Genomic DNA, 535,404 nt, shown 5'->3' on the forward strand with positions numbered 1-535,404 from the left:
GTTAAACTCTAGATGTAACGGACTTATTACCCTGGAACAGGAGCTTCTTAGATGCCCTATCTGCGCCTACAGGGCTACGCCCTTATCCCACTCCGAACCTGCCTGCCTGGAGATGGCCCTGCTGAATTGCAGGTCACTCCCTAAACACCACATTGAAATTAACCTACTATTAACAGAGTCAAACTTGGACGCTCTGTTTTTAACAGAAACTTGGCTGTCCGAGAGCTCCGACCCGGACATCATCCAAGCACTACCTCCTGGGTACCTCATTAAAACCCTCAATAGACCGACGGGAACGGGAGGGGGCATCGCGATTATCTATCGTGACAACCTCGCATGTCAATTCAAAGACAGCCCCATTCTCGACAGTGAAAATGTCCTCTTTTCTTTACACCTGCCACCTTCTACTACACTAACTGGGGTGTTAATCTACCGTCCGCCAGGACAGGTAGGGAGTTTCATAAACTCACTCATTGATGCCATCTCCTCCCTGGCGTGCGGGACGCCAAACTTTACAATCCTCGGGGACTTAAATCTCCACTTCGATGATCAAGGCAATAAACTTGCCACAGACTTAAAAACTGATCTAAATTCCCTGAATCTACAACTACTCAGTAATGATCCCACCCACATGAAAGGACACCTATTGGATCCCATCTTCTCTAACCTCTCCAAACTCTCTGTTCAAACTCCTCTCCCTCTCCCCTGGTCTGACCACTTCTTGGTTCCTCTCAAATTCCAACTTCCAGGGAAGATCTCGGATACTCCTCGCCCCCGGGCCCCGTCACGCCCATGGAAAAAACTTGACACTAGCCTATGGGAACGCTCTCTGTCCTCCACTCTACCCACAATCGACCCCGACCCCTCCAAAGCCGAAATTCAATTACATAATTGGATTAGCGACTCTATCAATACAGTCCTGCCACTCAAAGCCCTCCCTCCCAACAGGAAATCCTCCAAACTACCGTGGTTCACTGAGGAACTACGTGAATTAAGACGGAAAGGCAAAAGGCTTGAACGCCAATGGAGAAAGCACTGGAACACAGAAGACAGAAGTGGATACAAAGCCCACATTAGGCTCTACAAAAATGCATTAAAAGCGGCACAGGCCGCCTACTTTGAGGATCAAATAGCAGCCGCGACCAACTCCGCAAAAGAGACCTATCGGATAGTCAAACTCCTCTCCAAAATACAGGAAGCCCCTCCACCGCCAGACCTGGATGGCACAAAATGCAACCAGATGGCCGAATTCTTTTCGAAAAAAATCGAAAAAATCCTCAACTCCCTCCCGGCGGCGCCAACTGCACTAAGAGGCCCTTACCACCCGGCCTCCCAAGACACCCCAAGGTTGCTCTCCTTTCCCCAAATCACCACCGAAACGTTTCTCAACGTCCTGCACAAAGTCAAAAGCGGCGCCCCGTCAGATCCAGCTCCGATCAGTAAATTGAAGCAAGTTGCTTCCACTATAGCCCCTCCTCTCACCAACCTGATCAACGCCTCTTTCGAACATGGCGCAGTCCCAGCAAACTGAAAAAAAGCCACTGTGAAGGCTCTCATAAAAAAACCGCATCTTGACCCCACAGACCCATCAAACTTTAGACCGATCTCACTGCTACCGGCGATGAGCAAAATCGCCGAGAGAGTAGCGAATCAACACCTTTCTGAGTTCCTAGAGACCAACCATCTCCTCCGCCAAACCCAGACAGGTTTCAGACCAGGACAAGGGACGGATACCGCATTGTTAGCCGTGGTCGAAGAAGCTAGGGGCATACTAGACATAGGAGGATCAGTGGCAGTGATCCTCCTCGACCTGAGTGCCGCCTTCGACACGGTGGACCACGCAACCCTTGTTCACCGTCTTGAACTGATAGGAGTGGCGGATTCCGCTTTAGCCTGGATCTCATCCTTACTTGAAGACAGGTCTTTTCAAGTGACAGATGGGCACTCCATCTCCAAGGCTCAGGCACTCAAGTGTGGGGTGCCCCAGGGGTCCTCCCTGAGCCCCACACTTTTTAACGTGTACATGGCTCCCCTCGAGGATGTTGTCAAACCTTTTGGGATTAAATCAATAATGTACGCCGATGACACTCAGCTCGTCGTTTCCCTCAACCAATCAGACAACGCCCTCACCAATTTATTTAGCTGTCTGGAAAAAGTGCACCAATGGATGTGCGAGTCCCGGTTGAAACTGAACGGGGAAAAATCAGAAATACTCCTCCTAGGAAACCCAAATAAAATCCCCACACCTCTTCCTTGGCCACCATGCATGGGATCTCCACCATCCCCAAAATCCGAAGTAAAAAGCCTAGGGATATGGCTGGACCAGGATCTCAGTTTTAAAACACAAGCGAGGAAAACGGCGGGAACGTGCTTCGGCCTTATGAAGATGGCACGAAAGATCCTCCATCTACTCCCCCCTCAATCCAGGAAGCTCTTGATGCAGGGGCTGGTGAACTCCAGATTGGACTATGGGAATGTCCTATATCTGGGGGCCCCAGTCTCTGTAGCTCACAGACTTCAATGCGCACAAAATGCGGCGGCAAGAATACTCACAGGAACCGCAGCAAGGAACTCGGCCAAGCCAGCCCTCAGAAGTCTGCACTGGCTGCCAGTCAAGGAACGGGTCAACTTCAAGACCCTGTGCATTACCCATAGAATACTGCACAATGAAGGCCCTCCCATCCTCAGGCCTCTTGTGTCCCATCAACAATCAAGCAGACAACTTAGATCCAACTCCCTCTCCCTGGCAAAAGTCCCCAGAATTAGGAAGGCCAGAACAGGTGGTCGCCTGTTTTCGTACAATGCCCCCAGACTATGGAATGCCCTCCCACTCTCCCTGAGGCAGGAACAAAACCACCTCAGATTTAGGAAAAGACTGAAGACCCTACTCTTCCCCTGAGCACTCCCCCACATGACTTCCCACCCTACAGGACTGTGTTCACTAGCGCCGGGATGCCTAAGGGTAGCTGTGCGCTCTACAAAACCCAAAATCAAATCAAATCAAATCAAATCATACCTGCAGCCCCACTCAGGGTAGAGGCGGGTGGCCTGAGGGCCCACGAGACTAAAGGACCGAAAGGACTGGGAATGGACGCCCCTGATATGTCAGCCTCTATGATTATGGCGTTAACGCCTGTGCCTGCGTTACTGTTTACAAATGCCAATAAAAAGAATGTTTTAAAAAAAGACTGTCTTCTGCCCAGCGTCAAACTCAATCATGGGACAAGCTATTGGGGGCCTTATTATATTTTTGGATCTAGAATTATGCAAAGATTGAAAGATTTTAAAGTGGGATTCTCAGGTATTCCAGGGTATGGAATTGCATATGGGGAGAGCACTTTCACTTGTCATAATCAATTTTTATAATACCAAATCTTCCAATCTCAACGCCTTAAATCGTGCCCTAGACTCCATAAAGGAGGAGGGTTGTGGGCACATGAATCTTATTTTAGTGGCTGATTTCAATTGTCATTTTTGCCCATCCTTTGTGAAGAATCAGTCGACTGTTCAGCCTTGCCCGTTGTTAGACAACCTCCACATGGAACACACCAAGGAAGGGAAGGTGTTTCAAATAACCTTTTACTTACCCATATCCTGGTATACACCCTAGACCACTGGTACCCGGGGCCTACTTCTCAATTGTACCCTCCCTTTAAATAGGTCAATCAGACCGCGTGCCACCACATCATGCCAGATTAGTGGGTGTCTCATTACGAAAAAGTTTATAACATAGGTTGCCAGGGCGAGCAATGCATAGACATACCTCCCTGTCTGGCAGTTTCCCCTATTAGTTTTTCTCTGGAGGATGTATCCCCTTTATGGACTTTGGCTTCTTAGAGTCTCCAAAGATAAGCTGGATGCCCAATATGTGCAGGAGTTTCCACCTCACCTTTCCTGACACCATGTGCATACGCCTCCTCAATAGGTGAAGGGAGTTGGTATTGTGTGACACATGGCGGCACCGTATGGATTAGCAGCTTTGGAAAACTTAGAGTGGCACTCATATACTGGTCAGGTGGCACGCCGTGGAAAGCACTCGATTTTAGTTGACATGTATTAATGCATGCCCTTAATTACATGGGCCACGCCTTTTGGAAAGGATTCCTCGTTGCGCTTCTGTGGCAACGCACCTTTTAAAGACCCCAACACCCTTTCCATCCCACTTAAAACACTGTTGCACCTCAGTGCTCCATATCTCTTCAGAATATCAGAGGAGCCAATCATCTTAAGGAGACCACATGCCACAGTATTCGACGGTGGCACTGGAGGGTGGAACGTGGTGTGTCCTGGCGAAGCCCCGACAGGCATGAGCCCTGATGAACCCCTGATGGTCACAACATTCCCTCTAAGGTGTGGGCACAGGTCTACGGTTAGAGCCAAAATGGATCCTGTTGGTGACCTCAGGAGGAGAGGACTGGCCAAAACATGTAAGGCGTGGCTGGCATTAGCAGCCGTGGTTGCAAAACGGAATATTGCAAAGAAATGGGGGGCGACTGCCATCCCAACGGTATAAGAATGTAAACACGTTTTGGATTGGTGCTGGCAGAACACACAGTGTACCAGAGTAGAGGGTGCCCGAGGAAATGGGAGAAGATCTAGGGGGCATGGCAGACATACAGAGGGTTATAGGGAGCTTACTGAATGGTCATAATGGCCCGTCATCGTTGTAGTAAATAACAGTGTATAGATGATTCCTTGCAAGTGTATAACAAGAAAAATTGGCAACACAATATGATTGTTCCTCAGATGTACTGTTCATTGTTTATGTTCCAGTAAAAAGTTTTTAAAAAAATGGGCAGGATGTGAGGAAAGATTACTACTGAGTGAGGCCCGACGTGCATTGGCAAATTAGAGACAGCCTGGTCCGGGAAGCGTTGGTGGACGGTTTTGTTGCCCCGGAATCCGACACCCCCCATGGCATCACCTGAAAGATCGCAACAACTAGAAAGTGACAGGATGCATTAGGACCTCACTGGAGGTTTGGCGAGTCCCCTACTATTTCTGCACCCTGCCCAACATGCCATGAATACTTGCCCATCAAAGTCATCTCTAGAGTGCACAGATATTTTACCCATACCACCAGTTTCTGAATGCTGTGCTGATTCTTCATTTCCTGATGTGTCAACAGCTGTATACTTTTAAAATATGTTATTAAAGCCAAGTCTGGCAGTTGTGTTTATTACAGCTCAGGTTTGTGTATACTATCACAATTGTCACTTGTACTATACGCTGCAAGGAGCGCGCAGTTTGACAACAGATAGACGCGCAGTAAGCAGCAGCGCGTAGCAGCAGAAGCGCCAGAATTGAATCTGCCATTGTTTTTTAAACTCTATGCTTTTTAAACTTTAAAAACTCTATTAGATTGTTTTGGTACCTTGTCTCTGCACCTTTGCACTTACACACGCCGGTCCCCCGCAGCTCACAGCTGATTGTCGCGGAGGGACGTGGCTCCTCCCCCTAGCTCCCTCACTTCTGGGGGCAGAATGCCAGACTGGACCCCCCAAAAGGCACGTCAAAGGCAAGCCAGTCTGCGCCCGTACGCATCTGGTCGGGGCCAAGGGCCACAACCCCTGCTTCTCATATTTCACCACGGGTGCACTATGAGGCAGAGGAGCTGCTAAGTCTAACGGACCCCATAATGAGCAACTGCAAGCATTCCATCCTTCCAGATACTTACTCGACAGAATGTGCCCACTGTGGCTTTAAACTCTCAACAGCCCTACACACCAATAACGCCACACCCAAAAATTATAAAATGCTCCTGCTAAACTGCAGGTCGCTGCCCAAGCATGCGGCAGAAAATTCAATCCTCTTGGAAGAAGAAGGGCCAGAGGTTCTGTTTCTTACAGAAACCTGGCTTAACGCCAGTTCCGACCTGACCTTGTCCAGGCGCTTCCTCCTGGCTATTCTGTCCAGAGGCTCGATCGGCACATAGGTAAAGGGGGCGGGATTGTGATCATCTATAAAAACTATTTAACCTGTCGTTTGTCAGGGAGCTCTTTACCAGACAGTGAGAACGCTGCCTTCTCCATAGGATTCTCACCAGTGGTCACCTTCTCAGGTATTTTAATCTACCGGCCCCCTGGTCCATCAGCTCAATTTTGCAATTCCCTGCCTGACCTGGCAGCCAATCTTGCCAGGACCTCGGCCAATTTCACTGTATTGGGAGATTTTAATCTCCACTTTGATGATCCTCTGCAGATGGCTGCAACTGAGATCGCAAAGGACCTGGCTGCTTATCAGTTCCAACAAAAAGTCACCAATCCCACCCATATCAAAGGGCACCTATTAGACCCCATTCTCTCAAACTTGGAGGAGTTAGTGGGAGGGAAAGCCACCCCTGTACCGTGGTCTGACCACTTTCTTATTCCATTTTATTGGTCCCCGTCACCCATAGTTTCTCACTCGAAACCAACCCGTACTAGCTCACTTCCCTGGTCCAAGTTATCAATAGAACAATGGACCATAGAGCTAGAGAAAACTAGGCCAGTGCCAACCACTAACGTTGTTACTGCCAATGAAAACTTTAATAAATGGACTTCAAGATTCCCTAGACCTATTTCTTCCCGAAAAATTGATTCATACTAAAACAGGAAGGAACAGAATGGGATGGTTCTCTTCAAAACTGCGGGACTTAAAACAGATTTGTAAGAAGCTTGCGAGATCTTGGAGGAAAGAATTCTCGAGCGACAAGAAGTTGAAATACAGAGAAGCAATCAAACTATACAAAGCTGAAATTAAATTAGCCCAGGCAGCTTACTACGAAGACAAAATCCTAACAGCGGCTAATTCCGCCCGTGAGATTTTATGTACTGCCAAAACTCTTCTTAGAGTTCCCCCTCCCCCAGTAACCCCCGATACCTCAGGTTCCCGCTGTAACGATTTAGCTGAGTTCTTCCTCAACAAAATTAAAACCATCTTCACTTCCTTTCCCTCGACCCAGGGCTGCACACTGAACTTAAATACTCACAGCAACCTACTTCTCCTGGAAACGATTCCCTTGATGGATAGGCCAGTACTAGATAGCATCCTGTCTCAGGTAAAAAGTGGTACGCCCAAAGACCCAGCACCTCTAAAAACACTGAGACAGGTGGTTGAAATTGTTTCCCCCGTCATTTTAGAGTTGATTAACACCTCATTTTCCTCGGGAGTGGTCCCTCCTCCATGGAAGGAAGCAATGGTGAAGACACTTCTGAAAAAAAACCAGCCTTGATCCATCTGTCCTGGGAAATTACCGTCCCATATCGCTTCTCCCCGGGATTAGCAAAATTGCCGAAAAGCACATCAACTCAGTGTTGTCTACTTTCTAAGAGACACACAATCTCCTCCACCCATCTCAGATGGGTTTTCGACCTCGCCAGGGAACTGAAACGGCCCTGCTATCAGTCGTGGAAGAGTAAAAGAAATTGTGGACTCCGGAGGCACCGCTGTGGTCATTCTTTTGGACCTCAGTGCAGCATTCGACACGGTTAACCATCATATCCTGGTTCATAGACTTAAAAAACTGGGAGTAACCGGAGTCGCTCTGTCATGGCTACAGTCTTTTCTGAGTAATAGATCCTTTCCGGTCTTTGACGATGAGGGGACCTCAATACAGAAGCCCTATGCTGCGGAGTTCCTCAGGGGTCATCCCTGAGCCCCACCTTGTTTAACGCTTCCATGAGCTCGTTATCGTAGTCAGTATTATCTTTTGGTGTACACATAGTGACCTATGCAGATGACAAGCAACTTGTGGTGGGACTTAATCAAGCTGACAATTCCCCTCCTAATCTTCGCCCTTGCCTGGAGGAAATTGCCAATTGGATAAATGACTCCTTCCTGAATAATGGTCCTGGGAAATCGGTCCCCCCCTTGACCTAAATACAATATGGCCTTCTTCTTTGGGCCCTGTCCCTACCCCTAAGACTTAGTTTGGAGGATTTGTATATTCACCAACCTCCCTGAAGCATCAGCGGTGAAAGCAGAGTAAGTACCTATCCTTAACATCAATTTAAAGATAATGACATCCACTATTCGAACTAGATAAACAATCCAATCCAATGAAAAAGGGAAAACCATCACTACCAACTATTGCACGAGGATATTCAGCTCTGTCTGAAAGTAATGTAGAGAACCATGAGTTATTGAATATACACATTAAGGGGAACATCATTTTAACAGGCTCTCCAAAGGAAAGACCAAGTCAATAGACATATTTTCCCGAAGGTTAGAGACTAACGCAGGAAAAGCAGTTTGACAAGTTCTTGGATGAAGAAGTGGTCTGGCTGGGGACCATGAAGGACTGTCTTACCGGTCATCTGTCAGTCCATTTGGCACTATTCATGGCCGATAGTGGACAGACTTCGAACTCATCCAAGAATTTAAAACAAACCAGCATTGGAGCCTGCTGGTGGGTTTTGTTACACATGAAAGGAAACTACATCACTGAATTATGTGGGTCTTTTCAGTACCAGGATAAAACATGAGGCAAAGACAGTTACTGTTTCCATGTGTGTTTCTATTTATTGGTATATTTAGCCCTACGCACAGCTATGCTTTACGAAACAAAAAGAAGTACATAGGAACATGTGCAGCTGAGCATGTCCTAGCAGGGCAACATGGGGGCAAACTTAGCCAAGGGCCTCTGAGCAACTGTGGACAATCCTACATAATCCTGTGGCACAAACATGTGGGACACTTTGAAAGAAGAAGCTCACCCTTGAAACACACTAAGCGACAGTACCCATGGCAATGGTGGACTTCAAATGCTGCAAGCAAGTCGAAGGGCGGCAGAGCCCATGGCCCTGCGTGGACCTGCAGCTTGATCAGTGACATTGCACACCTGACCTAGCTGTAGTTGAAGCGGTAGCAGCAGGGGATTGAACTGACCTGGAGAGCGGGACTGGGGACTTTGGCCAAGGTTCATGCTAGTGACTGACGAGCCAGAGCTGGGCTTAGGCTAGCAGTCAGGTCACAGAAATGTAGAGGCAACATGAAGGAGGTGACAGCGCAAGCCCACAAGTGTGTGAATGGCTGGTGGAGGATCAGATGAGGAGACACGCCCAGCCTGGGGGACACCTGCTTTGCAGATCAGCGACAAATTCAGGAGATCTGCTCAGAGGAATGAGCTACACTTATTGGGAAGAAGCTGGGAACCCTCTGGAGCCCTGGGGCTGAGCAAAACCACTGCATTACCAAATGCTACACACGAGACCAGAGTGGAACGCCCCATTAAGAAATTGAGGGAAAGAAGCCTGTGACAATAAGATTGCGAGTTGAAGAGAAGCCTCAGACCTTGAGAGTGTACAAACCAGGACACAGGTGATTGCCAATGGATGGGCCGAAGGTAAATGCTGTCTGCTCCTGATTAACACCGGAAAGGTCAGTTTACTCAGAGCAGACCTAGGGAAGGTTAATGAAGAGTCCTAGAAATCAGAAGAAACAGTGGAACTACTACAAAAATAAATAATACAACTGAAATTGACAATGCTCAAAAAGGGGAAGGGGAATGCTCAGGATTTACACAATAGAGTTGAAGACTCGGAGGAGAGGGCCAGGTGAAATAACCTCCGATTTTGGGTTTTCCAGAGTAGGCAGAATGCCAGGCAGCAGTGGGAGTGACCAGCAATGACCATCTCCAGGGAGCACAGAGAAACTGCTCAGTGCAGGGCAAAGGGATGTGTTTGAAATGGCAGTACCAAAAATCATTAAGACAAGCATAAGAAGGGAGCAGAAAACACAACAAATTCCAGGAAATAATAGTCAAAGGATGAACACTCACTAAAGGCGAAGTTGCAGAATCAATAGATTTATTCATCCAGGACCATGATGCGTTTCAGCTGGCAAGCGACCATTTTCTCATGATATCATTAAAGAGATGTTATTTTATGGTAGGATATTTTAATAACATTTTGTAATTTAAAAGCAAGAATGCATTAAATACATTTTTGTTTACATTGGGGTTATGTTTATTTATTTAGATAGAATGCTCGTGGGCAGCATCATTCGCCAGTGCACCTGGGGACTGCACTCACGGAAGTATAGTGACTAGTGTCTTTAGCTGGAGGGCGCACCCAGTGAGCACGGCATGCTTTTATCATAAATCTCTTTTCATCATGAATCATCCACTCATTTCATGGTGGAGGTGTATTTATGTTCTCAATTAGCTCGTATCCTTATTGTATTGCTGTCCTGCGTGATGTGTGGAAGCCTTCACATCCCAACCCCCCCACCCGTAGACAGCATTGACTGTATAACGATGACCGACAAACACCCACACCAATTCACCTTGTGGAACACATTCCCAGAGAAAGAAACGGCGTCCATCATAAGATCCACCCACTCTGGAGCCCCAGCAGACCCCTGCCCACACCATACATTCAACTTCGGCAATCAACCCATCAGCAAAGAACTCACCAAGGTCCTTAACTTCTATCACCATGCCCACCTCCCGCAGAAATGGAAACATGCCGATGTGAAGCCGCCGCTGCAGAAGCTATCCGCGGACCCAGGAGAACCTAAGAACTACCGACCCATCTCCCTGCTCCTTTTCCTAGCCAAGTCCATTGAGAAAGCCATCAACATCCAGCTCACTAGACATCTGGAGAACAACAACCTTCTGGACCCCTCCCAATCCGGCTTCAGAGCAAACCACAGGCCGAGACAGCCCTAGTCGCAACCACAGACTACATCAGAATGTTGCTAGACCACAGAGAAACAGCAGCCATCATCCTCCTCGACCTCTCAGCAGCTTTTGATAACTTATCCCACCACACACTGATCAACGAGACTCCACCAGATCGTTATCCAAAGAGCAGCCCTCAAGTGGATCGCATCCACCCTCCCTACTCCTCGCTCTCTAAGAAAATCAGCTGCGGTGTACCGAAAGGCTCCAAAGATGCATGAAAGCTGCGGCCACCTGGATGAATTATCTTCGGGAAAGACTAGGATACCCTCTGGAACAACGAATGGTGGCCACCTGAGCTGAGCTCAACTCCCCAAACCCACCGAACATGCCTGCAAACTCAGCATTATCCTCGCCAGCCAGCTATCCATGTAGAAGCAGGTCAGTGCGGTCTCCTGCGCTTGCTTCCGCACCCTCTGAATGCTCAGGAAGGTCGTCAGATGGCTCCCACCTAGGGCCCGACTGGGAACCAAAATCGGCCCTGGCAAACTGCTCAGCTGGCCCACCTGGGGGTAAGGGGTGTGGCCAAGCTGTCTGCTAGGGCCGTTTTTGGCCAATTTTGTTACAGGCGACCGATATTGCCAAACCCTGGTAACAAAAACGGCCCGCCAGGGGCCCAAAACCAGCCTCCACCCTGGCGGCCCACCGAGGAAACGCCTGGTGCCCGGTACGGCCAGTCCGGCCCTGCTCCCACCCAACACTAGGCGAACTGTCATGCAAGCTCTTATCACCAGCAAACTAGACTACGGCAGCACCCTCAACATAGGAATCACTTTCAAACTCATGACAAAACTTCAGACTATCAAAAACACAGCAGCCAGACCCATCCTTGACCTCCTCCAGACAGACGCACATCACCCCTCACCTCAGGAGACTTCACTGGCTACCAGTCACAAAGAAATGCCAGTTTTAGATGCTCATCCATGCTTACAAGGCACTACACAATGAAGGACTGGCATACCTAAACAACTGAATGAATTTCCGTCAACCTACCAGGAATCTACGTTCCGAATCCCTCTCCCAAGCAGCCACCTGACGCATCTGTCAGATGAACTGCAGAGGCCACTCCTTCTCCCACCTGGCGGCTAAGGCTTGGAACAATCTAACCCTGCACCTCGGAGCTTCACCATCGCTCCAGCAGGACCTCAAGACCTGGATTTTCAACCAATAGAACAGGGAGCATGATCTCCCAGCGCCTCGAGATCTTCCCAGGTGATGCAGCTGCGCTCTACAAATCCTGATTGATTGATGTCTTCCAGTACCACGTCCATGGCGCTAAAGGAATAAATGTTCTCCTGTGGCTTGGGTGGCTGCCATTGCCTGTATGCTAACACCTTGGAATAGCCCATACATTTGAGCAACTGAGGTAGAAATTATTCTGCAGGCATCAATAGTCCTAAGATACATACCTTGGAATGACTGTCTTTGAAACTTTTCAGCACAGAGTCCCTCTTCTCTCCACAAAGTCTGGGCCATCAAAGGGCATGTTCATCAGCAGATCCTGTACATCATCAGGAAATCTGGTCAACCTCATCCAGGCATGACTATAAAGCTTGACAGTGGGGCAAGCTGCTCTGATAATGCAGTCTGTGGTGTACAGACTTGCACGGACAGCATTCTTAGCAGAATCCTGGCCATCATGAATTGCCTGAGCCAGGGAAGGTCTTCCAGGACAGCCGGAAAGATCTTGCTGGCCATCTCTCCTCTGTCATGTGGGTAGGGGCCCAACAGACAGGCTGCATTTATGGCCTGTAAGACCATGCTGGCAGAAAAATACATTTTCTTGCCAATGACATCAAGCCATTTGGATTCTCTATCCAGGGGATTGATTGGATGTGACTTATTAACCATACTGGGCGAAACCTTTGGAATGAAGCTTTCTGGGTTAGTGTGCTAGGTGAAAAAATCTGGGTCACAGGAGCAGGCCTTTGTTGCTTGGCTACTTACTGACGAAAGAGCAGACAGGAACATGGTTTCAACTACGTAGAAACCAAGGAATCCATAAGTGCATCATTTAATGGGAACAAAGGCTCCAATATTGGTGGACCAAGTTGTGGAATCTGTTATAATATCTGTCTTAGTCGCATAGCTGGGCAGCTTCAATTCTAGCACCTCAGCTGCCCTCCAAACCACCACTGCAAATGAGGCACTTTACTCCATTGCTAGTCCATTTGGCACGTCAAGCTCTGTTTCAAGGTGGTGTCGAGCCCACTGGCATTGTATAAATAAAGGTCAGGGCATCATCAGTATAGTGAGGGGGAAACAAGCTATCCCCTCTCAATCATCCTCACCAGTATCCTGGGGTGCTCCCTGTTCTGGTTCAGGGTCAGACCCAAAAAGAGAGATTGCAGTTTCTACTGATAGATGCATCGCGGGAGCGGCGCTGGGTGAGAATTAGATAGTATGCCAACTGATTGCACTTTAGTTCTTTTGCTGCGCAACATCAGACAAGCCCGGGTAGGTGTCAGGTCAGGCTTCAACATGGGTGTTGGTACCAGTTCATTGATCAAAGCTGATGGCGCCGGCAAGGGCAGTGGTGCAGCAGATACTGAAGTAGGCCAGGGAGGCACTGTGAAAGTCTGTACCGCCATTCATACTAGCCCAGTAATGGGTCCCAACCGGGCAGACGGCATCAGGGGACGTCACACTGGAGGTAACCAGACTGGAGGGTCCTGTGGCCACGTTGGGCCTGAAAGTATACCAGACAAGTCAAAAACGTACTTAAGATTTGCAGCATGGCATCCTTGAACACCTCAATTTGCTGCAAAGTCGACAACAGCCTGGGGAACTCTGGTGTGTTGGGACCAGCTGAGGTATTGGTTCCTTGACGATGATGGAGTGCAGCTCAAATATCCAAAATTAGCTCTTAAACTTCCCAAGAAAAATGTACAAAGCCAGGAAAGGATTGCATTTTCAGTAAAGTGAAAGGGCCAAGTCCTTCCATTATCACAGAGCCTTTTATGGAGCTCTACAAAGGTCTTCAACTCACAGTACATAATCCAGATATTCAATTCTTTCCTTTTCAGAAACACATTTTTTAGGTTTATAAGAAAATGTTTGGCCTAAATTTATCCAGTACATTTGTAAAATAGCACCCATGTTGGCCAGAGTAGAGGAATATATTATGGGATTATTCTTGTACATGTCCTATAACTAATGGGACATTACAATATCTGGAGTGCAAAAACCTGTATTCAAAACCCATAAAATCGGGTTGATGAAGCAGTCTGCATTTCTTTCTTTCATAATATGCACCGAATAATAAGCACTCCTTAAATCTTACTACCTTTCCCTCTTGCAAGGATTTGAGTACAAGTCCTATTAAGGACTAAGGCTATCTGTGACAGCTGTGATCAGTCCATGGTGGTGTACAGCAAGCAGGAGATCCGGTGCATCTTTCTTTGAGGCCAATGATAAGGATCCCCAATCAGAACTTGACATAGCTGGTCAGAGTGATCTGGCCAATTTCTCTTGTTTTGTTGGCCAAGGTAGAAGAGCGTGACAAGGGTTTTTTCAGGCGAGCCATTTTCAATGGCTAGCCTGAAAGGCCCTGGGTCAGATTCAGGATAGTTATGAAAAAAGCGAGTGACATTAGTCAACATATCCAAGAACCCTTGACAGAAAGTCAATAGTAATCTTTGTATATCTGACCTGCCTTATTAAACATGGCCATGTAGAGCATCGTCAATCAGAGAACTGCAGCAGTTAAAACAAGTGTTGCGTAGGCTAGACTTCTTATGGAAAGGCCATCTATATCAAACCGACTTCTGAATCCGAAACAAGGAAAACGTGTTTCTGCCCCATGATGCAAAAAATGTCTTCCACTCTTAAGGTCTTCTCCTCCAAAGACTCAGCCAGAGCGATCTCTCTGCTGGCATCATTACCTCCCTGGAATACCACAAGACTGCCTTTGCCCTAGTTCACTTCCTTGCCCTGCTTAATTTAAAACAAAGCAAAGCCAGCCTTACTTCACGGATCCCTGTTGCAAGAAAAGACGTTTGCATTGCGTAATCTACATGGTATCTCTCCTCATATCATGAATGAGATCTGATTAAAAGCTGTAACACGACAGTATTCATAATCCATTCCCACCACTAAACCAATAGTTGCTACAAAAGGGAAATGGCACCTCCACTAACCCTGCCAGGACATTATTTCTATATGTCGTTTCCATCAGCACTCCTCCCCCCTCGATTTCAACACATTCCTCTGCCTCCAAATGTAATGAGCGCCATTACCACGTGATGGATAAAATCAACTCCATGAGGCACAAAATTTAGCACACTGCAAAGCCAGAAAGCCCCAAATGCAACTACAACAACCTTTTTCAGTATCAGTAAAGACGAACTTGACAAAATACCCTAAACCTGGCTAGCTACTACCTGGACTTCCACCCTGCTAATACCAGAAAGAACAATTCCTATCTCATCAATCGCACCTGGTGCTCCTTAATCAAAGCCTCCCTCTCCCAAGGAGTCCACCCTGATTTGCTCAGAACTGACCAAACAACCCCTGTGAGAAACTGGATTATTATATGGGGTGGGCAACTGCCCACTTCAAGGAATAATCACAACTCTTGTCTTACCAGAGCTCAGTCCCCTTGTAGCTATGGCAGAGAGCACACAGGCTTAAATTACGGCAATCTATAAAGTTTATATGCAGTACCAAAACAGAAATAGAGTCAAAATGCAAAACAATAAAAATCCCAAAAATACAATAAACAAAATTACGAAAATACAACAAAGAGAACTTCCAAAGAAAGGAATTTTTAAGGTTTTGAATAGAAATGGCACCAAGAAGCACAAAGCGCCAATAATAGTCAATGGTCACGGTAGACAGGAGCACAGAAGCAATTGGAGGCTGACCGAAATGGACCATGGGTCGGATACACCACCCAGGTTCATCCTGCTTAAAGATTTTACCTTCTGACTTAGGGGCCGATTATGAGTTTGGCGGTCCTACAGCGGACGGTGCTCCGTGATGTGGGGTGTTAGTTGTATAGGAAGTGGTGGCGCCTGCCTACTTCTGCGTGTAATATGTTGGTTTGATAGGTTGAGTGGTGCAAGAGGTAGGTGAAAACACCCCGCAACCCCTAAATTGGGAAGGATCAAACAATCCTACACGTTACTGTAAACAAAGATCCTATGCACACGGTGTAAGTATTCTGTGACAGATCATCATGTAATTGGAGCACAGATGTTGGTAAAGTCTGATAAAGTCTTTTATTCAAACAAAACAAAACGTCAAGCCAACACATGTTTCATCGCTTGGAGACTACCCCCCCTCCTCGACTTCTTCATGGCTGGAAATTATACACTAGGTCTCGTATAAAACAATAATACAAAAATATGGGAAACAGTATGGTGAGCAATATCACCTTATTGTTGAAAAGGTGAGCACAAATCACATGAAAAACGTGGAAACCCTACATATATCTAAAGTCCAAACAAAGTGACTATGGAATCCTAAATTTCGTGGAATAAACATATGAGCAAAATTAAAATGAGTTAGGCACAAGTGATGTGTGAGGTGTATCGTGTATTCTTAATGTGTACCGTACAACCCACATGAAAAAACTCCAATATAGATCGAGGTAAGGTAGTGAGTGAAATATACCAAAACACCTATAGAAAATGGTGAACATAATAATAGTCTGTGGTGCCTATGTTAAAGGAGGTTCTACCTGTTTAGGTCCTCGTATTTATGTCGAGTGATCTAAAATCAAAAATAGATATGGGCAATGAAGTCCATGCCCAGGTCAAAAATAATACCTATGAACAAGGAGGACCAGAGGTCTCAAGAACTGTATAAAGTTGAGATTTCCCTCACCACTCCGCCGGTTGTAATTCCGACCCGGCTGGTCATATGTTTAGGAATCTTCGATATTCCATTCAAAAATACTCCAACGGTCGTGAATTAAACCTGAAGGAGTGATATCATTATAATTTGCAGTCACCATATGCCCCACAAAGCTTTAACAAAACTCTCCATGATTATAGCAAGTGCCTCTTAACCCTTACCTAAGTATTAGATGATCGGTGGTTACTCCGTGCCGATATGCGGATAGGACGTGTGAATTCGGTAAAATATTGCGCAATCTGTTAATGCAGATAGAATTCCCATTAGACTAGAAATAACCTATATTAGACTTCCGATAAACAAAAGTACAAAACTGTTGTACGAGATTCTCCTTACCAGAAGCGAGTACGCTAGGATACAATATCGGCGCCGGGTGTGCGTTCTGTGCTGGATACGGAAAGTAGCGCCACCCGGAAGTGAATATAGAATGCAGGATCTAAAAGACTACAGCGTGTATCTCCAACACTCTGTATTCAAACCGTCAGTGCTTTATTGGCAAGCGTCTATCATGGTAAAATAGATGGACAGAGACCCATTTTAACGCATACCACTTGATTTGATCAATACCCCTATTTAAGAGGACGAATATCGCTCCTCCAATGTAAAATATAACCGTCACGATCTAAAGGTGTACTCGTCTATGTGGTATGTTTAATTGAATAACGATCCACGCAAAAACCAGTCGTGTTGTGTTGCTAACACAGTGTAGTGTAAAAACATCAGTATTCACCCTATTTATGAAGGTCAAAGCATTCAGAGAGAAACCGTGTCTGCACTGTCCGTAGTCGTAAAAAAGAAAAGAGCGACATATGTGGGGAAGCGTGTAACCGCATGCAAACGTTCATTGTGAAATATATTAGTTCAACATAGAGTATAAATCCTGGTGTCAGAACACTATTGGTTAGGACAATTATGGTCATATTCATGTACATACAGTCATTGTTATTACATTGGTGTATTCAATAAGATTGAAACCATGCGTATCGAAACCGAATCATAATGAAATACCTATAATTTGAACGTATAAACCACAATTCATTTTATGTATCCGATAATAGGACATATACTGCTTTACACTCCTTTAGAGATATATGTATCTAATGCCATCTCGTATTAGCAAGATATATAAACAACATACAACACCATAGTATGTGTGCACAATCAATTCAGGATTACTTGTTTAACCGATTATATCATTGTAGATTGTTGATGAGCTCGTCAGTACATGAAAAAAGAGACAAATTGCAAATATAATGACAAACGCGTTACCATAATCATAGGCCCAGTCTTCTCAATCTTAATCTCCCAAGAAATATTGCATCTCATGGTCACTGTTTAGGCCCAGTTCTACCGTTCTGAGATGCATGATCCACGTCGCCTCGGTGCGTCTGAGTCTCAGTTCTCTATTACCACCTCTGAAATTCGGTTCAACAACGTCGATACCATAAAACGTGAAGCACTTGTGTGGTCCCTGAGAAAGACAAACTACGGCGTGTAGCGCCATAGGTTATCTTGCGTACTGTTGTTGTAGAGCCCTAGCATGTTCCCCAATCCTTTCTCTGAGGAGTCTGATAGTACTACCCGCGTATTGTCATTTGCACTCGCATTCGATGATATACACAACGTATCTAGTGTTGCAGTTGGTGTTAAACTTGGTTGTATATTTGTCATTATGCCCTGTGATTCCTTAGTATTGTGTTTGGCCCATCTACAAATCCCGCAGGGGCCACATTTGTAAAAACCTATTTTCCGGTGGGTAAGCCATGTGGAGTCTCCCTGAGCCCGTGGAACTGTGGGGCTAAGTCTCGTCCTAGGGCTCCTACCCCTTCTGTACGTGATCTGTGGTCTTGAGGCGATATGATCATCAAGAGGCCTATCTGATTTTAGGATCCCCCAATGTTTGGTAATGCTTCTCATTAAGACGTTGCTCAAATCATTAAAATCATTTACAAGTCTCACAGGTTGGTTCTGTTGTTGTGTCCATGCTTTGTCTCTCACTGTTTCTTCCCTTTGTATTCTCTTAATCCTACTCTCTGCTCTCCCAATTGTATGTGGTGTATAACCTCTTGTCATAAATCTGGACTTAATTTCTGATAGACACGTTTTAAACTCTCCCTCTTTGCTGGAGTTTCTCCTGGCCCTCATGAATTTCCATAAGGGATGGCCTGTATCTGATGTGAGGGATGTGCACTGTCCGCGTGTAGGATCGAGTTGCATGCAGTCTCTTTGCAGAATAAACAACTGTGTAGCTTGTTCTCTTTAATGTATAACTCCATGTCTAGAAATATGATGCTGACCTTGCTGTATTCTTTTGTGAACCTGATCTCAAAGGTGTTAGTGTTAAGATAGACACAAAACATAAAACTGCTCAAGTTTGTCTTCAGTGTCTGACCAGAATAAGAGGCAGTCATCGATGTAGCGACCCCAAAAAATAATGGAATCATTCCACGGTGCCCCATAATGGCCCCAAATCCATTCTTCCTCTAGGCTGCCCATGAATAGCAAAAGAGGGTGAAATCTTTGAGCACATTCTACACCCCGTTTTTGTTTGTAACATTGTTTTTCAAATATGAAAACATTGTTCTGTAAAATCAAATCCATCATGGTTATAAGCATGTTGGTATGTTGCCACTGTGTAGCTGGTCTATTATGTAAATGACGTTGTACTGCCCGTAATCCCAAATCTGGCTTAATACTTGTGTACAGGGACACTACACCCAAAGTGGCTAAGATCATATCCTGTTGCCACTGAAGGTCCGTCAAAACGCTAAGAATGGGCTTGGTGTCTCGGCGAGATTCTGGACAAGGGGTCCGAGAAACAGAACCACATATTCCGCGAGTCTCTCAGTGGGGCCCCCTATGCCCGAGACTATCGGTCTACCTGGGGGAAAAGGAAGGTGTTTGTGAACTTTAGGTAGAGTGTACAAACACGGAAATGTCGGTCTGTAAACTTTTATATACATGTGCTCGTCATTATCAATTAGACCCAATGTGTGCCATTCCTCAAGATGGTTATTGATCTTAATCGTCAAAGGTCCTATCGGGTTAGATGTGAGTCTTTATAGCATGCTTCTTCACTCAACTGTGTCAGGAACTCTAGATTATAGTCATCCTTGTTCATAATCACGACATTACCTCCTTTGTCTGCCTCTCTAATCAGAATGTCCCCTTCTGCAGTTAATGTTTTGAGTGCCAGGCGTTCCCCTCTAATCAGGTTGTCTCGGTGTCTATGTTTCTTGCCCTCTCTCTTCTGATCATATTTATCAATGTCCTCAAGCACCATTTTGTGGAAAGTATCAATGGAGTCACCGCCTGGGAGAATGGGCGTCCACTTAGATTTATGTTTCAGACCACTTGCTACGATGTAATCTGCGTCCACATTAAGTTAATCTAAGAGACTCTCCATGTTCTGTGGTGATTGTTCCAGGTCTGTTAATGACAAGAGTAGTTGCGTATCATATACATCTTGTATGCTTAATACATCAGATAATTTGCCAGTCGGAATGTTTTAATGCCTTTATTTAAAAGTAGGGTTACAGCTAAAATGTTTTTTTTAACTTCAGGCCCCTCACAAACTTGAATAAGTCAATTTGAAGTCTGCATGTGTCTCCTTGTTCCTTAGGATTAAAGCTTAACCCCTTTCTAAGCAAGGAAAGCATGTCATCAGTGAGTGTTCTTGAGTAGAGATTACTGAGCTCCACCTCCCCTCCTGTACATCCTACTTGTTCTTCCCGTCTCCTGATCTCAGTTTCATCTTGTAATCTTCTTTGTCCTGACCTTTTGCCTCTACAGGTCTTATATCTTGATCCACCCGTTTGGGTTGCGTTCTGTTGCCTTTCCGAATTCCCTGTACCTCCCTTAAAAAAGAAGAGTTAGCCTGTCTAGCACTGCCCAATGTGCCTGTGTTAATATCTGCCTCACTATCGCTAGTCTGGGGGGCACTGACCGAAGTCGAACTAGAGGAGATTGAGATGGTTTCAAGTCTCTTTGGTTTGTCCCTGTCCGGACCTGTCTGTATGAGTTGATCGTATTTCTTAGCGAATGTGAAGATTCTGCCCTCGTTGTAATCTATCTCGTCTCAACTTTCATGTTTTTCTTTCTTTAATGTCATCTTGGTGTTTCTGTAAAATGTTGTTCAAAATGACATAATTTTTCTGAGTGTCTTCCTTGATATCCAACTCCCTGATTTCGCTTTCTAAGGTTGCGATCTCCATCTGGAGTTTTGAAACTTTACGATCCGCATTCTCAATAAGAATTCCCAACAGTGTGTTTGAATTGGGCATCAAAGCATCTTCCCATTGTTTCAACAAATCCTCATCAAGATCATCATAAGTTGGGAAGATCTGTGACCTGAGACCTCTTGGAACCCTGTTAAGTCTCAAGTATTGTTTTAAAGTGGCCCCATCCTACCACTTCAAACTTTCATTTTTCTTGAGTCTCTCAAGTCTCAAGAATATTTCTCTAAGTCCCTCTCTACGCTGTGGGTTTCCACTCTTTGAGGCAGAGATAGTTGTATTACCCTTGGCTACGTTTTCAAAAATGCTCTTCAACTACCTTGTCTCTATCCATTGAGAATTGTAGAAAGTGAATAAACATAATTTGACAATATCTCACGCTGTGGCTGCCCTTCCTGAAACATTAGGTGCTCCGTGATTTGGGGTGTTAGTTGTATAGGAAGTGGTGGCGCCTGACTACTTCTGCGAGTAATATGTTGGTTTGATAGGTTGTGTGGTGCAGGAGGTAGGGGAAAATACCCTGCAACCCCTAAATTGTGAAGGATCAAACAATCCTACACGTTACTGTTAACAAAGATCCTATTCACACGCTGTAAGTATTCTGTGACAGTTCCTCATGTCATTGGAGCACAGATGTTGGTAAAGTCCGATAAAGTCTTTTCTTTAAAAAAAAAACATACAGCGGACAGTGTAACGCACAGTCAGCTGTAGGAACGCCAAACCCGTGATGCGACTGCCTACCAAATTAGGAATTCAATCCTGCTCTGGCGGGCAGTCTTGCTGCAGTCTGACTGTGGCGGTCTGCTAGGCTCATAGAAGAGCCTATCATGCAGACCGCTGCAGTCATATGGCCGACTGCGCCATCCTGCATGGTGTGGCACATAAGCCACTCTGTGCAGGAAGGGGTGGTGCAAATACATGGTCATGCTGCATGTGCCCCCCCCATCCCGAAAGCATCCTCAGGACCAAAACCAGCAGGTGTCCCTGGAAGGCTCCTTTTGTTGCCATTCTGCAACCCTTTTCATGGCAGGTTCAATGCTGTCAAAAGGGTGGTAAGATGCCAGGATATTCCATGCCAGCGAAAGACCGCCGGTCCAGTGGGATCCTTGATCCCGGCGGTCCGACTGTCGCATTCGCAATACTGTGGGCGGTCCCGCATTGCGGCGGTGGTCAGACTTCCACCATGGGTTCAGCGGGTCAGGACTGGTAAATAGGCCCTTAGTCTTTTACGTCCCAACCAACCGCAGGAGTCCACTTCCAAGACCCCTAGGACTTAAGGGGGGACTAAGGGCAGACACTGAGAGACTAACAGGGTGTCAGGCATAGGCCAACAGCAGAGTCCACCTAGGAAAAGGCCTCTTGCAGCTTGTTATGGCCCCGTAGCTTGCACACGAGGTCAGCCAACTGGCCCTGGAATCCACACAGATTACCAGGAGGTGGGGGTGGCCTAAAGATTTCCTTTTGGATGAATGTCGGCTCACTGATGGAGACAAGGAGAATAAAATACTTAGTTAAAATCATATGAGCACCAAAAAGTTTACTGTTACACTTATAAAAATACTTCTCAGCACGATTAATTGTAAGTTCTTTAACATGTTCAAAGGGGTATTGGTTTCATGTTCAATATTAAGGCACATTCAGGTTTTATTTAGAAGTCTAATTAATTCAATAGCTACTCAACTAGCCAACCCATTTGGTCTCATACCCATTTTTCACAGAACCCAATATTTGCTCACTGTTATTACTGATAAGGTTGAAGATTACGGACTATGTAGACCAATATCAGTGGCACAAAATGATATTACCAAGCAACACTGATGGACCTTGACGTCCTGCAGGGTCTCTGAGCCGCAAAGGCATCAGAGAAGGTCTTTTTTGCTAATGTAGTCAGATGATTGCAATTGCAAAGAATGTATTCCTAGACTCGGCCCACAGTATTTCATTTGCTTATATCATGGGAGCAATACAAGGTATACGAAGAAGTAAAGTAACAAAACAAGCTGATAGGTTCACATTACTAATGGCATGGCCCTCAGCTTTGTATTCACATGCATCAACAAATGGACATTTATCTACACAGTACTTTTTCGAGACAGTTAAATGTACCTATCAAAAAAGAATACTATATGGAAAGTAATTTCATGACCACCGCAAAGTACTTTAAAATATGGTGTAGTTAAAGGCCTGAGCTGTGTTGTGCATGGTTATAAACAAAAACTATTTTGAAAAAAAAAGGAATATGCAGAGTGAAATGTGTCCATCAAAAAAAAGACAATACGTGACAACATATAACTTTCGTGACTTCTGCAGCTCAATTCGCAGGCCTCCTCAAGTTTGAACTGCGTCCTCAAATGCTGTTTTGAGCAGTGTCCATAGCAAAATCTTTTCTCACATTTAGAGCATTATGATTTTTCTACTGTATGTATAAAAGATATGCCTTTTGAGAGCATCTTTTCTGACGCACACAACACTGAAACAGCTCCTTTCCCAAGTGTGCAGTTTGATGACTTAGAAGCAATAACTGTGTACATAAAATTTCATTAATTTGGCACACTGATATGGCCTTGCTTTTAATATTCAAAGCATGTGTGCTTTCTGGTGTTTATTTAAAGCTTCCCTTCGGCTGAAGCTCTGCTTGCATTGATTACACATGTAAGGTGTCTCTTTTGTGTGTGTTCTCTCGTGCTTGTTAAGGGTGTCTTTTCGACTAAAACGTTTAGCACATTCAGTACAGCAATACGGCCTTTCGCCTGTATGTGTTCTCTGATGAACAAGGAGATATCTTGAGGTCCTAAAAGCTTTTCCACACTCAGTACACTGATATGGTTTGTCTCCTGTGTGTTCTCTTTGGTGTTCCAATAATGTAGACTTGCGGCTGAAGCTTTTCGCACACCCAAAACATTTGAAAGGTTTTACTAAAGTATGTGTTCTCTGGTGTAGAACAAGTCCAAAATGGTCAATGAAGCTACACTCACATTCACTGCACGGATACGGTTTCCTCAACATATGAGTTCTTAGGTGCCTGCTATAAAGTCTTTTTTCCTTGAAGCTCTTATTGCACCTGGTGCATGAATATGATCTGCAGTTTTTCAGGGACAGCAATTCATCCTCCGGAGTTGATTTATGTTCATATTTGTCATGCGTTTTTAGTCCGGGCATCAACTTTTGTGATCTGGTAAGTGCTGAATTACTGACATCATCTCCTAAATGACCGGTCTTCTCTATGTTCTTTCGCTGATAACGAGTCCTTAAATTACTACCCTTATTGCTTTGCAGGACATCCAGTGGTGAGTGTTTGCCTGGGGTCTCTTTGTTAGTATTTATTATAGCATTTGAACATTTTCTTTTTCTGTTCTTGCTCTCACTACCTGTTGGAGTAAACAACATTGTTTTAAAAATTAGCTTTCTGCGAATCAGTAAACAACATTAAAAAAGAAAAAGAAAATGACAACACATAAATAAGCCTTGGCGGTTAACTATGATAGTGTCAAATCTGGAAACTCATGCACAGAGGATGGTCAGGTACCACTTGTCAAATAATGAAAGGAGTTAACACGTAGTTACTTAAGATCAACTACACATTGGGAACATATACCATCCATTGCAGGTAAGTTTGTTTACAGTGCGTACTTGCTGTCGAAAGGAGCAACAAAAGGATTTTCTTTTTTATTACTACACTTACAGTTGGTATCTGTGGCATTGCAGGTCATTTCTGTTGTCTATCAATGTCAACACTTTTTGGTGTGTCTTGCAATAGTATATGGAGCTCTATACAGACGCCTCATACAGAAAAAGCAAGATGGCATTCAAACCTGTAAGGATGGTGGGTATGGCAAAGTTTGTGCTTCTAAAGGAACCCAAAAAAACCCAGAAATATGCAGGACTGCCATGTGGGGAACTTAAAGAGGACGTTTTGAATATTACAACATAACATTAGTAAAACATAGATCTTTTAAGGCCATACGGCCATCTCCTGGCATGATGCAATGGAACTGAACATCTAGTGCCCAAGGACCATCTTAAGGTTTCCGCCCCATAAAAATTCACAATAAAAAAACAGACGGCCAGATTTAGAGTTTGGCGGACAGAATAATCCAGTACAAATGCGACTAACGAGCCCCCATTGAGGCCAACTGCGAAAGGACATTTCACCACTGCCCCATTTGAGGCAGGTGATCAAAGTCCGAGTGACAAAATGGAGAATGATGGTGTATTAAGGTTGATAAATTGCATACACTGACAGGCCAATGGAAAAGGCATGTTGGCTCTAGCCTGGCCTGGCGGAACTCCAAGCCATCATCACTTGTCTCAAGGATTCATGAGGATGACATTTTAGTGAAAAGGTAGGGGGCGGAATCACCAACTTGCTGAACGGTGAAGGGTCGTTTGGTAAATATTCTATTTGAAACCGGATAAGTTTCTGTGGGGTTCCATTATTTCCCATACTGAAAACATTGCTTAATTCTGACCAGCTATGGTGAGGGGAACCATATCCAGGCAGAATTAGAGTGTGGAAGTAAAGTGTCTTTACTTGGGCTCCAAAGGACATTCTTTACAAAAGGCTCCACCTCTGAAGTTTCCAGCCGGACTCAGAAAATAGCAGAGCCAGAGTCGAGACAGATACATATTTAGGCATGATTATTTATAGTAAGGAGTCGTGGACTATGACCTTTGCCATTAAAATATATCTGCTGGCCAAGACCATATCAGTTCTTTTTAATTTTGCCATAAGACTGGGGAACAAGCCTATTAAAGAACTTATTCAGATCTATCAAGAAAAATGCATCTAAGCTGTCAGCTAGGGTAGTAACACTTGGGGATCTAGGCACCCGTCAGACTTACAAGTTGTAGAGAACATGCATTTGAGACCACTGTTAACCCTGCTCAATCTACTTAGACCTTAGATGAAGAGTTACATTTTACAAGGGTACATTTCAGAGCTGCCAGTGCTACGCTCCCTAGTGAGATAGATTTTGGTTGGGCTAAATAGAGAGACAGGACTTAACCGGCCATTGTGAGGTATGGTAAGAATTTGGAGGTGGGTGTCGGAATCCCTTGGTTAAGATATATTAAATATGTATTTACTGAATTGACCGTACAGAAGTATATGACTTCCCTAGAACTTATTGTTAGATCGGATAGGAGTTAGACGAAAGGGCAAATCATGTCCTATATACAGGCGAAGAGAGAGCTAAGGGAATAGTGCACACCGCTCTTGCCAATCAATATTGGTGTTTGTGGAATTGTGGAAAAGGCATATGCTAACTTTCTTCACCGGTCCATTGATACGATATTCCACTGGTAAACGTGGGGTGGTAACTTACATGCAAAGTTTTGACTTTTTGTATTTGCATGTGTTACAGACAAGTCAATTTGTGGTGTGCATCACTCTTGGAATACTTCTGGAACCATTTATTTGTTGAGCTCCCAATCCTGCAAAGTGTCTATGGGTCTACCTCGCTTGTCTGCTTCCACGTTTTATATGGCCATTGGGTTTACGCTTCTTTGTATTGCCAATATATTTGTTTTGACCACTGGTTCTGTAGTCATTCCTGGATTTGTCTCATAAGGAGTCTGGCAAAAGGGATTAGTAGTACACACAAGGCTGACACTGCCTATGAATTTTATTAATATTTCGCTGTCTAAGACTGTCTCTTCTGGAAGAGGTGAGTATACTATGTCAATGCCTAACTTCTCCTTTATATAGGGAATACTTTGGCACTCACCAAGTTTAGTATTGCTCCCAAGAATACAGTCTCTCTCACTGAAAAGGAGGATGATTTATTTACAGTAAGAGAGAACCCCTAGTTTGTGTAGCACTGTACCACTGCTTGTATGTTTATTTGCCACTGTGTCAGCTAATCTGCCTTTACCAGCTAATCATCCAGGTCGGGTACACAATTATCCCTTGCGTTCTTAAGTGCGCTGCCACCTTTACAAGATATTTTGTCAATACTCACTGTGTTAATTTTATCTCAAATGGGAACACTTCAAATTGGCAATACAAAATGGTATCACAAACCCGAGGTACTTCTTGTTTCTGAAGTTAAACAGGATGTGGGCTTTGGTGTCCTTTAGGCCTATGGTCACAATGCAGCTGCCTTTCTTGACCGGGATCACTTCTCATGCTGCGATCTTCTTGCATTTGTGTTTTGATGAAATTGTGCAAGAACCCGAGATCGAAGATGGTCTCAGTGTCAAATCCTGTTTAGGGATTAGGAAGTATACAGCGTATAGCCACGGCTTGTGTTCCTTCCTAGAGGCCTCCTTAAATCACTGCCTTTGGTAGGTCTTATCTTTTGCAATAAAAGTTTATTGTTTGAGAGTTTTTTCATTGGTTTGATGTTTGTGGTTTGTACTGTAGCGCTACACATATCCATATTTGAAGATAATGAGGGGTCATTACCTGGAGGTAACCACTTTTTCTGTCCCTACAGGTGTTAAAAGTCAGGAAGCCTTAATTTAAAAGTCCGTTGGAGACACACTCCAACCCTTTTGGGCCTTTTCCCATGGTCCTGCCCTAAAATGATTCACTCGCTGTTGTGGGGTATTGTTCCTGCGTGTTTGTGCAGTGGCTTGTGGTGTAAATATGGTCTATTGGATTGAACCCAAGCCCTCCCCACTAATCGTTTTCTTTATAGGTTTTGCTCCTATTTTATGTTTAAATGTTTTTATTAGCATTTTCAAAAACAGAAAGTATTCCATCAACATTGGCAGTGATCTGCAGGAGAATGAGTCATACATACATTTATGCAATGTAAAAAAAGGCATATTGCTCGCAGATAAGATTGTACATTCGTGTCACTGTCAAGGCAAGGAGGACATTGCATTGTGAAAGATACCACCTTTTATGTGAAACAAAAAACTGAAACATCCCCCACTCCCCCCCGCCACGTCCAATATCCCCTGGCCCCTGACTGACCAAATCTTGTCTCGCCACAGAAACAGTTTCCTTCATACAGTTAAAGCAGGTTACCGCTCTGTCCCCCGGTCGGAGAGTCGCAACACCCTCAGGTATTTGGGCTATGTGATTTCATTGAATTCTGCTAGGAGCAATTTTGAAAATGGACTCTATATTTTCTGAAATGAGGCAGCCGAGCCACTCAGTGTTACAAAAGGGGGTGTGGCAGAAATGCGTTCCATCCCAATGATGTGCCCTATGCGGTGAAGCCACCCCACGTATGTAGGAGGAGTATTCGTCCCCCGATGCATCAAGATATTCTGTAAAGCTGCACCCAGTGCTAACCCCATCTGTCGCCCTTTCCTGCTCTTCAGTGGAAATGTAATGGGGTTGGGGAGGCCCAGGACCACATACACCAGGAGTCACGGGATTTCAGTATCATATAGTTCATCTATCTTGCCTAGGATTTTGGACCAATAGGTAGACAGCATTGGGCATTCCCACAGTATATGAAGCAGAGTGCCCTCTTTGTCACAGCCTCGCCAGCAGATGGGACTCCTTTGTGGATTGCCCCTGTGGAGACGCGCGGGTGTTAGATACCAATATGTCGCTATTTTCATAGCAGTTTCAATACTCGCTATATTTCGGGCAGTGTGCTTTGCTCTGTAATAAATGCCCTCTCAGTCCTTCCCAGAGAGGTCACCTCCCAGTTCTATCCCCCATCGCCTCTGACTCTGGGTTGCTTGTGGTCGTCGGCCATCTCGTAGCATGTCGTACATTTCAGATATTATCCCTTTGTCGGTGAGCTTGGTGATTAGCCATTTTTCATATTTGGTCAGATTGCGACCCCCGTTCCCTCATACCGTGCTGGAGGACCCAATGTCGTATCCGCAAATACCTTAATCTCTCGGACTCAGGGATCCCATTTTCTAACTTCAACTGGGGAAACCAGACTACCCCCTAAAGATCAAACCGGTGACCCACCGAACAGCACGAGGTGTCACGCCACTCCTCAAATGATTTGTTAGACATGCCAGGGGTGAATTCACTATTGCCAAACAGGGGGGTCAGCGGAGAGGGAAAGGTCATGAGTTTCTTGGTTGTCACCCCCCCGCCCCAGACCACCATTACTGACTTGGTGACCGGAGAGCCCATCAGGCAGTCTTGCTGCAGTCTGACTGTGGCGGTCTGCTAGGCTCATAGAAGAGCCTTTCATGCAGACCGCTGCAGTCAGTTGGCCGACTGCGCCATCCTGCACAGCGTGGCACATAAGCTACTCTGTGCAGGAAGGGACGGTGCAAATTCAGGGGCACACTATATGTGCCCCACCCCCCCCATCCCGCAAGCACCCCCAGGACCAAAACCAGCAAGGGTCCCTGGAAGGCTCCTTTTGTTGCCATTCTGCAACCCTTTTCATGGCAGGTTCAACGCTGTGAAAAGGGTGGTAAGAGGCCAGCATATTCCATGCCAGTGAAAGACCGCCGGATCAGTGGGATCCTTGATCCCGGCGGTCCAACTGTCACAATCGCAATACTGTGGGCGGTCCCGCAGTGCGGCGGAGGTCAGACTGCCACCATGGGTGCAGCGGGTGAGGACAAGTAAATAGGTCCTTAGTCTTTTACGTCTCAACCAACCGCAGGGGTCCACTTCCAAGACCCCCAGGACCTAAGGGCAGGCCCTGAGAGACTAACAGGGTGTCAGGCACAAGCCAACAGCAGAGTCCACCTAGGAAAAGGCCTCTTGCAGCTTGTTAGGGCCCCGTAGCTTGCACACAAGGTCAGCCAACTGGCCCTGGAGTCCACACAGATTACCAGGAGGTGGGGTGGCCTAAAGATGTCCTTTTGGATGAATGTCGGCTCACTGATGGAGACAAGGAGAATAAAATACTTAGTTAAAATCATATGAGCACCAAAAAGGTTACTGCTACACTAATAAAAATACTTCTAAGCACGATTAATTGTAAGTTCTTTAACATGTTCAAAAGGGTATTGGTTTCATGTTCAATATTAAGGCACATTCAGGTTTTATTTAGAAGTCTAATGAATTCAATAGCTACTCAACTAGCCAACCCATTTGGTCTCATACCCATTTTTCACAGAACCCAATATTTGTTCACTGTTATAACTGATAAGGTTGAAGATTACGGACTATGTAGACCAATATCAGTAGACCAATATCAGTGGCACAAAATGATATTGCTAAGCAACACTGATGGACCTTGACGTCCTGCGGTGTCTCTGAGCCGCAAAGGCATCAGAGAAGGTCTTTTTTGCTACTGTGTCAGATGATTGCAATTGCAAAGAATGTATTCCTAGACTCGGCCCACAGTATTTCATTTGCTTATATCATTGGAGCAATACAAGGTATACGAAGAAGTAAAGTAACAAAACAAGCTGATAGGTTCACATTACTAATGGCATGGCCCTCGGCTTTGCATTCACATGCATCAACAAATGGACATTTATTGTACACAGTACTTTTTCGAGACAGTTAAATGTACCTATCAAAAAAGAATACTATATGGAAAGTAATTTCATGACCAACGCAAAGTACTTTAAAATATGGTGTAGTTAAAGGTCTGAGCTGTGTTGTGCATGGTTATAAACAAAAAATATTTGGCAAAAAAAAGGAATATGCAGAGTGAAATGTGTCCATCACAAAAAAAGACAATACGTGACAACAAATAACTTTTGTGACTTCCGCAGCTCAATTCACAGGCCTCCCCAAGTTTGAAGTGCGTCCTCAAATGCTGTTTTGAGCAGTGTCCATAGCAAAATCTTTTCTCACATTTAGAGCATTATGATTTTTCTACTGTATGTATAAAAGATATGCCTTTTGAGAGCATCTTTTCTGACGCACACAACGCTGAAACAGCTCCTTTCCCAAGTGTGCAGTTTGATGACTTAGAGGCAATAACTGTGTACATAAAATTTCATTAATTCGGCACACTGATATGGCCTTGCTTTTAATATTCAAAGCACGTGTGCTTTCTGGTGTTTATTTAAAGCTTCCCTTCGGCTGAAGCTCTGCTTGCATTGATTACACTGGTAAGGCGTCTCTTTTGTGTGTGTTTTCTCGTGCTTGTGAAGGGTGTCTTTTCGACTGAAACTTTTAGCACATTCAGTACAGCCATACGGCCTTTCACCTGTATGTGTTCTCTGATGAACAAGGAGATCTCTTTTGGTCCTAAAAGCTTTTCCACACTCAGTACACTGATATGGTTTGTCTCCTGTGTGTGTTCTTTGGTGTTCCAATAATGTAGACTTGCGGCTGAAGCTTTTCGCACACCCAAAACATTTGAAAGGTTTTACTAAAGTATGTGTTCTCTGGTGTAGAACAAGTCCAAAATTGTCAATGAAGCTACACTCACATTCACTGCACGGATACGGTTTCCTCAACATATGAGTTCTTAGGTGCCTCCTAAAAAGTCTTTTTTCCTTGAAGCTCTTATTGCACCTGGTGCATGAATATGATCTGCAGTTTTTCAGGGAAAGTAATTCATCCTCCAGAGTTGATTTATGTTCATATTTGTCATGCGTTTTTAGTCCGGGCATCAACTTTTGTGAACTGGTAAGTGCTGAATTACTGACATCATCTCCTAAATGACCGCTCTTCTCTATCTTCTTTCGCTGATAACGAGTCCTTAAATTACTACCCTTATTGCTTTGCTCGGCATCCAGTGGCGAGTGTTTGCCTAGGGTCTCTCTGTTAGTATATATTATAGTATTTGAACATTTCCTTTCTCTATTCTTGCTCTCGCTACCTGTTGGAGTAAACAATATTTTAAAAAAATTAGCTTTCTGCGAATCAGTAAACAACTTTACAAAAAAAGAAAAGAAAAATAAGCCCTGGCGGTTAACTATGGTAGTGTCAAATCTGGAAACTCATGCACAGAGGATGGTCAGGTACCACTTGTCAAATAATCAAAGGAGTTAACATGTAGTTACTGAAGATCAACTACACATTGGGAACATATACCATCCATTGCAGGTAGTTGGTTTACAGTGCGTACTTGCTGTGGAAAGGAGCAACAAAAGGAATTTCTTTTTTTATTACACTTGTTATCTGTGGCATTGCAGGTCATTTTTGTTGTCTATCAATGCCAACACTTTTTGGTGTGTCTTGCAATAGTATATGGAGCTCTATACAGACATGTCTTTTGTTTTTTTTTAAACTTGTTTTTATTGGCATTTGTTAGTACTTTCGTTACATCTCAGCGTTGGATGGCAATATCGTTAAGTACATGTTTCCAATCAGGTGAAATCAATCGTAACATTTATAATAACCTTCACTGCAGTTATGTGCAATGTAATAGGTGTTTGCCATACTATAAAAAACAAACCAGGGAGGGGGGGGGAGGAAACTAGGGGCAGTCATGGACTATCAGAGAAGGGTCAGCCAGACTACATCACATGTGGTCCATAAGGTAACTGGTGAAGCAGCGCATTGGGAACCCCTGGCCAGGGTACGACTATGCAGGTGGACATACGGCATAGGTGCAGGCCCCAGAGCAGCGGGGATAGGAATCTAGTCACTCCAGGGTGAGTGTGAAGTATTAGAGGGGAGCGTCATCCGGGTGGGTTTGTGTCGCGCGTGGCTGCGTGGCAGTAGGGGTGGTCACGGTCGTGTCCTGATCAGCTAGGGGCTGGGATTGTTTAAACTGATGCATCAACAGCGCCCACTCCAGGGAGATCGGGGTTTTGCGTATGCCCTTCGCTTCCTCCTCTCGCAGGGTGTCCTCCTCAGCCGCGGACCACTTGAGCACCGCCCTCCTCCATGCCGCCAACGGGGGGCCCGTAGGGGAACGCCAATTCATAGCTATGTATCGCTTAGCCAGGAGGTGTGCTAATGAGACAAATCGTATAGGCACTTTGTGCCGCTTCTTCCGGCCCATTATTCCCAGTGCGCAGTACTCCCAGGTATCTAGATGGGGCAACCCCGTGAGATCTCGGAGGGTCTCGTGGATAGTCGACCAGTAGGCTTGGATCCCCGGGCACGACCAAAACATATGGAGGAAATCTGCGTCTTGCGCCTGACAGCGGGGACAGAGGAAAATTGCATCGGGATAAAAACGCTGGAGGCACGCTGGGGTCAGGTAGGCCCTGTGAAGAATGTAATATTGTATGTTTTTGAAACAGGCGTTCCGAGACACTTTTTTGGGGAATTCGAGTGCCCTGTCCCACTCATTGTCATGAAACGCCCGTCCCACCTCCTCTTCCCAAAGGGTCCGCAGGGGCGCCAATGATGGGGGCGTCAACTCCCGGATGGACTTGTACAGCCAGGTGGTGAGGTGATGACCCCGTCCCATTCGCAGTATCATGTGAAGGACTGGATGCGTGGGGGGCTCTCCTAGTGTGAGATCATAGTGCAGTTGAAAATGGCTGAGGAGCTGGCGGTGCCGCAAGAATTGTCCCGGGGGGGGGAGATCGTATTCATCAATGAGTTGCTGGAATGGCCGGAGGTGTCCCTCCGCGAATAGTATTTCTGCCTCGGTGACCTCCCTAGATGTCCACTCCCGAAGCATGGCGGGGGTGAAGAACTGGGTGTTTTTGGGCCAGCCCACCAGCGGGAGCAACGGTGAATACGAGGGCCTGTCTGCTGCGAGTCGGTGTATGCGCCGGATGCACCCCCGGGCCACCTCCACCTGGAGGGGGTAAGTCCCCGCCGGGCAGGATCCCGGCACAAGCAAACGGCATAATTCCGGTGTCGTTATCCGACCCGCGGCCGTGTATGTTTCGGACGTGTGCATGCCGGCTGTCCAATAGGAGAGCCATTGGAGCTGCGCCGCTAGGAAATAGGCTTCAAACGAGGGGGCTCCAAGACCTCCTTGTGTCGTGGGTAATTTCAGTTTTGCCAGTGCGATTCTATGTCGCCCCTTGCCCCATATTAGGGATCCAAGGAGGGTGTCCAAATCTTTGAAGAAAGAGCGAGGCGGTATCACTGGGAGATTAGTAAAGTAATAGAGTAGACGCGGGACCAGAACCATTTTCGCTAGGGCCACGCGGCCAATCCGGGCTAGTGGGAGCTGCCGCCAAAACCCGATGGTGGAACGTATAGAGGCGAGTGCCCTGCGATGGTTACCCTCGAAGACGTCAGTAGGTGAGTGATATAGGCGAACCCCTAGATAGCGAGGGGCCTCCGCCGTCCAGTTTAGTCTCTGATCACCAATCCACACTTTCCGAGGGGCAGAGTCGGGGTGGAGGGGATACACCACAGATTTCTCCCAGTTCACCTTCAAGCCTGAAGCTTCTGCGAACTCGGTCAAGATGAGCCCGAGTGAGGTTAGATCCGCGGTGATGTCCCGTATATACAGGAGGAGATCGTCGGCATACAGTGAGACACAGTGCGTGGCGTCCGCGAGTGGTATGCCCCAGTCCTGCCCCTCCCTTCGGAGACGGATAGCCAAGGGCTCCACAGCCAACGCAAATAACAGGGGCGAGAGGGGGCAGCCCAGTCTGGTGCCCCTGTGTATTGTGAATGCCGAAGAAATACGACGCCCAATGCGGATTCGGGAAGTGAGCTTAGTGTATAGAAGGCGGGTGTAGGCTACAAGCTTGGGGCCAAGGCCAGCACGCTGGAGAACCGAGACCAGGTACCGCCACATCAGGGTGTCGAAGGCCTTCTCGAGGTCCAAGATTAGGCACGCCGCTTTGGGGAAGCGGTCACCAATCTGGTCCTGGATATGGAACAGACGTCGTATGTTCTGAGAGGTATTCCTGCCCGGTACGAATCCGCATTGGTCAGCATGTACTAGTGGACACACCACCCAGGAGTATCTTTCTGCCAATATTTTCCCTAAAATTTTACAGTCGGCTGTAAGGAGCGTTATGGGTCGATAAGATGCTAACAGCTGTGGGTCGCGGTTGGGCTTCGGGAAAGTAACAATTACCGATTCTCTCATGGAGCTGGGTAATTCGCCCGCGTGTAGTGCTGTGTCCAGTACAGTCGATAGACGGGGGGCCAGCAAGGAAGTGAAGGTGACGTAGTATTCTAGCGGGAACCCGTCCAAGCCCGGGGCTTTGTTTCGGGCCAATGTACGTATGGCATGTGTGATCTCCGAGGTATGTATTGTCGTGTCCAGGTCAGTTTTCTCTGCAGCAGAGATCTGAGGGAGAGGCAGAGGGTCAAGGAAGCGATCGATCGTCCCCTGACTCCATGCTCGGGGGCTATCATAGACCTCCGAGTAATATTGACGGAATTCTTGAAGTATCTCGTCCTGGGAGTGTACCAAGACGCCGTGTTGCGTATGTATGGACGTGATGGGTCATATCTCAGTGTCTTGTTTAGCTAGCCACGCCAGCAGCGAACCCGTCTTGTCGCGGTCTTTGTGCATTCGAGTCGCATATGTCCAAAAGTTGTATCGCCGCAGATCCGCGCACGCTTCCTGATATTCCGATTTGGCATGGGCGAGCTGCGTTGCCACTGCCACCGATTGGTCGGTGAGTTTTGTGGCGTTGGCAAGCCATTTCTCGGCTTTATCAAGGGCCTGTTCCAGGGTGCGTTTCACCCCGACGCGCTGTTGAATGCAGTTTCCCCTGGCCACCACCTTGAAGCTGTCCCATTCGATCAGGGTGGAGGACGCCGACCCCGCATTTCGGGCAAAGTATTCTCGGATACTACACTCTTGTTCGTGGGTGAAGACCGGATCCGCCAGACAATCGCGTGGGAGGCGCCATGTGGGGACGGGGGGGGGTGTGGGGGTCTCCATTGAAGGCTTAGTACATGTGCATCATGGTCGAATATGACTCTACCCAGGTAATCCGTGTGACGGACCTGAGGGAGCACCGCTGCCGTGCATAAGAATCGATCCAGCCTGACTCGGAGATTGTGAGGAGCAGAGTAGAAGGAGTACATGCGTGTATGAGGGTAATGCAATCGCCACGCATCTGTGAGTGACCAGTGTGCTACCCATGTCTTAAATCTATCGATTTGTCTGTAAGTAGGGGAACGTGGCAGTGGGGGGCATGAACGGTCTAAGTCGGGATCCAGGATGCAACTGTAGTCTCCCCCGAGTATCCAAGGCACATGTGTGAATTGGGCTAGGATTTTCGTAAGTCTGTCCCAAAACTTATCCTGATCAACACTCTATACAGACATGTCTTATATGGAAAAAGCAAGATGGCATTCAAACCTGTAAGGATGGTGGGTATGGCAAAGTTTGTGCTTCTAATGGAACCCAAAAAAAAATATGCAGGACTGCCATGTGGGGAACTTAAAGCGGACGTTTTGAATATTACAATATAACATTTGGAAAATACAGATCTTTTAATGCCATATGGCCATCTTCTGGCATGATGCAATGGAACTGAACATCTAGTGCCCAAGGACCATCTTAAGGTTTCCGCCCCATAAAAATTCACAATAAAAAACAGACGGCCAGATTTAGAGTTTGGCGGACAGAATAATCCAGTACAAATGCGACTAAGGAGCCCCCATTGGGGCCAACTGCGAAAGGACATTACACCACTGCACCATTTGAGGCAGGTGATCAAAGTCCGAGTGACAAAATGGAGAATGATGGTGTTTTAAGGTTGATAAATTGCATACACTGAGAGGCCAATGGAAAAGGCATGTTGGCTCTAGCCTGGCCTGGCGGAACTCCAAGCCATCATCACTTGTCTCAAGGATTCATGAGGATGACATTTTAGTGAAAAGGTAGGGGGCGGAATCACCAACTTGCTGAACGGTGAAGGATCCTTTGGTAACTATTCTATTTGAAACCGGATAAGTTTCTGTGGGGTTCCATTATTTCCCATACTGAAAACATTGCTTAATTGTAACCAGCTATGGTGAGGGGAACCATATCCAGGCAGAATTAGAGTGTGGAAGTAAAGTGTCTTTACTTGGGCTCCAAAGGACATTCTTTACAAAAGGCTCCACCTCTGAAGTTTCCAGCCAGGACTCAGAAAATAGCAGAGTCGAGGCAGATACGTATTTAGGCATGATTGTTTATTATAAGGAGTCGTGGACTATGCCCTTTGCCATTAAAATATATCTGCTGAGATTTCACTGCGGGTGCCTGACCGTCATGGACGCCTTTCCGTGAGGCTCCCGACGCCGGTCCCCGCAAATCCTTCTGATTCCCCCCTGGACTGCCCTGGCCGGCCCGCTCTGGGCGCTGGGGTGTGTGAAGCTGCCTTGCTGCCCCACGCCTGCTCCTGGGGCGCTGTGATCATCGGGGGCCTGCCTAGACGACGCGAAGCCCAGCCGGCGGCGGACGGTGGCGGCTGCGGAGCCGCGGCCCGGGCAGGCAGCAAATTTAGCCCGCGGCGCCCACGAGGGGCGCAGGCCTGACCCGGCCGGAGACGAGGACGCGGCGGCCGCGAGGCTGCCACGGGTGCTGTAGGTACCGGCTGGGTGCTGTCCTGCTTTGCTGATGCAGTCCGGAGCCCCTGGAGTGCTGTGACGGACCCCCCCGTGCGGAACCTGGTGGCAGATTAGGCGGTGAGTGCGGCGGCGTGGGACCGTTTCACCGGGGCGGCTGCGGGGGTCGGGTGCGGAGGGGAGACCCCCCCATCGGGCCGTGCGTCGGCGGCCGGGGGACCCGGACCCCCGCCCCCCCCCCTTCTCTCTCCCTTCTCCTCCTGGCTGCGGCGCGGACCCGGCCCCATCGTTCCGAGGCTGGCTGTGGATTCCGGGTGTGGGGGGGGGGGCCCTCCTTGACTCGGGCCGCACATCGGCGGTCGGGGGGTGTCGGTGCTATTCCCCCCCCCCTCCCCCCCTCATCGTTCGGGGCCTCAGCCGAAGATATCCGACAGGCGGCACCGTGCCCCCCCCTGGGGGTGGCGGGGAGACCGCACTGGCGAGGCGTCCCCTTGGAGAGGTGGGCTGTGCACAGGAGTGGTGGCCTTGGCGACTACCGGCTGCGGTGCTCGAGGGACGATCCGCTGGCCTGGGACTGTGAGCTGCGTTGCTGGACCTCGCTTTGCTGGGGGAGGCCTACGGACGCGACTGAGGAGCTCATCAGGGATTGACCGCTGGGGCTGGTGGTGCCAGGCCCTTTCCGACCGCGGGTTCCCCCCGCCGTACCCCCTGCTGGTCCCACGTCAGCCCGAGCACCCGCTGACATCCTGCTGGTGTATCTCCAGTCCGCTGCCCCGCTTCGCTGACGGCCGCCCCAGAAATGGGTAAGGACAAAGCCAATAAGCCGGCGTCCGGGGCCACCCAAACCAGGATGGACAAATTCACGACCTCCGACAAGGGGTCCGGCTCCACGGCCGAGCTTGCCCCGGCCCCCGCTACAGACCTTGCTGCCATCCTGCAAGCCATCAACTCATCCCGCGCCTCCCTCGAGGGCATGGTGGGAGAGGTCAAGGTGGACGTTGCTCTTCTCCGGCAGGATCTGCGGAATGCCACCGCCCGCATTTCAGAAGCCGAGTCCCGGATATCCACCGCCGAAGATGACATCCGCCACCTACAAGACCAGGTTCGGGAGCTGACCGCCCACTCTAAGGAACTACACCGCCGGGTCGAGGATGCAGAAAACAGTGCTCGGCGCAGCAACCTGCGCTTAGTGGGATTTCCGGAGGGAGTCGAGTCGGGCCGGGCGGATGATTTCATGGAGCGCTGGTTCCGGTCCTGGATGCCGGCGGATAGCCTATCTACTTCGTTCGTGGTGGAGAGAGCCCATCGTTCCCTGGCCCCCAGGTGCGCCCCCCCGGCCGTTCATCCTCAAGCTCTTGAACTTCCGCGACCGGGACGCCATTCTCCGCGAGGCCCGCTGCAAGGATACCCTCCACTACCAGAACCACAAAATCATGATATTCCCGGACTACACCCGCGAAGTCCAAGAGCTGCGCCGCTCCTACACGGAAGTGAAACAAAAGCTGCGCATACCAGCTCCAGTTCCCGGCCCGCCTCCGGGTCGTCTTCCAGCATAAGACACTGTTCTTCGATACCCCGCGGGCGGCCTGGACCTGGTTGACAGAGGAGCACCCCCTGCAGCGCTCTGGGCGCGGATTGCCTACGGGTGTGCGGGGGGGACGGGGGAGGCCCCGGACATCGAAGACCCGTCGGCGGCACCGCACATTACCCCGGGAGCGCACAGCGGGGGAGGCGATCACCACGCGCTCTGGGGGACGGCCACGCCGGGGATCGAGAACCTCCTCTGCCTCCTCGGCCGCACACGCCAGTCCCGTGGCAGATGGGCGGCGGGCCGTGTCACCCCGGCTCACGGGCCCTGCAACCCAACCGGCCGAGTTGGTGGACACTTCGGACCTCTCTCGCAGCCCTAACATTTGACTTTCTTTGCTTCTTTTGGGGGAGGGGGGGGTGGGGGGTGCCTGGGCGGGGGGTGGAATGCTCCGCTGTCAGTGTTGCTCTTGGCCAGGGCAGGTAAATCAGGCTTGACTTTAGTTGTATCAGGGGTCCACTAGCGCTCAAGCCCAAGCGTTTTAGCTTGGTGGTTCTTCCATTTGGTTCGGGCGACAGATGCTTCTGTTTTCGAAGTATAGGGTGGGGGTGGGGGGTTGGGGTTGGTTTGGGGTTGTTTCTTCCTCGTTGGGGAGATTTTGTTGGTGGGGGATGACTCCCTCTTTTCTGTTGTGCTAAGGTATCATGTACTATTTGACCTGCTCTCTCGCCCGATGTCCCGCTGTCCTTCCTCTCTAGGGGCCTGCTCAGACGCGCCTCCACTGGCCCCCTCTTCTGTCCTAGACTATGGCTGACCCACCTGTCCCTAGGGCACCATGCGCATACTATCCTGGAACGTCAATGGCCTTCTGGACCGTTTTGAACGCATGGCGGTCCTCAAATATGCGCAACGTGCAGAGATTGATGTGCTCCTCCTCCAGGAGACTCACCTGTTGGGTAACAACTGCCCCTTCCTTGGCCGTTACGGTTATGATAGGGTATGGCATTCAGGTTTTGCACGGGGATCCCGAGGGGTGGCCATTTTGCTTCGCAAGTCCTTCCCCTTTGTCCTGACCCGGGTGCATTTGGACCCCCAGGGTATGGTAGTGGTGGTATGTGGCACTCTGGAGGGGCGACCCCTCACCCTGATGTCCCTCTACGCGGCGCCATCCCTCCTGCCGTCGGCCTTCTCCCACGCAGCGGGTCTCCTCCCGACACTCCCGGCGGGTTCCCTCATTCTCGGCGGGGACTTCAACGCTGTCTACTCGCCCCACCTGGACTCGACGGGTCCGTTCTCCCTGACCCGCGTAGCCCGTGCAAAACAGCTCTCGTCCTGGGCTGAATCACAGGGCCTCTGCGATGTCTGGAGGATCTGGCACCCGCAGGCGCGCCAATACACCCACACGTCGGCGGCCCATCACTCCCATGCCCGGATCGACCTCATCTTCGTACCATCCACCGATTGCGCGGGGGTGCGGGATGTACGCATTCTCCCGAGGGGCCTTTCGGACCACTCGCCAGTGCTCCTCGCTCTCGGCCCCCCCCCCCCTCTCTGCCCGTCCGATGTGGCGTTTGAACGCCTGGTTCCTCCACGACAAGGCTTTTCGGAAGGCGGTCGGGGGCGAGATAGCCGATTATTACTCTCACAATGAGGGCTCGGTCCCCTCCCCTGCCGTCCTGTGGGAGGCCGGCAAGGCGACTGTTCGGGGCGCCGCTAAGGGGCATCTGCAACGCCAACGGCGGGCTCAATCCCAGAGGCTCGCGGACTGCGAGGCTCAAGCCTTGGAACTGGAGCGCAGTCTGGGGGACTTGGATGATGCCGCACGGTCTCGTCGCTTGGCCTTCCTGCGGGAAGAGATTCGCCTACACTCCCTGGAGGCGGCGAAGATTCTATGGCGCTCCTCGGTGGCCCGGGTGTACGGCTGGGGAGACAAAAACGGCACTCTTCTCCACCGACTGGCGACTTATCCCCGGGCGGGCAGGATCATTCCAGCCATCGCGGACCCTGCGGGTGGCATCCACACAGCCTCGGTGGCGATAGCCCAGGCGTTCGCTGACTATTATTCCCAGCTGTACCGTCTCCGGCCGTCCACGCTCTCCCTAGAGGAGTTGCTGGGGACGAACGGGGCGACGCTTGCGCGGCTGCAGCCTGAGGTTTCTGAGACCCTTGAGTCGCCGATCGAGCTGCAGGAGATTGAAGAGGCGATCGGCCGCCTGGCGCCTGGGAAGACCCCGGGACCCGACGGGTTCCCCCAGGAGTACTACGCTCACTATCGTGAGACTCTGGCCCCGAGGCTTCGGGACCTCTTTGCGGCCGTGGTGGAGACGGGCTTGTTCCGACCCGAAACGGACACAGCAACCATAGTTGCCCTCCCCAAGACACAGCCTCCCTCGCGGTCCTGCTCCGACTACCGGCCGATATCCCTTATCAACACCAAACTCAAAATCTATGCTACGGTCCTGGCGCAGCAGTTGCGCCCGTCGCTTGCCTCCCTGGTCCACCCGGATCAATGTGGCTTTATGCCGGATCGGGGGACCAGACACTGCCTGCGGCGCCTGCACCTCGCGATGGCGCACCGAGGCCGCCTTTCCCTCCATTCTGGCACTCCTCTTGGTCGACTTTGAAAAGGCCTTCGACTCCATGGGCTGGGCGTACTTAGGTGACGTCCTGGAGCGTATGGGCTTCGGTCTCCGGTTCCGTGCCATGGTAGCGGTCCTGTATGCGCACCCGCGGGCCCGTGTGTTGGCCAATGGGGCTCTATCTTGCCCGTTTCCCATAGGTCGGGGGACGCGCCAGGGATGTCCGCTCTCGCCCCTCCTTTTCGCTCTGGCCATGGAACCCCTGGCGGAGCCGATTCGTGCGGATCCCGTTCTTCGCGGATGGGATTGGCCAGATGTGGCCCCCGATAAGATTGCCCTCTACGCGGATGATGTCCTCCTCTATCTTTCTGATCCAGCGACCTCGGGCCCCAGGTCCGCCGGATCCTCCATCGGTTTGGCCAAGCGTCGGGTCTTCATCTGAACCCCAAAAAATCCGTTCTAGTCCCGCTACACCCGTCGCGGGAATGTTTCGACTGGCAATCGGATATTCCCCTCTGGAGACTCTCCTTTAAGTACCTGGGGATCTGGGTCACCCTCCTTCCGGAACTCTGCTGGGCACTCAATGTGGCTCCAGTAGTCAACAAGACCAGATCAGATATGCTCGGGTGGCAGTCCCTCCCATTGAATCCGCTAGGGAGAGTCGCCTTATATAAGATGATGATCCTCCCCAAGTTTCTTTACATGCTACAAAACACTCCATGCCCCTTTCCGCGCCCGTGGTTTCGGGACCTGGATAAGATGGTGACCAAATTCCTCTGGGGCGGCGGTAGGCCTCGGCTGGCCTTGGACCGCTGCAGGGTCCCCTCCTATGACGGCGGCCTGAGCATGACTAACCTATACCTTTATTATCTGGCCACCCAGCTACTGGTGATCCATGACTGGTTCTCGGGTGGTTGGGGCGACCCGGCTTATCGACTCGAGGTGCAATGCCTCGGGTTCTCCTCCATCCAAAACATGCTCTATGGCACAACGATCCCCCTGTCACTCCCCGACGTCGTGCGGGCTCCCTTTCTCGCGTGGCCCTGCGGCACACCAGATGGTCGGGGACGTCCACGCAACTCACTCCGCTTTGGCACGGGACATGGCTGCGGGAGGTGGTGGGACTAGCGGGCTTTCGGCAGTGGGATCTTCTTGGTATCTCCTGTCTGGGCGATATATGGCGTGGGAGCCACATGTGTTCCTTCCAGGAGCTTCAGGCCCGCTTCTCGCTGCAGCCTTCTCAATTCTACCGCTACCTTCAATTGCGCCACGCAGTCCGGGCTCACGTCCCTCTAGACTCCAGACTGCCTTCCCATAGCCCACCTGAGGCTCAGGTGATGTTGGGGTATCTGGGGAAGGGGGGTATATCCCGCATTTATAAATCCCTGATTAACAATACCCCGGTGGACTGGAGCGGGCTAAAACAGCGATGGGAGGCCTGGGTGGGACCCCTGGATGAGGCGGACTGGGGGGACGCTCTTATGGGCCCTCGGTCGCTTACCACCTCCGCTAGGCTGCGGCTCATCCAACTCTATTACCTCCACACTGCTTATCTGACTCCGGACCGCCTGTATCGTGCGGGCCTCCGCGTAGACGCCTCCTGCACTCGCTGTGGGATAGCTCCGGTGGACTTTTTCCATATGGTGTGGTCTTGTTCCCGTCTGGAGGACTAGTGGGCAGCGATCGAAGCCGAGCTAGCGGAGGTCCTGGGATGGGAGGTTCCCCACGAGCCTAGAATGGCCCTCCTGGGCATCATGGACGGGATGGGCGGGTCCCGTAACGAGAAGTACTTCCTCGCCACTGCCCTTATGGTGGCTAAGAGAGATATAGCGGCAGCGTGGTCACAGCCAGACCCACCCAGAATGGCTACCTGGAGTAGAGGGGTGGATTGGTGTGCGGCCCAGGAGCGGTCGTTATACGCTGCACGGGGCTGCCCCAAAAAATTCCGCAAGATATGGGGGAAATGGCTGGGGGGCCTGTTTTGAAGGGTGGGGGCGCAGAGGGTGGGGACGGAGGATGGGGGAGGAAGGGAGGGTCTTTGCAATTGTTTGTTGATGCTTCCCTGATTGCAGTTACTGATGCCTTGTTCAATGCACTGATGTATATCATTCTTGATATTGTCCTTTATGCCGCAAAACACAATAAACATTTGTTTATCAAAAAAATATATATCTGCTGGCCAAGACCATATCAGTTCTTTTTAATTTTGCCATAAGACTGGGGAACAAGCCTATTAAAAAACTTATTCAGATCTATCAAGAGAAATGCATCTAAGCTGTCAGCTAGGGTAGTGACATTTGGGGATCAAGGCACCCGTCAGACTTACAAGTTGTAGAGAACATGCGTTTAAGACAACTGTTAACCCTAGCTCAATCTACGACCTCTTATACCTTACATGAAGAGATACATTTTACAAGGGTACATTTCAGAGCTGCCAGCGCTACGCTCTCTAGTGAGACAGATTTTGGTTGGGCTAAATAGAGAGACAGGACTTAACCAGGCGATTGTGAGGTATGGTAAGAATTTGGAGGTGGGTATTGGAATCCCTTGGTTAAGATATATTAAATATGGTACTGAATTGACCGTACAGAACTATATGATTTCCCTAAAACTTATTGTTAAATCGGATACGAGTTGGACGAAAGGGCAAATCATGTCCTATATACAGGCGAAGAGAGAGCTAAGAGAATAGAGTACACCACTCTTGCCAATCAATATTGGGGTTTGTGGAATTGTGGAAAAAGCATATGCTAACTTTCCTCACCGGTCCATACGGGAAGTGCGTAGGTTCTCACAGTACCAGGTCATATGCATGAAGTCTGCAACCTCTTGATTGCATCTCTCCCATTTCCCCCGCAGCGTCTGTAGCGGCTCATGGAAGCCCCAAGGAACAATGCGTAAAACCATTTAACTTGGTGCCCAGCTGTCCCCAAGGTGATCAGCGAGTGCAACACTGCATGCGTTTCTGGTTCTTCTCTACCCAGGCCCCACAACTGCCCAAACGCCAGCACCAATATCTCATACGTAAGAAACTGACCCAGTGGTAGACCATACCTGTCTACAAATTCCACAAAGGGGAGTAGAGTTTTCTCCTGGTAGCAGTCCCCTACTGTCTCGATTCCTGTCCAAGGTATCATTTGTTCAGCTGTAATAATCGATTGCGGCCCTCCGTGTTGGAGCCCCACCAGGGGTAGTACTGGTGAATACTTTGGGGTATCTGGCAATTTTCCAGGACTGTTCTCTGCAGCGTCGACTCATAAGGAACTCGGGTTGTACGGTCTAAGAGCTTTGCCAACAAGAATCGGGGACATTGATTGGGTTCCACCAAAAAGGTCCCCTCTGTATTTACTCCCTCCAGCCATTGTAGTTAGGCAGCCAGTTGGTAGAGCTCAAAGTCCAGTACCCCTAACCCTCCCACTGAGAAGGGGAGTCGAAGAGTTTTTAAGCAATACTATTCGTCTCCCATCGCCCCAGATTAGGTCTCACACTAAAGAGAGTCTAAATGTGGAAACCAACTCGCAGGCATTAATGCTGGTAGATTGGCAAAATAGTACAAAAGACAGGGCAGCATGGCCATTTTAGCTAGGAAAACCCTAGCAATTATGGGGAGCATCATGTTGGACCAGTTCGATCTTAGTGCTTTTATGTAGGTCACCCTCCCTCAAGTCATCTAACAAATGGAAAACCTGGATACCCAGGTAGTTAAACGTGTCAGATGCCCAGTTGAGATCCGCAGGCAGGTCTGGTGGTCTGGGCAGGGGTCCGACCACAGGGAACAGGTACGTTTTATGCTTATTGACCCGCAGACCCCACAGCATCCCTCTTTCGGTGTCGCACAAGTAAACCAATAGATCATCCGCATAAAGAGAGATATTGTGTGTTCCTTCCCCTATCGTCAGCCCCATACCCTCCCCTAAACTACACAGATTATATGAGGTGTTGCGGGAAGGGATAAACGCATTTTGGTCTGCATGGACTAAACTCTTCATGTGTGGGAGTAGTCGCCAGTGTTTTGCGGAGTATGTTAAAGTCAGTGTTGAGCACGGAAAGGGGTCTGTGGTCCTTCACCCCGACGTCTGGATCTGTCGTCTTGGGAGTGGTATAACTAATGCATCTTGTGTGGTTTCCGAAAAGTGGGCTAGTTGTAAAGACTCTGCGTACATAATCACCAATCGCGAGGCTAATTCGGACACATATTTCAAGTAAAACTCCGCTGGGAGTCTGTCCGTGCCAGAGGATTTCCCATTGGCCATAGAAGTAATGGGCCCTCTGACTTCCTGTAGGGTCACAGGCCCGCCCAATTCCTCCCTAGCTTGGTCATCCAAAGTGCAGAGTCCAAACGGGGCTAGAAAGGCATTAAGTTCTGCATGGGAGGCCCCTGCATATAGTGTCTCATAATAACTCTGGAAAACACCATTGATTTCTCCTGGGTCATGTATAGTTAAGCCTGTTGCAGTCCATATGTGTATAATTGGGGACCCAGGGCCTAATTAACCATGCCAACATGCCAACAGCTTTTCCCTCCTCTCCCTACACCTTGTCCATGTATGCTTTGTAGTCGTAGGATCTGAACCTCTCTAAGGCTTCAATGTATTGTGTATGCATATCTTGGAGGCTTGTGCACGCCTGTGTACCGGCTCCTTGTATGTTACCCAACACTCGCAACTCCCCCTCTATAGCAAACAAGTCACAGTGCAGTTCCCTCCATGCGTCTATGGTTTGTCCCAGGCAGTGACCCAGCACCACCACCTTAAACGCCTCCCATTCAATCATGTCCTCTAGGGACAGGGGACTGAGTCTCCACATTGGAATTGGGGTTCTGTCGCTGTGGGGTCAATATGACATCAGTAGCGGTCTGTGGTTAGACAAGGTTCGCCCTAGGTATTCCATATGGTTTATGGAGCCGCTAAGGTTAGGTGAGCACAAGAAAGCATCTAGTCAGTGTGAAGCTGATGCATTGGGAAGTAAAAGGAGTACTCTCGATCTCCCATATGTTGGACCCTCCAGATATCTTTCAGTCCCCAGTGAGTCATCCATTCCCTTAGTCCAGCAGCTATACGGTGAGCCTGGGCCCCTGGTAGGAGAGGGTGAGAGCGGTCTAATGTCACATCTGCCACACAATTAAAATCTCCACCCAATATCACCTGTCCCACCATCATATCCGCCTTGCGTGCGGAAAGATTGGACATAAAGGCCATTTGATCTTGGTTGGGCGCATATATGCAACCCAGTGTGATGTCCTGCCCCAGTAGTCTCCCCATAACACATACATACCTGCCCTCCTTATCTATTACAGTCCGTATTAATTCGAAGGGTTTTGGACTTGGCCCTTCTGGCAGGTTCACTCCTAAAACTTTTTGCAATTATCCTAGCCTTTTTCCCTATTTAGCATAGTGGTTTTAGACCCCTAGGCACTTTAGCACTGTGACCCAGTGTAAAGTGCGTGCGCTCTGTGTTATATTTAGTGAGACTGGCCTGCCCTCTCATAGGAATGCATGGGGGATATGTGTGTCCATGGTAGTTCCTGCTGTAAGATGAGTGCAGGGTCAAGTTTAGTATGTGCGAACTCGTAAGAATAAATGCTGCGCAATGATGTGCGCAGATTTATTATAACTATAGGAGAAGCGCCACTTCTAGAAGCTGGCATGTCTGTGTAATAAATGTGAAGTGACTGTCTGGCTTGTGATTGACTGGTGTGCCTGGCTCCAGGAGTCAGGATGGGTCTGCCCCAGTGGTGAATAGGGAGATTTATATCCAGATGGGTGGGAGGAGTGCACCTGGGACCTGAATAGGGCTGGGCCTTCCCTACACAATGCTGGCTCCGCCCCCTGTGGTGCGACTGATGTCCCTGGCCTGTCCTGTGAATAGGGAGGGGCTGAGAAAAACAAAGTGCTCAGGAACCAGTTGCATCTGGTTCGCCCCTTCCCTGCACCTTTGGAGACAAAGGATTTTGTGTATAAAAAGGGGCTGTGACCCCATATAAAATGTTCTCTCTCTGTGTTCCTAACTTAAGAGGGGCCTGCTGCTGCTGCTGGGCGCCAGGAGGAACCGCCCCTAGGGACTGCCTCCCTGCTGGAGGACCCTGTGAGCTGGCCTGCCTGGGCCCAGCCTTTGCCCCCCTTCATTCCAAAAGACTTTCCCTGGACCTGGGGGCTGCAACACCTGTGAGCGCTTTATTTTTTTATTCTGAAGAAGCGCTGGATCTTCCTTTCCTGAGGAGCGCTTTATTGGGGTGCCTTTCTTTAGCGGAGCAGCGCTTCTATTGGTTGACTGCAGCACAAAGCTGTAATCATCCTTGTAAGGGAATCCCCAGCGTGGAGATTCCCCCACAATCCGACTTATTTTCGGCCGGGAGCCCACCCCGTATCTCTGCCGTTTTCCAGACCCCTAGCGGGTGCCCGTCACGCCAGGGACTTTGTGCCATTTTCATACCCCTAGCGGGTGCCCACCCCGCCAGGGACTTTGTGCCATTTTCATACCCCTAGCGGGTGCCCACCCCGCCAGGGACTTTGTGCTCAATAACGGGAGCCCACCCCGTACTGAAATCACCGCCGCAGCCCGGGCCAACCAGGAAGCCAGGCAACCCACGCCGAGACGTGGGCGGGGCCTGGCCCGGAGAGGAGGAAGTTCCGGCCAGCGAGCCGGGAAACGGAAGAAGCCTGTGGAAGCCGTCTTGTCCTCGAGGGCTCGCTGTCCCAGTCCCTGGAAGAAGGACCGGGCAAAGGGAGACAGGCAGCACGGAGCGGGAAGCTAAGCGGGGCTCCCAGGTGGTGAGGAGAGCCCCGCGTACCGCCTACAGCCGACAGAGAGCCCCGGTGAAGAGGGCTCCAACCAGCAGTGCACGCACTAGGAGCAGCGCCGGGGGGTGGGGAGGGGTCCCCGCTTCAGTCCGGTGAGTGGGGGCTGCCTCTGGAGGCGAGGCACATTGTCGGTGCCTGTGGGTGTGGCCAGAGGAGTCCGAGGCTGCATTTTGTGCACGAAGTCCCTGTGTGGCTTGGGGCATTTTTGGGAGCCCTCAGTCTGTTAGTGCCAGTGAAGTCACAGTGCTTGAGCGGCCCCGCCTGCCAGAGGGCCGCTCCAACGTTGGGGGCATTTGTTTCTAGGAGTCCCCCGAGTGGGGCTCCCCCGCGCGGTTTTCTTTTGGGGGCATTTTCAGTTGGAGCCCCAGAGCGGGGCCCAGAGGCACTGTAGTGCCAGGGCTTGTTCGCTGGCCATCTTCCCTAGCTGCCCTGCGAGAACGCAGGCAGCTGCAACATTTGGGGGCACAGTTATTTTGTTAGAGTCCCCGTGGGTGACAGAGAATGCCGTGCCCATCTTGTGATTCCCCAGCTATTAGTGGGCAGCTGCCACGTTTAGGTGGTGCAATTGCGCACCTTGGCTTTACTGCTTTTTGTGGCCCTAGGGTTAATTGAGTAGCCCTACCTACGCCCTTCCATTCTGGACATTGGGAGCCCCTGTGAAAGGTCAGTTGGCCTGGGGTCCATTTTAGTGCGTGTGCCCCCCGATGGGGTACACTGTGTTTATGCCTAATGTGATTATCATTGCATAGTGTGTTCCTAACTTTTACCAGTAGTTACTGGTTGTGCTCTACATTTATAATTTGTGCTACATTTGCAATTGGCGATTTGTGATTGTCCTGACAGTGGCCCAATTGGCCCCGTCAGGTGTATATAATCCCCTGTAGATACTGCCCGGTGCCAGTTGGCACAGTGTACATTGTGTGATTATTATCTTATGTGCTTATTACAATACAAAGGCTATTTTTATATACAATCTTGTGTGGAGTTTCCTTTGTGGTGGGCCTAGGGTGTTGTTGCTGTGTGCGCGCGCAAACGCTTTACACATTGCCTCCGGGATAAGCCTGAGTGCTCGTGCCAAGCTACCAAGGGGGTGAGCAGGGGTTATCTTTGGCGTGTAACTTCCTTGCCCTGACTAGAGTGGTGGTTTCTGCCTGGCTTTGGCGCAAGCCCTAGCCAACCAGAAATCCCATTTCTAACATTGGTGATCAGTGGTGGGATTAGAACTTGCGTTTGCGCAGTACCGCAGCGACAACTGGCTGCACTACAAAACTCTGCATTTTAGATAATCACGTGTTTGGGGATTATTGTTCTGAGTTTTATTTTAATTCTTCTCCTAAAAAGTGTCATTTGAAAATTGTGTACTCTTGCTTCAGCTCAGACGCATAGGTCTCTTGTGTTGCACCTGTGTTTTAAAACAAAACAAAAAAAAAACCTTGCCAGAATGGAACCTACCTTTAGTGCATATAATCTGTTGGAATACAGTATGTTTGAGTTAAGGGGGTTCTGTGATGAGAGAAGCTTAGCAGTGGGTGAGGAAGACACTCGGCTATCCCTTAGGACAGCCCTGCTACACTGGCAACAGGATAGATGGAGACAGATAGGCAGGGACCAGGCCGCACTCCAAGAGGGTGGTGGGTCTGAGGGTGACCCTGAGGAGTCTGAAGAGGAGGAAGATAATGACAGGACAGGGACGCCAGTAGATAGTGAGGACCCCATAGGTAGGGAGTCCCTTGCTGGGTCCAGTGTCAGGGGCAGAGCCCCACCTCTTTCCCTATCCCCAGAGGAGTGGGTAGTTAGGAGGGAAGAAAGGGAGCATCAGCTGGCTTTGGAGAAGCTCAGGTTAGAGCATGCCAAGGAGGTAGCGCAGCTGAATGTGGAGGAGAAAAAGTTTGAGAGGGTCTTAGCGCAGGAGAGGATGGCGGAGGCTGAGAGGGCCTTCGCCAGGGAGCCCCGCGTACCGCCGACAGAGAGCCCCGGTGAAGAGGACTCCAACGAGCAGTGCACGCACTAGGAGCAGCGCCGGGGGTGGGGGGGAGGGGGGGTGGGGAGTCCCGCTTCAGTCCAGTGAGTGGGAGCTGCCTCTGGAGGCGAGGCACATTGTCGGTGCCTGTGGGTGTGGCCAGAGGAGTCCGAGGCTGCATTTTGTGCACGAAGTCCCCGTGTGGCTTGGGGCATTTTTGGGCGCCCTCAGTCTGTTAGTGCCAGTGAAGGCACAGTGCTTGAGCGGCCCCGGCTGCCAGAGGGCCGCTCCAACGTTGGGGGCATTTGTTTCTAGGAGTCCCCCGAGTGGGGCTCCCCCGCGCTGATTTCTTTTGGGGGCATTTTCAGTTGGAGCCCCAGAGCGGGGCCCAGAGGCACTGTAGTGCCAGAGCTTGTTCGCTGGCCATCTTCCCCAGCTGCCCTGCGAGAACGCAGGCAGCTGCAACATTTGGGGGCACAGTTATTTTGTTAGAGTCCCCGTGGGGGACAGAGAATGCTGTGCCTATCTTGTGATTCCCCAGATACTGCCCAGTGCCAGTTGGCACAGTGTACATTGTGTGATTATTATCTAATGTGCTTATTATAATACAAAGGCTATTTTTATATAAAACCTTGTGTGGAGATTCCTTTGTGGTGGGCCTAGGGTGTTGTTGCTGTGTGCGCGCGCAAACGCTTTACACATTGCCTCCGGGATAAGCCTGACTGCTCGTGCCAAACTACCAAGGGGGTGAGCAGGGGTTATCTTTGGCGTGTAACTTCCTTGCCCTGACTAGAGTGGTGGTTTCTGCCTGGCTTTGGCGCAAGCCTTAGCCAACCAGGAATCCCATTTCTAACAAAGGGCAAGCCTGATCTGATCCAAATCAACGCCCCTCTGGCATATGCCGAGAAGGAAGTAGCAAAGGTCTGCCCTCTCCAGTGCCTACATAGATTCTCCACCTCCCCTTGGAGCAAATGTTTCTCTTGTAAAAGAGCAATTTGTACTCTCCGTCTCTTCAGATAGTTATGTATATTATGGCGCTTAGACATGGACCCCATCCCTTTAATGTTCCATGTGAGGAACTTCAGTGTCTGGCAGTGCATCGGCATCCTAAGTTAATCCATCCATCAATCAATCAATCAATCAATCAATCAGTACATTTGTAAATCGCACTACTCACTTGTGAGGGTCTCAAGGTGCTGGGAGGGGGAGGTGTGCTGCTACTGTTCAAATAGCCAGGTCTTGAGAAGCCTCCTGAATGTTAGTAGGTCCTGGGTCTGCCGTAGGGGGGTGGGGAGGGTGTTCCAGGTCTTGGCGGCGGGGTGGGAGAACGATCTGCCGATGGTGGTTGCTCTTCGGATGCGGGGGACGGTGGCGAGGGCGAGGTCGGTGGAGCGGAGCTGTCAGTTCGGGGTGTAAAAGGTGAGTTGTCTGTTGAGGTATGCCGGTCCGGTGTTGTGGAGCGCCTTGTGTGCGTGGGTGAGGAGCTTGAAGGTGATCCTCTTGTTAACGGGGAGCCAGTGCAGGTCTCTCAGGTGTGGTGTGATGTGGCTGTGGTGCGGGATGTCGAGGATCAGGCGTGCAGAGGCGTTCTGTATGCATTGTAGTCATTTCAGGAGTTTGGCCAAGGCTCCTGCATAGAGGGCATTTCCATAGTCCAGCCTGCTGCTGACGAGGGCCTGGGTGACCGTTCTTCTTGTTTCGGTGGGGATCCATCTGTAGATCTTGCGGAGCATGTGGAGTGTGTTGAAGCAGGAGGACAAGATGGCGTTGACTTGCTTGTTCATGGAGAGTGTTGAGTCGAGGATAAACCCCAGCTTGCGTGCGTGGTCTGTGGGTGTTGGAGCTGTTCCCAGTGCGGGCGGCCACAGGGACTCGTCCTAGGCTGAGGGGGTGGTGCAGACGATGAGGACCTCTGTCTTGTCCGAGTTCAGCTTCAGACAGCTGTTCTTCATCCACTCGGCGACTGCTTTCATTCCTTCGTGGAGATTGGTTTTGGCGGTGAGGGGATCCTTGGTGAGGGGGGAGGATCACCTGGGTGTCGTCGGCGTAGGAGATTATGTTGAGGTCGTGTAGTCGGGCGACGTTGACGAGCGGTGTCATGTAGACGTTGAACAATGTCGGGCTGAGGGATGATCCTTGGGGTATGCCACAGGTGATCTCGGAGGCTTCGGAACAGAAAGGGGGGAGGCAGACGCTCTGGGTTCTGCTGGAGAGGAAGGAGGTGGTCCATTCCAGAGCCTTGTCTCAGATCCCTGCGTTGTGGAGGCGTGTGCGTAGGGTGCGGTGGCAGACAGTGTCGTAGGTGGCTGATAGGTCCAGGAGGACGAGGGCCGTGGTTTCGCCTTTGTCAGGCAGGGCCCTGATGTCATCAGTGGCGACGATGAGGGCAGTCTCGGTGCTGTGGTTGCTGCGGAACCTGGACTGGGACGGGTCCAGGATGTTGTTCTCTTCGAAGTAGATGGTCAGCTATCTGTTGACGGCCTTCTCGATGACCTTCGCCAGGAACGGGAGCAGGGAGATGGGCCGGAAGTTCTTGAGGTCCTTCAGATCCGCCTTGGGTTTCTTCAGTAAAGCGGTCCAGCTCTCCGGGAAGGTTGCGGTCTCGAAGGAGATGTTGATGGCTTTGCGGAGATGGGGTGCGATGGTGGCGCTTGCTTTGTTGAAGATGTGGTGTGGGCATGGGTTTGATGGAGAACCGGAGTGGATGGTGTTCATGATTTTGATGGGTGTCGTTGTTGTTAATGTTGGTCCAGGTCAGCAGGGGATTGATGTGGGTGGCGGCCGCGGAGTCTGAGATGTTGGTGGTTGTCGGGGCGGTCAGATTATTGAAGCTGTCGTGGAGGTCTGCGATCTTGCGATGGAAGAAGGTAGCAAGGGAGTCGCACAGGTCTTGCAATGGTGGGATGTCCTTGGTGTTGGAGCTGGGGTTGGAGAGTTCCTTCACGATGTTGAAGAGCTCTTTGCTGTTGTGTGCGTTGCTGTCAAGTCGGTCCTTGAAGGAGACCCTTTTGGCGGATCTGATGAAGTGATGGTGTCTGCGGGTGGCGTTCTTGTGGGCTGTGTAGCTGTTTGGTGTCCGTTCGCGGAGCCATTTCTTCTCTAGTGTACAGCAGGTTAGCTTGGAGGTCTGCGGTGAACCAGCTGGCTTTCTTGTTAGTGTGTCTGTTGGAGGGTTTCTTGATCAGGCGAGAGTGTTGGCGCAGTTGTCGATCCAATGTCTGGGGTTGCGGGCAGCAGTGTCGGCGTCGGTGGGTGGACTTCAGGCAAGGGTGGTGTTTAGCTGGTCGTCAGTGATTTTGCTCCAGCTGCGGCGGGGGATCTGTTGAGTGCGGTGGTGCGTGGTGGGTCTCCGGAAGGTGATGTGGATCCAGCAATGGTCGGTCCAGTGGAGTTCGGTGGTGTGGCTGAAGGTGACGTGGGGGCTCGCGGAGAAGATGGGATCAAGCGTGTGGCCTGCGGAGTGGGTGGGCGTTGTGACGAGCTGTCTGAGTCTGAGGTTGGCGAGGTTGTCAATTAGAGTGATGGAGTTGGTGTCCTTGTTGTTCTCCAGGTGGAAGTTCAGGTCTCCGAGGAGGATGTAGTCTGTGGAGGCAAGAGCGTGCGTGCTGACAAAGTCGGCGTTGGAGTCGCTGAACTGAGGCCTGGGTCCAGGGGGTCTGTAGACGAGAGTTCCTCAGAGGGTGGTGTTGGGATCGGTGTGGATCTGGAAGTGCAGGTGTTCGGCGGTACGGAGGGTGTCGTCGGTGCTGGTCGATACCCTGTGGGTGTTCTTATGGATGATGGCGATTCTCCCTCCTACTCAGTTGGTGTGGTCCCTGCGGGTGATCTTGTAGCCGTCCAGGATGGCTATGGCGATGTAGAGTGCCGAGGAGGCGTTCATCCAGGTCTCTGTCAGGAAGGCGATGTACGAGGAGGATGTGTTGAGCAGGTCCCAGAGTTCGACGGTGTGTTTGCGTGCGGATCGGGTGTTCAGTAGCATGCTGGTACCCCCTCCCCTCCTGTCCCCCCTCCCACCGCAGTCTCTGTATGAAGGAAAGAACATTCCCCATCCTGCATTGTGAACAAGCCAAACTGTACACAAGAAAAGAGGAAAAAAACTAAACTGAAAAAGATCCCAACATGGACCAACTCCTCAATCCCAGAGCAGTATGGCAACAACCGCCTGCCCAAACCCTTCATACATCTTCAAGGACTTTTCAAGGCCCAAACCAGCTACGGTGAGGTCCTACAGGGGGATGTGACCTCGCTTACTAAACACACAAGTATGCATGGGGTGCAAGACAGCATACTATGCACCGGCCTTAATATTAACCAAACTGATAAGTTTACGCATTAAGTCAGTGCAGTGTTGCCATCCCCAGATGGGGTCAAGACTTGGGGCCAAGTCTATTCTGTGCCGTAGTCATGACTATATTATCTCATCTGCAGTCTTCGGGGTTATCTGCAGCATGTTGAGGCTATCTCCTCTGGAAGAATCTGAACCTTCTGTAGCCCTCACAGAGCAAGATCCTGCCTCTGATGGAGATCCTCCCTCGTGTACTATCTCAGCCACCGCCTGGAACGCTGTCGCTCTCTCTCGTTCCATTTGGGAAGGACTTGGTTTCTTCGATGAGCTACGCATCGGTCGCCTTTTAGGCCGTTTCCTGGATCGTCGGCCCTGTAGGGCCTGTCTCTGTGCTGCCTGGGGGGCTCTCAGCCCTGTATGCCTCCAGCCATTCCCATGCCGCTGGAGGGTCCTCACAGAATTAGTCTTGCCGTTCAGTACTATACGGAGCCGGGCAGGAGAAATTTGTGAGTATCGGAGGACTACTTCCCTCAGAGCTTTCTTAACCTCCAGGAATAAGGTGCGCTTCTACTGGACATCGATGGTGTAGTCAGGGAATATGGAAACCTTGCCACTGTTCACCTCAAACAGACCATCTGACCAAGCATTGTTTAACAGAATGTCCCTGTCCCTGTAATGCAGGAGCCTGGCCACCACAGGTCTCGGAGGTCAGCCCGGGGCCGGCGGGCGCACCGGAACCCAGTATGCTATTTCAAGGGTGTAGGCAGGCCGGCACAACAACACTGCGGAGCCACGGCTACAGGTAAGCAACCATGTCTCCATTTTCTACCCCCTCCAGCAGTCCAAGAATTCATATATTATTTCTGCGACTGTGTCCTTCTCCATCTTCTGCCCTGTGTTCTGGCGTCTGGACCCCGTCTGTGAGTTCTGCCACCTGCCTGGCCAATACCTTCTGTGCTGGAGACAGGTCCTCAAGGCCTGACTCCACTACTTTCACCCTTTCATTGAGCTTCTGGTGTTCTACTCGCAAATATCCCAGCCCCACCGATACCGTGCTTATATCTTGGTGCAATGTCGCTTTGGTGTATGAGATTGCATCAAGGATCTTAGAGAATTGTTGTTGTATGGGGTCATCCAATTGTTGCATCCTCAGATTCCCTTGGGCATGCTCTCACAATTCCTCTTCTGGTTCTGGGGCAGCCCCTGCTTGCTTCATTCTGGTCTTGCCCATCTTTGCGACTCAAATGTAGCACAGGCGTATAATGCGATTAGAGCTGTGATCCTTGCACGCCGTAGGGCTCTTTACTTCCTGTAGCCATCCACACTCAGGTGGGACCCAACAGGGATCTAGACATGTATGTTGTTCTAAGGTTTGATAGAGTGGCAGGTTTGACTCTGTTGGAGGAAGGGGCCAGTCATTAACAGTTGGTTTGTTTGTCTTCCCCCAGCTTTAACTCGCAAAGGGCACTCCTATTATGGTGGAGTAGGATCAGTTCGGTACCCTCCGGGGTCCCGAAGGTCAGACGTTTCCCAGATCACAGCCAAATACACTCCGCTGCCTGGGCAGCCCCACAGCTACTAGCAAAGTCGCCCCACGGGGCCCGGACTCCGCATCAAACTTGTGCTTCACAGTAAGACCAGCGGGTACTCCTCAAGAGCACCACCTTCTCCTAGCCCAGACTCAGGCCCAGGCCATCCACTTACCATACTCACCAATTCTCCACGGCACTGGGCCACTCCGCTGCAAGCCCAGCAGCGTACCTGGTCATACCCAGGCTACACGAGGTCAACAAGCACCTTTCCAGCAATGCAGCCGCACGAGGCTTCCAGCCACGACAGCCGCTGCTCCGGTGTCCGGTCTCATATCCCAGGTCTCCACTACGCAGCAGGATCAGGAGAGTCTGGGGGGGCCCACTCTGCTACACTGAGGGCCACACTACCCCCACTCCAGGAGGCCCAATCAGGACCAACAAGGTCTTCCGGGTACAAGGCCCGATCGCCGCACTGCTCCCTTAAGCCGCCTAAGCACGCTGTAGGGACCGCAGTGCCGCCGGTCCCATCCAGGTCACACAACACGGCCTCACTTCACTGTGCTCATCAGACGTCGCAGGCCCGCGTCAGGTACGGCCAGCTCTCGCCAGGGGCAGTTCTCCAAAATGCTTTGTCGCAGCTCAAGGCACCACACTTCTCCGACAGGAACGGTCACAGGCGTGGACTAGGCAGGATGGCCCTCCGCCCCGACCCCAGCAACACATGCCCCATTCGGTTTACGGAGGCTCAGGTGCAATTTAGCCTCCTGTCTACATCGGGCCCCCGCAGCCGCCCTCTGGGAGCAAAACAAACCACTCCAGTGTGTCGAGCTTGAGTGTATGTCGGGGATAGCCAGACAAATGTCGAGCCAGTGCGGAAGCTCCAGCTCACACGTCCGGCATCGTTGACTGTCAAGCCACGCCCTGCTATTGTTCCCAATGGTTTTTCATCTTTTTTGGACTCGATGCTCACCTGTGTCATTCCAGTTCCTAGTGATCTGCAACCTGGAGCTGAAGATGGGGAGAATGCACTAGAGAATTTGGAGTATATATCGGACGGCATAAGTAATATAGCTATACCCACCTACTGGTTGATGCTCAAAATACAAAAAAAGAAAAAATAGGGACAGTTCCAGACCCCACCAAGAGGGCCACTGGAATTATGCAATTGTGAAGCTGTGGCGATTTTCGCATAGTTGTAGATTTTCCACATTATTCATCATCTGCAACAATAGCGGCAGATTTTAATAAACAAAAATGTGTTTCTGGCTCAAACAATTTAAAAGTTAGTAAAACGTAGGGACACATGTTGCAGCGCAATGGAAGGCCCTTTGAAAAGGTTGGCTGGTCACTTTTCTGTAGCTTATTGCTATATTTGGGTGTTAAACTGGTACTAATGAGGTACAACTAATGCCCTAACAAGCTTAAACATGGCAAAATAATAAAGTAATACTATCATGAAATGTGCCACATAATGCTGCAGAATTTGCCTTTTTTTGAAGCATAATTTACTCACCACTACCTCATAATTTGACCCTCCGTTGCCACATAATTTCAGTGGCCATGCCCACCAACCACTGGATGGCAGAATAATGCACTGCAGAGCAATCAAGAAAATATTCATGCTGCAAAACTACTTTGGCTCCTTGACTACAATGTGCCTTCTTCAAATCTGGTTAGTTCTTCACCAGGCACTCAGTAATGCTGAGCTGAGCTACCTTAGGCTAACGTTTTTTCACTACTGTCCTTTGTTGACTCTTCTCAGCCAATCAAGTTATGCTACCGTGCATCAAGCCTATCCGCACCTCTTGCTGCTTTTTCTATCTGCCATGCATGGGAATTCTTACCCTCTCTCTATTCAGAACATTTCCAATTTTCCTCTTTTCCAAAAAAAGGTAAAAAGCTCAGAGTTTCAAATCAAGCTGGAGGTGTGTTTTTTCTTCCCGTCATCAACCCATGGATTAAAGTCTGCTATAAATAAGGGTCTGGGTGGAGCTACCAGACAACCAAACTGAAGAATTTCTCTTGAACATTGATGACTCTTGCTCCTCTGCATCCTATTCCATCTTTACTTTTCTCCAAAACAGATCTGATACACAGACAACAAAGCTTCTCTAACATCATAGGTATTGTCTAAAAGCCACGTGCATGTGACGGCCAGAGGTGAAACTGGTGTTCTTCAGTACGCCTATTCAATTCATGGTAATAAATGTTTATTTCGGAAAATGTAATTCCTTAAAACATACACAACATAACACATCTTCAATAACTTGCTACAAGGGGATATTAAAAACAGTTTTTAAAAAAGAATGATCATAAAAACTACAATTTCAGTGGAAGGCAGATTACATTGCCTATTGTAAACAGTTTCTAAGTAATACTGTAGCAGCCTGGAAGTCAGTAGTGTACAGATAAAAATATCAGTGCAGTCAATATTATTCAATAAATACAATACAACTTTTAAAATACTTAAAGTTAAAACACTAAAAGCCTTAAAAGAGGTCAAAAATAATGAAAATAGCTGCCTGTGCAAGAACAGAAAAACCCTCAAGAGAGGGTTACCCTCCTGGTGTTTACTTAAATAATTACTCACAATAGACAAGCAGTGGAGACTCATTCGGCTTTAAAACTGGACATCCTTTTGTTTCTTCTATAGCCCTACAGCAAGGAGATCTTTACTCAAGGTAGACACAGTAGAAATGGATGCATCTCCCGGTAATGCCTTAAGTGCTTTGTGATGTCGCCTGAAGCCTAACCAGTTACACAATAGACAAATCCATTTACTTCTTGGTTTTGAGTAGGCAGACCAGAAAAACAAAACATGGGAGATATTTTGTTTTAGTGGGAGAGTGGCACATGGGGCAAGTGTCAGTGGTGTTGATAGGCCTGCCCAAGTTCCACAGGGACATAAAAGACCCTATTTTGAAAGTACCATATTGAAACTTTACGTACAGTCACTTGGCCAATTGAGGCTGGGGGATATCAAGGAAGGGTTCATAGTTACGGCTGTCCTTGAAATTCAAGAACTGAGATGACAATCTCCCCAAAGTAGGATTTTGGTGGAGAGTTGTTATCGTACAGCCGCAAAACAGAGATTTCAGTTGCTTTTTCGACAAAGAATTTAAAGATTTTGGATCAGACTAAAAACTTCCAAGACCCAACCTTAGCAGGAAAGATTGGATGAGCCTAAACCACGGAAAAGTAATATTCTTATCTAGGAACAACAGTTCATCCACTGCTTTTCTGTGTCGCACAAGCTCCTCTACAGTCCAAATCCTTACACAATATTAAAGAGGTCTTAACGTGTTGTGTACACTCTTTTGAGTGCTACGTCTAGGGGAACAAAGGAACAAGGGGGTACTTTTGGGAAAGTGGAGGAGTGAGCGAACTAACTTATTCTCGCTCAGAATAAAGACATTGGTATTGGCATGGCCCAGATTTCAGTCCCGTATAGAGCTGCAGACTGAGGCTTTTATAAATCCATAGCAGGGAGTAAGGCTCTTGATGTTGCTTGGGGTTTTTAAAACATAGCCGAGGCTTGGTGCTGGAGCACTACCTTGCCCTTTTGACTGTGTGGGGTTCATGATGCCCTACTATCCAGCATGATACCCAAGTACTCAAATCTAAAAACATGCTCCATTTCCCCTGTTCCAAGGTTATAGCTCTGCTAAAAGACTTATGGGACCGGATTACTATAAACTTGGTCTTGAAAGAATTTATATCCAGACCCTTGGTTTTGCAGAAATTGTAACATTCACTAGTTGCTGCAGGCCTGTAGGAGTCTTTGAAATTAAAAGACAGTCATCTGGGAATAGGAGTGCAGAGACACAAGCCCCATCTAACTCGGGAGCATCAATGTTGCCTTTGAGTACGGCCTCTATGACATCAATTACATAGAGGGAAAAGAGTGTATGGGGGAGCACACACCTCTTCTCACCCCTCTACATGTAAGAATACATTCAGCCAAATGCCCCAATGGACCACATCAGACCTGGGCATAATTATTCTGATGCCGTCTAATTCATTGTGTTAGTAAGCCCCATAGTCTTAAGTGATACCCCCAGCAACCCCCTAGGGACTAGATCGAACGCGGCCCGTAGATCTACAAAGGCTATATACAAATGGCGTCTCTCAGCTTGGTATATATATTTCCAGACAATAAGAATGAGCCTCAGGTCTTGGTCTGTGGTGCTTAGTTTGGCTCTAAATCTAGCCTGATAAGGGGTCAGGATCCTTGTATCGTTAATCCAACCATTACGTTTATTGAACACCTGTCTCGCATAAACCTTCTGTAGGGTGTCCAGAAGACTTATTGTTCAATAATTGCCTGGGTGCAAACTGTCCCCTTTTCTGTTGATGGGAATTATCTCTGCACCGTTCCAGGTGTCGGGGATCAGACCACTCAGGCTATGGCATTACACAGTTGGTTAACTTAAGGAACCCAAACTGTCCTTAAGTTAACCAACTGTGTAATGCCATAGCCTGAGTGGTCTGAGCCTTGACACCTGGAACGGTGCAGAGATAATTCCCATGGGACAATAACATTCTGGGGAGTTTGTCCGGCCCGCTACTATAACTGCCCATGTCTCCAGGGTAAAATGTTAATCCGATAAAATAGAATCTAACAGTGAGTTGAGGGGGACATAATGATCATGGAGTGTATTTCCATATAGTTTAGTAAAATGGTTCGCACAGGTTGCGGTGGCTCGCCCAGGTTGCGGTGGCCAAGCGAGATGTTGCGGCGGCCTGGTCTCAGGCCAAACCTCCTACTATACGGAGATGGTGGAAGAGGGTGGACTGGTGGGCGACCCAGGAGCCCCTCTTTGAGGCCCGGGAATGCCCTGAAATGTTTGGAAAGATCTGGGGTAAATGGCTCAACCTGTTGTGTTAATCATTGTGTATACTTTTGTTTATTTTGTCATACTCATGATGTGGCCTACTTTGAGGCCCGATGTTTCAGTTCCAGTCACCACCAGTAATATTAATGGTCTCAGATGTGCTCTGTATTTTGTTGCTGTCACTGTAAATTTTCGCTCTCCTTTAAATATCAATAAATTTGATTATCAAAAAAAAAAATGGTTCACACACCTGGGTTCAGGTAGCAATCGACCAGCGATTCACCATGGATGCTCTAGTATGCTATAATTTTCCAAAATATCCTATTATCGCCAGACCTTGCTGCCACCACTAAGTCTCTGCAGTAAGTGTCATTCCTAATACGCTGGGCTAGCGTTAGAGCTTTCTTTTACTGGACTCCAGCTGTGGCCCTCAGCTGGGGCTTTGGCTGGCAAAAAAGACACTCAAACGATCACAGTAACTAGAAGGAAGAACTGTTGTTCCTATCCCAGAGAGCAGAAAAAAAGGAAGCATGCATGGTGAGCAGCAGCTGGCCTCTGCGCCTTTTTTGTTTTTGCGGATACTGGGATATTCACTGGTTATTTTTAGAAATGCAACACTTTGCAACTTGCTAAACTAAGATGGCTTGTGACAGCTGGTCCAAGAAGAGTCTGAATTGAAAAGCAGGCCAACTTGTCTGGCGCTTAAATGGGCATTCAATGTTCAATTGCAGCAAATTTAAACCAAAGAGTTAGTTTTCACATACCTGAACAGAGAACAACGTTGATTTCTTTCCCTTCGCAGCTCATGTCTGGCTTTTTGTGTATTCAAAACAACATCTAAATTGAGAAGTAAAAATCCAGCGGGACCCAATGAAAACTGTAATGTGTAAAATACAGAGACATTGTTAGTTCTCACAATTGTGTAGCGGTGTGCCAGTATAGGACAATGCAGTTTCCAGACACCCCTATTTTTAATTACTAATGCTTAATATCAGGCCTCGAAAAATCTGAAAAATGTTACAAGACCTGCAAGGGCTAGTGACTTAAATAATCTACTCAACCTAACTATAATATTCTTGACCATAAACTGGTTTCAAATGATGTGACCAGGGGTAAATATTTTAATTCACTGAGCCACCAATTTCTTCATTATCACTTATGAGAACTCCATCATGCATGTCTGCTGTACAAAAAAACTCTTGTTTGTTTTAATAGACTAATCTTTTGCTCCATATATAATACAAAATGGTCACATATAGGTGACACATGACCCCTAACTTGCCTCTTAGTTCATTAGCAGCATCGTCATCAGGGCGGGTGCAGAAATGTTTCTCAATTCAAGTTTAAAAACTATCACTTTTAACAAATACATAACTAAAGCATGAAGTGGTAGCACACTTATTTACAATTAGCAGATTTTACATTGAAATGGCCACAAAAGTTCCCACTGACGTGGTTTTACTGATACAACTATATAGTGTACAATGTCTGAAAATTGAGTTGCTGCAAATGTGTGTCATTTGCGCATCACCAAGTAAAGGATGTAGCCTTACGGCTAGAGTTGTCGACCTCAAAGCTGAGGAACCAGATTTGAGTCTTAGCAGCGACGCTCAACATCCTGTGATTCTGCGCAAATCACTTAATCTCCCCGTGCCAAAAAGAAATGAATGTGTCCATCTGTAATGAAACAGGTGCTCATGTAAAGCGGTCTAATACCTTCGGGTCTAGTTTGCGCTATATAAAACTTTAAAACTTTAAAAAAAAAATAAACAAATAAAGTGTTCTGATTTGTTTTGCTACTGTTTGCATCACACGTCTTAATTACAAAAAAAAATTGCTCTTCTTCCTCCAGGTGGTGATGGCTTTCATTCGTTCTTGGAAGTTGCGCCTGGTGATGTTGGGTTCCTTGGTGAGGGAGAGGATGAGCTGGGTGTTGGCGTAGGAGACGATGGTGAGTCCCTGGTATCTGACAATGGTTGAGAGGGAGCCATGTAGATGTTAAAGAGGGTGGGGATGAAGGAGGATCCCTAGGGTACTCCACATCTGGTGTCTGTTGATTCCGAGAGGTAAGGTGGGAGTCTGACTCGCTGAGTTCTGCCTGTGAGAAATGAGCGTATCCATTCGAGGGCCTTTTCGCGGATGCCAGCGTCGTGGAGTCTGGTGGCTAGTGTGCAGTGGGAGACGGTGTCAAAGGCAGCTGAGAGGTCCAGGAGGATGTGGGCTGATATTTGGCTCTGGTCGAGGAGAGAGCGGTTGTTGTCGGTGGCAGCGAGTACGGCGGTCTCGGTGCTGTGGTTACTGTGGAATCTGGATTGGGAGATGTCCAGGACATCGTTGGTTTGTTAGCTGGGTGTTGATGGCCTTTTCGATGACTTTGCCTGCGAATGGAAGCAGGGAAATGGGCCTGAATTTCTTGAGGTTTGTCAGGTCTGTGGAGGGTTTCTTCAGGAGGGGTCTGACTCCGGCATGTTTCCAGTTGTCGGAAAAATGGCGGTCTCGAGGGAGCAATTGATCATCTGGTGTAGTTCAGGTGCGATGGCTGTGGCGGCGCTGTGGAATATGTGGAGAGGACAGGGCCTGAGGGTGCTCCAGAGTAGATGCTCTTTATGGTCTTTAAGATGTCTTCTGTCGTGAACGGGGTCCAAGTGAGCAGGTTCTGCTGGGTGGCTTTGCTGGGGTAGGGACTGCAGCAATGCAGAGGTCTTGGTCGTCGAAGTTGTTGTAGAGCGTCTTAATCTTGAGGTAAAAAAGGTGCAGAGTCTGTTGCAGGGGTCTTGGGAGGGTGGGACATCTTGTTTCGCTGCCGGGTTTGGCAAATTCCTGGATGATGGAAAAGAGTTTTTTGGAGTTGTGGGCGTTCGTGAGAATTCTGCCTTGGAGGAAGTTCTTCTTTGTGGATTTGATTAGTTGGTGGTGTGCTGTGGTGGCTGTTCTGTAGGTGGTGTGTGTTTCTGGGGTTATGCTTTTCCTCCATGTCTTTTTGAGCCGTCAGCAGAAGCACTAGATTTCTTGAAGTGCAGGGGTGAACCAGCTTGCTTTCTTGCTGTGTTGTCCTGTAGCTTTCTTGAGGGTGGGTGGGGGGGATGGGGTGTCGGTGCAATTTGTGATCCAGCGGTGGAGGTTGCATGCCGCCGTGTTAGTGTCCGGCATCGTTGGAGGTGGAGTGTTGGTGAGATCGGAGGTGAGCTGTTCGTCTGTGACTTTGTTCCAGCTTCTGCGGGGAGGCGGTGCGGGTGCTTGTGTACGATGAGTTTTCTGAAGGAGAAGTGGATGCAGTGGTGGTCAGTCCAAAGAAGTTCCGTGGTGCGTCTATAGGAAACGCTGTTTACTTCTGTGAAGACTGGGTCGAATGTGTGCCCCGCTGTGTGCGTGGGGGCGGTGACAAGTAGCTTCAGTCCTATGTTGGCGAGGTTTTCTAGGAGGACGGTAGTGTTGGAATCGGCATGGTTGTCTAGGTGGAGATTTAGGTCTCCGAGTAGGATGTAGTCTGTGGAGGCAAGGGCGTGGGGTGCGATGAGCTCGGCTATGGAGTCGGTAAAAGGAGCTCAGGGGCCTGGCAGCCTGTAGATGAGGGTTCCGTGGAGAGTCGTTTTTGGGTTGGTCTGCATGTGGAGATGCTCCATGAGGGTCATGGTGTTGTCAGGGCCGGAGGTTGTCATGCGGATGGAGCTTTTGTGGACGATGGCGATGCCTCCTCCTGGGCGGTCTTTGCAGGATCGTGTATCCATCGGGAATGGAGGTGGCGATGTCAGGTGCTGAGTTGGTGTTGGTCCAGGTTTCTGTGAGGAAGGCGACGTCGGGCGGGTGGGTGTTGAGGAGGTCCCATATTTCTACGGTGGGCTTGTGTATGGAACGCACGTAGAGGAGGGTGCGGTTGAGTGGCTTCTGGGCGGTAATGTCTGGTAGGCTGGGGGCTGCTGCTGGGGTCCAGCTGTGGGTGAAGGTGCAGCCGCAGGGTCGACAGGAGATCGGCCTTGGGTGTTGCTCGGCGTCAAAAGCTGGCAGTTGTTGCTGCATCCAGTGTTGAGACTGTGGAGGGTGCTGGAGTCGTAGTGGAGGTGGGTCAGAGGACAAGGGCCCTGGTCACGGATGGATGTGCCTTTGGCACACCTTTGGCACAGTTGCTGCGCGCGGCCGCACAGCAGCCGCCATTAAGTAGGGGTCTGGGAGAGTGGTCAGCTGGGAGGAGGGAAGGACACGCTGGATGGGCCACGGGGGCAGCAGCGGCGGGAGCGCGAAAGTAGACAAAGAGCAAAAGAAAAGAGGGAACAGAGAGCGGAGAGAGAAAAGAGAGCAGAGAGAGAGAAAACGGAGCAGAGAGAGCAAAAGAGAGAAAAGAGGACAGTTAAAAAAGCCACGAGAGACGGAACAGTAGAAGAGCAGAGTGTTCTCCCACTGGACCACCAGGGATGAGGCGCAGGTAGGAGCCTATGGGTGTAGGAGGGTCTCGAACCGTCAGCAAAACGGAGAGCTCAGGGCTCACAGGGCAGCACTTATTGGTGGAGCTGCACGGGGGGAGAGCAGGCTCAATGACCAGATCAGTGGTCCAGTAAAGCGTTAATAGTTTTGAAAACAAAAAGACAAAAATAAAATGCACAATACACTGCTTATACATAGTAAAGCAATCTTATACATTTATAAAAAAAACAATGTGGTTCATTAACAGAAATTATGTTTCTATTCATATGTACAATATAACTAGATGTGCAGTGTATAGTATGTTTTTAGGTCTCACAGACCTAGCGCTGGAGCGCGCATGCGCTCCTCGCTCTGCAAGACATATTGTGGTAGAGTGGATTTTAGAAAGAGATCCGAAGCCCCGCCTATGTTTTTTATTGGGTAGCGTCATCATTTATGTTAAACGATGGTTTCTAATTGAGACTCAGGCTTTTTTGTTACAGCCCTGTCTCCTTTTAGCTCCGCCCATCTGGATTGGATTGTTTACTCACGGAAATTACACGGTGCCTTTATGTTGTGGCTCAGCACTATTTTCTTTCACTCGTGTTTCACAATGACAGCCGCGTGTTCATTTTTGCCTCGCGCTTTCAGTTAAAGAGCTTGTTTCATTAAAGTGAAAGTGCGATGGCTCAATGGCGATAGCTTGTCTTTAGTATTGATCACAAATCATGACCACGAAAAAGGCATCTAAGCGGCGGTGGCTCAAGAGGCTATGGTAACCACGGTGTGCTCAGTTTGGTTGTAAGCATGCGGATGGCACAGTGCCCTGTGCGGCACGTCTCTTAGCACGAGGGGAGTTTGTCAGGACTTTGAGTTCGGATTGGCTGGAGGGGGGGGGTGAGGGGGCTAGGGTGTGTGTAAGAGCAGCAGTCTCCCGTGGCACATTTCCCTTCGTTTTCAGGGGTGTTTACGCCTCTCCATCAAGGTTTAAAGTGGGCCGGGTTGGGTGGCTGTATGTAACTTGTTCCTGAAAACGTGCTTTTATGCAATATGTTGACATTGCTGGCCAGCGTCACGATTCAGCAACATGCGAGTTTATTTCTGCCAAAACAAGGTTTTTGGGATATTCTGTTCCGCGGAAGACTCGTAACAAAGAAAATTCAATAGGACAAAAATTGCTACCCTGTCACAGACCTCCAGATACGGTAGCTCACTGGGGTAAAGCGCACTTCACATGCACGCAACCCCCCCCCCCTATCCCGGGGTGCTGGTATGCGACCTTTACACTTGGGAGATTTTGTTAATAGCCACATACCGTGGCATTAACATAGCAACAGGCGTTTGGCCACAGCCCCACCACCAAACCTCTTCCTGTTCCTGTTCCTCCAGGGCTTGGAGGGCGAACCCATACTTTTGGTGGTGGGCGGTGCGGGGGCCTATGCGCAAGCTGCGTATGGCGGAGTGTGTCTGGGAGGGTGGGAGTGGGCGGGGGCACATCCATCAGCCCTTCCGATCTGCTGCTCCGTAAATGAGGAAACCACATAGCACAGGGCCAGTTTCACGGCCGCCATGCTTCCACTTTCATAAAGCTCAGCAGGCGCCATGCTGATAAAAGAAGGCTCAGACTCTTTTATTAAGCACCGGGCACAAGGGGTGGGCAATAAATAAAGCAACCCACCATCAATAAAATGCTGAAATTGGCTCAGCCAGCCAGGAGGCATTAGCTACACCCTCAGGCTGTGAAGAAAGAGGGGGTGCTAGCGGGGGCGAGTGGAGTTCACGTAAGGCCCTGTCCACTCCATTATTGGTCTCTCTACTGGTATTACAGCCCAGAGCTCTGCTTACCTAGGATAATTCAGTAGGCTACCTCGGAGGGTCAAGCGCCTGCTGCGGAGTTAGCCTGTCACCCATCACAGAATAATTAAAGGAACACAGCGCGCGCATTAAAAGACAATTCTGCTTTGGTGGTGAGCAGTGTGGTCTCTTGTGCAGTTGTGACCACCGCCTTTCTTATTATTTACAAGGGGCACTTCTATGGGTACGCGGCCACACACCTTTTATTAACTGCTGCAGTTTCACAGCCGCCACGCTTCCAGTTTCATAAAGCTCAGCAGGCGCCATGCTGAGGAAAGAAGGCTCAGACTCTTATTAAGTACCGGGCACCAGGGGCGGACTATAAATGAAGCAACTCCGGCTCTAAGCCGCTTCAAAAACTTGCGGGTTAGCAAGCACATTTATCAGCCCCACACAGAACTCGGGGGGGGGGGGGGGGTATGTGTGTGTGTATATATATATATATATATATATATATATACACACACATATATTTAGCAGCAACAGCAGAAACGCTGTTTTTCAATTGCACCATGGATGACAGCTTATAAACTCAGCTCATAAGATGTGTTTAGCAAGTTGAGACTAGTACACTATGGTCTGAATCGGGAGCCAACAGGAGGGCTTACATCTCACCTACTTTCAAGTGGCCTCTCTGGCTTTCAGTGAATGAGTGCATTAAATTCAAAGTGCATTGTGCGGTCCATAAATGCCTCACGGAGAGAATCAAGTTTTCTGGTCTCAAAAATTACCATAACCTAAAGCTCCTGACACATGAACTATACAAATGAATACTAGACACATGTTTTCAATGTTAGCATGCTTTTATCGGTTTGGCCAGTACATAATCAATGCTCTTTTGCAAGCATATAAAGGCATGGTTCTTTCACGGCCGAGTCTCTTACATCTGCAGTTCCTATAATACTCATGCTTGGAGGTCTTAGGAGCCATGTTTAAAAACGTGTCAGCTCCCTAAACTCATACCAGAGAATATTTATAAAAAATAACTTTGAAATAGTCCCTGCTCCCGTAGGTTTTCTATTCAATACGTAACAGCTGTGTCTGCCATCGAAGGAAAACATCTGTGACCTGCAGTTTCAACAGATCCTGCAGCAGGAACCTAATCTGCTGGGTGTTTTGATGCATAATGTCCATTTCTTACTGATGGGAAACCGCTTCGAAGAGATTCCGATAACAATGCCAGAGAAACCGTGAGGCACTTTAACGGGAAAATATGATCATTATTTACATCTGCTTTTTGCCTAAGTTGCCTCATTTGAAAGTAAAGTGCCCTTCCTTTGTCACATAATTCTGACCTCCTTTGCCGCATTAACCCAATGTAGTTCAGATAATAGAGCCATGAGATGTGCAGGGTGAAGATAAGCAAGCAGCAGCGACATCTACCGAGAGATATAAACAGAGAGTCTGAAAGGTCAGCCTGTGCTTCTGCGGTAGAGCCGAGACTGCAGCCGTAGACGGCTGCCCGGGCAGCGCTCACCTCACCCGGCTCCTCTGAGGCACGGCCCGCCTCTTCTCCCACACCTGGCACCGGGGCTGCGCCCGTCCGGCGGAACCCACAAGCCCCGGGGACAAAAATAAACAGGAGCGGCCCTGATCGTGCTTATTTACGGTGCGCTTCCGGGGTCCTGCCAAACTGACGGCGCATGCGCACAGAGGAAGCTTGGCTACTGACACAGGAGAACGCATGCGCACAAGAGAAACACGACTTACATTCAGGGAGAAGAACATGCGCACAGAGGAAGCTCGGTCCGTGGCACAGGAGGACAACGCATGCGCACACAGGAATCTCGGCCCGACAGAGGGCAAGCATGCCACAGAGGAATCAAAAATGAAAATTTTCCTAGTTTACGAGAAGGAAAGTTTCAATTCTATTAAGGACTAGGAGGCAAGGATTATGCATATCTTCCTCCACTTTATTATGCACAGCAGGTTTAAATAAACATTAAAATAAACACAATAAACATCAAAGACTACATATGCCATGAACCAGAGGGGTAGTCTCTATGGTAACAACAGTCCACTTCATGACAGTCCACCACATATATTGCCATGACGTCCCTTCCGCTTCCTCTTCTTCACTGGAGGATGTTAAGCTGGAATCACCACTTCATTCGAATTTTTGATCATTCCCTGAAACAAAGAAATAATCCTGTTAACCGGTTCCGGAAAAGGGGTACGATCGTCACAGTTTCAAAAGAAGTAAAGTCAAACAGAGAACAGCATAGAGAATGCAATGCACTCAAAGACATAAGTCCAAACCAACAACAATACGTGCCAATTCCTGATCAATAATAACCAAGAAATAACTTACTTACTACCAACGAAAACCTCCAGGGTGGGGAGATAATGAAATAATCTCAGGGAGGGATAATCCTCGCCTCCTAGTCCTTAATAGAATTGAAACTTTCCTTCTCGTAAGCTAGGAAATTTTTCATTCTATGGCAGGACGGAGGCGAGGATTATGCAAGTTCAAAGCTTACTTACAACCAGGGACGCCGCCTCCGAGATAGATTTAAAGTAGAACCTCTTAAAGGTAGACTCAGACGACCAAGCGGCCGCATTCATAATATCTTCCAATCTACCACCTACCTGAATGGCCTTCGACGCCATGGCCCCCCTTGTGAAGTGTGCGCCAAACCTACTCACATTCACTCCTGCCTCAGACATAATCCAGCGTACCCACCTGGCTATGGAGGGAGAAGAAACCGCCTTGAAAGGTTTCTGCAAAGCAATAAGCAACTGCCGCTCACCAGGGGGCCTAAGCTGCGAGGTCACTTCCTCATATGCCTTAATGCATCTCACCACACACAACTTAGGAGGATCTGGAAAGGAAGGATAAGATACTGACCTGGTATTGGTTTTCGTTCTCCGAGAAATGGTAAAGGTAACTCCATCCGGAGTAAAAACCCTAGCAGAGATGTCTAGAGCCCTGACGTCTGACACCCTTTTACATGAGACGAGGCATAGGAGAATAGCTAACTTAACAGACAGTTCTTTGCGGGACAAGAATTGATTATCCTGCCAACCGAACAGGAGATTCAGAACCTGGTTGACATCCCAAAGGCCTGAATATCTAGGCTCCGGTGGATTAGCCAACCGGATGCCCCGCATCAGTCTACAAACCCAAGGGTGTTCCCCCACCGGTCTGCCCTCGATCTCGCGGTGTCCAGCGGAAATGGCTGAACGAAAGGAGTTAGCCGTCCTGTATGCCAAGCCGCTTCGAGACAACTCTGCCAAAATATTCAAGATATGAGTAACTGATGCCCCCACGGAATCCAAGTGTCTCTCCAGACACCAACCGTGCCATCGTCGCCAAGCCGAGTGATAACGCTTGATCGTGCTTGATGCCCAGGCTTGCTGGATGAGGTGCGCAGCGTCCGAAGAAAGTTGGTCGTCTTTCCAATGTCCCCTGAAATCTTCCACGCCATGAGAGGTAAATGGCCCTGAAGCACCAGAGGATGAAGGTTCCCCTGGGGATCCTGGAGGATGGAAGGGAATGAGGGCAGATGAATCGGACAGTCCCACGACAATTCCATTAGCGTCGGAAACCAGGCCTGCGCTCTCCAAACCGGTGTAATCAGTACCATGGACGCTACGTGACGACAAACCTGGGCTGCCACACTGAGTATCATCATGAAAGGGGGAAAAGCGTAAGGGAACTCCCTCGACCAGTCCTGCAGAAAAGCATCCACCGCTGTGGCTTCCGGATCCGGTCTCCAGCTGTAGAAGCGCGGAAGCTGGTGATTCAGTATAGAGGCAAAAAGATCTAGGGTACATGGACCCCATCTGGCCATCAAAGACAGGAAGACTGCCCGATCGAGCTGCCAGTCGCTGGAATCCAAGAAATTCCTGGAATGCCAATCCGCCTCCGAGTTCTGCAAACCGGGAAGGTACTCCACCGTCACTGAAAACTGCTCCTGAAGGCAATAGTGCCAGAAGTCCCTAGCCAGGTTGGACAAGGCCCGAGAACGAGGCCCGCCCAGGCGATTGATGTACTGCACCACTGAGATGTTGTCCATCCTCAGAAGGATGCAACAAAAGATCCTGTCCTTGGTCATGGACTTCACTGCAAAGGATCCCGCCAGCAGTTCCAGACAATTGATGTGTAACCGGAGTTCCTCCTCTGACCATCTGCCCCCCATCGATATGTTGCCACAGCGGGCTCCCCAGCCTAGTCGGCTGGCATCCGATTCGATCACCAAGTCCGGGGCCGACCCGAAGATCGCCCGACCATTCCAGGCCGACATGTGGCCTACCCACCACAGAAGTTCGGTCCGAGCTTCCTCCGGTAGTGAAATTAGCTCCGAGTAGGTCAAACCTCGCCGTAGATGCTGAGCCTTCAACCTCTGAAGAGCCCTGTAATGCAACGGGCCCGGAAATATGGCCTGAATCGAAGAGGAAAGCAGACCCATGATCCTGGCCAGCTTGCGCAGCGAAATCCGGTCCCTCCGTAGAACCTGAGACAGTTCCTTCCGTATCTTGTTTACCTTGGATTCTGGGAGGATCAAGGGAGCCGAGACAGAGTCTATGAGGAACTCCAAGAAGACCATCTGCTGTGCTGGCCGCAGTTCCGATTTCTGAGCGTTGATGACAAAGCCGAGATCTTGCAGTAAAGCAATAGTCATGGTCATGTTCTGGGAGAGGTGTTCCAGAGACTGATCCAAAATCAGGATGTCGTCCAGGTAGATAATCATTTGTACCCCTCTTCGGCGGAGAGTCTCCACCATGGGGCGCAACAGCTTCGTGAAGCAGCACGGAGCGGGAGAAAGACCGAAGGGCAACGCTCGAAACTCAAAGACCTGACCGTTCCAGGCAAACTGGAGAAAACGCCTGTGAGGGAGAAAAATGGGAACCATCCGATACGCATCCTTCAAGTCGATGCGGACCATCCAATCGCCCTGTAGGAGGAGATCCCGAAGAAGATGTATCCCCTCCATCTTGAAGTGGCGATAAACCAGCCACTCGTTGAACTCCCTTAAATTGATAACCGGTCTGAACCCCTTGTCCTTTTTCTCTACCAGGAAAAGGTTGCTGAGAAAACCGTTCGGATGAAGTACCGACCTGCAAACAGCCCCTTTCTTTAAAAGTTCTGAAATCTCGGTCTCTATCAAATCCGCCTCCTCTGCCGAGAAATGTAAGGGTCTGGCGCGTACCGTCTGAACCGGGGAGCCGTAAAACTCTATATGATAACCCCTTACCGTCTGCAAAACCCACGGGTCTGATGTGATCTTCCCCCAATTGTGAGCGAAGAGAAGGAGCCTCCCCCCCAGATCTTGAGGGGAAGAAGGGGTAATCCTTACCAGAGCGGCCTCCGGGGGCGTTTGCACCACCCCTGTTGCAGGAGCGGCCCTGATCGTGCTTATTTACGGTGCGCTTTCGGGATCCTGCCAAACTGACGGCGCATGCGCACAGAGGAAGCTTGGCTACTGACACAGGAGAACGCATGCGCACAAGAGAAACACGACTTTCATTCAGGGAGAAGAACATGCGCACAGAGGAAGCTCGGTCCGTGGCACAGGAGGACAACGCATGCGCACACAGGAATCTCGGCCCGACAGAGGGCAAGCATGCCACAGAGGAATCAAAAATGAAAATTTTCCTAGTTTACGAGAAGGAAAGTTTCAATTCTATTAAGGACTAGGAGGCAAGGATTATGCATATCTTCCTCCACTTTATTATGCACAGCAGGTTTAAATAAACATTAAAATAAACACAATAAACATCAAAGACTACATATGCCATGAACCAGAGGGGTAGTCTCTATGGTAACAACAGTCCACTTCATGACAGTCCACCACATATATTGCCATGACGTCCCTTCCGCTTCCTCTTCTTCACTGGAGGATGTTAAGCTGGAATCACCACTTCATTCGAATTTTTGATCATTCCCTGAAACAAAGAAATAATCCTGTTAACCGGTTCCGGAAAAGGGGTACGATCGTCACAGTTTCAAAAGAAGTAAAGTCAAACAGAGAACAGCATAGAGAATGCAATGCACTCAAAGACATAAGTCCAAACCAACAACAATACGTGCCAATTCCTGATCAATAATGACCAAGAAATAACTTACTTACTACCAACGAAAACCTCCAGGGTGGGGAGATAATGAAATAATCTCAGGGAGGGATAATCCTCGCCTCCTAGTCCTTAATAGAATTGAAACTTTCCTTCTCGTAAGCTAGGAAATTTTTCATTCTATGGCAGGACGGAGGCGAGGATTATGCAAGTTCAAAGCTTACTTACAACCAGCGACGCCGCCTCCGAGATAGGTTTAAAGTAGAACCTCTTAAAGGTAGACTCAGACGACCAAGCGGCCGCATTCATAATATCTTCCAATCTACCACCTACCTGAATGGCCTTCGACGCCATGGCCCCCCTTGTGAAGTGTGCGCCAAACCTACTCACATTCACTCCTGCCTCAGACATAATCCAGCGTACCCACCTGGCTATGGAGGGAGAAGAAACCGCCTTGAAAGGTTTCTGCAAAGCAATAAGCAACTGCCGCTCACCAGGGGGCCTAAGCTTCGAGGTCACTTCCTCATATGCCTTAATGCATCTCACCACACACAACTTAGGAGGATCTGGAAAGGAAGGATAAGATACTGACCTGGTATTGGTTTTCGTTCTCCGAGAAATGGTAAAGGTAACTCCATCCGGAGTAAAAACCCTAGCAGAGATGTCTAGAGCCCTGACGTCTGACACCCTTTTACATGAGACGAGGCATAGGAGAATAGCTAACTTAACAGACAGTTCTTTGCGGGACAAGAATTGATTATCCTGCCAACCGAACAGGAGATTCAGAACCTGGTTGACATCCCAAAGGCCTGAATATCTAGGCTCCGGTGGATTAGCCAACCGGATGCCCCGCATCAGTCTACAAACCCAAGGGTGTTCCCCCACCGGTCTGCCCTCGATCTCGCGGTGTCCAGCGGAAATGGCTGAACGAAAGGAGTTAGCCGTCCTGTATGCCAAGCCGCTTCGAGACAACTCTGCCAAAATATTCAAGATATGAGTAACTGATGCCCCCACGGAATCCAAGTGTCTCTCCAGACACCAACCGTGCCATCGTCGCCAAGCCGAGTGATAACGCTTGATCGTGCTTGATGCCCAGGCTTGCTGGATGAGGTGCGCAGCGTCCGAAGAAAGTTGGTCGTCTTTCCAATGTCCCCTGAAATCTTCCACGCCATGAGAGGTAAATGGCCCTGAAGCACCAGAGGATGAAGGTTCCCCTGGGGATCCTGGAGGATGGAAGGGAATGAGGGCAGATGAATCGGACAGTCCCACGACAATTCCATTAGCGTCGGAAACCAGGCCTGCGCTCTCCAAACCGGTGTAATCAGTACCATGGACGCTACGTGACGACAAACCTGGGCTGCCACACTGAGTATCATCATGAAAGGGGGAAAAGCGTAAGGGAACTCCCTCGACCAGTCCTGCAGAAAAGCATCCACCGCTGTGGCTTCCGGATCCGGTCTCCAGCTGTAGAAGCGCGGAAGCTGGTGATTCAGTATAGAGGCAAAAAGATCTAGGGTACATGGACCCCATCTGGCCATCAAAGACAGGAAGACTGCCCGATCGAGCTGCCAGTCGCTGGAATCCAAGAAATTTCTGGAATGCCAATCCGCCTCCGAGTTCTGCAAACCGGGAAGGTACTCCACCGTCACTGAAAACTGCTCCTGAAGGCAATAGTGCCAGAAGTCCCTAGCCAGGTTGGACAAGGCCCGAGAACGAGGCCCGCCCAGGCGATTGATGTACTGCACCACTGAGATGTTGTCCATCCTCAGAAGGATGCAACAAAAGATCCTGTCCTTGGTCATGGACTTCACTGCAAAGGATCCCGCCAGCAGTTCCAGACAATTGATGTGTAACCGGAGTTCCTCCTCTGACCATCTGCCCCCCATCGATATGTTGCCACAGCGGGCTCCCCAGCCTAGTCGGCTGGCATCCGATTCGATCACCAAGTCCGGGGCCGACCCGAAGATCGCCCGACCATTCCAGGCCGACATGTGGCCTACCCACCACAGAAGTTCGGTCCGAGCTTCCTCCGGTAGTGAAATTAGCTCCGAGTAGGTCAAACCTCGCCGTAGATGCTGAGCCTTCAACCTCTGAAGAGCCCTGTAATGCAACGGGCCCGGAAATATGGCCTGAATCGAAGAGGAAAGCAGACCCATGATCCTGGCCAGCTTGCGCAGCGAAATCCGGTCCCTCCGTAGAACCTGAGACAGTTCCTTCCGTATCTTGTTTACCTTGGATTCTGGGAGGATCAAGGGAGCCGAGACAGAGTCTATGAGGAACTCCAAGAAGACCATCTGCTGTGCTGGCCGCAGTTCCGATTTCTGAGCGTTGATGACAAAGCCGAGATCTTGCAGTAAAGCAATAGTCATGGTCATGTTCTGGGAGAGGTGTTCCAGAGACTGATCCAAAATCAGGATGTCGTCCAGGTAGATAATCATTTGTACCCCTCTTCGGCGGAGAGTCTCCACCATGGGGCGCAACAGCTTCGTGAAGCAGCACGGAGCGGGAGAAAGACCGAAGGGCAACGCTCGAAACTCAAAGACCTGACCGTTCCAGGCAAACTGGAGAAAACGCCTGTGAGGGAGAAAAATGGGAACCATCCGATACGCATCCTTCAAGTCGATGCGGACCATCCAATCGCCCTGTAGGAGGAGATCCCGAAGAAGATGTATCCCCTCCATCTTGAAGTGGCGATAAACCAGCCACTCGTTGAACTCCCTTAAATTGATAACCGGTCTGAACCCCTTGTCCTTTTTCTCTACCAGGAAAAGGTTGCTGAGAAAACCGTTCGGATGAAGTACCGACCTGCAAACAGCCCCTTTCTTTAAAAGTTCTGAAATCTCGGTCTCTATCAAATCCGCCTCCTCTGCCGAGAAATGTAAGGGTCTGGCGCGTACCGTCTGAACCGGGGAGCCGTAAAACTCTATATGATAACCCCTTACCGTCTGCAAAACCCACGGGTCTGATGTGATCTTCCCCCAATTGTGAGCGAAGAGAAGGAGCCTCCCCCCCAGATCTTGAGGGGAAGAAGGGGTAATCCTTACCAGAGCGGCCTCCGGGGGCGTTTGCACCACCCCTGTTGTTCCGACCTTTCCCTCTTCCGGAACCTCTACTGGGATAGAAGGTTCCCTGGCGACCGTCAGTCCAGCCGTTGTTCCGCCGCTGCTGGCCTCAACCAGAGGGTCCTTGCTGCTGGGAACGGCCGGAGGAGCGACCCCTGCCTCGTCCGGCCCCGGCAAAAACGCGCCCCGGAAAGATCTTTATAGAGGCCTGAGCCTTGTCCAGGGCCGAAAAGGTGGTGACAAACTTGTTCAGCTCCGTAACAAACGGGTCCCCAAACAGCTTTCCCTGAGCCACGGGGCCCGCCTCAGAGGTCGCCAAGTCACCTAGCTTTGGGTCCACCTCTATCAGGAGTGATCTTCTCCTCTCCGCTGCCAGGGCACAGTTCGCATTGCCTGGAAGGCAAATCGCCCGCTGCGCCCAACCCGCGACTATGTCAGTCGGCAAAGGGTCCCCAGAGTCCTTCGATTGTTCTGCCAATTGGATAATCTGGGTTATGGGGCCTACCACGTCAAGGAGTTTATCCTGACAATTTCTCCAGGACCTATCTATACCCTTCTTGGGGTCACGCATATACTTGGAAAAAATGGTAACCAGCTTATCATCAATCTCCGGAGTAAGCGCTACCTTTCCTTTAAGCGAAGGCCGGGGACATTCGCCCCTCATACGTGTACGAACCTCCCTCTCCAGAGGCTGGTGAATCTTAGCCGCCACGTAGTCCGCCACCTTGGCGTCAGGGAAACATTCGGACGACCTGGGATGGTTAATGTGCAAGGGCTCAAACATGTCTGAATGCCCCCCGTCCCCGTCTTGGGACTCAGAGGAACGGGAACCCGGGCGCCATGGATGACCCGAATCCTTATCCTCGTCGGAGGAGACATCCCCGTCCGACACACCCTCCCCTTCAAGGGAAAGACCGCCATCGGGGTCCAACTTTGGGGCGACAAAGTCGCAATTTTCTCTGGGTTCCTCTTCCTCCCGGCAGGGTGCTTGTTTAAGCGTTCGCGCACTTTTAAGGAAGGTGTCCCTCACCCTGTCAAACCCTTCCAAGTGCTACGCGTGACGCTTAATGGCCTTCCTCCCCTCCCCTGGTGCACTACTGGGACCTGCGCCCGTCGAACTAGGGCCCCCAAACATCCCTGGGATATTTCTAGCCAACTGATCTACTCTATTCTGCAGGGGGGGCCAGCGCCCTCGAGATGGCGTGTGAGAGGGCATGGTCCACCGCAGGAGGGAGGCATTGAGGATGCCATTCCTCTTCAGCCTCCTGAATGGAGGAATAGAAATGATCTTCAGAAGAAGACATAATTATGAGGGTGTGAGCACAAAAAACGCCTGAAAGATAAAGCAGGCAGCCCCCTCTCCAGTGCTCAAGGCAGCGAGGAACGAGTCCCAGCTGGCAGTGTCTCTCAGAACGAGAGAAAAAAAATGACCAGCACGTGGCGCTGCAAGCACGTTATGGGGAAAGCAACCTCAAGCGGTGTCTGTGGAGAGAATTGGACGGGTAACGGGCCGGCCACAGGCTCAGCACCCACGCACCCGATCGCGCCTCACCGCCGGTAAAGCACTCGTCAGAGCTGCCCCCACCAGCAATGATGCGCCACGGAAACCCCGCAGCGCGCGAAGCGCTCCCGCGAAGAACTGCGTCTATGGGGAAAACAAAGCGCTCGGGCAGGAGCCTGCTGCGCTACTGCACCAATCAGTACACCAGTGAAACCAATAAAGAACACAATCCCCGCTATGCACAATAAGCAAAACCACGTCAGATAAGCGTAGGAATGAAAAAGTGGCCACTTAACTGACGAGCAGTGAAGAAAGAGGAAGCGGAAGGGACGTCATGGCAATATATGTGGTGGACTGTCATGAAGTGGACTGTTGTTACCATAGAGACTACCCCTCTGGTTCATGGGATATGTAGGCTTTGATGTTTATTGTGTTTATTTTAATGTTTCTTTAAACCTGCTGTGCATAATAAAGTGGAGAAAGATATGCATAATCCTCGCCTCCGTCCTGCCATAGAATTAGCTAGCAGTCGTGCCAATTTTCAGTTCTATTAAGGACACGGAGGCGAAGATTATGCTCTCTCTCTCTTTACTGCAAAATTAACAGCATAAGAACATTCATAACATAGTGAAAGTAAAACATTCCCAGAATGCTTAGCGTCACATTGTAAACACCATAGAGACTAGCCCTATAAGTAACTGTCCACACCGGAACACCTCCTCTTTCTTTGCCCAACGAGCAGAGTCCAACTTGAACAAAATTATAGTCCCAAACAGCAAACATATCTTGATCACAAAAGGACCGGAGATCCAACAGGAACTGTAGAACGTGCACGTGAAGGTCGAAGACCCTTCCATTCCAACAGAGCACCAGGATATTTTAATTGCCTTTCTAGTCATTGCGTGAAAAGAAAAAGGTATACTCGTAACAACCGTTTTAATTTGCATCTCAGGGAGGGTAATATGATAGTTATGCATCATAATCAGTACCCTGGGCGGGATAATCTTCGCCTTCGTGTCCTTAATAGAATTGAAAATTCTTGGCGCGAATGCTAGCAAATCTTTTATTCTATTACAGGACCGGAGGCTTCAAATTATGCTAGTTTAACGCTTATCCAAAACAACAGAAGCAACATCACCCACAGGTTTGTAATAAAACTGTTTGAAGGTGGAACTAGAAGACCAATCAGCTGCTTTCATGATATCTTGTACATTAGTACCCAACATAAATGATTTCGAGGCCATAGCACCTCTGACTGAATGCGCTCCAAATAAATTAGTGTCAACACCGGCCTCTGACATTACATATCTAAGCCACCTGGCAATCTTAGCAGAGGTAACCGGTTTGAAATGTTTTTGCAAAGCGATTAGCAACCTTGAACAACCATCTGGTCTGAGTGACCGCGTAGACTCTTCATATACTTTAAAGCATCTGACATCACAGAGTTTTTCATTTAATGGAAAAGCATTGTAATCAATAGATTTTGAAAACGTTTTTGTGCGTGCAGTTATCACAAAAGATACACCTTCAGGAGAAAATATTCTACCCTCCAAGTCTAGCACTTTAATATCAGAAACCCTGCGACATGCAGACTAACATAACAGCATGACCAACTTAGCTGACAATTGTTTTCTTGACAGTAATTCATTACTAGGCCATTGTTCAAATAACTTCAATACCTTAGATACATCCCATAAAGAGGTATACTTAGCCTTAGGAGGGTTTGCTAAACGTATCCCTTTGAGGAGTTTACACACTATCGGATGCATACCGATAGGTCTGCCTTCTAGATGCGCATGACCCGCGGAAATAGCTGACCGGAAATTGTTCACCGATCTATAGGATAAACCATCCGCGGCTTTTTGTGATAAAAAATTTAAGATGTGAGAGATATCTGCATCCACGGTATCCAGGTGCCTCTCCAAGCACCAACCCAACCAAGCCTTCCATGCGGAACTGTATCTCTTCCTGGTAGATGGGGCCCAGGCTTGTTGGATAAAACTGGAAGCCTGCTCCGAAATTTCTGGCAACGACCACTGTTGCCGGAAAGCTTCCAGGCCATCAGGGACAGCTGTTCCGCGAGGACTAACGGGTGAAGCTCCCCCTGAGGGCCCTGGAGTATCCTCGGGAAGCACGGGAGCTAAACTGGAGAGTCGCACGCCATCTCCAACAGGACAGGGAACCATGGCTGTGACTTCCAAATCGGAGTGACCAGCACAATCTCCGCTTCTTCTCGAACCACTTGACTCTCAACCCTGGGTATTAGGATGAACGGGGGAAATGCATACTGGGTGTTCTGAGACCAGTCCTGAGTGAAGGCATCGGTCGCTCTCACTAGAGAATCTGGCCTCCAACTGAAGAAGAACTCTAGTTGGTGATTCAGCCGAGAAGCAAAGAGATCTATTTGGAACGGACCCCACAGCGACTGGAGTTGGCGAAACAGGGACAGATGAAGTTTCCAGTCGCTGTAATCTTTCAGATGACGGGATGGCCAGTCCGCTATTGCATTGTCTCGACCCGGAAGGTACTCCGCAATCATTGTGATCTGATGTGCTAGGCAATAGTGCCAGAAGTCCTTGGCGATCTCCACCAGCATCGGGGACCTGGTACCCCCCAGTTTGTTTATATACCTCACTGCAGAGATATTGTCCATTCGTAACAGAATACAACACGATACCTTCCTGGGTGAGAGAGTGCGAATCGCAAATGAACCCGCCAGGAGCTCAAGGCAATTGATATGCAACTCCAACTCCTGGAGAGACCATCTGCCCCCCGTGGTCACTTCCTCGCAGCGGGCTTCCCAACTCGTCCTGCTGGCATCGGACTCTATGATCACTTCCGGGAGAGATCCGAAGATCGCCCGACCATTCCATGCATCGACGTGCGCCAACCACAATTGAATCTCCGCTCGGGCATCGTCTGACAGCGGGACTCGATCCGAGTAAGACAGGCCCTTTTGTAGGTGCCTGATCTTGAGACGTTGAAGGTAATGTAAAGGTCCTGGGAAAATCGCCTGTATGGATGATGCCAGTAGGCCCACCAATCGAGCGATCGCCCGTAAGGACATCATTTGTGTGTCTAGAGTTTTCCTCAATTCTTTCTTCAGGTCCCTCAGCTTCTGCTTGGGCAACTGAAGCTGGGCCGACTGAGAGATGATCACAAATCCCAAAAACTCCAAGCACTGTGTCGGAACCAGAACTGACTTCGACCTGTTTATGACAAATCCCAGACCCTCTAACAATGTAATTGTTATCTGCAGGTGAAGGGTCGCAAGGGAAGCCGAGGATGCCATGATCAGGATGTCGTCGAGGTAAACTATTAAGCGTATTCCTTGCTCCCGGAGATGTGCAATCACCGGTTTCAGTAACTTGGTGAAGAACCACGGAGCCAAGGAGAGACCGAAATGCAGGACCAAATATTCCAGGCGACTGCCGCACCATTGAAACTGCGATGAGGCGGGAAGATGGGAACTGTCAGGTACGCGTCTTTGAGATCGAGACGCACCAACCAATCTGCTTGTCTGAGTATGTCCGCTAGGAGATGGATCCCCTCCATCTTGAAGTGACGGTAAAGCACAAAGGAATTGAAGTCTTTCAGGTTTAACACCAACCTGTAACCGCCGCCCCTCTTCTGCACCAGAAAGACGTTGCTGCAGAAGCCAGCAGGCCCCCTTTCGCAGTAGGCGACTGCATGCTTCTCCAGCAAGTCTCCTATCTCACGATCTATAAAAAGTTCGTCTTGTTGGGAAAAACACAGAGGGGGTGGGAGATACTCCTGCAATGGGGTTTGAAAGAAATCTATCTGAAACCCCTGCACTTTCTGGAGAACCCAGGCGTCCTGAGTAATGGCGCGCCAATTGTGCAGAAAGTGGCAAATCCGACCCCCCAAAGGATAGAGGGGCAGAGACAGAGGGCTTACCTGTTGTAATTTGAGGCTGGAAATTTCCCCTCTGGCCTCCTCGCTGGAAACGGCGCCGATGGAAACGCCTTGTTGGATAAAATGTGCCTCCTCTGGTGGGATCCTGGTAGTCGCCGCGACCGCAGCCGTAACACCCCCTGGGGGGACCTTGCTGGTATTGACGGCCTGGCGAGCGGCCCCTGCCTCTCCCGGCCCTTCCAAAAAGGCCTGTGTGAAACACCCTTCTGATATTTGTCTGGGCCTTGTCCAATGATGTAAAAGTCCCTACATATTTGGAGACATCTTTTACGAAACGCTCCCCGAACAAGAGGCCGTCCGCTAAGGGACCTGGTTCAGCAGATGCTAACTCGGTTAAGTTGGTATCCATGCACATCAGAAGAGACTTCCTGCGCTCTGCTGATATGGCGCAATTCGCGTTGCCCAAAAAACAGATGGCACGCTGCGTCCAACCAGCGAGGATATCCGGGTCAATAGGATCGCCGGACTCCTTGGCTAACAGGGCTAACTCAAGGATCTTGGACAGGGGACCGATGGTATCCAACAACTTATCCTGGCATCCCCGCCAGGCCAGATCGATGCCTTTCTTAGGATCTTTCTGGAATTTCTTAAGGAAAGCCAGCATATTTGGGTCAATATCGGGAGTTTCTGCGAGTTTGTCAAGTACATCCGGGCGCAGACATTCCGACCGAAGTCGGTTCCTGACTTCTCTGTCGAAGGAGCGCCTCAAATTCTGGTGTATGTAATCCGCGACCTCCGGGGGAGGTGCCCAATCAGATGACCTCGGATGTATGATCTCTTGTGGGTTGAAATCAAAGGGAGTGGAGGGCTGATAGACTGGGGGGCATTGGGGGCGGATAGAAGACCTCTTGGCCTTCTTCTTCTTGGGAGAAGCTGTATGACCAGTCGAGTCAGTGTCCGTACCAGTATCAGTATCAGTAAATACCTTAGACGATGAAGGTAACGGGTTGGAGGGTCCAGCATAAGGATGATCACATGTAGAAGGTGGAGGAAGCTTGGACAAAGCCTGTGCATGCAGCCAACTGGACGACTTGGTATACGCGGCGCTACCTCCTTGGGAGGACATCGAGGAACTCCCAGCATCCTGCTGGAGAATGCCATGTCGTTTGGCAAAATTCTCCAATTGTGCCGTAATCGGCTTCAAAGCTGCCGCAAGCGCCTTGTTAACCGTCTTAGGGACCGCTACTTCCACCGCCTTACTGACAGAGTCTTGAACAGAAGCATCAAGGGCATTCACAAGGTTGTCCTCGAGGAGGGGTCCATGCTCCTCCTCATAGTACCCATATTCATCCTCCTCGAAATAGGCCCAGTCTTCCATTGAGATCCTTAAGGCGAGAGACTGTATATAAAATCAGCAAGATCCCAAAGGAATCAGTCAAGGGGGAGCAGCCCTGGTGCAATAATACATTTAGCAGTTTAAATTGCTCCTCAGCAAAGCTGTAGTCAGGGAAACCCCAAAGGGCAGAAAGAGCCAAAATTCAATATGAAAGCCTGCCCACAGCTAAGGCCTGCCTTATTCTCCAGCCCAGGGTAAGCGTCAGTCAGGGTAGCAGAAGGACAAGCTTGAGCTCCGGACCGCGTTTGAACCCAGCCCAATTGGGCTACGCGACGCGAGGCTCTCCAACAATGCGGGCCCGATGAGGGAAGGCTCCGCGCACCGCCAGGAAGACACGCGGTGAATTTTGACGAAGGGTAAAGGCAATCAGAGGGTGAGAGCGTGTCTAGAAACTAACCGCCACCCTCCGAGAGCCCGGTTCAAGCGCTAGCGCGATACTGTAAGCCACCGTCTTTTAGGAAATTCGAGCGCAATAACTACACAACGCATTCATTTAAATTCAGAATACAATATACAAATACAGTATAGAATAACCAATATTATTGAGGCAATTACAGCAATGCATATCAATTGAACAATCACGAGTTATGGCAAGAATGTTATCGAGCACTTAACTCTGGGAGGAGCAGCAAAGAAAGAGGAGGTGTTCCGGTGTGGACAGTTACTTATAGGGCTAGGCTCTATGGTGTTTACAATGTGACGCTAAGCATTCTGGGAATGTTTTACTTTCACTATGTTATGAATGTTCTTATTGGCTGCTGTTAATTTTGCAGTAAAGAGAGAGAGAGCATAATCTGAAGCCTCCGGTCCTGTAATAGAATTTTCAATTCTATTACAGGACCGGAGGCTTAAGATTATGCTTTCTCTTTCATTTACTGCAAACATACAGCAGTCAATAAGATCATTTATAACATTTATAAACACAACGTTCCCAGAATGCTTAGTGTGGAAGAACAATAACCATAGAGACTAGCCCTATATAACAGTCCTTAAACCGGAACACTTCCTCTTTCTTTGCTGCTCCTCACAGAGATAAGTGCTCGACTTTGTATCTTGCCTTGTCTCTTGTTTATTCCTTATTCGTAGTGTCTTAACTTAATTTTATTGCAGCCTCTACTGTATGATAATTGCCTTTGTCAATGTTATTTGGCCCGGCGCGCTCGAGTATTAACATTTGCAGCGCGCTACGCTGCCGCGCACCTATGCGGCCGATCGAAAGGTGGCGGTTCGGCACTTAAAGCGCTCCTCACCTTCCGATTGCCGTCTCTCCTCTCCCCGGTCATTTTCGCCGCATTGCTGGCGGCTGGCGATGCCTTCTCTGGTACGGGCCCGCAAACTCTGAAGCCTCGCATGGCATAGCCCAATTGGGCTCCTTTTGGGCTACGCGACGCCCAATTAGTTTCCTCCTCGCTCCACGCGCTCATTCCAAACGCGCGTAGGAGCTACAGGTTGCCTTACTCAGTACCCTTAAGCAGACGCCTTTACCAGGCTGGAGAAAGTGGCAGGCCCCCAGCTGTGTGCAAGCGGATATACTTTATTGAGGCTCTTGACGCCCTAGGGCTTCTTGGACTACAGCTTTGCTAAGGAGCACATTTTTTTTCTCCTATTTTCAAGTAAATTTGCACCAGGGTTGCTCCCTCTTGACTAATCCCCTTGGGATTCTTACCTTTTTGGTCTTGAATTGTCACCTTCCCCTCGGTGGACATGGAAGACTGGGCCTATTTTGAGGAGGACGAATATGGGTACTATTAGGAGGAGCATGCCCCCCTCCTCGAAGACAACCTTGTGAATGCCTTGGATGCATCGGTCCAGGGTTCCGTTACTAAGGCGGTGGAGGTGGTGGTCCCTAAGATCGTTAATAAAGCCTTGGCAGCGGCATTGAAGCCTATTACGGTGCAGCTGGAAATTTTTGCGAAGCGCCATGGCTTATTACATCAGGATAACGGGCACGCTTCTATGTCCTCTGGGGGTAAATCTACGTCTTCCAAAGCATCTAGTTGGCCGCATGCACAAGCCATCACCAAATTACCTCCCCCGTCGGCCAGAGACCACCCATATTTGGGGTCTCCCAACCCTCTGCCCGCTGCGCCCAAGGTGGATACAGAGACCGGCACGGACACTGACTCCACCAGTCACACTATGTTCCCCAAAAAGGAAAAAGCCAAACAGTCGGTTGTACGCCCTCAATCTCCCCCAGTTTATCAGCCTTCCAATCCCTTTGACTTCAATCCCCAAGATATAGTACATCCCAGGTCCTCTGATTGGGCCCCTCCTCTAGAGGTGGCGGACTACATCCATCAAAACTTGCGTCGCAGTTTCGACAGAGATGTTAGAAACCACCTAAAATCTGAATGCCCCAGTCCCGATGTCCCTGACAAGGTCACGTAAACTCCAGATATTGACCCTAATATGTTGGGCTTCTTGAAAAAGTTCCCGATGGATCCTTAAAAAGGCATCGATCGGGCTTGGCGCGGGTGCCAAGATAAGTTGCTAGATACCATCGGCCCCTTGTCTAAGATCTTGGAGATGGCTCTGGTGGCCAAAGAGACTGGTGCTTTGATTGATCCAGACATTCTAGCAGGTTGGACCCAACGCGCTATTTGCTTTTTAGGCAATGCAAACTGCGCCATCTCAGCCGAGCGCAGGAAGTCTCTCCTAATGCGCATGGACACTAACTTGACGGAGTTGGCTGCGGCTGAGCTGGGTCCCTTGGTGGGCGGCTTGCTGTTCAGGGACCGTTTTGTGAAAGATGTCTCCAAATATGTAGGGACTTTCACTAGTTTAGACAAAGCCCAATCGAATATCAAAAGAGTGTGCAATGCTGGCCTTTTTGGAAGGGCCGGGCGAGGCAGGGGCTGCTCGCCAGGCCGCCAGTACCACCAGGGTCCTGCGAGAGGTGGTTACGGCCGAGGCCGCGGAGACTTTCAAGACCCCACCAGAGGCGGGACCTTCTACCCAACCAGACGCTCCAACCGTCGTGGTTTCCACTGTGGTGGCCAGAGAGGAAACTCCCGTCCCCAGATTACATCAGGTAAGCCCAATGTCTTTGTCTGTTTACCCTCTGGGGGGTCGGATTCGCCATTTCCTTCACAATTAGCAGGCCATTACTCAGGACGCTTGGGTTCTTCAAACAGTGCAGGGCTTCCACATAGACTTTTATCAAACTCCCTTTCAAGGGTCCCCTCCTCCCCCTCTATATTTTTCCCAACAAGATGAGCGTTTTATAGATCAAGAATTAGATGAGTTGCTGCAGAAGCACGCGGTTGCCTATTGCGAGGACGGCGGACCGGCGGGCCTCTGCAGCACCGTCTTCCTGGTGCAAAAGAGGGGTGGAGGTTTTCTGCTGGTTCTCAACCTGAAGGAGTTCAATTGCTTTGTTCTTTACCGTTATTTCAAGATGGAGGGTATCCATCTTATGGCGGATCTTTTGAAGCAGGCGGACTGGCTAGTCCGCCTCGACCTCAAGGACGCAAACCTTGCAGTGGCCATTTTTCCGCCCCATCGCAGATTTCTACAATTTCTGTGGCGCGGCAAACGCCTGGAATACTTGGTCCTACCTTTTGGTCTTTTCTCGGCTTCGTGGTGCTTCACCAAACTCCTGAAGCCGGTGGTAGCGCATCTCCGGGAGCAGGGTATACGTCTCATAATCTATCTCGACGATATCCTGATTATGGCTTCCTCGGCGCATCTAGCATCCCTTCATCTTCAGATAACGATGTCCCTCCTGGAGAATCTAGGCTTTGTAGTGAACAAGTAGAAATCGGTACTCACTCCGACGCAATCCCTGGAGTTCTTGGGGTTTGTGATCAATACGCAGTCAGCACAGTTACTCCTGGCCAAGCAGAAACTCAGGGACCTGAAGAAGGAACTGAGAAAGACTCTGGACACGCAAGTGATGTCACTGAGGGCGATCGCGTGTTTGGTGGGCCTACTGGCCTCGTCCATACAAGCGATATTCCCGGGTCCTTTACACTATCGAGCCCTACAGCGTCTAAAAATCAGACACCTCCAGAAAGGCCTCTCTTATTCAGACCTAGTTCCACTCACAGAGGAAGCCCGAGTGGAAATTCAATGGTGGTTGACCCACGTGGATGCATGGAACGGTCGGGAGATCTTCGGTTCTCTCCCCGAGTTGATCATAGAGTCGGATGCCAGCAGGTTGGGCTGGGGAGCCCGCTGTGGAGAGGTGATTATGGGGGGCAGGTGGTCTCTCCAGGAGTTGGAACTTCATATCAATTGTCTCGAGCACCTGGAGGCTCATTTGCGATTCGCACTCTTTCCCCAGGAAGGTTTCATGTTGTATTCTGTTACGAATGGACAACATATCAGCTGTACGCTATATCAACAAACTGGGGTGTACCAGATCCCCGATGTTGGCGGAGATCGCCCAAGACTTTTGGCATTATTGCCTAGCGCATCAGATATCGGTGATTGCTGAATACCTTCCGGGGCGAGACAATGCTGTAGCAGATTGGCACTCACGCCATTTGAAGGATTACAGCGATTGGAAGCTTCACCCACCCCTGTTTCACCAGATCCAATCTCTGTGGGGACCGTTCAACACAGACCTTTTTGCCTCCAGACTGAACTTTCAGTTGGAGGCGTTCTTCAGCTGGAGGTCGGACCCCTTAGCGAAGGCAACGGATGCATTCCCTCAGGATTGGTCCCGGAGTCTTCATTACGCATTTCCCCCATTTGTCCTGATACCCAGAGTGGCGAATCCGGTTTCATGGCAAGAAGCGGAGATTGTGCTGATTACTCCGATTTGGAAATCGCAGCCCTGGTTCCCAGTTCTCCTGGAGATGGCATGCGATTGCCAGCTTCGCCTCCCGTGCTTCCCACTGATGCTCCAGGGCCCTCAGGGAGAGCTCCACCCGTTAGTCCTGGCGGGGCAGCTATCCCTGATGGACTAGAGGCTTTCCGGCAGCAGTCGTCATTGCCAGGAATTTGGAGCAAGCTTCCAGTTTTATACAACAAGCCTGGGCTCCTTCAACTAGAAAGCGATACGGGTCTGCCTGGAAGGCTTGGTTGGGTTGGTGCTTGGTGAAACACCTGGATCCCGTGGAAGCAGATCTCTCTCACGTATTGAATTTTCTCTCTCAGAAGGCCGCTGAGGGTTTTATCATATAGATCAGTGAATAACTTTTGTTCAGCCATTTCAGCAGGTCATTCTCAACTGGATGGCAAGCCTGTGGGCATGCATCCAGTGGTGTGCAAGCTTTTAAAAGGAATTTGTGTAGCCAATCCACCTAAGGGCGAAGTATCCTTCCTTGTGGGATGTTTCAAAAGTTTTGAATCTGTTTGATGCATGGCCTAATAATGAATTACTGTCTCGTAAGCAATTGTCAGCTAAGCTAGCCATGTTATTATGTTTATCCTCCTGCCGCAGGGTGTCGGATGTTAAAGTGCTTGATCTAGAGGGTAAGATTTTTTCACCTGAAGGAGTGTCCTTTGTTATCACTGCTCGTACCAAAACCTTTTCCAGATCTATTGATTATAATGCGTTTCCTTTGAATGATAAACTTTGTGTGGTCAGATGTCTCAAAGTATATGAAGATTGTACACGATCACTCCGCCCTGCTGGTTGTTCCAGGTTACTTATTGCCTTACAGAAACCGTTTAAACCTGTTGCTTCCGCTACTATTGCCAGATGGCTCAGATTTGTTATGCCTGAAGCAGGTATTGATGTTAATTTGTTTGGTGCACATTCTGTTAGAGGTGCTATGGCCTCCAAATCATTCATGCTTGGTACCAGTATACAGGATATTATGAAAGCGGCCGACTGGTTGTCCAGTTCTACTTTCAAACAATTTTATTACAAACCTGTGGGCGATGTAGCTTCTGTTGTGTTGGATAAGTGTTAAACTAGCATAATCTGAAGCCTCCGGTCCTGTAATAGAATACAAAATGAGCTAGCATTCGCGCCAAGAATTTTCAATTCTATTAAGGACACGGAGGCGAAGACTATCCCGCCCAGTTAAAAACAAAACTACTGTTATGTATCATAATGTCTTGTTTACCCACCCTGCTTTACCAGTTGATGACAATTATTACGGGTATGTCATTTTTGTTTCAGGCGCTGACCAGAAAGGGGAATAGTCCATGGTCCTAAGAGATGTTGGTTCTGCGATCCTCAGTTTCAAGTTCTACAGTTCCTGTTGGTTCAGCATTCTACGTGGTGATGGATGCATTTTTTCTTGGACTGTTAATTATAGACTTGGACTCTGCTCGTTGGGCAAAGAAAGAGGAGGTGTTCCGGTTTAAGGACTGTTATATAGGGCTAGTCTCTATGGTTATTGTTCTTCCACACTAAGCATTCTGGGAATGTTGTGTTTATAAATGTTATAAATGATCTTATTGGCTGCTGTTTGTTTGCAGTAAATGAAAGAGAAAACATAATCTTCGCCTTCGTGTCCTTAATAGAATTGAAAATTCTTGGCGCGAATGCTAGCTAATTTTTTATTCTATTAAGGACACGAAGGCGAGGATTATGCTATCTCTTACTTTACTGTAAAACACAGCAGCCATTTAAAACATTCAATTAGTTATTTCAAAACTACATTTTCCATGATGCTTTGCATCAGTCACGCCTCCTTAGGCCTCCATAAGAGCCCTGAGCACAGTCCCATCTTCCTCTTTCTTTCCTCGAACTTCAAAAGTCCACTAAATCTACAAATAACGCCATAACGTCCTCCAACATGGAAGTTAACACGGAACCAAGATCCATCGAGAAACTTCAACCTGAATAAACTTCTTATTCAGACTTCTTCTCTGCTCCTAGGAAAAAAATATGAACAACCCCTAATTTCTGCGTATCGTGAAGCTATCAACATTCCATTATCAACGGGTGGGTAGCATGAACAATGACATTGTAACATAGCCGGGTGGGATAATCCTCGCCTCCGTGTCCTTAATAGAATTGAAAATTCTTGGCGCGAATGCTAGCAAATTTTTGATTCTATTACAGGACCGTAGGCTTCGGACTATGCTAGTTCAACTCTTTATTAAAGACAACAGATGTTATATCTCCCGCCGGCTTATAATCAAATTGTTTGAAAGTTGATTCAGATGACCAATCAGCACAATGCATAATATCCTGAATGTTAGAATCTAACATATAAGATTTTGATGCCATGGCACCACGTACTGAATGTGCACCGAACATTTGAATGTCAATACCGGCTTCTTTCATAACATAACGGAGCCATCTGGTAATAGTCGCAGCCGACACCGGCTTAAAAAGGTTTTTGCACCGCAATTAGCAGTTGATTAGAACCCTCTGGTCTTAGCAAACGAGTACATTCCTCATATGTTTTTAAACACTGTACAACACATAACTTGTCATTGCTAGGAAAAGCATTATATTCAATATGTCTAAATAGAGTCTTTGTACGACCTGTGATAGTAAAAGAAACTCCTTCCGGGGTAAATACTCTACCTGTAATGTCCAAGGCCCGCACGTCCGATGAACGCCTGCATGCCGACAGACATAAAAGCATTGCCAATTTGGCAAACAACTGTTTCCTAGATAGAAGATTATTCGCTGGCCAGCTGTTAAAGAGAGAAATGACCAAGGAGACATCCCATAGGCCTGAATATTTAGGTTTAGGAGGGTTTGCCACCCTTATGCCCTTTAGAAGTTTACATATCAGAGGGTGCATACCAAAAGGTTTCCCGTCTACATGACTATGGCCCGCCGAGATGGCTGATCTAAAGTTTTTCACTGACCGATAGGCCAAACCCCCAGCTGCCTTGTCCAAAAGGAAATTTACAATATGGGGTAGGTCTGCCCCCACGGGATCCAAGTGCCGTTCCAGGCACCAACCCATCCAGCCCTTCCAGGCTGAAGAGTATTGTTTCCTAGTTGACGGAGCCCAAGCTTGCTTGATGAAGGCTGAAGCTGTCTCCGAAAATCCCGGCATTTCCCACTGTTGCCGGAAAGCCGCCATGCCATCAGCGACAGCCTCCCCGATAGGATTAATGGATGCTGTTCCCCGTGAGGTCCCAGGAGTAGGGACTCCGACCACGGAAGCATCCTAGGGAGATTGCAGCTCATCTCCTGTAACACCGGGTACCAGGGCTGCGATCTCCACAGGGGCGTCACCAGGATCACCTCTGCTTGTTGTTTGAAAATGTGTGACGTCACCCTAGGAATTAGAAGAAACGGTGGGAACGCATTGTTCAATGCCCCCGACCAGTCCTGAAGGAATGCATCAGTCGCCTTCGCTGCTGGATCCGGCCTCCACCTGAAAAAGTTGGGAAGTTGCCGGTTCAGTCTGGAAGCAAACAAGTCTGTCTGACATTGACCCCAAAGGTCCTGCAACCATTGGAAAACACTCGGAATCATCTGCCAATAGCTGTAATCCTGGAGGTGTCATGAATTCCAGTCCGCTATCAGATTGAAATGGCCCGGGATGTATTCTGCTATCACCGTGATCTGACGATTCAGGCAATAGTGCCAAAAATCCTTGGCAATCTCTACTAGTAGAGACGATCTCGTTCCTCCCAACTTGTTTATGTATCTCACCGCTGAGATTTTGTCCATCCGTAGAAGGATACAACATGAGGTCTGTCTGGGATATAGAGTCCGAATTGCAAACAAACCCGCTAGGAGTTCCAGACAATTTATGTGTAATGATAGTTCTTGGGGTGACCACCTTCCGCCTGTGGAGATATCTCCGCAACGCGCTTCCCATCCCCAACGGCTGGCGTCTGATTCGATGATAACCTCGGGTTGTGAGCCGAAAATCGCTCTGCCGTTCCATGCTTCCACGTGGCCCAGCCACCACTGCATTTCCTCTCTCACTTCTTGGGACAACGGAACCAGGTCCGTATAAGATAGACCCTTCTGTAAATGTTGGATCTTTAACCTCTGCAGTGCTCTGTAATGCAGTGGTCCTGGAAAAATCGCCTGAATGGATGACGCTAATAAGCTCACTATTCTGGCAATGACTCTGAGAGACACCATTTGCTTGTTGAGAATTGCCGTAATCTCTTTCTTGAGATCCTTCAACTTCGGTTTGGGAAGATTCAATTGGGCCGTCTGGGAATCTATCACAAAACCCAGAAACTCTGTTGTCTGTTCCGGAACTAGTGCAGATTTGGCGTGGTTGATCACAAACCCCAGACTCTGCAATAAAGACATCGTCATTTGGAGATGGTGAGACACCAACTCCGGGCTCTGCGCCATGATTAAAATGTGGTCCAGATAAATAATCATGCGCACCCCTTGCTCCCGAAGGTGAGCTACCACCGGTTTCATCACTTTGGTGAAACATCAAGGAGCTGAGGAAAGCTGAAAGGAAGGGCCGAATACTTGAACCACCGACCTTTCAATTGAAATTGAAGGAAACGGCGGTGTGGAGGAAAAAGGGAATGGACAGGTGTGCATCTTTGAGATCCAATCTGACCATCCAATCTCCCTGCTTCAGCAGATCCGTCAAAAAATGGATCCCTTCCATCTTGAAATGTTTGTAGATGAGGTACTGATTAAACTCCCTCAAATTTAAGACCAGTCTGTGGCCACCACCCTTCCTCTGGACTAAAAAGATATTGCTGCAAAAGCCGTGAGGCTTTCTGTTGCATGGTGTTATTGCGTGCTTTGCAGCAATTCGGCTATTTTGTTGTCTATAAAAATGCATTCTTGGGGGCGTGGCCAAGCACGGACTGAAGATGGCCGTGTTGTGAGGGGGCTCCGCCGTCCTACCTAGCCCACGTCCATCCTGGACACAGATCCGTCGTACCCCTGAACGATTTATGCGATCGGAACCTTAGCGGAGCCCATCCCGCTGCTGGTTCCGTGGATCGTGGCGAGCCTGAAGGCAGAGATATCGGCCCAGGAGTTATCGGCCTGCGGAAGGGCCGAAAGCCGGGACCCCCAGTGCCGCTCCTAGCCGGCGGGGAGAATCCGGCCGCCCCTCGGCAGCCCGGTGGTGGCGCGGCGTTGCGGGGAGCTACGGCGGAGGCTCTGCAGCGGAGGCCGCCTACCAGAGACCCCTCTATCAGCGGCAGCTGCAGGGACGGCTGTGGACCCGAGCCAGAACCGGTGAATTGAAGTGAGGAGGGAGGCGCCGGCCGCGAGGTGGAAGATGGCGTCCGGGCGCTCCCTGTCCTGAGTGCTCTTTGCTGTGCACGACTTGACCAGCCTCCGGGGGAGCGGCGGCCTGCATCTGGGGAGGGGTGTATGCCCTTTGGTGGGCGCCTCCCCGGGAGGCCCTGGAACAGACTCTCCCCCCTGCGGCGGCACCGCAAGGGCCCAGCGCACTGCCTTTGTGATACCATACTAGACGGAAGGCGACTAGGCGGGGGCCGCGGTGCCGCAGGCGATAAACCGTGCAAGTGGAAGCCCCCCCATGCGGGGTGGAGGCAGGTGTGCTGTGTGGGGCGTGAATTGCGGCCACCCCACCCTCCTCTTGAAGGCATAGGAGTAAACCCAAGCCCGCGGGGGGCCATCGAAGCCTGGATCTGTCTTGCCTTGCTAACGGCGGCTCCTGTATCTGACGAAGTGACTGCGGTGTGCTCTTGTGGCCCCCGGTGCAGGGGGGGCTGGGGAGACGTTACCCGAGAAGCCTGGGGGATCTCGGGGGCCGGAGGCTGTGACTGGAGCTGAGCCACGGAGTTGAGGATTAGGTGGGCGCACCGGCTGTAGGGTGATCGTGAATGGCGGCGAGTCCCCAGCCGTGGTGCTGACCCTCTGTCTTTTGTGTCTCCTGGCTGTGTTCGCCTGCTTTGGGAGCGGCTGCGGCGGATCGGGTGGCGCCTGGCCATCTCTTGGACGCTACTGGCAGGGGCGGACTGGTGTGGATCATGATGGAGCGCGGCAGGACGGGGGGGCCCCGTGGATCTAAAAATACGAAGTCCAACAAACTGGACCGCTACACCATCCCTAAGGAGGCGCAGCAGGCCCGGGCGTCCGGGGACTCCGGACTTGGTGGACAGGACGTAGAGGAGCAAGAAATTTTGCTTAAGGACGTGATGGCCACCATCACTGGAGTCAAGACTTCCCTGGACACAGTGGCTATAGACGTTAACCTCATCAGGGCAGATATGGGCAAACTAAACGAAAAGGTCAAACAGGAGGAACTCACAACAGCCATCCTTGTGGACGACGTCTCACTCCTTCAGGAGGCGGTCAAGGAACTCCAGGACTTCCGTACCTCTGCGGACCTTAAGCTGGATGATTACGAAGGCCGCCTGCGTAGCAACAATTTACGCATTCTTGGGGTCCCGGAGAAATCGGAGGGGCAGACGCCGGACCTCTTCGTCGAGGAACTTATCCTCAAACATTTGCAGCCCAAAGGCCTCAGTAAGTTCTTTGTCGTCGAACGTGCCCACAGGATCCCATGTTGGCACGGGTCCTGAACTTCCGCGACAGGGATGTAATTCTCCAGAACTCCAGGGCCGGGGCCCCCCTGCGATATGAGAACTCCGATATATCCTTCTTCCCGGACTTTACCCGACGGGTGCAGCAACAAAGACAATCGTTCATGTCAATCAAACGTGTCCTTCGAGGGCTGGGTATGAAGTACTCCATGCTTTTCCCTGCCCGTCTCAGGATTGAGGCGGAGGGGCGAGTGTGGTTTTTCGACCGACCCGAGGCGGCTGCGGACTGGATTGAGGGCAGGAATGATGGAGGTCCGGCCAGCCGCGGTGGGGGCGATGCGGACACCAACCAACCGACCTGAGAGGTTGCCCGTCCGGTGATTGGACTAGTACTTTTGTCAAAGTGTAGCAGGTGAAGGGGGGGTGGGGGGCTCATATCGTAGTTATTATTTGATACAGGGACTCACATGGCCGTGAGTGGCTTGAGTGTGAAGGGTACATTGTAGGTATGTAGGGCTGGGAAGGGGCGGAATCTGGTTTTCCCCCCTGGTCCTCCCCCTTTCTTTCTCTCTTTCTCTTTTGAGCACTTTCTAGGGCGACAGGCACTCTTCGATTTTTCATGGGCAGTTTTAAGCCCAGAGGGCAGGGCAGCGGGGTGGGGGGTAGTTGGGGGGTGTGTTTAGTTTTCAGGTTGAAGTTTTAAATGCATCAGCGACTGCTATTGATACAAAGAATGGGGGTATGGCATTACACGTAGCGATTACCAATGTACTAGAATATGGCAGCGGTGGGAGAAAGTTGGGTTAAATTGTTGAGTTGGAATGTCAATGGGCTGGGGGACAAAATTAAACGTGGTGTTGTTCATCAGTGTATTAAGCGTTATGCCCCTGACATCGTTCTACTACAAGAAACCCACCTAGTCGGAAACACCTGTAGAGCACTGCACAGAGGGGGTTACACTCTATTGGCCCATGCAGGTTTCACCTCGGGTTCCCGTGGGATCGGAATACTGATGAAAAAATCCTTTCCCCTTGTAGTGCAGGATACCTGGTCGGACGCTGGTGAGAGGTACGTTGGAGTTTCGGGCACGTGGGAGGGACACCCGGTTACCTTCCTCTCGATATATGTACCCCCGGGGCTTCAGGCAACTACGTTCCGGGATTTAGGTGTGCTGTTACTGAAGATCCCGGAGGGCCTCTTGGTGCTAGGAGGGGACTTCAATTCGGTGGCCTCTGGGGACCTGGACCGCCATCCTCCTCGTGTTCCCCCTCGCTCGCACAGTTGGCTTCCGGATTTCTTGGACTCCCTGGGGCTGGTGGATGGATGGAGGGTCTTTCACCCTGGCGCTTCCCAGTATACCTTCCACTCTGGGGCACACGGTAGCCTGTCCAGAATCGATTATTTTCTGGTGCCTGCGTCCCAAATTGCGCATGTCCGGGAGATAAAACATCTTGCTAGGGGCATTTCTGATCACTCACCATTGTGGCTCCAGGTGACGCTAGGCTACCAACAAGTGGTACCTTCGCGACCCTCATATCCGCTGGGAACTCCTTAAGGTCATTAATAGTTACTTCAGTGAGAATGAAGGCTCAGTGGATTCCCCACAGGTACTTTGGGAGGCGTTTAAAACAGTGCTGCGGGGTCAGGCCCTCTCTCTAATTTCTGGGAAAAAGAAGGAACAGCGTAAAGAATTGGTAGCGCTGGAGGCAGAGGTGGGGAGATTGGAAGCAGACCTAGAGGTAGACATCACACCGACAAGCTCCACCTTCTCCAGCTGAAGCAGCGGGACTATAGGGTGCTAGCGACGGGCCAGGCGAGGGCCATTGGGAGAGCGGTTCAGGGACGAGTGTATGAGGTGGGTGACAAGGCTGGGAAACTCCTGGCCTGGCTAGATAAGAAGGAATGGGCAAGCAGATAAGTACCTGAACTTATGGGACGGGAGGGGAACTTCCTGTCTGACCCACAAGCTATTGCGGACGGCTTTGCGGCCCACTTCAATATATATATATATATATTCACTCACTACCACCCTTCAACAGTGCCCCTCAAGTCTTTATAACTACTCTCTCACAGATGCATTAAATTAGTTTTATAACACCACTGATACCAGTTTAGGGTGTCAGAGCCTTTTACATCACACATATTACACAGAGACAATCAATCCAGGGGTGTGGCTAGCCCTTTGGCTGCTCGTGGCGGTCACTGGGGTTGCCCCCCATGTCGGTCAATTGAAGAGTGGGGGGGATTGCTGCCCCGAGACGGCAGGTAAGAGTGGGGGAGGCTGCCTCTGCTAAAAGTCGTGCCACTGCGGACCGCCCCCCCCTTTACCACCTACTATGACACTGAATCAAGTAAACATGTGTAAATCAGTGTATGGAAAACGTCACATAAGACAGAGGACTACAAAAGGAGTCATGTCATCCATACTTGTAGGCAGTATAGTTTAAGAGTGCTTGGTCTGGAGAAGCACAAACTTAGAATATAAAACTTAACACAGTGGTTGGGGGTTCTCTTTAATAATAAGAATTGATTTCTGCCGAAATTAACACATTTTGCAACATTGGGATAATGAAAGACTGGGGAGAAAATCATAATGCTCTAACCTATACCATGCAGCTCTTTGATGACAGGTAATTGCTCTCTGTTCTACATTAGTATTTTAACCTATAAACTGCAAGTAACAATAGAATCTCTCTAATAAAAGCAGTAACCTACGGACATATTTACATGATATGCTCTTTGCGATGTGCATGGTACACGTTCTTTGCAGCAGGCATATAAACCCTCTGTGCTACCTTAGGATGAATCAAAACTTCCACTAGACAAAACTCCAGTCTCTCTCCTGAAAGAACATTAATCACCGGAGTGATCGTGACTGAAAATTGCTGGAGGCAAAAACTGCAGCAGCGGGTGCTTTTGAAACCATAATACATGTTGCACCGCCACAGAGCCAGCCCTGCCTACAACTTCCTTTGTTTCAATTCACAAACCGAAAGTGAATTGCACAACATTGAGCTGGCACAGAATATCTCTAGTAATCAATGCAATAAGTAGCCATACTGATGGTGCGAGTAGAAAGCAGAGCTCGGCTCTATGTGGCTAGATGAATTAAATGAAACACCCGAACATACACGCGAAACCTTTTATTTTATTTTCTGGCCCAACAGCAAAGCAAATATTTACTGCAGCGCATGGGTGGGCATAAAAGCGTGCCTCCTGGTCTGTTTAACACTGTTATCTCTCTTATATTTCTACGAAGATTAACATCGTGGAAAGAAAGAGGGACAACAGTGTTCAACAGTGCAGGCTTTTGGGCAGTGCGACTGGCGCCGATTTCAGAGCACAAATGGCGCCCCCCTGACCTTGGCACCCGGTGCCGTGGCACCGCTCGCACCGCCCAAAAGCCGGCACTGTATATATAAAATGTCCAATCTGTATAATCAATAAAGGAGGAGTAAGGGGGGGGGGGCAGTCCACGGTGCACACTCTATAAAGATTGTTTGTACCAGGCCTCCTCAGCAAAGCTGTACTCAGTTGTTATTACAGCCCCAAACAGGCGTAGGAGCCAATTTAATATATACTGGAGCGTGTGCTCACTCCTTCAAGGCAAATCTTGTTGCAGCCGATCAGGCGTCATCTCCAACCAACTGTAATGCCGAAAACGCGGTGAAAATACTTCACCCAGGACGAGCACGGTGTGTGCAGCCCAACGCGAGCCCAAACGGAGCCCAATAGGCTCGCTTGTGCCGCGCACGCCGGCCGTGAACCACACGGCTCCAGCATAGTGAACGGGCGACGAGGGAAGCCTAGGACACACTAGCGCTTAATGCGCGGCCGGTAACAGGCCAAACAACCATTAAAAACGGTCCGGTACACTCGCGCTCCAACGCGCTCTGCCCACCAAAGAAATTGCAATCATACAGCAACGCTGGCACTTGGGACAAAGTCCGGTCTTTGCGCACGACGCGTGTGATACCTATGCAAGTATGCAACAACTAAGCATGAAATAGAGTACAACTAACATTAAGTTGAAAGATAACACTATTCAAGTAATTCAAGCCAAGCAATGTATAGCGTCATCAAACGTAACTGTCTGTCAAACAGAGTAATCACAATCCTGTCAAAAGCAATAGATGGGGTACATATCTCTTGCTGTGAGCAGCAAAGAAAGAGAATGATGGGCATGTGCTCAGGGCTCTTATGGAGGGCTAAGGAGGCGTGAATGATGCAAAGCATCATGGACAATGTAGTTTTGAACTAACTAATTGAATGTTTTAATTGGCTGCTGTGTTTTACAGTAAAGAAAGAGATAGCATAATCCGAAGCCTGCGGTCCTGTAATAGAATCTCGGCCCGTGGCACAGGAGGATACAAGCATGCGCACACAGGAAGCTCGGCCCGTGGCACAAGAGGATACAATCATGCGCACACAGGAATCTCGGCCCGTGGCACAGTAGGATACAAGCATGCGCACACAGGAAGCTCGGCCCGACAGAGGACAAGCATGTGCACAGAGGAAGCTTGGCCCGTGGCACAAGAGGATACAATCATGTGCACACAGGAATCTCGGCCCGTGGCACAGTAGGATACAAGCATGCGCACACAGGAAGCTCGGCCCGACAGAGGACAAGCATGTGCACAGAGGAAGCTCGGCCCGTGGCACAAGAGGATACAATCATGCGCACACAGGAATCTCGGCCCGTGGCACAGTAGGATACAAGCATGCGCACACAGGAAGCTCGGCCCGACAGAGGACAAGCATGTGCACAGAGGAAGCTTGGCCCGTGGCACAAGAGGATACAATCATGCGCACACAGGAATCTCGGCCCGTGGCACAGGAGGATACAAGCATGCGCACACAGGAAGCTCGGCCCGTGGCACAAGAGGATACAATCATGCGCAGACAGGAATCTCGGCCCGTGGCACAGTAGGATACAAGCATGCGCACACAGGAAGCTCGGCCCGACAGAGGACAAGCATTCGCACACGGGAAGCTCGGCCCGTGGCACAAGAGGATACAATCATGCGCACACAGGAATCTCGGCCCGTGGCACAGTAGGATACAAGCATGCGCACACAGGAAGCTCGGCCCGACAGAGGACAAGCATGTGCACAGAGGAAGCTTGGCCCGTGGCACAGGAGGATACAAGCATGCGCACACAGGAAGCTCGGCCTGACAGAGGACAAGCATGCGCACAGAGGAAGCTCGGCCCGTGGCACAAGAGGATACAAGCATGCGCACACAGGAATCTCGGCCCGTGGCACAGTAGGATACAAGCATGCGCACACAGGAAGCTCGGCCCGACAGAGGACAAGCATGTGCACAGAGGAAGCTTGGCCCGTGGCACAGGAGGATACAAGCATGCGCACACAGGAAGCTCGGCCTGACAGAGGACAAGCATGCGCACAGAGGAAGCTCGGCCCGTGGCACAAGAGGATACAAGCATGCGCACACAGGAAGCTTGGCCTGTGGCGCAAGAGGATACAAGCATGCACACACAGGAAGCTCGGCCCGTGGCACAGGAGGATACAAGCATGCGCACAGAGGAAGCTCGGCCCGTGGCACAAGAGGATACAAGCATGCACACACAGGAAGCTCGGTCCGTGGCACAGGAGGATACAAGCATGTACACACAGGAAGCTCGGCCCGTGGCACAGGAGGATACAAGCGTGCGCACAGAGGAAACTCGGCTCGACAGAGGGCAAGCATGTGCACACAGGACGCTCGGCCCGTGGCACAAGAGGATACAAGCATGCGCACACAGGAAGGGCACAAGCATGCGCACACAGGAAGCTCGGCCCGTGGCACAGGAGGATACAAGCATGCACACACAGGAAGCTCGGCCCGTGGCACAGGAGGATACAAGCATGCGCACACAGGAAGCTCGGCTCGACAGAGGACAAGCATGCGCACACAGGAAGCTCGGCCCGTGGCACAAGAGGATACAAGCATGCGCACACAGGAATCTTGGCCCATGGCACAGTAGGATACAAGCATGCACACAGAGGAATCTCAGCCCGACAGAGGACAAGCATGTGCACAGAGGAAGCTCGGCCCGTGGCACAGGAGGATACAAGCATGCACACAGAGGAATCTCAGCCCGACAGAAGACAAGCATGCGCACAGAGGAATGTCGGCCCGTGGCACAAGAGGATACAAGCATGCGCATACAGGAAGCTTGGCCCCCAGCACAGGAGGATACAAGCATGTGCACACAGGAAGCTCGGCCCGTGGCACAGGAGGATACAAGCATGCTGTAATAAGTGAATAGAACAGTGACCAGTTGGATTTCCATGTAGGTTTATTGTAGACATTGTAGATCAGGAATCACAATATGGAGTAGTACAGAATTAGATGTAGAGTAGGTCTTCTCTACAGTGCCCCACCAGGAGCAGCCTCCTTGCTGCTCAGCCCATACTCCCAACTGACACTCTCCACTCACAGGCATTCCAGCATTCCGTTACCTCACCACACATCCAACATTCCACAGGACATCCACACTGGCTCAGCAGCAAAGCAGAGAGGAATGAAAGGTGTATTGTATTAAAGATCAGTATACTACACATGCGCACACAGGAAGCTCAGCCCGACAGAGGCCAAGCATGCACACAGAGGAAGCTCGGCCCGTGGCACAAGAGGATACAAGCATGCGCACACAGGAAGCTCGGCCCGTGGCACAGGAGGATACAAGCATGCGCACACAGGAAGCTCGGCCCGTGGCACAGGAGGATACAAGCATGCGCACACAGGAATCTCGGCCCGACAGAGGACAAGCATGCGCACAGAGGACGCGCGGCCCGTGGCACAGGAGGACACAAGCATGCGCACACAGGAAGCTCGGCCTGTGGCACAGGAGGATACAGGCATGCGCACAGAGGAAGCTCGGCCCGAGGCACAGGAGGATACAAGCATGCGCACACAAGAATCTCGGCCCGTGGCACAGTAGGATACAAGCATGCGCACAGAGGAATCTCGGCCCGACAGAGGACAAGCATGTGCACAGAGGACGCGCGGCCCGTGGCACAGGAGGACACAAGCATGCGCACACAGGAAGCTCGCCCCGTGGCACAAGAGGATGGAAGCATGCGCACACAGGAAGCTCGCCCCGTGGCACAAGAGGATACAAGCATGCGCACACAGGAAGCTCGGCCCGTGGCACAGGAGGATACAAGCATGCGCAGACGGGAAGCTCGTCCTGTGGCACAGGAAGACAAAATGATGCGCACACAAGAAGCTCGGCCCGTGGCACAGGAGGATACAAGCATGCGAACAGAGGAAGCTCGGCCCGACAGAGGACAAGCATGCGCACTGAGGAAGCTCGGCCCGTGGCACAGGAGGATACAAACATGCGCACACAGGAAGCTCAGCCCGTGGCACAGGAGGATAACGCATGCGTACATGAAAAGCACAGCTTCCAGCTAAGGAGGAACCACGCATGCACACACGAGGACAGGTTCCAGCACAGGTGTACAAAATTTTCCAGCATTCGCGACAATAATTTTAGATTTCATTAAGGACACGGAGGCGAGGATTATGCTTCTCAATTTCTTTACTAGTTGAATAGCAGCCAATGAAAAAACAGTAAACATGTAACGCACTACATATCCCATGAGGCTTTGAACCACGCCTCTATCAATAACCAATGAAACATGTCCTTAGTATACAAAATAGCGAGGCACCAGCTTGACTGCCTCTTTCTTTGCAACAAGCAGTCTTAAGTGTCCAGTAAACAAATAAGCAACAGTTCTGGCTCTCAACGGAGAGCAACTCCAAAACAGGTCCCAGACGAGACAACTATCCACCAAGAGGGAAGGCTTCCTTGTCACAAGGAATTGCAGATTCAGCTCTGTTTGGAATCCGTTCCTGAAAGCAGAAACAAGTTTGAAACACGCAACCACAAGTTTGGTACATCAGGGTGGGGAAAAACATACGTCTTATGCATCATAAGACAACATGACAGTTGTAAATCTTACCTATCCCAACGGGTGGGATAATCCTCGCCTCCATGTCCTTAATAGAATCTAAAAATTTTGTTGCGCATGCTGAAACATTTCGTATTCTATGGCAGGACCGGAGGCTCAGATTATGCTGGATCAAAGCTGACCAACAACAGAAGAAACGTGCAACGGGTTTATAATAAAATGTTTTAAACAGTGAATCAGATGATCAATCTGCAGCCTTCAAAATGTCTCCTAAATAGGAACCCATAATAAAGGCTTTAGACGCCATAGCGCCTCTTGCTGAATGCGCCCCATACACAGAAATATCTATACCAGCTTCAGCCATCACCCACCTAACCCAACGCGCCAGTGACAGCTGAGACTAGACGAAAAGGTTTCTGGGTTGCCAAGAGTAATTGAACTAGAGGGTCAGACCTGTGAGTTAAAGTATGTTCTTCATACACTTTTAAGCATTTCAAAACACATAATTTATCATTATGAGGAAAGGCAGGATACTCATCCGAACGAGACATCGTTTTAGTTCTGCTAGAGATGATAAAAGAAACACATTGGGGAGGAAAAACCCTTCCTGCCAAATCTAAAGCATGAACATCAGACACTCTACGACAGGACATAAGACATAACAACATAGTGAGTTTTGCTGATAAATCTTTATTGTCCGACCACGATTCTAACAATGAAAGAACATTAGATACATCCCTCAATGTAGTATATCTGGGTGGTGGAGGACGAGCGACTCTGTTACCTTTCAATAGGTTACATACCAAAGGGTGCATTCCCAATGGTTTTCCCTCAATGTGATTATGTCCGGCTGATAAGGCCGACCTGAAATTATTCACTGATCTATAAGACAGGCCTGATTCAGCACATTTAGACAAAAAGTTCAGTATCTCCTTCAAATCAGATCTCATGGGATCCACCTGTCGTTGAAGGCACCAACCAGCCATCGCTTCGAGGAGGCAGAATATCTCTTGCGGGTGATGGATCCCAAACCTGCTGTATCGGCAGCCACCAATGAAAGGCCCTCAATTCGTTCATGTCTCCTGAGAGCGTCCAAACCATGAGTGTTAACAGATTCTGAAGGACCAGAGGATGAGGAGAGCCCACTGGGTCCTGGAGCAGTATCGGGAAAACGGGCAGTTGGAATGACAGGTTGATTGACAACTCCAATAGAGTCTGAAAACACGATTGTGTCTTCCATAATGGTGTGACTAATACTAATGAGGTCGCCTGCCGCCTGACCTGAGCCGCTACTCTCGGAATTAATGCGAAGGGGGAAAGCCATAATTCCTCTGAGAACCCCAGTGATGAAGAAACGTGTCTGTTCCCTGCGCCATCGAGTCTGGTCTCCAGCTGTAGAAGCGGGGAAGTTGAGTATTGAGGCATGAGGCCAAGAGATCTATCACACAAGGGCCTCGAATACTCATGATCTCTAGAAACCCAGAAGGATGGAGTCTCCAGTCGCTGAGATCCCTCAGAAACCTGGAGTTCCAATCCGCTACCTGATTGCTCTTTCCAGGGAGGTATTCAGCCACTATCCTGATCTTCTGCACCAGGCAGAAGTACCAAAACTCTATTGCAATATTGGACAATAGTCGAGATTTAGTTCCTCCTAGACAATTTATGTATCGTACCGCTGACACATTGTCCATCCTGAGGAGGATGCAACACTTGCTCTTCAGTGGGGAGATCGATCTCATGGCTAATGATCCGGCTAACAACTCTAGAGAGTTGATGTGTAACTTTAACTCTTCTGCTGACCACCGGCCGCCTGTGGCAAAGTCTCCGCATCTTGCTCTCCAGCCCCATTGACTGGCGTCTGACTCGATAACTACATCGGAAGAGGCTCCGAAAATGGCCTTGCCATTCCAGGCCTCCATGTGAGCTAGCCACCAATGCAGTTCCTCTTGAGCGTCTAGAGACAGAGCAATCAGATGATCGTACGAGAACCTCTTCTGTAGAGAATGGATTTTGAGATGCTGTAACGCCCTGTAATTGCGAGGTCCTGGGAAAATAGCTTGAATCAAGGAAGCTAGAAGACTCACAATTCTCGCCAGGGACCTCAAAAAGACCAGCTGTTTCGACAGAGTTGTTCGTATATCCCTTTTTATGGACTTTATCCTGGGCGCCGAGAGGAGCAACTGGGCATTCACTGAGTCGATTTTTAAACCTAGGAAGTCCACCTGTTGATACGGAATAGTCATTTAGTTTTTTAGATTGATCACAAATCACAACTCCTGCAATAAAGAGGTCGTCCATTGTAAGTGAGTGCACAACAGTTTTCAATCTTGAGCAAGAAGAAGCATGTCGTCGATGTAAACGATCATGCAGACTCCCATTTCTCGAAGACGAGTGACCACTGGCTTCAGCAGTTTGGTAAAAACTCACGGGGCTGAGGAAAGGCTGATGGGGAGAGACAGGTATCGGAACCATTGCCCTTTCCACTGAAATTGGAGGTATTTCTGATGGGAGGGGCAAATAGGGACTGTCAGGTAAGCGTCTTTTAGGTCCAAGCGAACCATCCAATCCTTTTCTAGTAATAGATCTCTTAAAAGATGGATTCCTTCCCTCTTGAAGTGCCTGTAGACAACGAAAGGATTCAACTTCCTGAGATTTAACACTAATCTCTGTCCTCCTCCTTTCTTTTGCACTAAGAAGACGTTGCTGCAAGAACCGTCGGGAATAAAGGGTCCCACAGCAATAGCCTGCTTTGTCAAAAGCTCTTGAAGATCTGAGTCTATAAAAGATTGTTCTTGTAGGGAAAAATGGAGAGGAATAGGGGGGATTGCTTGAAAGGGAATATACACTAACTCTATTTGGTAACCTTGAAGAGTGTGCATGATCCATGCATCTGAGGTGATCTTTGTCCAATTGTACAGAAAATGCATCAGTCTGCCCCCCAGAGGAATCATAGGAAGAAACGGTGGTATTACCCGAGGACTGGGCATCGTTGTTGCGGAAACCTCTGTTGATGCCTCTGTTATACCGGCCACGGAAACCCTGGGATCTGGTGGGGTAAAATCCGGCCTGGTCCGGTTCCTGGGTGTATCCCCTACGTCTAGGTGCGAAGCCACGCTGAGGACTTTGGTGACTGAATCATCCGGTCGAGTGTCGTCTGCCACGACCGGCCCTGCCAGAGAGGGGATGGAATACCCTCTTGGGAGAGGACTGTGACTTGTCAAGAGACATGAACTTGTTAACAAATTTCGCAATGTCTTTAACAAAACGTTCTCCAAAAAGTTACTCTCAGCCAGACGACCTGGTTCAGCAGAGGCTAGTTCCAAGAGCTGCGAAGAAAGGGCACAGTTTGCATTTCCGAGGAGACAGATCGCCATCTGGGTCCAGCCTGCAAAGACCTCCGGCTTGAAGTGCTAGCTCCAAAATCTTAGCCGAAGGCCCAGAGACATCCAAAAGTTTATCCTGACAAGCCCTAAGAGCCTGATCTATGCCTTTTTTAGGATCCTTTTTATATTTCTTTAAGGAGGTTTGCATGGACATATCTATCTCAGTGGTCAAGGCAGTTTTATTCTCAAGGTCAGGTCAAGAGCATTTAGATCTCAAACGGGCTCGGACTTCCTTGCCGAAGCTCTTGCGCAGATTAGTCTGCATGTACTCTGCCACTACCGGGGCGGGAGCACAATCAGAAGAACGGTGATGGACGATACTAGAGCGATCAAAGTTGAAAGGGGAAGGTTGGACGGGAGAAAGGGAGTGTTTGCGCTTCTTGGGGCGTTGCGTGGGCGCGATTCATGTGAGGAATCAGAATCGGTATCAGTGTCAGTCTGAGGGGTAGGGCCGGAGGGGATCGGAACAGGGGAGGGGATCAAGGGATTCACATCATAATCGTGGTCTTTGGCTTTCTGTAGTTTGGAGTAGATCTGAACATAGGGCCACGGAGGACCAGGGGACTCGGGGGAGGGGGGGGAACCGGGGAGGGATTAGGAGTCCCAGCCGGAGGAGTAGTAGTTGCACCTACTAATTGGGCCAGGCAGAGATATATAGGCAACAAGGCGGAGGAGAGAGCCTTATCTATCTTCTTATCTAAAGTGTTATCGATGAGGGATTCCATGTTTTCATCGTAATAGTAATCTTCTTCCTCTGCACGACCATATGCAGCAAGTTCCCCCTCATAGACCTCACTGTCTGACATCTTGAAGAATGATATATATATATATATATATATTCACAGAAAAAAACCATAGGTTTCAGGCACGTTATAGTTAGGAATTAGCATTTAAAAAACCTCAGAAATTCACTGAAAAAACCATAGGTTTCAGGGGTGTTATAGTTAGCTGGACTTTTCACTTGTACAAAACCATTGAAATTCCCCCGTTATAGTTAGTTCAGCTAACTATAACTCGCGCGCCCGCAATACACTGCTGATGACATCACATATTACATCACTCATGACATGGTCAGTGACATCACTCATGACATCACTGATGACATCTCAAATGACATCATTGATGACATCATCCAGTGAATGTGTGTTTTTCTGAAAATTAAATATGTTTTATATATGTATATCTCAAGGTCGATGGAAGAATAAATGGGTATATAAGTGTCTAAATGGATGATTTGTTTTTGAAAAATTGATTGTGTAACTGACTGATTAAGTGTATCATAGTGAATACATGGCTTAGTGAGTAATGTTTAAATATGTAAATATCTGTATCAGTCTCTCACTTTGTGTATAAGTGGCTGCATGGGTTGGTGAGTAGCTACATGGGTGTCTATATAGGTTATTAGTTGGTTTTTTGAGTATCAGTCTGAGTGTCTGCATGGTTCGGTGGGGGGTATTACGTAGTGCATAGTTGCATGAATGAGTGACTCACTGTTTGTATGTGTTGAAGACAGCATGTGTGCAGGACTGTATGGGTGGATGAGTGTGTGTATGGGTGTGTTAGTGAGTGAATGACTGTCTCAATAGTGTCTTTATGAGTAACTACATATGTTTTAAACTAGTATATGTGACTATTGGTGTATATAAGTGAGTATATGTGAGAGTGAGAGATTGAAAGAGTTCCTGTATGAATAAGTATGTGTTTCTAGAAGTGATTGTTTAAAAGACTAAGTATGTGTAAGTTTCCGTAGAAGTAAGTGTGGTGGTGTGTATATAACTGTATATGCAAGTAAATGTATGTTTGATTCTTTATTAGCACGAGTGACTATGTGTGTGAGTAACTCTATGGATGAGTGGCATTGTGTAACAGGATGTATAGGTGTATGAGTACATATGATGAGTGAGTACATGTATGAGTGACTGTATAGGACTGTTGGTGAATGAGTGGATGTGTATGTGGATCTTAGAATTACTGAAGAGGTTGTTGTAACTGGTATTGGTATGTCCATTGTTTTGAAAATTGTAGTCTCTATTTTTGAATGTGTGTATCAAAGGTTATATTAGGGTGAGAGGAGGTCTGCCACTCTATCACAAGGATGATGTCATCAGTGATGTCATCAGTGATGTCATTTGAGATGTCATCAGTGATGTCATGAGTGATGTCACTGACCATGTCATGAGTGATGTAATATGTGACGTCATCAGCAGTGCATTGCGGGCTCGCGAGTTATAGTTAGCTGAACTAACTATAACGGGGGAATTTCAATGGTTTTGTACAAGTGAAAAGTCCAGCTAACTATAACACCCCTGAAACCTATGGTTTTTTCAGTGAATTTCTGAGGTTTTTTAAATGCTAATTCCTAACTATAACGTGCCTGAAACCTATGGTTTTTTCTGTGAATTTCAAAGGTTTTTTAAATGCTAATTTCTAACTATGCCTACAGAGATAGGACATGTGAAGAAAGAAGAAAAAATGCACAGAAAGATAAAAAAAGAAGTGCAGAAAGAAGCAACAGAAGTCCTCAAAGACGAAGAAAAGTGCAGGAAGAAGGATAACGTGCAGAAAGAACAAAAAGAAGAGCAGAAAGAAGCCTTGTTGCAAAATCATCCTGTACCCTCAACTTTTTCAGACGGATACTGGTGGTAACTGAGTCTGACTAACCAGTCCTAGAGCAAGACACTTAGAATACAGTGAAAACACCTACATACACTAGGGAACATTATGCGTTGGGGTCCCCCTGTGATTAGCATGACCTCCTCTGTAAGCCCCTAGTATATAATAGGGCAGGGGGATTACAACTACCTCTTAAAACAGGCCACAGGGCGTTTTTGCACACGTTAACTCAGGCCCCGTCCCCTCCCTTCACCACTGTGTAAACACGCCCTGTGTCCGTTTTTAGTTGGGAGATTAAGTTCATTTGAATCCTGAGGGTCCCTAGGGTCCAACTAGCCCACTAGGTACCTCCAGTAAGTGCCACAGAGCTGCGTTGCAGAGAGGTGTAAAAAGTGGCACGGCCTGGACCACCTCTCTGCAATGCAGCTCAGTGGCGCTTACTGGAAGCACTTGGTGGGCTAGTTAGCCCCCAGGGGCCCTCAGTATTGAAGGGAAATTATATCCCCAATATAAAACGTGCCATAGTGCATGTTTGCACACGTCACCTCAGGCCCCGTCCCCTCCCTTCACCACTGTGTAAACGCGCCCTGTGGCTGTTCTAAGTTGAGAGATTAAGTCCCCTTGAATCCTAAGGGTCCCTAGGGTCAAACTAGACCACTAGGTACCTCCAGTAAGCGCCACAGAGCTGCGTTGCAGAGAGGTGTAAAAAGGGGCTTGGCCTCAGAACACCTGTCTGCAGCGCAGCTCCCTGGCGCATACTGGAGATGCCTGTTGGGCTAGTTGGCCCTCAGGTACCCTCAGTATTGAAGAGGAATTAATTCCCCAACTTACAACTCGCCAGGGGGCGCGTTTGCAGAGTGCTGCAAGGAGGGGGCGTCGCCTCCGGCACAATGCCAGTCTTTTATTTATTTTAATTTTTTTAAGAAGGGGGGCTGTGTGGTTCCCCTTCTTATTCTAATTTATTGGCCCTGATGACCCCATCCCCCAGGGCCTGTCTCCTAATTATATTTTTTTGACCCCAATCCCCAGGGCCGGCCACTGTTTTTTATTATTTTTAAAAAATATATATTTATAGACACACCTAGGACATGCTGGACAAACCGTACGTACCTATCACCATGACGATTTGCGTGATAGTCATTAAAAGGCGACTATGCATACAATGAATCCACGTGGAATGTATTTACACCACTAGTGAAGCTCTGACATGTCTGATGCCCTACCGTGCCTAATCCCGGTAGACACCCTTGTCGTTTATTTATACAAACATGGGTAGCTATTGACGGGCACATTTAATACACATGCACACCAAGCCATTCAAAGGGGATTCGACAAAAATTCGACAAAAACTATGCAAGAAACCCCCCTCACGATTAATAAAACACACATCCACTGCCGGATGTGTAATACTTTTTATTTTACTCTCTGGAAAGGGGACGAACATCACTTGAGAGTCACAGCGCGCTCCTGGCAGAGCCCAATGCTGTGTTACACCCACCATTGCCTGCTGAGTGCCACACACCTCTGTGTTGTATTCCACTAGCTAGTGCAAATGCTATGACACTCTCTAGCCCATGTGCACTGTAACACCACCCCGTGAATATGTCATGCCACACTTGTCTTCGCACGGGTTATATTGCCCCATCTAACGTGCCTTCCTCGATGCCTATGTTATAACGCACAGTGCTATGCCATACATATTACAATCTGGGATCCATATCTTTGTCACAGTGCATATGCAACGTTACACTCCCCAGCACATATTTTATATTACAACTTTAGAGACTAGTTAGGTTACACAACACTGCCCTGTGCATATTACACTCCAAGGCGCATATCGCATAGCACGCGCTAGTGCCTGTGCTATCTCGCGCTCTCCAATGAATCTGTCATTGTGCACAATGTATTGCATATTATATTTCACGCCCGGTTCATCTTATATCACACTTTTTGGTGCATAGTTTATACCATACACTATATCTAGTTTTCATTTTCAATCGTGCTCTCAGGACTATGTTCTATATAACACTGTGTTCACCTACCCTTTTCACGGGCATTACATTTTGCGATAGGGGGTGGAGGGTCAGGGGGTGTTTCTGCCAAGTGAGCCCGGAGTCACAGTCACAAACGTCCTCTTCTTCCTGAATAAAAGTGAGATTATGCTGCATACTTGTTCATATTTTAAGTAGTTCGCACAGACACACGTTTTAAAAACAATAAAGTTCCTAATACCCGCCTTCTCTGAACAGTTAGCTTGCTGCCCCATCCCCCTCCTCCCTATCCTCTGTTGTATGAATCCATGGACTAGCCTCCTCCCTCCTGCCATGCATGGTCTGATGTGCTGCCACTGCCCTCAATTTAGTATGATGTACCAGTCCACTCCTCCTGCCCTCCATTGCCCAATTCTATGTCCCATCATTGACCTCCTGCTTAAACTCTGTGCTTAGCTTGCTGCCCCTATTCTCCTTCCCCCTGCCCTCCGATGTCTTTGTGCATGCCCCTGCTCCATCCTTTTTGCCCACCATGTTCCATGGACCTGCCACTCCTATCTACTCTGAGTGTTCTGTTGAGCTGCCACTCCCCTCCCACCTGCCTAGCATTGTCAGATGACTGTAACCTGTCCCTGCCACCTCCACCCTGCCTGTCCACATGCCATGCCCCTATCCTCTTCCTCCTGTCCACATGGTCCATTGTACTGCCACACCCTTCTGCCCTCCCTGGTCTGTTGTGCTGCAACTGCTCCTCCTGCCTGCCCCCGTGCGGTCTGTTGTGAGGCCCCTTCCCCTGAACTTTCTTGTCTGTGCACAGGTCCTGACCCTCCCTTCTATCCTCCATCGTCCTTTGTGCATGCCCCTGCACCCTCCTTCTTGCCCATCATAGCCAGTGTACTACCACTAACCCTCCCACTTGCCATGCATGGTCTTCTGTGCTGCCATGGCCCCTCCCACCTTCCCTGTGTGGTCAGTTAGCTGCCCCTGACCCCCTCCCACCTTCCCTCCATGGTCTGTGTGTATGCCATCACAGTCTCACTGTTGCTCTTCATGGTGTGTCTTGCTTCTAGTGCCCATCCTGCCTGACCTCCATGGCTATCTTGCTGCTCCTGCCCTGCCCCCTTGCCCCCAGCCCTCTGTTTACATGTGCAGACCCCTACTCCCTCCCTCCTGGCTTGTCTGTTCCATTGTAATGCCCCTGATCCATCCCTCCTGCCCTTTATGGTCTGTTATGCTGCAGCTTTCTCTCCTGTCTGTCCATTATGGTCCTGCCTCTTGCCCCTCTGTTCTCTGTTGTCCATGTGCATGGTCCTGTCCCCTCCCTCTTGCTTTCTATGGATTGTTGTGCTGCACTCCCGTCCCGCATGCCCTGTGTGGTGTATTGTGCTGCTGCAAACCCTGATGCCTGCCCTGCAGGGTCAGTTTGGTGCACCTCTCCATGTCCCTCCTGTCCTCTGTTATCCAAGTCCATGTCCCTACCCCATTTCCTTCCATAATCCAATGTACCATACTTGCGAACATTTTGAACTTGGTAAGAGGGAGATTTTGAAAAAAAACTGGGGTATTGATTTTCCCCTTTGAGTTATATTGAAGAAGAGGAGATTGTAGACAGGAGACAGATCAAATAAAGCCCATTTGAGCTTAAAAACATTGGACGTTTCCTGGCTGAATCGGGTCTGTTGGCATGTATGGTTGTACTACCATTGCCTCTTCCTTCTGCCCACAATGGTCTATTACATTGCCACAGCCTCTCTTGCAAGTCCTGTATTGTTGGTTTGTTGCCCCTGCCCCCCTTTCCACTGCCCTCCATAGTCTGTTGTGCTGCCACGGCCCTTCCTGCCTGCTCAGTGTGGTTAAATTCTTGCCTTTGCACCCTCCTACCTGCCTTCAAGTTTCAGAGTCCGTGCCCCTGGCCTCTGCCTCTCAACATTATCCTAATGAACAACTAGATTGCTAACATTCTATATTTATTACAAAAGTGTGGAACGCCTGACGTCATCTTGATGTAATCAAAACTGTAATACCTAGAGCATTTCCTTTAGAAATTACATATATGAGAGGGTCTTATTGGCATCAAAATTATGGTTAGTGCTCTAAAAGACTAAAATAAGGACATATTTTCTGAGTTTTCAAATAGCGACAAAGAACTTTTAAATTATTTGTTACCTTTATGTTTTTTTATCCAGTTGACCACTTGATTAAATGTTGCACTTAGGGGAGAGGATGTGGTGTTACTTCCAGAACTGCAGACTTTTCAACTGGGGACCAGGTTGTAGTTTCTGCTTCAGCTCGACATCCTGTGATTCTGGTCAAATCACTTAGTCTCCCCATGTCTACAACCAAAATGAATTTGTTCTTGTGTGATGTAACCAATGCTCATGTAAAGCACTCCAATACCTGACAAGTCTGCACTATATAACACTGCAAAAACACAAAATAATAAGTGTTTTGCACACTTCTGTCATTGGGCTATATTTGGGCTACATCTGGGTGTTTTGGGCTACATTTGGGCTCTTTTGTCTCCGGTGGCCATTTTGGGAGATTTATTTGTTATGAAGTTTCCTAATTTCCTCATGTACTGCAGTCTCCTCAGTAGGAAATGCTTTCAGTTTTTTACTTTGATTCCATCATGAAGGTATTCAGATATGTCACACATTTGCCATAAATTCTGAATGTTAGCACTCTAGTTGCTCATTAGATCACTGTAGTAAAACTACTGTTCACCATGGAAGTCTGCTCCTGGTATTAAAAGTGCATGTTTCAGTCTGCATATCAGATTTTTTTAATGAAATAGAAGAGGATTTGAGAAGTCACTCAAAATGTGCCCTCATTTTCTTTCTTCAGCATTAATCATAATTTCTATGGCAAAATGAACCCCCTCATTGTGTTCCTTTTTAAATTAAATGTTTTAAGTGTTACCAGTTTATTCCAATCAAGATGGCTTCAGGTGTGCCATACTTTTGTCATAATGAAGACAGTAAGCGCTCTAGTTGTTTTTAAGAACACTCTGGGACATTCTGTCATTGGGCTATACTTGGGCTACATCTGGGTGATATTTGGGCTACATTTGGGCTCTTTTGTCTCTGGTGGCCATCTTGGGAGACTTATTTGTTATGAAGTTTCCTAATTTCCTCATTTACTGCAGTCTCCTCAGTAGGAAATACTTTCAGTTTTTTACTTTGATTCCATCAAGAAGGCATTCAGATGTGTCACACATTTGCCATAAATTCAGAATGTTAGCACTCTTTTTGCTCATTAGATCACTGTAGTAAAGCTACTGCTCACCAGGGAAAACTGCTGCTGGTATTGAAAGTGCATGTTTCAGTCTGCATGTCAGAATTGTTTAATGAAATAGAAGAGGATTTGAGAAGTCACTCAAAATGTGCCCTAATTTTTCTTTCTGCAGCACTAATCATACTTTTTATGGAAAAATGAACCCCCTTATTTTGTTCCTTTTTAAATTAAATGTTTTAAGAGTTACCACTTTAATCCAAGCAAGATGGCTTCAGGTGTGCCATACATTTATCATAAGTAGGACTGTTAGCGCTCTAGTTGTTCTTTGGAACACTCTGGGAAGCTGCAGTAGAACACAAAGGAATCAACTGACAGTCTCTGCTCTTGTTGGATGTAAATGGTTTACTGAGAATGTCAGACTTCATTCTCACATGACTGAGAAAGATAATGTGAATTTACAGAAAATATGCTCTCAGTTTAACTTATAGGTCACCTTCCAAACCTCTGTGGGAAAAGCATGAGAAAATATTTTTCTCTCAATCATGATATCCCAGCAGAAGGCTTTTTCATATGGTGAAATCACCTTAGAACATACCACAATTCCTAAAATGAATATGGTACCATCAACAAATGATTTATAATGTAACTAAAGTCTTAAAACCTTCTATTAACTGCAATGCTTTTTAATGAGGTGCTATCATGTATATTGGTCCCAAGATGGCTGCCAACACTTCTTGGATGAAGTGCTGACAGCCAATCAGATCTCAGGATGAGATGTGTGGTTAGGCTCCGCCCACATATATATATGATTTTACTTTTGATTTTCTCAGGAACTACTGAACAGATTGACACCAGAACTGCAAAAGGCACTTCCCTGACCTGAGGACTACCTCTCTGCCAAATTTCAAGTAATTCTGTTCAGCCGTTCGGGCTGTACCTTGGACTAAAGGTCCCTATGGAAAAATGCATGGGGAAAACATGTTTTGGGACCCCCCTTTTTCTCGGCTCCCGCTTGACGAATCACCCCGAGACTTTCAGGGTAGGAGCGGAGCGGAGCGCCCCACCTATTTTGAAAATGTTGCGAGGATTCGTCAACCGGCACCAAAGTTATTCCAAATAGAATGTTGCGGATTTCCTATGGAAACACGGTCCTAACTATAACTATCTACTGGCGACCGCCAGAAGATAATATATATATTCAGCTCAGAGTCCCCAGGGGAAGCCAAATTTTACAACCCTGACTCTCTGGTGAGAAAGGGCATCGAAAGGTAGCAAAAGCTGGAGCAGTGAGGCCACAGAAGGTACCACAAATCCCCTGTAAAATAGGACTAATGGAGGGTAATTAGCCCTGCCTGCCTATTTTAATTTAGGGGTTTCAAAAATTATCTTCTCTATTGCAGAGTTAATGAAGGGTTAAACTGATCCCAAACGCTAGAAAGCAGAAAGAAAAAGTCTTAGCTGAGGCCCGGCACCAGCACAAACACTGGTTGCTGCAGCCCACAGTTCTGCTAGTCCGGGGAGAGGCGTCGTTCAGCGTGATGAAGGGGGACTGCCTACGCGTGCACAGACGTGTGCAGGCTCCCGAGATGCACGCAAGCAGCCCGGTCGGGCTCCCAGTGTCAACCTCACTCCCAGGAGGGGGGCAGACCCTGCCCGGAGCGCGAGACGCGCGAACGCACGGGCAATCGACTCGCAACTGCGAGGGGGCATAAGAAACAAACAAACAAACAAGCAAAAACAATTGAAAACAGGCATGAAATTAACAGCGCACCACGCAGGGGAAAACTACGCTGATTAAATCACGCATCTACCGCAGCGACAGCGCTAACCAAATCACCAGGCAAATAACGTGGAAGCATTATAAGCATGACTAAACAAATGCCAACAGACATTAAGCATTATGAGCATGAATGCTATCAGATATATGCAAATAATGAGCAAAATAATGAGGCACTTATCTTGACTGCGGAGCAGCAAAGTAAGAGGCAGTCAAGATGGTGCCTCGCTATTTTGTATACTGAGGACATGTTTGATTGGTTATTGATGAAGGTGTGGTTCAAAGCCTCATGGGATATGTAGTGTATTAAATGTTTACTGTTATTTCATTGGCTGCTATTTGAGTAGTAAAGAAATTGAGAAGCATAATCTTAGCCTCCGGTCCTGCCATAGAATCAAAGGACTACACATGTGCACACAGGAATGCCTTTGCTGCGGCACAGAAGGACAGCTTCCAGCAGAAGTAACAAAGCCTCACGCAAGCGCACACGGGAAGCCCCCCATCGCCCCTCCCGTGGTACAGCAGGACCACGCAAGCGCACACGAGAAGCACAGCTCGTTGCACAGGTAGCAAGCTACTACACGTTCAAAATCATCCTTGTATTTTAGGTGGCTAATACCTCAAATTATAAGGATCAAATATATCAAATTCTGTGTCAGGAAACGGAGGCGAGGATTATGCTTCTCTTTACTTTACTGACATTTACAGCAGCCAATAAAAACTTTGAACTACAAAACCCATCAGGCATAGCATGCCATGTCTCCACCAATCATCACGCCCTTTGAGGCATTTAACACAGTTCTCATAGCGATCGTCCTCTTTTTTTGCTGCTGCAGCAGCGAGATTTGTACAGTTTTGTTTTTCTTCTTGATTTCTCCATGATTGATTTTATGCTTGGTATTCTATTCTATGGTAACTCTGCGCGTACAAGAGTGAGGTAGACACTCGCTGGTCAGCGGATAAGGCATTCCTTCAGTTTTGGAAACTGGAGCGGGAGCGGATGCGTGATCGGCGCTGTACGAGGAGGCAGTCCTGTTTCAATTTCACTTCGGTGCGCGAGCAGCCGATAGGAGTTCATTATTCTCCGATCGGCTCTTCACGCCCTTAACACTACGTGCCATGCCATCCTCAGTCCCTGAACATCCAACGGGGTGCAATAGCATGGTAGGGCTCTGCCCGAGGAGAGAATATGAAAGGGGTGGCTCCCTCCACACTATAAACTTAAATAGGGAGGAAGGTGCTTGATCAGTTTGGGCGGCTTGCTGCCTGGAGGCATTGGGTCTGAGATAGTCAAGCTGTGATATTTGAAGTACTTACCCCCTGGGCTCCTCTCCCCCGGAAACTCCTCCACACCTCCTTTAGTCAACGATTTATGTTTATATTTGAATGTGTTGGTTCACGGCTCGATCACAATATTCTATTCTAGAATCAGGATCAGGAAAAGGTGTATCTGGTGGTGCTTCCATCATCCCCGTTGTTGCCCATTGTTGCCCCCGTTGTTGCCCACTGACTGGTTGAGGTCTGTAGGCTCCCATATGTTCAACAGGCAGCACTTTGGAGCGAGCGCAACCATGCTCCCACTAACTTCTGTGATGGTGTCCATTACTGCTTTCCAATACGATTTGATCCCCAGACATTCCCAAAAAGTGTGATAGAATGTGCCCACTTCTTCACAGTTGCGCAAGCAATACTGGTCCGGGGCTCTGCCGATCTTATGCAGAGCCACTCTTGTATAGTAGGTCCTATGTAGGATTTTTAGTTGTATGAGGCGCAGATTGGAGGAGATCGCTACCTCCCGTGGTGATGCAATGGCGTCCTGCCAGTCTGAGTCGTCTATGTCCCCAACCTCCACCTGCCAATTCACTCGTAGTCTCGTCAGGGGGTCTGTCTGGTTATTAATGATTTTCCGGTACATGAGGGAGATTGCTTTTTTGTGCAAAAAATCAGTCAGTAGTTGGTCTTCTAAGGGGGACGATTCAGGAAGTATGTCTGTCGCTGGTAGTGTTTTTTCTAGTGCGTGTTTCACCTGCAAGTATCGAAACCGCTCCCCAGGGGCCAACTCATAGTGTTCCTGCAGGTAAGTAAAGGTGACCACCTTGCCCTCCTTCCACAGGTCCCCTATCCTGGAGATTCCTATCAAGTCCCATTTCTGAAACCCTTTACTGTTTCCCAGGGTACCCAATCTGCCAGTGTCCCACAGTGGGGTGTACTGCGTAAGCTAATCGGCCCACCCGAGGTGTTGTGTCGCTGCATGCCAGACATGAAGTGTATGTGCAGTTGGTTCAGGGAGCCCCCTCGTTTTCCCCTTATTGTATAGCATCCTATTCATTCCCCCAGTTCCCAGGGCCACCTTATCTAAGCGAAACGCTGGGTCTGTATCAGGCACATGGAGCCACTGATTGACTGTTGTCAGTTGTGAGGCCCAATAGTATGCAAGGATATCGGGCAGAGCAATGCTGCTGTTGTACCAGCTCCTAACGAGTTTACACATGGCTATCCTCGCAGGTTTATTGTCCCAGAGGAGATTAGTGACTTCGGAGTTTATTGCCTTAAAATAGGAGTTGGGCACACAATATGGCGTGTTGTGAAGGGCATATAAGAATCGAGGCAAAGCCATCATTTTGAAAAGAGCTGCCTTACCCAGCAGGGTGAGTGGCAGCGTCTTCCAGTGCCGAATATCACGCCGCAGCCTTTGCAGCGGTGGTTGAAGATTGAGCGCCCGGAACTCGTCTGGGTCCGACGTAACATGTATCCCAAGGTACTTAAAGCTATCCATTACCATCTTGACCATACAGCCCGAGGTAATTTAGAAGGTGGGCCATACAGAATATTGAGAACCGATTTTTCCCAGTTAATCGTGTATCCCGACACCGATGCGAACGCCCAGCAGATATCAAGTAGTACGTTGAGAGACCACGCAGGGGAGGCTATATATATCAGAATATCCTCTGCGTAGAGGGAGATCCGGTCCTCCCACCCCTCCCTCCATCTTAAGCCGCGAATAGCTGGGTCTCTTCAAATTCATGCAGCCAGGGGCTCCAGTACCAGCGCAAATAGGAGGGGCGATAGTTGGCAGCCCTGTCTCGTCCCTCGCCCCAGCGTAAATTCCGTTGATATGTGTCTGTTGGCTAACACATGCGCGATAGGGTTTGTGTATAGGAGACGTACCCAGGAGCAGAATCTAGGCCCAAACCCCAAGTGTTGTAGCACTGCGAACAGGAATGCCCATTCCACAAAGTCAAACGCCATTTTCGCGTCAAGAGATAGGATTGCTGCATCCTCCAGGATTGTATGCTTCCGGCCCAGAACACAGTGGAGGCGGCAGAGGTTCAAAGCGGTATTCCTGCCCGGCGTAAATCCTGATTGGTCCGGGTGGATCAATTTAGTGAGATATGGGGCTAGTCTAAGTGCCAGCGCCTTGGCCAAAATCTTGGCCTCCGCGTTGATCAACGATATCGGGCGATACGATGCACACTCCTCCGTGGGTTTCCCGGGCTTATGGATTGCCACAATGGTGGCTATACGTTGGTCCCTGTGTAGCTCACCCACAGTTAGGCTCTCTCATACATTCGCAAGAGGTAGGGGGCAATCCTATCAGCCATATGTTTGTAGAGTTCGACAGGGATACCGTTGGGGCCGCAGGCCTTGCCTGATTGTAGTTTGTAAATGCCTCCCTTTAGTTCTTTTTTTGTGAAGTCGGACTCCAGATCTTTAGTTTCATCTGGAGTGAGCCCTGGCATGTGAATGTCCCTGAGGAAGTCTAGTGCTTCCTGCACTGTGGTCGTGTTGGTGGAGGTGTAGACCTGCTCGAAGTGCCCAGCCAGTGCAGTCACAATGTTCCGCGATTTTCTGAGCTTATCTCCATTCTGCGACTTGAGTCCTGCCACCCACCTGTTCGCACGTTCCCTTTTGTCCAACCACGCAAGGAGTTTACCGGCCTTATCCCCAGCCTCGTATACCCTGTGCCGAACCGCTGTCAAGCGGGTCTTAGCATCAGTCCAGAGGTGCTCCTTATATTCCTGTTGTTTGGCTCGCAGTCTATGTGCATTGTCGTCCATGGGATCGGCTGCATGTTGGGATTGTAGCTTGTGCACCTCCCGTTCCAACTCCTCCACCTCTTTTTTCTGGTCTTTCCTATGTCCCTCAATTAGTAAGATGTACAAAAGGGAGTGGTGATGGACGGAGCATCAGAACCAATCAAACACTCACACCCAGTCAACAGATCTGGGTTTGATCCATCACCGTTCTTTAGCCCACTCTGCCACCCCAGTTCAGACATGGCCATATGCAAATCAGTCTGACCCTGTGCCTCATGGGAACAGTCCAGCCCGAACTGCCAAGCCGGGAAAGGGAAATTTACAGAAGACAATAAGGATGATTTGAGATGTTATAGGTGTGAAACCAAGTCACATTTAGCTAACAGCAAACAGTGCCCAGCTATTAAGCAGAAATGTGCTAATATGTGGCATTACAGGACATTTCGCAAAAGTTTGTAAGAAAAATAAAAACAATAGGGTGAAATGTATAGATGATAGCGACGGAAGTGATAACGAATTGTCTAGTACTGAGAATAAAGAAAATAGCTCTTTTGTACTTAATATAAAATATACTAGCCCTACTATTCTTAAAATTGATAATACTGTGATAAGAAAAAACCTGTTTGCAACATGGTCCTTGGCGGGGTGGAGATTCAGATGTATGCTGACTCGGGATCACCTTATTCTATTGTTAATGAGTCTGTATGGAAATCTCAATTTGTTGAAAGGTTGGGAAGTAATTTAGAAGTATCAGACAATAATCCAGAAGATTATTCCAGTGAAAGGATATAAACTATTGGTTTCAGATCCTTAATTTTCAGATTTAAAGATCGTCAATGCACAGCCAAATTATATGTTTCTAAAAAGGGTCCGTCTGTTCTGAGTTGGTTTGGGCAAGGGAAACTGGACATCATTCTCAACCCTAACAGTCCTGAACCTGTTTTGGTCATCGGTGATCGGGATGGTATTGGGGACTTAATGTTAAAAAAATTCCCTAGTGTTTTCAGAAGCAAAATTGCTGAATTTCAAGCATGAGCTACGTTTAAAAGAGAATGCTTCTCCTAAGGTTCACAAAGCACACAAGATCCCTATAGTAGTGCGTGATGAAGTTAAAAAAAAGCTTGATATTTTAGTTAGTGAAGACATTATCGAAAAAATTGAATCTTCTGAATGTGTTTCACCCATTGTAGTTGCTAGATGTTCAAATGGCAAGATCAGACTTTGCACTGACTTGCGCCATTTAAACAACAACATCTTGGTTGACCAGTTCCCATTACCACGTATCACAGAGATGTTAGCCACAGTTGGTGGAGTGAAATGTTTTTAAACGATTGATCTTTCGGCGGCTTACCACCAAATTGAATTACATGAAGGGTGTAAGAATTTCTCAGCCTTAATCACGCCATTTGGTTGTTTCAGATACAACAGGATGCCATTTAGATTAGCGTCCGCTGCTGCCATTTTTCAGTGCATTATGCACGATTTGTTTGCTAATTCTGAAAATGCAGTGTCTTTCCAAGACAATATCTTGGTTTTGGGAGCAGCAAGCAGGAGCATGATAAAGCGTTAGAAAATATCCTTAAAGTACTAAGTGACAATGGGTTAACTGTTAAACATTCGAAGTACAGATTTGTAGTGAAATCTGTCACTTATTTAGGACATGAGCTGTGTGAGGAAGGCATAAAACCTAAAACTGACTTAGTGGAGGCAATATGGTCCGCTCCACACCCCAAATCTAAAGATGACGTAAGATCCTTTCGAAGTGAATTTTATTCTAAGTATGTTCAAAATTGTTCTTGTAGAACATATAACTTCAGGCAGTTAGTTAAGAATAAGTTCGCATAGAGTGATGAGTGCGAGAAAAAATCTCAAGATGTAAAGAAAGCTGTTTGCGAAGCTACTGCATTGTGTGGGTTTGATTCATCACTCACTTGCATCATCACCACGGATGCTAGCTCAAAAGATCTCGGTGCTGTGTTGGCACAAAAGTCTGAATCTTGGAAGGAATTCATTATAGCACATGCATCCAGGGCACTTACATCTGCAGAGGAGAAATATTCTACCATTGAAAGAGAGACCCTGGCATGTGTCTGGGCGCTGGAACATTTCTGAGTTTTCATTTGGGGCAAGGAATGTTTATTAAGGAGGGATCACAAACCTTTAGTACGTTTGTTAACTACGGACGGTATGCTCAAAGCATCTGCGTGCATAGCTCGGATGTCCATGAGGCTCCAGGACTTTGTCTACAACATTGTGTATGTTCCTGGAAAGGACAATATTACGGCTGATTTTTTTATCCAGGATGCCGTTACCTTTCAAAGAAGACATTCGGAATGAATGGGATGAGTTTCAAATAGCTTTGGTGCATGATTAGGGCACTTTGCCTATTGATAACATTGTGTGGTGTGAGGAATTTGCAAAGGATGAAGTTATGAAAAAGGTGGAAAAATACATTGTGGGTGGATGGCCCCAAAAAAATATTATTGAACCCGATCTCAGGTGATTTTTGGGAGGTTTGTGATGAGTTGTCTTGTAATGAGGGCGTGATCAGAAGGGGTGACCGGGCAATACCTCCCAGTGGTTTGAGACGTAGTAAAGTGCTTTAATGGGGATGATGGTCACAGCGGTATTGTTAGAACTAAACAGACTGTCGAAAGAGGATTTTGGTGGCCAGGCGTAGATATTTTTGTTGACCGTTTAGTCAAAAACTGTATCACCTGTACCAATTCAGACAAGTCTCTTAAAACTCTTATGTTTTCCAGAGAATCGATGGGACACCATTGCAATGGGCATCATGGGTCCAATTGGCCCAAGTTCTAAATGTAGTCTTGCTGCTATTGATATTTTTTCAAGGTGGCCAGCGATCAAAGCTGTGGAGAAAGTAGACACTGATGCGGTGTTAATGTTTTTGTATGACATTTTCACTGAAGAATGCTTACCCGTGCACCTTATTACTGATGATGGGGGTACCATTTTTATCTGGAAAAGCGAAAAATTATTTCAAGAGAGTTGATGTCACTCACTGTACTAAGTCTTTGTACAATCCCAGTGGCAATGGGGTTATTGAGAGATTAATAGGGTGCTTAAAAGTGCTATACAAATCGCAGGTGTGGACAGCGAGAAGTGGGAAATTCAGGTTTTAAAGACAGTTTGGATGTACAGAACAACAACGAATGACATGACTGGTTGTTCTCCTTTTGAAGTAATGAGAGGTAGACTACCTAGGACTAAGTGCAATCCCTTTTGGTTAGTTCAATCTCCTGCTTCTAACATAGATGTGGGTGCAGTTAAAGATAGGATTGCTAGCACACATGCTATTAACAAAGAGAACTTTGATAGGAAAAGAGGGTCGAAATGTGATCCCAAGGTTGATGTGGGGATGTTGTTGAAAGTAAAAAAAAACATGGAGAGTGAGGAAAGGAGAAAGTCAATACAGGGGTCCTTTTGAAGTCAGGTAAGTGTTAAAGAACTCTGTTAGACTAACAGATGGCAGAGTGTGGAATATGAGCAGAATAGCTGTTCTTACAGGTGATAAAAATATTTATGAGGTCGAATGTCATAGCAGGTCCAAAGAGAGCGAGTATGAAACTGATGATGCAAAAAATATAGGCTCTCAGGAAACTCTAAGGGAGGATGAGATAGAGAAAAATCTTGTTCCCGAGGTTGGCAGGGAAACCATTGAGAACAAGTGGAATGAGCCAACAGGTAAACGTCTTCGGAGGAAATCAGGATGGTTGTCAGATTTTGTTGCTCGAATCAAAAACAATTTTGCAAAATGAAATGGTTTTTGTCTACTTAGTTTCATCCATTTTGTTTTGTTCTTGAAGGGGGAAGATGTGTTGTATGTTTATGTTATGTTTATATTTGAATGTGTAGGTTCACGGCTCGATCACGATGTTCTATTCTGGAACATCTGGTCGATGCCTTGAGTCAAGACAGACAGTTGTTCAGTGCCGGTCGGAGCAGGAAGACGTGTATCCGGTGGTGCTTCTTTCTCAATGAATAAACTACCAATTGTTCACTTAGTTTCGTGTCCTGCTATACTCAACAAAGGTGCTTGATCAGTTTGCGCTTGCTGACTGGAGGCATTAGGCCTGAGATAGTCAAGCTGTGATATTTGAAGGACTCACCCCCTGTGTTACTCTCCCCCAGAAACTCCTCCACACCACCTTAGTCAACGATTGCATACTACGCCGAGGAAGTGGATGAATGTGTGGATTACACAGAATGCTAAATGTGAAGAGGTGCCCTATGAGCACCAGATGGAGGAGTAGCTTGTAGAGGCCTTGGATTCACACGTGCAAAATTCAGTCAACAGGGCGTTTACAACCTTTCACTAATCCATTAAAAAACTATGGTAAAAGAGCATTGAGTGGCCCCTTGGAAGAATCATCCACAAAGTCCTCATTCAATGCCTCGGCGGAGGTGTTATCTCAAGTAGCATCAGCGGTCCTTAAAGACCATGGCTAAAGAGGTTCTACTCCCGCAGGTTCCCTGGGCAGTTCCTCTTTTTCTACCCTGGGGAGGCGGAGGAGTCATATCCTTCTGTGCATGATACTTCTGAGTCAGGCAGGGAAGCTGAGAGCTCGTGTAAGGTGGCAAAGTGCAAGCGCAAATCAAACTATGTAGATGTAGAAGTGGCGATTAAGAACCTATTATTTGACCCCAGAAACATAATTCACCCGCGGTCCATGGAATGGGTGTCCTGTGCAGCGGTGGCACACTATGTACAAGAGAACTTGAGGCAGGGGTTTGAGCGTGAGGTGCGCAATACTTTAAAGTCTGAGTGTCCAAGACCTTCCTTACTGGGAAAAGTGACGGACCCCCTGGAGCTAGATGCCAACATGGCGACCTTCCTCAAAAGATTTGTAAAGGATCCAAAGAAATAATTACACAGGGCATGGAAGGAATGGCAAGATAAGTTATTAGACGTATCGGGGGCCCCTCACCAACATTCTGGACTTAGCGGTCAGGGCTAAGGATTCAAACTCAACCCTTGATCCCACAGAGATTTTGTAGTGGGCTCAGAGAGCGTTGTGTTTTCTAGTGAACACCAATTGTGCGTTATACACCGAGCGCAGGAAATCTTTCCTGATGAGACTAGACCCCCAATTGGTGCATATGGCCAACAAGGAAGCAGGCAAGATGGATAATGGCCTCCTGTTTGGCGATTAAGGAAGTACGTGGCCACTTTTCTACCCCACCCGCAACAGGGGTGGGAGAGGCAGACAGGATCGTGGCAGTAACAGGTGGAAAGAACGGCAATGCCGGTGACACCTCTTATACAGGTAAGCCTGGTTCAGGCCGGGGAGGTATCGGTGGGAGGAAAAATTGCATTGTTCCTTCAAAATTGGGATGCTAACACAAGACCCTTGGGTACTCCAGACAGTATAGGGTTTTCATTTGGAGTTCTATTCCTTCCCAGAGCAACTGCAGATGCCTCAACCTCTTCATTTTTCCCTGACAGAAGGTTCTTTCATAGACGAAGAGATAGTATCCCTATTAAAAAAAAAAGAGAAAATCATAGAGTTGGCCCCTCACCCTCATGGTTTCGTCAGCACAAATTTTCTAGTGCCAAAGAAGGATCAGGGATTCCGCCTAGTGTAAAATCTCAAGGAATTCAATTCCTCCATGGTGTATCACCATTTCAAAATGGAGGGCATACACCTATTGAGGGACTTGTTATTAGAAAGAGACTGGATGTTGTGTCTCAATCTGAAAGACACGTATTTGGCGGTCCCAATCTTCCCTCCTCATCGGAGGTTTCTCCAGTTTCAATGGCGTCACCTATGGTTCGAATTTGTAACCATGCCCTTTGGCCTTTCTTCCGCCCCTTGGTGTTTCACCAAGCTGCTCAAACCGGTAGTACAGTACCTGCGAGAGAGACGAGTGAGGTTGATTATTTATCTGGATGACGACTTGATCATGGCACAGACCAGGGAAGAAGTCCTACTCCATTTATCCTGGACGATTCAACTCCAGCAGGACTTGGGCTTTATCATCAACTTGGACAAGTCGATTCTCATTCCTTCCCAGTCGATGGAGTTCCTGGACTTCCAGGTGGACTCAGTGCTGACACAGGTCATACTACCTCTGAAAAAGAGAATTTTGATCAAGAAGGAATTGAGGAGGGCCGTTGCCTCTGAGACTATATCCTTGAGGATACTAACTTGCCTAGTAGATTTCGAGAAACCTATAGCCTGCAGGCCTCCTAGGAAAACAGTGGCGGAGCCTCCCGTATTTTGAAGAGGCACCATCACGGCAAAGTCCTTCCTTCCAAATATAAAGCAGTCGGCCGGCCTCCTGTTCCATATAAATCCAGATGCAGATGCTACGAGAGGAAGCCCACCCAAATGGGCCGGGGCTTGTAGGCGACATCACCGCCATAACATAGCACAAAACATTCATGCAATATCCACAGTGCGAAAACAAGCCCTCCAGACAGATGTCAGGTAAGTGCCACTGTTTTTCTAGGAGGCCTATGGGCTGGAGATTTCTCGATATCTGCAAGGCAGCCAGGGTTTGCGGGAGTTGCTGTACTCTTGCACAGTCGGACGTAGTTAAATAATTCACAGGCAGCTACATTGAAAATCTGAACAATGAGCACACGAGGGGAAGGGCCTTGCAGGTAAAATGAAATTGATTGCCACTTAGCACGACATGGAACTGTTCCTTTTGAGGCTAGCATGTGGCATTTTGTTTTCATTGAGGCTTATCAAGGCATATGATTCTAAGGTTTTAAAGATCAAGGACACTACGAGGCTTTGAAAGACATTTGCAATGTATGATGGTCATGGTAGTCCGTTGAATGACAGGACTCCGAACCAGGACTTGCAAACTCGAACATTATTCAATAGTGGGCATTAGCCATATAATTGAAAGAGTACTAAATAAGTAAATATGTTGCCTGGACCCTGATATTTGAAAAATACCATTCTTAAGTGAAAATGATGTGTTGTGCACTTGCAGTCTTTCTTCACTGTTGAAGACCTAAGTGAATTTAAATCCTGATGCAACTGACCCTCGCATTAGCACATGATTAAGACCCATCTGGAGGTCGAAACGCGTAATGCTTTGCCTGTTGAAGATTAAATTCACTTACCTGACGTCTGTTTGGAGGGCTTCTGTTCACGCTGTGGATGTTGCATGAATGTTTTGGGCTATATATGTGTATATATAGATATATATATATAGTGTGTTACACCACGTCATATGATGCTAATCTCATTCAATAAATGGTCGGTTAAATATCACGTATCTCACCTGTATCGTATGCCATCAGTTTGAGTTTTGTCGCTCCTGATATCGGGTCAATTGCCTCTCCAAGACGATTGCTTGAGTCGTTTGCACCCTGTAATTAGGACCTCCCGTTATTAAACCCCTCAGAAAAAATTCTCAGTCATTTCTAACCACTCTCCATTTTCAACAACAATAATAATAATACCCTACCTGACGGCGAGTAGACTTCAGACATGCATCCGGCAATGTCCGTGCCGTCTGTATTCACTGAATTCAATATTGGTCGTGCTATATTAATAAGTGAACCTGATGTCCATATCGTTAGTGTTAAGATGTTCACAAAATTGATCCAGTTTCTCCATTGGCCCAGACCAGATCATCATACAGTCATCTATGAAATGACCCCAGTATGTGATTGTGTCGGACCACTCCATCCCCCTTGGTCCCCAGATCCACTCATCCTCCAGCCACCACATGAAGAGGTTGGCGTAGGATGACGAAAATCTGGAGCCAATAACCACTCCCTGGAATTATCTGTTCCTGTTGTTGTTAAACATGAAAACGTTATTGTTCCAAATCAAGTCTGTCATTGTGGCTAGCATTTCTGTATGTACCCATTGTGTGGCCGGCCTGGTGTTCAAATAACACTGGATTGCTTGTATTCCCAGGTCTGAAATGATGCTAGTGTATAAAGATGTCATATATAATGTGGCCAAAATAATTCCCTGTTCCCAAACCACGTCCGCTAAAAGGCTGAGGGTGTGTCTTGTGTCTTTGAGAACAACGGGAGATTGCAAACCAATGGCTGGAGAAAATCCACATATTGGGATAGTCTCTCCGTGGGACCCCCAATGCTGGACACAGTCGGTCTTCCTGGTGGGAAGAGCAAGTGGTTTTGTATCTTGAAAAGAGTGTAGAAGCAAGGAAATCTTGGTCGGACAACTTTCAAGTACATGTATTCATCTTGGTCAATTAAACATCTGTCATGCCACGCTTTAAGATGCCCATTGATTTTGTCAGTGAGCTGCCCTGTGGGATTACTCTTCAATTTCTCATAGTAGGTTGGGTTATTAGATTGTGTCATGATTTCGTATTCATAGTCAGTTTTGTTCAGGATTACGATACCCCTTTATCTGCTTCTCTGATCAGGACATCCTTATCCTCTTTCAACTGACCCAGTGCTAAACTTCCTCCTTTAGTCAGGTTATCCTTAAATCTGAATTTATATAGGGATTGTTTGTGACTATGTTTTTCCAAGTCCCCAACCACTAGTTTATAGAACATATTAATTGTATTGCCATCTGGATTTCATTTTCAAACCACTGGAAATGGTTAAATCTGTCTCGATATTTAAGTCCTCCAATAATCGTACCATATTAGTAGGATATCCTTGTATATCCGTAAGGATAGTAACAATTCTGTATCACATACATCCTGTATAGTCAGTACACTAGACACCAAATCTGACTGCATAATCACCTGTGTTTTATTCAATTGGGGGTTCAGTTAAAAAAATGTCTTAATCTTCAACCCTCTAACAAACTTGTACAAATCAATTTTAAGATTACATATATCACCGTCCTCACTGGGACCCAAACTTCTTCTTCTATAATCTTTATTTCGACTACAATGAGTCATAAAAGATAACACAAAATAACATTCTATAACAATGTCACCATGTCAGTGGCAAGAACCTTGTTTGAAAGATTTATCAACACCACTCCCTTCTCTTGTGTATCTCTCAATTCCTCTTGTCCCATGATCTGAGTTTCTCCTCTCTCCCTTCTTCTTCCACTACCTCCTCTCTTACCCCTCGGTTTGTTTTTGTATTGTCTGCCCTTCTTGGTTGTTTCCTGTTGCCTCTCTTGCTGTAAAACTCTGTCCTGATGCAGCCGAACCTGTGTCAACTTCAGTCTCTAGTAAGAGGGGCATTTAAAGTTGTGGAGCTAGAGCTGATCGAAATAATTCCACATGCATCAATTCTTTTCTCTCTTGTGTCTAAAACAATCATATGATTATATTTCTTAGAAAATGTCAAGATCCTCCCATTGTTATAGTCTGTCTCATCTCTTTTTAATTTACAGGCTTTTCTTTGTGTAATCTCTTCTTGTTGTTTCTGGATTATTTCATTTAAAATAACATACTTTTTTTCTGTTGCTTCTTTTAAATTGAGATCTCTGATCTCTGATTCTAGAATAGTAATCTCAGTTTGTAAACTAGTCACTTTTCTTTCCGCATTTTCAATAAGAATCCCCATACGCTTCATTGAGTTTGAAGTCAACTCTTTCCCCCACATCACCAAAAGAACTTCGTCTAGATCATCATATGTGGGTTTGATTTGTGATCTTAGCCCTCTGGGAATTCTGTTGAGTCTCATATATTGTTTTAAAATAGCCCCATCCCACCATTTAGAGTTCTCATTTTTCTTTAGTCTTTCCAACCTGATGAATTTCTCCCTCAATCCTTGCTTACGTTGTGGGTTTCCACGGTTAATCGAAGTGCCCACTGTGTTCCCTCTTGCTAAATTGCTAAATAGTTCTTCCGACATTCTGTCTCTATCCATTGTGTACCTTCAGATCGATGGGTATATGCATATGAGCTGCCTCACCCAAATAAAACAGTAGCGAATCCAATGGGGTGAATATCAATAGGGTGAACTCTGGCGCTCACAGTTGGTGTGTTATTCGGAGAAACCTTATTAAATCCTGCGGTGCTTCAAAGGAAGGAGGAATCACCCTGCCCCAGAGGATCACCATAACATTATATACATATTCCCTGAGCACCCGCTGGATGAAAATACATATTATGCGCACAATACAAGCAAAATAATTCTCTTTTGCCCAGCCAACACGTGTTTTTTCGTATAGGGATCTCCCCACGACTTATTCAGGGCTTAAAGATATAGATAACATCTCCAAAATGGTTGCAGTGTGCACATCGCACCCGTGTCATGGTGTTACATAGTTATCAATTCGACCACGGTGGGTATATCTAATGTGGAAACCCAAGCTCAAAAGTTACACATTACTTAAAATCTTGTTATGTATATCAACACAATTCATCTTGTGAATATGTGATCTTTTTGATCATTATACTTGCAATCTTAACTAGTGCGACATGGTGCGATTCTGCACGATCGAAGTGCGCCCTCTCTGGCGGAAGTAGCCATCCGTCAGCATAACTGACCATTTATTGGATTGAATGAGATTAGCTTCATGTGACATGTGGTGTAACAGATACAGGACACCGGGATCACGTAATTTTGACTCCCAGGACGGAAGTAGAACCAGTGGTGAGGTAGGAGGGCAGTTTGAGATGTTCTCATTGTCCTGCCATTTGTAGATATATTACATAAAATGAAATATCTTGTGTATATAATCTGAATCACAGGATTGACTTGGTAAACGAAAAGAAGACAGGTATGTGCTGTAATAAACAGATTTGGGCGATACTTGTGGCATGTAGCACTTAATCACACAATTATGCTGACGGATGGCTACTTCCGCCAGAGAGGGCGCACTTCGATCGTGCAGAATCGCACCACGTCGCACAATAACGTAGATCATACAAAATTAGTCACCATAACTGCAGATGAAACAGGTAAACCCAGCGAACAGTATGCAAATATTAGGGTGGGATAATCCTTGCCTCTGTGTCCTTAATAGAAATGAAAATTCTCAACACAATAGCTAGAAATGTATTTATTCTATGGCAAGAATGGAGGCTTCGGATTATGCTGGTTTAAAGTTGGGCTACCACATTCACTCCAAAAAGGTTTGATGATGAGGTAAGGCACGATGACTAATACACCTTGAAACAGTTTTAGTACGTATAGAAATAGACAACGACACCCCTGGGGGAGTAAATACTCTACCAGCTCCCTCCAAGGCTCTGACGTCTGAGATCCATCTACAGCAAATGAGATATAGAAGGATTGTAAGTTTTGCCGAGAAATGTTTGTAAGAAAGTCTCTCATTAGCCGGCCAAGCTCTGAGGAGACGCAAAACCAGTAGTTATTGAGGTCCGTGAGATCTGCTGAGGGCTTCTTGAGCAGCGGTCTGACTTCTGTGCATTTCCAGTCGTCGGGAAAGATGCCGGTCTTGAAGGTGGTGTTAATGGTGCGTCATAGTTCTGGAGCGATGGCGGCTCAGTGGAAAGATGTGCGGCGGGCAGAGGTCCGTGGGGGCTCCTGAGTGGAAGCCTTTCATAGTTGCAGTGGTGTCTTCGGTGGTGACTAGGGTCCAGGAGGAGATGTTGGGCTGGCTGGCGTTGCTGGTGAGGAAGTGGTTTCGGAGTCAGGTGTTTGGTCGTTGAAGTGGTCGTAAAGGCCCTTGATTTTCAGATGGAAGTAGGATCCAAGCTTGTTGCAGAGGTCCTGGGAGGGGGGTGATGTCCGTGGTTTCGCTGGGTGGGGCTTGGTGAATTCCTGGATGACATTGAAGAGTTCCTTGCAGTTGTTGGAGTTGGCGAGGATCTTATTTTGGACGAAGGTTCTTTTGGTTGATCTGATGCGTTTTGGTATTCCGTCATGGTGTTCTTGTAGGTGGTGAGATCTTCTGACGTTTTGCTGTTTCTCCAGTTCTTCTTGAGACGTCTGCAGATGAAGACTCTCAGGGGCATATTTTCAAGATAATGAAGCAGAGCGGTGCTGCAAGCCATCTTCCTGTGCTGAGCTGCGTCATTAGGAAAGTGCAAGGATGCGTCGTATTTACAACAATACAAAGCATCCCTGGGCTTTCCTCTGTGCTGGTGCTCAAGAGGCTGGCTAGCGCTAATGCAGGCACCCTTGCACCATGGAGCAAGGGGCCTGCATGCAGGGATGATTGTTTTTGTGCAGGAAGGGCACCTTCCTGCACACAAACAATCATTGATGGCGTTTTCTCCTTCTAATGTTGCTGTAGAATGCAGTACACATACAAAGAGGAAAAAACGAGAAGAAATAAAGGTATTTCTCCTCATTGCTCCACTTTTACGCCTTCCCTGGTGAGGTAGTAAAATCTGACGCATTCCCAGGTTTATGAAACCGTGTAAATCTTGGAATGCATCAGAATCCGTGGGTATTGCGTGGGAACACCCATGGAATGCCCCATTCACCAGAGTAATGCGTGTAAGAGGGCCATATTTACAAGGCCATGAAAAGCCATGCAGGGTGGTTTTGTGTGGCCTTGTAAATATGCGCCAGTACACTGCGCCGCCGGAGCATCAAAAAAGTGATGCTCCGGTGGCGCAAAAGGCTTGTAAATATGCCCCTCAGTCTACAAAAGGTACTCCTGGCTGTGAGAGCTGAGGAACTTGCAGATCGACGGCTACTGATATGGAAGCTGGAACAGCCCAGAATAAGTCAGCGTTAATAATGAAAAGTATGCAGAAACTCAAAGTGGACAGCCATAAGACGATGTCTCAAAAAAAAAAAAAACAGGTGGATTCTCATTTTCACATGAAGGTAAATGTCCCGTCATTGGACAGATATGCAAAGGTTGTGGGAATGAAAACCAGTTAATTATGTTCTGCAAAGCAAACGAGAACCTAAATGCGTCCCGATGAGAAGAGAAAATGGATGCCAGAAAGTTCCAGAAGCATCCAGCCACGCCCACAAGGCCAAACGGCAACATCAATTGAGGCATGTAGAGACTGAAGGAGGTCTATCGCCATCAAATTCATCTTCCAAAGGCTCTTTAACGTCACTATCGAGTAACAATGAAGAAGATGGATGTGTAATGGGGATGTCGACCACAGAACGAAGTTCAAATATTAGGATTGACTGCTTGCATAGAAAAACACAAATCAAAGCGAGAGTGCCACTAGAAGTGACCAAACTTATTTGAACGTTGCCTCAAGATCACATTGATGGTGAATGGCTGCCCTACCACTTTTATTATAGACAGTGGTGCATCAATCAATATCACGCCAGCAGAAAAACACAACGATATTACATCTAACTCTATCAAAAACAAGGTGTACACATAGACTGCTTCTACACCATTACAAAGTCAAGGGTAATTTGTTGCAACCATGAGGCATAAAAAACCAACAGTACAAGCACCAATTCATGTCCTCCAAGGTACTTCGTTGGGTGGACGCCTACTCAGTTTCAGCACTGCTTCTGACATGGGACTGATAGCCATCAATTACAACCTCAATGCACATTCTGAAATAGTAAGTCAATTCCAGAGGTTGGAAACTCAAGACAATGAAGGTGAAATATCACATTAATGAGGACAATCCCATCGGATTGCTTTTCATTTACAGGAGGCTTTTAATAATGAACTAGAAACATTATTAAAGCATGACATCATTGAGCGCTCTACTGGTCTGATGCATGGGTTTCCCTCATAGTGTTAGTGCCAAAAAAAGGACAGTAGAGGTGCAGTGTGCATTTGTGTTGATATGCGCCAGGCAAACAATGCAATCGGGAGAGAAAGACATCCAGGTCCACATATAGCTGACATAATTACACAGCTGAATGGCATCAAATTCTTCTCCCATCTTGATTTGAGCAAAATATTCTGTCAACTTGAGCTGGAAGAAAACTGTAGGTACATTACTACTCTTTCAACTCATGTTGGTTTGTTCAGAAACAAAAGACTCTGCTTTGATGTGTAGTCGGCTGCAGAAATCTTTCAGGATGTCATTCGCCAAGTACTTCAGCCAGTCACACATGCTTTTGCATACAGTGATGATATGTTAGTGTTTGGGGCCACATGAAAGGAGCATGACAAAGCTCTTACACAAGTATACCATCTGCTCCCTGATGTAGGTCTTACTTTAAATGCAGAAAAGTGTGTTTCCCAAAACCAAACTCAAATTCTTTGGGCATAGTTTCTCTGAAGGGGGAATGACTCCTGACCCTGAAAAAGTACTAGCGTTTTCATTCACATGCCCTGAGCGAGATGGAACCATGCTGCGATCCTTCTCAGGCATGGCAATCTATTGCTCAAGATAGATTTGTGACTTTGCCACGGTGAGTGCCCCATTAAGAGATTTGACAAAAAAAAATATTCCCTTACAGTGGTCCTCTGAATGTGACACAACGTTCAAGAAAATCCAAAATGCAATTGAAAATGCAACCAAAATGGCTTATGTTGATCCTAAGTTACACACTGAGATCATAGTAGACGCAAATCCGGGGGGTTGTGGGCGATCCTTGCTCAACATAATGGACATCCAAAGGCTCAGTATTGCATTGTGGCCTATGCTAACAGACGTCTATCTCACACTGAACGTCCCTATTCTTAGTCAGAAAAAGAGAGCCTGGCTGTAGTGTGGGCTTGTGAATATTTTCATGTGTTTCTGTACGAAAAGTATTTCACCTTTGTCACTGGCCATCAGACATTGCTCACCATTTTTGGATATGCGAAAGCCAAGTTGCCCCCTCGCATCAAGAGGAGGGCGTTGCGATTTCAAAAGTATGATTACACTACTGTGCATAAACCGAGGAAGGATCAAAACCCAGCAGATTACTTTTCACGAGTGTCGCTACAATGACACAGTGCAACATTTAAAGCGGCTGAAGAGTATAATAATGTCATAGTAAAGTTCAGCTCCCCTGCAGCTCTCTCCATGCAGCAGATCATAGCTGCTGCCAACACCGGCAGAGGCATGCTAACACTCAAGGATATCATTGCAACGCAATCATGGAGAGAACATACACAACCTCTCACAGATTACGTTGAATATCAAAAATGTGTAGGAAAATCTTTCCGTCACCCAAGAAGGTATTGTAATAAGAGGTTCAAGAATTGTGAGTCCTGAGATCGTGAGGCAACAAGTCATTGAAATGGCCCACGAAGTACGTCAGGCATTGTAGCCACCAAATGAGCCCTCGGAGACTGAGTGTGGTTTCCTCGCTTTGATGAAGTTGAGAAGGAACTGAGAGCACGTGCAACTGATTATCTCCCAAGACAACACAGCATCCACTAAATATGTCTGACCTTCCGAAGCAAGCGTGGGAGAAACATTGCAGGTGATTTCTTTGGGCCCCTAAACAATGGACATCATTTCATGGCAGTCATTGATGAGTACTCACTGTGAGACTGTTCCTTGAGGCACCGGGTCAAGACTGATTTGCATATAGCTGGGTCTGAACTGAGGTGGCGAAGTGAGCTAAAGAATGATGATGGATTCAACCCAGATCTGTGACTGGGGGTGAGTGTCTGAAAAGTTTCAGGGCTCCGTCCATCATCTCCTTGTGTTTGAATTACTCACTTTGAGAAACCAGGGCTTTTTGCAGTGTGTCCCTACTTTTTGCCCCCCTTTTGACTACTAGATGCTGGTTTTCTGACTCTGATTGCACCCTGGGCTCTGCTAACCAGACATAGGGCCCGTGTTTTGAATAAATGTACATGGTAATAAGGTGTAATTACAACTGGTACTGACAACCTACCTGTAAGCCCCTAAAATATGGTAGGACATGGACATTTAGATGCCCAGTAGAGCTAATGCACTTAAGTGTGCACTGCTGTGTTGCCTGCTGTCATTTTAAAAGTCAGCCCTGCTTTTCAGGTTGCTTTTCAATTGAAATGATATGCAACTTGGTCTTCGGAATTAAAGGTGCTGCAAAAGTCTTAAACTACCTTATTATTACATATGTCACCCCTAAGGTCTCCCCTAGGTGCCCTTGGGGTAGGGTGACTTGTAAAAATAAGCAGGAGCATTTCAAAAGATGTTTTATATTCCTTGGTGAGCAAGAAACTGCCAATTCTGGTTTTCCCCATCGTAATCCATTGGCTCCATAGGCTAAAATGGGAATGCTTTAATAAAGTATAACTATTGAAAGGAGGCAACTAAAATAGTATTTCAAAGATTTAAAAGAATAGTTATGATAAATCCTACAACTTGCCAAGGTTAGATTTATTATCATTTCAACTACCGAAAAGAAACAAGAAGAAGATGAAGGACTGCCCTACAGAACCCCTGGTTTGCACCACAGAGGACTGCACTCATAAGGACTGCCCCTGCTGCACACTCTGGGTTTCACAAAAGAGGACTTTGCCTTGCTTTAAAGTTTAGAAAGTGGACTTCCTGAAAGCAACAGGTACAAAGGAGCTTCAAGAAGTCACTTGCATCAACTCCACCAAAAGAGCCCAGCTGAACAACGTCCTGTGAACTTTTAAAGGATTTGACCAGGTGCATTGTGGATATTGTAGTCCCAAACTTTGAAGGAGCAAATCAGAGCTCTGGAACCTTGGCTTGTGTTGTGGATCCTTTTCTGCATCAAGAAACACTTCTGAAAGTAAGTGTAAAAGTATTATCTCCTATGCAGCCTGAACTTGTGACTGTGTCCCGGTCCAGCGCAACCTTTTTTAACATTTGAGCGCTATTTGCTTCTAAGTGCTAATTTTACTTTTAATCTTTAAACATTCAGATCTCTGGTTCCCAACATTTTTGTCGTTTTGGTGTACTTTTTTTTATTTTTTTTATTATTATTTATTAAATGATAACTCACAGTGATGTACATTGCTTCGCGCCTACAACCCAGAGGCCAGCTGACAAAACTTCATGAGATATATTGTAGCGCCACTCATCCCACCTCCCTGCAGTCCTGATAGCACAGTTATCAAATATGCAATGTGTCATGAGCGTCCGATAGTTCAACACAGTACATCATTTCCGTAGTAGTGTTCTCTACCGGAGATCACAGTTTTCTCAGTTAACATAACCATACAAAACACCCAACTCCCTCCCCTCCCTCACCCGAGCCTGTAGTATCATCCAGTCCGCAACCCACCTGTGACGCCCACTCCCATACACCATCCAGAGTTGTGGCCCCCTACATAAAGCCGCCTCCCCGCTGCAGAACACCTTACCCTCAGCAGTATGTCAAGAATGACCGTAGTGGAATCCCAAGTCTTTACGCCCCCTCTGCGCTTATGGTACATCCGCTCCCCTACACCAGTGCCACCCCCTATTTATGACATTTATCGCAAAAGCTAGCTAGACAGCAGCTCCCCCAGCATCCACCTCGCTTTCCGCCCCCGGCTCAGTGTCCGCTGCCGCACGGTCCCTCCCAAGGTACTCCGCGTATAGGCCCCAGAAATGTTTTGGCCTACTTCGCGGTGAGAGTAGTTCGCTAAAAGTATCTGATTGCGTGCAGCAGTAAAGCACATCTCGCTCCCACTGCGCCACTGTTGGGAGGGGTCCCCGCATCCAACACATCGCAACCCTGCGCTTTGCCACTAGTAGTCCCATATCTACAAGCCTCCGCGCCGCCTTAGGGAGTCCCCTAGAGTAGCCCAAAAGTGCAACATCAGGGTCAAGGGTGAGCTCCAGCATAGCTATTCTACCTATCTCCTGAAAAATAGCTTCCCAGAATTTGTAGATGCCCGGGCAATCCCATGCTAAGTGATAGAAATCTGCTACTGAATGGCCACATCTGTCGCATGATGCCTCCTCTCTCAGGCCATACCGATGTAGCCTCTCCGGCGTGTAATATGTTCTATTTATGTATTTGAAGTGTATCAATCTATGCTTGCCGTGAAGCGAGATCCTACGAGTGCCGACGCAGCAGTACGACCACATGGCGTCATCTATGACAGTATCTAAGTCCCTTTGCCACTCCAATCTAGCCTTGGTGTACTGCCGGGATTTCTGTGACATCGCAATGTTGTATAGGTGAGATATCAACCCGCGAGGGCTTTTGTGCTTAATTAGGTAAGTTAGTTCCGGGACCTCAGGGGGCTCAGCCATGTCCTCTCCCAATTGCTGTCTCAATGCCCCCCTTACTCTATGGAACTGGAAGTGTTGCAGTTGAGTAGGGGCTTCCGCCATCACCTCCACCTCATCCCAAGTCTTAGCCGTGCCGCCTACAAACAGCTCCCCCACCTTATGGACTCCAAGCTCACGAAGGGCTCGTGTCACTCCCGTTTCCCTGCAAGGAGAAAGCCACATCGCCCATTCCAGGGACATCAATGGTGAATATAATAATGCCCCAGCCGTTTGCTGTAATATACAATGCCAAGCATGTCTAGTGGAGTTGAGCGAGTCCAGGAAACCCACCCTGCGGTCCAACGGCTCGCATATTATCGCCGGGAGGGGTAGCAGGTCAGCGAACAATCTCTCCAACTTTAGATATGAGACCGACTCATTCCCCGTGTATCCAGCTGTGCGCCTGCGCACCCTGCGCCACTCTGCAGTACAGCTCCAGGTCCGGCGCTCCCAGACCGCCCATACAATAAGGCAATGTCAGCACGCGCCAACTAACGCGCCTGCCTGCCCGCTCAAGCTAATCGCAGCAAGGATTTATTAAGCCTAGCGAAGAAGGAGTGTGGCAGCACAATAGGAATATTAGCAAACAAAAATAGGAATCGGGGCAATATCACCATCTTCATGATTGATATTCTACCTACCAACGACAAAGGCAGCCCGATCCAATTCTCCACATCGTCTTCCAGCTGATCAATTGCCCTACCATAATTTTCCCGTAGTACTATTTCAGAGTCTACATGCAACTGTATACCCAGGTACCTGACTGGGTCGTCAGACCACTGGAGCGGATAATCCATTTCAAAGATTGTGGTAGACGGAGTCAATGGGAAAGCTATGGACTTGGACCAATTAACACGCAAGCCAGACAGCGCTCCATAGTGCACCATCTCGCGCAGCACTGATGACAGATTATTCTCCGGATCTCGGACATACAGCAGTGTATCATCTGCGTACGTCGAGACCACAATCTTGTAGGTAGGGAAACTCACTCCCCTCAGGGAGTGGTACTCACGTAATTCGCACGCCAAAAGTTCCGCAACTATAGCACATAAGATGGGCGACAATGGACACCCCTGTCGTGTCCCTCTAGTAATCGGAATCGTATCAGAGACCCTGTCGCCGAGCCGTATTCTTGCAGTAGGGCTCCTATAGAGCGCCCCAATCATCTGTAAAAAGACCGGCCCCAGCCCCATTCTGGTCAAGACCTGGCTCATGAAGGCCCACTCAACAGAATCGAACGCCTTCTCCATGTCAAGGAAGACCGCGAGCGCCTTAGAATCCGGCCGAACATGTTGAATAGTGCCAAACACTGTGCGCAGATTATAAGTAAGATTCCTGCCCGGTACAAACCCCGCCTGCTCCGGAGTCCCCAGCTCCAGAGTGAGCAGTGCAAGACGTGTGGCAAATACCTTTGCAAACAGCTTGGCATCTACATTAAGCAGGGAGAGCGGCCGATATGAGCTGCACTCCTCTAGAGGCTTCCCCGGTTTGGGGATAGCCACAAGGATAGCCTCGCACATAGAGCGCGGCATCTGGCCCTTGACACAGATATCATCGAACAGAGTCGAAATATGCGGTAGCAGCAAGTCTATAAAGGTTTTGTAGAACGTGACCGTGAGGCCATCCGCTCCCGGCGCGCTGTTCGCCTTCAAGCCTGCTAGAGCTTCTGATATTTCATCCTTCTCTATGGGGAGGGCCAGGAATTCCCTCTGCGAGTTGGTCTGGAAGGGCAGTTTTATATGATCTAGGTAGTCTCGTATATTATCGTACATGTCAGTCTGCCTCGAGGCATAAAGTGTAGCGTAGTACGACTTGAAGCGCTCAACTATATCCATTTCATCAGTTAGCAATTCCCCTCCGTCCGATCTGATCTTAGTGATGTTGGCCTTACTTCTACGAACCTTCAACATGTTAGCAAGAATAGAACTGGGTCTCTCTCCCTCTCCATACACCCTGGCAGAAGCATACTTCCCCAAATGCTTCACCTCCGCATCTGCCACCTCATGATAATCTGCCAGCACTTTCTTCAACTCCTCTGCAATGTCACCCCCTGCCTCTCTTTGCTGCCAAACCTCCAGTTCCCCCAGTCTACCCTCTAGGGCCGTCAACCGTCGCCGGATATCACGAAGCACCCCAGAGTGCTTCGCCATGGCTACCCCTCTGATGCAAACCTTAAAGGCTTCCCAGACCGTTTGGAAACTATCCACTGTGCCAGCGTTGATGTCGAAATACTCTGTTATCGCTTCCGCTATTTCCTCCCTAAAGAGGGGGTCAAGCAGCGAATACGGGGGGAACCGCCACGTAAAGGGCGGAATAGTCTTCTTCGGTATTGAGATGGTCAGCAGTATAGGGGAGTGGTCGGACAGAGTACGCGGCAGAACCTGGCAGGCATGTACCTGCGGCAGAAGAGACACTGACACCAGCCAGTAGTCAATCCGCGTGTGTAGGTCATGATATGCTGAATAGTGCGTATAGCCCCCCCTCCGTCGGGTTAAGCTTTCTCCAGATATCAGCCATTGCCAAACTCATCAGAGCTCTATCAACTACCTTGACTGCAGCGGCCGGGCCCCTGCTCCGACCCCCCGATCTATCTAGACCCGGATGTCGGACCTTGTTAAAGTCTCCGTCCCACTGAATATGAGGTACTCCACAGCCCCTTATGACGTTGACTAGGGATTCATAAAATTCCGGGCAGTCATAGTTTGGTCCATAGACATTGACTAAGTTTTGGTGTACTTTTAATCATAAAAATATTTCCTATTTTTATAAATTGGTTTTGGATTTTTTTTGTGTGTTGTGTCTTACTGAATGTATTGGTGTTTTTTAAAAAATGCTTTACTCACCTATCGCTTAAGTTAAGCTTGTTTGCTCGCAGCAGCTACCAAGGGTTGAGCAATGGAACAATTTATTGAGACCTTAACTGGACCTTATATTGTGATTTTAGCCTTATTACTAGTGGTAGGTACCTTCTTACCCCACTAATAAACCACATTCCAACATTTGGTGGCAGTGGTGGGATAGTACTTGTGTTTAAATCACACCATACAGCACTTAAGTGAAGAGCTTTAAAAATCGCTAAATTAACCTAGAGCAAAACAGATTTTAGATTTTGTTTTTAATTTTGATACATTTTTTAATGACGTAAATTTGTGATTCTGTGAATTGTTCATGTGCTCAATTGGTGGTAAAGTTTTTTTGTGATCCACAACTATGGATACCATGGAGCTTGATCTGGGTAACCTGACTAACCTCACACTAGTTAAGCTTAGGAAACAGTGTAGGGCCGGGGGGGGGCAGCTACTAAGAGAAGTGGAAAAACAGAGCTGGTTCCGTCCTTGTGGCCTGGGCAGAGATAGCTCCAGGGACTGATGGCCCCTCCAACAACCTTCATATGGAGGAGGACAACATGTCCCTTGCTTCTAGTACTAGGTCCAGACACTCAACTAATGGTGAGGCGGGAGGCTCCCCCAGAGAGGACCATCAGTAAGCAAGAGCTTAAGGCTCAGCTGGTATACTTAGCTGTTAAGAAAGAAAAGCCGGACCTAGCTAAGAAGTAGGCAAGGGAGGAAGGGAGAAGAAATGATGGCAACAAAACAGGGAAAGATGTTGAGATGTCCAGGGATGGGGGTTTGACCCCAAGCTACCTAAGGGGGTGGTCCCTAAGTACCAGTACAGTGATGACATAGCAACATGGCTGTCAGCATTTGAGAGGGCTTTAAGATGAGAAGGGTCCGCTCCAAATACTGGGATTCACTCCTGTGGGAGTTGATCCCAGTAGCTGGGAGGGATAGGCTCCTGACCCTAGAGAGGGGGAGGCAGCAGAATCCTCTACCCACATGAAGAAATGTCTGATCAGAAAATTTGGTCTCGCCCCAGAGCAGAACAGGTAGATGTTCGGGGACACCCGGAAAGGCAACATCCAAAGCTGGGTTGACTTTGTGGATATCTCACTAAAGACACTAGAGTGCTGGATTGAGGGTAACCTATGAAGGGGGCTCTACAATTTGTTCATGAAGGAGCACATATTGGCTAGTTGCCCCTCTGAGATTTACCCTAGCATCTAGTGGATTCAAAGCTTTCTAACCCCAGAGAGCTGGCTCCGAAAGCTAATGAATTGGTGCAAACCCAAGTAACCAAGCAGTCCCAGGGGGGAAACTCCAAGGGGAGGTTAGGCCCACATAAGCCAAAGGAGGGAGGTGGTAAGCCCACCAGAGACTCCCTCAGTACCCCAGAACTCTAAAAAGGAGAAGAGTAGATCCCACCCACACTCTGATAAGTAGAGGCAGGGGGACTCAGGGCTAAAAAGATATTTGGATAACGTGGTGTGTTTTGACTGTCAGCAGTCAGGTCACTTCAGGGGTGACCCCACCTGTTCCGAGAATGTGGTTAGCACTGGGCTATCCAGTATAGCCATGGTCGAGGACACCTCAGATGAGGAGGCCCTCATAGCATTGTGCTGGGAAACAGGTTCAGATGGTAAGCCGGTGATCTCAGAGGGTGAGAGTAGGCACTTCCTCTCCATTCAATTGAAAGGGATCACTGGCATTGGCCTGAGAGACAAATGGTGCAAGAGTGCCTGCATTGGCGATAGGCTACCAAAAAGGCTCCAGCGCAGGGGAAAAGGACCGGAATGCACGGTATTGAATAAATACGGTGCAGTAACAGAAAACAAGATCTACCAACATGAAAAACAATTCCACTGGGTGGGTACTTAGAGAGAGTGCAGCTTCATGCAGAGAACTCCCTGTAAGGCACTTTTGCCCCTTCAACCCATCAACCTCCCCTGCTCTCGTCTCAAAAACGTGCTGAGGCTGCCACCGATGTCCTGAAGGGACTTTGCCCCCTTTATGGACGTTGGGTTCTAGATGTCCTGAGGTGACTTTGCCCCCTTTGTGGACATGGCTTCTTAGAGTCTCCAAAGATAAGCTGGACGCCCAATATGTGCAGGAGTTTCCACCTCACCTTTCCTGCCACCATGTGCATACGCCTCCGCAAAAGGTGAAGGGAGTTCCGATCGTGTGACACATGGCGGCACCGTATGGATTGGCAGCTTTGGAAAACTTAGAGGGACACTCATATACTGCTGAACCCCTGATGGTCACAACATTCCCCATAAGTAAGGAAAGCCCAGACTCAAGACTCAAGGATGGAGGTACAAAGACATAAAAGTTTCAAAGAGTGAATCAGTGAGTGTGCGCAGGACTAATGGTAGTGTTTACTGTCAATGTACAGAAGGCTACTTTCTTATTAAAGATTCTTAGGCCCTTTCCTCGTGATTTAAATAGGATCTTTGCAGCAGCTGCTGCCTGGCCTTGGACGGAGCTGGAAGTGTTCAGGTCTGCTACATGTTAACACATGAGGAGTGGACGGCATCACTACACTTGGTTTATTAAGTCGTTTGTTGTTCCTTCAAGTATGCTCAAACATCCTCCTAGAACTCTTTTAGGTCAGCCAGGCGAGTAAGTGAAAGCTCTGGTAAGTGGGACAGACCATGCCAGACAGCAAGAGAAAGGTCTCGTAAGTGGGACTGTCCATGCTGAGCAGCAAAAAGAAGCCCTGGTTAGTAGGACAGACCATGAAAGGGAGTTAGGGGAAGCTCTGGTTAACGGGACAGACCATGAAATGGAGTTAGGGGAAGCTCTGGTTAACGGGACAGACCATGAAAGGGAGTTAGGGGAAGTTCTGGTTAATAGGACAGACCATGGAAGGTAGCTAGGGGAAGCTCTGGTTAACGGGACAGACCATGAAAGGTAGTTCTGGTTAGTGGGAAAGACCATGCTGAGCAGAGAAAGGAATCTCTTGTAATTGAGAAAGACCATGCCGGACAGCTAGATGAAGCTGTGGTAAGTGAAGAGGTCCATTCTGGACAGTGAGACAAAGCTCTGGTAACTGGGACAGTGCATGTCGGGCAGTAACAGAAAAATCTGGTACGTGGGGCAGACCAAGCAAGACAGCGAGAAGAAGCTCTGGTAAGTCTGTCAGTCTATGCTGGGTCAACAACAGGAAAATCTGGTAAGTGAGACAGTCCATGGTGGGCAGCGAGAAGAAGTTCTGGAACAGTCCATGCCAGGCAGTGAGAAAAAGCTCCAGAGAGACAGTCCATCCAAGGCAGCAAGAGGAAACTGGTAAATGAGACAGACTATACCAGGCTGCAGGAGGAAGCCCTGATGAGGCAGTCCATGCTGGACTGCTGAGAGGAAGCTCTGGTGAGACAGTCCATGCTAGACTGCCAAGAGGAAGCTCTGGTGAGACAGTCCATGCTGGACTGCTGAGAGGAAGCTCTGGTGAGACAGTCCATACCGGCAAGCAACAGAAGCTCTGGTAAGTGAGACAGTCCATGCCAGGCAGTGAGAGGAAACTTTAGTAAGTGAAGACAGTCTATACCGGGCCGCAGGAGGAAGCTCTGATGAGACAGTCCATGCTGGACTGCCGAGAGGAAGCTCCGGAGAGACCTTCTATGCTGGACCGCCGAGAGCAAGCAACAGAAGCTCTGGTAAGTAAGACAGTCCGTGGTGGGCAGTGACAAGAAGCTCTGGTAAGAGAGATCGTCCATAGCAGGCAGTGAGAGGAAGATCTGGAGAGACAGTCCATCCCAGACAGCAAGAGGAAACTTTGATAAGTGAAACAGTCCATGCCGGGGCAGCAGGAGGGAGCTCTGGTAAGTATGACATTCATGCCTATGTTTCTCTTCCTTGGTGACCTCAGTGGCCGTCTTGGCTCCTTACTTGTGAGCCTGATGTGGTGATGTGACCTCTCTGCAGGGGGAGAGAGGGGAATCATCCACAATCCGATTTCACAGCCGCCGCCGCCTCTGCAGGTTGCTAGCTACTGCCATCACTGAACCCACCTCCAGCCTCATACGGCTAACCTTGCTCGGGTCACCAGGATGGACGAGCAGCCATTTTACAAGGAGTTTTAAAGAGTCCAGATACTTCCGCACACTAAGAATGGATGAGGTAGCAAGTTATGAAAGTAAATAATTCTCGAAATTCAAGAGGTTTCTGTCCCGTCATTATTATCTTTAGTATGAAATAGAGTTTAGCCCGTAAAAATGCTGAAATAAAAAAAAACGTTACTCATGACTATGTGCAAGGTCTTCCCTAAACACACTCCCTTCATTAGATCTCCCTCAATAGAATATCTCCCTCTGTCACTTATTGTTTTATACCCAGGTTTGATTGCTTTTATTGAAAAAAAGCTTGATTTCTGCAGCTTAACCAAAACCCTCTGGCAGGCTGAGAGTGGATTCACGGGCGGAGAGCACAGTGCAGGCAAAATAATTTAAAGGATTCTTTAAAATACTGTTGTGGCTCCATCTGTTGTTAAATAAAAATGAAAATAATAACCTCAGTAGTGGCCTACTTTAGGTATTCCACACTACGGCTTCACAAGTTAAATGTAACTTGTGTGTTCCTTCAGTAGCCACCGTGCTCCAGAACCCTTCTAACCCCATCAAAAATTAACCTCAAACTTCGATTGATGACACTACTTCTGAGAATACTATCATATTGCAATGAAGCACTTGAATCTACCACTTTATGCTTAGTAACAACTTCAGTTTTTTATTTTACACGACATAAAACTACAGATAAAGCAAAATGAGAATTTAGTTATATGCAAGAAATATCAGCACCATGGAAAGATTTATCTTGAAGGAAGTGGAAATATTTTAGATCCCTGAGAAATAAATCAAGCCAGGCGTGGTGATAAACTGCGAGCGAAGAAAATCCCCAACTGAGGAACTACTTTCTCCAATCCCACCCTTTTCATTTGTAAAAGGTGGTACCCACAAAACACACTGATCAGAAACTACAATGAATATGAGTAATTGAGACGGAAGACATCCTAAATGTACACCAATCATAACCTGAAGACCCAATACGAGTACTGAAGCAGGAAATTCATTATTAACGCAGCAGGCCTTCACCATCTTTGTAATGTTATGTTGATTTGTATAGCTTACTAATCACCTGCTTGGGCAGGTGTGTAGGTGTGTGGTCCCCAAGATATTTATAGGAACAGCCAAGTCTTTAGCTTCTTGCGGAACTCAAGAAATGTGGAGGAGGCTCTGATGTTCAGAGGGAGGTTTGTTGGTCCATGTCCTGGGTGCGATGTAGGAGAATGAGGGACCTCCAGTTTTACTTTTGCATATGCAGGGCGTGTGTGCAAGTGCGAGTGAGGCAGAGCGTAGGTGTCTGGTGGGTTGTGAAAGTGTGTGCAACTGTTCAAGTATTCTGGTCCTGTGTTGTGTACAGCGGCAGCTCCTCCGTTAAGGCGGAGGTGCGTTGCCCCTCTGCTCAGAAGGAAAAATCAAATGATAATATTGTAACGTTATTATAATTTTTTTTATTGCAGTCAGTGGCAGGGATGGGCTGCCCAGAGCAGGGGGGAGGAGTGGTAGGCACTTCCAAAGTGCGCATGCCATTTTGGCCGACCCGGGGAGGAGTGGTAGGCACTTCCAAAGTGCGCATGCCATTTTGGCCGGCCCTTTTGGGTCGGCCAAACAGTCATGCTCACTTTGCATTTTCCCCACCAGGATGCATTTCACATCCTGGAGAGGGACATGTACAAGCTCCCTGTCCCCGTCTGAGCACCGAACCACGGCATTCAGAGCAATCACAATGCTGCAGCTGCATTGCAGCATTGTGATTGGCTCTGGGGAGCCTGTGTGCCCGGGTGCTTCCTGCAGCCAGCTGGGACTGAAGACAGGGAGAAGGAAGATGAAGAGGTCAAGGACGGAGTAAAGGCGACGGCTGGCCGTTCCAGGTAAGTCTTTTTTTTCCTCACCATTATCTCCTCCCTGCCGGCACCACCAACCCCGGATGGTAGCAGCCGCTACTTTTTGTGGATGGCTTTGCATGTGAGAAGTTTCGAATGGCTGTGCTTGTGAATGGGGAGCCAGTGAAGCTTCAAGAGGTGCGGTGTGGGAGGTGGAGTATGAATCTTGCTGGTTGTGTTCTGGATGATCTGGAGTCTGTAGGAGTGGTTTGTAGATCCTGGCATAGAGAGTGATGCCGTATTTCAGCCTGCTGGTGATGAGTGCTTGTTTGACGGTCTGTCTGGTGCTCTGAAGTAACCATTCGAAAATCTTTCGCAGCATGCATAGGATGTGGAAGTAGGAGGTTCACACTGTGTTGACTTGAGCCGTCATTTTGAGCTTGTTGTCTAGGATGATCCCCAGATTTCTTGCGTGGTCTGCGAGTGCACACATTAATTAATTGTTTGGGTGCATCTTTGCACTTAGGATCAGGAGCAACATTCTTGTATCCATCAGGACTGCCCCAAAGCACCTTGGGAGGGAGTTGAGCACACGCCCCTACAAAGAACACTACATCACAATGCGTTAACAGTCCACAAACCAGCTACTTCTCCGATCATTCATTTACTGCTGTATCCTTGGTCTTTGACCAACCATAGCGCTTGAAAGTCTTCTGCTCAGTTCCCACTATACAGATTCCACATACATTTATATGAGTGCAAATCGGGTAAAAACGTATGCATGCTCTACACATGAGTATAATTTCAGTTCATGGTATGTGAGTAATGACATTAAGATGCTATCCCAGAGCAAACATTTCCATTGCACAGAATGTGAAGTTCTGTCAAAAGACCATCTGACTGAATGCAGCTGAAGCAGCCTTACTCAGAAAATACATCTGACTCAAGACTGGAGATCGAGCAACTTCCAAAAGTCGCCAGTTATGAACAATCCAACTGCCAAGCAAGGCAACATCATGGCGGCACAATGTCGAGCATAATACGACAAAACCAAGTCTGTCCCAAGGGTTAGTGTCTAATATTTGCAATATAAAACCAATCACCTCCCTCCAGTGGTGTGAGTCCAGTGTAATTGTTGATAAGAGATAAATCCAAAAGAAGCGCAGGGCTGGAAAGTGTGCATCGGACAAGGAGGTTAAAAGAAACTGAAAATCAGATTGTTTTGTTAATTTTATTATCCTTACGTGTCCTAACTATTGAATGTGGTTGATTTCTGTCATTGTATCTTAAAAGTTTTCCTTGCTTGTAAATACTAACCTCTGAGGGAAAAACATACCACTGCTTTACAAAACTTCTAAATGAATGTGAAAAACATTCAGTCACAATCAGTTTAAACCTACAAGAAAGAACCTACATGGTTATAACTATGAGATATTAACCCTATGAGAGATGGTAACATGGGACCAACAGAATCTGTTCCGCAAATATTTACAGGACAAAGTGGATAGCCTGCCCATGGAGGACAGAAGCGGGCATCGGTTTTTCAGTGGATTACATCAACATATTTGAGACAATAATGTTCATTATTACTTAAACTGGTGCCGATTCTTGAATGAAGATCTGTTATGCGATGGCATGAGTAAAACAGAAAAAAAAACATAATAGTGATCATGAAAATAGGTTTGATTATACAACCCATCTTAAGACATGTAACTGAACCCATGGAAAACAAACATTGTCACTGCGCTCAGCGTCAGAAAAGCTTCAAGTGTAAAATCAGTTTAGCGTTGCATGAAAGAAGGCACAGGGGAGAAAAACTGTATCAGTGTTCCGAATATCGGAAAAGCTTTAGTCAAAAACAATATTCTACCAATCATGGCAGAACTCACATAAGAGAAACACATTTCCAGTGCTCCTAATGTAAGAAAAAGTTCACTCTGGAACATCATCTACTTTCTTATGGGAGAACTCACATGGGTTAAAAAAAATGCTCCGAGGCCAGAAAATCTTTTGGTCAGAAGCAAAATCTTACACAACATTTGAGAATTTGCACAGGAGAAAAACTTTATACGTTTTTTGAAAGTAAAAACAGCTTTAGTCAAAAAACACTTTTATTTTTTTAAAGCATATTTTATTGGATTTGATGTTGAGATGTGCAACATGGCCCGACGAGCCCAAATGTAAAATTGAATTTCAACAGTAAAGCAAATACAAAACCAAATACTTGTGCACCTTACCCATCCCACCCTCCACCCACAGACCAGCATAGAAACATAAAACAAAATCAATTAGTAAATTGTTCGTCCCACACCCTCCCGATCCACCTCTATCCCTTAAATGACTGGAGTTCATCATAAATCAGGAGATGTTGAGGGCGGACCGGTTCCAACACTAAGCCCCGATAATCTGCCCAAGTCTGCTAAATCTAGGGGTGTTTCTAGAGTCAGCCCCTCACTTTGTAAACTGCTACCTCCATGCCCATACAGTGGTTCATCCCTCTTTTCCACACACCAGAAGAAGAGAGAGCCACAGCCTTCCACTCTTGTGCTATATCCCGTTTAGCTAGTATAAGGCTTAATTTATATCTATCGCCACCCAGATCGTCGGTGATTTGTAGGAGGAGGAGGATGAGTTTCGGGTTCATCGGGATCTGCCATGACAAAACTCTACTTACAAGGGCACCACCCAGCATCGGCTCAGTTCAGGGCAGCTCCACAACATGTGGCTAACCGTGCCATCTCCTGTACCACGTCTAAGACAGGACGGAGAAGAAACCACTGCCATCCACTATAGGTCGAAAACAATCTTACTCAGCATAGGAGAACCCGCTATATGTGAGAAACGCTTCAGTCACAAAATGCTATACGTTAGAAATGCTTCAGTCACTCAACATGAGAGAACCCACACAGAAGAAAAATATTATCAGAGATCTGAATGTCAGAAACACTTCAGTAATAAAAACAGTCTTACTCTACATGACAGAACTCACATAGGAGAAAAATCTTATCAGTGCTCTGAATGTCAGAAAATCTTCAGTAAGGAACAAACTGGTACTCAAAATAGGAGAACCCACAAAGGAGGAAAACCCCCTATCTTTGCTCTGTATGTTAGTAATGCTTTCCTGGCAAAAGAGATCTCGGTTGATATGCAAGAATTCCCACAGCAGAAAATCCTTATCAGAGCTCTGAATGTCAAAAATGCTTTGTTAACAAGCAGCAACTTACTCAGCATGCAAGAATCCACACAGGAGAAGAACATCTCCAATGATCTGAATGTTATAAAAGCTTCAGTCAGAAGCAACAACTTACTCAGCATGAGAGAAATCACACAAGAGGAAGCCTCCTCATTTCTTTGAAACCTTCTTACTACTTGAACACCATATCATGGCTTTGTAAATCTCCAGTTAAAAAATCAATGTGATGTAGCACCAGAGAACTCACAGGGGAGAAACACCTTATGAAGGCTTGAATGAAAGATAATATTGTGTCAGATACATTTTATTCAACATAAGATAATTTCCCACTGGAATGGATATAATTATTGTAGCCTTGCAGCACCAGGCAGGACTGTGACTCAGTCAGAAATACAGATAACAAAATGTTACATCAACTTGGGATATACGGCCATTATGTTGAAGTCTGACACTCCTGAGAAAGCAGGATGCCGAGCTCAGGTACGCAGTGGAGGACAAGAGCTGAACTAGGGAGAGCATCAGATAATAGCTTGTACTAATCATTCAACTGTTGTGGCGCAACGTATAGTCTCTGCGAGATGTCATAAAAATGCACATAAACCCCATCGAAGACCCATAGTTGTGCTGTAGGACTAGCTGTGCTTTTCGAACCTTTATCTACATATATTGATCATTTCCTACTATCTTTATTTCAAAGAAGTATGTCATGACTGAATGTATTGCTAAAAGGCAACGTTTACCTTCGATGCCGACCAGAGCAAAACACTGATGACGCTGGACGTACACACAGTGAGCGCAGACAAATAGAAACTGTGTCTCAAGTGAACGTAAACAGCCCTCCGCTTTGAATCGCTCAGGTAAACATGATGGCGCAATTGCTCCAAAAATGATCATTTTCGAAATGCAGAAATTTTGTAAGTGAGGTTATTGGAGAGAGGCTACCCAATAAATTGGTCAAGGCAGCTTTAAAACGAGCTTAGTTCACCCCAAGGGAGGAGCTACTGATCTCTAAACTCAAACCTGAGACTAACCCATTGATATATGTGTTGATTTACAGCTCGAAGGCTAACATAATCAAGAAAACAATCCTGAGAAATTGGAGGCTAGTAACACATTTAGGGATCCCGAGGCCGCTATTTGCCTTTAAGAAAAAAAAAAACATACAAGATCTAGTTAAAGCAGCACGACCTACATCCTCCAGTAAAGAGCTTAGAGGGATGTTGTGCACCAGGACGAAGGATTCAGGATTTGTTATGTTAAATAACCAAAAACATGTGCAGTTTGACTTTTCTAACTGCAATACCAAAAATGTTGTTGACTGTGTGACATGCCCCTGTGGGAAGACATATATAGGCCAAATGACGCAACGAGTTAAAATGCGCATTTTACAACATAAATCTAGGGTGAAATGCAAGACCCAGGGCTCGCCTTCGGTTGAACATTACCAGGCATGTAACCATGATGAGAAAGATATTTTTTGGTCAGTCTTACTGGTAGCGAAGCCAAGCAATCGGTCAGGCTTACAAATTCAGCTTAACAGAAAAGAGGCTAGGTTGATTGAAAAGTATAAGACAGCAGTTCACGGTCTGAATGACCGAGATGACATCTGGGCATTGATTTGATCCTGTAACATTGGGGAATGGAGTAAATAGGGATCCAGCTACTGTATGCATATTCGTCCTCCCATGCATGATGAAGTACATCTGTAGAAAATCACTTGACTGAGTGGGGAATAATGTACATCATGTCATGAACAATACCGATTGGAGAATGTACTATTAATGTACACCGATATAGTACAAATGTCCTGTGATAAATTCACTATGTAGAAGTATTGTGTTTTAGTAGACAAAAGGTTGTGATTATAAATTGTCCTTATTTTAATGTCACTCATAAGTACCTATTGTGGACCATGGTTGTACCCTCTTCCTTACTGCCGCTCACGAGGCGAAGTACAGAGCTTGCTGGTTTATGGGATTGAGGTGTTTTTAAAAATCTCTCCAATCTTTTAAATTTTTTCATTGCTTCACAATTTCTATATATTTTTTTTCCGATGTATAATTTTTCGAGAATTCACTGGTGGACGCACGGTCACCTATGTTTTTCTTCCTTAGCAGTAATCAAAAATCACTATAGGGAGCTGTCTAGGTTGAACGGATGTAACTCTTCCAGTTCTACCTGTCTCACACCCACATGTCTGACCCGGATATGAACCGTCTACTCGTAGTGGGAATTCAGACGCCGATGGAGTCTCTGAATCTTACTTTGTTTGAGATATGAAGGAATTGGTATGCATACATGTGGTGTCTTGTTTTTGCTTTCTGGGTTTGATGCCTTTCAGATTTATTTCTTGTCACCAGACTCACTTGTGTTCTTTAAGCGCATGTGGAGGTCTTTTCAGCATAGCTTTGCCCCTCATCTGTAGGTATTTCGAAATATAGTAATTTGATTTATATATATATATTGTAAAATTGCATTTTAGGGTGTTCCTTGTACCTCAGTCCTGATGAGGCCCAAGTATCAGGACTGAAACGCGTCAACTACTGGTGAAGGAGGAATCCATAGAATATTGAATAAAACGGAATAATGGACTGGCACACAAAAAACGTTTGTCTGAGGTGGATAGGGTACCTCTAATGTGCAAAGGATTACCTCACAGTGGACCGCACTTTTTGGGGGGGGGTTTAGGAAACAACTATTTTTGTTTTGTGTAATTTTGTATGTTCAATGTTGATGTATAAAATGATTATTGGTCCTAACCATATATGAAAGTAAAATAAATAAATTGTGGTTAGGACCTGGAATGAGCAATGGATGTGACTTTATTGAAATAGATGTGAATTTGATGGGATATTGAACCAGTGTATACGAGTAATTAATTGTACCCCTATTACGAATCTTTAGGATATTTGTTCCTCCACATCACTTTTGTTAAACACACAGGTAAACATGATGTGCATTTACATAATTTCCAGGTTGACTTCAAATATATACCCAATGATTCACCTTTATGACACCCATATTCATTTTACACTGCTGAAAAATATTTTTCAAAATGTTAAACAAGGGAGGGATGAACTTTAATGTTACAAAATTTGGATTTAAATTGCAAGTACGAGGAACAAATTATTACTTGCATGAAGACTCAATCTATTTACTTCTTTCTTACTTTACTTGGTGTTGTGCTCAATTACAGCTATTTACACTTCCTAAGCATATTGTACAGAGAAATATATAAGAAAGCGATGGGTTCAATACTTTGAACAGTTATGTAACCCTTTTAAAGGATGTTTTGGAAAATGTACTGTTTTGCAATTATTAAATGTTGTATTTTTGCTACTGCTATTCACACATAGAAGTTGATCTGAAGCCTAATTATAGAGTTTGTAGCGCAGAAGGACCTCTGGACAATGGCAGTCCACACTCTCTCTCACACTTGCACCCACCATTCTATATTTAGAGTCATGGAACTCTGTGTTTACTCCTGCAGAGTCTCTGCTATCTCCACTATTCGTAGCCTTTGACCTGGCAGCCTGTCTACCTAAGGACTTCCAGGTCACGGTGATGTTTACTCCCGTAATGGCATCCCACCAAAAGTAACCATGTATAGGTCTTCTGGATCTTACTCCCTGAAATTGAAGTGTGGCAAGCCATACAAGTGATCAGGGTGACTCTTATAGGCCTCCATCCTTACTGGCAAGATAATTGCCTATGATGTCATATGTCGTCTGATACAGATTGCAATAGGTCTGATTTGCCAATGTGCTACTGAAAAAAAATAATGTTCATTAACAGTATGTTTTTCAATCTAACCTTCCACACAGACACACACGGACATAACTCCCTAAATGCTATTTGTACGTGAAATGCAATTTTTATAATTATATATACATATTATAATCAATCTGATTGATATAGAATTCTTCTGTGAACTTCACAAAGAAGTCAAAGTTGAAAAAGAATGCAAACTCCTTGGCCAAACAAGTCTAACTTCAGAAACAGTTACGTTTGTTTCCCACTAGACTTTTTTTCCAGAATACATCTCTGAACCCAGAATGCCTTTTAACAAACTCCCCATGAAGAAAGTTGTTCCTTAAACACTAATCTGCAACGCAAGGTTCGAGCAATCAAAGAGGGATACCAACATCTCCAACTCTTGTGAGAGTATGGGCCTGTGGGAAACATAGTTCATTGTCTTCTGGCCATGCGTACTGCTATCTCCATGAACATCAAAACTTAAGTCAGGTAGTGCAGACACTTGATGCATACTGTCAACCTCTCCACTTATGGAATTAACTCAGCGAGAGCATGTTTTAGAGCAGTGTGCCAACTGCTAGCCCGGCCTCCAGACAATAATGTACATAAAAACCAATTAATGTGATAAAAAGACAAACACTCTCTGATTGATCTCCTTGCTTTTCAAAATATTCAAATTTCCAAAGAAATATAATTTTCCATTGATCTTTTAAGTGCATATCTAAAATGCAGGCATAATCTGACAAACAGTAATATTTATCTTGAAGGGTTATCTACTTCGTCATCTTAAAACTTGTACAAATGCACAAGTTACTTACTTTCGGTAACAATAGGTCTGTAAGAAACATTAGTTAGTTATAGATTCCTTACCTTAGACTTACCCCCAGGCGTCAGACTGGATCCGGAAAGTTTTTTCGTCAGTAGTACCTCTGCGCGTCAGAAGGTGGGGTCAGTCGGCTCCGCGTTCGTCGTCGGCGTCGTGGTCGCCGGGATGACGTCGCGGCAGCTACTTAGACGCCGCCCTTGTGCGCTGACGTCAGTTCTGTACACAACTTTCCACGCCAGAAACGCAGAGCCATGCAAGATACTGACCATTGGTGCACAAAACCAGGGCCCTGAAAGAATGTCCTTAACCCTAAAAATCAGTTCACAGAACGGGGAGGATGGGTGGGGCGGTAAGAAATCAATAACTAACTAATGTTTCTTACACATATATCGTTACCAAAGGTAACTAACTTGTGCATCTGAAAGAAACACGTTAGTTATAGATTGCTTACCTTAGAATAGATACCCCAGCAGTACCAACCCCAGTGGTGGGTCTGCGAACCAAGAACACACCAGAAAGCCGTCTCTCCGGACTTGGCTGTCCAGGCAGTAGTGTTTGGTGAACGTGTGCAGCGATGCCCACGTGGCCGCCTAACAGATGTCATTCGGAGGCACTCCTCTTCCCAAGGCATTAGTGGCTGCCGTAGCCCTGGTGGAGTGAGCGCATACCTCGACTGGAGGCTCCTTTTTAGCCAGAGAGTAACATGCCTTAATAGTGATGGCTACCAGGAAAGCAGTCTTAAGAGTTAAGAGATGTAAAGGACTGCTATGAAGCGGCTCAAAGGGAGCGCACAGTAAGTCAGCACAAGATTCAAGTCCCACTGAGGCATAACAAAAGGAATTGGTGGAAAGAGATGCTTTAAGCCTTTCAAGAAACGGTTAACTACCGGGGACTTGAAAAGAGAAGGCTGATCTGGCAGCCGAAGGAAAGCAGAGATGGCTGAAAGGTAGCCCTGATAGAGCCCAGAGCAGAGCCCTGCTGGGCTAAAGAGAGAAGGAACAAGAGTACTTGAGAGAGAAGGGCAAAAAGGGGATCCACAGCCTTTGCTGTGCACCATACCACAAATTTGGTCCACCTGCAGGTGTATACCGTCTTTGTGGAGGGACGCCTGGCTGCCAAGATTACTTCACATTACTTCACAGGCTTCGAGAGGCAGGTCGAAACTGCCGCTGCTCAATCGCCACGCAAGGAGGTGGAGACTGGACAGGTTCGGGTGGAGGACCGTTCCCTGCTGCTGCGACAGAAGATCGTCCTGAAGAGGCAGTCTGATCGTAGGATCGATGGCCAAGTTGAGCAGCCTCGGGATACCAGACTCTTCGTGCCCAATCCGGAGCCACAAGAAGGACTTGGGCCCGGTCGTGCCTGATATTCTTCAGCACTCTGGGCAGAAGTAGTATAGGCGGAAAGGCGTACAACAGACCGCAACTCCACTCGCGACGAAAAGCGTCGCCGAGCGAGTGCCGGCTTGGAAATTCCAACGTGCAGAATTGCTGACATTGCGCGTTCTCTTCGGTGGCGAATAGATCTAACCAAGGCTCTACCCACTGTTGAAAGAGACCTTGCACCACCTCCAAGTGAAGACGCCATTCGTGATCCATCATGCACCGGCAGCTGAGTTTGTACGCCCTGGCGTTCAGAGAACCTGCCAGGTATTGAACCACCAAGGAAATGCCCCGATGTTCCAGCCATGTCCAGAGGTGCAGGGCCTCCTGACATAGGGTCCACGACCCCACCCTACCCTGTTAGTTGCAATACCTCATGGTGGTGGTGTTGTCCGTGAACACCTGCACTACTCTTCCCCAGACAGAGGGAAGGAATGCCTTCAGTGCAAGATGAATCGCCCGGAGCTCCAGAAGATTGATGTGAATCCTGGAATCCGCCGGAGACCAAAGGCCTCTGATCTCTGCCTCTCCCATGTGGCCGCCCTATCCCAGAAGGGAGGCATCCGTCACCACAGTGTGGTCGGGTTGGGGAAGGGAGAGGGACCTGCCACTGACCCAATCCTGGTTCGTGAGTCACCACTGCAGTTGTTGAGCAGTGCCCTCTGAGATCTGAACGTAGTCGGACAGACTTCCCCGATGCTGCGCCCGCTGGAACTTCAGGTCCCACTGCAGAGCCCGCATATGCCACCTGGCATGACTGGTCAGAAGGATGCAGAAGGCCATGAGGCCCAGCAGCCTCAGGGTCATTCTGACCGAAACCCGGGACAAGGGCTGAAAGATCAGAATCATAGCCCGAATGCCCAGGACTCGCTGTTCGGGAGGATAGACCCTTGGTTGTGTCCAGAACCGCTCTGATGAAGAGTAGCTTCTGAGAGGAAATCAGGTGCGACTTGGGCACATTGATGGAGAATCCCAGTTGATGCAGGAGTTCTGCCGTAGTCTGGAGGTGGGAGCCGACTGCCTGGGGCGAGCCCGCCTTCAACGGCCAGTCGTCGAGATAGGGGAAGACTGCAACCCCTGATCTGCGCAGATGAGCTGCGACCACCGCCATCATTTTCTTGAACACCAGAGGGGCGCTGGTAAGGCCAAAGGGGGAGCACGGTAAATTAAAAGTGCTCGTGGCCTACCGTGAACCGCAGGTAACGCTGGTGGGCTGGCAGGACGGGGATGTGAAAATAAGCATCCTGCAAGTCCAACACTACCATCTAGTCCTGCGGGTGGAGGGCAGACAAGACCTGAGCAAGCGTCAACATTTTGAACTTCTGCTTCCGGTGGACGTCTTGAGATCCAAGATAGGACGCAGGCCCTTGTCCTTCTTGGGAAACAGAAAGAAGTGGGAGTAGCAACCATGACCTACTTCTGGGACAGGAACGCGCTCAATGGCTCCCTTGGCCAAGAAAGCCGTGACTTACTGCTGGAGAAGTGCCAGATGATCCTCCGACATGTGGTGGTAACGAGGTAGCATGGATGAAGGGTTAATCTCGAAGAGGAGTGAGTAGCCCCTTCGGACTATCTGCAAAACCCACCTGTCCGATTGATGGTGCGCCAGTGGGGGAGGGGATGGCGAATCCCGCCTCCCACTGGCGTTTGATGGGCCTGAAAGGTTGGACTAGGAGGGTTTGAAGGTTGCTGCAGAGGGGGGGGGGGGGGGGGAGGGGTTGGTGGACTGGTCCGTCCGCTGGCCCCCTGAACCACAACGCTGGTTCCCATGCCCCCGACCGCCCGAAGGTTGGGTAACTTGCTGCAGCCTGTGGCCCTGGGTGGGACATAGCGGGGCACCCCTTACGTAACCGCGAAAAGCAGACTGCATCGGACGGGAGGAGAGGCCCAAGGACTTGGCCGTAGCCCGTGGGCCCTTGAAGCGCTCTAGGGCGTTGTCTGCTTTGACGTCAAAAAGGCGACGGCCATCAAAGGGCATTTCCATCAAGGTGTTCTGGACATCCCCTGAAAAGCCAGTGGACCTCATCCAGGCATAGCGACGAAGCGCTACCGACGTTGAAATAGTCCTGCCCAGAGAGTCGGTGGTGTCCAGCCCACAATGGATCGTAAACTTAGCTGCATCTCTCCCGGCAGCAACAGCCTGGGAGAGCACTGCCCGGGCCTCTTCCAGACACTGAGGCAGCACTTGTGCCACCGCATCCCACACTGAGTGCGAATAATGGCCCTAGAGACATGCGGTGTTTACGGACCACAGTCCTATGCTGGCAGAAGAGAACATTTTCTTCCCAAGATGGTCCAGCTTATTGAATTCTTTTTCCGGTGGAGCAGTAGGGAAGGTGCTTTTGGAGGTGGAGGCTTGGACCACCAAGCTCTCAGGGGTGGGGTGTTGGGAGAGGAAAGTGGGGTTGCCCGGACCCGGGCGGTGGCGTCGGGTGATCATCCTGTCCACGGGACGCCCCGTGTTGGGCCTGGACCACGTGCCCAAAAGGACGTCGGTGAGGGCCTCATTAAACGGCAGCAGGGGCTCCGAAGAGCTCGCTTCCGGTTGAAGCACCTCAGTCAGAAGGTTAGTCCTAAGCGCCACCGTAGGAAACTCGAGGATGAGAGCCTCTGCCGCCTTACGCAACACTACAGCGTTTGGCGCTCCCTCCTCCGGAGCCACGGTAGGAGGAGACAACATGCCAAGGTCGGGTGAAGTGTCTAGACCACTGGCATCCCCCCATTCCTCTCTCCAGTCCTGTTTAGACCCTAGCTGGTCAGTTAAAGGGTCACCTGATCCCTCCCAGTCCTCCTCACTGTCCTCGGGGTACCACTGTTGGTGTAAAGGGACCCCAGGATTAAACAGGGGCATGAAAACCCCACCCGGAGGCGGATCTGGCGTCGGACTACGCCGGTCCGGCTCTGTGTCCACATCGGGAAGGAGGCCAGGGTCGTCGCCAGCGGGGGAGCTGACCGGCATCGAGCGCGGTAGTGGTGCCGTAGGAAGTGGCGCCAGTGGAGGCGTAACGAGGTCAACCGGCGACGATCTGGATACAGGCCTGGATCCAAGGGGGGCCTGCGGTGCCGCCGGCATCAAAGACCTAGGCCCCCCAAACGATTCCACGGGGTCGGCCCACCTAAAGATGGCGTGCATCGCTTCCTAGAACGTACAAAGCTGGCTGGGGGTCGCTCTGGGTCCCGGAAAGGAAGGGAAGCTTTGACCTTTTGGCTCTACGCGCAGAGCTGCGGGAGTGGCACCACCCACGCGCCTAGTGACGATGCTTCTTCGACTTCTTCTTATGCTTCGACTTACCCGACCCCGAGAGCAAAGACTTCGAGCCGCAATGGTGATGACTCCGTGACCGGTCCCTTGACCTCCCTCTCGACCGGGACCTCGAACGGCGCAGAGCCGGCTGCCAGTGTTCAAGCAGCTTTCGGGTCCGCTCCCACAAAGCCTTCGGTGCCATCGACCGGCAGTCGGATCACGTCTTGGGGTCTTTGTCGCGCTCCAGGCAGAAAAGACACACGTGCGGATCCATCACTGACATCATGCGATGACAAGATCTGCAGGGCTTGAAACCAGGCATCCCTCGTACACCTTTTCGAAGTCGAAGACTCCAGAAAAGAAGTCAAGAAAAAGTTGGTCACAAAATGACTGAGGTACCGCTAGTACCCGGATCTGCACTGGCTGGCGCGGAAAAATAAAGAACTGACGTCAGTGCGCGAGGGCGTCATCTAAGTAGTTGCTGCAACGTCATTCCGGCGACCACGACACCGACGCGGAGTCGACCGACGCCACCTTCCGACGCGCACAGGTAATGCTGACGAAAAACTAACATGTTTCTTTCAGATTAAAATAATAAAACTGTCTAAAAAATAAACTGTGTGCATTTGAAAGGTAGGTATTGTTTATTATTTAAATCCATGTGGGCTGTCCGAGTCCATTGGGGCACGGAGGCCCAGTCTTTACTCACCCCTATTTAGGGTGGGTGGAGGCTGGGTTGTTCATTTGCTCCAGCAGATACACCAGGAGCACTTTTGTCAGAAATGATTGCAGGGAGACCACCATGCTATAGGGACCCACTTGGCACTCTATTTAATTTTTCGAAAAGAAATCTCCAAAGCAGGTGTTTGTTTCCTAAAAAACTGAAAATATCCTACACATACGAGGAGTTTTCTTCCTCCACTTGGGGGTAGGTGGGGTGCAGCTTTTTCTGCATGGGTCCACCAGTCGTCACATGTTGAACCCAGGCAGGGAAAATGTGCATTCTGAAGACCACTCTAAATAGGGAAGTCTTCTTGGGGAGTAAATGGAGCATCCAGTTAGGAGACTGCTGGCTGACAATTATTGTGCACCATGGAAATATCCGTCATATCCCATCCAGAGGTTCCCCACCTCTGAAAGAAGGGAGAGACCACAGTGAGGTTCTCACACGGCCAAATCCTAAACAACTCAGCTACACTCTTGTTGTAGGATTAGATAATCTCCAAAAGTAGACATGACCCACGTTTTTACAGAAGCTATGGATAACAAACATGACAATAAAGTCTTATTACAAATCGTAAATTGGAAGGGGCGTGAAAGGAGTGTCCCTTTCCTATTTGAGATTTGCAATAGAAGCACTGTTGCAGCAATTGCTTTTGCAGAACAACTGACAAAATGCCAACACCTCAAAGGCCTAGTAAGAGCAAGTTATCCCCTTTTGCAGTCTGTTAATGGTTTAATGTATATGTTGAAAATAGGAGTTAGTAATGGGGAGCTCTGTGGAAATCCACATCTCACCTTGGAAGCAGGGGCGATGAGGTAGACTAGGATTACACTTTAAGACTGTTGTGATCAATCTACAGTTAGCAGAAGTAGCAACTCTCACTGTTCCCTCTAATATTTTTTCATTTGTTTTCTATAGGTGCATACCCTGTTAAAACACAGCTGCAAAATGTTCCAATCCTCTCTGCTACGCCAAGATATCATAAGCTATAAAATATAGAGAAATAATCAATGGGGCTGCACTCGGCGACTGAGACATTAAGAGTTCATTAATATTCTCTGGCGTCAGATAACAAAGAGGTCCTCTGCTTTAGCATATCTCAAAAGCACTTTTAATTCAACTGAATTACGAGTCCCAATGATTTTCTGTAACCCATCCGGTATGATGTTTAAAATCTACAATGAATCCACACCAGCAGTTTTAGTAAATAAATTCAAGAAATATTTATGCACCAGAAACTTAAGATCAAGCATGATGATACATTTCATAGTGTTCTCTATTGAATACAGCAAACGGTGTGGTGGCAGTGCATAGAGGGCCCAGGGAACTGCACTCTGGAACAATATCCCCAAGACATAAGTTTAATAAAGATGCAAAACTCCGCTTAAGAATTGAGTAGGTTCTTTATTAGAGAGCATCCGGTATCATCCAGGTCCAGCTGCAAATGAACTCATAGAATCACCCAATCTGTCATCACCCAGCCGAAATGCTCTAACATTCTACATTCCTACATTTGTACGATACCATTATTAGATACCAAACCCTCCCTACTTTACAAACAACAAAACAAGAGAAGAACAGAAAAGTTAAACCCTAGAAATCAAAATTGAAACTAAAACTTATGTAAACTGAATGAGACACCAAAGAAATACAACAATCACGGCGACTGCAACATTTCCAGGCAATTGTTCATGGAGGGTAGCCCTTTAGTCTAGATAATTTCCTTTGTATGCCATCACTCTGTTAAGGTTCTAGATCCTGCTGCCATCTTCCACCTTTAACGGCGTTGAAGAAACGTTTGAAAATGCACTGATGGACCCATGAATTTGAAACTACCCCCACTTTTGACAACATTGTTTCTTCACCATTCCCAGATCACCAACAGTAACATCCGTCTTCTTCACAGCCTTCCGGATATAATTCATCTTTCGGATTTTCACACACCTCACTTCTTTCTCACTACCACCATTTATTGATTACCGTGACACACTTTAACCTTTTCCCCAAAATACCCAGCCAGGGAAAATTCATTCCTCTAAACACTTCAAAAGGGACCTCACCCGTGGTTGTGTGTAGAGACCCTTCCAGCTCCTTCCTGCACTCACTGCCGACTGAATACATTCCTTTATAGCTCTATTGAACTTCTCACCAGTAGCATTGCCTTCGGGATGATATCATGAACACCTTTGGTACTTGAAAACTTTCATATGCAAAAATTCATCCTTTTCAGCTGACACAAATTGAAGACAATTGTCAGTCAAGATAGCATTGGGCAAACATTCACGGTTAAAAATATAACTTAAAAAATCTATGATCGTCTTGGTTTTAATACCATTGACTACCCCAATCTCTGTCTAAAAAGAGAACTGATCAACCAGCACAAGTAAACAGTTAGACGTTCCCTTGGAATGCAAAGGCCCTATATTATCCACAGATCCTACATCCCATGGTTTGGACGGAAGATCTCAACACTTAATGGGAGAATTTGTAACCTTACACAGTTTGTCACTTTGCGTACAATCTGGACATTCTCTGACTAATCGCCATCATTAAGTATATTCCAGGCCACCAGTAATTAAGAAGCACTCTCACCATGGTTTTGCTCATTCCTTGATGCCCCTCATGTCCCAGACTCATAATTTCTTCTCTCATTATGGTGGCCACCACAAGCCTCAATTCTCGTAAGATAACACCATCCTCTGAGGATAACTCATCCTTCACTTCCAAGCATTGCACATGCCATCTAAAACTTGCTGCAGGATAGAATCACCAGCAACAGTACTGACCCACTCCTCTTGAGATAAACTTCCCTCTGTGACACTGTACACGCTTGCCTGCTCGTCCTCATCCTGATCTCCCTCTTCAACTATGGAGGTTAGTCTCGATAGACGATCTGCAACTTTTTTCCACGGTCCAGGAACATAAAACACTTCACAACAGAACTCATGTAGACCCACAATCCTTTTGCAAATGCGCAAGACCCTTCACAGTGAAAATGTTCAACAGCGGTTTGTGTTCCATAAAAATGGTGACCTGCTTTTCCTACAAGTTAGTATTTCCTACAAGTGGAGTATTTCACTTCTGCTCCAGGTAAAGATTTGGAAATGAACGCAATGGGTTTCAGATCACCTCCACTGGACTCATTCTACATCAGAACGGCACCAAGACCCTAAGTACTAGCATCCGTCATAATAAAACATTCTTTGGAAGGATTAAAACTCAGAATATCTACACCTCCTAGCTTCCACTTAATATTTACAAACTCTTTTTCACGTTCTCCATTCCAAACAAATTTGTCCCCCACTTAAGCAGCTTTCTCATATTCAGCATTTTGAAAGCCAAATTTGGTAAAAACTTTGCATAAAACTCTATCATGCCTAAAAACGAGAGCAGCTCATCCTTTTTCTTATAAATGTGCAGACTCACTATAGTTGTGATGAGGTCCTTCTTTGGGTAAACCCCCTCAGCATTAACTCCATGACTCAAATACTCAATTAGTGTCCTCTCAAAAGCACACTTACTCAGTTTGAGTGTTAACCATTTATCCTTAGTATACGCAACACTTTCCTTACTCTCTCATCGTGCACCTGCTTGGAATGACCATAAATTAGGATAACGTCCTGGAAACATTTGACACCCAACACTCTCCCAAACAAGCGATACATCACACGCTGAAAAACGGCAGCAGTGGATACTAATTCAAAAGGCATGAGCACAAAGCGGTTGGTTCTGTAAGGGGTTATAAAGGTAGTGAAGTCCTTGGAGTGTCGATGCAGCCTTGTCTGGTGGTACACCGCAGTTAAATCTAAGGTGCTGAAGTACTTTGCACCATGTAATAAAGAGACCCTCTCTATGAATTTGGGTAGAGGAAAATGCTCACTTATGACACAGCCGTTACGAGCTCTCGGGTCCACACACAGCCTGTCACCTGAATGTTTGCGGGCTACCACAATGCATGCAACCCATTCAGAGTTCTGAGCAGGCTCAATTATGCCTTCTTCACACAACTTCTTGTTCTCACTTTCAACCAATTCCATCATAGAGATGGGAAATGGGACGCACTCTTGCCACCACCGGAGTTACTCCTTGCTTTGGCTTTATTTGGTGCACATACCCCTTCAGGCAACCCATGTTGTCACTGAAAATGTCAGGCAACTCATCACAAAACCTATCCACATCTTCACGCCACTGAACCTCGAGTTCCTGCATCGCACACAATTGCAACTCCTTCATGTAATCTTCTTTAATCATAACAGGGTTTGAAGAGTTGGGATCCAGTATGACGCCTAGATCTCCGAGATACAGCCAACTCAACACAACATCCCCCTTCACTGGGACATCCACCTTCCTGTGGGTCGTGTTGATCTTGAACATGATATCAGATTCTAAATATCCTCTTAGATCCTCTTAGTCTGTCCTCCATAAGCTCCAGGAACTACATCTGGATCCTTCAGTTCGATCCTATAACTTAGGGGCTGATTGCAACTTTAGGCAGTGTGGAAGCAGACTGCCACACCAGCACCCACACCGCCAAAGTCCACTGCCCGCTGCCTGCTAGATTAGGAATTTCGCCATAGACTGGCGGGCGGTTCTTGGGCGGTTCTTAGGCGTTCCAAAAGCAGTGTTTTGAAAAAGGTACTGCAATGGGAAAGACAAAGCAAGTTCCTGCATGACATGGACTGGTAAAGCCATGCCTTGAAGGAACTGGGTCTGCATGTACACACAGGGGCACACCATGGGCGTCTCTGCTTACATCGTCAATCAATTTCACTGGTTCTTGAGTACTGTTTTTGGATGAACGACCCACTGTGTTTACGACCCTTCTTAATATAGGTATTACATAAGGCATTACATGGAAGACATTTTTAGAATGAGGCAAAATGCCCTGGATTGCCGCCACACCGATAACACATACCCTTGAATTTGGATTGCTGGGACTGTATGGTCTTGTTCTTACTTTCTGCCTTGCTCTTACTTTCGTCCTCCTTCACATCCACCCTGCTCACAGCAACCTTCTTGCCTTTATCCAACTCTTCCACACAAAATAGAGTATGTTCAATAAGTTTTGCAATGCAGAGAACTGCATGCAATCCCGAATCATCTTTCACCCGTAAATCTCATCTGATCTTGTCACTACGGGACTTCAGCATAAATTGATCTCTGGTGCGTCGTTCTGATGCAGCCCTAAACTTGCAGGCAGAAGTTAACTTTCTTAAACATGCCACATACTCTTGCACACTCTCATTAGACTTCTGTTCCCTCATCCCAAACTGGTGCCTTTCGAGATTGGTGCTAACTCTCGGCTAGTAGCGTAGATCTAATTTCTTTTAACACACGTATCAAACTCATTTACTTCATCACCTTCACCTCCCAAATCTGAAAGGTTTTCAAATACCTCTGTCCCCTCAAATCCCCAAACACTGTTAGAACAGGGAGGTTGCCTCTCATTGGTGAGATTTGAACCACACACTCTGGCATAGTGCAGAAATGTTCTCTTCCACTTGGACCACAGAATAAGTGGTTTACCAGGCGCAGAAAGAAAGAATGGTGAAGGAACAACACTGCATGATATCAATGTACAAACCACTCAATTGATTGCAAAAGGAATAAAAGAACAGAACAAAGAAAATTAGAAGCTGTTTGCATGATAAAAACATAGTTACAATAAAGGCACACTATTGCTCCAGTGCAAACACTAGCTCCCTCATTTGCTAGTGTGTGCAGAAAGATGGCTGAGGTTCCTTGCAAGTAAGCACCTTTCCTTGCAGACAAATACCACCAAGAGTGCCTGACGCCATCAAGTGCAAGGCGTGCCAATCGCTTTTGAGGTGTGCAAGCACAAAGAAATGACAGGTACTGAGTGGCGTGCCTATCACCGTCGACATATGCAGGCACAAAGTAGGCAGACAAATGACAGCCACTGTGAGGTGTACCTTTCACTGTCAGATCCTCCTTCCTTATAGAAGCGTGCATGTCATTCTAGAGAAAGAACACCTCCTCTGGGCATGCCTATCGCCACCGAGAAGCACAGGCACGAGTCGTCGCTAGCAGCAATCGAAGAAGTGTAAGTGGGTACGCAGCGCAATGAAGAGATCCAAATCCAAGATGGCCACCAAGACGTAGTTTGCGTAGTTACAACAGGAAATAGGTCTTATTTTTACAAAACCAACGTAGGGCGGAGAGCGTCAGTTTCTAGGGGAATTCAACCTGTAGCTTAGCAGAAGACAGAGTACAGAAAGGAACACAGGAGCAGCACATTCCGGAAATGGTACGCTCATCTGGCTGCTGCTGCATTCTATGAGACTCGATGCATGACTTGAACAACAAAGTCGCAACAGTGCAGGTACCTTACTTATGTGACCACTCAAGCACTGGCGCTGCCATTGTATATGATCGCAGTGTCCCAACTACTCCACCAATTCCGTGTCGCCACTCCTTCATGCAAAGCAATATTTTAGTACTACTTTCCAGCGCCAAACCTCAATCCCAAACCCACACTTTATGCCGGTATGCTTCCATTCTGTGATGCAAACCAGGTGCAATGTGCTAATAAATCTGCCCCTCAGCTTACAGTGAATGTCTCAATCTTGTGGACACTCAGATGCCGTAGAAGGAAGGACTTTTTAGTAAAGCTTTTCACACACATTGGGCAGTGAAAGGGTTTCTCTCCTGTATGTGTTCTTATGTGAGTTAAAAGATTCTTCTTTTCAGTGAAACACTTCTCACACTCTGTGCATTGAAAAGGCTTCACCCCTGCGTGGATTCTTTGATGAGTCTGCAGAGTTTCCTTTCGAGTAAATCTTTTCTCACACTGTGTGCAGTGAAATGGTTTCTCTCCTGTGTGCATTTGTTGGTGTTTTAAAAGATGCGACTTATAACCAAAGCTTTTTTCACACCCAGTGCAATGAAAGGGTCTCACTCCTGTGTGTATGCTTTGATGTTGTAAAAGATTTGACTTTTGATTGAAACTCTTCTCACACTCGTTGCACTTAAAAGGCTTCACTCCTGTGTGTATTCTTTGGTGCTGTAGTAGATTTGTCTTTTCAGTAAAACTCTTCCCACACTCAGTGCAGGGAAAGAGCCTCTCTCCTTTGTGTCTTCTTTCATGACGGTGAAGGTTTCTCCTTTCGTGAAATATCTTTTCACACTTACTGCAGGGAAAACGTCTCAGCCCTGTGTGTTTCCGTTGATGAGCTGCAAGCTGTTCCTCATTAAAAAATCTTTTCTCACACTCACCGCAGACAAAGGCTCTTCGAATTTTGGGAATTTGTTGGTGTTTTTTTCGGGTGATGCTCTTGGAAATCTTTTTCTTGCTTGGACTGAAGGAATAGGACTCGTTCACTTTCATATTTACTGTCTCTGATTGGTGAGCTGTGGAATGAAATAAACATGAATGATTATGTACGAGAAATAATAAAAGAAGAAATCAGCACAAGGTTGCAATGCTACATGTCAAAAGGGTTCCATCCTATGACAGAAGGATGCTGGGTTTTTAGTGAAAGGAAGGTGTCACATTTTCCATTTCTTTGGCAAAAATTGGCCGAACTTAGCCCTGCAATGGGTAAATGTCAGGAAATCCTGTCCCAGATCTTGAATCACAGTGTATTGATTATCTCATGTAAATTCAATCCTGACTCATGCAAGTGTTTGGCGATACAGCTACAAGATGCATTAATGTTTTTCAATGTATCAAACTCTTCCAGAAAAGTATTCTATGTCTTCCAAAAGGTTTCCTGCTCAAATGTTCCAGTAATCTGACCGGCCCTTCACAGACACTCTGGGCTGGATTTAGATCTTGGCAGACGGGTTACTCCGTCACAGTATCCCGTCCGCCTAAATATAAATCCCATTATATCCTATGGGATTTATATGTCAGCGGACGGGATATCGGTCACCATTGTGATGGAGTAACCCGTCCGCCAAGATCTAAATCAGGTCCTCTGTCAAGATCACACAAAACTAGAAAAGTCTGGCATGCCCTTGTTTCAACGCGTAATAACAATATTTCTAAGTGCACTTCTTTCAAGCCTTCTTTGACTCACAGCTCTTAGGAGAGCCCAACTGGCCCCCACTTCCCGAGGTTTCCCTTTCTCACAGCGCACCCTTCACTAACAGCTTAGGGCCTGATGTATTCTCGACCAAGAGACAAGAGGTCCTTATTTTGACACACTCACTGGTTAGTGACACAGAGTTTATTTTGAGCTGCAGCAAATGTACTAATCTGTTGCAGCACAAAATGGACTTTCGATAGGCTTCACAATAAACATCATGCCTCTGGCACATGAATTAGGCAGGATTCCTGGTGGAAGCTGGCTCTGTTCATGGTATACCACTAGGTGGTTATACCATGCACAGAGTCCAGAGATTCCCCCAGAAGTGTACAGGGCTCAATGTGAACCCAAAATGCTCTATTAGTGGTAGTGTGGGCGAACAGCCTTAGGCCTAACACAGCGGAGTGCAAGACATTGATTGCACACACATTGGCCAATAACTGACACATGAATCAAAAAAGGAGATCCACACCAATTTTTTGAAAAATAAGCTTTGTTTGAATTTTATTTTAAGACCAAGATCTTCGCAAAAACGTAATGGTATCCTATGGAGGACACAACAATGCGGTTTCACGGGTAAGTACCAAACTTACAGTCCCAGTCTTCAAGATCAGCAAAGGGCAAGGTTAAGGTAAGCACCGAGTCTGCACCATCAGTGGCACAGAGGCGGCCGGGTGCAGAGGTCAAATTTGGAGAGTGGCACAATGCGTTTCAATGGAGACTGGGGGCACGTGGAGCCATGTTGCTTGCAGGTAGGTAAATCGGCTACAGGGGCCACGCTTTGTAGGTTAGAGCATGGGGGGGCACCAAACACACACCACCAGCGGCACAGGGGCAGTCAGGTGCAGGGTGCAAATACAGCGTTGGGCGCCCAATGCTCTTCAATGGAGAAACTCGGTTCAGCAAACAGGCTGCAGGCATCGCACTGGAGGCTGCACGAAGGTCACCAGCGACAGCATAAGTAAGTTGTGGTGTTGAGGGTCATAGGGGCACTGTTGGTTCAGCTCACCTAGGCCCAGGGGCTTCACGTGCAGCGGTGTCCTTTGACGTCAGTTTCTTCTTATCGGAGCTGGTTGCGGTTGGGGAAGCCTCTGGATTCAGTCTGCAGGCGTTGTCATGGAGTCCAGAAGGGGGTAAGCCAACACTAGACTTGTACTCAGGATCACTGGGGAACCTTTTTTGGATTGGTGAGCCACCTGGACACAGGCCAGAGGTGTTGTTTTCTTCATGGACAAAGCCGCTGTCCTCTGGAGTTCTGGTCTTCTTCAGAAGTAGGCAGTCCTCCCAGGGTTTGTAGAGATTGCTGACTCCTGGACAGGAGTAGTTTCTTTGCAGGATTTTCAAGGACTGGAGACATACCGGTAGGGCTGGGGCCAAGTCAGTAGGTGTCTTTAGTCTTCTTCTGCATGGCATGTCCTTTTTTATCTTTAGTCGGCAGGACTAGTTTCAGGGTCTGGGGGAGCCACCTAAATACAAAATTTAAAGGTGTTTTAGGGAAGTGACAGGTAGGGCCAATGTGCACCTTACCTCGGGTAGCTATTCCATAAATTATGCCACCCTCCTATGGGAGGGGGCATAGTCCTAGCCATGATTGGAGGGGTCTCCCCATCTTCAAGATGGCGGGGACTGAAAAATGTGCTACACCTCCCATTCTTCCTAGGTTTTCCCGCCCAAAGTGGAGTTGTTAACAGGGGGCTGCCATCTACAGCTGGAAGCAGAGTCTGGGGGTCACATTATAAAGGCGGCAGGCCTTTGAAGCTTCCCTCTTGAGCAGTGTGCCCATCATGAGAGAGGAGATGTGAGAAGTCGGCTCAGGATGTGCTTTGTCTCTGGTCCTAGAGAGCAGAGGCTCTCAATCCAGGGTTCCAGAAACATATCTGGTGGTGGCAGGCTGTCTAAAGCCAGTCTGTGACCACATCAGGGTTGGTAGGTTTTCAGGGGAACCTCTGAGGTGCCTTCTGAGTACGTTTCAATAAATCCCACACTGGCATCAGTGTGGGTTTATTGAGAGTAGTAGTTTGGTACTAAACACCCCAAGGTTCTGAAAAGCCATCATGGTGCTGGGGAACTCGAGTTGTCCAGTTTCCTGCCCATGTACTCTCTATGGCCTCCCCATGCATTTACAATATCCAAGAATGGACTTAAATATTGCAGGGAAATACATGCAGATATGCCCACACTTGTGGCATAGTGCACCCTGCCTTAGGGTTGTAAGGCCTGCTAGAGGGGTGACTTACCTATACCTTAGGCAGTGTTAGTTGACATGGAACACAGGAAGTGTGCTGTGTCAACTTTATCATTTTGTTGGCACCAGGCCAGGCATGCTGCAGTGGCAGTCTGCATGGCCTATGTGAGGGGTCCCTCTTCAGTCCCCATGCCCTAGGTACCCAGGTACCATTTACTACACACTTACATGAGGGGCCAATTGTGGTACAGCTTTAGGGTAAGAACACTGGTACTGGGAACCTGGACAGCAGGGTCTCAGTACACTTCAGTCAAAGTTGCATCAAAAGCCAGGCAGAAAGTGGAGGGGGGGAGGGGGGGGGGGGGGGGGGAGGGTACTGCAACAGAATCCCATTTTCTCATAATTCCCTATTTGAATCTCACCAAAATTGAGGTAAATGTACTCATTGTGCACCATTAAAACATGTCATAGCACAATCAGTGGTTACCCACCTCTAAAGGAAGCGGGATACACCAGTGGGGTTCTCACTCTGCAAAAGGATTACATGATATCCAAAAGTCGAGAAGACACACGGTTTTAGGTCTCGCGCCTAGCTCACGCAGCGCGAGACTTCTTGTACGGGGTTTAGAAAGCTACCCACATGCTTGTGGTTTTGCTTTCCCTGTTCTGGCATTGGCTTGCGCAAGTGTTTTTTTTTTTTTTTAACGGCAGGCGATTGGGCAAAGGCGGGACAATGTCCCGCCTTTGAAACACCCATTCCCGACGGTGGCCAGCACGCGCAGCAGCGCGCGTTCGCCTTGCTGTCGCTACCACGCTCCCCCTGCTCCTCTAGTTGTTGACAATAGCGATCGCAAAGCGATCGCAATGCGATCGCTTTCAGTGCCGCTTGTTTTCTTTACTTTTGGTATAATCGCGGCACCCACGCTTTACTTTTGATGTTATAAGTAAAGCGCGGGTGCCGCGATTATACCACAAGTAAAGAAATAGAAAAAAACATCTATTTCTTTACTTTTGCTATAATCGCGGCATCTGCGCTTTACTTTTAACATTAAAAGTAAAGCGCGGGTGCCGCGATTGTACCAAAGTAAAGAAATAGATTTTTTTTTCTATTTCTTTACTTTTGGTTTAATCGCGGCACCCGCGCTTTACTTTTAACGTTATAAGTAAAGCGCGGGTGCCGCGATTATACCAAAAGTAAAGAAATAGAAAAAAACATCTATTTCTTTACTTTTGGTATAATCACGGCACCCGCGCTTTACTTTTAACATTAAAAGTAAAGCGTCGGTGCCGCGATGCTTGTTTTTATCATTGTGGCTATTCTTCATTGCACCATTTGAGACGTTGTACTTAACTGAAGGTACTTTACTAGTAATCTTTGGGTGTCCAGGTTTCTTACCAATTTCCCAGTTGATTCTTCAGCGGGCCCAACCTGGCAAATGTGCTGGGAGCTTTTGCTCTCACGGCTACTTTTAATTCGTAATGTTCAAATATTCATGCAACACTTAGCTCACTTTTATCTTGGCTTGAATGTGAGTTGACCAAAGTTGAAAGAAGTCAATCTTTGTCTCCTCACATTGTTTTGAGGCGTTACATATAACTGATTTTTCTTCAATCTAACTGTGACTGCTATAAACTTTTGAAGAAAGCTATAGTCAGCGGTTGAGCAGTCTTCGTCTGCTGACCTATCCCAGCTATGCTTTAAGCCTCGCAGACTATGTGTGCTTTAATGGAGAGAAATGCACTGCCTATTGAGCTTTACAGTGATTAGTTTGGTTGCCAGAAAAAGATGGTTCATGACCGCCGCAAAAAAGTTCTTGCTTTGAGAAAACAAGCTGAATTATATACACTTGGGTATATACGGATTGGAAGCCATAGTGTGAAATGAAGGACAAAAAATAAGTAGGGCCTTTTATTAATGGTGTAGAATTTTATTTTGACCCTGGAGATAGGGAAAGCTTTGTAGGAATGTTAAATCTTACATTTTTTATTGAGTACCTTGTCTCTAAATGATATTTTTTAAGTGATATTGTTTTAGCCATAAACTGTGACAAAATAATTTGTTATTAGATTGGTAGGTCTCGCCTTTGGGACATTATAAGTGTTTAGCCATGCAACAGTTAATGTTGTTGCAGTAAGGATATTGTGCTGCATAACTAAATACTTAAAAGGTCCCAAAGGCGAGACCTATTGGCTATGCCAATGCTTGTTACAGAAGGTATGGACAACCGATATGTAGCTTGATACAAATTGTGAAAGGAGAGTCCCTCTCCTATTTCGGAGCCGCAATGGAAGGTATCAATGTAACAACAATTGCTGCTGCAGAACCACTGATAAAATACAACACCTCAAGAGCCTGGTATCTGATTTGTAAAGAGCAAGTTTTCCCCTTGGGTTGTTCGTTAATGGATCTGTTGGTAATGGGGAGCCCAATGGTAATCCACGTGGCCTTGAAGGCAGGCGGGGTGTAGTGGTCCAGGATAACGTTTTAAGATTGTTGTGATCAATCTAGAGTCAGCAGATGTGGCAATTATCACCAACTCACAAATTGCTTCCACTTATTTTTTTTTGCAGGTTTCGAAAAATAGGTGCAATTCCTGTTGGAACTCAGCTGAAAAATGCTCCCCTCCTCTCTGCCATCCCAAAATAACATAAGTTATGAAATAATCATTGGGGTTGTACTTGGCTATCAAGAGTCCATTCATCTGTAGCTTCAAATAATGACAAACTCCTCTGATGAAGCGCATCTCAAATGCACTTCTATTCAATATTTAAACCATATTGTATGTTTAAAATCTACCATAAATCCACAAAAATTTTTGTAAAAAAGTCAAGAAATATGTACGCACCAGAAACGTAAGATCAAGCACGAAGGCAAATTTCATAGAAGACTCCACTCAATGAGAGCGGAACCAGCAGACGCGTGGGTCGCTCACTGTTGTTCTTCCCATAGGTGCAGCCTTCGATTCCACAGACAGAGCCAAGTGATGAAGCCTTTGGCCAGCAGTGGGTTTACACATATCCAAGGAAGCTGTATGCATGATACACTTTCTAGCTCCCTGTACCAAGCTACGGCCTCCTCACTGAAATGTGCCTGCATGCTTACTTTACTTCATGTGCCTAACCAGCAGTGCTGCTGTGCATGAAACTAGTGCAGATTGGGTTACAAAAACTAGGCGCACAGCACTTCCTTACTGTTTAAAATCAGATGGAGAGAGGGGAAACAACTCTGATCTCTGTAGTATCATACAACCATGCTACACTCTGAGGTGAGAAAGAATAACAACAATATATATGGTCCTGTAGTCCTCTGCAGTCGGCTTTTTGCCTCTGAACTTGAAACCTCGTGAATTTCAACAGGTTTATTAGGGAAAAGAGTGTTTGCATCCATCTATAGATCCACAGTAGTGTCACTACCAAACCTGGAAACTCAGCCAGGGCCCGACAGCACACACTGTGGTCCTCCAGGTGCCAAGAAACAGAAAAGTACAGATTTTAACTCACCTGTGAGTGGGTGATGGTAATTTGTGTCCTCGGGGTCCTTATAAGCTTCCAAATGGGGCTCTTCCTCTTCCTCATCTTTAATGATGACTGAGATCAGTGCAGTGGACGTCTCAAGCCCTGATTTAACAAAAACATCCAAATGTGAACATACTGTCTGAGCAGCCATAAACTCTGTCAACTTTCTACATAACATCACTCATTCTCTAGTACAACTAAAAAATACAACTTTTAAAGTGGAGGGGACAACGACCTTTAGGACGTGGAGACCTGGTTTATGTGAGAGGAAGAAACCAACTGCAGGATACCGATATTTACATCACTAGGTGCATTTGATTATTCCAGTGTCCAAATAACCTAGATTATTGTCCGGGGATACCTACTTTCAAAACTTATCCCTTAGTTCTTAGGGTTAACAGAGGAGAAGAGAAGGCATGTCAACAGGAGAGAAAGATGATCAGCAAAGACAAGTGAGCAGCAGCCCCACGCAGAGAAAGGAAAGCTTATAATAATTCAAATGTTCCCCGTAACCCGCATTAGAGGGTACATTGAGATTTGCAGCCCAAATGTAAATCGGTAAAATCACTGAATGTCTCAAAAGGATGCTAATTTATTATTGTTTTACATTTTGTCATTTGTACAACAATTTGAAATGTTGTCCAGAAACAGTTAAAGTCCATCCCTACACAGCAGGAGTTCCACAATACTAACACTCGCAAAAGGAGTACCTGTAAGAAAGCGCAAAGACCCTTGAAAGCGGAGGTAGAGTGGGCTATGGATTACAGAGTGGATGATGAGTGATGGGAGACAATACTATGAGGTGGTGAAAGAAAGGCCTAGAGGGTCTGGAGCAAATCAAAGGGTCAGATGATACCAGAGACTAGACAGCACTAGAAGGTCAAAGACACATTCTTATCTGTGGGAAGTCCACAGGGTTACATTTTGCACTAGGAAGATAAAGATATTTACTCACTTGCGGGACTGTGAATGTTTTGAGTATCCTCGCTGTATGGATAAGTTACTGGATAGAGCTCGTCCTCTTCTTTAATTTTGACTGGTACTACTGCTGTGGTTGTCTCAAGCCCTGAATCAATAGAAAGACCCATATGTGATCAGAGTCAGCAGAATTCCATTTTCCACATAACATCATATGTTCGTCAACAAAAATAGAACGTGAAATGGGACTTGGCTCCAACTGTTGATTTATAGTCCATGTATATTCACATGCTTTGCACACTCCTGACATTGCAAGTTGTTTTTCTTTCAAACAGAAGTTTTGGTTTAGAGGTGACTTGTGATCCCTCCCCTACACCCCCAATGCATCATGACAAAGAGCCCACCTCAGACTGTTTATTTTTAACATGAAGTTCGGACATGCTTTGGCAGCTTTAACACGATCAAACTATTTTAAACTGGCTGGAGCAATAAAACAATGGACCTAAAGGCCCCACCGCAACACGGCCCTGAATCTTCGTACACTCCAGGTGGTTATTGCTCGAAGCTCCACTATTGCAGAAGATGCAGTAATCCTCTCATTGGACGCCCGCATGGTGTTTGACATGGTGGAATGGCCCTTCCTCTTTGCAGTGCTCCAACATCTGGGGTTTGGGCCCAGGTTTTGTGTCTGGGTTCACCTCCTATACAATAACCCATGGCGCATGTCGTGGCAAACGGTCGAACCTCGCAGGACTTCCCTCTCGGGAAGGGCACGAGACAGGGTTGCCCACTTTCCCCCTCCTGTTCGCAATAGTACTGGAGCCACTGGCGGCATGGATACGTCAGGATCCGGTTATCAGGGGGCTTAAATGGGTTGTGGGGTGGGAGGATCGGATATCACTCTATGCAGATGATATCTTATTATATATGGCATCCCCGGCCCGATCGCTAAATTGCCTCCTGGACGTCTGTGCGGCCTATGACAAAGCTTCGGGCTACACTATTAATTGGTCGAAATCATTGCTCTATATCCTCCATGGCCCCCCACCAAGATTACAGCGAAACTGTGACATTCAGATAGTGGATGGAGGTTTCACGTACCTCGGCATATATATCACCCCTCAAGTCGCGTGTTTCACAGAGGAAAATCTCATGAAGCCCCTGGCCCACTTCCACCGGGATGTGGAACACTGGCGTACTCTACCTCTTACGTTACTGGGTAGAGCGGCCCTTTTCAAGATGATGGCACTGCCCAGATTCTGATATGTCCTACAGAATACCCCCTTTCATATTCCCCCTCCTTTTTCACACTGATTAATACTGAAGTAACCAAACTCCTCTGGGATGGTGGGACAGCTCGTATTGCCATGGAAAAACTGATTAAGGGGTGGTACGACGGAGTGATTGCCCTCCCACACATACGGACGTATTACTGGGCATCGCAACTCTCTGTCATAAACCAGTGGCTTCATGCACCGCAGGATGAGCCTGCATTCCGTATGGACCGCCATCTCCTTGACACCAAAGGGATTATGGAGCGGCCCATACACTACACATTTGGCATGAGGCACAGAGGGCGATGGGATGGGACTCTTACACAGGCGACGCCACTGTGGGACACCCGCAAACTGTGAAGACTAAGAAACACTAAGGGATTCCAACAATGGGACCTAATAGGTATATCCAAAGTTGATTGACTTGTGGAAGAAAGGAGGGGTTGTGCCATTTACTCAACTCCAGGCTGCATACAAACTAGCGCAAACCGAAATTTACAGATATGCCCAGATTAGGCATGCTCTACTAGCAGTGATTCCGACAGAAACACAATTACCAGAGTCCTGCCCACTAGAGGACAGATTGCTCACAGAACACCTCCAGACAAAAGCCATCTCCCTCACTTATCGGAAAATAATAAACATTCAACGAGATCCAACGGTGGTCCAGAAAGGGAAATGGGAGCGGATGTGGGTGACCTGGATGAGGAGGACTGACGAACAGCCTTGATGTCCCCAGGGGAGGTGGCAATACCCTCCACCCTTAGGTTACTCCAACTAAAAATCCTGCACTGTGTTTATTACACGAGAACCCTGCTACATAAGAAAGGCAAGGCGGATACTCCATTCTGCCTCTGACAATGTGGTGCCGAAGGTACTTTCTGTCACACGATCTGGGACTGTCCACAAATTACTCCTTTCTGGGACGCAGTCCTACGTACAATGTTTCGTGTCACTAAAGTATCGGTCCCACTTGCTCCAAAACGCTGCTTACTCAACATCTGGGAGCCCACGGATTTGAACCGTGCAGACCAAGACTGGGTAACACTGGGGACGGCATTAGCCAAACGCAATATAGCACAGCGCTGGGGCTCAAACCAGTCCACGACGTATCAGCAGTGGTGTCGAGACATGGACCACACAATGGTGACAGAGAAATCTGTCTATATCCACCGGGGCTGCCCCAAAAATGGACGCGAATATGGGGAAAAAGGAACCACTTTTGGGGGGATATCTGCGAGCCTCCTCTGCCAGAGCAGGTATCGGATGACAGTGACTAATTTAGACATAGTGACGTGGCAGGGTCTATGGCGCAACACATTCCACCTGAGAGACACAAAGGGGTTGCACTGTTTTTTTATTCTCGTACACAATGTTGTGCCACGCTAAATTGGATCTGGATTGTTGTCGATGCACACCTACGAATCACTAATGCTGTATTGTATAGCTGTTGAGATCTATCAAATTGTCAATAAAAATTTTCAACAAAAAAAATACAATGGATCTAAAGATGTGGCTACATATTTATGTGGCTGCTCCTTTTTATGCCTCCCTACTGAATTTATTTCCTCTAATGAAGGGACTAAAGTATATATCCACTGACACAGAGTATAAATGGCCAGATTGGTGTACTGGCAACCATACCGATCCCTCAAGCTTGTTTTGTGATACCACTGAGGAATAGCACCCGAATATCGAGGTTTAAAATATCGATGGCCAAATATTGACACGGTTAGTTTATATAGGCAAGTATAGGTTCAATGAATGCAACTTTACACTGAGGTACAGTGAAGTCGCCACTGTGTAGCGATAGTTAGGACCGGGTTTCCATGGGAAATGGGTTTGTTGGTTGCTATTAACTTTGGTGCTATTTGACGAATCTTCACAAAACATTCCACGAAAGTGGTTAAGTCAGCTCAGCTCCTTCCTGGAAAGTTTCAGAGTGATCCAAAACGCAGGGGCCGAAAAAAGGGGGGACCAAAACAGGCTTACCCCATACAATTTTTCATAGTAAAATTGTACAGCAATACAGCATAAACTCCTGTACGAAATTACACTTAATTTGGCAGAAACCTACATCTTGATGCAGAAAGCATGTATTTCTGTTATTTGCTGTAATAGGTTTTGAGAACGTAAGATTCAAAAGTGATTTATATATAGGGAAGCAGTAGCTTCATGGTACTACCGCAAAATACTGCAGTAGGGCATGCTCAAAATATAAAATCTTATTGGCTGGTCGCAATCCGTAGAATTCTGTTGTGACTGCTATCTCATGTAAAGGAACAAGGAGGTAGGGTAGTAGTATCTGGTATCTGATCCCCCCCTAGGCCTTGTGGGGGGAGGGGGTGCCAGAGGGACGCCCTCAGGTCAAATTAATATATTTTTTTTTTGCCATGGTACTACCACGACGCCTAGCGCAGCCACTGTGAAAATTCATAAAAGTACCACAGTACCACGGGAAAAAATAAAAGATTGTGGGGACCTTGGGTTGTCCAAGGTCCCTGCGGGTGGCCCCCCTATAGGGGTTTGGGTGCAGGGCCTTCGGAGCAGGGTTGGTGTAGTAAGGTATGGTAATAAACTATTACTTAACGTTTAAAAAAAACTAGAAATTCACTGACAAAACCAAAGGTTAATGTGGTGTTAGAGTTGGGTCCAAATGTCAGTTAAAACTTAATATTTTAAACTCAAAAAAGCACTGAAATTCACCTTTTATAGTTAACTGAATAAACATTAACTCGCACCCGTGCCATGCACTGCTTTTGACTTCTCATATTACATCACTCATGACGTTCTATGACATCATTGATAACATCACTAATGACATCTGAAATAACATCAGTGTTGACAACACCGTGCAAGGTGGGGGCACAAATGTCTTTTCCACGGAATGGAGAATAACAGCACAGATACGGGAACGCCGGGTCCTTTGCTGGGTGTTTTTCCCCGGTTGCAGGGGCAATCCCACTGACACTTTCGGCTGGCTCGGTGCAAGAAGATAATCTCAGCAGGAGGGCTGATGGGGGTGGTGTCCTGAGGGAGAGGCGGGTAACTGATATGAAGGCAGTAGGAGCATTTTCAGGACCCCCATAAGGTCTTCTCTGCAGGAGTAAGAGTGAAGAAGGATGCACAGTCACGGGTTATGACACTGCGTGGGGCTATCCGTTCTTTAAGGGAGGGACTGGGGTAGGTTTGTGGGTGGGCCTGACTGGGGGAAGGGCAATAGTATGCTCCCCTCTGCTGTGTTTTAAGCGGGGACAGTGATGTCGGTCAAGCCTGGGAGCTTCCACTGGGGCTGTGCAGCATGTGCCTGGGGAAATGGAGCGGCTACAGCCCCCAACACTATTAGCGGCCCAGGTCTGTATATTCTGAGCCAAAGGGAGTGGGCATGCAAGCCTGGACATAGCGCTAAGCCTGGTGCTGTAACTGCCTCTTGGCGGGTAAGGGGACATGCATCTCCTGCACTGAAAGCGGCCAAGGGCTGTCAGTGTTTCATGGGAGAGGGAGGCCTAGACCACTTCCTGTGGCCCCACATATGGCTGAGTGCATCCTCCCCTGAACCTTTCTGCTGGGTGGGGCAAAAGGGTGGGCTCGGAACCAAAACTGCTGCGGCTGGAAATGGGCACCGAGCTCCAGTCCACTGCATGAAATTCTCAGGTACAAAGTTTATAAACCTAATACATCTAGGGACAACGGGACCCTCAAAATTGCGAGAGGCAGGATTCAACTTTGAAAAATATGTTTTATTTTTAAATTTTCTTTCTCAACTGAGCCTTTTCCCACCTTGCGCCCAAGTTATGGAACTCCCTTCCTAAGGAGTTCAGATTCACAGGATCAGAATCCACCTTCAAGAACAAATAAAAACCTGGTTGTTTAACGAGTGCAACTAACCTCCTTCCCTCTCGCTTCTCTGAATTTGTGCTCAGCCCTGGGAGGCCTCTGGGTAGCCATGCGCTCTATAAGTGCTAATAATAATAAAAATTACTGCACATAGGTGCCACTATTGGATAGATGACTGTTAACGAAGATCCCATGATGGAAGCAGAAGATAGAAACACCTGAAATAGTCACTAGTGCTATGAAATAAGAAAAGGAGCATGCCCAGTTCAGCTGATGCACGGTTGAGCTGTGCATCAAGCAAGCTGCTCCTATAAAGACAGTGGCTGAGTCCTGTAAGCTTCCTTTGGCGGTATGCGTGCTCTGCAGTCGGTTTTTGTGGAGTGTGGGACTTGTAGAGACAGACCAAAGAGCAGATGGCACACCGTACTATTTCTAAGAGATGGGATTCGACACAAAGTCTCTATGGTATTTTATCAAGAGATCCTGACCTGCACCAAGTTCATCAATTCTTTCACTATCCTGGGAAAGCGTCAAAGGCTGTCGTTCATCTCCCGCTGTCCTCACTGACGCAGCCGGCTGATCTAGTAAAGAAAAGGGAAAACCTATAACATCACTTCAGCCTGAAATCTGGATTGGCATTCGATTGCTTTATTAGCCACATTAAAACAGCCAGGGAAACACACACACGCAAATACACACATGCAAATACACACACGCACACACTTGCCCCCCCCCCCCAATAAAAGTAAATGTGGCCCAATAGATCAAATGTACTAAGAAGTACACATTCACATATTAATTACGTCAGAGCACAGGTCAAATTCCAGTTTATTACCCCAGTACGGTGAAATTCACACGGCGAATCACTGTTTAATGCCTCATAGAGTCCATGTAACAATTACTTTACACAGAGAAACAACTCTCCAAATAGCAACAAGATGTCTTCAGTCTGATTTTATCTTTTTTGATAAACACATTTTTATTGATTTCACAGAAAGTCTGATTTTATCTTACTGCATAAATTTAACTCCTTGCAGCCTGCTTTAGATTCATTATCTTTTGTTAAAATAGGTACACGTTAAAAATACTGTGGACGAAACAATATATACCGATGTGCAAAGGGTACATTTCTATTTATATACCATTGCAATGAAAATAAAAGAGGGCCAATACTGTGTACCAATAAACACACATCCACACATTTATTACTATGGTGAAAGAGTCACATTCCAGTTTATTACTGTAGTAGTGTGAATTTGACATGACGAAAATACTGTTTAGTTACTCCTAGATGGCATTTGGAATTATTTTATGAGGAAACATCTCTTATAATATAGAGAGCAACCTCGTCAAAGGCATTTTGCCTAACTGCACAAACGTAGCCCCCTGCATCCTGGTTTTGATTAAATAATCTTTTTGTAAACAAATGCACTTGAAAAATGCCTTGAAATACACCACATAAGAAGATGCAAAGATTTTTATACGCTATTTCTTTCTGATGGTGGAGAGGGGCATCATGATACACTTAAAGCTTTACCTCCTGTGAGTCACGGGCACTCCAGAAATGTTAATAAATAGCATATGACACTCGTTCGTTCGCTCTCTCGATATATATATATATTTTTTTTTAAATCACAAAAAAAACAAGGCTAAAGTGAAGTTATAGCCAGATATGGTAATAATATCTTACTTTGCATTAAAAAAACACAGGAAGTCACTGATAAAACCAAAGGTTTAAACGTAACATTTTGGACAAAAAATACCACTGAATTCAACAGTTATTTCAAGTAGCTATAACTCACACTTTAGCCATGCAGTGTTGTCATCAATGATGTAAGTTCAGTTGCCATCAGTGATATTATCAATTATGTCATAGAACATGTCATGAGTGTTGTAATATGTGAAGTCATGAGCAGCACATGGTGAAGGCGCGAGTTATAGTTACATGAAATAAATGTAACTGTTGAATTTCAGTGTTTTATTTTAGTTTAAAATATTACGTTTAAACTGACATTTTCACCTAACTGTAATGTCACTTTACCCTTTGTGTTTAACAGTGAATTTCTGAGTTTTATTTTTAATGTAAAATAAGATTTTATTACCATATGTAAATCCCACCCCCTCTGCCTGCAGTAAGGCCCAGAGCCCAACCAACCTTGGGCAGCCAACCCCTGCCGTGCATGGCTAAATTAAGTGTTTAGCGTGGAGTTAGCTGCAGGGCCTGGCCTGCATCCAGGTCCTGTGTCAAACCCCCCCCCCCCAGGCAGCCAACCCTCCTCGCCATGTACAGTCGAAGCATGTGCGTGGTTAAGGCTAAGTCGGTCTAGTGTTCTGGCAGGGCGGAGTTCAGAGAAGCGTCGGACAGGAACAGGTAAGAGGGATCTTGGGTGGAGCGGGGGTTTGTGTTAGTTTTTTGGGGTGGGAGGGGTTCGTGGGGGTGTTCGTGTTAGTTTTTAGGTGTGGGAGGGGTTCAGGTTAGTTTTTAGGGGGTTGGGGGTTTGTGTTTGTTTTTAGGGTGTGGGGGTTCGGGTTAGTTTTTAGGGGGTGGAGGGGTTTGGGGTAGTTTTAAGGGGGTGGGGGGATTTGGGGTAGTTTTAGGGGGGTGGGAGGGTTTGTGTTAGTTTTTAGGGGGTGGGAGGGGTTTGAGCTAGTTTTTAAGGGGTGGGGGTTCGGGTTAGTTTTTAGGGGGTGGAAGGGGTACAGAATAGTTTTTAGGGGGTGGGGTTTGGGGTAGTTTTAAGGAGTTTGGGGGTATATTGGGGCTCAGGGGGAGAAGGAGGGGGTGGTAAACTCAGCCACGGATAGCTGTTTACCATACATGCATATACCATGAAAAATCGTGGTAAAGAAATGTGTGGTAAAGATAGTCGTGGTTAAGACGCGGTCGTTGTAGAGACCGTGTTGTTAAGGTAGGTGTTGTAAAGGAACTCGTTGTTCCCACATTCAACCGTTCAAACTCATCAACTCACTCTCAATGGCTTTTTATCTTAAAATAAAGTGAAAACAGCTGTAAAATGTAATCTTTTACCCACGTTCCTTCACTATTAAAACACATAACCATACTGTAATTACAGAATTGAGGAGACAGTCAATTGGGCCGAAAAATGGTTTAATTTCCTTTTTGAAACCCTGAGGAGTTTTGGTCTCAACGCCTAACTTATACCCGATTCCATTCTTCTCAGCAGCAGTTCCCTGTTGCCTGTTCTGGTACTTCTGTCTCACATATTTATGCAAAATATTTCAACAATTGGCAATCACCAAAGTGTTTTTCAGGAACGTGCCTGGCTACTGGATTCTGTGGATCATTTTTGGTATTTGCTTTCATGTGTTACACAATTATTTTTTTGACTCCGTGAATTGCACTCCCCAAGTATCGTTTACCAAATGGGCATTCCAAAACGTCTCCTTCCTAACATCTTCTCCATTGTACATACTTTGTCGCTTAGATCTTCGAAGGTGACTCTTGGACGAGAGCTAATCACCCCTCTAGTGACCAGATAATTATGGGGAATTGGGCAATGCTTTTTAAGCATGTTCCTAATCTTGCCCTCCTGTCGCTAGCCTAGTCTGTTTGTTATTGTCAGGGTTCTGTTAACTCTTATCGCGATAGAGATGTGTTTTGTCATCCACTTTGAAAGTTGCCTTTTGTAAAACATATTCAGGATGATTACGTTATCTTAAGCTTTGTAGCATTACTTTTTTCCTTCAAATTGAACAGCTTCTGGTTGCTACAATTTCTTTCCATTCTTAGGAGCGTACCATGAGGGATGCTCTATTTAAGATTCCTCCAATGCCCACTACAGGTCTACAGTACACTATTCCCTGCTGTTGTTACATAGTTGTTACACTGGTATTCTCAATAATGATTTTAACATCAAGAAATTCAATATTAGGTTTGTTCAGAGCGCTAGAGAATAGTAAGTTCAGATTTCTGAGAATTGCAACTAATTCCTGTGCTTGTATTTTTTTAGCCTTTCCACACAACAAATAGATCATCTATGTATCTGAACCATAGTACCGCATGCTCTGTAAAATGCCTTAGGGGTTCTACACAGACCACTTCCTCTCACAAGCACATCCTTAAATTGGCACAATTGGGGGTGAAACAGGTGCCTATCACAGTCCCCCTCGTCCACAGATATAAAGTACCACCAAACAAAAAGATGCTATTGTTCCAACAAAATTCTATCACGTCAATCAACATGAATGTATGCAACCAACAGTATATGGGACATACACTCAAATTTTTTTTACATGCCCATGCCTCATATGATATATTAATGTAAAGTGAGGCTATGTCTAACGTAACGAGCCTGAATTCCTTCGCCTAATGAATCTCTTTTTTTTAAGAAAGCCTTTAATGTTCTTTACATACAAAGGTAGGGTACTTACAAAAGGCCTGCGGGAAGGGTCTACATAGTGTGATGTGCTCTCATGCAAACTTTCTTTGACTAGTACTGTTGGCCTCCCTGGCGGTTTTTTTTGTGTGTTTTAGGAATTACATAGAATACTGGGAGTTTACGAAAACCATTTCACAGACATCTGTACTCTTTAATCATTAGAAAACCACTGTATTTCCAATTATTGAGTTTATCTCAATATTATTTAATCAAAGCGACATAGTTTGTTCTTGTTACTTTCAGGTAAGATTTGTCATCATTGAGTTTTCCAAGTACCTTTCTAAAATGCATCTCCTTGGACATTACAACCACATTCCTCCCTTTGTCTGAGTTTTTGATAATATTGGTGTTTACACTGGGTATCTTCAGAGCTGCCCTTTATGCATTGCTTAAACTGTGACCCCCTTTATTGTGTATTTGTCTTCTCACCTTTTGGGTGTTACTACCCAGTGAGAAATGTCTAAGGCATCATAATGTATAAAGTATAAAGTAATGCACACACGTTAAGAAATGTTCATTTGAGAAAATTTAAGAAACTGTGTTTCATAGTAATTTGTTATGACTAATGGGATCATAGGGAAAAAGAGAAAAGATGGCACCACTTACAAGTTTTGTTGCCTTTAGAGCAATAAAACATCTATCTAGATGTGAACATTATCTATTTAAAAAATATATTTAACTCCTTGTGCATACTTTAGTAACTATTTGGTATGCAGCTGAAGAATAAGTTTACTACAAGGAACCTCACTTGTGGTTGGGAAATGACACAACTGGCTTCAGCTACGGGTCAGTCTGCTGCAGGATAGACCCTCACATACCGGGCTTCAGCATGATTATCCTCGCCACACCATTGCAATGGACCTCTCCGGAGAACACAGTACTGGGGTGTCTGAGACTGACGGGTTCGACTGCTGCTTCTGGTGTGTCCTTCTCCTTGGTAGAAAGTCGAATCATCACTGCCGTGTAAAAATAAGAGTCACTGGTTTTTTCAGTATTTAAAAATTATCTACTTATTTAACATCAAAACTTTCATTTCACAGGATTCAAAATATTATAACGAAAAGTTACTACACCGGGAAGGCTTTATATGGAAACAATCATATATATCCATAATTAGGCTGACTTGCAGAAGCAATTAAGTCAATCTATTAGGTTTGAGCAAAGATGACAGTCAGGTCCCACGCTACGGACAAGACATGAAATCCAGGAAAAACAGGCTAAACAGTTATACTCAAGTAAAAAGATGGGGCCTATAATTATAAACAAAAAAGGATCTATAAACAATAGTAATTCTTATGGGACTAAACAGTTTCATACGCGGCTGCCTTGCCAGCCAGATGCCTTCATGACAGCTCACTGAACACGAGGGAGACACACGACATCATATGTCAAGTATCATCCACAACACAGATTGTGACAACCGTGCTAAGGTTTGCAGGTGATGTGAGGATGTGTCCTTAGCAGTGAACACACTAATCTGGAGATCAGAGTGAAGCACAAAGATCTAATGAAAGATGTTACACTAGGTCTTAAAACCCAAGCAGACATCATTAATCAAAGGAACGTTCTAGAAAGGCTATTGCTGGCGACTGCTAGCAATGTAGGTCTAGGTAAAGAGAACCTATTTTTTCAACACTGGATGGCCCCTCTACAGAAGATAAATGTCATAGTAACTGTAACCGAACGACCTCCTGTTGTCGGTTACAGACCTGCAAGTAGGATGCGACCAAAGCCTGTTCAGTCGCATGCCTATACCTTTCAATGGGAGCATGCTTTCCGAACGGAATGCATGCTCTCATTGAAAGAGCAGGGGTGCAGTTCACCCCTGGACCCCGTGGCAGGCACGTCAAGGTGCATGCCACCAGGTGGAGGATTAACAGGGGGGCACTGTAGGTGCCCTCTAGGCTGCCATTTGGCGGCCCTTGCTCCCATGGGGGCTCTGCTGGTGGCCCCCAAAGCTGTTTCCCACTGCCTTTTTGTGCCGGAAAGACCAGCACAAACAGGCAGTGGGAAACTTCCATCGTAGTCCCTCGTCTGGAAAGAGCCGGCCGGGGGAGTACTAAAGGGTATCCAGATGTCAGACGGGCTCTCCGAGCCCATCGGAAGCCATTTGGAACACCGAGTGTAATCCGAATGGCATATTCCCATGCAGTCAGGAGGGCTCCGACTGATGGTCAGATTCCTTCCTGCCCGCATCGGAATCGGACCCCATGTATGTGGCTTGGAAGTGGTAGCTAAAGTGAATCTGGCTAAGTGACTCTGGTATGTTTGAAACCAGCTATAAAACCTATTTACAAGAAGACAAATGTCATATTTAGAGCCCAGTGACCCCGACTACACTGAGACCACAGGAAACCAGTTTTCATATTGGTGGCACCCGTGGATTCACTAGACTCCAGTGTATGAGCCTACTAATACCACTGAACAAGCCCCAATTCATGCACGTAAGACCGGTGCACAATAAGTCAGAGAGAAAATGTGCAGTGCCGAAGGATTCAACCCCACAACTAGAAGTGCAGTGTAATAAGGCAGGGCCAGCCGATTCAAGATTTGGAGCTAATGAAGACACCGCAGAGTTCCTAGATCAGGTAGCTCTATCGCAATGGTCCCTGAACACTCCCGCCCACTTTAGGAATGTCACCCGTCTTACTGCAGGGCTCACTATGAGGGCATCTGACTAAGGTGAAGTGGGGAGGTGTAGGCATCGGTTAGAGCTGGATCTCCAGAAAGACACAGAAGGAAAGGGCTTCTGAGATGGAGAAACTCAAGCTAAAGAGTCTAAGTGAGGGAGCCAAGCAAAGGGTGAGAACAAATGTGTGATCCTAGAAGAAGAAAGAAAGGGAGCATAAGAGAGAGAAGAAGCAACAGATAGAGTCCCAAGAAGAAGTAGTAAACAGTTAAGAATCAAAAGGCAGAGAATGAACTGAAGAGGCAGCAGTGGAGACAGAGGAACTCAAGCCAGGTCCCCAGAGTTCACTGCTAAAGAAGGTTCCCAGGAATAACTGGCATGATGTTCTATCCTGTCTGAAGGCGTTCGAAATGGCCTGCAAGGCAGGAGATGCATCGACTAAAGCCAAAACTATGACTCTACTGTTGCCTCCCTGCGCTGGGGATTGAAGGGATTACTCAACTTCATGACCGTGAACAGCTGGATTATGAGCTGATGAAATAGACTGTGATTAGGACATTTGGAATGACTACAGCCCAGAGTAAAACCATGCTTCGCTTTATGAGCGCCCATCCCTCTGCAAACGCCAAACCCACCTTCTTGTCCTTTCAAAAAAACTTAACATGTCATGAGTTATGTAATATGTAACGCCACAGGTAATGCATAACAAGGGGACAAGTTATCATTGATGTAAATGTTTTGTACATGTTAGGGAAGCTTATACTGCTGGTGAATGTGCAACAGCTGTTGTGTGGGAAAATAATATAACGATTGTAGGGTAAATATTGGGGCTGTGTGGGTATTTTTCTGTATTCAAATCAGAAGAGAGGTGTTTTGTGAGCAGGTCAGATGCTGGCTCTCACTTTGCCCCCTTTGTGTTGGCTGGCCTTTGGACTACAGCTAGCTTTCACAATCTTTTGCACCCAAGCTAGGGAGCAGACAGAACTTGTTACCCTCTATTGCCCCGTTACAAAAGCACTCTGCGCTTTAGGGCGATTTTGGGACTATTACATTGCACGAAAGGGGATCATTTCTGAAGTTCATCTCATTATGTGGGCATAACTTCTTTGTTATACACATGATAAAGTGTCACTGACAATGTCAACTGTAAGGCACTGGAAGGTCACACAAGCAAAATGAAAACAAGCAAGTGTCACAAGTAGCCAAATCTTCATATAGATCAGGATTTCAATCCACAGACATATGTCACGATGAAGGATCCGTGATCGTTTTACTTTCACACCTTATATTCAGTGTCTTAGACTGTTCTCCATCTCTTCTACATTTGATTTTTTTCTCATAGTTTGTTGCTCCCTCTCTTCTCCTCTCATCTTTAGAGTTTCATGTTTTTTCTTTCATTCTGTACGTATATTTCAGTCTCACACTTCTCTCTCTTGATCGGTCTTCCCCTCCTTGCAAAGTTTTTTTCTCCCATGCTCCCTCTCCTGCTACCCTGACTGCTCGCCCGCTCATCTTTCTCGAGACTTGGTCCCTCGGTCTTTTCATGCTGGTCCATTCCCTTCCTCTCACCTTTTCTGTGGAACTGTCCCTCCATCCTTCATTGCCCTTCTTGTAAACTTGTAAACTTGGGGATTTATAGAGCGCAGTTGTTGCCCGAAGGCGTCCAAGCGCTAGGATAACCGTGACCTACAGAGAGCAGGGAAGGGGAAAAAAAAAAAAAAAGAAAAAAAAAGACAACGGTTTAGCAGGCAGATGTGAAAAGGTGGGTCTTCAGTTGCTTGCGAAACCTAGTAAGGTTCTGGGTGGCTCTAAGATGAAGTGGTAGAGCATTCCAGGCCTTAGCTGCGTTGTACATGAACGTCCTTCCGCCAGTTCTAGATCTTTTTATTCTTGGGACTACTGCTAAGAGAGTCTGGCTGGAACAAAGACTACGATTTGGGATGTAATGAGTGATCAGATCACGGGTAATGATAGGTCCCATGTCCCAGAAGACTTGATGGGCTATACATAGCGCCTTGAACAGAACTCTCTGCCGGACCGGTAACCAATGGAGGCTAGTCAGTCCGGTCCTCACTGAGTATCTGTGCGGGATATTAAGTAGAAGGCGAGCTGCGCTGTTCTGTACAGTTTGCAGCCTCCGAAGGGTGTATTCTGGTGCACCCAGCTAAAGTGCGTTGTTAAAATCAAGACGGGAGTGAATGAGCCCTTGAATGGCAGCCTGTTTGGCTTCCAGGGGGAGGAGGGGGAAGATTTTATTTAGCACTCTCAGAATGCCAAAACATGTGGCTGACAGTTTTGTGGCTTGGACATTGAAAGATAGTGAGCTGTCCAGCCATACCCCAAGACTTTTGATGGTGTTTTTTGGGGTTGGAGGCGGTCCTAGGCATGGGGGCCATAGGGAAGGGGGAATTGCCGGCTCTGAAGGTCCTAGGAGCATCAGCTCAGTTTTTTCTCCGTTCAATTTCAGGGATGATGACGACATCCAGCTCCTCACTTCCTCCAGGCATTCTCTGAGCCCGCCTGGCGCAGTTCGAGATGCCTCCTGCGCCAGTGAGACCACCAGCTGCGTGTCGTCCGCATATGAGATGATTTTAACTCCAAATGGGCGGACGACACTGGCCAGTGGTCTCATATATAGGTTGAATAGAGCAGGGCTCAGAGAGGAGCCCTGAGGCACTCCACAATTTAGAGGTCTACTGGAGGAAACTGAATCGCCATCAAAAACCCTGAAAGATCTGTTCCCCAGAAAGGATTCAAACCATGCTCAAGCTTTATCCTTAATCCCCACACAGGACAGGCGGCTTAGTAGGGTGTCATGACACACTGTGTCGAAGGTCGCGCTTAGATCAAGGAGGATCACTGCCACTGATCCTCCCTGATCCAAGATTTTTCTCGCTTCCTCTACGACCATGAGGAGGGCGGTCTCTGTCCCGTGCTTAGGTCTGAAACCCGTCTGAGTGGGATCCAGTATGTGGTGGTCCTCTAGATAGTTCACTAACTGTTGGTTCACATATTTCTCCAAAACCTTGCTCGACCAAGGGAGCAGAGAAATAGGGCGGTAGTTAGCCAGATCAGACGGGTCCAGATTGGGTTTCTTGATCAGTGACCTAACCATGGCCTGCTTCCATACGGGTGGAACGGTGCCAGAGGAGATGGAAGAGTTTAATACCTCTCTGATGACGGGCAGGATGGTATGGGATGCTGCCATTAGGATGTCAGGAGGGGCAGGGTCGGCCGGAGAACCTGATTTGACACTGAGGGCTAGTGATTCTAAAGTGGGGAGGTCTAGTGGGGGAAAGTGAGTTAAGCTGCAAGGGGTGGGGGAATGTGGCAGGCTAGGGAGGTTATTAGGTTGAGTAGACAAGTTGGTGTTTGGGGGAGAAAAAGTTGAGTAAATTTTGTTGATTTTCTGATAGAAAAATTCGGCAATGTCATTACATTGGGTGACAGATTTCTCGACATGCACCACAGGGGATGGGTTCGTTAACTTTTTAATGATCTGGAAGATCTCTTTGGGTTTAGATCTAGCATTCAGGATTTTTTCGGCGAAATACGTCGACTGAGCTGCTTTTATTTGAGTTTTGTACTCGTTGATGGTTTCACGGTACCGGGTTTTGTTATCCGCCGATTTGTCTAAGCGCCAGCGTCTTTCCGCCCTTCTACAGAGACGCTTTTTTTCTCTGAGAGACTGGGTGTACCAACGTGCGGTTTTTTGAGGCCGCTTCAGTACAGTCTTGCTCATTGGGAGAATAGAGTCAAGAGTGTGGGAGATCCAGTTGGTATATGCCTGGTTTGCTAGGGCGGGATCATCCTGAATTTCTGGTTGTGAACTAGCCAGTTTAATGCGCCACTTATCAACCTCAAGGCGCGTCCAGGCTCGCCTGAGTTTGGTAGTGGGAGCCGGAGGAGAGAATTTAGGTGTGGTCCATTTAAAGGGGATTAAAAAGTGGTCAGTCCATGGTAGGGTAATGCCTGGGTCCACTGTGATCTCAGAACAATTTGAAAAAATTGGATCCAGTAGATGGCCTTTTTCGTGGGTGGGGGAGGAGACACGCTGAGTGAGTTGTAGAGCTGCTAGATCATCTGATAGGATGGCAGCTGAAAGGTCCGAGGGGGAGCCAAAATGTAGATTCAAGTCACCCAACACGGTAACGCTAGAGGAGGTGCTGACTCTGCTGGCCACATTCGATGGCAGAGTTAGAAGAAACTGCTTCGGGAGGCCGGGCGGGCGATAAATAAGGGTGCCTGAGAAGCAGATGTTAGGAGAGAGGTTGATGTTAAAACCCATGTTCTCGCAGTCCGAGATGGTCTCAGGAGAGAGTCGACAATGATATTGCTCCTTATGGATGATAGCAAGGCCTCCTCCTCTCCCTTTTGGCCGGTCTTGCCGTGTTATTTGATAGCCGGTGGGGAGGGCCTCTACTATCGCCGGGTTGGACTCACTGGTAAGCCAGGTTTCCGTAAGGAACAATATATCCGGGGTGTGCTCTTCTATCAATAAGGCCATTTCGGCGCTATGCTTAGGCAGCGAGCGGCAGTTTAGTAGGAGCATTTGGAATTCCTGTGTGGCTGTTGTGCGCGAGTTAGGTTTGAGAGGCGCAGAACAGGTAGGACAGGTTGAAGGAAGGTCCATGGCTTGGAGGGAGTGCCGAGGGCATGAGTTAACAGGAGGCCTTAACTTGTAGAGGGTTGCTAGCGTATAGCATCTTTGTGCTGACGGCTGGGGGGCAAGGGGGGTGGCCCAAGGCCCGGACTCGGCGCGGACGAGCGCAGACGAGCTTGCCTTATGCGCGCCTTCGGCGTGCAATCGTCGCGCCCGCTGCGCTCGTCCGCTGCGCTTCCTATTCATGCACATTCTTGTAGTCTGAGATTCCTAGGAGGGCGTGGCCTTGGAGTGGGCGTGTCCTGCTCCGGGCGGGGAGAATGGGGTTTCCAAAAGGTGTAATTGTAGCCTTCCCAGCGCTCGTTTTACCGCAGGGACAGGTGCCTGCACACAGCAATCGTGTGTAGAAAGCAGGGGAAAGTGCAAATAAAATTACAATTTTTCAGTTTTAAAAGCAAACGAGTGAATACAAATACAAGTCTCCCGGCTGTGCCTCAGGAGGAATACGATTACCGGCGCACTATCGCCTCAGCGCGCTTTATATATGCTCTGCTAGGGGGCGTGGCCTCGGAGTGGGCGTGTCCTGCTCCGGGCGGGGAGAATGGGGTTTCCAAAAGGTGTAATTGTAGCCTTCCCAGCGCTCATTTTACCGCAGGGACAGGTGCCTGTACACAGCAATCGTGTGTAGGAAGCAGGGGAAAGTGCAGATAAAATTACAATTTTTCAGTTTTAAAAGCAAACGAGTGAATACAAATACAAGTCTCCCGGCTGTGCCTCAGGAGGAATACGATTACCCTTCTTCTTCTTCTGAGCGCTTCCTTTGCTAAGACTCATTTGTTTGTCCTCCCTTTCTGGCTCTCTCTGCTCTTCCTGTTGGCTCTGTGCTGTCTTCTAAACCCCCCTTGTGTTGTACTCAGTGCTCCTTACTCCACAGGTCTCAGTTGGTCTTAGGCAGCTGACAGTCAGGCAGACCTCATTTTGACTGCAGCTTGCCAGTGCAGTAATGAGGCAGGCCTCTGAGACACCAGGCTAGTCTAAGGACGTCCAGTCTCTGCCAAAGACACCAACCTTCACTACAAACTAAGGTTAAGACTGCAAGGTTATGGTGCACAAAATATTGGTAGAGTTGTGAGCAAGGGACAGGCTTCTACATTTTATGGTATGGAATTTGAAATCAATGTGGAGAATTGAAGAGTGTGCACATGGGAGCGGCAGGTTTACGCTCTCTGGCATGTGTTAATAGGAAGAGCTGCGTGAGGAGCCTTTGAAAGGTTCATCCCTGGAGTTCTGTGGATGAGTGGAACCCACTAGGGGGAACAAAGTGCATCAGGCCTCTTTCTTTCAGCGGCCTTACATGCCATAGTTGTCGGTGCCTCTGGACTGGGCACTACAGACATCCATTTACGAAAGCCTGTTAGAGAATGAGGAGTAATGTTATGTGTTGGCCCAGGGATTTACTGCACTTCTTAAGACTAGCGACCAATATTGCACCGATTTGGGAGGATGATGATGATGATAAGTTGTTCTCTTGTAAAGCGCAAATACACCCCAAGGGGTTTCATGGCACTGGCTGATTATCAGAATACATCAGAATATGTGGGCCAACATACGTACCCAGCGGTTATTGAGAAAGAACGTTTCCAAAGTTGTATTAAACTAAACAATTGGAAGGCCGTGCCCCCTATACATGCTCTTTCCTTGAAGGTGAATACGGATCTTAGGACGCAATACTCAATACAAAGGGAGCTTGTCCCTCACAAATTCTGGCTACTGCCATGGACGGTACGATGGGCTTAGCCCAGGGATGTAAACATGACCCTTACTGAGACTGGGGAGAGGGTGGGCCCTGTGGAAAATCTGTAACCATCAGTCAACAGGCAGGTGCAAGAGTTCTAAATCACTTGAAGGCGAGATAGAGATCCATTCTGTATCAAACTGGGGCTGAGACACACCCAGTCACGATGGAATAGGGCAGGGTTTTCTGAACTACGTCTAGTAAAAGACACATGCCAGAGGAAGAACCAAGGTTTGGGCAATTGGGTTTAGGGCAATGAAAGTGTCAAATCTACTCTGTTGACCGGGTTTCTGGCCACCTCTACTGGTTGATGGCAGGCCTCAAGTTCAGGAGGCCATTGGGATTCCCTCAGGGGCCTCCTCACCCCCCACTATTATCACTTTGTGAAAGATGTTAAACCATTTGCAACACATTCCCTGTATGATAGAGCCCTGCTTAGCAACTGCTGCAAATACCAGGGCCAAGCCAATGGCCCATCATCACGGGCAGGCTCTGCAGGGTGAACAGTGCCATCCATAATGGCTAGATGCATTCTAGGGCTTACATTCCGAAATGAGTTCTACTAACTTGCTGGGATCAAGGTCTGTGCTATAAGGAGAGGCCTGACTTCTGAGTTTATTGGGCAGAATCATCCCTAGGCCTCCGTACACAGAATCGTATCTGCTCTGTATTGAAGGTACGGCAACACCCACCCTATACTGGCTCCTCATTCCAAAAAAAAGGGGGAAATGAGTTTGGAAGAACCTAGAATGTTGAGTTATGGGTGATTCCCAGGTGGTGAAACGAACTGAGAATTCCAAAGGTTTGGGCGCAGGTTTTTGTGAGGAGCAGTTAGCATTGATATCAACCATCATCACATCCTGCAGAAAGCAAAATCAGAAAACCATCCAGAGTGGAACGGCCCCACAGAGCAGCGCTGATTCGCCCTACACCATCTACAGCTCTGTAGACCAGCGTTTCCCAAACTGTGGTGCGCGGACCCCCAGGGGTCCGTGACACATTCCCAGGGGGTCCTCAGGCAGCAATTTTAAAGCACAACAAAGTTCCTTGTAGAATTAGCAGTTTTCCAGCAACAATAAAAGTGTCAAGATAACGTCAGTGATTAATGTCCCTGCTGGAGAGAGATGAGAGTTTTGTCCAGTGGCAGCTTTGAACTATTTAATGTAGCACAGAGGGTTATTAGGCCTACTGCAAAGAACGTGAAGCATGCATTTTAAAAAAGTGTTTTATGGTCATAGGTTAGTGGGTTACGGCTTTTGTCACAGAGATTATTTTGTTACTGTGCAGTTCATAAGTGACAATCGTAATCTAGCACAGTGACCTATTAACGTCATCAAAGAGCTACTTGCAAACTGCATAATACAAGTTAGAAACATGTTTTTCTAAGTCTTTCATTATCCTGATGCTGCTAAAAAGGTTTATTTGGGTGGAAAAGTCAATGCTAACCACTGTGTTATGTTCTGAATCCTGAGTTTGTGCTTCTCCAGACCAAGCACTCTTTAAAAATGCCTACCATTATGAATGACATGTGAATCCTACACCTTGTAGTCGCATTTGCCTTATGTAACATTTTCTATACACTGATTTACACGTATGAATCATTGTCTCTATGGGACAGATTTACAGGGAAAGTGACTCAGTGTGTGCCGCAAGCCATTTGGCTGAGCCGCACTGAGTCACTTTCAAAGCACAGGGATGCGACATATTTACAACAATATATCGCATCTCTGCGCTTCCCCCTGCGGCCTGCGCTGGGGCACAAACTGCTGCCATGCACCATGGTGCAAGGATGCCTGCGTCGTGGGGAGATTGTTTATATGCAGGAAGGGTTCCCTGCCAGCACAAAAACAATCAGAAATGGCGTATTTCAACTTCTAAGTATGCTGCATTAGCACACATAGAACTTGCAAAACGCCATTGTTTTATGGATTGTTTATGTGCAGGAAGGGACACCTTCCTGTACATAAGCAATCACCAGAGATGATTTCCTCTTTCTATGCTTGCTGAAGAATGCAACACGCATAGAAAGAGGAACAAAACGAGGAGAAGTAAATACATTTCTCCTTGTTGCGCCTCCCTATGCCTCCACTGGGGAGGCGTAGCATTCAGACACATTTCCAGATTTACGATTTACAGTAAATCTGGAAATCTGTCTGGTTTAATGGGGTGTTGCGTGGGAACACCCACAGCAACACCCATGGAACGCCGCTTTCACGCAAAGTGCCGTGTGCAAATAGGCCATATTTACAAGACCTGGAAAAGTCACGCAAGGTGGCTTTTCCTGTCCTTGGAAATATGGGGCTCTAAAATACACCACCGGTGCGTCACTTTTTGTGACACACCCGTGGCACAAGGGGCTTGTAAATGTGCCCCTATATGTGTGTGATGTAAAGTGCTCTGACATCCTACAATGGTATGATAGATGCTATAAAACAAATAAAATACATGTGACAGAGGGGCTATGGAGAGATGAGAGGCACTGTTGGAGGGTGATAATAAGGGAATCATTGAAGAACCCCAACAAAGATTGTCGTATCCTGGTGCATAGTAAGGTCATCAATTACTATTCTTTAAAAGCGGATACAAATCAATATATAATAATAAATTGGTTGTAGAATGCACCATTGTTTCCTACATTTTCTTGGGGGAGAGCCTCCCAAAGCCCCCTTTGTAGTGGTCAGGCTCACTCACTGCACTTGGTGTGCACTGTGTGGGGACTGGTCTGAAAACGTTTGCCAGGGCTGCTTTGGGTTTCCAGTCTGGCCCTGGCAGGAGCCTTGTACTGCGAAATAAAACCAACCATTTCAAAGTTAGTCACGGAGATGCAGCACTAACCTTCTTGTTTTTTGCAAATTCTTTCAATATAAAATACTAAAATCCTTAGTAATTTGAGCATTTGCTTTGTGTGTACACGTGTGTTTGTTTTCGAATTACTGTTTTAATGTTTGAAATTTAAATCATACAAATTGCTTGGGGGTCCCCGGCTTCCAGTGGTGACTCAATGGGGGTCCTCAGGAGTCAAAAGTTTGGGAACCAGTGCTGTAGACGTACCAAAGTGCCAGCTGCCGGATACCAGAGGCAGAAAGAAACCCTTTAGATCCCTCTGGTAGTATGTGCCGAGTGAACAAGCAGCTGTCCGTGTTACACAGCAGAAGGTAGGCCTTTAATATGACTACAGAGCTGCAGGTATGAAATAAAAATACAAACAATCGAATCCCCCCGATGTGGCAATACTGTAAATAACACTGTCAGCTATTGCAGGCCGTTGTGTTTTTACAAGCTCTCCGGTGCTGAAATTATAATATAAGAACTACCACCTGGTGCTACTTTGCAGACAGTAGCCTTTGCCTCTGGTGCACCAAATCGCTCAGATAAGATACTCTTTTATAAAAAGCCACAAAGCACTGAAGGGCTGTGTTTAAAAACAATACAGCCCATCTAAGCTCTGCCTTCCCCATCACAGCTGCAGAAATAAATAAAACACTGGTATGCTCTTGAGAGATAGGCCACCCTTGACAGGACTTTTTACAAAATTACAAAAATGCCTGAACTTGTTTTGACAAACCAAATCCTGACAAAACGTGGTGTCATTGTGGAGCAGAAAGTGGCTGTAAGGATTTGCACCCATATTTCCTCAGGGAAACTCAAAAACACCTGAATGTCCATTTTTGGTGATCTGTCAAAGCCTGCCTGTGCACATGCAGCATTTTGTTCCTAATATTCCCTGGTTTTATTTGTTATTTCTGTACATCGGCTCATGGTTAAATCATGATATATAACTGAACGGTATATTGTGGTTTACATATTTTAGTCCTTACCTGCAGCAGCATTTTCATTGCTCCCTTCATCACAGTCCTGAGGATCGCTGGGAAATGGTACCTTTGCAGTTTTTAATATCGCCCACTTTATTAAGCCAGGAGATTTATTATGAGACAGTTCCTGGCCTCCTTCAGCCTTCACTTGGTCCATGTCTCCTAAACAATCCCTGGCCAAGGAGTCCTCCTCATCTGCACATGTGCTGTGGCAACTCGAGTCCTGGCATTCCTCCGAACAGGTTTCCTCTCCAGCTTCCAACTTTACAAGGTCAGTGAAATTCTGATTGCTCTCGGAAGATAGCTCGCTTGCATCTTCCATCCCCACCAACTTTGCAGAGTTCTGGTTATCACCGGCAAAAAGATCTGCCTCAACCTTAATATACGCCCATTTGATGGGGTCTTGGTTATCCCAGGGAGACGACTCTCTTTCACCCTCAGTCCTAATCCGGTCTACTCTAGAATGCTCGGTCTCCTTATCCACTGAGTCTGTGGAATGCGGATCATCCGTAGTAGAAGGTCCTGTCTCTGCCTCAATCCTCAACAAGTCTATTGGGTTCTGGGTAACATTGGTGTAGAGTGAAGTGCAGACAGATCTTTTGTCCAAGGCTGTGGAGTGGTGGTTATCTATGCTAGAGGCCTCCTTCGCGATGTCAATCTTTGCCCAGTCCATTGAATCCTCACAATTTCTAGCCGACAAATCACCTCCTTTGTCTCTCTTCATCTGTTCCGTGGTCTCCATTCAATCCTTAGGTGACATGACACCATCCTGAACCTTCAGGCCATCCATCAAGAGCTAGCGCTGTTGACTGGTGATCTGTTGATTGTCCGCTCTGCCCTTTGTTCATCTATTCTTGTCAACACGTGGAACTTACATCTTCCATTTCTTTATCTAGAAAAAAAGTTATTTTCTATGTTACAAAGCCTTGTCAAATAAATAAAAAAGAAAAGGAAGTAACAGGGAGGGGTAAGGAGTAGAACGACATCAGAAAATAAGTGAGAGAGAAAAAAAGGTATTAGATAATACAGCTAATATATACTAAATCTGTTCTACTGAGATTATTCTGCCCCTCCCCTGTAATGTTTGGACCCAAAGGTTAAGCTTTTTTGTTCAACATTTGATCAAGTGTAGAGTGTTGGTAACATTATTTATTCCACGCTACCATTTTTTTGTTTAAATCTGTTTTATTATTATTTTTCACAAACAAATCAGATGTACACATTTGTCCTTCCACATTGTTACATTTTCTTTGCCTGAACATACAATGCAGCATACTGGACTATTTGACGTCTGTTCTTGGTGAACAGTTGCCTACTTATTTTGGACACCGGTAATTCTTGAAAATTTTACATTACACTCTTGGTATTCACTAGTGCCCCATATTTAACTCAGGTCTGTGCCGAAGTCCTGATGGCATGTATATCCTAACATCTATGTGTTGAATTATCAACTGGGAAGGCGGGTAGCACTGCGTGGGACAAAGAAAAGAAAACAGGTGTCAATGTAACGTGATGAAGCAAGGCCCGATTCCCCTCCCTACGTGTGTAATTGCTGCCTACGTTCTGGAACGTCTATGTGCACGTGAGGGTGTGGGCATGGCCTTCCAGGGCACGCCTTAGGGTAACAGCACAGATTTGTATTAAGGGATCAGGGCTTATCTGTTTCTCCATAGATATGAAATACAAAGGGGGGGGGGGGTCAAGTGGGGGGTCTGAATGTGAACAATTAAAACATCATAAGAGCAGATCCTTAACGCAGGTCTGTCCATACTAGGTCACTGAACTGGGACAACTACCAGTCGCACCAGTTTCAAATGTGGGGTTGCGTGCGAGGTGATTGTAACCCCTGGTGCCACGTGTGTTTTTAGCTTTGCTTCATTACATTTGAAGTCACTTTGTGGATTGCATTGATTTGACTATACAGTCACTTCCGTGCTGTATTATGCAGTGTATTCAGTGCATCAGCTGTAGATTCTGCATTAGGGTTGTCAGGCTTGGTAGTTGCGCGCTCGGCTCCCACCCATCTGGGCGTTTGTGTAAGAACGCAGGCTTGTTTCTTATTTCTCCTCAATCCTTTATATGATATTGTCGGAAGTTTGCGATGTGACAACAGGTAGTCCTGGCGAGTTTGGGCCTCCGGTCTATGCAGGGGTGTAGTCCTCCTCTTGTTGAGATTGGGTAGATTCCACATCTTGATCAGAGGCTTGATTTAGTTTCCGGGTTGCTGCTGCAACAATGAGAGCTTCTCTTCTTTCTATAATAATTTGCTGTAGGTTGGGGACAGCCGACAGTGCACTGGAGTGCCTGCTTCTGCTGCGTCGTTTTTTCCTCTTCTCCCGACTCGATTCCTGTCTGCTCTTTGGTGATGCACGCCTCTCCATAAGGCCGGATGTAAATGAAGGGGAAAACCCAATATACCCTTGAGGGCTTGGGCAGACAAATTGAAAAGGTCAAGGTGCCAACAAGGGATTTTGTTTCAAACAAACTATCTAGTTATATAGTTCAAATAAACATTAATTGATAAGTGTATTTCAAAATTAACACCAATTAGAGATATCAATCAAGTGATTCAATCATTAGATATAAAGAGCACACCACATGGGAAATCTTTTTTGTGAAATAAACACAAACATTTTTTATGTATAAATCTGGTTAAAAGGAGTACAGGTAAACCATAGGTTAAGCAATAGATCATGAAATCCCTTGTTGGCACCTTGACCTTTTCAATTTCTCCATAAGGCCGGCGCTTACCAGCCACTCCCAGGCTTCTGATGGCGAGTCAGAGAGGTGCAAGGCACCCTTTACCACCACCCGCAGCCGAGCTGGGTACAGCAGGGATTAGCATAGGTCCAGTTCATGAAGATGATGCTTCACTGCCAGGAAGGAGCTATACCTGCGCCGTGTAGTCAGGGAAGAGCACAATGTGAGCATTTTGAACTTTTATTTCAGTCAGCTTGCACCCTTCTCTCAATATAGTGTCCCTGTCCCTGTGATTTAACAACCGAAACAGTAATGGTCTAGGGTTTGCACCTGGAGGAGGCTTGCGGGCTGGTACTCTGTGTGCACGTTCCACCAATAATGGGATAACAGTACATTTTCAGGCAACAGATCCCTTATCCAGCGTTCAATGTAGACCACAGTATCCTGTCCCTCTTCTCCTTCCCGAAGGCCCACCACTCTTACATTATACCTGCAGGAGCGTCCTTCTGCATCTTCCAACCGGCCTTCCAGGGTGAACACCTTGTCTAACAGCGTTTGCAGTGCATTTGTGTTCGCTTGGGCTGTTGGCTGCAGTTCTGCTGGTGTTTGATTGTTATTAAGAACTTTTTCAGCCAGCTTGCGGTGCTCCACCCATAGGAACTTGAAGTCTGACGTAATTCTATCGACCTACGACTCCAGCGGTGTCAGTGTGTGGTCGAGTACCGCCCCTATCTTCTTCACTGCCTCTAGGACTGTGTCCAGTTTTGCAGTGAGAGTTAGTGGTGTCACCTCCAGATCTAAATGGCCCTCCGCTAGCGAAGCTTCATTCGTCTTGGGTCGTGTCGCCATATCTGGGGTGTGCATCCGCAAGCGACCCATGGCTAGCTTCTGAGCTGAGGGCATGCAATCTTACATGTTGGGTGTTGTGTGTGGAAATTGCTCCTCGTTCTGCTTTCGGGTCTCCCGACCTGTGTGCGATTATGGGCCTTGCATGGCAGTCCAGGCAGTATCCAAGAAGGGCGTGTAGATCTAGCCTAGGAGTCTCTAGCCCTCTTCTAGTGCACCAAGACCCCGTGGCAACCACCCACGCCGGCCAGCACTGCAGCAAAGATGTGAATTGTTTTGGGTCGAGGCCTGATGCTGCCCCCGGATCCAAGGAGCGACTCACGGCCCACACACTTCAGTATGTGTGTGTTGTCCACCTTACCCCCTCTGCCTCATCCCAGATCTCCAGTGGAATAGTATTCTCTTGTTTCCAACTTGTGTTGTTTTTAATTACTTCTCCCTCGCAAGCGTGTGTGCTGCCCTGTGTATCACTTTGATTGCAGATACTGGGTGTCCTCTGACTGCGGCCTGGTCCGCCGCTCACTGTGGCTTTGACATGGGGCTGAGCTTCTGTGACTCCACTCAGGCGCTGGCTCCTCTATCTGCGCACCCGGGGCGCGTGTTGTCGACTACTCGCTAGGGCCTTGTGTCTGCACGTCACTGTCTGGTTCCAAACAATGAATGCGGTGAGTGTTAGATACCGTTTATGTTCCCTGTTGGATGCTTCTTTTTGTGAGTTTTACAGTGTCCGTGTAGAGCGCGCTAAGCTGACCTGATCCTGCAGGAGTGCCTGCGAGTCCGGTCAACTCCACAGCCGGCGCGCCGGCGTCAGCGACCGCTCTGCCCGGGACGCAATGCCCCTGGGCCCCATCAGGCCCCCAGCCGATCTTTCCCACCTCTGGGAAATGGGGCCTGTGCGCTTTGCTCTCTCGTCATTCCCAGCCTCACCTTCATTTGCAGGCGCGTAGTGCTCCTCCCGTTGCAGCCAGTCCTCACCTTTCCGGTCGCAGCCGTGCGAAGACCGGCACCTCCGACTTCTCCCTCCACCAGCGAGGCGAGAAGATGCCTGGGACCCCGCATCCTCCTGGCCCGCCGCGATCACCAGCACACAGGATGCTTGCCTCTCTTGCTGTTCACTCACGCAGTGTGGCCTCTGACCCGGCCAGCACTGTTCTGTTCTCGACTCTCTCAGTCTCTTTTAGCGTGTAGCTGTTCTATTCTCCTTCGCCGCCGCCAGCAGTCGGGAGCTCGCTTCTCCCTGTCGGCAGTGTCACGCCGTCTCGACTGGCGCCTCTTGACCCGCACTTTTCTTGTTGCAGCCTCCTGGTGCCTCCGCCTAGGGCGCGATCACCTCCTCAGATTCTCCGCTATCCTTCCATCAAACACTGCACCGGTCACCTCAGTTCATGGTTTCTCATGCTGGGAAGTAGTGCCGCTTATGACGGTGTTTGGATTGGCAGCTACTTGTGAGGATTATGTAGAATAATAGGGGATGGATGCGGAGCAACGCTAGGATGCATCCGTCATCTTGGCTGGCTAGTACTTATTCCACACTACCACACCACCACATCTGACCACCCAGCATCTGCCCATGCCGCCACATCTGACCTCTCAGCACCTGCCCATGCCACCATAACTCACCTCCCAGCACATGCCCACGCCACCACATCCGACCACTCAGCACATGCCCACGCCACTACAAATGACCACCCTGAACATGCCCATGCCACGTCTGATAACCCATCACATGCCCATGCCGCAACATCGGACCTCCCAGCACCTGCCCATGCCACCACATCTGACCTCCCAGCACCTGCCCATGCCACCACATCTGACCTCCCAGCACCTGCCCATGCCGCTAAATCTGACCTTCCAGCGCGTGTTTTCAATTTTACCATTTGAGTGATCATAAATTCACTGTGAACAACAGCATCATGAGCAGACTTAATAATGATAACAGTATGTTTTTCAATCTCTACAAAACGCTGTAGTAGAGGCTACAAAAAATACACAAGATGCATATAAATTTTCCTTCCGAGTAGGGGTGAAGAAAAACCACATTTAAACCTGAGCTTACGTATCATCTCAATTTCAGTGCGCTTACCACTGAGTAGACGGTCTCTCTCAAGTAAAGATATGTGCACTTAGTCCACGTCACTAATAAACCCCCAACCAAGCACTTTTAACCAGCGATGTCACACCCACAGGGTGCCAAGATATGGTAGGGCCTCCTACATGGCGTGTGCCAGGAGAAATGTCGCAGTTTACTGAGCATTCCTCTCGCTCTAGGGATTTTCTGTAATCTAAGTCCCTCTGCTCCAAGAAATCGCTCTATCATCTGCCATCTTTTTTAAGGGTACATGAGCTACTGAAGTGTTTTAATTCATCACAATACATTTTTATTGAGAAAAGAACAATATCCCAATATGATGAAAACAATATGCTGCTTCCTTGAACTGGAAACGGTATCAATTATGAATTGTAGAAGGAAGAATGAGAAACATGTGGGGGAAAAAGAAGAGAAGTGAAGGGTTGGAATGAAGATGGGACAGAAGATGAGAGAGGCAGGTGGAGAGACGAGGGCGAGAATGGAGGGGAAAGTATTTATTATTTTATTTTTGAGTTTTATATATGTGAACTTGGCCGAGTGCATCAGAGAGCTTTACAGGGGTTATATACACAGTGACTACAGGAGATATAAAACAGTAAGAGGCATGCAGGGGATATAATACAAGTAGGAAGCATACAGCAATGCACTATATAAAAAAATATAAAGCGCAAACTAGGCCGGAGGGCATCAGAGAGCTTAACCGGGGTTGTGTAAACAGCGTGTTACGGTCTTCTAGTGGACTAACATTGTTTTTTTAAGGTGTTTTAGCAGGTAGGAGGCACTTATTACTGAGGCGTTGATGTGGTCTTTCATGTTCAGGTTATGTAGGAGAGTAGTGGTGCCAAAGTTATGAAGAAGGCAAGGAGATAGGAAGAACGCAAGGATAACAAAGAAAAGAGAGAAGAGAAGGAGGTAGGAGAAAGTGAGATGAGGGACCAAATTCTGATATTACTTCCCTTAATAGTTCCCTAGTTTTAGACTATAGTAGACTGAAGGCAACATCCAAGTATACCTCTATTCACAGTGGAAATGGCTACTGCCAACTCAACAGGCCATGCATGGGGAGACAAAGTGATTGGAAGACTGAAGTTAATTGCAGGGGAAAGTCCTTTTCCCAGCACAATGGCAATGAGTCTACTAACCCTTGTGGTGAAATATGATCAGTTTCTAATAACAGGTACAGGAGAGGGGTAGTAACTGCAGGAAAGAGACAGAGAAAGGGTGAAAGAGACAGAGATAGAGAGATACTGTATTGTAGTGATAGTATAATCAATATATTTTTAGAGGCGTACAGTGTCTATGACACAGAATGGCAGTCCAGGTGAAGAGAGTGAAGACCACACCACCTTTTCTCCCTCTAGCACCGTGCCCTGCCTGCTATCATGTTCTCAGCACATGGGTCTAACTGCCCCTGGCCGACACACTATGACTCACACCTCAATCATCACCACCCACCCAGCCTGAAATGGTAGTCACTCACTCTTAGTCCGGTAATGAGGCTGTAATAGGTACGCCTCACTTGATCTGCTGAAAAGAACTACACCGATGCACACACCACTTTGACGGACCTCTATTCGAAGGGTCGCCTCTTCTTTTCAGCCCACTGTAATGCTAGTTGAGGCAGTACTTTTTCCAGAGCTAGAGTAGGTTTAAGCAAAGGAACTTTTAACTTCAGGAACGTTTAGCCCGACTAACTTTTATATGAAACACCGTGAATAATTGTTCTAGTGTAATGATTTTAAGTAATTGCACAATAAAAACCAGTTCTGATTTACTCACGCCCAACTCCAGCACCAGCTAGCTGCCTCAGTAGCACCAGGCAGACAATAACTACACTTTCTGATCAGCTAGTGACCAAGATCTGCTTACTTGTGAGGTCTGCTTACTTGTGCTAAGTGCACATCCTCCTTTCCTGGGACTACCTAATCTAGCTCTAGTGCAACACCAACTCGAGAGCACGGGCAGCCGGGCTGGAGGCCTCCAATGGACGCCAAGAGGCTAACGCCTGTGGTGAGTTCCCTTCTGTCAATCAGTTCTCTTTGCATCTACAGCTGCCTCCTACGGTCAGATACTTGGACGACTCAGTCTGTGTCCCTGTGGTGTGCAAGACTATGCCCAGTGGATGCAACATCCCCTCTTAAGCCTTCACTCTGACTAATTGGGTGGAAAACATCCTATTCTATGTAGGAACTTGTTTGTACCTGATATCACAATTCCCTTCTGATCTGTGCTCATTACGGAACCTGATGTAGCATCTCTCTGGTAATAGGGATACATTCGATGATGCATGTGCCTTGAAAAAAAACTGACACTATAGCCTTTGTCCCACAAGAAGGACTGTGGTTCTGAAATGTTTTCTGTAAACAGGCTGGGACTGCAGGAGCTCTTTTGAGACTATTAATTCATCAGCCTTTCCGTACACTTAGCATAGGCTGGACGTTTCAACATTACTTTGTCGTTGTGCCTCCACATGCAAACCCTCGAATTACATTTAGGGCCATCTATTGGCCCCTGAAGATAAAAGTATGTTCAGGTTTTCTTTGGTGTCTCTTTTACTATTTGGCTTACAGATAATGTTAATAAAGATCTCTTTTCAACAAAATACAAGATCTGGTCGGGCACTGCTTTTTTACTGCGTTATGTCTAATGTCCAGTGCACCAGAGTTCCTGAACCTTCAAGAGTACACCTTTACTGGTTAACTTCACTCATCCAAGAGCATCTAAAACTAAATGGAACCATCTGACACTAATAAGCAGTATAACGTGACTGAGAGAACTGAACTACCAGTGCTGAATGACAGTGAATCATGATACAATTCTGTAAGCACTGACACCCCTGCATCTGAAGAAAAGGGACTGTGCATGGGAGAAAAAATATAAAGATAGGGATTGAGGTGAGCGAGTGTAGCATCCTTAAATGAAGTTCCACTCATAAAAGATTATGTTTGCTGAGTTCTTTATTACAGCCCCCCGCACACAGGAACAACACCTCCAACGCTGACAGTCTCCATAGCAAAACTGTCCTAAGATAGAATTTGCATACACAACACATTCTACAATCTAGAACTATATGACCCATTGATTCATCTTAAAGCCACATACTACACAATCCCCCTTCTTTAAAGAAAACAAAACAAAAAAAAACAATCTAATTTAAAATCTAAATATCATTAACTACAATCAAACATTTCTAGCGATTTTGGTTTTTTAACAATTCTACCACTAGAAGTTTTAACAATATTTTCATCGCAAGATAGTTGTGGTATAATAGGATCTTGAACATTTGAACATCATGAGACTTGTCACCCAAAGATAAATTTTCATCAAATGGGACCACAGGTACAGGGACACTGTCTGGAGAAACAATACAATCTTGTGAAACTTCCAAATCAACATCAGAAGATATTCTTCGATTTACACTTTCATCATTTGAATTGGAATCATCAATATGTTGTGAAAATTTACACGTATCTAACCACCAAAAATTCTTTTATTTGTCACGCTCTTCTGACTCAGAGTTATATGAAACTGGTGCCAGGCGACTACAATGCCAAACTTCACCATTTTGAAGTAAAGCAGTGTTATTCATAACCTTGACAACCAGTTTGGGTTCACTAAACCTGCTTTCAGTCTTTGAAACTTTCCTAGCGTTTTTTATTCTAACCCATTGACCACTATGTAAATTAACTTATTTAGTGCCATGTTTTAAATCATAATATGATTTGTTTTTCATCTGAGATTCTTTAATATTCTCTCTCACAATAGGTATATCACACAAAACCATTCCACTTTTATTTAACCAACCTGGATTAATTTTTGAATGGGGAATCCTACCTCTCATTAAGGAAAAAGGACTTTTACTAGTAGTACCATGAATAGTACTTCTATAAGCCCAAAGGAGTTTTTTCAATTCTTCTTCCCAGGATAAGTCACCTTTGTTAGCAAGTTGTATGACTCCCTTAATACTGCGGTTAGCTCTCTCAACAATACCATTGCCACTAGGATGATATAATGCTGTGAATCTCTGTTGAATCCCAGAAGCACTCAAATAATTTTTCATCTCACAGGATTTGAACTGTACTCCATTATCAGATAGGATGAATTTAGGGGAACCTTCTCTAGAAGCTAGAAGAGCGAGTCAGGTGATAGAGAAGGATAGAAAAAGGGAGAGGCTTGGGATGGAGAAGGTGACATATTGGGCACGAAGAAAGGTTACTATGCTCTGTGAGATGCCTCACAATCTGATGGTGGTTAACCATTGTAGCACAAGCCCACACCTCAACCCACAACACCTAGGCACAAAAATTTGTAAATCCAGCCCTGTTGGGAGCCAGTTGCATTGTAAGTTCAAACGTGGCAGTGCCAGTCTGCCTCAGTAACGCTCACATAAAAAACAACTAATGTGATAGTGCAGGTCTGTGGCAGAAGGTTGAAGAGCTAGTGGACAAAGGAGAGTAACGCACTCAAGTGGTCACAGCCTAGAGTTAAGAGGATGCAGAAGAAACCCCCACATTCACAGGGGCCCCCATAAATGGGAGCAGCCTTGAGTTGCGAGGCCATGGAAAGAACACTCGCAGTGGGCAAGAGTTTTTATGACGGCTGGCGTTCATGACTGGGTATGGACATCAACAGAAAGGCTAATAGGAAATGAGTCCATTACTTACTGATAATGGCATTACTTCTAGTCCTACTCCCTCACCAAGAAGGACGGCGAGGGTGGGACGGGCGGTAATGTTCTCAAAGGAGTAACATTAATGGATAAACCAGTAAGGAAACACACTTGATGTGCAAACAATAGGAAAGCAGGAGCAGAATTACACAAAACAGATGTGAAGAAAATATAATCAGAGAAAAAGAACTAAAAGACTGTAAAAATGTATAAACATTTGCGACGAGTAGACGGGGCAATAACTCTCACCAAAAAAAGTGAGCAAGCACGATTTTCAAAAGATGCACATCGAGGTAAAAAACAAACATGGCAGCACAGGTCTGTATCAGTAACTCTCACATAAACAAACAATTAATCTGATAGTGCTGTTCTGATGCAGGAAATTGAAAAGCTAGTGCACAAAGGACAGCAACACACTCAAGAGGGTGCAGACTCAAGTTGAGAGGATGCAGAAGAAACCCCCCCACTAACTTACAGAAATAATCAGACAGTGAACAAGAATTAAAAGACCGTAATATATTTATTTTTTATTACACTCACTAAAAATGTGTAACTAATAATCAGACAGAGATAAATAACTAAAAGACTGTAAAAAATATACAAATGTAAAAATATAATTTTATTTGAAAATAAACAAAGTATGTCACAAGATAAACGCAAAGCCAAAGAAAAATACCAAAAGGTAATACTTAAGACCAAGGAAACATTCCATTGTGAAACTAGACGACAATCATAAGAAGTGAGGAAGAAACAGTTCCAGCCTCAGTATTTCGCCACTTACTTCTTCACCATTACTTTTTCAACCCAGTATGGTGTCAGAAGACAATTGTTTGATATGTCCAGCTATTGTGCCCACAGAATAGTACGGGTCATCGCAATCCTGGTCACCTTGATCACGTGGAGGCCAGTATATTTACACTTTTTATTTATCACAAGTTGTTGCAGAGTGACCTTATACCATTTAGGCCCTGGAATCCCTGTATGGGACCATAGTTGGGTAGAAACATGCTGACCCCCAATAGAGATATGATATATTAATCCCAAGTCCTCTTTTTAAAGTCTATCCTATAGGCGACTCAATAAAGTCTACGTTGTCCGCTGGAGATAGTTTTACCTATCACTATAACACTGGTCTCTGCACTCTGCCCCTCACCACACCTGCACCATCGCTCATCCTTGCAAAACACCTCAGCTCCTCCCATTAGGGGAGTTGTAGGCCACACCATGGACCTTGCAGTGCAGGTGTGCGGAGGGAACCCAATGATGAAGCATGTCACCTTCGGGTGAGTCAGGGTTCTTGTCCTAAAAAGATCTCTTTTCTGGCAGCAGTGTTACACGCTATCACGGGTAAAACATACAAGACCAAATTTTGATATGCGAGATAAAATGTGCTCCTCTGTACACACAACCAAACGTACATTATGTGAGTTTTCTGTTGTTAACAGCCCATCAGCCCGCTTCTTGCGCTCCCATGTGCTCTCACCCCCTCTCCCCCAACAAACAACTCGGCACCATCGAGGGGAGTGTGGCGAGTGCAGAGAAGTGCTCAGGGGCCAGGCACCGCTCTGATGCATCCAGCCGGGGGCTGCGATCTGAACACAGAGGGGCCCTGCCGCCTCATGTTATTCCCCAGCAGCGAGGGGCCACATGTCCTCCTGCCCAGGGCGGGGCCTGGCAGGGGGCGGCTCCGAGTCGGAGCGTCAGACTCAGAGTCACACCAGGCCAGCGCCTGTCAGCGGAGACATTAAACTAAAGATACAATAACAAGGCGAGAGCCGCCTGCAGGGGGGGCTCGGGGGTGTCCCAAGCTCTGGGCCCCTTACCAGGCTCGCCTCCTCTCCCCGGTCTGTACCTCTCCGCAGCAGTCCCGCCTGGCTCAAGGCCCGCGTGAAGGGCGAGCAGAGTACGCAGAGCCCGGGCTGGGGCAGGCGCTCCTCCGACAGACACCCCCTCCGACAGACACCAGGCGTCCCGGCAGCATGCACGAGGAGAGAGCTGTCTCGCTGCCACTGTGAGTCCACCGCGCATGCTCAGATCACAGACACAACTGCTGCGTAAAAACAATGACACACGACTGTACCGTAGGTTCGGAACAACAAAAACTTACACTGCGCACGCTCACAGCACTTACTGCCAACTGCTGCGAATGCTCGGGACATCAAACAGAAAACTAGTAACACTACGCATGCTCAGAGCACAGAGAGACGACGATTCAGAAGCGCGGAACTTTAAAACTGACACTGCGCATGCTCAGTGCACAGACTCACTACTGGTGCTCAAGCTTAGAGACACTCCTACTACTGCGCATGCTCAGAGCACGGATACTGTACAAGATATCTAACATATGGAGAAAAATACTCCCATATGAGACTAGTGCGCATCTGTGGAGCGCGGACACGCAGAGCAGGTTATGAAACGTGAAAGATCAGTGCACGTGGCGTGCGAATGCGCAGAGTATAGACACTACTAGAAGGTTTCCTTATGACTTCTGTGTGAGCGCGTGATTCGTATCTGAACATGCTTCGTTTCCCAACATGTTATTGTTGTCGAGTCTTGCCCATGAGCAACTTCTGTTTTCCTGAAACATGCTTATTTTTCAAACAGGCGCAGGTGATTAGTATCTTTTGTTGGCGCATGCGCAGTAGGAGCATCCTTTCATCCCTGCCCCTTCTGAGGTAAATTATATCTTCTGAGCAGTGGCAAGGCAGCCGTGTCTCAGCGTGTTCCACATCCCGGAAGGCTCGTCGGTTCTCTGGGATTTTCTCGGTAAAGCATCTTCTTCCTGCTTCGACTGCGGGTACCACACCTGTGCTGCACCTGGTCACTGCCACAGATCACACCTGGACTGTCCATGCTCACAGACAGATCACTGCAGAAGGATACACCCACTGTCACTTGGGAGGATGTCCCAGCAGGAGTCAGACGAGGTACGTTGTGTCCTCAGCAGGTTTTTGTCTGGCAGCACCTAATAATCTACAGATTCTTAGCACAATTCTATTTTCAAGGTACACTCCTTTTTTTAAATGTTATTATTTATTTTATTTTTAGTCAATTTTTGTAGTGCAGGCACTGCCTGGAGGCATCAGAGCACTTTACATTAAGGCAGAACATGTCCATAACAAATAGAAAAATGCATTGACAGTTGTATAATACAGAATTTCTGATATTTAGTTCCCCAGCCCGTAGGTAAATAGTGACGTTTCTCTGCCTGTGTTGTGGCAGCTGGCTGAATAGTACAGAATCTCTGCTGTTCCCTCCATTTCCTAAATACATCCATACATATATACTAAGCTTTGCCTTTCTTTTGCTCACCTGCTGGCTGAATAGTACAGAATTCCTGCTATTTTCCCGCCCACTGGCTTAATATTTATCAGAGCACCAGTTTTACCTCTGTAAGATTGATTCCTCCACCTCGGGCACTTTCATAGTGCCGCCGGCCCCCAGAATCCCCGTCCTGAAGAGACCCGTATCACGAGAGGGCCGAAACGTCGTCGACAACTGCAAAGGGAGAGACCCAGCAAACTAGAAGTTGCTTATGAACAAATGATTGTGTTAGATATGCAAAGGGCTCCCCTTTAATTATCAATAACCATCGCCTTCTTTCTTATTAGCACTACGTATATTGCACTGTTCTGGTTATGGTCACTTCACTGGGGTCACAAAGTCACGTCCTAATGTGGAAATTATTTTTATGTCTTCTTACTCTAAAAGTTGTCTATGCTAGATAAATAATACTCACTTCGGCTGAAGTGGGTACAGCAAAAATATTTTTTTCTGTGGGCTTTCTACAAAAGATTTTTACAAAAGTGATACACCTAATTGAAAAACATGGTTTGATTCTCCATTTTATGTCTTCTCTGTTTAAATCACGCAAGAAATACTACACTTTGCAAAAATTGAATTAATTGGTTCAAATGAGTTCCTTGTGAACATTGTTTCTGCTCGAATAGCAATACCCAGTTCGCAAGGGCATATGGGCCACTCTTGTTTTTTGTGATAATCGCTTGCTAAATAGATCATTCTTTCTACAGTTTGACCGGCAGGACTTGCACTGCCAAAAGCTAATTTTCTCCAGTGGACATTGTCAAGACAAGACATCTGTCTGGAACTCAAGAAAAAGAAACATAGTTGACAAGTTTCCCTAGTTCATTCATGACTAGTTAGTCCGGCCCTGTTTTTTTCATAGAATTCTCGGACTTGTAGTCCTGGTTTTATACTGTGTTAACTGAAAGTACCAGAATTCTAAGAAATAACTGACATAGCTAGTCCTGCCTGGACCTGGGAAACTTGGCAGCTATTGAGAGAATGTCATTGGAAGTAGGGCATATCTCAGCACAAGAAGAACACATTATAGATGCATAACAGATGCACACAAATCTAGGTATTCCACACCCATTCCTACACCATCTAGGAGGGCTTCAGGCACCATTTTTGCCAAGCAATATTCATATTTTAAAAAAGATCATGCACTGTCTTGTAGCACATACTCACTGGTTGCCTTCCCTCCTGTGCATGCTGAGATTCTGCTCAGCTTCTCTCCTCCTCAGCATCTTCACTTGCCTGTTGTTAACATAACACAGACAACATAGCTCCTTTAACAGATGAATCTCTAATATCCATAAATCCACAATTAGCAACAAAGCAAAATCACCTTAGCTACAGTTTTCCCTCTAGAGCACAATCGTCTTTGTCTGTCTCTGAACCGGTAGAATTTTAATGAAAGGAACACAGACATTTGTCCAGGTTGATAAGCAGGTTTATACGGGATCACTGTAACATGGGCTACGCAGCATCATATCCAATTTTGAGGAACTTTCATTAAGTCTTTTATACACAAAAACTACAAAGGCGTGTTTATGCATATCCTATCATGATAACAGAAAAATAATATTTCTTCAACATTATGATCAGAAGATGGAAGAATTGCGCAAGTATTAAGCTTACAACCAATCCGAGTACAATAATATCTTGTGATACAAGCGTGATACAATATGGCGTCTGGTGTGATTTCCACATTCCAACTGCAGGTGCGTCAGCAGACAGTATTAGCACAAACCTGTCTAATCAAATTTAGGCACTTTCTCTTAGCTATGTGGCTATCAATATAGGTGGCCATTGCTGGGCACGTGAGGAAATGCATGTCACATGAGATTTCCTTGAGCAAGCCTTGCATTACACGCTTTTTAGCTGGGCACATTAGTTTATTCCAGGTCATCAGATCTCTGTGCATTTCGTGATCCCTGTCATTGTTGAGTATCCCAGGACAAAACAAACAAAATGGACTCCAGACAGAACCAAATGGATTCCACAAACCCATGTCAGAAGAAGTTAAAACAGCTGGCTGAAAAATCCGCAGCCCCTGTGGTAACCTGGCCTGTGATATTAATGAAAGTGTTTGCATCCCTAACATCAACCAACATAATTCATGCTTCGGTTGTTCCGTTCCTGACTTATTGAAGCATGCAGACATCACCCTTCCTCTCTGAGTAACTTATAGCAGACACCTTTCATTTCAAACCTTCCATATCCAAGCACAAATCATGAAAAGAGAAGTCAGCAGGCATTTGCAAGAGTATGTGGATGAGAACCTCACTCTTAATGATTATGTTTTGGGAGTGGAGGCTGGGCTCTGCTGAATTATTACATATAATACCACACACAAGGTCTCTAAAGGAGCATACAACCTACCAACAACGTACTGCTCCCAAATTATTAGTCTCACACACTATTGTACATTTGGTAATACGAGGAAGGAGCACTTTGCTGTTAGGACTAGAGCCGTCACTCACTCAAAGGTGACATGCTTCATCAGTGGGTTCCCTCCTCACACAAGGACCGCAAGCTAAGTTGGGTGGGCTACAACTTCTGAGTGTCAGACCAGGAGGAGCGGAGGTGTTTTGATGAGCGAAATAATGATGTTAATGAGTGAGGGGCAGAGTGCATAAAGGAACCTACAGTGTCAATAAAACTATCTCCTGGTGGGCAAAAAACTTTTATCCTGATGCCCCCATCGGTAAGGGTTAAAAGGGTGTAAGAACGGGGGTAAAAACTCAATGTCAGAACCCCACTCAAGTTGGACAGAATTGGAAGAAAGCCAGCATGCATGTCAGGGTTGGGCTTAAAAGAATAAAAAGTAACCTAACTAAAAGAGTAAGAAATTCCAAGATAGGTGCTGGAAAGCTACAAACACCTTGGCATTCTAAGTGCTGCATTGATGAAGGCAGAATTAGAATGTCAAGCAGGTGCTACCTCTGAGCTGCGCAATTCACAGAAGAATAAAAAATTTGCTAGTATTCGCGCCAAGAATTTTCATTTCTATTAAGGACAAGAAGGCGAGGATTATGCTTTCTCTCTCTTCACTGCAAAACAAACAGCAGCCAATAAGATTTTTTTTTACATTATAAACTAACATTCCCAGAATGCTTAGCGTGTGTTCCATAACAACCATAGAGACTAGCCCTAAATATGAGTCTTGTCACATGAACACTTCCTCTTTCTTTGCCCAACGAGCAGTGTCCAAACTTAAAGTGTTCATTATCCACAGAAGATTTTGAAAACACTGAACATCAACTGGAACTTTGAAACAGATAGGTCTATAGTTCTCCTGGAGACTGTAGATCAAGTCGTCCCTTAAGCTCCAAATGATTGATCATTTGCCTTTCTGGTCGGCACCTGAAATAGAAGTGAGACTCGTATTAACTGCCATAAACCTTTGTCTTAGGGAGGGTGAAAACATGGCATTAACAATATTAATTGCAATGTGGGCGCTATAATCCTTGCCTCCGTGTCCTTAATAGAATTGACAATTCTTGGCTCGAACGCTAGCAGATTTATTATTCTATTACAGGACCGGAGTCTTCGGATTATGCTAATTTAACGCATATCTAGAACCACAGAAGCAACATCGCCCACAAGTTTGTAATAAAACTGCTTAAATGTAGAACTAGACGACCAGTCAGCCGCTTTCATGATATCATGGATACTGGTACCAAGCATAAAAGACTTTGAAGCCATGGCGCCTCTGACCGAGTGCGCTCCAAACAACTCTGTGTCAATGGCCGCCTCTGACATAACATATCTGAGCAACCTGGCAATTGTAGCAGAGGTAACGGGCTTAAATGGTTTCTGTAAAGCTATTAACAATCTTGAACATCCTACCGGCCGGATAGGCCGGGTACATTCTTCGTATGCTTTGAGGCAGTTTACTACACACAATTTAGCATTCAAGAGAAAAGCATTGTTATCGATAGATTTAGAGAAGGTTTTAGTACGTGCCGTAATCACAAAAGACACTCCTTCAGTAGAAAATATCCTACCTTCTAAATCAAAAACTCTAACATCAGAAACACGTCTAAAAGCGGATAAACATTGGAGCATAGCCAGCTTAGCGGACAATTGTTTCCTTGATAAACTTACATTATCAGGCCTGTTGTCAAACAGATTTAACACTTTAGAAACATCCCATAAAGAAGAATACTTAGCCTTAGGTGGATTCGCCACGCGTATTCCCTTTAGGAGTTTACAAATCACTGGGTGCATACCCACCGGTCTGCCGTCTATTTGCGTATGTCCTGCCGAGATGGCCGACCGGAAGTTATTGACCGATCTATATGACAAACCATCTGCTGCCTTTTTGGAAAGAAAATTCACAATTTGGGAGAGTTCTGCCTCCACAGGATCCAGGTGTCTCTCCAGGCACCAACTGAACCATGCTCTTCACTCGGAAGAGTAACGTTTTCTGGTAGGAGGAGCCCAGGCCTGATGGATGAACTCTGAAGCTTCCTTCGAAAGTCCTGGCAATGACCACTGTTGCCTAAAAGCCACCAGGCCATCAGGTGCAATTGCTCCTCGAGAACTAGAGGATGCAACTCCCCCTGAGGGCCCTGGAGCATCGTCGGAAAACACGGAAGAAGGAGAGTGAAGTCGCACGTTAGCTCCAGCAGTACTGGGAACCAAGATTGCAACTTCCAGACTGGAGTGATCAACACAACCTCCGCAGATTGCAGAGTAATCTGATTGACCACCCTGGGGATTAGGACAAAAGGTGGAAATGCATAATTGCGGAATGTCGACCAATTCTGTGTGAAAGCATCCGTGGCCGTCGCCAACGGATCTGGTCTCCAACTGAAGAATGTCTCCAACTGACGATTCAGTCTGGATGCAAACAGATCTATATGGAACGGACCCCAAATTGACGGAGTCATCTGGAAGAGCAACGGATGAAGCTTCCAGTCCCTGTAATCCTTCAAATGACGAGAATTCCAGTCTGCTGTTGCATTGTCTTGCCCAGGAAGGTATTCCGCTACCACCGTTATTTGGTGAGCTAGGCAGTAATGCCAGAAGTCTTTGGCGATCTCCGCGAACAACTGGGATCTGGTGCCCCCCAATTTGTTTATATATCTCACTGCTGAGATGTTGTCCATCCGTAAAAGAATACAGCAAGATACCTTCTTGGGGGAGAGTGTGCGAATCGCAAACAATTCCGCCAGGAGCTCGAGACAATTGATCTGTAACTCCAATTCCTCAGGCGACCATCTGCCCCCTGTCGTGATGGTCCCACAACGGGCTCCCCAGCCTGACCGACTGACGTCCGATTCTATCACTATCTCCAGGCGAGATCCGAAGATTGCTCGTCCGTTCCAGGCTTCTACATGGGCTAACCACCACTTGATCTCTTCTCGGACTTCCTCCATGAGGGGGATTTGGTCTGAGTAAGAGAGGCCCTTCTGGAGTTGCCATATCTTGAGGCATTGAAGAGCTCGATAATGAAGCGGTCTGGGAAATATCGCCTGTATGGCGGAGGCTAACAGATCCACTAACCGTGCAATCGCTCGAAGGGACATAATCTGGGAGTCTAGAGTCTTCCGCAGTTCCCTTTTGAGATCTTTCAATTTGTGTTTGGGTAAAAGGACTTTGGATGATTGGGAGTTGATTACAGATCCCAGAAATTCCAGAGACTGGTTTAGAATCAGAACCAATTTGGTGTTGTTTATCACAAACCCCAGGTTCTCCAAGAGCGTCATCGTCTTGGGTAGATGTTGGGTCGTTAATTCGTCGGAGGGAGCGATGATTAATATATCGTCGAGATAAATTATCAGGCGAATACCCTGCTCCCGGAGGAGCGCGATCGCTGGTTTCATCAACTTGGTAAAACACCTAGGAGATGAGGAAAGAATGAAAGGCAGGACCAAGTATTCTAGTTGTCTGTCTCGCCATAGGAACTGTAAGAACCTCCGATGTGGAGGAAAAATTGGAACCGTCAGGTAAGCTTCTTTGAGATCTAAGCGGACCAACCAGACCCCTTGTCTCAAAATGTTTGCTAAAAGATGGATTCCTTCCATCTTGAAATGCCTGTACAGGACAAAACAGTTGAATTCTTTCAGATTGAGAACTAGACGGTAACCTCTGCCTCTCTTCTGAACTAAGAAGACGTTGCTGCAGAAACCCCCTGGTTTGTCCTCGCAGTAGGCCACCGCATGTTTTTGGAGCAATTATTCTATTTCTTGATCTATAAAAGTCATCTCTTGTTGGGAAAAATTCAGAGGGGGAGGGAAAACACTTTGGGATGGTGTTTGGTAGAAATCTATGCAGAAATCCTGCACCGTGTGTAGTACCCAGGAGTCCTGAGTTATTTGTGACCAATTGTGCAGAAAATGTCAAACCCGTCCCCCCATAGGACATAATAATAGAGACATTGGGCTTACCTGCTGTAATCTGGGGTTGGAAATCCCCTCTTTGTCCGCCACGATGGAATCTACGCCGGTTTTGGCGTCTGGAGGGGTAAACGGTGCCACCTCTGGTGGAGTCTTGGAAATCCCCTCAACCACGGCCATATCCTCATCTGGTAAGGCCTTGATGGTAATGACGGCCTGGCGAGCGGCCCCTGCCTCGCCCGGCCCGTCCAACAAGGCCAGTTTGAAATACTCGCTTAATGCTGGTCTGGGCCTGATCCAGGGAGGTGAAGGTCCCCACATACTCAGAGACATCTTTTACAAATTTATCTCCGAATAGCATTCCTTCCGCCAGAGGACCTGGTTCTGCTGCCGCAAGTTCTGTCAGATTGTTATCCATTCGCATAAGTAGCGATTTCCTCCACTCGGCGGAGATGGCACAGTTTGCGTTTCCATCCCGCGAGAATGTCGGGATCGATAGGCGCCCCAGTTTCCTTGGCTACCAGCTCCAAAATGTTTGCTAGAGGACCAGCGGTGTCCAAGAGTTTGTCTTGGCATCTGCGCCAGGCTCTATTGATGCCTGTATTAGGATCCTTGGCAAATTTTTTTAGAAATGCCAACATGTTGGGATCTATATCTGGCATTTCCTCCACCTTGTCCGGAACTTCTGGATGTGGACATTCAGATCTTAGCCTATTTCGAACCTCTCTATCAAAGCTACTTCTGAGGTTTTGATGCAGATAATCTGAGACCTCCAGAGGAGGGGCCCAGTCTGACGATCTAGGACGGATAATGTCCAGTGGGTTAAAATCAAAGGGGGGTCGTAGACTGGTACATGGAAGCCGACTGGGGTTCGCTAGAACGCCTCTTAGCCTTCTTCTTTTTAGGGGAGGTGGTCTTCCCTGTGGAGTCAGTATCTGTATCTGTCGTTGTGTTGTAAATCCTGCTGGACGAAGAATTACCAGGTCCTGCTGCCTCTGAGTACTGTTGGTCACTTGTGGAAGGCTGGGGTAATTTAGTTAAAGCCTGAGCGTGCGGCCAACTCAATGTCGTGGTCAAAGATTTGGGTTTTGCGCCAAAGGGGCCTGCAGCAGGTTCTTAGGTAAGCATTCCGTGCTTTTTAGCGAATTTTTCAAGCTGTGCAGTAATCGGCTTGATGGCAACCACAAGCGCTTTATTGACGGTCTGGGGAACCGCTACTTCAACTGCTCTACATACAGATTGTTGCACAGATGCATCCAAGGCATCCATAAGGTTGTCTTCCAGGAGGGGTGCATGCTCCTCCTCATCGTACCCGTATTCATCCTCCTCAAAATAGTCCCAGTCTTCCATCGCAATAATACTAATAATAACTAAATGCGAGGTAGACTAAATGAGATGCAATATGCTTAATTCCAAAGCCACCCTGCGTGCAAAGTATGTAAAATACAAAACTGCTCCTCAGCAAAGCTGTAGTCACGATTATGCAGCCCACTAGAGGCGTCACCAGCCAAAAATATATGTATAAAAGCCTGCACACGGCTTGGGCCTTCCAAATTCCCACCAGCCCTGGATAGGCGTCAGCAACGGGGCCAAGGAGACAACCAGTGCTCACTAATGCCTTTGAAATGAGCGCGCAAGGAGGAAAAACAGAGTTTGGGCATCACGGAGCCCAAAAGGAGCACGATTGGGCTACGCGTGCCCAACTGGAGGAATGAACGCGGGCCCGAATGAGGGAAGGCGCCGCGGCCGCAAATGTGACTTGCGGGAGATTTGGACCAGGGACACCAAGGCAGTTGGATGGAGACGAGCGACGGAAAGGCAGCGCTCGTCACCGTTCGACTACCCAACACGCGAGCGCTGCAGTGCTGACTCCGTGAGGCAGAGACCTCACCAAGGCACATTATGCACAAATCATAGTTAAAACATGCACACATGTAACAGCGTTCGTCAAGAATACACTTTTCAAGCGATACATTTGCAAATACAATGAGAAATAATGGCATAAGCAAATGAGGCACTTAACTCAGCAGCGAGCAGCAAAGAAAGGAGTAGTGCTCATGTGACAAAACTCCTATATAGATTGAAAAACAACAGTTGATGGATAGAATGCAGAACAATGTCATACATTCACCCCAGTACAGAGATCTGGGCCTAAATCCATCGTTTTTTTGCTCACCATGCCGTTCCAGTTTGAACCCAGCCATATGCAAATCAGTCTTGACCCTGTGCCTCATGGGAACAGTCCAGCCCGAACTGCCAGGCCAGGTCCTCCCTGGACCGGAAACAAGCATCCTAGGACCGGTTTCAGGGTTTCACCCCTCTTCAGCCAGGATAGCTTGATTCCAGTGGCATGGAGAGCACGGGACCCACGTCTGGGCATACCTGGAGCACTTAGGGCGAGAAAGCAAAAGACACACAATTGATGGACGGAATGCAGAACAAATCAAAACATTCACCCCCAGTCAAGAGATCTGGGTTAAATCCATCATTCTTTTGCTCACCATGCCACCCCAGTTTAGACCTGGCCATATGCAAATCAATCTTGACCCTGTGCCTAATGGAAAGAGTCCAGCCCGAATTGCCAGGTCAGGTCCTCCCTGGACCGGAAACAAGCATCCTAGGACCGGTTTCAGGGTTTCACCCCTCTTCAGCCAGGATAGCTTGATTCCAGTGGCACAGTGAGCCCAGGACCCACGTCTGGGCATACCTGGCGCACTTAGGGTGAGAAAGCAAAAGACACACATTGATGGACGGAATGAAGAACAAATCAAAACATTCACCCCCAGTCAAGAGATCTGGGTTAAATCCATCATTCTTTTACTCACCATGCCACCCCAGTTTAGACCTGGCCATATGCAAATCAGTCTTGACCCTATGCCTAATGGGAACAGTCCAGCCCGAACTGCCAAGCCAGGTCCTCCCTGGACCGGAAACAAGCATCCTAGGACCGGTTTCAGGGTTTCACCCCTCTTCAGCCAGTATAGCTTGATTCCAGTGGACATTTCTCCCTCTACATATTTGACCTTGTAATGTGGGCTAGAACTTCACATTTTTTCAAGAACCTAGTTATCCGGGCACTAACTAGGCGTCCAAACAGGCCCTGGTCTTCACTATAGAAAATTGTCGTCAGTTTAGTGTTGCTTTTTTTGCACCTGATAGTGCTCTTGTGTTCCACTATTCTGGTCCTCACTTTCTGGGTAGTCACCCCTACATACAATAGTCCACACAGACATATAATAAGGTAGATGATGCCACATGAGTTACAGTTTGTATGTTTGTGTGTCGCCCATGTTGTCTTAAGTCCTATATCAATCTGTGTCATAGGTTGAGTTAGAACACAGACGGAACACATTCCACACGGAAAGTGTCCTTCTGTATGTGTACCCGTCCATAATCCTTGTTGAGTTTCATTCTGCTTTCTAATATGTGGTCTTGTATGGGCCAAAATATCTCTGATGTTGCTACATTGTTTCAGGGCAAAAATGGGCCACTCCCTAGATTTAGCTCTGATATTCAGAATATGCCAGATCTCGTTAATTGCTTTCTTGACTGTATCTGTAAGATGACTGTATGTGTTGGCACATACCTGTCTCTCTGTCTTGGGTTTCTTATACGTTTATAAGAGGGCCTCCCTGTTGTTGTTATGGGCTCTCTTAGCTGCTCAGCGGATCTGGTCTCTTGGGTATTGTTTTACTGTAAGATTTTTGCTCAAATTTCTCTACCTCAGTACAGTTTCTTCTGAGTTTCAGAAACTGTCCTATGGGGAGATTGTTCAACATGGCTCTTGGTTGGAAACATTTATAACAGAGTAACGAGTTGCGAGCCATGGGTTTCTGTTGTAGTTCTTTGTAGATACCCCATTCTTTTGGAAACAGAAATAGATCCAAGAATGGAAGTTTGGTTTTACTGAGTTCTCAGATTTGTATTTAGATTATCGAGCCAGTCAGAAAAAGTATCCAAAGACAAATGATCACCCTCCCAGATGATCAAGATGTCATCAATATATCTTTTCCACATTTTGAGGTTCATCTGGAAGGGATTATCTGTAGAATAGTTGTATGGGGTCTCAACCGAATGCATATACAGAGTTGCCATGCTTGGAGCACAGGTAGGGCCCATGGATGTCCCTGTTACTTGCCAATACAGTGGAGTTTGGAAGGAGAAAAACATTCTCTTTCATAGCGATCGTGGCACATTCCATTACAAATTAAGTCAGGGTCAGATCCTCTCTAGTTTGTTGTTCCAACAGAAACTTCACTGTGTTTAGAGTGTCGTCTTGCGGAATATTCATGTATAATGCCTCAACATCATATGACACTAGAAAATGTAACTCTGGATCAAATTGAACTGTTGAGAGAAAGGATAAACTGTGTTTGGTATCCTGTAAGTATGATTGCTTCTCAGTTACTAATGGTCTTAAGAACCAGTCCACAAATTATGAAAAAGGTTCTGAAAGAGACTCCATGCCAGAGACAATGGGTCTACCTAGTGGAGGTGTCTGTTGTTTGAGGATCTTTGATAGAACATATGAAGCTGGAATTCTTGGATGGGTGTTAACAATAAATTTAGCTTCACTTTTTGTGATCCAACATGATTGTTGCCTCTATCTACTGTGATTCTTTTTTGTAATCTAGGAGTTGAATCCTTTTGTATAGGCTAATAGATTTTTGATATTACTCAGTTGTTGTAGGCATTCCTCTTGGTAGGTTTGGGTATCTAGAATTACAGTAGCTACACCTTTGTCGCAGGCTTAATGACAATTTATTTGTCAGATCTCAGTTTCTTCAGGCAACGCATCTCATCTTGAGAGAGGTTGAAGAAAGGTTGTTTGTCATGTTTTTTCCTTATCTTCAAAGTCTTTAAGTCCTGCTTTCTCAAATGTCGCCACCTCTGGTGGGACCAGATGTAAAGGTGGTCCCACCTCCACATTCGGAGAACACTTGTCCGACCTGATAACTCACTGTTCACTCTGTGACACCAACAACCTAATTCTAGGTGGCCTCAACCTTCACTGGAATAAGGAAAACAACTCGTTGATCCAAACCCTGAACGAGCTTCTACACAACAACAACCTTACTCAACACTGCGCAGAGGAAACCCACAATGGAGGATCAATCCTGGATGCTATTATTGCCCAACCAGACTCAGTCATGATCGACCACATCCTGCCCGTTGACTGGTCTGACCACCACATCATCTTATTCCACATCAACTAGTGCTCCTAGACCAGCCCCCTATGCAGGTCCCCACTCACTGGGTGAGAAATGTAAGTCAGATTCCCCTGGCTGGCTTGGAGGAAAGGATAAGCTCTCTCCTTCCCAGCTCCACAGAGGTTCTCACCACAATACAACTCACCTCCCACTACAACACAACTATGACTGACATTCTAGATGAAATATTGCCACTGAAACAAAAAAGAGTCAGAAATACTCCATCTAGATCCTGGTTCAACACAGACATTAACTCTGAAAGAAGACAACTAAGAGCTGCTGAAAGACACTGGTGGAACAACCCGTCCTCAATCCTCTGAGACCAACTCAAAGCAATACGCGGGAAGTACAAAAAACACATCAAAGATGAAAAGACTTATTTCTTTTGCAATGCTTTAGACAACGCAAAAAATAGGCCTAAGGAACTCTTCAAACTCATTCGGCATCAAACTTCCAAACCCCCTGCATCAGCAGTTCTGGCCTCCAAAGACCTGTGTGAGAACTTCGCCAACTTCTTCAATGACAAAATCATCAAGATTGAGCTCTCCCTAGACGTCAACCGCAGTCCCCCTTACAGGAGCGCGTCCCCAGGAATAAAAGCTATCACACCCAAGCTCCCCCCAAAACACTGGAAAGCCTTCAACCCCATCTCCGAAGTAGAGATAGCCAAATTGATCTCCACCTCCAAACCCTCATCACACGCCTCGGATCCAAAACCGGTCCAGCTGGCCAAAAAGCTCAATCTCTCCCTAGCCCCTCTCTGGGCCAAGATAATTAACAGCTCCCTTACAATCGGAGTCATACCGGACTGCCTCAAAGTCGGCCAAGTCATTCCATTACTAAAAAAACCTGGCTTAGACACTAATGATCTGAATAACTTCAGACTGGTCTCCAATCTTCCTCTCCTAGCTTAAATCCTGGATAGGTGTGTTCTCCTCCAACTGACTCACCACATAGATAGTGCCAACCTCTTAGACACCCACCAATCAGGTTTCAGAAAAGGCTGCAGCACAGAAACAGCGATCCTCAATGTCATCGACGATTTACATAAATCACTCGACGCAGGCTAATGCTCCCTAGTCATACTCCTGGACTTCGACACGGTGGACCACAACCTACTCATCAAGGTACTTCAAGAAAGGGTAGGTGCAGAAGAGTTGGTCTTAAAGTGGTTATCCTCCTTTCTCCGGAACCGCACCCAAAGAATAAAGATCAGAAACTTCTCATCAGACCTACACCCCGTCAGCAGGGGTGTCCCCCAAGTATCAGTTCTTTCCCCTCAACTGTTCAACATCTACATGAAACCCCTCACCACCATATTCAAAAAGACAAACATTCCCTTCCACCTCTACGCTGACAACACCCAGATCTACCTTGAAACCTCCTCCATAGATGATATTCATAGACTCAACGACACTCTAAGAGAAGTCCAACACTGGCTATCACTAAACCACCTGAAACTCAACAAAGACAAAACGGAAATCCTCCTCATCTCTAACAAAGAGGAGAACCCCCAAATCGTAGAATGGCTCAAAGCAATTGATGCTCCAATCTCACCCTGGTGGATTCCGCAAAATTGCTGGGAATCACCCTTGACCCAAAACTCGACATGACCAAACACATCAAGAACACCACAAAGCTGTGGATCGGTAGGGTCCCCCCCAGGGGAGCTTATGCTGCTGCTTCGACTGTTGGTTGCCTTGTGGATTTGTTTTTTTCGTTTCTTATATAAAAATGAAACCGTTGTGTGGGGTCCGGATGGTGTGGCTGCCGACGCTTCTTTCAACTCCTGTGAGCTCTCTTCTGCCGCAGCGTGTGTTTTACTGCTTGTATTATATGCTCTTCCTGTTTGCTAGCGGCCGGCCTGAAGGTTGTAGGCCCATCTTTGTACATCTTTTGGATTCTGTAATAAACGGTTTAAAAAAAAAAACACCACAAAGAGCGCCGTCCTCAACCTGAAGCTACTCAACAAAATAAAACCCTTCATCCCACCTAATGACCTTAAACAAGCTACTTAATCCCTAGTGCTGTCCAGACTAGAGTACGGGAATGCCTCTCTCACAGGTACAGCAAAATCCCACCTAGCCCCCCTCAGATCAACTCTCAATGCAGCAGCTAGAATGGTCACCGGAGTAAAGAAGTAGGACCACATCTCGCCTGCACTCAGAGAGCTAAAATGGCTCCCAATTGAAATGCGTGCCAATTTCATAATGGCTTGCCTCACGCACAAAGCCCTGCACACAGGGAAACCTGCCTACCTAGCCGCCAAACTCAAGAAGGCCGGTCAGACAAGGAGCCTCAGAAGTTATGACACTCTACTCCTCATCCCGCCGAAAATCCATAAACAAAAAAACGCTTCTCGATCCTTCTCTGGAAATGCGCCCAAAATCTGGAATTCCATCCCAGTCCATATCAGGACTACCCCCTCCTTTATACAATTCAAAAGGCAGCTCAAAGACTTCTTCCTCAACCGTTCACTCCCGAATGGATAGCCGCTGCCGAAACGCTTAAGCTTGCACATTGCAGGACTCAGACACCTCGTCACTAAGACTTCTACCTTATCCCCTTCCTGACCCCTCCCTCCTTCCCCCTCTCCCTAAAGGAGGCTCGGCTCGAGTCAATGTGCTCAATATTGTGATTCTCTCTGTCTTCCTTTCCTGCAATTGTTGTTCAGTGCGCCAAGATTTCCAATTGCGCCATGCATCAATATGTTTACAACTGCCAAACTGTGTGTTTTTACCCATGCTTTGAAGTGCTCCAATACCTTCGGGTCTGGCTAGCGCTATTTAAAACTCTCCAATAAATAAGTAAATAATAAATAAGGTGGGCTCGTTATTTAGTCTTGTATTTGGGAAGGTGTCAATGGTGGTATTCTCTGTTTTGACAAAAAAGAAGGAAAGTCGTATAAGCTCAAAAAAGATCTAGAGGTATTCTCCCATTAAAAAGTTTACCCATATGTCGCAGATGATTTCTGGAGCTGCCTGCTGGAAGACTTGAGTTGCATTAAGGACCTGGCTATGTGACATTAAAAAAAAAACATCTATTTGTACTATATTTCAACCAGTGACTGTTGTCTTTTCACCTGTCTTCCTCCTGTGCACTTCACTGTTGCCCTCTTTCACTTTGCTACCTAATCCTCATCTTGTCAAGCATTACATTTGTTATCTCCCATGTTCCCCTCTCTCTCTACCCCCTTGACTTCCCCCTATCTATCCATCCTTCACTTAACGATTCCGTCTGTTCTACCTACAGCCCATCTTTCTTCATCCTTAGCTCCTTCTATTTTGCTCGGTCTGTCCTCTGTTTCGTGCCTTGCGTCACTTTCTCACGCCTAATTGTGTACTGTTCTTTCTTGTTTATCCCATGGATTCCCTATAAAGAGAGTACCATTCTCCCAAGTTTTTCTATGTACAGCTCACTAACACCTTCTTGGTAGAACCGCTTAGTAGAACTGTACTTTATAAAAAAAAAAAAGTACATAAGTGATTAATATCAGATGTCAGCTGTTCAAGGAGATAAGACCTCGTCAGCGCTCCAAGTTAGAGTGCCACTCTTTCGCAGAGTCAGATGCAGGGGGCGCTCTTTTTCAGTTCTCGTTTGTAAGGAGTGGCATGGACTGCCTCATTCCATAGAGAACATCTCACATGAACTCCTATTTTGGAAGGCTCCTAAGACCTGTCTGTTTGCTTTGGCATAAGGTTTGATTTGGCAATGTGACCCTGGTCGGCTCTAGCGCAAGGACGCTGTCTGAGTAGTGGAGCATTCTAGACATCTTTTCATTTATTCATCAAAAGGCTCCCATCACTTATTTTTGGAGTAGTGTTTTTCATCACCCTTTGAAACCCTCTGAACCTCTATCAGAAGATTTCCTATAGAGGACAAATATGCTGGATTATCAATATAAAACCAATGCTACTTAAGATCTTGATAAAGACCAGCGTCTGACAGTATGTGTAAGTAAATCATGTCCTGATTGTGTGGGGAATGTAACCCACCCTCCAAAAGAAGCATGGAATGGATCGCTTTTGTTTCCGATCATAAATGTGCATTGGAATGCAGCAGGTTTGCATTTCATTGAAGTAAACACGGGCAAGCAGATGAAAAACAATAATAATTCTGGGGCGAACACAAAATACAAGTCTGAGGATCAGTGCATTCATGGAGGTAATGTAATTAGGCCGCACATGCGTATATACAAGCGTACAGCTCAGTAGCGAGTGCTAATCTCAGATATTGTAAATGGGCTTGGAGAGATTAATATTTGGTGATTCACTTTAATTTGCTAAGATGTTTCTGCTAGAAATGCTTGTACACAATTGCGTGTTCTATTTGCTGTGTATTTGCTGTTTAACCTACATTCATGAACTGTGAAAAATTTGTTATATGTCTGTCTAGAAGCTCATATCTTCAACATTTGTACCCTGGAGCTAGGGGGTGGTGCTACTAAGAGAAGAGAGATTTAATTTTTGCTGCATGGATTTTCATTAACCATTTCATCTCAATAAATTGAGTTTCTTAGTAAGCTACTTTTTCTGTTTCAGACGCAGGTTGCATTTCTTGATCCGTCTACTTGTTTTTCCCAAGAGGAGTGGAGGCTCCTGCAGGAATGGCAGAAGGAACTTTACAGGAATGTGATGAAGGAAATCCACCAGTCCCTAATCTCACTTGGTAAAGCTACGTTCTTTCTTTTAATACATTTTTAATTTGGTTTTCAGGTAAATTAAACAATATCAGGTCTCTTAGTGTTTCATACAATAAGAAAAACTGATCTGTGCAGTACCTGATCTATAGGCGCCGATCACGATCCTGTAAAAACCGGGTACGAACTGTCGGACGGAGCATATTCTCCGTCCGACGCGTACCCGGTCGTCAAAATATACAAACATGGAATTACGATTCGCACGGGAACACCATTTCCGTACGAATCGTAAAAAACCCTGACCGAACAAAATAAACCTACAAATGCGATCCGGGAAAGCGCCGACCTGACGTCGGGACGCTCGCAGCCTGCCATTCACGAACCAGGAATTACGTTTCGCACCGACGTCATCCCGCACGGTGAATATTTTCCGGCTGCCAAAAACTGCCGGGAAATCAGGACGACGCGAACAAGGACTACCAGTACGCGACGGACAGACAGGACGACGCGAACAAGGAGGACCAGTACGCGACGGACAGACAGGACGACGCGAACAAGGAGTACCAGTACGCGACGGACAGACAGGACGACGCGAACAAGGAGGACCAGTACGCGACGGACAGACAGGACGACGCGAACAAGGAGTACCCGTACGCGACGGACAGACATGGACCCGAACCTACGTGTCATCCCGGCCCTCATAGCAGTCGACCTCCTCTACAGGTTCGGACGCAGACGCCGCAGAAGGTCAGAACAACTAAGGGAGGGGGGAAAGTGGGGGGGGGGGGGTGGCAGGACCAGGGCAGGCCACAAACCCCCCACCAAAGTCACACAGCACACATGCCCTGGACATACCTGACTCCCAGGCCCTGGTCACTACGAGGGGGTGGGGGCGTGTCCAGCTAAGCCAGCGACCGCCACAACGGAAGTCCTTCACGACGCGAACCGGCAACACAACCAGACAGGTATGTCCCGTACCCACGCCTGAAGAGCGTGGGTACGAGTCGTACCACGCCCACACCCACGTCACCCCAACAATGGCGGGACGGCTCGTACCCACGTGGCAAAGGCCTGGGTACGGGCCGCACAAGCATCACATAGCGTGGGGACGGATATGTACGGACCGTACCCCCACCCCGTATGCATGGAGCGTACCCCCACCCCAACAGTGTAAGTACGACCCGTACCCTCACCCGCGTATGCAAGGAGCGTACCCCCCACCCCAACAGTGTAAGTACGACCCGTACCCCCACCCGCGTATGCAAGGAGCATACCCCCCATGCCAACAGTGTAAGTACGACACGTACCCCCACCCGTGTATGCAAGGAGCGTACCCCCAACCCCAACAGTGTAAGTACGACCCGTACCCCCACCCGCGTACGTATGGAGCGTACCCCCACCCCAACAGTATAAGTACGACCCGTACCCCCACCCGCGTACGTATGGAGCGTACCCCCACCCCAACAGTGTAAGTACGACACGTACCCCCACCCGCGTACGTATGGAGCGTACCCCCACCCCAACAGTGTAAGTACGACCCGTACCCTCACCTCGAATGCATGGAGCGTACCCCCACCCCAACAGTGTAAGTACGACCCGTACCCTCACCTCGAATGCATGGAGCGTACCCCCACCCCAACAGTGTAAGTACGACCCATACCCCCACCCGCGTACGTATGGAGCGTACCCCCACCCCAACAGTGTAAGTACGACCCGTACCCCCACCCGCGTACGTATGGAGCGTACCCCCACCCCAACAGTGTAAGTACAAAACGTACCCCCACCCGCGTACGTATGGAGCGTACCCCCACCCCAACAGTGTAAGTACGACCCGTACCCTCACCTCGAATGCATGGAGCGTACCCCCACCCCAACAGTGTAAGTACGACCCATACCCTCACCTCGAATGCATGGAGCGTAGCCCCACCCCAACAGTGTAAGTACGACCCGTACCCCCACCCGCGTACATATGGAGCGTACCCCCACCCCAACAGTGTAAGTACGACCCGTACCCCCACCCGCGTACGTATGGAGCGTACCCCCACCCCAACAGTGTAAGTACGACACGTACCCCCACCCGCGTACGTATGGAGCGTACCCCCACCCCAACAGTGTAAGTACGACCCGTACCCTCACCTCGAATGCATGGAGCGTACCCCCACCCCAACAGTGTAAGTACGACCCATACCCTCACCTCGAATGCATGGAGCGTACCCCCACCCCAACAGTGTAAGTACGACCCGTACCCCCACCTGCGTACGTATGGAGCGTACCCCCACCCCAACAGTGTAAGTACGACACGTACCCCCACCTTGAATGCATGGAGCGTACCCCCACCCCAACAGTGTAAGTACGACCCGTACCCTCACCTCGAATGCATGGAGCGTACCCCCACCCCAACAGTGTAAGTACGACCCGTACCCCCACCCGCGTACGTATGGAGCGTACCCCCACCCCAACAGTGTAAGTACGACACGTACCCCCACCTCGAATGCATGGAGCGTACCCACATCCGTGTATGTCATGAGCGTACATATTGTGAAATAGGAGGGGTGTGTGCAGAGTCCTCCCAGCAGTGCCCAGAGACAGGAGGGGTGGGGGCCTATCACTCCCAGCAGTGCCCAGACACAGGAGGGGTGGGTGCCTATCACACCCAGCAGTGCCCAGAGACAGGAGGGGTGGGTGCCTATCACTCCCAGCAGTGCCCTGAGACAGGAGGGGTGTGTGCAGAGTCCTCCCAGCAGTGCCCTGAGACAGGAGGGGTGGGTGCCTATCACTCCCAGCAGTGCCCTGAGACAGGAGGGGTGTGTGCAGAGTCCTCCCAGCAGTGCCCAGACACAGGAGGGGTGGGTGCCTATCACTCCCAGCAGTGCCCTGAGACAGGAGGGGTGGGTGCCTATCACTCCCAGCAGTGCCCAGAGACAGGAGGGGGTGTGCAGAGTCCTCCCAGCAGTGCCCAGAGACAGGAGGGGTGTGTGCAGAGTCCTCCCAGCAGTGCCCAGACACAGGAGGGGTGGGTGCCTATCACTCCCAGCAGTGCCCAGAGACAGGAGGGGTGGGTGCCCATCACTCCCAGCAGTGCCCATGGAACGCAAAGGGTGGAGTAGCCACAGATACCATGCCCACAAAGACCCTGCAGTACATGTACCACATGTGTGCGAGGCTGGGAGTATACGCATGCATAGGGCCAAAAAGAAAACATGTCCACATGAAGTCATGTCAATAGGCCACATACACAAGTACAATGACTACCAAGGATGCCACGAATGATGCAGGTGGAAAATGGCTCAGCATGCATGTGCAAAGGTGAAGGACTACGTCACACACCCAGCTAATGGACACACAGCTCTGCGCTAAAGTCAGGGGACACCCTGCAGGGAAGAAGTCAGGGTACACGGGGGGCGGAGCTAGCCGGCGGCTATGGCGGACGTGTGAGCGCGGAGCTCCCGCTCTAAGCCCCTGACTATCCGAACACAGGATCCTGAACAGCAGCATTGAACCGTGCACTGGTGTGGGGGGTCCCCTCTGGCACTGGGTGGTGTCATCCCGGGGGCCCGGCGGCGGCGATCGAGCCCTGGTGTGCCGATACCGGCGAGCGAGGAGCGAGGAGGCGGACTGGGCCGCGATCCCCGGGCTGTCCTGCGGCTCTCCCTGACGTGCGTCAGCCGACGTGCGGCTGCCAAGTAGGAGGCGGACCCGACCGTCGTGGTCCAACAGCCGGGTCCCCGGGAACCGGCGGAGAGGCGAGGTCCGGCGCACCGGACGCACGAACAGAGGGACAGCTGCGGTGGCACCCCCCCTTCCCCCCCTGGCTAGCTGGCTGAGTGGGCCGTCTGGCGGGAACCGCTGCCCACGCTACATTGGACCTCAAGCACCCCTGGAGCGCGGGCCCGGAGGCCCCCCCGAGGCACCTCGGAATTGGACGACGAGCTGGTGAGGCTCGCCCCCCCCACTCCCCCCCCCCCGCTGGAAGCACTGGGGGGCGGCGCAGGCTGTGGGGCGCCCGTGAGACGGGAGGCAGCCGGGACACACACTGGAGCTGCGCCGGGGTGCCAGGGTGCGGCGGGCACTTGTGGACTGCTTGGGGGTTGGCGCGCTCGCCACCCTGCCCCCCCTCGCGCTGAGGGCGCTGATCCGAGCCCGCGGGGGCTGCAGAGGGATTGCTGTTCATCCTGGCCCAGATCTGTGTCCTGAAGCGGCGGCAGCCCGATACCTGTACTGTGGAGGGCCCGGTGAGTGACGGCGGTGGCCCGGAGTACTAGACCTCGTAGCTGGCGCTGAGGCTTGGCCGTGTGTGCTGGAGGGGCCGATGGTGTTGTCGCGCGGAGAGGTGCGGTTCGCTGCCGTGGTCCTTTGAGGTGCGGCCATCGTTGCTGGCGTTATTCAGCTGCGGCCCTGGGGGCACCCTCCCTGTCCTGGATAGCAACGCCACATTTGGAGTTGGGAGGAATAACCGACTCGGGCAGGGCGCGCCCCATTCACACTCGGCCCTGAGGAGGCGACCGGACACTGGAAGCGGCGAGCGCGGCTCTTCGACTCCGCTGCCGGGCCGGCGGCTGTGACCTGGGAGACACCGGAGTACGGGACTGTGACACTGGGAGGTCGGCGCCCCGGACATCGAGTGGTGGCGGCGGTGGCCTGCAGCACTGGGCCTTTGCTTCGAAGAGGCGGCCACGAGCCGGCTGCTGACCTCCGGCGCAGCCATGGGCAAAAGTGATAAATCACAGACCAAACTGTCTTTTGACCCCCGCAAGCCGAAGGGGCCAGTCGAGGCTCCGCCGGCGCGGCCCCCGGATGGGGCGGCTGCGGAGAGCTCCATGTGCGCCGACATCAAAGCAACACTGGCGGCAATGGAAAAGGGGCTGCAGGGCAGTCTAGCCGCGATAGACACTAAGCTTGATGCGCTCACATACCGCATGGACCGCATGTCGGAACGAGTGGATAAGAACGCTGAGAGGCTGGATGCGTCCGAGCAGAGGATAACACAGGTGGAGGAGACGCAGACAGCATGGGACTCGGACCGCCGGCAATTCAGTAAACTTCTGCAGGTCATTCAGGATAAGTCCGAAGATTTGGAGGCCCGCTCGAGGAGATCGAATGTCCGCATCACCGGCGTGGCGGAATCGACGCACACAGGTCGAATGGAACTCTTCGTGGAAAAACTGCTGCGGGCACTGCTTGGAGAGGAGGTGTTCTCCCCAATGTTCGTGGTTGAGAGGGCCCATCGCTCGCTGGGCCCTCGACCCAAGCCCGGGGCGCCTGCCAGACCTATAATAGCAAAACTGCTGAATTATAGAGACAGAGACACGGCCCTGCGTGTGGCGAGGGAAAAGGGGAAGCTGCAATATGAAGGGATGGATATCTCCATCTATCCCGACTTTACGGCGAAGGTTCAGGAGGAATGCAGGCAGTTTGCACCCTACAAAAAACAGCTCCGCGACTTGGGCCTGGACTATGCAATGTTATACCCGGCGCGGCTCCGAATCAACAGGCAGGGGCAATCGCACTTCTTCACGGACCCGAGGGAGCTGCAGCGATCCCTGAAAGAGTGGTCGAGGGAACAGCGGCGTGGACTACAGGACGACGCGGCTGCCCGGGCGGAGGTCTCCGACCTGGGGGACCAGGACTAGATCACTGGCAGTGACCGCTTGATACGCTCTGTCTCCTGGCAGGGGGACGCTGCCCTGTTGCAGAGGCTGCCGCTTCCCTGGCGGCACCGCAGCGGCTGGAACATTGTTGGCGTGTAGGAGACGACGAACGCCCTGGAGGACTCTGAGGCTGCGGCTGGGTGAGAACATTCTGTTGTGTTGGGGGAGGCCCGGGTGTCGCTGCCCTAGAATTGGTGGGGGGGCGAGGGACTGGTCCTCTTCCACGGTTTGATCAAGGGCGGGATAGCCCTGCGGCTCTAAGCACTGCGAGACTTTGGTGGGTATGGCGCCTGGAGCGCACCGCACGGGCCGAGCTGCGAGATAAATGGGCTATGGCCTAGATGACTATCTGGGGGTGTTTGGAGGGTGCTGTGCAGATTCAGATGGGCTGGGGGGCTCGCCACTGACGGGCGGGCGGGGGTACCCCCCCACCGCACCTACTGGAGGGGAGGCGATATCCGCTCGAGCTGCACTGAGACTGGGGGTTTAGAGGTGGGGGCATGGCCACATGGTGGACTCTTGAGAGTTTAGAGTAGCTGCTCAACGGAGGCCCCTGCCCCAGTGCTGATAGCTCTCTTGGCCCCCACGGGGGCTGGTTCAGGGATGGTTTTGTATGGTTGTTGTGGGGTAGGGAGGGGGGAGGGACGGGGGATCTGTCTGGCCAGGTTGGGGACGGTCGGCTGTGGGTGGGGGGCTGGGAAGTTAGGGGGACGTTCTGCCTTGGGCATTTGTGATATGCACTGTCTTTCGCGTGGCAAGCTATTTGACTCACAGGTGTGTGGCTGTTTCAGACTGTCTGGACCTGAGGGGTGGGCGGGGACTCCCAGCTGCCCTATGTGCAGAGGTGGTTGTTGTATGCTTAACCGGGATGACTGGAACGGGTGAACGGATGGGTGACCCTGGTGGGGAAGCTCTTAGGGCGCTGACGTGGAATGTCCGGGGGCTGAATGACTATCGCAAACTCAGAAAAGTTTTAAACTATCTCCACCGACATCACATTGACCTGGCACTGCTTCAGGAGACTCACCTTCCTCTTACAAGTAAATTGTTAGCGGCGAAGGGCCTGGTGGGCACCAGCGAGGCAGCAGGCTTTACATCGCACTCCAGAGGGGTAATTACCTGGGTAAACCCACGATCGAGACTGCGGTTGACGTCGCTGATCTCCGACCCGGGCGGGCGCTACTTAATAGCGAGGTGCGTGGGTAAGGGCCACGACTTGATTGTGGTCAATGTATACGGCCCTAACTATGATTCCCCTGACTTCTCCGACGCACTGGCGGCACAATGTAGGCTGCACGTGCCCACTGGCATGGTATGGGGTGGCGACTTTAACTTCACATTCAATCCGGAGTTAGACCGCTCCTCGGGGCCGGCCCGCCGCCCGGCGACCGCCGCCCTACACATGCAGGCGGAGTTGATCAGGCTCGACATGCTTGACGTCTGGCGACATCGCCACCCGGGTAAAGGGGGCTACACGCATTACTCGCCATTTCACGATGTGCACACCAGAATAGACTACTGGTTGGTGTCCCGGTCGCTGCTCGCGTGCGTTAGGGACTGCGAGGTGTTGCCGCGCACTTTGTCGGACCACTCCCCTCTACTGCTAGCCCTGACTACTCCGCATAGGCGAGTACCGCCGTTCACGTGGCGGCTGCCGCCGTATTCACTGTTGGACGACGTGTTCCGTGGGGAACTGGCGGACGAAATAGACTCGTTCTTCGAGGTCAACGCAGGCACAGTACAGAGTTTCCAAATAGTGTGGGACTCGTTCAAGGCTTATATTCGTGGTGTAGCAATGACTAAGCATTCGGGAGTGCTTAAATCCATCCGGCGGCGGCTCGGGGCCCTGGAGACGCAGATAGCTCAACTGGAGATGAGTCAGGGGGCTTCGGTGGACCCTGAGGTGGCCACGAGGCTGCAGCACCTGGTCACTGAGTTCAACAGTGAAGCGGACCGAGAGGTGCAACATATGGGGAAGTACGCCACAGCCCGCACGTACGGGGAGGGTGAGCGCCCGGGATCCTTACTTGCGGGAATACTGCGTAACTCTAGGCGACCCCTGGTCATTGATGAGCTCGTCACTGCTTCGGGCGATGTGATTACCGAGGAGGCGGGGATCATAGAAGAATTTAGGGCCTATTACGCTGGACTGTATAAATCTCAGTCCTCGCACATGGAAGAGGAGATAGACGACTACCTCAGCTACCTTAAAATGCCGTTCTTGTCCAACTCGCGGCGGGAATTCTTGGCGCTGCCCAAACAAAAAGACGAGATCTTGGAGGCTTTGGGAAGTATGCGGGCGGACACTGCCCCGGGAGAAGACGGGCTGACGGTGGCCTTTTATAAAGCCTTCCAGGACCAGCTCCTCCCGCACCTTATGGCCCTTTTCGACGACATATGTCTCGAAGGTAGTATGCCCGACACGATGCGAGAGGCCCTGCTTGTTACAATTCTAAAACCCGGGAAGCCTCCCAACCAGTGCGGATCCTACAGGCCACTCTCACTGATCAATGTCGATGCCAAAATATATGCGAAGGTGCTGGCCACGCGTTTGGCGCTTCTGGTGCCGGAGCTCGTGGCGCCGGAGCAGGCGGGCTTTGTCCCATCCAGGAATCTCACGTACAATATCCGCACGGTCCTTGGAGTCATGCAACATGTGCGCCCAGAGAGTAAGGCCATAGCGCTCTTCCTTGATATGGAGAAAGCGTTTGACTCAGTGGAGTGGCCGTTTATGGTGCGGGTGCTGAAGAAGCTTGGGCTGGGAGAGCCTTTTCTGCAGATGATCGGGGCTTTGTATTTTAGACCCACTGCCCGGCTGCGCCTCGGAGATCGTGTCACGGAGCCGTTTGCAATCACTAGAGGGACCAGGCAGGGTTGTCCTCTCTCCCCACTTCTTTACGCGCTGGTGGCGGAACCCTTAGCGTGCGCAATAAGAGAATACCACAGATTCGAGGGAATTAACTTTCCCTCTTATAAGATTGGTATTTCTACCTACGCGGACGACACGCTACTGTACATCAGAGACCCGGAGGAGAATCTCGCCTCTATCCTGCGGGAGGTGGTCCGGTTTGGGGCGCTGTCGGGCCTCAAAGTCAACTGGAACAAATCGCTGGCATTTCCGCTGACCCCGGCAACATTGCCGTTTCCTATGGAATACCCCTTGCAGTGGACAACGGACTCAATCCGCTACCTGGGCATTCGGCTGCACAGGGACCCGGAGGTCTTGCTGAGGGAAAACTATGGGGTGGCTTATTCCAAACTCGTGGATGAGGTGGAAGAGTGGAACAGGCTGCCTCTCTCGCTGATGGGCAGGATAGCCATTATGAAAATGATCATCCTACCGCGATTTCTGTTCCTCTTTACCAACATTCCTATAGTGCTACCCAGGTCTTTCTTTGCACAGCTGACTCAGACCCTGGTCCGACTGGCTTGGGGTGGTAGACAACCGAGAGTCCAGTGGAAAGTGCTGACGTTGCCATACGAGATGAGGGGACTTGGAGCTCCGGACCTGGAGAGCTACTACAGGGTGGCGCAGGCGTCCCATCTGCATGCGTGGATACACGCCGAACCAGATGTCCCACATGTGCTACTGGAGCGCTTGTTCGCAGATCCGGTACCACTCCCGGCGACGATCTTTCTGCCCGTGGATCGGAGGGCGGGACTGTTGGACTCGCTCGGAACTACCAACCACGCGTGGCACATGATTATGAAACGGCAGGATTGTGACCTCTTATACTCCCCGCTGATGCGGGTGGAGTGGGCAGTTTGGCTCTCTCCTCTGCGGGAAGCAGGGGTGACGCGAGCGCTGGGTGCTTTGGGTATAGTTAGGATGGCTGACCTGTTCCAAGACGGCGTGGCTAAGACGCTGGAGAGTGTTGTATCGGCACAGCCGAGGTGCACGTTACTCCAGCGCTTTCAATTCCACAGGGTTCGGAGCGCACTGCTGTCTCTTCTGGGGCCGACTGCGGCGGAGCCGCCCGAGATCCCGGAGCTTACCTATGTCATTAAAACTGCGGCGCCGTCCAAACTGGTCTCGATACTCAAAAAGTTTGGGGATCAACACAGGGAGCCCCAGTGTTCTGCTGCGCGGCGAGCCTGGCAGACGGACCTCGAAATGGACATTTCGGATGAGATGTGGAGGTACTGCTGCTCCAGCACTAAAAAGGTCTCTTTGAACGGTCGACACCGATTAATACACTTTAAGTTCTTGCAGCGGGTCTACTACACCCCTGAAAGACTACATAGGTATGGGTTGCGCCCCACGGCGGAATGCGAGCGTTGCCATGCTCTTGTGGCTGACTTCCTACACATGGCCTGGCTTTGCCCAGGTGTGGCCCGGTTCTGGACGGCGGTATTCCGTGAGTTGAGCCAGATCTTGGAAAAAGAGATCCCCCCTGATCCAGCTCTGGCGCTTTTGGGCTACTCCAGGCCACTTCCGCGGGCGCTGAGGCGTCTGGCGGATGTGGCGTTGCTGATTGCGAGACGAGTCGTGGCGGCCTGCTGGATGAGAGGGCCTCTTCCCACTAAGAAAAGATGGGCCAGGGATATGCTGTACTGTAGCACACAGGCGGAAACGTATAGCGAACTGTTGCCCCCTAGGAGCCGCCCCAAGAACTTCTGGGCGCTGTATAGCACTTACATGACAGCTGGAGACTCTGAGGAGGTTGGTCGAGGGGAGATGCAGCAGGAAGCCCCGGAGGTGTGCTGTGGGGCAGCGGAGGGTGTGCCACCGGATTAGGGCTCAATAGAGGTGCGATGGGCTATGATGATAGTGTGACGTTTGAGAGGGCGACTGGTTGGCGGGAGGAGGGTTGGGGTGTCCCCTGTATGCGGCGTGTGCTTCCCTGCGGCGTGCTTGCGAAGCGGAAACTGGAACCGCAGGGTTGGCCAGGCCTGGAAGCATGGGGTGTGATGTCTGGCCGGAGTTCGGCGCCCTGGTTAGAGACAGCGTGCATGAGTAGACATGAACCGGGTGAAGACAGTGGCATGATGGCGAACGGGGTGGGGGGTTGGGTGTTGAGATATGGTGTACGAAACTTCAGGGGCTTGAGCAGACTGCCGGCAGGTTGGACGGGTGGGCTGGTTAAACCACGGCGCAGGCTGGGGGTGCATACGTATCACATGCGTTGGAAGTGCTTCAGTCCGGACTATGTTATGTAGAATTGCAATGCCGCCGGTCCTCCGGGATGTCGGCTAAATGGCTGTGTGAGAGCTGCAGGACCGTAACAGACGTGTTCTCTGAAGTAACCCATTGTATAAGGAGCATACGGCAGTCTGCTATGTCTATTTACTATATCTCAATAAAGGTTTTTGAAAAAAAAAAAAAAAAAAAAAAAAGAAGTCAGGGTACACAGAGGAAGGAATACACCTTGGGACAATTGCAACATGCAGCAACTGCTTACATGAATGGAGAAAGCTAGCTAACACCGTGTGATGGCACACAGATCCCAGGGTCCCCCCTATGAGCAGCACACTACTACATTTCCCACACACCCAACACATGACCAACACACACAACCATGTAGCAGCCCCACCAACAGCAATGCCAGCAAAGCAGGAGTGTTCCAAGGGCAAAAAATAAATAGCTTTATTCAGCATGAGCAAAAAACTAGTATGAAGTAAGTCAAATATTAACAAAGCCCATAGGGCAGTCCAGGAGTCCCAGCTGGATGGGGGACACAGTGGGATGCGTGTCCCCTAGCTTGCCTGCACAGTTACAAGCCGTTGTCTTCCACAGGGGTCAGGGCATCATGTTGGGGGGAAGGAACAGGCACCGCAGGGACAGGAGGGCGAAGAGTAGGCGACGTGGGTGCAGGGATGGAGGACTCCACCACAGGGGGTGGGGCAGGGCCAAAGGTGGATTCTAGGAGCGCGCTGCACACCTCGGCAAGGTCCTCCAGGGACTCCCCTGCACCCGAAGGAACCACAGGCCCCAAGGAGGGGGGGGGGGTCAGAGGGATGGGTCGCAGCGCCACTGGGGGAGGGTGTGGACAGGGGGGGGACTCAAGCACCCTGACCGTGGACCTCCTTGACCGCTTGCGGGGTGGTGTCACTGTGGGGCTCAGGGACAGAGCGGCCATGAAGGAGTCTTTGGGGGAGATGTGGCCAGGAGAGCTGAGGGGAGGGGATTTGGAGGGAGTGGATTGGGTGGAATGCGGACTCCCACTCTGGCTGCGTGTCACACGTTTGCCCCCCGACCCAGTGGGTGTGCCTACATCACCCTGTGTGTGCGTGTCAGGAGGTGTGCGGCGGACCTTCCCTGCTGGTGTGGTGCCTGTGTCTGTTGTGGTGGGTGCATGCTTACGTCTGGGTGTATGTGGGACAGGCATGGGAGTGGGAAGTGTGGAAGGAGCAGGGGTAGGGGGTGGGACGTAGCGCTGCAGGAGACCCACTGCTGCAGTCAGTGTGGAGTCTATGGACCTCAGCAAGTTGCGTTGGTCAGCCTGCGATGAATGAATGCCCTCCAAGTATGCCTCCATGTTGTTGAGGACCTGGCTGTGGGCATGGAGGACATTAAGGATCGCAGTCTGACCAATCTGCAACTGCCGCTGGATGTCCACAGACTCAGCATTGGCGGCAGCAGTGGAGACAGGGGCAGGGGGTGCGGTGCCTGGCAGGAAGGAGACATGTGGTGACCGGGCACGTTGGGAAGGGACACGAGCACGTGGGAGGCGGCTGATGCCAATGGAGGGGGCGGTGCCAGATGTAGGGCTGCTGTCAGATGGTGGTGCAGCCACCGCCCACTCGGAGAGATCATCCTCGGACCCGTCAGCTTCATACTCTGTTGTGCCAGTCGACAGTTCCCCGGGTTCACTCTCCTCTGCCTCAGTCCCACTCGAAGTGCCAGCCCCGATGTCACCGCTGGCACTGGTGCTCGGTCCCTCCGCGCCGTCTGTGTCCATGTCTCCCTCCGTGTCCCCCGACGATGCTGTGGGCAGGGTGAAGAGACAGAAATTAATCATACACCTGTATACATATGTCACATGAGTCAAATCTACTTAGGTTACAGTGCATAGCCTGAAACAAAGGATGAGTTACAACTACAAAACAAGGTACATATGTAGGCCCTGCAAGACACAGTTGTGTGACCCACCATGCCATGGAAAAACTATGGAGAGCATGACACAATAGCAAATGAGATGACATGGAATTTTGACTGAGGAGCAAGGCCCTGGGGACAATACAGCACTGCATCTGCACCACACAGCGTGGCAGCAAATAGGGATGAGCAGGGACCATAGGCAGGAACTAGAGGCACATGCAGCATAGGTAATACTGATAACATGCCCACCCTGACTGACACGCTGCACCTTGAGTGTATGTCCAGACAAAGATCACACACTGGCCAGTCCGAGCAAGGAGATTACAGGTCTTGACATGTAGGCCATGGCCGCACCACCCACCCCCTACATGAGACAAATCTGTGGAGACACAGGAAGCACTTACATCTCTTAGTCTGGGTGAAATACACATGGGATGCAATAATTCAAGATTGCACACCAAATACCCAAGGTGCGCCTGTCCAAATAATCATGTACAAATGGGCATCATCAGATGATTGCTACAAGACACACAGGCAATGGCCACCGTGAGTATGTACTTGGAAAATCAGGTCAGGCTGGACAGTGGACACTTGTAAATACATCTCACGTCAATAAACATGGTGCCAGGGGACAATGGCACAGAGCACAACCTATGCTGTAGACACAGAGATTGTCGACATTCTCGGATTACACACATGATACCTAGGAAAAGATGCCCCTGGGGACAGTAGTGGCCACACAACTCCATGCTCCTGAATGGAAATGACTGCAACACACGCTAACATCCCTGCACTATGCGTAACGCACACTCATGCACATCATGTCACAGGCCACCACATGGGACATGCCTGCTGGAAGGCCTCGCACTCAAGAGATTAACTACCATGTCTGCAATCAGCATTAGTGCCAACTTACATGGAACCCACAAGTCCAGAACTGGACAGGGCACAGGCAAGGTCACTAAACCTGTTACACACCACCCCCACACATGATGCTGCAGGCATTGTACACTTGGAGAATGTGTCAGGCTACATAACTTTGTGATGGAGTGACTACACAGAGACCAGTGAACACATTGCAAGGTGGGGAAGGGAGGCAGGAGAGGCCTGCAACACTGTGGGTAACAGGATCTGCACAGCACCATAAACCCTGGAAGTGTATCCATGGAACAGTGCACTTACAAATGCTGGTGAAACACAACAAACACACACATGTACCTACCCCCTTCCGGCTGCTGCATCTCCTGTAGGCGCCTGTCCAAGTCAGGAAAGACCACCGCCAGCACACGTTTCTGGATGTGGGAGAGACGACGGCGCCCGCGGTTCTTATGGCTCTCAGGTGAGTCCCCCAGCAGGACCCGTGCGATCCTCCGCGTCCAGCACCGGATATCCTGCCAGCGTTTCCTCACCTGGGGCAGGCGCCGCTTCCGACCATCCGCACTCCTCACGGCGCTGACGCCGTCCAGCCATATCTTCTCCTTGGCAGAGGCGTCTACCTGTGAGGATGGACAAGTGACACTACCTCAATACACCTGGCACATGTCACAGGGACACAGATTATAACACATTTGCTGTTTCCAACAAGGCATAGTATGCATCCAACGCATTGCACCTTTGTCATAGGGACATGATCTTCTGGGGGAAGGCCAAAAGCAGTACGTGCCATTTAAAGGACACAGGTGGAATGAGGGCAACTACACAAGCAATGATCCAGGCTCACACTGTGCATCACACCCACCCCTCCTGTCTCTGGGCACTGCTGGGAGTGTTAGGCACCCACCCCTCCTGTCTCAGGGCACTGCTGGGAGGACTCTGCACCCACCCCTCCTGTCTCAGGGCACTGCTGGGAGTGATAGGCCCCCACCCCTCCTGTGTCTGGGCACTGCTGGGAGTGTTAGGCACCCACCCCTCCTGTCTCTGGGCACTGCTGGGAGTGTTAGGCACCCACCCCTCCTGTCTCAGGGCACTGCTGGGAGGACTCTGCACCCACCCCTCCTGTCTCTGGGCACTGCTGGGAGGACTCTGCACCCACCCCTCCTGTCTCAGGGCACTGCTGGGAGTGATAGGCCCCCACCCCTCCTGTCTCTGGGCACTGCTGGGAGTGATAGGCACCCACCCCTCCTGTCTCAGGGCACTGCTGGGAGGACTCTGCACACACCCCTCCTGTCTCAGGGCACTGCTGGGAGTGATAGGCCCCCACCCCTCCTGTCTCAGGGCACTGCTGGGAGTGATAGGCACCCACCCCTCCTGTCTCTGGGCACTGCTGGGAGGACTCTGCACCCACCCCTCCTGTCTCAGGGCACTGCTGGGAGTGATAGGCCCCCACCCCTCCTGTCTCTGGGCACTGCTGGGAGTGATAGGCACCCACCCCTCCTGTCTCAGGGCACTGCTGGGAGGACTCTGCACACACCCCTCCTGTCTCAGGGCACTGCTGGGAGTGATAGGCCCCCACCCCTCCTGTCTCAGGGCACTGCTGGGAGTGATAGGCACCCACCCCTCCTGTCTCTGGGCACTGCTGGGAGACATCAGGCATTCCCCCCCCTGGGACCCCCCCTACAGTACATAGCATGTGTGTCACACCTGGACACAATGGCAGAAGTCACAGTCACAAAAAAGGGACACAGTCTGTGCCAGTGGACACTGAACTCACCTGATAACCTGGTCGCCCATACAGCATGGGGTACCGTGGGAGGATCACATCCACCAAAGCCATGTTCTCCTCCAGGGTGAATGGCTGTGACCTCTCCACAGCCCTTGACATGGTTCCAGGGAATCAGTAGCAGCAGCTGGGTTGTGGAATACAGAGATGTGCAGTCAAGTGCTCCCTCATGGGACCTGGCTGCCTTATATCTGCCTTGCTGGCCCATCTCATGCACAGGAGTACAGAGTGATTGGTCACTCACATATGCATCCTATGTTTCCTCCAATCCCTTCAAACCTAGCAGTCTGTGGGTTCTCTATCTGTTTTTTTCTCCTGCATGATGTCAGCCCCACAAACACATTGCAACAAAGTAGATTCATTCCAACTGACTTCTGCTGTGCACCTTCCTGAACAAAATCAAAATTTGAACTTGGTCTCCATGACAACCAGCATGCATGTAGGCCTTAATACTTGTCCCTCATGTGTCCCCTATGTAATTTGGAGCTTCACACATAGGTACGGTGCGTTCCGGGGCCCTAGGGCACCCCAAATGCATAGCAATGGCCCATACACGCGTGCCTACGTTCACTATCACTATGGGTGTCCTCGCGTATCCGTACACGTAGTTGTACGGGCCGTACACACGCCTGTACTCTCCCTATCACTATGGGTGTCCTCGCGTATGCGTACTCGTAGTGGTACGGGCCATACACACGCCTGTACGCTCACTATCACTACGTGTACGCTTCCGCGAGGACACCCATAGTGAGAGGGAGAGTACAGGCGTGTGTACGGCCCGTACAACTACGTGTACGCATACACGAGGACACCCATAGTGATAGGGAGAGTACAGGCGTGTGTACGGCCCGTACAACTACGTGTACGCATACGCGAGGACACCCATAGTGATAGGGAGAGTACAGGCGTGTGTACGGCCCGTACCACTATGGGTGTTCTTGCGTATGCGTACTCGTAGTTGTACGGGCCGTACACACGCCTGTACGCTCACTATCACTACGTGTACGCATACGCGAGGACACCCATAGTGATAGGGAGAGTACAGGCGTGTGTACGGCCCGTACCACTATGGGTGTTCTTGCGTATGCGTACTCGTAGTGGTACGGACCGTACACATGCCTGTACACTCGCCATCACGATGGATACACATACGGCAGCACTCCCATAGTGATATGGGAACGTACACAGGCCCTCTTAGCAGCAGTACGGCGGTTTTCACACATCACAGTGGTGACAGGCAGCACACAGGAAGGAATAGGGCGGACATACTTGTCCATGGATGGACATACTTGTCCATGAATGGACATCAAGGCATTGTCTGTGCATTACTACATGTGTGGGGCACAGGTGTGACAGGCTGTGATGTGGCACATTACTCCTGAGTCGAGAAGGCACCAGATGTATGATGAGATGTGTACAGATGTAATGTGTGACGGTGCAATGTGTGCCAGGCATGCCCTTGACTCCTTGGACATGTGTGCATGTCGTACTGCACACTTGGGATGACCGACACTGGCATGGCACGGACACCAACACACGGAAGTGTCCCCTGATGCCCGTTACAGGGGTTACCACACCTGACTTGTCACTACCCACGGTGCACGATGTGACTATGTCATGTATGTGTGGGGGCTTCCCATTTGGTTGATGTTGGAGCACCCTCAAAAGCTGCAGCTGTTGCAGCAACCAACATGTGTCTGTGTGTAGATTGACATTGCACACTGTTCCGCACACCATGCCACATGTGGTTTCGGATGTGAGGTGCGCATGTATGCATGGGACACGGAGTAGCGTGACAAGGACTTGTCTGCATCCTCTCAATGAATGTGTGTTGAGTCATGACATGTGCACCTTCATGGCAAGGTGTGTGGGCTGTCCTAGTGTAATGTCATGTGACCTGTGGCTCTAGTGTTCCGCTACCAGTCTCTGCAATCGGCCTCCTACTTCTGCTGATGTGTGGGTGTATGTCACTCCTGTCTTGCGTCTGGCTGTTCACTTGCACTGGGACACAGCTAATCCCATGGCATGGCATGGGGAGGTTCTCAATCTCCGTGTGTAGCTGGGTCTTGGTAGGAGTGTCACCTGGCAGGCATACGTGTCCAGGGCATGTGGCACATACCTCACTCTGTATGTAGCATATGTGTATAGACATAATAACATGTGCTCAGTACAAATGATTTGTTGTTGTGGTGCACTCACTCTTCCTTGTCACTTCCAAATTACTGCAGAGCGCCGCCTCTTCCCCGAGCAATGCCGGACTTGGCTGCCATGCGGGAGAATGATCGGATCCGGTGCTACCGCTTCCCACGACGGTTGATTCTGGAGTTGACGGTGAGACTGGCACCACACCTGCAACCGCTGCACAGGTATCCTACGGCACTGACACCCAAGCTGAAGGTAATGGCAGCCCTACATTTTCTAGCCATGGGTACCTTTCAAAATACCATAGCTCATGTTGGTGGCATGTCCCAGAGCATGTTCTGCCATGTGCTGCATGATTTCTTAGAGGCCATGTTGATTCACCTGGATGACTTCATCAAGTTCCCAACCCCTGAACAGATGACTGGGGTCAAGCGTGGATTCTATGCCCTGGGAGGGATGCCCCATGTCATTGGGTCCATAGATGGGACACATGTAGCTTTGGTACCACCACACGCACGGGAGGTAGCGTACCGCAATCGGAAGCACTACCACTCCATCAATGCCCTTGTGGTGTGTCTGTCCAACATGGTGATTTCACATGTCTGTGCTCGTTTTCCAGGATCAGCACACGATGCCTACATCATGAGGCGTAGCAGGATGCCTGAAATGATGATGCAGCTGCGCAACGAACGAGCATGTGTTGTTGGTGGGTACAGTCTGTCTGTCCTGTATTTTGCATAGCCTACCAGCACGACCGCTTCACCACTTCTAACGATGTCCATGTGCTTCCCATGTAGGGGACGCTGGCTATCCCAACATGCCATGGCTGCTCACACCTCTCCGCAACCCCATCACGCCGGCCCAGCTCCGCTACAACACCGCCCATGGCCGGACAAGGCGAGTGATAGAGAGGACGTTTAGCCTGCTGAAGAGCCGATTTCGGTGCCTCCACAAGACCGGCGGCGCACTCCCATATGCCCCTGCGAAGGTCTGCAAAATCTTCATGGTCTGCTGCATGCTGCACAACATGGCAGTTGAGAAAGCTGTGCCACTCATCCTGGATCAACATGACGAGGACCATCCACCCGTGGAGGACGAAGGGCTTGGCAATGGGGCTAGTGATGTGGAGGATGTGGAGCCGCAAGAGGACATCCGGACTCGGCTCATACGCGACTTCTTTGCTTAGTGGTGAGTACCAGTGTCTGAGTGTGCACGCATTGGTCCCCGTGTGGCATGTGTTGTGATGTGTGTCTCCACCTGCATGTATGGCACGTGAGTCAGAGGTGTGTGTGGGTGTGTCACTGGAGTGATGGTGCCAGTGATGGTTGTATTTCCCCAGTCATAATTGTGACCTAGCATGTTGTCATCCATACATGTGTCGAGTAAATGCACATGCAAGTGGCTGTGCTTTTTGTGGCTGACTTCTTGTGTGTCTCTCTTCCCCAGGTACTTGCGCATGCCGTCTGCTGCTTGCATTGTTGTGGCACTGCTATTCCTCATGGACACGTCATCGTGTGCTGACTCAGCGTTACAGGCACGGACACGTTTGGAAGTCTCCATAGGGTAAGGGATGCATCAGGGGTGTATTGGGTGTGGCAGTTGTTCACGATGTATGCACACTGCCCCTGTCGATGTTTGGTTCCTCTGCAGACATGTAGCATCACCATGGTACACATAACATGCAGCTGGGTACACCTGAATAGATGGTCAGACTTGTTGACAGTCATCAGTGATGGGATAGTGGATTGTGATGATGGCATCAATGTGTGTAACACTGCCCTCGGTCACATACGGTTTGCATTGGCTTGACATGGTGTGGGACTTCTACATCAGCGGATCTATGGTGTATGGCAGGATCTCCGTGAGCAGCTGTGGGTGTTTAGCTGTTGGCCGACAATTGTGTGCCAGTTCCATGGCTATCACGCATTTGTGCTGCAGAAGGGGGGTGCCAGTGTTGGACCCACATGTTACTCCACATGAAGTGTTCATGTGTACTTCAAGTTGCCTCTGCAATCCCGAAAACATGACTAATAAAGGTGTCCCTATGCCTCCAAGGTGCCTCTTCTCAGTCCATGCTGGTGTGTTGCCACGGTGCATCCAGCATGTTTGGCATGGTTTCCCCTGATAGAGGCTATGTGTCTATGTGTTGAGTAGCAAGATGCAAGCTGTGTGTGTGGGCTGAGACTGTGTATTATGCATGATGTCCATGACTGTGTGGGTATAGTGACATGTGCCATCCCCATGCATCCAACGTTGGCCAGGCCCCCATTCTCTGCATCCACCGGACTCAAGCTTGCAGGACATGGTTCTGCCACCTGTCTACACATACCTGGGTGCCCCCCCAGGACACTGGACTGGATCCCTGACCTCTGCGCATGACTGTTGCTGTACTCAATGTGTCTGTCAGCACGGTTGTTCGGCCACCCCCTCAGCTGGTTGGGCCCATCACGGGTGTGTGTGGTGCTCCATGTCTGTCTTGCCTAATACACTGTGGCCCGTGTGTCCTGTGCCAGACTCAGGCCCCAGGGTGTGGATGGTTGAAGTCAAAAGAGAACTCTGGCATGTTTAGACTTTACAAGACACATGTAAGGTAATAATGCAACCAGCAGGCATCTTCTCTTCATGGTGTGAATTTTTATTTTGGGGGGGGGGGAGGGGTATGACGTGAGGGGCTTTCCGGGAGTTCAGTAGGGGAGTTGGTGTCCTTGCCATTGGAAGTCCTCAGAGTCCATGCCACAGTCTTTGTCTACATTGGTCAGACAGTGACCAGCAAGGCCATGTGGCAGAGAATGTCTCTTGATGCTGTGATGCTGTTGCTCCAGTGGGCCAGGTGCCAGGCCAGGTGTCCTGGGAGATGGTGATGTTGCGCCGACCCTCACGGTCTTTTCCGTGGACGACCCGCCCTCCTGCGGGGACCCTCAGAAGCAGGCCGTGACGACGTCTGGGATGCTCCATCGGATGTTTCCTCCTCCTCCTGATCCCTCCCTGTGGGTGGTGATGTTCTCCGCCTTCTGGCACAGGGAGGGTCGGCCATGTTGTCGGCCATCCGACGGAGTGTATCGTGAATTCCCGTGTACGCCGTCACGAGGTCAGCCTGTCCGTCCTCCATCCTCCGTTGGTGTTGCAGCAGACAGGCATGTAGCTCCGCATGTTGCTGGGCCTGCTGGGTCTTGATCCCCTCGAGGACGGACACAACCTGGGCCAGGCCCGTGGTGTCCTGCCGGTATGTGTCCAGGATGTTTCGGACATGGGAATACACCGGTTCCGCAGCCAACTGGTCAGGCTGGCGCCTCCGCCGTCCTCCACTCCCACCACCCCTGCCCACTTGCACCTGGCCTGCCCTTGTGGGCACATCGGGTCTCCGGGACCCCTGAGGGGTGGCATTTGCGTTGTCGCCTGCCTCCTCCTGGGTGCCCGGGACACAGTGTCCCTCCTGGCCAGCCTGGCTGCTTTGTGGGTGTGGGGCAGGGATCCTGGGTGTCTCCTGGGATGTGGCAGGAGTGGGGGTGGTGGTTGGCCCCGTTGTACCTGACGCAGGTGCTGCAGGTGGTTGGACACCAGAGGGGCCAGGTTGGTCGGGGTCGTCCACAGAGTGGTGAGAGTCGTCGCTGCCGGTGGGATCGGCCTCCCGCAGATCCGGGTCCTGTGAGTCTTCCCCCCCAGTGTTGGGGGGTGAACCACGACGTTGACCTGTGTGTGAGAGAGACAATGTTAATTTTGGTCCATGCAACATCCATGTTTCATCAGTTTCAACGTTGGCACATTTCCTCTTGGAATTAGGATCTGTCTTGCATTCCACTCACAGTGCACTTGTGCATGGGTGTGTCCCTTGTGCAGCACTTTGGCCCCTTTAACTATGTGAGGCACAGTCTTACTTGCTGCGTCAAGTGTGACTGCAGTCAGCAGTGGAGTGGGCAGGTGTGGTGAGCCATGCATTGGCGCCTTCCGTGTAGCACTGTACATGTGCACATGGAGTGGATCCACACACTTATATAATGCAGGTAGCTGTCGTTGTGCTCGTGAACAGGTTGTGAGATGGCCCTGTGTTTGGCCATGGAGAAGAGGGGGGTTATGGCACTGGCCACCCTTGGCTACATGCACGCAGTCTACCTGCTGACGAGCAGACATTCCCACACACCACACGGCTGATTTGCTCTCCCTGTGTCTCCCTCCCTCTCTGTCCCCCTCTCCCTCCCTCCGTGTGTCAGCCTCCTCCCTCTGTCCGTGTCCCTGTGTCTCCCTCCCTCTCTGTCCCCCTCTCCCTCCCTCCGTGTGTCAGCCTCCTCCCTCTGTCCGTGTCCCTGTGTCTCCCTCCCTCTCTGTCCCCCTCTCCCTCCCTCTCTATCCCCCTCTCCCTCCCTCTGTGTGTCACCCTCTGTCACCTCAGCCCAGCTTCCTGGGCACACACTGTTAGCAGATCTTTGAATGGCCCTTGGCTTGTTGATGTGAGTTTGTTTCTGATCTCCAGGCACCCATTGGGTGTAGTGTGTGTCTCTGCGCTGCTGCTGTGGTGGTGTGTGCTGCCACTCTTTCACAATGTTGGCTGTTCATTAGCTGCTGTCATGTGCAAAACAGTGCCTTCACCCCCATGTGTTGATGCAAGGCGCCCGCCATTTGCTGGCGAGTCTTTCCTGTGTGGGGACACAGTGTTTGTATGGCTGTGACCTAGGCCATATGGGCAGAGGGCATTGTTGTCTGCTTCTGAGTTGCACTATGTGAATTTTGGGGCCCACCCTCCCGCCATCCGGGTTACCGTGTCATGTGTTGGTGTCTTCTGTGGCCTGTGACTTGACATTGTCCAGCTGGGTGCATGGGGCATGGTGGCGGCAGTGGCATGTGCGTGTTCATGGAGTGTGGTTGAGTCATGCGATAGCTTGGGGTGGTTGCGTGCCTGTTAGTGATTTTGGTTGTGGATGACGTTCCCCCCATGTGAGGTGCGTTGTTTGTGTACTCACCCGGGTCTCGGAGTCCTCCTAATCCTTCGACTGCCTCCACCGGCTGTATGGCCATCACCCTCTCCTCCCAGGGCTGGTAGTGTACGGGTCTGCGGGAGGGCCCTCCTCCAGTGGCGTTGGCCTGGTTGTGTTCCTCCAGCATCTTGGCTCGGACCCTCCTCCGCAGATCGTACCACCTGGCTTGGCATTCCTGCCTGGTCCTTCTGGTGTCCGCAACAGCATTCACAGCATCGACGATGGTCTGCCACATGGCTGTTTTTGCTGCCATGCTGGTCTGTCTGACCAATGTTCCAAAGAGCTGTGGCTCGACTCTGAGGATTTCATCAACAAGGACCTCCAACTCTCGGTTACTGAACTTTGGATTCTTGTTAGTGGGCATGGTGAGGTGTGTGGGTGTGGATGGTGGCGGGGGTGTGTGGATGGTTGTGGGTGTGTGGGTGTGGTTGTGCAGGTGTGTGTGTGTGAATGTGATGAGGGGGTGTTTGTGAAGGTGGTTGTGTGAAGGTGTGCAAGTGTAAGGTGTGGTGAAGCTTGTAGTATGGTTCTGTGGTGTCTGGCAGCAGTGAGTCTGTTGCAAAGGCTCATGGTTTGTGTGTGTGGGCCCTTTTTATTGGTCCATTGGTGGGTGTGGCTGTGTTTGAAGTTTGGGTGGGTGTGTTATAAGGAGTGGTGGTGTTTTGGGCCTCTGTTTGTTTTTGGCAGTTGCAGGTCAGTGAATGTGTTTTTTTAGTGTTTGTTGGCCATGTTTAGTGGCTTTGTGCCATTCGAATAGTGTATTCTTGTGTTGTTTTGTTTAGTCCTGGTTGTGTACGTGCGTTTTTAGCGTGTGTACGGGGTGTACATGGGCCATTTTGTTGTACAGTGCTGTCCTTGTGTGTGGCTTGGTACGACTCGTACATGCGGTTGTGATGTTGGGGCCTGGGGTGCGCTCCGTACTTAGGAGGTTGTGGTGGGGGTGCGACTCTGACGTACACGGGTGTACATACAGGGGGGTAGGACACGTACACGGGTGGGGGTACGACGCGAACGTACTGGGGTGTACATGCACGGTGGTACGACACGTACAGGGGTGGGGGTACGACTCGGACGTACAGGGGTGTACATGCACGGGGGTAGGACACGTACAGGGGTGGGGGTACGACTCGAACGTACTGGGGTATACATACATGGGGGTACGACACGTACAGGGGTGGGGGTACGACTCGAACGTACTGGGGTGTACATACACGGGGGTACGACACGTACACGGGTGGGGGTACGACGCGAACGTACTGGGGTGTACATGCACGGTGGTACGACACGTACAGGGGTGGGGGTACGACTCGAACGTACTGGGGTGTACATACACGGGGGTACGACACGTACAGGGGTGGGGGTACGACTCGGACGTACAGGGGTGTACATGCACGGGGGTAGGACACGTACAGGGGTGGGGGTACGACTCGGACGTACAGGGGTGTACATGCACGGGGGTAGGACACGTACAGGGGTGGGGGTACGACGCGAACGTACTGGGGTGTACATACACGGGGGTACGACACGTACACGGGTGGGGGTACGACGCAAACGTACTGGGGTGTACATGCACGGGTGGGGGTTCGACACGTACATGGGTGTACATACAGGGGGGGGTGTGTACATTAACGGGGAGTGCGACTCGAACGTATGGGTGCTGGGGGGAGTGTTGGGCGCGTATGCGGGGACATGTCTCCATGGTTGCAATGGCAGTTCGGTGCGGACGGTGTTTTTACCATACGGTTGTGAGATCGGACGCACGGGTTGGATCGTGATTCCTCGGTCGGACTTGACTTTTCACATTTGTACGGTAAATCGTCCGAGGACGTGTCGGACACATTTTCCGACCCGAGGACGTGTGGGGAAATATTCCGACTGCGGTTCGTATGGACTTTTTACCATGCGAATCGTGATTGCCAGTTTGTACGGCACTTGTACGATTCGTACGGTAAAAAGACCGGATACGAGTCGTACGGGGTATTTTTTTGCCGGATCGTAATTGGCACCATAGTATTCAAAATGTCATTCAGAAAGTGAGTTTAGCACTTGCCCAGAAATACACTGCTGTAGTTCCTTCATCCCTCCGTAACCATGAGAACTGTAAACGAAGGCCAGTGAGCCTGTGTGATTCCTAAGACCCTTCAAAAGCCAAAGTGGTCAATCCATTGACCAAGTCTTCCTCATTATCTGCAGACACCCCCACCCGCTCTTGTGACGCACCCTCTGTGACACCACACACCAGTCCTGTTCTTTCACCAGAATTTGACGTCTGGTGGATCAGGGCTACCCCATTTCGGTGCAATGTCCTTTTAGGCTACAACCAACTTCAACTTAACTGAGGGCATTCGGTGTCTGGGCATGTCAACCTAAGCGCTCCCTTCTGACTGACATTCCAATATGTGTCCCTGCAACATCCAAGATCACTCACTCTAGGACTCCAGAACATGTTTCTCAGGCAATGTCTGTCTTTCGCTTCTGGATTCTCAGCATATGTTTTGATATTCTATACTGGACCTTTCATAAAGAATTATGAGTTCCATCTTTCCCTCAGTCCTAACGATACTTGCTTGAATATGTGTATAGGTCAAGTAGCCATTGTGATGTAGTTGAAGCTATTGTGATATGTGTGGTAGTGGTGAAAGACTGATTTTACCAGGAATACATTTTTTTTCAACACTGTATGGCTGCGTATGATATTCCTGGCCCTCACTGCCAGCCCAAAAAGTTTGCAGACTTCCAACCAATCATTTTTTGGTTTAATTATTTCTATTTATTTTGCATTAAGAATATTGAAAACATGACTTGAAAACTTGTGACTATTCACTAACTACAGAGCTTCCACAAATCGACCATACTTCCATTGCTTTGTCGTCATTCCTTCATATGCTGTTCACCCGTTAGTGCCTATTCCATCAAGTCCTTCTTCCAATGGCCACCTCAGGGGCATTGGGGGACTCTGCCCCCAGAGCTAACATTCTTATTTTCTTTTTTATAATTTTTCCATGCAGAGAATATCCCTAATACGCATTGCTTAATTTATCTAACACAGCATCGGTAATCTTTTTCAGACAGAGTATTCAGCCAATCTAATTGGATTTGTATGAAGTAAGATTCACTCTAATTGGCCTCAGACAGCAATAAGTCAGTTTAACAGATACACCCCGAAGACACAGGGTGATTTAGGCAGTCGGATTTATTGCTCTGGGTCCAATCAGAAATAGTCCTGCATTTAAGAAAATCTGATTGGAAGCGGAAAGGCCAATGAGATTGACTGGAACAACTGTGGCCTTACTAGACAGATGTTGTAGTCCAGAAATTGTGCTGGATATCAAGGAGATAAAAACATCGTGCAGTATTTCTTGTAGAATCCTGCCAAGAGTAGATAGACCTCTGAATAGTCCTCAAATTGTTTCTAGGACTATGCTTGGACACATGAAACTGACATGTTTTCTAGTGTGACCTGGGAAATGTTTTTTGAATTCCACCATTTCTGATATTTGTACCCAAGAAAGTTGGAAACCTGCTGGAGTAATATTCAAATGTATTTGTGAATTGTTCCCCATACATTTATCTCATTCTGGAATGCTGCCCACAACTTTAATGTGTATCCCTTTCTTGTCTTCACATTGCTACTCCTGGTGTATCTACCACTTGAATGAATTGTGGTGGCTTTCCAAGTTGACACCCAGCATGTGCCACAAGGATCACTGAAAGAGAAGGTAAACCTCTGTTTTCTTTTTATTTATAGGTCCTCTTATTGCCACCACAGTCTATACATTAAAGGCTAAAGAAAACGAACATGTGTGCTTCACTCTCAACCAGGACATTGAGAAAAGACACAGAACATCTGTTTCCCCACGCAGGAAGTGCATCAAAGGTGATCACACAGTAAGACCTACTATCTACACAGGGCTAGCGCATACTCATACCCTGGCACAAAGATGTGTGTACGCCAACCCAAAGACTTATATAGACATAATGAGACACAGAAAACCCAAATATCAGTACAAAGCACTCTAGTGAGATTGGGTGAGAGACTTAGCATTGAGGCATCGGAAAAACCTAAGTCAGGCCTTTAAACAGCCTTCGTCATTTTCAATGCTGGGAGATCTAGTACACTGTATTCAGACAAAATATCGAAGTAAAAATATTGCCATACCAAAATATCGTGATATGGAAATGTCGTCAGCAAAAATATTGTCAAGAATATTGATTTTAAAGTAAGTAATAGCGATTTGTAAAACATCAAAGTCATTAATATATATATTTTTTAAAATAGTTGTTTAAAATACCGTTTTTTTAATTATTGGTATGTATTTTAGTATATATTTTACATGTATATGATGTACATTTTTATGTTTTTAAATATATTTGTAAAATTTTTAGTAGTTATTAAATTTAATGCAATACATTTTTGTGATTTTTAGTGCCGTAGCTGTGGTTTTGCAGGGTATATGGTGGGAAGTAATTTAATTATAATACATGAATGATTATTTTTTTATTGAATATTATTTATTTAATTGATATTTAATTGATATTTAATTATGTTAATTGTGCTATTCATTTTTTTAGTGTAAATTTTATGTGCAGGTTGTGGGGTTTATAGGGGTAAAGGGAGGGGAGTAATTTATTTTAATTAATTAGTTAATTAATATAAATTAATTGATAATTATGTTAATTGTGTAATGAAGTTTTTTTTAGGTGTGGGTTGTGGGGCTTATGGGGTATAGGGTGGGAAGTAATTTATTCGTAATTGATTAATAATTAATTGTTAATTAATATTGATTAATTGATAATTATGTTAATTGTGTGAATAATTTTGTTTATGTGCAGGTTGTCCGGTTTATCGGGGTAAAGGGTGAGAAGTAATTTATTTTTAATTAATAATTAGTTGTTAATATTAATTAATTGATAATTATGTTAATCGTGTAATTTCTTTTAGGCGCAGATTGTGGGGTTTATAGCAGTAAAGGGTGGGAAGTAATTTACTTTTAATTAATTAATAATTGGTTGTTAATATTAGTTAATTGATAATTAATTATGTTAATTGCTTACATTTTCTTAGGTGTGTGTTGTGGGGTTCATAGGGGTAAAGTGTGGGGAGAAATGTGTTTAAATTAATTAATAATTAGTTGTTAAATACTATTAATTATTTAATTAACAATTATTTTAATTGTGTAATAAGTTGTTTTTTAAGTTTAATTTTAGGTGCTGGTTGTGGGGTTTATAGGGGTAAAGAATGGGAATTTAATTAATTTTAAAGAATTTATATTTAGGGCCTAACTTTGGTAAGCCTCCGACCGCTCGTAGGAGGCCTACTGACCTACATGGTAGGTTTACATTCCGACCGCCGAATTACAATGTCGGTGGTCGGAGTGTAAACTGGCCGGTAAATCTGACTCGGTTTTGATGGGCTCAAGGAGCCCGTCGGCCAGTCGAAAGAGCCTCATAATCCCTAACGGATGGCAGGGCTCCCTCCTGCCTCTGGCCATCCGGTTGTGGGCCTGGGGGGGACCTATGGTGCCCCCTTCACATCCCTGCACCGTATGGCAGCTGGCAATGGGAACTTGTGCTGCAAGCGGTTTCGGCACATGCTCCCATTGAAAAATGGAACATTGCAACCGCACCATGTGCGGTCGCATCCTAATTCGGTGTGTGGAACCTACCTCACTGAAACAGTGCCGGGTAATGAGGGCCATAGTTGTTAATTAGTAATATTTATTTAATTGATAATACATTTTGTTAATTTTACAATACATTTCTTTGCGGGGGGATTTTAGATTTGGGTTGTGTTTTATTTGGGGTATGGAGTGGTGAGTAAATTAATTTAAAGTAATTAATAATTAATTTTGTAAATAATATTAATTATCAAATTGATAATTAATTATGTTAATTGTTTAAATAATTTTCGGTAAAATGTTATGAGTGGGTTTGGTGTTTTGTGGGGGTATATTGTGGGAATGTAATTAACTATAATTATTTGATAATTAGTATTTAATTAATGTTAATTAGGTTGTTAATATTTTTATTAATAGTGTCAATATTTTGCTTTTCAAAGTTAAGTTTTAGGTGCAGGTTGTGAGTTTTGTCAGGTTATAAGGTGGGATGTAGCTACATTAAATGTATGTATTAAATATTATTTGGTTTATTAATTTCTGAATAAAAAATGTAGTCGTATGAAAATTATTTTAGTATTTTAGTTATAATAATTTTTGTAGTTATTTGTGATATGTATTTAACATTGTAATTTCTTTTTATTTTTAATATTAAATATATCTGTAGTTTTTTGTACATGTTTATATTTTGTCTTTCTTTATTTTGTTTTTGAAATAATTTTATTTTGTTCAAGACATTTTGTTTGGTTTTAATGTTACACTGACTGGAGTGGGACTAGTAATTTTTACCCCACCCCAATCCAGCACTTTCCCTACTGTTGTACTGCCTGGGGTAGGAATAGTTCATGTTACCCCTCTGCAATCCAATACTTTACCTACTGTTGTATTGACTGGAGTGGGAATAGTAATTGCGTCCCCTCCGCAGTCCAACACTTTCCCTACTGTTGCGGTCACTGGAGTTGGAATAGTAAATGTTACCTCACACAACCCAGCACTTTTCCTACAGTTGCATTTAGTGGAGGGAATTTTTACCAGTTTTATTATTTTTGCATGCATGAAGTAGGAGTAGTACATTTTGTATATATTTAACATAATAGTTTGTGGTTTTGGTATAAATTGTAGTGGGAATAGTATATGTTTTAAATTGTAAATTTTAGATGTTACTTTATATTGTTATTATTTATATTATTATGTTTTTGTTTTTTCAAAAATATAATATTTGTAATTATTAATGTTTTTTAACGTGTCAAATATTTGTACTAAATTTTAAGTTGTTTACCTTTTTAATTTAATTACAATAGTTTGTTTTTTATACTGTTGGTGTCATTGGTGTATGCTTATTATATATATGTATTATATTTTTATAATTGTGAAAAAGGTTGAAATTATAATATAAATTAAAATGATTAGTTTAATAGTTTTTTCAGTAGATAAATGTAATTATATATATTAATTATTATATATGTGTGTTTAACTTCGTTTTAGTTAAGTTTATTTCCTATATTTGTTAAATTATATATTAAATCTTTTTTTTTTAAATTAATGTTACCATTTAATATTATTTGAATGTATATATATTTTTTAAAATGATATTTAATACAGCGATATTTATTTCTTTCTGATGTTTTTGTGCCTACCATTATAAGTATAGGATGACAATATTTTTGACATTGATATTTTGATCACGATATTTTGGTACGGCGATATTTTGGGGGTTGATATTCTGTCCGTGAACCCCAGGACACCACAGCACAGCGAATAAAGACTCCTCAATGAGAAGGAACAGGAAGAGGTGAAATATGGCAGGAATAATCAAGAAATCGCACATTGTAAAAGGCATCCTTAATTTGGTGGCAGAGCAAGACACTTCGAGAAGTGAAAAGCTTTGACCTTGTACAGCGGGTGTAGTGTATGGCCATGTCTGAACATGCCCCACCCGCCAGTGTGTCTAAAACCTGCTGCTGCTCACAGTGGGGATGAGGTGCAGAGCCTGGCCTCTGGCCAGACCTTGCTCCTCAAGCCTTTTCAAGTGCTTGACCCCTGCTGTTCATTGCCTTTGGCCTTGTGTAACAGGGGTGGGGCAGCCAAACCCTTCTGTGCATGGGCTTTGGTCTTGTGCAGCGGGGAGATCATCTCATCCCCACTGTACAAAGCCTTTGGTCATGTGCAGTAGGGATAGGATGAGGCCAGGCCCTGTGTCATGCTCTTACAGGAGGTCTTACACTCGCTGTGCACAGCCTTCATTTCTGTGTAGTTGGTGTGAAAGCCAGGCCCTTCACCCCATCCTCTATCTGCATGTGATTCCCGATTCACATGACCTTTGGCTGCGCATAGCTGGTTTTGGGTGTGTGACCACTGCTGCTCAAGGCATCCGACCCAACTGTGCGCCACACCCCCCTACGAGTATTAGACCCCTCTGCGCTCAGCCTTCTGCCATGCGCAGCAGAAGTCTGGCAAAGGCCTTGTCCACCACACTTTGCATGTGTCCGCCCCCACTATGCACAGCCTTTAGCTGTGTACTGTGAGGGTAGGATGTTTGACAGCTCTGTGCACCCCTCCCCCTGCGACTGTCTGACTGGAGTCATTCAGCCTAAAACAGGCTAATCTGGGCCCTTGAAGCCTGTCCTGGTTTTATTACACCAGACGCACCAGACGCAAGAATCTTGCAGGTACCAAAGATTTAAGGCTGGTTCCGCGTTAGCGTGTAGATCAATCTGAGAGCGCAGGAGGATCCACAAATTCAGCAAAAAAATCATATTTTTTCCCCATATTTACCTGCATGGACTCAGTGTTCAGGGTGTGCGCACACCTTGCCTTCTTTTGGGCCTTTTTTATTAACTTTCAAGATGTGCGGACTGAGTCCCCGCATTCTTTAAAGGCAGCTGCAACATCTTCCAATGTGGCAGCCAACCCGTGCCTTCAATCTGCCTTGTCTGATGAGATCTATGTATTTTTTAATTGTGGATTAACTGAGGTACATGGTGACTGTGCATACTCCGCAAATTAATGGTTCAGATATCTTGAAAATGTAACCTCTTCCTGCCCAGTCCAACCATGTAACGATCACTAAGCCAAGAAAGGGTACTTTTTGAGTTCATTTCTACTTTTGAGCCAAGCTTAGGGCCTGATTACAAGTCTGGCGGTATTCGAACCGCCAGACTTGTGGTGGCGCAGCAGTGGCAGTCCACCGACCGCTGTATTATAGCTTCTAAAGTCATTGCGGTGGTGGACCATCAGCTGCGTCAGGGAACAGTCATTAATTGGCGGTGGCGCAGGAGTGCCACAACGCAACATGCTGAACGAGGACTGGTGCAGTCCCTCTCAGCATATTACGAGTCCCTGGACCGCCAGCCTTTTCATGCTGTCGGTGCAGGAGCAAACAGCCCCCTGCCATGGGAAATACATTCTAGGGGGCACAACATGTGTCCCCCTGTCTGTACCCCCTCAAAGTTCTAGCACGTCATGGACGTCCACATCAATGTCGCGCTGGAACTTTTTTGCTGTTCCCATTGCGGTGCCTGTTTTCCTAGCACTGACATGGGAATAGCAAAGGACTGCCCGCCGTATTACGAGTTACACATTTTAACTCGTAATACAGGCGGTTGTGCTTGCGCGGCTTTGGCGAAGCGGAGGCAGCATTGCGCCGTTGCCGCTGCGCCCAAGTCGTAATCAGACCCTAAGTGTGATTCCGTTCGCCCATGTTTTCTGTATCAAAGAGCAAAGAATCTTATGGAAATAAAACACAAAAGGGCAGTTTTGGGACTCGCCACCCCTTTTTGTTCCTGCTTCGTAGATCTGGACAAAACTTGGCATGAAGAACCCAAAGTGTAGGTACTTTTATTGAAAAGTTTTGTGTGGATCAGTCAGTGGACAGCAAAGTTACTTAGAAACAATGCCTTCCCTAGGAAAACTCTGACCTAACCATAAGTACACTTATATTTTTAATACATTTTTTAGAAAGGGCTACAAATGTGGGTTTAAAAACGTTAGCGGTTAATAGGAAAAATTAAATATATTTGTTTGTGTTAAAAAGTATATATAATTAATTACGAATTTTATGAAGGAGACTTTTATTGCGACACCCACCAAGGGAATAAAGAAAAAGGAGACTTACTTTACCATAATGCACTTTGCAGACACGCCCACAGTGGAAACATTTAAATATCGTAAGTGCGAACTTTTGTTTGTTGCTACTACTCCATGTCAGCCATTCCTGTGAGCAAGGGCGGGATGATGCCCGAAACGCGTAGGGATTCAATGGCAGTATTACGAACTGTGTGCCCACAAGGTTAGTTTGTTGTTGCTGCCTTGCCAATAAATATTACTTCACACGCCAGAGTGTGGCATCTTCAATTTTGGGAGCTTTTATGTGTGGATAATTAATTATTGTAATATTTTAAAATCTAATAAAGAAATTAATAAAAAAAATTATCACTTTTAAACTTGTATAAAATTCTTTGTTTATTGTTTAAAATTATTCATAAAGTAAATGTATATATTTATATTTAAATTAATTAGCTATTTAATCGACATTGATGAGTTAATGTTCTGTAATATTTCATTCTATTAGTTCGAGGTTAATAGTAAATATTAAAAATTATTTTACATTTATATTATGCTTAAAAATATTTTTATATTTACAAACAAATTAATGATAATCTTCAATATGTTTTCCTAAATTTTCCCAAAGGGAAATCTCTGCCATGATGGCGTAGGTCTCCACCTACATTCAAAGTTATTACAATTAACCTTATACTCATAAATCTGCTGTAGGTGGTCCCACACCCTGCTTTGAAGGGTTGGACATTTGTAAGTCTAGACTTAGGTGTAACTCTTCATTTAGGAGCGGTGATTCGCAAAGAAGTGTAGAGTTACTCTAGGGTGTCATAGTAAATAGGCACATGAATAAATGTATATGTGAATATCTGTCTTTGTAAATAGACCAATAAGCAGCTTATGAAAACATGCTCTTCAAGATGCACGCTGATGTTGAGTACCGTTGCGGGCGTTTTACTAACTCAATGACCCTACAATTCTTTCTGAGAGAGCACGTACTGAAATCAGGTGGTGGAAAGGCGTATAATGAAATTTGGGGCCAAAAACAGAAGAGAAGTAATTTTATGTGCTAGTAAAGTATACTTTTATGTATTTTTACAACAGATAATACTAGCCTTGATGAATTATTTACTATAAACCAAGAGGAACAGCTGTATTTGGACACCTTTCGCGGCCAAGAAAGAAGTAGTTATTTCAGTGCTTGTGCTAAAGGTAAGTGATGCCGGTGCTATTCCGATTCAAAGTGCGTCAGAAACACTTGTCGCAGTCTAGCGTTTTCTGGAGTGTGTGCATTCCAGTGATGTTATTCTAGTGCTCTTCTGTCTCTTGGAAATATTATTTATACATTGAGACCGCAGTGTTAAGGAACCACGTTGCGTTTACCTCAGTGCATATTTCTTTTAAAGCTGAAAGATATATGTTTAGTGTTTCTGTTTTGGATGGACCTTTTGATCTGTCAGTGTTCTGTTCTCACATGCACTTTGCCTCCCATGCTTTCACTTTGTCTTGAGACTCTGGCTGGTGTAGAGGACAATTAATGGTTTCATTATCTTCAGTACTGATTAAGCATCCACTATCTGGTACGTTTCGAGGTCCTTCACAGAATCCCTCCTAAATAGTATACCTTGTGTAAGGGTTGCACTAGTGTCATTTGTACCCCTACTTTCTTTTATACTTGACAGTTGCTTCTTTAGGTGCCTACATGTGGTGGGATTGCTATTGTTCATATGTCACAACTGACCCCATCATCAGGTCTGACACCTTCAGCCAGTGCTGGCTTTTCAATATCTAGTTGCATTTTGAGCTCAGCCCCTCCCCCTCAAAAATGTGTGGTTGGATTAGAAGGCAGGGCTGGCTGAAAGTGTCACACATGCTGTCTGGCCTCCGGTCGCCCATGAATATTGTTATTGTCCTCTTCTGGTAAGTGGACAGAGCTGTCTCATCCTTTCGGCGGTCTGAGATACCCATGGCACCAACACACTTTACACAGGTACTTGTAACTCCACCGTTTTAGGGCAGGGGTTCTTAAAGTTGACCTTTTGCCATTCAGAGGCAAAAAAAAATAAACGCCGGGACCATGCATCCGTGCTGCTGCCTTCTTTAAAAATGACATACTGTGTTCAGCAAGGAATTAAAAATTCTGATTTTCCTTACTTAATTTTTGCTGAATGTCTTTTAATTTTGTTTCAAAAGATCCAGCACCAACAGTTGTATCCACCCATCCCTCTGCTTCGGAGAAGTAACACACATGAATGAAGAGTATAGGCAATTCATTGTTTATCTGTTTACACCCAAAAGCGTTATTTCTCTCTCAGTGGGTTTAATTGCAGTTTATAGGTTTTAAAAAAGCCAGAGTTTCACAATAACGGTTCCTGGGTAACTCTTCTATAAACTCAAAACATCATCTTTGAAAGCTCACTGTAGCTTCATTGGTTAAGGAAAGTGTGAATTACTGAAGCTTTTGATATCTTCCTTTGGGCTAAAACAGAAATACAACAGTGGTTGTTTACACTTGTTTTGGGACAGCACTGGGACTTTCTAGGGACAGGGCACTTGATTATGATGGCGGTGGAACTGCTGCCGTCAGTGGCGGTCCCGCCTCCATCCAGCCCTTTGGATCCGGCCTCCGCATTAGGATGCAGGCGGTTGGAGCTCGGCTGTCGGGGGGAAAAGACCGATGCATCCGACAGGATCAAGGAGCCCGTCAGGGTGGCAGTCGGACTCCTATTCCCTGCAAAGACGGCGGTGCCTGCTCAGGCACCGCCATAGGGATTAGGATGTCCTTTTCCGCCTGCCCTTTCATTGCGATTCACCCACCATGAAAAGACAGGGAGAAAGTAACTTTGGGGGCCCATCCGCTATGGGTCCTGGGGGGGCACCTATGGTGTCACCCTTAACATCCCTGCACCATGTGGCAGGCACCACATGGTTCCTGCCACATAGTATGATTTGACGGCTAGGGTGCTCGACCTCGGACCTGGGGAACTGGGTTCAAGTCTCGGTAACAACGCTGAACATCCTGTGATTCTGGGCAAATCACTTAATCTACCCGTGCCTAACAAAAAAAAAAAAATGAATGTGTGTCCTCATGTAACGTAACTGGTGCTATTATGTAAAGCGCTCTGATACCTGATTGGATTCGGGTCAAGTTCGCGCTATTTAAAACTCTGCAAAAAAAAAAAAAAGAGTTGCATTGCGGCATGTGCTGCAACCCGCAGTACACACTGCAATGCAAAATATACACATTGCAACTGCGTGAATGCGGTTGCATCGTAATACGGGCCGCAGGGTCTCTGACTTCTAGTTGGGCGGTCCTGCTTTCGCCGCGGTGCCGGCGTCATAATCAGGCCCTCTAGTATCATAATTTAAAGGGATCATGACATGCTAATGTATGACTCCATTTATCTCTGTATTTAAATTGCTTGGTTAGTATTTGGCCTAATTAGATAAGCATTCTCTCTATTAATATGTCTTCACCCTTCAACGTGATGCATTATCTCTATACTTTTTTATGATACTTCTTGAAGAACTATTTTATTGTTGTCATGTATATGAAAAATATATTTGTGGCTATACTGCTTTAATACTTAGGGCCCCTCTTCTAAAGAACATGGCTGATCGGAAATGTAATTTATGCATTAATTATAAGTGTTGAAAGTGTCATTTTTATGTTTTCTTATACACCTCAATGTTCTTAACTTAATCTGCAGAATTACAATATCCAAATACAGACATTTGTGTAAAGAAAGACGAAGAGCCAATGTTGATTTTAAATGATGATTTTAATGCAGAAGTTGGAAAAAACACCTCTGACCCCTCCGTAGGTAAGTTCCAGATGATTGCAATGTTTTCCAGCTGTGGGATTGTCTGTGGAGGTACTGCTTACCGGTCTGTTGTCCTGGAACCGTGCATGATACATTCCTGACGTCGGTCAGTTTATGAACCCTTCTCTGCACATTGCAGATCTTTCCGAGTTGCTTCCCTTTGTGAGTTGAGAGAACAGCGCATCTACTCTAACACTGAAGGTAGTCCACTTGCTCCCAATATGGCCTTTTGATTTCATTTGTATGTTATGCTCCTTCCTGTATAATGTATATTTCCATATGTTTTGCTATTACACATATATGTTTTTCAATAGCAGGTCGTGACGTTATTTCATTTTGCATCAAAGAAGAGGAAGAGGCGGATTGCTTGAACCATGAGAGCATTAACAGATTGAAAGATGACAGCAGTTCTATAGGTGAGTTTACGGTGCTTTGCGTATTAAAATCACCCTTGGAAAGACCCCTTTCCACACACAGGAGAACACATGTGTTATGTCCTTTGAAAGTCAATGTAGCCTTTTCTGCTCCCAGCAGTCTATCATATTCCTGGCAAATACCCTTATTCAAGAAGCCACCCATGTCAGGAATCTTGCTTCTTAGGGGACATGAGTATTGTTACAGGGTTGCCCGGAATACATCTCTCCATATTCGAGCGGGGTTCTGCTTTTGGGCGTTGTGTGGTTTGGAGTGCTTCAAGCATCGCGCTGTCATCTATGGGGGATTCTCCCTTGATCTTGCAATGACTGCTGTGATTTAGGTGAGATTTCGCCTCAAAGTACCTGCTAGCGGCAATGTTTTGCTGGATTATTTGCATATTATCAATTAAATCGTTTTCTAATTTGTTCTACAAACAACAGTTTCAGAATAGAGATGTCTGGTTGTCTAGTCTGCACCCCTTGCTGTGCTCTGACCTGTTAACTCTGGCTTTCCAAGTTATTAGCTATAGTCTGTGGTAAGCTATGGGGTTTGTATCTGCCCCTCCCGCTTGCTCCCACCCTGCAGGATATCCTTACTGGAAGGTGTTAGTGGTAACTTCTGAGTGAGGTTTTGTGTTCCTCATCCGCCCCAGACCCTGTTTTTTGGTTGAATTCATGAATTTAGTTTGATATAACTTGGGACTTTTCCAACTATAGTGTGGGGGAATAGATACCACTCTGCACTTTGTTATTCTGTACCAAGTACCCCCAAGCACATAGGCGTTGGTCATTCTCATTTTTTAGATTAAAGTTATAGGTTCAAAGGAAGAACCAATGTCCCTCTGTCTTAGTACAGAGGAAAAATAAGTTGTGTTTTCAGTGTCTTCTTTTTTATGGTTAGTATGGCCAAAAATCAAACATCAGATTGTTTCTCGATGATTTGTTGACATCTGTAAGGGGCACATTGGGCATAGAATATGGTTGTTGCTTTTTAGGGGCTTTCAACTTGTATATTCTTATTTGACAGGAGTGCTTAGTATAGTGGGTTTTTACTGTGCGCAATTTTCTTAAGGGTCTGTTTATTGTTTTTATATAATTCTATTGGCAGTGCGTTACAAGGCTTCTATGCTGACAACAACAATAAACTTTAATGGATCTTCTAGATTCATCACCCCATGATTTTTAACTCATAGTTAAAACTTTAAACGTTTTAAATATGTTAATGCATGTCTCGTTCCATAATTTTTATCCAAGTTAACAACAAGTTGTCATCCTCTGCATCTCCACACACTCATCAGCTTGATCTATGAGTGGACATCAAAGCCAGAGCCAACACTAATACTCAAACAAGGTGCCTTGATCATGCTCATGGAATGAGATCCCTGTCGCATGTGTTAGGAATTCATAATCACATGTAGTCGGAGAGCCATGTTATCAACCAGTCTTAAAGCACAGTTCTTTCTGAATCAGCGGGTATTTTCTGGTTCATGATAAAACACTGTTGTGTTGTGATTTTGTTTGGGAAAGTCTTCTGAATGTAACCAGCCAGGCCAGGGGACTGTATATGTGCTCAGGGGGAACAGAGAGCTTCTTCTAATGGTCTGTTCGGAGTCAGCTCATCATTCGTCTGCAGTTAAACCCAGTGCCTTCATCTATTGAGCTCAAGCATCTTTTATTTTGGCACAGGATGTCCTTCAAGGTGAATGTGCGCTTTACAAATACACACGGTTTGATGTTTGAAGTTCATTTGCATTCAGGCTATACCATCATTTGGAAGCTCAATGCCAAAAAGTAAACTAACATTGGCAAAAATGTAAAAGACCCTTCTTATTAGCATATTTCAGACAGCTTATTCTCTACCGCTTTTAATTCCTTATTAACAAAAACTGCTCCCTGTTTTAGTCGTCATCTGGTCAGTCCAAAAGAAATGACATGTCATTGGCAGCATCCTCAAAAGGTTCATGTCAGAGCGGATTAATGTTAATAGACTTTAACTCCTGAAGTGCAAACTATTTTCCACATTTTGCGGTTCACCAAAGTGAGATCCTCAACCACACTGCAGGGCCTTACAGTGGTTCCCTGTAAAAATGCCAGGCATTACCTGGAGCTGGCAGACCTCTGCCGAGGGGCTCATTATTAACCATCCTTCCATATCCTAAGTTGAACGTTCTAACACCCGGTTGAGTAGATGCCTTCTCTGTTTCATTTATGAAGCGTGCCCTCCAGATCAAATAACACTCGTGTGTTCAAGCGTTTAACTCAGTGTGACTTTTATCAGTTTTACAAGCAAGCTTTTGCAGTGCTGTACTAAGTGCAAGTGCCTTCATCTTAAGAAGGATGAACTTTATGCTTAGCACTACATAGCGCTAGTGTCCACCGTACAATTAAACAGCACTAGCTCTTGAACAGTATGTGTTAGAAAGATCATTCAATTGGTTCTGGGATCCGCTCCAGCAACAGAACACAACCCCAAGGCCCTGTGAAAAATGGAAAATCTCCTTCCCCAGTTGGAAAGCGTAGTACGAGCTCCCACAAAGTGAGGATTTGATATCTCTAGGATGCTTAATGGCACTTTTATTTTATATGTTTCCTATCAACTAGAAAATCTCTATTTGAGCACATTTCTCTAACCACATTATTATTGCTGTGTTCTTGTTGCCTGTTCGTTTTATGTGTTTATTTGTATATTTTATACTAGAAAACACCTCTTATTTTAAAGACCCTTGTCTATTATTAGTGACCTGCTGTGAAATCTTACTTCTGCCTCTATCTGTCTTCTCCTCTCCTTGGGTCCTTTAGTCCACTATTTCTTCAGCCTCACACCCGAACTACAAAAACCACGGTCTTGGGTGCAGACCAGTATCAGGCATCATGAATGAAAGGCTGTCTGTGCAATTTAGTCATTAAAGTGGTGTCTCCTCATTAGCACTGTTCCTTGCTATTTGCCAAGAAATGTAACGTTTACCTGTGGCTCAGATAAGTAAGGTGCTCACAAGCACTGCTAGACCAATGACCAAAGCATGAGTCAAATTAGTTACATTATGTAGCTCTCTCGCTCATGAGATAGACCTGGGTTGTCACATGTAGCTTCAAGAAGGATAGGCCGTGTCAGAGTTTCAGGAAACCCACACATAATGCATTTAAATCCAATTACTCCAAATAGAACTTAAATAGTAAGTAGTTTTCTTAAAAATAAAGCAGGAATGCAACTCACCTGGACCTGCTTTGGGCACCCATGGCATAATCTGTGACCCCGATAACCTTATATTACTTTTTGTATGTGCCAAAGCTGATGGTCTTAATTGTTTAATTCAACAGGTAATGTGGATTTAAGCAAAGCAGATAAAAGAGGACATTATTCAAACTATATGAGCACAACAATGCCATTTAAAATATCATCAGTCAAAATAGATCTCCCCCTGGACTCCGAGAAGACAGCAACTTCTAAAGGCCAACCATGGTTAGAAATCCACGATGAGCTGCGGGGAAAAAATAATGGCCAGTACGAAAGTGGCTTCAGCAATCTAACATGTGATTGTTCAGATCAAGGAATTCCCAAAACTGGGATGCCTGATAAATGTGATGAAACTGAGATTGCTGTGAGAAATACATTGGTATTTGCACATCTAGAAAATAAAAAGCCAAACTGGACATGGTATAAATGTACTGAATGTGAGAAAGGCTTCAGACAAAGCATAGAGCTTACAAGACACATGAAAACACATGCGGGAGAGACTTTGCATCTGTGCACTCATTGTAAAAAGACTTTTACCAAAAGAAGTGCTTTCCATCGGCATCAAAGAACACATACAGGAGAGAGACCGTATCACTGTAGTCAGTGTGACAAAAGTTTCAGTATGAAGTCGAACCTCAATATGCATCTCAGAACACATTCTGGAGAAAGACCTTATCAGTGCACGTATTGTGAGCAAAGCTTCATTCGAAATGACCATCTTGTTCTTCATGAGAGAACACACACGGGAGAGAGGCCCTATAAGTGTACTGAATGTGACAAAAGCTTCAGTCAGAAAGTCAATCTGACTCGACATGAGAAAACACACAATGGGGATAGGAGTGAGGCTTCTGCAGTCACGTCTGAGCTGAACACCCTCACAGAGCGCGACTGGATGTAGCATTTGTCTCCTCAAAACCTGCTTGGGAAAGACACAGGCTCTCCATGTGCTGTTTTAAATAAAACATCCCATCAATATATTTATAACTTCAGGTAATTAACTCAGCCATGTGATGTTATTCAACTGCAAGTTCTGTTGGTGGAACTAAGGTGGCAGCCACAAAAAGCCTCCACTGCGCACAGGAAGTGTAAAAGAAACAGAGGGGCTATTATTTGTAGCACAAAATATCAATTTGGATGCTTCTTATTCAACTCATGATCAACTGTGAGACCCTAACTCAGAGTGAGACCTTCTCAGAGATCAGACATTAACCTTAAGAGAGGAAGGACATCAGTGCCGTGATTGTGGGGAAGCATGAGTTTGAAGGCTACCTCTTGTTACACCCGAAGTACACTCAGGAAAGGAAAAACACTGGTGACAGATGATAGGATGAAGTACAGAACACTGAGCGATCACACACTGGCCTAAAAATGCATCTCATGTTTGTCAAACATATAGAATAGGCAATCGACATTGGAGACAATAACGTCGAAATGCAGCAAATGTGAAAAAGTATAATTAACATGATTCGCAATAAAGGTAAATTCACTGATTTCAATGAACTCCTATTGGCTAGTATTGTTAGTATTGTTACTAAACTGGTACTTCCGAGCATGTCCATAAATTAAATTAAAGCCATGAGTTATGACTTTGCTAAACTACATTATGTTATCTACTATTGTGGGCAGAGTAGCAGTGGAGAAGTATGGGACAGTGAAAAACATTTGATATGCTGGAATGGGGTTAGCAAGAGATAGTGAAATCTAAGATAGGTCAAGGTTCCTTTGACCGGTCTAAATTGTATATGAACAACAAGATATCTTTTTAGTATGAACTGCCATATCTCAAGGGAGAAGAGACTGGAGAGGAAATCTAGCAGCAGACATGTCCCTCTCCTCTGCAGTCACTAGTTGGGCGGATTTGATAGGTGTGGTACTGAATGGTTTTATATGGATATCCGGAGCAGAAGTCAGTGATAATCTAGTCCATTTGGGAACCCCTTGAATGACCAACTCACAAATAATTGCCATATATTATAAGCCTTATTTGCCCCTTTTTGTGCAATTGTCCCCTGATACTGGGAGACAACCAGTTCAAATATCCAATTAAGTAGAAAGGAGGTTGGCTTTCTCTCAAATTCTGGAGTGTGTTCTACTAAAGTTAAGAGAGGACAACAGGTACTGCTCTAAAATGCTGCACTAGGAGAATGGGGCTTAAACTGACATTATTATAAGTGTTGCTCAATTGGAGATGGTGATGGGTGCCGTGGCATACCTGCTCCTGTGCTTGAGCGTTTAGGAACCAGATGCAAGGTTCATATCTCTTGTGAAAAAGAAGTCTACAATAAAGAATTTTTGAGGCATAAAGTGAAGGTGTAATATGTAATATAAACAATGTAAAGGGAGAAGTCAGTGAGTCCAGTGTATGTGTACAGAAGTAAGGGGGCATTTTCAGAGCCCAGTAAACCAGATGGCAAGATACACACAGCAAAGGATGATCCTGAACCATTTACAAAATCACAGCAGGATGTATTTTTGATCTACACAATTTAGGTATTGTTCTGTTAAGGAAAAAATAAAATATAAAAAGTTTAATTAATAAATGATTGATGTTTACCCTTATTGTCACTTGTCTGCTATTATTGCACCCACTAAGCTTCTCAACTTAATAGTATAAGGTTTATAGAATATTCTGAAAATATCTCTGCGGGATCTCTGCACACATTGCATGGGATGCTTTAGCAAGGTAGAACTAACTGCCCTGATTTTTAAGTGTATTGCTTGGGACAGCATCCTCAATACCTTCAGGGAGAACGCATGAGGTTAAGCTATTGGCTGGGATTCACAAGAGCAAACCCTGCATTCTCATCATTGTTGAAGTTATGAAATTTACTCGTGCAGTGACTAGAAAATGATGAGACGTTTTTGGTTCCAGTTCAAGGAAAAGGGGTGAAGTGATTTGGAAAAGTATACATACAAGGTATCATGATTAATTGTCAGAATTTTATTTGAAACCGTATCTCTTCTTTTGAGTAAAATAGCACACACCTTTGTTTCAACTCAACGTAGACGTTAGTTTGAAATCACTTGAATTCTTACTGATAGATTCCTGATAACGGAGAAAGACAGACTGAGGAATGACTAATTCTACTGACGAACCCACTCACTCCCGGACGCACTATAAGAATACTACCAAAAGGGCGGAAAAGTGACAAAGACTTCCTGGCCAATGTTCAAGGTCATCACTATCAATCAATGCATAAAAAGCTCGAACAAGGAGAATGTTTTTATCCAGATTAGTACATATGATCGAGCATTTGATGAAAATGCCCTCAAAAGAGAGTATTCTCAGTAGTTTTTTTATGATGCACAGATTATTACAGACATCACAGAGAATGTTCAACAGATGCGTAAGATTTGCTGAAGACGGACACACCTCAGCAGGTCCCTTTTGGCACCTTTGATTTTGTCCCAACATCAAGGACGTTTGTTTAGAAAGAATGGCCCACAGATTGTTCTTGGATTGATCTGGCCATCTTAGTTATGAAAATCAAGATTTTTGTATAATCTAATGGCGCTAGCTTTGAAAATCTTATCATGTAATTGGGAGAAACAGCACTAGCGTTGGGTGCTTGCACTACTCCTTTGATGCATGTAGGTCAAGCATATATAAAACCTGCGACTTAAGACAGCACGCTGATTCAGAGGGTTAGGCCTGCAACGCTGGGGTGTGTGTTGGTGGCTCTTGTAACTCTGGGAATTCTACCAGTTTAAGGTGGCTTGTCTCATAGAAGCTTGCATTTCAAATGTTGTGAATGCCATTAAAGATGTACATGTGTGGGCATTCACAAACTGCATTTATCGCTCTTTTGAACATATGACCAATTCAAGAGCATGATAATAGGGCAATAAGGGTCGAAAAAAACCCTAGCCACCCTTCTTTATTCAGGATTTGTTCACCTAGACAAATGTTTTCTATGTGCACCATAGGCAAGGAAAGAGTAAAGCGCAACAAAATATCTTCCATAACCTGTTCTTGTGCGTTTTCTACTCTGCAGTTAATCCTTTGTTTCCGGTTTAGCTTTGACAGGCATAGACCAGCTGAAAGTATTTATGTCGTAGATTTACCTATCAGTAATCCAAATATATCTACGTAGTAGATATATGCCTATCTCTGTGTGGAATTGTAACATTTGGCGAATATTACACATTACCATAAGAAGTTGAAAACATTAGGCCTGATTCACAAATGTAAACTTACACTATTATGTAACTTAAGTTTACTATTTTCTTGGTATTCAAAAACGGCCAGTTTAATTTTACCAATAGTAATTTTACGACTGCAGAGACTTCACTGTCGGGATGGAGAACTGCACACATAAAAAGATAGGACAGGCCTATCTTCTTAAATTCTTAAATTACTATTAGTAAATTAAAATGATAATTTTTGAATACTAAAGTAATAGTTAACTTACACAAAAGTATAAGTTTACCTTTGTTAATCAGGCCAATTGTGTTGAATATGTGGCCCTTTTCTCCATGTTGTACAACTCTAGCAGCCCAGAACTTATGATTTATTCCAATCCCTAGAGGTGATGATGAAGTAAGTGAACCCTTGAAGCTTCTCAGGTACATAACCGTCCAGAACAATACAGTGATATGAACCTTGTTTTGTAGGACAGTGATTCAAATCCATTACCCCGCTCAGATGAGATTTATTTGAAACCATATCACTCGTTAGTAGTACAAAAAGAATAGTAATTTAACTTATGCGGTAGTTTAGTCTAAGAAACTTTTTACAAAACGTTTTGCGAAACAGGTACACTTACACTAATGGGATGATGTCTTGAGTGATGCCATTTAAGATGTCATCAGTGATGTAATGTCACTGACCATGTAATGAGTGATGTAATATGTGAGTTCATAAGCAGTGCAATGCGGGGGCGTAAGTTCTAGTTAGCTCAGGTTACTATAATTGTTGAATTTCACTGGTTTTGTACAAGAGAAATGTGACCCTAACTATGGCAGCTCTGTAACCTTTGTTTTTTCGGTAAAATCAGCCTGGGGAGGTGGGCCGTGTAGCCCCCTACCCATTGTATAATGGCTGGGCCCCAGGGGTGTAGGGACCCCAGAGCAGGGGGTCCGTGCGGCTCCCCTCCCCATAGTATAATGGCAGGGAAGTTGTGGGGCAAGTGCAGCACGTAAAAGTTAAATTAGTTACTAAAGGACAGGCAAGCTGAAATTTGTATGGCAGTGGTGATCGAGGCACATTCTATTCATTGGGACATTTTGTGTATATAGAATGTGCGCCGGGCACCTCTGCAATGCAAATTAAATTTATCAGCAGATTCGGAGTACTCTATTAAATAAAGTAACATATTCTTAGCTGGATCCGACTTGATGATCCGATCCTCCGCCTCACGCTGCCAAGCATAGATGTGCAAACTGGGTAATATCATCTCAGCCAATCCAAGCACTGCTATCATGCTACATTTAATTCGAAACAGCATAAGAGCTAACTCCCCTCCATGCATGGCCAAAGGCCATGCACAACATGGGGTTGGCTGCATGCCGGGTGCTTTGGACGCAGGTCATTTGAGATGTCATGAGTGATGTCTTAAATAATGCCTTAGAACACGTCATGAGTGATGTAATATTTGAGGTCATAAGTAGCACGTGGCGGGGGCATAGTTCTTCGTCCGGTCGCCATTGCCCTGGTGGGACTCGCTGTCCTAGGGTATACCACACAAAAATGCTCTCAGCTTACTTCAGGGAGAGGCCAGCTCTTGGTAAGTCCGCTATACCTTCTTCTCCTGTGGTACTGGACGCTGACCATCTCCTTGCCCTCATGCTGGGTGCTCTAAAAGGCAAAGGCTGCACTCATACTTGCCCGCCTGCAGCCTGAGCTGCGAGCAGGAGATAATACAGAAATTTCTGGAATCTATCTCTTTATCTTTGTCTTTGGTGGAACGTTGGATAGGAGCCCCCACACTTATTACTAGTAAGGCTGTGTGCCCTATGACACTGCAAGGGGAACGATTTACCACCAAAATGTACTGTTAATTGACACCATCTTCTTTGACTCCATCCCGGTTATTTTCCGCTCTCTTTTGAAGTGATCGCAGTTAAAGGGAGTTACACCAAAACTGACTACAGTTACACTTTATTGTTGTTGATCACAATACTTTGTTTTACGCTGATTTATGTTGTCTTTTGTAATTGCAGTATAAATGTAATGAATATAAAGTGCGGAGTGACATTTTAGGAGTTTTGTGCAAGCAGATTTGGGGTAAATATGTGACAGCCCTTTGTTTTAACATGGGGAAACGGAAGGCTTCAGATGTTAGGCCAGGTAAGGAAAAAATATCAAAGATCAAGAGAAGCCAAGCGGAGCGTAGCACTCTAGCCGAGATCGATGACTTAGTTGAAGATGTAGAGCTGATACTAAGGGCCTCATTACGATGTCAGGCGGAAAGCATCCGCCTGACAGTCGGAATGTCCTAGACCGCGTCGGAACCCTTCCGACCGACTTAGTCAGTTTACAATCTACCCGACCAATCACGATGCTCGCGGTCGGATTGTAAACCTCATGGTCCTTCCGAATCTGTTCCGATTGGCTCTCAGTCAAGTCGTGTTGGTTGGAACCGCATCGTGCAGCTCTACGGACAGTGTTTCCGACCGACCGATTATGATGAATATTTCCAACAGCCTTTCCGAGTTGGCCTGTCCGACAAGTAAAGGCTGTCTGAAAGTGACTTTGGGGCCCCTAGCACGGCCCCCTTCATCCTGCAGCCTCTGGTTGGGGGCCGAGGGGGTACCTAAGGGACCCCCGTGTAAAACCCTGCACTTTGTGGCTAGCACCGCTGGGGTGCCTGCCACAGGGTGAAGGATTTTACACACACACCCTATTTCCCCATAGACAGTGGCGGCTCCTGCATTAGGGCGGAGGGGCGTCCCCCCACTGCTTTCTCGCAATGCAAGAAGCAGAAACCAAAAATGGTAAAACTACCATTTTATGTTTAAGCTTCTCTCACTGCGAGAAAGCAGAAGTGCCTGGTTGTGGGCGGGCAGGTGGGTGGGTCTGCTGAAAAGCAGGGGAGGCAGCTAGCCCAATGCTGTGGGCCCCTCTAGGGGCCGACCAAACTAGTCATGCACACTCTCCCTTTTCTCTATGTAGGCTACATGCATCCCACATAGAGAAAATGGCCTCCCCAAGGCACCCGGCTGGGCGCCGTCTGCACCAATCACAAAGCTGCCATTGCAGCGTTGTGATTGGCTTGGGTGAGGGGAAGGAGGCTGCCTGTGAGTGGCGGCTTCCTGTTCAGGAGAGCAGCAGGAAAATGCGGGAGTCGGGACCCGGCCAGGAGCTGAGGCGGCGCGGCACCCAGGGGAAGGTAAGTTTTATTTTAATTAAACCCCTCCCACCTCCCCCACCCGCCTGTCATGCCAGCCACAGCTGCTCACCTTCTTGGCGCTGAAGTACTTGGATTATACTTATCTAGCTCAGAGTCTCCGTGTACAGTGATATCACTGGATTCCTGTCTCCCTCAGGGTCCGGCCCGAACCTTGTGCTGCCTCTAGTAACTCACCCATCGCTGAGCAGCTTCAGATCCTCCAGGGTCTGCTTCTGGGACGGTGAAGCCTTTCCCCAGGCAGGACCTCCTTGGACAGGACCAGCTGGTCACGGACACCTTCCGTCTTGCCATTGTACAGGTCACCCCAGGATTTAAATGAATCCTCTATCAACATTGGAATTACATAATGAGAAATAGTCTTTTGATGCATTTTCTTGTTACTGCCTCATAGTTGAGCTTGGAGGTGATCAGTGCATGGTCAGTCGAAGTAAAAAGGACATCCGGTCAGGGACCCCATGTGATGTTTGCGCCAGTAAGACTGTGCTGTGAGATTACCACTCTTGATAAGTCACAGGGGAAGATATGTCCTGAATAAACGTCTGTTCAGCCAAGACATTAAAGTCTCCCTTGACCATCACTTGTTCATGACGTACCAATTGACTTATTAAAATCAGTAAGAAAAGCCAGGATCCTTCCTGATTGATTTTAAACAAAGACTGCTACCCAGGTGTGGTTAGGAGTGAGATAAACCTCACAGGACACTGCTTCAAACTATTTCCCTTTCTGGGTGGTATCGAGGCGCTGTAAAAATTGCGAGCGCACATTAACAATCATGATGGGGTAGCACGTACTCAGAGTGGCTCCTCAATCATTTGAAAAGCTGTGCTGTGACAGGGCTGAGGATTTTCCCAAATTAAGAAATAATCTTGCGTGCCCTCCGCTGCTGTGCCAGTATCCAGCCAGCTGGGTTGATCGTTTTAAAATTATGAAACCTAGCGGAGACCTGTGTCTGCTTCAGATCTAAATGAGTTTTAATTGAGGCTAATGGCCTCGCGCGTGCACGTATGCAGCGTGTGATCGTGTTGTGTTTTCTATTGCTGTGTCCCTGCGCGGACACCATAGTATTCTTGTCATTACATTGTCCCAGCTGAGGTTCCATATCAGCTGTGATGTCATCAGCTGCCATCTGTCCGTTGACAGTTGACAGCTGATCACGTTACCTATGGGACGTCGTTTCTGCTCCGGAACACCGGAGCTTGTGTTGGTGTAATTCTTCAATAAAGTACAACATACTTTTGACACTTCAGTCGCTGTGTACTTTACAAAGTGGCGACGAGCGCCAACACGAGAACCCACGAAGATATACAAAGGAAAAAAGAATTAATGACGAGAATGCTCTTTTTCTGGAAAAATCGTGGAGATGACGTGAAAACTGAATGTGAAGATACTGACTGATCAGCGATTATATCATTTCATGAAAGGAGTTGGAAGGTCAGTGAAACGACTCGTGAGAATAAGTGAACTGTTCTCTGAGAAGAAAAAAAAAAGGAGTACTTTGTCACATGTAGACATTGTTGAAGTATTTATGACTGCGCGTGTCAACCTCACAAAGCTAAGCGGATGATTCACACTATGGATTTAGCTAGTTTTCTGGGGCTCTACGTGCGCATTTAACAGCAGACTTTTTTTGCAACTCTTCAGAGAAGGTGAATATTCACTTCTATTCGGTTACCTACGTGAGTGGGCTGAGAAGTTTTGAGGAACAGCTTGAAGTGCGCAAATTCTCTGGTGATAGACCAACGTGTGGTAAAGCTACTGACCAACGGAATTCCAACTGTGGTAAAGCTAATGACCAACGGTATTCCAACCGTTCCAACGATCAGCTGCTATGCGCGTCTGCAACGCGTATGAGGTGACGTACACAACGTTGACGCCGTGAGTAAACGTCAAGCGGCTATCTTGGATGTTAAGAGTTAGCTGTCTAGTCTACGTGCATCGACGTCGGCGCCATTTTAAGGAAATAAACATAAACACTCGGTGCGTGAATGGAAGTCTAAACGAGGAGTTCTTCTCTCCGTGATTTGAATAAACATCGCTTTGAAAACACAAGGTAAAGGAACGATATACAGAACTATCGCACACACGAATGTGATTTATTCCAGCAATATACAAGAACTGTAATAATTTCTTAGCTCAGAACTGTAATAATTTCTTAGCTCACACAAGTAAAGCGTGGACAGTGATTGTCGTGGCAGTGTCTATGGGGAGTCATAGATCCTCCACACACATTTCTACAGGTAATGCGGCCCTAAGAATTAAAAAAAGTACTGAGAGAAAGACTTTGGGAGATATTATCTATAAACCACACCTCCTCTTGTTCCATCATAAAAAATACAAAATACGCTTGACTGTGAGTTGTTCATACTTTCTTTCGTCTGACTCCTTGCCAATCTGATAAAACATACATTACCTTCAAGTTTCGCTGTAAATCTTCACCAAACATGGCATCAGGCTGTGTTTGGAATCTGTCTCCCCCTGAAACATTTTTACGTGGTGGTGGTGAACCAACTCTTAAATGGGAGGAATGGAGGGAGTATTTTTTTAATTATATTTCTACATTGGAGGAGGATGATGAGGTAAAACCAGAAAAAAAAGACAAGATGTTAATGCACTGTCTAGGCGTAGGTGGTATTAAGGTGTATAACTCTATAAACAAAAAGGTGAGAGCTGAGAATGAAGGGGACATATTCCTAAATGCTATAGATGACTTGAACACTTATTATAAACCTACAGTTTGTGTTGGCGTTGATCTCTACAAATTTTTTCATTGGAAACAAGGTAAAGACGAATCAATAGATGACTACGTATCGGCTTTAAAAAATATTGCGATTAATTGTCGATCCGGTGCACTCCACGATGAGTTCATCAGAGATCAAATTGTAATGCAAGGCTCAAATGAAAATATGCAAGATAACCTATGGGCTAAAGTGGAATACCCTCTGCAAAATATCATCAACATAGCGCGCAAGGCTGAACTTACAGGACACTGCGCAAAAGCAGTCCTTACAGAAAGTAAAGAAAAAAAGGACAGAGAAAATGTAAGTAGAGTAAGCGATCAAAAAGTCAACACTAAACAGAATTGGAGTAAAAGTGGATACAAACAGCAAAACAGAAAGTATGAGTCAAAGATCTGGGGATGGCGTTACAGATGCAGAAGTGCTTTTCATTTGGCTAATGACTTAAAATGTCCGGCACGCGAAGTAAAATGTTCAAATCGTGGAGTAAAAGGAAATTTTTTCAAAGCATGCAACAGACGTAAACCGAGACAAGTAAAAATAGTTACTGAATCTGACGAATTCAAACAAGAATTATCTGATGATGACGACATAAACATGTTTGTTCAAAACTAAAAAACCCGTATGTAACATGACCATAGGAGGCATAAACATAAGTATAGTGGCAGACTCTGGCTCGCCCTATACCATCGTCAATGAAAGGGTATGGTCAGAGAAGTTCAAAGAAAAAATCGGTGAACATTTAAAAAAACCCGACTTAGTAATAAGATCTTTCACTGAGGAGCCGATTGACGTGTGTAGCTACAGAGATCTCACCTTTGCATACAAGGGCAGAGAATCCTCAGGGAAACTGTTTGTGTCGAAAGTTGGTCCATCTGTTCTGGGATGGATGGACCAGGGAAATCTGGGAATAATTCTGGATCCGAGGAAAAAGGATCCAGTGTTGAGCATAACAGAGCAGGAAAATTACGCTAAGTGGTTACTTGAAGGATTTTCGCGCGTTTTCAGTGGAAAGGTTGGTGCCTTGAAAGGGTACCAGCATAAAATCAAACTCAAGCCGATCACAACCCCTGTTGTACATAAAGTAAGGAACATTCCTTTTGCAAAAAAAAAGAAGTTAAGGAACAGCTTGACAAACTCCTTGAAGGGGGTATAATTGAAAAGGTAGAGGCGTCTGAGTGGGTCGCTCCATTAGTTGTCGCAAAACGGTCCAATGGCAATTTGAGACTTTGTGTGGACCTGCGTGACCTAAATAAAAACATAGTGGTGGAGCAGTACCCACTTCCTAAAATCAACGAGATGCTGGCCACGACTAAAGGAGTCAAATGGTTCTCAACAATTGATTTGAAGTCTGCATATCACCAGGTGCCACTTCATCGGGACAGCAAGAAACTTACGACGTTCATAACAACCTTCGGGTGTTTCAGGTTTACACGTCTCCCATTTGGCCTAGCCTCTGCAGCGGCTATGTTCCAGAGACTGATGCACAACATTTTTGATGGGATCCCTGACATTTTCATTTTTCAGGACGATATCCTTGTCATGGGTAGAACTAGAGCGGAGCATGACAAGTTGAGATACTAAATGAAAAGGGATTAACAGCAGAACATCATAAATGCAAATTTGCAAGTAGCTCGGTCAACTATCTGGGACATCAAATAACAGGAGAGGGTATAAGCCCAAAAAGAGAATTGATGGAAGCAATAAAGGATTCACCTGTGCCCACCAACAAGGATGAACTGCGATCATTCTTGGGAATGGTGGAGTTTTACGCGAGGTTTATAAAAAGAAATTCGCACAAAACATACAAATTGAGACAACTTCTGAAATTGAAGAATACATTTGCGTGGTCTGATGATTGCGACAGGAATTTCAAAAATATCAAAAAGGATATGTGCACTGCACTGCCCCTACAAGGATTTGACACATCTCTAAAAAACTTTGTGACTACAGATGCGAGCAACAAGGGTTTGGGTGCAGTACTCACACAAAAAGACTCAAGAGGCGTAAAGTATACCATAGCCTTCGCATCACACTCTCTCACTCCATCAGAAGAGAATTTTTCAGTTATTGAGCGTGAAGCCCTTGCTTGTGTGTGGGCATTAGAACATTTCAGGCATTTTGTTTGGGGCAGGAAGGTCACCTTGTGTACTGATCACAAACCGTTGACCAAAGTTTTCACCACCAAGGGTTTGTACACAGCATCCCCAAGATTAGCCAGACTTTCCGTACGCCTATTCGATTTCATGTATGACATAGAATATGTTCCAGGAATAAAAAACGTAGTTGCAGACTTCCTAAGCAGGATGCCCGTATGTAATGCTAGCAACAGAATATGTACTGATTTGGAAGAGAGTGCTGTCACAGTGGTGCTAGAACATGATAGTGGTAAATCTAGGGATGAATGGTTCATGGAACAGAACAATGACAGCACTATGAATCAAATCATATGGATGTTGAAAGAAGGTTGGGGCACCAAAAACAAGCAGGAAGAACAATTCAAAGCCTATTGGGAGGTAAGAAATCAATTATCATCCGAAGATGGATTCCTCCTCAGAAGTGGGAAATTTGTACCACCCCACAATATCAGAAGTAAACTACTCAAACTGTGTCACGAGGGACATTTGGGTATAGTAAAAACTAAAGAGAGAGTTAAAAACATGTATTGGTGGCCAGGAATCAATTTGGAAATAGAACTGTTAGACCTGTCAGCCCTTTGGGTGGTCCCTCCTCATCATTATTTATTTTGTCCCACTTTTGCCTCAAACCCTGTTAGTATTTTTCCTTTTTGGGAACCACCAGACTTTTTCGTATTGATGCAGATTCAGGGAGCCATTTTATCTACCCCTGGAACTTCTGTCTGAGGGCCTGGAGCACAAAATGGTGGCCACCTGTGACCTCATCAGAACCCACTGGAACCTACCAGCACCTTCCAGAACATTCCAGAACCCTGTGACAGTTGGAGGCGGTTTAGAATGTTGGGAAGCTAAAGCCAGAGTTGACAGTTGGAGCTGGCAGTTGGCACCTGACTGGTGAAGAGAGAGGAGCAGAAACCTGAAGGAGGAAGGAGTGAGGCAGCAGGGGTGGAAACTTGTGCCTGGAGTGGGGTCCATAAACCCACCCTTGATACTAGTCCCTACTGACTGAGCCCAGCCTGGAGCCCTGTGTGGGACAAAGCAAGAAAAACCATCTTAAGGACCTGGACAGCAGGAGCAGGCCTTAGAAGTAAAGAAAAACGAGAATCTGACCTGTTTATTGGTTTCCCTGGAGTCCGACGTCGAGAAGCCGGAGACCTGGAGCCCGAGGTGGAGAAGCGGCGCTGACTGGAAAGCAGACGTCGTACCCGGAGCCGCCAGAGGTCGAGAGAGGGCGCCGACGGAGGTCGTGGAGAGTACCAGAGGTCGAGGAGGAAGTCACCCGAGGTCAAGTGAGCGGCGTCGACGGGGGAGTGAAGTTCGCCCTCCGGAGTCGCCGGAGACCGAGGTGAAGCGTGCCGGAGGGGGGGCGTGGTTTGGACGCCGATCGGGATGGCGGCGTGAGCCTGCAGCTCCGTGCCTAATCCCCGATATTTATCCTGAGCTCCGGCCAACACGCGCCGCAGCTGGCGCGAACCTGCTGCGTTGAGCACCGGGACGGCGGTGGATGCCGCGCACGAGACGGCGGGGGCCCAGGCGAGGTGCTAGAGCCTGGGACACGGAGCGGGACGAACGGCGTCTGCTGCACAAGATGGCGGCGGCCCCGGACGGAGGAGAGTAAACAACCCGGACGGAGGCTGGTGACCGCGGAGCAGCCGGCCGATGGTGTAGCGGAGCGGGGCTGGTCACCTATTGCCCGGGGCTCCGGGACCACGGTGTTGGGGCGCGGCGCTCTCCGCCGTAGCGGTGAAGACGGATCCCGCCGGCCCCTCCCCCCTCGGTGCATCCGACACAGACTACGGAGGGGACAGCGGAGCCGGCGATGGACACCGGAGCAAGGCGCCTGCCCGCGGGCGACTGCGGCAGCTGAGCTGCGGAGGGGGCGAGAGCGAGAGCTGCGGAGGAGCTGGTGGCGGAGCCGGACGACTCGCGCCCGTTGGTGGTGGCGGATGGTGATGGCGGCCTGAAGAGATAGCAGCGCTGGGCTGCGGGAGAGCTGCGGAGCGGAGGGCCTGAGGACCGCGTGGAGGCGCCCTTCCCCCGGAGGTGAGGTTGACCCATTGGGGTGAACTGAGCGGGAGCGACCCCGGCGCTGGAGCAGGAAGGTGGTGAGCCCGCGCTGTGTGTGCGCTGTCGTTGGGTGAAGCCGCGGAAGACCCGTGCGCTGGTGGCGGGTGGCCTTGGCGCGAGGACGACCTGCTGGGCTGCTGGGCTGCCGGGCCCTGGGGGGAGCGGACCGCCCCGAGGAGCACACTGAGAACGGGGAGCGGGTGCCGGGCCCTGGCTCTTCGCTCCCGGAGTGGACGGACGGCGAAATAGACCCGCCTGCTGGTGGGGCCCTGGACTGGAGCTGGTGCAGGGCGGGATGGCCACGAAGGGTGTCGCGCCGCATGTGCCCTCTAGGCACGACCGGGCGGCGGAATCGGCCGCAGATGGAGGACCCCAAGATGACCCGGGGGACACAGCGCAGGAACGGCGCTTAAACAAACGGCTGGATGGGATCCTGGAGGCCATCACGGCGACCAAGGAGGCCTTGCATCAGGACATAGCACAGGTTGCCACTGGGCTGGGACTCTTAAGGGCCGATCATGCCAAACTGGCGGACAAAGTCAAAGACAACGAGGTGGCGATCCGGGAGCTCAAGCCGGCGGCGGCGACCGCGGAACGCAAAATCGCTGAGATCCTGGGCCGTTTGGCGACACTGGAGAGGCGAGCGGAAGACGCCGAAGGTCGCAATCGGAGAAATAACGTGAGGGTGGTGGGCCTGCCGGAAAAAGTTGAAGGGGATGACGCCGTGGCATATATGGAGGACTGGTTCAGGAAGACTGTGGCCCCGGAGGGCCTCTCCCCCTTCTTCTCCCTGGAGCGGGCGCATAGGGTCCCGGCTCGCCCGCCGGCGCAGGGCCGCCCTCCCAGACCCATGTTGGTCAGGCTTTTGCATTATAGGGACAGGGACCTGTTGATCCAGAAGGCGCGTGCAAATGGCCCCTTCCAGGTGGCCAACAGCTCGGTCACGGTGTTCCCAGATTACACGCAGGAGGTGCAGAAGAACAGGGCTTCTTTTCTGGCCGTAAAAAAGGAACTACGGATCGAGGGCCTACAGTACTCCCTGCTGTTCCCAGCGAAACTGCGGGTAATCCTGAGCGGGACGACCCACTTCTTTCAGACCCCTGAAGAAGCGTGGACATGGCTGGAGTCGTATCGGGCGGGCACGGCCCGGGGAAGGACAGATGAAAAAGGGAGGCAGAAACCGGTCCAAGTGCGGAAATCCCAACGTATCCGCAAGCGCAACAAACTTCAGAGAGCGGAGCGGGATGGACAGATGGCGGATGACAGACGGAGGGCGCTGGCAGCGACGGCGATCATAACAGGCTCTCAAGGGGAGCAGACTTCAGTGGGCTCGGATTCTGGAGAGGAGGCCGGGCAGTCCGGCGGAGAGATCTCGGAGGCTGACAGCTCCGGGGGGCCGGTGGTCACCCCACAGACGGCGGATGGACTATTTAACGGGTGATGCGGAGGGTGGGGCCACATTTGTGACTCTGGGTCCTGACTGGGGGTCCCGGTGCTCGACGGACATGCAGGTATGGTGTTGAGACATTCGGGGGATGCTGGGTGCGGGGCGGGGGGCTTGGCCTGCCCTAGGTCGGTTCTGACCACCCTCGAGCGGCCCTTAAGGCTTTCTGTGGAGACGACCACAGATTGGGGACGGTTTGGTGGGGGGCAGGTTTGGATGGGGGCTGATAGTGCGTTATTAGGTCCTGTTCTGGGGAGTGGGTGGGGGGAGTTTGTGGGGTTGTTCTGGTTGCGGGGTTCTGTTGCGCTGCTGTAGGTGGGCCTGGGATGTTGGTGTGCTGGGGGGGTACGGGTTGCAATGGGGACATTACCTAATTTGAAATGCCTCACGTGGAATGTTCGTGGCCTCCGCACTATGTCAAGACGACACAAGGTCCATGCCCATCTGGTGAGGTGAGGCATACAAATCGCACTCCTGCAGGAAACTCACTTAACTCAACAGGAACTCACTGCGCTGCAGAGGAGATGGCGTGGCCAGGTGTTTGGGACTACATGCTCAGCGTTTGCCAGGGGAGTGTTGATATGGGTGCGGGCAGGAATCCCATTTCAGGCCACGACTCAGTTGGTGGACCCGGGGGGTAGATTTGTGGTGGTGGAGGGGAAGCTCTATGGTCAGGATGTGGCCTTATGCAGTATATATGCCCCCAACACGGATCAGGCCCGCTTTTTTGTTAGCCTGACGGGTTCCTTGGCGCATTTTTTGGCGGGCCCCATATTGATAGGAGGGGACTTCAACTCGATCACTGATGTGGCACTGGACCGGTCGCATCCGCCGTTGGCTGACTCGCCGGTGCGCCGATTAGCGGCGCACAGGGCGGACTGGCAGGAGAGGTGGGGGCTGATAGATGTGTGGAGGGAGCAACATCCGGGACACAGGGACTATTCCTTCTTCTCCGCGTTACACGCGCTACACGTTAGGATAGATGCTATGTTGTGCAGCAGGGACTTGGCGCCAGTGATGGCCCACACGGAGTACCTCACTAGAACTATATCGGACCACAACCCGCTGCTGTTGACGTTGCAGTGGCGGCGGCCAAGATCGGCGGTCCCGACATGGCGCTTGAGGCCAGAGGCATTGGAAGATCCAGTGTTTGGTGATGCGGTCAAGCGGGGCGTAGAGCAGTACTTTACGGAGAATGAGGGTTCAACGGCCACGAGGGCGATGGAATGGGATGCCATGAAGGTGGTGACCAGAGGCGTTTGTATGGGAACATTTGCGAATGTGAGGACTACTATCCTGACGGCTCTGGAGAAGGCGGAAGGGGTGTTGAGGGAACTGGAGCAGCGTAGGCCTGAGCGACCAGAATTGCAGGACAGGCTGCTTGAGGCGAAGGAGGTGGTAGCGACGGAAACTGAGCGGCTGAGGGGCTTTGACTACAAGCGGTATCTCGTCAGAGTGCATGCGGAACGGGACAAGGTAGGAACGCTACTGGCTAGACTAGCGAACCCGGAACCCCGGGGCTGCCCGGTTCTAAGTATTAGAACGGAGACGGGGGAGATGGTTTACTCGCAGGGGGCGGTGCTCCAGCGGTTCAGGTCATACTATTCGGTCCTCTATGAGAGCCAGTTGGGGGTGGAGAACTCCGAGATAACTGATTATCTGGCGACTCTTTGCCTCCCCCGGGTAGATGCGGAAACTGCGATGGTGCTGGGAGGCCCCATTACGCTGCAGGAGATTCGGGCGGCTATTAAGCAGATGGCCAGAAACAAGACGCCGGGGGTAGATGGCCTGCCGATCGAATTCTACGCGCAGTTTGTGGATGCCTTGGCGCCCAGGCTCTTGCTGGTCTACACGGAGGCCATGGAGCTGGGGAGACTCCCCCAGTCGATGAGGGAGGCCTTGGTGGTGCCGTTGTTGAAGCCTGGCAGGGATGCCTCGGATGTGACGTCATATAGACCTTTGTCTATGCTGACGGTCGACTACAAAATATTGAGTCGCATATTGGCCACTAGATTATTACCGCACATGACCAAACTGGTTCACGGGGACCAAGCCGGTTTTATCCCCACCAGGAGCACAGCCTGGAATATTCGCCGCCTGGTCCGTATCATGGACAGCGTCTGGGACCCAGCACAGCGGCCGGCAGTGCTCGCCGTGGACATCGAAAAGGCTTTCGATAGCCTCGAGTGGGGATACCTCGACGCGGTGCTCGAGAAGACCGGCCTGGGGGAGGGGTTCGGACGTTGGACACGGGTCCTTTACTCCTCTGCTACGGCCAGGGTGCGGCTGGGAGCGGTCGTGTCCGCAGCATATCCAGTACGCAGGGGTACGCGGCAGGGTTGCTCGTTATCTCCCCTGTTGTTCGCCTTGGCGATGGAGCCTTTGGCGGCGCAAGCGCGGACAGGAGCGGCGTACGGCGGGGTTCGTTGTGGGGAGGAGGAACATCATATATCCCTGTACGCGGATGACCTCCTGCTGTACCTGGAGGACTCCGGTGATGCCTTGGAGGGGGCTGTGGAGATGCTCTCGCGCTTTGGTGAGCTCTCGGGCCTCAGGGTCAACTGGACCAAAACCTGCGTTTTCCCGCTGCGGGCAGATGTCCCGTATTGCCCTCCCACTCGGGATGTGGTATGGGAAGCTAAATGCTTTACTTACCTGGGAGTCCGGATATACCACGATGTCGAAAATCTCTTGGACGGTAATGTAGGGCGCTGCATAAGGGCATTGAGGGGGTGCATGGCCTTCTGGGCTGCCCTCCCGCTCTCGGTGCTGGGCCGGGTCGCGTTGCTAAAGATGGTGGCTCTGCCCCGACTGCTCTATTACTTCCGCACACTGCCGATATGGATCCCGCAGCGGATCTTTAAAGAATTGAAGTCGCAGATCATCAGCTTCCTATGGGGGACGGGACGGCGACGGGTAGCCCTGACGGTTCTGATGCGGCCTAAACTAGAAGGGGGACTGGCGGTCCCCGATTTTGAATTATACTACCTGGCGGCGCAGCTACAAGTGCTGACACAGAATGTGGCCAGGGTATTCCGGGGCCCGGAGCTGGGACGAGGGACGGGCACCCAGAGACATGTCCTGTCTTACATAGTCATGCAACAGAAATTAGACCTGAGAGATTTGTCCATCGAGGAGCGGACTCTCCGGCTATGCTGGCAGAGGGGCATGTGGAGAGCAAAGACGGTAAGACCTTATGCACCGGAGATCCCGCTGGGGATGCTGACGGCGCTGCCGCATGGAGGCGACTGGTCCCCGCTAGCGGAGTGGGAGGAGCTGGGATTGCAGATGGTGGGGGACCTCTATATAGATGGGGTGCTAGCCCCCTTCGGGGCCTTGCAGGAGCAGTTTGGCCTCCCGGATGGGAGTTATCTCCTGCACGCGGCGGTGAGCGCGGCGATACAAAAACACTGGAGAAAGGGGCTGGAGGAGCCCTCTGTGGCACTAACCTGCCAGTACGTGGCAATGGCGGCGGGCACGATTAAGGCGGTGACATGCCTACAGGCTAGACTGCTGCAGGAGGGGTTGGAGCCGCTTGCGGCATTGAAGGAGCGGTGGGAGGAAAGCATAGGCAAACCCATTCCGGACACGATCTGGAGCCACATCTTGCGGAGGACATGGAAGGGTAGCGGGAATGCCCGCTTTCAGCAGGTGCACTTCTTCATCATTCACAGGGCGTATTTGACCCCGGGAAAGATTAGCCGGCACTTTAAGGTACAGGAGGCCGCTTGCCCGCGCTGCCTCACACTGGGAGCTGAACTAGAGCATATGCTGTGGGGGTGCCCGAAGCTCGGGTCGTACTGGACTGAGGTGGGAGAGATCTTGAATACTGCGACGGACAGGGAGGTCGAGTTTGATATGGGGGCGTGCCTGCTGCTCTGGTTCCCTCACACAGCAAAGACAAAAGTGACAAGTAAATTTATTGACTTGGGGCTTATGCTGGCTCAGAGAGAGATTACGTGGCACTGGAAGTCCCGGGAGGGCCCATCAATCGGGCGGTGGATCTCCGAGTTATTAAAATGGTCTAGATGCGAGAGTGAAGTCAGACGGCGCCAAGCGATCAAGGCGGACAATGAAAAGGGGTTAGAGTGGGTAAGGGCATGGGAGCAGATCGAGCAGGCCCTGCAGGATTGCCGGCTCGAGCGGGCGGAACGGGAGCGTGAGGAGAACGGAGGTCCTTGAGGCTGAGGACAATAGATGTACCCCCTGATGGATGGCACGACTTAGAGTTAGGGACCACTGGAGGGGCCCACAACAGCAGCAGTTGGGGGGTGGGATGGGAGGGGGGGGGAGTTCCCTGAGGTGGGAGGGTAATGCTATTTTGAGTTGGATGAGGAATGTAGCTGTTGGGACAGAAATGCAGAGGCTCCCATGGGGCATGATCCAGGCACCGCTGTGAGGCGATAGTTGTGTTACAATTGCTTAACTGTCTATATATGCCGCCCAGCCCCCGGGATGTGGGCTGAATGGCTGTGTGCATTGCTAAACCGAAGAATATGATCGGAGATTGTAGGGGGTGCCGGTTGCCCCGATGGTTATGTTGCTGAAAATGTTGCAATAAAAAAAACATGTTTTAAAAAAAAAAAGTGAAGCGTGCCGGAGGTCGGGAGTGGAGGTCGCACTCCGGAGTCGCCGGAACCTGAAGAGAATCGTGCCGGAGGTCGGGAGTGGAGGTCGCACTCCGGAGCCGGCGGAGGTCGACATCGAGCCAAGGCCGACCGACGTCATCGAACCGGAGCCGCTCGAAGTCGTCATCGAGCCAAGACTGCCCGACGTCATCGAACCGGAGGTCGACATCGAGCCGAGGCCGCCCGACGTCATCGAACCGGAGCCGCCTATCGACGTCGTCAAGAACTGACATTGCGCCGAGGCCGCCGACATCGAACCGGAGCCGCCTCACGGCGTCGACACGACTCCAGCGGCGTCGGAGCTTCATAAAAAGGGCAGTAAGTGGAATAGAGGGCGCCTCAGGCCCTGTGGAGCTCTAAGAGACCATCCTAGGGGATGAAGAGGTGTTGGGACCTGCCTGGAAGTGCCAGGGGTGGACTGAGACTGATACAGTGACCTGTGTGAGGGGTTGTGTAGTTTGGGAGAGCCAGATTCCTAGATTACCCTTGATCTACCTCAGTTTTAGCCTCCGCCTTACCCAAGCTAGGTGAGACACCCTCAGGCCATCCACCTAATCACAAGCTGTGACTGGGCCAAATCAGCCCATAGTATTTTAAAATGTGATCTGATTTTACAAATGTCATTGTTGGCTGTTATTATTTATTGAGGGTACTGTATTTATTGTATTTATCCAAATTATTCCTGTAATGTATTTATTGTCCTGAGCTAACTTATTCCTGCACAGTATTTATTCCCTCACAGTATTTATTTGACCTGAACCTATTTATTGCACCTGTAAAGTGTTACTATTTATTTGACCTGCACTTTTTAAGGAGAAGCCTTGTGTTCTGTGATTGTATTATTATTTATTTAATCAGCAACTAAGAGAAAAGAAGATAAACACAGAGATATTTTCATAATTTTTAAGGTGTAGTGTCGTTTTTGGAACGGATGCACGCATGGTTATTGTATGGGTATTGCGTATGCTTAACACGGTGCCTGACCCCTGACCACTCGAGCCAAGCTACCACTGTGTATGTCTGGAAAAATCCCATTACCACCACCCTTCATGGTGTGGGAGCGGGGTTTTTCTAACATGGTTGGTGTTCAGCGGCGGGATTGAGCTGTGCCTACGTATACTCGACAATAACTGTGGGTAGTCCATAGGCCTACACCTGGAGTTTTCTCAAAGCGGCCTTCCTAATTGTGAGTTTTTGTTTTTCCAAATTTACTCTGGTGGTGGGAGGAGGTATTATTAAAGGTACCCCCCTGCATTGCTTCTGTAAAAACCTGTCTTCTGTTCTGAGTGGGCAAAATGGAATTTGTCTTAGAAAATGTGGAAAGTTATACTGTGGCCCAACTCAGAGAGTTCTGTCAGAGAGAGGGGGTGTACTGTCCCCCAGGTGCCAAGAAGGCTGAACTCCAGACCAGCTTGAGGGCTTGGGGGGAGGCACGACGAGAGAGTAAGGCTGAGCAGGAAGACAGGGATGGAGAGCCTGACAGCGAGGGGGCTGGGATGTACCAACCTGAGGTGGGGAACCTAGTAGCGGGGCCCAGAACCATTTCCAGGAAGGGCAGCACTGTCTCTAGCGGTGGCTTATCTGAAGTAGAGTTAACAGACCGGAGGGAGAAAAGACAGCTCACATGGGACTTAGCAAGGCTGGAGAAAGAGAAGGAGGAACAGAGGATGGCTCATGAGTTAAGGCTGAAAGAGATAGATCTTCAGATCCTAAGAGTCGGGGAACACCCTGTTCCTAATGGTGGCAGCAAAGACCAAGAGTTCACTAGGGAACCCAAACCCTACTTGCCAAAGGACATAGTAGCTAGCTATGGTGCGGGTGACGATATCGCCAAGTGGCTAGCGGCCTATGAGGTCTCGTTAAGGGCCCATGGGGTTCCAGAGAAGTACTGGGGAGGGGGATTGTACAAGTACATGCCTCCAGCTGGTAGGGATGCATTATTGGCCCTAGAGGAGGGTGAGCAGACCCACTACCCCACCATGAAAGTGACGCTCATAAGAAAGTTTGGACTAACACCCGAAAAGTATAGACAGAAGTTCCGGGGTAGTCACAAACTGGGCACACAGAATTGGGTGGACTTCCTGGACTATGCAAAGAAGGCACTAGAGGGTTGGATTCAGGGCAGTGAAGTGAGGAACTACGAGGGGTTGTTTGACTTAGTACTGAAGGAACACCTGCTTGAAAAATGTTTCCCTGAACTGCGTCAACACCTGGTGGATAGCAAGCTGACCAGTCCCCGGAAGCTTGCTGAGGAGGCGGACATTTGGGCTAGTACCCGGGTGTCCACAAGGGGGACTGGAGGGGATACTCAAAAGGCCGGACAGGGCGCCCCCCAGAAGAAAGAGGGAGGGGAAAAGAAAAAGGAGTTCTCCAAAGGCCCCCAAAATAATTTCCAAGGAAAGGGAACAGGATTCACCCCTAGGGCTAACCCACCCAGAAACCCTAATCCTGGCCAGAGTCAGCAGCCAAGGGTTGTCCATTGCTACGAGTGCGGTGGCGTCGGACACTATAAGGGAGATGCGAAGTGCCCGAAAAGACCCTCCCCTCCCATTGGAGGAAAGGCCCCCGGAGTAGCTAGTGTAGTGCTCGGGGAGGAGATGCCCTTAACTAAGGGAAGGGAGTGGGCGGGTGTCACTTTAGTGTCCCTGGGAGAACGGGAGATGGTTCCTAAGATCCAGGTGCCCGCAAATACCGTAAAGTATGGGCAGTGGGTCACCATCAACGGCCAAAGAGGGGAGGCTCTGAGAGACACAGGAGCCAGTATGACTATGGTACGTAGCCAACTGGTGTCTCCAGAGCAGGTAATTCCCGATGTACTCCACCCAGCCGCGATGGCTGACGGCAGAACTGGCCACTATCCGGTGGCCGAGGTTCCCTTTGAATGGGAGGGGGTTGCAGGTTCACTTCGAGTTGCCGTAAGCCCTGCCGTGCCAGTCGATTGTCTGCTGGGGAATGACATGGAGCACAATGCTTGGAAGGAGGTGGAATACCGGACTCATACTAAGATGCTGGGTACACCTGACTGGGCCTGTGTTAGCACAAGGTCCGCGACTACCCGGAGAGGGAGTTCGTTTCGGCTGGAGCCTGGAACAAAGGCCCAGCCAGCTGCCAGTCAAGGGAAGAACCGAGGACAGGAGGAGCCTGCCTCGGCGTCCACACCCCGTAGGACGGATAGGCCACCGGAGGTGGTGGACCAGGAGTCCGCGGTGGGGGATGTTACCAAACTGGAGGACCTACCCATCCCGGCCGAGTGGTACGTGGAGGGAGGCCCGTCCAGGGAGGAATTGTGCCAGGGCCAGAGGGAGTGCCCTACCCTTGAGGGACTGAGGCGACAGGCCGAAGCCCAGGCAGCAGGGAACGTTGAAGGGAACTACAGTGTTTACTGGGAGGATGGCCTCCTCTACAGTGAACCCAAGGCACCCCTACATGGATCGTCACGAGCCTTGGTAGTCCCTCAACGTTATCGAGCCTTCCTACTGGAGTTGGCTCACGAGATCCCATTGGCAGGACACCTGGGGCAAGACAAGACCTTCGCCCGTCTTGTCCCACACTTTTATTGGCCTCAAATGAAAGTGTCGTCTGATACCTACTGCCGGACATGTGTGTCTTGCCAAGCCAGTGGGAAAACAGGGGTGAAGCTGGAAGCTCCCCTGGAACCACTTCCTGTCGTTAGCACCCCCTTTGAAAGGGTGGGCATCGACATTGTGGGTCCGCTAGATCCGCCTACGTCAGCTGGTCACAGGTTTATCCTGGTTCTGGTGGATCATGCCACACGGTACCCAGAGGCAATACCTCTGAGGACCATAACAGCACCTGTTGTGGCGAGGGCCCTGATGGGAATCTTTACCCGAGTGGGTTTTCCCAAGGAAGTTGTGTCCGACAGGGGGACCAACTTCATGTCAGCGTACATGCGGGCAATGTGGAAGGAGTGTGGAGTGACCTACTGGTTCACAACTCCTTACCGCCCCCAGACCAATGGTCTGGTGGAGAGGTTTAACAAAACCTTGAAGGGCATGATCAGAAGTCTGCCTGAAAGCCTGCGGAGGAAATGGGACGTCCTCCTACCCTGTTTATTGTTTTCCTACAGGGAAGTGCCACAGAAGGGAGTGGGATTCAGCCCCTTCGAGCTTTTGTATGGGCACCCTGTACGTGGACCTCTCAACCTGGTGAGAGACGGATGGGAAAGAACTCCCAGAAAGCTTCCCCAGGACGTGGTGAGCTACATGCTGGCCTTCCGGAGCCAAATGGCTAAGTTGTGGAAGCAAGCTTCTGACAACTTGGAAGCCAGCCAAGCAGTAATGAAGGCGTGGTATGACCACAACGCTCACCCGGTGGAGTTGGAGCCTGGCCAGAAGGTGTGGGTGATCGAACCAGGAGAGCTTAGCGCCCTCCAGGATCGCTGGTCAGGACCGTTTGAGGTATTGGAGAAGAAGGGCAAGGCTACCTATTTGGTGGACCTTAAAACCCCTCGTCAGCCCCTACGGGTGCTGCACGCCAACCGCCTTAAACCCCACCACGATAGGCCCGAAGTCATCTTGATGATGGTGACTGACGGAGGAGAGGATGTGGAAAGCGAGCCTCTCCCCGATTTGTTTGCGTCTCAAGAGAAGGATGGGTCGGTGGAGGGAGTGATTCTCTCCCCAGCTCTAACTCCTGAACAGCGGGAGGACTGCCGCCAGGTCCTGGGACAGTACTCTTCGTTGTTCTCCCTTGTTCCGGGTAGGACTCACCTGTGCGTCCATGATGTGGACACAGGAGACAGCCCACCTGTGAAGTCCAAGATCTACCGGATGTCAGACAAGGTGAAGGCCAGCATTCACAGTGAAGTCACTAAGATGCTGGAGCTAGGAGTGATCGAACCTTCTAGCAGCCCCTGGTCCAGTCCGGTGGTACTAGTACCAAAAGCTGCACCACCGGGTGCCCAACCGGAACTGAGGTTCTGTGTGGACTACCGGGACTAAATTCAGTAACCAAAACTGATGCTCATCCGATCCCCAGGGCGGATGAATTGATTGACCGGCTGGGAGCTGCCCAATATCTAAGTACCTTTGACCTTACTTCTGGGTACTGGCAGATCTCTTTGACTGATGGAGCAAGGGAACGGTCAGCCTTCTCCACGCCCAATGGCCACTACCAGTTCTGTGTGATGCCCTTTGGGCTCAAGAACGCACCTGCCACGTTTCAGCGCCTGGTAAACCAGATCCTCACCGGAATGGAGAGTTTCTCTGCTGCTTATCTGGATGACATAGCCGTCTTCAGTAACAGCTGGGAGGATCACTTGCGTCACCTGCAAGCTGTTCTCCAGGCCCTGAGACAAGCTGGATTGACGATCAAGGCCAGCAAGTGCCAGATCGGGCAGGGGTCGGTAGTGTACCTTGGACACTTGGTGGGTAGGGGAGCGGTGCAACCCCTCCAGGCGAAGATCGAGGCCATCATGGCCTGGGAACCCCCCAAGACACAGACTGAGGTCCGAGCTTTTCTGGGCCTCACGGGATATTACCGCCGCTTCGTGAAGGGGTACGGTACCATTGTAGCCCCCCTCACGGAGCTCACGTCCAAGAAACAACCTCGACGGGTAGTCTGGACGGAGGCTTGTCAGCAGGCCTTTTTGAGACTGAAGAAAGCCATGTGCGAGGCCCCGGTCTTAAGGGCCCCAGACTTTTCCAAGGAGTTCATTGTCCAGACGGATGCATCAGAACATGGCATTGGGGCAGTGTTATCGCAACTCAATGAAGAGGGTCTGGATCAACCCGTGGTCTTCCTATCCCGGAGACTACTTCCCAGGGAACAGAAGTGGAGTGCAATAGAGCGTGAAGCCTTTGCAGTGGTATGGGCTCTGAAGAAGTTGCGGCCATACCTGTTTGGCTCACACTTCCTGGTTCAGACCGACCACAGACCCCTTCGTTGGCTGATGCAGATGAAGGGGGAGAATCCCAAGTTGTTGAGGTGGTCTATTTCCCTACAGGGAATGGACTTTCAGGTGGAACATCGGCCTGGAGTGGACCACGCCAATGCAGACGGTCTCTCAAGGTATTTCCGCCTTAATGATGAGAACTCTCAAGGGGTTGGGTAGCTCTCCCCACTTTCAGCTGGGGGGGACGCGTGTTAGACCTGTCAGCCCTTTGGGTGGTCCCTCCTCATCATTATTTATTTTGTCCCACTTTTGCCTCAAACCCTGTTAGTATTTTTCCTTTTTGGGAACCACCAGACTTTTTCGTATTGATGCAGATTCAGGGAGCCATTTTATCTACCCCTGGAACTTCTGTCTGAGGGCCTGGAGCACAAAATGGTGGCCACCTGTGACCTCATCAGAACCCACTGGAACCTACCAGCACCTTCCAGAACATTCCAGAACCCTGTGACAGTTGGAGGCGGTTTAGAATGTTGGGAAGCTAAAGCCAGAGTTGACAGTTGGAGCTGGCAGTTGGCACCTGACTGGTGAAGAGAGAGGAGCAGAAACCTGAAGGAGGAAGGAGTGAGGCAGCAGGGGTGGAAACTTGTGCCTGGAGTGGGGTCCATAAACCCACCCTTGATACTAGTCCCTACTGACTGAGCCCAGCCTGGAGCCCTGTGTGGGACAAAGCAAGAAAAACCATCTTAAGGACCTGGACAGCAGGAACAGGCCTTAGAAGTAAAGAAAAACAAGAATCTGACCTGTTTATTGGTTTCCCTGGAGTCCGACGTCGAGAAGCCGGAGACCTGGAGCCCGAGGTGGAGAAGCGGCGCTGACTGGAAAGCAGACGTCGTACCCGGAGCCGCCAGAGGTCGAGAGAGGGCGCCGACGGAGGTCGTGGAGAGTACCAGAGGTCGAGGAGGAAGTCACCCGAGGTCAAGTGAGCGGCGTCGACGGGAGAGTGAAGTTCGCCCTCCGGAGTCGCCGGAGACCGAGGTGAAGCGTGCCGGAGGTCGGGAGTGGAGGTCGCACTCCGGAGCCGGCGGAGGTCGACATCGAGCCAAGGCCGACCGACGTCATCGAACCGGAGCCGCTCGAAGTCGTCATCGAGCCAAGACTGCCCGACGTCATCGAACCGGAGGTCGACATCGAGCCGAGGCCGCCGACATCGAACCGGAGCCGCCTATCGACGTCGTCAAGAACTGACATTGCGCCGAGGCCGCCGACATCGAACCGGAGCCGCCTCACGGCGTCGACACGACTCCAGCGGCGTCGGAGCTTCATAAAAAGGGCAGTAAGTGGAATAGAGGGCGCCTCAGGCCCTGTGGAGCTCTAAGAGACCATCCTAGGGGATGAAGAGGTGTTCGGACCAGCCTGGAAGTGCCAGGGGTGGACTGAGACTGATACAGTGACCTGTGTGAGGGGTTGTGTAGTTTGGGAGAGCCAGATTCCTAGATTACCCTTGATCTACCTCAGTTTTAGCCTCCGCCTTACCCAAGCTAGGTGAGACACCCTCAGGCCATCCACCTAACCACAAGCTGTGACTGGGCCAAATCAGCCCATAGTATTTTAAAATGTGATCTGATTTTACAAATGTCATTGTTGGCTGTTATTATTTATTGAGGGTACTGTATTTATTGTATTTATCCAAATTATTCCTGTAATGTATTTATTGTCCTGAGCTAACTTATTCCTGCACAGTATTTATTCCCTCACAGTATTTATTTGACCTGAACCTATTTATTGCACCTGTAAAGTGTTACTATTTATTTGACCTGCACTTTTTAAGGAGAAGCCTTGTGTTCTGTGATTGTATTATTATTTATTTAATCAGCAACTAAGAGAAAAGAAGATAAACACAGAGATATTTTCATAATGTTTAAGGTGTAGTGTTGTTTTTGGAACGGATGCACGCATGGTTATTGTATGGGTATTGCGTATGCTTAACACGGTGCCTGACCCCTGACCACTCGAGCCAAGCTACCACTGTGTATGTCTGGAAAAATCCCATTACCACCACCCTTCATGGTGTGGGAGCGGGGTTTTTCTAACATGGTTGGTGTTCAGCGGCGGGATTGAGCTGTGCCTACGTATACTCGACAATAACTGTGGGTAGTCCATAGGCCTACACCTGGAGTTTTCTCAAAGCGGCCTTCCTAATTGTGAGTTTTTGTTTTTCCAAATTTACTCTGGTGGTGGGAGGAGGTATTATTAAAGGTACCCCCCTGCATTGCTTCTGTAAAAACCTGTCTTCTGTTCTGAGTGGGCAAAATGGAATTTGTCTTAGAAAATGTGGAAAGTTATACTGTGGCCCAACTCAGAGAGTTCTGTCAGAGAGAGGGGGTGTACTGTCCCCCAGGTGCCAAGAAGGCTGAACTCCAGACCAGCTTGAGGGCTTGGGGGGAGGCACGACGAGAGAGTAAGGCTGAGCAGGAAGACAGGGATGGAGAGCCTGACAGCGAGGGGGCTGGGATGTACCAACCTGAGGTGGGGAACCTAGTAGCGGGGCCCAGAACCATTTCCAGGAAGGGCAGCACTGTCTCTAGCGGTGGCTTATCTGAAGTGGAGTTAACAGACCGGAGGGAGAAAAGACAGCTCACATGGGACTTAGCAAGGCTGGAGAAAGAGAAGGAGGAACAGAGGATGGCTCATGAGTTAAGGCTGAAAGAGATAGATCTTCAGATCCTAAGAGTCGGGGCACACCCTGTTCCTAATGGTGGCAGCAAAGACCAAGAGTTCACTAGGGAACCCAAACCCTACTTGCCAAAGGACATAGTAGCTAGCTATGGGGCGGGTGACGATATCGCCAAGTGGCTAGCGGCCTATGAGGTCTCGTTAAGGGCCCATGGGGTTCCAGAGAAGTACTGGGGAGGGGGATTGTACAAGTACATGCCTCCAGCTGGTAGGGATGCATTATTGGCCCTAGAGGAGGGTGAGCAGACCCACTACCCCACCATGAAAGTGACGCTCATAAGAAAGTTTGGACTAACACCCGAAAAGTATAGACAGAAGTTCCGGGGTAGTCACAAACTGGGCACACAGAATTGGGTGGACTTCCTGGACTATGCAAAGAAGGCACTAGAGGGTTGGATTCAGGGCAGTGAAGTGAGGAACTACGAGGGGTTGTTTGACTTAGTACTGAAGGAACACCTGCTTGAAAAATGTTTCCCTGAACTGTGTCAACACCTGGTGGATAGCAAGCTGACCAGTCCCCGGAAGCTTGCTGAGGAGGCGGACATTTGGGCTAGTACCCGGGTGTCCACAAGGGGGACTGGAGGGGATACTCAAAAGGCCGGACAGGGCGCCCCCCAGAAGAAAGAGGGAGGGGAAAAGAAAAAGGAGTTCTCCAAAGGCCCCCAAAATAATTTCCAAGGAAAGGGAACAGGATTCACCCCTAGGGCTAACCCACCCAGAAACCCTAATCCTGGCCAGAGTCAGCAGCCAAGGGTTGTCCATTGCTACGAGTGCGGTGGCGTCGGACACTATAAGGGAGATGCGAAGTGCCCGAAAAGACCACCCCCTCCCATTGGAGGAAAGGCCCCCGGAGTAGCTAGTGTAGTGCTCGGGGAGGAGATGCCCTTAACTAAGGGAAGGGAGTGGGCGGGTGTCACTTTAGTGTCCCTGGGAGAACGGGAGATGGTTCCTAAGATCCAGGTGCCCGCAAATACCGTAAAGTATGGGCAGTGGGTCACCATCAACGGCCAAAGAGGGGAGGCTCTGAGAGACACAGGAGCCAGTATGACTATGGTACGTAGCCAACTGGTGTCTCCAGAGCAGGTAATTCCCGATGTACTCCACCCAGCCGCGATGGCTGACGGCAGAACTGGCCACTATCCGGTGGCCGAGGTTCCCTTTGAATGGGAGGGGGTTGCAGGTTCACTTCGAGTTGCCGTAAGCCCTGCCGTGCCAGTCGATTGTCTGCTGGGGAATGACATGGAGCACAATGCTTGGAAGGAGGTGGAATACCGGACTCATACTGAGATGCTGGGTACACCTGACTGGGCCTGTGTTAGCACAAGGTCCGCGACTACCCGGAGAGGGAGTTCGTTTCGGCTGGAGCCTGGAACAAAGGCCCAGCCAGCTGCCAGTCAAGGGAAGAACCGAGGACAGGAGGAGCCTGCCTCGGCGTCCACACCCCGTAGGACGGATAGGCCACCTGAGGTGGTGGACCAGGAGTCCGCGGTGGGGGATGTTACCAAACTGGAGGACCTACCCATCCCGGCCGAGTGGCACGTGGAGGGAGGCCAGTCCAGGGAGGAATTCTGCCAGGGCCAGAGGGAGTGCCCTACCCTTGAGGGACTGAGGCGACAGGCCGACGCCCAGGCAGCAGGGAACGTTGAAGGGAACTACAGTGTTTACTGGGAGGATGGCCTCCTCTACAGTGAACCCAAGGCACCCCTACATGGATCGTCACGAGCCTTGGTAGTCCCTCAACGTTATCGAGCCTTCCTACTGGAGTTGGCTCACGAGATCCCATTGGCAGGACACCTGGGGCAAGACAAGACCTTCGCCCGTCTTGTCCCACACTTTTATTGGCCTCAAATGAAAGTGTCGTCCGATACCTACTGCCGGACATGTGTGTCTTGCCAAGCCAGTGGGAAAACAGGGGTGAAGCTGGAAGCTCCCCTGGAACCACTTCCTGTCGTTAGCACCCCCTTTGAAAGGGTGGGCATCGACATTGTGGGTCCGCTAGATCCGCCTACGTCAGCTGGTCACAGGTTTATCCTGGTTCTGGTGGATCATGCCACACGGTACCCAGAGGCAATACCTCTGAGGACCATAACAGCACCTGTTGTGGCGAGGGCCCTGATGGGAATCTTTACCCGAGTGGGTTTTCCCAAGGAAGTTGTGTCCGACAGGGGGACCAACTTCATGTCAGCGTACATGCGGGCAATGTGGAAGGAGTGTGGAGTGACCTACTGGTTCACAACTCCTTACCACCCCCAGACCAATGGTCTGGTGGAGAGGTTTAACAAAACCTTGAAGGGCATGATCAGAAGTCTGCCTGAAAGCCTGCGGAGGAAATGGGACGTCCTCCTACCCTGTTTATTGTTTTCCTACAGGGAAGTGCCACAGAAGGGAGTGGGATTCAGCCCCTTCGAGCTTTTGTATGGGCACCCTGTACGTGGACCTCTCAACCTGGTGAGAGACGGATGGGAAAGAACTCCCAGAAAGCTTCCCCAGGACGTGGTGAGCTACATGCTGGCCTTCCGGAGCCAGATGGCTAAGTTGTGGAAGCAAGCTTCTGACAACTTGGAAGCCAGCCAAGCAGTAATGAAGGCGTGGTATGACCACAACGCTCACCCGGTGGAGTTGGAGCCTGGCCAGAAGGTGTGGGTGATCGAACCAAGAGAGCTTAGCGCCCTCCAGGATCGCTGGTCAGGACCCTTTGAGGTATTGGAGAAGAAGGGCAAGGCTACCTATTTGGTGGACCTTAAAACCCCTCATCAGCCCCTACGGGTGCTGCACGCCAACCGCCTTAAACCCCACCACGAGAGGCCCGAAGTCATCTTGATGATGGTGACTGACGGAGGAGAGGATGTGGAAAGCGAGCCTCTCCCCGATTTGTTTGCGTCTCAAGAGAAGGATGGGTCGGTGGAGGGAGTGATTCTCTCCCCAGCTCTAACTCCTGAACAGCGGGAGGACTGCCGCCAGGTCCTGGGACAGTACTCTTCGTTGTTCTCCCTTGTTCCGGGTAGGACTCACCTGTGCGTCCATGATGTGGACACAGGAGACAGCCCACCTGTGAAGTCCAAGATCTACCGGATGTCAGACAAGGTGAAGGCCAGCATTCACAGTGAAGTCACTAAGATGCTGGAGCTAGGAGTGATCGAACCTTCTAGCAGCCCCTGGTCCAGTCCGGTGGTACTAGTACCAAAAGCTGCACCACCGGGTGCCCAACCGGAACTGAGGTTCTGTGTGGACTACCGGGACTGAATTCAGTAACCAAAACTGATGCTCATCCGATCCCCAGGGCGGATGAATTGATTGACCGGCTGGGAGCTGCCCAATATCTAAGTACCTTTGACCTTACTTCTGGGTACTGGCAGATCTCTTTGACTGATGGAGCAAGGGAAAGGTCAGCCTTCTCCACGCCCAATGGCCACTACCAGTTCTGTGTGATGCCCTTTGGGCTCAAGAACGCACCTGCCACGTTTCAGCGCCTGGTAAACCAGATCCTCACCGGAATGGAGAGTTTCTCTGCTGCTTATCTGGATGACATAGCCGTCTTCAGTAACAGCTGGGAGGATCACTTGCGTCACCTGCAAGCTGTTCTCCAGGCCCTGAGACAAGCTGGATTGACGATCAAGGCCAGCAAGTGCCAGATCGGGCAGGGGTCGGTAGTGTACCTTGGACACTTGGTGGGTAGGGGAGCGGTGCAACCCCTCCAGGCGAAGATCGAGGCCATCATGGCCTGGGAACCCCCCAAGACACAGACTGAGGTCCGAGCTTTTCTGGGCCTCACGGGATATTACCGCCGCTTCGTGAAGGGGTACGGTACCATTGTAGCCCCCCTCACGGAGCTCACGTCCAAGAAACAACCTCGACGGGTAGTCTGGACGGAGGCTTGTCAGCAGGCCTTTTTGAGACTGAAGAAAGCCATGTGCGAGGCCCCGGTCTTAAGGGCCCCAGACTTTTCCAAGGAGTTCATTGTCCAGACGGATGCATCAGAACATGGCATTGGGGCAGTGTTATCGCAACTCAATGAAGAGGGTCTGGATCAACCCGTGGTCTTCCTATCCCGGAGACTACTTCCCAGGGAACAGAAGTGGAGTGCAATAGAGCGTGAAGCCTTTGCAGTGGTATGGGCTCTGAAGAAGTTGCGGCCATACCTGTTTGGCTCGCACTTCCTGGTTCAGACCGACCACAGACCCCTTCGTTGGCTGATGCAGATGAAGGGGGAGAATCCCAAGTTGTTGAGGTGGTCTATTTCCCTACAGGGAATGGACTTTCAGGTGGAACATCGGCCTGGAGTGGACCACGCCAATGCAGACGGTCTCTCAAGGTATTTCCGCCTTAGTGATGAGAACTCCCAAGGGGTTGGGTAGCTCTCCCCACTTTCAGCTGGGGGGGGACGCGTGTTAGACCTGTCAGCCCTTTGGGTGGTCCCTCCTCATCATTATTTATTTTGTCCCACTTTTGCCTCAAACCCTGTTAGTATTTTTCCTTTTTGGGAACCACCAGACTTTTTCGTATTGATGCAGATTCAGGGAGCCATTTTATCTACCCCTGGAACTTCTGTCTGAGGGCCTGGAGCACAAAATGGTGGCCACCTGTGACCTCATCAGAACCCACTGGAACCTACCAGCACCTTCCAGAACATTCCAGAACCCTGTGACAGTTGGAGGCGGTTTAGAATGTTGGGAAGCTAAAGCCAGAGTTGACAGTTGGAGCTGGCAGTTGGCACCTGACTGGTGAAGAGAGAGGAGCAGAAACCTGAAGGAGGAAGGAGTGAGGCAGCAGGGGTGGAAACTTGTGCCTGGAGTGGGGTCCATAAACCCACCCTTGATACTAGTCCCTACTGACTGAGCCCAGCCTGGAGCCCTGTGTGGGACAAAGCAAGAAAAACCATCTTAAGGACCTGGACAGCAGGAACAGGCCTTAGAAGTAAAGAAAAACAAGAATCTGACCTGTTTATTGGTTTCCCTGGAGTCCGACGTCGAGAAGCCGGAGACCTGGAGCCCGAGGTGGAGAAGCGGCGCTGACTGGAAAGCAGACGTCGTACCCGGAGCCGCCAGAGGTCGAGAGAGGGCGCCGACGGAGGTCGTGGAGAGTACCAGAGGTCGAGGAGGAAGTCACCCGAGGTCAAGTGAGCGGCGTCGACGGGAGAGTGAAGTTCGCCCTCCGGAGTCGCCGGAGACCGAGGTGAAGCGTGCCGGAGGTCGGGAGTGGAGGTCGCACTCCGGAGCCGGCGGAGGTCGACATCGAGCCAAGGCCGACCGACGTCATCGAACCGGAGCCGCTCAAAGTCGTCATCGAGCCAAGACTGCCCGACGTCATCGAACCGGAGGTCGACATCGAGCCGAGGCCGCCGACATCGAACCGGAGCCGCCTATCGACGTCGTCAAGAACTGACATTGCGCCGAGGCCGCCGACATTGAACCGGAGCCGCCTCACGGCGTCGACACGACTCCAGCGGCGTCGCAGCTTCATAAAAAGGGCAGTAAGTGGAATAGAGGGCGCCTCAGGCCCTGTGGAGCTCTAAGAGACCATCCTAGGGGATGAAGAGGTGTTAGGACCAGCCTGGAAGTGCCAGGGGTGGACTGAGACTGATACAGTGACCTGTGTGAGGGGTTGTGTAGTTTGGGAGAGCCAGATTCCTAGATTACCCTTGATCTACCTCAGTTTTAGCCTCCGCCTTACCCAAGCTAGGTGAGACACCCTCAGGCCATCCACCTAACCACAAGCTGTGACTGGGCCAAATCAGCCCATAGTATTTTAAAATGTGATCTGATTTTACAAATGTCATTGTTGGCTGTTATTATTTATTGAGGGTACTGTATTTATTGTATTTATCCAAATTATTCCTGTAATGTATTTATTGTCCTGAGCTAACTTATTCCTGCACAGTATTTATTCCCTCACAGTATTTATTTGACCTGAACCTATTTATTGCACCTGTAAAGTGTTACTATTTATTTGACCTGCACTTTTTAAGGAGAAGCCTTGTGTTCTGTGATTGTATTATTATTTATTTAATCAGCAACTAAGAGAAAAGAAGATAAACACAGAGATATTTTCATAATTTTTAAGGTGTAGTGTCGTTTTTGGAACGGATGCACGCATGGTTATTGTATGGGTATTGCGTATGCTTAACACGGTGCCTGACCCCTGACCACTCGAGCCAAGCTACCACTGTGTATGTCTGGAAAAATCCCATTACCACCACCCTTCATGGTGTGGGAGCGGGGTTTTTCTAACAAGAACGAACAGTGAGAGAGTGTGCTCTCTGCATGAACTCAGACGAAGCACAAGTAACGCTTAGACCACCTCTCCAACCCATACCCAGCCCTAGCATGCCTTGGGAGAGAATTGGAGTAGACATAATGGGTTCAGTATCTGATGGTCAAGAAAAGTGGTACGTATTTGTGATGATAGATCACTTTAGCAAGTGGCCCGAAGTAAAATTCACCAACAATCCTGAAGCGTTGAACATTGTAAAATTTATGGATGACATTTTCAGCCGTGAAGGTCTGCCCAAGCAAATAGTAAGTGATAATGGTACTCAATTCACTTCTGACATTTTCAAAAATTATGTCGTGAAAAATAAAATTGATCTTAAAACTACATCTGTCTACCACCCAGCTGGAAATGGGGCTGTTGAAATATTCAATAGGGTAATAAAAGGAATTATTCAGATTGCCACCAGCAATAATCTAAATTGGAGACATGAGACACTTAAGACCATTTGGGCGTACAGAGTAACTCCATGTGAGACGACTGAACCCTTTTGAGCTAATGCGGGGAAGAACTCCCTTGTCAAAGGACAATGTGAGTTGGATCAGAGCAGCTAAGAGAGTTGACTGGTCGGCTCAACATGTTCTGAAAAAGCTTCTGGAATCTCAGTCTAAAGTCAAAGAATACTGCATTTTATTATTATGTATATATTCACCCTGTCCCTGTTCTTCCCCAGCATGCGCTTTGTATACTTTTGTTTAACATTCCATATTCTTATGGAGTGTTTGTTACAGTAAGTTCCACTGGTTGTCTTCAGTTGCATCTGGAGATCAACCTTGGAGGATGTATTAGCCGTGCTGCTATTAAACTACTTTCTGCATATCCTGGATTCTTAAGATTTTGTAACATTTTTGGTGACGAGCTGGACCTTATACTCCTGCCTTATTAGCAGCACGGGAGCGGAGTATTCTTTTACCCACTATTTTTTCTTTTCTGGGGGTATTGAGCCACCTTGTGGATCTTTTTGTCTTGGCACATTTTTTATTTGTTGTGTTTTCTTTTCCCGGAGCCGACTTGCTTCGCTACGTGAATTTTTCCTGGATCTTTTTTTAGCTTCATATATGGTGGCAATTCTTGGCAATTCTACCTGGACATACTTTGCGGTGGTTTGGAGCAACGGGTGCTTCATTCAAAAAGTGCATTCACAAAGTTCCTTACCTTCTGCAATCGATTGTCCGGAGCTCATCATTCTTGCCCAACTTCCTACAACTGAAGGTTCTGTGCAACACGCTATCGGACGAGCGCTCAACGTCATTGCGCCGTTCTGAGCGTGCAACGTCCCAAGCGGCCATCTTGCGGTTGCCTTGGATACAGCAAACTACGCACGGGCAAGTGCTATTGTCAAAATACCTTAATCAGCAGTACATTTTAACCATTTATCTCATCGCACTCTGCAAAACTGTGCCATGGTGCTCTACGCAAGTAAGTCATTGCATTTCTCAGTTACTGTTTTTAGCATTGCATTCTAACCAATTATTTCATCACAGTCTGCAAAACTGTGCCATTGTGTTCTACACAAATGAGTTATTGCATTTCTCAGTTACTGTTTTTGTTCTAACTTGCATCATGCTTGTTCAAGCCAAGTTGTGCTCATTCTACTGGAAACATTAGACTCCTTTCTTTGCTTTGATTTTTTTGTTTTCTTTTATTCAACAAAATAGCTTATTTATTATCATACTATTCTAACAATATGCAGTTTGATCTGCTTCCCAAATTTCTTCAAAATAAAGGTGATCAACCTATACCATGGTCTAGGTCGAAAGAAGAATTTCTTACCTATATGAAGGCCATTGATGGGAGCGCATGGGGGCTGAAAGGAAAAAAAGTATTTTTCACCACTGTCTTGGTTCTGAGGGACTAGTAACTTTTAGAGCATTACCTCAGATTATCCCACAAGCTGGAGAAGGCGAAGGTGATAGCATGAACGCATATGTTGAAGCACTAGCTAGGATGGAAACGAGGTTCAAACCTATCACCAACATTGCCTTAAATAGATTTAAGTTCTACACCAGATCACAAAAAGATGAGTCATTTGATGAGTTTTTAACATCTTTGAGATCTTTGAGTATGCGCTGCAATTTTGGTACCATTACAGACGAAATGATACGTGACCAAATCATCGTACATGTTCAAAACAAAAAGGTACAAGAGAAATTATGGGTCATGGGTGATCCTAAATTAGAGGAAGCTATTGCCACTGCTAAAGCCATGGAACTCTCTGAAAAATGGATTGAAACTGTGAAACAAAGTTCCAACAAATCTGCAACTCAAGAAGAAATTTGTGTTGTTAAATCCAAAAATGATTTGAAAAATGATATGTCGCAAGGGAAATTTCCTTCCAAGCATGTTAACAGTTATCCTAATAAGAGGAATGAGAACTTCAATCATAATATTTGCTACAGATGTAGGAGTAGATCCCATTTGGCCTCTTTCCAAGGATGTCCGGCAATCAATAGAGAGTGCAAGGCATGTGGCAGGATTGGACATTTTGGAAATGTATACAGAGTTACTCTAAACAAACACGGAATATCAATTCTAGTTTCTTCGAGCCTAATAGAGTTACTAGTGTTAAAGAGAAGCCGGAGACTAACAAAGGGTTTGTGGTATCTATCCTAAACAGTGGGCGGACAAAAGGTCCTACATGAAATCTCCTAAGTGTGTGTTTCAAGTCCTAAAAGTTGATTAAGAGCTCATGATAGACTCTGGGTCACCTTGGACTATTATTACTTCGCAATATTATAAAGAGAAGTTACTAAATGTGTGTGGTTATGACAAGTTACAACCATCTGATATCACTGCTGAAAATTTTGATTGGTCAAAAATTGAGATGGAGGGTTTCTTTCAAGTACTTTTACGTTTTACAGAAAGGTGTGCTCACATAAAACTATACATTGCTGTGAGAGGAGTGAATGTTTTGGGTTGGCGGGATCAGTGGGAGTTAAGATTAATTCTTAATCCACGGTCCTAAGATCCTGTTTCCCTATGTGATGAACGAGATATGTACAGTTCTTTCACTGATAACATTAACAGTGTCAGTCTTGATAAAGTAACAAAGTTGATTAACAAATACAACAAAGTATTTTGTGACAAATTGGGCAGACTAAAGAATTTCACACATAATATTGTATTAAAGGAAAATGCTTTCCCAGTGAAACAAAAATTGAGAGGGGTACCCAGCAATATTAGGGACGAGCTAAGAGATCTGCTCAAAGAGTTATCCAACGAGGGCCTCATTGAGCCTTTTTTAGTACACTAGAATGCCTGTTGGATTGGCGTCGGCCGCGTCAGTCTTCCGGAGAGTAATGTTTCATATCTTCAGGGACATAGACACCTACGTCAAATGCTTTCAGGATGACATTTTAGTTTTTTCTAAAAATGTGTCTGAGCATGAAGTTCATTTAAATGAAGTTTGCAAGAGATTAAAATGTCATGGTCTCACTCTTAAGGCTCACAAGTGTGAGCTTTTCAAGCGCTCTGTGGAATATCTAGGACACATGTTGTCTTGTGATGGTGTTATACCCTAGAAGTCTAATGTTGATGCCTTTGTGAATGCTCCATCTCCCAGTAATAAGGAGCAGTTATTATCATTTTCAGGCATGTGTGAATACTACAGCAAATTTGTGGAGAAGTTTGCCACCAAAATGGACACTTTACGAAAATTACTTAGACAAAATGTTACTTATGAGTGGAAGGGAGAACAACAAGAGGCTTTTGCAAGCATTAAGAATGATATTATTAATGCTCACACTTTAAAACTTTTCGGCATGAGAAAAGAATGCATCATAACAGTTGATGCCAGCCTGTATGGTTTTGCCAGTCTCTTGTCACAGAGGGATGGTTGTGATGAGTGGAATGTTACATTTGCGTCGAGGACTCCTAATGAAACTGAACGCAGATATGCCGTGATTGAAAGAGAGCTGCTTGCTTGTGTTTGGGCTATCGAACACTACAAGATCTATGTGTGGGGCAGTAAGTTCATACTAAGAACGGACCACAAACCGTTAGTGTACATTTTGTCCACAGGAGGAGGATCGAATTCTACAGCCAGAATTTCACGTTTAACATCTAGACTCCAAGAGTATAATTTTAAAGTGGAATATGTTCCCGGTAAGAAAAATGTAACAGCAGATTGTCTGTCCCGCCTACCTTGCAGTCATGTCAATGTAAATGTTGTTAAAGATGTAGATTTTGTGATGGGAATTAATGATATTATTCCATCATAGTATCAAGAAATCACTGAACAACTCTGGGAAGAAAGCGAACAAAGTGATGATAGATGGAATGATCTAAAATAATTTGTGGTAAGAGGTTGGCCAAGGAAGAGTGATATTAGATCAGATCTTTTACCTTTTTACAATGTTGCAGATGAATTGGAAATGGAAGGCAATTTGATTCTCAAGGCAGGGAAGTGTATTCCGCCTATGGGTGTTCAAGATATAATTTTAAAACTATCTCACAAGACCCATCCTGGCATTCCTGCCATGAAGCGCTTAATCAGAAACTATTTCTGGTTGCGTGATATGGACAAGTTTATTGATCGTATTGTCAAGTAAGTGGAGTAACGACGTAACGCTTCCAACATGAGGAACGGCCATATTTGGTCGGGAAGAAACTACTGGAATTTGAATTGAGTTACGGTGATATGTGCAACAAATTTAAGTTATGTGCGTTCACAGACGCTGATGCGCACACCATTCAGGAGTGTTTTGAAATAAAATTGGAGGGTGAAAGGTATATTACAATGGAGATGCACACACCATTAAGAAGCATCTTGGCTTAAATCTGTCTGGTGGAAGAAATATTATAGCGTGGTTATGCAGATTTGGTGGAATTAAGTATGCTCACACTCGGTGAAACCACACCAGTTTGACGAATTGTGCTGCAGAAACACAGTCAGGTATTTTTTTGGGGCTCAAGGTCAATAAGCATTTGGAAGAGTTCTACTACGGTGATGTGCATACCTTATTTAACTTAAAAAATATCTTCATTTGTGCACACTTTATTGGGGTGTGTGGGTGCTGGTCCTATTTCTTTTTAGTGGCAGTGATGTGTGCAGCATGTACTTTTACTTTGACTCCACCAATACCATTTTGCCGTGTCCAGGGGAGCCACGCATGAAGTGGCAAGAATGGAAAGATTATTTTAAGAACTATATGGTCACCATAAACAATGATACGCTGACTTCTGAAATTGAAAAGGTGATACTTTTACATTCTCTGGGCCCGGAGGGTATTAAGCAGTACAATCAGATGGAGAAGAAAGTGAGAGGGGAAGATGAAACTGATGTTTGTGTTAATGCTTTAGATGATCTAGAAAAATGTTATGCTCCAAAGGTGTGCATTGCTATAGATTAGGTATACGTTTTTTCACAGGAAACAAGAGCATAACGAAACAATTAATGAATATTTGGCTGTGTTGTCTATAACAAAAAAAGTGCAAAATCTGTTAAAAAGAATGTTGAAGGAAGTAAAGCTCAAGAATTTAAGGAACATAGGAAATATTTTGCTCCAGCAAAATTGAAGTATAGGCGGGAAGGACTAAGGGCCATATGTATCAAATCTCGGATTTGCGATTCTCAATTAGCGATTTAAAGCGAATCGCAATTTGAGAATCGCAAATCGGTATGTAAACAAAACATCGCAAATAGATACCGATTCCCTAAAATTCGCATTTTTTATTGCGAGTACCCCAATAGCGATTCCTTATTTGCGTATTCGCTAATTTTGCGAACTCGCAAATAAAAAATCGCAAATCTGCTAATCGGAAATTCAGGTGCAGCTTGATGATATCACAACCAGGAAGTGTAACTACCCATGCTGCACCTGAGTTTCAGAAGCAGAGTAAGAGGCTGGGAGGAGAGTTCAGGAACCACTGCTTGTGTGAGAGGAGACATGGCCAGCCAGGAGATGGAGAAGGGAGATACAACAAGGAAGCGAAAACAAAAGTTTTCTGAAAGGGAGCTGGAGGTCCTGATACAGCAGATGGTTGTGAGCCATGAGCTGCTCTTCGGGAAGAAATCCCTGCGTGTGCCAGAGACACGCAAAAGAAGGATATGGGCAGACATACAGGAGAAGGTAAACTCCATTGGCATCACCCACCGCAGCGTTGAGGATTTGCAAAAACGCTGGTATGACATGCGCCAGCGCTCAAAGGAGAAGGTTGCTGCCAGGCTTGAGGAGGCTAAAAAGACTGGTGGTGGGACCTCCACTGCCACCCTTCCACGCCACTTGAGGAAATGGTCGAGGGGACCCTGCTACCGGAGAGTGTGAGGGGCGTGGCAGACCTTGACAGCTCCGACCACCCAGATCCAAGACAAGGTAAGAAGCATGCCATCACCCCCCTGATACCTCCCTACCTCCCCCCCACACCCAGGAGAGACCTAGGCACACAACATAAAAGCAAGTCCAGTGCAGGCACACAAGCACACACAGCAATGCATTATGGGAGATGTAGTCACATGCACCTAACATTGGAGCAGTGACACCCAGCCGGGGTCAACCAGTATGTGTGCATCAGGAAAGGCAAAATACAGACAGTCAAGACCCATGTAACTACAAACAGTGTGGGGTGAGAGGAATCAGGTTAAACACTGTCCTGCCACTGCTGTACTTTACTAGTGTGTCCTTGTTTCCTATGCAATTAACTAGTAGGTAGCCCTCACCAAACTCCCCATTTGTGAGTCGACAGTGGATCCCACTGTGGCGGAAGATGAATGAGTCGTGGGTGCTGGCTGGGTATTTTGCTACGATGTCAGTGATAATATGCTTGACATTGCACATCACCTGTATATTCAGGGAATGGTAGGACCTGCGATTCCTGTACACATACTCGTTTTGGGAGGGGGGGATATGGCAACATGGGTCCCATCTATGCAGCTGATGACATGGGGAAATTGTGCACTTTGATAGAACTCCTGCTTGGTCTGGTCTAGTGCCTGTGGTGTGCTGGGGAAGTGGATGTGGTGATGTTGCCTCTATACCATTGCATCAAGGAATGCGTGGAAAAAGTGCGAAAGTGCACTTTGTGAGACCCCTCCTGCTGTGGTTATCACCCCCTGGAAGCTCCCTGATGCCAAGAGGTGCAATGAGCACAGGACCTGTCTCTGGGTGGGGATGGTGTGTGTCCTGCACGTGGGGTGTTCAAGTATAGGTTTGAGCTCCTCTATTAAGTCCAGGATACTCTCTTCATCCAGCCTGTAGTTAATATGGATCTCCTCCTCCGTCCGCTGGAACAGGGTGATGCGCGCTCTAAAGATCCTTTCCTGGCGTCTCCTTCTCTGTGCAGCAGCTCTGAGTCACAGCCTTCTAGTTATTACATACAGCCCAGCCATTGTGGAAAAATACTGTGGCATTGTGGGCCTCTTTAAATAGGTTGCACCTGGTTACCACCTGTTCAGACTTGGTGGTAATTGCGTTTAGCAAAAATGTGATTTTCGGAAAATCGCAATTAGCGATTTTTTTCATGCATTCCATTTTGCGAATTCGAAATATGGGAAGTCCACAATTGCGATTTTTGCTATTGTAGTGTAGCAGTTTGCGAATTCGCATTATTCGCAGAATCCATCTTTCGCAATATTTCTAATCGCTACTTTAGCGATTAGCAATTTTGCTATCAGGATGTCTCTCATACATAGCGGAGCTGTGTTTTGCGATCGCGAACACTGTTTTTTTGTGATTCGCAGTGTTTGCGATCGCAAAACAGCTTCATACATATGGCCCTTAAAGGGTTAAGTTGCTATAGGTGTGGTAGTCAGGAACACCTTGCTAACAGTATACAGTGCAGAGCAAAGGATCAGATGTTCAATTTGTGGGCTAATTGGACATTATGCACGTGCGTGTAGGAGGAGGGATAGAAGGGAAAAAGTTCAGTGTGTGACGGAGAGAAAGAAAGAAGTTTCATCGGAGGAAGACCGGTCCAATGAAGAGGATGATCGTATTATAATAGTAAATTATGTAATTTTGGATATAGAAGGTCATGGAAGAAACAAGCCAAAATGTGAAGTTATGGTGGCTGGAGTTCCTGTAATTCTTGTGGCTGATTCAGGATGACCGTTCACTATCATTAATCTGGAGATGTGGAAGGAAAAGATTAATGGAGTGATTGGTAGTGAGTTAAAAAAAATTGAGATTAAGCCAGAAAGTTTTACTGGTGAGGCAATTCCCATGGTGGGGTGCAGAGATGCGTCTTTTGCATTTAAAGGAAGAAGAGCTGAGGGGAGAATGTGTGTGGCTGAACATGGACCTTGTGTTTTGGGTTGGAGAGTTCAACGGAGCTTGAATATCATCCTTAACCCTAACAGTAAAGAACAAGTGTTAGTATTAGATGATGGTAACACTGTGGGAAAGAAACTGTGAAGAATTCAAAGGAGTATTCTCTGGCAAGATTGAGATTTTAAAAGGATTCACTCATAGAATAATATTGAAAGAGGGTGCGGTTCCAGTGAATTTTAAAGTTAGAAATGTTTCTTTTGTGGTTCGTGGGTGGATGGAAAAGGAATTGATCAGGTTGAAGGAGGCGGGTGTGATAGAACAAATAGAGTCATCTGATTGGATGTCTCCGGTTGTGGTGTCCAGGAAGCCCATTGGGAAAATTAGACTTTGCGTGGATTTGAGGGGTGTGAATCAGCAAATTCAGGTTGACAAATTTCCGTTGCCAAAAATTGGAGAGTTATTGGCTAAACCAAAGGGAATGAGCTGGTTTTCAACGGTGGACTTATCATCCGCATATCATCAAGTTCAACTTCATTAGGAAAGCAGGAAGATTACAGGGTTTAATACACCATTTGGATGCTTTTAGTATGTTAGTATCCCATTTTGACTGGCTTCGGCAGCCTCAGTGTTCTAGAGGTTGATGTGTGAAATTCTGAAGAACATCAGTGGAATTGTGTATTTTCAGGACGATGTACTCATTATGGGGGAGAACAAGAAGGTACATGATCAAAGATTGAAGGAAGTCATGAAAGTTTTAGAAAAGAAGTGGTTAACAGCTGAATTTTGTAAATGTCTATTTGCTCAGAACAAAGTGACTTATCTTGGTCATGTAATCAGTAAGGATGGTATTTCACCAAAGGAAGAATTGCTTGAGGCTTGAAGAGATTCTCCGAAACCTGAAAACAAGAATGAAGTGTGCTCATTTCTTGGACTCGCTGAATTTTATTCGAAATTTGTAAGACATTTTTCAGAAAAAAACATGATTTGAGACAAATTTTGAAAAATCAAAACAAATTTGAGTGGAGTGCAAAGTGTAAGGAAAGTTTTGAGTTATTAAAAAAAGAAATTTGTAATGCAGCACCTATTCAAGAGTATGATCCAGATCTACGTATTTGCACATTTAGTCGACTTGCTTTTAACTCCGTAATTTTTTAACTTGTGATCGCATCTTTGCACTAGGCAGACCTCCTCACCTTGGTGTCTTCCCGTATCCCGCTGCCTGGCGCCCTCTCACCTGCAGCTGACTTGTAACGCTGTGGAGTTGGTCCCGGGGCTCAGAAGCGTGGTGGCCATCTTGGGGGTGGATCAGACCCGGAGCGCTCTAGTCGCGCATAAAAGGGGAAGGGCATGACTTCGCGCAGCGAACGCGCTCAGCGGGCGCGCCGGACTCGCGCCGGAGTCGTGCCAGAGTCCTGCCCGTCTGCGCTCGTCCGCGTCTCGGACGCGGCCACGCCAGGTTCTATCCCCTTGCTGCGGGAGTCCCTCAATCCCTTCATCTACAACAGGGAAACCCTTTTAGGCCTCAATTCCAATTCATGCTCTTGGCCACAGGCACCCCAAGCACTGCCGGACGACCCGACATATTTTGTCTTCAAACCCTGCTGCGTACGGCATACTGACGATACTTCTCACCCCGCCTGCCACTTACGGCAGTCCGTACACCGTCAACCTGTGAGCGGCAGTAATACGTCTATCAAAGCAGGACTCATTAATTGTCGCTCGTTAGTAAAACATTCATTAGACATAGCCCAATCACTCGAGGATAACAGGTGGGATATCCTTTTCCTTACGGAAACTTGGTTGGGAGATGACACCAATCCTGCCCTCTGCCTCGCTATTCCTCCCGACTACAAAATTCTGTGCGCTAACAAGCAGAATTCACACCCTGGTGGAGGAGTGGCCATTATATACAGATCTATCTGGTCGATCTCCTCCTTCCCACACCCTCAAATAGAGTGCATTGAGGCGTTACCTTTCTGTATTAAACTGGCCGCCAACTTTACTTATTCTGGCTTATTGGTCTACCGTCCCCCCAAATCTAAATTCTCCTATCTTCCGGCCCTTATTGATTTTGCTTTACAGGCATCTTTCCGCTATGCCAATTTCACCCTCTTGGGTGATTTTAATCTGCACGCCGACGATCTTAATGAACCTAATGCCTCCAACTTTTTGTCAGCCTTATCTGATGGTGGCCTAAAGCAACTTGTCGTTGGCCCTACACACAAGGGAGGGCACACTCTGGACCTGATATGTACCAACCTCACTGACACTATTTTAGGTAAGCCCACCCCTGTTGTCTGGTCGGACCATTTTTTAATCCCTTTCTCCTTTTCCTCCCGCTTGGTGGATCGCTCCAGACCTCAGTCCAACACCATGGGGCGGAATTGGAGGAGAATCTCTCTTGAGAGTCTAGGCCCTCATCTCTCCACGACCCCCCCAGGGGAGGCCCACAATTTGGACTCTCGCGTGGCCAGTTTCAACCATTGGGTTACCTCGGCTCTGGATCTTTTAGCACCCTTGAGACCTATTAAATCCCTTCGTACCTCTCCCTCGGCACCCTGGTATTCTGAGGCATTGCGGCTACATAAATCTACCTGCAAGAGGCTGGAGAGAAATTGGAGGCGATCTTATTCTCCTGAGAGTAGATCCAAATACAAAACCTCCCTTAAGGAGTACAGAAGAAAAATCATTGACCATAAAAGATCATACCTTGAGGAGAAAATCACCAAGGCTAAGGGTGCACCTAGAGTCATTTTTGATGCGGTCAGAGCCTTTACCGACCCCTTGGCCCTTAAGCGCCAACCACTGGTCTCTCAGGCTCTCTGCGACAATCTTTCGAGCTTTTTTGAAGATAAGATCGCTCTAATCCAGAACTCCTTTCCCAGCAACATCACTCCTCCCCAACTGAAGGCAGATTTAACTAGCTCCAATCTGGATAAAGTCTTTTCCAAATTTGAGCCGATCTCCCTAGATCAGTCTCTGGCGGAACTACTCAAGTGCAAATCTGGCTCCCCCCTTGACCCGTGGCCAGCGAAGCAGTACAAATCCCTCGCTCCTTTGCTCAATCCAGTACTGAACGAAATATGGAATGACTCTCTCCTGTCGGGTATCTTTCCAGACTCTTGGAAACATGCTCGACTGGTACCAATCATCAAAAAGGCAACCGCAGACCCCTCTGAACCAGCAAATTACCGCCCCATCTCCCTGCTCCCTGCCCCAGCCAAAGTGCTGGAGAAACTTGTATATGGCCAATTGGCTGGGTTCTTTGAGAAGAGCGGCGCCTTCCACATCTCCCAGCACGGTTTCAGGCCGGGTCATAGTACCGAATCTGCCCTCCTGGAGATGGCGGACGCTATCAGGTGGAAAGTTGACGAGGGTTCTAGAGCGGTGTTGGTGCTGCTGGACCTTTCAGCAGCATTCGACACCGTATCTCACCCGATCCTCCTCAACCGACTACAGGAAAAAGGTGTTCAGGGCAAGGCCTTGGAATGGCTTGCCTCCTTTTTGTCCAATCGGACCCAGGCTGTATTCACTCCCCCCTTCACTTCATGCAGTCGTCCTCTTAAGTGGGGCGTCCCTCAGGGCTCTTCACTAAGCCCTCTTTTGTTTAATGTATATTTTTCCCCGCTGGCCGAGATCATCTCCCAATCTGGAATACAGGCCACATCTTATGCGGATGATATACAGCTTCTTTTTTCATATGACTCCCCCTCTGAGTCTACCTTCGACCCACTAAAAAATTGCCTTCGGAGCATTGCCAACTGGATGGATAACAACTGCCTCCGGCTTAATGCTGGCAAAACCGAAGTAATATTTTTTCACCAGCCCTCCCCACTGGATCCTACTCTGTGGTGGCCTCTTGACTTGAGCGCCCCTCCTTTGCCGAAGGACTCCGTCAAAAACCTGGGAGTCATTTGGGATAGTGATCTCTCCTTCAAGAAGCAGATTCAATCTGTATCTGTGGCCTGCTTTTCTAAAATGAGGATGATGAAAAAATTCATCAACTTCATTCCTAACCAAACTAGGAAAACAATTGTGCAGGCGCTAATCACCTCCCATCTTGACTATGCCAATGGCCTCTATTTGGGACTATCTAAAGGTCTCCTGAGGCGCTTGCAAACAGTTCAAAATGCCGCAGTCCGTTTGGTTTGTGGTCTCCCCCTTAGAGAACACATTACCCCCTACCGCCTCAGGCTGCATTGGCTCCCAGTACATAAAAGGTCGGAATTTAAGGCCCTCACCCTTGCCCACCGTGCTATCAACGGGAAGGGTTCTGCTCATTTGTCCTCATGTCTCCGCCCCTACAGCAACGCCCGTTCACTCCGATCGAGCTCTCAACATCTTCTTTTTACCCCTAGGGTTAAAAAGGCTCGATCTGGGGGGAAAACGTTCCAAGTTTGCACTGCCTCCCATTGGAACAACCTCCCCTTGTACATCAGGAGCGTTCAAGAAGAACCCCCCTTTCGGAGAGCCCTGAAAACTTTTCTATTCTGCTAAATCTTCACCTTACAGCGAGCATTATAAACGTTCTCACACTAGCGCCGGGACACCCCGTTGGGGTATCTGTGCGCTATATAAGTTAAATAAATAAATAAATACGTAGCATACTTATGGTGGATGCGAGTGGGAAAGGATTGGGTGCAGTGTTAACTCAATGTGAGAGTGGTGGGTAAGAAGTTGTAATTGGGTTTGCGTCGAGAAGTCTTACACCTGCTGAAGAGGTCTATTCAGTAATTGAAAGAGAGACTCTTGTGTGTGTATGGGCAATGGAGTATTTTAGAGCTTTTGTGTAGGGTACAAAGTTTGAAGTCGGAAGTGATCACATGCCTTTAGTGCGTTTACTCACTAGTGAGGGGTTAGTGAAGGCATCAGCGAGGATTGCCAGGCTTTCAATGCGATTGCAGGATTATAACTATAAGATTAAGTATGTGCCTGGTGGGGGGCGGAGCTTGCCGAAGCCTAGGATGGCTGCGCTTTGAGCGAGCTCCGTGCAGCCATCGCTCCTATCCTGCAATTATCCGGCTTCCAGGCCTCATCTTTGACCCCCGATTCACGGCGAGAGTCGACTGACCGTAGCTGCATCGATCGAGCCGGGTCTTGCCCTGCCTGGAGCGCCTGATTCGTAGTGACTGACTGGGGCGTCGAGACACGCCGGCGGCGCCGCCCGGACATGGTGCCTCCACCGCTCTCACGAGCCTGGGTGCTCGGAAGCTGTGCGATATACTGCCTGACGCTGGGGTGCCCGCAGCTACGGTGTCCTGGCATTTATATCCTTGCCACCCGGAGTTGCCCGTGACAAAGTGCGGGCACGGAGAGCGGCGGTCCCACTTAGATGTGAGGCTCAGTGCGGCTATTACTGCACAGCTGAATGGTGGTCTTGCCTCGTGGGAGGTGGACTTCAACGTTGTGGCGAGATGTCGCCGCAGAACATCGGATCATTCGACTCGAGGGGCGCGGCGCCAGCCCTGCAGCTGACCGCTGATTGAGGGGACTCTCCATGCCTGGATTATGGAGGTAGGGCACGGAGGCGGCACCGGGGGGTGAGCGGTGGTGCTGCTTCACCCGTGGCCCTGCTACTGCTTCCCATGACTGTCCTGAGGCTGGCCTGCTGTGTGTGCTGCCCCCCTGTGTGTGCTGCCCCCCTGATTCTGGGACCAGAGTGGATTAAGGTGCTGGTGACTGTTGGGAAGTGCAATATAGTAGTCAAGGACGAGGCTCTTGGAATATCTGCGGAGGTGAGGTGGCCCGGGACCCCTACTTTGGTCCATGCTCTGTGGTCCGAAGGTTATTGACCTCGAGCTGATGAGGCTGCCTGCCGCTGACTGATCCCGCATGTGCTCCCTGCTGAGTGACTTGTGCGTATATTGTCCTCGCTCCCAACGAGGGGTGGTTGCTCGGACTCTGGGGCGCATAGACCTCTTATATAGGGCTAGGCGTTGTTGCCCACGAGGCGTTGCGTCTTCCTGCTGTCAGCCCCTTGGGTGATCGAGCGCCTGGACTACACTATCTGGGGCCCTGCAGTTGGCTTCCCCCGTCCTTCTCGCGCCTTATGCTCATTAAGGCATCGCAGATCCAGCGTGCGGGTGGGCAGCTGGTGGGCCTGGGAATCCACTGAGAAGGTGCGCACGCTTGAAGCTGCTGGGAAGGAAGTGTTGCGCCCTGTTCCTAAGACTCGTGGAGTGACATAGCTGATTGGTGTGGAGCGTGATCCCTGTCAATCATTGTCTATTGATGGGCAAGGTAGATAAAACCCAGTCGAAGCTGCAATTCGAACAGCGCAAGTCACGACCCAGAGATGCAGAGGACGACCCTTCCACGGACGATCATGACGAGAGGAGGCTGCAGGAGATTTGAAGCAGATCCTAGCTGCAATGCAGAAAATCCTACAGAAAAGCCTCTCTACCATCGACGGCAAGATTGACACTCTTGCATATCGTATGGACAGAATGTCTGAACGCCTCGACAAACATGGCGAGCGCATCATCATGACTGAAAGGAGAGTCACGGAGGTGGAGGAGGCGTAGACGGAGGTCAGCGACACACAGAAACAATTTGCCAAGACGCTAGCTACCTTGCAGGACCAAGCGGAGGATTTGGAGGTGAGGTCTAGGAGGAGCAATTTATGCATTACTGGGATACCCTAAACGACCCCTACTGGTAATATGGAATTGTTTATTGAAAAGTTGCTGGTCAGACTTCTAGGCCGGGAGATATTCTCAGATATGTTCGTGGTTTAGCATGCGTACCGGTCCCTGGGCCCCAGGCCTTCCCCGGGGGCACCGCCACGACCTGTGATTTGCCAAGCTTCTAAATTACAGGGATAGAGATGCTGCCCTGAAAAAAGCTAGAGCTAAAGGTACGCTCCAATACGAGGGCTCCATGATCTCCCTATTTCCGGACTTCACAATGAAAGTACAAGAGGCTAGGCGTCAATTTGCTCCTTTGCTGAAACTGCGTTTGCGGGACCAAAACATTGACTACGCTATGCTATATCCTGCTAGATTAAGGGTTAACTTTAATGGACATTCCAGGATTTTTCTCGACCCAAAATCTCTTCAGAAAGTGTTGAAAGACCTGCCTAAGACATCCGGGAGCGGTCAGGAATCTGTGGGTCTGGACGAGGCAGCTGGTGGGGCTGCAGTGGCGAGAAATGAGGCAGCACCGGCTGCACCCTGCTGGTGTTATACTAACTGTACTGATTGCTCTTGCCCTGTGTTGTGGTTCTCTCACTACGCCTTTGTCCTTATCGACCTAGAATCCCGGGTCTGGGACAATGTTCCTGTCCTATATTACTCATGGATCCAGTGTACCGCAAGTAATGTTTTGCTTTTTTGCATTGCTAGGCAGGACTGAGACTTGTCTCCTCACCCCCTCCACCCACCCTTTTTTTCTTTTTCTCTTCTTCCTGTTTTTGGACTTATTGTACCAATGGTTAGTACTTATTTTGTATATTGGGTGGGGGGGGGGGGCGGGCTGGGCTCCTGTAGCCAACTGGATTGCGTAGCTATTGTTCGAAATGGAAGAAACTGAATAGCATTTGATGGCTGCGTTGTGATTTATAATTTGTAACATTTTCTTTTTGTTTCTTGTGCAGTAGAAGGTAACATCTGCCCCCGTATGTTACTCACTGTCTTAGTTTTGCAGAGTATGGGTTTTCGTGGGGAGGGAGGGGGCTGGAGGGAGTCGTCAATGCTCAGTTGGGGATTGCATGGCGTGGGTGGGGGTGGGGCTTGACAAGCAATGTTTGTGTTTTGTTTATTTTCTTCTTGACACAGTATATGTATGGTACTTTAACATTACAGTAAGAGTGTTTCAGCTTTAAGGGGTGAGTCGATGGTCTTCTTGTCCTAGACGTGCCAGGAGGGCTCAAGCTGTCACAATTTTACATGTGGTTTCTAAGGTGATGGTCTAAAACTATTAACTTGGAATATTAGGGGTCTCAATGATTTTCAGAAAACCAGGAAAGTGATTGCCTACCTCAACAGACATAACATAGATGTAGCGCTCTTGCAAGAGACCCATCTGCCCACTGAATCACAGATGCTTACATACAGGCATCTACATGGAGCCTTTCATGCTGCCAGATTGTTCACTCACGCCCGCGGGGTGCATACATGGGTCAACACTAAAGGTGGCATATCTCTGGAAGCTCTAGAAACTGATAGGGAGGGGTGGTTTGTAATTTCTAAGGTCAAAGGGAGGGGGTTGGAGTTTATAACTGTCAATGTGTACTGCCCGAATTTTGATAACCCGCAATTCTTCAAAGACTTGCTGATACCACTGCGGCACTGGGCATCCCTTCCACTGTTCTGGGGGGTCTTAATTGTGTCCTCAATCCCGCACTGGACTGCTCTGGGAGTCTGGTGCGGAGGCAGTCAAGCGCGGCTAGAGCAGTCGAAGATGCTCTGACAGAGCTTAATATGATTGATGTTTGGCACTCCAGAAATAGAGGACCGGGGGGATTTACACACAACTCCCCCCACATAACTTGTATACTAGGATAGATTACTGGTTTGTCTTCTGACCGCAGCTATACGCAATTGCGAACTTCACCCACGCTCATACTCAGACCACTCCCCAGTTCAATTATGGTTTAATACACCGTTGAAACGACCAGCACCCTTTACCTGGCGGTTTCCGCTTTACGCTTTGCTCGATAACGTATATAAGGCAGATATAGCAGAATCCATTGAGGTCTTTTTCGACACTAATATTGGCTCGGTTCGACTATTCTCCACGCCATGGGAAGCTTTTAAAGTATATCTAAGGGGGATTGCTATGTCTAAGCACTCAGGAGTACTCCGGTCTATCAGGAATCAGCCGGGTAACCCAGGAAAAGAAACTTGCTACTCTTGAGTGAGAGGTTCAGGAGGGGGGCACCGAGCGGGCGACGGCAGGATTAAGAGACACGCTGGTAGAGTATTATGAAACTGTGGACAGAGAGGTGAAATTTATTGGCAAATATGCCGTTGCCAAATCGTACGGTAAGGGGGAGCGCCTCGGCGACACACTCGCTGCAATCCTGAAGGGTAAACGGAAGACAACTGGAGTTACAGAAATCTGCACCGGCGAACTCATACATGAACCTGAGGCCATCACGAATAGATTTAGGGATTATTACTTTGAGCTATACCAGTCCAAATTATTGAGAGAAGGTGACAGAGCGGTAGACTACCTGGAATATATCAAGCTCCCCTGGCTCGAAGACAGGCAAGGGAATACTTGATGAGGCCACTCGAGGCCTGGGAAATTCACGAGTCGCCTAAATCTATGCGGACAGGGAGTGCTCCTGGGCAGGATGGCCTCACTGTAGCCTTTTACAAGGAGTTTAGGGATATTCTGGTCCCCCATCTGATATACTTATTCGAGGAGATGGGAGAGAGCGGGGTGATGCCGCCATCGATGTGGGAGGCTCTGCTGGTCACCCTCCCAAAACCAGGCCAGCCTTCGGACGAGTGCTCATCGTATAGACCGCTCTCTTTACTGAATGTGGACACTAAATTGTTTGCTAAAGTACTCGCCAATCGTTTGGCTCCATTAGTACCGACTCTGGTCAGTTCCGGACAAGTTGGCTTTGTTCGGGGTCGCACACTCACCCACAATCTGCACAGTGTTTGGGGCTATTCAGCATACTAACCTTGAAGTCAAAGCAGCTGCAATCTTCTTAGAGGCCGAAAAGGCTTTCGATTCGGTTGAGTGGGATTGTATGATGTTAGTCCTGAGGCGAATGGGAGTAGGAGACCTTTTTTCCAATTTAGTGTCTGTCCTGTACAACTCCCCTACTGCCAGGGTCCGGGTGGGCAACATAGTCACATCCCCCTTTAGGATATCTAGGGGCACTCGTCAGGGGTGTTGTCAGAACCCACTGTAATTCTGTGTTAAGCAAGAGGCCAATGAATGTTTGTATTCAAAAGACCCCTAGCGATGTAGGAAAAATGAGGCAAGGTAGTGTAATCAGATGCTCCAAAATGGCGGCAGGCAAAAAAGGTCAGCGGTCTAATGCATCTCCCTGTCCCCAGGTGCACCCATTGGAATGTACCAGAATGTTGCCTCTCGCACTTCACCTGAGATTCCAGAGGATTAGGCAGTATATCTTGGAGCGGCACAAAATCTAGTCAGGGTTAGAGGCATCATGGCTGCGTCATTTACAGTCTGTTTTAGTCGAGTAATTTTCCGGTGCTACAAATCCTGGAGAGGTCTTCAGCAGAAAAAACGGAAGAATGTTTCATTATTTTATTTTCGAGTTGAGCCTGGCAAGTTGGTGAGAGCGCATTGAGGGAGAAGCTGAATGCGCTCAAGAGAAACTTGCGAGGTTACATTGTGACACAAGTGCGAGTAATTCACGTTTCTGTTCAAAGCGCTGGTTATTACTGCGCCAGTGTTTGAAGTGTTTTGAACAGGAATTTTGCAGAGTGGTACATTGTGACTTAACAGTGTATTTACTAGAGAGCTGTATCGAAACATTGTTGTGAATTTGATTTTCTAGTCAAAACATTAGTGAAAGAAGGGATATTTCACTCTGCAGTTTGTGTGAGTTTTACAGTAAAGAGTTCTTGGTTAAAAGACAGAATTAAAGTGTAAGGTTCATGTTACCCTCGAATACTTACCTGCAGCGTAGTTCAATCCCAATATTGAGCAGCAGCACGAATTTCATTAGTTCTGAAAGAAAAGACATACCATCATTAGAAGAGAAGATTCCAACAAGATAAGAGGTTAATATACAGAGTTCACGAAGGTTAAAAAGAGGTGAGAATAGAACTAGAAAGATAAAAGGATTCAACACAATTAGGTCAACAGAGGTTTAATATTGAAATCATCTATTGCAGAGAAATAGATGACACATAGAAGTTTGATTGTAAAAGTACATCTCCTTAAGAAGACAAGCTGAGGCCAAGTAAAAACAAAGTAGGTAGTTGATAGAAATTTATATGTATTGAGTAGGAAGAGATTAAGAATAGGAATAGAAGGAGTAATGTATTTTTAACACATATGTTACAGTACCACCAAGTGAGTCAAAAGAAGATTGAGAGAGCAGGACGAGAGTCCGAAGAAGGAGAAAACCTGGTGAAGATTTGGCAGTCTCTTCTCTGTCCCAAACCCCTTTCCCCCCCTGAGGGTTTCTTGATGTGCAAGTATAAATCTTGGCGGCGTAAAAGTCTTGGAGGGGCACCAGGACCTGATGTCACTCTACTCCCATGCAAGTGGGCGAAAAGGTTTTCTGACAGGTGTCCACTGTCGCCCCTTCTCTATGTGGTTGTGGCTGAGCACTTGGCTTGTGCTTTACGGGAGTATCATAGCCACCGCGGGATTCATTTCCCTGGGTACAACCTAATCATCTCCACTTATTCAGACAACACCCTGGTTTACATCAGAGACCCCGAGTCTAACCTCTCCCCAATTCTGAGGGAGGTGGTGCGTTATGGTGAGTTCTCTCGTCTCCGTATTAACTGGACTAAGTCCGCTATTTTCCCTCTCACGTCGGCTTTGGATCCCATTGAGTTTGATTTCCCGTTATTGTGGACTACTGACTCAGTGCGTTACCTGGGTATACAGGTTCACACTAACTCCGAAGTGGTGTTCAATGAGAACTATGGCAGGGCTATAGCCAATGTGGAATGGTGCAAGTAAAAGAATCTTGCTACGGAGCAACCTACCCTGGGTGCAAATGCAAAATTTAAATCAGTTTACCCTTATATACAATCCTTTTTTGTGGCTGATAATTATCAAAAACAGTTTCATTTCACAAACAATATTTACAGCAGCATGATAGGTTTTTCAAACCAACATTTAATTATTGTTCAAATCACAATAATAATTTGCTCATTACAATTTATACATAGGTCAGAACTTTAGTTATGTTCATGCTTGCCCAATGCATTTCGGGCCGTATAGTGGCCCTTCTTCAGGGGGAGATCTGAAATCAAGATAAAAGTACAACAATAAATCCAATCCTTTCGACTGCATCAGTGCAGACAACGGCTACAACATATCATGAATAAAATATTAGGTACGACAGTACATTACATTTCTTCGTTGTTTCATGTTGATACTGATTATTGCGAATGTGTGATTAAAATCAGAACAAAGTAAATCCTTAAAGAATACCCTTTTAGAACCCAGTCACCCGAAGTGATAATATAATACACACGAACGTGTGTATGTGTGAGAAACCAAAAATAAGCGTACCTGATGACCATGTATTAAACGCACTCTATAGAGCGGGGGAGAAAAAAACACATACTAATCCATAATCCAGGAAAACAACACTATGAACTCAATACAAGCCGATTTGTAAAAAACCTGTTTTGCACTGACCTTGGTGCCTGACAACCTTTCGAAAACCTTTTGAAAGCTGAAACCCGATAACTCGAGCTCGAACAGAGATTTCTAAAAAAAGATCCAATCCGCAAATTACCATCCACGAAATACACATCTATGCAGCTGTAGTTGCTCCAAATGACACATAGAGCGTCCGCTCACCTTTTCAAGACCTCTTCAAAGTAGACGTTACTGTTAACCACAACGAAAACCACGCTCATCTACCGATGCAGTACATCTCATCCGCGTCTACCATATAAGGAACTGTGATCACTGGCAGCGAAAAGGGACTAGACCTTTCTGCTTCAAACTTTAACGCGCGCCATTTTAGAATGGTCTTTCTTGACATAGTCAACCAAACAGTGTAAAAAACCACTATTGTAAAATGCCCACCGGCGTATATTAATAACAAGAACTCCAGACCACACAACCTATAATCGAAAGCCTGATTAAATGTGAAAATAAAAAATGATAAATAAAGAAACTGATAAGAACCACCTCGTTAGTGAACTACAAGTAGAAAACGTGAATAATAGAACAGTGAGGATAAGTGAAGAAAGACGTTCTGATATCAACAGCAGTTTTACGCAAAAAAAATCAGTCTGTATGTCTCCAAAGGTGTACAATACGTATTTATTTAAAGAAAACATCCTAAATCAACTTTCTCGTTGATCCCTTGGGGATCTTGAGTATTCAGCTTTTTTATCCAAAAAATCTCCTTTTGTAAAAGTGTTTTTGTTAGATTTTTACCCGGGGTTGGGACCATTTTCTCTATCACTTGGAATTTAAGTTGTGATATGGAGTGTTTACACAAGTTCCAATGAACTGCGAGACTGCTTTTTGGGTTGGCGTTTCGGCCAGTACTTTATTCCAATCTTCAACATCCATACGTGTTTCAATGTCTGTCCGGATGGTTTTTATCTCTTCTGTTATTTCTTGTATAATGACTTCTAGTTCTTCTATCAGCAATAGGATAAGGTCGAGTGAACACTTGTTTAGTATTGCATACCATCGATCCATAAAGTCTTTTTTCAAATGGAATCTGAAAAGCATTGGTTTTATGGATAATCTTAATCCTCTGGGAATTCTTTTGGCGCGATGGTATTGCACAAGTGTGGAGGCATGAAGACGTTGATTTAGCTGTCGTTTAGTAAGAAATTCTAGTTGTTTTAACTGTTGTTGTAGAGTGTTGCCCTGCACATCGAACGTTTTAACATCTTGAATCAAGGAGTATATTTCTGATGCTTGTTCATTTGTATATGCCAACACATTGGCTCGATTATCGGTTAGACCCGTGATAGTGTCAAAAGACATTACTTTTTTTATTTGGTGCTCTTTCAAAAATGGACAGAAAATACTTGAATCTATGTGAATGTATGAAAGGCACTCAATATGATGAGAAAAAAATATTCGAATTTTTTTAAGGGGTGCTTCCGTAAAGGGGCTGACTGTCTCAACAGACCCTGGGGATAAATGTGGAATAGTGCAAGTAAAAGAATCTTGCTACGGAGCAACCTACCCTGGGTGCAAATGCAAAATTTAAATCAGTTTACCCTTATATACAATCCTTTTTTGTGGCTGATAATTATCAAAAACAGTTTCATTTCACAAACAATATTTACAGCAGCATGATAGGTTTTTCAAACCAACATTTAATTATTGTTCAAATCACAATAATAATTTGCTCATTACAATTTATACATAGGTCAGAACTTTAGTTATGTTCATGCTTGCCCAATGCATTTCGGGCCGTATAGTGGCCCTTCTTCAGGGGCAGATCTGAAATCAAGATAAAAGTACAACAATAAATCCAATCCTTTCGACTGCATCAGTGCAGACAACGGCTACAACATATCATGAATAAAATATTAGGTACGACAGTACATTACATTTCTTCCTTGTTTCATGTTGATACTGATTATTGCGAATGTGTGATTAAAATCAGAACAAAGTAAATCCTTAAAGAATACCCTTTTAGAACCCAGTCACCCGAAGTTATAATATAATACACACGAACGTGTGTATGTGTGAGAAACCAAAAATAAGCGTACCTGATGACCATGTATTAAACGCACTCTATAGAGCGGGGGAGAAAAAAACACATACTAATCCATAATCCAGGAAAACAACACTATGAACTCAATACAAGCCGATTTGTAAAAAACCTGTTTTGCACTGACCTTGGTGCCTGACAAACTTTCGAAAACCTTTTGAAAGCTGAAACCCGATAACTCGAGCTCGAACAGAGATTTCTAAAAAAAAGATCCAATCCGCAAATTACCATCCACGAAATACACATCTATGCAGCTGTAGTTGCTCCAAATGACACATAGAGCGTCCGCTCACCTTTTCAAGACCTCTTCAAAGTAGACGTTACTGTTAACCACAACGAAAACCACGCTCATCTACCGATGCAGTACATCTCATCCGCGTCTACCATATAAGGAACTGTGATCACTGGCAGCGAAAAGGGACTAGACCTTTCTGCTTCAAACTTTAACGCGCGCCATTTTAGAATGGTCTTTCTTGACATAGTCAACCAAACAGTGTAAAAAACCACTATTGTAAAATGCCCACCGGCGTATATTAATAACAAGAACTCCAGACCACACAACCTATAATCGAAAGCCTGATTAAATGTGAAAATAAAAAATGATAAATAAAGAAACTGATAAGAACCACCTCGTTAGTGAACTACAAGTAGAAAACGTGAATAATAGAACAGTGAGGATAAGTGAAGAAAGACGTTCTGATATCAACAGCAGTTTTACGCTAAAAATCAGTCTGTATGTCTCCAAAGGTGTACAATACGTATTTATTTAAAGAAAACATCCTAAATCAACTTTCTCGTTGATCCCTTGGGGATCTTGAGTATTCAGCTTTTTTATCCAAAAAATCTCCTTTTGTAAAAGTGTTTTTGTTAGATTTTTACCCGGGGTTGGGACCATTTTCTCTATCACTTGGAATTTAAGTTGTGATATGGAGTGTTTACACAAGTTCCAATGAACTGCGAGACTGCTTTTTGGGTTGGCGTTTCGGCCAGTACTTTATTCCAATCTTCAACATCCATACGTGTTTCAATGTCTGTCCGGATGGTTTTTATCTCTTCTGTTATTTCTTGTATAATGACTGCTAGTTCTTCTATCAGCAATAGGATAAGGTCGAGTGAACACTTGTTTAGTATTGCATACCATCGATCCATAAAGTCTTTTTTCAAATGGAATCTGAAAAGCATTGGTTTTATGGATAATCTTAATCCTCTGGGAATTCTTTTGGCGCGATGGTATTGCACAAGTGTGGAGGCATGAAGACGTTGATTTAGGTGTCGTTTAGTAAGAAATTCTAGTTGTTTTAACTGTTGTTGTAGAGTGTTGCCCTGCACATCGAACGTTTTAACATCTTGAATCAAGGAGTATATTTCTGATGCTTGTTCATTTGTATATGCCAACACATTGGATAAAAAAGCTGAATACTCAAGATCCCCAAGGGATCAACGAGAAAGTTGATTTAGGATGTTTTCTTTAAATAAATACGTATTGTACACCTTTGGAGACATACAGACTGATTTTTAGCGTAAAACTGCTGTTGATATCAGAACGTCTTTCTTCACTTATCCTCACTGTTCTATTATTCACGTTTTCTACTTGTAGTTCACTAACGAGTTGGTTCTTATCAGTTTCTTTATTTATCATTTTTTATTTTCACATTTAATCAGGCTTTCGATTATAGGTTGTGTGGTCTGGAGTTCTTGTTATTAATATACGCCGGTGGGCATTTTACAATAGTGGTTTTTTACACTGTTTGGTTGACTATGTCAAGAAAGACCATTCTAAAATGGCGCGCGTTAAAGTTTGAAGCAGAAAGGTCTAGTCCCTTTTCGCTGCCAGTGATCACAGTTCCTTATATGGTAGACGCGGATGAGATGTACTGCATCGGTAGATGAGCGTGGTTTTCGTTGTGGTTAACAGTAACGTCTACTTTGAAGAGGTCTTGAAAAGGTGAGCGGACGCTCTATGTGTCATTTGGAGCAACTACAGCTGCATAGATGTGTATTTCGTGGATGGTAATTTGCGGATTGGATCTTTTTTTAGAAATCTCTGTTCGAGCTCGAGTTATCGGGTTTCAGCTTTCAAAAGGTTTTCGAAAGGTTGTCAGGCACCAAGGTCAGTGCAAAACAGGTTTTTTACAAATCGGCTTGTATTGAGTTCATAGTGTTGTTTTCCTGGATTATGGATTAGTATGTGTTTTTTTCTCCCCCGCTCTATAGAGTGCGTTTAATACATGGTCATCAGGTACGCTTATTTTTGGTTTCTCACACATACACACGTTCGTGTGTATTATATTATCACTTCGGGTGACTGGGTTCTAAAAGGGTATTCTTTAAGGATTTACTTTGTTCTGATTTTAATCACACATTCGCAATAATCAGTATCAACATGAAACAACGAAGAAATGTAATGTACTGTCGTACCTAATATTTTATTCATGATATGTTGTAGCCGTTGTCTGCACTGATGCAGTCGAAAGGATTGGATTTATTGTTGTACTTTTATCTTGATTTCAGATCTGCCCCTGAAGAAGGGCCACTATACGGCCCGAAATGCATTGGGCAAGCATGAACATAACTAAAGTTCTGACCTATGTATAAATTGTAATGAGCAAATTATTATTGTGATTTGAACAATAATTAAATGTTGGTTTGAAAAACCTATCATGCTGCTGTAAATATTGTTTGTGAAATGAAACTGTTTTTGATAATTATCAGCCACAAAAAAGGATTGTATATAAGGGTAAACTGATTTAAATTTTGCATTTGCACCCAGGGTAGGTTGCTCCGTAGCAAGATTCTTTTACTTGCACTATTCCACATTTATCCCCAGGGTCTGTTGAGACAGTCAGCCCCTTTACGGAAGCACCCCTTAAAAAAATTCGAATATTTTTTTCTCATCATATTGAGTGCCTTTCATACATTCACATAGGGCTATAGCCAAACCTGAGGACGGCGTGGGCAGATGGATAGGCTTGCCTTTATCCCTCATGGGCCGAGTCTCTTTGATGAAAATGGTAGTCATTCCCAGGTTTCTATTCCCGTTCTGCAACATACCGATGATACTTCCTACTCCCATTTTTTTTTTTTTGAAACCGTTTATTGCAATCTCAAGAATATACAAGTATGGGCCTACAACCTTCCGGCCGGCCGCTAGAATGACAGGAGCATATGACATACGTTCAAAAACACTTGGCGTTGCGGAGAAGCAAAATCAGGAGGTATCAACGTCGTGGGCCACATCACTCTGACCCCACAATACGGTTTCATTTTATACAAACAACACAAAAAACCACACCCGCAAGGCAACCCGCAATCGAAAGTAACAGCACGTGCTCCCCGAATGGGGGACCCCAACCATCCACAGGAGTCTAAAGAGGGGAAGGGGAACAGATCGAGGACTGGGGGAACTCTGTGCCTGGGGCTGGGGAAAGGAGTCAACTAAGGGGACGGGGCTGGTGAGGCAGCAGGCAGCAGTGGTGGCGCGCAGATACCCCCGCGGTAGGCGTTCCAGGGGCCCCATACTTTCACCCATGCCCCAGGCTTACCCCTCGCCACATACACCACCTTTTCTCGGAACATGCACCAATCCATGTGTTCTTTCCAGGCCGACACCCATTTTTAAGCATATTAAGTCACTTCTGATTCACCTTTCCTGGGCTGGTAAACAACCACGGGTCCGGTGGGATAGAACTTTACTACTATGCTGCTCAATGTATGCTTGCTTTTTATTGGCTGCACCGGCAAGCTCCCCCACCTCATTTGCATATAGAGAGGGTTGTGGCCACGCCCTCTTCATTGGCTTCATTCCTGTTCCGTGCCCCTCACAGACTCATGGGTATGCTGGACTCTATTAACACCACTACACATGCATGGTCTAACATCTTGAAGAAGCAGGCTGCTACCATATTATATTTAGCCCCTACTGAGCTGTGTGCTTGGCTGTCGGTCCTCATTAAACCGAAGATGCAACTAGTGCTCCAAGCGCTTGATATTACTCAAATTGGTGACCTCTTTGTGGACGGAGCTGGGCGGGAATGGGAAGACATCTCGGATGGGCGAGAAATTGCCCCTCTGACGATGTTCCACTATTATAGGGTGCGGCATGCGCTTCGCAGTATGTTGGGCGACAAATTGTACGAGCCTCCGGAAGTAGTGCCTGTTACTCTTTTGCTAAGAGTGGAATCCCCCTGCAAGGTGGTTTCAAACATTTACTCTCTTACCCAGTGTTAGACCTGCCAGCCCTTTGGCTGCTCCCGCCTCATTTTATTTTCTTCCCTTTACCCCCTCATTTTTTTTCCCTGTCCACTAACTTCTTTTTGGTGTTGATGTAGAGGCTCTGGGCGCCCCACTCTCACTATCTGAGGGAGAGGCGCAAGGTGCTTCACTAAAAAATGGAGGAAGGGGGAGAGTGGTTTCACAAAATGGTGGTCCCAACTGTCGCCTCAGAGCCTGGGCTATAGACTGCCATGAGAGGTTCCGGAACCTTCCGGACCACTCTGGCCAGTCAGGCCCCAGGTTATAAATAGAGGTGAAGGGGGGGTCGGCCATTTTAGGAGGTAGATGAGCTGTGAGGTAGACAGGAGTAAGGCACCTGAGTGGGGAGGTGGCTGCGCTAGAGAGGGAATTGACAGGTCTTAGGGTCTGCGTGACTTCCCTCATCAGCTGATACCACCCTCGACCTCTTGACCTGTCCCTGACTCCAGCCACTGATTTGGGGAATCATCTCTATCTTAGAGGCTTCTGTTTAGTCAGAATCCCGGAAGGAAGACCAGGTGAGGAGCCACCGTCCTGGACTACACCTCCCTCATCCCTGTTGTTGCCTGAGACTTTGAAAACATACAGGCCAAACGACCAACCACCGTTCTGGACGGTTCAGGAGGTGACTGTGCCCAAGTAACAAACGAGTGGTTGGCTTACTTGTCAGTTCCGGTGCGTACCTTGCACCCTTAATTTCAGCCCCCCCCTTGAGGAACTGGGAAGCGCTGTGCCAGCTAAGCGCTATATTGCCAGAACTTACAACTGTCCCCCAGCACTGTGCCAGCGAAGCGCTGGGTAGCCCTACTACCTGATAGTGCTCCCCAGGGCTGATTCCGCAAGGCGCTGTGTGCCCCAGGAACTGGATGTGCCGCTCGGCGCTGTGGCGGATAGCGCCCGGTACCCAAGATCACCACCGTGGCGCCTGCACTGTAGAAGAAGAAGCACCACGCGTGGTAGACTCACCGCCGCTGGCCGGGTCTCTGCGTGCCTGTGCTTTGCCCCTGAGGAGCGCTGTGGCCGAAAATCACCGCCGCGGGGGAGTGGTCTGTTGTGAACCGGGAGGTCTGTTGAGAGGGACGGGCTCCCTGGTGTGGGCCGGCGAGGGAGTGACGCGTCTGAGCAGCTGAGGAGAGACGCCGCTAGGAAGAGAGGGTCGTGAGGCCTTGAAGCCGTTTCACCAGTAACTCGTGAGAGGAGCCGACGCCGAAGCGCCGCCCCCCTGTTGCCGGTAGTAGGAGGAGGCCGCACCTCCGCATGCCGCGTTGCTTCAGGCGGCTGCGGCGCGCCTCCCAGCTGCTGCGGAGGGGGAACAGGACCGCGCCTGGCCTACGGAACCGAGTAGGGACCAGGAACGACTCTGCGCCAGTGTTAATTGGAACGGGAAAGCGAGGTTTCCTCCCGTGGCGAGACTCACAGGCCGGGAAGTCCTTGGGGGAGGTGGTCGGTGGGTGTGCCCCATTTCCGCCCCCCTTGGTTGCAGAGATCTCCCCGTGTCAGCACAGTGAGCCCGTCTGTCCCGAGGAAAGTGGGAACTCGACTCAGGCTCCGCCGACCTTCCCGTGAGGAGGACTACGAGGTTGACAGTAAGCTGGGTATAATCAGAAGGGAGGAAATGCACGGGGGTTTATGAACTTAATGCCAGATACTAGGGTAAAAGAAATTTCCAGTGCCATGAGGTACACATTTGCGAGGCTGTAGTAAATATATTGGGAACTCCCAGAATAGAGCTAGAAGTAAGGTTCAAATGTATTAGTCTGGTTCCCAGTAACAGAGAAGGTTTATGGGTAGTGCTCAAATGGATTAGTTTGACTACCAGTTACTGAAAAGCTTCAGGTGCAATGCTCAAATGTAACAGCTTGATTCCCAGCAACCAAATAAATCACCAGTATAGCGCCTAATGTTTAAGATTTATCATATGCGATAGACTAAGATTCAGGAAGTAAAGCGTCTAGTGTAATCAACTGACTGAAGATCCACATGTGGGCCTGTTGGCCATCTGAAGTTCTGTACTAAGAAAATGCTACGTGGGGCGATATATGTGGGGATTTAATTTGGCATACTAGAATCTAGGCGCTGGATTGACACACCTGATAGTATTTAGGTATTTGCTATACTGGAGTAAAGAAAGGAATTGTACTGTTGTTCTGAATACCATGAAATGTTTGACCCTGAAATGTGATGGATAACGTAAATTGAGCGCATTTAAAAAGGAAAGATAAAACTTCTTTTCTAAACCTTTCCACTGTTTCGGTGTAGCGTCATTTTTGAGTGGTGAAGCGCTGAAGTGTGAGTTGGGTGTGATGCAAGCACGACATGCAATTTTGGAGAAAAAGCCTTTCTGCCTGAGCCAAGCTACCCCAAGGACGTCAGGTCCAACAAGTTGGTGTTCAGCGGTGGGATCCTGTGTCTGTGCTTGCATCCATCCAGTAGCAGTTTAGCGTGCGCCACACCCTACACCTGATTGTTGTTTTTTTTATTGGAGTTTTCTCCAGGTGGTCTCCCTGATTGGAATTTTTTGAAATTGTTCTGTCCTGTGGTGTGACTTCTTTTAAAAGGAAGGGTCTCCTAACGTGAAGTTCTTTTCCGCAGTGTTGGGGCCCACCTGGCAGGATGGAGTTTGAGTTGGGTAGGTTGGAAGAGTATTCCGTAAACCCAGCTAAAGGAATTCTGCCAGGAAGAGGGGGGTATTTTTCAAGCAGGGGGCAAAGAAAATAGTACTCCAAACTAGCTTGAGAGCCTGGGTTATGGCCCACCCTAGCGGAAAACGGGAGGAGGAGGGGCCAGGACCGGACACCACAGAAGGGACAGAATCACTTTTCCACCCTGAGAGCGGCAATATAGATGTAGGACCTAGTGCCCCTTCAAGAGCTGGTAGTAACGCTTCGGTGGGAAGCCTGTCTTCAGCTGATTTAGTCGACAGGAGGGAGGAGAGACAATTCAAAATGGATTTAGCTCGCTTGGAGAAGGAGAGGGAGGAGCGGAGGTTCCTCCATGAGCTCCATTTGAAGGAATTAGATCTCAAGGCCCTACAGTTTGGAACCCCCAGCAGTCCCGTTGGTGGCAGCGTACACAGAGAGATCACCAGGGAGCCCAGACCCTATCTGCCAAAGGATGTAGTCGCAAGTTACGGTGTCGGGGATGACATTGCTAAATGGTTGGCTGCCTATGAGGTCTCCTTACGTGCCCATGGGATCCCCGAAGTTCAGTGGGGGGGTGGTCTATATAGGTATATGCCTCCGGTGGGGAGGGACGCCCTTTTAGCTTTGGAACAGCGAGAGCAGACCAACTACCCCACCATGAAGGTCGCCTTGATTAGAAAGTTTGGGCTGACCCCTGAGAAATATAGGCAGAGATTTCGGGGTAGTCAAAAGCTGGCCACCCACAATTGGGTGGACTTCCTGGACTACGCCAAGAAGGCCTTGGAGGGCTGGGTACAGGGCAGTGAGGTGAAAGACTACGAGGGGTTGTATAACCTGATTTTAAGGGAGCACCTCCTCGAGAAAAGTTTTCCGGAGTTGCGTCAACACCTGGTGGACAGCAAGCTAACTAATCCTAGGAAGCTTGCAGAGGAGGCGGATATCTGGGCAAGTACCCGGGTATCCTCAAAAGGGACTGGAGGGAATTTCCAGGGGGCTGGTCAGGGCGCCCCCCAGAAGAAAGACGGGGGAGACAAAAAGAAGGAGTTCTCTAAAGGCCCCCAAAAGAGTTCGCAAGGAAGGGGATTAGGATTCCCTCCTAAGGTCGGCCCCCACAAACCCCCTTATCCTGACCGTGGTCAGCAGCCTAGGGTTGTCCGTTGTTATGAGTGTGGTGAGATTGGGCACTACAAGGGGGATGCCAAGTGTCCCAAGAGACCACACCCTCCCATTGAAGGAAAGACCCCTGGGGTGGCGAGCGTAGTGCTCGGGGAGGAGTTGCCCCTAGATAAGGGAGGTGAGTGGGCAGGGCTAACATTAGTGTCCCTAGGGGATTGTGAGATGGTTCCTAAGATCCAGGTGCCCTCAAATACTACTAAGTACAGGCAATGGGTCACCATCAATGCCCAGAGGGTGGAGGCTCTGAGGGACACAGGAGCCAGCATGACTATGGTAAGGAGTCAGCTGGTGTCCCCAGAGCAGGTGGTTCCCAACGTAGTCCACCCGGTTGTGATGGCTGACAACCGAGAGGGTCACTATCCGGTGGCCCAGGTTCCCTTTGAGTGGGGAGGGGTTGCAGGTCCTCTACGGGTTGCGGTTAGCCCTGCCATGCCGGTCGACTGTCTGTTGGGAAATTACCTTGAACATACGGCATGGAAGGAGGTCGAGTTCAAGGCCCACATGGAAATGTTGGGAACACCCGAGTGGACTTGTGCCAGCACACGGTCCGTGACTGCCCGAAGAGGGTGTTCACAGAGGTTGGAGCCTGGGACAAAGGCCCAACCAGCTGCCAAGAGGGGTAAACGGGAACAGGGAAAGCCGGCCCCGGCATCTGCACCCCAGAAGGTGGATGGGGCAACTGAAGTGGTCCCGGAGTCTACAGAGGGGAGGTGACTTCCCTGGAGGGCTTACCTACCCCTGCGGAATGGCAGGTGGAGGGAGGACCTACTAGGGAAGAGTTATGTCGGGCCCAGAAAGAGTGTCCTACCCTTGAGGGTTTGCGGCGGCAGGCCGAGGCCCAGGCAGCGGGTAACGATTCGGGGAACTTCCACATATATTGGGAAGATGGTCTCCTCTATAGCGAACCCAAGGCTCCGGTGCATGGATCCTCCCGGGCCTTGGTGGTTCCCCAGCGTTACCGAGCCTTTCTTTTAGGTCTGGCTCACGAAATACCCTTGGCAGGACACTTGGGACAGGACAAGACTTTTGCTCGGCTTGTCCCTCATTTCTACTGGCCTCAGATGAGGATTACGTCCGACACTTTTTGTAGGACGTGTGTAACCTGCCAAGCTAGTGGGAAAACAGGGGTGAAGCTGAAGGCTCCCCTGGAACCACTGCCTGTCGTTGGCATCCCCTTTGAGAGGGTGGGCATCGACATTGTTGGGCCATTAGATCCACCAACGTCTGCCGGTCACAGGTTCATCCTGGTTCTGGTGGATCATGCCACCCGGTACCCAGAGGCTATCCCTCTGAGGACCATTACTGCACCTGCGGTGGCACGGGCTCTGATGGGGATTTTCACCCGGATGGGATTCCCCAAGGAAGTTGTGTCGGACAGAGATACTAACTTCATGTCGGCATATATGCGGGCTATGTGGAAAGAGTGTGGAGTCACTTACCGGTTCTCCACCCCTTATCACCCCCAGACCAATGGTCTGGTGGAAAGGTTTAACAAAACCTTAAAGGGCATGATCAGGAGTCTGCCCGAGAGCCTGCGGAGGAAATGGGACGTCCTCCTACCTTGTTTGCTGTTTTCCTACAGGGAGGTACCACAGAGGGGAGTGGGCTTCAGCCCCTTCGAGCTGTTGTACGGACCCCCTGTGCGTGGACCCCTCAGCCTGGTGAAGGATGGATGGGAAAGGACTCCCAGAAAACTTCCCCTGGATGTGGTGAGCTATATGCTGGCCTTTCGTAGCCAAATGGCTCGGTTGTGGAAGCAGGCTTCCGAAAATCTAGAAGCCAGCCAGACGGTCATGAAGGAATGGTATGACCGAAATGCTCATCCGGTGGAGCTGGAGCCTGGCCAGAAGGTGTGGGTTATGGAGCCTGGATAGCTTAGCGCCCTCCAGGATCGCTGGTCAGGCCCCTTTGAGTTGATTGAGAAGAAGGGCAAGGTCACCTATGTGGTGGACCTTAAGACCCCCAGGCAGCCCCATTGAGTGCTCCATGTCAACCGCCTGAAACCCCACCAAGAGAGACCAGAGGTCACTTTGATGATGGTGACTGATGGATCAGAGGAGGAGGACAGTGAACCTCTTCCTGATCTTTTTGCGTCCCAGGAAAAGGATGGATCGGTGGAGGGAGTGATCCTTTCACCATCCCTAACTCCCGAACAGCGGAGGGACTGCCGCCAGGTTTTGGAGCAGTATGCTTCCTTGTTCTCACTTATCCCGGGAAGGACTCATCTGTGTACCCATGATGTGGACACAGGGGACAGCCCACCTGTGAAGTCCAAGTCCTACCGTTTATCGGATAAAGTGAAGGCTAGCATCCATGGAGAAGTCACCAAGATGCTAGAGCTGGGAGTAATTGAACCGTCAAGCAGTCCCTGGTCCAGTCCGGTGGTACTGGTACCCAAAGCTGCCCCGCCGGGCACTACCCCAGAACTCCGGTTCTGTGTGGATTACAGGGGACTGAACTCTGTGACAAAGACCGATGCTCATCCTATCCCGAGGGCGGATGAGCTCATTGACCGGTTGGGAGCTGACCAATATCTGAGTACCTTTGACCTTACATCCGGGTACTGGCAGATCTCCCTGACAGATGGAGCAAAGGAAAGGTCAGCCTTCTCCACACCTGAGGGTCACTACTAGTTCTGTGTGATGCCCTTTGGGCTCAAGAACGCCCCTGCCACTTTTCAGCGGCTGGTGAACCAGGTCCTCTCCGGGATGGAGGCCTTTTCGGTTGCGTACCTGGATGACATCGCTGTCTTCAGCAGCAGCTGGGAGGATCATTTGTGTCACCTTCAGGCTGTCCTTCAGGCTTTGCAGCAGGCGGGTCTGACGATCAAGGCCAGTAAGTGCCAGATCGGGCAGGGGCCGGTAGTGTACCTCGGTCACTTGGTGGGTCGGGGCAAGGTGCAACCCCTCCAGGCCAAGATTAAAACCATCATGGCCTGGGAACCCCCCAAGACCCAGACGGAGGTCCGAGCCTTTCTGGGCCTCACTGGCTACTACCGACGCTTCGTCCAGGGATATGGAACTATCGTGATGTCATGATCCGGCGCGCGGCGGCGCGCTTCCACGAAGAAACGAACTCCAAGTCCCAGGAGCCAATGCGCTCACCCGCAGCACGGGACCTCCTGTAACCCCCGGAAGCGGATAAAGCGCGTGACGACCTGGGAGGCGGGGCCAATGATTCCCGACGTCTTGCTCCCGATCAACGGCTCTGTAGCGATCCTCGGATTGCTTCGTTCTCCGTGGCCCCAGCTTTTGCGATCCTGCTCTGTGACCTCGAAGGGAGACCCGAGGATTCTTTTGGAGAACAGGGACGCTATCACCGGCAGCGTGAATGAGGTGCGCGCTCCTTCCTAGACCACCTACACTTCGCCCTCGACCCGTGGTACCGTGTTGCCTCCCCCTCTCATTCCTCCCTTGCAACACTCGACCAAGTTGGCCTCTCCGTTCAACACAACACCCCCAGACGGGGGACCGTACCTGCCATCCCGGCGCTCCTCCGCCCAAGGATTCCGGGCGTGACGTAGCAGTGCCGGTCACACTAGCTTCGTGGTTACCCGGTCTCTCCGTGCTTGGTACGGGAGGGGACCCCTTCTGACTTCTGGCGCTCCTCCGCCCCAGGATTTCCAGGGCGTAGAGTAGTAGCGCCTCCTCGACTTGTCCCTGGCTCTTCGGGAGTACAATCGCTCTCTCTCTTCACCTACCCGTGACGCAACGGGATAATACAGGAGGAGGGCGTCCTGAAACCCAACCGCTTTCTCCCCACCTAAGACATTGCCCAGTGACTTCAACTGGGCCTAGGCCTTCCCGGGGAACCAGACGGAGGGAGGAAGGAACTGCAGGTACTGGGAAAGTCAGGCCAGGGGTGGTGGCTGGGACAAGAGGGTCCGCCTTGGGTTAATCCATCTCCTTCTTTCTTGCAGGTCTCTCTCCCAGTTGTTCCTACCCTTCCTTCCCTCACCCACCTGTCTTCTGAGTCCGCGGGTGTTACACATACACCGGACTGGGGACGGATGGGTGGTGGACCCATACATAGCATCGGCGTCATCCTGAGGAGAGGATCCCAGGGGACTGTGACACGTTACTCCCTTGACTGAGCTCACTTCTAAAAAGCATCCTCGACGGGTAATCTGGACCGAGGGGTGTCAACAAGCCTTTGACACCTTGAAACAGGCAATGTGTGCGGCACCTGTCCTCAGGGCCCCTGACTTCTCCAGGGAGTTCATCGTCCAAACGGATGCGTCGGAGCATGGCATCGGGGCAGTGCTGTCGCAACTCAATGAGGAGGGTCTGGATCAACCTGTGGTTTTCCTGTCTAGGAGACTACTTCCCCGGGAACAGAGGTGGAGTGCGATTGAGAGGGAGGCTTTTGCGGTGGTGTGGGCTCTGAAGAAGCTGCGGCCATACCTGTTTGGCTCGCACTTCCTAGTTCAGACCGACCACCGGCCCCTCAGGTGGCTGATGCAAATGAGGGGCGAGAATCCCAAGTTATTGCGGTGGTCCATCTCCCTACAGGTAATGGACTTTAGGGTGGAACATCGCCCAGGGGTGGACCACGCCAATGCTGACGGTCTCTCCAGGTATTTCCGCCTTAGTGAAGAGAACTCCCAAGGGATTGGGTAGCTCTCCCCACTTTCAGCTGGGGGGGACGCGTGTTAGACCTGCCAGCCCTTTGGCTGCTCCCGCCTCATTTTATTTTCTTCCCTTTACCCCCTCATTTTTTTTCCCTGTCCACTAACTTCTTTTTGGTGTTGATGTAGAGGCTCTGGGCGCCCCATTCTCACTATCTGAGGGAGAGGCGCAAGGTGCTTCACTAAAAAATGGAGGAAGGGGGAGAGTGGTTTCACAAAATGGTGGTCCCAACTGTTGCCTCAGAGCCTGGGCCATAGACTGCCATGAGAGGTTCCGGAACCTTCCGGACCACTCTGGCCAGTCAGGCCCCAGGTTATAAATAGAGGTGAAGGGGGGTCGGCCATTTTAGGAGGTAGATGAGCTGTGAGGTAGACAGGAGTAAGGCACCTGAGTGGGGAGGTGGCTGCGCTAGAGAGGGAATTGACAGGTCTTAGGGTCTGCGTGACTTCCCTCATCAGCTGATACCACCCTCGACCTCTTGACCTGTCCCTGACTCCAGCCACTGATTTGTGGAATCATCTCTATATTAGAGGCTTCTGTTTAGTCAGAATCCCGGAAGGAAGACCAGGTGAGGAGCCACCGTCCTGGACTACACCTCCCTCATCCCTGTTGTTGCCTGAGACTTTGAAAACATACAGGCCAAACGACCAACCACCGTTCTTGGCGGTTCAGGAGGTGACTGTGCCCAAGTAACAAACAAGTGATTGGCTTACTTGTCCGTTCCGGTGCGTACCTTGCACCCTTAATTTCAGCCCCCCCCCCTTGAGGAACTGGGAAGCGCTGTGCCAGCTAAGCGCTATATTGCCAGAACTTACAACTGTCCCCCAGCGCTGTGCCAGCGAAGCGCTGGGTAGCCCTACTACCTGATAGTGCTCCCCAGGGCTGATTCCGCAAGGCGCTGTGTGCCCCAGGAACTGGATGTGCCGCTCGGTGCTGTGGCGGATAGCGCCCGGTACCCAAGATCACCACCGTGGCCCCTGCACTGTAGAAGAAGAAGCACCACGCGTGGTAGACTCACCACCACTGGCCGGGTCTCTGCGTGCCTGTGCTTTGCCCCTGAGGAGCGCTGTGGTCGAAAATCACAGCCGCAACCCCGAGATTGAGAGATCGCCTAATATCACGGGGGAGTGGTCTGTTGTGAACCGGGTGGTCTGTTGAGAGGGACGGGCTCCCTGGTGTGGGCCGGGGAAGGAGTGACGCGTCTGAGCAGCTGAGGAGAGATGCCGCTAGGAAGTGAGGGTCTTGAGGCCTTGAAGCCGTTTCACCAGTAGCTTGTGACAGGAGCCGACGCCGAAGCGCCGCCCCCCTGTTGCCGGTAGTAGGAGGAGGCCGCGCCTCTGCACGCCGCGTTGCTTCAGGCGGCTGCGGCGCGCCTCCCAGCTGCTGCGGAGGGGGAACAGGACCGCGCCTGGCCTACGGAACCGAGTAGGGACCAGGAACGACTCTGCTCCAGTGTTAATTGGAACAGGAGAGCGAGGTTTCCTCCCGTGGCGAGACTCACAAGCCGGGAAGTCCTTGGGGGAGGTGGTCGGTGGGTGTGCCCCATTTCCGCCCCCCTTGGTTGCAGAGATCTCCCCGTGTCAGCACAGTGAGCCCGTCTGTCCCGAGGAAAGTGGGAACTCGACTCAGGCTCTGCCGACCTTCCCGTGAGGAGGACTACGAGGTTGACAGTAAGCTGGGTATAATCAGAAGGGAGGAAATGCACGGGGGTTTATGAACTTAATGCCAGATACTAGGGTAAAAGAAATTACCAGTGCCATGAGGTACACACTTGCGAGGCTGTAGTAAATATATTGGGAACTCCCAGAATAGAGCTAGAAGTAAGGTTCAAATGTATTAGTCTGGTTCCCAGTAACAGGGAAGGTTTATGGGTAATGCTCAAATGGATTAGTTTGACTACCAGTTACTGAAAAGCTTCAGGTGCAATGCTCAAATGTAACAGCTTGATTCCCAGCAACCAAATAAATCACCAGTATAGCGCCTAATGTTTAAGATTGATCATATGCGATAGACTAAGATTCAGGAAGTAAAGCGTCTAGTGTAATCAACTGACTGAAGATCCACATGTGGGCATGTTGGCCATCTGCAGTTCTGTACTAAGAAAATGTTACGTGGGGCGATATATGTGGGGATTTAGTTTGGCATACTAGAATCTAGGCGCTGGATTGAGACACCTGATAGTATTTACGTATTTGCTATACTGGAGTAAAGAAAGGAATTGTACTGTTGTTCTGAATACCATGAAATATTTGACCCTGAAATGTGATGGATAACGTAAATTGAGCGCATTTAAAAAGGAAAGATAAAACTTATTTTCTAAACCTTTCCACTGTTTCGGTGTAGCGTCATTTTTGAGTGGTGAAGCGCTGAAGTGTGAGTTGGGTGTGATGCAAGCACGACATGCAATTTTGGAGAAAAAGCCTTTCTGCCTGAGCCAAGCTACCCCAAGGACGTCCGGTCCAACACCCAGGATTATCGGAGGCACCAATTCACTAAAGCCAGACTCAACTGGCAGACTGATTTAGATAGAGTGCTGAATGACGCCACATAGTGCTACTGCTGCAAAGCCACAAAACGTATCCCCCTAAATGGCCGGCACCACCTTATACATTTTAAATTTATCAATTAAGTATATTACACACCGTTCCGGCTTCATAAATATGGGCTCTGTGACTCTGCGAGGTGTGAGAGGTGTGGTTGTGACCCCGCAGTGTTCTTTCATATGGCCTGGTTGTGCCCTGAGGTGGCCAGTTACTGGACGGTCATCTTCCAGAAACTTAGTGAGATTATGGGAGAGATCCTAGACACGGACCAGCTGCTGGTGCTGCTTGGCTACTCCAAGCACATTCGCAAAAATATTAGGCGGTCAGTTGACATGGGGCTACTGTTGGCCAAGCGGGTGGTGGCGATGCACTGGGCCAGAGGCCCCCCCACCATAGTACAATGGTCACGAGATATGTTATATTGCAATACACAAACCGAATTATATAGTAACCTGCTCCCTCCCCAGAACCGTCCCAAGAATTTCTGGAGTTTATATCAAGAATATTTGGCTAATAAGACATAATTGGTTTTCCCGGAGCTCCCTTCTCTCTCTCCCTGAGTGGGCCGAGCGGGGGGTGGCGGGGGTACGCCGCTGGTCTTCCTCATGGGTATTGTTATTGAGTGGTAGCTCGTGGTAATGCACCAAAGTTCAGGTTTTTGTGGATCCCTCTATGGACCTGTCTTTACACATGGTTTCCCTAGGATGTTATCATTGCTTATTAACGATGATTGTGATTGTCTCCCTGTATTGCACATCACCTCTTACTGTAAAGTCCTGCGATACTGTGCATTACGCATGGAATGTCTCTGGGTCAAGCATGTATGTATACTGTGATTGGTTTTTGTTTATTTGTTTTTTTTCCTTTTCTTAACGTTCTCTTTCCTTTAGTCATAATTGATACTATTTGTATTGTTTTATGTGATTGCAAAATTTAATAAATAATTTTTTTTTTTTAAAGTATGTGCCTGGTGTGCAGAACAAAGGGGCGGACTGTTTGAGTCGCATGCCATTACCCATTAAGGAGGTTCAGAAAAGTGTGTGGGATGATTACTAAATTGCGTTTACAGATGATGAGGGGTTGGATTCGATTGGTAATGAGGAGTGGAAAGGCGAGTATGCAAAGGATGATTTGTTGCAAAAAGTGAAAGAATCTATTTTAAAGGGTTTGGATGTTGAGAAGCCTGACAAAAGTGAGATGAGAAGTTTTGGGGAAATACAGAGTGAGTTGGGAGTGGAATGTGATTCAGTGGTAAGGGGAGGGGAAAGGGTTTGAGAGAGAAAATGATGGATTTGTGTCATGAGGGACATTTTGGAATTGTGAGGGCGAAGAAGAGAGTGAAATCTTTTTATTGGTGGCCAGGTGTGGCTCTTGATGTTGGTGTTGTGTTGGGGATGCGTGGTGTTGCTATGTTCTTTTGTGGAATATGATGGTGTCACTATGAGGTATGTAGAATGTTTTGGTATTTGGGTTCTCGGGGTGGCAGTTGATGTTTAAGCCTGGACATTATGGGTTGTGCTTTGTATCCCTGCTGAATCAGAGTTGAGAATAAAGGATACTTTTTACTTCAACATTGCGTGACCATATCATTATACTACAATACCTTCCCAGCTGGTTATTCATTATTCCTTTTTTAGGTACTCGAGCCTAGCGGCAGGGCGGATGCGCTGCTCGCTCTGCATGGCATGCAGTAGTCGAGTATGCTGTGGAAGCCTTGCCTTCTCTCCGCCCAAAATTTTGATTGGCTGTTGTCATTGTCCTTGGTAAATGCTGGTTTCCGATTGATAATGAGGCTTGTTAGTCCCTCCTTGTTACCGCCCTGTCACCATTTGTTACCTCCCATGAGGACTGGATCTTTTACTTGTGGCGTTGCATGGTCTCCTTTATAAGTCGGTAAGCACAATTTTTTATTTTATTTGCAGTGCGGTCCGCTTTCACTTAAGCGGCCGCGCTTGTTTACTTAATTAATTTGAGGCGCGGGCTGAAAGGGAGCATTTCTACTCACTAATCTAACAAGCATTTGCAATGCAATGGGTTCGCATTTATGTGCGTTTGAAATGCCAATAGCTTAAACTCGCGTAAATGCGAGACCCATTGCATTGCAAATGTGTTAAGAAGGACACTGTATTATTAATTTAGTTAAAATCCTTTAATAAGGTCGAGGAGTTGAACCGACATCTGGCAGTTTCATCAGCAGACAGCAACTGTCTAACTTGAAACAATACATTCTAAATGACAGTAAGGAATTCTACATGACACAGAATAATTCCACACAAAGTTACATCATTTAGAATGTACAAGAGAATAAGAACACAACACATCTCCCTTCTGTCAAATTAATTAAAAAAAAGAAAAAAAAAGATGAAAATAAATATAACACAGTTGTATATATCTTGTTTCTACAATGTATGTTATGAAGTAATCATTTGTTGAAGTGATCATTTGTTGCTAACAATATAATCCTTCAACCATGAAGGAGCCATCCTCTTCCTCAACGAATGACGATGAAAATCAGGTTCGTCACTCAAAGAAGACATAGGACTTTGAGAAGAATCATAGTTGTTTGGAATGTCACATGTTGAAGTAGCATTAGTATCAGAAACAACATTATGAAAAATGGTAGGTTCACCATTCACCCGAGAATCTGAAACAACATCAGAAACTCCAATATCTAGATCATCCGGCATCCAATTATAGTTAATTAAGGCATCTGAAAAAATGGGTTTACATTTTGCAATTCTAGACAAATTCCAAACTTTACCATCATTAACCCTTACAGCATTAAGTAGCACTTCAACTACTTGAGTAGGTTCAGAAAATGTTGATTCACCTTTACGAATCCATCCTGATTTTTTAATTCGTACCCAATCGCCAATATTTATTATGATATCCTTAGTACCATGTTTGGCATCATAGTAAGCTTTGCTTTTATTATGCTTGAATTCCATACGTGTGCAAACTTAATCTTTGGACCAAGGTTGTACATTGCTAGAAAATAACCATGTAGGAATAGCTTTGATGCGGGGATTCCTACCTTTCATGAGTACAAAAGGTGAAAATCCTGTAGACTCATTGACAGTAACACGGTAACTCCACACTGTTTTCCCTATTTGAGTAGGCCAATCAAGATCACTGTTGAAAGATAACTGAATAGTGTTTTTTAAAACTCTATTAAACCTCTCAACCATTCCATTTCCGCTTGGATTATAAAGAGAGGTGGTTTTATGTGTGATCCCTAATTTCTTAAAATAGCATTTGGCTTTAGACAAAAGAAATTGTACTCCATTGTCAGAGAGTAAACATGAAGGAATACCTTCAGTCATAAATGTTTCATCCAAAACTTGCAGAACAGAGTTAGTGTCAGCATTCTCAACAATTTTGACAACTGGCCACCTAGAAAATAAATCAATTATAACAATAAGATAGCGATGAGATCCATCAGAACCACTAATAGGTCCCATAATATCAATGGCAATGGTTTCCCACGGATTTGTAGGTAATAACCCCTTAGACATAGATGGACGTAGTGTTTGCAAGGATTTATCCGAAGAGGAACACGGAATACAATCCCTCACAATTTTTTCAATTTGAGAATCACATCCCGGCCACCAAAATAATCTCTTCACAATGGCCTTAGCTCTGACAATTCCAGGATGACCTTCAAGACAAAGATCAATGATACATTTACGCAAACTTTCAGGAGGAATTATTCTTTCACCTCTTAAAAGAGTATTGTGAGAAAGAGACAACTCTGACCTAATCTCCCAAAAAGGTCTGCTGGAAGTATTCACAAGTTCTTTTTTTCAGGCCAACCATTAATAACAAAAGAAGAAACCGATCATATTCCTTGTCCCATTCTTCTCTGTCAATAGCAGGAAAACCATCATCATGGACAAACGCTACTCGCAACTCATTCCATTCATTATTCTCACATTCCTCAAGCATCACTGGCATTCTTGATAAAAAATCGGCAACCACATTGTTCTTTACTGGAACGTAAATTACATTATAAATAAAATTCTGCATCCTCATAGATATCCTGGCTAGTCTCGCTGAAGCAGTAATGGCACCCTCCGTAGTTAAAATCTTCACTAAGGGCTTATGGTCACAACGGAGAGTACATGCCTTGCCCCAGATAAAGGATTTAAAATGTTCTAATGCCCATGCACATGCTAGCGCTTCTTTCTCTATAATTGGATACTTCTCTTCACAAGGAGACAGAGATCTTGACGAATAGGCAATGATATGTTCTTGACCCTGTTTGTCTATTTGTGATAAAACGGCACCAAGGCCTTTGTTGCTAGTATCGGTTGTAATTATACTATTTAGCAAGGGATTGAACCTGTGAAGAGCATAAGCTTGTGCAATAGCATGTTTGATGACTCTAAAATCATTGTCACACGCTGGTGACCAATTAAATGTACAATATTTTTTTTAAAGCTGGCGAATATGGAAAGTTTTTTCTGCAAACTTTTGTACATATTCAGAACAAAATTCGGCCATGCCTAAAAAAGAACAAACATCGTCCTTACAAGTAGGTACAGGAGCGTCAGACATAGCAGACACTAGTGTAGGTTTAGGTTTGGCACTATTCTCATCTATAACATGGCCCAAATAAGTGACACTTTTTGGAGCAAACTTGCACTTTGAGTGTTCTACTGTGAGACCTTTCTCTTCTAAAATACTCAAAATGCTTTTAACCTTAATAGATGTTCCTTCTCATCACGCCCAAAGACAAGGATGTTGTCTTGAAAAAAAACAGAACCTTGTTCTTTCCTAAAAAGATGAAACATCAAACGCTGAAAAACAGCTGCAGCAGAAGCTAACCCGAAGGGCATGAGCTTATACTGAAAACACCCAAATGGGGTGATGTAGGATGTTAATTTCATAGATTCAGGTGACAAGGAAATCTGATGATAGGTGGACGACAGGTCAGTGGTGGAGAACCACTTAGCATTGTTCAGACTGGAAAACCATTTCATTGATTTTTGGTAATGGAAATTTATCTACCACAATGTTGTTATTTAAATGTCTTAAATCTACACAGAGGCGAATTTTACCGTTACTACGTCTCACTACGACATTCGGAGAAATCCAATCGGAGACTTCAATTGGCTCAATAATATTAGCAGAGACTAATTTATCTAGTTCCTTACAAACTTCATCTCTCCCTAGGATGGGGATATTGCAACATTTATGTACCTTTGGAGAAGAATCTTGTTTTAAAATAATTTTGTGTTCAACTTCTTTAAGATGACCTAAATCCTTACTGAAAACCTTACGGGAATTGTTTTAGAATTTATTTACCAACCTCATTGTTCTCATCTACCACCAAGACCCGTTCTTTACTATTGGGATCCAAAATGATGTGTCATTGTTTTTGATCAAACCAACCCAAGACTGGTGGTCCTTTTTTAGCAATATACAATGTCCCTCTACACTCTCTACCTTTAAACTTAAAAACAAACCAACGATAACCAATCAGTTCAATGGCTTCACCTCTATATCCTTCAGGGTGAATGTCAGGTTCCAATAACTGATTCCCAACTTTATGTACAAATGAAGATTGCCAAAGCTCATCATTAATAATAGTATAGGGTGAGCCGGAATCAGCATACATTTTTACCTCTATGCCTCCAATTTCCATTGAGCATATAGGTTTGTTAACACAAGAGTCATCTCCAATATTCAGTACTAACTTGTTACGTACATTCATAACTAAACCACCATCCTCTACTATATCATCTTCAGTTTCTTCAGTAACAAGATGAGTACCCTCATCCATGTTGTTTACAAATTTACCGTTGTTCGTCTTTCTTTTACAAGCTTTTGTGAAATGACCTTTAAGCCCACAATTGGTGCATTTAGCTTTGAGTGCAGGACAATACTTACTATCAGCCAAATGTTCAAACTGCCACATCTGTAACATTTTGGTTTGGTTCCCAAACTCGAATTAGACTTATTATATGAAGATTTAGCACCAGAATTGTCTTTAGAATACATGAATGGTTTCTTTTTTTTCATTCACATTTACTTTACTTACAACCTCACAAGAACTATTGTCTTGTTTAAGAACACTTGCACATCTGCCAGAGATTTCGGCTTTACGTACAATAGCAAGGATATAATCAAGAGAGGAATCACCGTTTATCCAAAGCCTATCTTGAATGGTAGGATTATAGGCATGCATGACTATTTGATCTCTAATGAGATCCTCTTGGAGAACACCAAATTTGCTTTCATCTTTATGCTGTTTCCTAGAAAAGAATTTATATCTGGTTACTCCAAAACAAACCTTGGGAGCAAAATAAGTATCAAGATGAAGTAAAGCTAAAGCATAAACATTTAAGTCAACTGGAAAACAAGGTTTTGTCATGCCTTCAAATATTTTTAGCCCAACAGGACCTAAAGATTGCAAGAGTAGTCTTTTTTTTTTAATAGCTGACATTTTGCCATCTTCATCTAAGGCATCAATGTAGTTACTGAAATAAGGTTTCCATTCAAGCCACTTTAAGGGAGGTTCTGTTCCGGAAACCCAGAATGGCTGAGAAGGGTTGATGTTATAAGTTTGATGGCTCATGATATAGTTCCTTTAATAGTATCTCCACAGATTAAATTTAGTTGGTTAACGAAGAAGGTGTATAACGAGTTTACACTCAAGTTCAATTAGAACAGTATTTGGATAGTACTCAAGCAAAGTAAACAAAAACCAGTAAAAAAAAGAATTAGTGGAGAAATTAGTGTTAAATGTTCCTTACCCCAGATAAATGTCTCTTGTTAAAAATAGTGGAAAAATTAGAGTGCTGCCAAAGTGCCGGTAACAAGGACTTTACCTTTCGATATAAACACAACCTTCCGACGTGAATCTCGGAAAGTTCCGACGAAATCTGTCAATAACTCCGAAATCCAAAATGGCCGCTGCGTAGGGTCACGTTGCGTGACCTGCGTGGATACGCACGTATAACATTAGTATCCGGAGGACGGAAGCTGAGTTTGTCGTTGCTGGGAGCGCGCAAGTCTAAAGAGTTCTTCAGTTGCTAGGGAAGGTGAAGTGAGCGAAATGCCATCACAAGAAGGTAGGCAACAGCAGAATGGTTAAATTCTTGGATAGCCAGTACTCACGTAAAAGGCAGCACCTTCCTCATCAGCAACAACAGAATCATCGATAGTAAGGCACAGCTCCCAGTTCGTAGAAGAGAGGTCAATTTCACTAATTCTTCTCGAAAGGTAAAAAATAATTGTCAAAAATCCCAAAAAATAATATTGATAATCATTCAAACTTCTTTGCGTGGGTGCGATGCTCCTCAACGCCGCGTCGCCAGTGTTAAGAAGGACACTGGATTATTAATTTAGTTAAAATCCTTTAATGAGGTCGAGGAGCTGAACAGACATCTGGCAGCTTCATCAGCAAACAGCAACTGTCTAACTTGAAACAATACATTCTAAATGACAGTAAGGAATTCTACATGACACAGAATAATTCCACACAACAAAATTATTGTCATAAAAGCACCCTGGGAATGTTTTTTTCTACTGTACACGCTCAGTATTGACACAGGACGGGTCTACTCTGCTGTATGTTATGTTTTGTTTAACTAGGAAAGGGTAAGATGGAAACGTTTTACAAGAATGTGTTCTGTTATGCTTCATTACAAGTATAGATTGTAGAATGTAGTGAGCTCATAGAACCTATGAGCTCACGGGGAGAATGTTATGAGATGACTGGAGATGCCCCCCGTGTTTCCACCTCAGTATCAAATATAAGGTTGGCTAAAAATATAACTCTGCCAGACATCGAACAAAGATTTTTAATAACTAAGGACCCGTTTCACTTTCCCTTGATTGGATCTTGGATCTTCATGTAGCTAAAAGTATGATGTTAATGCCCCATAGTGATCCAGCCCCATTCAGTATAACAAGAGTCCGTGATTGTTAAATATTTTTGAGGTAGGTTTTTAACTTGAGTGAAAAAGATCACGCTGAAAATTATATTTTGGCTCGTTGTCCTGATGGCACTGGAAGGAGATGGGCAGGGGCAGGGGGCGGGAGAGGGTGAGTGCATGTGTATTTGTATGGACTGGAAGGAGATGGGCTGGGCAGGGAGCAAGAGAGAGTGAGTGCATGTGTGTTTGTATGGACTGGAAGGAGATGGGCAGGGGCAGGGAGCGGGAGAGAGGGAGTGCATGTGTATTTGTATGGACTGGAAGGAGATGGGCTGGGCAGGGAGCGGGAGAGAGGGAGTGCATGTGTATTTGTATGGACTGGAAGGAGATGGGCTGAGCAGGGAGCAGAAGAGAGTGAGTGCATGTGTATTTGTATGGACTGGAAGGAGATGGGCTGAGCAGGGAGCGGGAGAGAGGGAGTGCATGTGTATTTATATGGACTGGAAGGAGATGGGCTGGGCAGGGAGCGGGCGAGAGTGAGTGCTTGTGTATTTGTACGGACTGGAAGGAGATGGGCTGGGCAGGGAGCGGAAGAGAGGGAGTGCATGTGTATTTGTATTAACCCTGGGCGTAGTTCGCATAGTCGCGCTTCGCGAAGCTACGCGAAGATGTACTTGCACTACGCGAGCTACGCGTAGCTTCGCAAACTTGCGTAGTTGCTTGGGGCGCCCGTTCGCGATGGCTTTTTCTTGTTCGGGAGCGCGGTGAGCGTGTTCGGGGAGCTGTTTGCATGCTCGGGGGATAATATCTCGCGCTCTTACCCATGTGGTCGCCAATGGGCGCGGCCATATTGTTTTTCAATTGTCCCGCCCGCTCGCGATGCCTTATTTCCTGTTCCGGGTCGCGGATAGCGTGTTCGCGATGCGCATTGTCGTGTTCGGGAGCGCATTTTACTTGTTCGTGATGAATAGTGCATTTTCGCTAGAAATATCGCGCGAACTTACAGATGCAGTCGCGAATGGGTGCGGCCATCTTGATTTTCACTCTATGCTATGGTTCTGGGCCTACTTTTCTATCCACCCTTAACCCCTTCAGTGCCCCGCCCTTTCCCCCTCCTGTGCCGGGCGTTATATTAGCGGGTGGGGTTCATGACGAGATAGTCTCGTCATGGGCACAGCGCAACCGTGCTCCATGACGAGACTATCTCGTCATGGGCATAGAAGAGGTTAATCTTTATAATCCTTTGTATTTAAAACATTTTTTCTGACTTTTTTTAGTTATCATCTCTCTCTTTCCCTAAGTTTATATTTTGTATTTTATTTCTACTTTTACTGTGTTTTTTTAGTTTTATAAAGTTCTTTCTTCACCCGCCTAACTTTTTTTTCCCCTTCTAACTTTTCTTTTCCGCCTCCCACCCACCCCAGAACCATGGCTAAGGGCACACCTAGTGCCAAGGGCAAGGGACCTGCAGGAGCAGACAAGGGCCGCCTGCCTTGCGGCAGAATGCGTCCTGCAGGGGTGCAGGCCCGGCAACTTTTTGGGGAGGCGGAGGTGACGCCCTTGTTTTTTTCATTCAGCGCCACTCCCCTTGGCAGCAGGCGGCAGGCCCAGCTCCGCTACCCAGGAGCGTCACCGTCAGTGGGCGAAGGTGCGCCGGGCAGTGTTCCGGTGCTCTGGGGTCCGGCGCACCCATAATCAGCTGGCCCACCGGTGGCCCGACATCCTGGACCGGGAGCAAGACCTGTTGGACCTGCTAGGTGTCGAGGTCGTCGGGCTTGGTGAATAACTTATTGTGTATAAATTAAATTTGACGAACAACAAGATTACTGCTGCGTGCTACGCGTTGCTGTTAAATTACGTTCCAAAAAGCAAAATCTTCTGTGATTGTAGGACCCAGGTGCTCGGTGGTACTCTTACTTGTTTGCAACTTAGTTTGCGCTAGCATGTGCTGATTATGTAAGAGTTTATTTTAGAGAACTGAAGTTAGGTAATGCGATTTGCTAGAGAGACTCTAGTCCTTCCATTGTCCTACTGTGAAATAGTGGTGGATGGATATTGGATACTAGGTTTAGTTTGTTAGTATTAGTTAATAATTGTTTTATGCGGTCTGCGTGACGCCTCCTCTGTCACTGAGTGCTGCTTAACCCAGTCCTCCATAGAACCTTTTGTACTTTGTTTAGTGAGTGGTAGGCTTAGCATGGTCAGTCAGTAGCAGAACTAGATCTGAATCATGCAACCAACCCACAATTTGTTGTATGTATGCACACATCTATGCATGTGTCCTCCATCTCCTCTATGCATTTGATGGCTGGAAAAAATGGAAATGCAGACTTAGTGAACAATTGGCCCTTCTGGAATAGGTGGTATAGGTCAGGTGGTACTTACTAGGCTTTGTTAGTATTTATTTTGTAATCAGAATGATTATGGAACACTGGAGTGTTCATAAATAAGTAGACGATCGGTGAATGCAGGAAGCAGCGAGTAGTCGATCCATCTGATTAGATAGGTCAATTTTATTGCAATTGTTGTTTCCTAAAAGGTTGTTTGACTTATTTTTCCAAATGATATATTATTATTTGTTTCACAGCACTCCTTAATGTTTGTCTCTTTCTTTATTATATTTTACATGATCATCAGCACCACCCAGGGGCAAGAAGACGGGGTCGGAGTCGGCGGGGGAACCACAGGACCGCTCCTCTACCGAGGCTCCTGCTGCTGGCCCCAGTAAGTCCTCCAGTGGTTATATTGACAGTTATATTTCCCTAAATTTTACTGCATCTTTTTATTCCGAACTATAAATTATGGTTCCACTTTCTAATTCTATTTTTTACAAAAGCTTCATTGACCTTGACTATCTGTTTCCAAATTCTGTTTATCCCTGCCTCTAAGTTCCTTCTAACTGCCTCTGCTATGACTCTCTGTACTACTACTACTACTATTATTATTCTGTCTGTAGCGAAGCTTGCACAGTTTACCACTCTTTATTGAAGGTTTTCTTTGGAATAATAAAACTCTGATTGACCAATAGCTCTAGCCACTGTGTCCTGTCCTTTGGGTTGTCCTCTTCTAGTCTTCTCAATGTTGAGGCTTTGACAATTACCACAAACAAAATGGCCACCCAGATATTTGACTAGTAATTTGGATCGGATAGTACATGATACTACTATTGTTGTAGTGATTCTGCAGAGCCACATACAGAACTATGCATAACAAAATAGGATGTTGGTGATGGGAGGTTGGACCTTACTGATCACACCTCAGTCCGGAGAACCCACGATCCCCTGACCGACTAGCTATAGTGTCTCACATTAGGGTCCCACTCCCGACCCCCCCCCTCGAAGAAGATACACAATGTTGATGATGACTGAGACAGACAACCAAGAACATAACACCATTTTGCTCACTCACCTGTGTAAGTCCACCCCACCACACCAAATACCACAGAGTCTATGTGTAAGTTCAAAAGGTTTATTTGAAACAAGTAACAAGCTCTGTACGTCGTTATATGAAATTTAATTTACTACAGCCATTGTCAATAAGCCAGCAAGAAAAATGCATAAGATTAAAACAGTAAACATTTACAAGTGCAGGACAACAAGAACAAGAGACAAGATCTTTTCAATTCTGGAAGACCCCTCACCGTAGAACGTAGAAATACTGGTTACATCATGCATCATAAGCTCTGTAAATCACAGGTTTGTAGAAGGGAATCTTCCGCCTATTATATGAGAAAAATGCTGCGCGTTAGCCATTAGATAGTATACTGGTGAATGCAAGCATTTTGCAGTCATGGCAAAAAGTGTAACATATATGTGATGGCTAAGCAATATGGACTAACCAAACTCAATAACAAAGTGCCTTGTATTTCGACCTCTTCACTTGTACGCAACAGTCATGTGGCCTCAAAGGCGTCTACTGCACATGTCAATAAGCTGCCAGGTATAATTAAATATGCGCCAAAAGAGTAGTAGTCGACATGATGAATCTAAAAGAGTTACACATGGCTCAGGCTAACTTTCAAAAGAGTAGAGCAGGACTAGATGACCCTAGGAACCATATCACCACTAGTGTCTGTCTACTGACTGTACTTACTACTCTAGTGCTGATGTATGTTGTATTAACTTTTTTTTCAATGTTCCAAGTGAACACTAATAAAATAGGGGGAGGTTTCCAGGCATCTAAACATTTGTGATGTTTTTTTCTAGGCACACTACCAACCACCAGTGCCGGCGGGGCCAGCGGCAATGCGGCCATTCCGGAGCAGGCAGGAGAACTGGCGGCACCTGCAGGAGCGACAGGGGGTGAGCCAGCAGCAGTGGCCGGCGGTGGTAAGTTATATTCATTACTTCTTGACATTACTACTAGATGGAAGTGTGTTCACTACTTCACTGTACTGTGCGACTTATTAAGTTGTGATGAACATTATACAACGTTTGAAGAAGACACCCTTTACTTAGCATTAGCAGCGTGAGTTGAGTAACCAATGACCTCTTCTATTTGACTCCAAAATCAGCTGTGAAGGTTTTATGGAGAAGACAAACTCAGATCAGATGACCTTGATGGATATGTTGAACAAAGAGGGAAAGAAGGGTGGAAGGACGGGCGAGATAAATAATATGACTGACTGGCAGAGAAGGATACGTTGGAAGCATGCATAGGTGGCTGATAGTAATCAGATCAGATTCATGGGTTGTTGAAGGATAGGTGAAAGAGAATGTCTGCCTGGGTGGGTGACACAGTATGGGTGGATAGTACTAGATAGCAAGAAGCAGCAGTGTTTGGTTCAAACTCAAAGCCAAGGCAAGCAAGGAAGGAAGGAGCCGAAGCATGGGTGGTTGTTGGTGAAACCAACTAAGGTTTGTTATGAGATATATAAAAAAGAAGGATAAACGTTTACTTTAATGGATGTATGCCTGGATGTACTATCATCAATAGACAGCATAGGTGGAAAGTGTCACTGGAGAATCTTACTTTGAAGAAAATGTAAAAGAAACTGCGCCACAGTAGCAAAGCGTAGGGGAATATAGGTAGTATTATCAGAATACAGTTGACTCGCAGTAGTTTGCAAGCACGTCATATATATACATATATATATATATATATATATATATCACGCTCCTGGGGTGTCCAAAAATCGAGCCGCACTCTACGTGCGTGTGCCTTCCCCAAAACATTTCATCTGGTATGGGGAGAACCGTTGATTCGATTCTTTAAAAGCATCTGATTGGCCTGACGCGTTTCGTAATTAGCTTCTTCAGCGGCCGTCAGAAAGAGTGCATGATAGTGACTCATTACCATTCCTTAAAGCGATATAGTGCGCCCTGGATGGGTAGGTCATATGACTCAACACATTGCATTTTGGGAAACTGAGTCTTTATTCAGTCCTGTATGGATGCACCCCAAGATTTTTGCTCAGTAAAAAAGCTCTCACATGAGCCTCGAATGCGGCAACTCCCCTCAATCCATCACGTACGTTACACCTCCAGGACCACACTTCTCTCAGAGTCCCGTGTCCCCCCTTCTTCTTTTCCGGGGTGGTGCGGCTCAGCGGCAGGACAGCCGCTTGTTACATCACGCTCCTGGGGTGTCCAAAAATCGAGCCGCACTCTACGTGCATGTGCCTTCCCCAAAGTATTTCATCTGGTATGGGGAGAACCGTTGATTCGATCCTTTAAAAGCATCTGATTGGCCTGACGCGTTTCGCAATTAGCTTCTTCAGCGGCCGTCAGAAAGAGTGCATGATAGTGACTCATTACCATTCCTTAAAGCGATATAGTAACAAACGGCTGTCCTGCCGCTGAGCCGCACCACCCCGGAAAAGAAGAAGGGGGGACACAGGACTCTGAGAGAAGTGGGGTGAAAAACCTGAAAAAAAATAATAAATAAATACATAACTTAGCATTTAAAAAACCGTACAAATTCACTGAAAAAACCATAGGTTTCACACACGTTATAGTTACGAATTAGCATTTAAAAAACCTTGCAAATTCACTTTAAAAAACCATAGGTTTCACACATGTTATAGTTAGCTGGACATTTCACTCGTAAAAAACCAATGAAATTCCCCCGTTATAGTTAGTGCAGGCAACTATAACTCACGCGACCCCAATCCTCTGCTGATGACGTCAGATATTACATCACTGATGACATGTGTGTCTTTATGAAAAATAAATATTTGTAATATATGTATAGCTAAAGATTAATGGAAGAAGACATGGGTAAATAAGTGTCTAAATTCAGTGATGTAATATCTGACGTCATCAGCAGAGGATTGCGGTCGCGTGAGTTATAGTTGCCTGCACTAACTATAACGGGGGAATTTCATTGGTTTTTTACGAGTGAAATGTCCAGCTAACTATAACATGTGTGTAACCTATGGTTTTTTAAGTTAATATATATATATATATATATATATATATATATGCTTCAAAAGTAAAGCCCCACTCCGACTTCTGTGCAAACACAAAACTTTATTCGTCTGAAGCAGCATATATATAACTCAAGTCCTGACCGGTTTCGGCGTCACCACGCCTTGCTCACAGGTGAGTTCAATAATTACCATGTGGTCACGAGGCCATAGGATCAACTACAGCCCCCAGCATGCATCATCGTTGCTTTGTAATCACGAGGCATTGCTTAATATTCATTTTTTGCCCAAATAGCGTTTTATGAACAATGTCCCAACAACGTACCAGATTGTAATGTGCACGCATTCCTTCTCACAGCAAGTGCACTTTTATGCTGCCTCTGTCCATGATAAGGGTTAGCACTGCGGAGCTTCCAAGAGGAGAAAACTCCCCTATTCCCTTTCTCTCTGATGCGCTACCAATACTTCTGGCAATCCTTCGTTTGGTGCGCGAGAGCGTGTCATGCCCCCTCCATAAAATCCAAACAACATCCTCCGTTTACTGGGGGCCACCGACTCTGCAGGGTGGGCTCAAAGGTTGCAGGAGCGGAGAAGCCTGCATGTTCAATGCTTCAAAAGTAAAGCCCCACTCCGACTTCTGTGCAAACACAAAACTTTATTCGTCTGAAGCAGCATATATATAACTCAAGTCCTGACCGGTTTCGGCGTCACCACGCCTTGCTCACAGGTGAGTTCAATAATTACCATGTGGTCACGAGGCCATAGGATCAACTATAGCCCCCAGCATGCATCATCGTTGCTTTGTAATCACGAGGCATTGCTTAATATTCATTTTTTGCCCAAATAGCGTTTTATGAACAATGTCCCAACAACGTACCAGATTGTAATGTGCACGCATTCCTTCTCACAGCAAGTGCACTTTTATGCTGCCTCTGTCCATGATAAGGGTTAGCACTGCGGAGCTTCCAAGAGGAGAAAACTCCCCTATTCCCTTTCTCTCTGATGCGCTACCAATACTTCTGGCAATCCTACGTTTGGTGCGCGAGAGCGTGTCATGCCCCCTCCATAAAATCCAAACAACATCCTCCGTTTACTGGGGGCCACCGACTCTGCAGGGTGGGCTCAAAGGTTGCAGGAGCGGAGAAGCCTGCATGTTCAATGCTTCAAAAGTAAAGCCCCACTCCGACTTCTGTGCAAACACAAAACTTTATTTGTCTGAAGCAGCATATATATAACTCAAGTCCTGACCGGTTTCGGCGTCACCACGCCTTGCTCACAGGTGAGTTCAATAATTACCATGTGGTCACGAGGCCATAGGATCAACTATAGCCCCCAGCATGCATCATCGTTGCTTTGTAATCACGAGGCATTGCTTAATATTCATTTTTTGCCCAAATAGCGTTTTATGAACAATTTCCCAACAACGTACCAGATTGTAATGTGCACGCATTCCTTCTCACAGCAAGTGCACTTTTATGCTGCCTCTGTCCATGATAAGGGTTAGCACTGCGGAGCTTCCAAGAGGAGAAAACTCCCCTATTCCCTTTCTCTCTGATGCGCTACCAATACTTCTGGCAATCCTACGTTTGGTGCGCGAGAGCGTGTCATGCCCCCTCCATAAAATCCAAACAACATCCTCCGTTTACTGGGGGCCACCGACTCTGCAGGGTGGGCTCAAAGGTTGCAGGAGCGGAGAAGCCTGCATGTTCAATGCTTCAAAAGTAAAGCCCCACTCCGACTTCTGTGCAAACACAAAACTTTATTCGTCTGAAGCAGCATATATATAACTCAAGTCCTGACCGGTTTCGGCGTCACCACGCCTTGCTCACAGGTGAGTTCAATAATTACCATGTGGTCACGAGGCCATAGGATCAACTACAGCCCCCAGCATGCATCATCGTTGCTTTGTAATCACGAGGCATTGCTTAATATTCATTTTTTGCCCAAATAGCGTTTTATGAACAATGTCCCAACAACGTACCAGATTGTAATGTGCACGCATTCCTTCTCACAGCAAGTGCACTTTTATGCTGCCTCTGTCCATGATAAGGGTTAGCACTGCGGAGCTTCCAAGAGGAGAAAACTCCCCTATTCCCTTTCTCTCTGATGCGCTACCAATACTTCTGGCAATCCTTCGTTTGGTGCGCGAGAGCGTGTCATGCCCCCTCCATAAAATCCAAACAACATCCTCCGTTTACTGGGGGCCACCGACTCTGCAGGGTGGGCTCAAAGGTTGCAGGAGCGGAGAAGCCTGCATGTTCAATGCTTCAAAAGTAAAGCCCCACTCCGACTTCTGTGCAAACACAAAACTTTATTCGTCTGAAGCAGCATATATATAACTCAAGTCCTGACCGGTTTCGGCGTCACCACGCCTTGCTCACAGGTGAGTTCAATAATTACCATGTGGTCACGAGGCCATAGGATCAACTACAGCCCCCAGCATGCATCATCGTTGCTTTGTAATCACGAGGCATTGCTTAATATTCATTTTTTGCCCAAATAGCGTTTTATGAACAATGTCCCAACAACGTACCAGATTGTAATGTGCACGCATTCCTTCTCACAGCAAGTGCACTTTTATGCTGCCTCTGTCCATGATAAGGGTTAGCACTGCGGAGCTTCCAAGAGGAGAAAACTCCCCTATTCCCTTTCTCTCTGATGCGCTACCAATACTTCTGGCAATCCTTCGTTTGGTGCGCGAGAGCGTGTCATGCCCCCTCCATAAAATCCAAACAACATCCTCCGTTTACTGGGGGCCACCGACTCTGCAGGGTGGGCTCAAAGGTTGCAGGAGCGGAGAAGCCTGCATGTTCAATGCTTCAAAAGTAAAGCCCCACTCCGACTTCTGTGCAAACACAAAACTTTATTCGTCTGAAGCAGCATATATATAACTCAAGTCCTGACCGGTTTCGGCGTCACCACGCCTTGCTCACAGGTGAGTTCAATAATTACCATGTGGTCACGAGGCCATAGGATCAACTACAGCCCCCAGCATGCATCATCGTTGCTTTGTAATCACGAGGCATTGCTTAATATTCATTTTTTGCCCAAATAGCGTTTTATGAACAATGTCTCAACAACGTACCAGATTGTAATGTGCACGCATTCCTTCTCACAGCAAGTGCACTTTTATGCTGCCTCTGTCCATGATAAGGGTTAGCACTGCGGAGCTTCCAAGAGGAGAAAACTCCCCTATTCCCTTTCTCTCTGATGCGCTACCAATACTTCTGGCAATCCTTCGTTTGGTGCGCGAGAGCGTGTCATGCCCCCTCCATAAAATCCAAACAACATCCTCCGTTTACTGGGGGCCACCGACTCTGCAGGGTGGGCTCAAAGGTTGCAGGAGCGGAGAAGCCTGCATGTTCAATGCTTCAAAAGTAAAGCCCCACTCCGACTTCTGTGCAAACACAAAACTTTATTCGTCTGAAGCAGCATATATATAACTCAAGTCCTGACCGGTTTCGGCGTCACCACGCCTTGCTCACAGGTGAGTTCAATAATTACCATGTGGTCACGAGGCCATAGGATCAACTACAGCCCCCAGCATGCATCATCGTTGCTTTGTAATCACGAGGCATTGCTTAATATTCATTTTTTGCCCAAATAGCGTTTTATGAACAATGTCCCAACAACGTACCAGATTGTAATGTGCACGCATTCCTTCTCACAGCAAGTGCACTTTTATGCTGCCTCTGTCCATGATAAGGGTTAGCACTGCGGAGCTTCCAAGAGGAGAAAACTCCCCTATTCCCTTTCTCTCTGATGCGCTACCAATACTTCTGGCAATCCTTCGTTTGGTGCGCGAGAGCGTGTCATGCCCCCTCCATAAAATCCAAACAACATCCTCCGTTTACTGGGGGCCACCGACTCTGCAGGGTGGGCTCAAAGGTTGCAGGAGCGGAGAAGCCTGCATGTTCAATGCTTCAAAAGTAAAGCCCCACTCCGACTTCTGTGCAAACACAAAACTTTATTCGTCTGAAGCAGCATATATATAACTCAAGTCCTGACCGGTTTCGGCGTCACCACGCCTTGCTCACAGGTGAGTTCAATAATTACCATGTGGTCACGAGGCCATAGGATCAACTACAGCCCCCAGCATGCATCATCGTTGCTTTGTAATCACGAGGCATTGCTTAATATTCATTTTTTGCCCAAATAGCGTTTTATGAACAATGTCCCAACAACGTACCAGATTGTAATGTGCACGCATTCCTTCTCACAGCAAGTGCACTTTTATGCTGCCTCTATCCATGATAAGGGTTAGCACTGCGGAGCTTCCAAGAGGAGAAAACTCCCCTATTCCCTTTCTCTCTGATGCGCTACCAATACTTCTGGCAATCCTTCGTTTGGTGCGCGTATATATATATATTAGCAAGCAGAAGCCCCTTCCTCGGACTCCGGGGACCACTCCCTACCTAATGTATTTTCGATTGGGTCAGCTAGCCTGCAAAGGGTGGCCTATCTGTTGGTTATGGTTACACAATCAATGAAAGCAAAGTACCCTATGCAGTAGCGGTTGGTGGTGGGAGTGCTGGCGGGCGGTGACATGGGGAGGGGCAGGGTGGGTGGCACTGGCAATTAAACTATGTATAACGGCCAAATACAGGTAATCAACATAAAAAAAAATAAAATGATTTTCATTGTGCGCACTGCACCGCCGAATGCGATGCAGTGCATGCAACACATTTTTTAAATTTTTTTGTATGTATTGTTTAATTACCTGTGATTGTCCGTAATCCATAGTTTACTACCCCCACCCTGCACCTTCCCACGTCACCGCCCGGCAGCACTCCCACCACCGACCGCTACTGACCTGATGTCGCTCGTATTACCATCTATAATATAATATATATATAAGCAGTGATCATTGGATCAGATAAATAATCAGCCTTTTTGTAGTACCCAGGGCAGGATGTAAGTGAAATTGATCATGTAACAGACAGAGTATGGCCAGTGCCACCGGCCGTAAGGCGTAATACAAAAATTATATGCTTCCCCACCTGCAGACAGTAGTAGTAAATAAAACTAACGTGAGTCTGCAACATGTGACTCATATCTGTTTCTCTTGGGTGCAAGCTTAGTTGACTGAGCTGGCATGCCGGGCCGGCTACAACAAGGTTATGTAATTGCGCTAAACTAGAGATAAGAACAACACGACTGGTGTACCGGAGTACATAATACGAGTATAATGTCGGAAACCCCCACAAATGTTAGAGTCCAAGGAAGTCGGAGTATAGATACTTACCACCAAATCACAAATGTTATGTACTGTGCTTGCTAGTGATACTGTGACACTATGTGTTGAATGATTTTAGTGTCTGTTTTGCTAAGAGTATTGGCTACAACATGTTCTTTTTCTTTCTTTATATAGATACTCCTTCCACATCAAAACCATCTAGGAAGGAGTTGGCCGCTAGGGCCCGGCGCCGTAAACTGGAGGCCATTTGCGAAGAATGTCGCCGGCTTGTGGCTCAGGCGGAGGAGGAGGCGGCTGCAGCTGCAGCCTCCCCCAATGCCCCGGGCCCCAGTCAGGCCCTGCCGCCAGTTTTACGGCGCCATGGTCCGGCAGCCGCCCGCCGCCGCGCCTCCATCTCAACCACTGCTGCCCCCCACCCTGCATGTAACTGCAGGGCATATCGCCGCCAGCTGCTCCGCCGGATGGCCCGCTTGGAGGAGAACCTAGAGGAGCGGGTAAAAATCCTGGCGGATAAACACCTGCAGGCCCGCCGACTATAGAGGACCTTGTCGTTTGCCCCTTTTTTAATTCCTCTTATTGGTGGGTGGGTTTTTAGGCGTTGGGGATTCACTTTTGGACATTGGGACTTGGACTTTCCGTGTGGACATTGGTTGGGGTTAGGGAGGGGGGTGGGTTAGGTCAGAGTGGGATAGTTTATTTTTGTTAGGGTCTATTAAATTTTATATTATTTACTTAAACATACGATGTTAATGTTTTGTGGTGGGTTACTGTTTTCCGAATTCAATCTAAGTTACATGGTTTGTTACTTTGTTTCCTTGCTGCTGCATGCCCGCAGCCAGTGTTTGATTTAAAAGATCTGCCGATTTTGTAACACACAAACCGATAGATGCAGTACCCCTCACTGAATTATTTTTAATTATCATAATTGTCATGTCAGTCTCTCCTCCTAGTCCATTATACCTCCCACCAAACGTATCTTACCTGTGATTGATGATGATGAAGTTCGGCACACTGATGGCTGCATGGTTGGTTTCCCAAATGAACGGAGAAGATGCCATTATTGTGGTGGTAGTAGTAGACACTGGCAATAGCATTTGAAAAAAGAAAGAGAAAGTCACTTGACTGAGAGACTGTGGGAGGAGTAGTAGAACAAAGTAAACTACAGCATGGGTGGGCAAGCAGAATAAGATCCTTGTACTGCCTTAGTTTAAATTCAATTAGTGTTGCTTTCACCACATCTGCCCCAGCAAGCGTGTGATCAATTGATGGTGTACATTTAATGTAGTCACATCACACCTCAATATAAATCACACATCCCGGGGGAAGAGGGTTAGGGATTGATGAATGGATGGGAAGTGGGGTTTTGGGAAAGGTTTGAGAAAGAAAAACAGACAGTATGCATGGACACAACAAAAGTAAAACACAATCTTGTAAGACGACCATGATCCATTATCAAAGAAATCAAAGTATAAAGTGAGAAAAAGGAAATGCATGCATGCTGAGGAAGAGAACTTGATGGTTAATGATAATGAGTTGTACTTACTAACTACTACTACACAATTAGACAGTACAGGGCAGAAATTATTAATATGAAATTTGCCTTGCCTGTCTGCTGCCCTCAGAGCTCAACCCGAACCAAATTACATGCTGTACCGGGCTTACTTTTATTTTTCAAGCTAGCAAAGGAAATGAAAAAATAGTTGTAGGGATCAATTACCAAACAAACCACAACACACAGTCGTAATAATTGAAGAGAAAAAAGGAATCAAATAAATTTAAAGACGAATGATGAATGATACTAAAGTTCCTGTATTATCCTGGTCCAAATGTGGAGTTGCATCATTCTCGTCATTCCTCTTGGTCCTCCCTTCCATGGACACTCCGCACATCAATCTTGGGTACCACTGCCTGCCTGATGCGGATTGGTAAGGTAAGTGTGAGTTGTTTCTCCCACTATAGCACAGGTTAAAGGCCGGCCTGTAAGTGTAGATGGAAAAACAAAAGGGGTATTGAAAAATAACTGAATTAAAAAAAATAAACTCAATTACATTGGAGTGCAAGAAGAGAAGACAAAACTCTTGAGAGAACACGTTCAGACTGAGGCAGCTTGGATAGGATACATAGTGTCTACTCTACAGCATTAAGCTACAACAACAACGGGACAGGACTCAGGAGCCAGCACAGCCATAGAACAGGACAACCGCGGCACAGGCCAGGCACCCTACCCCTTACCTTACATTTTGACCGAGCCAGACAAATGGTATATGCACTGCAGCAACCTATCATTTTCCAAATGAAGTGACTAAATCATTGCGCCATTGTCCCTCATACCACTACACTCTACTCCAGTCCACACCACTACACGGACATGTAGCCTAGGTCTGCTGTGGTTCTTGTTGAAACTGTTTACCTTTTAAGGCAGTCCATGAACTGCAGTTATTCCATCAATTATCTCCGATCCAACTGACTGACTGTGTGCAAAGATAGTATGCTCAGCAGCATCATGATGACCGTGTGGTACGTGTTCTCCAACACCAACTCAGTCTGTAGTGACTGATTAAGTTTATAATATATTCCATATTACAAAATTGCAATGGATATTGGGCGGCACCTGCAGTGGTAGGAGTACAATGTGGTTATTAAACAACAAGGAAACATTGACTGTCACCTGACCTGAGTCACTTTTACTTTGTCGATAAACTAGTATAGTTCGACTTCATGCACATTCATTCGTAGTCAGCAAGCATCCAATGCAATGCATGCCATCATTCACAATAATCACTCATTACCTGTCTTGCTGTTCTCTTTGGCTGTCAGATCTGATGCCTGCCTAACCTTCTGACAGTCAGTGATGAGTTTCTTTCGGCTTGGAAACAAAACGGAATATAGCTGGAGTCACGTTCACTTCTTATGGAGGGACTGTTAGAGGCAACATGTATTGTACTATTCTCCATCTCCATCCAATGTCTGGCTTGCTTGAAATGTATTTAGGGAGAGTAAGGAAGATGGAGCAGGACCCTGAGGAGTGGAGTGGACAGTTATGCACAGACGTGCAACTCCAATAGGGAAATAAAAAGAGGAGACTGTTGATGGATTTGTTGTGATTAGATTTTGAACCAGAAAAACAGATACACAGTCACACACAAATAAAGGAAGGGAGAACAATTTGAAAGCCTAGTTGTCAGGGAAGAGGAGCTCGTCCTCAAACTCTGGTGGTTCGGACAGAAGTACGTCATGTAAGAACCCACTACTTATGTCATCGTAGTCGCTCTCTTCTTTCTGCTGTGATTCACGTATTTTGTACTCCGGTGGTATAAAGTGTTGATTCATTTTGATCATGGTTAACCGCTCCATGCTTTTGGGCGAGAGACTGGTCCTTTTCACAGTAACAATGGCACCAGCAGCACTGAAAACACGCTCTGAAGAGACACTTGCAACAGGGCAAGCCACATACTTTATCGCCAGCCTGCTGAGCACTGGCCATTGGCTTCTTTTCCCATACCAATACACCAATGGGCTTTGCTCCATGAAGACCACTGTTGTGTCATCTAAATAGGCCTGAACCATCCGCTCAATGTTCAGGGGTGCTCCGATTTGCATCAGTCATGGACATACAAAACCCTTTCCGTAGAAACCAATCACCTGCCGTTTTTTTAAATGTGGCTGATGATCCTGTTGGTGCTGTTGATGTTATTGCTGGCAGTGTTGTTGACTGCTGGGAGGCAAACACACTGCTCTGGGCCTCTGAAGTAGAACTTGACTCTGGGTGCCCTGCAGTACTTTTTTTGCCCTGGGGTGGCGGGCCTCTAATTAAAATCCGTTCGTTTTCAAAGTCTGTGGCTTCCTCAGCTATCAAAGTTTTGTACTTGGCAACATCCACTTCTGAAAAAGGAATTGCTTCATTACTGCTCAGCAATAATTTGTAACGTGGATCCAAAATTGAGGCAGTAATGTAATGTCGATGTGACACAATGTTATTTTGAATCCTTGTATTGTCAGATAAGCGAGTTGCTAAGGTGTCCGCCAAATAATATGCGTCTACTTTGTCATCCACACCTGCGTACATTTCTGACACCTCCTTCAGCTCTTGCTCTAGCATGTAGAACAATGGGATAGCTTGGCCCATAGTACAGTCCTCCCTGCTGACTTCATGTGTGAAGACCTCAAAAGGAAGTAGCATCTCTGTCAGGCATTTAACGAGGTCCCATTGGGCCATCTCAACGGTCATGCCTTTCACAGTAGGATCTCCTGACCTTTTCATGACATAAGCATTGAGTGATATGTACTGCTCAAACAGACGCTCAAGCATGTAATAAGTTGAGTTCCAACGTGTTGGCACCTCCTGGATGAGTCCTTTGACTGGCATTTTATGGTCACGTTGAATGACCCTCAGCTGCTTCCGGGCTTTAAAAGAATGGTTGAAATGTGTGCATATTTTTCTGCAGGTGGTCAGTAAGCTGCTGACTTTGCTTTCATTTTTCAGAAAGTCTTGAACAACAATGTTAATGCAGTGTGCCAAACACGGGACCCTGAAATAGCCACCATCTTTCCTGGCCCTAACTACATTACTGCCATTGTCCGTGGCAACAAAACCAATGGTAAGCCCTCTTGGTCGCAGCCACGCAAACACCTTGCTGTTAAACTCATCCAAAATGTTTGCAGCAATATGAGATTTATCCATAGCAAACATGGCTACAGTTGCATGTTTGCGTGTGTCTTTAAAAATCTCAGCGGTGTCAACAACACCGTCAGATATCTTATCTTTCACACCCGAAAAAGAGACCCAGTGTGCAGTGATGCACATGTAATCAGTGGCTTGGCAACTGGTCCACATGTCTGTTGTCAGGTGGATACTCTGAATAGCACTCTGTTTTAAGGCTTTTTCAAGCAATTCCAGCACGTCGTGATGTAGTGCTGGAACAGAAACTCTTGCGAAATAGTAGCGGCTGGGAACTTTCCATTTTGGGCAGATGGTGGTCACAAATTCAAGAAAACCCACCCCTTCAACAAAAGAAAAAGGGAGAAGGTCCAGTGCTAACATTTTAGCCAGCTTCGCATTGTACATCCGTGCTATTGGGTGGTTGCGTTCGTACTGCCCCTCCGGCCTAGTAAACATGCTAAGAATGATAGGCTGCGTGGTATTCCTTCCTGTGCTCAACGTCGCACTTTTTTTGAAAGCAGTACTCCTTGGTGTCTCAGGCTGGCTCTTACTCTTGTGACACTGAGATGTGGCTGAGGATGTGGGCGTTACCACTGCAGTGCTGGGGACAGGGCTACTTTGTGTACCACTACCACAGAGAATGTCTCCCTCTTCTTCCTGTTCCACCGTGAGCCGACTTTCTACTCGTTTATCCCCAACAGCAATGGTTCCATTTTTTATGCGACTAAGGTGCTCCTCCCACTGGATTGCGTGGTGTTTTTTCAGATGGGTCATTTGGCCTCCGATCCCATAGTTTCTACCAAGCTTACCACGACTAACAGAGGTATGACAAACGGAGCATATAGCAATGTTCTCCTCATTTCCGCTAACCGTAAAAAAGTCCCACACTGGGGAGCTTAACTTTTGTCTCCTGCTGGAGGTGCCACTTCCAATGCCGGATGAACTGGAGGGTGTGTGTTGAATTTGACTCTGTGCAGTACCACTACCTACTTCTACTGAGGTGGTGGTTGTGCTGGATGTAGGACGCTGTCGGCCCTTTGCTAATGTAAATATGGAAGCTGGAGGTCGTGTTGGTGTTACCTGTGTTGGAGGTATGCGTGCTACATCCCTCGCAGCCATTTTGGATAGTGTAAAAATGTTGGTCTGCAGCTCCTCAGGCCCGGGAGTGATGTTCGTGATGACTGGCTCATCATCATCATCATCATCCTGCTCTTCTACATCAACCTCCATAAGTGTAAGGCTTTCTGGAACCTTCCTTTTCCCATGCCTGCTCTTGTGACGTGTTTCCCTCTCAGACTCAGTTTGTGGCTTCCAAGTGGCATCTAGATCATCAGAACGGGGGCTTGGTGAAGAACGTGATGTACTAACCCTCCTTCTTTTGTGCACCTAAAAGCAAAAAAGCCAGTAGTGTAGCCTGTTTGCCCTAAATAAAAATGTGTGCATCTTATGGGATGGATGCAGCATCAGGGAGCAACAACAACGAACATATACACATAAACTAAAGGCATTTATTTACAACACCCAAAAAGGCACAGGCCAACTCAGTGGCTGTAGTCATTCCTCTCTGCATCTTCCTCTTCCTCAACAATCCTTTGCACTCGGAAGTCGCCTCTAAAAAACAAATATAGGCACTCCTGCTGATCCACAAGTATTCCGATAGCTCTTCTTGAGTCCCCTGTAGCCCTTCTTCTTTCCAGGAAATCTTTTGCTGACCTTTCTTTGCCATAAACCTCCTGCTGCCATATTGCTCATAGCAGGCACTGCTGAACCCAGCAATCAATACAGCACCTCTGTTGTGCATATGAAAGGCGGTCAGGCCTTTCCACTCTTTCCATCTTGATACTGCAGCCACATTAAATAATAGGCGAGTGGAGCCAGGTCCAAGAGAGGGTTGTCCACATGCAAATGAAGTGCCAGGGCATGCCTAGGAGTGTGCTTCTGCAGGTTATCCCATCTCATAGTTTGGCGCCGGTGTCATTCTGGGAAGCAAGGCCATGTCAGGCCAGCCTCAAAGCAAAGGCGGTGGCCTTTACCGGGAGCCCTTTTAAACCAGTTACCCTGGGTTGCTCAGGAATATAGAATAATCACCATTAGCCGATATAGTGAGGTCTTGGCCGATCGTGGCCAAGAGATTCAAAAGTCACAGGGCAAAGGCCTAATTACCCTTCCCTAAAGTGTATCGATCTTCTTGCCCTAGATTACAATGTGGCTCGGAAACTGGCCAAAAGCCAACCCTTTTCCACTGCACCTACGTCTACACTGAGGAGCAACAGCAGAGCCCTTCCTCCCTGCCCTCTTCCTGTGCTTTCACCTAGTCTCCAAAAATGGCCGCTGCAGAGTAGCTTGGTTCCTTGTCCTTCTCTACACAACTTACACAGGCACCCTCCCTAGACGGACGGCATGAATAGTGCAGACAAGGCTTCTCTGCAGCTCCTGCAAATAGACAGATATAGGGGCTGATAAGTTGTATGTCTGGGATGCTTAAGCATTGATAGTTTCCATGTCGTGTGTTGCACAGTACATTGTTTCATATGCTAGTCTTTTTTTTACCTCCGCTGTCGGTATGATTGAATAACACTTGTTCAATCCTTGAAAGGGTGGCATCCATTGAGAAAACTAAAATTTCACTGGAAAAGAGCACCACCGTAGTTGGCAGGATTCGAACCTGCGTGGGGACACCCCAATGGATTTCGAGTTCATTGCCTTAACCACTCGGCCACAACTACTCATAAGAGTTGATTACCACTGAAGCTCAGATTCTTGCTCTAATATCAGCATTTGTTTTTATCCTCAGTTCACTCTGCTCAGATTCCTTCCCGTCCTGACCTATCCGTTTTGACTGCAAAATACACCCTCTGACCGGACCTGCAGACATACACGCCTCAAAGGCACCATTAGAAAGGTCAGGTTCCTGTCCACGGGGAAACAAAAAGGAGGTTGTCAAAGTGTGCAGTTGTGACATTAAGTGAAGCAGTGACAATGTTAGACACCATACTAAAGCTAGTTCCTTCATGCATCTGATACTCCAACGTGCCTGGATGGAACCTACTGCCAAGATGATAACTGAAGTGCTTTCCCAATCACTTGGGATATGCCTCGACACGTTCCTTCTAGGGAACTAGGGTTCACAAAGGGCAACGCTGCCAGGCAGTTTGCCCCATACTCTCTCCACTGAGTCTTTTGATTCCCTTCTGTGAAAAAAGTGGGTTTCTGTTGCAGTAAACCCCCTCCCCCCTTTTTTTTGTTGCCAGACTACTGATGCTCTTTGACTTGATGTGCTCTGGGTCCCTGCCAATCAGGACCCCAGGGCCTGTGTTCTTTCCCCAAAACAAAACCCAATTGGCATCTCTGGCCACATGTCAGCCCCTGGTAAATGGTACCATAGGTACTCAGGGCACTGTAACCAGAGAAGGTCCCTAAGGACTGCAGCACTTATTGTGCCACCCTTAGAGGCCCTGTACCCTGGCATACACACACACTGCCTTTGCAGGCTGGGTGTCTAGGCGCAGAACCAAACAAAGAGTCGACATGGCACACATCCCTGTGTGCCATGCCCACACACCATTACCCTGGCATACATCAGTCACCCCTCTAGCTGGGTGCCCTATGCCAGTTTTGAGGGTACAGGTGCATGAGCCCTGTAGCCCTTCAGTACCCAGGTCCAATCCTGGGCCCTGTACGTGCAGTGCTGCCGTTAAGGGTATATGTGTTGGAAGGGTGTTCTCCGGGAGGCTTTGGAATACGTTCCTGACCACCCTTTGTCCCACCTCTCCCAGAGTTAGGCCAAGCGCCGGTGAAGAGGCCCTTCCTGGAAGGGTCTCGTTCCTAGGATCGTACACGCTGAGCTCACACTATTTGACAGAGGGACACCACACAGTAGTTCTTAGTAAGATAGTATACTTTATCAATAGTTTCTGGGGATCTTTATGATCCGTGATACAGACATTGGATCGATGCCACCAGCGGCGGCGGTTTCGTAATGGGGGTAGTGGGGTAGCGGGACAGACTGTAGTTCAGTGTCTCTTGTGGAGTATCCTTCGCACAGCTCTCAATCCTCGAGCTGGGGGATTTGGGTTCACTCGGCAATCTCCGCCGGACCTTCTGGATAGAAGCGCCGCGAGTCTCTCAGCAGGCACAGGTGGTATCAGACGCTCGGGAGCCGCGACGGCGTCAACAGGGCTCAGATGGTTCAGTGTTCGGGGAGCCGCGACCGCGTCAGCAGGGCTCAGATGGTTTCAGAGTTCGGGGAGCCGCGACAGCGTCAGCAGGGCTCAGGTGGTTTCAGAGTTCGGGGAGCCGCGACCGCGTCAGCAGGGCTCAGATGGTTTCAGAGTTCGGGGAGCCGCGACAGCGTCAGCAGGGCTCAGGTGGTTTCAGAGTTCGGGGAGCCGTGACAGCGTCAGCAGGGCTCAGGTGGTTTCAGAGTTCGGGGAGCCGCGACAGCGTCAGCAGGGCTCAGGTGGTTTCAGAGTTCGGGGAGCCGCGACAGCGTCAGCAGGGCTCAGATGGCGTCCTTGGGTTCAGATGTCGGTCGAGCCGCGACCAGGTCAGCAGGGCTCTCGTAGGTCCAGGTCTTCTCTGCCGCTTGTCCCTTCCGCACCCCTTGTTATACTCCCCCTCCTCTTTGAAGTCCGGAGTCCTCGCAGAGAGGGGTCTTGGTGCCTGGGGAACGGTGTGTTGGGATTTCCAGCCGCTCGGCCCTTTGATCTGTTCAGGTTGATCTGGGAGGGACTCCAGACGCCCAGCATGCGAGGCGCCCGCTCACCGGGGGCCTGGTGGCCGATCGAAACCCTCCTTGGGGAGGGGATCAGAGGTGTGACAGAGACGGCGCCTCCCGGTCTTGCTTGGGGGGTTTCTCTCTCCCTCGGCCAGCATGCGTGGTAGTGTCTTGGGTTTTGCTGGGGCCCGGGCCGGTCATCGGGTTTACTGGGCCATGGTGGCCGGAAGTCTGTGATACCGGGGGATCAGGTGTGGTTGCAGGGTTGCTTACTGGTCGGGAGGGTCCACGCCACGAGGCCGGTCTCACAATATGGTGCTGGGAGGTTGTCATTACGAACTCCACAGCCCCATAATGGCTACACTGAAGACTGGAAAGTTTAGTATCAAACTTCTCAGCACATTAAACCCACACTGATGCCAGTGTGGGATTTAATGTAAAATGCACCACAGAGGGCATCTTAGAGATGCCCCCTGAAAAACGACCAACTACCAGTGACCTGACTGAGTGGCTGCGCAGGCTGCCACCACCAGACATGTTTCTGGACCCCTGGGTCAAGAGCCTGCTGCTCTCTGAGGCCTGAAACAATGTACATCCAGGGTTCACAAAGGAGAAGCTTCAAAGGCATGTTGCCTTTGTGAGCCTCTCCAGACCATTTGCTGCTTTCAGCAACTGGTCCCCACTACTTCTACCCCCCACTTTGGGCGGGAGAACCGGCGGGAAAAACAAGTGAGGAAGAGAGGTGTGCCCACCTCTGCCAACTCCACCCCTAAGGTGGGGGAGGCGAGGTGAAGAACAACCTCGAGTCCCAGCCATCTTGAGGATGGGCGGACCCAGCCAACCAGCGACAGGCTCCTGCCCCCCCCTTCCACTGGAAAGTGGCAGAATAGGGGGTATACCCACCCCAGGGAAGGGACCCATTGGTCCCTGCCCTTTACCTACCTGTAACATCCCCAAATTTAGTATTTAGGGGCACCCTGAACCTTCCTTCCTCAGATCCAGATTTCCGCAACCTAATAAGAAAAAGGACGAAAGAAGACGCCCAGCAGAGGAGCCTGCAGAGAACAACTGACTTGGCCCCATCCCTACCGGCCCGTCTGCAGTTTCCAGAGATCCTGCGCCAAAAATCGTCTTGCCCTGCAGCTAGCGACCTCCAGAACCCCTGGGAGGACTGACTGCCTTCAACAAAGACCGGATCTCCTGTGAACAGCAGCCCTGTTCAAAAGAAACTCTGAAAATAGACCCTGAGCCTGCTGAGAACAAAGAAACCCCACGACTGGAACTACCACTACACCCGTCGCCAACGGCCCGAATTCGAGTGGCGCACTGGTCCCAGCGAGAACCCCAGCACTCCAGAGTCCGAGTCCACCGTGGGTTGACCCCTTCAGGACCCCCCGACATCGCCTGCAGCCTCTGCACAGAGACCTCCCCCAACCGCGAGTGGCCCGGTAAGGTGAAATCCGACCTCAAAAGACACCCCTGCATCCAGCCGCCCTGCGACCTGGAGAAAAGAACCCGAGGTGCACCTACGTCCCCGAGCCCTCCAACTTACCTGCCCAGCTGTTGGTTCCTCCCGGAAGCCTTCCTGGACCCAGCCTACAGCTGAAAACCAAAACCGAAAATCTCCATAAAAATCAACAGGGCACCTGACCTCAAAACAGCACACTGCACCTGGCTGCCCTAGCGCCGCTGAGGGTGCCCCTTTGGTGGTAACTTGGTCCCCAACTTACCCTGAGCTTAACCCTAGGAGTTTTGCTCCCACAACCCCGTGGCCTGCTTGCCAGCCGCCACCAACCGGAGCCTCCCTATCCTCCATAGGATAACATTGGGCCTCAACACTCTGCACCCGGCCACCCTAGTGCCACTGGGGGTGCAACAACAGTGCATCACTGACCCTGGGAGACCCCTGAGTCTAACCCCGGAACCTTAAATCAAAAGACCGATTACTTACCTCGAGACCGATAACTCACTTTTCCTCATAGGATAACATTGACACTTTTTCTCCCAAAAAGTTTCCAAGTGTTGACTTTTGAAAACTAAGAATATTCCTTAAAAATCGCACAAATAACCTAACTGAATTTTCTCAACTGTTTGCAGGAAAGGTTGCAGTCTTGAACCCAGGTGTCCAGCACTGAGTAAGAAAAGTAACAAAAAATTAACTTACCTGTGAGTTGAATTTCCTTCCATAGGATAACATTGGGGGTTCTTTGTGAAAAAGTTTTTAAGTGTCAACTTTTGAAATACAAGAATATTCTTTAAAAACCGTACAAACTACAAAAACGTAATTACTTACCTGTTTTAAGTAGATATCCCAGTGCTGAATCTAGGAGTGCAGCACTGGATTACAAAAGTAACACAAAAGTAACGTAGCTGCTAAACCTGTAACCAAAACCTGTACAAGTTATACTGCAATTCTGAACTGTGTTCATACAAGTCAATTACTACTGCAAAGTATTTATATGCTTTCCTGTACCAGGCTTGCTTGATTCTAGAAATAAAACAACAGTATATTTTTGTGTACAAAACAATTGGCCTAGAGTTCAGTTCTTGAGTGTGTGAGACCATTTGTTGCTTGAGTGTGTACATTAAATGCTTTACACTGTCCTCTGACACTGCCTTACTGCTCGACCAAGCTACCACTTTAGAGAGTAAGGTTATATCTAACTTTAACCTCTGCCAAACCTCTGGAGACTCTTGGACTCTATACCTCACTTTGGTGCAGTATATATAGAGCCAGTTTCTTACACCTTCCATCCGCAGTGCTTCACCTTCTTTGGCGCCATTGAGACTCATAGCTACATTCATCCTGCTTGTACAGATGCTATTTAATAGGAAGCGTAAAATTTCATTTATGTCAAAGAATCAAATAGTCAGTAGGATTGGAACCGGCATAGGTAGACCCCAATTGAACGTCAATTTTTTGCCTTAACCCCTCAGCCAAGACTACATGGCCCGAGCTTTGTATCATGTTCTGCTTAGCTGGTTTCCATTTCTGCTGCCGGTCTAGCCTCCTACTAGAATTAGTAATTTCCAGAGACGCAAGCCCAGTTGGCCAAGCCACGTGTCAAAGGCTGGGCTCTCACAGGCTGGTGACACAATGAAACTGCCTTTGAAGCTCACACCTAGACCAGAAGGTATTTTAATAAGTATGAGAAAAGCTCTTCAAAAGGAGATTTTTGTAGTCGTCAGGATTCGAACCTTCGCGGGGATACCCTAATGGATTTCGAGTCCATCGCCTTAACCACTCAGCCACAACTACCCATGTCATTGAGTGCACACCGGACACTTTACTGCCATCTAAGAGCCTTTATTCTTTCAGTTCACTCAGCCCCTTGCCTCCCTCTCATACCTATTATTCCTTTCCATGGATCACTTTCTAAAGCGCTCTCAAGCTAAATGCGGGCATGCACATGAACTTACACTCCTTGCACATGTCTGTGTTTGGACAGGGGAAAGACAATTAGGCTGCAAAAGGCGGGAGCATTGACCTCAGGAAATGGCAGCCGTATTAGGCACCATTACCAAACTGCAGGCTTGGAGGCCAGGAACGGATGGGTTGGTCTTTACGGGTTAGCAAAGAGGTGTCTTGTCGAATCTGGGGACTGAGGTGAGGCGTTTCCTGAGTTGGATTCATGTTGAATGCGATTGGGCACTTTCAGTTTCACAACAGCATTTTGGCTGACATGTTAGGGTGGCGGAGCAGACTAACCCTGGCCTCAAATTCTTCTTCAGTGGCTTTAATGGTCTTTTCTTCATATTTGTTTTTCTGACTGCTTTGTATAGAAGCTGCTCCCTTGTCCTCCACTGCCGGATCCCCTGAAGAGGAATCCTGAAAATATCAGTTTATCTAGTTGGCAGTAGCCTAACCTGTGCAAGGAAACCCCAATGGATTTCTTGTCAATCGTGTTAAGCACTCGGCCACAACTACTTCGGCATGGGCGGGGTTGCCTCTTTCAACATAACCCTTTATCCCTGCACAGGCCGCCTCACTGGCTCTAGTCCTTCCTCACTACATCTCCCTCTTCCTAAACAATCCCTTGCACTCGGAAGTTGCCTCCAAAAAAACAAATATAGGCGCTCCTGCTGATCCACAAGTACTCCGATAGCTCTTTTTGAGTCCCCTGTAGCCCTTCTTCTTTCCAGGAAATCTTTTGCTGACCTTTCGTTGCCATAAACCTTCTGCTGCCGTATTGCTGTCATAAAAGGCACTGCTGATCCCAGCAATCAATCCAGCACTTCTGTTGTGCATATGAACGGCGGTCAGGCCTTTCCACTCTTTCCATCTTGATACTCCAGCCACATTAAATAATAGGTGAGTGGGGCCAGGTCCAAGAGAGGGTTGTCCACAGGCAAATGAAGTGCCAGGGCATGCCTAGGAGTGTGCTTCTGCAGGTCATCCCACCTCATAGTTTGGCGCTGGTGTCATTCTGGGAAGCAAGGCCATGTCAGGCCAGCCTCAAAGCAAAGGCGGTGGCCTTTACCAGGAGCCCTTTTAAACCAGTTACCCTAGGTTGTTCAGGAATATAGAATAATCGCCATTAGCCGATATAGTGAGGTCTTAGCCGATCGTGGCCAAGAGAGTCAAAAGTCACAGGGCAAGGCCTCATTACCCTTCCCTAAAGTGTATCGATCTTCTTGCCCTAGATTACAATGTGGCTCGGAAACTGGCCAAAAGCCAACCCTTGTCCACTGCACCTACGTCTACACTGAGGAGCATCAGCAGAGCCCTTCCTCCATGCCCTCTTCCGGTGCTTTCACCCAGCCTCCAAAAATGGCCGCTGCAGATAGCTTGGTTCCTTGTCCTTCTCTACAACAACTTACACAGGCACCCTCCCTAGACAGACGGCATGAATAGTGCAGACAAGGCTTCTCTGCAGCTCCTGCAAATAGACAGATATAGGGGCTGATAAGTTGTAGCTCTGGGATGCTTAAGCATTGATAGTTTCCATGTCGACGTTGCACAGTACATTGTTTCTGATTCTAGTCTTTTTTGCCTCCGCTGTCGGTATGATTGAATAACACTTGTTCAATCCTTGAAAAGGTGGCATCCATTGAGAAAACTAAAATTTCACTGGAAAAGAGCACCACCGTAGTTGGCAGGATTCGAACCTGCGTGGGGACACCCCAATGGATTTCGAGTTCATCGCCTTAACCACTCGGCCACAACTACTCATAAGAGTTGATTACCACTGAAGCTCAGATTATTGCTCTAATATCAGCATTTGTTTTTATCCTCAGTTCAGTCTGCTCAGATTCCTTCTCGTCCTGACCTATCCGTTTTGACTGCAAATACACACTCTGCCCGGACCTGCACACTTACATGCCTCAAAGGCACCATTAGAAAGGTCAGGTTCCTGTCCACGGGGAAACAAAAAGGAGGTTGTCAAAGTGTGCAGTTGTGACATTAAGTGAAGCAGTGACAATGTTAGACACCATACTAAAGCTAGTTCCTTCATGCATCTGATACTCCAACGTGCCTGGATGGAACCTACTGCCAAGATGATAACTGAAGTGCTTTCCCAATCACTTGGGATATGCCTCGACACGTCCCTTCTAGGGAACTAGGGTTCACAAAGGGCAACACTGCCAGGCAGTTTGCCCCATACTCTCTCCACTGAGTCTTTTGATTCCCTTCTGTGAGAAAGTGGGTTTTTGCAGCAGTAAACCCCTTCCCCCTTTTTTTTTGTTGCCAGACTACTGATGCTCTTTGACTTGATGTGCTCTGGGTCCCTGCCAATCAGGACCCCAGGGCCTGTGTTCTTTCCCCAAAACAAAACCCGATTGGCATCTCTGGCCACATGTCAGCCCCTGGTAAATGGTACCATAGGTACTCAGGGCACTGTGACCAGAGAAGGCCCCTAAGGACTGCAGCACTTATTGTGCCACCCTTAGAGGCCCTGTACCCTGACCTACACACACACTGCCTTTGCAGGCTGGGTGTCTAGGTGCAGAACCAAACAAAGAGTCGACATGGCACACATCCCTGTGTGCCATGCCTACAAACCACTGCCCTGGCATACATCAGTCACCCCTCTAGCTGGGTGCCCTATGCCAGTGGTGAGGGTACAGGTGCATGAGCCATGTACCCCTTCAGTACTCAGGTCCAATCCTGGGCCCTGTAAGTGCAGTGCTGCCATTAAGAGTATATGGTGCTGGGAGGTTGTCATTACGAACTCCACAGCACCATAATGGCTACACTGAAGACTGGAAAGTTTGGTATCAAACTTCTCAGCACATTAAACCCACACTGATGCCAGTGTGGGATTTAATGTAAAATGCACCACAGAGGGCATCTTAGAGATGCCCCCTGAAAAACGACCAACTACCAGTGACCTGACTGAGTGGTTGCGCAGGCTGCCACCACCAGACATGTTTCTGGACCCCTGGGTCGGGAGCCTGCTGGTCTCTGGGGCCTGAAACAATGTACATCATGGGACGAGGTGCCAAGCCTCCTCCCCCAGCATGGGCAGGGTTCACGAAGGAGAAGCTTCAAAGGCATTCTGCCTTTGTGAGCCTCTCCAGACCATTTGCTGCTTTCAGCAACTGGTCCCCACTGCTTCTACCCCCCACTTTGGGCGGGAGAACCGGCGGGAAAAACAAGTTAGGCATAGAGGTGTGCCCACCTCTGCCAACTCCACCCCTAAGGTGGGGGAGGCGAGGTGAAGCACAACCTCGAGTCCCAGCTATCTTGAGGATGGGCGGACCCAGCCAACCAGCGACAGGCTCCTGCCCCCCCTTCCACTGGAGAGTGGCAGAATAGGGGGTATACCCACCCCAGGGAAGGGACCCATTGGTCCCTGCCCTTTACCTACCTGTAACGTCCCCAAATTTAGTATTTAGGGGCACCCTGAACCTTCCTTCCTCAGATCCAGATTCCCGCAACCTAATAAGAAAAAGGACGAAAGAAGACGCCCAGCAGAGGAGCCTGCAGAGAACAACTGACTTTGCCCCATCCCTACCGGCCCGTCATCAGTTTCCAGAGATCCTGCGCCAAAAATCGTCTTGCCCTGCAGCTAGCGACCTCCAGAACCCCTGGGAGGACTGACTGCCTTCAACAAAGACCGGATCTCCTGTGAACAGCAGCCCTGTTCAAAAGAAACTCTGAAAATAGACTCTGAGCCTGCTGAGAACAAAGAAACCCCACGACTGGAACTACCACTACACCCGTCGCCAACGGCCCGAATTCGAGTGGCGCACTGGTCCCAGCGAGGACCCCAGCACTCCAGAGTCCGAGTCCACCGTGGGTTGACCCCTTCAGGACCGCCCGACATCGCCTGCAGCCTCTGCACAGAGACCCCCCCCAACCGCGAGTGGCCCGGTAAGGTGAAATCCGACCTCAAAAGACACCCCTGCATCCAGCCACCCTGCGACCTGGAGAAAAGAACCAGAGGTGCACCTACGTCCCCGAGCCCTCCAACTTACCTGCCCAGCTGTTGGTTCCTTCCGGAAGCCTTCCTGGACCGAGCCTGCAGCTGAAAACCAAAACCGAAAATCTCCATAAAAATCAACAGGGCACCTGACCTCAAAACAGCACCCTGCACACGGCTGCCCTAGTGCCGCTGAGGGTGCCCCTTCGGTGCTAACTTGGTCCCCAACTTGCCCTGAGCTTAACCCTAGGAGTTTTGCTCCCACAACCCCGTGGCCTGCTTGCCAGCCGCCACCAACCGGAGCCTCCCTATCCTCCATAGGATAACATTGGGCCTCAACACTCTGCACCCGGCCGCCCTAGTGCCACTAGGGGTGCAACAACAGTGCATCACTGACCCTGGGTGACCCCTGAGTCTAACCCCGGAACCTTAACTCAAAAGACCGATTACTTACCTCGAGACCGATAACTCACTTTTCCTCATAGGATAACATTGACACTTTTTCTCCCAAAAAGTTTCCAAGTGTCGACTTTTGAAAACTAAGAATATTCCTTAAAAATCGCACAAATAACCTAACCGAATTTTCTCAACTGTTTGCAGGAAAGGTCCCAGTGTTGAACCCAGCTGTCCAGCACTGAGTAAGAAAAGTAACTAAAAAGTAACTTACATGTGAATTGAATTTCCTTCCATAGGATAACATTGGGGGTTCTTTGTGAAAAAGTTTTTAAGTGTCAACTTTTGAAATACAAGAATATTCTTTAAAAACCGTACAAACTACAAAAGCTTAATTACTTACCTGTTTTAAGTAGATGTCCCAGTGCTGAATCTAGGAGTCCAGCACTGGATTACAAAAGTAACGCAAAAGTAACGTAGCTGCTGAGTGAATTTCCTCCCGTAGGATAACATTGGTGATTCTATGTGAAAAAGTTTTTAAGTGTCAACTTTTGAAATGCAATAATATTCTTTAAAAATCGTACCTTTAACCAAAACGCATTTACTCACCTGTTTTCAGGAAATGTCCCAGGGCTGAATCTAGGATCCAGTCCTGTGGTTAGAAAAGTAATCTGAAAAGTAATTACCTGCATTTTACTTAAAAAGCCCATTCAAATGAATGTACTATACCTACAATGTGTTGCAAACTGCTTCCTTAAACCTGTAACCAAAACCAGTACAAGTTATACTGCAATTCTGAACTGTGTTCATACGAGTCAATTACTACTGCAAAGTATTTATCTGCTTTCCTGTACCAGGCTTGCTTGGTTCTAGAAATAAAACAGCAGAATATTTTTGTATACAAAACAATTGGCCTAGAGTACAGTTCTTGAGTGTGTGAGACCATTTGTTGCTTGAATGTGTACATCAAATGCTTTACACTGTCCTCTGACACTGCCTTACTGCTCGACCAAGCTACCACTTTAGAGAGTAAGGTTATATCTAACTTTAACCTCTGCCAAACCTCTGGAGACTCTTGGACTCTATACCTCACTTTGGTGCAGTATATATAGAGCCAGTTTCTTACACCTTCCATCCGCAGTGCTTCACCTTCTTTGGCGCCATTGAGACTCATAGCTATATTCATCCTGCTTGTACAGATGTTATTTAATAGGAAGCGTAAAATTTCATTTATGTCAAAGAATCAAATAGTCAGTAGGATTCGAACCGGCATAGGCAGACCCCAATTAAACGTCAATTTTTCCCCTTAACCCCTCAGCCACGTCTACATGGCCCAAGCTTTGTATCATGTTCCACTTAGCTCGTTTCCATATCTGCTGCCGGTCTATCCTCCTACTAGAAGTAGTAATTTCCAGAGAGGGAAGCCCAGTTGGCCAAGCCACGTGTCAACGGCTGGGCTGTCATAGGCCGGTGACACAATGAACCTATCTTTGAAGCTCACACCTAGACCAGAAGGTATTTAAATAACTATGAGAAAAAGCTCTTCAAAAGAGGATTTTCGCAGTCGGCAGGATTCGAACCTGCGCAGGGATACCCTAACGGATTTCGAGTTCATCGCCTTAACCACTCGGCCACGACTACCCATGACATTGAGTGCAAACCGGACACTTTACTGCCATCTAAGAGCCTTTATTCTTTCAATTCACCCAACCCCTTGTCTCCCTCTCATACCTATTATTCCTTTCCATGGATCACTTTCTAAAGCGCTCTCAAGCTAAATGCGGGCATGCACATGAACTTACACTTCTTGCACATGTCTGTGTTTGGACAGGGGAAAGACAATTAGGCTGCAAAAGGCGGGAGCATTGACCTCAGGAAATGGCAGCCGTATTAGGCACCATTACCAAACTGCAGGCTTGGAGGCCAGGAACGGATGTGTTGGTCTTTACGGTGAGAGAAGAGGTGTCTTGTCGAATCTGGGGACTGAGGTGAGGCGTTTCCTGAGTTGGATTCATGTTGAATGCGATTGGGCACTTTCAGTTTCACAACAGCATTTTGACTGACATGTTAGGGTGGCGGAGCAGTCTAACCCTGGCCTCAAATTCTTCTTCAGTGGCTTTAATGGTCTTTTCAGATTTGTTTTTCTAACTGCTTTGCATAGAAGCTGCTCCCTTGTTCTCCACTGCCGGATCCCCTGAAGAGGAATCCTAAAAATATCAGGTTATCTAGTTGGCAGTAGCCTAACCTGTTCAAAACAAACGGAGGAGAACTCTACCCTATTTATCAAAAAGGTACACAGTATCCAAAAATATCTTAAGATGCCAGCTAGAGACACACAAGGAGAAAAGAACATAAAACCAGTAATGATATACAAACATTTATTTCATTACTTTAAATGAGTGTTGTGGATAAATATAATACATTAATGGCTATTTAATAAGACAAATTCAGGGAGACAAAACAAATATAAATACAAAAATGGCAAATATCAAAAAGCACACACAGGTTCCCACTGAAAGGAAGCAAATTCTACTCATATACACCTTCATTCATACCCAATCACACACATTCATCAAGGTATATATAACACGGTGCTATTAATGCAAAAACTGAATAAGTGGTAAACACCAAGGACCCAGCCCTCAGGGAGGTCTTCACAAAGATACTCAAGGACACAAATAAGTATGGAAATTATAGATGGAATATAAATTTCAGGGGAAGACGGTGTCTCTGAATATTAAGTCCAAGCTCAACAATCAAGGGGGCGGGGCTCTTGGGAAAAACGCCGACGCGCGTTTCGGTGAAACAGCTCCGAGGAGCGGAGAACCACCTTCTTCAGGGCGAAAAAACCACACAAATCAAGAACGGGACCTGATTTGATAAAAGTAACCAAAAAATCCAGGAAGTGACTTTTACAAGATTTGGGATGATTTCACCAATTTTGCAGGCGAGAAGAAATACAGATCCAGGGAAGCCCAGGGATAATGGCGTCAGATAGTCTACATTCCAGGAATTGAAGAAAATCGATGCAGACAAGAAGTGCTGCAGCGAAGAAAACTGGTGTTTTTCAGATCGCCGCTATATTCAAAACACACTAGTGAGTGTCTTTATATTCCGTGCGGGCGAAGACAGAAATACTGCATGGAATAGACCAGATTCCACGATGGATGCGTGAAGCTGGTAACAAGCAGCCGAAAATCGATAATAAACTCAGTCATTCGGCGGGCGTTGCACACGGATAGAGCAACGTCTCTGAAGCGGCGTCCGGAACAATGCAGTCACTAACGAGCGGCCTAACCTGTGCATGGAAACCCCAATGGATTTCTTGTCAATCATGTTAAGCACTCGGCCACAACTACTTCGGCATGGGCGGGGTTGCCTCTTTCAACATAACCCTTTATCCCTGCACAGGCCGCCTCACTGGCTCTAGTCCTTCCTCTCTGCATCTCCCTCTTCCTAAACAATCCCTTGCACTCGGAAGTCGCCTCCAAAAAAACAAATATAGGCGCTCCTGCTGATCCACAAGTACTCCGATAGCTCTTTTTGAGTCCCCTGTAGCCCTTCTTCTTTCCAGGAAATCTTTTGCTGACCTTTCGTTGCCATAAACCTTCTGCTGCCGTATTGCTGTCATAAAAGGCACTGCTGATCCCAGCAATCAATCCAGCACTTCTGTTGTGCATATGAACGGCGGTCAGGCCTTTCCACTCTTTCCATCTTGATACTCCAGCCACATTAAATAATAGGTGAGGGGAGCCAGGTCCAAGAGAGGGTTGTCCACAGGCAAATGAAGTGCCAGGGCATGCCTAGGAGTGTGCTTCTGCAGGTCATCCCACCTCATAGTTTGGCGCTGGTGTCATTCTGGGAAGCAAGGCCATGTCGGGCCAGCCTCAAAGCAAAGGCGGTGGCCTTTACCAGGAGCCCTTTTAAACCAGTTACCCTAGGTTGTTCAGGAATATAGAATAATCGCCATTAGCCGATATAGTGAGGTCTTAGCCGATCGTGGCCAAGAGAGTCAAAAGTCACAGGGCAAGGGCCTAATTACCCTTCCCTAAAGTGTATCTATCTTCTTGCCCTAGATTACAACGTGGCTCGGAAACTGGCCAAAAGCCAACCCTTTTCCACTGCACCTACGTCTACACTGAGGAGCAACAGCAGAGCCCTTCCTCCATGCCCTCTTCCTGTGCTTTCCCCCAGCCTCCAAAAATGGCCGCTGCAGAGTAGCTGGGTTCCTTGTACTTCTCAACAACAACTTACACAGGCACCCTCCCTAGACAGAAGGCATGAATAGTGCAGACAAGGCTTCTCTGCAGCTCCTGCAAATAGACAGATATAGGGGCTGATAAGTTGTAGCTCTGGGATGCTTAAGCATTGATAGTTTCCATGTCGGCGTTTCACAGTACATTGTTTCCTATTCTAGTCTTTTTTTACCTCCGCTGTCGGTATGATTGAATAACACTTGTTCAATCCTTGAAAAGGTGGCATCCATTGAGAAAACTAAAACATCAGTGGAAAAGAGCACCACCGTAGCTGGCAGGATTCGAACCTGCGTGGGGACACCCCAATGGATTTCGAGTCCATCGCCTTAACCACTCGGCCACAACTACTCATAAGTTGATTACCACTGAAGCTCAGATTCTTGCTCTAATATCAGCATTAGTTTTTATCCTCAGTTCACTCTGCTCAGATTCCTTCCCGTCCTGACCTATCCGTTTTGACTACAAAATACACCCTCTGACCGGACCTGCACACTTACCATTAGGCACCATTAGGAAGGTCAGGTTCCTGTCCGCGGGGAAACAAAAAGGAGGTTGTCGAAGTATGCAGGTTGTGACGTTAAGTGAAGTAGGGACAATGTTAGACACCATACTAAAGCTAGTTCCTTCATGCATCTGATACTTCAACGTGCCTGGATGGAACCTACTGCCAAGATGATAACTGAAGTGCTTTCCCAATCACTTGGGATATGCCTCGACACGTCCCTTCTAGGGAACTAGGGTTCACAAAGGGCAACGCTGCCAGGCAGTTTGCCCCATACGCTCTCCACTGCGTCTTTTGATTCCCTTCCATCCGCAGTGCTTTACTTTCTTTGGCTCCATTGAGACTCATAGCTATATTCATCCTGCTTGTACAGATGCTATTGAATTGGAAGCGTAACATTTCATTTACGTCAAAGAATCAAATAGTCAGTAGGATTCGAAACGGCATAGGTAGACCCCAATTGATTGTCAATTTTTCGCCTTAACCCCTCAGCCACGACTACATGGCCAGAGCTTTATCTCATGTTCTACTTAGCTCATTTCCATTTCTGCTGCCGGTCTAGCCTCCTACTAGAAGTATCAATTTCCAGAGAGGCAAGCCCAGTTGGCCAAGCCACGTGTCAAAGGCTGGGCTCTCACAGGCCGGTGACACAATGAACCTGCCTTTGGAGCTCACACCTAGACCAGAAGGTATTTTAATAACTTTGAGAAAAAGCTCTTCAAAAGAGGATTTTCACAGTCAGCAGGATTCAAACCGGTGCAGGGATACCCTAATGGATTTTTAGTCCATCGCCTTAACCACTCAGCCACGAGTAGCCATGTTATTGAGTACAAACCGGACACTTTACTGCCATCTAAGAGCCTTTAATCTTTCATTTCACTCAGCCCCTTGCCTCCCTCTCATACCTATTATTCCTTTCCATGGATCACTTTCTAAAGCGCTCTCCAGCTAAATGCGGGCATGCACATGAACTTACACTCCTTGCACATGTCTGTGTTTGGACAGGGGAAAGACAATTAGGCTGCAAAAGGCGGGAGCATTAACCTCAGGAAATGGCAGCCGTGTTAGGCACCATTACCAAACTGCAGGCTTGGAGGCCAGGAACGGATGGGTTGGTCTTTACGGGTTAGAAAAGAGGTGTCTTGTCGAATCTGGGGACTGAGGTGAGGCGTTTCCTGAGTTGGATTCATGTTGAATGCGATTGGGTACTTTCAGTTTCACAACAGCCTTTTGGCTGACATGTTAGGGTGGCGGAGCAGTCTAACCCTGGCCTCAAATTCTTCTTCAGTGGCTTTAATGGTCTTTTCTTCATATTCGTTTTTCTGACTGCTTTGCATAGAAGCTGCTCCCTTGTTCTCCACTGCCGGATCCCCTGAAGAGGAATCCTAAAAATATCAGGTTATCTAGTTGGCAGTAGCCTAACCTGTGCAAGGAAACCCCAATGGATTTCTTGTCAATCGTGTTAAGCACTCTGCCACAACTACTTCGGCTTGGGCGGGGTTGCCTCTTTCAACATAACCCTTTATCCCTGCACAGGCCGCCTCACTGGCTCTAGTCATTCCTCACTGCATCTTTCTCTTCCTCAACAATCCTTTGCACTCGGAAGTCGCCTCTACAAAAACAAACATAGACACACCTGCTTATCCACAAGTATTCCGATAGCTCTTGTTCAATCAATCAGTTCATTTGTAGAGCGCACTACTCACCCGTGAGGGTCTCAAGGCGCTGGAGGTGGTGGGGGTGCTGCTACTGCTCGAACAGCCAGTTCTTGAGGAGTCTCCTGAAGGCCAGTAGGTCCTGGGTCTGTCGCAGGTGGATGGGGAGGGTGTTCCAGGTTTTTGCGGTGAGGTGGGAGAATGATCTGTCGCCGGAGGTTGCTCGTAGGATGCGGGGGTCGGTGGCGAGGGCGAGATCATGTCTGGGACTGCTTTTAAATAAAGTAGTTTTTTTAAAAAAATGCAGCCCGTTTTCCTTAAAAGAAAACAGGATGCATTTTTTGAGGGTGGGTAGTGGTCCCTGGGACCATTGCCTGTCCCTAAAAAATTATTTCCCCTTCATTTGCAAAGGAGAAGGGGTCCCCTGGGGAACCCTTCCAATTTGCTACTGCATTACCACCTTCTAGAAGAGGGCGATAAATTGCGAGTGTATTGCGACCGCAATTGCGGTCGCAAAACATTCGTACAAAACTTGGGAGTCGAAATTAGGAAGGGAACATCCCTTCCTAATAGCGAGTCACAAAACACTATTTTGCGAATCGCAAATCATTTGCGAGTCGCAAAATAGTGTTAGTACATGGCCCAGAGGAAAACTGCATGCGCAAACAGGTCGCAAACCCGTTTGCGCATGCAATTTTTACATCTGGCCCTAAATCCTTTTTTTCTTCACACCTTGCGAAATATAGTATATCGAAACTTTAAATTTTAGCCATCATTTCAGCAGTGCAGTATATGCTGCAGAAGTAAGCATAGTGTTAATCAATTGGAAATATCAGGTCCGCTATTTCCTCACTTTTACCTACGTATCATACTCCCATTATTCTCCAAGTTTTAACAGGGGATCTTATGAAACCCCATCAGCAACTTGTACAGTTTTGAAATCAAATTGGAGGTTCTATTACCTTTGTATAACAGAAACTCAAGGGTTGGTGGTCTGGGGGTCTCGCCACTCCCTTCAGATATTCCTATGGTATATGTTGGACCTGCAAATACCAGTACAAATCATGTTTCTGGACCCCAGCCATCCGTACACCCTCCACCTCCCAAGCACCGAATCCCCCAGTTTAGCTCCACCCTTCAATATTCTACCTTGCCATAAAGGGGATCTCTTCAGTGAATCCAAACTCAGCACCTCCGTCAATGTCCGCATGTTAATGGGACCCAGCAGAGTAGCCAGAGAGATCTTCCTGCAGTAAATATTCCTCAGAGACATTAGAGTGTGTCTGGCCCAGTCCATCCGCATTAATCTAACTCCAAACTGGACGGAGGGTATTGTCATGATGAAAACACAAGTGAAGTGCTTTTTAATATTTAGATTGACTCGGCAGCCATATGGTGTGTATTTTGTTTTACACCTTGTATTGCACACTCCTCCCAGAGGAGGAGTGTGGTCTATGAAGGACAATCATCCTGCCGTCTATAAACTGGTCAGTGTGGAGATTTCATTGCCTTCCTGGGTAGCATGTTGCCTCATAAAAATGTCTACAATTCAGTTCCTCTTCGAGGAATCTTTGAGGGAGCTTGCGTGTGTTGCTTTACATAAGGCACTAGCTTAAAAACTGCCATTCTCCTAGTTCTGTGTTTAGAGTTGTTCCGGGTGTCCTCTCTTCATTTTACTAGAACAAGTTCCAGGTTTTGGGAGGCTGAACTGACCTCCTTCTTGCTTATTTGGGTGTGTGAACTAGTTCTTCTCCAGTATCAGAGGAGGATTGCAAAAGAGGGGGCAAATAAGGCTTATATCTAATAAAGGGCAGTTATTTTAAGTCAAGAATGTGTTCAAAACTTTACAATACCAGTCATTTGCGAGCTAATCACGCTAAGGGTTCCCAGCATGTCACCGTCTTCTGCTTCTATTTGTAATAGCCTCCAGTACCACACCTCTCACATCCATCCATCAGTGACTCTAGGCCAGAGGCGAGAGGGGCATGTCTGTTGTCAAGGTCCCCACTCCAGTCTTTTTTCACCCTTGAGATATGGCCATTCATACTTGAAAAGACATCTTAGTGTTCGTATACAATTTAGACCCATCGAGGGAACCCTGGCCTAACTTAGATTTCCCTAGCTTTTGCTAGAGCCATTCGAACACCTCAAAGGATTTTTCACGGTCCAGACAGAGAAGTCCCACCACACTTCTGCACTGCCGTTCTCACCAGAGAAGCCATAACATTATGCAGCTTCCTTAATTTATCATTCATGGCCTATTCACTTATTTGACACACTCAGATGTATCAATTTAAAAACGCACTTCATGTTCACTACGAATACTAGCCGCCAATATGCTTATTCCAGATTTGTGAATTTCCTTTTTTTAAGAATTACATTTATTTATCATTTTCACAGTTGGTGTTTCTGTTTTTCGTCTCCAAGTTGCATTGCATATTCTCTATTAGCAGTGACAAACGAGAGAATCATTCTTGAGCCACTGCAGGATAGCTCACTGTCCTTCATGCAGCAGATTACCAGATGCGTTGAATGCCGCACCAGATGCCGGCCTCCTATCGTCTCATAGAGTGGGCTCCCCCAAAATGATTACTTCGCTGTGTGTACCTCTGGTGTGACATCAGGAAGGCTTCAGACTGATGCTTTCCCTACAATGGGTGTACTTTCTCTCCCAGGTGTCTGCTCTCTGTATACTTTCTGTTTACAAACTAAAACTAGAGGCTCAAAATGAGGTAAGACTAGCTCACAATTATTACACTGAGAAGGTTTCACTCTGAATTAGAGTCTCACAGTTGTTCATAAATTGAATAATGAGAGTGAACTCCAGTCCACAGTGATCATTTCTACTATAAGTTGCAGGACATCAGTCCCTTTTATGCTTCCCATTCCGAGTGAATAGTTTTTCCGACCTTTAGTCTCTGGCTGCCGCCTTGAATTACAATGCAATAACACCACATTAGTTCTGTTAATCACCTGATGTTAAACACATACTGGTGGTATGTTTTATTTTAAACATCACAGGGGGTGCCTGTGTCTTTCCCAAGCCGTTCTTGAGGAGACATATGTTGCGTCCAATCCCATTGTTTGAGGGTGCACAGCTCAGATAAGACAGCAGAAGCCTCATTCATCTCCTTTCCCCATGATGTGTTCTCTCATGTCGAGACAGATTGACTTTTTGACTGAAGCTTTTCTCACATTCAGTACACTTATAGGGCCTCTCTCCGGTGTGTGTTCTCTCGTGCAGAACAAGATGGTCATTTCGAATGAAGCTTTGCTCACAATACGTGCACTGATAAGGTCTTTCTCCAGAATGTGTTCTGAGATGCATATTAAGGCTTGACTTCATACTGAAACTTTTCTCACACTGACTGCAGTGATACGGTCTCTCTCCTGTATGTGTTCTTTGATGTTGATGGAAAGCACTTCTTTTGGCAAAGGTCTTCTTACATTGAATGCACTGATAGAGCGTCTTTCCGGTATGTGTTTTCATGTGTCTTGTGAGCTCTATGTTCTGTCTGAAGCCTTTCTCGCATTCAGTGCATTCATACCATATCCAGTTTGGCTTTTTATTTTGTCGATCTGCAAATACCAATGTATTTCTCACTGTACTCTCAGTTTCATCACATTTACCAGGCATCCCACTTTTGGGAATTCTTTGATCTAAACCAACATATGTTGGGTCGCTGAAGTCACTTTTACACTGGCCATTTTGTTCTCTCTGAATCTCACAGTTGATTTCTGACCATGGATGGCTTCTAGAGGTTGCGGTCTTCTCCGAGTCCTGGGGGATATCCGCTTTCACTGATGATGCTTTCAATGGCATTGTTGATTTCATATAGTTTGAATAATGTTCTCCTGTATCTGCTCTGCTTAAGTGCACATTACCTGTTGAATTAAGCAAATCAGACGATCAGTTTTGCTACATAGAAAATATAATATAAGGATATTAGGGTTAACAGTATATTCCACGAGCATCCAAAGTAGGTCCATGTGGGCTGCATTCCTAAGTACTTCATTCAAATAGTTAGAGATTAGCGTGTCTGAGATATGCTAATAAAAAGGGGGGACTTTTTGACACTGATCTTTCAAATTATGCAACAGAGTAAATGCAAATAGGCAGCAAAACGTATTACCTAATGTATATTTGTAAAATGCACATTCACCCTGAAGGGCATGTTGGCGCTGAAATAAAAGATTTTTATTGTTACCTAACTCAATGGTACTCTTTTCTTTGACCACCCTAGGATAAAAGACTGAACAGACCTGCCAGAATTGAAACCTGTGACCACTTAAGCCATGCACAGATCCCTGGAGTAGATGCAATAGTCTAGTGAGCCACCAGTGCCACCTTGTATGTTGTCATGTAGTTCCTAGGACTTCCCAGGACCTGCACATTTTGGATGACCTAAGCTGAGGGCTTGGTGTCCAAACTGACTCCGGACACCCGTACAGGATACATCAGCCGTTAGACCAGCTAGCTCTACAGTGCCACTACCACCCCCCTGTATCCTACAGTGGTGTAGGTAGTTTCTGCCAACCACTGAACATGACAACCTTGATTTCACTGGGATCGTGGAAAACAGTACAGTTCTTTTCGCTCAGTCACTCGTGCTCACTTATTCTCAGAAAATATACTGGATGGCGATTAGGACATTTTTGTAAAACATATTTGCTGCGACAATCAGGAGACAGAAGCATATGAAAGAATTCGCAAGTACCAATATGGTAAACAGTAGATACATTTCTACCATAGTGCTAAGAAGATGAACATATACAGTAAGACAGTAGTACCTGCATACTCCTAAAATGTGCGCCCTATGTAATTTGCCTTAATGTACCTAGCCTAGATATGTAGGTGTAACATGTATATGTGCATATATGTATGTATATAGCCAAGAATCCCCTAGGGAAACTCCAACCCCCTCACCTGATGATAGAGTATGAAGGACTCTCTGCTCCAAGGATGACACCCCGCAAAGGAAGTCAGGCAGCTGCGTGTCGAAGATTCAGCATGCAGGACCCTGTGTCAGCGTGGAAGGAATTCTCCTCTAATTTGCTGTAGGGAATAGGGGTCTTATATACTAGAGTGGTCACTCTAGGGTTTCTTCTAGAATCAATATGTTTTTAAAACAATCATAAATGTTTTGCAAACAATCATAAATGTTTTCAAAACAATGCGATCATGCACAGCGGGCCTGTTGGCCAAAGATGAAAACAGTGGTGACCCTTATACAGAATAATTATGCAGTGCCTGAGGGCATGTTTATGTATGTCAGGTACAGGGATTATGATAATATACCAAGAGCCTGTTCACGGAGAGACAGAGCAAACTACTAGGTAAAAGGTCACCAGTCAGAACCGTTATTCTTGTGTGGATGGGACAATGTATGTAGAAGGGGGCATACGGGACAGGACTAGCCTAAAGGACATGACAATGTGAAAGGTAAATTGAGAAAAACATCAGGGGAGGATTAAAGATATCCTCAGGGAAAGAGAAACAATACTGTAAAAAACGTGAACATTCTTCTAACCTAGGTACCTGGATTTTATGTATAAAGTCCATATCCTGAGAGAGTTTCCACAACTCGGATGCAGTCTGTTGTCATTACTGATGGTGTAAGGGGCTTGGATAGATACTCTTGTTGAGCAAAGATGGTACCCCCTCCAAGGGAATTGTTGGAAACAGTGTCATGTGTGATTTTTGATTGTAAGTGTTTTAAAGATTTAAACAAACAAATATGTCTACTTTTTATTAATGGAATGAAAGATATACTCGTTAAATGGGAAAGGAAGTATTTTATAAAATAGAGTACTTCTTTTTTTAAGGTAGTAAAACGGAGGTAGGGCGTATTAGGGAAAGAATACATTTGTTTAATGTTTCCTTTTTCCAGGAATGGTTTCATATTTATATATATGCAAACGGTTAACTGAAATATTTGTATGGTTTAAGACACTATTAAATTTATGAACTTATTGACAAACTCACCATAACATATACAGCTCATATCCACCAAGGCTAACAATGTCAGCGCTTATCAAAAAGACCTTTCAAATACTCAACCACTTTGATGTGGCCACACATGCTTGTAACATCCGAAAGACAGGGTGCTTCACGAGCACACTTGGGGAAGTTTACCAATGCAAACCACCTATGGAAGCATTGTAGGAGTGGGACATATTGGTCCACAGGGTGGGTGACATGCTGCACGTCACAGAGAAGGCATCGTACATCAATATTCAGAGCCATCATTCCCTTCTAATGGCAGGATCCATTGTAAACTAGATTTATAACTTGGCCGTCGTGAGCTGAATACATGAACGCACTGGGTTTACCTGTAGATGATGAACTGACTCAGAACAGACCATTAGATGAACCCTCAGTTCGTATAAGGCTCCCTGGCCTGGCTGGATTATATTAAGCAGTTCCCAAATGAAATCAAAACACAACAGTGTCTACTAGATGCGAGACTCCTAAAGACACGCTGTAGCATATGATCTTGGACTGTCCTGACAGCCAGCCTTTTTTGGAGACTAGTCCAATAGGCACTGGCCTATGTGGTGGAACTCTATTGATTTGATACCTACGGTGGCCCTGCTGGGGATTAGCATATCATAACGTGGTCAGTTCGGCTAATAGCTATATGAGATAGAGCAAACAAATGGAGGGGACCGACCCACTTCACCATAAGTGGAAGTCAGTTATGGACCAGTATAACCCGAAAGGGCAGTACACAAAGCTAGGGGCTCCCTACAGAACATGCCACCATCAAGGGCACCTGGATGACCATGATGGGATGCACATTAACCCTTGGATTGACCTCTGAAGATATGCCCCATGGAAGTGGAGGTATTAACCATGCCCGGCATTAGTGCTCATTACAAGTGGGCCTGACAAATGTGGGAATTCTGGATGTCATCTGTGACAAATGTGTTCCTAATCTTAGACGGATGACAACCATCTTTCATCTGATTTGTCTTTTGTTGAGCATGTCATCTGTAATGGGTTTGTGTATGCCATGCTCTCTTTCTGCCATAAACTAATACAAATCTTTGGAATAAAAAACAACCGAATTCTATCATGAACTGGAAAATATCAGTTGGATTAGAAAGAATTGTGTCTTGAAATTGGTTGATTACATGAGTCCCTGGTTATGAATTCGTAATGTATGTGACAGGAAGCTCAATACAAGAGCATTTTTAAATCACATTGGTTCCAGACCTATTGTTGGCTTTGGCTTCAACATCTACCCATATATCAAGTTTATCTGTGTGTGTGGAAAGCAGAAAAGGACAACTTGTTACCTTTGATAAAATGATGGAACCAGAAGATTGAGCACCCTTATGCAAATTAGACTTAAAAAGTTTTAAGTAGGAGTAACAAGGATTTAAAAATGAGTTAAAAAGTTTCAAGTATGAGTTAGAAAGTTTTAAGTAGGAGTGAAAAGTTTATACTTTTAAGTATGAGTTAATAAGTGTGAAGTGGCGAGTCTCGTAATCGGGGGTTCCCTGGGTTGGGGTGGCATAGAGAGCGAATCTTTACCTGTTTTGAAGCAACTCAGATGACTACCAAGCAGTCCACTGGGAGCTGAGGTGTTACCGCTTTGTCACAAACTTCAGCGACATAAAGAATTTAGTCCTACTATGCTGTGTTTATATGATGTTATATACATTTTGGGGCATATGCATCAACATTAGCATTTGCGATTCCTTATTAGCGAAAAATAAGGATTCGCTAATAAGGAATAGCAAAAGGCTATGCATGTAGGAATCGCTATTCAAATAGCGATTCCTTAACTTTCCTTAATTGCTACTAGCAAATAGCGAGTAGCAATTAAGGAATGCCGTCCCAATCATTCCTATGGGCCTTCAGGCCCATAGGAATGAATCGGAGATTGCATGAGCAAATAGCGAGTACCAGTAGGTTCTTGCTAATTGCTCATGCAATTTAAAGGGTGCAAGGGTGTCAAAATGACACCCTATAGCACCCCTGAAAATGATATGTGCACATATGTTGCACACACACATGCTCTAAGGGCATGTGTGTGCGCAACATGAAACTTTGAAAAATGCACAAAAGTGCATTTTTCAAAGTTTTTGCAAATTACCATGCAGTTCATCTTCATGGTAATTTGCTCCCCCTATTAGCGAAATCGCTAATTTTTTAACTTTGATGCATTGCATTTAAGGAATCTCACTTTGGGATTCCTTAAATGCAATCGCTATTTAAGGAATCGGTATTTAAGGAATCGGTATTTAAGGAATCGTTATTTAAGGAATCCCTATTTAAGGAATCGGTATTTAAGGAATCCCTATTTAAAGAATCGCTATTTAAGGATTCCTTAAATAGCGATTTCTGCTTTTGGGTTGATGCATTGGGATTGGGTATTTTTAACTTAATACCGGGAGCTATTAGCGAATCGGTATTTTACCGACTGGATTTTGGGTTGATGCATGAGGCTGACTGTTTGTACTGAATTATATATCACGTGTTCTATCGCTCCATATCTCTGCCTTATAACCTAAAGATCATCTAAGAGCAATGGAACAAAAAAATATAGGCATAATTTAAACCAGGGATTACATCCAAATATTTATATAATGTTTCATAATAAACTATATTCATGAATTCAACCCGGAAAGAACAGAGAAAAGAATAAAATGGATATGGATCATTGCAGCTAATACACTGTCACAAGCTACCCAGTATAAAACACAAGAAGTCTTTATTTCGCAAGAGGGATACCGACTGCAGTGCCAACCGCTGAGAATAAAATTGGTCCAAAGTAAAAAACAACATCGGAGAGACAGAAGCAGAACACACATACCTAATTCAGAAGCTACCACTTGGGCTCATTCCATTAAGGAAATCCTCTGGGGCAGATACAACCCTCCCTTTCATGATTACAGTTACGACTTGTAAAACCAGGTTTAACAGGTCCGAGCACAGCAAGAACTGGACAACCAGACATCTGTATTCTGAAAGGTTTGTTGCAAAACATTTATAGAAGATATGAAAATAATCCCTTAAGAATTACCGTTTGCAGATATCACAGTTCTGCAGCTTGCAAAATACCACCTGGATGACTGCTGTTCTTGTAAGGTCAAGGAAGAGCTCCCCATAGATGATGGCATGACGTTTCACTTCACTCCAAACAAGGAGGCGCCTAACAGCTAACCCTGTCTTGCATATGGATAGATTTATTCTGGGCAGCCCTATAAGTATACTTTTGTCCTCCATGAGGCAAAATTCATGAGGCCGGTGACACCTTATGCGTGTTCCCATGTGTGTGGAAAGAGGTCTTCTCATGACATGATTTTAATACGTGAACTCACCCACAGAACAGCGGCTACCTTTCAATCTGTTAACGTTGTTATGGTCCAAGGAATCTGCCTCTTCCTCCTCTTTTATACAAAGTGAAACTACGTCATGATCTGTAGTAGAAAAACATATGTATAATAGCACAACATACTTGAATATGCATTACACAAGAAGGAGAATTATATACAAATGTCAATCAAATGTCATATATAGAGCAAATGGACTTCCTTCTCTGTTAGAAGTAGTAGATCCCTTGCTCTCTCACTTCACAAAGGGGACCCACTCAAAAAGAACCTGTCACATTCAGAGAAGAGTTCATAACCTGAGCCGTGTCAGGAATGTATCAAGTGCGGGTCAGGATTAGCTCACAGGTTTGGAATATCTCCCCACACAATCCCAAAGGAAGACATTAAAATCCCCTGGTACTTACGTTCTGAGGGGCCACAGCTGCTTTTTCCAATGTCTCCATCAACATGATCATTTAAAATCAAAATTGGTTCTTCGACTTTCTTCACACAGACAACTGCATTTAAATATTGAAATTGTACAGAATAAGTTAAATTAACAACAGATAGGTGTATCGAGAGCATAGCAGTGACATTTTACTTATTTCATTATTAACATTTCAAACCAACAATGTTCTTCAGAAGAGTTGACTCAAGTTTCAAAGCAGTATAATCACACACATTTTTCATGCATGCGAGAACTATAAAATAATTTCTTGAGAAGCGTCATAACGTATAGAAATAACTCAATACATTTCAGGATAAAGACACATTCCCAGAGTGAGGGCTTGTGTAATTAGACCAAGTACCACGCTGACAATTTAAATACAAAGAGGAATGGTGCCACACATTAGCATGTCATGAGCCCTTCTAATAAGACTGTGTCCCTAGAAAGTACCAGTGCTGTCCCAAAACAAAAGTAAAAAACCATTATTGTATTTCCAATTTTGGAACTGTAAAGGGTATCGGAAGCTGCAGTAATTCACACTTTCCTTAACCAATGAAGCTACAGTGAACTTTCAAAGATGATGTTCTGAAGTTACCCAGGGTCAGTTATTGTGAAACTCTGGATAATTGTAAACCTATAAACTCCAGTAAAACCCAACTGAACGGGAAATAACCCTCCTGGGTGCAAACAGATAAACAACAAATTGTCTACACTCCTCCAAACCAGGATACTGGGTGTACACAACTGAGGTGCCGGCTTTTCCAAACCAAAATCAAATGCCATTCAATGAAAAGTGAGGGAAAGAAAATGTCATTTTCATTTCTTACTGAGGAGGTCAACACAGTGTGGCTATTTAAAGAAGGCAACAGCAGGGGAGCATGGTCTCTGTTTTATTTTGCTATTGATTAGCAAACAGGTCAAGTTATAGAGTCCTTGCTCACAAGTGAATATCCAAAGCAAATAGCCCATGCTTCAGTAATTCCATGAACGGTGGAGTTACAGGTACCTGCGGCTCGCGTGATGGTACCCATGACTCTAGTGCAACCCTACACAATGCATACAATTTAGGAGGGATTCTGTGAAGGACCTCTAAATGTCCCAGCTGGTGGATGCTTAATCATTATTTGAAGATAACAAAGGCATTGAATATCCTCTAAACCTGCCAGAGTCTCAAGACAAAGGGAGAGCGTGAGTGGCAAAGAGCATGTGGAAGCGCAACAGAGTGACAGATTGTAAGATCCAAACACAACAGGTACAGTATGAATATATCTTGTTACATTTCAGCTTTAAAAGAAATATCCACCGTTGTGAAAGCAGTGTGTTTCATTAACACTACGGTTGGGATGTATAAATATTGATTTCCAAAAGTCAGGCGAACACTAGAATGACATCACTGGAAACCACACACTCCAGGAAACGCTAGTGTTTCTGATGCACTTTGAATCGGAATAGCACGGGCATCACTTACCTTCATCACAAGCACTGAAATAACCACTTCTTTCTTCGCCATGAAAGTTCCCCAAATACAGCTGTTCCTCTTGGTTTACAGTGAATAATTCATCAAAGTGAGGATTATCTGTTTCAAAAAGACATAAAATGATACTTTAATATCACTTACATTATTTCACTTCTGTCTTTAGTGCCAAATTTAATTGTATGCCCTTACACCGCCTGATTTTGGTAGTCACTCTCTCAGAAAGATTTGTAGAGATATAAAGTTAGTAAAACACCCCAAAGATTTTCGACATCAGGGTGCATTGAAAAGAGCATGTGGCAAAAGATACCTAAGGACCTATTTACAAAGTTAAATATGCACATGTATATTTACTACTACACCTAGGGGTAAGTTTACACTTCTTTGCTATTCATCGTTCCTAAGTCAAAATGTACACCAAAGTGCAGATTTATATGTCTCTACATCCTCAAGTCAGGGGCGAAGACTTTTACAACTGGATTATTGAGTATAAGGTTACTTCTAATGACTTTAAACGTAGGCGGTGAACTAAGCCATCAAGATTTCACTTTATGAGAGTACTGGGAAAATATTACATTTTATTATACTTTTTTAAAATTTTAAATATTACAAATATTTTTATGTTTATTAGAAATGTATATTAATGTAACATATTTACTATTCGTCGAGAACTTATAAAATAAAATATTAAAAAACATTAACTCATCATTTTCAAAGTAGATTAAATAAGTAATTTAAATATATACATTTAATTTATGAATAATTTTAAACAATAATGTAAACAGAATCCCAAATGTATTAACATTTTTATGTTTATTTATTATTAAAATTTTAAGTTATGAGTTGAAATTATTTTAACATTTTAATACAAGTTTAAAAATCTTATACTTTTTTATTAAATCGTTATGCAATTTTAAAGTAATAAAATAATGAATTAATAATTTTATATACCATTTAACACTAAAACACATTTAATTTAATCTGTTAACTGATAAGGCATTTTAACCCACAATCTTAGATCTTTTTGATATCTGCATAAAAATAATTAATAGTGCTTTTCTCACTCTTTTTTTTTATAGTTTTACTAGTTTGCTCCTAATTGGTGAAATAAGCTGGAAAAATATAGAAACCCAAAAAAGATACAATTTAAACAATAGAGACAAAAATTATGCATTAATGAACAAACTCTTTGTGCATAATGTTCTTACACATTTACTTGCAGGTGTGTGTGTGTGTGTGTATGTATATATATTTTTTTTTCACAAAAAACAAAGGTTACAGGAAAGTTATATTTAGGTTCGGATTTTACACACATAAAACCATAGAAATTCACAGTTATAATTATGTCAAAAATTCTAACTCTAACTTGTGCCCTGATATAACTCAAGCCACCGCCATGTACAATTTTCTGATCAATAATTTTATAACAAATGTTGCAGTGATATTATCAATTATGTCATAGAAGATGTCATGACTGACGTAATATGTGGTTTAATTAACAGTGCATAGCAAGGGCGCGAGTTATAGTTACCTTAGGGCACAAGTTATAGTTTCTTGACATAACTATAACTGCTGAATTTCTATGGTTTTATATGTGTAAAATCTGAACCTAACTAGAACGTCCCTGAAACCTTTGTTTTTTGTGAATTTCTACAGTTTTTACATTCTTCATGCTATTTCCTAACTATAACGTCCCAGTAACCTGTTTTTTTGGTGAATTTCTAGTTTTTTTTAACATAAAGTAATATTTTATTACCATATGCTAATCATGCAGCAAACCCCATGCTGCGCACGGCCAGGCCCTGTGGCCAACACCTCAAAGGCAGCCAACCCGCGGGCCACCTACCCGCCCCACTTTAGGCCCTGGGTACACCATACCCCGGGGCCTGGCAAAATATTTCAGGGGAGGGGGGCACGTGCGTGAGTGGCTGTGTGGATCTTTGAGTGGGTGTGTGATTGGCTTTGCAGGTCTGTGAGTGGGCGTATGAGTGAGTGGCTATATGGGTGTGAGTGGGTGTGTAAATAGTTGTGCGGGTGTGTTGGTTTGTGAGTGGCTGTATGGATGTGTGAGTGGTTGTGTGGGTGTGTGAGGGGCTGTATGGGTGTGTGAGTGGTTGTGTGGGTCTGTGAGTGGGTGTGTAAGTGGCTGTATGTGGGGTTTGGGTAGGTGTGTAAATGGGTGTGTGAATGGGTCTGTGACTGGCTGTATAAGTGTGTATGTGGATGTGCGTGAGTATCTTGTGTGGGTTTGTGAGTGGCTGTATGGTTGTGTGAATGGGTGTATGAGTGGTTTTCTGGGTCTCTGAGTGGTTGTATGACTGGTAGTATGACTGGCTGCATGGCTATGTGAGTGGGTGTATGTTTATTTTATTTGGAGTCTGGATACGCTGTGGATTCACACGGGGTCCGTGCAGAGTGCTGCGGTGGAAACGAGGATTCTTGCACGTTCAAAAATAACATTTTCCACAAAACTTTCCATCTTTTTGACTAGTTTGTACATGGAAAGTTTCGGGATAGTCTGACAAGCAGGGGCCGAGAAAAAGGGAGGTCCCAAAACGCGTTTTTTCCATTCATTTTTTAATAAGAACTTTAGATACAGCCCCAGCCCAAACCGCTGATCGGATTTACATCAAATCTGACAGAAACCTAGATCTTGGATCCAGAAAGAGTGCTTTGTGCTGTGGTGCAAATCCGTTCAACAGTTTTGGAAAAAATTAGACTTAAAAAATGTGTATATATTACACGGTGGAGGATCTGCTGAGCCGACAGGTCTCCTGCTGAGATCTGACTGGCTCCCACCAACACAACCAGGAAGTGGTGTCAGCCATTTTAGGACTGGGGACTCAATCCTGAGTCCTAAAAATAAATATGGGGCAGGGTAGGGATACCCTGACCCCCTAGGCCTAGAGGTCGGTCCCAGAGGGACCCGGCCTAGGGCCAAAAACATTTTTAGTAAAACCATTTACTTCAAATTAGCAGAGGATCCACAGAAAAACAATTTTAAAAACCAAGCGCGGGCTCCTGCACTTGTTTTATTAATACCCCCAGGTTGGACCAGGCCCAAGAGAGCAACAGATGGGGTTTTTTGGGGGTGAGGGAGGCACATGCTCTCCCTCCCTGCGGCTAATAAGGCCCCAGGAACTCCATCCCCCGGCCAGCCATTTTAATAAATGGGAGTGGGCACGTGGCCCTCTCCACAAGCCTAAAAAGGCTCTAGAGACCCAATCTCCAGGGGTTGAGTCTTTACATATAGGGAGGGGGCGTGCAGCTCCTCTCCTGGAGCCTACTTAGGCCCCTGGGAACCCATTCCCCGGAGCCAATATGTATAAAAAAGGGGAAGGGGGCCGGGTGGCCCAACTCTCTGAACCTTTAATAACCCTGGGGAGCCAACCCCCGGTACACAACAGTTTCCCCGTCTACACCTGCAGGTAACATGTGATTGCTCAAGTCTGGCAAGAGCATTTTTAAATCTCCCGCCAAAGGGAATAAACATAAAATCTGCTCTCAGAAGGAGGGAGCTTTGAAAATGCTGCCACTGGCTGGGAGCAGACTTGAGTTCTATTTCCCTGCCTGCACTGATGCTGATGAATAAAAGGTGCTGGACCCTGAAGGACGGGTGCCCCCGTAGCAGAAAACAGCCGGGGGTGCGAAGCTGCGTGCCTCCCTCCCACTTTAGAATATTTCCAGGCCACAGGAGATGGGGTGCTCGAGGCTGAAATTAGCCTGGGGAGGAGGGCTGTGTGTCCCCCTCCTCTATAAATATAGTCATGAGCCCAGAGGATGGGTCCCGGGCCGAAAACAGCCCAGGGATGGAGGCCATGTAGCCCCCTCCCCTAAATAAAATGCACTGGGCCCCCGGGTATGGGTCCCTGGGACCATAATCGGCCCAGAGAGGGGGACACGTGCCCCCCTCCCCGACAAATTGTCCCAAACACCAAGGATAGGGTCCACAGGGCTGAATTTGGCGCAGGGAGGCGGGCTGCATGCCACCCTCCCCATTAAATATAGTGCCAGGCCTGGGGAATGGGGTCCCCAGGGCCAAATGTGCCCTTGTGGGGTTGGGGGCCTGAGTTGGCTCCCTTAAGGGGATTGGCCACAGGTCCTGGCCAATCCTCTGCTGCGCACGGCCAAACGGCGTGCACGGCATGGAGTTGGGTGCTTGCAGGGGTTGGCGGCCTGCAGGAAGGGAAATAGCGGAATGCGTCGCTTCCAGCAACCGAGAGCATTTCACGGATCTCACTAGCTGGCCCGGGAGGGGGGCGCGAGGTCGCCCTCCCAGTTTTAATGTTAATTTGGCCCCAGTGGGGTCCATCTGGGACCCCCAAGAGGCGTAGGGGGTCAGTGTATTCCTACTCTGCCCCCTTCTTTTTTTAAAAGTTTTTTGTGGGACTTGGCAACACTTCCTGGTTTGGTGTTGGCAGACAATCAGATTTGAGCATGGGGACTGTCAGATCCTCAGAGGATCTGCATTCCTATATTTACAAATTTGGATTTTCGTTAATATTTCCAAAACTACTGAACGGATTAACACCCCCCTTTCTCAAACATTCTGCAGAGGACCTCCTGGCATACTACTGGTTGGGGGATGAAGTCCCCTTGGCTGTTGAGGGTCATTGTGACCAAGAAACTCTATTGTTGTGACAAATGAGTCCCTTGCTGTAAGCGGAGCATTCTGCTGTTTCACTGCCCGCAGTCAAGCGAGCAGGAAAACAGACAAATTGCTTTCACATACAGAGGACTGCATGTTTAGCAGCTCCATGTGTATGAAAGCAATGCCGGCTCCCGCAGGAGGCGGGGACCTGTATGGGACCGGGGAAGCCTTGAGGCTTCCCGCACGGTCCCGGGGAAGAGCGTAAAGAGGCTATATAAAGGTCAGAAACGATCAGGAAGAGGCAGAATAAAGGTGAGAAACTAGCAGAAAGAGAGAGAGTAAAGGTCAGCAAAGAGCAGAGAGAGGCTAAATAAAGGTCAGAAACAAGCAGAAAAGGGCAGAATATAACTTCTCATACCCCACTTATAAACCCACACAACCAGTCAAATACCCATTCATAGACCCATGAAGTACTCACACAACCACTCACTCATCCATAGAGCCACTTAGATACCCACACACTCATACAGGCACTCACACAACCACTAACTCGCCCATAAAGCTGCTCATACAACCAGTCACTTAACCATACACTCACAGTCACACACCCACTTATTCACCTATACATCCACCCACACATCTACTCACTCACCCAAACAGCCTCTCAATGCAGGCATTCACTCACCCCTACCAGCACACACACACTCACTTACACAACCATTTACATACCCATTCACACATCCATACAAGAACTCACATCCTCTCACTCACCCAACCATTCATTCACTTCAGGCACTTACTTTACAATACAGCCACTCACACACGTGATCTCTTAGTGGAAATGGAAAATCTTGACATTGCGATAGCCATTGGGAAATTTATGCAGGGGGTTTATAAATTTCTAAACTGAGTAGAGACCCATGAAAAGGCCAAAGTTTTTTAACTCTTATGAATTTTAGTTTTAATTGTGTAAATGCAGTTTTATGATAGTAGAATTTTTATACTAAATGGAATGAATTTGTGTTATGACGATTTTAGATGATAAAATATGTATTGTGGTTTATAGATCAATTGGTCTAAATAAACTTTATTTTTGACTTGACACTCACACACCAACTCACTTAGCCAAACAGCCACTCAATCACCCATACAGCCTCTTACACAGCCAGTCACTCACTGATACAGTCATTCAGACACAACACTTGTGTTGGGAATGAAGCGTTTACATATTAGAGATAGCTGAACTGTTAATTTACAGAGGGTGCAGAGTCCTGTGGATCTCAATAGATCCACAATTTTTTTTAAACTTGGTTCTGATCAGCCACGGAAGCTGGATGCCATGAGCTGGCCACAACATCAGAGGGAAATGTTGCTGCTGTCATTAAAAGACGTGGAGACATGGTCCCCACATCCTGAAAGTTAATGAAAATGGCACAAAATGGGGCAGGGTGAAAACACCCTGACCCCCAAGCTCATGCAGCCGAAAGGGCGTTGAGGACAGGCCGAGGAAGAACTGACAATCATGTCAGTCAGCATGACGTCGGACCGCCCTCCCCCTTCACAGAGTCTGAAGGGGGTGAGCGGTCCGGCATCATGTTGACTGACATGATTGTCAGACCGTCACCAGGGGCATGCAGCAGCACAATGCACAAGTGCGCATGACTGGGGAAGGTAGGCAAATTTTTCCGCCGTGCCCAGTCATGCGCACTTGTGTCTTCTGTGGCTGGCACATGCCCATTAGGAGAGTGAGGGTTGAGCAAAGGCTCAAACCTCGGTCTCCTAATGGGCAGGCCGGCGGAGAGGAACCCTGCTCTATGTGAATGCTGGCACTGCTGGCAGTGCCAGGATTGGCTGAGAGGGGGTTGCCACTCACTTACCAGCAGTGATGCGGCTGTTCCTGAATGTAGGCGCCAACCAGTGGAGTGGACCCAAGGCGGCGCGGACCTGGTCAGGTAGGTAGGATTTAAAATTTATTTTAAACCTCCCCCCTGCTTCACCCCACCCGTGACACCTCCCCCCGCGACCTCCCCTCCCCGCAACCCCCCCGCGACACCCCCTTCCCCACGAGCCGCGACTGCATTTTAGTCGCATGGGGGTCGAAATGCTGAGCAGAGATTGGCCTCTATTCCACCACCACCATGCGATTTTCATAGTTAAATGTTCGTCTGTGCGGTGTGCTCATAAACTCACTGCGCTGTGTCAACAACCAGGAGTTCAGCTTTTTATGTTTTTAAACTCGTCTTCCATCTGATTTAAAGTTTATCAAAAAGCTATGTTAACGTTTTGTACTGAAGTATGTTCACGGCGTCACAAACCACTCACAGCAAAAGGCTGCTTGGTGAATAAATGAATGAATGCATACAGGGAACTTTTGACCAGATAAGGGGGACCAGGCCACCGGGAAACGTCTTCTTGCCGAGGATCGCACAATTCAGTTAAGCGAGGAAAACATGATTAAAAATCCATCATTTGCACCCAGGAGCATTTGGATGGGAGGGGAGGACAGAGCAGGGTCACAGCAAACTTCCAAGACCTAGAATAGGTGGCTAGGGGCCTGCCAGCTCAGGAGCTCTAGACACTTCCAGCTAGTGGCAGGAGACATGTCCGTCCCAACAAACACAAATTATTTCACAAAAAAAGGAATTCATGTCTCAGGCCCTGTCCTTTTACAATCTGAAAACATTAACACATCGTCACTATTTTACTCCAAGATAATATGCAGCAGCTCCTTTTGATCATACACTGGTAGCTGAGATCGTGGAGCAAACTGCTTTGCAGGTAGAAATTAAACCATGATCCTGTGGGGGGTAAAAAGGAGGAAGCCAATGATTTTAAGTGAAATTTGACAAAGCGGAGTCGTCCAGGACAAAGAGCCATTGGCACTGAAACAAGAGAAGAGCAGACCTGTACATGATCTGCAAATGCACACCCCCCCACCCAGCTGCCCTCCTCCCAAAGCCGCCATTGTGAAATGGATTCGCATAGCACTGCAGCCCGGGGATAACGGAGGCACCAAGGCAGAGAATCTGCTGAGCCGTGGCAAAGAGGCGCACTTGAAAAGAAGCGGGCTTCGAGAACAGGCTCCGGCGCTGCTCTGTGAATTATGAGCAGAGGCTAATGTTAGCTGCACCGGGTCTATTTTCATTCATCAAAACAGAAGGCTGGGATGCAGATGATCGCCGGGTTCAGAACATAGGAGGGCACCAAGAGGCACAAACAGCATTCTTTCGCAAGGTGAACGGGCATTGGGGCACCGGGGTGAGGGGCTTGTTTTAACCCTGAACTTTAGCACTTGGAAAAGTTAGAACTAAACTTCAAGGAATGCATTCTGTACCCCAAAGAATGGCAGGAATTTGTTAAGTGAGCCATGGTGGTGATAGGAAAAGGAGAAACCCAAACAGAATTCAGGTTACAAAATCAGGCTGGAGTGTATTCTCTGTGAACAGATGTGTTGCAATTGGAATTAGATGTGTTTGTTGCCTGAACACCGTGAGAGCAAAAAACTACAAAGTGGACCCAGAATTGTTTACTACTGATCCTAATTTCTTACGTGGGTAGTTTCTGAGGGACACGCCATACACTGACAGTGACAGCAGTGTTCTATGTCGTTGACAGGTTCACATCTTCCTCGTGAGCGCATGCTGGTGCGTGGCGACGATGACACGCTCAGTCCACGAGTTTACCGTCAAAGGCCTCCTGGGCCAAGATGTCTCTCTCGACAGGTACGGGGCGTCGTGCCCCCGAACCCCCCTTAGGTTGTTTGGGCTCGCTCGCTATGCTCGCTCGCTACAGTGCAGTATGCCAAACATTTTATGCCTCACAAGGTACAAAGCACTAGATACGCGTCAGAAGATGAATGATCAAAGCCATAACAGAAAACATGTAAATCAACATAGCAACCTTATAGCCCATCAAAGAGAGGAGGAGGGAACTAAGAGACTCATTCCATTTTTTGAGCACTCCTTAACCTTTTCTTATGGAATGAGTCTCTTAGTTCCCTCCTCCTCTCTTTGATGGGCTATAAGGTTGCTATGTTGATTTACATGTTTTCCGTTATGGCTTTGATCATTCATCTTCTGACGCGTATCTAGTGCTTTGTACCTTGTACTTTTTGCAACAGCTTCACCTCTGGGAGAATTTTTCTCTATTTTTCTCAATTTTGCTCAATTCTCAATGGTTGGACGCATGCTCACCTATATATATGTTATTTTATTTAAAATACGCATATATATTTATATATGCTTTATGTTTGTTTTTTTCTCCCTTGTCTCTGCACATTATTCCTATTTTTAAATGTTATCTTTCATAACCCTATATCCTTTTTCTCTTGACCGATGGCAAACCTTTGTGACAATTGAGATAATAAATATAGGCCCCATTTTTTATCCCTATATGCCATTTAGACGTAGCATAAATTTCAGCTATACTCTGTAGAAGAAATGCATATTTTGTAATTGTTTATTTGTTATTTGATTCTAACATTTTGTGGGCAATTGAACTTGTACATATATACATATGTATTTATATATAATTTTTTTGTTCTTAGGCGTGTTTGTCCCACCTCACATGCCCTCCCTCGCCCTGATGAAGGTGTAGCCCCCGTTGGGTCGTGACACCGAAACGCGCGTTGGCGTTTTTAAGCCCACCGGGCTCCTGAAATTGTATTCACTGGCGTTCTTAAGCCTACTGGGCTGCTGAAATTCTATCCAGGGAATTTGAAAAGCAGAATTTTCATCCAATCACCTATTGTTTTTATTTGTGTATTGATGTGATTTGATGTATGATGTTGTTGCTGAATGTTTAGTAGTATGATTGTGTTGTCTTGAGGGAGTTGTGTGGGACTGTTACCAGTTTCATTCTTATGAATTTGTAATGTTTTCAATATCCGTATTTGTCTTCTGCCGTTAATCAATACATCAAAAGGGGAGAAAAAAAATTTTTGTATCTATATATGTATAAAAAAAATAAAAAATGATTTAATAAACCTAGTGACATCCTTTCTGAGTTGCCGATTGTCCTGGTTTGCCTATTGGTTGTGAGTATTAATTGTTTGGACCCTGCACCGGGCCGTGTTCCATTATCAATTTGTTGGCTGGTAATTTCCTTCTATTTAGGTTTCTTGTAGTTCCCCTGTTTTACCTGCCTTATCCTATTCCAGGGGTCCCCCTTCTTATTGGTTCTGATATCTTCAGGTCTAGTTCGCGCTATATAAAACTCTATAAAAAAATGTGTCTTTGGCTGCGCGTACACATCTTGGAGCCCCTGCATGAAGATGTGCTAGCTTTGGGAATACAGTAGGTCTAACCTCTGGTACGCTTGCTGCTCGGGGAAACAGATGTTCCACGTCTTTTCTCCATGTCCTGGTTGAGTGTGAAGCACATCTCTTCATTTTCATTAGACTTTAATGTATAGACTGTGGTGGCAATAAGAGGACCTATAAGTAAAAAGAAAACAGAGGTTTATCTTCTCTCACAGAAATCCTGCGTTACATGTTGGGTGGCAAATTGGAAACTCACCACAGTTAATTTGGTGAAGTAGCAGAAACACCGGGAGCCTGATCCACAAAGGCTCAATAAGTTTACACTTTTCGGTATTCACAAACTGCACATATGTAGTAACTTACACTTTTGAAGAAAAGTACACTCTTGTAGTAAGTCCAGCACTACACATGACCAACCACTGGTACTGCAACACCCTCCCATCGAAAATAATGGAGGTAGGGACTTAAGATAAAACCCCATGGGAAATAAAGTTAAGTTAAATTAAATTATTTTAAACAGTTCAAATATAAATAAACATAGATCTATGTCACAAAATATATGAAAATAGTGCATAGTTATTATGTTATGTTAATAACAATTATTGTTACATTATTTTTAAATGAAAGTTACTGCTATTAAATATTTTTATTTAATAATAAAAATGTACTTTTTAAAATATTTTTGTCAATATCACGGTTGAATGAAACAACAAAGAAAGGAATGAATACAGATATAGAACTAGTGAAAGCACCTTATAAAGTAGGACATGTTTAAGCTAAGGAAATGCAGCGAGCGTTATCCAAAGAGAGCGGGATAGTGAAATGCATATGAAGTCAGCACACCTGCAATCATACTAAGGGGCAATGAAAAAGCAAGGTGATGGGAAGGGATCAAGGCTGTCATGAGGCGCTGCCCAATTCAAAATATGCATACAATAAGACCACAGTATTCATAAATCCCATTCCTTTCACCATTCCCAGCGTAAGAAGAAATACTGACTTGATCATGTTACTGGAAAATGTGACTCAGCTCTGCAGTATGGTTTAGGACTTACCTGCCCAAGTCCATCTACACAATCAAAACCTGAATATCTCACCACAAAGACGGCGTAGGAATTCTCCTAATTGTCCCTCTGGCTTCTTTTCAGGTGCATTTAGAAGCTTTTTCAAATGTTTCGGAAGCTTTATCTTCAAATAAAGTCCTGACATCCCTGCTTCACATGTTTCAGAAGCTGTATCTCCAAATAAAGTCCTGTCATCCCTGCTTCACATGTTTCAGAAGCTAAATCTCCACATAAAGTCCTGACATCCCTGCTTCACATGTTTCAGAAGTAGTATCTCTAAATAAAGTACAGGCATCCCTGCTTCACATGTTTCAGAAGATGTATCTCCAAATAAAGACCTGTGTCGGGTTCTCGGCGATTGCCGTTTCCCGACATCCCACGAAGCACGCACAACATTGCCGGGATCCTCACTTCCGGCTGGAAGCTGAGCCCCGGTCTAGTTCTTCTCCTGCCACAGGCTGGTCCTGGAAGCACTTCCGGGGTAAACGCCTTATCTCCGCGTTTCCCGCCGGCTCTGTGCTTTGAATTCCAGTTCCGAGGCTTCAGCGACGGAGGAGTGTTTCTGTCCGCTACCAACACGAAGGTACTTACGGTGTTGGGGGTTCCCGCGCAGGAGCGCTCTCGTTCTGGCACCATTGCTGAAGTGCTACAGCTGTAGCATTTCGATCGGCAAAGAAGCAGCGCAGCAGCGTTGTTGAACTTGTTTCTGTGGGTGAGCAGCGCAGGAGCGCCTTACTCACATTTCTTTGTTTTGTTAGCAGCGCAGGAGTTCTTGACTGTGTATTCGGAGAGCGGCGCAGGAGCGCTTTACGTGCTATTTGATACACCGCGCAGGAGCGCTTTGTTTGTTTGTTTTGATATACCGCGCAGGAGCGCTTTGTTTGTTTATTTTGGGACTACCGCGCAGGAGCGCTTTACTTGTTTACTTTGGGGGAGCCGCGCAGGAGCGCTTTACTTGTTTACTTTGGGGGAGCCGTGCAGGAGCGCTATTATTTGGTTACAGTTAGGGCTTCTGCTGAATCACCTTTAGTAGGAGAGTCTCGCTGGATTCCGGAAACAGAAGCACTGGTGAGTCCCGGCAAGAGAACAGTTGTGTGTGTTTTAGGGATAGTCTGGAATAGCCTGGGGTTAGGTTACCAATCCTGTTATTGTTTGTTTTCCAGCTACCCCGGGATACCCTGCACGCTCCATTCCCATACCACCGCCCTACGTCCTTAATCGGCTCCCATCCTTGTGTCCATCTCATCCCTGTTGAGTTTCCTATCCAAGGGGGGTCAGGTTGGTACACGGACGGGCGCTCTTGTCGTCTCTGCGGAATTACTTCACAAGCAAAGGTAAGTCTTGTGGGGTACCTGACAGAATTCAAAGCCCACGTTTACTATTCCACCCAGACGACATGGGCGACCCGGAAGTCACCTTGCAGGACATAGCAGTCATGTTGGCTGCCATGCAAGCCGAGAACCTTAGTCTACGCCATGATGTAACGTCCATCCAGAGTCACATGGCATCCGGGGTTTCCAGTCCTTGGGGCACTACCCCTAGTTCCAGAGTCATACAAGAAGGGCTGTTGAGGCCGCCTACCTTCACCTTTGGGGGGGCCCCCGCAGCTCCCACTCAGAGCTCCGCCATTCAAGTCGTAACACCTCATCAGGTACAACTGGCACCACCGGAACGCTTCTACGGCGATAGTACCAAGTATGGGATATTCCTCCATCAATGTCACCTACATTTCATGGCCAGAAATACGGCTTTTCCTGATGATGCCTCCAAGGTCGCCTACATCTTATCATACATGGGAGGTGACGCCGCTCAGTGGTCCATTTCGTTTGTAGAAAACGACGATCCCATGCTCCACCACTTGCCGACGTTCACAGAAGCCATGCGGCGGATGTTCGCTCGCCACACCTTTGTGCAGGCCGCAGATAACGAGTTGCTTGGCTTAAAACAAGGCAACCAAGATCTCCTGCATTACATCACCCGTTTCAGCCGGCTGGTCATCGAGGCTAATTGGCCAGAGGACAAGAAGGTGTCAGTCTTCTATCGAGGATTACGTGATGACCTGAAGGACCTCATCGCACAGTTACCCGACCCGCCTGAGGAAATAGGTCCTTTCATCGACTTGGTGGTGAAGATGAATTTTCGTCTCCAGGAAAGAAAGACCGAGAAAGGGAAGGGCAGTGAAAACCGGTTCTTATCCTTTGGAGAAAAAAGCGTTGAGAAAACAAAGGACGAAGCTTCCCCCCAGGGTGAAGCGTCAGAACCCATGCAGATCGGGGGCATACGAGGGCCGTTGACCGCTCACGAGCGAGAAAAGAGAAGGAAGCAGAACCAATGTCTGTATTGTGGGAAAAGCGGACACTTCGTCAGGGAGTGTCCAGTGAAACCCTCTAAATCAAGGGGCAGACGGCCGTTTGCGTTGCCCATCACAAAAGGCGATCAGATGGGAAACGAGACAACCCAGTAGACAAGGGGATCCGTCCTCTGGGTTCTTCGTATCACACTTCAGTGATCCCCGCAGTATTCGATGGCAGTCATCATGTAGGCATCGAAGTCTCCTTACAGAATCAGGCAGGCAGAACCTGGTTGGTAACCGCCATGCTGGATTCCGGTGCGACAGGCAGCTTCATTGACACCGGTTATTCGAGTGCCTTGGGTATACAAACCGTGGCAAAAGAACAACCCGAAGCAGTCAAGGCTGTTGATGGAACGGACTTGACCTCTGGCCCAATCCGACATCAAACCGAAAAGATGTCCATGCTTCTTGCCAACCAACATGCTGAGTCCATCAGTTTTGATGTTATCGACGCTCCGCAATTCAAGGTTATATTGGGGTTGCCGTGGTTGGTGAAGCACAATCCCCGAATCGATTGGGCGGCCAGAATAATTCACCTGGATTCGGAATACTGCTGTGAGACCTGTTATACGAGGGACAATCGTCTGGGGGCTCGCTCGGTGCAGGCGAGATCACTACCCGTTGATGGCATGGGGTCGGTTTCCCACACAACCATACCAGAGGAATATCAGGATCTGGCAGAGGTGTTCGATAAAAAAGGAGCCAACACCCTGCCACCACACCGGTCGTTTGACTGCCGCATAGATTTAATCCCTGGCTCCACGTTGCCATGCAGCAGAATTTATTCTCTCACAGAAAAGGAGAACATCCACCTTCGATCCTATTTGGATGAGTACCTGGATAACGGGTTTATTCGCCATTCCAGGTCTCCGGTTTCCTCTCCTCTTTTCTTCGTGTCGAAGAAGGAAGGTGATCTGAGGACCTGCATTGACTTTCGGGCGATGAACGCCATCACGGTGAGAAACCGGTACCCCCTGCCTTTGATCACCAATCTACTGGATCAAGTAAAAGACGCCTCCATTTATACCAAACTCGACCTGCGGGGTGCCTACCATCTAGTAAGAGTCCGGAAGGGGGACGAATGGAAGACCGCGTTCCGGACGAAGTTCGGTCTCTTCGAATACCAGGTTATGCCTTTCGGACTCTGTAACGCCCCCGCAGCTTTCCAGTACTTCATCGACGAGGTATTGAGGGACTTTATAGATGTCTTCTGTATCGTCTATATAGACGATATCCTGATTTATTCCCGTAACATCGCTGAACACGTGCAGCATGTGCGTTCTGTCCTCCAACAGCTAGGAAGACATCGTTTGTACGTCAAACTGGAGAAGAGCGTCTTTCATGTCACCTCTGTGGAGTTCCTGGGACACATCATAACACCTGAAGGTATCCACATGGACAACAAAAAGGTAGAAGCCATCTTGTCTTGGCCTTCTCCGGAATCCGTAAAAGGGGTTCAGCGGTTCCTAGGCTTTGCCAACTACTACCGCAGGTTCATCACCGGTTTCTCCGCACTGGTAGCTCCCATAACACGCTTGTTGCGAAAAGGTGTGCCATTCGGGTGGGAGCAGAACGCTGAGAGGGCCTTCCAAGAACTAAAAAGACGTTTCACCATAGCCCCCGTGCTGGTGCATCCGGACACGGAGCAACCTTTCATCGTGGAAGCAGACGCCTCGAAGGACGCTATAGGAGGGGTGTTGTCCCAACGAAGCACCGACACAGGACAACTACATCCGGTAGCTTTTTATTCCAAAAAATTACAACCAGCGGAACGCAACTACACTGTGTCTGACCGGGAGCTGCTAGCCATCAAAACGGCGTTCGAGGAATGGCGCCACTTCTTGAAGGACGCCAAACACATAGTGACCATCTACACCGACCATCGGAACCTCCAGTTCCTGCGTTCAGCCCGTGCCCTCACAGCCCGACAGTTGCGATGGACCTTATTCTTTAACGAATATAACTTCGTGATCACGTTCCGACCTGGAAAAGACAACGCCAAGGCCGATGCCCTCTCACGGCTGGACGACCATGACGAACCTGCCGAAAACCCCGAGCCGGTTCCCATCATATCTGAAAAACATTTCCAGGGCGTTATAGCATCTACAGACTTCCTAGCTCAAGTAAAGAGGGACGTGAAGCGGTCCGATCCGATAGGCCTGGCCACAGACAGCGATGAGGTGACTTGTGTGGACGGATTGCTGTTCAAAGGGGAACGGTTGTGCTTACCTGGGGTACCAAGTCAACAAAAAGCAGTCCGTATGTGCCATGATCATGTCCTTGCCGGTCATCCTGGCTATCACAAGACACTTGAACTAATACAAAGACAATTTTGGTGGCCAACACTGGTGTCCGACACAAGAACGCATGTAACGAACTGTACCATCTGTCTGTTAGGCAAGAACAGCTCTGAGCCGTCGGTTGGTCTGCTGCGTCCCATTCCGGTGCCACCGTTTCCCTGGCACACCGTCTCCATGGACTTCGTGGTTGACCTTCCCATCACCAAGACTGGACACACCACGGTTCTCACCATAGTCGACCACCTCTCCAAAATGGCGCACTTCGTACCCTTGTTGAAAGTACCCACGGCGAAGGACCTGGCCCTGGTTTTCGTGCACGAGGTGGTTCGCCTCCATGGCATTCCATCTGTGGTCATAACGGACAGGGGCTCGCAGTTCGTATCCCGTTTCTGGAAAGAAGTATGCAGACTCCTCGAGATGGACGTGCGCTTATCCTCAGCGTACCATCCCCAGACCGATGGTCAGGCCGAGAGAACAAACCACACTATGGAGCAGTATCTCCGATGTCTGTTGCTGATGGTAGAGAAGGAATGGTCTGCGGTACTATGGTTAGCAGAATATGCATACAACAACAGCAAGCATTCGGCCATTGGCATGTCCCCCTTCTTTTGTCTCCATGGTCGTCACCCTCGCACATCTGCTTGGGAAGTCCCCCGGGACAGCCAGTTGCCTACGGTGCGCGCCTATCATGAGACTCTACATAGACTATGGCAGCAGGCGCGCTTTGAGTTGGCCAAGGCGAAGGACGCCTACAAGGCGCATGCGGACGCCCACAGACAGAAGGAGCCTGAATACAGAGTGGGTGACAGTGTGTGGCTTTCGATTCGGCACATCAATGTGCATGGTCCCAAGAAACTGTTGCCCCGTTTTGTGGGTCCCTTTGCCATCGACAAGGTGGTTAACCCTGTGGCCATGAGGCTCTCGCTCCCATCACACATGCGGATTCACCCTGTATTCCATGTGTCCCTTCTGCGGGCGGTCCGCTCTGACAACCCAATCCCCTCTCCTCCTTCTCCTGTGGTGGTGGCGGGCCATGTTGAATATGAGGTCAGGGCCATCTTGGGGTCTCGCCGGGTGCGAGGTAAGCTTTTCTATCTGGTGGACTGGAAGGGTTACGGTCCGGACGAGCGGTCTTGGGAGCCCTTGTCCCATGTGCGCCATGCTCCCGTTCTGATCCGTGCTTTTCATCTCAGTCACCCCCTGTGCCCTCGCCCTGCTTGTCCCTTCTAGGTCCGGGGGGTTCGGGGGGGGGGGAAGTCTTTTGGGAGGGGGTTCTGTCGGGTTCTCGGCGATTGCCGTTTCCCGACATCCCACGAAGCACGCACAACATTGCCGGGATCCTCACTTCCGGCTGGAAGCTGAGCCCCGGTCTAGTTCTTCTCCTGCCACAGGCTGGTCCTGGAAGCACTTCCGGGGTAAACGCCTTATCTCCGCGTTTCCCGCCGGCTCTGTGCTTTGAATTCCAGTTCCGAGGCTTCAGCGACGGAGGAGTGTTTCTGTCCGCTACCAACACGAAGGTACTTACGGTGTTGGGGGTTCCCGCGCAGGAGCGCTCTCGTTCTGGCACCATTGCTGAAGTGCTACAGCTGTAGCATTTCGATCGGCAAAGAAGCAGCGCAGCAGCGTTGTTGAACTTGTTTCTGTGGGTGAGCAGCGCAGGAGCGCCTTACTCACATTTCTTTGTTTTGTTAGCAGCGCAGGAGTTCTTGACTGTGTATTCGGAGAGCGGCGCAGGAGCGCTTTACGTGCTATTTGATACACCGCGCAGGAGCGCTTTGTTTGTTTGTTTTGATATACCGCGCAGGAGCGCTTTGTTTGTTTATTTTGGGACTACCGCGCAGGAGCGCTTTACTTGTTTACTTTGGGGGAGCCGCGCAGGAGCGCTTTACTTGTTTACTTTGGGGGAGCCGTGCAGGAGCGCTATTATTTGGTTACAGTTAGGGCTTCTGCTGAATCACCTTTAGTAGGAGAGTCTCGCTGGATTCCGGAAACAGAAGCACTGGTGAGTCCCGGCAAGAGAACAGTTGTGTGTGTTTTAGGGATAGTCTGGAATAGCCTGGGGTTAGGTTACCAATCCTGTTATTGTTTGTTTTCCAGCTACCCCGGGATACCCTGCACGCTCCATTCCCATACCACCGCCCTACGTCCTTAATCGGCTCCCATCCTTGTGTCCATCTCATCCCTGTTGAGTTTCCTATCCAAGGGGGGTCAGGTTGGTACACGGACGGGCGCTCTTGTCGTCTCTGCGGAATTACTTCACAAGCAAAGGTAAGTCTTGTGGGGTACCTGACAACCTGACATCCCTGCTTCACATGTTTCAGAAGCAGCATCTCTAAATAAAGTACAGGCATCCCTGCTTCACATGTTTCAGAAGCAGTATCTCTAAATAAAGTCCTAACATCCCTGCGTCACATGTTTCAGAAGATGTATCTCCAAATAAAGTCCTGACATCCCTGCTTCACATGTTTGAGAAGCAGCATCTCTAAATAAAGTTCGGGCATCCCTGCTTCACATGTTTCAGAAGCTGTATCTCTAAATAAAGTCCGGGCATCCCTACTTCACATATTTCAGAAGCTGTATCTCCAAATAAAGTCCTGACATCCCTGCTCCACATGTTTCAGAAGCTATATCTCCACATAAAGTCCTGACATCCCTGCTTCACGTTTCAGAAGCTGTATCTCCAAATAAAGTCCTGACATCCCTGCTTCACATGTTTCAGAAGCTATATCTCCACATAAAGTCCTGACATCCCTGCTTCACATGTTTCAGAAGCTGTATCTCCACATAAAGTCCTGACATCCCTGCGTCACATGTTTCAGAAGCTGTATCTCCAAATAAAGTCCTGACATCCCTGCTTCACGTGTTTCAGAAGCTTTTTCTCCACATAAAGTCCTGACATCCCTGCTTCACATGTTTCAGAAGCTGTATCTCTAAATAAAGTCCGTGCATCCCTGCTTCACATGTTTCATAAGCTGCATCTCTAAATAAAGTCCAGGCATCCCTGCTTCACATGTTTCAGAAGCTGTATCTCTAAATAAAGTCCGGGCATCGCTGCTTCACATGTTTCAGAAGCTGCATCTCTAAATAAAGTCCGGCATCCCTGTTTCACATGTTTCAGAAGCTGTATCTTCAAATAAAGTCCTGACATCCCTGCTTCACATGTTTCAGAAGCTGTATCTCCACATAAAGTCCTGACATCCCTGCTTCACATGTTTCAGAAGCTGTATCTCTAAATAAAGTCCTGACATCCCTGCTTCACAGGTTTCGGAAGCTGTATCTCCAAATAAAGTCCTGACTTCCCTGCTTCACATGTTTCGGAAGCTGTATCTCCAAATAAAGCCCTGACATCCCTGCTTCACATGTTTCGGAAGCTGTATCTCCACATAAAGTCCTGACATCCCTGCTTCACATGTTTCAGAAACTGTATCTCTAAATAAAGTCCTGACATCCCTGCTTCACAGGTTTCAGAAGCTGTATCTCTAAATAAGGTCCTGACATCCCTGCTTCACATGTTTCTGGTAAAAGTTATCACCTGTTTTATCCACATGTGATTAGCGACAGCCTTTCCATTTTCACCATTCTAATCTCCTCCTTTGGGCTAGGAAGGCTGGCCCTTTCCACTTCTCAAACTGCAGAATGAGCTCATTTCCTTTTCCATAATGAGATTCGGCTCTTGGCAGGATTCTACAAGGGATGCTTCAAGATGTGTGTGTTCCTTGATACCCTGCAGCATACTGGACCACAACATCCGTCTAGTAATGCCAAAGTAGTTCCACTCAATTTCATTGGACTTTGCTCTTCCAATCAGATTTGCTTAAATGCGGAACTCATTCTAACTGGATCCATAGCAGTCAATCTGACTGGTTAAATCGCCTTGTGCCTTCAGGGTGTGTCTGCTAACCTGACTGATCGCTGTCTGTGGCCAATGAGAATGGTTCTGACCTCATTCAAAGCCATATAGATTGGTTGAATCCTCTGTCTAAGAAAGGTTTCCATGGGGGAAACATCTTTAAAGTAATGCCAACTGGGATATTCCCAGTGCGGAACAATTATTCATCAAAACTAAGAATGTTGGCTATGGGGGCAGTTTTGATGAAGAGGCAAATAGCAATACATCTGGTGTACCTCAGTGCCCCGCAGGGGGGCCACTGTTAGAAGGAATTGATGCACTGGGTATTGGCAGATAAACAACATATGAAGGCTACACGGAATGATGACAAAGTAGCAGAGGACCTAGGTGAGTGGGCAGAAATACTGACTAAATTGATAGACCCTGCGAATAATCGGGCTCCATGAAGCCAATGGTTGGGGTGGGTACACTATACCCTACAGATAATAATTCCACGCTGGGTTGGGCAGGAGTTGATGAGTACTGATTCCGGTCTGTGAGCTGTTATTGGTACGGTTGACGTGTGGAAGCGCTGTCGTTGGTGAGCAGTCAATATTGTGGGGTTTTTCAGTTTTTTTAAAATTGTTTTATTTATTGAATTTTCAGAGAAGCAGAATAAAAACAACAGAAAAGAGTAGAATTCAAATAAAGACAAAAAACCTACTACAAAAGTAAAAAAAGAGCGAAAAAGAAACAACATTCTTCAAGACAGTGCATTGCATCACATTACCACATATAAATTCAGTAGACGTTCTATAGTGCCCGAAATAACACCCATTCAACCTACTGTAATTTTATGAGAGAAGCCTAGCACCACTCTAACGGATTGCCCACTTGGTAAGAGGATAAACCCCATGGGGTGGTCCCACTCTTGCAAGGCTATCAACACAAGCCCATCAGTACCAGGAAGGCAGTGTAGGGTAGAACAGTCATAAAACTGAAGCCGCTGTTCCTGGCAATATCCCCAATCATGGATCCATGCTTGCACTGAGGGTGGAGACACCTGCCCCCATGTCATGCTACCAGCCTTTTCGCCATCTATAAGGCAATAGATACACATCGTCTGTCCTCACACTCAGTCGCAAGCGTACAGCGTAGCAGTGCCAGCTTTGGTGATGGGGCAATGGTTTCCCTACCATCTCTGAACCAGCCTGAAGACCCTGCCCAGTAGGCAGCTATGGATGGACAGTGCCAAGCACAAAGAAGGAAGTCATCCTCCTCGGCCCCACATCTAATGCAGTCTGTGTTCGCTGCAGTCCCCAGGCATGAAGCTGGGGCGGGTTCTTTATACCCGATGCAGGAATTTAAAATGAAGGAGTCGAAGTCGGCCATTGGGACTCAGTTTACTGTTTGCGAACAACAAAATGTCCATTCTTTAGGAGTGAGAGGGCGCCCCAGATCCATCCCCCAGGAGCCTTGGCCCCGGCAGGAGTAAAGGTGCTGTCACTTGTGTTGTCATGTGTAAATGAGTCACCAGATGTCTGTGAGATGAGGTTGTAAGAAGGACCGTCGATGCTTGGTATCCGGAGGCGCCTCCGAGGAGGTGGGCAGTGGTCTTTACATTGCGCACGACTCTGCATATGGAGAGATGTACCTAGAGCTGGGACTCGTCTCTATCTGCTATCCCCACAGCCGGCAGACAAACACCACTAGGGTTGAGATCTCCCATGGATTTTACCTCCAATGTGACCACTGTGGCTAGAGCCGGAGCCGAACGTGCTCACAGCCAATGGTAGTGAGTAAGGGCTTGATGTGGTCAATAGAGTTCTCTTCCTCCATAGCATTACGTATACCCACCCATGCCAACTGTGTAGTATGCATCGTGCGACTCTCCGCTGTTTACGCCGCAGCCCCGTCCACTGAGGTTCTGACGAGGCGCTGGGTGAGGTTCATCCTGCTCATGGGCAGGTGGGACATGTATGAGGGGGGCAGTAGTGGGCATGATGTGCCCGCGCACATAAATAGTATAGGTCAGAATCGGGTGCCGCCAGCCCCTTCTCATCCTAAAGTCAATATTGTTGATGCAGTGTTTTCAATACTCTTCATGGAATATTAATAAGAATTTTTTTTTTTTAAATCATTGTTTGAGAAGTTCGCAACAGTTTTGGGCTGGCTGTGAGGGCATCATACGCAGCCACACAGGGTCAGAAAACAATTCGCATTCTCATAAAGCCTGTCTGTCACCACTACCATGGACATCACAATAGCTGCTACTACATCAGGCTACTACATCAGGCTACTTGACTACAAGAAGGTATCGTTAGGACTGAGGAAGTGAGCACCCGCATCATTCTTTAAGAAAGGTCCAGTGTAGAATATCAAAACGTCCACTGGGAATCCAGAAGTGAGATCCCAGAGACACATCTAGATTCCTTGAGTGATCTTGGAAGGAAGTGATCGGACACGTATTGGAATGCCAGATATAAGGCTGCTCTTAGATTGAGAGGCCAAACACTGAATGTGCCTGGTAAAGTTGGGATTGGATGTGGCCTTCAAAGACATTACACAGAATATGGGTAGTCCTGATCCACCAGGTGTGAAATCCTGGCAAAGGAACCTGATTGGTGTGTGGCCACAGAGATGGTGGCCAGGAGAGGGGGAGGGGTGGGTCTGCAGATAATGGGCAGAGCTGGGGTCCATGGGTGGATCACTTTGGCTTTCGGTGATCTCTGGGGTCACACGGCCCCGCTGGCCTTCACTTGCAGTTCTCGTGGTCAAGGAAGAATGAAGGAGCTGTTTCAGTGCCCTTCCAGGCCCCGCCCACCTTCAGAATGACATTTTGAACACTGTGTACATCAGCTTTTCCTATCATTTGAAACAGCGAGTGACCTGATACTGTTTCATTTACCTGAAAACCAAACACAAATGTATTAATAGAAAGAAGGCAGCTTTACCAAGTGAGAGCAGGGCCTGGTGGATCTCCTTCATCACATTCCTGTACAGTTCCTTCTGCCATTCCTGCAGGAGCCTCCACTCCTCTTGGGAGAAACAAGCTGACGGGTCAAGGAAGGCCACCTGCGTCTGAAACAGAACAAGGCACTTCCTGAGAAACTCAGCTGTGAATGAAAATCCATCCCCTAAAACTCATATCTCTTCTCCTAGTAGCACCAGCCCCTCGCTCCGGGGTACCAACTTTGAAGACATGAGCAGCTACCAGACAAAATAACATACTTTTCACCATTCATGAGTGCAGCTTAAAAAGCACACAGAACAAACAATAGTGTGCAAATATTTCTAGTAGGCACACCCACACTTCTTCGGAAATAAAAGTGAAATAGCAAATATTAATCTAACAAAGTTCACTTGCAATAGCTGGGTTGTCACTCACTACTGAGGTGTGTGTGTGTGTGTACCTCTGTGTGCATGAAGTGTGTGTGTGTACCTCTGTGTGCATGAAGTGTGTGTGTGTGTACCTCTGTGTGCATAAAGTGTGTGTGTGTACCTCTGTGTGCATAAAGTGTGTGTGTGTACCTCTGTGTGCATGAAGTGTGTGTGTGTGTACCTCTGTGTGCATGAAGTGTGTGTGTGTACCTCTGTGTGCATGAAGTGTGTGTGTGTACCTCTGTGTGCATGAAGTGTGTGTGTGTACCTCTGTGTGCATGAAGTGTGTGTGTGTGTACCTCTGTGTGCATGAAGTGTGTGTGTGTACCTCTCTGTGCATGAAGTGTGTGTGTGTACCTCTGTGTGCATGAAGTGTGTGTGTGTACCTCTGTGTGCATGAAGTGTGTGTGTGTACCTCTGTGTGCATGAAGTGTGTGTGTGTGTACCTCTGTGTGCATGAAGTGTGTGTGTGTACCTCTGTGTGCATGAAGTGTGTGTGTGTGTACCTCTGTGTGCATGAAGTGTGTGTGTGTACCTCTGTGTGCATGAAGTGTGTGTGTGTGTACCTCTGTGTGCATGAAGTGTGTGTGTGTACCTCTCTGTGCATGAAGTGTGTGTGTGTGTACCTCTGTGTGCATGAAGTGTGTGTGTGTACCTCTGTGTGCATGAAGTGTGTGTGTGTGTGTACCTCTGTGTGCATGAAGTGTCCTACCTGGCCGCCAAGACCTGGAACTCCCTCCCGTCCGACCTGCGCCTGACCCAAGACCACCTCTCCTTCAGGAAGAAGCTGAAGACCTGGCTGTTCGAGCAGTAGCGGCACCACCCCTCCCCAGCGCCTTGAGACCCTACGGGTATGTAGCGCGCTCTATAAGTGTCACTGATTGATTGATTGATTGATTGTGTGTACCTCTGTGTGCATGAAGTGTGTGTGTGTGTACCTCTGTGTGCATGAAGTGTGTGTGTGTGCCTCTGTGTGCATGAAGTGTGTGTGTGTGTACCTCTGTGTGCATGAAGTGTGTGCGTGTACCTCTGTGTGCATGAAGTGTGTGTGTGTACCTCTGTGTGCATGAAGTGTGTGTGTGTGTACCACTGTGTGCATGAAGTGTGTGTGTGTGTACCACTGTGTGCATGAAGTGTGTGTGTGTGCCTCTGTGTGCATGAAGTGTGTGTGTGTGTACCTCTGTGTGCATGAAGTGTGTGTGTGTGTACCTCTGTGTGCATGAAGTGTGTGTGTGTACCTCTGTGTGCATGAAGTGTGTGTGTGTACCTCTGTGTGCATGAAGTGTGTGTGTGTGTACCTCTGTGTGCATGAAGTGTGTGTGTGTGTACCTCTGTGTGCATGAAGTGTGTGTGTGTGTGTACCTCTGTGTGCATGAAGTGTGTGTGTGTACCTCTGTGTGCATGAAGTGTGTGTGTGTGTACCTCTGTGTGCATGAAGTGTGTGTGTGTACCTCTGTGTGCATGAAGTGTGTGTGTGTACCTCTGTGTGCATGAAGTGTGTGTGTGTGTACCTCTGTGTGCATGAAGTGTGTGTGTGTACCTCTGTGTGCATGAAGTGTGTGTGTGTGTACCTCCGTGTGCATGAAGTGTGTGTGTGTACCTCTGTGTGCATGAAGTGTGTGTGTGTGTACCTCTGTGTGCATGAAGTGTGTGTGTGTACCTCTGTGTGCATGAAGTGTGTGTGTGTACCTCTGTGTGCATGAAGTGTGTGTGTGTACCTCTATGTGCATGAAGTGTGTGTGTGTGTACCTCCGTGTGCATGAAGTGTGTGTGTGTACCTCTGTGTGCATGAAATGTGTGTGTGTACCTCTGTGTGCATGAAGTGTATGTGTGTACCTCTGTGTGCAGCCTGTGGGTCACAGGTCCAGATACCGCCAGGTAGACTCCGCCTTCTGTCCTTAAACATTAGATTCATCGAGATTTACACACTCAATCAATCAATCAATCAGGGGTTTGTATAGCGCAGCTACTCACCCATGAGGGTCTCAAGGCGCTGGGGGGCGCTGTACACACGACTCTGTCCCACTGCTCTTTCTGGGTCACCAGAATATTCACCAACTGCAGGATGTGGCACAGAATCACGGATCACACCCCAGACTTCTGCTTTAGTTTTCGCCCGCCTGCTCTTGTTGAAATGCGGAGCTGCCGCATTCCCAAGGGTGCCCATGATCAGCCGCCCCTTCCAGGCTTCTTCTGGCGAGAGGTTTATGCGTCCTAAATAATCCGGATATGCGTCACTTGCACAGACTGTCAGGGGCTGATCTCTAGGCAGCCCATAAGTAACACTGGGTTTATAGTCACAATCCAACACTTGTGTCCTCTGTGCGAAATCCTCAGAGGGGACCCGAGGGTGATGACAAACACAGCTCCCAATACAGCGATGGGAGGCTTTGACGTCATCTTCTTGAACAGCAGAGATCTGATATTAATCAATGATGTCATTGCTTACATTTTTATTCAGCGCAGGTCCACCAGGCAGCTGTACACAGGACACTGTACATAAAGCAGCTGAGATGGGGACTCTCTTTACAGTGAGTCCATGGAATAAACAATAGTGCCAATATCGGCAACCGTTATCATAGCATACATCAGTACATAATCATAATAAAACACATGACACTGAATGTAAGTGGAGAAATATTGCTGCAGGTTTATTAGCATAAAAAATATGCAAACACGGTGGGTTATCTTACGGGCGATCCCAGGGCAGGCCAGCCCCATGCCGCCTGCCCGTCTGATAAGCCTAGAGTCACCATGGCAACGCCAATTGGTGACCACCAAATGTTGGGAGGGTCCCCCCCTCCCATCCGTGGACCTCCAGTCCACATGCTTCACCACGCCCCCCCGTGATGGGTGGGCGGAGCATACATGGCAGCCCCCGGTTGCTCAGACCCACAACCGCCTGTCGGTTAGCGGGGCGCCGTAGGTCTTCCAGTGGACACGCTAAAAGATCCCTGGGTATCCTGGCTTAGCACCACACGGTGCTGCTGCATGCTATACCCCTTGGTATGTGCAGACCCTGGATCGCCCTGTAACTCCTCCTGCAACACAAAAGTGAAAGTTGTTAGAAAAACCTTCCCCCCCCTTCTTGTCCCTCCTGATGCCGGGTAAGCGGATGGGCGGGCAAGGCAAACGAGCGGACAAGAGGGCGAGGAGGGGGCGGGGACCGAATATGTACCCCCCCTTGGCTCCTCCCCGCCGGAAGCAGCTACCTGACTGGGGTCTCCCTAGGTCAAGCCCAGGGACACGACCTCCCACCCCTGTGCCTTCCTGTGGCACTAAGGCGGCCGCCCTCAAGGGGGCGGGCCGCTGCGCAACCCCCACCCCGGGCAGCCTTACATAGTGCCAATATCGGCAACCGTTATCATAGCATACATCAGTACATAATCATAATAAAACACATGACACTGAATGTAAGTGGAGAAATATTGCTGCAGGTTTATTAGCATAAAAAATATGCAAACACGGTGGGTTATCTTACGGGCGATCCCAGGGCAGGCCAGCCCCATGCCGCCTGCCCGTCTGATAAGCCTAGAGTCACCATGGCAACGCCAATTGGTGACCACCAAATGTTGGGAGGGTCCCCCCCTCCCATCCGTGGACCTCCAGTCCACATGCTTCACCACGCCCCCCCGTGATGGGTGGGCGGAGCATACATGGCAGCCCCCGGTTGCTCAGACCCACAACCGCCTGTCGGTTAGCGGGGCGCCGTAGGTCTTCCAGTGGACACGCTAAAAGATCCCTGGGTATCCTGGCTTAGCACCACACGGTGCTGCTGCATGCTATACCCCTTGGTATGTGCAGACCCTGGATCGCCCTGTAACTCCTCCACAGCCTTGGGAGTGGCCACCGTCACTACCAGGGCCCCCCACCAGTACCCCTATTAATAGCAACCCGCAGCTGTCAGAGCTTCCCCTAGATCCAGTAAAAACAACTCCATGCCTAAATCCGAGAGGTGAACCCCATCGCCTTTGAGACATCCCGTTGATTTGGCATGCAGAAGGCCGTGCCTGATGAAACCAAAGCCTCTTTGCTCCGTGAACTTGCGCATAGCGCTATTAACCTTTCTTCTAGATGCCTCGATGGCAGAGCCAGAGCGAGCACCATGCCAAATAGTGCGTGGAGTCATCTCAGACCACCACAGCTCACACGGCCCCAACAACACGCTCAACTTGCAGAAAGTGTCCCTCATGTCTTGTAGTAGAGCTCTCCTTCCTAGTGATGTGAGGTCATTCCCCCCCAGGTGAACCACCAAGAGGTTGGGCGGGAGCCACCCTCCCTGGAGTCTCTGCTTAACTTTCCGTAACAAGTAGCACCAGCGCAAGCCTGGGAAACCCAACCATGTGATGTCCGTGTTGGCAAAGCCGTTCTGCCACTCACTTGCCGCCGCCCAATGAGCCAGTCTTGCAATAATTGAGTGACCAATTACCCACACCTTCATACCTAATAAAGAGAAAATTGGTTTTGAGTATATGTTTATTAAGCGGAGAGAGACAACAACATAAGCAAACTTCAGCACATTCTGCAGTAAAGGTATACGTCAATCAGGAAACCAGCGAGGGAGGGGAGCCCTAATATGATTGTGGTCACGACAGAAGCCCCCCCAAGTGACCCACAGCCCCCCCGGCCACCCTTAGGGCCGGATGTACCGCTTGAAGCAATGCGACTGCCAGCGCCCCACCATCATAATACCTTCTGCAGGCATTCCAGCCAGGAACGCTGTGGTGGCCGCACCTATGCGGAAAGAGTGGCTGCTGAATATTTTGCCCCTAACCTCATGGCCGGACAGCCTAAGGCAGGCCTTGAGGATGTGGTCCACTTGAAATCTAGTGACCGGGAGGCCATCCTGATGCACTAGCAGGTAACCCGCCCCCCGCGGGCGAAGCCGCAGGTAGTTTCTGACACAAGCTACCGGGCAATATCTCTCATCCCCCAAGCCATGTAGCACCACTACCCTCCCTCGCCCTAGCTGGTCAGTTTTGGACTGTCTAATGACTATTTTCAAGCACCCCGGTTCAAGTTCTACGTCCTTTACGTTCAGTGCCACCCCGGAGGGGTCAGATTTAGAGCGGGCCACAAGTTCCCCTATCCTGAAGGCCCCAAAGAAGGCCAGGGAAAAACAGGCCGAGAACAGTGTAGCTTCGTACCCCGAGTGAGTGGCCCTATCCATACAGTCCAACATTCCTTGTAGCAGTGAGAAAGTAATGGGGGACCTGGGATCCGGTGATCGCGGATCCAGTTTCGCCCACCCTCGCAGTGCTGCCTTGATCACAAAAGCCTTGGTGGGATCAGCCTGCCCCCTCAATCTGGCGTGGTGGCTGATGGCAGCGAGGTGGCCCGACATCCAGGAATGAGTTTTTCCCTCCCCTCTGGCCCACAGCAAGAATTGTTGGACTCTAAGTTCCAGAGCCACCTGATCCTCCTCCCAGCCCCCTGTAATTGCACAAAAGAGGGTGACACAGCTCCCGTAGCGCTTCGCAGTTCTGGGGGCTAACGACCGTTCTCCCAGCTCCCTCATCCGTGGTCCCACTTCAGCAGCCGCCACAAGTGCGGCGGGAAAGGGGTCCCCTCTTGACGCGCGCTCGGCCAGGCCTCCCGGAAGCGGTGCCACTGGAAACGAGACAAAGAGTCAGCGGCAACATTAGAAATCCCTGGAATGTGCCTGGCCCTGCACTCTACGTTGTTAAATAGGCAGGCCCTGGCAAGCTCTCGCAGTAGACACAGGACTAGGGGGCAGCTAGCAGACTGGGAGTTGATGGCCTGCACCACCGCCAGGTTGTCAGACCAGAAAAGCACCCGTTTGGCGGCCAGGGCCCTGGGCCAGAGATGAAAAGCAACCACAATTGGGAAAAGTTCCAGGACCGTGATCTTGGACGTGACCTTTTTCCTGTGCCAGGCGTTAGGCCACCTCTCTGCGCACCACTCTTTGTCCAAAATCACTCCGAACCCTTCCCGGCCAGACGCATCAGAAAAGAGGGCCAGCTCCCGGCTGTTGGCCCAGGGGTCGCGCCAGATGACAGCCCCATTAAAGTTGACTAGAAAGTCTGCCCACATGACTAGGTCTTCACGCATCCCCTTGTTCAGCTTAACCATGTGGTGCTTCCTGCTCACCGAGGCCGTGGCTCTAGCTAACCTTCGCGCAAATGCCCTACCCGCGGGGATGACTCTGGCAGCAAAGTTTAGCTTCCCCAGGAGGCTCTGAATGGCAGCCAAGGAAACCTTCTCCCTCCCTACCACTTGGCTAATCTGATCTCTCAGGTCCCGCACCTTGTCAGCTGGCAGCCTGGCCTCCCCCGCCACAGTATCCAGCTCGATCCCTAAGAAAGAGAGAACTTGAGCCGGGCCTTCCGTTTTCTTAGGAGCCAAGGGAACGCCGAAATGATGCATCAGGACCTGAAAATCAAACAGGGCTGCCCTACATTCCTGCGTGCCATCCCTCCCGATGAATAGGAAGTCATCTAAGTAATGGGAAACCCCGGAAAAACTGTACGTGTGCTGGAAGGCCCATTGAAGGAAGGAGCTGAAAGCCTCAAAGAAGGCACAGGAAACCGCGCACCCCATGGGCATGCACTTGTCAAAGTAGTACATGCCGTCCACCTTGAAACCCAGCAAGTGTTGGCTGCTGGGGTGCACTGGTAATAACCGAAAGGCCGACTCAATGTCGGCCTTCGCCAACCAGGCTCCTTTGCCAGCCCTCCTTACCAGGTCAAGTGCAACATCCAATGTACAATAAGACACCGAGCATGACCCCTCCTGCAGGCCGTGGTTTACTGAGCCCCCCTCAGGGTAAGACAAGTGGTGAATTAACCTGAAAGACCCGGGATCTTTTTTAGGGACCAAGCCAAGGGGGGAGACTACAAAGTTGTCTAACGGGGGCTCCCTGAAAGGACCCGCCACCCGCCCCAGCCTCAGTTCCTTCTGGACTTTTTCTTTCAAGACCTGTGGGAGGACCCTGGCAGATCTGAGGTTCTCCGCATCGCGCCCGGACAGGGGACCTACATAGGGGATGGAGAAGCCCAGCGAGAAGCCTTCAAGCAGGAGCGCACTGTCAGCGGAGAGGGGGTACAGTCTGAGTAACTCTAGCATGCGGTCCAGGAGGACCGGGGAAGGACCCTTGCTGGCCAGGGGCGCAGGAGAGCAGGCGACTAGGTCGGTAGGAGGGAGAAGGAGGGGTGGGGCCGCAGCCGGGGGAAGGAGTGGAGGCGAATCAAGCCGATGGTTTGGCGGAGTCAGCAGGCTTCTTGTCCTGTTTGGTTTGGCACGAGGCAGCGGGGTGACGCCCCCCGCACTTGCTGCAAGAGTGCTGGAAACGGCACTTGACCCCCCAAGAGCAAGCGCCGGCATTGAAAAGGTTGCAAGTCCCAGGAGAGACCCGCTTGGCCCCTCCTCCCCTGCCACCCCCTCTACGCCCCCCCCGAAAGGACTGCCTCGCTTGCTTCGCATTGAACTGGGAGCTCCCTGTCTGTCCGCCACCTCCTCCGGACCCTTTGGGAAGAGAGGCAGGACTCTTGGATCCCCGAGACCCCATGTGGTCCATCCACAGCTGTACCTCTTTTTGGTCCCATTCCATCTCTGGGCAAATGGCCATCTTTTTTCTGAACTCCATGTCATAATTGAGCCACCCTTCCCCGCCCCACTTCTGCGCCTCTGTGTGAATTAGCCTCTGGTACAGTACCAAAGCCTGGCCCTGTTCAGGAAATTTTTCAAGTATAACAGATTGAAGGATGGAAAAGGCGGCTAGCCAGTTATCTATTGTTTTATCCGGCCACTGCTGGAACCTGACCTTCTTGTCGTCCTCTTTCCCCCCAAGCCTACGCGCGTCTTGCCCATGCTGGCCCAACAGCAGTAGTGAAAAGATGTCTAAAAACTCACGCCTCCAGATGAATTCTTTTACTGCTAAGGGGACCTCCCAGATGAGCGAGCTATGGCCAGACAGAAGCGGGGCATGGGTAAACTCCTTTTTAGCTGGGACCTGCAGGGGAGAGCGTGGTGCTGTAGCGCTAGCTAGTTGCGTGGACGCGCTGCCCCCCGGGGCGGGGGGGGGGGTGGCGATATCAATGGCGGCAGCAGACTGCCCGGTTAGCGGCTCACCTCCTGCTGGTTGGCGCAGCTCCCCCCCAGCCGGGATGGGCCCCGGGGCCGGGGGGCCAGCGGGAGCCGCCTTCTCCTGCCTGGCGGTCAAGACAGGCCCTACCACCGCCGCCGGTTCTGCACTTCTGGGCAAGGAAATAGGCGGTGTGCACGGCACCGGGGACAGCTCGGGGGCGTGACGACATGTCCCTTGTGGCGCCCAAACAGTGGCTGCAGCGGAGAGGGCCCCTCCCGCGCTGTCAGCAGACGGCCGCCCCACCGCTGAGGCTGCCCGCGAGAAGCCCGCCCTGACCTCATCCATGAAATTTTTTAGTGTCTCATTGAGGTTGGCGAGGTCCTCCCTGGATGCAAAGTTAGTGGCATGAGAGCTTGAACTGCTCGGTGTTGGCGGGCCAGCCGGGGACGTCGGGGGCGGAGGCCCGGAGGAGCCCTTGACGGCGGGCACCGAGCGGACCCTGAGTGCAGTACGTTCAGCCGGGAAGTCTCTAACTGTGGCCCTGCGGATTCGTTTGGGGCGAGGGGGTCCCGCCTCCTCGTTCGACTCTTGTCCCGTTGTATGGCCCCCAGAGATGACCCCAGAGTCCTCAGGGCAGCTGGCCTTGAGGAGGTCTGCAGCCCAGGCCAGTCCTTTGGATTTGGCCATCTCAATAATTGCTGCTAACTGTGCGTCTTGCGAATTGCCCGGCTGGGTCTCATCGACCTGGGACGGCGTTGAGAAGAGCGCTGGGGTGCCCTCACTATCCATCTCGGACTGGGTCCTAACCTGAAAGAGAAATGAACGTAAGCCTTGGCCAATACCAATTGAGACCGGCCCCTACCCCCCCTTAACCAACCGCGCCGTCACACACGCTCCTACTTACTCTCGCGGAAGAGAACGCACTTCCTTCAACTCAGAGCGTAATGCTGTCCCAGATTTCCTGCATACAAAGAACAAAGCTGTTAAAACGTGCCCCAGGGCGATATTGTCCTTGGCCGAGCCAACCAGGAGCCTACTCTCCCCTTCCTTCCCCAGCAATTGCCACACTTACACCCTTTTTCCGGCAGCAAGCGTGATCGTCTGGTACACCTAAAACCTTCGCACGAACCTTCGCACGATCTAGGAGGAAGAGAAGAGAGGATGACACGACAATATTACTTCCTTGCTGCTCAGACCCACATGCATGGAGGTGAGGCGCGCGCAAAATCCTGGATACAAGGCATTCAACACAGGCCTGAGTTTATCTCCCAGTTCCCCGGACGCTACATTTCCTTCGCTAATGAAGAACGGGTGACCAGGAAGAACGAGTAGAGTGCCCTGCTCAATCATACGACCACGGTGTGAGATGCTACCTTTAGATGACGTACCAATAGTTTGTTGGTACTTTCATGTCCTGCAATGGCACGCGACGAAGCACAGCCTTCACGTTATGATGCTAGCGTGCGATAGTGAAAGCCAGTCTCCCGAGCTCCAAGGTACGCCGGAAGGAAACTAGGGCGGATTGTGGCACGCGTGCCGAGACGCCCGGGAGGAACGGGCGCGGGCCGCGCGCACCATGAATGTATAAGAGGACGGCACCAAGGAGATGGACTGGGCTGTGCCGGGGTACCATGCACACGATCATATGCCCCCTTTTTTGGCTTGTTGCCAGGATTTGTACGAGTGGATGTGGCAAAAAGGGGTTAGTCGGACCGCTTTTCATAGCACCGTATTTACATCACACATTCAGGCCCGTAGAGACTAAGTGATTTGCCCAAAATTACCTGCTGGGGACGCACCCTGGAGTCCCGACCTGGAGGCGGCAGCGCATCCGACGGACCACTTCCTTCGCCTGGGCGCGACCCCCGGGCTCAGGAGATACACGTTTTGCGGTAGTGCTGAGGCGCACGAACATACGCCTTCTGCGGCCAAAGTGCGTAACCCCCGTAATCTACTAAGCCATCTTGCCAGCGTCAGTACCCTGCGGCTAATTGCCACGCCGAGCACAGGAATGCTGCGAAAGCAGCAATAACAGGCCCAAGTCGAGCATGGCAGCAATCTGGCAAGCATCGTCCCAGCTGCCCATGTGAGGAACAACCGTGGGAGTGTGCCGCAGCCACTCCCCCGAAACCCCGTGACGACTCCTTCAGCTGGCCAACACGCAAACGTTCCCAAGCTTGCAGGACCAAACAGGACTGGAACGTGCAAACACGCCACACCACGCAAAAGGCCGCTGCCGGCCACGCACCCAAGACAGCGCCTTCAACCACAAGCGAGTGAATCGTGCGTGCCCCCCCGTCCGCCTCGATGGACGGGCCGAAAGTCCACTCACTGACCACCGCAGGAAGGGATTTCCCCCAGACACACGCGCGCCCCGAGGCGGCACACATGGCGCCCCGAGCAGTGCCCACTGTGGCCTGATCCCGTCCGCTTCGCGACGCACTTTCCCCCCCCCCCGCGGGCCCCCAACATGGCGGCCGGGGGGGGGGGGGGGGGGGGGGGCCAAACGCGATAAGAACGCATGCCGGGGCAGCTGATGAGAGCTCGCAGGCTCGTCCGATGCCCCTGCGCCCCCAGGGCAGTCGTTGTATGCCCCGTGACTCAGGGCCAGGCTCGTAGCCCAGGGTGAACCTGACTGCATACCCGAAAGGCATGTGAGATACCCCACCCCGCCCCGCGATCCACAACATTTGTCGAAGCAGGGAAGGGGGGGGGGGGGGGGGGGGGGGGAGGGGAGCGTGGGCCGCCGACCGTGACGCCACCCCTCTATGATAAGGCTTCTATGAATTGTCGGCTCGTGACAGTAAAGTAGTTTGCGATAAATAGCGCCACCATTCTCACATTTCTCCCTCAATTCACCGCTACTTTTCTCCAGCCAATCACATCACACTTCCTTTGTGTGCATCACTTAAAATGTCCCCTCGTACTCCATCCTGTGCAGCTCTGTCCTCCTGGGATGCGAAGGTTCGTATGACTGGGAAACGGACGGCGCTGTTATTCTTATCGCGAGGTCCAGGACAGCATCCCCCGCCACAACTCTCCCCCCGGCTAAAACACCAACAATAATCGCCACGAGCGACCAGGGGGGGGAGAGAGGAATCGGACGCTCCTACACCCGAGCGCGACCGAGGCCTCCCGCAGGAGCCGGCTCGATATACACATAACGATGTGGGGATCAAAAGGACGCGGGGCACAGGGCCGGGGCACTGGCCCCTCGCACTCTACTCGACCGCGTGGCCCGCGACCCACAGCATTCTCCCTCAACGCACACCCGATCCTGCCCCCTCACAAACTCTTTCCCGAGCACGGCCCCCCCCCCGCCCGTGGCACGCCGACCACAGGGCCCTGTCTCCTGGTACTGCCCAGGGACAAGGCCGGGGCGAGAGGGAAGTAACCGGCAGACTCACCTAAGTGAAGACGGGCGACACGACGGAGCACGACGGACTGCAGGCAAGGCAAACGAGCGGACAAGAGGGCGAGGAGGGGGCGGGGACCGAATATGTACCCCCCCTTGGCTCCTCCCCGCCGGAAGCAGCTACCTGACTGGGGTCTCCCTAGGTCAAGCCCAGGGACACGACCTCCCACCCCTGTGCCTTCCTGTGGCACTAAGGCGGCCGCCCTCAAGGGGGCGGGCCGCTGCGCAACCCCCACCCCGGGCAGCCTTACAGAATTGAACAAGAAAGACCAGCAGCCAGGCCTGAGAAGGAGACGCAAGGCGAAAAATGAAGGAGGGACCCAGCAATTTAGAAGGCACCAGGGGTGAAGAATGACGAAGAGCTGAAGGTAGAGCAATGTGATAGTTAAGTAAAGGAAGGCGAGGGGTAGGAACTGACTGACTGACTGACTGGTGTCTTGTAAGCGCAGTATTGCTGAGGCGTCTTAGCGCTGAGGTGAGTGGAAGCCAAGCTGACGCTGAGAGATCTTAGAGTTTAAGGAAGAGCCATGTCTTTATCAGTTTCCTAAACAGAGCCCTATTTGGCTGTAGTCTGGTCGTAAGGGGAAGGGAGTTCCATGGTTTAGCCGCTTGATACGAAAAACCCTTTCGTCCCCATCTGGCTTGGTTTATCTTGGGGACCGGAACCAATCCTGCATTTGCAGACCTTAGACAGCGTTGCGGCAGATACCGGGGAAATAAGGGTTGAATGTCCAGGGCTCCGCCTCCATACAGAGCCTTATGCACTAAACAGAGGACCTTAAAATCAACTCTGCGCCGAACTGGAAGCCAGAGGACCTGCTTGATACTAGCGGGCATGGGGTGATGTTTGGGTAGATCGAGCCAAACTCGAGCCGCCGCATTCTGGAGTGACTGAAGTTTGGTGATCTGCCCTTTGTCCGCTACTAAATATAGGGCGTTAACGTAAGAACCAGAGCTCCGACCACTGTTTTCCTGAGTGGTAGTGGGATAAACGGCAGAATTTTACGCAAAACTCTTAGCGTAAAGAAGCATGCAGAGGAAACTCGATTTATTTGCAAAGCGAGCTTTAGGCCTTAATCAAACACAAAACCGAGGTTCCTGACTTTCCACACAGGGGCAGGACAATTCCCAGCCTCAAGGGGCCACCACAGTTGGCTCCAAACAGAAGTTTTCTGGCCAAACTCAATGACGTCGGTTTTTTCTGTGTTCAGCCTCAGGAACATGGAAGAGAACAAAACAGAACTGAATGACTGAGGGGATTAGGAAGCAGAATGGAAGGAGGGCAAAAGGAAGACAGCTGAACTGAGGAAGTATTCACAGGGCGGAATGGAGCGCAAACAGTTGTTAGTGCCCTGTGTCGCAGAGCTGGCCCCTAATGTACCTCGGGTCTTCCAGCAAAGCGTTCCACAGTGTGCTGGTAGATCCGGCAATCATTTCACTGCTGCAGCTGGACATGTTGCTTACATTTTTTTGCCCCCGGTCTAACAGTGTTTTTGCACTTGAGGTATTTTCCGCTGGTAGAATTTTCTTTAGGAGGAAGTAAAGGTATTCTGACATTAGGGCTTTAAATATGGCACATGTCAACTTGAATGTAAGTCTCGCCTCCGGGGGGGGGGGCATTTTGGGGGATTTGCCAGTGATCTGAATGTGAGCAGAGGTGGTCGGGTGGGATTCGGCCAGAAACCTAGAGGTGGGACTTTGGAAGCCAGACAGGGCATGAATCCAGACATGTCCGTGCAGCCGACCAATACTCAGAGCTTTTCTGATATTTTTGACCTTGAAGTAATTTGGATTCTGCTGTTTCAGAGTTTAGTCTCAATAGATAAATTGGAGGCGGGGATAAAGTGCAGTCCACCATGTATGTTTCTCCGGTAGACGGTGCACCAGGGAGTCCATGGCGACAATGAAAAGGAGCGGTGGCAGAGGGCATCCTTGTCGGGTCCCTCTGGCAACTGGGAAGGTGGTCCGTAAGAGAACTAGTCACCCTTAAAAGGGCCACGGGACTTGAAATTAGAAGCGTAATCGGGGCATTATATCCACGTTGGAGTCCTATTTTTATCAAAGGTCGCTTTTAAAAAGGCCATTCTAAAGAATCAAATGCCTTTTTTGCTTCTAAAAGGGCTACAGCCGCAGGGACATCAAGGGAGAAACTATTTCATAACGCGAAGATTGAAATGGATCTGTGAGGAACAAAGCCAGTCTGTATGGGTGGTATGATCTGTTCCATTAGGAGAGATAATCTGGTTGCAATGACCTTAGCTAAGATTTTATTATCAAGGTTAAATAGTGAGAATGGGCAGTAGGAGGCTCAGAAGTGGGGTTCTTTGCTAGGCTTCAATAATAGTATGATCACAGCTTCCTGTAGTGTGGGGGTAGATTTCCTGCCTCGAGTGCTTCGGAATACATCTCGAGCAAATGCAGTGCAAGTAAATGTTTGTACGCCTTATAGAACGCACCCGTGAGTCCATACTTCCTGGATCTTCGCCCCCGTTTCCCCCATGTTTGACCATGCCTCTTATTCCTGTTCCACTATTTGTCACGTTGTGTTTTTTTGTACTAAGTTCACTGTATCGGGATGCACTGCTTTCAAAGTTGTAACTTCGTGCTCTGTAAATATGCAAACCATGAACTGTTTGAAATTAGAGTGTAACGACAGGTGGAGTTTCAACGTGCACTGTTTCGAATTACGAAGATCTTGAACTTTGGAGATTTGTTCATAGAATGGGGTATTGCCCGATAGGTGCATTGAAACCCCTGCTTTTTCCATCACTAATCTCAGCGGTCCCAATACAGGTTGAATAACATGAAGGTCTAAAATGATTCCTTGAGGGAAGCCACATACTGATGAGTTGGGATCTGAGGTCCATTTTAATATACAGCTGCCTAGAAAAAGTTAAACCAACTGGACTCTGCAGTTCTGCACATTCGATGCTCAAGGGTGTGTTTGAGTCTTTGAAGGTCCATTGTGCTAAAGGCAGCAGACAAATCATAGAGGACAAGAAGGCACAACTCCCCTGTGTCTTGGAAGGCGTGCATGTCATATGGATGGACTATACTGAAGTCAGTGAGAACCAAAGTCTAGAAAAACGGTTAATGCTGTTCCTTAGAAGAGAGAAGCACATAAAGGGAATATAAACCAACCTGACCAGAATGGTTCAAAGTGGGGAATCCATTTCGTTGGATTAAAATCCCCTCACACACCTGGAAGGGTGTCATGCTTCATCATCGGGCTGCTCCTCATCGGGTCGGCGGTGCAATACGCGACGGGCTCCCTATAGTAGGGGCACTTTAACGGAGATCTTTTACCAACAGCCGTAAGATGATGTGGGGGTGAGGGGTCTATAGTGTGTAGATGAATGTGTGTTGAAAGTGGATCTAAAATAGGGTTGGGAGTACCAGAGACAGTAATTTTAATCAAGAGGCCTCCTACCCTAAGTAAAAACAGTAACATAAGGCGCACAACTGAATATTATGTCTCAAATTATGGCGCTCTTATGGGTGACAAGGTCAACATGTTTCTCTCCGTCTAGCTAAGGTGCGGGCAATTCGTCAGGACCAAAAAATAATATTTAGACTATCTACAACTAAAAAAATCAGACGGTCTGTGGCTGCACACTCACAACAACCCTACGACTCACTACTCAGATACCTGGTAGTACTGGAACTAACCTAAAATGTGAACTAACCAGGCATCACAGTACCCGGTAGGTTTCAACACGAGGAGTTCCTCATGTATGTTGTGCCTGTAGCACGTCTCCAGGTGACCTACCCTTCTCTACCGGGACCAGGTCAGTGAGAACCAATCACAATTCAGGATCACGGAAGTGACACACATTCGTGGTCTGCACGTCATTTCTTCGTTTGCACTGTACATGAAAAAAGTGTTTACAGATGTATGGTGCACGTGATAAGCATAATGCCTCCATGTCTTAATTGTTCAGGACAGGAGCACCTGCGTCACTTCCGTGATACTGAGTTAGTTGTGCGTGGTTCGCACTGACTCCATGGGATGAATTATATAAGGAAGCGAGTTCAAGGTTTTGTATCATACACAATAACCCAATAGTATCACTTGTGCTGTGTATTTTAATAACAACATGAGCGTTTGTGTGGCTTCATAGTGTTTGTAAAACACGTTACTCCCCCTGAATTCCCTCAGATATAAGCTACTAAAAAACATGAAACTTTTAAAACATTCTTTAGGAAATGGTAAACAGGACCGCAGCATGGCGCCGCTCCGGAGACACAGGGAAAAATAAAAAAAAGCAAGTCGTTGTTTAATTGAAAGATTTATTGTGCAGATATTTTGGTAAAATTAGTAGACCCAGCTGGGGGCCACAATCGGGAAGGGTGGAATCTCCAGCAGGAGCGGGCCTGAAAACAGATTATTCTGTAGTCGTCCGGAGCACTCAAATACACATATATCACATCACTATGGAAATAAGTTATTTGTTTCCATGCGTTACAAAATATACAGATGAGTATCAAAGATAGATTTGCTTCGTCCATCTTTGTGATCAGCACAATATGGTGTATCTTTGGCCTGACTAAATATTGGATGTTGTATGTCAGCAATATTATATATGTATGATTGTATATTTTTTAGACTCATCTATAAATTAAATATTTTGTAATAAGTGGAAACAAATAACTTTTTTCCAAATTGATGCGATTTATGTGTATTTGAGTGCTCCGGACTACTACAGAATATTAGGTTGGGCACTGGATTTGACAAATCCTATATATATTCCTGCAACAGAAGTGTTGTCTGGTGTAGCACCGTTTACCATTTCTGACTGACCACATTTGTGGAGGGTTTGTGCCGGTTTTTCATCCACTGCTGCAGTCTGTAAACAGCTCGTCTAAGATTATCAAGTGCTGCCTGAAAGAAACCAACCAACAACCTGCTGAAGGCAGAACTTACCTCGTCTGACTCCTGCAGGGACATCCTCCCCAGTGATATCCTTCTCTCGTGACCAGGTGCAGTCCAGGTGGAATCACTGGCAGTGATCAGGTACAGACAGCCCAGGTGTAATCTCTGGCAGTGATCAGGCGCAGTCCAGGTGTGATCTCTGGTAGTGACCAGGTACAGTCCAGGTGTGATCTCTGGTAGTGATCAGGTACAGTCCAGGTGTGATCTCTGGTAGTGACCTGGTACAGTCCAGGTGAGATATCTGGCAGTGATCAGGCGCAGTCCAGGTGGGATCTCTGGCAGTGATCAGGTGCAGTCCAGGTGTGATCTCTGGTAGTGACCAGGTACAGTCCAGGTGTCCTCTCAGGCAGTGATCGGGGACAGTCCTGGTGTGATCTATGGTTGGGACCAGAAACAGTCCAGGTGTGATCTCTGGTAGTGACCAGGTACAGTAAAGGTGTGCTCTCTGGCAGTGATCAGGTACAGACAGTCCAGGTGTGATCTATGGCGGGGACCAGCCACAGTCCAGGTGTGATCTCTGGTAATCCTGGGGTACCGTCCAGCTGTGATCCCTGGCTGTGTCCAGCGTCCAGGTGTGATCTGTGGCAGTGTGCTGGACAGGTGTGGCACGCGCAGTCAAAGTGCTGAGTCACGTTTGGTTTGCAGAGACCCGAAAGAAAGGCTATGACTCAGAAGGTAATCCGATGAGACGGTGCTACTACTGCGCGTGCGCCCAGAGAAGAGAAAAATCACTATCGTTTGTCGAGAAACCGAGCATGCGCAATGAAAATAGAAATGAGAAATCTGCGCGTGCGCAGTGAGAATCCATGTGGTGCCCGACAGTTTACTGCGCATGCTCGGAGCAAAGTACGTGGTGTGGCGCCTGCTTGCAGCTCCTGCCGCGCACGCTCGCGTGAATAGTGTTTTACTGTACGCATGCGGAGACTGCCTGCACTGCGCCGGAGTATAATATCCCTGCAATGCGCAGGCGCAGTTAATTCCACTCTAACCCCAGCAAGGGGCCGTTGTAGACGGTGCTGCTCCTGGCTGCCCTGAGGAGGGACAGGAGCCGAGCCGAGCGCCCGCTCGGCTCCCTTCAGCACTCGGCCTTCTCTCGGTAAGGGAGGCGCTCGAGGGAGGTGTTTCTCTTCCTCCCATGGTCTCTTCCTGCCCAAGTACCGGACGGAGAAGCCTGCTGCCTAGAGCCGGAGGAGAAGGGCCGCCTCGGGTGAGTACACGGCCGCGGTGGCGCTCCTGGCGTCTAGGTGGGTGAGGGTATGTGCATCCTGAAAAGGATTTCCTCATGGGCCTAACAAGGTTCTATACAGATAGTGAATTATCTGTATCTTTTCAAATGACAACTGCACAGAATCTCACACTTCTGTTTACATAAGTTACTTGGGATGTGGTGTGATGAACCGAATCAACTCCTCTCTTCCCCTTGATATATACAGTGTTGAGATTCATACCCCTGCATGAGCTCCTGAAAACCATCTTTATTTATGATGAACTCAGGTTTCATAGGGGACAAATATTTGTTAAAAATGTTCCTGAGAATACGCCATCTTTTTGGATAGGTGCTGTGATGAGGACGATGTGCCTAGTTGTTATGGGGTTTTTCGTTGTGATACTTCAAAGCTGAATCGCCTTTGAACTGAGCAAGTTGTGAAAAAAAGGAATACTCAATAAAATCCAGGTTTTGTCATTTTCTAAATCCTATCAGAAAGGGTGACATTTTAGCTATTGCTGCATTGTTTTGTACCAGTAATGAAAGCAGCCAAAGGTGCAAGGAGAATTTTGATCTTGACAATAGGTGATTATGAAAAAGTTGATAGGCACAGGTTTTGTTACCATGGTGTGCCTTCTAGCTGCATCACACATTCAGCAGCCCTCTGGAAGTCACTTTTAAACTCATATCTGGTTTTGGCATTCTATGTATCTCCTGAGAGTTAGCTCAACACTGCTGTTTCAGCCAGTTGCTCTATGACGGCTCACCCTGTCGCCATAAATGCCCTTAGACCTATGTTCTCTCAATAGCATCTAAACAAAGATGAATCAATTAGTCTCTAGATTGATGCGGATATATGCAAGGATTGGTATTTGTATAATGCAAACTTACCTGGGGAGCAAGGGTGTGTTGTGCATCAATAGGGATGGAAGGCCATTCAGGATCAGATGCGATGTTTTACATATTTATTCGTAAACTTTATTTAAATTATATTTATTGATTTGATGACCACAACGTTTAAATGATTGTTCCGGACTCAAACAGTTTTTGGTCAGCTACCACAGATGGGAGAAAACCCCAACTCTCCAGGTTCCACATCTCATCCTCAAGTTATCAAATGGCACAATAAATCAAGTGTAATGGTGAATGCTGGGGGCTACCTCAGAAATTATAGTAGCATTCCCCTGCACCCTACTACATAGAGCTGCTGGCATCAGCATGGCAGATTAGATAGTCACTATAGAGTGAAAGATGGGTGCTCAGATGTAAATTTAGCAAAATATCCCATCTTGAATTATCTTCTTTCTGCATCTGCACAGGGAAGAACCAGATCTCTAGGGACAAGAGATAAAACTCATCACTTTAATCAACAATGCATCACAATACTAGATTCAACACACCTCCATCCTTAAAATTAACAGCGGGCCAAACTGTTGCACGTCGATTAGAAAAAATAAATGAGCAACACAAGATGTACAGCCATTCTCATTAAAATAGAATATTATTTAGAAATGAACACTGCACAACCAAAACAGGATTAACAACATAGAAACGTAAATATTCCAAACTTGCACTTCAATTTAGAAACAAATGTAGAAACTTGTTGCTTTAGTCCTTTTGGCATTAGGTCCATCAAATACGCGTCTTGCGTGCGATGGAGAAGAATGAGCAACCTCATGTTTTGCTTTAGCAGATGTGGGGAGTCTGTGTGAGGCAGAGCGTAGGTGTTTGGTGGGTTGGTGAAAGTGTTCAGGTTTCTGGTCCTGTGTTTTTGTAGGCCTTTGTATGTGTGTGCAAGAAGTTTGAATTGACAGCATTTTATGTTTTAGTGCTAGATGCTACTTTTAAAATCATTTTATTTACTGCATGCTTTATCTAAATGTCGGAATATTGATATTCTTATATTAAGAATATTTTAAATAATCTTCAGTCAATATTTGAAAAAAAAAGTCATCCTTTTGATGCAAATGCATGACCTTGAGGCTAGGACTTGGGGAAACTGTACATCATTTCCATTAAACTCTAGAAGTCATACATGAAACAATAGAACTCTGTTTTTCAGCCAGAACAATTGCAAATTAAAAAGCAAATGTGTATGTCACCCATTTGAGCTGAAAAAAATGAGCATACATCTAAAATTGGACATGATTTTGTACTTTAGTTTTGTTGTTGGCCTAAAATACTGTAATTCGTGAATGTTACAGCTGTGGAAAGACACCCAACAAAGATTGCAAATATAAAATGTGTTTGGTTAATGCAGAGAGATATTACACTGACATTTGAAGGCAGCTTTTTTAATTAAAAGTAATCTTTGCAGGATGTCAGAATAACTGCAAAGATAGAACAGACCAGATGGTACCCAGTAAGTAGAAAGGGAAATTGTATGTGTGTCATGTTGCTAATGCTGCTAGGGTAGAGAAGTCAACTGACATGCCATAACATAAACATTGAAGAACATGCTGTGAGGACGAGATATATGGCTTTCTGTCCTAAAATGTCATATTTGTTTCTCTGTTTTTGACCAGAATTTGTAACCTTGAAAATTAACAATATGCTTCACCAGACTGTAACAACTAAGATCATGTGAAAGAATTAGATGGGTCTTCTAACTCTTCCTCGGCCAGCTGCAGACTAACGGAAATATTTACCACCTGTGAACGATTGCCATAACTCCATGGAGCTGGTGAAGAGTGACAAAGGGGAGAAACCTTCCACGAGAGATTGTGGAGACTCTTTGCACTGTCTGATGCTTGACAAAGAAGAAGCTGCCACTACCAGTGATTGTCAGGGTTCTGTGTGCCAAATAAAGGTTGAGGAAGCAGAGGAGTCTTCTACCAACGATAAGCACTCAGTGGACTGGGTGGAGAGTGGAGGAGGAGATGAACCACCTACCAGTGATCATCACAACTCAGTTGTCCTGGTGAAAGTCGAAGAAGGAGAGGAATCTTCTTTTGTGAGTCGTTGGGTGTCCAAGGACTGGGCGAAGCATGGAAAAGAGGAACTATCTTCCAAGCACACGCCAGGCTCCATTACTTTAGTAAAGATTGAAGTAGGAGATGAGCCATCTTCCCAGGTTGCCCAGAAGTTTATTAACCACATAAAACTTGAAGAGATGGAGGAGCCATGTTCAAAAGATTGTCCAGGCTCTCGGAGCAAGGAGAGCTTTGAAGAACAACAGATATCTGACCATAACAGCCAGATATTAATGAAATGGGTAGCATGTGAAGGTGATGAAGAACGATTTCCCAAGGAAGGAGAAAGGATGGAAGGCTCAGCTACAGGTAAGGGACAAATACATTGCACCTTAACAGAACATACGTTTGCTGGAAATGCTTGACGTGTGGGGACATAGAAGCAGTACGTATGTGGCAGATCTTCATCTTATCTCAGCTTTTTAATGGTGAACAAGACATATTAACACAAGGGGTGAAGGTAGTTGTGTCATGTTCCATTACTTATCTTGTGGCTGAAGGGTTTGAAACCCCTTCTGTTTTAAGAAAGAATCCACAAACAGGGTCCAGGCATGGTACCCGTTCCATGTTACCTTCTTGACTGAAGAGTAGCAGTTGTCATGGTTTGAGGTGCTCGGTAGGTGACGGTCACCACTTCAGCCTTGCTAAACCGATCTCTACAAAACGTCTCTCACTGCTTATGTAGCCCCCTGTCTTCTTTTTTTAAACTTAGTTTTTATTGGCATTTATAATGAATACACAGAAACAGGTCTCAATATCATTGTCTGCTACAAGCCCCATGACATTACCTCTTATCGTTCTCGCCCATAGTCTGAGGCCAGTGTACAGTGGCTAATGGTGTCCTCGTTCATTCGCAGTGGGACTGGAGTTAAAGACAATATATGCATTGCGAGATGACTGTTACAGGGGAGAACATAGTAGCAAAGTCAGGCCTCTTATGACTATGATGGCAGCACTTGAATAGCCATGGGGCGCCTACTTAGGGACATAAAACTTATCGAGATTCTAGCATACCAGGCTGTTGGCCAAGGGGGCATGTCATGTCTATCTAATCATGGGGGCCATAGTGACTAGAAAAAACTCTACAACCATCTTCCATACTCAAGAAGTAAAGGGAAAGAGAGAGAAAGCAGAGAGAGAAGGGAACAGGTGGGAGGGGTGGGGGGTGGAGCGTGCATGAGAAGCGAAGGATGGTGGGGGGCTCTGCAATCACCTGACCTAAAAAATGCTGTCGGCACCGTGTCGGGCAGGTTCTGTGGTGGTCGCTATCCTTCTGTGGGTAAGGTCTAGGGTTATCTACTGCAGGGGAGGGGTAGGAGCGTCTGGGGTCGGGTGTATACGCGCCTCCCGGGGTGGTGAACGGGTGGTTCTATCTGTGTGCTTCCAGAGGCTGTTGGCGTCCGGTGAATGTATTTCATTCTCAAAGAGGCGCAAAGCTCTTAGCCTCGGGAGTTGCATTCTGGCATTCTCCAGGCTGCAGAGATAATCCACAAGTGGCTGCCACAGTTTGATGAATTTAGTATACTGCAGTCCTGGTGGCATATCTTACCCTACAGGGCCAGGAGTCTCAGCTGCAGTTCTGCTTGTGTGCTTGTGGCGCTGCTGTCTCTTCCGTTTCTGCCGAGTGGCTCGCGGTTCCAGGAGGAGACCAGTGGTACGCTGCTTCGTTCCGCTGCCGCAAGGGCCCCACGCCTCTCAGGAGGAATCCAGCGGCACATCGTTGCCCCTCGTGTTGCTTGCCTCTCGCTCCCTCGTTGGACCTTGGCTTGCCCAAAGTGTATTTTTGGAATCCGGGGGTCCTGGTGCCTTCCGCTGTTTCACTGTTGCACTGCCTGAAGGGACAAAGACGTGGATGCGGACGCTAGCATTATTTGCATCCAAGAGACTTGGTGTGTCAGCAGATTGTGCGGAGGGAGAGATTATTTCGTTCTTGAGGCAATGGCCTTGCCTTCAAAGAAAGGGCACGCAAAAGGGGGAATTGCGTGCCTTTTGTCGAATAGATTCAAATGGAATTTTACCCATTATGTTGACCCAAGTAACCTTTTCCAGGCGGTGTCCCTTTGCTCTTCTATTAGCAGGGGAAACAATAATTCTTTGGTAATAATAAATGCATATATTCCCCCGGATGAATGTTTTAATTCCCTATTGAAGCAAGTTTTTTCATATATTAAACAGATTAAAGAGGTAGAATCGCCCCCCATGTGTTATTAGTAGGTGACTTTAATTGTAAGGTTTCTAACTCTAGTTTAGAGTTATTTAGCAACAAATGCAAAGAAGAAGCATATTATATTCCTCAGATTCTCTTCCCTAATAAAATTAAAACTAATAAGAGAGGGAAGTTGTTGCTGGAAGAACTTTCGGCAGCTGAGGGGTTAATAGTGAACGGTAGACTCCCTTCTGACGTCCCTGCAAAATACACTCATAGAACCTCTCAAAGCCAGTCAATCCTGGACTATGTAATCACTGATTATGGTATTTTTTCCTTAGTGAAAGATTTGGTGGTTTCACCGACAACTTTTAGTGACCATAATGTGATTACTATAAATTTTTCTCTATTTTTTCAAAATTCCGATTCATGGTCCCTTAATAGTGATATAGTTAATTTTCATAGGGACTCTGGAAGATGTTTTTGGAATTTTAAAGCCAAGAAGGGCCTGGAGTGTATTTTAGGCAAAACTATTTTAGAATTGAATGATTGGCAGGGTTTTGAATTGATTTATTTTGAGAATTTTATGAAGGAGGTTATTCGTGCTGCTAAAAGATCCACCTCTTCCGTAAAAAGGATCCATGTTCCTAGTTGAATTATCCCTTTAAATAAGGAAATAAATAGATTAGTGCGGGAGCAATTCCTGTGCAGATCCATTGAAATAAAAAACAAAATATATTTGTTAAAAAGGAGAAGCAGAATTAGGAAGAAACTTAAAAAAGAAAAAGAGGACTCTCTTTGGATAAGTTTACGGGAGGCTGTCGCTCATGGCAAAGTCAGACAATTTTGGTCCCTTATTGGAGAGGGTTGTGGAGTCAGTTAGTCCTCTCCCTATTCCTATTGCTGAATCGTCATGGATCTCCTTTATTTCCAGCCTATATGCTGGGAACGGCGTAGTGTTGGAAAGTGAGCGGCCCATTAGAGCCATTAGAGACGTTGAGTTTTCCATTGAAGTTCCTTCAGAGAAAACCATTGAAATGGCTTTTAAAGATATGCGTTCCTCTGGAGCAATGGGGCCTGACGAACTTCCTATCTCGATATTGAAGTTAGACCCTGTTTTATGGAGCAAGATACTTTTTCCTTTATTTAGAGCGTGCTTCCTTAGTAAAACTGTGCCTTCTTCTTGGAAAGGGAGCATTTTGGTTCCTTTATTCAAGAAAGGCGATAGGGATAAGCCAATGAACTATCGCCAGATAGCCCTTCTTGATGCTATTGGAAAAGTTTTTTCCAAATGTCTTCTATCTCTAATTACTAATTGGGTTGAGGTGAATCAGATATTACCCCTCGAACAAACTGGTTTCCGTAAGGGGCATGGCACTTTTGATAACCTTACAGCCCTGCAGGTTATTTTGGATAAATATGTAAGAGTTCGGGGAGGAGGAGTGTATGCGGCTTTTATTGATTTCTCCACAGCATTCGACAAAGTAGATCGCCTTTTGCTGTGGAGAAAGTTAGCAGCTTTGGGTATGCCCCCACCTCTATTAGATCTAGTTCGATCCTTACATACAGACACTTGGTGTCGAGTACTACAGGGTGGAGAAAGGAGCTTATCACGGGCTATACCATCTATTAATGGATTAAAACAGGGTTGTCTTCTGGCACCACTACTGTTCTCCCTGTATATTGCTGAGCTTCCAGCTTCGCTTGCATCTTGTGTTGGCATAGCCCCGGTAGTGGGGGGCTCTTCTATTTCCTGCCTCTTATACGCAGACGATATTCTTATCCTAGACTTAACTCCTAAAGGTTTAGCTAATCGTCTGCAGGCTTTACATCATTTTGCAGAGACCCACTTCATGAGGATAAATGCCACAAAAAGTAAAATTATGTGCATTACAGGGAGGAAAAAATTTAAATCTGAGAATTTTGGCTGGTCAGTCGGTGGTCAGAAATTGGAGGTGGTTAAAACATATACCTTTTTAGGAAAAATAATTTCTTCAAACCTGAGTGAGAAACCTCATATCGATAACAATTCTCGTAAAGCCCTGTCCCAAGGTAAAAGTTTGAGTGCTCTTTATTCCGCCACAGGGAGAAGACACTTTGCTTGTTTACTCGAGGTTTATAGGGCAAAAATTCCATCAACCCTCTTGTATGGAATAGAAGTGGTCGATCTAAAGCATTGGGGTTTTCTACAGACGGTCGAAGGAAAATTATTAAGGTCTATAACCTCTCTTAATTCTGCTTGTTCTGTAGCTTCCTGCAGACTTGAGTTTGGTCTCCGTAGCAGTTGGGTGCAGGGCCTATCTGCCTTAGTACGATGGGTTGCCAGCCTCGCTAGAGGTGAAATGGGGACTCTGAGATTCCTTCTCAAGGGGGAATTGTTGGGAAGTTTTAGAGAGTACTCTCAAATTGTTAAAAATTTCAGAAAGGCTGTGGCTCTTCTTGAATTAGATGAGAGCACTATTTTTGTTATCTCTCCCTCCCAGCTAAAATCTCTTCTGAAACAGGCTTCCTGGACTCTTTGTTTTATGTTGGACAAAAAGTCCATGGTAGCTAAGAAGGGAGGTGTTCTTCTGACTAATACATACCTAAGGAAGTTTGTCCAACCCTATGTCATTTGGAATTTACCTCATGGTATTCGGAGATTTTGGTTCCTCTTGAGGCAGGATCTATTGCCACTTAATACTCTTTTGGCAAAATGGTATGGGTCCTCTCCTTTATGCAACTTATGTAATATGTCTGCACAGGATCGTAATCATGTATTGTTTATATGTCTGGTATTGCGTCCACTTCGCTTAAAGTGGTTAAGATCAACATGTTTGCAATTGGGTATCCTGGATATGAACTCTTTTCTGCAGGCTTTATATACTCCTCCAAATGAAATGTTTTGCTTCAATATTTTTTACTTTTTTAAAGGTTTTTTAGCTATTTATTGATGAAATATGGAGGTCTGTGTCGTAGTCTGTCTTTTTCAGCGGAGAGTGTTGTAATTGTTATTTTATTCTTTGGGAATATGTATTTGTATTTGTGTATTTTGTTTATGTGGCCCTCTTCGGAGTGCCAAAACATAATAAATAAAATTGAAATAGTATACTGCATCTTCAATCGTGCCGTAAGTAACTCCATGGCTATCATGTGCCACAGGCGGGTGAACCAGAGATTGATTGGGGGCGTTTCTGCCTTTTTCCAATAAAGAGCAATGGTTTGCTTGGCTGCCCCAAGCATTTGAAGACTAAGATGCCAGACATTACGAGTCATAGCACATAGATTCAACGGCCGAAGGCCCAGGACCAGCGTTAGCGGGTTTTGGGGCAGTGGGAACCCTATTACCAGTCTAATGTGGCAGAGGACCTCCTTCCAGTAAATGGTCAAGAGTGGGCACGTCCACCAAATATGCAGGAAGTCTCCTGGAGTCTTGGTGCACCGCCAGCATAGTGGAGACGAGTTGGGAAACATTTTGTATAATCGGTGGGGGGTATAGTACCATTGAGTCATAACCTTATATGCAGACTCTTGCTGAGGCATGCTACGGAAAACCTTCAGGATATCGCGCCACAAATGTGCCCATTGGGTGGGTGTGATGTCAGTGTCCGAAGCCGTTTGCCAGTGCAGTTGATAGGGGTGCGGAACAATTCTCAGTGAGTGTTGAAGGACTTGGTATGTACGTGAGATGAACCCTCTGGAGTTGTCAAATGAGCGGACCAGCCGCTCAAATGGGGTGAAGGGTCAGGTGGCTGCTTGTGCCAGGGAAGACGATTGAACCCAGTGTCGAAGTTGAATGTATTGGAATCTGGCCCCTTCTAAAAGCTGGAAGTCCCTTTTACATTGTTCGAAAGTTTTAAAAGTGTCCCCCAGAAAGAGATCCCGGATCGTCCGACATCCTCCCTCTGTCCAGTCTGCGAAGTAAGGCGAATGAAGAGCAGGTGGGAAGCGAGGGTTGCGAGCAATAGGGGTGTGAGGGGACGGGAAGGAGGTTAGGCCTCTACGCGTGGCCAACCTGTCCCAGATCTCCAGCACCACCCTAGTAGGAACCGCAATATATGCGCTGCGAGAGCGGCCTTCCCGTGATAGCCATGCAAGGTCCCAGATGGGGCAACAGGTCACCGCCCGGTGCATATGGAACCAGACTTTTTCACTCTCCCACGCCATCCACTCCGAAATAAAGCAAAGATGCGATGCCCAATAGTATTCTAATAAGTTGGGACAAGCCAGCTCTCCCCTGTCCCGTGGCAGCATAAGAACTTTGTTGGAGAAACGCGGCTTGTTTCCACCCCATATAAAGGCAGTGAGTTCGCATTGGAGACCTTGGATCTGGTGTTCCGGTATAGGCGTGGGTAACGTCTGAAAGAGGTAGAGTATCTTAGGTAGGATCGACATTTTAACTGTTTTTAGGCGACCTAGCCATAATAAGGGGAGGGATTTCCACGATCGCAGGTCAGCCACGACTGAGGCTTTACACTCCTGCCAATTGGCTTGGGACCATGTGTCGAGACTGGGAGTCAAATTGAGCCCCAGATACCGGATAGAGTGCGCAGCCAACTGGTCGGGAACAAGGGATGTAAGTGTGGCAACCTCTTCTGGGGGGATCATGAGGTTAAGGGCCCACGATTTCTCATGGTTGATTTTAAGCCCCGACACCGGTTCAAATGAGCAAAGTAACTTATGTAGGGCGGGTAGAGAGGTTTGTGGTTTTGAGAGAGTGAGAAGGTCATCCGCGAACAGGGCTATTTTGTGGTCCTGGCCGCCAAGTGTGATACCGTGAATGTTGGGGGCCTTGCGAATCAAGATGGCCAGTGGTTCCACATTGAGGGCAAATAGGAGGGGGGACATCGGACACCCCTGTCACGTGCCCCTGTGGATAGAAATGGGTTGTGTGAGCTGGCCATTGACCCGCACCCGAGCCAGCGGGGAGAGATAGGGAACCATAATTCTAGCGACCATCTGCTGGCCTAGTCCTATTTTCTGTAGGACCGCCCGACGGAAGATCCAGTCCACTCGGTCAACCGCTTTCTCAGCGTCGAGAGATAACAAACAGGAGGGTATCTTCCAGTGATGTGCCTTTCCGATCAAGTGGGCAATCCGCCGTACTTTGTCTGCCCCCTGGCGTTGATGAATGAAGCCCACCTGATCTGGCTCTATGAGCCCAGGGAGGTGCAAGGTAAGGGGCTTAGCTAAGATTTTAGTGTAGAGTTTGAGGTCTGTGTTTAGGAGTGCTATGGGGCGGAAGGAGGAGCAGAGCGTATGGTTTTTTCCTGGCTGGGGGATCAAAGCAATTTCAGCCATGGCCATATCAGTGGAGGGCCTAGCCTCGTCTGAGAAAGAGTTAAAGAGACGGAGCATATGGGGTTTAAGTTGTGGGAGGAAGGCGTGGTAAAATGAGACAGGTAGACCGTCAGGCCTCGGGGTTTTGCCGAGAGGAAGGTCTCCCAGAACGCTGGCCAGGTTCTCCTGGGAGAAAGGTTCCTCCATCAATTGAGAGTGGTAGCTGCTAACCGGGGACCACTCACATGCCTCCAAGACAACAAGTAGCCGCTCAAGATCCGGCGACTCCCTGGTATAGAGGGATGAGTAATAAGACTGGAAAGCCTGTTTGGCGGATTCAGTGGTGGCCCAGGTATTATCTCTCAGTTTGATTTTAGCGATGTGCGCCTTAGCTGCCCGCGTTCGGAGGCGGAGCGCCAAGACCCTACCCACCTTATCACACCCATTGTAGTATTGCTGTCGTAAAGCTAAGAGAGCGTGTTCCGCCTTGTTGGTTCTGTGTGCCCGGAGCTGGCCCCGGAGCATAGCATGGAGCGCCAAGGGGTGCCTCTGGTCCAGTCCCTCCAGTGCCTTTATGTCCTGAGAGAGTTTGTCCTCAAACAAGCTTCCTGAGCCCTAGCGATAGCGATGGAGGTGATCTTGCCTCGGATCGTGGCCTTAAACGCATCCCAGACTACAGGGAGCGGAGTTTCTGGGAGATCGTTGTTCTCAAAGTAGGAAGTGATAGCTTCCCGAAGTTCAGTAACGTCTACAGGGTCCCTAAGGATATGGGGTGGGAAGTGCCACCTAGAGGAGTGGTAAGGGCGAGAAGAGTAGTCCGGCATGAGGAGTTCCACATGAGCGTGGTCGGAGACAGAGATGTCTGACATGGACGCCGAGAGAGTATCCTTAATAAGAGAGTGTGAGACGAAGAGATAATCGATGCACGAGTAGGAGCGATGGACATGAGAATAGTATGAATAGTCTTGGATATCTGGGGAGTGGTAACGCCACACATCTATGAGGCCAAGGGCATTTAGTTGCTGTTTTAGAGCATAAGACATGGCCCCCGTCCCATGGAACGCGCCTTCGCTGCTACCCCCTGCCTTCTTAAACTGCACTTTCTCCATCGCTCAAGAAGGGACCTGCTGTTTGCTCAGTACCCATCCCCAAATACCCGCCCTCTCCTGGAAAGACTGGTCTAATACTTCAATTTTCATCCTATATCAACAATCAGTTTAACTAACCCTGATTCACTGTTGTTGCCCCCCCCCCCCCCCCATGCACAACCTCAAGGCTGCCTTACTGGGTTGTTCTGACGTCTAAGGCAGATAAGAAGAGTATAATTCCCTATTTATGCATGAATTCCATATTGTCCCAGTCACCTACCACTCCCCCTTTTGCCTCCCCACCCTACCATAGCTACTATACGGACTACTCAGAGCAAGGGGTAACACATCAATGTGTGCTGTGTGGACGTTGTTGGTCTTGCCTAGGCACACTGCTCCCAACCCTTAGCATCTCCCATCTGATTTTCCATGACTTGGTTCTTCTTTCGCTTTCCACTGTTGCAACAGACTGCTCCTCTGGGTGGGAACTACTACTTCTCCCGGTCGATGCTCCACTTGGATCTCGTTGACATTTCTACCTATGTTAATCAACTTTCACTTCAGAATGTTACCTATATTCCATTAGCACTGTCAATGCAAGATACTGCTCATTTCTAACGATCATCAGTTTCACCTACTCTTGATTATGCAACAATAATTGTCCCTTTTTGCTCCTTATGGATTTTTCCCATAAACTATTCTCCATCAGTCGCACTTGATTGACTTTTGTTTTAACCATGCTAGGGGCTAGTGCTAGGTGAAGTTTTCCCCAGCCCCTAGTAAGCACAGTTACTCCTGGGATTTGCCTGCCTTTTTCAGTGGATCTGCTACCATAGACTGAAAAAGAAAACATGAACTGCAGGCTATATCATGCAGCAGTCCATGGAGTGTTGCAAGATTAGCAGTCCGCACACAAATTGCGGGCAGTTCATCACCTGTCAGTATTTCGATTGGCTGCCAGTAGCTAATCAGAAATTCTGCTGTGTGGTGGCCAGAGAAGGGGTGCATTTCCTCAGTTTTGTATTTTAGCAATTTTTTTCACCCATCCCTTTTCTGGGACTATTCACGCCAAAGGGTTCTTGGAGACTCTGGATTGTCCTCAGTGGCGGCTGGTGGAATTTGAAACTGGTGAGGCGTATGCAGAATGAATCAACGTATGCGAGTGCAGCGAGCTAGTCTGACGGCAATAAGGGGGGTTCAAGGGGGTTCTCCCCCGTGAAGACATTAAAAAAAATGTTTCATCTTTTTGGTGAGATTTTCAGCACTATTTCTGTGATGAATGGACTAAAAATTCAGTTCTTCCAGGCATTCATAAAAGAAAACTCATACATTATTTCAGAGAATTTCTGGGTTGCCAAGCAAGTCTGACTTCTGAAGAGGGTTAGGGTACTAAGCAAGACTGCTTTGGCTCTACCCTTTCCAATAGAAAACACTAGTTAGCGATGTGAACACGTTCAATGGACAAACCTGGGGTCTAGGGAGAGTCCCTCTCCTGAGATTTAAAAAAAAAAAAGATTGGCAAATGGTGCATTTTAAATCAAATGAATGCAGCGATAAAGCAATGCTTATTAAGCAGTGGGAACGTATAGTCTTGAAATATTAAACACATTAAAAACTGCCCCGTATCTTCTTGCATTAATTTGTTTAACAGTTACTGTAAAATGTAAATTGTTTTGCATGACAACTTTAGACCTTTAAAATGTATGCTTGCCCAGTGTCTTGCACTACAATCGCCTATACAGCTACTGCACACCCGTCGGAAATGGGAGTGAAAGTTACTCAGTGCATTAGCCACTGTGTTTTAGTTACCTTTGGAAAGTATGGGCATGTTAAACGCAATAGCGAACCTTCATTTTACTGGCGTGAAGAGCCTGGCGTCTGAAATACAGTGGTCCTGAAATAGAACCAGGTTTGCAAAAGCAAATGCTTTTGTCTCCGTGGAGAACACTGTGCGGTCCCCAGTTTAGTGAACTGTGATCATAAGAAACGGCATAAAGGAACCTGCAGAGCTCATTGAAGCTGCCAGTCTACCATCAACTGGACACCTCTCTCACACTTCTTCACCTATCATCTTGCTAAGTGCTTCATCCCATAACAGGATAACCGCACCTCGGTGGTCATCATGCATGACATGGAAGCACTTCCTACGTAGCATCAAAATAAAAACAACACTCCTCTACCAACTACACACCCTATTCAGCGTAGGTGCTACTCATGTAAGCAAGCCCTTCAGTGTCCCACATGGGGATAGTAAGTGCTATATAAATGCTACAACAGAAAGCAGTACATCTGTGCACAAACAGCTTTCTCTTCCTGGATTCTAGATGACATATACACACACTGAATGTATGTATGTATACACTGGAAAAGGTCCTCACTAGTATTCTTCTCTGCCCCCCCCCCCCCCCCCACTTCAGAGCGGTTTACCCTGAAAGTTATGTCGATCTGAATCGTATATCAGTATCTCAGTGCTGATGAAATCTTTCCTTTTGTTTCAATAGGTGTGTGCGAGGTGCTTGTAGTATGTGCTCACAGCGTGCCGTTCCTTACACAAGACGTCTGTAATCTGCCCTCTAAGCGAAGTTGCATCACACAGACAATAGAACAATGTAAAATTAGGGAAACAACAGGTTTAATGGTGTATTTCATTTCTTGGGCCAGCAGAGTGACATGGCACTAGACCAGAAATAAAAAAAATCTTACATTTCAGCTTTGTAATTATTTAGCCTTCAAAGATAAGCTTACACCACAATAGGCATTGCAAAGGATTAGACCAGGGCCATATATGCAGCCGACTGTGTCTGGTATGGATTTTTCTTCCACATTACTGAAAAGCATGCAACCACTGCCCGGGACATGTTAAGCTGCAAATGTAATAGTTATTCACTGAACTTTCCCATGACAAGAGGCTCAGAACACGGGTGTTCGCCATAAGCAAACACTGCAGCCATTTAATTCTGAAAGCCATTGAAAGTTGCAGGCGCCCTCCCATTGCTTTCAGTTCAGTGGAAGCAGTCCTTGAGATTCCAGTACCCTAAACGTGTGGGTTCGCCAGCAAGGACGAGGTGTGTACTTGCACCCGAGCTAAGTCATACATCAAACATGAACAGAGAACTCATGAAATATGAACATTCTGTCTATTGCAGTAGAACAAATAAGAAAGGCACAACATCGATGCATAGTATTTGTGACAACAGCAAAGAAACCCAGACTACACACATTCATGAGCATCAAAATATAAAATGTCCGTTCACATATATTCGAATATGGGCATCATCGCCCCATCACAGCAATAGAATAGAACTCCAACTATCAAAGAAGAAAACACAACGCACAGGTGTACACACGCTAATAAGCCATCTTCAATACACCCATACAAGTTACCAACACCCAGAATCAATCGATGGTGCAAATCATCTAATAAGTAACACAACCGATAAAGAACCACAATTCAATTGGCCTAATGACCCTCTGTGAGTATTTCTAGCGAGATCTGCGTACACACAAACCCAACAAAAAACGGCTAGGTAGCAAGAGAATTCAATTTCCACATTTAACTCGCCTTCATATTTCACTTAAACTTCCAAAATGAAATGCTTGGGCTGTGCAGTGAAAATGTATGTTGTGGGAGGTGGGAGAGGAATGTTTGAAACTGCACCACAAAGCCACAGAAGCAAGTTGCTAGGGAACCTTTTAACGAAAGAGACTCTGTTTCAACATATTGTACCAGAGAGTTAAAAAAAAGTCTTCGGGGCCTGCTGTGCGACCCCCACTTCAGTGTCCAACATACACGGTTTGAGGCCCGCGGAGGGGGTGGGTGTCGCGCGAGGTTGGGGGTTTTACAAAAGAAAGTATTAATAAAAGAAAACGTACCTGGTCCATGCCGCCTCTGCTACTGCTCGACTGCTCCTGGGCCAGGGTCCCGACTCCCGCGTTGGCGCCTGCCTTCAACATCTTCGGAGTGGCTGGCAACCCCTCTCAGCCAATCCAGGCGCTGCATTAGCAGCACCAGGATTGGCTAGAGCAGTGATACTCCACGCACATTAGGAGACCGAGGGCTGCTGCATGGAGCAACCCTTGGGTCCCCTTGCTCTCCTAATGGGAAGAGTAGTAGTAGTGGCTAGTGCGCATGTTCGTAATAATGACCTGCCCAAAACCAAACATGCGCACCACTGCCGCCGCCACGCTGTCAGTTACAGTGAGAAACTGAGTCTGTCACTCAAGTGCTGCCGCAGCCTCACCCACACCCGCCCCCTTCAGCCTTCACCTCCGATTCATTGCCTCGGGCGTGTGATGTGTCCAATTTAGCGTTTCAGCGTGACCGCTAAGAGTTATTATTAAACGAACAAAACTAATTTAGGCGGCCGCGTGATAGGAGCCATGTGGCATTAGTGGGGCAACGCCCCAGCCCACCTATGGACGCACCTCCACTGATTGTCCTAGAAGCGGCTTTATCACCAGTCGGATTGTATATGCTATGTAATCACTGTACATTTTTAGCCCTATGGGCTCATGTAAATCTTCATGCAGCGTGTCCCTAAGTGACCATAGCCTTCAATGAGCACCTTCCGCTCATACCGATAATTGACCATGGTCTTCACTCAGCACCTGCCACTCTGCACTCTCCACTCTTTCGTGGTCATAGTCTTCACGGAGATCTTGTCTCCATACCTCTATTTGGCCATTATTTAAGCTGAACTGTAGCCTCCCACATCTGTACTTGCCCATAGCCTGCACTGAGCTCTCGCTGCCCGTACCTCTACTCAACCGGAGCCTGCGCTGAGCTCTCGCTGCCCGTACCTCTACTCAGCCCTAGCCTGCCCTAAGCATCGCTGCCCATACCTCTACTCAGCCCTAGCCTGCCCTGAGCTCTCGCCGTTCGTACCTCTACTCAACCAAAGCCCGCACTGGGCTCTCGCTGCCCATTCCTCTACTCAGCCGTAGCCTGCACTGAGATCTCGCTGCCCGTACCTCTACTTAGCCCTAGCCTGCCCTGAGCTCTTGCAGCCCGTACCTCTACTAAGCCATAGCCTGCAGTGAGCTCTCGCTGCCTGTACCTCTACTCAACCCTAGTCTGCACTGAGTTCTTGCTGCCCGTACCTCTACTCAACCCTAGCCTGCTCTGAGCTCTCACTGCCGGTACCTCTACTCAGCCGTAGCCTGCACTGAGCTCTCTCTGCCCATACCTCTACTCAGCCGTAGCCTGCACTGAGCTCTCACTGCCCATACCTCTACTCAGCCATAGCCTGCACTGAGCTCTCGCTGCCCATACCTCTACTCAACCCTAGCCTTCACTGATCTCTCACTGTCCGTACCTTTACTCAACCCTAGCCTGCACTGATCTCTCACTGTCCGTACCTCTACTCAGCCATAGCCTGCACTGAGCTCTCGGTTCCCGTACCTCTATTCAGCGGTAGCCTGCACTGAGCTCTCTCTGCCCATACCTCTACTCAGCCATAGCCTGCACTGAGCTCTCGCTGCCCGTACCTCTTCTCAACCCTAGCCTTCATTGAGTTCTCGCTGCCTGTACCGCAACTCGACCATAGCCTGCAGTTAGCTCTCGCTGCCTATCCCTCTACTATGCCATAGCTTGCACTGATCTCTCACTGCCTGTACCTCTACTCAGCCATAGCCTGCACTGAGCTCTCACTGCTTATCCCTCTACTTTGCCATAGCCTGCACTGATCTCTCGCTGCCTGTACTTCTAATCAGCCATAGTCTGCACTGAGCTCTCGCTGCCCGTACCTTTACATGACCATATCCTGGACATAGCTCTCACTGCCTATCCCTCTACTTTGCCATAGCCTGCACTGATCTCTCACTGCCCGTACCTCTACTCAGCCATAGCCTGCACTGAGCTCTCGCTGCCCGTACCTCTAATTAGCCATAGTCTGCACTGAGCTCTCGCTGCCCGTACCTTTACATGACCATATCCTGCACAGAGCTCTCGCTGCCCGTACCTCTACTCAACCCTAGCCTTCACTGAGCTCTCGCTGTCCATACCTCTACTCAGCCATAGCCTGCACTGAGCTCTCGCTTCCCGTACCTCTACTCAGCCGTAGCCTGCATTGAGCTCTCACTGCCCGTACCTCTACTCAACCCTAGCCTTCATTGAGTTCTCGCTGCCTGTACCGCAACTCGACCATAGCCTGCAGTTAGCTTTCGCTGCCTATCCCTCTACTTTGCCATAGCTTGCACTGATCTCTCGCTGCCTGTACCTCTACTCAGCCATAGCCTGCTCTGAGCTCTCGCTGCCCTTACCTCTAATCAGCCATAGTCTGCACTGAGCTCTCGCTGCCCGTACCTTTACATGACCATATCCTGCACAGAGCTCTCACTGCCCGTACCTCTACTCAACCCTAGCCTGCACTGAGCTCTCGCTGTCCGTACCTCTACTCAGCCATAGCCTGCACTGATCTCTCGCTGCCCGTACCTCTACTCAGCCATAGCCTGCACTGACCTCTCGCTGCCCGTACCTCTAATCAGCTATAGTCTGCACTGAGCTCTCGCTGCCTGTAACTTTACATGACCATATCCTGCACAGAGCTCTCGCTGCCTATCCCTCTACTCAGCCATAGCCTGCACTGATCTCTCGCTGCCTGTACCTTTACATGACCATATTCTGCACAGAGCTCTCGCTTCCCGTACCTCTACTCAACCCTAGCCTTCATTGAGTTCTCGCTGCCTGTACCGCAACTCAGCCATAGCCTGCACTGAGCTCTCGCTGCCTATCCCTCTACTTTGCCAATGCCTGCACTGATCTCTCGCTGCCCGTACCTTTACTCAGCCATAGCCTGCACTGAGCTCTTGCTGCCCGTACCTCTACTCAACCCTAGCCTGCACTGAGCTCTCGCTTCCTGTACCTTTACTCAGCCGTAGCCTGCACTGAGCTCTCGCTGCCCGTACCTTTACTCAGCCATAGCCTGCACTGAGCTCTCGCTGCCCATACCTCTACTCAACCCTAGCCTGCACTGAGCTCTCGCTTCCTGTACCTTTACTCAGCCGTAGCCTGCACTGAGCTCTCGCTGCCCGTACCTTAACTCAGCCGTAGCCTGCACTGAGCTCTCGCTGCCCGTACCTTTACTCAGCCATAGCCTGCACTGAGCTCTCGCTGCCCGTACCTCTAATCAGCCATAGTCTGCACTGAGCTCTCGCTGCCCGTACCTCTACTCAACCCTAGCCTTCATTGAGTTCTCGCTGCCTGTACCGCAACTCAGCCATAGCCTGCACTGAGCTCTCGCTGCCTATCCCTCTACTTTGCCAATGCCTGCACTGATCTCTCGCTGCCCGTACCTTTATTCAGCCATAGCCTGCACTGAGCTCTCGCTGCCCGTACCTCTACTCAACCCTAGCCTGCACTGAGCTCTCGCTTCCTGTACCTTTACTCAGCCGTAGCCTGCACTGAGCTCTCTCTGCCCGTACCTCTACTCAGCCGTAGCCTGCACTGAGCTCTCACTGCCCATACCTCTACTCAGCCATAGCCTGCACTGAGCTCTCACTGCCCGTACCTCTACTCAGCCGTAGCCTGCACTGAGCTCTCACTGCCCATACCTCTACTCAGCCGTAGCCTGCACTGAGCTCTCACTGCCCGTACCTCTACTCAGCCGTAGCCTGCACTGAGCTCTTGCTGCCCATACCTCTACTCAACCCTAGCCTTCACAGCTCTCGCTGCGCGTACCTCTACTCGACCATAGCCTGCAGCTAGCTCTCGCTGCCCGTACCTCTACTCAACCCTAGCCTTCATTGAGTTCTCGCTGCCTGTACCGCAACTCGACCATAGCCTGCAGTTAGCTCTTGCTGCCTATCCCTCTACTTTGCCATAGCTTGCACTGATCTCTCACTGCCTGTACCTCTACTCAGCCATAGCCTGCACTGAGCTCTTGCTGCCTATCCCTCCCTCTACTTTGCCATAGCCTGCACTGATCTATCGCTGCCCTTACCTCTACCCAGCCATAGCCTGCACTGAGCTCTCGCTGCCCGTACCTCTAATCAGCCATAGTCTGCACAGAGCTCTCACTGCCCGTACCTCTACTCAACCCTAGCATGCACTGAGCTCTCGCTGTCCGTACCTCTACTCAGCCATAGCCTGCACTGAGCTCTCACTGCCTGTACCTCTACTCAGCCATAGCCTGCACTGAGCTCTCGCTGCCCGTCCTTTACTCTGCCATAGCCTGCACTGAGCTCTCGCTAGCCGTACGTCTACTCGATCATAGCTTGCACTGAGCTCTTTCTGTGTATGAAGAACTCTTATTCTCAGTACCATTGACAACTGGTTTTAGAGCTGGTACTAGAGTTGGAATACTACCTGTGAGTAGAGAGAAAGTGTTTGAATGGTTAAAAATAGTCACTAGTCTAGTATTATCATTCAAAAATGAACGTAGAGTGCAGTAACCTATTACCTATAAACATAATAGGTGGAAGTGACAGCCCTCCTTAGCAGGTATAGTGTGCAGGGGGACCTGGATATGTAGCAAATTCTGAGGGCAGTCCAAGAGAGTAATAGGTTAACTAGAAGAGATTAATAAACAAGCATTGGCAAAGCCAACAGGACTCACCTATGTAATAGCTGTTGGCTTAGCCAATGTCTTTGAGCCATGTTGTAAAGCAGCATGGCTAAAAGTGAGTTCAATGGTGTAGAAGAGAGGGAAGTGAAATGGAGGGGCCTAGACTGGAATAGAGTGGCATAGACTGGAATAGAGTGGCCTAGACTGGAATAGAGTGGGGAGGAATGGAGTAGCCTAGAGTGGAATGGCCTAGATTGGAAAGGAGTGGCCTAGATTGGAAAGGAGTGACCTAGATTGGAACAGAGTGGCGTAGATTGGAGTGGCTTAGAGTGGAGTGGCCAAGAGTGGGGTGGAGTGGCCAAGAGTGGGATGGAGTGGCCAAGAGTGGGATGGAGTGGCCAAGAGTGGGATGGAGTGGCCAAGAGTGGGATGGAGTGGCCAAGAGTGGGATGGAGTGGCCAAGAGTGGGATGGAGTGGCCAAGAGTGGGATGGAGTGGCCAAGAGTGGGATGGAGTGGCCAAGAGTGGGATGGAGTGGCCAAGAGTGGGATGGAGTGGGATGGAGTGGGATGGAGTGGGATGGAGTGGCCAAGAGTGGGATGGAGTGGCCAAGAGTGGGATGGAGTGGCCAAGAGTGGATGGGAGTGGAGTGGCCTAGAGTGGAGGGGAGGGGAGTGGAGTGGCCAAGAGTGGAGGGGGGTGGAGTGGCCTAGAGGGGAGTGGAGTGGCCTAGAGTGGAGGGGAGTGGAGTGGCCAAGAGTGGAGTGGAGTGGCCAAGAGTGGAATGGAGTGGCCAAGAGTGGGATGGAGTGGCCAAGAGTGGGATGGAGTGGCCAAGAGTGGGATGGAGTGGCCAAGAGTGGGATGGAGTGGCCAAGAGTGGGATGGAGTGGCCAAGAGTGGGATGGAGTGGCCAAGAGTGGGATGGAGTGGCCAAGAGTGGATGGGAGTGGAGTGGCCTAGAGTGGAGTGGAGTGGCCTAGAGTGGAGGGGAGGGGAGTGGAGTGGCCAAGAGTGGGATGGAGTGGCCAAGAGTGGAATGGAGTGGCCAAGAGTGGAATGGAGTGGCCAAGAGTGGAATGGAGTGGCCAAGAGTGGAATGGAGTGGCCAAGAGTGGAATGGAGTGGCCAAGAGTGGAATGGAGTGGCCAAGAGTGGAATGGAGTGGCCAAGAGTGGAATGGAGTGGCCAAGAGTGGAATGGAGTGGCCAAGAGTGGAATGGAGTGGCCAAGAGAGGAATGGGAGTGGCCAAGAGAGGAATGGGAGTGGCCAAGAGTGGAGTGGATTGGTCAAGAGTGGAATGGCCTAGAGTGGAGGGAATTGGCCTAGAGTGGAGGGAATTGGCCTAGAGTGGAGTGGAGTGGCCTAGAGTGGAGTGGCCTAGAGTGGAGTGGCCTAGAGTGGAGTGGCCTAGAGTGGAGTGGCCTAGAGTGGAGTGGCCTAGAGTGGAGTGGCCAAGAGTGGAGTGGCCAAGAGTGGAGTGGAGTGGCCAAGAGTGGGATGGAGTGGCCAAGAGTGGATGGGAGTGGAGTGGCCTGGAGTGGATGGGAGTGGAGTGGCCTAGAGTGGAGGGGAGGGGAGTGGAGTGGCCAAGAGTGGGATGGAGTGGCCAAGAGTGGAGGGGGTGGAGTGGCCTAGAGTGGAGGGGAGTGGAGTGGCCTAGAGTGGAGGGGAGTGGAGTGGCCAAGAGTGGAATGGCCTAGAGTGGAGGGAATTGGCCTAGAGTGTAGGGAATTGGCCTAGAGTGGAGTGGAGTGGCCTAGAGTGGAGTGGAGTGGCCTAGAGTGGAGTGGCCAAGAGTGGAGTGGAGTGGCCAAGAGTGGAGTGGAGTGGAGTGGCCAAGAGTGGAGTGGAGTAGCCTAGAGTGGAGTGGATTGGCCTAGAGTGGAGTGGCCTAGAGTGGAGTGGGCAGAATGGAGGGAGGTGGCCTAGACTGGAGGGGAGGGGAGTGGCCAGGAGTGGATTGGATTGGCCTAAAGTGGAGTGACCTAGAGTGGAATGGAGTGGCCAAGAATGAAGTGGAGGGAAGTGGCCTAGAGTGGAGGGAAGTGGCCTAGAGTGGAGTGGGTTGGCCTAGAGTGGAGTGGGTTGGCCTAGAGTGGAGTGGGTTGGCCTAGAGTGGAGTGGGTTGGCCTAGAGTGGAGTGGGTTGGCCTAGAGTGGAGTGGGTTGGCCTAGAGTGGAGAGGATTGGCCTAGATTGGAGTAGAGTGGCTTAGAGTGGAATGGAGTGGCCTAGAGTGAGACGGAGTGGCCTAGAGTGAGACGAAGTGGCCTAGAGTGAAGTGGAGTGGCCTAGAGTGAAGTGGAGTGGCCTAGAGTGAAGTGAAGTGGCCTAGAGTGAAGTGGAGTGGCCTAGAGTGGAGTGGTCTAGAGTTGGGTAGAGAGGTGTAGAGTAGTACAGCTGTGGGTGTAAGCAAGTAAAGCATCAAAGGAGACGGCCGCATGGCGGAAAGCAGCATAAATAAGAAGCCTATGTTAAAAGCAGATAGCACATTGCACGTCCAGGAATAGTACTGAACGTTTATAAAATAAATAGTGCGTTGTAAACAGAGGAGAAGGAACTAGCCCATTGAATTGTTAATAATACGCCTCGCAGCACATCGCATGCCAGTGTAGGCGACGCCTAAAAGATACGTTTTAGCAAACAATAAGTAATGAGAAAATGGAGCAATCGCGGAAAGGGTGCTCCCTCCCTTAAAGGAAAAATATTAATTAAACAAAAGGTTAGACAAAAACTAATTTGGACATTTTTAAAAAATGTATATTTTTGTCACTATGGCCATTTGAACTTAAATACCACAATTCATCATACTTGAAATAGGCAGTTTTTATTCAACAACATGTGATGTGTCATTATTTAATTTGGAATATATCGATACAATCTGCTTTCTCTGTCACAGAATGGCATTGTGCTTTTATTTTTTAGAGTGTTGTTTATGACCAGGCATGCCCTTTTTTAGTATGTATTAATAAATAAATGGTATATTGTATGGCATTCGGCTATCATAATGTTTTTCAGCTCATCTGCCAGTGGTCTCGCCAGGCGACAAGGGTGTTCAGATCCCTTCGCAAAGTTAGCACGGTAATTGCATCTTTATCCTGTCCATATTTTTAAGATATTCGGAGCCCTTTGAAATGTCATGGTGCCATGGGTTGTATTTATGTCCTGCCCATGTTCTATTCATTTATACCATCAAGGTACCATGGTCTTTAGTTATATTCTATACATGTTCTAAGGATGTTCATGATACTTTATTTCTGTCCTGCCAGTGTGTTAAGGAGGACATGCTGTGCCTTTATATCCAGCTTTTTAAAATTTCTTCAGCAGAGGTGAAAACACTGCTCATGATTATTTGTGAATATGTTTATCGGTTTCCATCTCTGCCTTTGATGACTCCAGCACAGCTATGTTTGCTAAAGGTCAAACTGGTTATTTATATTTGCTCTTGCTTGTTTTGGGCACAGCAAAGCACATCATACTATTGGGCTTTCCATAAAGATGCATATGTGTTTAGATATGTTCACGCATGTACTTTCAGATGGTTTCGGTTTGGTCCGCCTGAGATATATGGGTAAATGTCTCGTTTGCAGGTACTGGGAGGCGTTGTCTGGGACTTGAGGTGGTTAGGAGGAGTATCCTGGCAGAGGCAGATGGACACTCCACCAACAGGCCTTGTAGCGGTCCGGATCTATCACCCATTGGCCATTAACGCAATTCCTTTTATTAGTCTGGAATAGGTTGATTCAGTTTTCCCATTTACTCGGTACTAGAGAGCTGATTACTGCATTGGCAGCAGGAAAGGGAGGCGTGATCCATTTATAGAGCTCTCCTACAGACGGGTTATAGCGGTATGTTGTCGAAGACCTATTATGTACAGTATGTACACTCGGAGCGGGCTTTGGGTCAGCCCATTGCTTATCATTGGTTGTGTTTTTTATCAATCTTATCTCCCTGCTTCTAATTTGATGGTTTTATTTCCTCTTCTTGTGTTTGTCCCCTCAGCTGGAGTATAATTTTTTTTACTATCCTTTTGATTGGATGGCTTGTATCTTTCCATTGCTAACATAATTTCTTTCTTTTCCTCTGAACGCTCTAGAGTGCATTTGGTTTCTTACTCTCTTTGCCCACATGCACCTCCCTCCTAGATCCCCACCCCGCGCTTTTATGTTGCACTCAACTCTACCCAGCTGATCAGTGAAAGGGGCAACAACAGGTATACTTTTGTTGAGGTTTGACTAAAGAACAGACTCTATTGGACTAATTTTACTTCATCTCCTTCAGTCCATTTGTATTAAAGACCAGGCTTTGGCACACAACAGCAGCATCTATCAGCACAATAGGGAGAACAGATGGGCTGCTCCATTCACTCCGCTGACATTTGAGGCACAAAGTATACTTAGCACGAGTAGAACTGAGTCATCCTGAAGCCCATAAACCTGCTACCTGGGCTGCTGCAGAGCACCTAATGGCTTTAGCATGTTTTTCTGTTCTTGGTCCTGTAGAAAGTAAATTAGACCATGGCAAGCTTTTTCCTTTAAATCTGGACACTTTCTTATTATTTTTACATTTTGTTCTTCGGTTCCTGCACATTATGTGTTTGTGAAATAAACCAGGCCATTTTTAATGGTTGAAAATATTGCATTCGATGTAGATTGTTGAAGTACATTAGGATATGTGTTCGCTTTTCATTTTTTTAAATTCATAACCAAGCATTTACAAACAAGCCTTGACAAAGCCAGTGGTTTGATACTGTTGTTATAAAGGTAAGCCGTAATGGCTTTGTCAATGCCTCTTTATGTTAAGTTCTTACTATCTTGCCACAGTGGTGGCGGTAGTCATAAATGATTATGTACCCATCACAGGCTTCAATATTATGATCAGATTTGTAGCTGATGAGAAAGTAATAAAATCTAGAAGAACATGTACAGAACTAGGTGGAGGTATGGTAGCAGTGGAAGAGGGGTAAGAGAGGCTTTCGGTTTTGGAGGCACTCAGACATGCAAGGAAAAGGGTAGTAATGGAAAGGAAGATTTGTGTGTGAAGGTAGGAAGAGCCAAAAGAGGAGACTATGGCCACAAGCACAGTGAGTAAGAAAGAGAATAGCACTGTCCCTTGGGGTATACCACTGGCATGGAGAGACCAAATGAGGTGTTTTGGAATCCCATGCCACTGAGAAGGATTGGTCGGATGTGTATGAAGGGAACCATTGTAGAGTAGAATCTTTGATGCCAGTGGTATGGCAGGAAAAAAGTAATGCGGGGTGATCTACTAATTTAGATGCAGCAAGTAGATTAAGGAGAAATGGGGGAGAAGATAGTTGCTTGTGGGGAGTCAAGGAATTACAGTTGGCAACATGGGAGAGAGTGGTTTCAATAGAAGGAAGGACCAAGGAGACTGACTAAAGGGGCCGTAGAGGTTGCTATAAGATGGATATATAGTAAGGTAGCTGAACGTTCCACTATCTTGGAGAAGAAAAGGAGTTGGATGCAGAGCAAATGATCTTGTTTCATCTTCTTATCTTTTCAACTGGTGAATAAAGCCATAGCCTTTTGAAAACATTACCACTCACTGGACATTCACCTTCAACATTTGCCATTTCCACTTCAAGTTGTAACTGAAGTCCAAACCTACCACCACTTCCTGGATTAAGCTTGGATTGTTTGTCCAAGATACAAATCGTAAACAGGATATACAAAGGAGATATTGATAATCAAGTTAAACTGCATTAGTGTCTGGTGCCCTAGAAAGTGTGTGGAAACGTCTCTCCTTAACAGCAGCTCTGCCCCTTCTTCTCCTGGCCTATGGATCCAGATAAGACCTTACATGCTAACACTGCCTGGTATCATTTGTAGGTCTCACATAAGACTGCACATGCGCTGTCTGTTGCAAGACATGTTTTTTAGCTTACAGTAGCCTTAGAGCTGTCCATTTCATATCATTGGTTGGCGTCGTTGTCTATCTCATTTGCTCGCTTCGTATTCATCAGCTTCTGTAGGCTTCCTTTCCTCATCTTGTGTTTGTCCCTCCCCTGGAGCATGGACGTTTTACTTGTGTCTTTCCACTGCTCTTTTGTCAGCACAAGAGTGATTGTGTTTTCCAGCTGTCACCCTCTGCTACTTCTCCGCGTTCCTCGCTCTCATTCTACCGGAGTTGCCATTTTGCTTTCACACCCCAACTGCCCTTGCTGTTCTTGCTTCCCCACCACCCCCTTAGCTATTTGTTCAACGAGTACCTCCCACCCCCTCCGTTGTCCTTGTGTTTCCCCATCCCTTCCCACTCTCTGTTATCAGCTTGCTGCCCCAGCCCCTCCCATTGCCCTTGACTGTCAGTTTGCCTCTATAGCCCCATCCCCCTCACCTCCATTGACGGCTTTCTTACCCAGCCTCTCCCGCCACCCGCTCATCGCAGCTTCCTCAGCCTCTCTTGCATGCCTTCCGTTGTCGACTTGCCGTCCCAGCTCCTCCCACCTGCAGTCTATTGTCAGCTTGCTCTCTTAGCCCCTCCCTCACCCCTGTACTTTTTAACCAAGGGTAAATAAGGACTGTGCAAGATCTCTAAAAGAATTGTTTCGCAATTCAGTAATTTTAAGTTCTCCTTAAGAAAGTTGTGTTTTCATTCATTTCCAGTTCTAGAAAACTGTATCAAGTAGCAGCCTGCCAGTTACAGGTATTACATTAAAATCATTGTACAAACTACTAAAAACACAGGAACTTGTATGAAAGTTGAAAAGGTTTTGTTTGTACTTCACCTGTTTTTACCATCTGTAAACTGTATGTAGGATCTGATCCCAGAGTTCTGTATGTTTTATCGGAGTGCTGTGGGGGCAAAGAATGTACTAGTTCATTATTCTCATGAACTTATGCTTCTTTCAACAGGGAACGGGCTCATTACAGAAACAAATAATCTGCTGATAAACTCCAGAACACTGGATATCCCGCAGAAGAAAACAAGTGCTACAGAAGTTGGTCATGGTCAGTCCACTGAACTGGAAGAGAAGTCGACAGAGTCTCAGATGAACCAAATCCCATGTCCGTGTCCTGATTGTAGGAACCGTGTTTTAGGCTCAACTCACTTCCTAAAGAAAAAAGTTTGTTACATTGAGGGGGAGCCCCATAAGTGGACATACAACAGAAACAGCGCTTCCCAGTGTACCAAACTCATGAAACCTGATTGTATCCAATCAGAGGAAAATGACTTCACCGGTAGGGACTGCGGGAACAGCTTCATTGACGAGTCAAGTCTAATGATACATAACAGATTGCCCATGGGTGAAAAACTCTCTAAGTGTAAGAAAATATCAATTCAGAGCTCATCTCTGCATGAATATCAGGGAAGTCATACGAAGGAGATACTCTACCAGTGTACAGAATGTGAAAAAAGCTTCATTGGCAGTGAAAATCTGTACAGGCATCGGATGATGCACTTTAAAAGTGAATCCTACAGGGACATGGAAAGTGCTAGGCAAAGTCAGCACGAATGTGTCTTCACAGACATTGAAAAAAAGAAGTTCCAGTGCACAGAGTGTGAGAAAAGCTTCACTCTGCGCTCCTCTCTGCAGAAACATCAGAGGGTCCATACTGGAGAGAAGCCGTACCAGTGTACAGAGTGCAAAAAGAGCTTTACTGTTAGTTCAAACCTGTACAGGCATCAGATGATTCATTCTGGGAAAAAGCCCCACGAGTGCACGGACTGTGGGAAGCGCTTTAGTCAAAAGACTGTTCTGATGAATCATCAGAGATGCCACAGGGGGGAAAAACCTCACCATTGTACAGAGTGTGATAAAAGTTTCACTGTACTGTCCACTCTGCACCGACATCAGCGGATTCATGTCACAGACAGACTGCACCAGTACCCGGAGAGTGATAAAAGTGACATTGGTGTCGAGAACGTGATCACGCATGCGAAGCACCATATCAAGGAGGAGCCCTACGAGGGCACAGAATGTGCCAAGCCATCCGAGGTAATCCAAGATCATCAGACATCTCACTCAGGGGAGAAACGTTATCACTGCACAGAGTGTCAAGAAAGCTTCATCTTACAGTCAGCTCTGCGTAGACATCAGAGGAGCCACGCCACAGAGATTCCATACCAGAGCCTTGAAAGGAGGGAAAGCTCCGATGGCAGCAAGAACGTGGACAGGCATGTGACGGCTGATATTGATGAGGATTCCTACAGGGGTTTAGAATGCGGTACACCATCAGAGATGATGCAAGATAACCAGAAAGATTACTCTGCTGAGAAACTGTACCCGTGCACAGAGTGTGGAGAAAGCTTCACCTCGCAGTCTGCTCTTCAAAGACATCAGAGGAGCCACACCATAGAGATTCCGTACCAGAGTCTGCAGAGTGGGAAAAAGTTTACCGGCAGCAAGATCATGCATGCGATGATTGATATTAGCGAAGAGCCCTACAAGGACATAGAATGTGGTGAGCCTTTTACATATGAATCTGACTTGATAGACGAGCAGACCACATACTCAGGGGTGGAACTGTATCAGTGCGCAGAATGTGAGAAAATATTCACCCTGCATTCCTCACTGCTGAAACATAAGAGGGTCCATAACAGACATACCAAAGATAAGTCACACCAGTGTACAGAGTGTGAGAAAAGCTTCACCCTGCGTTCCTCTTTGCAAAAACATCAGAGGGTTCATGTAGGAGAGAAGCCATACCAGTGTACAGTGTGTGATAAAAGCTTCACTCTGCCTGCCTCGCTACTCAAACACCAGAGGCTTCATACTGGAGAGAATCCATACCAATGTAGAGAGTGTGAGAAAAATTTCACCTTGCGTTCCTCTCTGCAAAAACATCAAAGGGTACATACAGGAGAAAAGCCATACCAATGTACAGAGTGTACAAAAAGCTTCACTGTCAGCTCAAACCTGTATAGGCATCAGATGATCCACTCTGGGAAGAAGCCCCACGAGTGCCTCGAATGTGGGAAGCGCTTTAGTCAAAAAACTGTTCTGATTAGTCATCAGAGATCCCATGCAGGGGTGAAAATGTACCAGTGTGCAGAGTGTGAGAAAAGTTTCACTGTGAGCTCCAGCCTATACATGCATCAAAGAATCCATAACGGGGAGAAGCCCTACAAGTGCATGGAATGTGGTAAGTACTTTAAGGAGGAATCTGTCCTGCTGCACCACCGGGAGTCCCACAGGAGAGAGAAACCATACCAGTGCACAGGGTGTGAGAAAAGCTTCCCTGTGCTCTCCTATCTGTACAAGCACCAAAGGACCCATACCGGAGAGAAGCCATACCAGTGTACAGAGTGCGAGAAAAACTTTGCTGTGAGCTCAAACCTATACAGGCATCAGAGGATCCATACTAGGGAAAAGCCCTAAGAGTGCATGGTGTAAGACCGCTGCCATGCTCAATAGAGTATCAGGAATTCCTGGTGGAGATTTACTTGGCATGGGAAAAGCTTCACTCAGGGCTTAACTTAGCGAGTGCATCCTGTTGTCTGTATGGAGAACATGCACGGAGTCTGTAAGCACTTTATGTTGTAATCATGTCTGAGACAATTTGTTTACTCTGCATAAAGGAGTGACACGATAGAGAGTTGAAATGCTTCTCTCTAAAGTAGCATCTGTGACCTGCAGAGGATTCCGACTTGAGAGCAGATTTACAATATATCAGTGTGAGTAAAACACATTTTTCTCATCAAAGAAAATCAGATCTCAGTGGAGGAGCCATGCAAGTGTAAGAAATATTCTATCCAAGCTCACATGGGCAGTAAAATAAAAACAAACAAAAAAAGAAACCTGACCATAAGAAAAGCAACTGGAGAGCACATCAAAAATAGACAAACTAGTGGTTACATGTGAAAGATCAGCATCCCATTATTAGACACTAGAAATGTTAGCACTTAACAGCAGCTTGCTCAAAATATGGCTTACTTAATGGTTATTAAAAACGGCAAAGCAGCTAAATGCACATTTGGTAATAAATTCCATAAAGCTGATTCTGGGTGACAACTGCTTTTTTGTAGAACACAATATACAAGCAATCAAAGTACCTCATGTCATCCAGTGGAAATTAATATGCATTATAAGATTGCCTCCTCCACAGACATCACTCAAAACATCCCAATCCTGAAACCTAAATAGATTGTTTCAACAAATGTAAACATGGGAGTAGTAAGCGTCACTATCCAAAGTATAGCTATGAGTATAGAGGTTTAAATCCCCAGCATTTACTCTATCCTAAGTACCAAAAAAACAAGGTGATGAGAGTTTGTAAATTCTATCGGAGATTAAGAAAACGCAGAACAAGTAACAGAAATAGACACCCACTGTTGAAGTTGTATTATAATTAATCTTCAAAAGCTGACTGGACAAATGTTCTGTAACCCAGCAATAAAGTTTGTTTTTGTGCTGGCTTCTATACAAAGCAGTACCCAAATGGAGAAACTACCCATCTTGAGGTGGGGCTAGGAAGAATACGAAGATCTGATTCTTTGGTCCATATAGGGCGTAACATATTCTGCATATTTTGGCTCAAAGAAGAGTTTCACTGTCCTCGAGGACGATAACCCTGGGGATGGACAGAGTAACAATAAAACAATTTGAAGTTAATCTATAGTTAGTGCAGGACATGAGCCAAGCATTGTTTGATTTAGACATTAGGCGTATTGCAGTTACAGCAAGCATGCAAAAGTAAAATTCCGCTCAGGGAACGAACTCTGGGATACCGACTATAGTGCACAAGCTGTAATAAGTGCTTCACGTATAACATCAGCGACTCCATATGTGATTAGCACTTCTTATGGCTGTCAGAGCAGCAGAGATCACATATGAAGAAGCTAACACTCAGACAAACAGGGAAAGTGATTCACCCTTCTGCCACGGGGTATAGCTGGGAAAGAGCAGACATCACACCTGAGGCTATTTCCATCAGTAAACTAGGAGATTTTAAAAGTTCAAAGTAATACCCAAGTGTCCCAAACGTAAATAGATACAGCAAAACAAACTTGGGTAAACTGCTATGTTGAAATTCCAATATGAAACCTTCCCCCACACATCCATCGATTCCCTCAGCCATTTTATAGATAGCTAAGAATACGCCTTCAGAAACCATCAGTAAGCTAATTGCGATCCCTGCTGTGCCCACCGGCCAGTTATGGTACACCGTGTGTATCTTTGGGTGCATCAAGCGATATGGCAGAAAGGGCATGGTGACCAGCAATTTAATTTTTAAAAGGGTGGGCGTCGCTCAACTATATAGAAATCTAGAAAAGTTCCCTTTCTTACTCAACATTAATTCTTACCTATTTTACTAAGGACCTTATCTAGAGTTTTAACCAAAATGCTTCTATCTGATACTGTTTTATATCTTTTGTATTGATCATCTGTGTTCCTGTTAGGAAGAGTTTGTTCCTTCTCTAGTCATACAGAATAATAACAGCAACTCCTATCTATGCATTTCGGAAACATATGTAGGTATTTAATATTGTTATTTGATTTTCTCAGTTTCTAAGATTAAATAGAATTCATGATGTCATAATACACAATCTATACACTTTTCTTAAACGCTTTCTTTAAGGATTCTCAGATCTCTCTACACAACTACAACTTGTCGCCTATATTTTACTAAAAATGTATTATATCATTGTTTTTGGTCACACGCCATACACAATAAACTCACATTTTGTATTAATCCATGTGGGCACCGTGTGTTTTAAAAACAATAACTCCTGAGTGTTTCCTATATCATGAACATCTTTGCTATTTCAGCACTCTTATTGTATTAAACAACCTTTACCAAAACAAAAAAAATTACTGACTTCTATAGTATAGGATCCAATCATATTATCAACGGAAGAAACCCACAAGGGAATAGCACTCAGTAACACATCCTATTTACATCACATTATGATTCTTCGGACACTACTGTTTTTTAAAATGCATGCATGTTGACTGGAATACATCATATAATAAGAGACTAATTTATTTTTCTTTATTCCAATGCACCTTCTCTTCCGAATTGGTGACTACCCATTACCTTGTTTAAAGTCACACTTATTACGATGTGCTCTATGCAGACTCTCTCTTTGGACACGATTGAGTACTAGGCAAATGCTCTCCTCTTTATACACCAAATAGTTCTTCCTGTGGTGCACAAATTAGATATTTAACACACAAAAGGTGGTGGGAGGAATGCTTACAATACATCTAATTACTAGCAGTCGCTCAGGATAGCATTCCAGTCCTCCGTTTTGTCTTTGCACACCATGGCACCTTAGTTTGGACCACGCTATGTTCAAGTCGGCCTTGGTCCTGCTCCAGTAGAAAGAGTGCAGCCCGAACTGCTAGGCCAGGTCCTCTCTGAACCGGAACACAAGCAATCCAAGAGCGGTTTCACCCTGATTGTGGCTCGTCGGTGTAGCCCGTTCCAGTGGCACAGTGAGCATGGGACCCACGTCTGGGCATACCCTTGCCATTTAGGGCTTTGCACTGAAGTATGCTAAAAAGTGCTGGATAGATGCTTGAATTAATTTCAGACACTAGTCATTATGTGAGACCACATCCCTGTCCATTGTTATTTTGCTCACCATGCCACATCAGGCTATTCCCCAGACACAGCTTTTGTGTAGCGTGAGGGTTCCTACAGCATGTAACCCTGGGTCTTTCTCCATCCTGAAACACCCACAACAATGGCACAAAGAGGTGTGAAGTGTTTCCGCTCTGGTGTCCTGATCCCAACTGAAGGTGGAATCTGAGAAAGTCAAAGAGGTAGGACTCACAAAGAGACGCCCTCACCTTTCACAACAAAGTGTGCAGTGAACCTCTCACCCATGACGCCCACTAAGTGGCAGTGCTCAGGGAAACTACTCAGCAGATCCTTCTAACCAGCTTTTGGACTGGGGGAATATATCTTCCTTCTTCCCCTTCAACTGTCTGCATTGCAACTAAAGAGACAGAACATTTGGTTTTAGATTGTATTCCTTGTATATTGGGTAGCTACAAAAAAAAAACTATTCTTCTACCTCCATTTTCATTTGCTTCTTAACTGCAAGGGTGTAATTTCTAGTCATATGGAATATCTTGTTCTGGGAACAAATCCACTGAATAAAGAAATAATGAATATTGTTTGGTCTTAGGAATTGAGAAAGTGTGTGTTTTAGGGGGGGCTGTTAAGCTGTCTGTGTCCAACCCTGCAGAGGTTTCAGGGCCCCAAAGGCTTGTAAGTTAATCAGAGCTGCAGTGCAGTTTTATGGTGAGAGCAGCACTAGGTTTTGGACGGTGCTGTCCATGTTGTACTGCTCATCCCTGAGATCCAAGGTGGTGCCGGCCATCTGGAGCAGTGATGGTGCTCGAGTTCCTGATTGGTGAAGCATTGGGATTCTGGAGACTTACTGTAGAGTAGGACGTGGCAGTGTAAGGAGCCTAGCAGCCGAACCGAGAGGAGAGAGGTGGCTCCACGAGGGGGATATCCATGCTCCCTGGATATTGGAGTGTTGGACTCTGCTGTCCGGACGAGCCCTTTTCAGGAGTACCATCTATTGTCAGGAGCTGCTCGGATAAACCTAGGCACTTGAAACACAGACCAGAAGCTGAAGACTCACGAGTTTTGACCCAGGCCAAAGGACTTCTCTTTGTAAAACTGTAAGGTGTACCTACCAAATGCCATGATTCTGTCCCACACACCCCAACATATGCAATGCCAGCCTTCCATATTATCAGGAGAATAAATTATCCTGTTAACCTCTCATTGCAAATATTGGATTGCCACTTGGAAGAGCTGAACTAATCTAAGAGAGAAATAGTCGGAGGCGGAAAAACTAGATGGGTGCAGGATGGGGGAGGCAACAGTGACAGTGTTTTCCTTCACAAGAGGTTTTATTTTGCCGGGTTTCCTCTAAATGCACAGAGACTCTTGGACTGAGGGCATTACCTGAGGCCGAACACTGCACATCCCTCTGTTTAGAGACTGGTCTCTGGGGAGTGGGATTCAGATTGATTGTTGGAATGGAAAGAGTTGAGTGTTATGTACCTTTAAGGGTTGTGATCACACCATGTGCTGGTGATTGAAATGGAATTACGTCTGTGAATATCAGATTGAAATGTGGAGTGCACGTGTGGGGGACCTTTTTGGTCCCATTAGCATCCTGCCTCTCTCTCCTTTACCTGATCCATTGCCTTCTGTGTCCCTATCTTACCTTACTGAACCCAAGGCTTCCATTCCATGATCCCCTCTCACTCTCTTTGGCTCTCCTTTTTCCCTCTAATTTGTTTTCCCCCATCTCTTTCACCCCCTCTCGGTTTTTCCCCTTTCCTTTTGGAAATCTGGATTACCACTTTTCCTCAGAAAGATTGACGCCACACTATATTTGACTGTGGCAGGGCCACAGTATTATTATTTGAAGTAGCCAACCAGAATTTCATCAATAGTTGCAGGTAGTAAATGGGAACAGCAAATTGTATAGCATGTTAAGAAAATCCTATACTGTGGGTACGAATGTTAAAAATGGAATCCTCATAAACAGACCAGGAAGATTTCCTCCATAATGTGGTGGGGTATTACCCAGTATTTTGATTTCTCTCAGCCATGATGAATAGGGGAAGCACTCCAGTGAAAGACGTGTTGGCTGGTTGTGACTTTAAAAACTGGTATACAACTAAGGTTCAGTGATGATGAAATAATGCCCTATGCAACACCTAGGATGGAATCCTAAGAAGTGCTTCCAATGAACTACAACTGTGTGTAAAAGACAAAGAAGGAAAACTTCCACACCAAGACAATATGGAGGATTGGTAACTTTGAGACTGTTCCTTCTGTCAATTTTGTACTCTGTACTGGAAACAATCATATCATTTGACAATTGTGAAATAATCTTTTCTTGTGTTTATTTGTATTGATAAAAGGTCAATGTTATACACATTGTAATACTCAAAGATTGTTGATAATTTTGCTCTCCTCAAACCAGCCTTACCACTTTTTGATGCATACTGAATAGTTTCAACTTTACTGACGGTTTGGGGTACTGTTTGGCATGTGAGTTAGGCAGTATCACTGAGAGCGTGTGTTCTTTAATATGCTTATATCCTTCCCGTTCAACTCTTTATACCAACTCTGTGTTTCGAGATCATGTCCCAATAAAAACTAAGCTACAAGAAAATTGAGAACATGAAATGACTAATAAAAATTTACATATATTTTTGAAATACCCATTCTGGTGACATTTTTCATTCTGTATGGATAAACAGGGAGCATATTAACAAGCAGGTTTACTAAGAAATATATTAAAAAAATAAAGCCATATTAATTAAACTTTCAACTAAACAGCAGACACTGTTCCTGATAAATACAGGTTAAGTGCGAATTATTATGGTGAAATAAGGGATCTCTGTTAGGTGTCTGTTTACTAGGAAGTATTAATAGAAAGAATTTTAATAAGACGAGAATTGAAAACGAATGATGCGATATGAATAATGACAGACAACAAATCAGTTTACTAATCACATAGAAGAATGAAGATTGTAAAGATTGAAATTCAACCTCTTTGCTCCCGCTGGTGGGTCTGTTTTATTGGAAACATTTCCAACACCACATCAATTCACTTTATTTCATTATAATAACAGTTCATTATAATGACAGTTCTCCAGGTTTTGCACACCAGAAATTGTACCTTTCACACTAGATATAAAACTGTAATCTCATACAGACCTAATTACTTACAGTTTATCTTACAAAATATTCTCAAAGCTTCAAAAACGTACTATATGTGCCTGTTCTCAACGCACAGCTGGGAGTTGTATGTTTTCATGACAGGGGAGTTGTGTGTAGGACGGCTTAGATAAGTGGCCATCGTGGTCAGTAAGAGTTTATGAAGGCCCTATAAGAGTCCCCTACCATTGAATCACTGGGGCTGCGAGCCAGAGAACACTGCTAAACATGCTGAAATCAGGCTAAGACCGGACACTCCAATACCAATGCTTAGTAATTCGAAATTAACTAGTAACTAGTTGTCATTGTTTATGCACAACGGAGATCAGCCATTCACTGGTGTTGCCCTGCATATACTTGGGCACAATGGTGGTACCAGATTACTGCATTCATTAAATAAATAAGTAGAGCGGGTTAAATGTTTCATAACTGGGTTACAAAACATGCATCACTTTGTTGGATTTAGTAGAAGAGGTCCATCGTAGAAAGTAAGTTCTCCAAAAGGAATTCATTGACCTCTTTAAATGCAGACGTGGTTCACACTAAAACAGATTGCATGTAAGATTTTCATATGTTATCTGCTTATTGTGTATTTATAGATTCTAAAGAGACTGGTTGAACCATACCTGATATCCCAAACCTGATATACCTACTATCCCAGGAAGAAAGAAGCAGCGGGGTAGATTCCAGCAGCAACATCACATTGACCTTTGCTTTGGGTGTCAGAAGTTATGATTTGCTTTAGTTTATGTAAACCAGTACATTTGGTATCTATATTGGGAACTAATTGGCTAAGGGAGTGCTGGAGCGGAGGCAAAGAGTAAGTGGCAGGATCGAAGGAACTTAAATATCTATAAGAGACCTTAAAAGACACAGGACCCCGGAGAGAAACAGTGAGAGATATATCGGTATGGGAGAACTGAATGGGACCCAAGGACATAGATTTAGTCAGTGAGAGAGTAAAGGAGATGAAAAATGTGGGTAAGAGAGACACAGACAATTTCTAGACTCGAGATTGATTGTGAGTGACGGAAACAGCAGGAGAGCACTTAGCAGTGAATAAGATGGAGATAGAAGAACAGAGAGGCTGACCTGTAGAGAAATGTAGACAGAAAGAAGCTGAGTTGGAGAAAGGTGGAGAAACGCAGAGAGCAAAAGACAAGGCATAGAGTCTGCTGCGGAAAAGGGATATAGATTTTCCTTCAAAGAGACTGTGGCAGAGAAGTATTGTCACTGAGTGAAACTGAAGCTGAGAGAAATTTGGATTATGTGAACCTCACCGAGAAGTTATTGCCAGCATGGTCTGAGAGCCTGATTTACTGATGGGTGGTAACAAACAAATCGTCAGAATTGAGGAGAAAGCATGACATCTGATGCTGTTCCACCACCATACTATTCCTGTGGCATAGAGAATTCCACTAGTGGATTTTCAATTTCCTCCTCAAATCAGAGGATTTTCCATTCTCAACAAACTCTAAATCTCATGCCTAGTTTCACCGAGGCTCTCTCTCTACTGTCTTTTTCTGTGTGAGCCACTCAATTTTAGACAAAAATAGGAAGGCAAAGTGAGACTGAGACTAGGTGAGGGAGACCAACACAGGGTGCAAGGCTGAGAGAAGAGAAGCTCCAAGATGGTCGATCTATTCGCTAAAGCTTTTATATTGACCATTTGCAACAGTTGCAGATGGGAATAGAAATGGGCAGCAGTAATAAAGTCCATTCTACTGCTTCTAATTTGTTTTTTTTATCATTTAGAGGTTTTATAATGTGCTAAATATAACCTTTCAGTTACTTCCCAATGCACAGAAATATCAGTACTGTTAAACTGAAAAGGAGCTATGTAGGGGAAAGGCACAACCATCAGGCCATACCTGATGTTATCCAGTCGTGATCCATTAAAGTCTAAAGCTCATTTAAGAAAGTGAGTAAAAATGAATTCTTCAGTGGTTTCCTAAAGAGTTTCAATTAGGTTCAAAGTGATGGAAGGTGCCGCAAGCGTTCCACAGTCTTGGGGCTTTCTCTCCTGGACATCTGCCACCCTGTGCTGAGGAGTGGAACTAGCATTCACAAGTATTAAACTGAGCAGAGAATCGTGAAAGTGATTTTGGATTCATCTGATCACCAGTGGGTGATTTCAGAGCAGTGGTCACACTGCTGCAGGTTGAAGCATATTCAGGTGGCATTGTAATCTTTATAATCTGGCACTTAGTGCTTTGTGTAGGTCGGTACAAATGAAATTACAGTATCCATATGTGAAATGACAAGTGCTCTGGTAACTTCCATCAGATGGTTAATTTGGAGCAATAGTGGTACTCTGCAGGATAGCGAGAGGTGGATATTGATGCTTTAGACCACTCCGTTGACCTGTGAAGCGAACACTCATTCAGAATCTAAGAGTATCTCCAAGTTTCTGGCTTCAGTAGTCAGAGGAGGGCGAGGAGTCAAAAGGGTTGAGGAGAGTTGTAGGGTAATAAGACGGCCACACTTTTTCTCATAATGATGATGTCAGGTTTTTTTTTTGTAATAAAGTAAAGGTAGCTCTCCTTCATCGACTGCAGATGTGGCCATGGTATGAGGTGATAGTTATTTCAGCTGTGGTCTAGCTGGAAGGGAATGTGGGGATCTCCTGCTTACACATTTTATGTGGTATTGTTTAGGTTTACAACTTTTTATTAGGATTCATCAACAACAAAGAAAGCCCAACTTTTCAAAGTGTACATAATCTCTGGGGCGATAAAGGCTCTGAATAGCTAGTGTACAGATGGGAGGAAAAATGAGCAAAAAAAACCCCACAAATACAGAAAAATTAAACTTATTCTACCCATCCAGACCCTCGTCCACCGCATCGACTGTCAACAGAAGATATGACTAAGCCATGTTTTGCGTTTTTGGGTCCTGTCTCTCAACTGTGTGTGGTTCAGAAATGCGTAAAAGACGGAGATACCGTGGGCATGTTAATTCACGAAACCCAGAGGCCCGAATAGAGAGGAATAGTTGCCAGAGGTCTCCGAATGTTAAACCCTTCCTTGCTAAAGTGAGAGTCATCTTCTCCATCCCTAGGACCTGCCACAAGCGCTGCAACCAACCCGAGAAGGTGGGGATACAAGGGGTCCTCCTGCCCCGTCTAGATTTAAGCAGATACGTTAAGGGGTTCGGAAGGCCGAGCAGAACATAGGCTGGAAACCTCGGTAATTGGATGTCGATGTGCTTATCTATCTTGTCGATGATTGGGGACCAGTAGGGTTGTATGTGTTCAAAGTCTTTGAGGAGGACTACTAATGTACCCAATTTCCCACATCCCTGCCAACAGTCGGCACTCTGTCAGGGATCGTCTTATGAATGCGTACAGGCGTATAATACCAGTAGGTGGTTACCTTCGTCATTGTTTCGGTCAACCCCATGTTGCGAGCCGAGTGTCGTGTCCTATAGTACACCCCCTTCCAGTCTTTATGTCTGAGGGACCACCCAAGGTCTTGTTTCCAGCACGCACGACCTGCGTTATACGTGTGTGTGTGTGTGTCGGGAGAGCAGCATCCTATAAAGATCTGAGATTAGTTTTTTGTCTATCGTGTGGGTAATGCGCCATTTTTCATAGGGAGTAAGGTGGCGTTGCGCTTGCGGCCTAATATGCGGGTGAAGTGCCCAATGGCGGAGCTGCAGATATTGTAGTCTTTCGGTTTCGGGGACTCCATACTCTGCTCTAATCTGTGTGAATGGGAGGACCCCTTTCACGTCAAATAGATGTCCCAGCGAGCGGCATTCCGTGGAGCGCCAGCGTGCAAAGGCGGTCTCACCATTCCCGGTTGGAAATCAGGATTGTCATAGAGTGGAGAAGGGAAGGTAGTCAATTTATGTTTGATATTGGTGATGTCCCATGTTTCCAGGGTCGCCCGGGTGATGTAGGAGGCGTAAAGATTAGGGGGCCTATGCGACTTCCTAAGGAAGAGGATCTTCTGTAAGGGCGTGGCTGCTACTGCCCGGTCCTGAAACAGTCAGTGCTTCTCGGACTCGGCACGGCTCCACTCGACTAAATAGTGCAATTGAACTGCCTGGTAATAGAGCTGAAGATCCGGGACACCCAGCCCTCCCTCCTCGGGTGGGAGCACAGTTATGGATCACTTCAGCCGGGTTTATGGCCCTGCCAGATAAATTGTGAGAGGTCGGATTGAACCTGTTGGATCCACCCTGGAGGAGGTCTCAGGGGGAGAGTCTGAAATAAATATAATATTTGAGGCAATATGGTCATTTTAGTGGCAGCCATTCTACCTAACCAGGAAATCGGGTAGTGCTTCCACCGCCGCAGCTCCACGCATATCTGTACCCACAGTTTGGTGTAGTTAATGGAGACTATTGCTGGCAGTGAGTGCGCCAATTGAATACCTAAATATGGGACAGTGTCATCTGACCATTGTAAAGGATGCCGAGCCCGGACACACGCCATTGATGGAGGCGACAGGGAGAGATTAAGCTTGACAGACTTTTTGACGTTGATCTTGAATCTTGAAGCCTGCGCGAAGCACACCAGTTCTAACAGAAGGACCCCCCCGGACCAAAATTTCGTCTGCGTATAAGCTAATAGTGTGAATGCCACTTCCAAACTTAATCCCAGTTATGAGAGGGTTACGTCTGACTCTTTGAGCCAAAGGCTCCATGTAGAGTGCAAAGAACAAGGGTGAGAGAGGACACCCCTGACACGTACCTCTGCCGATAGAGAAGCAGGTCGACGTGTGCCCGTTAACCCGGACGGATGCCGTAGGGAATCGATAGCAATTTAGACTGTGGGTCCGGAGCTTTTCCCCATCCTGACTCGCGCCAACACTTGCTCCAGATACAGCCAGTGGACCCTATCAAAGGCCTTCCCAGTGTCGATGGGGAGGAGCATGTATTCTCCCTGCGTCCGAGAGGCCTTCTCTATAAGGTGAAGGACCCATTTGGTGTTGTCGCGTGTCTGGTGCTGGGGAACAAAGCCCGACTGGTCGGGGTCCATTAACCCGGGCATGTAGACTGCCAGCCAAAAAGCTAGGATCCCGGTATATAACTTGAGATCAATGTTGAGGAAGGATATAGGGCGGTATGCCCCACAGTTAGTCCTATCCTTCCCGGGTCTCAGAATGATGACTATGGCTACCTCTAGCATATCCTCTGGGATCGCCCCGATAAGTGCAAAGGAATTGAAGAGTCGGGTTAAGAAGGGCACCACTATCTGACAGAACGTTTTGTAAAAAGCCGCAGAGTAGCCGTCCGGTCCAGGCGACTTGGCGGGTTTAAGGCGAGAAATAGCAGCTATGACTTCCTCGACTCGGATCTCTCTCTCCAGGTAATCCGCCTGGTCCTGTGTTATGGTATGGAGTTGCGCCTCAGAGATATAGGCATCTCAGGAGTACACTATCCAGCGATTGCCCCTCATAAAGTTGCGCATAGAAGTCGCGGAAGGTCTCCGCTATCCCCGCATCATCCGTCACCACCCAGCCTGCCGTGTCGCGCAGCTCGTGAATCCCCTGTTTCTGTCTGGACTCTCATAGCTTGTGTGCCAAGAGACGGCCACACCTGTCACCCCCCCTCCCCCGTGTAGAATTTATGGCGCATGTGTAAGGCTGCGTATTCTGCCCTATCTTGATCAAGTGCCGCTAATTGTGCGCGCAGGGCTTGCACTTGATGCCAAATCCTGGGCGCCCCGGTTCTTTGATGCATTTGCTCTAACTCTTTAGTCCTTTGACTGAGATCTTCCCTCTTCCGCCGGCGTTCAGCATTGTCAGCTGTCGAGATAGCTATGAATTCCCCCCGAAGAACCGCTTTGAGCGCTGCCCATTGCATCGATATTAAAGTGTCCTGGTTATCATTACGTGATAAGTAATCCTCTATGGTGCGCTGTACCTGTGCGACAACGTCTGGACGTTGCTAAAGAGTGCCCCGCAAGCACCACTGGTGGGAGGGCTGCTGCTGCGGGGGGAGTGTGAGCATAGCTATGACTGGGGCATGATCTGACAAGGAGGCAACCAGTATCTCCACGTCCAAAGCAAGTGCGCGGAGGGACTCGGAGCCCAGTAGGTAGTAAACCCTGGCGTAAGTTTTGTATGCACTCGAGAAGAAAGAGTATTATCGGCTGAGGGTGAAACCACCTCCAGAGAGCTACCAAGCCCAAGTCCCTCAGCCTATCCAACTCTGATTGGGAAAGCGCACCCGTCTGGCCCGAGCGCTGGGCTGATCTATCAAATACTAGGTTCAATCCATGATTGCCGATCACAAGAGAACCCAGCGGCTGGCGGTGCTGGAGCTTGAGCGGGGGGTGAGTGAGGCGGAGGCAGACCACGCAGCACAAGCGGATGACGACTCGGCACATAGAGTCCGCATGGCGCAGCAGGAATATAAGTCCCATCTTTGGGAGGACGCCCGAGCTAAACAGGTGGCAACTCAGCATACGATTTATGAGCTGGGGGACAAAGCAGGTAAACTGCTGGCCTGGCTTGAAAGGGGGGAGCGCGCGGCGCGATGGGTGGCGCGGATTAGGCTGGACTCGGGAGAGTATACGTCGGAGCCGCGGCAAATAGCGGGGGCCTTGGCGGCCCACTACAGAACAATATATACGCCTGAGGCCTTCTCTACTGTTGCGGATAACGAGGCCTTCCTTCGGGACATCTTAATGCCGCGGCTGACCCCATCTGGGGCTGAGGCCCTGGAGGCGGACCTGACGGCTGAGGAGCTCACATTTGCAATACTGGCCCTTCGCGCCGGGAAGGCGATGGGGCCAAACGGAATTCCGGTTGAATTCTATAAGCAGAACGCCACTCTGGTGGTCCCGCACTTACTGGCCATGTATAGAGACAGCCTATCGACCGGGATCCTGCCCCGAGATCAGAGAGTGGCTACCATAGTGGCAATCCCGAAACCTAACAAACCTGCGCACAAGTGCGCTTCTTATCGCCCAATTTCTTTGTTGAACGCAGAGGCGAAGATCCTAGCAAAGGTGCTGGCGACAAGATTACAGCCATACCTCTCGACCCTGATACACCCGGACCAGTCGGGATTTATGCCTCACCGAAATACAGCTCTGAATGTACGGCGTCTCCACGGGATTCTCGCGTGCCGCTCCTCGATAGAGGAGGATGCGGCCATCCTGTCATTGGACGCCCGGATGGCGTTCGACCGGGTGGAATGGCCATTCCTCTTTGCCGTTCTTCGCCACATGGGACTCGGTCCCAAGATTTGCGCCTGGATTCAGCTTCTATACACCGAGCCACTGGCACAGGTGGTAGTAAACGGGCATGTCTCGGACGCCTTCCCGTTGGGACGAGGGACGCGACAGGGCTGCCCTCTTTCCCCGCTCCTTTTTGCTCTGGCTCTGGAGCCGCTGGCGGCGTGGGTGCGACAGGACCCGGTGATCCGGGGCCTAAAATGGACGATGGGATGGGAGGATCGCATTTCCCTATATGCGGACGACGTTCTGCTGTACCTGGCCTCGCCGGCGCGCTCAATCGCTTGCCTCCTGGACATCTGTGCGTCGTACGGGAGGAGGTCCGGATATGAGATCAACTGGGAGAAATCTATTGTCTATATGCTCCGAGGATCCCCGCCTCGGCTCCCGAGGGGATGTGAGATTCGGGTGGTCGAGGACGGATTCAAATTACTTGGGCATCTATGTAACTGCGGATAACGACAGGTTTGTGGCTGAAAATCTAACGAAGCCCTTGCATAGGCTTCGCAGCGACGTCAAGCACTGGCGTACCTTGCCCCTGACACTGCTGGGGAGGGCCTCTCTTCAAAATGTTGGCCCTCCCTAGATTCTTATACGTACTCCAAAACACTCCTTTCCCGGTTGCGCCTACGTACTTCGCGGCCGTCAACGCGGAGGTCACCGGCCTATTGTGGGAGGATAAGGCGCCGCGGATAGCACTCCATAAGCTCACCAGTGGGTGGTACGATGGAGGTATAGCCCTCCCGGGCATGAGAACGTATTACTGGGCATCGCAACTTATGGTTGTAAATCAGTGGCTTCATGTGCCTGGAGACGATCCGGCGTATCGTATGGATCGACAACTGCTGGGGGTCGAGGGGGTCATGGGTGCGCTTTACAACCCCAAGAGGGGTCGCTTTCCGGCAGGGCCCACAGCACATACCCTCCAGATATGGTTTGCGGCACAGCGGACTCTGGGATGGGCAGGAAGGATTACCCAGGCTACGCCTCTATGGGAGACGAAAGAGCTGGGGGTGCTACGCACCACCAAAGGGTTCCACCAGTGGGATCTAATTGGCATCTCCAGGGTCGGTGACCTCTGGAAGAAGGGAGAGGTGGTCACGTTCACCCAACTGCAAGCAGATTACGACTTGGCTGACACTGAACGTTTCAGGTACTTGCAAATCCGTCACGCACTTCGGGCGGCGATCCCGCTCGGGACCCGGCTCCCGGAGTAGTCGCCACTGGAAGACCGGCTCCTCACGGAACATCTAACGCAAAGAGCGACGTCCCTAACTTACCGGAAACTGATAAACAATCGACCTGACCCATTTGCGACCCTTAAGAGTAGATGGGAGGCAGAACTGGGGGACTTGGATGAAGCGGATTGGCAGGCGGCGCTTTCCTCCCCTAAGGAGGTGGGCATATCGTCCAAATTACGGCTGGTCTAACTGAAAATTCTGCACCGCACGTATTACACCCGTATACTCTTATTTAAACTGAGGCGGGCGGACTCCCCCCAATGTCTCAGGCAGTGTGGGCTGGAGGGAACTCTTTTTCACACTCTCTGGGAATGCCCGGTCATAGCGCTGTACTGGAAGGGGGTGCTGCACACACTCTCCCAGGTGACCAAGGTCCCGACACTCCTGGAGCCGCGGAGATGTCTCCTCAACATCTGGGAACAGACAGACCTTAAGAGAGTGGCACAACTCTGGGTGACACTGGGGCTCATGCTGACGAAACGCAATATAGCCCAGCGATGGGGATCGGGGCAGTCACCTACCCTTGCTCAGTGGATCCGGGACATGGACTCTGTAATGATTGTTGAAAAAACTGTATGTGCATAGAGGCTGCCCCAGAAAGTGGACCCAGGTGTGGGGTGGGTGGAATATATATAGAGGAAATATATGTGAACCCCCACGCGATGCATCAGACTCTGAACTCAGCGACCAAGAATAGCCTACCTATCGTTTGCTCATAGAATGAGGTGGATACGATTGTATGAGACTGATGGGGTGTCTATGTATCTTAAATGTGCCCTTTACAGATTCGTTGCACTACCGATGGGCTGATTTCCTGCTGAACTTGATACCAATGTATGTTGCTTTTTGTTTGCAAAACTCAATAAAAATATTTCAACAAAAAAAAAAATACTAGGTTCAAGTCGCCCCCCAGTAAAATCCTACATTCTACTGTCGCTGTGGCCTCAGTAAGTGCTTCGTGGAAAAACCTCTCTTGGCCCTCGTTAGGTGCATAAACGGACCCAAAGACAAACGTCTGGCCCCCCCAGGGAAAACTGATAGGTACTTAATTTCGGCCTCCTTCTGGAGTACTCTGCCCCGGAATGTACGGGAAACTAAGATGGTCACTCCCGCAGATTTATTGGGACCGGATGAGAAGAGTTGTGTTGAAAATATACAGGACTTTAAACGGTGACAGTCAAGGGATAATAAGTGCGTCTCCTGTAAGAGGCAGATATCAGCTTTAGGGTGCTCTAAGTATGAGAGTACCGCTCTGCGTTTAACAGGGTTATTGACCCCCCACACATTTAGGGTGAGGACTTTGAGCACAGTGGGGGCCATCTAAGGACTGGGGCCCAGAGATACCGCTGAGGGCGGGGGCTAGATCTGTAAATATCAGTATGAACCTTGATTACCAGAGGCAAAAGAGGGGTACCGGGTAATACCGGTCTGATTAAAAACGGTGCACGAGGGACCCCTGAAAGGAACAAGAAAAACCCCAAGCAAACAACAGAAACAGTACTATATATGTAAAACGAGATTTGGAGAAGTAGTCCGTCATCCAGGGATGACCAGAAGGTATTCACCATGGGGTCCATGGTGTGGCCAAATACTGTCTCCCCCATCTCTCCCACCGCCTGCCCTGGATGCAATGGAAGAAAGTGGGATGACCATCCCCAGTCTGGTGCATTAAGAATGCGTCTTCGCTAGAGCCTCTGTCGTGGATTCCAAGACTGCCTGCTGGCCCTTTGTGATCTCCGCTTGGCCTGGGTGCTGCATTCTTCGCCTGCTGTCACTGCCAGCCGGATGAGGAGACACTAGACCCGTGGGTCGGGCTTTGTTGGTCATCTACATCTTGAGGAAGCTCAACTCCCAGGAGCCGGCTGGCCTCTGCAAGGGAGCACATCTGAAGTAATTTGCCGTTGTATCTGAAAATGAGACGGAAAGGATGGCCCCAGGAATAGGAGATGCCTTGCTGGCGCAGGTGTGTCGTGATTGGCTGAAACTGCCGTCGCTTCTGGAGGGTGATAAGGGCTAGGTCTTGATATAGCACAGTAGACTGATCTTTGAACGTGATGGGATGCATGGACCTTGCTCTGTTAAGTATTGCTTCCTTGGTCTTGAAATCTTGGACGCAAACCAAGATGTCCGCAGGAGGGGGCCATTACCAGGCCGGGGTGGACCAACTCCGTGGACGCGATCCAGTGTGATAGCAGTGTCGGGTGAGTTGCCAAGAATGTAATTGAAGAGCTCACTGATGTAAGCAAAGAGGTCGTCTGTGTCTGCTGCGACCTTCACTCCCCAGATACGGATGTTGTGTCTCCGAGAGCGAATCTCTAAGTCTTCCAGGTGGGTCTGCAGATCGAGATGTTGATCCTGAAGACGTATTACCTCCTGCTGCAAAGTGGACTGTTCGGTGTCCCTACAGTCACCATTGTCCTCTAAGGCAGCGACCCGTTCCCCAATGCTGTCCCTATCCCTCCTGACATCCTTCATTTTGGACATGAGGTCCTTTTTGACTGTTTGGAGGTCCTCGTGCAGTGCCAGGAAGAGCGATTCAAGAAAGGCGCTGGTCACAGGCTCCCCACTGGAGCCATCGGCTTTTGTGTGGGTTGAGTCTCCCTGATTTGAGTGTTCCATCGTGCTGCTGCTTTGCTGACTAGCGAAAAGATCCTTCAAGGAGTTGTCCTTCTTCCCTCTAGTGGAGGACATAGTCTCACTCCCTCTCGTGCCTTGGCCGTTCGCGTGGGCTGAAGAGCTGCGGGTTCAGGCAACTCAGAGCCGCAGGTTAACGTGGATGAAAGGCAATATGTCAGTCCTAGGTGGGATGGCTAGCCATCTGGACGGTGCAGCGCTAATCCAATAGATGCCTCAATAACACCCAGGGGCGCATCCACCACCACAGGTCAAGCCGGTCCCCCCTCCTGCTCCGTACCCTGGTTTGGAGGCTGGGATCGTGATCCGTGCAATAGGGTCTATTATCGGCACTCAGAGCGGTTGTTGCGCGTGGAGCAGGGGGCAAAAGAGGTCCACCCCCCGATTGCCGGCTCCTTGATGCAGACTGTAATGCCCAGATGTGGTGCGTTTCCTGAAATTGCGCTGTGTGCTGTGCGATTCAGTGAGGCTGCCCAAGGAAGCGTATAAGGTCAAGAGTTCGGGGTGGGACCGCGCCCGCAGCTTGTGTTGCCCCCAAGGTCTGATGTACTCCGCGGTGGGAAGCCACCGTGACTCACCACGGTGGTTGCGCTATGCCCCAGTACCTGTCTTCTTGGGGATCTGTAATGCGGCCTCGTAGGGCACATTGGCCTGCCACCAGCCAGAGTCCACGGTGAGATGAGGTGCGGGAGGAGCAGGGCGTGGGTCTGCCAATGAAGATGGGGGAGCAAGCTGGGGAGCGCAGCGAGCCGACAAACCGCACCCAGGCCTAGCAGGGTCGATTCTGTAGGCTGCCGCCTCCCTCTCTCAGTGGCCACCTACTATCGGCGGTCACGCTTGCCCACCCCTGGCTGCGTCATACCTTCGTGGATGACGAGCAGAACCTCCAGGCCCTGGAGCTGACAACCCAGAGAGTGTGCACTTGCCGCTGCAGAGTCCCTCCGCAGGAGGCCTCTCCCGGCGTCTCAGGGTGCCTTCATCCATCAGATGCTGAAGTGGGCTCTCCGGGAGGCTTCAGTTATGACCGGAGGGTGGGGAAGCCCCGCGTGCCAGGTCATCTCCCCAGGGTCCTTATTGCTGGCAGCGCTCACACTCGGGGGCAGTGCGCAGGAGTCTCGCCCTGGAAATCCAGCCCGGGGCCAGGCGTGGTCGCCGAATGCGTCGGCCACCCGAGGCCGGGGATAGGCACAGGGCCCGCCGGGGCGTGCCACTTCTTCTAATTATTACCGCCAACCAGGGGCCACCTCGCAATCGGAGAGTGGCGCGAGGGCGTGGACCGAGAGCTCTTGAAGCTGGCCCCGGGAGATCCGCACACCCGCGAGTCTCTCGCTCCATGCGGTCCGCTGCTGCGATAGCTCCCAGCTGTGGCTAGGCCCAGGCAACCACCCGGCTCTGCAAAGTGCGGTCAGGAAGGAATCCTGGACCCCGGGATCTCCAGACAGGTGCACCGTCATCCGCTAATCAAGGTGCGGCGTTCGATGAGTCACTGTGCTCGGGCAGAGCTCTCGATTAAGCGATTCTGGGCCGACGACGGGCGAGAGCTTGGAAAGCAGCATCCTACCTCGCCGCCATCTTGGCCACGCCCTATCTGGTATTGTTGTTTAAGAAGCTCTGCCAAGGAGTGTGCTTAGGAGTTGAAGAAGAAGCAAGAGAGGGAAGAGTCCCAGGGATGCCGCCGGGTGCTGAGATGAAACTGCTCTGATCCTGACTTTCTTGGCTGCATTTGGAAAGAAGGGATTGCACTCATGATAGGGAAGCGCTTGCTATTTCTGCTCACTTTTCTTTCCTCTCCAATGGAGCCATGTCATCAACTGTGTTAATGCTGAAGACAAATAAAGGACTGCCCTACATCAGAATGAGCATTCCTCTCTACAGAGATCACCTCTGACTCTAAATCTGTCACAGAATCCTCAGGAAAGGTTCTACACCATGGCACCAAGCAACATTCTGTAGGATATGTGATACCAGAAGACTGGCAGAATCTGGAAACTGGAGCTCCTCGTTGACCTCCACTGCCTCCAATCCAGCTTTCGTGATAAACCAGGAGATGGGCTCTGTTTAAGGGCACGGAGCCAATAAGATCACAGCTGGAGTCCCGCCTCTCCAGCAAGAGAAGCCAATATAAATGTATGAACCAGATAACGTAAACAGCAACAAGGTAGCAGTACATATAGCTAATAAACATAGCTAATGTATACCCTGATATACTTGCATTTATTTACAAAGGTATGCCTCATTGCAGCAATTCTATACCATGAAAATGGCTATGGGATAATTGCCCCAGTGCATGCATCATCAGGATATTGCATGCCACCAAGGAGTTCCCTGAGCATGTAGAGGATTGAGGCTGAAGGCCACATCTGTTTCATTAAGGCCATGGGACTCCAAGGTGGCATGCAATATCCTCCTCTTAGGTGCCACACAGGATATACTTAGTGGCAACATCCCTCTTCCCACAAACATCTTAAATACGTGGATGCTTGCTCCTTCATATGAAAATGGTAGTATGGATGCAGAAGATAAGCGGAAACCATAGTGGGAAATTAACTACACAAAAAGCAGTAATATTTTGCAAAAACATACTAGAATGAGTGTAAATCGGATTAGAAAAGGGCTGTAACTCAGAATGGGTAGTAACATACACAGTTTTTCTTTCCTGTAACAAACTATGTGCAAAGACTAAACACTTTGCCATAATTCTCGCCGTCAAAATCAAACCACAAGGACATATGGTCAGTTCTCCTTTTCATTGTTAATACCAAAGCTGCAATGACGTTCTGTTTCCCGCCTTTCACCTCAGCAGCTGGCTCAGGCAGCTGGTATTATGTCACAGCTCAACTGTAATAACTCCTAGTTGGGCAACTTCGTTTTTTCTTTACAGGTGACTAGAGATGTGAAAACCTGACGGTAACAAGGAAATTAGAGACATATCCTTATGCTAGGATCAATCAATCAACGCGAATTTATAGAGCGCTACTTATCACTCGTGAGGGTATCTAGGCGGTGGTGGGAAGGGGGGTTGGGAGGGGAGGGCAGTACCGCAGCTCTGGGCTATCTGTTGAATACGAAAGGAATCCGAGGTCTAATATACAACCCTTGATATAAAATTCAAGAAAGTTGACTAGTAACAATTTTACGCCAATAGTGAGATAATATAGGTAAACATGTAATAAAGCGATACAAAAGTTGAAAGAAACAGAAGGTGAAGCAAAAAAGCTTGATCTAAGGATAATCAGCATCCCATCATTACACTCTTGAAGTGCCCAGTGTCATCATCTGGGTTACCAAACAACTCTTCTCAGAGCCCTCATATTGTATCGAGGCTATATGAATGAGTTGTATCCTCTTATCAAGAAACATCCAGAAAAAGAGGAAAAAATAGAGAATTGTGAAGAGTGCAAAGTAATAAACAAATATTTTTTTGTATTTTACCAGTGCTCATAAAACAGAATACACAATTGATTTGCACTAGATATATGTATTACTGAGCAGTGCCCCATCAATCGTGTTTCTATCTAAAACCAGTGAACAAAAAAGAAGAAAAGGAAGGCAGGTAACCAACGTTTGCTGCCCACTAATTGGTCGACATGTTTCAGCCTTCAGGAGAAACTCTCCCCGGCTTTCTTCAGGACCTCATGATCAAAGTCCCTAGTATGGACTTTGGAAAAGGAAATGGGTTACTACTATACCCTTGTATGTGTTATCCAATTCCTCAATGTGATTGCTGATGATAGTTGACATCTACAGAACGAGAGAATCAACAAAACAATGAATTAAATTCGGAAGTGAAAAATAACAAATAATCACATGAGACATTTAGCTTCAAAACGTCTGTATCCTCATTTTTCTGAAGAACGTTTAGAAAAAAATCATGCTTACCAAACAATATCTGAGGAAAAAGCCCCACCTCACTCGGCACCAGCTCAAGTCAAGGAAGAGGCCCCGCTCTGCAAGTAAACGTGAGCCAATCAATCAACCGGTCTCTAGACCTAAAGAACGGTACGTTTCTCAAAATTAGAAGAAGGATTTGTAAGTACTTGACGATATCCCACACTCTTAGTAGTGATCGTGACCGGGACATGTCAGCTATGTTATCATTTGGCATCTTATTAAAACGACGTAGCTAAGTTTGGCATAGAGATAACTGAAATGCCACTACTCCAAAATAACGGATTAATCCACAAAAAATATATTCTAGGCAGAAGCTGTTCATGATTAAATAACTTTTCGACTGTATGGATCGAGATACAGCGCTCAAATGCATAGGTATATTGAGCGAATCTTCGCAAATACAAATTAAGACATGCAAGTTGCGAGCCTATTTATAAATGCAAATGCAAGAATTGACTCGTAAGCCGTACCTGTCCGTCGGTACCTCCGGCTGGGACTCGTGCTGGGATGGAGGTAACTGACGTGACCGGATCGGCTGTTTTTATGTCGAGTTGAACAACTCAGCTGTCTACAATCAGTAAAGCCCGCCAAACGAGTATCCGGCGCGCTGAATGTGACGTCTATAGAACTACAAAATGAGATCTCAATTTCTGGTTATTGTAGTTCGAAACTGATGCTGTATCTTTTTTAATAGACCAACTCGAAAAAACTTTATTGTAACATACGTTTACCGCTACACTGTAATACAGGGAGGGAAAACTATTCGGAAATAGAAGTTTATTTACAGTGAGGATATAAAATTCAGTGAATGTTCATATGAGAAGGCACACGTGCTGTATGGGATTATTTGTGCCGAAATAGACACGAACATCTAAACTTGAGAGCAGGAAGAAAATTCTCTAGTCATGAACATTAGAGATTGTCTAGTGATGATGTAATCAATACTACGGTATATCCTGGGCCAGACGCTACCATCTGTTCAGATCACTTTTGTTTTTTAGTCGTATTATTTACTTTTTCTTTAGCGACATCCATGGTATCGCGTCGTTAAGACCCTGGGCATCGCTGGACAATTTAAAAATCCAACGTTGCTCGCATAAGAACAAGAAATTGGACACATCGCTCACATGTGATGGAATATAAGGTTTTTCAAGTACAGTCCAATTAAAATCACCCGCATCATGATCTTTTTCAACAAAGTGTTTGGCTAGTTTCGTGATGGTTTTTTTACATCTAAATGTACTCTTGTGTTCCTGCATCCGTAGTTTTACTTTTCTCGTTGTCATACCCACGTACTGTAGCGAGCATGGACAAGTTATAAGGTACACAAGGTTTTCACTGTTGCAGTTTGTGAAACTTTTTTGTACCCAAGGTATGGTGGTACCAATGTTCACAGTTTTGGATGCTTGGGTTTGTGGGCAAACGGCACAAGTGCCGCATGGGTAATGGCCCTGGACTGGAGGTAAACCCCATAAGGTGGTATCTGTAACTTGTTTCTGCTCACGAGGGCGAGTATGGACCAGTACATCTTTCAGATTAGTGCTTCTTTTCAAAGAGAACAAAGGAAGTGGTATCTTGTCAGAATCGCTGTTAAGTATTCGGCAGTGTTTACGAACACTTTTTTGGATCATGTTTGTTAAAGTACAGAAGGTAGTAACACAAGTTAACCACTCCAGTGGAAGTTTTTCCACTTGGGGTTCTAAAAGAGCGTCCCGGTTGTTGTTGGATGCCCTTTTATACGCTTTTTTAATCAGTTTCTTAGGATACTCCTTCTCTAGAAGTTGCTGTTTTAAATTTGCAGAATGGGTTTCAAAATTCTCACGGGTAGAACAGTTCCTCCTAATACGGAGAAATTGCCCGTAGGGCAGATTATCGCGAAGCGATTTGGGGTGTTGACTGTCAAAACGAAGTAGTGAATTCCGTGCCATAGGTTTGCGATACAGTTCGCTTTGTAGACCAGTGGGAGTGACAAAAATAGACAGGTCTAAAAAAGTTATCCTGTCTTTGCCTACTTCCACAGTAAATCTCAGGAATTCATTTCTAGTGTTAAGCCACTCTTTGAATGCTATGATAGACTCCAAACTCCCGCGCCACACTGTTAAAACATCATCGATATACCGCTTCCAAAAGCGGATCGATGTGAAGAAAGGATTGGAAGTGGTCAGAATGTGTTCCTGCTCAAAAGTGTGGACGTAGAGATTCGCTAAGCTCGGCGCAAAAATACTCCCCATACTGGTCCCGGAGGTCTGTAGATAGATAGTTTCCTCATATTTGAAAAAATTTTCTTTCATAGCCAATTGGGCCAGGGACATTATAAATGGGACTGGTGTTATAGAGTCTAAGGTAGCTTTAACCAAGATATCATTAATGGTATCTAAGGTTTCATCTTGCTGACATGTCCCGGTCACGATCACTACTAAGAGTGTGGGATATCGTCAAGTACTTACAAATCCTTCTTCTAATTTTGAGAAACGTACCGTTCTTTAGGTCTAGAGACCGGTTGATTGTTTGGCTCACGTTTACTTGCAGAGCGGGGCCTCTTCCTTGACTTGAGCTGGTGCCGAGTGAGGTGGGGCTTTTTCCTCAGATATTGTTTGGTAAGCATGATTTTTTTCTAAACGTTCTTCAGAAGAATGAGGATACAGACGTTTTGAAGCTAAATGTCTCATGTGATTATTTGTTATTTTTCACTTCCGAATTTAATTCATTGTTTTGTTGATTCTCTCGTTCTGTAGATGTCAACTATCATCAGCAATCACATTGAGGAATTGGATAACACATACAAGGGTATAGTAGTAACCCATTTCCTTTTCCAAAGTCCATACTAGGGACTTTGATCATGAGGTCCTGAAGAAAGCCGGGGAGAGTTTCTCCTGAAGGCTGAAACATGTCGACCAATTAGTGGGCAGCAAACGTTGGTTACCTGCCTTCCTTTTCTTCTTTTTTGTTCACTGGTTTTAGATAGAAACACGATTGATGGGGCACTGCTCAGTAATACATATATCTAGTGCAAATCAATTGTGTATTCTGTTTTATGAGCACTGGTAAAATACAAAAAAATATTTGTTTATTACTTTGCACTCTTCACAATTCTCTATTTTTTCCTCTTTTTCTGGATGTTTCTTGATAAGAGGATACAACTCATTCATATAGCCTCGATACAATATGAGGGCTCTGAGAAGAGTTGTTTGGTAACCCAGATGATGACACTGGGCACTTCAAGAGTGTAATGATGGGATGCTGATTATCCTTAGATCAAGCTTTTTTGCTTCACCTTCTGTTTCTTTCAACTTTTGTATCGCTTTATTACATGTTTACCTATATTATCTCACTATTGGCGTAAAATTGTTACTAGTCAACTTTCTTGAATTTTATATCAAGGGTTGTATATTAGACCTCGGATTCCTTTCGTGTTTTTGGAATATATAGGAAGGGGGCTTAGGAATCTTTGTAGGTCTTTAAATATTTGCCCTCAGACCCTATCTGTCTTGATTGATCTATCTGTTGAATAGCCAGATTTCCAGTCTCTTCCTGAACTCCTAAGGGGTTGGGGCTATTTGGAAGGGGAGGTCATTCCATTGTTTAGCAGTCAAGTGGGAGAAGGCGCCGTCACCGCTTCTGAGGATGCACGTAGTGTGAGCAAGATAGAAGGATGCAGAATGTAGTAGTCTGGTCGGTTGGTGGAAGTTTACTCTGTGGTTGAGGTACAGTGGACCGTTGTTGTGGAGGGCTTTGTCGGTGTGAGTGAGGAGTTTGAACTGGCATCCTTTGTTAACAGGTAGCCAGTGCAGTGGTTTGAGCTGGGGTGTTCAGTGTGTTGTGCTTGGTCTGCATCTAACTGGCGACGTTGGTCATGCAACTGTGGAAGTTAGCTTTGGTGCTGGAGGGTTCTGAGGAGATGGGCATTATGAGTTGAGTCATCTGCGTAGGATATGAGATCAGACCAGGGCAGTTAGTGGGGCCATATAGGAGTTGTAGAAATTGGGGATTAGGGGTGATTCTTGAGGAACGGTGCAGATGATGTCCTTGGGCACTAAAGAGTATGGTGGGAGGTGGATGCTCTGGGTTTTTTTTGTGAGAAGTGAAGCAATCCACTTGAAGGCTCTCTTGGATACCTATCTGGTGGAGCCTGTGTAGGATGGTGAAGTGAGATATGGTTTGAATGCTGCAGAGAGGTCAAGGAGTATAAGGGCAGCGGTCTCGTCCTTGTCCATGAGGGCTCTTATGTCATCAGTGGCTGCTATGTGGGCTGTTTCTGTGCTGTGGTTCACAAGGAATCCTGATTGAGAGGGGTCCAGGAGTTTGTTGGTTTCCAGATGTTTGGTGAGTTGGATGTTTATTGCTTTTTCCAGGACTTTGACAGGAAAGGGGAGTAGGGAGATTGGTCAGTAGCTCTTGAGATCTTCAGTGTCTGCAGAGGTTTCTTTAGGAGGGGTGTGACTTCCGCAAGTTTCCAGACTGCTGGGAAGTATGCTGAGGAGATGGAAGTATTGAGGATGGTGGTGAGCTCCTGGCTGATGGGGTTCATTCCTATGTTGAACATAGGATTGCAGGTGTCCATTTATCCTTAAATCCTTAAAATATCAAAGAAGCAGATAAAGGCTTCCCTTTAGAAGCAGATCCCTGCAAGCGGGATGGGGCCGTCCTCACACTGCTGTCTTCCATGCACATCTTCAGGGTTCTTGAATGACAAAACATATATGCCTTCATCCTAATCATGATATGTCCTGATGGACACAGTTCTGACCACTGCTAAATAAAGATTTATCATTTGCAACAATTAGAAAAGCATGAGGTGATTCTGAGCACTCCTGGCATCATCACAGAACCAAACTAGACGGGCATATACATAACCTCGACTTCAATGGGTGCCTACTTTTGGGAGGAGAGCTCTGTGTGATGATGACAGCTGGCAAACGTAGCTCCTCTTGAGATGAAAGGTTGTGAGATGCGCCCTGAGCCTCTGACCCACAGGCATGGGATCGGGTGATAAAAGGTGGTCTCGACCTTCCACGTCATGTATATGCCAAATGACCTTTGAGACCTATATTTGAATGTACATAGACTTCAAACATGCATTAGCGTATGTAAATAAAATTGTCAGCTGAAGCAGATTCAGAAGAACCTGCCTTCTGTGTCTCTTAATCCTCATTTATATAAATTAGCGTCTTTACAACAGTGCATCGGTGTCAAAGTCAAATTCTTATACGTTCGAGGAGTGTTTCATGGTTTTCCTTTTCCTTTTGACATCGAGTGGTGCTGAGCACGTCATTTTCCACTCACAGAGGAGAGGTCAATGGTTGGGAGAGAGAGGTTTTTCCTATTTCTGGTGGGGTCTACTTGTCTGCCAATTGGACTGGATCACCAAGTACTTCATGCTTTTATCACCAAACATTTGAAATGTCGGACTGTGGTCATCTGACTCTTGCGGGATAAGCCCTTTGGTGCCCACCTCAAATTATGTCAGCAGAATTATCTTCCCAGGAGGCAATATTTGTCTCTGTTTGAAGGGAACCATAAGTCGTTTTTGTGTCAATCCCTTTTTTGAGAGAAAAGGTGGGCTTTGTGAAAACTGTCTTGAAGAGGGACGATCTAACCTTACAAGCCAAAGGGGTCTAATCCTTGCATTCGAATTCGAGGGCAATCTGTGAGTAATGTCTCAGAGTGCCTTCATTTATGTAAGGAGCCCTAGTGATTCCGTTTGTATGGGCTGTTATGATCTCCTTGTTGTCTGCTTTTCTAGTTTGTGATGCCATTGTCACACATTCTCAGTTCCCTTGCCCAATTCCTGGCCCCAGAATCGGTCATCAGTAGGACAGGCCAGGCTGTATAAGTGGTTCCTGTGATAACCTGTATAGGATTTCAACTCAAGAAGGACTTGTATGAGAAGATATGTCTGTGACAAGATGTCCTTACCAGCAAACAATTTGCCTGAGAATCTGAGGAGAAACAGTGATGGGAACCTTGCCACTCCCTCCTCGGGTGTGTCAAAAATGTAGTCAGTAATGCTGTTTTAAAGCGTCAGGATTGTATGAATAACTTTAACTCATCGGGGACTCGCCCAGAACACACTTCTACTGTAAAACACCACTCACATCTTGGGGAAAACCAATCCTTCCTTCTTCCAGAGAAATGACCTCGATATTGCCTAATCCCAAGTATCTCTTCTCCTCCCGAGTGCTAATATTCTGACATGCAGCAGCCCCCGTGGCCAAGTCCATCGACCCAGGGCTTCTTTCAATCCAGATCAACTGCTATCAAATGTTCCGTTTTGTGAAAACCGAAAAAGCCGCAGAAACCCAGGTAGCTCCTCTTGGTGCAAAACACATCGGAAGTGCCAACCAATCTGGTTCAGAACAGACGCCTGGCACAGTGATTGCCACCCTGCATGTTTGTGACATAGACAATATCTGTGTCCCTGTGCTTTGTGCCCTGCAACTGACTTCATTGTGGTTCACCACAAGTCAGTAAAATCCAGTTGCTCTACATAGAGTGGATCTAAAGTCTTGGCGCAGAGTGCTCAGCCATGGCCTCCTCTCTGCCACCTTCTTCCTGAATCAGCTGCAGCTGAGAAGTAGAGGAGCAGATGAGATCAAAAGAGGGAGAGATGTTTGCAAGATCCAATCACATTTGATGGCTGATGTCTGCCTTGCTGCATTGTGAGGTTCTGCAGCTTCCTGTTTCCCAGGCCTGGCTGGTAGGTGCAGGTCCAATGACACTCGACAGAGCCAGGCACACTCCCTCAGAAGCTATTCTATTTATTTTAAATGTGAAAACCATGAACAAAATGACAGGTGCCTTGCTTTGTTCAGCTATACCACACCTAGTACAGCAAAAGCTTAAAATGTAGTCTAGAAAAAGTCCAACCTTATGGAGACTGTTGTGGTTTAGCGAGTTGTGATGGGCTGTTCCCTTTGGGCTCCCTTGCACATGCTATTTCATCCAGGGACATCTCTGTCACTGGGGAGTTCTGGCTGCAAGACTGCAGCAATAGACAGCGGGACGATCCTGGCTATGGGTACTGAGCAGGGCGATAGGTCGCGATGACCCGGATCGAGGAGCAGAGATAGTCCAGCTAAGTTTCACAGAAGGGCACATCGACATACAGGAAGCTTCAAAGACAATAACCCAGGATGTGGCCTCTGACCACTTTGTGAAAAGATTATTCATTGTTTCTGTGTTCATCCTATTTGTTATTTTTTACTTTATGCCCATGTAAATTGCTCCTCCACCATTGTGGCAAAGAACGCGCATATCCAGGCTTGTAATCAAATGTTTCAATCCATCAGGCATGATTGGCTTCAGTGCGGAACAATCTAGTGTAAAGGGGATTGAATACGTGATTGAGGCCTGGTGCATAATTGTACTGTTACAGGTGCGTCACTTGGAACCTGAACACCTCCTCATGTCTTGCATGCAGACCGTAACACATGATGAGCTGCAGTGTAATAAGCAGGGGGTGGGTGATAGATGTCTGAAGGTTGATGATGGCACCACAGTGTCTTGTGGGAGCGTCTCCCTTAAACAGAGCATTGTAACATTGACTTACACCTAATTGGCACATTTAATCTTGTAAGTACCTAGTAAAGTGATCCTACATGTGCCCAGGTCCTGTAAATTAAATGCAACTAATAGGCCTGCAGCACTTATTGTGTCACCCACCGAAGTAGCCTTCAAACATATCTCAGGCCTGCCACTGCAGCCTGTGTGTGCAGTTTTAAACTGCCATTTCGACATGGCAAATTAAAAAACTTTTGTCAGGCCTAAACATTCCTTTTTAATGCATATAAGTCACCCCAAGGGTAGGCCCTAAATGGCCCCTAGTGAAGGGTGCAGTATATTAAGAAAGTTGCAAAAGCAACAATTGATGGACAGAATGCAGAACAATGTCATACATTCACCCCAGTACAGAGATCTGGGCCTAAATCCATCGTTTTTTTGCTCACCATGCCATTCCAGTTTGAACCCAGCCATATGCAAATCAGACATGACCCTGTGCCCAATGGGAACAGTCCAGCCCGAACTGCCAGGTTGCACATGTACTTTTATATGTCCTGGTAGTGAAAAACTCTTACATTTGTTTATCACTACTGTAAAACCTACCTCTCACATGAGATTACAATGGGCTACCTTATTGCATTTAAAAAGTGATAACTATCAGTTGGGAACAGGTAGGAATATCAAGTTTGGTCTCTAAAGAATTGTAATTTAAAACCCTCTTGAATGGTAAAGTCAGATTTTTAATCAAAAGTCTGAAAATGCCTCTTTTAGAAAGGTGCTATTTTCTTGTCCTGGCTTTTGGTGTCTACAACCTGTATTCTGGGTAACATCAGTAGGTGTAGCTGGCAGTTGGTCTTTGTGTATTGCTCCCAGACAGTGAGACAACAAGGGAATAGGTGTTGGCAGGATGGACCACCTCTGACGTGATAGGGGGAGGAGCTGGCACCTACCACACTTGCACATCACAAAGCCTCTGCCTGAGCAAACTCACAAAAGGTTTGACACTAGTCTTTTGTGCCCCAGAGAAGCTGGGGCCAGGGCAGGGTGGCAAGACATTTCAAGCACCTCTGGGGGGTGGAAACCTCCAGAACCTTCTCCCACTTCAAAGGTGGCACCAGGTATAAATATTGGAACCTCAGACCAAACACTTCAGTACACCTCTGGACCTGTGAAAAACTCAGAAAGACGGCTGTTCTGCTCTGCTGCAAGAAGTAATGCTACTCTGCTGCCTTGCTGCCTGAGTGAAAAGAACTTGATCTGCATCTTGAACACAGGACCACCTGAGTGACTTCAAGGGCTAGCTGGCTGGCCTCCTGATCAGAGCATCAGGGACCGAAAAGGCTCCAATCACCTTGAATCCAGTACCTGGATCCAATCTGCTGTGAGTGTTGCCCCCCCCCCTCCCCTTCCCTCCCCTCCCCTCCCAAGACGTGCAACCCCAGTCCTGGACCCTTCGAAGTGGGCCTGAAGGTGCTCTGCCAGTCAAGCTGTGGTCCTGTGAGCAGAACCGCCGCAGTGCACTACATCTCTTCGCAGCCCCGCCTCTGAACCGTTGCTGCATGACCTCCCATCCCAGTATCCACTGAGAAGAGCACTATTACAGACTATGAGGCATATGTTCTCTAATGAATTGGTACATTATACACTTCTACAAGTATATGTATTATGTGATAAAACAGCAGAGTGTACAAGCAGTGTTGCGGGGATTCTGCTCACGCACAGAACTATGCGCAGGAAACCAGGACCTCAGTGAATTGTGGTGTATCAAAAAACTCACCTCAGTACCCAGAACCCCTATCCGACTAGTATCAGTGTCTCATTCGTTCTCCGTATCATATCGAAGCTACCTATGATTAGACAACCCAGAACAAGCGACTTAGAATACTCTCAGGAATGGTGGGAATCAGAAACACCTTTTCGTTATTATTCTCACATCAGTCCACAACATGAGTAATCAGAGACATGGAAAAGTTTAAAATGTTTCTTTTTAACTACGTGCTCTAAGATGTAGTACTTTGGCTAACATAAGCAAACAAATGATTAGAAATAAAACCATCAGCATTTTTACAATTCCATAGAAAATGAAGGGAGAAATCATATTATAATGATAGTGGTAACAGGTCCTATAATACCTTGTGAACCTCCCTCCCCTGGCTAATAAGCTAGTGTTATATTATAATAGAAGGTCTCTAGGTTTGAATGGGGAACCCCATACCTCAAAGATCAGCTTAGGTGAATCACATCACAGGATCGGCTCTGCTCTCTGTGTCTGGAAAAGTTTTCTCCAAGTGTCTGAATCATGCATGCAAATGCAATATTAAAGGCACACGAGTTTCAGATATTTGCAGCTGTGTGCTTGTTGTGTCTAGAGCGTGGGCCGATCAACCTGAATTCAACAGCATACATTGTTATTTGACCTTGATGGTTTCTGCACACAGTGTTCAGACTAAGGTCGCGGTGCACGTCTAGGGATGTGAAAAACAGACCGTTCTCATGTGAAGAAAAAGCAAGCAAGCAGTTTTGCTTGTAATAACAACTACCTGTAGTGTCGTGTGCAAAAGCAGCAAAGTGGCAAGATGGCGCTAACATCTAAAATGCTTATGCTAACATAGCAATGTATGCAGACAAAACCCTGTCTCCACTACAGCAGCTCTCCTTTTATACATCTTTATGTTAAAACAATTGTACATGTAACGTGTTAAAACTTGAATATCAGGCTGAGGTGTTGCTGCCTTAGAACATATTATGAAATAAATGTCTATGTCATATGTAACTAACCCTGATAATTTATGTATTAACTCTTGTCTACACTGTTGGCACTGTGTACTTCAAAAATCTTTTTTGAAAAAATCCTTATATTAACGCGGGTAATGCTTCCTCCCACTACATTTACTTTTTAATGTCTATCTCTCTCGTTTTGCAGACATAATGGAAACCTTTGACTTCACTTCGGTTTTGTATGCAGATGATACCCAGATGGATGTATTGCCGACCCCAGATTCAGGACATAGCCCTCACCTTCTGAGTCACTGCCTGGAGACAGTGGCCCGTTGGATGGTGCAAACCTGCCTTAAATTTAACAGCAGTAAAACAGGGATTCTTATCATTGGAAGCAGTCAAGCCTCTGAGGGCCTTCGTTGCAGCCGGAAGTACTTGGTCCCTTACCAGCAGCCAGGAAGGTGGTGAAGAATTTGGAAATCTGGCTGAATAGTGATCTTGGGCTGGATTAGCAGATCAGTACAGTGACATTCTAGTGCTTGGGCCTCATAAGGTGTGTGTGGTAATCTAACAATGGTATGACTCAAGTCCACTAGTCACTAGGAATGTTACAGGTCAGTCTTCAACTGGAGACTGTAGCAGTTGGTGTTCTATGGTGGGTGGGGTCCTTTGGTTGTGACCTCACATTAAATGCCTTTGGATCTTCATATGGTGCCATTGCTTATTTGGATTCTACACTGGCGACAAGCGTAAAAGAAGAAACCCTATCTCCATTAAGGACTGAGGAACCCCAATAGGCTTTCAAACCATATGTCTTATTCATCACCTAACAGGACTTAAAAGTGACAGGTCAGCATTGTAGCTCATTTCTTATTCTCCCCGTTATAATTTTACACCATGTGCATACTATTTTCCTGCAACTATTCTCCTCTGTTCTACTGCCCACCTACTGTCCTTCCGATACTACTGAAGCTGCTACCTTCTGATGCCCCAGCATGACGTACATGCTATGATTTGCTCTCACAGAGACGCCACTGCGCCATTCTACTCGGCTCTTCCTGAACATTGTGTGTCACATGACAACATGTACATTGGAAGGGTCATGTGACTATGCATATGTTGGGAGGCATTTTGGATTGGGAAGCAGATGTCACTTGTCGCATGACTTCGCATACACTGTCAGCCATTTTGAATTGGGAACTGTCACATTAGACTCAGCCTGCAAATACTCATGTTTCATTATACAGCGACTCAAAGGATACTCCTTCTTGGCAAAATTGGAGAATTAAAGATCAGGCTTGTGAATCTTCGTCTCATTACCCTGTACTTCAAAGGCTCTTTTCTTACAATCATACTAATGGATATTTCCACTTTTGCCTTTTTTAAGGATATTTTATGAAGAAGACTAGACAGTGACAATATTAGAGGTATATTGTCATCCTTATCTTGTTTTAGGTACAGATGGATCTTTGTTATCATTTCGGTTACCAGAGTTCTTCAAATACCAGAGTTTGTTCCATTTGTGTTTTTTTTTGTTTGCTGTGTTTTCACTTGCTTGCCTTGTTTTTTGTTGAATATGTGATTTCTGCTCAGTAAACAGAATGTTACAGCACCTCCATTTTCCTTTCTGTACCTGGTGACCCTCCTATAAAATGGAATGGAAAAGGATTTTAAATCACTATGCAAGTGTGTTTGGCACTTCACTTACTGCTGAAAACAAAATGTCTCTTGTAATGCATTGCTTAGGCCCTGAAGAACAAGACGTGTTTGAACATCTTCCCGACCTTTCTCTAGATGAAGTCCCAAAATTAAATGAGTATGAAATTTGTCTAAAAAACTTGTATTTGCATTATCATCTCAAAGCAAGTGTTGTACTGGAAAGCTGGATTGCAACGTTAGGAGGAGTCTGTTGAGCAGTATATTACTGAGTTACGAAGGTTATCCCATACCTGTAACTTCAAAACATCTACGGATGAATACTTACATGATCAGTCATGTTGGGATGTGTCTTAGACAAAGAAGAAAATCTATGTGGCAAAAAAGATAATCCCTCACTACAGGATGTTATCACCATGGTGAAAACATATCAACATTCTAAAGCATGTGTGGATGTTATCTGAAAGGACAATGTTCACTGTGACAGAGGGAAAAATAGACATTTACAGGTTGTTGAAAGTAAGTTTATTCTGCAGTGAAAAACTAAAATATCTGAAGGAGTTTCAAGGGAAATGACTCAGATATGGGAACACAGGCCACAAGGCAAATTTTAGATTGTCCAGGGTGGAAAGCATTTTGTAAGTCTTGTGGTAAAAAGGGTCATTTCACTAAATGCTGCAGGGCTGAATCTGACATAGAAAGGTGAGAGAGGTGGAGTATGAGCCTGAGGAGGTCGAGTGTGAAGAGGTAAAGCTACAAATAAAGGAAAATAGTGGTGAGGGGTCATTTGAGGTGGAGCATGTCAATGGAGTCCCTGTTAAAATACAATTTGACTCCAGGACAAAGATAACCTTGATACCCAGATTCTTTTTTTAACACGATTTGAGAGAGAAAGTGATGTTGTTCAAACCAGACAAAGCCAAAAGGTTATGAGGTTGATCCCATTAAATTGTTGGGTTACTTCTGGGGTACTATTGAATTTGGAGGTAGACTCATGCCTGGGAAAATGTATGTCTCAAACACAGGGGCATCTTGATGAGTTTGTTTCATCAGAAAGTCTTATCTGTGTGTGTATCTGGGGCCCAACAAATGTTGCTCAAGTGTCTGAAATTGAGATGTTTAAAGAATTATCTTCACTTGATTATGTTCAAGGTTCACAGCCTAAGGTGGCAAAGGTAAGAAATGTTCCCTACTATGGCATTGGTCATTCAGTAAGTGGCGGCAACAGAGTGGCTAGCTCTGGTGGTAATGGCATTAAAAGCCAATGGAAAAGTTGATTGTGCATCAATCTCAGAGAGCTCAATAAGTGTGTAATGGTGGATCATTAGCACCTTCCTAACATTACTGAAATGTTTAGTGAGTGATGCTAAAAAAAAAATTCAGCCCCGGATTTGTAATCTGCCATTCATCAGATTAAATTGCATCCCCCAGTCCCAGGAATTGAGGGCTTTTATGACAGCTTTCGAGCCGTACAAATATTATGGGATGTCATTTAGTCTGATATCTGCTTCACCAAAATTTAACAAGACGATCTCTTAGTCCATGGTAAAAGTTTGGAGGAATATAATGTTAGATTGTGTAAGGTACTAGAAGGGTTGAGGGAGAGTGGTTTGACTCTGAAAGCAGAAAAATGCAGATTAAGGTGCCGATTCGGATCCTGGAGAAACCGGGTACGAACCGTCGGACGGAGGGTTTTCTCCGTCCGACTCGTACCCGGTTGCAAAACTTTACAAACATGCAAGTACGATTCGCACGGAAACACTATTTCTGTACGATTCGTACAAAACACCAACCGAGGAAAATAAACATACAAATGACATCCGGAAAAGCGCCGACGTGACGTCGGGACGTATGCAGCCTGCGTTCCACGAACCAGGAAGTACGATTCGCACCGACATCATCCCGCGCGGAGAATATTTTCCGGCAGCCAAAAACTGCCGGGAAATCAGGACGACGTGCACAAGGAGCACCTGTACGCGACGGACAGACATGGACCCGAACCTACGTGTCATCCCGGCCCTCATAGCAGTCGACCTCCTCTACAGGTACCGACGCAGATGCCGCAGAAGGTCAGAACAACACCCAGGGGCAAAGGGGGGGGGGCAGGGGCAGGACACAAAACCCCCACCCAAGTCACACAGCACACATGCCCTGGACATACCTGACCTCCAGGCCCTGGTCACTTCGAGGGGGTGGGGGCGTGTCCAGCAACGCCAGCGTCCGCCACAACGGAAGTGGGCGACGACGCGAACCGGCAACACAACAATACAGGTACGTACCGTACCCACGCCTTAAGAGCGTGGGTACGAGTCGTACCACGCCCACACCCACGTCACCCCAACAATGGCGGTACGGCCCATACCCATGTGCCAAAGGCCTGGGTACGGGCCGCACAAGCATTCCACAGCGTGGGAACGGGTACGTACGGACCGTACCCTCACCCGCGTATGTATGGAGCGTACCCCCACCTCAACAGTGTATGTACGGACCGTACCCTCACCCGCGTATGTATGGAGCATACCCCCACCCCAACAGTGTATGTACGGACCGTACCCTCACCCGCGTATGTATGGAGCGTACCCCCACCCCAACAGTGTATGTACGGACCGTACCCCCACCCGCGTATGTATGGAGCGTACCCCCACCCCAACAGTGTTATGTACGGACCATACCCCCACCCGCGTATGTATGGAGCGTACCCTCACCCCAACAGTGTATGTACGGACCGTACCCCCACCCGCGTATGTATGGAGCGTACCCCCACCCCAACAGTGTATGTACGGACCATACCCACACCCGCGTATGTATGGAGCGTACCCCCACCCGCGTATGTATGGAGCGTACCCCCACCCCAACAGTGTATGTATGGACAGTACCCCCACCCGCGTATGTATGGAGCGTACCCCCACCCCAACAGTGTATGTACGGACCGTACCCCCACCCGCGTATGTATGGAGCGTACCCCCACCCCAACAGTGTATGTATGGAGCGTACATGCCCAGACGCAGGAGGGGGGGGTGTAGAGTCCTCCCAGTAGTGCCCAGACGCAGGAGGGGTGGGTGTAGAGTCCTCCCAGCAGTGCCCAGACACAGGAGGGGTGGGTGCCTATCACTCCCAGCAGTGCCCAGACGCAGGAGGGGTGGGTGCAGAGTCCTCCCAGCAGTGCCCAGACACAGGAGGGGTGGGTGTAGAGTCCTCCCAGCAGTGCCCAGACGCAGGAGGGGTGGGTGTAGAGTCCTCCCAGCAGTGCCCAGACACAGGAGGGGTGGGGGCCTATCACTCCCAGCAGTGCCCAGACGCAGGAGGGGTGGGTGCAGAGTCCTCCCAGCAGTGCCCAGACACAGGAGGGGTGGGTGCAGAGTCCTCCCAGCAGTTCCCAGACGCAGGAGGGGTGGGTGTAGAGTCCTCCCAGCAGTGCCCAGACACAGGAGGGGTGGGTGCCTATCACTCCCAGCAGTGCCCAGACGCAGGAGGGGTGGGTGCAGAGTCCTCCCAGCAGTGCCCAGACACAGGAGGGGTGGGTGCAGAGTCCTCCCAGCAGTGCCCAGACGCAGGAGGGGTGGGTGCAGAGTCCTCCCAGCAGTGCCCAGACACAGGAGGGGTGGGTGTAGAGTCCTCCCAGCAGTGCCCAGACGCAGGAGGGGTGGGTGCCTATCACTCCCAGCAGTGCCCAGACGCAGGAGGGGTGGTGCAGAGTCCTCCCAGCAGTGCCCAGACACAGGAGGGGTGGGTGTAGAGTCCTCCCAGCAGTGCCCAGACGCAGGAGGGGTGGGTGTAGAGTCCTCCCAGCAGTGCCCAGACACAGGAGGGGTGGGGGCCTATCACTCCCAGCAGTGCCCAGATGCAGGAGGGGTGGGTGCAGAGTCCTCCCAGCAGTGCCCAGACACAGGAGGGGTGGGTGCCTATCACTTCCAGCAGTGCCCAGACGCAGGAGGGGTGGGTGCAGAGTCCTCCCAGCAGTGCCCAGACACAGGAGGGGTGGGTGTAGAGTCCTCCCAGCAGTGCCCAGATGCAGGAGGGGTGGGTGTAGAGTCCTCCCAGCAGTGCCCAGACACAGGAGGGGTGGGGGCCTATCACTCCCAGCAGTGCCCAGACGCAGGAGGGGTGGGTGCAGAGTCCTCCCAGCAGTGCCCAGACACAGGAGGGGTGGGTGCCTATCACTCCCAGCAGTGCCCAGACGCAGGAGGGGTGTGTGCAGAGTCATCCCAGCAGTGCCCAGACACAGGAGGGGTGGGTGCAGAGTCCTCCCAGCAGTGCCCAGACGCAGGAGGGGTGGGTGTAGAGTCCTCCCAGCTGTGCCCAGACACAGGAGGGGTGGGTGCCTATCACTCCCAGCAGTGCCCAGACACAGGAGGGGTGTGTGCAGAGTCCTCCCAGCAGTGTCCAGACACAGGAGGGGTGGGTGCAGAGTCCTCCCAGCAGTGCCCAGACGCAGGAGGGGTGGGTGTAGAGTCCTCCCAGCAGTGCCCAGACACAGGAGGGGTGGGTGCCTATCACTCCCAGCAGTGCCCAGACACAGGAGGGGTGGGTGCAGAGTCCTCCCAGCAGTGGCCAGACGCAGGAGGGGTGGGTGCAGAGTCCTCCCAGCAGTGCCCAGACGCAGGAGGGGTGGGTGTAGAGTCCTCCCAGCAGTGCCCAGACACAGGAGGGGTGGGGGCCTATCACTCCCAGCAGTGCCCAGACGCAGGAGGAGTGGGTGCAGAGTCCTCCCAGCAGTTCCCAGACACAGGAGGGGTGGGTGCAGAGTCCTCCCAGCAGTGCCCAGACGCAGGAGGGGTGGGTGTAGAGTCCTCCCAGCAGTGCCCAGACACAGGAGGGGTGGGGGCCTATCACTCCCAGCAGAGCCCAGACGCAGGAAGGGTGGGTGCAGAGTCCTCCCAGCAGTGCCCAGACGCAGGAGGGGTGGGTGCAGAGTCCTTCCAGCAGTGCCCAAACACAGGAGGGGTGGGTGTAGAGTCCTCCCAGCAGTGCCCATGGAACGCAGAGGGTGGAGTACCCACAGATACAATGCCCACAAATGTCAGTCAGGTGCACAAAGACCCTGCAGTACATGTACCACATGTGTGCGAGGCTGGGAGTACACACATGCATAGCGCCTAAAAGAGAACATGTCCACATGAAGTCATGTCAACAGTCTACATACACAAGTACAGTGACCACCAAGGATGCCACGAATGATGCAGGTGGAGACATCGCTCAGCATGCATGTGCAAAGTTGAAGGAGTCCGTCACACCCCCAGCTGATGTAGACACAGCTCAGCACCACATAGTGGAAACACCCTGCAGGGAAGATGTCAGATTACACAGAGGAAGGAACACACCTTGGGACGATGTCACCATGCAGTAACTGCTTACATGAACAAAGTAATTTAGCCAACAGCTTGTGATGGCACACAGATACCAGGGTCCACCCTATGACCAGCACAAGACTACATTTCCCACACACCCAACACATTATCACCACCCAAAATCATGGAGCAGGTCCACCAACAGCAATACCAGATAAACAGTAGTGTTCCAAGGAAAAAACAAATTGCTTTATTCAGCAGGATGTAAGTAATAATCATCATAAATGTCAATATATACAAGGCCCATAGGGCAGTCCATGACTCCAATCCGGATGGGGGGCACAGTGGTACGTGTGGGTGGCCCCTAGCTTGCCTGCACAGTCAGACTCCTTTGTCCTCCACAGGGGGGGGGGGCTTTATGTTGGGGGGAAGGACCAGGCACCGCAGGGACAGGAGGGGCAAGGGGAGGTGTTGTGGGTGCAGGGACGGACGACTCCAACACAGGGGGTGGGGCAGCGCCAAAGGTGGATTCGAGCACGGCACTGCACACTACTGCCAGGTCGCCCAGCGTCTCCCCTGCACCCGAAGGAACCACAGGCCCCAAGGAGGGGGGGTGTGTTGGGGGAATGGGTCGCAGCGCTACTGGTGGGGGGGATGTGGACAGGGGGGGGACCCAACTCCCCTGCCGGTGTCCTGCCTCCACCGCTTGCGGGTTGGTGCCACACTGGGGCTGATGGACAGACTGGGCAGGACTGACCCTGTGTCCGACTCTTGGCCAGGAGAGCTGAGGGGATTGGATTTGGAGGGTGGTGGTCTTGAAGAATGTGGACTCCCTCTCTGGCTGCGTGTCTTCCGTTTCCCCCCCGACCCAGTGGGTGTGCCTACTTCACCCTGTGTGTGCGTGCCAGGAGGTGTGCGCTTTGCCTTCCCTGCTGGTGTGGTGCCTGTGTCTGGTGGGATGTGTGCATGCTGACGTCTGGGTGTACATGGGACAGGCATGGGAGTGGGAAGTGTGGATGGGGCATGGGTAGGGGGTGGGACGAAGTGCTGCAGGAGACCCACTGCTGCAGTCAGTGTCGAGTCAATAGACCGCAGCAAGTTGCGTTGGTCAGCCTGCGATGCTGAAATGCCCTCCAAGTATGCCTCCATGTTGTTGAGCACTTGGCTGTGGCCATGGAGGACATTAAGCATCGCAGCCTGACCAACTTGCAACTGCCGCAGGATGTCCACAGACTCGGCATTGGCGGCAGCAGTGGAGACAGGGGCAGGGGGTGCGGTGCCTGGCAGGAAGGAGACACGTGGTGACCTAGCACGCCAGGAAGGGACACGAGCAAGTGGGAGGCCGGTGATGGCAATGGAGGGGGCGGGGAGAGATGTTGTGCTGCTGTCAGCTGTTGGAGCAGCCTCCGCCCCCTCGGAGAGCTCAGCCTCGGACCCGTCAGCTTCATATTCTGTGGTGGCAGTGGACAGGTCCTCCGGCTCACTCCCCTCGGCCTCAGTTCCACTCGATGTGCCAGCTAAGATGTCACTGCTGGCACTGGTGCCCGGTCCCTCCGCACGGTCCGTGCCGGTGTCTCCATCCGTGTCCCCCGACGATGCTGTGGGCAAGGTGAATAAACAGGAATTAATCAGACACCTGTATACATATGTCACATGAGTCAAATCTACATAGGTTACAGTGCATAGCCTGAAATGAAAGATGAATAACATCTACAATACAAGGTACATATATAGGCCCTGAAACACACAGTTGGTTCACCCACCATGCCACTGAGAAACTATGGAGAGCATGACACATTTGCAAATGACATGATATGGATTTGGACAGAGGAGCCAGGCTCTGGGGACAATCCAGCACTGCATCTGCACCACACAGCGTTGCCGTAACTAGGGATGAGCAGGGACCATCTCCATGAACTTGAGGCACATGCTGCAAAGGTAATACTTAAAGACATGCCCAACATGAATGGGACACTGCACCTTGAGTGTATGTCCAGACAAACATCACACACTGGCCAGACCGAGCAATGAGATTTTAGGTGTCGACATGTAGGCCTTGCCCGCACCAACCACCCCCTACATGAGACAATGTGATGAGACACAGGAAGCACTTGCATCTCTTAGTCTGGGAGAAATACACATGGGCTGCCAGAAACCCATATTGGACCCAAAATACCCCATGTGCGCCTGTACAACGATCTCATTTACAAATGGCCATCATCAGATAATTGTAACAAGACACACAGGCACTGGCCACCGGGAGTATGAACGAGGAAAATTAGGTCAGGCTGTACAGTGGACACTTGTAGAACACGTTACGTAAATATACATGGTGCCAGGGGACAATGGCACAGAGCACATCCTATGCTGTAGACACTGAGAGTGTCCACATATTGTGATGACACACATGATACCTAGCAAAATATGCCCCAGGGGACAGTAGTGGCCACAATATTCCATGGTCCTGAATGGTAATGACTGCAACACAGGCCACCATCCCTGCACTCTGCGTATCGCACACTCATGCACATCATGTCACAGGCCACAACATAGGACATGCTTGCTGTAAGGCATTACAGTTCAGAGACATACTCCTATGTCTGGACTCCGCATCAGTGCCAATTGACATGGACCCCACAAGTACTGAACTGGACAGGGCACAGGCAAGGTCCCAAAACCTGTTACACACCACCCCCACACATGATGCTGCAAGCATTGGTCACGTGGATAAACTACCAGCCCAGATGACCTTGTGAAAGAGTGACTACACACAGACCAGGGAACACATGGCAAGGAGGGGAAGGGAGGAAGGACAGCACCGCTATACTGTGGGTGACATGACCTGCACCGCACATTTAAACACTGGCAGTGTATCCATGCAACTGCGCACTTACAAATGCTGGTGACATACAACAAACACACATGTACCTACCCCCTTCCTGCTGCTGCTTCTCCCGTAAGCGCCTGTCCATGTCTGGAAAGACCACCGCCAGCACACGCTTGTGGATGTGGGTCAGACGGCGACGCCCATGGTTCTTAGGGCCCACAGGTGAGTCCCCCAGCAGGACCCGTGCGATCCTCCGCGTCCAGCACCGGATATCCTGCCAGCGTTTTCTCACCTGGGCCAGGCGCCGCTTGCGACCCTCCGTCCTCCTCACGGCACTGACGGCGTCCCTCCAGATCTGCTCCTTGGCAGAGGCGCCTACCTGTGGGGTTGAAAAAGTGAGACTACATCAATACACCTGCCACATGTCACAGAGACACACATTAGAACAATTTTGCTGGTTTCAACAAGGCATAGTATGCAGCCAAAGCATTGCACCTTTGTCATTGGGACATTTTTCTCTGTGTAAGGGCAAATGCACCACGTGCCATTGAAAGTACACAGGTGGCATGAGGGGTACGACACAATAAATGATCCAGACACTCACTGTGCATCAGAAGGTACACCAGGATTATGTGCAGCACCTCAAAGCAGTCACATGCCACAGGCCACTGACGCTACCTCAGCAGAGTACACAGACACACACAGGCACAGGACATTCACCTGCCATTGCCAAATGCAGCTACAAACCTCACTCTGCACATGTGCCACTAGACTGGGGGGGCTCACAGGTGTGGAGTTGGCTCTGCACGTCAGACACACAGCACTGCTCCCTGCTCGCATCAGATGGGCAGGGTATATCCATCCCTCATGCAGCTGGGGTGCTACACTCCACATATGCACCCACCCACATGACAGGGGACTTACACACACACCAATGTCCAGGGTACGAACACATCATGTGGACACTCTCAGCACAGGTACACTGAACTAACACACATCTGTGGGTACAGTCACCTGTCACACTGGGGTGACCACAGAATCACATGAGGACTGTAGAAGCAACATTCCCAGGAGGATTAGACAGGCAGAATGTGGCATGCACCATGCAGTGATTGTCACAGTAAACACAATGCAAGTGAGGACGGCAGACATGCACCACAGCATGCTCTGGCTGGGAGACATCAGGCATTCCCCCCCCTGGGACCCACTCTACAGTACAATGCATGTGTGTCACACCTGGACACAATGCCAGAAGTCCCAGTCACAAAAAAGGGACACAGTCTGTGCTAGTGGACTCTGCACTCACCTGAAACCCTGGTCGCCCATACAGCATGGGGTACTGTGGGAGGATCACATCCAGCAATGCCAGATTCTCCTCCAGGGTGAAAGGCTGGGCCCTCTCCACAGACCTTGACATGGTGCCAGGAAATCACGAGCAGCAGCAGTGTTGTAGAATCAAAAGATGTGCAGGCAAGTGCTCTCTCATGGGACCTGGCTGCCTTATATCTGCCTTGCTGGCCTGTTTCATGCACAGGAGTACAGAGTGATTGGTCACTCACATTTGCATCCTATGTTTCCTCCAATCCATTTAAACCTACCCCTGTGAGGGGGTTAGATTTTTTTAGAATTCTGCATGATGTAATTTCAACAACAACTTTGCAACAAAGTAGATTATTCCAAACCGACTTTTGTAGGCCACCTCATTCAGCAAATTCAAAGTATAAACTCGGTCTCCATGGCAACCAGCAGGCATCTCTGGCTTCATACTTGTCCCTCATGTGTCCCCTATGTAATTTGGAGATTCACACACAGGTACGGTGCGTTCCGGGGCCCTAGGGCACCCCAAATGCACAGCTACGGTCCGTACAGGCGTGTGTACGGTCCGTATCACTATGGGTACGCATACGCGAGCAAACCCATAGTGATACGGACCGTACACACGCCTGTACGCTCACTATCACTATGGGTGTGCTCGCGTATGCGTACCCATCGTGATACGGACCGTACACACACCTGTACGCTCACTATTACTATGGGTGTGCTCGCGTATGCTTACCCATCGTGATACGGACCGTACACATGCCTGTACGCTCACTATCACTATGGGTGTGCTCGCGTATGCGTGCTCGCGTATGCGTACCCACCGTTACACGGACCGTACACACGCCTGTACGCTCACTATCACTATGGGTAGGCCTACGGCAGCACTCCCATAGTGATAGGGAACGTACACACGCCCTCAGAGCGAATGTACGGTGCCTTTCACACATAACAGTGGTGACAGGCAGCACACAGAAAGGAATAGAGCTGACATACTTGTCCATGGATGGACATCAAGGCATTGTCTGTGCAGTACTACATGTGTGGGGTACAGGTGTGAAAGGCTGTGATGTGGCACATTACTCCTGAGTTGTGAATAGATGTATGATGAGATGTGTACAGATGTTATGTGTGATGGTGCACTATGTGCCAGACATGCCCTTCACTGCTTTGACATGTGTGCATGTCGTACAGAACACTTGAGATGAGCGTCACTGGCATGGCACAGTCAACAACACACGCAAGTGTCCCCCGATGCCCGCTACATGGGTTACCACACCGGACATGTGACTACCCACGTTGCACGATGTGACTATGTCATGTATGTGTGGTGTGTTCCCATTAGCTTGATGTTGGTGTTCCCTCAAATGCATCTGCAGTTGCTGCAACCAACATGTGTCTGTGTGTAGATGGCCATGGCACACTGTTACGCACACCAGGCCACATGTGCTATCGGATGTAAGGTGTGTATGTATGCATGGGACACGGAGTAGCGTAACAAGGACCTGTCTGCATACTCTCAATGTATGTGTGATCAGTCATGACATGTACACCTTCATGGCAAGGTGTGTGGGCTGTCCTAGTGTTATGTCATGTGACCTGTGGCTCTAGTGTACCGCTACCTGTCTCTGCAATCAACATCCTACATCTGCTGATATGTTGATGTATGTGACTCCTGTATTGCGTCTGGCTGTTCACTTACACTGGGACACAGCTAGTCCCATGCCATGGGATGTGGAGGTTCACAATCCCCATGTGTAGCTGGGTCTTGGTAGGAGTGTCACCTGGCAGCCATACGTGTCCACGGCATGTAGCACATACCTGACTCCGTATGTAGCATATGTGTATTGACAGATTAACATGTGCTCAGTACATATGAATTGTTGTTGTAGTGCACTCACTCTTCCTTGTCACTTCCAAATTACTGCAGAGCGCCGCCTCTTCCCCGACCAATTCCGGACTTGGCTGACATGCGGGAGAATGACTGTATACGCCACTACCGCTTCCCCCAACCGTTGATTGAGGAGTTGACGGCAAGGCTGGCACCACACCTGCAACCGCTGCACAGGTATCCTACGGCACTGACACCCAAGCTGAAGGTAATGGCAGCCCTACATTTTTTTGCCACGGGTACCTTTCAATATACCATAGCTCATGTTAGTGGCATGTCCCAGACCATGTTCAGCCGTGTGCTGCATGATTTTTTAGAGGCCATGTTGCTTCACCTGGATGAGTTCATCCATTTCCCAACTCCTGAACAGTTGACAGGTGTCAAGCGTGGATTCTATGCCCTGGGAGAGATGCCCCATGTCATTGGGTCCATAGATGGGACACATGTGGCATTGGTACCACCACAGGCACAGGAGGTAGCGTACAGGAATCGCAAGCACTACCACTCCATCAATGCCCTTGTGGTGTGTCTGTCCAACATGGTGATTTCACATGTCTGTGCTCGTTTTCCAGGATCAGCACACGATGCCTACATCATGAGGCGTAGCAGGGTGCCTGAAATGATGACGCAGCTGCGCAACGAACGAGCATGTGTTGTTGGTGGGTACACTCTGTCTGTCCAGTATTTTGCGTAGACTTCCTGCCCGACTGCTTCTCCTGTCCTACTTATGTCCATGTGGTTTCCATGTAGGGGACGCTGGCTATCCCAACATGCCATGGCTGATCACACCTCTCCGCAACCCCAGCACGCCGGCCCAGCTCCGCTACAACACCGCCCATGGCCGGACAAGGCGAGTGATAGAGAGGACATTTGGCCTCCTGAAGAGCCGATTCAGGTGCCTCCACAAGACCGGCGGCGCCCTTCCATATGCCCCGTTGAAGGTCTGCAAAATCTTCATGGTCTGCTGCATGCTGCACAACATGGCAGTTGAGAAAGCTGTGCCACTCATCCTGGATCAAGATGATCAGGACCATCCACCCGTGGAGGACGAAGGGCTTGGCAATGGGGCTAGTGATGTGGAGGATGTGGAGCCGCAAGAGGAAATCCAGGGTCGGCTGATACGCGACTTCTTTGCTTAGTGGTGAGTACCAGTGTCTGAGTGTGCACGCATTGGTCCTTGTGTGGCATGTGTTGCAATGTGCGTGTCCATCTGCATGTATGCCACGTGAGTCAGAGGTGTGTGTGGATGTGTCACTCGAGTGATGGTGCCAGTGATGAGTGTATTTCCACAGTCATAATTGTGACCTAGCATGTTGTCATCCTTATATGTGTCGAGTACATGCACATGCAAGTGGATGAGCTTTTTGTGGCTGACTTCTTGTGTGTCTCTCATCCCCAGGTACTTGCTCATGCCGTCTGCTGGTTGCATTGTTGTGGCACTGCTATTCCTCATGGACACGTCATCGTGTGCTGACTCAGCGTTACACGCACGGACAAGTTTGGAAGTCTCCTTAGGGTAAGGGATGCATCAGGGGTGTGTTGGGTGTGGCAGTTGTTTACGATGTGTGCACACTGCCCCTGTCGATGTTTGGTTCCTCTGCAGACATGTCGCATCACCATGGGACACATGACATGTAGCTGGATTCACCTGAATAGATGGTCAGACTTGTTGACAGTCATCTGTAATGGGATAGTGGATTGTGATGAAGGCATCAATGTGTGTAACACTGCCCTCGGACACATACGGTTTGCATTGGCTTGACATGGTGTGGGACTTCCACATCAGAGGATCAATGGTGTATGGCAGCCTCTCCGTGAGCAGCAGGGGGTGTTTAGCTGTTACCCGACACTTGTGTGCCAGTTCCATGGATATCAAGCATTTGTGGTGCAGCAGGGGGGTGCCAGTGTTGGCCCCACATGTTACTCCACATGACCTATGTATGTGTACTCCGAGTTGCCTCTGCATTCCGGAATACATGACTAATAAAGGTGTCCCTATGCCTCCAAGGTGCCTCTTCACAGTCAATGCTGGTGTGTTGCCACGGTGCATACGGCATGTCTGGCATGGTTCTCAGTGATAGTGGCTATGTGTCTATGTGTAGAGTAGCAAGATGCAAGCTGTTTGTCTGGGATTAGACTCTGTATTGTGCATGATGTCCACGACTGTGTGGGTATTGTGACATGTGCCATCCCCATGCATCCAACGTTGGCCAGGCCACCATTCTCTGCATCCACCTGACTCAAGCTTGCAGGACATGGTTCTGCCACCTGTCTACACATACCTGGGTGCCCCCCAGGACACTCCACATGATCCCTGACCTCTGCGCATGACTGTAGCTGTACTCAATATGTCTGTCAGCACGGTTGTGCGGCCACCCCCTCAGCTGGTTGGGCCCATCACGGGTGTGTATGGTGCTCCATGTCTGTCTTGCCTAATACATTGTGACCCATGTGTGTCCTGTGCCAGACTCAGGCCCCAGGGCATGGATGGTTGAAGTCACATGAGAACTCAGGCATGGTTAGACTTTACAAGACACATGTAACGTAATAATGCAAAATGTAGGCATCATCTCTTGATCGTGTAAGTTTTTATTTGTTTTGGGGTACATGTCGGGGGGGGGGAGGGAGGGGGTATGACAAGAGGGGCTTTCCGGGTGTGTGGAATCCAAAGTTCACTGGGGGAGTTGGTATCCTTGCCATTGGAAATCATCAGAGTCCATGCCACAGTCTTTGTCAACATTGGTCAGACAGTGACCAGCAAGTCCATGTGGCAGAGAATGTCATTTGCTGATGTGCTGCTGTTGGGCCAGTGGGCCAGGTGCCAGGCCAGGTGTCCTGGGAGATGGTGCTGTTGCGCCGACCCTCACGGTCTTTTCCGTGGACGACCCGCCCTCCTGCGGGAACCCTCAAGAAGCAGGCCGTGACGATGCTTGGGATGCTCCGTCGGATGTATCCTCCTCCTCCTGATCCCTCCTGATCCCTCCCTGTGGGTGGTGATGTTCTTCGCCTGGTGGCACAGGGAGGGTTGCCCATGTTGTCGGCTATCCGACGGAGTGAACGGTTAATTTCCGTGAGCACCGTCACGAGCTCAGCCTGTCTGTCCTCCATCCGTCCTTAGTGTCGCTGTTGACAGGCATGTTGCTCCGCATGTTGCTGGGCCTGCTGGGTCTTGATCTCCTCGAGGGTCCCCTTCATCTCGTTGAGGGTGGACACAACCTGGCTCATGCCCGTGGTGTCCTGCCGGTATGTGTCCAGGATGTTTCTTACATGGGAATATACCGGTTCCGCAGCCAACTGGTCAGGCTCGCGCCTCCGCCGTCCTCCACTCCCACCACCCCTGCCCACTTGCGCCTGGCCTGCCCTTGTGGGCACATTGGGTCTCCGGGACCCCTGAGGGGTGGCATTTGCGTTGTCGCCTGCCTCCTCCTGGGTGCCCGGTACACCGTGTCCCTCCTGGTCAGCCTGGCTGCGTTGTGGTGGTGGGGCAGGGATCCTGGGTGTCTCCTGGGATGTGGCAGGAGTGGGGGTGGTGGTTGGCCCAGTTGTACCGGACGCAGGTGCTGCAGGTGGTTGGACACCAGAGGGGCCAGGTTGGTCGGGGTCGTCCACAGAGTGGTGAGAGTCGTCGCTGCCGGTGGGATCGTCATCCCGCAGAGACAGGTCCTGTGAGTCTTCCCCCCAGTGTTGGGGGGTGATCCACGACGTTGACCTGTGTGTGAGAGAGACAATGTTATTTTTGTTCCTTGCAACATCCATGTTTCATTAGTTTCAAAGTTGGCACATTTCCTCTGGGTATTTGGATATGTCTTGCATTCCACTCACAGTGCACTTGTGCATGGGTATGTCCCTTGGCCACAGATTTTGAGACTTTACCTATGTGTGACACAGTCTTACTTGCTGCGTCAATTGTGACTGCAGTCAGCAGTGGAGTGTGCAGGTGTGGCGAGCCATGCATTGGCGCCTTCCATGTTGCACTGTACGTGGGCAAATGGAGTTGTTCCACACACTTATATAATGCAGGTAGCTGGCGTTGTGCTCGTGCACAGGTTGACACATGGCCCAGTGTTTTGCCATGGAGAAGAGAGGGGGATTCAGGCAATGGCCACCCTTGCCTACATGCACGCAGTCCACCTGCTGACGAGCAGACATTCCCACACCACCCAAGGCTGAATTGGTCTCCCTGTGTCTCCCTTTCTCACTCCCTCTCTGTCCCCCTCTCCCTCCCTCCCTATGTCAGCCTCCTCCCTCTGTCCGTCTCACTGTGTCTCCCTCCCTCTCTCTCCCCCTCTCCCTCCCTCTGTGTGTCACCCTCTGTCACCTCAGCCCAGCTTCCTAGGCACACACTGTTTGCAGATCTTTGAATGGCCCTTGGCTTGTTCATGTGAGTTTGTTTCTGATCTCCAGGCACCCATTGGGTGTAGTGTCTGTGTCTGCGCTGCTGCTGTGGTGGTGTGTGCTGCCACTCTTTCACAGTGTTGGCTGTTCATTAGCTGCAGTCATGTGCAAAAAGTGCCTTCACCCCCATGTCTTCATGCAAGGCGTCTGCCATTTGCAGGCAAGTCTTTCCAGTGTGGGGACACACTGTTTGTCTGGCTGTGACCTAGGCTATATGGGCTGAGGGCATTGTTGTCTGCTTCTGAGTTGCACTATGTGATTTTTGAGGCCCACACTCCCGCCATCCGGGTTACCGTGTCTTGTGTTGGTGTTTTCTGTGGCCTGTGACTTGGCATTGTCTAGCTGGGGGCATGGGGCATGGTGGCGCTAGTGGCATGTGCGTGTTTATGGAGTGGGGTTGAGTCATGCGATAGCTTTGGGGTGGTTGCGTGCATGATTGTGAGTTTGGTTGTGGATGACGTTCCCCCCATGTGAGGTGAGTTGTTTGTGTACTCACCAGGCTCTCGGAGTCCTTCTACTCCCTCCACTCCCACCAGCGGCAGCATGGCCATCACCTTCTCCTCCCAGGGATGGTATTGTACGCGTCTGCGGGGCGGCCCTCCTCCAGTGATGTTGGCCTGGTTGTGGTCGTCGGTCATTTTGCATCGACAATCGTCTGCCACATGGCTGTTTTTGCGGAAATGCTGGTCTGTCTGACCAATGTTTCAAAGAGGTGTGGCTCGACTGATGATTTCGTCGACAAGGACCTCCAACTCTCGGCTAGTGAACTTTGGATTCTTGTTAGCTGGGCATGGTGAGGGGTGTGGGTGTGGATGGTTGTGGGGGTGTGGGTGTGGATGGTTGTGGGTGTGTGGGTGTGGTTGTGCAGGTGTGTGTGTGAATGTGATGAGGGGGTGTTTGTGAAGGTGGTTGTGTGAAGGTGTGCAGGTGTAAGGTGTAGTGGAGGTTATAGTATGGTGCAGTTGTTTCTCTGTGTGGTCTGGCAGCAGTGGGTATGTTGCAAAGGATCATGGTTTGTGTGTGTTGGGCCTTTTTATTGGTCCATTGGTGGGTGTGGCTGTGTTTGAACTTTGGGTGGGTGTGTTATAAGGAGTGGTTGTGTTTTGGGCCTCTGTTTGGGAGTTTGGCAGTTGCAGGTCAGTGAATAGGTTGTATTTGTGCTTGTTGGACATGTTTTGTGGCTTTGTGCGATTCGAATGGAGTCTTCTTGTGTTGTTTTGCTTTGTCCTGGTTGTGTACGTGTGTTTTTAGCGTCTGTACGGTGCGTACATCGGCCATTTTGTTGTACAGTGCTGTCCTTGTCTCTGGCTTGGTACGACTCGTACATGCGCGATGTTGGGTGAGGGTGCTGGTGTTGGGGCCTGGGGTGCGCTCCGTACTTAGACTGGTGGGGTGTGTGTTCGCTCCGTACATACACGGGTGGGTGTACGGTCCGTACATACACTGTTGGGGGGGGGGGGGGGTATGCTCCATACATACGCGGGTGGGGGTACGGTCCGTACATACACTGGTGTACATACACGGGTGGGGGTACGGTCCGTACATACACTGTTGGGGTGGGGTTACGCTCCATACATACGCGGGTGAGGGTACGGTCCGTACATACACTGTTGGGGTGGGGGTACGCTCCATACTTACGCGGGTAAGGGTACGGTCTGTACATACACTGTTGGGGTGGGGGTACGCTCCATACATATGCGGGTGGGGGTACGGTCCGTACATACACTGGTGTACATACACGGGTGGGGGTACGGTCCGTACATACACTGTTGGGGTGGGGGTACGCTCCATACATACGCGGGTGGGGGTACGGTCCGTACATACACTGGTGTATATACACGGGTGGGGGTACGGTCCATACATACACTGGTGGGGTGGGGGTACGCTCCATACATACGCGGGTGGGGGTACGGTCCGTACGTACACTGGTGTACATATGCGGGTGAGGGTACGGTCCGTACATGCACTGTTGGGGTGGGGGTACGCTCCATACATACACGGGTGGGGGTACGGGCCGTACGTACACGGGTGTATATACACGGGTGGGTGTACGGTCCGTACGTACGTGGGTGTACATGCACGGGTGGGGGTTCGCCGCGTACATACGGGGGCTCGGAGGGTGGTTTGGCGCGTACATACGGGGGCTGGGGGGGTGTTCGGCGCGTATGTGGGCACATGTCTCCATGGTTGCTATGGGAGTTCGGTGCGGACGGTGTTTTTTCCATACGGTTGTAACATCGGACGCACGGGATAAATCGTACTTGCGCGGTCGGACTTCACTTTTCACATTTGTACGGTGAATCGCCCGGGGACGTGTCGGACACATTTTCCGACCCGAGGACGTGTGGGGAATTATTCCCAATGCGATTCGTATGGAGTTTTTCCCATGCGAATCGTACTTGGCAGTTTGTACGGCACTTGTACGATTCGTACAGTAAAAAGACCGGATACGAGTCGTACGGGGAAAATTTTTCCAGGATCCGAATCGGCACCTTAATGTTCCTGAAATAGCATATCTAGAACATATGGTTACAGAGATGGTCATACAACCCAAGGAGTAACTTGTAAACAACAATAGCAGATTGCCCAGTCAGCGGAGTAAGGATGAGTTGTTTACGTTTTTTGGCATGGCGAAGTACTATAGTAAATTCATTCCACAAAATGCAGAGAAAAGCAAGCAAATGAGAGATTTGTTTAAACAAAAAGCATGAAATATGTTTGGTGTCAAGAGTGTGATTGAGAATTTAATAGTATTAAAGAGCAATTGGATGAAGCTTATTGTTGGACTAGTTTTGAATCAGGAAGAGAAACCATCTTGATGATGGATGCTAGTTCAAAGGGGTAGGAGCTTTGCAGAAATCAGGAGAACAGGAAAGGCCCATCATGAGGATGGCAGAATTATTTCATCATACAGAAGGAAGCTTTGGTGGTGTATTGGGCAGTTAGGAAATTGAGGACGTTCTTATGGGGGCATAAGGATGAAATTAAGACTGAATACAAACCCCTCAGGGAAGTTTTTTACCAAGAAGGGTATTGCCTTCACATTTAGTAGAATTCTGAGGTGTTTCATTGTACTTCAGGAGTTTGACTACGTCTTGTCATATATCCCTGTGGCAAATAATTCAGTGGCAGATTGTTTTTCTAGCTTGTATAAAATTCAACATAACGCTGATTATTGGAACAGTGAGTTTTTTTATTGAGGAAACCTATGAAGAAGAGGTAAATGTCTGCAGCCACTGGAGGGATCATTCAGGAAGGAAGAAATGTAGAAAGAAGCTTGGAAGTGATCAACCATTGCAGAAGTTGATTGAAATGCTGAGAGAAGGTTGGAAACTAAAGGAGGACTGTGGTGAAGAGGTCAGGTGTTATTGGAATGTGAGGGATGAACTTTATCTTAAAGATGGATTGTTTCTAAGATGTAGTAAGTCAGTGACACCAAGCAGAAGAAAATTAATTGATGATGCTCATGAGAGTCATATGGGTATATCTAATAGCATGGAAAGGGTCAGAGAAAGTCATTGATGACCAGAAATAAACTTAAGGATTAGGAGAGTTGTAAGAGATTGTTTGGAATGTATCTGTAGTGGCAAGGTGTTCAAGTGTAGTGCACAGCCCATGGTTGTGCATGATCCGGCGTCAGGACCTTGGGTTGATATAGCCTTAGCCCAGTACTTAATTTGTACCGGTACTTTCCGGTGCTCAGCACCGGCACTTAATTGCCAGAACCGGGGCTTATGACTGTCTGCCACATGGTAGTGGTGTCTGCTAATTTAGGTACGAGCACAACAACTTCTGTTTATTATTTCCATTTCAATTTCCAATTATTAGTATTTGCCTCCAAAGCCATTCTTATAGCTGTGGGGGCCTGTAATAGTATGAATGGTCACACTTTTAAGAGTGTGATGATTAGTAGTGGGTTGGTGCGGTCATTGACAGTGCTGCCAGGGGCAACGGATACTGCACGCTCTAGTGTCCTCCTGTCGAGAGCCCCGGCACTAGGTTTTTTTACAAATTAAGCACTGCCTTAGCCACTGTTGGTCCTATTAGGATTACCACTTCTGACAGATAGTTTGTAACGTACATGGACATGTATACACACTGGCCAAAAGTAAAGATTGTGAGTTCAATAGAGACACATGATGTGATTAATTTCCCTGATGTACTGTTTGAGTGGGAACGTTTTCCATCCACTTTAATGACGGATTATGGTGTTCAACTCACATCTAAAATCATGGAGTTTTCCTGAGCGCAAGGGGAATAAAACATAAGAAAACAGCTTTATGTCATCCAGAGTCAAATGGCATGAGTGAACGCCTCAAAAAAAATCTATACAGCATTTGTTGGTGTGTGGTTTAATTTGGATGGATGAGTTGAAATAGAAAGTGAGAGAATATCGATTGACTCTGAATTCTACCACCGGGGTTATGCCTTTTCTGTTGTTTAGAACAGCCAATTGTTTGATGTATCCAAGGTGGGTAAATGTAAATGAAAAACATTTGGCTGTGGAGGAAGGAATGTGCGGTGCTGGCAGCTAGAAACAGAATGGGAGAAAGTGTTAAAGAGGAAAGCAGGTTATGATAAATGTAACGCTGCCAAGGTTAGTACTGAAGTGCATGTAACTGGTTGGAAACAAATCAAGAATTCCAGGAGGGAAGGAGGCATTTGGAAGTTCAGTCATCTTTTTAAAGCGCTGAATGTATTGAAACATGCAGTCAGGAAGGATGATCATGAAATCTGAAATCTTGGCAGGGTGGCAACATGTAATCCTGTGCAGCCAGACCTGAAGATGAGTGTTTCTAGGAGCTTTCAAGAGAACAGGAAGAGTGAACATGTCAGTAGGAGACCCATCAATCGGCAGGACTGTGTGTGGTCTACCAGCACTGAGTTCCCTTGGCATTTGGAATGTTTTCTGTATTGTTGCTTGTAAATATGTTGTGATTATAAGGGTGTGTGTGTGGTATTCTTAGAATGTTATGACTTAACTCCGCTAGTAACCAGGGACTTGGAATGTTACTGGTCAATCTACCACTGGAGACTGGAGCAGTTGGTGTTTTATGGTGGGTGGGGTCCTTTGGTTGCGACCTCACATTAAATGCCTTTGGATTTTCATAGTGTCCTTCTTTATTTGGATTCTACGGTATCTCTGGAAGATTCTTTGGCTTCACCAGCTTCCACTCAAAGAATTATAATACAGACCCTGATCATTTCCCGTCTTGATTATGGCAATGTATTTCGGACTACAGAAGGGCATCTTAAAAGACACCAAACAATTCAAACAAGCATTGGCATAGCCAATAGGCCTCGCCTTTGGGGCCTTATAAGTGTTTAGCCAGAGATATTGACTTTGCCAATGTCTTTAAGCTGTGCTGTAGAGAAGTGTGGCTGCTGAAAAGTTTTAATAAAAAAAGTGTCAGAATCATTTTAGTTACCTTATATATGACCAAAAAGGCATTATGTACAACTGAACGACCATAATAAAAAAAGTATTTACAATAAAAAATGTCCTCAGTTTTCTTTTGTTCTTGCAATGCTGGCAACTTGTTTCTGCCTATTCCAATTGTTGTTTGTTAAAGCTTATTTTTGAGGGGGCATAAACAATCGGAGGGTGAAGGTTGGGAACTAGTACCTGTATTATAACACTAGCAGCGGCCAAGACACTAGGGGAGAATCAACAGATGCCAGATTCTGAGAGCAGGCTGAGGTGGTGCTGAGTGATGCTGAGGTAGTGGTGGTGGTGACTGGTGCGGAGACGATGCTGAGGTGATGCTGAATGATACTCAGGTCTTGCTGAGTGATGATGATGTGGTGGTGTACTAGTGAAAAGGCGATGCTGAGTAATACTGATGTGGTGCTGAGTGATGCTGTGGTGGCGCTGAGTGATGCTGTGGTGGCGCTCAGTGATATTGTTGTGGCCCTGAGTGATGCTGTGGTGGTGCTGAGTGATGCTGTGGTGGCCCTGAGTGATGCTGTGGTGGCCCTGAGTGATGCTGTGGTGGCCCTGAGTGATGCTGTGGTGGCCCTGAGTGATGCTGTGGCGGCGCTGAGTGATGCTGTGGTGGCGCTGAGTGATGCTGTGGTGGCGCTGAGTGATATTGTTGTGGCCCTGAGTGATGCTGTGGTGGTGCTGAGTGATGCTGTGGTGGTGCTGAGTGATGCTGTGGTGGTGCTGAGTGATGCTGTGGTGGCTCTGAGTGATGCTGTGGTGGCTCTGAGTGATGCTGTGGTGGCCCTGAGTGATGCTGTGGTGACCCTGAGTGATGCTGTGGTGTCCCTGAGTGATGCTGTGGTGGTGCTGAGTGATGCTGTGGTGACCCTGAGTGATGCTGTGGTGTCCCTGAGTGATGCTGTGGTGGTGCTGAGTGATGCTGTGGTGACGCTGAGTGATGCTGTGGTGGCGCTGAGTGATGCTGTGGTGGCCCTGACTGATGCTGTGGTGGCGCTGAGTGATGCTGTGGTGGCGCTAAGTGATGCTGTGGAGACGCTGAGTGATGCTGTGGTAGTGATGCTGTGGTAGCGCTTAGTGATGCTGTGGTGGCCCTGAGTGATGCTGTGGTGGCCCTGAGGGATGCTGTGTTGGCCCTGAGGGATGCTGTGGTGGCACTGAGTGATGCTGTGGTGGCACTGAGTGATGCTGTGGTGGCCCTGAGTGATGCTGTGGAGACGCTGATGTCAAGTGAAGATTGCAGTAAGAGAGAACAGACAGGGCCGGCACTAATAGCCATCACCCATGTTTGAAGGACTATTTCCGTACATGATTGAGAAGGTTGTGTCAGTACTTACCTACATATCTGAGAGTAGGAGTACACCTCTATCAGTGCCATGAGATGTTTAAGTGAATGTGCTGGTATGTAACTGCCTGCTATAACACCTATATGGCTTCCTAAATGTGTATGTAAGGGGCTACACAAATACTTCAATGCCTGTGTTAGGCAATAGAGAGCTATGTAGGTGTCACTGCAACAACTAACTATAACGGGGGAATTTCATTGGTTTTTTACGAGTGAAATATCCACCTAACTATAACATGTGTGAAATCTATGGTTTTTTAAGTGAATTTGCAAGGTTTTTTAAATGCTAATTCCTAACTATAACGTGTGTGAAACCTATGTTTTTTTCAGTGAATATAAATATACATACATGTATACATAAATATATACACACATATATACACACTCACACATATATATTAACTGAAAAATACATAGGTTTCAGGAACGTTATAGTTACTCGTACAAAACCATAGAAATTCTGGCGTTATAGTTAGTTCAGCTAACTATAATCCGCGCCCCCGCAATACATTGCTGATGACGTCACATATTACATCATTTATGACATGGTCAGTGACATCACTGATGACATCTCAAATGACATCACTGATCAGAAGAGCAAGTTACTTACCTTCGGTAACACTTTTTCTGGTGGATACAGTATCTGCCTGTGGATTCCTCACTGTTCCACCCGCCTCCCCGTTGTCCACCTGTTTCTACCAAAAAGATGCTTTTACTGTTTGGCATGAATGTTTTTAATATGTCTTAATCATGCTTATGTTTTAATAGTGAGAAATGATTGATGTGTTGCTATTTCTTTATGCCTCTATTGGTTATACATTTGTATATATTTAGTACACTATGTATACATGTGAAAATGTGTCTGTCCACCTATGACGTCATACGGTGTCGCGAGCGGAGCAGTGCTATTATGACATTGTCGTCGACGTGGGAGAGCTAGGAAAGACTTTCCGCAGAACGCTGGCGCAGGGGATATTCACCTAAGTGTTCAGGCTAGTCCTTTAGGAGCAACTGTTTGTTGCCACTCCAGAAACCCAAACCAGTGATCCGAGGGCAGAGGCCCTGCAGATGGCACACGAGGTGGGGAGCCCAGTCGTATGCACCGGCAGGGCAGCGAAGTGACAAGCACCACTACCCACAGAAAAGGTAACAAGGGCACTGAATAACACAGGATCTTCTCTTTGTATATGGCAGGAACAACAAGGTTAAAATGCCCTAGTTCCAAAATGTAGAATTAGTGCTACAACGGACTTCAAGAGGACCTGCGATGGATGCCGCTTCTGCATTCCGTACACTGGAGGCGGCACATGGGTCACGCGGTACGGTCATACTGTGGTGGGAAGCACACTCGTTGACCTCTCATGGCACTGCTCCACCCTTCGGGGACAACGCTTTCCATTAGCTGTGTTTTCTGATGATGTGTTACGCCGGCCCCGTCCAACAGCAGAACCCCTTTAGATCCAAACAGACTCTTCCACTATCACCGGTAGTGAAACCAGGCCACGCGGACACTTTCACAATACAACCGCCGGGAATGCACTTTTCGGTAAAAAAAAAACACATTCCTTCCTCCTAATTTATCAAATAAACGACTCACTGAAGAACAGGGGCCAGCTTCGATCGGTAAACAGCCGTTACAACGACTTTTTTACTTTGCGATACCATTACAACTCATGAATTACCACGCATGCGTTGTACATCGCGTCATTACTAAGGATTTTTTTTTAGAACGCATGGTCTTTTACCACGCATGCCTTTACAACAAATTTTATTGTAAAGGTATGGTAAATGACCATGAGTTCTAAAAAAAATGTAGACGATCCACGTCATTGTAAGGAAACAGAGGCTGTTCCGTTTCCTCACAACGAGGTGCACCGCCCCTCAGAGATGACATGAAGCAGGAACCATGAGGAGAGAGGAACCACAAGGAGTGAGAGGTAAGGGGGATTGGGCATGGGGTGGTGGTTACTTATCTAGGGTTTAGGGTAGTGCAGTGGTGTTTGGGTAGTGTAGGGGGTCATGCTGAGGGTAGTATTTTAGGGTTTAGGGTAGTGCAGTGGTGTTTGTGTAGTGTAGGGGTGGTGCTGGGGGTAGTGTTTTAGGGTTTAGGGTAGTGCAGTGGTGTTTGTGTAGTGTAGGGGGTCGTGCTGGTGGTAGTGTTTTAGGGTTTAGGGTAGTGCAGTGATGTTTGTGTAGTGTAGGGGGTCGTGCTTGGGGTAGATTGAGGGTTTAGGGTAGTGCAGTGGTGTATGTGTAGTGTAGGGGGTCGTGCTGGGGGTGGTGTTTCAGGGTTTAAGGCAGTGCTGTGGTGTTCGGGCAGTGTAGGGAGTCGTGCTGGGGGTAGTGTTTCAGGGTTTAGGGCAGTGCAGTGGAGTTTGGGCAGTGTAGGGGGCCGTGCTGGGGTGGTGTTTCAAGGTTTAGGGCAGTGCAGTGCTGTTCGGGCAGTGTAGGGGGTCGTGCTGGGGGTGGTGTTTCAGGGTCTAGGGCAGAGCAGTGGTGTTCGGGCAGTGTAGGGGGTCGTGCTGGGGGTGGTGTTTCAGGGTTTAGTGCAGTGGTGTTTGTGTAGTGTAGGGGGTCGTGCTGGGGTAGTGTTTTAGGGTTTAGGGCAGTGCAGTGGTGTTTGTGTAGTGAGCAGCGCATGCGCTGCGTCGCTAGGCGAGAGCTAAAAAGCATTGCACCAAGATGGCTGCCAACACTTCCTGGTTTGAAGTGTTGGCAGCCAATTAGAGCCAAGCTCGTGCTTGTGTAGTAAGGTCCCGCCCAGATATATAGATTTCTTTTCTTTAATATCTCGAAAACTACTGAACGGATTTACACCATTTAAAAAAAAAAAAAAAAGGTCGCTTTATGAACCAAGCACTACTTTTTTGCTAAATTTGGTGTAATTCCGTTCAGCAGTTTCAGCTGTAAATACCAAAGGTCACAGGGACGTTATAGTTCGGCTTAGATTTCACTCATACAAAACCAGTGAAATTCAGCAGTTATAGTTGCCTGAGCTAACTATAAGTTACGCCCATGCAATGCACTGCTTATGACCTCACATATCACATCACTCATGACATGGTCAATGACATCACTAGCACGTTAAGCATTTTTAGTGTTGAAAGTAAGCAAACAATTCATTAATAATACCCCCCGGGTTAAATTTAGCCCGCATCAGTACACATCCCTGCTTTGATGCGTCAGTTATCAGCCCATGTCACATAAATCATATTACTGCCATTTAGCATTTTAAATGCCATATTGCCCTCCCTTTAAAAAATTGCCCGATGCTGCCATAAATTAAAGAGCATGTACGCCTATTTCTAACAAGAGAGCTTGTTATCTTGAAACCGCAGATCGCCCTTCACGCCCGAAACTAAATGCCAGAAACATGAGCAACAGCGCACTTATATTATTATGACATGAGAAGCACTCGGGCCACAATGAGGACCGAACATTTGCAAAGGTCGATTGTCCTAGAAGAATAGCTGGAGCACCGAGTCCCCAAAACAGCTCAGTAACGCTATTGTGTAACATTAAGTAGAATAATGATTTGACAATGAAACAGATCTATAAGAAAAATATGCCAAACATCGTCTCTCAACAATCATTTGTTGAAAAATGACCAGCTTTCGGATCCCATAGTGCACTAGCCCAAAACTACAAGTACCATAGCATGTGCATCGTAAACCGTGCCACATTCCAATTCCTAGAGAATGCAACTAACAAGTACCATTGAAAGCGGATATATTCAAGCTATGTCCCGCACATAAAGCTAAAGGCCTCCTCTTAGCATATCGCATAAGACAGGATGCTCAATCAGCAGAGTGGGTTCACCAGAAATCTGTGCCCCGTACTGATGGTCCAGTATACCGTCCTGACACGAAAGCTTTGAGGAAATGAACCGCACAAACAACCAATATCCTTATAATCCCAGTTGCACCGCCCTGTTGTAAATGAGTTCACCTGTGCTCGTAGGGTTTGTACGGGAAGGTATGCAAGTGTAGCCTCCCACCGAACGACACATACACACTCTCTATTTCGAAGCAGATATCTTGGAGAAACAATCACACCTGTGCATCACAATAGGTATAAGCCTATCCAAATCAAAAAGGCCACTGCACTTAAACAATGAAAAACAAACCAGAACAAAAACAAAAATACAGGGCCCTTGCTCCGCGCTATTAGTCCGATCCTGCAGGAATATCAAGGAACAAGCCAGTGTAGAGTGAGGCCCGTTTGTAGGCTCCTATTCAATAAATGGCACCCATCAAGCTATGTGCAACATGAGCACCGCGCCTAAAAGGTTGGCGCTTTAATCACAATAATGTCAGGGTTCAATCAGAAATTAGGCCAACCATAAATTTCCCATCAAGTTCAAAGGATACTTAATGAAACGAACTTCAAGGACCAGAAGGCCTCATAGTTCTTCACAGTTCAACTCTTCAGTTTAGTTTTATTAAAACCACTAATCCCACCGCCTCCTAACCTTCCATTAGGACCCAGGCGAGATGGTTTCTGGATCAGAGAATGCCCCTGGGTCCCCGCATATTCAGAACCCCTATGGGCTCCACAAATACAGAGGTCACAAAAGTCTCCACCTTTCTAACAATATACATGTCACCAAAGCGGTGAGCCTTCTGCATCCACAACATGTGTGCACTGAAGCCGACCATAGATCTTCAGCGTGCAATAAGTGCAAGCATGGAGATATACACTGGGCACCCACAAAGGACAAGCCTGACGCATTGTAGGAAGCTGGCTCTGTATATACTATACCAGAGTGAGGTATAGTGTGCACAGAGTCCAGTGGATCCCCAAAGGTAGGCAGAGGTAAAGTTAGATAGCACCTCACTCTCTATTTGTGGTAGTGTGGTCGAGCAGAAAGGCAGTATCAGAGGACAGTGTTAAGCATCTGTTGTACACACTCAGTCAGCAAATGAATTCCCACACTCAAAGACTGAACTTCAGACCAATTGTTTTTGTATCAAAATATTATTTTAGTTATTTTATTTCCTAGAACCAAGCAAGCCTGGCACAGGTAAGTGATAAATACTTAGCAGAAAATATACACAGTTTATAACACAGTTTGGATTGCAATTGTAAGGGTACTTTGATTCGATTACAGTATGGTTTCTGAGAAATGCAATGCTTTCCAGAATACAGTACATAATCTTTGAAAAGGATTTTCAGTAAGATTACAGGTAAATTACTATTGGATTACTTTTCTTTCTTATGCAGAGTAGTACACCTGGATACTACTCTGGGACATTTCCTGTAAACAGGTAAGTAAAATCGTTTTTGTTAAACAGTACAATTTCAAAGAATTTCTTTACGTTTTCAAACTCCACACTTAGAAACTTTTCACAGAAAAACATTCAATGTTATCCTATGGAGGAAAATAGTGTTATCGGTTTTGAGGTAAGTATTTGATAGTGGGAGTTGAGTTTCTGGGAGTAGACTCAGGGGTCCCCCAGGGCCAAGGATGCCTTCTAGTTACACCCTCAGCGGCACTAGGGCAGCCGGGTGCAGAGTGCTGAGGCCCGATGTTAGCCAATGGGGGATAGGGGGCCTTGGATTGGTGGCTGCTTACGAGCAGGCCACTTGGTTGTGGGAGCAAAGCTCCTGGACTTTAGCTCAGGGCAATTGTGGAAACAAAGTTGCACCCTCAGGGGCACTAGGGCAGCTGGGTGCAGGGTGCTGTTTCGACGTCGGGCGCCCTGTTTGCAATGGGGAAACTGCAGTTTGCAAAGGCACTGCAGGCTTGGGGACGAAGGTCTTCTGTGTGGAAATTTAGCTTGCAAACTGAACATTATCTGCGCCATCTTGCCTCTCCCCAGCGCCACGCACAGCGAATGCACGGCCGCCATTTTAGGCACCCCACTCTCTCCCCGCTCATTCTCGATCGCCAGCGCTTTCCCCAGGCGCTGCGAGCATCCCCCGCGCGCCGGCCGCCCCCGCTCTCTCATACACGGGCCATAAACCCTCTCCTTCTGCGCGACCCTGCTACGGAACCACATCCGACCGACATCCCATACATGGTCATGCCTCTCCTTTGATAACCCCCTTCCTCTGCGCCCCATTGTCCGAACTGGTCCCAGGCCATCACCTAGCCCTGCGGATGCAGTTTATTGCCCCTACTGTAAGGGAAACACCCCACATCAAAGGGATTACAGTAGATCAAAGCCCCTACCCCCTGAGACCCGACCGGTCACACACACCCCCGGGAATTGGCGGAATACCCTGCTGCGCGATAGCCATCTCCTACTGCGGGTAGGGTGGGAACTTCTACTGTAGCTATGTGTGGGATCGGATCTGAGCCGGGGCTTCAGGGGATGTTCTCTCATACATCAAGGGAATCTCAAGAATGTACTATGTGTAATAAAGCAATAAACCTGTGTATAAGAGACCAGGTCTCAGAGATGCAGTTAGAGCACCTCGTGACGATACCTTGCTGTCCGATCTGATGTGTTCTGCTCCGACGGAATAAAACTTTGTTTCCTGCCTTCCAGTCTCCGGCGCCTGCCTCTTTCATTGGTAAATTATCGAGTGGTATGAGAGGCGATTACCGCCGGGCAAATACTTGAAAGGTTATCGATTGAACCTGCCGCTACCATTTAACAATTGGCGTCCCAAACGTGGGGCCCATCAGCGACACGTGGATCCAGTGGGAGAGGTCCCGACGACAGAGTGAACGACTGCAACGATCGGGAGAGCTCCTGCCCAATAGACCCTCGTCTGGCAGCCGATCATCCGAACTTCACTGGTTCCGAGCAGACCTCTCTCGAGTGATCTACGGTCCTGACTGGGAACCATCAGGAGTGCCGCGGCAAATACGGAGAGTAGAGGACGATCGGGCGCTGGAGGCGGAAGACGAGAAACTGTCCACGCGGTCCGGGTAAGGTCGTGATTCACGACAAATTGCAAAATAATTGATTGATTGTCTGAAGCTTTGGAATACTAGTATTGCTCATTGATTGTGCTCATTGATTGTTCTCTTTGAGATATTCGCTGTCTACAAACGGGGAGGAGTAGAAATACTCTCTCTCTCTCCCTTTGCAGATAGTGAAGGGTAGGTAACGCAGACTTTTGTCCCCGTTGAAACCCGTCGTGCCTATCTTTATCTCCCCACTGATTGATTGTCCGAACATTGATTGTTTTGAAGAATAGTGCTCTTTGAGATATTCTCTGTTTGCAAATAACGTAGAATAGAAATATTCTGTCTAGTCTTTGCAAATAGTGAAGGGTAGGTAATGCTGACTTTTGTCCCCGTTGAAACCCGTCATGCCTATCTTTATCTCCCCATTGATTGATTGATTGATTGTCCGAACACTAGTTGTTCGATATTGGTTCTTTGGAGGTATTCTCTGCTTACAAATAACGAGGAATAGAGATATTCTGTCTAGTCTTTGCAAGCAGTGAAAAGATAGGTAGTGCTGACTTTTGTCCCCGTTGAAACCCGTCATGCCTATCTTCTCCCCACTGATTGGTAGTTGGTTCTGCCCGGACCGCTTATTAGAGGTGAACCATCCGGCTCCACTGGAGGGCACCCCTAATAAGGACATGTTCACTAAATATGGACTAGTCGCCGTAGCTTATAGCAAGCTGTGGCATAAATATACCAAGAAGGACCCAGAGAGTCAGTGGCCACTGATGGGATCCTTCGACGACCATAAGATAGAAGTGCTAGAAATAGCTCTGCGTAGCAATAAGACAACGCCTACTATGCTTGACAGTATTGGCATGTGGCGCAAAGAAGCAACGCAACGGAAAAAGAGGGAAGAAGTAAAAGCAGAAAAGGAATTACGAAAGGCAGCTCACCTTGCCGCTAGAAAGTTAGAAGAAGAAATAAAGGAGAGAAGGGAAACTAAACTAAGACAGGAGCCCGAAACCTCAGGCCAGTACGCTGTTAGGACCCCTTCTTTGCTCTACCCTGAGTTATCCTCTAAACAGCGAACAAATGATGAATTACTATTAGGTCCCCCGATCATTTACATGCCCCCTCCATACGCACCCTCCCAATCAGTAGTGCAACACCCACCACCCCCAAACACGAGCGAAAGCAGTACAGGGGCCTCGATCCTCACGGCCTCCGCGCCGGCTGAGCCTCTTGTACTGAACCCAACGTCGGCTATGACGCTAGATGACCCTGAGATGAGAAAGAAAGATTCCACCAGAATGAATCGACTAACGAAGGATGAACGAGCAGGAATTGATAAGATAGTAAAGACTCTAGTGTAGCGTAAGGAAAGTGAGGAGTATATAACAGACGTATATAACTCGTATGCAGACAGCCGCAGACGACACTTTGTCGTACGACTTTGTTATCATGCCCTAAATGCATATGAGGATAGGTACCGCGATAAAGGTCCCGAAGGCTTAGCGACCCTATATAGGAAGGTAGACATTGGGGAAGAAGGAGAGGGCGATGTAACGAACCTCTTCACTCGTACACTCGAGGTCTATCGACACCTTAGAGAACACAGGCAGACCACCAAAGCAGAAACCCCCATAGCGACTAAGCCCCAGGAAGGAAGGGCTGATGCCATGATGCCCATCAAAGAAGCTGCCCCCTACTGGGTCCCCCCACGAGGTCAGGGAACACATGACGACATCAACCACCAAGATGCGAAGGCAAGGGTTGTATATAACTGGGTCTACCAGCCGTGGGACCGGCAAGATATTTTGACCTTTAGAAAAACTCTACCCGACTTGAGAAAGAACCCGACTGCCTTCTACACTGAACTGGGTACAGCCTTAGGTTCTACGATAATGACTTTAGCAGATATCGACTTGTTCTTTGGGCTATGTCTGCCGGCTGATGTGTGGAAGCAAATCCGGAAAGTTGACCACGCTGAGCCGTTCGGATATACCTGGGTACAACTCGATACCATAGATAAACAACGAGAACCGGGACAGAAACCCCCGAAAGCCATATTAGAGCTCCCAGACAAGATTGTACTTAAGTTGAAGACTCTAATCCCGGAAAGAAAGGTAGATTGGTCAATAGTGACGGCTTGCCGCCAGAAACCCCAGGAGAATGTGTCTGAATACTTCTCCCGATTCGAGACGGTGTTTTCCGATTATAGTGGCCAGGACATGACCACTGCAACCGGACATCACCTCTTTGTCCAGAATTATGTGAAGGGTCTGTCACAAGAAGTTTCCCAGAAGCTACAGACCAGCGAGAGTAGTTGGGCAGCCTCCAAACCCGCAGCAATTCTCCAGATGGCCCAATACTACGAAAACCAGAAAAACGAGAACGATAGGGCGTCAGAGAAGAAGAAAAAGGAACTAAAGGAGAGGGTAATGATAGCACAGTTGCAAGGGGTGACCATAGGAAGGGAACCCCCGAAAGGGAATTACCAACCAACCGCCCCTAGAAAGCTACCCCCTAGAGACCATACACCTGCACCCTACAACGGACGGAGAGACTTAGATGGGAACCAATGTGCGTTCTGTAGAGGGTTCGGACACTGGAAATCCCAGTGCCCGGTCCTTCTGGAACTGAACAAAAATAGGGATCCCAGAGACACAGCATATGACCCCAGAAATAGAGGACAGGGACGAGGACACACGAACGACGCAATCAACGACAGACCAGGCAGACCAAACACCTTTGATCGCCCCCGACAAAACCAGTGTCAGCAGTCCGACTACGAAAGCACCCATGACTTCGCATAGGACCGCCAGGGGCAAGGGAGGGATCCAGTCGAACTCCGTGTTGACCAGCAAGGTCCTTACGTCACTGCTAAGGTCTTGGGCACAAAATCTCCATTCCTGGTAGACACTGGGGCGACACGTAGTGCGTTATCCAAACGACTGATCCCTAGGGCACTCTTGTCTGGCTCACATGTAACCTCAATAGGCTTCGATGGAACGCCCTCCACTAACCCCTTATCAGCACCAATCTCCTTTGACTTAGAAGATAACACCACTGACACGACCTTTCTGCTCTCCTCCAACACCCCCGATGCTATTATGGGACTTGATTTGCTAAAACATTTTCGAGCTACCATCAGATGCTCCCCAGACGGAGTCCGAGTCATCCTACACGATAACCCAGATCTGTCCAGACCCTGTCACACACGGAGTATGCTCTCTATAACCGATGCTGACATGTCCCTACTCAACACATTACCTTCACATCTATGGGCTAAAACCGACTCAGATGTAGGGCGCATGGTGATTGACCCAGTACACATAACCGTCCGACCGGACGCAGTGCTCCCAAAGCTTCCACAGTATCGGATATCACCCGAAGACGAGAAGGCATTGGTGGAAATCATCGAGTCCCTAGTCGAGGCAGGAGTGGTAGAAGAAGTAGTCAGTAATGTTTGTAACAGCCCTATCCTACCCATTGTAAAGAAGCAAGGCGAGGGAGATGAGAAAGCCTACCGTTTCATTGTTGATTTGCGAGAGGTTAACAAAGTAGTCATACCCCAGTACCCCGTGGTCTCAGACATCACCACCATCCTCACCCTGATTCCATCCACTGCCACCACCTTTACTGTTATTGATCTCAAAAACGCATTCTTTTCCATCCCCATCCACTCAGACAGCCGCTACCTGTTCGGCTTCACTTTAAAAGCCCGTTCGTACAGATTCTGCAGGGCACCCCAAGGCTACACTGAGAGTCCCAGTATTTACAGCCAAGCCCTCAAGAGGCAGCTAGATGCAGTCCAACTACCCGATGGAGTGGTGTTGATACAGTACGTCGATGACATTCTTTTGGCGGCCGACACCACTCCACTTGCCGTCACAGCCACCATTCACCTCCTCCGCTTCCTTGCGGAGAACGGTCACAAGGTCTCCAGAAAGAAATTGCAATTCTGCCAGCCCCAAGTAACGTATCTAGGCCACCTACTATCCAAGGACGGGAGGAAACTTACCCCTGACCGAATTCAGACCATCCTAGAAACCCCTGTTCCCAAAACTCAGAAGCAAGTGCGGTCCCTAGTAGGCCTCACCTCCTTTTGTCGACAATGGTTGCCAAACTTCAGTCTTATCGTAAAACCTCTGCTTTCCCTGCTGGCTAAAGATGTCCCCTTCCCCCTCCCCTGGACACCCGAATGCCAATCCTCCTTCAAAGAATTACGAGACGCCCTCTGTTCGGCCCCAGTCCTAGGAACCCCAGACTACACTAAACCTTTCTCCCTCTACACCCACGAAAGGGAGGGATGTGCGTTGTCTGTCCTAACCCAGTCCATAGGCCCTAAACAACGCCCTTGCGCCTACTTCTCTGCCACTCTTGACCCTGTAGCCAGAGCTTTGCCCGCATGCCTTCGAGCAGTAGCCGCCGCGGCTATCTCTATCCGGCAAAGCGAGGGGATCGTACTCTCAAACCCCCTCACAGTATTGGTACCCCATGCGGTTGACACCCTCCTGAACCAAACCAAGACTCAACACCTGACTAGCGCACGACTGACCGGTTACGAACTGACTCTGCTTGCACCCCACATCACATTGAAACGATGCACCACTCTGAATCCAGCTACTCTACTACCTCTCCCTGACACTGATCCCAATGCGTCCCCTATACACGACTGTGTGACCCTCACCGACGAACAGACCAAGAGTAAGGTCGACCTCCGAGATACTGCCTTCCCGGACCCTGACGGAGAACTGTGGGTGGATGGCTCATGCAACAAGCTCCCCGATGGCACCACCTCAGCTGCCTATGCAGTCACCACAGCCCGAACAGTTGTTGAGACAGCCCGCATCACACAGCGATCCACACAGGCGGCGGAACTAATTGCTCTCACACGAGCCTGCATCCTGGCAGCAGGGACAACCGCAAACATCTACACAGACAGTCAGTATGCCTTCGGGGTAGTTCACCACTTTGGGCTCTTATGGAAAGAGAGGGGATTCTTGACTTCTCATGGCACACCAATCCTGCATGGAGATCTAGTCTCTGCCCTGACCGAAGCGGTCCTCCTCCCCACACGGCTGGCTGTGATCAAATGCCAAGCACACAAGAAAGTGACAGACATTATAGGACAGGGAAATGCACTAGCTGACATTACTGCCCGAACCACAGCCGAGAATAGGTCCACGACCCGTATGTACGTGACCAGGTCACAAGCTGAGAAATGGAAGGATGCTAGGGAAACGATTAGGGACATCCAATTAGCCAGTACACCACATGAGTTAACTGAATGGGCACGGGTGGGATTGAAGGACGATGATGGTTGCTGACGGACTAAAGGCTCGAACAAATGGTTGCTACCAGACTCATACTTGATCCCCATGCTGACCATGGCACACTCCCCCGCACACATAGGGTCTGCCCCCATGATCGAACTCATCTCCAAAGTCTGGCACAACGACAAGATCCCAGACTCAGCCAAACGTCTGGTCCAACAATGCCTAGTATGCCTCCAACACAACCCTGGGAAAGGAACTGCTGTACCCCGGGGAGGGTTTGGGGTCCCCAATCACCCTTTTGAAGTCCTACAAATGGACTATGTCCAGCTAGAAAGGTGCCAGGGTTTGAAGTACGTACTTGTTGTATGTGCCTTCAGCAAGTGGGTGGAAGCCTATCCAACCCACGACAACACCGCTATGACTACTGCAAAAGTACTACTGAAGGAATTCTTCCCCCGATACGGCCTTTGTCGAATTTTGTGGAGCGACAACGGCCCCCACTTCGTAGCCGAAGTTATCCAACTCATCTTAAAAGGGTTGGGTGTAAAACAGAAATTCCATGCGGTCTTCCACCCCCAATCTGCAGGCCTGGTTGAGCGACACAATGCCACATTGAAGCTTAAGATAGCCAAAATAGTCGCCACCACAGGACTAAGATGGCCAGACGCTCTCCCACTAGCATTGCTATCAATGCGTTCCACCCCCACCAAACACCACTTAACCCCCTACGAGGTCGTCTTCGGGCGGCCCATGAACCTTTGGACTGCACCAAAACCAACATCCATCCACGACGTCCCGGACGTCCTCATGTCTGACTATTTGTATAACCTAACTAAAACGTTGTCTGTTATCCATCAGCAGGTGCTGCACGCCATTCCCGATGTTTCCAGGGGCCCCGGACACGACATCCAACCCGGTGACTTCGTCTTAGTGCGTAACTTCCAGCGCACCAAGAGTCTGGAGCCCCGGTGGACGGGCCCCCTGCAAGTCCTAATCACCACCCGAACAGCTCTTCGAGTGGAGGGGAAACGCAATTGGCTGCATGCACACCACTGCAAGAAGGTATCACCGACCCTGACAACCACGGACAACATCACCGCCCAAGAAGAACTTCTAGACAAAGACCGACCATCCCTGAGCCGCTGCCCAGATACAGAGACACTCGAGTTAGTAAGATACCCTGATCCCACCGTGCCATCCAAGGAAGGGTATAACTTGCGACGAAAGGAGAGAACTTCGGCTAAGCAGACCACAGGCTAAGTAGAAATCTCAGAGCGGTAGCCTAGTCACCTCAAAGGCCACCAGGAGAGAAACTAAGCGAAGTCTGTGGTTCTGCCCGCTACCGAGTCTCTTGAAGGTGATGGAAGCGCCCGACATGAAGATGATGGAAGCAACCGGACGTCCGAAGATCCACTACAAAAACCCAAAGACTGACCGAATGCACAGCTTAAAGACTATTGCACTTTTCATTACCCTTCTCTTTTGCCTTCTTCTCGTGGTCACCTTCTGGATCATGGAGGAGGGCACACCCGCTCATAAGATATTGCTGACCACCGTTCAACCTACCACCACGAAAGAACACCATCTGATCTCACTTTCACCCCAACTCCGAGAAAGGCGTAAGGAGTTCTGGAATAACTCTTTTGTGCAGTTGCTCCACCAACACAATCTTGCTGCCAACGCCACTAATTGCTGGATCTGTGGATTGCTACCACATGCCACTGGACACTCTATCCCTTTCATCCCTTCACCTTTTTCTGTCCATGGTTCCTGCCTCGCCTGGCTAATCCTCCTGCAAGAAAGCTACAAGGACAATGCCACTTACGGCAGAACCATGTCACACTTCTACCATGGGTTCTGGCTGAACAAAACTGGAAGAACTTCTGCCCTCTTCTGCCCTCTGAGATCGAACACTTCCTTTCACATGGACATCCCTGCCAAAGAACGAGTTGAAATGCAAGTGTTCAACAACCCAGCCAGACCCACCTTCTCTTACCTCCGGAAACGGACGGCCGCCACCCTAACAGTGGCCCTGTCCGTCATCAACATCACTGGATTTGTGTGCCTCGAAGGCCTGGGGGCACAGCTGGTGGGCCACAGCTCCTGCCTCATCACCCGAACATTGGACTCAGTTGACCCACCCTCCTTTGTTGCCTCCCCGAATATGTACTTCGTCTGTGGTACTAAGGCCTACACCTGGCTTCCGAAAGGTTGGGGAGGCACCTGCTACATCGCCTTTGTCCTTCCTCCGACATATGTGGCTCCAGCAAACCATCACCGACAGAAGCGGGCCAAAGACATTGTGCAAGCCGACTCCGCCGGAGCACAGTTCATGGACGCAGTGAAAGGCCTCGTTCCACTCTGGGGTCCAATGGCAAACAGCCGTGCCATCCGCCACTTAACCCAGGCAGTCGAAACGGCGATGAACATTACGGCTGGCGCCCTCGCCAACAACACCGCCGAGCTCCAGGCCGTCCGCTTAGTGGCCCTTCAGAACCGCCTCGTTCTAGATGTGGTTCAGGCCGATCGTGGAGGAGCATGCCGCATCATTGGGTCCAGCTGTTGTACCTACGTACCGGATAACTCACCCTCAGTCTACAAAGCAATTGAACACCTCCACAGACTGTCCACAGAGGTCCATCAAAAGCAAGAAGAATGGTCACTGGGGAGTTGGTTTTGGGACACTATTAAAAGTTGGGGATGGAGGCTGTTTTCATTTATCCTCATACCAATTGTGATACTATGTGGATGTTGCTTGGGGATTCAGTGTCTGCCACCTTTATGTTCGCTTCTTATGAACTGCATCTGCCCTAAGACTTTGGACTTTGAAACAGAGCGAATGAAAGCTCTGTATGAGGTGGAAGTTCGGAGTATTATGGGGATAGATCCGAACTAGGCAAGCTGGCGAGATATGTTAAAAGGGAGGACTGTGGAAATGTAGCTTGCAAACTGAACATTATCTGCGCCATCTTGCCTCTCCCCAGCGCCACGCACAGCGAATGCACGGCCGCCATTTTAGGCACCCCACTCTCTCCCCGCTCATTCTCGATCGCCAGCGCTTTCCCCTGGCGCTGCGAGCATCCCCCGCGCGCCGGCCGCCCCCGCTCTCTCATACACGGGCCATAAACCCTCTCCTTCTGCGCGACCCTGCTACGGAACCACATCCGACCGACATCCCATACATGGTCATGCCTCTCCTTTGATAACCCCCTTCCTCTTCGCCCCATTGTCCGAACTGGTCCCAGGCCATCACCTAGCCCTGCGGATGCAGTTTATTGCCCCTACTGTAAGGGAAACACCCCACATCAAAGGGATTACAGTAGATCAAAGCCCCTACCCCCTGAGACCCGACCGGTCACACACACCCCCGGGAATTGGCGGAATACCCTGCTGCGCGATAGCCATCTCCTACTGCGGGTAGGGTGGGAACTTCTACTGTAGCTATGTGTGGGATCGGATCTGAGCCGGGGCTTCAGGGGATGTTCTCTCATACATCAAGGGAATCTCAAGAATGTACTATGTGTAATAAAGCAATAAACCTGTGTATAAGAGACCAGGTCTCAGAGATGCAGTTAGAGCACCTCGTGACGATACCTTGCTGTCCGATCTGATGTGTTCTGCTCCGACGGAATAAAACTTTGTTTCCTGCCTTCCAGTCTCCGGCGCCTGCCTCTTTCATTGGTAAATTATCGAGTGGTATGAGAGGCGATTACCGCCGGGCAAATACTTGAAAGGTTATCGATTGAACCTGCCGCTACCATTTAACATTCTGGGTGCGACCACCACTTCGAGAGGCAAGTTGGGAAGTTAGGGGTTGGTTAGGCACCGTCGGTTTGGCCACCCAAGGCCGTGGGGCGTCGGGTGCAGAGGTGCCTTTTGGGGTTAGATCTTCTTACCAGCTCCTGGTCGCAGTTGGGGGGGGACCTTCCAGATTTAGGCAGCAGGTGTCCGCAGGAGGCAGGTCAGGGGTCGCCAGATCACGGGTCAGGATCGCCGGGGGGACCTCCTCATGGTGTTTGCCCACTCGAGCTCGGGCTGTGGACGGTGGGTGCAGAGTGGGGCAGATACGCGGTGTCTGGCCAGAACCAGAGGTTGCAGATGAACAAATCCGGTGTTCATGGGTGACACAGTCTTTGGGGTTGAAGGCAGGCAGGTCCTCTGGGGTTTTCGAGGTTGCTGGCTGCAGGACACACCAGGATTTCGCAGGAGCTGGTTCGAGGTGGAGACAGGTCGGTAGGGCTGGGGCCAAGTCAGTGGGCGTCTTCCTCCTGTTAGCTGCTGCATGGCTGTTCAGTCCTCCTTCTCCTTGTAGTTCCTTCTTGTCTGAGGAAGCAAAGTTCAAGGGTACCCCTAAATACTAGATTTAGGGGCATTACTGGTAGGTAAAATGGTTGGGAACAATGGGTCCCTTCCCTAGGGTGGGTACACTCCCTATTATGCCACCCACCAGGGGGAGGGGGGCATAAGCCTGTGCCTGGTTGGATGAGTACCCCCATCGACAAGATGGCGGGGACTGAGAGTTGTGCTTCTCCTCGCCTACCCCACCTGACGGATGGAGTTGGCAGAGGTGAGCACACCTCTTTTCCTCACTTGTTTTCCTGTCGGTTCTCCTGCCCAAAGTAGGGGCCAGAACCAGTGGGGACCAGTTGCTGAAAGCAGCAAGTGGCCTGGAGAAGCTCACAAAGGCGGTAAGCCTTTGAAGCTTACCCTTCGTGAACCCTGAGGCTTGGCACTTCGTCCCAGGGTGTGCATTGTTTCAGGCCGCAGAGAGCAGCAGGCTCTCGACGCAGGGGTCCAGAAACATGTCTGGCGGTAGCAGCTGAAAGCAGCCGCTCAGCCTGGACACTAGTGGTACGTTAATTTTCAGGGAGCATCTGTAAGATGCCATCAGTGTGCATTTTTCATTAAATCCCACACTCAGTTTTCAGTGTAGCCATTATGGTGCTGTGGAGCTCATAATGACAAACTCCCAGCACCATATACTCTTAATGGCAGCACTGCACTTACAATGTCTAAAATGGACTTAAGACACTGTAGGGGTAGAGGGCTCATGCACCTGTACCCTCACCACTGGTATAGTGCACCCAGCTAGAGGGGTGACTGATCTATGTTAGGGCAGTGGGTTGTAGGCATGGCACACAGGGATGTGTGCCATGTCGACTCTTCACTGTGTTCTTCACCAAAACACGCAGCCTGCAAAGGCAGTGTGTGATTGTAATGGTACAGGACTTCTAAGGGTGGCACAATAAGTGCTGCAGCCCTTAGAGGCCTTCTCTGGTAACAGTGCCCTGGTAACCTGTGGTACCATTTACCAGGGGCTGACCTGTGGCCAGAGATGCCAATTGGGTATAGGCTTCAATGCAGTTTTAGGGAAAGAACAAAGACCCTGGGTACCTGATGAGCAGGAGCCCAGGACACACTCAGTCAAAGCACATCAGCAATTCAGCAAAAAGTGGGGGCAACCATGCAGAAAGAGGGCACTTTCTCACATGCATGAAATAAGTGCAAGCCCCCGTGAACAGGCCCACCCA

General features: G+C 47.8%; 3 protein-coding genes and 5 non-coding genes across 9 annotated transcripts; 2 read left to right on the forward strand and 6 right to left on the reverse strand.

Moving 5' to 3' along the window:
• Window positions 1-165,096: 165,096 nt before the first annotated feature.
• Window positions 165,097-432,246, reverse strand: LOC146813475 (uncharacterized). The gene is given in 18 exon segments (XM_085615433.1): window positions 165,097-166,039; window positions 172,406-172,522; window positions 173,376-173,486; window positions 178,938-179,030; window positions 183,668-183,805; window positions 195,695-196,424; window positions 214,993-215,148; window positions 215,697-215,937; window positions 319,134-319,185; window positions 341,451-341,530; window positions 341,973-342,126; window positions 384,108-385,019; window positions 390,468-390,566; window positions 390,884-390,976; window positions 392,375-392,482; window positions 402,277-402,405; window positions 414,732-414,858; window positions 431,545-432,246. Coding segments are annotated over 18 exon segments (4,173 nt in total). The 5' UTR covers window positions 431,569-432,246; the 3' UTR covers window positions 165,097-165,230.
• LOC146813476 (uncharacterized) lies at window positions 208,694-266,601 on the forward strand. 2 transcript variants are annotated; one of them, XM_085620275.1, is made up of 7 exons: window positions 208,694-208,919; window positions 225,397-225,523; window positions 251,704-251,832; window positions 258,731-258,838; window positions 261,337-261,450; window positions 261,765-261,866; window positions 265,185-266,601. In XM_085620275.1, the coding sequence occupies exons 1-7, from the start codon at window positions 208,896-208,898 to the stop codon at window positions 265,997-265,999; spliced, it is 1,419 nt and encodes a 472-aa protein (XP_085476401.1). In that variant the 5' UTR covers window positions 208,694-208,895; the 3' UTR covers window positions 266,000-266,601. The 2 variants fall into 2 exon arrangements, with proteins under 2 accessions (XP_085476401.1, XP_085476402.1); XM_085620276.1 differs by having other exon boundaries at window positions 208,754-208,919; window positions 261,768-261,866.
• Window positions 364,889-364,970, reverse strand: TRNAS-CGA (transfer RNA serine (anticodon CGA)). Its single transcript has one exon. It is a non-coding gene; the product is annotated as a tRNA-Ser (tRNA).
• TRNAS-CGA (transfer RNA serine (anticodon CGA)) lies at window positions 370,139-370,220 on the reverse strand. Its single transcript has one exon. It is a non-coding gene; the product is annotated as a tRNA-Ser (tRNA).
• TRNAS-CGA (transfer RNA serine (anticodon CGA)) lies at window positions 372,050-372,131 on the reverse strand. The gene has a single exon. It is a non-coding gene; the product is annotated as a tRNA-Ser (tRNA).
• TRNAS-CGA (transfer RNA serine (anticodon CGA)) lies at window positions 376,281-376,362 on the reverse strand. The gene has a single exon. It is a non-coding gene; the product is annotated as a tRNA-Ser (tRNA).
• TRNAS-CGA (transfer RNA serine (anticodon CGA)) lies at window positions 379,244-379,325 on the reverse strand. Its single transcript has one exon. It is a non-coding gene; the product is annotated as a tRNA-Ser (tRNA).
• Window positions 432,247-432,524: 278 nt separating the features above from the next.
• On the forward strand, window positions 432,525-462,695 carry LOC146813482 (uncharacterized). Its single transcript, XM_085620243.1, has 3 exons — window positions 432,525-432,760; window positions 435,286-436,041; window positions 459,608-462,695. The coding sequence occupies exons 2-3, from the start codon at window positions 435,435-435,437 to the stop codon at window positions 462,073-462,075; spliced, it is 3,075 nt and encodes a 1,024-aa protein (XP_085476369.1). The 5' UTR covers window positions 432,525-432,760; window positions 435,286-435,434; the 3' UTR covers window positions 462,076-462,695.
• Window positions 462,696-535,404: the final 72,709 nt, after the last annotated feature.

Source organism: Triturus cristatus, chromosome 7 (assembly GCF_964204655.1).
Source record: "Triturus cristatus chromosome 7, aTriCri1.1, whole genome shotgun sequence".
Classification (NCBI taxonomy): domain Eukaryota; kingdom Metazoa; phylum Chordata; class Amphibia; order Caudata; family Salamandridae; genus Triturus; species Triturus cristatus.

Excerpts from the sequence above, each read along its gene's own strand:
- LOC146813476 (XM_085620275.1), top strand. The coding sequence starts at position 208,896 with ATGTCCCAGCAGGAGTCAGACGAG. Across the intron at positions 251,833-258,730 it reads ACGCAGGAAGTGCATCAAAG|ATAATACTAGCCTTGATGAA; the intron begins GTGATCACACAG and ends TTTTTACAACAG. Across the intron at positions 261,451-261,764 it reads CACCTCTGACCCCTCCGTAG|CAGGTCGTGACGTTATTTCA; the intron begins GTAAGTTCCAGA and ends GTTTTTCAATAG.
- LOC146813482 (XM_085620243.1), top strand. The coding sequence starts at position 435,435 with ATGGAGCTGGTGAAGAGTGACAAAGGGGAGAAACCTTCCACGAGAGAT. Across the intron at positions 436,042-459,607 it reads GATGGAAGGCTCAGCTACAG|GGAACGGGCTCATTACAGAA; the intron begins GTAAGGGACAAA and ends TTCTTTCAACAG.